The sequence below is a fragment of the Schistocerca americana genome, chromosome 6 (genome assembly GCF_021461395.2).
Source record: "Schistocerca americana isolate TAMUIC-IGC-003095 chromosome 6, iqSchAmer2.1, whole genome shotgun sequence".
NCBI classification, from domain to species: Eukaryota; Metazoa; Arthropoda; class Insecta; order Orthoptera; family Acrididae; genus Schistocerca; species Schistocerca americana.
This window is the reverse complement of record NC_060124.1, coordinates 608,121,514-608,527,179: the sequence shown is the minus strand read 5'-3', so window position 1 is coordinate 608,527,179 and position 405,666 is coordinate 608,121,514. Positions and strand designations below refer to the sequence as shown.

The 405,666-nt window shown below is 42.3% G+C and overlaps 4 protein-coding genes across 8 annotated transcripts in view; 2 read left to right on the top strand and 2 right to left on the bottom strand.

The window, feature by feature from the left end:
- The window catches only part of LOC124619713 (TNF receptor-associated factor 6-like), a 116,043-nt gene extending 110,282 nt beyond the window's left edge, over window positions 1-5,761 (top strand). Inside the window, exon 3 of the mRNA XM_047146273.1 lies at window positions 4,480-5,761. Within this exon, the coding sequence (XP_047002229.1) occupies window positions 4,480-5,062 (583 nt within the window). The 3' untranslated portion in view covers window positions 5,063-5,761. The remainder of the gene's footprint in view (window positions 1-4,479) is intronic.
- Window positions 4,225-80,281, bottom strand: LOC124619282 (cyclin-dependent kinase 1-like). The gene is made up of 7 exons (XM_047145551.1): window positions 80,145-80,281; window positions 66,034-66,190; window positions 65,814-65,952; window positions 42,447-42,602; window positions 32,258-32,421; window positions 30,558-30,699; window positions 4,225-5,629 (listed from the first exon to the last, which is right to left on the bottom strand). The coding sequence occupies exons 1-7, from the start codon at window positions 80,179-80,181 to the stop codon at window positions 5,522-5,524; spliced, it is 903 nt and encodes a 300-aa protein (XP_047001507.1). The 5' UTR covers window positions 80,182-80,281; the 3' UTR covers window positions 4,225-5,521.
- Window positions 80,282-112,736: 32,455 nt separating this feature from the next.
- Window positions 112,737-270,694, top strand: LOC124619796 (testis-expressed protein 10 homolog). Its single transcript, XM_047146387.1, has 10 exons — window positions 112,737-112,943; window positions 136,353-136,579; window positions 156,706-156,915; window positions 177,075-177,347; window positions 198,076-198,364; window positions 207,855-207,970; window positions 237,565-237,832; window positions 240,791-240,986; window positions 258,902-259,056; window positions 270,448-270,694. Exons 2-10 carry the CDS (start codon window positions 136,385-136,387, stop codon window positions 270,639-270,641), a joined length of 1,896 nt encoding a protein of 631 aa, XP_047002343.1. The 5' UTR covers window positions 112,737-112,943; window positions 136,353-136,384; the 3' UTR covers window positions 270,642-270,694.
- A 624-nt stretch (window positions 270,695-271,318) lies between these two features.
- LOC124619694 (zinc finger protein 594-like) lies at window positions 271,319-354,432 on the bottom strand. 5 transcript variants are annotated; one of them, XM_047146246.1, is made up of 4 exons: window positions 354,306-354,432; window positions 325,264-325,353; window positions 294,548-295,901; window positions 280,575-282,501 (listed from the first exon to the last, which is right to left on the bottom strand). In XM_047146246.1, the coding sequence occupies exons 3-4, from the start codon at window positions 295,844-295,846 to the stop codon at window positions 280,666-280,668; spliced, it is 3,135 nt and encodes a 1,044-aa protein (XP_047002202.1). In that variant the 5' UTR covers window positions 295,847-295,901; window positions 325,264-325,353; window positions 354,306-354,432; the 3' UTR covers window positions 280,575-280,665. The 5 variants fall into 5 exon arrangements, 4 of the variants coding, with proteins under 4 accessions (XP_047002203.1, XP_047002202.1, XP_047002201.1 ...); XM_047146247.1 differs by lacking the exons at window positions 280,575-282,501; window positions 325,264-325,353; window positions 354,306-354,432 and adding exons at window positions 271,319-271,941; window positions 305,215-305,693; XM_047146245.1 differs by lacking the exons at window positions 325,264-325,353; window positions 354,306-354,432 and adding an exon at window positions 305,215-305,687.
- Between the last annotated feature and the right edge of the window lie 51,234 nt (window positions 354,433-405,666).

Genomic DNA, 405,666 nt, shown 5'->3' with positions numbered 1-405,666 from the left:
TTCAAGAAGCACGTCGCGAAAGCAGCTGCCATGAGAAGCACAGCAAGTTTGTACGTCTACACCGGACCGTCGGCGACCACTTCAACCCAGCAGACAGATTCTACTTCCACTACCACATCTGCGGATTCAGCTGGGTCAACAACAGGGGCGTTGGCCACTGGAATTGTTGCGCCTCCGCAGAAGGATGTCACTGCAGTGTCAAACACGGGGATAAACTGAGAGGAATTGATCGGATGACAATAATGGATGAAGTAACAAAGGCAGAAATATTGCCGTGTTTGGAGTGCATTGTTTCACACAAGTCACTGTGTAGTTCTGCGAACGACGTGTTACTTTTCTCCCCAATGTTCCCCGGCAGTGAAGTGGCCAAGAGCATGTGTTTACAAAAGAACAAAATCGGTTATATCGTGCAATATGGACTAGCTCCCTTCTTTGAGTCTGAAATTAAAGCTGACCTCATAAACGCATCACAGATTCTTATTTGTTTTGACAAAACCTTGAATAAGGTGTGCAAAAGAATCCAAATGGACATTTTAGTGTGTTATTGGGACATTAAAAAAATCTAGTGTGCACGCATCGGCTTTTGTAGGAAGTTCGACGGCAGCTAAGCTACTCGAGTCCTTCAAGAAAATAATTCCAGGCGTAGCAATGAAAAAACTTTTAAAGTATCGATGGACAGCCCTAACGTCAACCTCGCGTTCTTAAGGGAACTTAAAAAATTTCTGGAAGAAATTGAAGGGGTAGACACCATTTTATTGGAAATTGGAACGTTTGGACTTCACTTTGTTCACGGCGCCTTCAAGTCCACAATTCAGGAAACACAGTGGATGATAATTCAGTTTTTACGTGCCTTGTACAATCTTTTTAAGGATATCCCTGCCAGAAGAACTCTGTATATTTCGACAACGTAATCGGAACTGTTTCCTTTGAAGTGTTGCGCAATCCGATGGCTGGAGAATGTGGACGTTGCTGAGCAAACCCTAGTAATCCTTCCGTTTCTGCGAATATTTGTTGCAAAGCTGGAAGAAAAAACAAACCAAAGTGTGTTAGCTACAGAGTAGTGGAGCATCACCCCAAGGACAAGCTACGTGGTCCGAAAATTGCCTTTTCAAGACTCATGCTGGAGACTTGACATCTTTCCTACAGGATTTCCAATCCGATTGGCCGCTAGCACCGTTCGTCCATTCTGTTTTGACAGAGATAATGGAGACAACAATGACACGATTTGTCCGGCCGACGAAGATCACGGCGTCAGTTAATTTGGACAAAGAATCCAATCTTTTGGGTGTGAACCACATCAAGATTGGGTTCACCATCAAGAATGAGTTCAGGAAGTGCAGGTCTCTCACAGCCCTGGAAATCGCTAAGTTCCGGAACAAATGCAGAAGAGGAATGATCAAGCTCATGTCAAAGTTGATGGAGAAATCTCCCCTACACTTTAGGTGGACAAAAGCTGTAAGCTGCTTTGATCCCGCAACAGCATGCAGGGAGGCTGGTCCCAAACAATTTCATTCCTTTCTACAGGTTTTGGTGGAGAGCAATTGGATGGACGATGGATGTGCCGATACAGCAGAAGCGCAATACGCTTCTGTTGTAAAGAAGAACTGCAAAACAAAATTCAAAACAAACAAAAAGGAGCATCAGCTGGATGAGTTCTGGATGAAATGTCTCAAGAACCAGAATGCAACGTGCCACGAGCTGCAGAAGGCAATGGAAATTGCGCTCACTTTGTCACATGGTCAAGCAGCTGCAGAGCAAAGATTCTCAGTGAACAAAGAGTGCCTCTTTGACAATATGAGGGATCAATCTGTAGTGAGCAGAAGACTGGTGTACGGCACAGTCAAGACACACGGCGGAGTCCAAGGGGTGCCTATAACAAAGCCCTTATACACACTGTAAGAAACTCACGAGATCGATATGCTAAAGACCTCAAAAATCGAAATGACGAGTCATCCAGGAAAAAGGATCATCTGACTAAAAGGAAGATTGTTGATGCAGAAATAAGACAGCTTAAAGAGAAGAAGGCAATACTTGAGGGGGCCATTCAAAACACTCAGACAGAGTGAGAATCTATACCAGTTCCTAGTCAATTCCTAAATTACAGTATTTGTTGTTAAACATGGTACTTCCTTCTAAATTATTTATTGTATGGTCTAATAATAATTTAAATGTTTCTTTAAGAAAATGTTTTTAAAACAAATGAGTATGATAGCGTTATTTATTTTAACTGCTAACTCCCACAGATGTTTAAATATACATTGCAAACAATAACTTTTGTGATTCAAAAATGTTTGAAAAATAAACCTAATTTAAGAAATTAAGTATTAAAATATAGACCAGAGGTAAAATTTAGCAACACGAAAATCTGAAAAGAAAAGACTGTAAAAACGCACAAAATATTTAATGGAAAAAATCACTTATTATTCTAAAACTAAAGAAAGTAATTAAAGGTCTTTAGCAACGATTAAACTGCAAGCTTTTGCATTTAAATAAAAACAATAATAAAATGAGAAAAATTGAGGAATGGAAGAGGTAAAAGACATACTTGTCCTTACTGAAAGCAAATTTTAGAGCGGGGAGTATAGTAGCTGCGCTTGACACAGGTTTTCGCTCTAAAACTGGACTAATTTCGTACGAGAGCAAGGTACGGATGTTCCACTACCAGTCACTTGACTGGGGCTGCCTTCTGTTGTCCATTTATAGGGTTAGTTAGAAAGAAGCAGTAGCGAATATTAGAGCTGTTCGGAGACGAAGAGACAATTCATTGGCAAAAAAATGTATAAAAGAAGGAAACTGGTATTGGTCTGCATGCCAGAACACTTCGCCTTTTCTATACTATAGAAAAGTCAAAGTGTTCTGGCATGAAGAGACTTGTGACATTGCTCAGTAACACATTATGCACTTTTTTTGAAGGTCAATTATACTTTTTGCCATCAATTGCATAATTTTTTATCTACGAAAGAACAACATCAAATATGAAAACTAACTTGAAGCTCGGTCTTTTTTAGCGTGTGTTACACATTAAGTCATATCAAACACAAATGTGCCAGTAAAATTGTAAATAGTGGCATAAATGACTTATCTACTGGGCCTGAAATTTTTCAAATGGCTGATCCTCAAAGTGCTACGTTTCAAATGAGAGTTATAACGCCCCGTGATTTAAGAAATTCACTGCACATTCTCACACGTAACATAATTCATCTCGAGTGGTAATTTACTTTGAAAGTAACGTCTCTCGAGCCACTGTTCATAATATTTTCCAGTGATCTGTTAGAAATGTAAACAATTGCGATGTCACACACATCGAATGCACGTTAGTCGTTACGGAGATACTGCATAATCTTCGACCTAAAGCCTTCGACACTTTCTGGTGTCAGCAAACTGGTCTGTGCATTGTGTAAATTACCCATTTTCTATGCAACTAAACTTTTATTTTGGTGTTATTCTCTGATTTATGTTTTATTGATGCAATATTATTCAGCAGTAGTGGACTAAAGTTCTTTGTCAGCGTATCAGATCTTAAGCGTCAAACCTACAAAAATTTAACTGAAAACTAAAACAATGAAAAATCCCTGAATTCTAAAAAATTCCCAGGTTTTTCCCGGATGAAAAAATTCCCAGGTTTTTCCCAGATCTCCTGGGCCGTATACACCCTGTAGTAATAATGAAGTACTGCTCTTATCATATTTTAAACGGTTTTCCAAGCACATAGGGGTAGCAAGAAAAGAGGATAGAGAGGGAGATGGAGAGGGATATTAATTTCTTAATTTACACACACACACACACACACACACACACACACACACACACACACACACACACACACACACACACACACACACCTACCTCTCTACTACTACCACCTCTGGGCACACTCGGGCAGTCGAGGTTTTAAACAATGCTGGGGCTGCAGTTCGGCAGGTGGAATGGGATGAGGATTTGTGCTGGACGGGTAGGAGGAGACAGGAAGAAAGCAGTCGCTGTTGGGAGACTGGAGGCTGGCAACTCTGAGGAAGGCAACGGGTGCACAAGGTAGAACTGAGCAAGAGCCTGCCCCCCTCTAAGACAGAAAATCAGCGTAGCATAAAATAACATATATTATGAATATTCCTGTTTTTAAAAGTTGCTCTGTAACAATAAACAGCAATAGGCATCACTTTAACAGTACATTGTACAAACAGTGAATAAGTCACATTTATTCAACAAATGGAAAAGTCTATTACACAATTTTTCATCTGAATGACAGTTACATTTAATTAAAATAATTTAACTTAATTGGAAATGACAAAGCACAAGACTTTTCAAACAATAAAGACGAAAAAAGTCAATATTTATGCATAATTTTTTTTCCACAAAAGGCTACAAAATAGAATTTCCTTCACAGTTTTTGACAAATTATTGTTTCAAATATTGTTTAATCAAGAAATATATTCCAACCGTGTAATTTACTAAGAATATATATTCTGTATTTGATTGCAGATCTTCGGTGGATAGTTCGGCATACAAAATACGGGAGGAGTCACTTGACAACTATGCTCATTTGCAGAGCGCAGAACCCAGCAGCCGAGAAGCAGAAATTGATCGCTACAACAGCAGTCTCCTCACGGATCCTCGAGGACGGCTCACCTTCAACTATTACTGGCGGGTACATCACGTTTTCGAGATGCCCGAAAACACGACAGTTAGAAGCCAAAGCTTTTACGTGTCCTCTGGCAGCTATCGCATGTACCTGATCTACTGGGCAGGTACTTTCTTGCACATGGCAGGTATCGGGCTTACCCGCGGGGAACACGACACCTTACTTCCGTGGCCATTTAACCTAACCGTCCGATTATCCATTCTCGCACAGAATCACAGGAAGGACAACGTGCAAGACTTTAGTTCACCTAGCATTGAACCAGCTCATTCTATCAGGTGTCACAGTATTCACTGGCAGAAGCCACACATCAGTGACAACCCTAGTTGCTTCATACTGATCTACAGTAGAGACTTGCTGCACACAGGTAGCTATCTCTATAAAGACACCGTTCTTTTGCATCTTTCTGTTCTCTTAGTCAAGTAGTCAACTTTCTATACAGACTTCACAAAAAAAAAATGTGCACAGTCAACAAGTTTTAAGACCTATTATTCCCACAATTCACTCTTACTGTACATTACTGACAATACTCCACTTTCATCTTTTACAGCACATTTTAAATATTTTTCCAAAAACTATAAACTTAAATATTTTATATCCCTGTTATTTATAATTCAGGTGCAACTAGTATTGAATATTATGCTACTGACATTTTAAAACAAATGCTAAGATTCTATAAATAAAAACCCAAGTATAAATTGTACATATGGGATAAAAGAATAAAATATGTTTTGAATTTGAAGAACAGTTCACTCCTGACATGCTTTTATGTGGTTGCTATAGTACACAGCTAAGTACAGAATGGTTAAGAAATATTCACAAAGTAAAATGATTTGACATTCTTCTCTATACAATTTTCTGGACTCCTCAAATAAATATAAATTCTCACGCAGTTGTCGTCGGTACTTTGGACATGTCCATTTTATCAAAATATGTATGCCTTATGGCTTGTTTTGCAGACAGTCTATCAGGCGGACTGTAGACCAGTAACTTCTGTGGGAGGAAGGAAAAAGCGAAAGTTATGCAATGTAATTTTGATGCTACATTACACTAATATGTAAAATAATAGTGTCATTTCTATTTCACAACAGCAATTTAACAAAAATACAGAAATATTTGAAATTAGTTATAAATATTTTTGTGATAAAATACTTGGAAGCCTGGCACAAATTAAACACTCAATTTATACAATACATTCACTATCTTTCTCCAGCTACACCTTTATACCAAAGGAAAATCCAATTGAGGGAGCTAATAAATTGTGAAACACAATTGCTGGCCATCATATACTTTCAGTAGGCACAATGTGTAATACTGCTGATACAGACACAAAAGTAAAAGCAACTTTACCTAACCTTCGCAACTCATACCTTCATTACGAGAAGAGAGGAACAGGTTGGGGAAGATTAAAGTGAAAAGGCACCAGGAGGAAAGCAACACAGCTGTTGGTTGGTTTGTGATAAAAGGGACAAGACTGCTACGGTCATTGGTCCCAAAACACAGCTGTAGTGAGGGCAAAAGCAGACAAAGACGAAGGGGGAGAGGGGTGTTGTCTGAATAGTGCATTTGTCAAGCCCCAAGATGACATAGTGAGGACTAAAGGTAGTTTAGGGAAAAGAGAAATGAATAGAGCAATTAAGAACTAGGACCACAGAAAAGCACAAGGAGGTGATTTGGGGGGGGGGGGGGGGGTGCTAATTGAGATTGCCTCCAGGAGGGAAGTGAGGATGCCAGGAGGGATGTCAGAATGTGTTGGAGAGGAAGTTGTTACCTCTGGAGTTAATCAGGGAAACCAGTGTTGAGTGGGAAGATCCAAACAGTCCACGTGGTGTAGCAAGCAATCAGATCCCTCGAGTAATGCTATACAACATACTTGGCAGCTGAGTACCAAGTGTCCCTGAGGTGGACATTTCTATGCCCATTCACATGTTCAGCCAATTTAGTGGTGATTAATGTCATATAAAATGCTGTGCAGTGCCTACAAGTTGGTTGAGAAACAACGCAAGTTCATGAGTTGCTATGCCTTTGATATTGTAGGCTTTACTAGTTATATGGCTAGATAAGGAAGTATAGGAGACCCTCGCTATTTCAAGATCTGATACATCAGAAACTCTATTAAACCCTATTACATTTTTGGCCCTGCCAAATTACATTTAAAAAGCTACTGCTTAAATTGAATTTTGAATAATTCATATAACGAACTAAAATTTGGTCCCCACATTGCATATTTCATATGACACTCTTCACCTAAACCGAGTAAGTTTGTACATACGTAATGCTGTGCACTACAGTATTTTCCATTATGTATTTCGCAACAATGGCCCAAATGCTTGATTACTGCTCACGTGTCACTTCCACAGCACAAGAGGTCACTTCCACAGCACAAGAGACAAGGGTGGGGGAAGAGAGACTTGGCCAGAAGATCACACACAACGCACAACACGCAACAATACAGAGAGCTCTCTGTGTCTGTTTGTAAAAAATGAAAGTGTTTTTCTTTTCCTTTGACTTCTTCATTTGCAATATGCCACTGAAACAGAAATGGGCGCATAATGCTCTAATGTTAAAGCAAAAGCAGCAACTTCTACAAATGGTCAATAGTAGACAGAAGACAAAAACAAAAGTTGCAGAACACGTCAGATCCAGAAGTCTACTCTCATTCATAAGTAGTTCAAGATGATGATGATGATGATTATTATTATTATTATTTTAGGCAGGCAGGTGCTCAACTTCATTATCCTCAGCACCCTAACAAAAAGCCAGCATGCTAATCTCATGGGTGGGGATGAAGGCTGTCCCCCACATGCGGAGCAGTCTATCATGCATTAAACTTCACCTCCATTCCCCACCAATTTAGAGATGAGGTCCAACAGTTCACAAAATTTCACCACTCTTGTAACAGTGGTATCAGTATGGGCTAGGATAGTGTGCAGGACTCCATTGCAACTGAGGGCTGCCATGACAACAGTATATAAGACACACACTGCCAAAATATGATGAACTGAAAGTGGCACACCACAAACCTCTCAGAATTGTGGGTCCATCTGTTGGAGGAGGAAGCCATGTTACAGGGCTATGTCCAGTGCGCAGCTTGGAAAGCAGCGCCTCCTTCCAGCGGTGAGGCTGACACGAAGTCTGCCAAGCATGTAAGTGATCACACTGGAAAATGACATGTCAATTTGTTTTGTCATGTGCTACCATTCAGTCTCCCACAAACATGATGTGTGTCAGAAATGAGATGAACACTTGCAATAGGATGGGACACTGATGGACAACACCATAACGACATGTTTCCTTGGCTGCTTTGGCGGCGATGTAATTTCCAGTATCCTGATGTGGCCAGGAACCTAGCAAAAGATCACCACCTTGCCACAGTGTTGGAGCTGCTGTGTGGAGTCATGGATGGGGTGAATCAACCGGTCTTGGATACATTTGTTAAGTGCTTGTAGTGCACTAAGCAAGTCGGAACAAATGGAAACTTTGTACAGTTATGTGTGTGAAACCGCTCCTGTACCATCATAATGCCATATACACTACTGGTCATTAAAATTGCTACATCACGAAGATGACGTGCTACAGACGCGAAATTTAACTGACAGGAAGAAGATGCTGTGATATGCAAATGATTAGCTTTTCAGAGCATTCACACAAGGTTGGCACCGGTGGCGACACCTACAATGTGCTGACATGAGGAAAGTTTCCAACCGATTTCTCATAAACAGCAATTGACCGGCGTTGCCTGGTGAAACGTTGTTGTGATGCCTCGTGTGAGGAGGAGAAATGCGTACCATCACATTACTGACTTTGATAAATGTCTGATTGTAGCCTATTGCGATTGCGGTTCATCGTACCGCGACATTGCTGCTCGCGTTGGTCAAGATCCAATGACTGTTAGCAGAATATGGAATCGGTGGGTTCAGGAGGGTAATACGGAACGCCACGCAGGAGTGTCAGTGTTGTCGTAACTGCCGTCTGCTTCACATCTGCTGTGCAGCGAGCTACCTTACTTTAAGTATTAACTGTATTTTTTTTACTTGTCACTTCTTCCGTGTGTTTTTGCTTTCAGGAAGCTTTAATTGCCGAGTGCTAGTAATACTGTTCCATAGATTTCGTGTTTGTTTTGAATACAGTCAGAGAGCGTCCCTTTAGTCAACCATAGTGCCAGTAGTGCTAGTGTTTGTTTTCAATACAGTCCAGAGACAGGTAGTGCTATTTTCATTGTTTTCTACAAGAAGTGGCTAGCAATCACAGGTTAGTCAACAATCAGCCGCCTTTAGTGAATTAGCAGTCTAGTTAAAAGTTGATTAACTCTCTACAGTAAATTGATTTCTTAGGATGGATAGGATGTGTGACTGCTGTGTACAGGAGGAGCTGGCCACTGTTCGCGAACAGCTGAGCGTGTTGATGGCCACGGTCAGCAGTCTTCAGGCTGCTGCCTCTGAGTGAAGCGGCAGTGGGGAGTCTGGTGCGTTGCATGGTACACCCCAGATGTTACATGCTTCACCCACCGTCCCTGCTGTGGAGACATCTTCGCGGGTACCGGGCGCGGTTGGGCCACCCTCTCCCCAAGGGGAGTGGCGGGTTCAGTGGCGTTCGCGGCGCACGAGGCAGAGGGTAAATGTGGAGGCTGGCCGTGTGGCATCGCCCGCTCTGCCTGTAAGTGGACATGTGGCTGGTCCTTCGGCAAGGTCCGAGCAGGCACATGGGGGGAGGGGTTTATTAGTTATTGGGAGCTCCAACGTTAGGCGGGTGATGAAGCCCCTTAGGGAAATAGCGGAAAGGTCGGCGAAGAAGGCCAGTGTTCACTCTGTCTGCTTGCCGGGGGATCTCATCCGAGATGTGGAGGAGGCCCTGCCGGCGGCAATAAAGAGCACTGGGTGCACCCAACTGCAAATTGTTGCTCATGTCGGCACCAATGACTCCTGCCGTCTGGGTTCAGAGGTCATCCTCAGTTCGTACAGGCGGTTGGCAGAATCGGTGAAGGCGGAAAGCCTCGCTCGCGAGGTGGAATCAGAGCTAACTATTTGTAGTATCGTTCCCAGAACCGATCGCGGTCCTCTGGTTTGGAGCCAAGTGGAAGGCTTAAACCAGAGGCTCAGATGATTCTGCGGAGATCTGGGGTGCAAAATTCTCGACCTCCGCTATCGGGTGGAGAAATGTAGGGTCCCCCTGAATAGGTCAGGCGTGCACTACACGCCGGAAGCGGCTACAAGGGTAGCGGAGTACGTGTGGAGTGCACATGGGGTTTTTTTTAGGTTAGAGAATTCCCTCCCAAGGTCTGACAAGACGCTTCCTGAGACGCGGCAAGGTAGGAGTAGGCAAAATGCAACAGGGAATAACAATATTAATGTGCTAATAGTAAACTGCAGGAGCATCTATAGAAAGGTCCCAGAACTGCTCTCATCAATAAACTAGGGACAGAAAGTTAGCTGAAACCAGACATAAACAGTAATGAAATCCTAAACTCAGACTGGAATGTATACCGCAGAGACAGGCTGGACAGTGAAGGGGGAGGCGTGTTTATAGCGATAAGAAGTGCAATAGTATCTAAGGAAATTGACAGAGATCCGAAATGTGAAACAATTTGGGTGAAGGTCACGGTTAAAGCAGGCTGAGACATGGTAATTGGATGTCTCTATAGGCCCCCTGGCTCAGCAGCTGTTGTGGCTGAGCACCTAAAGGATAATTTGGAAAATATTTCGAGTAGATTTCCCCACCATGTTGTAGTTCTGGGTGGAGATTTTAATTTGCCGGATATAGACTGGGAGACTCAAACATTCATAACGAGTGGCAGGGACAAAGAATCCAGTGAAATTTTTTTAAGTGCTTTATCTGAAAACTACCTTGAGCAGTTAAACAGAGAACCGACTCGTGGTGATAACATATTAGACCTTCTGGTGACAAACAGACCCGAACTATTTGAAACAGTTAACACAGAACAGGGAATCAGCGACCATAAAGCGGTTACGGCATCGATGATTTCAGCCGTAAATAGAAATATTAAAAAAGGTAGGAAGATTTTTCTGTTTAGCAAAAGTGACAAAAAGCAGATTAAAGAGTACCTGACGGCTCAACACAAAAGTTTTGTCTCAAGTACAGATAGTGTTGAGAATCAGTGGACAAAGTTCAAAACCATCGTACAATATGCGTTAGATGAGTATGTGCCAAACAAGATCGTAAGAAATGGAAAAGAGCCACCGTGATACAACAACCGAGTTAGAAAACTGCTGTGGAAGCAAAGGGAACTTCACAGCAGACATAAACATAGCCAAAGCCTTGCAGACAAACAAAAATTACGCGAAGCGAATTGTAGTGTGAGGAGGGCTATGCGAGAGGCGTTCAATGAATTCGAAAGTAAAGTTCTATGTACTGACTTGGCAGAAAATCCTAAGAAATTTTGGTCTATGTCAAAGCGGTAGGTGGATCAAAACAAAATGTCCAGACACTCTGTGACCAAAATGGTACTGAAACAGAGGATGACAGATTAAAGGCCGAAATACTAAATGTCTTTTTCCAAAGCTGTTTCACAGAGGAAGACTGCACTGTAGTTCCTTCTCTAGATTGTCGCACAGATGACAAAATGTTAGATATCGAAATAGATGACAGAGGGATAGAGAAACAATTAAAATCGCTCAAAAGAGGAAAGGCTGCTGGACCTGATGCGATACCAGTTCGATTTTACACAGAGTACACGAAGGAACTTGCCCCCCTTCTTGCAGCGGTGTACCGTAGGTCTCTCTAAGAGCGTAGCGTTCCAAAGGATTGGAAAAGGGCACAGGTCATTCCCGTTTTCAAGAAGGGACGTCGAACAGATGTGCAGAACTATAGACCTATATCTCTAACGTCGATCAGTTGTAGAATTTTGGAACACGTATTATGTTCGAGTATAATGACTTTTCTGGAGACTAGAAATCTACTCTGTAGGAATCAGCATAGGTTTCGAAAAAGACAGTCGTGCGAAATCCAGCTCGCGCTATTCGTCCACAAGACTCAGAGGGCCATAGACATGGGTTCAAAGGTAGACGCCATGTTTCTTGACTTCCGCAAGGCGTTCGATACAGTTCCCCACAGTCGTTTAATGAACAAAGTAAGAGCATATGGACTATCAGACCAATTGTGTGATTGGATTGAAGAGTTCCTAGATAACAGAACGCAGCATGTCATTCTCAATGGAGAGAAGTCATCCGAAGTAAGAGTGATTTCACGTGTGCCGCAGGGGAGTGTCGTAGGACCGTTGCTATTCACAATATACATAAATAACCTTGTGGATGACATCGGACGTTCACTGAGGCTTTTTGTAGATGATGCTGTGGTGTATCGAGAGTTTGTAACAATGGAAAATTGTACTGAAATGCAGGAGGATCTGCAGCGAATTGACGCATGGTGCAGGGAATGGCAATTCAATCTCAATGTAGACAAGTGTAATGTGCTGCGATTACATAGAAAGATAGATCCCTTATCATTTAGCTACAAAATAGCAGGTCAGCAACTGGTAGCAGTTAATTCCATAGATTATCTGGGAGTATGCATTAGGAGTGATTTAAAATGGAATGATCATATAAAGCTGATCGTCGGTAAAGCAGATGCCAGACTGAGATTCATTGGAAGAATCCTAAGTAAATGCAATCCGAAAACAAAGGAAGTAGGTTACAGTACACTTGTTTGCCCACTGCTTGAATACTGCTCAGCAGTGTGGGACCCGTACCAGATAGGGTTGATAGAAGAGAGAGAGAAGATCCAATGGAGAGCAGCGCGCTTCGTTACAGGATCATTTAGTAATCGTGGAAGTGTTACGGAGATGATAGATAAACTCCAGTGGAAGACTCTGCATGAGAGACGCTCAGTAGCTCGGTACGGGCTTTTGTTAAAGTTTCGAGAACATACCTTCACCGAGGAGTCAAGCAGTATATTGCTCCCTCCTACGTATATCTCGCGGAGAGACCATGAGGATGAAATCAGAGTGATTGGAGCCCACACGGAAGCATACCGACAATCCTCCTTTCCACGAACAATACGAGACTAGAATAGAAGGGAGAACCGATAGAGGTACTCAGGGTACCCTCCGCCACACACCGTCAGGTGGCTTGCAGAGTATGGATGTAGATGTAGATGTAGATCCCAACAGCTTCGTTTAACTAGCAGTCGAGATGACAGGCATCTTATCCACATGGCTGTAACGGATCGTGCAGCCACGTCTCGATCGCTGAGTCAACAGATCGGGATGTTTGCAAGACAACAACCAACTGCACGAACATCTGCTGAACGACGTTTGCAGCAGCATGGACTATCAGCTCGGAGACCATGGCTGCGGTTACCATTGACGCTGCATCAAAGACAGGAGCGCCTGCGATGGTGTACTCAACAACGAACCTGGGTGCACAAATGGCAAAACTTCTTTTTTTTGGGTGAATCCAGGTTCTGTTTACAGCATCAAGATGGTCGCATCCGTGTTTGGCGACATCGCGGTGAAAGCACACTGAAAGCGTGTATTCGTCATCGCCATACTGGCATATCACCCGGCGTGATGGTATGGGGTGCCATTGGTTACACGTCTCGGTCACCTCTTGTTTGCAGTGACAGCACTTTCAACAGTGGACGTTACATTTCAGATGTGTTACGACCCGTGGCTCTACCCTTCATTCGATCCCTGCGAAACCCTACATCTCAGCAGGATAATGCACGGCCACATGTTGCAGGTCTGGAACGGGCCTTTCTGGATACAGAAAATGTTCGACTGCTGCCCTGGCCAGCACATTCTCCAGATCTCTCACCAACTGAAAACGTCCGGTCAATGATGGCCAAGCAAGTGGCTCGTCACAATACGCCAGTCACTACTCTTGATGAACTGTGGTATCATGTTGAAGCTGCATGGGCAGCTGTACCTGTACACGCCATCCAAGCTCTGTTTGACTCATTGCCCAGGCGTATCAAGGCCGTTATTATGGCCAGAGGTGGTTGTTCTGGATCTATGCACCCAAATTGTGTGAAAATGTAATCACATGTCAGTTCTAGTATAACATATTTGTCCAATTAATACCCGCTTATCATCTGCATTTCTTCTTGCTGTAGCAATTTTTTTTGCCAGTAGTGTAACTCCGCATCATAATTTTTAAATTGTTCTAAAAGACGCACTTAGAAAATCCTATCAGAGAAAACAGAGGAACAGAGGACATTCTCTTGCTGGGGGCCACCTGTATAAACAACGAAAAATCTGTAGTACATACTTAAAATGGAAGAAAACTAAGTTGTAAAAAGGTAATCTGGAGCACAAATTTTCTTGTACCACGTCAAGCTTAAAATCAATATGGCCTCTGAAGTCACCAAGGCAGCAACACGGTCCATCCCTGGTTGTGTGTCCGGTGGTCAGATAGATACAGATCCTTTATACAGTCAGTATCACTTATCCTGAATGGCTTGGTCGCATGGGACCAATTCCTGAACAGACATTCAACATTGGGTTGGATCACTGCGCTAAATGCCAACGACCGAGGTGACACTGATTTTAACTGCCTGTCGAGCCAAAAGGATACATCGCCGAATCCAGAGTTGTGGATCGCCAGCATCTGCACACAGACTCTGGACTGGGGTGGTCCGAAAGGCTTCTGAGGTAGGAAATATGGACTGATCCATACACCATGCTGTCATAACTAAATGTAATCTAACAAATACCCTATAAAACTGCAGAAGGCAGGATCTATCAGCTCCACATACTTTTCTGCTAACGCATTTCAAAATATTTAATGACAAAGCCCTTTGTTTGTAGGTTTTTCAGGTGTGGGAACTAAGTTAATTTTGAATCAAATAATAAACCCAAAAAGCACACAGTGTCTTGAAAATGTAAAATATTGTCCCCCATTGTAAGCACTGATTGGTTAAAACTTTGATGAGCATGGTTCAAATTGACATATGTAGTCTTATCTGGTGAGAGCTGAAAAGCAGTGTTTTGGCCCAGGTTTCCAGCCGCCTGATGGTCAGCCGTAGCTGCCTCGCTATCATTGTAAGATCTGAGGAAGAACAGAAGATTGCATATCATAAACAAAGAGCATTTGACAGAGCTTCTGACTGGAGAGGAAATGCCATTGATACGAATGGCGAACAATGTAACAATGAGTACACTGCTCTGAGGGGACCCTTTTCTTTTGAAATGTAACAGTCAGGCAAGGCATCACCAATGTTATATCTAAAGCACCAGTCCTCGAGAAAGGATTGGATAAGAAGTGGCAGATGTCCACGTAGTGCCCATTCATGAAGTTGCGAAGGATGTTACAACACCAAGTAGTGTCGTACGCTTTTTGAGGTTTTTGACCTCAAACCAAATGGTTTCAGTGTAAGAACTCCTGTATCACTATTTCCAGTAGAACTAAGTTGTCAAGGGTGGAACGGTAGTGCCTGAAAGCGCACTGTGAGTGGCTCCTGTGATCTCGCTATTAGAGCAGCCAGATAAGGTGGCAGTTGACAATACATTCAAGAGTCTTACCCATACAACTGGTAAGGGCTACACTCCGATAACTGTTAGGGGCACTACGGTCCTTGCCTGGTTTCCATAATGGAATTAATATTGCCTCCTTCAAGTCTTGGGGTACTGTCCATCAGACTAGGTCCGATTGAAACGAGATTAGCTGTGTCTGCTTCAGGGCACAGATGACTTGAACCTGGCATACTAAATCTCTCCAGGTCCTTGAGCAGTGTCTCTGGGCATAGACAGATCTGATTCCAGTTCCCACATGGAGAATGGAAGGTTGTAGACTTTCTTATTATGCGAGAAGAAATGGAGTTTCCTTATCTCCACAGCCGTACAGAACATATGAAAGCATGAGCCTGTCTGGATGAGGCAGGGACTGTAAAAATGTGTTCAACTAAAACCTGAGCCACATCTTCAGGCACATCCATGAACTTCCCATTTCTTGACAAGGCTGTAGGATGTGTACTTCCCTTGCTGGAAATCCACCTTATTCATTCCTAAACTTGCACAGTGGAAGTGGACCGATTAATGGCAGTCCATTCTTGTATCACTTGCCTTGCATGTGCTCTTGCTGATTTGAAGGCATGAATGTTTTCTGTAGCTGGATGCTGTTTGAAGTTCCACAGAGCTGACCACCTGGGCCTGATTGCCAAGTGACAGTCATCATTCCACCAAGACACAGGCTACTGTTTGAGGTTGTTACTAGACCGGTGGATGGACACACTGGTAGCCCATTGGACCTCACAAGGGATATGGGCCACCGTCTCCTGTGAACAATCCTTTTGATAAAAAAATAGCCTATCAACTGTACTGCAACCAATTTGCCCTTTGAATCACCCATATTTGCGGTCCCCTATCAACCACCGTCCAAGTTGGCAGACGAAGCCACACTGGAAGTGGTCACAAGAATATAAATCTGTAGACTGAACCGAGTCCAAAAACAATGGTCAATGGCTGAAAAAGACCCTGTAGCTGTAGAAAAGTGTGTTGTCTGACTCACATTCAAAAGGCAGCTATTCTCAGAATGGATGAGTCGCTTGATAATTCAACCCCTGGAGCAAGCAAAGACAGGAGAGGAGAGGAGTGGAGTGACATCCGTCATAAATGGAAACGGCCACTCCACCTTAGCCCTGTCTCCAGTAATATCATTCTTCTTGTTGGGATGGTAACCCCATAATGCAGGTGTGTCTGTGACTTTAAAAAGAGTTTCTTGCAAGCAAATGCAGACTGTTTCTTCATGAACCAGGATCTGTTATTCTTTCAAATGGGATTAGTATCCATTTAAATTCCATTGCAACACAGAAGTCCCTGTGGGAGCCATTGATTAGTGATGGCTGGTCTTTTCTTTCTCCCTCGGAGGCGGTGATTTGCCTGGGGGTCAAGAGGGAATGTTAGACAGTGCCCGGCTCTCTGGTTCCTCCAAGTGGAATTCCTTATCCTCAAGAGCAGAGTCCGCCCAGAGAGGGAGAGAGCTCGCCAATCCGGAGGTTTAACTGCCACTTTCTTCGACTCTGAACTACAGTTTGAAGGACTTTTTCCTAACTCATGGGAAGAGTCTGCTGCTTGGGTAGTATGGACAGCTTAGAAGGGTTCTGATGGTGGGCAGCAGTATGTGGCTTAGGTGGTAAGCCCACCACCGATGGCTTCTGAACGAGTTCTGGTTTAAGTGTAGCCCCCTCTCCCCCTGGTACACTGACAATTGCACGTGCTCATACTTGAACTTGTGATCTGAATTTGTGTGGAGACATCACACTTGACGACTGGCTTCTTAAGGGCTGGTCCAGAAGAACTAGCAAAAAATGGAGGTTGCATAGCTTCGAATGCTTTTTTTTGCTTCGTGTCTCTTGACTTTCAACTCCTAATTTTCCTTTCCTCAGTGTAAACCTCACACTTTCTGCTCCATACTGGGTAATACCTGGGGCAGGTTACACATTTCGGAGGGAATGTACAAGAATTGCCTGATTCTTGAGTGGAGCCTGCACGATTTCCACACGTAGCCCTCCCATTATACCCCATAGTGGTATGGCCACATCTTTGACATCTGAAGCATCACACTGGGTTACAGACAGGCAAACCATAAGATGGTTATAGACTGCAAGGATGTGTTTAGGTGATTCAGGAGTGCTATATGTGACAGTAAATGTCACAGATTATTCTAATATGCAATTGACTCTCATCATATAGTTCTGTACCTCTGTGATGCCCTATTTTTCCATTCTTCAAGTAACTCCACCTTATCCACTTCCATTATATCGGAGCAGGGAACCACGCCTTTACAGAAGTGTGTTATGCAACTTGGCCCTGACACGTTAGCCATCGACTGCCTCACATCCCAGAAGCTTAGCTATTTGATTTGAATTAGCAGCTTCAACTGCAAGTGTTTCATTACGAAGTCATTTGACACTTTTTAAGGGAGCCAGCAATACCCTCTAATGCCTTGTGAATATAGAAATGGTAGACCACCTCAAAGGTTTCCCTGCTCTTTTGGCCACAGTGAAAGTGTTATGACATTTTAGTTCCCTGTTACTATGATTCTGCGACCTTCTCAGGAGAACTGATAAGCTGAGCTCTCTCTGATGAGTGGGTGGAGGTACTACCTGATGATACACCCATCCCATCAGGAGTAGTAGTTTGACGAGGCCATTCCATAGGGATTCCACAAGTTGCCAGGGAAACAAACTAGGGGGGTATCAGGAGGTCCAAAGGTTGTCTGCTAGAGACTGTTGTACCTCAACAGCCATTCACCTCATCAGCACATAGCACTGTGAGGTTGTGGGATTTTTTTTTACAGTTGTGTGTACCTCCCTCACGGTCCAGTTAGTGAAGCCAAGGCCCCATCCTCTGAAACATGCAACATTCTACTGCCGTGCCACAAGGCGACCGCTGAAGTACGCCCGGAGCTTACAGTAAATGAGGACTGGCGGCATAGTCCCCAGCTCAGAAACCCGGGATCGACAATAAGATCAACACAGGAAATAGAGGCAACTCCCACAAGCTGTTTATTTATTGGTAACATCAAGAGCACAAGGCCATCCAAACATGAATTAGTGATGGATTCACCGTTTGATTGGCCCCAACACATGCGAGGAATGACCCAGATAAAGGATTTTCTAGGTTTGTTGTTGGAAGAGGCATAAAACTCATCAATTCAAACTTTGTTAAACTGAATTGCATACTTTTCAGTCCCTTAAAATCCAGCTGAATGAGGATCTACAGTAGTGGGTGAGTGCACAGAGCATGTTACAGATGACTTCCATACGTAGGAACTTTGGGATAAGGATAATGCTTTGAGAATGCTATATGGTTTTGGCCAGGATGTCACAGAGGTTAGTAGGATATAGAAGGTGACAGTGGCTGGTGTGTGGAGGATATCAGGGAGAGAGAATTTGATTTCAGGGCTTGGTCATATTCAGGCATTCAAGGCCCAGGGGTGGTGGTGGTGGTGGTGGTGGTGGTGGTGGTGGTGGTGGTGGCGGTGGGTAACAAAGAGGCTGGAGGTGCTTCTGAATTTCTTGGAAATGGGAATAGTATTAGTTAAAAGATGAGAGGAGAAGACTCCCTGTGAGATTTGTCTGTGAATAAGGTTTATGGATAGTTACAGGAGAGGAGAGCCTTAGGTCGTCGTGACAAATTTTGTTGTGGAACAGATACATGTGTAGGGAAGAAACAACATGACGTGGATGAGGTGGCAGCTGTCGAAGTGTAGATATTAATCTTATTTGTTGTTTAATGTTTGTTTGTTTCATAAATACAGACAAATTCGGATATGGGCTTCAGCGAGGTGAAAGACAATGTTCAAGGAAGGTGGCTTCTGAGAAGGACCATGTAAATGTGAGCCGTAGAAAGGAATTTAGCTGTTGCAGAAAGCGGGGAATTTCTTCTTCACAAATCCAGATCACAAAGACATTAATAAATCTGTACCAAACCAGTGGACTCAGAAACTGAGTGTTAAGGGGCTCACGAAAAGTCTGGCATAGGGTGGGGCCATCCTGGTACCCGTAGCAGTCTCCCTGAATTATTTGTAGGTCTGGCCACAGGAAGTAATGTAGTTAAGGGTAGAGAAGAAGTTGACTAGGGTGTCAATAAATGAGGTCTTAGAAAAACTTCAGAGCATCATAGGTCGAGAGTACGTGCGACATTTGTGCGAAGCGAGGTCTGATTCGATGGTGGCAAGGAGGATTTCAACTGGAAATGGAGTGGGAATAGGTGTATGAAATTACAGGGAGTGAATTAGGTAGGTTTGTTGATGTTTTGGAGTTGCTAGTCAACCAGTGGTTAGAGGGGACTTTAAGGCAGCTACTAAGGGATGGACGTGATGATTGTATTTGTGTACCGTGTTTACTTGAATCTAAGCCACACTTTTTTTCTGGTTTTTGTAATCCAAAAAACCGCCTGCGGCTTAGAATCGAGTGCAAAGTAAGCGGAAGTTCTGAAAAATGTTGGTAGGTGCGGCCACAACTAACTTCTGCCGTCAAATATATGTAGCGCTACACAGGCATGCTTTGTAGGCACAAAGATAAATACTGGCGCCAAAACCTCTGCGTCAGTAAAAAAAAAAAAAAAAAAAAAAAAAAAAAAAAAAAAAAAAAAAAAAAAAAAAAAAAAAAAAAAAAAAAAAAAAAAGAAAAAGAAAAAAGGGGTGGAAGACGAGCTTTTTTTTCTCCGCCCCGAGTTTTGACCACTGCAGTTTCATACATTATCCAACGAAGTAAATACAAATTCCGAATTGTTCATCTTCGAATGTAGCAGAATTACAATGTACTATGAAAATCCGACTGGCAAGACTGTTTGGGATGTTTGTCAATATGGCCAACTCTACGTTCTGAATTTTTTCCTACCTGTGAGAAGATATGGTTGCTAATAGGAACCTGATGAAATGTGAATCACATGCCGTATTCCCTTCACCATAAGAATAATACGAATATAAACATTTTGTCATGTATTCTTTCGTGTTTGCTGTTATTTCATTTAAATCCTGTCTGCCTAATAAACTACGAAACTAGAGAGACAACAGCAAACGCGGAAGAATATACGTATCGTGTCATGTTTATATTCGTATTATTCTTATGCCTAATAGTGATACGGTCAGAAATGAAGCACGGCAACTGACTAGATTTTTAAATCTATGATGACTCTAATTTATGTGCAGAATTTGATGTACTAAAGAAGCGGCCGCAAAGATTTTCAAACGGAGAAAAATTTTCGCCTAACTCTCATTCAGAACATGTTCTATCATACGCAATCTATTATTTGGTTCTTGTTGATCATTATCAGAGAAGGCTGCAGTGTAAGTAACAACAAATAGCAGTCTCTTGCCATTGTTTGGCTAATGAGATGATCCCTCTCTCTCTCTCTCTCTCTCTCTCTCTCTCTCTCTCTCTCTCTCTCTCTCTCTCTCTCTCTTTTATTTAATTTAAAAAAGCAGCGGTAGCACGCACAAAAGCAATCCATGCCGCGAGCGGCAACAGGTCGTAAACACTCATTATCAGATTGCGATAAACAATGCATGACACAGTACAGTAATGCATTTTCAGTTTAGAGTGACGTAAACACCTATAACAAAGAGAACGGCACTTATCAGATCAAAGCAAAATAAGCAATCGATTCAAACCAGACGAAGCATGTGAAAAAGGAAGGGTACCCATATAAATACGGACGGAGCGCCTGACGCATAGCAATGGCTACCTCGTGAAGCTTAACTGCTAAGCTTACGACTCGAACCAAACTACTGTAGCTGTATCGTCATTCATTCGACCTAAATTGTGTCTCATATTACAATGGACCAACTTTGTTTTTATTTGGAGATGCGGCCTAAAACTTTTCTCTCCCCTTGAATTTCAAGTCTCAAATTTCAGGTGCGGCTTAGATTCGGAAATTTTTTTTCCTTTATTTCAAGTCTCATTTTTCAGGTGCGGCTTAGATTTTAGTGCGGCTTAGATTCGAGTAAATACGGTATTTAGTTAAGTAGGTAGAAAGTGGGAATTCTGTGGAAGCATTTGAGAATCCATGGGAGGGGCAAAGGTTTCAAGATTTTCAAGTTCCTACATTTGTAGTTGTATCCATTGTAAAACCTGCCCCGTGTACCTCGATGATGACATTTGGTTTGTGGGGCACTCAACTGTGCGGTCATCAGCTCCCGTACAAACTCCCAATTCTTTCACAATCCTGTTTTTTCCTTCGCAGCCCAATCTAGCTACTGTCACAGATGATGATGATGATGATGATGATGAAGTGATGAGGACAACACGAACACCCAGTCCCCGGGCAGAGAAAACCCCCAACCCAGCCGGGAATCGAACCCGGGACGCCACGATCCAGAGGTACCAATGCTAGCCACCAGACCACGAGATGTGGACTCCCCGTGTACCTTCCCACTACCACCCAATGTACTATAACTCATCCAACGTGAAAGGCATAGCAGCTTGCAAAATACACATTTTTCTTAACTTACTTGTATTTACTGCAGTGTTATATGTAAATATGACCACCATTAAACTAGCTGATCACACAGAACAGTGTATATAAACTGTCTGATTTAAGGACATCCAGAACCCAGTTGCCAAACACGCTCTATAGTGCGAATCAAGGGACCTGAATGCCTGCTGCACCTCCTCGGCTCCTTGCATTTTCGCATAGAACATTAACTTCCCTTGATTCCAAGGATGGGAACTTGGCTCCAAACATCCTCATAGCCCAACAACCTTCCAGACTTAACCTCCATCAACGCAGATGCCTCTTGTCTTTAATTATATTTTTATTATATACATAATTTTTATCAATTATTAAATGTTTCTTTTTCCTCTACCCTAATTCTTAACTGCACTATTCATTTCACTTCCCTTTAATCTATTTTTGGCTTCTCTCTCTGTTCTTATCTCCAGACTGAGGTCTGGCACAGCACTTAGCATTGTATCATCTCTTTCATCTCAATTTACTTTGTTTGATATTCTCCCCTTCAGTTTGTCCCTCCTTGTCCTCCCTGAAAGAGGGTCTGCTTTCATCCTGAGGCCTGTGTGACTTGCCCTTCCTGCCTAACCTTCCTCCATCCTATCCTCCTCTTCTTCCCATGAAAGAACTATTCGTTCTGAAAACTATAATAGTACGTTACTTTTACTTTTATGTGGGTCCATTGGCAGCACTACACATTTCCCCTCCTGAAGGCAACTAGGTACTGACCGGCACTTTATTAGCTGTCACATTTTATCAGTTAATTTTCCAACATTCTTATTGTTTGCTTTTTCAGGATACTCACTCTCATTACCTTATCCACAGAGAACTCTAAACAACAGGCAGTTAAAAGTTCTCACTGGAAATCCAGATAGGTACAAATAATGGAAGGAGCAAATGTAACTACTTATCATATGGAGTGATGCAGCAGGAATGTCACAATTTGTGAGGTGAAAAGAAACTGAGAAAGTCCTATGAAGATGTGTCCGATTTTAGATCATTATAGAACTGGAGCAGTTCGAAGACTACACACATCCGTAAATGATTATGAAGACACATGTGAATATTACTTACCAAAATGCCGAGTAGATGTTGTGATGGACAGAATAATGATGAGACAGATGAGGTGTTCAAGAAGTCCCCGACACAACTCAATGTACTTGTCAAGACAGTGGAGGATGTGTTGTGCTGCTGTTTTGTTTGTTTTGTTTTCGAGACTCAAAAAACTGTGGTCATACATGCCCAAGTCAAAACTATAAAACACAAAGACAGAGTTAAAAAATGACTACATGCCAGTCCCAAGTGACATTAGAGAAGACAGATAAAAGCAGGGATGTGGAGAAATGGCTAAAACAGACACCATACAGAAACGGAGGTCCAAAACTAAAAATTAAACAGCCTTCGCCACATTGCTTTAGCAGATAAAAAGTAAATCTCAGTCGACAGCCCATTTGTCATTTGCTAAAAAGGCCGACAAGTCAGACGGCAAACCCAAGTGGGAATGTAAACAATTAAAAATAGACTTTGCATCACGAAGTGGAAGACAGTTAAAACTTGTGCACAAAGTGCACAAAGGGGTAGGGTAGCGCCACTTATAAAATGACGATGGCTAAAAAGGCAGTGCCCAATACACAGCCTAATTAAAATGACCACCTCGAGGCGGGAGGGTCGAGACGAGATCATCCGAGCCATTGGGAGAGTCTTAATATGGCAGGACCATTGGCAATGCCAAAGGGACTCCACCTCTTGACAGACGGCAACAGAGACACGATCAGAGGGAATATAGGAACTAGTGGGCTGAGGTACGAGGACTGCATCACCAGCAGCCTCGTTTCCTGACAGACTAACATGACAAGAAACCCACAGAAACACCACACTGGCTCCACCAAGAGTGAGCAAGTGACAGTTTTTCTGGGCCTGCTGCACTAAGGGATGGGCGGTGTACAACACAGACTTTGAAGGGCGCTGACAGTTTCAGCAGAGGACACAATTGAAAAGTGTGTCGCCAGATGTACTATGTGGCCTGATGCAGGGCAAAGAGCTTGGCTGTATATACTGAGCAGTGTGCCGGAAGCCGATATCTAAAGACATGGGAGCCAATAACAAAGGCACACCCAACTCCACTGTCAGTCCGAGAGCCATTAGCATTCACAAAGGTACTATCCCAAAGTTCCATGCAAAGGTCGTGAAACTGTAGGCAATAGAGCGAGGCTGGAGTAGTGTCCTTAGGAAATGAATGAAGGCCAAGGTTAACATGGGCTGTTTCACGAAGCCAAGGTGGTGAAGGGTTCACACCCACTGGGAAAGTTGCCACCGTAGCAAGTGCCGAAAGCGGACTCCAATAGGCAACAGAGAAGAGGGACACGTCCCATATTGGCAATCAAGGGAATCATCAAAGGAGGCAACATAGCATGGGTGGCCACACATGGCAAACTAATGGCATGCATACCTGCTGAGGAGAAAGTCACGGCAGTAGCACAATGGTAGTTCAGCAGCTTCAGCAAAAAGATTCTCAACCAGGCTAGTGTAAAAGTCACCAGTGGCCAAATGGAAGCCATGATGATGGATAGTGTTGAGATGGCGTAAGATGGATGGACATGCAGACGCATAAACAAAGCACCCATAGTCGAGTTTCGAACGTACAAGGGATCGTTACAAACAGAGGGTGGTGGTTCGTTCAGCACCCCACGAAGTACCATTGAGAACACACAGGACATTGAGGAACCGCGTACAGCAGATTGCCAGGTCAGACACATGGGAGGACCAGGAGATTTTCCTAATGAGCATGAGCTCCAGGAATTTCATAGTTTCAACAAACGGGATTCCAACAGGCCCAAGATGTAAAGATGGTGGAAGAAACCATTTGTGTCGCCAGAAATTCATACAGACGGTTTTGTCAGTGGAAAACCGAAAGCCACTGTCGGTGCTCCAGGAGTAGAGGCGATCAAGATGTCGCTGAACATGATGCTCAGTCAGACAGGTCCGTGGACAACTGCAATAGAGGGCAAAATCGTCAACAAAAAAGGAGCCAGAGATGCCCGGCGGGAGAGAGGCCACGATAGGGTTAATGGTGATAGCAAAGAGGACGACGCTCACGACAGAAACCTGCGGCATACCTTTTCCCTGGATAAAGGTGTCCGACAAGGCAGAACCAACAAGCACCTTGGAAACACTGTCTTTTAAAAATTCCTGAAGGAAGCAGGGCAGGTGGCCACAGAAGCCCCACGTTTAATGTGTATGAAGGATACTAGTTCTCCAGGAGGTGTCATACAACTTCTCCAAATCGAAGAACACTGCCACAGTTTGGGATTTCCGCAGAAAACCACGCATGACATGGGTGAACAAAGTAAGGAAACCGTCAACTGCAGAACGCCGTGCTCGAAATCCACAATGTGCATTAGTTAGTGAACTGCGCGACTCGAGCCACCATACCGGCTAGGCATGCATCATACATTCCATCATCTTGCAAACGCAGCTGGTGAGAGAGATGGGGCAGTAGATAGAAGGTAGGTTTTGTGTTTTTACCAGTCTTAGGTATGGATATGACTGTGGCTTCACACCAGAGACCGGGAAATGTGCCCTCTTCCCAGATGTGGTTGTACACACGTTAAGCAGAAAGTGCTTGCCCGCAAGAGAAAGGTGCTGCAATATCTGAATGTGGACAGCGACTGGCCCTGTGGCAACGGGTCGGCTTGAACTGAGAGCATGATCTAGCTCCCTTGTAGTAAAGGCAACATTGTAGCACTCACAACTCGGAGAAGAGAACGACATCGCCTGAGCCTCCTACGCTTGTTTCCGATGGAGGAGGGTAAGGTGATAGTGGGAAACAGCTCGGAACTACCACAAAATGGCGGCCCAAGGTGATGGAGATAGCAATAGGGCCCACGATGACAACCGTCTGCTACTGTCAGGCTGGAAAATAGCAAATGGGTGTTGGCCCCGGAGAGCAATCAGAGGTTGGCCCACATGACAAAGGAAGGGGTGGAATGTGAATGAAATCCCAAGATGATGGTTAAAAACGCGGAGAGCACGTCTCCGTGCACACAGGTAGGACTTGGGAAATGGTCACTCGAGCAGGCGTCAGAGAATGGGCCACTCACAATGATGGGCAAGCTGTGCAGTGCAGAAGGAGATGTCCAAATGGGAATACTGTATTTACTCGAATCTTCGCCGCACTTTTTTTCCTGTTTTTGTTATCCAAAAAACAGCCTGCGGCTTAGAATAGAGTGCAAAGTAACCGGAAGTTCGGGGGGTGCGGGTGGAAGACGAGCTTTATTTTTCTCCGCCCCGAGTTTCGACCACTCCATTTTCATACATTATCCAACGAAGTAAATAGATTCAGTATTGTTCATCTTCAAATGTAGCAGCACTTCAATGTACTACGAAAATCCGACTGGCAAGACTGATCGCGATTTTTGTCAGTATGGCCAACTCTACGTTCTGAATTGTTTCCCACCTGTGAGAAGAGATGATTGCTAGTAGGAACTTTTATGAATTGTGAATCACATGCAGTATTCTCTTCACCATAAGAATAATACGGATATAAACATTTTGCCATGTATTCTTTCGTGTTTGCTGCTATCTCATTTAAATCCGGTCTGCCTAATAAACTACGAAACTAGACTGAGACAACAGCGAACGCGGAAGAATATACATATCATGTTAATATTCGTATTATGCTTATCCCTAATAGTGATACAGTCAGAAATGAAGCACAGCAATTGACTAGGTTTTTAAATCTAAGATGACTGATTTCTGTGCAGAATGTAATGTACTAAAGAGGTATCTGCAAAGATTTTCAAACGGAGAAATATTTTCGCTAAACTCTCGTTCAGAACATCTATCATACACAGTCTATTATTTTGTTCTTGTTGGTCATTATCAAAGAAAGCAGCAGTGTAAATAACCACAAATAGCAGTTTCTTGCCATCATTATCAAAGAAAGCAGCAGTGTAAGTAACCACAAATAGCAGTCTCTTGCCATTGTTTCCCTTATGAGACAATTCCTCTTTTTTTTTTTTTAAATTGTAAGCCACGGTAGCGCACACAAAAGCCAGCCATGCCGCGAGCGGCGACGGGTTGTAAACACTCTTTATCAGTATGCGACAAACAATGCATGACACAGTACAATAATGTATTTTCAGCTTAGAGTGACGTAAACACCTATAACAAAGAGAACGGCGCTTATCAGAGCAATGAAAAATAAGCAATCGATTCAAACCAGACGAAGCACGTGAAAAAGGAAGGGTACCCGTATAAATATGGACGGAGCGCCTGACACATAACAATGGCTACCTGGTAAAGCTTAACTGTTAAGCTTACGACTCTAACCAAACTACTGTAGCTGCATTGTCATTCATTCAACCTAAATTGTGTCTCATATTACAATGGCCCAACTTTGTTTCGATTTGGAGGTGCGGCCTAAAACTTTTCTCTCCCCTTGAATTTCAAGTCTCAAATTATTTCAGGTGTGGCTTAGATTCGGGAATTTTTTTTTTCCTTGATTTCGAGTCTCATTTTTCAGGTGCTGCTTACATTCGAGTAAATACGGTATGTGTGTGAGGAGTCTGAAAGGAAAGTGGGTGCTCCAGTGTTAAGGCAGAAGAGGTTGAGTTGGTAAAGGAGGTCAGCTAAGAGAGCGCCTCTAAGACAGGTCCTGGGAGAACCCCAAAGGGGATGATGCACATTAAAGTCACCAAGTAGCAAAAATGGGGGAGGTAGCTACCCAATAAGCTAAAGGAAGTCTGCCCTGGTGAGATCAAATTACTGAGGGACATAAATGGTACAGAGGGGGAAAAGGTCAGGTGGCGAAGGAATGGGCAAACTGCAACAGCTTGAAGACGGGTAGTCAGGGAGATGGGTTGACTATGAATTCATCTCGTATGAGCATCATGACACCCCCATGAGACGGGATGCCGACCTCAGAGGGGAAAGTCAGAATGAACTGGGACGAAATGTGAAAGCTCAAAGTGTTCGTGAGTGCACAATTTTGTTCCTGGAGGCAGCATACAAGGGGACACTGTGATGCTAAAAGCAGTCATTAATCCTCTTTGTGGGACCGAAGGACACAGACATTTCATTCGAGGAGAGTCATGAGGAGGAAGAGATGTAAGGGGGTCACCTCAGCGGCAGCTGAGTGACAACCTCTGAAGAGGCGCTACTACAGAGCACAAAAGCAGGATGATCCTGCTCCATGGGGTCCACAGAAGCATCAGCTTGCTTGTGAGATCCGTCTGTGGAGTCCACCGCTGAGAAACGGTTAGTGGTCCACAGCGGTGATACGGAGGCCGGCTAGGCTAAGGTATCACTTGCTGACACCGTCGAAGAGGATCTTCGAGTCGGCGAAGGAGAAGACTGTTTGCCTTTGGTGGATTTCTCGAAGCCTTTCCAGTTAAAGGAAGACTCAGGTGTTGGTTGGCTGGAGGGCGTAATAAGCATTCACAAGGGTACTACTCCTGGCCTTTCCAGCCTACTGGTTGTGTAGCTAGTTGCTTTGCCCCTTGAGGCGAGAGTTTGATGGCTTGTTGGACAGCTGGACGGGGGGATGGCGATGCTACCTTGACACTGGCCGATTTCACAACATGAGAGTTGAATTTGATGCCGCATGTCTGCTTGACCATATACTTCATGAAGTGAGAGGTAACAAGAACAGAACTATAAGTGCCAGACGGGAGCACGCAGGGTTTGCGACTAGCCAATAACTTGCGAGGGACTAGGTAAGACACTTTTTCCTTTACCCGGATCTCTGACAGCCCACCCCTCAAGATATATGGGACAGAGCTGAGAGGAGGCGGCTGCATGGCCGCCACTGCAGTTGATACAGCGGGCAGAAGGATGCGGACAATCATCCTCATGAGCATCCCTACCACAGGTTACACATTTGGCTGGGTGTCGACAAGACATTCTAGTGTGGCTGAAACGATGACACTGGTAGCAGCCCACCGAGTTCGAAATGTACGGCTGGGGTGTGATAGTTTCACAGTCTGCTTTGATTTTGGATGGAAGCACCACTATCAAAGGTGAGAAAAAGAGTGTGGTTGTGCACTGAGAAGGAATCTACCTTTGTCATTACCCAGTGGATGGCAATGACACCCTGATCAGGGAGGTACGATTGGATTTCAGCCTCAGTTAGACCGTCAAGCAGCCTAGTGTAAATAACACTATGGGAAGAATTCGAGGTTCTACAGGCCTCGACACGAACAGGGCAGCCACAGAGAAGCAAGGCGGCAAGCAGTTGTTCTTAAGAATCAGAAGTAGTCTCCAAAAGCAAAGTGCCATTCCGTAAACGAGAGCAGGATTTCACAGGGCCAGCAATTGCATCAACACCTTTCCGAATAATAAACGGATTTACCGTGGCGAAGGACTGACAGTCTTCAGTACATGAGACCATGAGGAACCGTGGTGCAGCTGGAAGGGTCTTTGAATCATTAGCCTCACAACGTTCACGTTTCGTAGACGTTGATTGGGAAGATGATTAACTCATTGCGAGAAAATCTCCACGATTGCCAGCATCTCCGATGGCGCGCTCCTTTCAACCGGGGGTATCTTACACCTCACCAGTGTTTATGGAATACTGAGGTGATGGTTTGGTTGGGTTGATTTGGGGGAAGGAGACCAAACTGCAAGGTCATTGGTCTCATCGGATTAGGGAAGGATGGGGAAGGAAGTCAGCCGTGCCCTTTCAAAGAAACCATGCTGACACTTGCCTGAGGCAATTTAGGGCAGTCGACCTCCTGAATACGAGTGCAGTATGCTAACCACAGCGCCACCTTGCTCGGTGGTGACGGCTGTGTGTCATGAACTGGTGGTGGGACTCTGTTGTACCATTGCAATAATGTCGGCCCTTTCCTCAGCTGACAGATAAAAATTCTGATGTTACGTGTACACTGGGTTGTGTTCTTGATTCACTTGATGTTTGAAAAAGACTGGGAAATACCCTGGCACTGTGGGCTCACTGATCAGAGAAAAGTATATGGTATTCCGTCGCCCACACAGGCAGTGCCTTTACAGTACCCAATTTCAGTAAATACACACTTGTCTTCATACCTATTCATTGATGTATGTAGTATTCACCCAGCTCCAGTTCCTCAACAACATAAAATCAGACCCATGTTCATAGGACTTTTTCAGTTTATTTTCACTTTAGAATCACCTCACAAAATATGATATTCCTCCTGAACCAACCTGTACAGTAAAGGCGTTGAGTAGTCAGAAGAAACAGACAAGATTGAAATCACTGAGAAATTATCTACCAACGTTCTTCCTCACAGGTAACTTGCTATCAAACCAGTACACACAAATGCTGCAATGCTATGTCATATTTTTGCTTGGTATCAATCTGGACAAAAGAAACAGACTAATTGGTTTGCCATGGGCAAATGTTTCTGAACTGGCCTTTAATGGCTTTTACAGCATTGTTTAAGTTACGAACAAGAATAGAGCTAACACAAAATTTCTGATGACGCCATATACTGTAGCATTCTGAATGTAGTATCTCATAATGCTGATTGTCAGTGTCACCAAAAGGGACAAAGACCTAAATCAAAAGACAGCAACAATCTCCAAAACAAATTAGGCTCTGAGCACTATGGGGCTTAACATCTGAGGTTATCAGTCCCCTAGAACTTAGGACTACTTAAACCTAACTAACCTAAGGACATCACACACATCCATGCACAAGGCAGGATTGGAACCTGCGACCGCAGTGGTCGCGCGGTTCCAGACTGAAGCGCCTAGAACCGCTCAGCCACACTGGCCGGCCCAAAACAGATCAGGCCTCTTAATTTGTTACTAAACATTGAAGGGAAGAGATGCTTCTGGTTGATAAATAACAGATTAAGAACAATTAGGTGAACGAAGCAATCTCTATAAGATAGTAATCTTGAGGTAGCTAATGTACCTTAAAATTTCAAAAGATTTACTGAAAAATAAAATAGGAAAATATTTTGATAATTTTTAAAGCTTTTGTTCCTCGATTCTATTACAGTTCTATTATCTTACAAACAATTTTACCTTAAGCAAATCCAATCCATCGTCATCAATATTCTTCACATGGCTATTCAGGTTATACTGTACCCAGTTCGGAAAAGTTGGTTTATAGTCCGGTAACTGTGTAACACCTGGCCATATTTCTTCCGTTGGCGTTTTTAACACCCTGAAACATGTTTATGAAAGCTAATAGTGTGGTGGATAATTACTTTTAAAGATTAACTATGGCTAGATGCTTCATCTGTCTTGACTAAAACAGTTCTCAATATCAACTACTTTGTAGGATAGGCTTCCTTATACACTACAATGTATAATTCAAGTCATTTACAAATCCAAGGTATTTATTCGGGGGATTTATTTCCTCACACGCAGTTGTCAGATACTGGATTCAACTTTTCATACGCCAGTGCAATGAAGTACCAATGCAGATAAACTGATTCACAGTGAGTGTGTAACTTTGTAGGAAAGGCAGTAACTCACATGACAGCTGTGACTCATTCTACCATCATGCTGAACTGTCTATGACTATCGTGAGTTCAATATGATTGAAATTCAAAGATGAGATGCACAATCTGCGACATAGTGAAGTATTTCTAACTATAAAATCAACGAGTCACAGTTATTCATAATGGAAAAATACTCAAAGGAAGACTGGACATAATTTCAGAATTACATTAACAATTGTAAAGCAAATACTCAACAAACAAGGTCACTGAATCTGGGATATCTACTGGATTCTATACTGACTACATGACTCAACTAGCCTATTTCTGGTACCTGTTTATGTTCACTGGAAAAGAAGCGATACAGGAATAAAAGTTTAAGAAGGATAGATACGTATGTGTTCTATTGTTTGTTGCTGAGTTAAGAGAACCTAATTCCTGTGTATTGTGACGCCTTTCGAGGTTTAACAACAGTGTTCGGAGCATAAATAACTCACCTTATTGTTAACCTAAATGCTGGGAGTACAGTCAGTTTATAAAATGACATGCAAGCGGGACCTGTAGGTGGGAAATGGCCTTTCCCACAAGGGAAAACTGCTGTACAGGAACACCAAGAATCAGTTTCCCATTTAACAGTGCAGAGCAGCCTGTGATGGTTTGTGTAGATTCTGTTAGTGTGGAATGTAACATTAGTTATTAATTTCTGTATCCGCTATAGTGTTAACTCATTTAATGAAACACACACACCAAGAATGTACATCCCTGGCATCGCAACTAGATAAGAAGGTGCACTGAGGAAGGTTCGGTATAACTAGTCAAACAGACTGTAGAAGAGAGAAACTATACCTAGCAATGCTTGCATTGATGCAAAGCTAAAGTTCTGGAAAAGGCATTTCACTTTACTCCATAATGTCACTTAGTAAGCAAAATACAAGATTACCAATGTTGAATTCATTATGGGACTACTAAGAACTTGGAAAAGGCAATGTCACTGGAAACATGATCATGACAGACAGTGATGTATCACCCCCACATTTTTCAGTAAAGTAGGACAGCAACCACAAGTTCTTAGTAGACAATGATGATAGCTCTGTGTGATTATTCTGTTACACGAAATTAAGTAGTATCTGTAGAAAACTTGCAAAATCCCAGAGACTTGCTATCATCAGTGTTTTATGCAAAAAGTGAAAACCCAACGTTTTATGCTTGCATATAGGCAAAATGATTCTGGGCACCATATAACAAGTCATATACTATTGTGACTATTAATACGATACAAACCTGAATATTCTAAACAGTTGGTCAATTTCAGAGTCGCCTTGAAACAAAGGTTTTTTTGACGCCATTTCAGCAAATATGCAACCAATAGACCACATGTCTATTGGGCAAGAATACTTGTTTGCCCCAAGCAACACCTCAGGAGCTCTGTACCACAATGTTACTATCTGTAAACAATTTAAATCTATTACAAAAAACACTTCATACGTGCGGTACAGAAGCAGCAAAATATTAAATTAGAACTGACAAGACTACATTCGTCACTCGTAAGCTGATGATTAATAAAGAAATATTTGCAGGGTTATTACAAGTGCATGAACACACATGTGAATATCATCTTGAGGATTTAAAAAAATCATAGAAAGATGGAAATGTCCAAATTAACAGAAAAACATTGAAAGAAGTCCATGTCCATGTGTAACACTTTCCAGTCATGTAAACATTTTGTTATTCAAACCAAGTACGTTAATGACAAATTACAGTAAGTACGTGCACATTTTTACTGAAAATGGCCGTATCTACAGGTGTAGCCAAATAAATATTTCCGAAGTTGCAATACGATTTATCAAGTAAAGCAGTATTATGATATAATTAAGGTAGAACCACTTTGTAGTTTGAGGGAGAAGAAATTTCCCAAAAACATTTTCAATTTTCTGTGGTGTTACATATCACTTTGCTTACCAAACAATTAGCTGACAAATGATGATTGCCACAGTAAAAGTATTTACTAGTTACAAATTGAAAAGAAACTGTTTGAAGGTAGTTGTCATGGTTTGTGCAGGCAAACTGATACAGATGGATGCCATGCATCTTCAAGGTGGGATGATGATGGCAGTATTACTGCGCACTGTGGTGCCTGCTGCGTAAACACTTATTCTGTGCTGCGGTGATCTGGCTTGGGGAAACATTGGATGCAAAGGCGCATTGTGATAATGGTGCTAACATCCCAGAAAAAATATGAAGCTTAGTTATCAGTCAATTCATATAGAACTGCCTGTTACTATCAAATATCATGCAATGTCATATCAAAAGTATGAACCCCAATTGTACATGCAGTGTTACCTTGCCTTGCGCGCGCACGCACACCCCAATTGTAACAGAATGCTTAATACAAATGTTCAGAAAAAGTGCTTTCTATTTTTAAGTTATTGTTCTTGTTGTTGTCGTCGTCGTCTTCAGTCCTGAGACTGGTTTGATGCAGCTCTCCTTGCTACTCTATCCTGAGCAAGCTTCTTCATCTCCCAGTACCCACTGCACCCTACATCCTTCTGAATCTGCTCAGTGTATTCATCTCTTGGTCTACCTCTAAGATTTTTACCCTCCACCCTGCCCTCCAATACTAAATTAGTTATCCCCCGATGTCTCAGAACATGTCCTACCAACCGATCCCTTCTTCTAGTCAATTTGTGCCACAAACTCCTCTTCTCCCCAATTCTATTCAATACCTCCTCATTAGTTATGTGATCTACCCATCTAATCTTCAGCATTCTTCTGTAGCACCACATTTCGAAAGCTTCTATTCTCTTCTTGTCTAAACTATTTATTGTCCACGTTTCACTTCCATACATGGCTACACTCCATACAAACACTTTCAGAAACGACTTCCTGACACTTAAATCTATACTCGATGTTAACAAATTTCTCTTCTTCAGAAACGCTTTCCTTGCCATTGCCAGTCTACATTTGATATCCTCTCTACTTCGACCATCATCAGTTATTTTGCTCCCCAAATAGCAAAACTCCTTTACTACTTTAAGTGTCTCATTTCCTAATCTAATTCCCTCAGCATCACCCAACTTAATTCGACTACATTCCACTATCCTCGTTTTGCTTTTGTTGATGTTCATCTTATACCCTCCTTTCAAGACACTGTCCATTCCGTTGAACTGCTCTTCCAAGTCCTTTGCTGTCTTTGACAGAATTACAATGTCATCGGCGAACCTCAAAGTTTTTATTTCTTCTCCATGGATTTTAATACCTACTCTGAATTTTTCTTTTGCTTCCTTTACTGCTTGCTCAATATACAGATTGAATAACATCGGAGAGAGGCTACAACCCTGTCTCACTCCTTTCCAAACCACTGCTTCCCTTTCATGCCCCTCGACTCTCATAACTGCCATCTGGTTTCTCTACAAATTGTAAATAGCCTTTCGCTCCCTGTATTTTACCCCTCCCACCTTCGGAATTTGAAAGAGAGTATTCCAATCAACATTGTCAAAAGCTTTCTCTAAGTCTACAAATGCTAGAAACGTAGGTTTGCCTTTCCTTATCTTTCTTCTAAGGTAAGTCGTAGGGTCAGTATTGCCTCACGTGTTCCAACATTTCTATGGAATCCAAACTGATCTTTCCCAAGGTCGGCTTCTACCAGTTTTTTCATTCGTCTGTAAAGAATTTGCGTTAGTATTTTGCAGCTGTGACTTACTAAACTGATAGTTCGGTAATTTTCACACATATCAATCTGTTATTAAGTAGAACGTCGAAAATTTATGAAAGCTTCCAGATTCCAGCATCATACTGCCAGATGCCCACCATGATGTCACCGATTTTGAATGAGGGCGCCCCCCCAAGTGCCACTCAGCAAACCAATGCCACCTGACCTGATGACCATTGCTCAGAGACCCAGTGTCCCAAAACAGACAGGTATGTACAGGACATAACGGTTCAGGCATCATGTGTGCATTGCATGCTTAATCAGGGGGCGTACCACTATACAGGTATCTGACTACCCAACAAATGGCCTGGCTGCCAAGTTGGCTATATTTGGTGATCATCCCCATATGGCCAACATCTATGAAAAATATTTTGAAAAGAATGGTATCAAACCAAACTGTGAGGACAACATAAGTTATGTTGAATGGGTAGTATAAAATACTTTGAGAAAAGCCATAATTGACATCCTACGGCCATACTAGGCTGCTAACAGAAAATCTTTCACAGAGACAAAGTCTGAGGAAAGATTTAGTTAGAGCACAGGAAAGGAAGAAGTTGTGCAATGCCTTGGAGCCTCACGCAGACTCACAAACGAGATGAGTCCCTGGGGGCAATTTCAAAAGGAAACTTTGCTGCTAGGTTTTGTTTGTTGTTGCTTTATGGCACAAAACAGCTGAGATCATAAGCACCCGTGTTGTAACTTAAAATGGTCAATTACCAAATGAATTAGAAGTCTAATACTCAGAGCCTAATCGACTGGAGTAGGGAGTAGCTACGTACAACCACTTCTACTTTGAGGAGGTTGCTCGAAGGCTGAAAAATTTTTTCACCATATTACAAAATGCGATAAACAGCTCATGCTTCATCTGCTAAAATATCCAATAATTCAGATGACAAACATACATTAAAATACAAACGGTGATGAAATCGGCATAGGGTCAGAAAATGGCGCACTGTCAATGGTCGGTTACAGTAATCAAAGAGCGGTGCAGAGTCTCCGTTTAACAAATGATGATGACAAACAACAGTGCTCAGTATGCAGCATAGCTAAAAGTATCTCCTCATGACAGGGGGGAGTCATGCGAGCCATTGGGAGGGGTTTAATTTCCTGGTGTTTGTTCCCATACTGAGAAGACTAGTGGTTCACACCATAGGGGCAGAATGTTCCTATGTGTGGCAACACAGAGATCATCTAGAGGGACATAATAGCTAAAAGGCCTATGTAGTTTGACTATAGCCTTGGTGGTAGCAGCAGCAGCATTGGCAGCTTCATTTCAATGAAACTCCAACTTGATGTGGGACCCACATGAGCATCCCACTGGCTCCATCACCAGGAAGCAAGTGGGGGCATTTGGGGATTATTTATACTAAGGGGTGGTAGTGCACAGTACACAGAGATTCTAGAGGGCACTAAATGAATCTGAACATAACACACAGTTGAAAAGCCTGTGTCACTGGATGTGATGAGTGGCCCGATAAGGGGGCAGAAAGCTCGGCAGCAAAAATCTAGCAACGTTCTAGCAGCCAGAATCTAAGCCGTTTGTTGCCAATGACAAAGCCACATCCGACATCACAGCTGGGCTTAGAGCCATCAGTGTAGGCGGAGGTGCTGTCTCTAAGTTGTGCCCCAAGTTCATGAAACTTACAGGAACAGGTTGAATCTAGATTCATGTCCTTGGGAAGTGAACTAAGTCCAAGATGAACCTGGACCTCTGCATGAAGCCAATGCGGTGAACGGCCCTCAGTCATGGAAGGTAACTTAGGATTATGTTTTTCAAGCAGTAAATGAAGGCTAACTCCAAGAGGCAACAAATTAGTTGCACTTACCCTATATAGGCAGTCGAGGGATCATCAAAAAAGGACACACAGGATGCATGGTTGGGCATAAAGGACAGACAGCACGCATAGCCCATTTTTTACTGAACAAGGGACTGGTTTAAAAGAGGGGGGAAAGGACTGAACTATGAGGTCATCAGTCCCTTGTTCCTAATAAAACAATGCCACAAGTGTGAGAATAACACAGACGAGACATATAACACGAAACAGAAAGAAAGGAAAAACCACAAGAACGAAGGAAAGGCAACAAGCACTAAAAGGAACAAAAGAGGACAAGAAAACAACAGAGACTCTAGAAACAGAAGGAGTAAAACAAGAAAGCAGATTACAGGGGTGAGAATAAAAAGGAAAAGCCAGCCACTCTGCAAACACATTAAAACCTCCAGCCTAAAAACACTACGGTGGAGGACACAGAGGGACAAGGGACATGCGCTACAACTTACATCAAATGATAGAAACCACCCTCACAAATAAACTGTAAAACTAAATCAGCCAATAAGGCACTGTCAGATAAAATGAGTGGCAACGAGTCGGGTAACCCAAGATTTCGTTGCTGGGCAGTCAAAGTGGGACAGTGCACCAGAATATGGGCCACTGTCAACCGAGCGCCGCACACACTGACGCCGGTCTTCATGCCGCAAGAGGTAACCGTGGGTCACACAAGCGTGGCCAATGCAGAGCCAGCAGAGTGCAACCGATTCCCTGCGAGAGGCTCCCATGGAAGACTTCCACTCATTCGTAGTTTCCTGAATGACAAGCAGTTTGTCGTGTGTATTGTTATGCCATTCCATCTCCCAAAGTCGAAAAATCCTGCGGCGTAAGTCAGAACGCAGGTCAGGTTCAGAGATGCTCATCTCCAGAAGTGGTTTCCGCATAGCCCGTTTGGCCAGCCTGTCGGCAAGTTCGTTGCCCCGATAGCTTTTAGGCTGCTCAAGGAGTCAGTACACAGAATTCCTCAGGGCATAAACTGATATACTGAAGTGCACGAGATATGGCCACCAGCTCTGCAGTGAATACACTGCAGCCATCCGGCAAGGAATGGTGTTCAATATGGCCTCTGTGGACAAAGGCGAAGTCAACATTACCGTCATCCATTGTGCTGTCGGTGTAAACCATTTCAGAGCCCCGGAACACTTCAAGAATCGCAAGGAAGTGACAGCGGAGAGCCGCGGAAAGTCCAAGTGAAGCTTCGGCCTACAGCTACACCATGGAGGTGTATGTGAATGGACCTCAAGGAGAGGTGGTGAAGGGAAGGACTCCAGTTCAGATGGAAGTGATCGCACGCGAATCGCAATCGTTAGCCCTGACCTGGGCCGCCTATGCGGGAGGTGAACTGCCGTGGTTGGGAAAAGAAGACAGTAATTAGGATGTTCAGCACTATCCATGAAGTACCATTTAAAACACGTAGAATATTTAGAGATGGTACACTGTGCTGCCAGATTAGGTATGTGGGGTGGACCAACAGTTTCCTATCAATTGAGAGCTCCAAGAATTTTGTGGTTTCTACAAATGGAAGAGCAACAGGGCTGAGATGTTGGAGGAAACTCCTTAAGCTGCCGTAAGTTTAGACAGTTCTTTTTTCATGGTAAGGTGGAAGCTGTTGTTGATGCTCCACGAATCAAGACAGTCGAGAAATCACCGAAGTCGTCACTTGTGTGAAAGTTCCACTGAAAGCTGCAGTAGATCACAAAGTCACTGACAAAAAGAGCCCGAGATGCCTGACAGCACACAGTCCATGATAGGGTTAATTACTATGGCAGCACAGAGCCCTGAGGTACCCTCTTCTCCTGAATAAAAATGTCTGACAGAGCTGAATCCACATGTACCTTGACAATCTGGTCTTTTAAAAACTCCTGAATAAAATGGGGCAGGTGACCTCAAAATCCTCGCATGTGCATTGTATGGACAAAGCCTGTCCTCCAGCAGGTATCTTAAGCCTTCTCCAAATCAAACACCACAGGTACAGTCTGGTATCTCTGCAGAAAATTGTTTATAATATATGCATTGACAGCGTGATGAGATGATCAATTGCAGAGCAGTGCTTACAAAATTCACACTGCACATTTGTTATCAATTCCGAGACTCAAGTCACCATACCAGCCGATGACTGAACATGCATTCCATCACCTTGCAGATATTGCTGGTGAGGGAAATTGAGTGATAGCTGGACAGAAGATGTTTGTCCTTACCAGGCATGGGAGTGGAGATCACAGTGGCTTCACGCCAATGTCTGGGAAATGCGCCATCCATCCAGATGCTATTATACACACAAAGGAGAAAGTGCTTGCCATCTAGAGATAGGTGCTGGAACATCTGAATGTGAATACTGTCCAGTCCTGGAGCAGAGGATCGTGACACGGTGAGAGCATGTTCGAGCTATCTCTTAGTAGAAACAGTATTATAGTATCTGCTATTCTGAGGGGAAAGGTATCTCCCAAGCCACTTCCACTTGTTCCCGAGGTAGAAAGGCACGACGGTCATGGGCGGAGCTTGAGATCTCTGCAAAGTAAGGTGTTGGAAATATCTTTCACAACAGTCAGGTCAGGGATCAGAAGATGTACCTCGTTTCCAGAAATCCGATGCTGAAGGTTGCCAGTGAAGAAGAGAGCCTCCAGTCAGCAGTCAGCTTTAGAAAGGTGCAGTTGGTCTTGTGTACAGATGGGACATGAATTAGTAGACAAATTATGCACAAGAAATGGTCAATCAATTGTTTGTCTGAGTACAGACCACTCTAGATAGTGGGCAAGCTATGCATAACAGAACTAGAGATCCAGGTGCGAGAAGAGTGTCAGTGTGTGTGTGTGTGTGTGTGTGTGTGTGTGGGGGGGGGGGGGGGGGGGTAATCTGAAACAAATGTGGGTATGTGGGTTCACCAGTGTAGAGAGAAATGAATAATATGGTTGAGAATATCTGCCAGGAGACAGCTTCTTGGGCAAGTTCTCAGAGAGCCCCAAATGGGATGGTGGGCACTGAAGCCACTGAGTAGCAAAAAGTGGCAATTACTTTGGTGACCACCAAGTACCAGATTTCAGCTGCATACTACTACAGCATTATAAGGTTGGAGGATCCTGTTCTGTTATTTCTTCAGAGGTACCAGTAACCTCCCTGGGGCAGTCAGTTGATTCTAAGGTGGAGAATCAGTTGGTGATTTGCACCGGTGAAACAGAAGTCAGCCAGACAGAGGTGTCACGCAGTTTCACTGTTTTAGAGGATCTTGGATTTGGAGAAGTCAAAGAACGTTTGTCTTTGTTCAACTACTTAGCACTTTTGTATTTGTCAGACGTGGACCCAGACGTTTGTTGACTTGAAGCACGCAAAAAGTCATCTCGGTAGTATTCCTTTTTAAACTTCTGTTCTTCTGGTTGCTACAGAAGTGACTTCACTGGTGTGGACAAAGGTTTTTTGGTGTGTTGAGCAACTGTAGAAGGCGAAGATTGACAATGTCACCTTAGCACTAGGCGATTTCACAACCGCAGTACTGAACTGGAAGTCTCAGGTCTCTGTGGCCATATCTTTCACGAGTCATGACTTAGCAACAACAGTACTGTAGCTGCCGCATAGTGGCATGCAAGGTTTTCAGCAAGCTAAAGTTTTGCAAGCAACACTGAGGGGTACCTGTTCCTTCATCCGTATCTCCTAAATGGCTCGCCCAAAAAGGCACACAGGGACACAGGGCACTCGCGGGATAAAGCAGCACGGTTGCTGGTGCAGTTGATGCGGCAGGGAGGACAAGGTCAGCAATCTCCCCCATGAATATCCTTGCCTTAAGTTACACATTTGACTGCGTTTTTATGGGACATAAGAGTATGCTTATAATGCGTACACTGGCAGCAACATATTGTGTTCTGTATGTAGTGTCCACCAATGACTTCACAGCACATCTTAATCTTCAATAGAAGCTTTCCTCAAACAAATATTCAGAAATGCCTGCAGGTAGGCATTAATTACGCATCAGCCTGGTGGACTGCAGCTACACCCTGATCAGAGAGATAATGTTGTTTATTGTCCTCAGTCATACCGTCAAGCAGCCAAGTGTATATTACACCACTTCAATTCAATATTTAGTTAGCCTCTACACGAACAGGATATCCATGGAGAAGTGAAGCTTTAAGCAGGTTCTAGGCTTGAAAGGCACAATCAGTCTCTCGAAGCAAAGTTCCATTGCATAAGCGAGTACAGGATCTTAGTGGGTCTGCAACTGAATCCACACCTTTCTGAGTAACAAATGGGTTCTCTACACAAAAATGTTGACATCCTCCTGTGCATGATAGCAAGAGGTAATGGGGTGCAACTGGAAGATTTGTTTTTCTTTTAGCCCCATTTCATTTTCATTTATTAGATGGAGGTCGCATTGATGGAACTGATGTATTTATCGCTGGTGAATCCCCACGATTGTTAGCGTCTCCGATGGGGTGCCCCTTCCTTCTGGGGGGCCCCCTACAGAGAGTAGAACAGTTGCCGTACTCGATTGTTCACACATCAGTTTACATCTCAAACTTCAGACAGAGGGACCATCGGCAATTGGGAAGGTAACAGCTCAGTCAATCACCCCTCCCTGGGCCCGGTCTGTACCAGGGGGTATGCGCGAGCCCCATCTGTCGACCCAGTTGCCAGGAGTTACACATTACCCATTTACCCTTTGTGTGTCAAACACACGAGATGGCCTTCAGGGAGGAAGAAAAACCAATAGGAAGACCTCAAACACTGAAACAGAGGAAGGACAGAAGAATCAGAAAAAGAAAGACGGAAAAATGAAATCCACCAAAGTCTTCCAATACTTTCACAAGACTCAGTTTCCCCAATTGTACACAAGACATGGTCCCCAGCGGAATGAATATGAGAATAGACTTCCAGCACAGAAAAGGAAGGAGTACTGCAAGGGCAGGGGCCCCAGCATGACAAGTGTATACTCAAGAAAGAATTGAGAGTCCCCTGGAGGGATGGCTGCTAGGACTTGTGTTCCCCACCAACTGTCTTATCAGCTGCTCCACAGTTTAATAACAAAAGCATGAATTAAACTTACAATATATGTACTTTTAAAATAAGGAATTTATGTCAGAAAAACAGAATATTTAACAATGAAAAATCCAGGATGGAATAGTGACAATATTGTGAAAAGGGTAGATCGCTACTCAACATACAAAGGTGATGTTGAGTCACAGACAAACACACAAAAAAAAATGCTAAACATGAGCTTTCAGCCAAAAGACCTCCTCCTAAAGTAGACAACACAAACACATACACATTCATACACAAGCACAACTCTTACACACATGACCACAGTCCATGGCCACTGAGGCCAGAGACAGTGGTCATTTGTGTACGAGTTGTGCTAATGTGAATGAATGTGTGTACTTTAGAAGGAGGCCTTTTTGCCAAAAGCTTACACGTTTAGGAGTCATGTGCCTGTCTGCAATTCAACATCTCCTCTATATGGTGAATAGCATTCTATCATTTTCCAGAGTGGCTACTCGAGCTTAGAAAAAAGAAAAAGAATAAAAAAGAAATTCCAGAATTCCAGATGCGAGGAGGAAGATGGTGTCAAGAAGCTCCTGGTAACTTTCCTCTCATCTGAGCTATATACCGGCCATAAGCAGTAATTTAACCTCAGTTTTTAAACACTGATAATTTATATGGAATAATACAAAATTCCTATAATAAACACATTTTGAAACATTAAGTACTTTAAAATTTGTGATTTACAACTCAATAAAATTTCATTCCAGAACTACATTAAAAATGCAGAAATCTGAGATTTTATGAAATTTCGTGAGATTTCCCTGAAGTTTTCCTAAAATTTAATTCCCTGAAAATTCCAGGTTTTCCAGAAGAATTGCCACCCTGTTTTCATTATATTGAAAAATAATATTAGTCCAAAGTATGTCATAAACAAAAACAAAAAAAATGACTTTCAAAAGATACTTACTTCGTGAGTAAATACTCTCAGAGGTATACCAATTGCCCTGCCCAAACCGAAGTCTGCAATTTTCAAAATGCCATTTCCATCTACCAATATATTTTGTGGCTTCAGGTCTCTATGCAAGACACGGCGTTTATGACAGAATAATATTGCCAAAATCATCTGTAAATGATAAAATGCCATGATGTAATAGCAGCTGAAACTAGGATACAATGTACAATCATGACAACATAGCACTTACAATTAACCTTGACACAGTAGCAGGAATTATTTCATTGTTGTCTAGGTTGGGCACACATGGTGAAATCTTTATACTTACATTCTATGCTTTGGCTCTCTGTATCTAATTTTCCAAGTGACTCAATCAATAAACAGTCTTTTCTTCCGTTTCGTTGTTCAATGCTTCGTCTATTTCAATGCCTACTGTTTGCATCACATTTGCTGATCTTTACCAAATGCTACACTGTACATGGAAACTATATTCTTTCAAAGGAAAAGGATCTATAGCTTTTCAAAAAAGGCATAATTTGTGCACTAAAATCACAAAAAATAAGTTCTCTAACATCATTTGCTGTGATTTAACATTCCAGTCTTACTAGGCACATAGATAGTTGGTTAAGCAGTGATGTGAGTAGGGCAATGAAAATTCCAAATATAGTCAGCTAGACAGATTACAACAATGGCTCATCAAGTTGTAAATTAAGCGTTTTACCATAGTTTCATCTTCAAGTTAAGTAACTTCAAAATATGTAAACATATGGTGTGTAACAGAACAGTTTCGACACTGTACCACATCCAAAACATTATCTGTACAGGATACTAACCAATGTAATTACTATTGAGATGAAATGCAATGACTTTAGTAACAAGCAGTGGTTTTAGCCCTGTAACATGTTGCCACGAAAGCAACAATTATCTGGTGATGCAAAACTGATAGTAGTGAATCAAAATGTATGCAACCTGGGGCTGCATTACTTGGATATTAGTTACATACCTTACCGACAGCTAATTTCTGCTCAATGGTAGAAATGTTAGATATGCAGAACTAAAATCTACGGCAAAGTAATTTGACAGAGTCAAGTCCAGTTACCATATTGCGACTGTAATAACCCAGCTCTTTCAAAGATTTGGTAAACTGAATTTTCAAATATATCTCAACATTTTATCTAGCTTAGGAGCTTAAATATTTATGGAAATATTGCTCAAAATTATTAGAAACCTTAATATATATTTACCAAGTGTCTGAGTTAGGAAAGGCAGACACAAAGTCACTAGTAAATTATAAGCAGTCCCAAAACTCAATGATATGGTGTTGACTAAATATAGAGAAACACAAACAAAAGTAATGCACAACAACACTAGTAACATTTTTTTCTTTACAACATCCGACACAGGAAGTCTGCACAAAAGTAGACAAGAAACAAACAAAATATGCAGGCATTTTATCAGAAGTTTCTGAGTGTCACAGTTCGAAAATTTACAAAATCCGAGTACAAAACACTGAATGAAGATGACAATCCAGAAAACAAATGAAAAAATTGTGAGGTTTGAGAAAATGATGTACCTGGCATAATATATCTAGGGTCCTCCAACTTGCCATCTTGTTGCAACTTTTTGTGCAGAATACCGCTACAATACATGAAGGTCGCAAAGCAATGTTAACAGCATAATCTCTTGAAACTTACTGAAAAAAATTTACCACAAGAAATCTCTCCCTATTTTAACAATGAGTAGTTCGTGAGCAAAGTGCATTTGAAGCATGGTCCTCTGTCAATTGATTGTCTATGTGTCTGTCAGCAATTTAGTGAATTACGAACTTTCGTACACTTGCATTCACTACATTATCAGCTTCAAAAGTTACAAAAATAAAAATTTTGCCTCTATTTGATTGGTTGGTTGGATGCTGGTAAAGCAGGGTGTATATGCACACACGCACAGATTTTTCCTGGTTACAAACGCTTTTAACACACATTCCATGAAATACACCATGGTAGCTCCTGAAGCACCGAAATCAAGATGGCAATGTGCTTTTGTCAGCCAATCACAGCTCATGCCACTTGATCATACCAACCAATGACAGCAGATACTCAGAACACAGGACACATGATGTCAGCCAATAGCAACCTCATTCTTAAGTGGTACACACACACACACACACACACACACACACACACACAAATGGTAAAAGTTAACAGTTTAAATTAATATACATACATTACAACTACAAGAAAAGCTAAGCTTTCACGTGACATAGGATATGAAAAACTTTTTGCTGTTTTTCCAAGAACATGTTTTTTTTTTTTAGAGCACAAAAACAAGCGCCCATATCATAACATTAGCACACCAATAAGTAAAAGAAGTTAAAAGCAATTATACGTTCAGCCCAATCCACACAAGGAAAGAGAGCTGAAAACAAGGACTTCACCTTTGAGGAACGTCCACAAAATACACTATAGAGACAACAGAGGTCCCTAACCAAAGATCAAATATCCTTCACCATATTGTTGTGATGGATAAAAAGTAAAACAGTCAACTGCCCGCACGGCGTTCACTCAAATGGTCAATAACTCTGACGACAAACATACACTGGAATTTAAGCAGTTAAAAAAAGGGCAGTGAGTCAGGAAATGGAGAACTGTCAAAGGTTCATGACAATGAGCACAAAGTGGTGGAAGATTACCAGATAAAAAACAGTGATCGCTAAAATGACAGTGCCGAATACATAACCTAGCTAAACTGATCTCCTCTCAAAAGATGACAGAGGGGCCACTGGGAGAGGTTTAATTCCCTGGAGCTTGTTTCCATGAAGAGATCAGTGGTGATGCCAAAGTGACACCATCTGCTGACAGATGGCAACACGGAGACCATCCAAAGGAATGGAAGAGCTAGCAGACTGAGGTGGGTGGACTGCAGCCTTGGCAACAGCCTCATTTTCCGTCATACTGACGTCATACTCACCAGTATCAAGTGGAATATTTCTTGGACAAACTGCATATAGCATACATAGGCTCTGAAGGGCACTGAGAGAATCTGAACATGTGGCACAATTAAAAAGATCTTGTTGCCAGATGTATTGGGTGACTTGATAGAGGGCGAAGAGCTCTGCTGCAAGAATCTAGTAGTGATCTTGAAGTTGATATCTAAAACTGTCGGTGCCAATAGGAAAGGCACACTTGATGCCATGGTCGGTCTTAGAGCCATCAGTGTACACAAAGGTACTACCGATAAGTTGCGTGGAAAGGTCCAGATGCTTACAGTGATAGATCAAATCTGGAGTAGTGTCCTTAGGAAGCAAATGAAGTCCCAAGTTGAAAAAGGCCTGCCACACAAAGCCAAGGTGGTGAAGGGTTCACACCCATTGGGAACATGGCCACGTAGGCCTACCTTGAAGTTAAGCTGGTGGAACAGTAACCAAAAGCAAACTCCATGAGGTAACAAAGAAGAAGGGCACTGGCAGTCAAGGGAGTCACCGAAAGATGATGATGATGATGATGATGATGATGATGATGATTTGGACTGAGGGCTGCTTGACATCATGGTCATCAGTGCCCTGACGAAAAGTCAGCATGCTAATCTCGTGGGTGGAGACGAAGACCATCCCCACATGCAGAGCAATTTATAATGTACTGAAGTCTACTGCCCTTCGCCGCTAATTAAGGGATGAGGCCTGACAGTACACAAAATTTCACCACCCCTGCAACACTGGAATCAGTACCTGCGAAAATGGTAGGTAGATATCCATCAAGACTGAGGACTGCCCTAATATCAGTATGAAGGACACACACATCCACAATATGCTGAAAGTGACATGCCATCAACTTGACAGAGTGGTGGATTCTCCCACCGAAGGAGGAAGCCATGTATTACAGGGCTATGCCCGATGTGCAGTCTGGTAAGCAAAACCTCCTTCAGGGTGTGTAAGAGGACACGGGAAAAAATTCCCGGATTTTTACCGGACTTTCCAGTTAAAGATATACTTTCTCCCTGGTGAACACACACACTTTTCCGTGTTAAGTGACAGAATATTTTCCCTCGGAACTGCAAAACTTATCAATTCTTTGAATGGTTATGGTTTTCTACATGGGTGAAGAATTTCCCGGCACTTTAGAAAACGAAACTCAGGGAAAAAGACATGTTTTGGAAATATCTTTGCTGTGCAGCAACACGTACGCATCGTATTTTCGTATTACGAAAGTATACATTGGAATTTCACCAAACACACCATGTTACTTTCTGAATCATTGAAATCGAGATTGCGATGCGCTTTTGTAAGCCAGTCATAGCTCATGTCACATGATCTCGCCAGCCAATGACGGCAGATATTCAGTGCAAAGGACACGTGATGTCACCCAACAGCAAAATCACTGTTAAGTAGCACGAACACACAAACAGAGAAAGTTAATAGTATATACATAGTGTTGCTACAAGAAAAGCAAATCTTTTACATATAATATTGGTCTCTAAGGTTAATAAGCTGCAAGAGAAGCTAAGCTTTCCCATATAATGTTGATCTTTTCTGCACGTGTTACACTTTAAGACAAATCACAAAAAAGGGCCAGTAAAGTTTTTAATAATGACATAAATTTCTGATCTTCAGGGTTCAAAATGCTTCTAAATGGCTCGTCATCTAACAGTTGATTTTTAAATGAGAGTGAAACGTTCTGTGATTTACGAAATTCATGATACATTCTCGCACATACTTCAACTTATGTAAAAGAATATTTACTTTGAAAGTAATGCTTTTCAAACCACCATTTGCAATATTTTCCAGCGACTTGTTAGAAACAGGTTCGTTTCAGCAATTGCCAGAGAGCGCAGATAACAGGCGACACCTTGCTTGCGCAGCTACCGTGACGTAGGAAGCCCATATGTACGTACATGTAAAACATTGAAAGATCATACATTATGTCATAAAAGAAACAAGATATCAGAGCATAGTCCAAGAGCGTAGGAATTTCATGAGCCATGCTAAAATGTGCAAATTTAAAGTGCATACTTCAAGTGAGGACAAATGTAAGGATGTAGAGGCTTATCTCACTAGGGGTAAGATAGAGACTGTCTACAGGAAAATTAAAGAGACGTTTGGAGAAAGGAGAACCACTTGCATGAATATCAAGAGCTTTGATGGAAACCCAGTTCTAAGCAAAGAAGGGAAAGCAGAAAGGTGGAAGGAGTAAATAGAGGATCTATACAAGGGTGATGTACTTGAGGACAATATTATGGAAATGAAAGGGGCTGTAGATGAAGATGAAATGGGAGATATGATATTGTGTGAAGAGTTTGACAGAGCACTGAAAGACCTGAGTCGAAACAACGACCCGGGAGTAGACAACATTCCACTAGAGCTACTGACAGCCTTGGGAGAGCCAGTCCTGATAAAACTCTACCATCTGGTGACCAAGATATATGAGACAGGCGAAATACACCCAGACTTCAAGAAGAATATAATAATTCCAATCCCAAAGAAGGCAGGTGTTGACAGATGTGAAAATTACCGAACTCTCAGTTTAATAAGTCACAGCTGCAAAATACTAACGCGAATTCGTCACAGACGAATAGAAAAACTGATAGAAGCCGACCTCGGGGAAGATCAGTTTGGATTCTGTAGAAATGTTGGAACACGTGAGGCAATACTGACCTTACGACTTATCTTAGAAAATAGATTAAAGAAAGGCAAACCTACATTTCTAGCATTTGTAGAATTAGAGAAAGCTTTTGACAATGTTGACTGGAATACTCTCTATCAAATTCTAAACGTGGCAGGGGTAAAATACAGGGGCCGAAAGGCTATTTACAACTTGCACAGAAACCAGATAGCAGTTATAAGAGTCGAGGGGCATGAAAGGGAAGCAGTGGTTGGGAAGGGAGTGAGACAGGGTTGTAGCCTCTCCCCGATGTTGTTCAATCTGTATATTGAGCAAGCAGTAAAGGAAACAAAAGAAAAATTCGGAGTAGGTATTAAAGTCCATGGAGAAGAAATAAAAACGTTGAGGTTCGCCGATGACATTGCAATTCTGTCAGACAGAGCAAAGGACTTGGAAAAGCAGTTGAACGGAATGGACAATGTCTTGAAAGGAGGATATAAGATGAACATCAACAAAAGCAAAACGAGGATAATGGAATGTAGTCGAATTAAGTTGGGTGATGCTGAGGGAATTAGATTAGGAAATGAGACACTTAAAGTAGTAATGGAGTTTTGCTATTTAGGGAGTAAAATAACTGATGATGATCGAAGTAGAGAGGATATAAAATGTAGACTGGCAATGGCAAGGAAAGCGTTTCTGAAGAAGAGAAATTTGTTAACATCGACTATAGATTTAAGTGTCAGGAAGTTGTTTCTGAAAGTATTTGTATGGATTGTAGCCACGTATGAAAGTGAAACATGGACGATAACTAGTTTGGACAAGAAGAGAATATAAGCTTTCGAAATGTGGTGCTACAGAAGAATGCTGAAGATAAGGTGGGTAGATCACGTAACTAATGAGGAGGTATTGAATAGGATTGGAGAGAAGAGAAGTTTGTGGCACAACTTGACTAGAAGAAGGGATCGGTTCGTAGCACATGTTTTGAGGCATCAAGGGATCACAAATTTAGCATTGGAGGGCAGCGTGGAGGGTAAAAATCGTAGAGGGAGACCAAGAGATGAATACACTAAGCAGATTCAGAAGGATGTAGGTTGCAGTAGGGACTGGGAGATGAAGAAGCTTGCACAGGATAGAATAGCATGGAGAGCTGCATCAAACCAGTCTTAGGACTGAAGACCACAACAACTTAAAGTGAACATTAGTATGTCCACATTCCCAATGAAGTAGACCTCGACCTCATATTAAGCTTTTCAGTGTGGTTTTCGGGATGTAAATTTTTTTTGGAGCGTCACAGTACTGTATTATATCATGTTTGGTTCTTTATTATGGCATAATTCCATACGTGCTAGATGAAAACATGCACTTGAAATGCAGCAAACACTTGAAACTGGCCAGTACTGTGGAATTAAACATTTCGTTTCAAATACATCGACTGCTTCTTCAGAAAAGGTTAATCAAAGCCAAAAAAGTCAAATTTCTCTAGCAAACAGACAAAAATAACTTTGTTGTTCTGCAATGCTATTAATGCTTGACTGTCTGGAAGGTGGATGTTGTTGTGGTCTTCAGTCCTGAGACTGGTTTGATGCAGCTCTCCATGCTAATCTATCCTGTGCAAGCTTCTTCATCTCCCAGTACCTACTGCAACCTACATCCTTCTGAATCTGCTTAGTGTATTGATCTCTTGGTCTCCCTCTACGATTTATACCCTCCACGCTGCCCTCCAATGCTAAATTTGTGATCCCTTGATGCCTCAAAACATGCCCTACCAACCGATCCCTTCTTCTAGTCAAGTTGTGCCACAAACTTCTCTTCTCCCCAATCCTAATCAATACCTCCTCATTAGTTACGTGATTTACCCCCCTTATCTTCAGCATTCTTCTGTAGCACCACATTTCGAAAGCTATTCTCTTCTTGTCCAAACTACTTATCGTCCATGTTTCACTTCCATACATGGCTACACTCCATACAAATACTTTCAGAAACGACTTCCTGACACTTAAATCTATACTCGATGTTAACAAATTTCTCTTCTTCAGAAACGATTTCCTTGCCATTGCCAATCTACATTTTATATCCTCTCTACTTCGACCATCATCAGTTATTTTGCTCACTAAATAGCAAAACTCCTTTACTACTTTAAGTTGGAAGGTGGAAATAAAACAAAATCTGAAATTAACAACATACTTTAGCCTTCTGTAATTATGTGAATGTATTTTAATTCACTTGATAGTTACTTCCAGAATAGAACTTGAGCGGCTGCTAGCCGGGGACTGTACAACTGGTCCTTACTAATGTGGCGATCAGGCCAAAAATTTAATTTTAATTAATTTAAGCCAATAGCAAGAGAGCTTCAGTAGCGCAAACACACAAATAAGAAAAGTTTGTGGTTTAAATTAATATACATAGTATTCACGTATAATATTAGTCTCAAAGATTAATAAGCTGGAAGAGAAGCTAAATTTCCACATATAATGTTGATCTTTTCTGCACGTGTTAAACTTTAAGATACATCACACAAATGTGCCAGTAAAATTTTTAATAACGACGTAAATGTCTGATGAGCTGGGCTCGAAATTCCTCTAAATGGTTTCCCACAAAGAGTTGATTTTTAAATGAGAGTCAAACGCTTTGCGATTTAAAAAATTCATCGTACATTCTCGCACATAGTTCATCTTGTGTAAAAGGAAATCTGCTTTGAATGTAATGCTTTTCAAACCACCATTCGCAATATTTTCCAGCTACCAGTTAGAAATAGGTTCTTTTCAGCACTTGCAAGAAAGTGCCAGATAACAAGCGCCACCGTGCTTGCGCAGCTACGGTGACTCAGGAAGCCCATATGTTCGTACGTGTAAAACATTAAAAGATCTAACATGTGTTATAAAAGAAACAAGACATCAGACGATACTTCAAGATCGTCGGAATTTTGTGAACCATATTAAAACGCATAATTCGTCTTAAAATGCACATTCGTATGTAAATTTTCTTTGAGTACCAGTACTGTATTATCTTACGTTTGGTTCTTTATTATGGCAGAATGCCATACGTGCACTTGAGATGTAGCGAAAGTTGAAACTAGCGCAAGTTGAAACTTGCCAATAGTGTGAAATTAAACACTTCGTTTCAAATAAATTGACTGACTCAGCAGACAAAATTAATTTTAAGCCAAATCTCTTTACTTCATTGTTCTGTAAGGCGATTAATGCTTGACTGTCAGAAAGGTGAAAATAAAATCTGAAACTAATAACATATTTTAGCCTTCCGTAATTATGCAAACATATTTTAATTCATTTGATAGCTTCCGGCCACAAAAATCCCTTTTGTTATCATTTAGCATGAGAGCAGTAAGTGAAGGGGAAACAACAAAATCACTGAACGTAAACACAGATCACGTGGAGACTCCCCACCTCAACTCAGACTGCTCTGTGCATCAACCCCAGATTTACTATATTTCCGAACAGGGCAATATTAAGTAGTGGCGCCCAGCCACATTTCTGTAACTAGAAGCGGGGGAAGGTATTACTCATATGCGACTCAACTGCGCATGCTGAGGAGCCCGCCCGCAACAGCTCAAACGAAACTAATTTAAACAGTTGTCACGTCACACTCATTGGAGGCAATTTGTTGTTATAAAGCATTGCACAGTCTTCCTAAAGCCTTTGACACACTTTGCTGTTGGCTGACGCTTGTATGAGCACTGTTTTATTGTTGTATATGGCACATTTCCTTTGCAACTTTAGTTTTATTTTCGTTTTTCTTTTCTCTCGTTCATGTTTTGTTGCTGCAGTATTATTCTGCAGTAGCGGGATACAGTAATATCCTTTGTTAGAGTATTGGTTCTTACCAGTCAAAATCACAAAAATTTAAATGAAAACTAAAACAATGAAAAATTCCCGGAATTCTAAACAATTTCCGGGTTTTTCCCAGTTTTCTCTCTGATGAAAAAATTCCCAGATTTTTCCCGGATCTCCCGGTTGTCCCGGGTCGTATATACCCTCTTGTAGTGCATTAAGAGAGTTGGAACAGACAAGAAACCTTGTACGCTGATGTCTGTAAACCTTCTCCAGTGCCATCAGAATGCCATGTAACTCCGCATCATAATTTGGAAATTGTTCTGGAAGATGCACTTTAAAAATCCTATCAGGGAAAACAGCAGAACTACTGAGAGCATTCCCCTGCTCAGATCCATCTGTATACATAATAATAAAACTGTGGTATGTACTTAAAGCAGACGAAAACGAAGTTGTAAAAACAAAATCTGGAGTACAAATTTTCTTGTACTGTGTCAAACTTAAAATCACTTTGGGCCTCTGAAGACATCAAGGTGGCAATGTGTTCCATCCCTGGCTGTGTATTTTGATGAATGAGAGATCCAGAGCCTTTAGACACACTACAGCCTGTATCCCAAATGGTTCGGTCGCATGGGGCCGAATCCTGAACAATCATTCAAAGGTGGAAAAAAGGACCACTGAACTAAATGTCAATGAGTGAGGTGACACAGATTTTCAACACCTGTCATGCCAAAAAGGATATGTCACCGAATCCAGAGTGGCAGTTCACCAACCTCTGCACACAGGCTCGGAACTGGGCTGGTCTGAAAGGCTCCAGTCAATATCTGAATGCCCTCATGAAGGAGAGCATTTAACATCTTGAGGTAGGAAGGACGGACCGACCAGTAGACCATGCTGCCATAATCTAAACACGATAGAACATAGGCTCTGCAAAACTGCACGAGACAGGACGTGTCAGCTCCCCATGTTTTTCCGCTAAGGCATTTCAAAATATTCAATGGCTGGAAGCCCTTTGTTTGTAGGTCTTTCAGATGTGAGAGCCAAGTTAATTTCGAGTCAAATAATAAACCCAAAAAGAGCAGTGTCTTGAAAAAGTAAAATACTGTCCCCCATTGTGAGCACTGGTTGGTTGAAACTTCGACAAGCACAGTTAAAATTGACATGTGCAGTCTTTTCGGGTAAGAATCGTAATCCATTTGTCCTGGCCCAGGTTTCCAGCCTCCTAGTGGTCAGCTGTAGCTGCCTCGTTGTTGTCATAAGATCAGAGAAAGAGAAGAAGATTGCAAAGTCATCCACAAACAAAGAGCATTTGACAGGCCTCCTGACTGCGGAGGAAATGCCATAGATAGCAATGGCAAACAATGTGACATTGAGAACACTGCCCTGGGGAACCCCATTCTCCTGAACATAGCAGTCAGACATGGCCTCGCCAACGCGATATCAAAACCGCCAGTCCTCGAAAAAGGATTGGATAAGAAGCAGGTGTCCGAATAGTCCCCAGTCATGAAGTTGGTGAAGGATGTTGTGCCTCCAAGTAGTGTCATATGCTTTTTTGAGGGCAAAAAACACGTAAACCAAATGGTTTCAGCAGAAGAAGGACTCCTGTATCATCGTCTTCAGTAGAATTATGTTTTTGAGAGTGGAACAGTAGTGCCTGAAACCGCACTGGGAGGAGCTCAGATGACTTTTGGATCCGAGCAGCCAGATGACGTGGCAGATCATACATTCAAGGGTCTTACCCACACAACTGGTAAGGGCTACACTCTGATAACTGTTAGGGGCACTACAGTCTCTGCCTGGTTTCCAGGACAGAATCAATATTGCCTCCTTCCAAGTTGTAGTGTACTGTCCACCAAACCAGATCTGATTGAAACAAGAGAGGAGCTGTCCTTTTGCTTCAGGGCACAGATGATGAAGCGTGGCACAATGGTTCTCATCAGGTCCTGGAGCAGTGTCTCTGGATGCAGACAAAGCTGATTCCAGTTTCCACAAGGAGAACAGAAGGTTTTAGACTTCCTCATTATGCGGAAAGAAACTGAGCTTCCTGATCTCTGCAGTCCTAAAGAACACCAGAAAAGCAGGGGCTTGTCTGGATGATGTAGTAACAGTGAAGCGTTCAGCTAAAAGCTGGGCCACGTCTTCTGGTATGTCCACAAAGACCCCACTACTTGACAAGGCCATAAGAGGCCGTGTACTACTCTTGCCCGAAATCCGTCTTATTGATCCCCAAACTTGCGCAGTGAAAGTGGACCGATTAATGGAAGTTGCGAATTCCCTCCAGCAAGCCCTCTTCCATTCTTTTATCACTCACCTCGCATGTGCTCTCACAGACCTGAAGGCATAATGATGTTCTGTAGTTGAACAGAGAAGTTCCACAGAGCTGTTCGTCTGCCCCTGATTGCCAATTGACAGTGATCATTCCACCAATGTACAGGCCAATATCTGTGGTGGTTACTAGATCAGGTATGGACTCTGCGATAGCCCGCTGGATCTCACAAGTGATAGGGGCCACCGTCTCCCGGGCACAATAAGTCTTATGACAGCGAACCGAGTGTTCTGTATGGACAAGTTACTCTGTAACTACAATATATGGTCTGAAGATGGGCAGCTAGCCCGAAACCGGTAATTGAAAATAAAGAATAGCGATCGAAGACTGAAACGCCATATTTTATTTAATGAACGATCGCGGAATTCCCATTGAGACAATCATGTCTAGTTTTGATGCACAAGGAACATTCGCATGCAACAGTTGTCCACAATCCTACAGACTCGTCTGTCTAGGGTTTCATGTCACATCAGTATACCATCACTTTGACATTTTCAGGCAACAAATTGCTCTCTAAGACTAAGATGAAGGTCTCAGTAGCAACCCTATTGTCCTTTGGCACACTATGGACACAATGGAGACTGCAAGGGGTCACAATGGAAACTTATGCCTTGAACCCTTTTTAGAGTATCGTGGGGAGTATAGTCACCAAAATGTCGCCCAGCTTGTCACAAGCAAGCAACGCCCACGACTGGGCACGGGATGTTGTTTTAACCAAAACTGTCATTTAGCCCTACATTCCTGCCACAACACTGCCAGTGAAGGAAACATTCTCTGATCATCTCTCTCTGACATGAGTGAGTTCTTTGCTTCTGAAGAGACTCATGGCGTCCTAACAACTACCAACAGGAGGAAACTTCACCTGCATCATATGTTATTCATCTGCCAAGGTGTCAACTACACCAAAGAGGGGCTCTCCCCACAGGTGCCACCCAGACTCACCCATGGCTATCTAGCCAGTTATCCATCATTTGGAGTCCCTGTGCCCCAGTCACGATGGGCACATACTCCTTGGCATATATGGGGAGGTTTTAGCTCAGGCATCGACAAGGCAATCTCTGCTTGGTCAGGGGGCTACTATCTTGCAGGTACTTAAGCCCCTGTCACACTCCCCACAACAGGATGGCTACAGTGGTGAGTTCTGGGCGTACTACCTTTCTGGAAGGGAACATTGCTAAGATGGAAAGCCACAAAGGTGGAACATACACCACACTGGGCAATGGTGCCTGCACAATTTGCACTTTGAAAGATTTGGAAAAGTGGTGGCAGGTCAACAATGAGGGCCATGTATTTATTAATGAAAAGGTGTAGAGAAGGCTGGAAGTGAAAGGTCCAAGCGTCCAAGCGTGGCGTGCACCAGAAACAAAATCCAATGGAAAGACGGAGGGGGAAAGGGATAGTGGAAGTACAGGCTTGGAGCACAAGCACAGGAAGGAAAGTAGTGCTGCAAAGGCTGGCGGCCCGTGGTAGTCAAGCATGCACTCACAAATGAGCTACGGGCCCCGATGAGTTGCCTATATTTGACGCCTGATGTTTCATTCAACCACTGAAAGCAGTGCATTTTAAAGTAATGAATGCCTACAATCATATTCATATTGTTAAATTAAGGTGTAAAAGTTGTAGGAAAGTTCCTGTAGAATGCAAATACTTCAGGATTAAAGGAGACCACTCACCAAAAAGTGGAAGCATTAAGGTGTTGATAGGTATCAAAAAATGCTAGCTTTTGGAGTTTATGCTTTGACGAGCTAAAGAACAAAACACACACACACACAAAATATATGCCACTACATGGGCACGAGTCTAGCAGACACCGAACAGGGGCACAGGTAGAGGTGTGTGTGTGTGTGTGTGTGTGTGTGTGTGTGTGTGTGTGTAGCTCATCAAAGGACTACTCCCAAACCTTGAAAGTTTTTCTTTCTTCTTCTTTTCTGTGTGCGCGTATCGACAACCAAACGCTTCTGCTTTTTGTAAGTGGTCTCCTTTGATCCTGAAGTATGTAATTCTGAAGTATTGAATTTAAGGTGTAAAACACTGGTTTTATTTTATTGGTAGGTTTAAACACTGCTTTAACTTAGTGACCAAAAATTTATGTTCTTTGTTTTCTTTACGAATTGTCTCTGAAGCCTAGCTGACTTATAGGTTGTAGTGAATTGCACTAAACAAAGAGCACAGAATTTCAAACAATACACTACCCCACATTGTTGAGTGAAAAAAGATCAATTAAATCCATGCAACTTTGAAAATGTTGACGATTCTGTCCACCACTTAATTGTACACAAAAGGCCATAAAGTCTCAAAAAGATTTTTCTTTACAATAACAGCTGTTTTGTCCTAGTAGTCTTTGCTTGCAATGCTTTCATCATGAAGCACTGTCCTCAATCAAGTATGCATTTTTACATAGAACATTTTGCAACTATTTTAGAAAAATGAAACAAACTGCCATTAATTAAATTGGAAATGACAAATCAGCTAAAATACACAGCAAAATCTGATACAGAACCAGATTAAAACAGGCCATCATGCAAAAAAGATTTTTCCTTACAGAAAAATCCACATGTTCAGCCCATCTCTATCAGATGGCGCAGATTACATCAGTTTTGATGAAGATTTCAAGACAAGCATAAGAGCTCTTGGAAGCTGACATCAAAATTCCAAAATAATGATTCAAGATATAAAAGCTATGCAAGGAAAAAACGATGTGCCAGGGCAAAGACAAAGGATATTGCAACAGTCAGTGAACTACCTACATCCATATCCTGCAAACAAACAATGAAGTACATGGCAGAGGCTACCTCCCACTATCAGTTATTATGGCTTCTCCTTTAAACTGCATACAGTCCTCACACACTTAATTTCACATACCTGCAAATGACTACTGTATTTACTCGAATCTAAGCCCACTTTTTTCCCGGTTTTTGTAATAAAATAAACCGCCTGTGGCTTAGAATCGAGTGCAAAGTAAGCGAAAGCTCTGAAAAAGTTGGTAGATGCCACTACAGCTAACTTCTGCTGTCGAATATATGTAGCGCTACACAGGCATGCTTTGCAGGCACAAAGATAAATACTGGCACCAAAACCTCTGCGTCAGTAAATAAATTAAAAGAAAAGGTAGAAGAATGTAAACATTATGCCTGGTATTCTTCCGTGTTTGCTGCTATCTCATTTAAATCCTGTTTGTCTAATAAACTACAAAACTAGAGTGAGACAACAGCAAACACAGAATAATACACATATCATATCATGTATCTAAAAACAAAGATGATGTGACTTACCAAATGAAAGTGCTGGCAGGTCGACAGACACACAAACAAACACAAACATGCACACAAAATTCAAGCTTTCGCAACAAACTGTTGCCTCATCAGGAAAGAGGGAAGGAGAGGGAAAGACGAAAGGATGTGGGTTTTAATGGAGAGGATAAGGAGTCATTCCAATCCCGGGAGCGGAAAGACTTACCGTAGGGGGAAAAAAGGACGGGTATACACTCGCACACACACACACACACACACACACACACACACACACACACACACACACACACATATATACAGACACAAGCAGACATGTTTAAAGACAAAGACAACTCTTGCCATTGTTTCGCTAATGAGACAATTCCTCTTTTTTTTATATTGTAAGCCTCGGTAGTGCGCACAAAAGGAAGCCATGCCGCGAGCAGCGACAGGTCGTAAACACTTATTATCAGAATGCGGCAAACAATGCATGACACATTAAAATAATGCAGTTTCAGCTTAGAGTGACGTAAACACCTATAACAAAGAGAACAGCACTTACCAGATCAAAGCAAAATAAGCAATTGATTCAAACCAGACAAAGCACCTGAAAAAGGAAGGGTACCCGTACAAATACGGATGGAGCGCCTGACACACAGCAATGGCTACTTGGTAAAGCTTAACTGTTAAGCTTACGACTCGAACCATACTACTGTAGCTGTATCTTCATCCATTCGACCTAAATTGTCTCTCATGTTACAATGGACCAACTTTGTTTCGATTTGGAGGTGTGGTTTAAAACTTTTCTCTCCCCTTGAATTTCGAGTCTCAAATTTCAGGTGCGGCTTAGATTTAGGAAATTTTTTTTCCTTTGATTTCGAGTCTCATGCTTCAAGTGCGGCTTACATTCAAGTGCAGCTTAGATTCGAGTAAATACGGTAGACCCAGATGTTTGTATGAGTAGACTGACTGCAATTGTGACAAACTGTAGTCTTACGACACTTTTTAGTTTTGCGAAGTGCAAGATTTTACATTTATGAACTATTAAAACAAGTTACAGTCTTCGCACCACTCTGAAATCTCATCATGATCCAAGTTAATATTTGTGCAGCTTTTCCAAGACTGTGCTTCACTAAAGATAACTACATAATCTGAGAGAAGTCTGAGGTTCCTGTTAACACAGTGAAGGAAAAGGACTGGCGAGGTTTAGGCAAAGGAGTAGAGTTTGGAAAAGTCACCAAGAACCTCTTGTCAGGGGAGAACTACCACATGTGTTGAGAAAGAAAAATTGATTGTTGTGTACTGCACTGGATGATATTTGAAAACCTTATAGCTTAAAGGTGGAAGATAGGGTAATATGCAAAACAGATTACTGACTGAACACTGTGCACGAGTTAATAAGAGCGAAAAGCTAAGTGGTATTAAGTGGGTGGGTGGGTGAAATTGACAGGCCAGAAAATATGATCTATAGAAAACTAAAAGGGAAAGAAGAAATGAATAGTTACTGTGAAGAAATGCTGAGATGGAAGAATTTAATTTAAATTAAGACCAGACGGGTGTCGAGAACCAAGGGTTGTAATGGCAGTTCTGAGAAACTGGTGTCTGGGCGAAGAATCCCGATGGTACATGTGGTGAAACAAGCACCGAAATCACGACTGCCGTGCTGTAGAACGTGCTCTGCAAGAGGATATTGTGTGTTGCCAGTATACTCCTGTATATGTCCACTCATCCTAACTAATTACTTCACAGTAGTCATGTCAACATAAAAGGGCAAACAATGTTCATATAACTGCTGGTATATGACACGTTACACAAGTGGCTCTGCCTTTTGGTAGTATTCATTTGCCAGTTACAGAGCTGGCATAGGTTGTGGGCATGAGGGTGCATAGGACATCTCTTCCTGAAAGGATGGTCACAGGGGTAGGAACCATAGGGTAGTAAAATGTACACAGAAACAGCATAGGGTCTGACAAGAATATTGTGGAGAATGACAAAACGTTATTCTAGGTGTGGTGCGGAAAATGTCTGTCAGAATGGACCTCTTTTTGGGGCATGATTTTAGGAAGTCATAGCCTTGTTGAAGTAGGTGATTAATGCATTCAGGATGAGGATAATACTGAGTGACAAGAGGTGTACTCCTAAGTTGCTTTTTAGAGGGGTCAGCAGTACCAGGACTGAATGTGATGGACCGCAAAATCTGCTTTTGAACCATGCTGGTGGAGTAATTACGTCCAGTGAAGGCTGAGGTGAGAATGGTGGTGTATTGCTGTAAAGCGTCTGCATCCGAACTAATATTATTTGTCTCAAGTCTCAAGGCTGTATCAGAGGGAACTTTTGACATGGAAAGGATGGCAACTGTCAAAATGGTAGTACTGTTGCTTGTTAGCAGGTCCAATGCGAAGAGAATTGTGTGAGCTGACCCTCGGTGAGGATGAGGTCAACATCAAGGAAATTGCCATGGGATTCGAAACAGGACCACGTGAAATTTATCTGGGAGAATAAATTTAGGGACTCCAAGAATTCTAACAGGTCAGCCTCACCATGAGCCCATATGACAAAGATTTCATCAATGTATCTAAACCAAATCAGAGGTTGAAGACATGGATTCCAGAAAAGCCCTCTCACAGTGATCCATGGAAAGGTTGGCACAGGAAGGAACCATTTTGGTTTCTATGGCCGTGCCCTTGATCTGCTTTTATATCTGCCCCTCAAAGGCAAAGTAATCGTTGGTAAGTATACAGCTGATTAAGGTGAGAATGACCTCACAGGCTTGGAATCAGGTAGGTACTTGTTAAGGTAATGTTCAGCAGCAGAGAGACCACATACATGGGGACGTTGATATAGAGGGAGATGGCATCAACAGTGACAAGCAAGGTATGTGGTGGGAATGGAATGGGCACAGATTTCACACAATGTAGGCAACAATTGGTGTATCTAATAAATGAGGGGAGTCTTTGTACTATAGGTTGCACCTGTTGATCAACTAGGGCAGATATACTTCCAGTATGTGCTTTGAAGACAGCAACTATGGGATGGCCATGGTTTGGAGATCTTGGAAAGAAGGTAAAAAGTGGGGATGTATGATTTGGGTGGGGTAAGAATTTCTATGGATTGATGCACTTGTCCTTGTGAGGGGCCAGAGGTTTTGAGGAGGAACTGTAGGTCAGTTTGTATCATGAGGATGGGATCTTATGGCAGATGCTGTACTTAGAGGTGTCAGACAGCTATCATAGACCCTTGCTTACGAACTCATGTCAATCAAGTACCACCATGGTAGATTCCTTGTCTGCTGGGAGGATAATGACGGAGTCATCAGTTTTTAAGGAATGAAGAGCCTCAAGTTCTGCAGAAGAGAAGTTAGGGTCATGTTGTAGGGACCTGAGAAAGTGTTGCGAAGCAATGCAGGATTTAGGAAATCTTGGAAGGCTGTACACTTTCCACTGCTATTAACTTATGCAGCATGTTTAGTCAGTAATCTCCATCTTGCATATAACCATATCTTCTGCCTTAAGCTCTCAGTCCAGTAACTCCCCCCAGACCTGGGTTTCTCAGTGACTTTTCCAAACTATCCATTTCCTAAACATCACCAGTTCTTTTCATTCCACACTTTTCCTTCCCTTTCAACCCTTCTGCCACAAGGAGCCACTGGCTCCAAAAGCTTGCAAATTTCGACCTTTTTTAAACGTGCATTCTCCTGCCACCCCTTGGCAAGTAGCTCTTTTGTATCCAGTCACATTACGTAATTCCTTAATGGATTATTCCATATCACACTGACTGATTTCGGAACATTTTCTTGCTCCATCATTGCGGATTTCGACAGAATTTTATCTCAACATTCCCAAATGTCCCTAATGACTGCCAATATTTTGCGTCTTTATATTTCAGGGACTAAAGATATGACAACTGTAAAACTTGGTATGTTGCAACCAAGCAACACAAAGTTCTCAAATACACAGCTTCATTCGTCTACCACTTTCCAATACTGAATAAATTAGAGAAAATTTGAAGAGTTTGTAAAAAGGTTAAATGTGTGCTATTTTGAGATGGTTTTGCAAAATGCTATTCTATGAAACTTTCCAAACTGGGCTCGTTAGAAAGTCCATGGTTTTAACTGCAAGAAAGTATCCCACACAAGATACTAATGCAAATAATTTGAATCCAAATTTGGCATGAAAATTGAGACAAAAACGCATGCCGAATATGAAATATAATACACAATAGCTTGGCAGCACGAGGAGGTGGAATGCAAAATTTCCTTCAACTATTTTCCAGTAACCTACAAATTTGTCAATAAGATGATGATTTTTGAGTAAAAATGAAAATAGGGCATATTCGACACTTCTTTTTCAAATATCATTTTCTGTTGAAGCTCCCTGTACTATTTGGACAAGCGTGTTTTAAGCCCCCCATGAACAGTGGGTTATTTCCAACAGGGGCTAATAACGTTACATGAACTAGGGCAAAGTAGCTGGAAAAATTACACTGTGGATACAGTTTCAACACTGGCTTCTTATATTTTGTTGATTAAAGACGTGATAAACAAATAAGCAGATAAAACTATGTTCATAAAAATAACAAAAATAGATCACATTCCATTTGCTTTTAGAAAATCTGTTTTCAGTAATTGTTTGCAAACTAATCACAGTTAGAAAGAGCACGTTTTCAAGCATCCAAAACATCATGTTCAATTTTCCAATGTGCGGTCACAATTACTGAAAATGACTGACAGGTTTTTAAGGGACGTACCATGTCAATGTGCTACATTTCAACGAATTCTGTTGCATGTATTTTTTATTGTATATTCACAAGTAATATATCACAATATTGCAACAAATATATTGACAACAGAAGATCTATTCAACTTTTATGACCAAAATATATGAGGGTTGACTGAAAAGTCACCTTCATAGCTCTTCAGCAGTTGGCAGCATTGGTATGCGGCAGGTACTGGCTTGTTCCGTAGCCTCTTTTCTACAGCTCCAATTAGCAGGAAGCCTTAGCATTGAACAATTGTGTTGTTACAGTGTAAAGTGTGGAGCCCTGCACAGATGGTCAGTCAATGCAAATTAAGCAATGTGCAGTCATTGAATTCTTGACAGCAGAAGGTGTCACCCCAAAGGAGATTCATCAGAGAACGAAAGCACTTTATGGTGATTGTGTTGATATGAGTGCCGTGCGTCGTTGGGCAAATAAGTTTAAAGATGTTGACATGGGAATATCTGACCTGTGAAACAAACAGAGTTGGATGTCCTGTGACAGGAGCCATCGAGTTCCCCTAGCAAAATGTTAACAGATTGATTCAGGACGCTCTGCGTATCACTCACAGAGAAATTGCAAGCACAATCGGCATTTCACAACAATGTGTGGGTCATATTATTGCTTTGCTTGACTATCGGAAGATCTGTGCACAATGGGTACCCCCAGATGCTGACTCCTGAAATTAAAGCCCACAGACTTGAAATTTGCCACGAACTCCTCTTGCATTACGAGAATTTTTTTCTGTGACAGGAGACAAAATTTGGGTACACCATTATGACCCAGAGACGTCAGTCTATGGAACATCGACACAAAGACTCGTCCCAGAAAAAGAAATTCCAGATGCCACCCTCAGCTGGAAAAATCATGACCACCAGGTGGTGTTATCCATGTTGATTTCCTTGATCAAGGAACAACAATAAATTCAGAGTGTTACATCACAACAATGCTAACTCTAAAACGAGAGGTAACAAGGCTCCGAAAGGAAAAGGGAAATGTTTTTCTGCAACATGACAATGCCAAACCACACACATCATGTGCCACCACAGCAGAACTTCAGAGACTAAATCTCACCACTGTACGGTATCCTCCATACAGTCTAGATTTACCACCGTCTGACTTCCACCTGTTCCCGATAAGGAAAGACAATCTGCGGGGACATCATTATGTACTAATGAAGTCGTTGAGAGAACTGTGAGACTGTGGTTGCGGAAACAGTGTTGACTTCAGAAAACTTTTTCATTGTTGGCAGATATGTATCCAGGTGGCTGGTGATTGTGTGGAAAAAAGAATGTGATCCAAACCCAATTAACGAATGTGGAGGCATTACTTTTCATTCAACCCTCGTAGTTTTATCTGGGGTTCGATAAAAGGATGCAATTGCAAGTTTGTATTCGCCTCCCCTTGAAACTAAGTCTAACTCAAAGTATCTCGCAAACACTCAAATGCTGTATCACTGGATGTGATTATCACACTCAGGCTGTAAATACACAATATATCAGAGTGTAAAACTAATGTAGGCACACAGCCCATTGTTAAAAGGTTGGCAAGTGTTGCTTACAAAAACTGCCCATACTTTGGTATCTAAAGACTGTATTCTCCCTCAATGTGAAGAATGTTGAAGAACAGAGGCTCTGGAGAAAAATAAATCTGGTGGATGAATTTGAATTTTAAACCGAATTCTATCCAAAGTATCAATATTTTCAGAGATGGATTCACACTGGCTTGGACATACTAAACCACACAACTGACAGTGGAAGACTTCATTAAAGAACTAATGAAAATTTTGGCTTCCTAGCTAGCACTACTTTGCCAAACATCGAAGTAAGCACTAGTAAGTCACTAACAAAGTTCTCAAACCAGATCTGTTGATCATATCGATGGACTTCACCAGAAACTGTCCAACATGCAGTTCAAGGATTTCACTGGGAAAAATAGTCAACCAACATTGCTTTAATCAATCATTTACGAGGCGTGTCCCATATAAGTACCATTTTGAAATAAAATAATTAAACAAGCACAAGTTAGTCAGGGAAAGCAGTCAGAAAAATGGATGCACAGTGTCTGGTACAAGGGATCATCATTTTGTGCAAACGGATGAAAGAAGATTTCATATTAGCAGGATGTCAAATGATTAACTATTCCTTGTGTCCAATGTTGATAAGTGTGATAAAGCAACGTACAAATATGTCAACACTGTTGAACCCTTACTGGACCAGTACATTTCCTGTGTGTATGGTAGGAATTGGTGGATTGGAAATCAGTTTGAGTTTCAATTGAAGGCACTAATCAATTTCGTGCACCTTCATGGAGGTGCTCGACCCTCATCCTGGCCTGCAACGAGATGTTTGCTGGCTTTCAGAACAGCAAGATATTACAGTAATTCTAATTCCAAGAGCAACACTGACTGGGGCAACAGTACAACATGCCAGTAACAAACACTGATAAATGCAATAAATTTCGAGCACTCGACTGAGTTAGAGACTTATGACTTCAGAAGCCATTAGGAACCTAATACTCAATCTTTAGAACTTGTAGTAAAGATATATACCTGTGGCTGACCTAGCTTCACTTTTAGGCATGGCCCACTGGCAATGAGATCCCAGTAATTTTGATATACAGCCAACCAACAGATTAACTTCTTTTCCTTCCCATTTCCCTCCAACTGCAAGCAAAATGTTTGCACATTCACTGAAAATGCATTAGAATGAAAGCAGGTGTTTCTGCTGCACTTAGAAGCAGTCTTTTCTGTAGTGTGAAAGATCATAAAACACAGGTGTCAATTTTAAGATCTGTGGCATCAAATATAAGCAAAATTTGGTAGATTTAGTATTTTTGGAACTTCAGAGGCTGACAACAAAGTGAATATGGGGACACAAAAGTTTATAATTCACTAAATACACACACACACACACACACACACACACACACACACACACACACACACACATTCACTGACATATGGTCATCTTTTTAATGCCCTTGTTAAAATCGGTACAAGATTCTCGTCATACTTAAAGTCATAAGCAAGATTGTGTCTTGGGTATTAATTTCCAATTTTCATTTATGTTATTACTGTGTTGCACAATAAAGGTTACCTCACAATGGGAAGTTGGAGAATCCTAGTTCTATTATTGCCAAACTTGAACTAGTACAGACAAGTTATGGACAAAGCTGCACACTGGAAGAAGTTCATACAGGTTCCTAAGGTGTAAAATTCAAGTTGGTTGTGCTGGGAGCACTTCAGATTGCATGACTTTGACGGAATAACCCCCCTAACAACATGCTGCAGAAAGATGTGCAAAGTGCCATACACTGTAAGTTGTATGCTTAAATAAATAGGAACACTAAAACAAATCCAAATGTAGTGACTGACGCACAATTTGATGTTTTAATGTTGCAAGCAGTACCACAGTTATCTGACATTTTGGTGAGTAACTTTTTTGTTGCAGCAATCTTCCTCGTGCACTTGTATGTATTCCGAAATACATGATTTTCCTTTTATGCTCGCAGCAGGATTGGTTCAGAAAATGTAGTAATAAAACTATTCCTCTTCTGTCACAGGTATATCCTACTTGTGTGAGAGAATGTGTGTCTCCTTTTGTGAAGAAGGCTTCGGCCAAAAGCTAAAATTGCACTTAAAATTTTCTTGTATCAAAACTTATTGTTAACATCAGCAGTCAACTCACCTGATATAAGAAAGCCTTCATCATGTCTGGCTTCAAATAATTGCCTTGACCTAAACTATCCAGATATTTCTTCAGGTCCATTGACATGTACTCAAAAATTAAGTAGACTCTTGATTCATCCATTATTACATCCTCCAGCCTGGACAAAAATTTCAATTTTGAGGAAAAATTGTCCAAATTTGGGGTATCTGAAAAAATGTTAATAAAGAGCTCAGCTTACTTCACAATATTTGGGTGTACCAGTTCTCGAAGAAGGGATATTTCTCTGATGGTTGTTGATGGAACACCTTCGTCTTCATTTTCAAGGCGCACTTTCTTCATTGCAACTAACTGTCCAGTTGTCTTATGTTTCCCTTTGTATACAACACCATATGTGCCTAAAAAAGATCAATTTCATGTTTATCATGCATTACATGTAAACTGGGAGCAACAATAAAAGTTTTAATAGCAGCTTGCAGTGGTATGTTATGATTTTTGGTAAATATTTGCAAGTTGTGATGTGCGAATTACTGAAAATATTTAAAATGGTGTAACTTTTTAAAACAGAATCTCCACATCAAATGGATCAATCTCAGTAATCATCCCACACCTAATTATCTACAATTTGAACGAAATTTCATACAGAAGAGCTCCAGATACAAAAAAATAGTTTGTCATATTTAAGATTATTGAAAATTGAAAATTGCAGTAATGTGAGCAAGTTCTCAAATTAAATGCAAAACTATTTGTGTTCTTCCCACTTAAAATTTCACTGCTGCGTCATTCACCATTTTCATGTTGCACAAGATCAAAATTGGGGAAACTCAGTCTGAACAATTTCGTGACTGGAACTATGTTTTAACAAACTATAATAATAGTTCCACAGGAAAGATACGTGTTATCAATTCTAACACATTACAGTGCTTAGCTGTGAACATTACAGATGTCCTGGGTACTTTTCAGGAAGGTAAATATGGAGTGTTTAAAAGACAGCCCATCAGCCCCACAGTTAACCAACATTTTGGTAAGTAACTTTTTTTTGTTACAGCAATCTTCCTCATGCACTTGTATTCCAAAATAAATGATTTTCCTTTTATACTCACAGCAGGATTGGTTCAGAAAATGTAAAAAAACTATTACTCTTCTGTCACAGATATATCCTACCCCATCAGGGATTGAGCCACCTTGGAAAGCAACCGTATCATATACCAGCTCTGTTGCAATCATTGCACAGTTTTTAATACTGGTATGACTACGAATCAGCTGTTCACCAGGATGAATAGCCACAGCCAAACTGTGGCCAAGAGCAAAGTAGACCACCTGGCACAACATGCTGCTGAACATAACATGCTCGATTTCAATGGCTGCTTCACAACCCACCCCATCTAGTCCTTCCCTTCAACATCAGCTTTGCCCTACAAAGAGGACACTGCACATACCATTTTGAAGATGCAAATTTTGGAAAAAAATTTAAAATGCTGTATCTGTGGAACAGTTCTAGGTATTTTGTTGTTTTTTTATTTGAAAGATAATTGCTTTATGATCACAAAGAAATCCTCCATTTGGACTGTCAAAGTTCTTTTACTATAGTATTCTGAACTTTTTTATATTTTTTTTTCCAAAAAGAATCTTGCACAGAGCATAACTTAATCATAGCTAACACTTGGTTCAAGAATCATAAAAGAAGGTTGTATACCTGGAAGAATCCTGGAGATACTAAAAGGTATCAGATAGATTATATAATGGTAAGACAGAGATTTAGGAACCAGGTTTTAAATTGTAAGACATTTCCAGGGGCAGATGTGGATTCTGACCACAATCTATTGGTTATGAACTGCAGATTGAAACTGAAGAAACTGCAAAAAGGTGGGAATTTAAGGAGATGGGACCTGGATAAACTGAAAGAACGAGAGGTTGTAGAGAGCTTCAGGGAGAGCATAAGGGAACAATTGACAGGAATGGGGGAAAGAAATACAATAGAAGAAGAATGGGTAGCATTGAGGGATGATGTAGTGAAGGCAGCACAGGATGAACAAGGTAAAAAGACGAGGGCTAGAAGAAATCCTAGGGTAACAGAAGAAATACTGAATTTAATTGATGAAAGGAGAAAATATAAAAATGCAGTAAATGAAGCAGGCAAAAAGGAATACAAACGTCTCAAAAACGAGATTGACAGGAAGTGCAAAATGGCTAAGCAGGGATGGCTAGAGGACAAATGTAAGGATGTAGAGGCTTGTCTCACTAGGGGTAAGATAGATACTGCCTGCAGGAAAATTAAAGAGACCTTTGGAGAGAAGAGAACCACTTGGATGAATATCAAGAGCTCAGATGGCAACCCAGATCTAAGCAAAGAAGTGAAGGCAGAAAGGTGGAAGGAGTATATAGAGGTTCTATATAGGTGCGATGTACTTGAAGACAATATTATGGAAATGGAAGAGGATGTAGATGAAGACGAAATGGGAGATAAGATACTGCGTGAAGAGTTTGACAGAGCACTGAAAGACCTGAGTCGAAACAACGACCTGGGAGTAGACAACATTCCATTAGAACTACTGATGGCCTTGGGAGAGTCAGTCATGACAAAACTCTACCATCTGGTGAGCAAGATGTATGAGACAGGTGAAATACCCTCAGACTTCAAGAAGAATATAATAATTCCAATCCCGAAGAAAGCAGGTGTTGACAGATGTGAAAATTACCGAACTATCAGTTTAATAAGTCACAGCTGCAAAATACTAACGCGAATTCTTTACAGACGAATGGAAAAACTGGTAGAAGCGGACCTTGGGGAAGATCAGTTTGGATTCCATAGAAATGTTGGAACACGTGAGGCAATACTAACTTTACGACTTATCTTAGAAGAAAGATTAAGAAAAGGCAAACCTATGTTTCTAGCATTTGTAGACTTAGAGAAAGCTTTTGACAATGTTAACTGGAATACTCTCTTTCAAATTCTGAAGGTGGCAGGGGTAAAATACAGGGAGCAAAAGGCTATTTACAATTTGTACAGAAACCGAATGGCAGTTACAAGAGTCGAGGGGCATGAAAGGGAAGCAGTGGTTGGGAAAGGAGTGAGACAGGGTTGTAGCCTCTCCCCGATGTTGTTCAATCTGTATATTGAGCAAGCAGTAAAGGAAACAAAAGAAAAGTTCGGAGTAGGTATTAATATTCATGGAGAAGAAGTAAAAACTTTGAGGTTCGCCGATGACATTGTAATTCTGTCAGAGACAGCAAAGGACTTGGAAGAGCAATTGAACGGAATGGACAGTGTCTTGAAAGGAGGATATAAGATGAACATCAACAAAAGCAAAACGAGGATAATGGAATGTAGTCGAATTAAGTTGGGTGATGCTGAGGGAATTAGATTAGGAAATGAGACACTTAAAGTAGTAATGGAGTTTTGCTATTTAGGGAGTAAAATAACTGATGATGGTCGAAGTAGAGAGGATATAAAATGTAGACTGGCAATGGCAAGGAAAGCGTTTCTGAAGAAGAGAAATTTGTTAACATCGACTATAGATTTAAGTGTCAGGAAGTTGTTTCTGAAAGTATTTGTATGGATTGTAGCCACGTATGAAAGTGAAACATGGACGATAACTAGTTTGGACAAGAAGAGAATATAAGCTTTCGAAATGTGGTGCTACAGAAGAATGCTGAAGATAAGGTGGGTAGATCACGTAACTAATGAGGAGGTATTGAATAGGATTGGAGAGAAGAGAAGTTTGTGGCACAACTTGACTAGAAGAAGGGATCGGTTCGTAGCACATGTTTTGAGGCATCAAGGGATCACAAATTTAGCATTGGAGGGCAGCGTGGAGGGTAAAAATCGTAGAGGGAGACCAAGAGATGAATACACTAAGCAGATTCAGAAGGATGTAGGCTGCAGTAGGTACTGGGAGATGAAGAAGCTTGCACAGGATAGAGTAATATGGAGAGCTGCATCAAACCAGTCTCAGGACTGAAGACCACAACAACAACAACAGTTCTACATTCCCTGGAAAGAGACTCATTTTTCCAAGCGTTTTAAATGGTTCCAAAATGTATGTGAAAGGTCCCAAGATTTACAGGTTTAAATTTATACAACTTCTGTTCACTCTGTTTTGTACTGAAATTAGCCAGTCAATGAACTAAAAATGTGTCCCGCTGCTTCAGTATCTTCCTTTGATATAGAGTGAAGCCTTCCTGTTCAACCAATAGGAACTGGAGCACTTACAATCTCTCAAAACATTGTGAACAGGAAGTGAGCACAGATGGCGTTGTTGCCATCCTTCATCTGGAAACCTATATCCAGCAGCTGGTCCATGTGGTAGCATAAAGTTCATTACAATGTCGTTTAACTCATAACTGGTGTCTATAGTCTCTGCAATCCACCAGTCACAGCCATACACACAGACCACAAACATCTCCCTTCTCAGGTTGTGAAACTGAATATTATTCTGCTGTTTCTGAGTTGTTGGCCGAACGAACGAAATTTCTTCTTTCTTGCTCTTTAAAGTGTGTGCAATATGAGTTAACCCATCACTGAGTCCAAAAACGTATCTTCTGAATTCCTTTCACAGGAGTAGTTTGTTTGAACCATTCTTTTTTCTGCTCACGGAATTCTTCGATTTCCTCTTTGGACAAAAGAATGAGGCAGTGAACATGTAAGATTTCACAACTCCCTTAAAATCCTCACCATTCTGAATTGCAGCTGTATTTGGTCTGGAAAGCTCACGTTTTGTAGCATGGTGCTTCAGCGGGCCTCCTACACCATCACACGGCTTCTCCCCACAACCAGTAGCAGTGTATGCCCAGCCACCTGACACAATTGACTTAGGCCCACTTAATTCAAATAGCTGGTAAATATTTTTAAAATGACTAGGAGCACTATCAGAAATAATGATGATCTTCTCTGCCCCTGTTTGCAGTTGAATTTTGAGCATTGGTAGCAAAGCATGTGCTGAGGCATGTCCTGTGTCATCACTTATAAATGCAACACCTATGGTCTTGTTTTGAAAATATGTCACTCCTGCAAAAATTGAAACCTGGTCATTACTCCAATGATACCCTTGTACTTCTTGTGGGAGAACTGCACACCAGTTCTCAGCAAAATCACAGCGAAGCACTAAACATAGTTCTTCAGCCTGTACACACCCTTTCCACTTCTGCAATGTGGTGTTGGTGCAATTTCTTCAGACGCTGGTGTGTTACTGCTTTCACTGACAATTTACCGAGTTCATCAATGAAGCTTTCAAAGGCAACTGTTTTCTTAATTAGCTTATTTTTCTCCCGTGTTGCATATGTACTTTCTGCAGAGTTATCTGCTACGCCTTCCAGGCCAAGTGTCTGTTAAGACAGTCCTCCCTGTACAGCGCAGTCATCAAATTCTTGAAACAAATAAGTATCTCGCTTTATGTCACAGAATACTAATGACTTTACACATCCAACCAAGGTGTCATGTCATGTGCTCCATTAAGTTCTTCAATGACAAAGTTACCACACAAAGGTAATAGTTCATGCAGTATGCACATAAACAGACATCTCTAGGTGGGTGTGGAACTACCCACTAAGGTCGTAGTGAATAAAGTTTTCATCTTCCAATATGTAAAGTTATATAGTTGATCTAAACTGCAAAAGTTTCTTTAATACTGTAAGACATGTACCTTCAGTCATAGTGTCTTTTTTGTTGACACTCTGGCAAGAGCTGTCCCATTTATCTTCCAGATAAAATGACTGCACTATTTGAACTTGAGCTGCTTCTACAGGTTAACTATAACAGGGATCTGGTCTTCTGAAGACTCCTTTCACAGACCTCACATTTCTTGATTTGTCTACCATGTAGGCTACTTTTGATGATGGAACGTGATTCAAAATTGTTTTCTTTGAAAATGTCTCTGGAATAATAGTTACAACTTGCACCTTTTCACTGTAGGATGCACAATATGCAACAGCTGAATTGATATTTATGAAAAATTACTTGAAAGAGGTGCAAGAGTGCTTTGGTTCATTTTCTTCTGAAGATGGAATTCCTACTTTGAAGTGTGTGGTCAGTTTTGCTGCAGTTTATACATCCATAGCTTTAGAAATTTCTCTGCACTTTCTTGATGCACGGAGCTTATGACTCGACTTCACTGACCACGGTTTCTTAACAGGACTAACACCTAACTCTGTAGTTGACTGATTCAGGGTATTTAATTCTTCCTATATTGATGCAAAATCTGCATCATCTGCACCATGGGAGGCTTCACCTTGTTCAGATACTACCATTGTTGTTATTCTGTCAAAACATTTAGAACACAAATAGTCGTCATTGGAAACACCTTCACTTTCAAACAGAGTCTTCAAATTAGAACACTTATTCCCAACCTGAACAAAGTTTGCTAATTGTCTTATATATCACTCTTATGGATATGCAAATAGTTAGCACACTTCACTCTTTTATGGCCCCAGTCAGAAGATATTTCAAACAGTCCTTTTCACAAAACATACTGCAACTGTGTAGTTTGGCAAATTCCTCACAAAAGCACAGAACTAACTAGATGGCCTCAGATTTCTTAGAAGCCTCTTCAGTAAACAAAATTGCACTGAACAACTACAATACATAAACCTGCGAAGAACAACAACAACAACAAAACTGACGACAAAATGCAAGAAATAAGAGCAACAATGAAAGTGAAAAGAAATGATTACAACAAAGAAAATGATAAGAAATAACTGCAACAAAGACAATAGAAATGAACACTGTAACTAATAAATTAGTAAGAAACAACTTCAGTGAAGACACGCACTACCCTTGAAAGCAACAAAAAATGATTTTTTAAAATAAAACCAGTCCAACTTAAAAGTGGAAGCTCTCCTTTACAGTGAATATAGTACCACAGGGTACTAATCAGCAGAAAAATCTAATTTTTCTGGATTGGCATTTTTGGAAAAAAAAAAAATCTGAAAACTATGAAAAAATTCAAAAGGTGGCAGTAAAGAACTTTGACAAATATGTCCAAACAGAGGATACCACTGTGATCACAAAGCAATTATCTTTCAAATAAAAAAAAAAAAAACTCTGTATCTAGAACTGTTAAAGACATGCAGCATTTTAAATTTTTTCCCAAAATTCGCATCTTCAAAATAGTATTTGCAGTGTCATCTTTGGAGGCCTGTATCTCTGGGGAGGAATTTTTTTTGGAGAAAACAAAAATATGTGTGTGTATTACTTCTGAATTTTAACATATGCTAAATTCAATAACATCAGATACTATGAAGGTAACCCACCTGCCTGAAGTGATACAAATTATGCCACTGTTTAATCACTGAATTGGTTCGTGTGTTGTTTCTATTTTTGGGGGTATATGGGTATTATACCTGATGTTTTGGTGGCACATTGGGTAAGCTCGCAATACAGGTTTCCAGCATGGTATTACATCCTTGGTCAAAGGAGAAGGGTGGTCTTCCAGTCTCCAGTAGTCCCCAATTACTTACAGAGGGTGGTACAATTCAACTACAAGGCATGTAGATACACACTTGCTAGTGCACACTGTGTTTTAATTGTTGGTGGCTGTCACCGAGAAGGGCACAGCAGGTCTTAGCCAGTGTGCTACTGGAAATGACTGTATGTGTTAAGAGGTAAGTTAGTGCATGCGCATCAGCTTTTTCTCAGTAATGATTAATGGCAAAAAAAAAGGTCAATTGGGTCCAAGGTCACTCTCAGCAACTGTGTCAGCACAGCTGTTAAGCCTACAATAAACGTAAGTTTATTGTCTGCTCTCATCCTTACACGGATGGGTCAATTCAATTCTAGGGTCTGAGTGACCTGCCCTTCCTTTAACCTTCCACAACTTACCCCTATCCTTCCTTAGGAATGAACTAACAATTCTGAAAGCTAGGACAGTACACATGTGTATCACCAGTACTGAACATTTCACCTTCTGCAGGTAAGTGCTTGTTCACATATCAGTAACTTTCATAAAGCAAGTAACTGCTGTATTTTGGTAGAAATGATAACATGTAACTTCTATGTAGAGTTTCTAAAGATCACTCAGGGCACATTTATCATTAAAACATTATTGCAATAACAGAAGGTCGAAAGCTCATCTACAAATATGACTTCATGCAGCATAAAAATGGTGAATGACTCAGCTTTGAAATTTCAATAGTGTATTCATCAAAAATTGTCTTACATGTTATCCAAACACCTCCTTAGAATTACTACTAGTTTCAGTTTTCATCTCTCTTAAATTTCGCGGAAACTGTCACAGTTTACAGGGTATTAGGGAATTTTTCCATTCCACCCTTCTGCTTTGGCCCATGATGTCATCAACATGACGGAAACACCTACTTCTAGCTGATACGAAATGGTGGTGATGTCACTACATACTTATGCCAACAAATGCAAACAAAAATAGAAATGACACAAGAATGTCTCACTCTAACAATCAAATGAAACTAATGAGACAACTGCAGGTAATAGGGGGTTTAAGGTGGGGACCAGCTAATTATATAACAATACAAAACACTGCACCATCCCGAAACACATATCATAAAAAATCCTTTAACTTGCAACATTATGCTACAGCCACAGAACCAACAGGAATCTTACACTTCACCCCAGCTACATAGCTCAAATGATGCCCACGATACCAAAAAACCAAAACTGCAATTTCAAGAAGTGGAATCGGACATTTCCCTTGACCTATATAGTTCAAACGGAGCCCGCAATACCAGAAAACCGACACCTACCATTCCGGAAAGTGGAATCTGACATTTCTCTTGGCCTATATAGCTCAAATGCAGCTCTCAATACCTACTGGCAAACCACAAACTTCACACACCTAACCTACATAACTCTCAAAACAACACAGAAACAAAACACCAACAACTCAAAAATCCAAAAAACCCCATACTTATTAGATAAATTAAAACACAACCAAAATACCATAAATATAAAACAGACAAAACATCACAATTACTACAGAATAAAATCAAAAGGGACACCGCCGTAACTTAGCACTGTGTGTGGGCGAGGAGGTTTGCATGCTCTAGATCCAGAGGGCCATGCTGCTGGTAGCGTAGCTACCAGCAGGGTCACCCATGCCGGACAGGCCAAAGGGGAGGAGCCAGACAAAGTAGGTCCCACAGTGTCCTATCGATAACATGTCTCCTGCCCTATCCCAAGCCCATCCTTTTTCCTTATCAATTTCAATTTCCTATAACACAAAGCAGGGAGGGCTCTAGAGGTGTGGTGAAGCCGGTCTCCCTAAGGGAGTAAACCCGACAAATCCAGGCCCTCCAGGTTGGGGGTTCATCATGGTGCTAACAACCCCATATCGGAAAAACATATTGTTATGAAACTAAAAAATAGGAACAGTGGGACTGATGAATGACCCATGCAAGGAAAAAATGCCATAAACAGAAAATTGATACATACTTTGCTACTTGGAATGTAAGACCGCTGAACAAACCAGGAGCTCTACATGGACTCCAACAAGAGATGGAGAAATACCGTAGAGGAGTAGTAGCAATTCACGAGGTCAGATGGAAAGGAGATGGTATCAGGAAGCGGTACTTACACAATTATGTATAGTGGAAGAGACAGTGGTATAGTAGGCGGTACTGGCTTTCTTGTAGACAATAAGTATAAAGCAGCAGTCATGAATTTAACCCTTTAAATGAAAGGATGTGTACTTTCAGAATGACAGCCCACTTCTTCAACATCACACTAGTATGTGTGAATGCACCCACAGATGATGATGAGGATGAAGTGAAAGATGAGTTTTATGGTCAAATGGAACAGGAATTAGAAGGCATACCAAGGAATGATGTAAAGATACTGATGGGTGACTTCAATGCAAAGGTAGGAAAAGAAGAAGCCTTTAGAGAAATAGTAGGAAATGAAAGCCTGCATGAGATGTTGAATACAAAATGGACAAAGACTTTAAGACTTTGCCATGGGCAATGCAATGATAGTGAAAAGTACATGGCTCCAGAGAAAGAACATAAGGGAAACCACATGTCTCTCGTCAGATGACACTACTTTTAATCAAACTGACCATGTGGGAATCAACAGGGGACATGCGCCTGACATCCTTGAAGTTGATAGCTGTCTATAGATCCAGAGGGAAGAGCAAAACTCCACAAAGATAAAATGTTTCCAAATTGAAAGAGAAGGGAGTATCCGAAAAGTATGAAACAGAACTGCAGAAGAAGTGTGAGGCTAAACAAAGCCAAGCTCTGAAAAGTATTGAAGGGAAGTGGAGTATGATGAAAGAGGCTCTGCAAGAAACTGCAAAAGTAGTTTTAGGTTTAGAAGAAAGGATGAAAAGGGCAGGGTGGAACAATGAAGATTGTAAAAATGCAGAGGAAGAGAGAAATGAGGCAAGGAAGAAAATGATAAACAGGAAAACAAGATCTAATACAGAAGAATTCATGAAGAAAAGAAGAAAGAAACACAAATTAAGAGAGGAAATGGATTATAGAGCTAGAAGAGTAGTGTAATGACCAAGAAGTAAGAAAATTCTACAAGACAGTTCAGGAACTGAAGAAAGGCTTCCAACCATGTACGGTATTCTGCAGAGATAAAGAAGAAAATTTTATAGGAGGAGAAGAACAGGTTCTAGATCAATGAGCTAAATATTTCAGTGAAGTGCTGAATGTCACTATATAAAGAGAAGTTCTAGAAGAAACTGAAACAGAAGGTGACCAACTGTGGCCGAATGTTAGTCAGGATGAAAGACCTGTACCTATACCAATAATAGTGGAAGTTAGGAAGACAATTAAAAGCTTAAGGAATAATAAGGCTCCAGGTAACGACAACATTTCAGCAGAGATGATCAAGGGTGGAGGTGAACATCTAACAAGATTGGTACATCAGCTGATAGTGGAAATATGTGAAAAGGAAGAGATGCCAGTCCAGTGGAACATGGCCATTAGATGCCCAATTCACAAGAAGAATGACAAAGCAAACTGTGAAAATTATTGTGGTATTGCTTTAGTCAGCATGGTGTACAAAGTATTAGCCAAAGTCATTGCTATGAGACTTGCACCAATTACAAAAGGAATACTCAGAGACTACCAGTATGGTTTTTGACAGGACAGACCAACAACTGACCAGATCTTCATTATTAGGCAAATAATAGAAAAGTTATGGATATAATGTGGATGCACACCAGCTTTTTGTATACTTTAAACAGGCCTACGATAAAAAGGAAAACGCTATATGACACCTTAATGGAGATTGAATTCCCAAATAAACTTATCAGGCTGGTACAAATGACCCTCACCAGCACAAAATGCCAGGAAAAGCAGAAGGAAAACTTTCTAAAGAATTTGAGGTCAACCAAGGGTTAAGACAGGGTGATGTATTATCCACACTACTCTCTAATATAGTGTTGGAAACAGTGATGCGAAGGGTGGATACTGATAGCCAAGGTGGCACTCTGTTTAACCATACGCACCAAAATCTAGCTTATGCTGATGATGTGTGTATGCTGTCTAGAAGTTTGAAAGAAATGGAAGAAGGATTTGGCAGAGTGGAAAAGGAGGCAGAATAGTTAGGACTTACAGTAAACAACACAAAAACACAGTACCTCTTTGCTTCCAGGAAAAATGCTATTGTTAAAGAGAAATATATTACATTGAACAGAGGCAATTATGAGAGATGTGAGAAGTTCCAATACCTGGGTGTGCTAGTTACGGAGGATAGCAGAATAAGAGAAGAAATAAAATCTAGGATTGCTGCAGGAAATAGAGCTTACTGGGCCCTGATCAAGATCCTTCAGTCACATAGCCTGAGCAGAAAATCGAAGGTGACTGTCTATCGAACAGTCATAAGACAGGTGGTAATATATGGCTCAGAAACATGGACAATGAGTGTAGCAGAAGGGCAGCTCTTGAGCAGATGAGAGAGGAAAATACTGAGAAAGATTTTTGGAACCATGTACGAGGTGGGGCAACGGAGGATAAGGAGAAACAAGGAACTGGAAGAACTGTATAGAAATCCTGACTTGGTGACTGAAAATAAGTGTAACGGATTGAGATGGCTGAGCCATGTAGAGCAAATGTCTGAGGATCGAGCTGTCAAAAAGGTTTATCCAGATGGCAAAAGGAGCAGAAACGATGGGTGCAGGATGTGAAAAATGATTCGAGAAAAGTTGGATTCAGGAGGTGGAGGAAATGAGCAGAAAATCGTCATGCTTGGGCTGTGATCATCAGAGAGGCCAAGGCCCTACATAAGCTGTAGCACCAAGGAGTAAGTAAGTAACCAACACTCAAATGAACCCCCCCCCCCCCCAAGAGTACACATTAGACTCAGCACATCAACATCCACCACCAGGGAGTGCCATCAAATAAAACACATCTACAAACACTAAAATACCGTACCACAGTGGTATCACACCATTACATCATGGGTCAAAGCAGACAGGTGGAATCGCACGCTTCCAACCACTCACTTAAAGAATATTTTGCAGCCCTGTTCCATTGCTTTTTTTCTGTCTTTTGCCAGGTTGATTTTACTCCGTAAAGGACATTGTGCAAAATTTCATCGTGGCTGGAGATTGTCAGTTGGGATCCAAAGGTCCACTTTGTGTGGAATGCCTGTCAAGTTGTGTGGGTGTGTGCAACAAGGAGGAGAAGATAGATTAAAGGGAGGGAGGGAGCTTCTGGGTGGGAGAAGAAATAAGGAAATGACGCATGGAAGAATAGGCAAGCCCACACTAGCATTCATAGGTGAGTTTCAGGTAGCACATTAAATGGAGTAGTTGCAAGGAGAAAACAGCAGAGAGAATAAGCCCTATTTATGTAACTCGGATAAGCTGGTGTAGAGGTTGGGGAGGATCTAGATGAAACATCCACTGAGGCATATCAGGTGGGCCTCAATCTCTGCTAGCATTGTCACACACCCACATCCAAGCCTACCCCATTGCATCCCAATTCACTATATTGATCTACACCCACACTGTTCCCCCCACAATCTCCCTTGCCCTCTATCCCCCCCCCCCCCCTGCCCATTTCCACATCCCAACACCACAACCCTAGATTGTGGCTAGGTGAGCTGGCTGATACTACATTTATATCACATGTCTTTGGTGCCACGGGCTCCTGTCACCCACCTCACCAAACTTCACATGTTTAATTGCACTGTAACTTTCATTGCTCAAGACCACTATACAGTGTGTGGTGACTGTTACTCTATTTATTGAAACTGAGCACACAATGATCTTAAGAGCAAGAGTATAAAAATCCACTAACATCATAAAAATGTACATCAATTAGTTTAGCTTCTGATAAACGGACTTCTGTTAGTCAACTTTGAAATTGTGTGTTCCCAAATACTGAATACCCATTTAGCAAACAACTGAATTTCTTCCTCACTGGGTTCACTTCTATGCAAGTGAGTGACATATTGTTATGTAACAAAACCTGGATGAGGTAAGTATCTCGAAACTAATTAATTAATTAGGCAGTACCATACTACCTATGCCTCTTAAGCCACACCTTTGTAAATTTATTTTTTTGTGTAGTAGAGTCCATCACCTCTACCTCATGCTGCGGCTATTTATAAAAGGAAATGGAAAGGTGAGCAAACAGTAATCTCAGCCTTTGACAACTCTGCCTCACAATGAGGATATGAGCAATTTAACAAGCACTGGATGCAATGAATTACCACCGCTAGGAAGAAAACAAAAATACCTCGTCTGGTCCTGTAACACCATGGTACAAAAAAATGGTTCAAATGGCTCTGAGCACTCTGGGACTTAACGTCTTAGGTCATCAGACCCCTATAACTTAGGTAGAAGGCCCACGGTTCCGGACTGCAGCGCCTAGAACCGCACGGGCACAGTGGTACAGTCTCAAATAGTTTTAATACACTACAACACTGTACTAAGTAGTTGCAATAGTGAAGGACTGGTATGACCATATTATACCAACACCATTTTCAGAAGTTTGCTGCGAGATAATAAAGAGAAGCGCTCCAGACTTATCTACTGTAATAGTTTTAGTCATTTTCTATATCATTACATGAGAGCCACAGACTCTTCTGTTTAGATCGGTGGACAGAAGTCTGATTAACGCAATTTTCACAGCTCTGTGAGAAGGCCGATTTACGTACCCTCTAAAATCAATTCATAAAGCACCTATATAATTCTGCAAACTTCCTGTGTTAGACAGTTTTGTTAGTTACACGTCAAAAACATACGAAAAATGAGTGTGTAACAAAACCTGCAGCTACGTTCTTGCTATATATTATTTAGATCTAAAGCAAATATTGATAGACAAAAATCGTAACGTGTACAATGACATTATAATACAGTGTTTCTCTCTTGCTAAATTATTTCTATAAAATTCAACCCATAAATTATGGCACAGCTATTATTTTACCTTCGCCAAGTTTTTCCAATTTATGGTAAACGTCCATCACAATAATAATCCTTAAGTCACCACCCACACTTCCCAACACCCGCCACCGGTGACAAATTCAAACTCAAAATGTTCAACAGCCAATCACAACACTGCACTGGCCTAAGATTCTCCTTGCGGTAACTGACGCTTCTTGACATGGATATAAAGACAACAAAACACGTGTGGATTAACTGGACACTTATACGTTGCAAAGAGACAGACCCAAGCGTTGTTGCAAAGTGCAATTTATATCGCAAATGACAACTTGCATTCATATTTTTAAAATGTCAGTTTCATCATTAATTGTTTACAAAAGGTTTTTAGGTATCTCGATAATTCAGATCTCAAAATTTTGCTTTAGCAGACGAATAACATCGCTAAAGACAAATAATACTGTATATTATAGGTTCTGTAGGCCCTTCAGCTAATTTTCTATGTGAAGCACGAACTTTTTTGAATAAAACATAATGCCTCCACTTTTGACGTACAGCAAGTATTCTGACACACTATTTAGCTGCAGTTTTTTCGTCTTGGCGTTCAAAAGTCAGAGTATCATAAAACTAGTATGTAAACAGAAATGATATATCAATTTTCTGTGGATCCCAGTGAAAGAAGTCATTGAATATTAAAAATGACATTACATCTTTAATTCATAGTAAGTTATTATTATCAACTTTTCTCATTTCCTATCGGTGAATTTCTCTTTTAATGTTGTCATCTACGTGAATCATAAACTGTTGAGCAAATGCTCTTCAATGTAACATGTACCATTTATACCACATATGTACAATAGTGTTGGATTATTTATTTTAGCACAGCGAAATGACGTGGAAAAATTGTTCAGGGACAAAATAAAACTTATATTTTATTAACACATTTTACATTTAGGCTATGCACATGATCCCATTGCCAATCAATAACCATAGAACAACTATACAAAGTGGAAAAATACTTCGTTCACATATCTCCTACACACCCCCTTGAACAAATATTTTTCAGATACTGAGCGCTACACATCGCAGGTTGGACCACAACGTTTCACCAACTTCTGAAACTTGTTATTATTGAGAGGATTGGTTAGCAGATGTTATAACATTTTTCTGTGCATCGATATTTAATGGTTACATTGCCCTGCTCTAAGTGATCTCTTCTAAAGTGATGCTTTATGACAATATTTTGGGATCTCATACTAGTGACATTATTGTTGGCGAGTGTAACAGCTCCCATATTGCCACAAAATATTATAACTTGTTTTATTTTTACAAGAGATTCTATTTAACCCAGCAGTGTTCTGAGAGCTGCTTGGATAGTGGAGGATAAGGCCACATATTCAGCTTCTATGGGCTCAAAGCAACTGTCCTCTGTCTCTTACACGACCAGGATATCAATCCTCCCATTAGTCTAAAATAATTTCCAGTGATGGAGTGTTTGCATTCCAGCTCACTTCCCCAGTCTGCAACGCCATATCCTACTAAATTTATATTTCCCTTTTTAGAATACTTCATCTTACAATCAGCAGTTTCCTTTAAATACTTGAATATTCTCTTTTTCGCCATCCAATGTTTTCTCTTGGATCATTGCAAAACTTGCTTACACCATTTGTGGCAAATGCCACATCTGACCTGGAAGTCTGTGGTGAATACACTAATGAGAAAAAACATTGTGACAACTGCCCATAACGAGGTTGAATGCCTCCTCTAGATGTTGCAGGCACGTGATACAGTAAGGAAATAATGGAACTGCAAGAGAGACAAATGGGCAGTCATTATAGCAAAGATACGTGCCCCAAATGTGGAAATCCACTGATATAAGCGGTTTTGACAAAGGGTGCTGCAACTGGGAACGAGAATCTCTGAGCGTTATGTTACTGGATGTCCACATCTCATCACAAAATGAAGAGGTTGGAGTATCCACCGCTATATAATCTAGGGTACACAGCGAACTGTGGCAGACCTGATGACAGACTACAATGGTGGTACAGGCACCAATTTTTCAGAGCACGTCATTCAGAGGTCACTGTTGAACATGGAGCTCCGCGTTACATGACTCCCATGTGTTCCTGTGTTGATCAAACGACATTATCATCTCGTCCGTGGTGGGCACAGCATCATAGAGTTTTCACCATGGATCTATAGAAATGTGATGTCTGTCAAATGAATTGCATTTCTTGTTACTCCATGGCGATGGCTGGGTATTCCAGGTGAATGGCTGCTTGAAACGTGTACTGCACGGCAGATGCAGACCAGCGAGAGCAGAATTATGCTATGGGGTACACTGGGTGAGCTGGTGGGGCCCATAGAAATCAAAGATGCCATGACAGCAGTAAACTACGTGAACATTATTGCAGACCAGTTGCATCCCTTCAAGGTTGAAGTCTTCTCTGATGGTGATGACGTCTTCCAGCAGAATAACTCTCTATGGTGAAAGGCCAGGATCGAGCTACAGTTGTTTGAGGAGCTTGACAGTGAACTCAGATCGATGTCTTTGCCAGCAAATGCCCCTGATTTGTACCCTATGGAGCACATATCGGGCGCCAGCTCCATTCCCACAAAGTACTGTCCCATAATTTGGGGAATTTACCGACCTGAGTGTAGATTTCTGGTGCACATACATCTGGAAACCAGCCAAGGACTTGTAGAATCCCTACCAAGCAGAATCGTTGCTGTACTGTGTTTATAAAGTGAACCAACACGCTATTAAACAGGTGGTCATAATGTTTGGCTCATCGGTGTACAGTAGATTTCCTGCAGCGTCCAAATAGGTTACACATCACAACAGTTATTAACAGTCTTGCATTATTTTCGATTGAGGTAGAAAAAGGCTTATAATCTTTTGCACCAAAGTTTACTACAGAGACTAATCAATCCAAAATTCTATTCTGTTGGTACCTCTTAAATCTTCATGCCCAAGTATCGATTAACTTCCCCTAAGTCATGAATATTAAATTCTGACCGTAACTGTTTTAAAAAGGTCCATTTTATATCCAATGTTGGTCAAAATAAAAAAATATCATTTACCCACATGGCCATGATTGTAATTTCTTCCATGCTTCTTTTATAATGTATACGTGGATCTGCTTTGGTCTGTGACATGCCCAGTTTTATCAAATTTTGCATGGCCCCTCCCACCAGAGGTTTGAGATCTGCTTTGGGCATGCATGTGTGTGTTGTACTTAGCTTATGTTAGTCAAAATAGTGTGTAAGTCTAGGGACCGATGACCTCAAAAGTTTTGTCATATAGAATTCACACACATTTGAACATTTATCAAAATATATTTATCAAAGTGTTATGTAGGCATTCATTCCAGCAATGGCCACTCTGCTTTAATATGTATACGACTTTCTTTAAACGTCAAATTTTCGTTTTTCCTTGATAAGGTCTTTTAACATCATCAGGGGGGATCACATATATTTCCTCTTCTAGCTTTCCATTCAGAGGTCTGTTTTCATATTCATTTGATGAATTAATAGGTCTCCCCTTTCTGCAAGAGCTAAAAGTTATCTTAATGATGATGATATTTGTTTCATGGGGTGCTCAATTGTACAGTCATCAGCACCCATACAATATCCCGATTTTTACACAAACTAATTTTTACACAATACAATTTAGCCACTGTCACAAATAATGATGATGGTGATGATGATGAAATGATGAAGACAACACAAACATCCTGTCCTTGGGCAGAGAAAATTCCCAATACAGCCGAGAATCGAACCCGGGACCCCTTTATCCACAGGCAGCAACCCTAGCCACTAGATCATGAGCTGTGGATGCATCTTAATGACGAAAGTTTCACCACAAGTGAGAGTCTCATTATAATTTATTCCTTCTTTCTGGCAATATCCTTTAACTACTAATCTGGCACTGTATTTTGGTACTGCAGTCTCAGAATTTTTTTATTGAGTACCTATGTTACTCTTAGTGCCCTTTTATTTTCAAGCATACCAACACACTCATTTATATCATTATCGAAAGATGATTGTATTTTTTTTCAACAGCCTCCTTCCAAATTTGAGCACTGATACTTGTCAAGGCTTCATCAACTGTGTAATCTGCCCCCTTCTTCCCTCTTCCATTTATTTCCTACATCAAACAATGCCCAGTCCAGGTAATTAATAAGCAAAGTCTTTTATGAAGATTTGGGAGGAGCGAATCTTACGATAAACTTTCAAGTCTACGTAGCTTGTCATGTAGAGATGGCTCCAGTTCTTCTTGTCTAGGGGTCTGATTCTTGAAAATCTAACATCAGGTCTCATGGTTGGTTTGAACTAAATAAATTGCAAGATTGTGGTTACAGAATTTTGCATGCAAATATATTTTCTCTAATTTTATCACTTTTTAGTATATCACACAGTATTTTGATTTTTCACATTAACAAAGTCGAAATTACATTGTTTGCACCTATTATACAAAAATACATCTGATCACTTCAAAGGCAAGCTTATGACCCACACTCTGCGGAAATAACAATATTCCAATGGGTTTACAATTTTTCTTAACAAAATAATTCCTACTAGTTTTTGTCACATTATTAATTTCGATTATTGTTTCATAAATGAATCCAGAAACAAACATAGTAAACATTACAGGATTGCACGATTAATAATAGAAATTTTTAAGCACGCAAATAATTCGTAATTACAAATTTTCTAAAAAAAAATTAACAGTACATTGAGAACTTTTACTTATCGATTATAACATCGAAAGTAAAATATTTTATAAAGTGATCACTTTCCATCAATTTTAGCTTGAAATATAACATACCGTTTATAAAATTATATGAACAATTTCAGAAAAGAAATTGAAGTTACACTGAGCTATCCAAAATTCGAAAAATAATGCTGGTATCGACAACTACTTTTCAGGAAAAGTGATGGGTTCATTGTTGAACGTTTAAGCAATATACACTCCATACTCTGGATATCGTTTTGGTTTTGTTTTAGTTGTAGAAAGTATTAAATTGGTTTTGTCTATTGGATCTTCTTCCTCAATTTCCTGCTCGGGTAGAAAATCAGTTTGTTCTTTATACTTGTTGTTGTTGTTGTTGCTGTTGTTGTGGTCTTCAGTCCTGAGACTGGTTTGATGCAGCTCTCCATTCTACTCTATCCTTTGCAAGCTTCTTCATCTCCCAGTACCTACTGCAGCCTACATCCTTCTGAATCTGCTTGGTGTATTCGTCTCTTGGTCTCCCTCTACGATTTTTACCCTCCACGCTGCCCTCCAATACTAAATTGGTGATCCTTTGATGCCTCAGAACATGTCCTACCAACCGATCCCTTCTTCTGGTCAAGTTGTGCCACAGACTTCTCTTCTCCCCAATCCTCTTCAACTCCACCTCATTAGTTATGTGATCTACCCATCTAATTTTCAGCATTCTTCTGTAGCACCACATTTCGAAAGCTTCTATTCTCTTCTTGTCCAAACTATTTATCGTCCATCTTTCACTTCCATACATGGCTACACTCCATACAAATACTTTTGGAAACGACTTGCTGACACTTAAATCTATAATCGCTGCATCACAGACAGGAGCGCCTGCAGTGGTGTACTCAACGACGAAACTGGGTGCACGAATGGCAAAACGTCGTAAATCCAGGTTCTGTTTACAGCATCAAGATGGTCGCATCCGTGTTTGGCGATATCATGGTGAACGCACATTGGAAGTGTGTATTCGTCATCGACATACTGGCGTATCACCCGGCGTGATGGTATGGGGTGCCATTGGTTACACGTCTCGGTCACCTCTTGTTCGCACTGACAGCACTTTGAACAGTGGACGTTACTTTTCAGATGTGTTACGACCCGTGGCTCTACCCTTCATTCGATCCATGCGAGACCCTACATTTCAGCAGGATAATGCGCGACCCCATGTTGCAGGTCCTGTACGGGTCTTTCTGGATATAGAAAATGTTCGACTGCTGCCCTGGTCAGCACATTCTCCAGATCTCTCACCAATTGAAAACGTCTGGTCAATGGTGGCCGAGCAAGTGGCTCGTCACAATATGCCATTCACTACTCTTAAAGAACTGTAGTATCATGTTGAAGCTGCATTGGCAGCTGTACCTGTACACGCCATCAAAGCTCCGTTTGACTCAATTTCCATGCGTATCAAGGCTGTTATCGTGTTAACGTCCACTGTCCAAATTGCCGTCAATGAGAACAAGAGGTGACAGAGATGTGTAACCAATGGCACCTCATATCATCACGCTGGGTGATACGCCAGTGTGTCGATGACGAATACACGCTTCCAATGCGCGTTCACCGCGATGTCGCCAAACACGGACGCGACCATCATGATGCTGTAAACAGAACCTGGATTCATGCCGTTTTGCCATTCGTCCACCCAGGTTCGTCGATGAGTACACTATCGCAGGCGCTCCTGTCTGTGATGCAGCGTCAAGGGTAACCGCAGCCATGGTCTCCGAGATGACAGTCCATGGTGCTGCAAACGTCGTCGAACTGTTCTTGCAGATGGTTGATGTCTTGCAAACGTCCCCATCTGTTGACTCAGGGATCGAGACGTGGCTGCACGATCCGTTACAGCCATGCGGATAAGATGCCTGTCATCTCGACTGCTAGTGATATGAGGCCGTTGGGATCCAGCACGGCGTTCCGTATTACCCTCCTGAACCCACCGATTCCATATTCTGCTAACAGTCATTGGATCTCGATCAACGCGAGCAGCAACGTAGCGATACGATAAACCGCAATAGCGATAGGCTATAATCCGACCTTTATCAAAGTGGGAAACGTGATGGTACGCATTTCTCCTCGTTACACGAGGCATCACAGCAACGTTTAGCAGGCAACGCCTGTCAACTGCTGTTTGTGTATGAGAAATCGGTTGGAAAGTCTCCTCATGTCAGCACGTCGTAGGTGTCGCCACCAGCGCCAACTTTGTGTGAATGCTCTGAAAAGCTAAACATTTGCAAATCACAGCATCTTCTTCCTGTCGGTAAAATTTCGCGTCTGTAGTACGTCATCTTCGTGGTGTAGCAGTTTTAATGGCCAGTAGTGTACATACATTTCTAAAATACTTCAGTTTTAGAAATATATATTTTATTGACATCTGTTTGAAATGTGATACTTTACTTGTCTATAAAAAAAAGTTGTCAGTTCTAGTCATGGTTCTTGTGTAAACAAGAAGACTGAAAAAGTAAGTAAAGAGGACCACTCAAACCCAGAGACTGAATGGTAACAGTCAATAACGGATGAAACCAATGGAGACTTTATATGGATGCATGGTTTCTATTCTTCCGTACATGTCTGAAAGAAGAGACACAATGCACAATCCGCATCTGTGATACATAATATGTAAATTGAAGATGGAAAGAGGAAGAAAAGAAAGGAAAGGAGGGGATTACTGATGTTAGCTATCAGCTGTCACTCAGACCCAGTCAGTGAGTGAAAATATTCGTATAATGGTTGCAACAGACGGAGACCTTTTCGGACAGTTGTCTCTCATTGAGTGAAACCACTTAAAAACTGGCGAGTGACTGAAAACATTCATACAGCTGACATAGCCGCAGAGACTAGTTTTATTCGGTTCTTCATTCGACTCAAAAGACCGACTGAACATCAAAAACCGACTGACCAATTGGTCGTTAAAAACAGTCGGTTGTCCCATCACTAAGTCAGCCACGATATTGACAATACGCAAAATGTGCCCATGTCAGTACTGAACTGCACTAAAAATTCGAGGTAGTTATATTGGCGAGGAGAGCAATTGACGCTGTTCCGCTTAAATGCATAGGTCAACTGTTAATGGTCCGTGAAGACTGTATATACTCGCACTTCTGTCTGCAGTCAAAAGTATTTAATGGCCTCATATAATGGCAGGAGCTCATGGACATAGGGGATTCACTTTGTCTGAGATAGTGGACAGCTTGTGATAGAAATACGCCAGTGGCTGCTACGCACTCTCTGACCACTGTTGTACCGCTGCGTCGATAGGCAACTGGCTTGTGTCCAGGGCGCGTCGAGCTCGGGACGTGGAAGGAGCGCTGCGTTAGCCATGCTCTGTTTCGCTGCCTCAAATGCGGAACACACAGCCTCAGTCCACTGCACTGGTGAACTGCTTTCCACTCTAGGTTCTGCCAGCGCCGCAGTCAACGGTTCCCAAAATTCTGCTGCGCGAGGTAGGTGACGACGATACAACTTCAGCATACCAAGAAACTGCTCAAGTTCCTTGCTCGTCGTAGGCCTAGGTACCTGCAGAATTGCTTCGACCTTCTCTGTTAAATGTAGAAAGCTCGCTGACGATATTCTGTGTTCCAAGAAGGTAAATTCAGATTGCCTGGAAAAGCACTTAGCTCCGTAAGGCACCAAAAGCTTAAACACTTGCTGGAAGTGTTGTCGATGTATTGGGGTGGCCAGAAACACGAACACATCGTCCAGATATACAAAACAGAACGGAAGGCCTCGAAGGAGAGAGTCAATTAACGCTGTCGTGTCTGCACTGCATTGCACAACCTGAAGGTCGTTTATGTGCTTTCAAATAAGGTGGAAGGCGCTATAACTATGGTCCTAAGAATGTCGTCTTTCGCCACTACTATCTGCTTTTAGGCTTTCATTCAGACCAACACAATGTATATTGGTGTAATGCATAACTGTAGTCTCATAACAATGGCATAGAGTAATGGTCGGGCACTGATCTCACATTGAGCGCACGATAGACGCAGCAGGAGCACCAGCCTCCACCCTCCTTAGGCACCAGGTGTAAGGCAAAGGAGCACAGACTGCTCGAAAGTCTAATAATGCCCTCTTGCACCATAATGTCAGACCCTGCATTAGCAGTAGCGAGGTGGTTCAGTGCCAAACGATCAGGTCTGCATGATACTGCTGGTCCATTTGTCGTTTCTATATGGTGTGCTGTATTGTGTGTTACTTCCTTAGGCGCTCGTGGTGGTCTGGTTAAATTCAGAAACTGATTTAGCAGAGGTGAGCACTCACCCACTTGTGCCTGTATCAGTTTAGCACTGTGCATGGTGGAGCTGCGAAGAAACCCAGTGGCAGTCAATCCAGTAACGCTTTCAATCTATCTTGCACTCGCCTTGTCCGGCAAGAAGTTCTAATATGCCAAGACATCTGTGCTGATCAAAGCTTCTGCAGCATCTGCAACAGTAAAATCCCAGGTGGATGGACTTCGTCATCCTAAGTTCGAGTTCTCCCTTTGAGTGTCATAGGTCGCAAAGAGAGATGTGATGGCAGCCGATAGGCAGAAGGCAGTTGTCACTAATGAACAGGCAGTGGGATGGTGATGGACAGTCAGTTGCACCAACCACTACTTGCATTTGGGTGACACTGTACATTTTCGTGTCTGGCTCGCCGAATCTCCGGAGATACCAACACAGGCTGTTCATCCTGAGAAGATATTCTTGCTAGCAGACCGCCTCCTCCAGCGTCTGCAGTAGTACCCTCTGTTGTTTCCAGTGCCTCCTTGTGTCAACAGCGCGCCGATCTGCATGCATAACATTTCCATCTTTGCTGTGAGCAAGTCATAATCGACGTACGTAACAGTTACTGAGATCGTTGTCCTGCTGCACTGTACCGCATCTGTACTAATTTGGATCTGGCATATGGCTTCCTGTATCTGGTCTTCAAGTTCCGCCATGGCGTCCAATGACATATTTGTCTGAGGTGTCACTATGGCCTTTACCTGCCGTGGTAGCCTACCGCTCCACAGAGTGTGCAATAAATTATCTGGAACAGTGACTGTACCACCTTTTGGGAAGATGCCTTAGGCCTATAATGTCGAATATTATCTTGCATGAGAGCTTGATGTATTCTATCCTCTTGTGAGGAAGTGACTCCCATTTCAGTTCTGCCTTGAGCTTCACACAGCAATTCGCCTCTGGGGGCACAGTGTGTATTACAATAATAATGAAAAAAACATTATATACAATTAAAATGGATAAAAAAACTAAAGGGCGGTACAATTGCATTATTAGTAAATTTCTGCATGTACGAAATTTAACTAATTAATTTTACCTTGTGTCGCTTCTTGTTTTTTTTGTGTGTGTCCATCACTATATATATTTTAATTATATCTGTCGTCTCCTGAAGGCTCTTATACTTCTGTTTATCTTACGAAATAAGACATGGACTTCTTCTACTACATTTCAATTGTAGATGCAGGCAGACGACTCCAACGACACCCGTGCCTCTCAAGATGAAAGATATAATGATTATGATGATGATGATTGGTTTGTGGGGCGCTCAACTGCGCGGTTTGAAGGAAATCCTCCCAACGTTGTTCCACTTTACTTAAATAAAAAAACTTAATACTGTTGTTAAGTTTTCTCCATTTCTGAAACATATATAATACAAAACACTCACAGCTCGTCATACTTTGAGCAATCTTAACCATCCTTCTACAAACGAGAGAGTGACACAAAACCATGTACAAAAAAAGTGGATGATGTTTTTTTGTTCATCTGTCTGCGCCTTACCGCGCATTCATAATTAATGTATTTGACGATGCTTACGGTTGGTCTTTGCTTCTGTCATTATCGCTGTTTCATTTTCTTTAAAAAATTTTAACTTTACGATATCCGGGGGTTTTCACCATGTACTTACAGAATTACCTCCACACTGTACAATGACATGGTATGGAGATGTACAGTGTTTTTGCACGTACATATTTGTATTTACATTTGCTGATAGGGGGCTATGCCCCTTATTTGTTGGCTTCTCTTTTATTTAATGGAATGGATATGTCAGCTTATCACATATATGTTAAAGTTCTATAAGAAATTGAAAGATTATACACATTATGTGATAGTTCATTATGTATTTGAAATTAGCATGCTAACAATGATGTTCAGTTTGCTTCAGCCTCACTGCTGGGTTTTACGTTTGTGCACTAGTAGGTTTGGAGGCATAGCACGAACCGATAACGATCAACATGCTAGTTGCTACCGTCGCACGTGTGTGCACTCGTTTTCTTATTGTTAATTTCACACTGAGTGTCACACTTTCACCTGAATGTTATATATTAAATAATTGCCATGGCGTTTGTCTTCGTTTTGGGTGCAGTGTGTGTGTGCTTATTGTTCAAAATCCGACACTGTGGCAGAAGATCTTCATTCTTATGGCCCAGGCATCATTATTACCCAACGTACTTGCATTTTCAGCGGTGAGAACCCTGGCCAACAGCATCTGTTGATAAGGTAAGTACTGGCTCGAACAACTGTAGTTCACTTATTAATATATAAGGTGTTGTGGGACACAATACTCAGAGATTACTTCATTGCACACATATGTTAATGTCACCACACTTCACCGTCCACTTCCTTAAAACACACATATAGCAGTCCAAAACACTGTAGCTTGTCTTTAAACTTCACTCCTTTACATGGAGTTTGGTTTCCAATGAAAATTCATAGAAGTATTGAGCTACAAGAATATATAACATGATAGCTTATACCTATGGCTGACATTCTATCCATAGCTTTTACTACAAACATAAATTTCTTAAGTTTTAAAATGTCATAAATTTTTCATTAACTGGGTTCTGTTACAACACTTTGTTAGTTTTAACTTATCTTTCTTCACATCACATATACAAATTAATTACATAAAACATTATTATGGTACGAACAAGTATATTATACATTTGTACTTCGTTTTATAGATAGGCTTTTATCACTTACGGAAGCTCATTTCTTCCTTAAATAGAGGAGTGAGAAAAACATTCAAAATAGTACTAAAACATTACGCATTGCTGGCCGAACTACACTTGGCACCACCTCTTTTGTTTGGGAAGGAAGAAAGGAAATACTCATTTCCTGCTTCAAGGATTTATGAGGAAATGTTACTTGATCAATCATGGACTAGTTATTTCATGGAAATGATGTGTACTGATTAATCATTCATGTGCTATAATTTTGTTTCTTCATGTGCTAGAGGTGATTACGTCAATTCATGTGTAACTTAGTGTTAATTATAAAGGAGTTCCCACCATCATAGACTTATCTTTCTCGAATACCTGGAAATTTCATTATTTATGCTATTATGTGCCATGGTAAAAATTAATTGGTTTTTGTAAAACGACATGCTTAAATGTTTGTGTGTACTCTGCAGTGAATAGGCACTGGTAAATGCCAGGGAGATATACTACACTGATTTATTTTTTTTATTTTTCATTTCCTTATGACCTTTCTCAAAATATCCTTATAACTAAATTGTTAACTGAGTTGCCGCCCACTTCTTCATTTGGTTTCTGCTACTCTCTATGTAATTCTGCGATGTGACGATGCACTGGTCGCTGAAAGAAAAAATAAGAAACAAAGAAAAAATTAAAACTAATTGCTTTGCGTAGCTCAGTGGCCACTGATACATTTGGTTATTACATCCATTTGCAGATATTTCCATGTTGTTGTTGTTGTGGTCTTCAGTCCTGAGACTGGTTTGATGCAGCTCTCCTCCTAATCTATCCTGTGCTAGCTCCTTGATCTCCCAGTACCTACTGCAACCTACATCCTTCTGAATCTGCTTAGTGTATTCATCTCTTGGTCTCCCTCTACGATTTTTACCCTCCACACTGCCCTCCAATACTAAGTTTGTGATCCCTTGATGCCTCAGGACATGTCCTACCAACCGATCCCTTCTTCTAGTCAAGTTGGGCCACAAACTTCTCTTCTCCCCAATCCTATTCAATACGTCCTCATTAGTTACGTGATCTACCCACCTGATCTTCAACATTCTTCTGTAGCACCACATTTCGAAAGCTTCTATTCTCTTCTTGTCCAAACTATTTATTGTCTATGTTTCACTTCCATTATGTGATCTACCCATCTAATCTTCAGCATCCTTCTGTAGCACCACATTTCAAAAGCTTCTATTCTCTTCTTGTCTAAACTATTTATCGTCCATGTTTCACTTCCATACATGGCTACACTCCATACAAATACTTTCAGAAACGACTTCCTGACACTTAAATCTATACTCGATGTTAACAAATTTCTCTTCTTCAGAAACGCTTTCCTTGCCATTACCAGTCTACATTTTATATCCTCTCTACTTCGACCATCATCAGTTATTTTGCTCCCCAAATAGCAAAACTCCTTTACTACTTTAAGTGTCTCATTTCCTAATCTAATTCCCTCAGCATCACCCGACTTAATTCGACTACATTCCATTATCGATATTTCCATACCTTGTTTAAATTCATAGACATCCGAATATTCTGTTACCCTTCCTGATCATTTACCCTGCAAAGAGAATTATTTGACATTCCCTACGGTATTTTATCGTTTCTTCTCAGCTTACACATCTCCTATATTTCTTCATAATGATTCCTTTTGCTTGTATATATGTTGTACATAGCTTAGTATTTAATTAAGTCTCTGATTACATGTATCAATAGCTTCGTTAGTTCTTAGACAGTAGATGTAATTGCTTAGTATTTGCGTTAGGTACTTGTACATATCGCTTCCTGTTTCGTTGTGCCTTTTGCCAGCCTGTCGCACTTGTGCACAGGTCAATGCCTCCTCTCCTACTACTGATGTCACCATGTACTGTTGAGAGTGCATGGCTGATCCATAAGCTAATTTTGTATATACTTTCGCTTCGCATGAAGTGGTGTATTACTTCTCATTCCTGTTGATTTTATGCTTATGTGTACAATCAAAAGAATTACTTAGACCTATACACAATACTTTAACCTAAATACACACCGAAGAAGAAACAAATTACACTTAGAGTTATGCTCATCATGTACAATTATCTTGTGATAGAAAGACAAATGCTGTCTAGCTTCATCATTCTATAAAAGCTTTATGAGGGTGGTAACCCTTGTCTCTCCCTGTTTCCTCATACCCTAATCTTTAAATTGTAGGGTAAGGTATTTTCTAAATTATATATGATCCTGAATAGAGTAATTACCACTTCCTACTCAGTTTCCCAAATTTTGTTGACTTAGGGTGTGTCGGTAAGAGGAGGCATTGCCCACAAAAACATTGTGCTATACGTTTCAGTTTCTTATTATAAATTTTCTTTCTACGCTCAGCCCTGTTTTCTAGTATAATCATGGCTTGTGTGATTTTGTCTAGCAATGTCATTTCTGTAGTGGGTACTTTTGCTATGGCCGACTACTACTTATACATTTCTTTTGGCTGGAACATGTGGAAGGTTATTGAGAACTTGCGTGAAAGGAGTTACGTATTCTACCCATCAGGTGTGTTTGTGAGGGGTGTATGTCATAATAAACTAGTTAAATTCTTTATGGATTCGTTCTACTGGGCTTGCTTCTGAATGAAAACAGCTTACTAATATATGTTTTATGCCTTGTGAGGTCATAAATTATTTCCACTTTTGCCCAACGAAATATGAAGCATTATCAGTTAATAGTACCTTTGGTTTACCTATTCTTCTCAAATTTTCTTCCTCAATTTCTTTCTGATATTTGTGGCTATTGCATTTTTAATGGCATACATTTTGATATGTTTTGAGAAAATATCGTATAGTGCTACTATGTATCTTACTCCTCCTTTACTTCTGGGATATGGACCAGCTATGTCCAGTGATGCTACATCTAGAGGGTTTTTTGTGAGTATTTGATGTAGCTCTACATATTTTGACACATTGGTCGGTTTTGAGTTTTGACACATTGCACACTTTCTTAATACCTGTAGGACTCACCCTCTCAAATTTGGAAATTGAACAAAGTGTTGCAATTTTTTTCAGTAGATTTGCCTACTCCATAATGTCCCCGTACTTCATGTTTGTATCTTATAAATTCGTCGATATAATATTCAGGAACACACACACACCATTCACCAGATTTTTCATGTTACCTATGAAACTAAACTACCTTGTACTCCTGATACCATTTACATACCTTTCCACCTTCATCATGCTTCACGTTTTTGCATGACTTTACTCCATCTGCGATCTTGTTGTGTATAACTTTAATTTCCTTACAAAACTTATGGTAATCAGACTGTTGTGTTGTACCTTGCATTAATAACGTTTTGATTTCTGCATCTTGCTCTGTTAATTCACTAAATTCCTCTAAACCTTGTGGTAACCTAGACAAGGTATCTGCAATAGCATTCTAACTTCCTCTAATATAAATGATCTCGAAATTGAATTCTTGTAAATATGAACACCACCTTGCTTATCTACATTGCAATAATTTACATGTTAAAAGAAATGACAGTGACTGATGGACACAGTAAACTTTGGTATTCTTTCCCCACGAAAAATATTAAAACCTTTTAAATGCCCATATTACAGTTAAATTTTCCAATTCTGACATAGAATAAGATCTTTCTGCTTCTGATAATGTTCGACTTGCAAAACTGATGACCTTGGGTAGTTCTTTGCCTTCTTCTCGCAACTGGAACAAGATGCTACCAGCCCCTGAGACAAGGCATCTGTGCATAGACAAAAATCCTTGGACATGTCAGGGTGGCTAAGAGTGTTTGCATTCACTAATGCAGCTTAATGTGTCCTCCTGACACTTATCATCCAGCAAGTAAGGCCTATTTTTTCGTATCAAGTCAAGTAATGCATCACCGTTCATCAGTTGCTGTGGTACAAACTTACACAAAAAGGATGTTAGTTCTAAATAAGCTTTCATTTGTTGCTTATTCCTTGGAGCCGGACAATTGCATATGGCATCGAGTTTTTTTGGATCAGTAATATACCTTGTTCTGACTCAACTGTCCTAAAAACTTGACATGTTCATTACCAAAACTAGACTTTTTGAAGTTGGCTGTTACTCTGTAGTCTGCAAATCATTGAAGTACCTGTTCAATCAGACTAATATGTTCTAACCAAGTGGGTGTGGCTATTAGCATGCCATCTACATAAACAGTGACTTTGCTAACCAGCTCTGGTCCTAAGACCTTGTCCAGTGCAGGTATAAACATGCCTGTACTAATGTGCAGTCCAAAAGGTAAAAGACGTAACTCATAACCTCTGCCACCACATATTTTCGACTTTCTTTGTGGAGCTTTATGTGACAGTAGGACGCCTTGAGATCAAGAATACTGAATTACTATGTACTGTAAAACTTTAAAAGCTATTCGTCCAAGCTGTCTGGTCATATGCGTACTTGGACTAAAATCTTATTGATACCTCTATCATCGAGAACTAATCTTACAGATGTGTTGGTTCACTTACTGGTAATATAAGACTACAATAGGGTGAAAATGAAGGTTGTATAATCCCACATTTAATCGTATTGTTTATCTCTTCCCTTACTGCCTCTCGTTTTGCCCATGGAGTAGCACATGACATTACACAAAATATTTCATGTGGTTAAACTTCAAATTTATGTTCATTGTGTTTGATTACTCCTGGCTTCTTACTGAAAACATTTGCATACTTCAATAACAAATTGTCATTGCCTATCATTTTGTATCTGTGATTCACTTAGTTTCTGCTCTACTATTTCATAATTAACATTAGTGTTTGCTTCTTGTTCAGATTAAAAATTTGTTTGTGAAATATACAGTTGGGAAGGAATATTGTATTATTATATTTGATTCTGGGTTGTTTTTCTTATTTTATCAGGTATTTTGACTGAATCAATAGAAAAAATTTACATAAAAATGGCATTTACCATTACCTATGTCAATCTTTGATTTCTATGTTCTAAAGGTCTCCATGCCAATGAGACAATTTACTATAAGTTTGTCAGTTATAAGAAAATTACTCTTCACTGTAAAATGTTCAGTTTGTCATGGATTAGTGCCTGATGTATCACCAATTTAGTCTTACTGCCTGCAGCAATTTGCACCTTGCAATTTTGTACCGGAAATGTTGGAAATTTGCCTCTCTTCTTCAATTCACAGAAAAATGGATTTGACATTAGGTTGAACCTGTATCTAAAATTAACTGTGTGTCAATATTAAATATTTTCACCTTAATGACTGCTTGCACTTGTTCAAATGGTTCAAATGGCTCTGAGCACTATGGGACTCAACTGCTGAGGTCATTAGTCCCCTAGAACTTAGAACTAGTTAAACCTAACTAACCTAAGGACATCACAAACATCCATGCCCGAGGCAGGATTCGAACCTGCGACCGTAGCGGTCTTGCGGTTCCAGACTGCAGCGCCTTTAACCGCACGGCCACTTCGGCCGGCCTTTGCACTTGTTCTTCCTGGATATTATTGGCTATATTTCACTCATGCTAATACAGATCATCCTTGATGCCACCTCGTTTGTCAAACCATATGAAACATGTTTTAAGTTTTCCTTTGTACCCACTCCCAGAGAGGTCAATAGTCTGGGGCTTCACTACGACCGGTTGGGTTTTTCCGACGGCATAGTGCGACTTAATTCATTACCTGGAGTAATTTCAGTTAGTTGCACAGTGTTGGCACTTCGCCAATTTGTGTTGGTGGCTGCTCGCGACATTCCTTCGCGAGTACTCGTGCTGTTACTAGTAAATACTGCTGTGTCGTCACTTTGCTGCCGAAAACTTGGCTCTGTACAGCACATGGCCGGTTGCACACACAGCGGATTTTTCCGCCGCAGTCAGTTGATCGTCGCCGCTCGCAGAACTCTAGCGTTTACACGCATGACGGTAAAAATCTCCGTCGTCAGCAGCTTACCTTGTTGCAGGCTATTCGCTTTGCGGTGCGCTTGGGCATCTTAGCGAGTCAGGCAGTTTTTTACTGGCAGTACTCGTTCATAATCAAACCATTTCACACAAGTTTACTACTTGATTTGAATAATTTGTTACTTTTAAGCACACGGTGTCGTCTGAAATGAACAGAGTGCGAATTATAAGTTTATTGTTATTACGCCGACGAAAGAAAAGGAAATTAAATAATCGATTAAGTTCATCCAATTAATGAAAGAAGATAGGAGGCTGGAGCTTTCTACACATTGTTTGAAGAGTTGAGGCAGGATGACACGAAATTCTTCAATTATTTCAGAATATCGGTGTCTGCCTTTGACAGGCTCCATGGGCGGCTGAAAGATACTATTCAGCCGAAAAATACGAAAATGAGGAATTGTATTCAGCCTGTAGAAATGCTGGCTATAACACTGAGGTAAGTTTGGGATAATCATTTCCAAACTAGTTTTAAAGTAACAGTATTTATTGATAAAATTCCAAAGAAAGATACAAAATACCTACATTACCAATACTTTAAATAAACAAACACACATTAGTACACAATATAGTATTAGAAATTGATGTCCATTGTAGTGGACGAATTCGAATTTACTGAAGAACTACTTTCAAAATCTCCTTCAACACTCACAGGAAAATTTTCGTAATGTTCAGCTCCAGTTTCCTTTGTGAGTTGGGAAGGTGGAGTAGGTAGTTCATCAACGGTAGACACCGAGGGAATCGATGGTGGGTCGTAATTTGGGAGATGTAGAACTAGTGAGGGATGCAAAGGCAAAGTTCTGAATGCAGAATGCGTTCGCCCTGGCTGGGATACTGGAGTACATAGTGCATTTTGAGTTGAAACTGAGGGAATCGTTGGTGGGGCTTAATGTGAGACATGTGGTGGTTGTGAGTACTGTGAAGTGATACCAGTGAAATGCTATTGAGGTGGCAGTGGATTGGTCTGTTGTTGGAGCTGGTATGGCGTTGACTGGCTCTGTTGCTGCATGTGGAAAATGGATTGTGTAGTGTCACTTTGATAGTGATGAGGCGCAATCTTCTGATTCTTAATATTGGAAAGCACTCTAAGAACTTCCATTTGAAACTATAGCCATTCAATATTATCAAACTTCTCAGTATGTGGTAGCAGACTGTGGTAGAAGGACATTTGGGAGTTTGGTTTCTCAGGCTCTATTTTTTCCACTGCTTTTAAAAGCCTCAGATCTATTTTGTTCATTTTCTTGTACTTCTTTCGAGGTTGAGTGGCGGACAGAGGTTTTTTCTTTGTTCCAGTTGTTACGTTTACTTCATGTTCTGTGTTCTGACGAGGTTGCGAATGGGCATCAGTTTCATCCTCGTTCTTTTCTTCTACACTGAAACCTTCTGTAGTCTCCGTTGTTTCGTATACTTTTTTAAAACACTGGAGTTCGTCATGAAATATGTACTTTCTTTTTTTTGCAGCTTGTGAGCCACTAGTTTTGCTTTCTTTGCCCTTTTTTCAGCCTTGGCGAAGGCGTCACGTAAATGTTTCCATCGTTTTATCACTTCCTTACCTAAAAGTGAAAATAATTGATGCCTACATTAGCTACAATAAAATACACAATAGTTATTTTACATTACAAAAAAATTGTGAATAATAATTCGTTAACTCTTCATATTTTAAATACTTTTTTTCAGATATGTAGCAAGTGGATGTACTTTCACCGACCTTCATTATTCCTTCAGAGTGGGAATCTCAACTGCAAGAGTGATAGTTAGATACGTTTGTCGAGCACTGTGGAATGTTATACCTAGCGAGTGCTTACCTCCCCTTACAAATGAAATGTGGCAGTCAGTAGCAAATGGACTTGAGCATGCAGCAAACTTTCCTCATTGCATTGGGGCAGTAAATAGAAAACATGTCCGAATTGTGAGTCCAATAGAAAGTAGATCTATGTATTTTAATTATAAAGACTACTACTCAGTTGTGTTAATGGGCATTGCAGATACGAAGTACCTATTTGTTTATCTGCATATTGGTAGCTATGAAAAATATAGTGACTCATAGATTTTTAACCAGACTCAGCTGTGGAAATCTGTTGAAATCAGTTCAAAACATCTCCTTGATGAGAAGTGCCTACCAGGCACAGAAAGTCCGACAGTGCCACATTTTGTGTTGGTTATGCAGCATTTGGGCTACATAAACATCTGCTAAGGTCTTATTCTGGAACACATTTAACAATCGACAAACGAATCTTCAACTATCGATTGCGCCGAGCAAGGAGGTACATTGAATGTGCTTTTGGCATTCTTACTAACAAATGGAGAATACTCCATCGACCATTAAATGTCCAACCACATTTTGCCAATGACATTTTGAAGCCTGCATTATTCTTTATAGTTATGTTAGGGATAGAGATGGATACTTGTTGAGGATACAATGTCAGTTGTAGGGCTGGAAATATTCAGGCAGAAAATACTGTAAGAGGAGGCCTGAAAGCAAACAGTGTGAGAGACATTCTGTGTAAATATTTTGCTTCAAGTGTAGGAAGCGTTTCCTGGCAGAAGTCCATGATACAAGGGCATTCCGAACGGCATGATGTCGAGAACACATAACTGTGGAATAGACCGCCTTCACATTGAACACAAGTATTCCAGTACACGACTTATTTTTCGTTACTGTATTACTAGAAGTAAGTTGCAAAAATAATATTACTTTTAAAAATGTTACACTGTTACTGTTTTTGAATAATGTTCGTTTTTATAAAATAAAACATTCGTTAATAATAGCCCACCATGGTTGTCATGATAATAAAAATAAATAAATAATTAATTAAGTCAGGAAATGCCTGCAATGTGAAGTGAAAAACCTGTGAGTGAGCGCCATCACTTCTAGAATCTATAAATCGAATTTCTTATAGTACATATATGTGAAAAAGCATGTACTTACCAAAATAATTCCTCTCCCTTTCGTCCAGCACATCAAAGTCGCTACGAATACCCTTGCAAACTTCATGCTAAGCGTTTCTGGTAGCATTTCGGTCTTTGTATACGTCAAGTGTTTGGTCCCACAGAACACGCCTTTCTTGAATTAATGAAATTAAAATTTTATTATCTGTGTCTAGATTACTCATGGCTGAAAGATGAAACCAGTTAACAACTGTGAACACCACGACTCGACTCTATTCACAGTGAACAAAACAGCTGTTGACGGTAGAAAAACCGTTACGTGTGTAAGCGTGCATTTGGTCAAGTGCGCCAGTACTTTGACCGTGGCAGTAGAACTGCCGTCGGCGCCAGTGGCAGCCGGCGGTCACACAGCTACCACCGACGGCAGATTTAGCGCTCGTTCTTTCTTCCGCATAATGGGCAAGCTCTGACTTATCTCCAGTGCACCACTGCTGGAACGTCGGCTACGGTCAATTGACCGCTGCGGAAAAATCCGCCGTGTGTTTGCAACCGGCCTACGACATGGCATTGTTGCTGCACGTCGGCCACTGCTGCGGCTATCTGTCTCTGTTTATATTCAGCATATGGCCTTGTGATGGTGGATTTTAATTCGATAGTGCATTGAAATTACTCCCGTTGTTTTGAACATTTCTTTTAAATCCTTTCTCTTTTCCATTTTCATTACCACACTCGTTACGTCTGGGTATGTAACGTTGCTGTTGTGTGTACCATTCTTGCTGTCTGTTTAGATCACGTTTGATGCACTGATTTACATAAATATGTTATTGTTGTGCCGGGTTTTGTGTTGCTCTATTCGCTACAGGTCCTTCCTCATAGATTAAATCAAGCACAGACAGAAAATATTCGATGTTGTGCTCTGGTGTTGTGACTAATTTTTCTCTCATGTGCGATGGTAAACGACCTTTCAAAATTTTTAATACGTCTACCTGTGATATTGGGATCGTCCAGTAGCATGTCTTGTGCAGGTATTTTTCAAAGTATCTGCGTAGACTGCCGCATTTGCCATTGAATGGTGTAGGGTTGGAAACCTCGCTTCTGAGTCTTTCTTGTACTGTCTCAGCCCAGTATTTCCCGAGGAAAGCTCATTCAAAATGTATTAAAGGTCGTGACCTTGCGTATATCCCTCGGTAAATCTAATTTTCTGTTCTTCCATCCAGTTGTCTGCAAATACATGACGAAAAACACTGATAAATACTATGGGATTCATTCTTTCACTTTCGGTAGTGAATGTAGGAAACTGTCGATGTCTCAGAAAACCTTCGTCTGCAAAAATAGTTGATAGACGCGTGGCATTTTCGGTCGTATTTATGTTATTATTTTGGGTTACCTGTAATCCCGTTTGGTAATTGCTCAGGTGTTGGAGTTGTGGGAAAGTTTACATTTTGCACTCTAAAACTGTCAGTCGTACCTATTGCAGAACTGGTAGCAATTTGTGGGTGAATACCAACGGGTTGTGGTTTGTTCACTGTACCCTGTGTATTATTTACATCCATATTTCGAGATCCAGCAATATTTTATTTTAAAAGATTGCGAATCCTATCTTCCACAGCTTGTAGGTTAATGTTTACCTTGTTCACTATTTCATTTTCTTTTTTCTGAATAGCTTTTTCTACTACATCTGTGTATAACTTACAATCGGTTACTAACTTCTCTGCCGTGGTATTACTCTTATGCAACATACCTGCTTCAGCTTGACTTATGATATTACTTAGATTTTCATTGATCTTCCCTCTCCTTCTTAGCACATGTTGAGTCTACTTCTAATGTTGCTACCCTTAAAGTAAATTCTTCTACAGCTAGAGGTACACCTTCATAGTCTTTGTTTAGTTTGTTAACCACAGTGGTACCTATTTCACTGTCAAACACAACTGGTTTTGTGTGGCTTCAGCATTTGTGTTCACACCTGTGATTTTCTTTGTCTGTTGCTCTACTAGATCATGATGGTCGTTAAAAGAATCTACCTTCTGTTTTCACTCCATAGTGTTACTGTTAACTCTAGAAAGTACTTCATGATTTACTTGTTTTTTCATATAATTCAAATTTTTCGTCGATTTCAGTGCGAAAATTTTTGGCTAAATCATTGAACTTCTGTGAGACCGTGTCTTGCAAATCCTTGAATACTAATTTTTGTTCTTGTTTCATTGTGTTTAGATCTTGTGTAAGAGTATTTTGTTGCTGTTTTACTGTGTTCATATCTTTGTCAAATTATCAATTTTGGTATTCGTATCTTGTTTCATATCACTGAGATTGGTTTTCGTATTATCTACTTTCATGTTTATGTTACATAATAACTGACATAGCAGTGCATCAGTTTTACCTGTTGCTTTCAGCTGTACTTTCCAAATTAAGGTTTCTGTTATGAACAAGTGATGTATGTAACATGTTCTCAAGATATTTGTATGCCTCTCCAATATTTCATTCATGAGCCATATATTACTCTGGGAAATGCATGACAGTGTCACATCAATTGTACACATTGTGCCATCAAAGTTATTCTGCTACGGAGCATTGCTATCATTTGTCACATGTGCGACATTCATGTCTGACCTACTTAAACTTTCTACAGTATGCATGCATGGAGCCTGAATTTCAATTGTTCGATCGCGCAATTCTACGCCATTTTGGCTGATTGCGTTTCCACTATTGCTATCAGCCATGGACATATATTTTTCTGCATGTTAGAATGAATATGCCAAAATAAAACTTTCACAAAAAATGTTAAAATTTCACATGCTAATTATTACACTTGATAATTGTAATTTACACGATGTCAAAGCCTGTTTTACGTCTACTATGATATACAACTACTGTGTTGCAATACTTTATGTTTTACTGACAACGCACGTCACAGTGAAAAATTCTTGTAAATTTTCCACAATAATATTCAAGGAAGAGAATAATGAGGAAAAGGTTTCTATCTACATCAAAAGAGGCTCTACCAAGTGTAACCATGTAACCAACTTGCATAGCCATCCTACATTTGCTGCGCTGAACAAAACAGCTTAATAGGGAAAATTTTACGTAACCTGGGTTGAAGTCTTATTTCTTTCGAAAATTTTCTCCTCAGCTTTTTCCCTTTTTGCTTTACTTGATCCCCATTGTGATTCTTGTAGACAGAAAATACAGACAATTAGTTTTTATAACTAACAACAAAGTCATAGAAATTTCTTACTATAACAATAGTTAACAAACCTTACTTACAACCGGTGCCCTGTATTATAACAACAATAAAAAAGGGATATATAATTAAAATGGAAAAATTAAAGGATAGTACAAGTGCATTATTAGTAAATATTCTGTATGTACGAAATTGTGCTATTCTTCATTCACTGTATCTTGCATCACTTCTTGTTTTTTGTGTGTGTGTCCATCACTATGTATATTTAAATAATATTTGTCGTCTTCTGAAGGCTCTTATACTTCTATTAGTCTTACAAAACATGACCATGGACTTTATCTTCTACATTTCAATTGTAGATGCAGGCACCTGGCTCCAAAGACACCAGTGCCACTCAGGATGAAGGAAATCCTCCCATCTTCGCTCACATAACTTCAATAAAAATACTTAATACTGTTGTTAAGTCTTATCTCATTCAGAATTACATATAATACAAAACACTCATAGCACGTCATACTTACAACACTACGTCTTAACCATCCTACATACGAGAGAGTAAAGCCAAATCATAGACAAAGAAAAGTGAATGATGTTTTTTGTTCATTTGTCTGCGCCTTACCGCGCATTCATAATTAATGTCTTTGCTTACAGTCGATCTTTGCTTCTGTCATTATCGCTGTTTTTTTTTTAAAATAAATTTTAACTTTACCATATCCAGGAGGTCCTTCACCATGTACCTATACGAGGGATGACGTCTTGCACCTCAGCCATGAAGTGGTGATCCAGTTGGCTCACTATGTGGATGAATTTCATTGTATCGGCCGTCATACCGACGTCGCAGACACTTGCTTTACATGTGCAAATCGCAGGTCGGGGTTATTGGGTGAAAACACTGTTGGTTCTGCCCACATCTCAGAAACTCTATACAAATCTGTTGCGTTTCAGTCCCTTCCAGTTCCAGATCACATCGAGGTAACCTCTTGTTGGTTTCAGCTCGCCGTTGGTTACCAACTTTTGCATGAACGTGCTTGTAAGCAGAAGTAGCTCTAAAAAACTTGACTGGAGGAATAACAGCTTTATTGTGGGTATATTATCTACCGACACTATTGCTAATCAATAAAAGAGAGATATCGTCCTCTAATCCACTAATCCTTTGCAGAAAACAGAATTGCTTCTCAAAGGGAACTAGCTGACCTGTTAATCAGCAAGGAGCAAACACAATGTGATAAATTCACAAAAGCAAAGAATAAAAAGAGTACACAGACTTAGGATAAAACATGTAAAAAAGCACATCAGCCCAGGTGGCTGGGCATGGAACTGCTTTGACAGCTGCAGTTTACTTAGCTACATCATGTGACTTACCACCAACATCACGCAAACACTTAATTCTGCACCTGTCCATGAAGACAATTGTGTTAGACGCTACAACCTCATCCAGCAGCTGATATAGTTGTTGTTGTTGTTGTGGTCTTCAGTCCTGAGACTGGTTTGATGCAGCTCTCCATGCTACTCTATCCTGTGCAAGCTTCTTCATCTCCCAGTACCTACTGCAGCCTACATCCTTCCGAAACTGCTTAGTGTATTCATCTCTTGGTCTCCCTGTACGATTTTTACCATCCACACTGCCCTCCAATACTAAATTGGTGATCCCTTGATGCCTCAGAACATGTCCTACCAACCGATCCCTTTTTCTAGTCAAGTTGTACCACAAACTCCTCTTCTCCCCAATTCTATTCAGTACCTCCTCATTAGTTATGTGATCTACCCATCTAATCTTCAGCATTCTTCTGTAGCACCACATTTCAAAAGCTTCTATTCTCTTCTTGTCCATGTTTCACATCCATACATGGCTACACTCCATACAAATACTTTCAAAAACGACTTCCTGACACTTACATCCATACTCGACATTAACAAATTCTCTTCTTCAGAAACGCTTTCTTACCATTGCCAGCCTACATGTTATATCCTCTCTACTTCGACCATTATCAGTTATTTTGCTCCCCAAATAGCAAAACTCCTTTACTACTTTAAGTGTCTCATTTCCTAATCTAATTCCCTCAGCATCACCTGACTTAATTCGACTACATTCCATTATCCTCGTTTTGCTTTTGTTGATGTTCATCTTATATCCTCCTTTCAAGATACTGTATATTCCGTTCAACTGCTCTTCCAAGTCCTTTGCTGTCTCTGACAGAATTACAATGTCATCGGCGAACCTTAAAGTTTTTATTTCTTCTCCATGGATTTTACTATCTACTCCGAATTTTTCTTTTGTTTCCTTTTTATTGCTTGCTCAATATACAGATTGAATAACATTAGGGAGAGGCTACAACCCTGTCTCACTCCCTTTCCAACCACTGCTTCTCTTTCCTGTCCTTTGACTCTTATAACTGCTATCTAGCTTCTGTACAAATTGTAAATAGCCTTTCGCTCCCTGTATTTTACCCCTGCCACCTTCAGAATTTGAAAGAGAGTATTCCAATCAACATTGTCAAAAGCTTTCTCTAAGTCTAAAAATGCTAGAAACGTAGGTTTGCCTTTTCTTAATCTAGCTTCCAAGCTCAGCCATAGGGTCAGCATTGCCGCACGTGTTCCAACATTTCGACGGAATCCAAACTGATCTTCCCCGACGTCGGATTCTACCAGTTTTTCCATTCGTCTGTAAAGAATTCGCATTAGTATTTTGCATCTGTGGATTATTAAACTGAACTGATAGTTCAGTAATTGTCGCATCTGTCAACACATACTTTCTTTGGGATTGGAATTATTATTTTCTTGCTGAAGTCTGAGTAGGTTGAAAACCAATCAAGGGAAGTAGTAAGCTTTTCACGGCAATGCATGGATAAGATTTTGCAGTTAGAGCTGCCTGCAGGTATAGAGCCATCCCTCAGTCAGCAGTTGTGTCAACAGCTTCTAGTGTTGCACTATCTTGTGATACAAACAATGTCCCTCCAATCGGTCATCTTATGCAATGAATAAAAATAATCTATATTGAGAATGTAACATTGGCCCTTCGTGTATAAGAGGAAGGACATGCACAAAACGTTCGTGTGGTGCATCGAATAGCAATCGGAAAGCTTTTGTTCACAAGAAATTGTCAGTGCGTGCAAGATATTACAAATATATAATCAATAGGACGAAACATGTTTCAAATTTAACTTATGTAAGTCCTCCAGAGTTGCTAACATTCCCCAGTAACTAACTAGAGCAGGGCTCAAATACATCTGGATGTTTCCAGGCATGTTCTCTTTTTGGGTCCTGAACTTTAGTTCCAGGAGAATATCTTAAATTGGTTAAAATGTCTGAAGTTTTGATTTGTCTTCGTTCAGAGATAAATTATACAGCAAACTTTCTGAGGAGCATCTCACGTTGCCAAAACTGAACGATGTAATAAGTGAGTGTTAAACTCTGTGCACAATGTATGGTCACTGCCTTGATTGTTATGTCATTACTTGTCAGTAAACTTTGTGCTGTAGCTGAACACCGCCAACCTTAGCGATGTAACAGTGTTACAACAAGCTTAATTTAATGTCATGTTCATTATCACAGGTAATATCACATTTGTATATAAAGGTTTTTAAACGGCTCGTTCTTGAAACCTTGTGCAACGTGTGGCACAGCAGGTGATGTGGGATCAAGGCTTGCGTCGTCAATGCTGAGCAAGACAGTGGAAATTTTTCCTCCTGTACCACTCCTCCCCTGGTGACAATCTATATTCTATATTCCCTCCTCTCCCACTCATTCTTCGGTTGCCGTTTGAAGAGTTATATGGTATTTATGCCTAAAAGGAAGCGCATGCTTACTATACAATAGCAAGGAAAATATCCCTTTTTAGAAGTGGCAGGGGTGAATTCGAAAGTGAGTTTACATACACACTTGAAGGCTTAAAAGCACAAAAGACCTATCCCAGGAGAAGCACCCTCTTCAAAAGTAAGTCAGCTTTCGTGAAGGTAAGCAGTAAAGAAGAAGATGAAGTGTGTGCCGCTGCGGCAGCTGTGGCCGAGCGGTTCCAGGCGATTCAGTCTGGAACTGCGCTGCTGCTACGGTCGCAGGTTCGAATCCTGCCTCAGGCATGGATGTGTGTTATGTCCTTAGGTTTAAGCAGTTGAACGTCTAGGTACTGATTACCTCAGATGCTTAGAGCCATTTGAACCATTTGATTTTTGTGTGCCACTGGAGGCACTTTCGTGTTTTGTGTTGTGAAGTATCATAACAGCTATAAAGTGATAGAATTCAAAACAAGTTTGATCTCATTTCCTGATTGCAGTGGGGTAAAAAAGCTTTCGAGTTCAGGAACGAAAATAGAAGAAATAATTACCTCAATGCTTGGTCCTCACTCTGTTAAAAGTACTATGAAGAGTTTCGAAGATAGTGACACAACTTACTGTGGCATTTCTACTGATAGCTGTAACCATGAATGAGTAAAAATATTTCCCATCATTATTCAGTAGATTGATTGGAAAATTGGTGATTTGCAATCCAAATTAATTTAATTAGGTCAAGAACCTAATGAGATTGCAAGCGTTGTCTTCATTTTTTTAAGAATTTTCGCTCAGAATAAGGGACTCCTTGAAAATCTACAGCATTTGCAAGACATAATACGTTTGTAAGCTGGGTTAGGATTCAGAAAGGAAGAATGTTTTTTTTTTCAGAACTTATACTTTAGGGAGGGAACTTTTAACTGGGATCAGATGTTTAGGTAACTTTCTAAATAGTTGCGTTTCTCAGTCTGAGGACAAGCTGGATATTGATATCGGAAATATAATTTTCAAACAGTCTCAGTATTTACAGAACTATACAGTCCAGACGCCTGAACTTCAAGAATTTTCAGAATTTGCCGATATTGGATAGAAAAAAGTGCTATCCCATAGCAAAACACTGTGGTTACCGTTACTTCAGGGGGTATACCGACTCATCCATATGTTCCCTACTCTGAAACCATACTTGCTCTCACAAAGTCACCCACTACAATCTTAAGAATTCTTTGAAAAATGAATTTTGCGAGATATATCTATATCATTTACAAATACTTTCAGCTTATTGCATTCATGCGAAGCAGAGCTTGGGATTGAAACTAATTCACTTGTTGGAGACCTTGGACTCCTTCTGTCCATTTACAACATACTCATTGTTCGTGAGGCCAATAAATTTATGTGCCTAAGAGTGGAAGCTCTATTGGAAGAGAAATGTAAAAACGGGCTGGATATTGAATGTGCCAAATTTACTGCAGCAGTAGCTGGAGTCTACGAAAAATGTACAGGATATATTCAGAAGTGGTTGGATATAAGTGGAAGGATGTGAATCAACAATTAAATATCTCTTGTATTGAAGTGTATCAGGACATAATATGAAATGTTTTAATGAATTTTACTGCTTGAAAAGGATGTAGATGCACCATAAAAGATCTTTTGGACAGAGATGAACGTGCAGATGAAGGGAAATGTTTTAATGAATTTAACTGCCTGAAAAGTTTGTGAATGAAGAGTGTGAACATAACTATGATTCCATTAATCTTCACTTTCACAAAATGTAGACCAGATGTTTTGCGAAATTCAGACATTCTTCTTGCCATTAGAAAATTCTAAAAATTGTTGAATTCTTCTTTGCTTTTCCGTTCCACAAAGCAAATGTAGAAGACTTTTCTCCCTAATGCAGAATCAGTGGCCAAAACAAAGGAATAATTGTCTTTCAATCCCTTCTAGGACTGTTGAAAGTACAATATACTCATAAAAACGTTAGTTACAAAGCTATCTAGTGAATGGTAAACGGCTATTAAGGAAGGTAAGCTCTACAGAAAAATATTCTTGGGTTACCGTAAACCAGGAGCAATGGTGGGAAAGCAATAATAATGATTGTTTTTAAATATCTGAATGTAGAAATAAAGCATATATGTAGTTTGTTTATCTTTTCTTGACCAATGACCTCATTGTTCTGATACAAACTTGGCAGCAGAAATTGGAACATTCCATGTCGCATGCTGCTAACCTTTGAGACCTAGCAATAAATGTGTTTAACAGTCTTAATTGGATTTCATATTCATTACTGCAAATAGACACTGTACTTGAACATGAATGTAACTTTGGTAAGCTTTTATAAAACCTTATCACTTTCACATGTCATTTACACCACAGGAAATGGTTGGTACAACTGAGTATGATAACAGAAGCATTACCTGCTACCTCTACTCACACTGCATAGTCTAGTGCTTCTTCCTCCACTCCCTGACCCCTCAAAGTTCACAGATCAACAATAGGTGAACAGTCAGTGGTTCTCAAAGTAAATATTGCTATTGTAGTAGTGCAGTTTTGAAACTGTGTTTTCATGGCGAATATCATTTTTATTCCTTTTTAGGTCACTATATTCATCAAATGCGTGTACAGAAACGATTACCACATATTATTGAGTGAAAACTATTTATGGCGGTAAATTGCACTCATTTTACCACTTTCCTGTGATTAGTGAATAATTGGTGGTCTTTGTTCAGCTACTGAATAAAATTAACCTCTTTTTTAGTTCAGAAATATAGGAAGTGTCCTTTTTTCATTCCAAAATATAGTAGCCCTAAACTAGAGACCTACTTAATAAGTCATGTAATTACTTGACAAGAGGAAGGGACCAGTTGGTAGGACATGTTCTGAGGTATTAAGGGATCACAAATTTAGCATTGGAGGGCAGTGTGGAGGGTAAAAATCGTAAAGGGAGACCAAGAGATGAATACACTAAGCAGATACTGAATAAAATTAACCTCTTTTTTAGTTCAGAAATATAGAAAGTGTCCTTTTTTCATTCCAAAATATAGTAGCCCTAAACTAGAGACCTACTTAATAAGTCATGTAATTACTTGACAAGAGGAAGGGACCAGTTGGTAGGACATGTTCTGAGGTATCAAGGGATCACAAATTTAGCATTGGAGGGCAGTGTGGAGGGTAAAAATCGTAAAGGGAGACCAAGAGATGAATACACTAAGCAGATACTGAATAAAATAACCTCTTTTTTAGTTCAGAAATATAGAAAGTGTCCTTTTTTCATTCCAAAATATAGTAGCCCTAAACTAGAGACCTACTTAATAAGTCATGTCATTACTTGACAAGAGGAAGGGACCAGTTGGTAGGACATGTTCTGAGGTATCAAGGGATCACAAATTTAGCATTGGAGGGCAGCGTGGAGGGTAAAAATCGTAAAGGGAGACCAAGAGATGAATACACTAAGCAGATTCAGAAGGATGTAGGTTGCAGTAGGTACTGGGAGATGAAGAAGCTCGCACAGGATAGGGTAGCGTGCAGAGCTGCATCAAACCAGTCTCAGGACTGAAGACCACAACAACAATTTCGAACCAATGTGTAAATCAAAAACTAGACACCAGCCTAAGTGAAAAAAACTGTATCAGACGTGATTATTTCGCCATATAACATCCTGCACATAAGATGCACGTCGAAAAAGGTGATTAAAGATGAAATTAACATCACTACAAAAATTTAGTATATGTGTGGTTCAGTCTGACTAGCAGATACTGCCAGATTTTGTTGCAATTTATGGGATTGTTGCCAGTAGATGCATATTTCCCTTCTGTGCAATTATCTTTTAACTGTCTTATTTTTTAGTTTTAATCACTTAAGCAGCCAATGCTGCTCTGCCATATGATGTGGCAACTGACGTGAAAATCACGCTCGTCTTCGGTGTGTCTATTGAAACCAGGCACATGACGTGTTAAACAGTGTGTGCCCAGAATACATACACCAGTCGCTACTAGGCAAGGTGTCACTTTCAAGTTAGCTGAGACAGCTACCTCCTGTGGACGGTGTGTTGACGCAGTGTGCTCTCCACCTCCATTACGTCATGAACGCGTCTTCCCAGCTCTGCCAATCCTAGCGCACAGAATTACCGTCACACAGCAATGATACCAGATCACCCACCTAGTGCCTACACCCCAAGGGACTGCTGCAACTAGCACCCTGCCGCTAGGAGCAATTCGTAGCAACGCATATTGGCAGCAACACCACTCTTCTATTCCACAGAACAACTACTGCAATAAAAATTCAGATCCCGTGTTGAAAACAGGAAGACTGGCTTATCTGAGGTTAGATACGCACATTGCAAGACAAACTTTTCAATCTGATTGAGCAGGTCATTCGTGAAATTCAAAGAGCATCACAAGGATTACTCAATTCCACTGCATACTCCAGATGCTATTGGAAACGTTGGCACATCAAAATGGCGATTACAGTTCTTCTGTGGAATGGCAGATCAGTCACTTCAAACAGAGAATATCTGCAAAGGGAATAACTTTGCTAGGTACACACATTGCAGAACTCTCAGAAGTGTGATTTAAACCAAATTCTTTGTTCTCATTACCAGGCAACCACATTTTTCCACAGGGCAGATATGATGGAAAATGTGGTTTAATATGGTTTGTTAGGTCACTGCTTCCACCCTCTGCTAGTCCTGTAGAACCATACCGTACATTAAAGAAGTTTCCAGACAGTAGCGATGTGAGTTCAACTACTTTGGACCCTTTCATGTGGGCATTACACAGCCCTCCAAGGATAAAAATTGAAATTGATAAGTGGCAACCTTTGGTTACTCAATTCAATCCCCATTCTTGTTCTGAGGAGAATTCAATACTCACCATACGACCTGGCAATGCAAGCTGGATGACATATATGTCTGAGATGCTTTGGACGTTGCAGAAGAATTCAGTTTATTTATATACTGTACAATGATTTCCCAACTCTCACCCCGACGCCTGTAAGTCACTTGTCTGTGATAGACATCACCTTACGTTCTCCCAACAGATCACAAGAATTTAAATATGTAGTTTGTCCTTATTTGCAAGATTATGGCGTTTTTTTTGTACCATGTCTAGCAGATCTTGAAATTTGGTTAACGGAAATAAGTCTGTCAGTGTTGGCGACACTGCACGTGACTTGCGAGGTTCTCGCACACGTGTTTTGTCGTAAAATGTAAACAAACTTGTGATGGATTGTTGTGTGCAGTTTTCCACTCATTGTGTTGCGTTTTAGTATGAGCACATACTGTGTGATGGTTACGCAGAAAAATTAGTTTCTCATATTGAATTATAGGACACTGTTACATACGGCTGCTTTTATTTGGTGTATATATCCGTTATTGTGAATGTAAGTACGTATTGTAATTTCGTGTGAGCTACATTCAGTAAAGATTGGAGGCAGAAAGTTGCACTAATGTTAAGGCATTAAGTGTTTTTCGATGCTTTGATGACTGGGTGTCAGTCTACATAGGAAAGAAAATTTGTTCATAGAGTGTATTTTTATGTCATTTAACGTTACTTGCAATTATCTGGCGATCGGAAAAATTCAATTTGAAAACGTCAGTTTAGTTTTATCATTTAACTGAATGAATGGGATGCCCCATATGTGGGTGAATGGTGAATGTGATTGACCAAGAAGTGAAACATTATTGTGCTGAATCATCAATCCGCAACTGCTTTATTTTTCTTGACTGCACCATAATTCATGTGTACCATTTTCTTACAAATTGTCTTACGTTCAAGTGGCCCTGTTTTATCTGTTATACAGCTACTTGTAGTATCAATGGATTATTAGTGAAAATTACTGTTTTACCTACTATCCAAGTCGAAGAACAAACTTTTGCACTGTTCGTGCTACTGGGGTTACACTATTACTTGAGTGTCTTTCTGTCAGATATAACAACATGAAACATGATATCTTTATGATTTACAATTCAAGAACTGTTAGACATTTAATCAAAGAGACATATCCACACGTTAGAAAAACACACTATTTTAGTGACTGGTGACCAAGGCAATACAAAAATACATTTAATTTTATAAACTTATCTCTGTATCAAATTGATTTTAAAGTGAGCCCTAGTTGAGCTGTCATTCTTTGGAAAAAGTCACGTAAAAACAGAGTGTTGTAGTACCAGAGGTACACTTAAAAGCATATCTCGATAGGGACATTAACGAATACGTCTAGAAAGTCAATATTATCTGCTTCACTATACTGGCTTTAGCATTGTAATGTTAAATCACAAAGTTATTTGTATGCTATTTTGGAGAGGTGTATAGCAACTATGTTCAAAACTTGTGAAATGTTTTACAGAATTACAAACACTTAAAAATTCCAGAATCTTCCATGACTTTAAGCCATTGGATAGATCCTAGGTAATCAGGGAGCAAGTAAGATCAGTAATTATGTGGACACATATCTGGAATGAAGAGTTAAGGAATAAATTGAAATTCCTTGCAACATCATTATGGTACAGTGGTACTGTTCAGTTTATGTATTCTACAGGATCTTCACTGTCATTCGATTGGTGCATACTATAGGATATTTGCCCAGTTCACCTTACCCGCTGTATGCAATCCTCTGAAATATGTAGGCCACTGTCTGCTGACTGAATACTTATGCACATTCAACTTATATGGCAAATGTTGGTCCACCTTTTGTAAACATCACAGCACAAACATTTCATTACGATAACTGATGACCTGGCATGTGCCATAGACAACCATGAGGCCACAATGTTGATACTTCTAGACTTCAGCTAAGCATTTGATACAGACTTTGACATACTGCTTAGAAAAATGTGGCAACTAAAATTTTCAGATGTGCAGCGAAGTGGCTGCTTGAGAAACAGAGAACTAATGAAATGATCATTTGTCACTGATGGCCGGAAGTCCCCATTTGTGGAAGTTTGGCTGATGAGGTGCAAGTCTTTCCACTTGATGCCACATTGGGTGACGTGTGTGTTGATGTGGAGGAAATGATGATGGGGACAACACCCAGACCCCAAGTGGAGAAAATCTATGACCTGGCCGGGAATCTAACCTGGGCCCACTACTTTTCAGTCAGACATGCTGGCCACTCAGTTTGTTGTCTGTGGGAATGATGAGTTATCCTCAAAGCACGTTATCTCGGTACAGCCACAGGACTCGGCCGTAGGCCCACTGGTGTTCTCTATGTACATCAATATCTCGCCAGTTCTGTCATCCTGTAAATATAATTTATGTGCCGACAACTTCCGGCTTCACTGAAGTGCTAGATCTGATATATCGATACTGTCGTCATTCAGATGAATGACGATCAGTTTTCAGTCTTCAGAGGGACCAAAAACTAGGTCAAATTAAAACTAACAAGTCACAAGTAATTCTAGTACTGTTTAAAAAATTTGTTGTTGTTGTTGTCTTCAGTTCTGAGGCTGGTTTGATGCAGCTCTCCATGCTACTCTATCCTGTGCAAGATTCATCATCTCCCAGTACTTACTGCAACCTACATCCTTCTGAATCTGCTTACTCTATTCATCTCTTGGTCTCCCTCTACGATTTTTACCCTCCATGCTGCCCTCCAGTGCTAAATTTGTGATCCCTTGATGCCTCAGAACATGTCCTACCAACCGGTCCCTTCTTCTTGTCAAGTTGTGCCACAAACTCCTCTTTTCCCTGATTCTATTCAATACCTCCTCATTAGTTATGTGATCTACCCACCTAATCTTCAGCATTCTTCTGTAGCACCACATTTCGAAAGCTTCTATTCTCTTCTTGTCCAAACTATGTATCATCCATGTTTCACTTCCATACATGGCTACTCTCCATACAAATTCTTTCAGAAACGACTTCCTGACACTTAAATCTATACTCGATGTTAACAAATTTCTCTTCTTCAGAAATGCTTTCCTTGCCATTGCCAGTCTACATTTTATATCCTCTCTACTTCGACCATCATCAGTTATTTTGCTCCCCAAATAGCAAAACTCCTTTACTACTTTAAGTGTCTCATTTCCTTATCTAATTCCCTCAGCATCACCTGACTTAATTCGACTACATTCCATGATCCTCGTCTTGCTTTTGTTGATGTTCATCTCATATCCTCCTTTCAAGACACTGTCAATTCCGTTCAGCTGCTTTTCCAGGTCCTTTGCTGTCTCTGACAGAATTACAATGTCATCGGCGAACCTCAAAGTTTTTACTTCTTCTCCATGGATTTTAATACCTACTCCGAATTTTTGTTTTGTTTCCTCTACTGCTTGCTCAATATACAGATTGAACATCGGGGAGAGGCTACAACCCTGTCTCACCCCCTTCCCAACCACTGCTTCCCTTTCATGTCCCTCGACTCGTATAACTATCTGCTTTCTGTACAAATTGTAAATAGCCTTTCGCTCCCTGTATTTTACCCCTTCCATCTTCAGAATTTGAAACAGAGTATTCCAACCAACATTATCAAAAGCTTTCCCTAACTGTACAAATGCTGGAAACGTAGGTTTCCCTTTTCTTAATCTTTCTTCTAAGATAAGTCGTAAGGTTAGTATTGCCTCACGTGTTCCAACATTTCTACGGAATACAAACTGATCTTCCCCGAGGTCCGCTTCTACCAGTTTTTCCATTCGTCTGTAAAGAATTCGCGTTAGTATTTTGCAGCTGTGACTTATTAAACTGATAGTTTGGTAATTTTCGCATCTGTCAACACCTGCTTTCTTTGGGATTGGAATTATTATTTGCCTTTTCTTAATCTAGCTTCTAAAATATGTTGTAGGGTCAGTATTGCCTCAAGTGTTCCCATATTTCTACGGAATCCAAACTGATCCTCACCAAGATCGGCTTCTACCAGTTTTTCCATTCGTCTGTAAAGAATTCACGTTAGTATTTTGCAGCCGTGACTTACTAAACTGATAGTTCGGTAATTTGAAATATAGGAGTGATTATTATATAAATGAAAAACCACCAAACTGAGGAAGCAGAATATAATATTAAAAGGCCTACCATATGAATCTTAAGGACTCTTGTCAGCCCGTGCTGAACACTGAACAATCAACTGCCCAAACAGGTTGTAAATAACCCCTGTGCAATGATTAAAATGGTAGTACATGTTAAGAGCATTTGAAACTGTTGGCTAAATGAGGTGTGGCAGAAGACATTTGAGACAGTAATGGAATTGTTTAAAAAAAAAAGCATCAAAATTATTAGCTGTTCAAGAATCTGATATAGTCACTGGGTTAGGGAGTGTAGGACAGTAGCAATGTCATTATATTTGCTATAGGCTGCCATCTGTGACACAGCCACTAACCATACAGTCATGTACCGTCAGTTGGTGGCTCTAGAGCCAACTAACAACACTTTCCTAGACCTCAAACATAAACAATGTGCATCAACAAACTCGCACTGGCTTGTGTTAAACTGAACATCCAGTAGCCGTTACGGTACCCTGTGGTGCCAGGGGCATAAAATCCCTGCAAACAGCATTGCTGTCATGGCCACTGCCTCACTTCCCCCTAGTTGTGTGCCTTCTCAAATATCCTTCTGCTGGTTGAGTATTTAGACCACTACCTGACAGCTCTGTAACCAGTTCACACTCTGGGCTTACACCGACCGCGCTTAGTAGCCTACCAATTGGAGTTCACACGAGCTCGCCCTTATTTCAGACTGGGCTTATACTGGCTGTGCCTAGCTGCTCATTAATCGGAGTACACTTTACCGAGTCAAACAAGGTGTATCTCACCACTGTGTCTGAGAAAGCTAGAGTGCATTTCACTTGCTGGCAGCCTCACAGACTTTGTCCATTCTGGAGCAACCCCTGTGTACCGTTGGTGCTGAGTCTTGTACATCCTTCGGCGCCCTAGGCTCACCCCTGACCCAAGCCTCATTTGTGGGCTGTTAGCCACAACAAAGTAGTGTGATTCATGTCTCTTGGAACTGGGATTGTACTCTGCTCTTTAGACTTATAACAAACATACAGTCATCCTTTGGTACCTAGGCACATCAGTGGTTGTGTGTTGATCCACTCAGTCACGAACACTACCATACCACAACTTACATGCCAAGTTAAGTAATTTGACAGTGCTCGGTATGAGATGTGATGTGAGTGTGAGGGGGCTTGTTATTAGATGGTTGCTGACATCCATTGAGAGTGCAGCAGACAAAATTGCTTGCAATATCCTGAAATGAATATAGTCAGCAAATGCATAGTGTATTTAGAATAAGTGCAGGCCTAATCGCAGAAATTTGCAAGGTATTTTCCATAGCAATTAAAAACTTGTTGCACAGAATATAAAGCTAAAAAAGCTGTGTGAACTATTCACTAACTTTTTGTCCCTGCAGCCGTAACTCTGGCCGTTGTTTTACATTCGTTGGATTTGCCAACTCGAAACCTGTCCTTTTTCGTCCTACCCTAGACTTCTGGCTTAGGTAAGTGTCATGACTTCAATCTTCAGTGATAATGCTCACTGTGTATGAGGCATTCGACAAGCCTCATGTGCCCCTCAGGTAGTGCCAGGTGGCAAGCATCTCAGGAAGTTCAGTCTTCGTTGACTTGGGTTCCCGAGGCTGGGGGCTGGCAAATGCAACCAGCAAGCTCTGTGCGTGGTTCGGCCATCACTATTGTGTGTCACAAGGACCACCCAATTCTAAGAGAGTTTATGTGGCTACCTGCCACTACTAAAGAAAACAGATACAGTAACATACAAAGTCCTGTAGTTCATAACAGTTCCATTATTCCCAGATGGACGGCAGGTATGCTTGAGAATCTGTCACCATTCTACATGCATAAAGTGATGGACATAATTGCAGAAAGACTTCCTCAAAGAGGCTGCATTTCGACACACTCCTGGTTGATACAGTGAAGTACACCCAAATAACCAAGCTGTTAAATGCCATACTGCAGAATATGCCATACAATGTGTGCTGCACAGCATGTGAAATTACATGAATGTTGATACCAAAGAATTGCAAGATATAATGTCACTAGAGTAAAGAACATGACAAAGACGCGTGATCTTGAAAGGCAGGAGATTTTATTCTGAGATGCAAGATACTGAAATTGAACAAATACATTGCTACAGTCCTGACCTATCTCAGAAATAGGCCACATATAGCTAACCTCATGTGCTGTTTCAAAGTGTCGAGGTTCAGTCATATCCCTGTGTAGTACAAATGGTAGGACACATTTGGAAGATGAGTCAGCTGCTGACAAACCATATAATCGGGTCACTGCTCAGCCCATGGGTGCTGATTGCCCACAGAATGTCCAATCTGCATAGAAGAAACGAAAATTGAGGAATTTAAAGTTATGTGACTCTAATCATACTCTGAAGCAGAGAAGGCATTCGAGACTTGCAGCCATTTCCTGTCATGTCATTTGCTTTAGCACTGGAGCAACCTTTGTCAAAAGACTAAGGCTGGCACCCAGTCAATAACAGCTGCTGAAGGCACGACAACTTGCACCTCTGAATAAACAAACCGGCAGGCACATATCAGAAACAATAGTGACAGTATAGCGTATAGTTGAGAAGAGTATTGCACCCTCTTGGTGAGAAGAATGTAGCACCATCTTGGTGAACAGGAAAGTGGACTCAGGAGAATTGTCCAGTTGAAACAGCCTGGCCAGCACTTCCAAAGTCAAAGCAAAGAACCAAGAACAAGAAACCAAAAACGTCTCGTACAAAACTGTCAGGTGTCGTGATCTTGGCCTTGTCTGACTGGTTAGATGATGACCATTGGTGCAGTGCTATGGGCATTGATGGCTGCATGAGGAAACTGTTAAGTTACTTAAGTAAATCTGCCCCCAACCCTCAGTCCTGTCTGCTGTAGACACTCTACCTCAGATAAATGTGTGCTAGAGAAAGGAAAAAACCTCTGAACAAATGTAGAGAAACTATGGGTAATGTAGCGAAAAGACCAATTTGTAATGTCTCCAAGACACATCATTTTGAACTTGCCGATGCCCCTGTGCCGTGTGATTACAACCTCCACAGAAAGGACAACCTTAGTGTGGAGGGAGCTAAAGTATATGCCACTATTTCTGTAAACAGAGTGTAGAACTCTTTGCATCTCTCCTCTCCACCACCTTATAAGTTGTCACCGTATCTGTGAATGTGCGTCATAGGTTAACAGTGTGTTCCTCCTATCTGTCCTCTTCTATGTTCTATGTCAATCAGTTCTACTAAATCAAACAACGTAAAATTCAGGATGGAATGTAACAATCTTATAAAAAGGATAGTTGCTACCCACCATATAGCGGAGATGCTGAGTCACAAACAGGCACACAAAAGGCTGTCAGATAGTTACCTGTCACTTGCTTTGTGACAGTATGAAGTGCTATAGTGTAAACAGTAGGCAAATGGAATAGAAGGAAGAAAATAGATACGGTTGGCAGTTTAATACATAATCATGTTGCATTGTGCAAAATTCTCAATGGGAAACTACTATATGTGTGTAAATAGAGTATATACGATACAAAATAATTTAAATTATCACAGCAGAGTAATGTCTCTTAAGAACAGGACAGGAATGTTCTCCTTTCACTTGGACTTCAACTGTTTCCCTTTTGCAGCTATGGTCCCCAGCCGATGTACATTCGTCCGAGATTATCGGTACTGGTTGCTTTCGTAATGAGACTATTGGCTTGTCCTAACAGACAGTGGAAATGAGTATAGTTTGCTTACAAACAGCAGAACGCCTTTCAAACATTGCTCTAATCTTGTGAGGTTTTGCACAGCCATTCCAGCATTTATTTCCTCATTTTTCTTTACTGAAAGCTTGTACTTCCATGTAATAATTGGATCGTACAGAGAAGGCTACAAAACACCCATAAGAATATCACTTTTTGTGCGCAATGAACACAGTGTAATCTCACTGGCACGTTGAAATGGTCCTTTTGTTCCTAACAGGCCCATAGCTGGAACCGTGTTGTGTGTCAGTTGAAATTGTACTACTTCTAGACAGTCAAAATTCTCATCCTTGTTGAAAAGACAGGTTCTCACTAAATTCATTATACTACTGTCCCGACCACGTGGGGATTTTAATGCACACAATGTGCTATGGGGCTCAGTAGATACCTGCACAGGTGTAGAGCCATTGAAAACATCATCTGCAGTGGGCAGAGGTGCCAAATTCAGTACTGCAGCAGGGCCATCCACTGCTGTCAGTCTACTCATATGCTCTCCATTCTTGGTGCACATTACTCTAGAGATGCGGATTCACTCCCCAGACAGGACAGTGCTTGAAAGAAAGCTGCCACGAAGGGTGCTCACTAACTTAAACTGGATGCTGTACAAGCCGCTTTCTGTATTTTAACACCCCCCCTGCGGGTACGGGGATTAGAATAGGCCCGCGGTATTCCTGCCTGTCGTAAGAGGCGACTAAAAGGAGTCCGTCCCCCTCACGGGGGTAGTTCGCGCCTGCGTCCGGAGACGGACGGTTCCACGACCTATCATCGTGGTCCTTTTGGTTTTTTCACTTCTCGTTTCTTCCTTCCTTTTGTTGGTTCCTTTCTTTGCTCTTCTCCACCTCACTGTCTTCCTTACTCTTTCCCTTGCCTTCTCCTTGCCTTCTCATTGCCTTTTTCTCCTTGCCTTCTCATTGCCTTCTTCTCCTTGCCTTCTTATTGCCTTCTTCCCCTTGCTTTCTCATTGCCTTCTTCTCCTTGCCTTCTCTGGTCTCCGCCTCGGCGTTTGAGACAGTCTGTCCTCTTTCTCCCTCTCTCTCTTCTTTTTCCTCTTCTTCCTTCCTCCCTGTGCGTGCCTGAAGGCCGACCCACGCGTTCTCACGCGTAGCCGGTGACGGGGTAACGCGTAAGTCCCCGCCCTGGGTAGACATGTAAGGCACGCGCGTACCCCCTGGTAAAGGCCAGGCCCAGGGAGGGGTGATTGCCTGAGCTGATACCTTCTGACCATGCCGATTGGTCCCTCCGTCTGTTTCTCGGGAGGTGTGACCTGAGGTGTAAACATTCACCTAAGGCGGGAGTGCCCTCTGAGAGGGTCCCCACAAGGAAGGAGCGCGCCATCGGAGACGCTGGCAATCATGGGGGATTCCTCCGCAATGGATTCTACTCCATCTCTTTCGACTTCGACCCAAAAACGGAAACGTGACCAGCCAACAGTGACAAAAGTACTACCGCCTGCCCCACAGTTCCTCGTAGTTTCTCGAACTGAGGACGGAAAGGATTTTTCCTCTGTCAACCCTTTCGTTATTCAGAAGGGCGTAGATGCCATAGCCGGATCTGTCAAATCCTGTACCAGGTTGCGTAACGGCACCTTATTACTAGAAACTGAGAGTGCCTTTCAGGCACAAAAACTGCTTCGGGCCACCCTCCTGTACACGTTCCCTGTCCGGGTGGAGGCCCACCGAACTTTGAATTCGTCTCGTGGTGTGGTCTATACTGGCTCCCTCGACGGATTGACTGACGAGGAGCTTCAATCATTCCTCGCTGAGCAGGGCGTGACGGCTGTCCATAGGGTCATGAAAAAGGTCAACAATGACCTTGTACCGACCCGGACAATTTTCTTGACCTTCGATAGTGTTAAGCTGCCATCGCGCATCAAGGCGGGCTACGAGGTTATTTCTGTTCGCCCCTATATCCCGACACCTACGCGCTGCTACCAGTGTCAGCGTTTCAATCACACTCGACAGTCTTGTTCCAATGCGGCTAAATGTGTCACTTGTGGCAGGGATGCCCATGAGGGTGACTGTCCACCTCCGTCTCCTCGTTGTGTGAACTGTCAGGGTGACCATGCCGCATCCTCCCGCGACTGTCCTGTCTATAAGGAAGAACGCTGTATCCAGGAAATTCGGGTCAAAGAGAAAGTGTCCACCTCGGCTTGCGTCCACCTCGGCTGCTCGCAAGCTATTGGCTAGTAGGAAGCCCACGCTGCTCCCAGCGGGGAAATACAGTACTGTCCTCGCCTCTCCTCGGACTACCCGGGAGGTAGCAACCCAGACATGCGATCTGACCTTCAGCACCACGGTCGTCCGTTCGGCCAGTGCCAAGATCGCGCGGTCGACGTCTCCTCTTCCTCCCATCACCCCACAGACACGAGCACCTTCCTCAGCTTCTGCTAAGACGAAGACACCGAAGTCAGATGCACGGGCCTTCAAGAAGGAACCATCCCGTGCAGACTTCCTCCGTACCTCGACCTCCCAGCCTTCGACCGGTACTTCCACTACACGTCCTTCCAAAAAGGCGCATAGGAAGCACAGTTCTCCTTCCCCGCCACGGCGCATTTCTTCTCTTGCGCCACCCAGCGGCTGCCGCCCCAGGCCGTCATCCGTTTCGCCTGGCCGCACCGCTGGTAGCCGTACATCTGGCCGTTCACTGGCGGAGGAAGCTCCCCCTCCCGGCCATCCTCCCGAGATGGCCGATGACCCTATAGACCCAATGGACGATGACTGTCCGCCTACTGATAGCGGCGGCAGTGCTCGCTCGAAGCCAGGCCCTAAGCGGCCTTCGAGGTGACCACTTCTCTCATCTTTCTTTTCTTACGATGGCACTTATTCACTGGAATATTCGCAGCATTCGCTCCAACCGAGAGGACTTGAAGTTGCTGCTCCGCTTGCACCGTCCGCTTGTCGTAGCCCTCCAGGAAACGAAGCTACGCCCATGCGATCAAATTGCCTTGGCACACTACACCTCTGTGCGTTTTGACCTACCCCCTGTGGTAGGTATCCCAGCTCATGGAGGGGTTATGTTGCTGGTCCGGGATGATATTTACTACGATCCCATCACGTTGCACACCGGCCTGCAGGCAGTTGCCATCCGCATTACTCTCCCCACTTTTACGTTTTCCTTTTGTACCGTTTACACTCCATCGTCATCTGCCGTTACCAGGGCAGACGTGATGCAACTTATTGCTCAGCTACCTGCACCATTTTTGTTAACTGGAGACTTCAATGCCCACCATCCCCTTTGGGGCTCTCCAGCATCCTGCCCGAGGGGCTCCTTGTTAGCAGACCTTTTCAACCAGCTCGATCTTGTCTGCCTCAATACTGGCGCCCCTACTTTTCTTTCGGACACATCTCACACCTATTCCCATTTAGACCTCTCTATATGTACTCCCCAACTTGCACGCCGGTTTGAGTGGTATGCACTTTCTGATACATATTCGAGCGACCACTTCCCGTGTGTTATCCATCTCCTGCAGCATACCCCCTCTCCGTGCTTCTCTAATTGGACCGTCTCCAAGGCAGACTGGGGGCTCTTCTCTTCCAGGGCGACCTTTCAGGATCAAACCTTTCCAAGCTGCGATCGTCAGGTCGCACACCTCACGGAAGTCATTCTCGCTGCTGCTGAATATTCCATCCCTCACCCTCCTTCTTCTCCACGTCGCGTACCGGTCCCCTGGTGGACCGCAGCATGTAGAGACGTTTTACGTGCTCGTCGACGTGCTTTACGCACTTTTAAACGCCACCCTACAGTGGCGAATTGTATCAATTATAAACGATTACGTGCTCAGTGTTGTCGTATTATCAAAGAAAGCAAGAAAGCCAGCTGGGCTGCTTTCACAAGCACCTTCAACAGTTTTACTCCTTCTTCTGTTGTCTGGGGTAGCCTGCGCCGGCTATCTGGCACTAAGGTCCACTCACCAGTTTCTGGCTTGAAGGTCGCGAATGACGTCCTTGTGGCCCCTGAGGCTGTCTCCAATGCCTTCGGCCGCTTTTTCGCAGAGGTTTCGAGCTCCGCTGATTACCACCCTGCCTTCCTCCCCCGCAAACAGGCAGAGGAGGCTAGGCCACCTAACTTCCGCTCCTCGAATTGTGAAAGTTATAATGCCCCATTCACCATGCGGGAACTCGAAAACGCACTTGGCCGATCACGGTCCTCTGCTCCAGGGCCAGATTCTATTCATATTCAGATGCTGAAGAACCTTTCTCCTGCGGGTAAAGGTTTTCTTCTTCGTACATACAATCGCATCTGGATTGAGGGACATGTTCCCGCATGCTGGCGCGAGTCTATTGTTGTCCCTATTCCTAAGCCGGGGAAGGACAAGCACTTGCCTTCCAGTTATCGACCTATCTCGCTTACCAGCTGTGTCTGTAAAGTGATGGAGCGAATGGTTAACTCTCGATTGGTTTGGCTGCTCGAGTCTCGACGCCTACTTACCAATGTACAATGTGGATTTCGTAGGCGCCGCTCTGCTGTTGACCATCTGGTTACCTTGTCGACCTTCATTATGAATAACTTCTTGCGGAAGCGCCCGACCGCGGCTGTGTTCTTTGATTTGGAGAAGGCTTACGACACCTGTTGGAGGGCGGGCATTCTCTGCACCATGCATACATGGGGCCTTCGCGGTCGCCTCCCTCTTTTTATTCGTTCCTTTTTAATGGATCGACAGTTCAGGGTACGTGTGGGTTCTGTCCTGTCCGACACCTTTCGCCAGGAGAATGGGGTGCCACAGGGCTCAGTTTTGAGCGTCGCTCTCTTCGCCATCGCGATCAATCCAATAATGGATTGCCTCCCAGCTGATGTATCAGGCTCCCTTTTCGTGGACGATTTTACCATCTATTGCAGCGCGCAGTGTACACGTGTCCTGGAGCGCTGTCTTCAGCGTTCTCTTGACCGTCTTTACTCCTGGAGTGTCGCCAATGGCTTCCGTTTTTCTGCCGAGAAGACGGTCTGTATTAACTTCTGGCGATACAAAGAGTTTCTCCCACCGTCCTTAAGACTCGGTCCCGTTGCTCTCCCAATCGTGGAGACAACCAAATTTTTAGGCCTTACATTTGACAGGAAACTTAGCTGGTCTCCACATGTGTCATATTTGGCCGCCCGTTGTACCCGTTCTTTAAATGTCCTCCGTGTTCTCAGTGGTCTGTCGTGGGGAGCAGATCGAACCGTCCTACTTCGTCTATATCGGTCGATCGTCCGCTCCAAGCTGGATTATGGGAGCTTCGTATACTCCTCTGCACGGCCATCCATCTTACGCCGCCTCAACTCCATACAACATCGGGGTTTACGACTTGCGATCGGAGCATTTTATACCAGTCCCGTAGAGAGTCTTCATGCTGACGCTGGCGAATTGCCACTCACCTACCGGCGCGATATACTGCTTTGTCGGTATGCCTGTCGGCTACTGTCAATGCCCGACCATCCGTCTTATCGTTCCTTTTTTGACGACTCTCTTGACCGTCAATACGGGTTGTATGTCTCTGCCCTGCTACCCCCTGGCGTTCGCTTTCGTCGCCTCCTTCAACACCTTACTTTTTCCCTCCCTGCAACCTTTCGAGTGGGCGAGAGCCGCACGCCACCTTGGCTCCAGGCTCAGGTCCGCGTTCACCTTGACCTCAGCTCGCTCCCAAAAGAGGTCACCCCCGGTTCGGTCTACCACTCCCGTTTTTTGGAACTTCGTTCGAAGTTCATCGACATGACTTTCATTTATACAGATGGCTCTAAGACCAATGACGGGGTCGGGTGTTCCTTTATTGTCGAGGCACAAAGTTTCAAATACCGGCTCCATGGCCATTGTTCGGTCTTCACAGCTGAGCTCTTTGCCCTCTACCAGGCTGTTCTTTACATCTGCCGCCACTGACATTCTGCTTATGTCATCTGCTCAGATTCCCTGAGCGCCATCCAGAGCCTCAGTGATCCGTACCCGGTTCACCCTTTTGTACACCGGATCCAACGCTCTCTTCAGCAGCTGGTGGACGTCGGTTCTCCAGTTAGCTTTATGTGGGTTCCGGGCCATGTCGGTATCCCTGGGAACGAAGCTGCAGATGCCGCGGCCAAGGCTGCGGTCCTCCAGCCTCGAACAGCTTCTTGTTGCGTCCCTTCGTCCGATTTTAGCAGGGTGATTTGTCGGCGCATCTTATCTCTGTGGCATGCCGATTGGGCTGCACTTACCGACAACAAGCTTCGGGCCTTAAAACCTCTTCCCGTGGCTTGGACGTCCTCCTCACGCCCTTCTCGGCGGGAGGAGGTCGTTTTAGCCCGGTTAAGAATTGGACACTGCCGGTTCAGCCATCGCCATCTGCTGACGGCTGCGCCGGCGCCGTTCTGCCCATGTGGGCACTTGCTGACGGTTAGACACATTTTAATGTCCTGTCCAGATCTTAACACACTGCGCCTCGATCTTAACCTGCCAAATACTTTCGATGCCATTTTAGCGGATGACCCACGAGCAGCTGCTCGTGTTCTTCGTTTTATCAATTTGACACACCTCGCTAAGGACATTTGATGATGCTGTTTTTTAATCCTATGCCTGTCAGTCTGTCTTTTATCGTGTTTTCCCTTTTAGTTGTTGTGGTCAACTTGTGCCTCACGGTGCATTCTTAGAGTAGTCAGGGCGCTAATGACCATTGAAGTTGTGCGCCCTAAAACCACAAAAAAAAAAAAAAAAAATGTATTTTAACACTCGTATAGCACCCAGGATTTGTCAGATCACATTATTACCTACGTAATTGACAACACTGCCGAAATGTCCATACCACAATCCTCAGGGTGGTGATACAGATGCCGCGCCGCATTCAGGCAGGGGCGTGCAGACAACTCTGTGTAGGTGCAATAGCTGGGCAGCTGCAGAGAATTTGTCAGCCTTTTGTGTAGTGGGGGTAAAATGTTGTCACATTTGTAGGGTGAGCGTGACAGCAGTTGCTGATCACCATCAACTGGGCAAAGTGCTGTGTGTCCAGTTGCTAATGTAATATATCTACACACTAACTTGCAAATCATTGTCCAGACAATTGCAGAATATTTTGCCAAAGTTACCACCACCACCAACTGCCAAAATCCAACTTTACTGTGCTGTTCTACATCTGCATACACACTCTGCTAGCCACTATACGGTGCATGGCGGAGAGTACCACATACCATTACTTGTCGTTTCCTTTCCTGTTCTACTCACAAATAGGGTGAGTGAGAAAAACTGCCTATAAGTGTTCATATGATCCCTAATTTCTTTCTCTTATCTTCGAGGTCCTTACGTGAGACGTACGTTGGTGGCAGTAGAATTGATCTGCAATTGGCCACAAATGGTGGTTCTCTAAATTTCCACAATAGTTTCAAGAGTATCACCTTGTGACATTGTGCCTTGTTATCCAATCGATGTGTTTCGAGCAGCACGTGACTAATGCTGTGTTCGATCACTACAGGATTGTTTTACCCACTCATCCGAATTAACTTTAATTTTTCTACATTTAGAGTAAGCTGCCATTCACCACACAAACTAAAATTCTGTCTGTCATCTTGTATCCCCCTACAGTCACTCAAGGATGACACCTTCGTGTACACCACAGCATCAGCAAACAGTCATCAGTTGCCATTCACCCTGTCCGCCCCATTTGTGTATATAGAGAATAAGAGTGGTCCTATCACACTTCCCTGGGGCACTCCTGATGATACTCGTGTTTCTGATGAGTACTTGCTTTCAGGAACTACATGGTGGGTTCTATTACTTAAAAAGTCTTTGAGCCATTCACGTATCTGGGAACCTATTCAGTATGCTCGGAACTTCGTCAACAGTTTGCTGCGGGCACTGTGTCAAATGCTTTCCAGAAATCTAACATGAAATCTGCCTGTTGCTCTCCATCCACAGTTTGTAGGATATAATGTGAGAGAAGGGCAACTTTCACACAAGCGATGCTTTCTAAAACCGTGTTGATTTGTGAACATAAACTTTTCTGTCTCAAATAAATTTGTTATATTCAGACTCATAATGTGTTCAAGAATTTTGCAGCAAACCAGTGTTAAGGATATTGGTCCATAATTGCACAAGTCCGTTCTTTTACCTTCCCTATATATATGAGTCAACTGCGTTTTTTTCCAGTCACTTGGGTCTTTGCCCCAGGTGAGACATTCACGATAAATGCAAGCTAAGTAAGGGGCCAATGTCACTGAGTACTCTCTGTAAAACTGAATTCGGATTCCATCTGGATCAGGGTACTTATTCGTTTTCAACTTTCAGTTGCTTTTCTGCGTCACGGATCCATATTTCTATGTCTTCTGTGCAGGAATCTATGACAGCCAAACAGTTTGTACAATCCTTCCATGTGAATGACTTCTTAAATGTGAAATTTAAAACTTTGGCTTTCTTTTTGCTGTCTTCTGTTTCCACCCCAGACTGATCAACAAGAGACTGGATGGAAACCTTTGCCCCACTTAGTGATTTTACATATGGCCCGAATTTTCTCCAGTTCTCGGCAAGATTTTTTGCTAAGTTATGATACTGGAAGTTGTTTTATGCTTCACGCATTGATCTCCTAACAGCTGCGCGAATTTCTGTTAACTTTTTCCTGTCAACATATGTGTGTTCATTTTGAACCAAGAGTGCAAAGGGTCATTTCAGTCCTTAATCCACTTATTTGAAACATTCATCTACATAGTGTGATTGCCCCCCCCCCCCCCCCCCCCTCTCGGCGGCTCGCCACTATTTGGCGGGTTCGTGCTTGGCTACCACAGGGCCCCAGCCTTCGCAGCATTTTTCCCCTTCTGTGCAGCATGTCTATCCTCTTGCTGTTCTTTTTCCCCTCACTTGGGGAACATGTCTGGGATGTTGCTGGGAATGTTGTGCATTGTCTGTTGTTGATGTAAGAATAGTCTCACCTTTGTTTCTCACTCCCTTTCCCTTTTTTGTTTCATTTCTCCTCTCGTTCCTCCGCTTCAGCATTTGAGGTTCCTCTTTTTCTTCTTCCTTCCTCTGCACTCCTGAAGGCTGGCCCATGCGTCCGACGTGTAACAGGTGACTGGGTAATGCATAATTCCCAGCCCTGGGTTGACAGGTTGGGTTTGCACGTACCCCCTGCTACAGGCCAGTCCCAGGAAGGGGTAATTGCCTGAGCTGCAACCTTCCCAGATTGCTGATTGGCCCCTCTATCAGGTGTTCGGGAGGTGTGAACAATCGCTTAAGGCGGTTGCACCCCCTTGTGCAGGGGCCCCCAGTTGGAAGGAGCATGCCATTGGAGATGGTGGCAATCATGGGGGATTTTCTCGCAATTAGTTAATCATCTTCCCAATCAATGCCTACGAAACGTAAACGTTCTGAGGCTAATGATTCGAAGACCCTTCCAGCTGCACAACGGTTCCTCATGGTCTGATGTACTGAAGACTGCCAGTCCTTTGCCACGGTAACTTCATTTATTATTCAGAAAGGTATTGATGCAAATTGCCAGCCCTGTGAAATCCTGCTCTCGTTAACAGAATGGCACTTTGCTTTTGGAGACTACTTCTGATTCTCAAGCACAACAACTGCACGCTGCCTCACTTCTCCACTGCTACCCTGTTCATATTGAGGCCCGTAGAACTTTGAATTCATCCTATGGTTTAATTTACACCAGGCTGCTCGACGGTAAAACTGAGGCCGGAATCCAGTCTTACCTCTCTGGTCAGGGTATCATTGCTGTCCTTCATGTAATAAAAAAGGTAGATTCCTCCTTAGTGCCCACCCACACTCTTTTTCTCACCTTTCATAGAGTGGTGCTTCCGTTCAAGATCAAAGCCGGCTATGAAATTATCACAGTTGAGCCTTATATTCCGAACCCGATTTGCTGCTACCAATGTCATCATTTCAACCACACTATAACGTCTTGTTGACACCCAGCCAAATGTGTCACCTGTGGTAGGGATGCGCATGAGGATGATTGTCCACTTCCTTCTCCGTGCTGTATCGACTGCAATGGCAGCCGTGCCGCCTCCTCTCAGGATTGTCCCCTGTATCTTGATGAGCGTGCTGTTCAAGAGATCCGGGTAAAGGAAAAAATGCCTTACCCAGTAGCTTGCAAGTTACTAGCTAGTCCCAAACCCTGCATTCTCCCATCTGGCACCTATAGTTCTGTTCTTTTTACCCCTCGCTCGGTGAAGGACATCGCAGACATGTGACTTTCAATTTAGCTCTGAGGTTGTACAATCGCCCAGTGTCAGGGTAGCGTCACCATCCCCCCGTCCACCTGTGCAACGAGCCATCAAACTCTAGCCTCAAGGGGCGAAGCCACAAGCTACACAACTGGTGGGCCAGAAAGGACAGGAGGAGTACTCCCTTGAAGACATCCTCCGTCCATCCAGCCAAACAGCACCGAAGATTTCCTCTAACTGGAAAGGCTCAAAGAAGTCCACAAAGGAAAACAGTCTTCTCCTTCGCCAACTCGAAGATCCTCTCAATGGTGTCGCCACATGATACCTTAGCCTGGATGGCCTCCGTGTCTCCAGTGCACACCACCATTTTTTTTCAGCGTTGGACTCCACAGACCGGCCCAATGAGCAAGCTGATACTTCTGTGGACCCCATGGAGCAGGATCCTCCTGCTTCTGTGCTTTGTAGTAATGGCTCTTCATGGCTGTCACTCGGCAGCCGCCGAGGTGACACCTCTACATCTCTTCGTTTTGACTGCCCTCCAATGAAACATTCATGGCCTTTGGTCCCATAAAGAGGATTTATGGCTGCGTTTAGCATCGCAGCGTCCTCTTGTACTCTGCCTTCAGGAAACAAAATTGAACCCTCACGACCACTGTGAACTTTCAAATTTCCTGCCGATTCATTTTAACCTTCCCCCCGAGGTCGGCGTTCCATCTAATGGGGACGTCATGCTGCTCATACAGGATGACATTAATAGTCGACAAATCTCCCTGCTACCCATCTTCAAGCTGTTGCAATTTGCCTTTCCTTCCCCACCTAACTTTCCGCCACCTGTACCATTTACGTTCCTCCATCATTTGATGTCACCAGGGCAGACTTCCTTCAGCTTATTGGCACATATCTCCCCCATTTTGCTACTCGCTGACTTTAATGTGCGTCATCCCCTTTGGTATTCTCCAGGACCTGTCAGAGAGGTGCCCTCTTGGCTGACCTTAACCAACTTAACCTCTTTTGCCTTAACACTGGAGCACCCAATTTCCTTTCCGACTCCTCGCACACCTATTCCCATTTGGACCTACCCTTCTGCACTGCCCAGCTTGCCCATTCTCTTGAGCGCACATGATCCCTGTTGTCTTTTGCACCCTAAAGCAAAACAAAACCAAAGCCAGTGGTGTGATATACAGTCAGTTTAAACTTTGCTCATAATTCCTCTAAGTCCGTCATACTGGAGCTAAATTCTGTCCATCTATTGTCTAAGTGGGATGCTAACAATCACTTATCTCCTTTTCCTGGCATAAATACTCTCCTAGCTTTACTTTAGTAGCTGTCATCACTATGACATTGTGATCACTAATTCCTGTCTCTACACTGATGCTGTTGATAAGGTCAGACCAGTTTGTAGTTGCGAGGTCTAAAATATTTTCATTGCATGTGGGTTGTTGAACTAGTTGTTCCAGGCAGTTTTCAGAAAACGTGTTCAAAAAATACTTCGCAAGTCTTTCTGATAGTACCATCTGCAGTGAATCCATTGACCTTACAGTCTGCACTCACTGATTAATGATACCTCCAGCTGGTACTGCATGATCCCAATCATGTGGTACTAGTGGCTTACTGAGCATAGACTTTCCGTGAATGATTTTACAAGGTTATGGTGGAATCGGGTGGCCAGTAAAAACATCCAATAATTAACTTGAGTTTACCTAGGCCTGCTACTTGAATCCAAATAACTTCACAGTCAGACTCATTTTTGACCTCGATAGACACAATATTTTTGTCGACAGTTTTGAACACTTCACCTCCTGTGGCATCTAATCTCTCTTTTCAATGTAGATTCCTTAGCTTGTTAAATATTTTGGAGCTTTCTACTTCTGTTTTCAGCTAACTCTCAGTTCTGAGAAAAATTTGGGCACGAGAGCTTCCCTGGGGGACAGTAAATTCAGGAACTTTGTTACAATACTTTGACAATTTACTGACTCAACTTTCTACAGTCGAACTGTCTTTACTCTGAACACTGTCCGATTTTGCATCCTGCCTGTCATCTGGCGAGTGTTCGTCAGAGTACCTGAAAATGCTGCGTAGCCTAAAAACTCCCAGGTGCTGCTACCCGAATGGCTGCTTCCGTTGTGTAGTGCACCACTGATTGTCAGCTACAATTCTTCATCCTCTAAAGCAGGCCTAGAAATCTGCTGCGAAGACCGTCACAGAAATAACAGAGCCTTTGGTTGAGACCATCCACTTGGCTCCAAACCGAAGGACCCCAATCAGTTCCAGGAATGATACTGCAAATTGTGAGTTCTTCTGATACCCCATACATGAGGCCAGCAGCATTCACCGATTCCACCAGCATCCGGTACGAGCTGGGGACGGCTTCAGAGCCAAAGTGATGGATGTCACCGGTGCTGGTGTGACGCACAACTTGCATGTGGTGACTGTGCCCTGCTCACTCAATAGCCACAGTCAGGGGGTTATCCACTTCCCAGTTGAGGCCCCCCTACAGACATGAGTGCACATTGTCTTTCTTTCCAGCCCTGGATGCTGTTTCCTTAAGGGGCGCCATAACATGTCTAATGTTCGAGCTCCTCCCCCCTGTGTGCCAGGAGCAGCCACCTGCCCACTCACAGGGTGAACAGGTGAGGGCAGATGGCTAATCTCCACATTAATTTTCTGCCTAGAGCTATGCAAACAGATTACAACCTGCAACTCGTCCTACAGTGAATGCAGATTTCCTGCAACAGTTATGCTACAAGGTTCCTTGGCAGCAGAGCATGTGTGTGAAACAGGTGACATCTGAGGTGTCCGGTGTGAGGTGCCAGATGCTCTGCCATTGCCACACCCCAAAACAGCAGCCTGCAACATCTTCAGCTGCTCGTGAACTGCAACCAGTTCCTCCTATGTCTGCCACAGAATGCACAGACCCTTTCCATTCCACCAACTTAAGATTTAAACTGTGGAACAAACAGGAAAAGCTAAATATGTGACTTCCTAGACTCCTGTAGCTTCACCAGTGGACGTTGCCACCTAACGGAGCTGTGAAAGATGGAGTGGCATAACAATATGCACAACAAACTGTGTGTCATTAAGGAGAGTGCGAATGTGTGGAAGTCTTCCCTGCGTGCTTCTCGCAGGGTATCGGTTGTCCTTTGTCGGCTCCACATTGGCCGTACGTGTCTCACACGTTGTTACCTCCTCCTTTGCGTGGACCAACCTCAGTGTCACTGTGGCTCCCAAATGACAGTGATCCACTTCTTGCTGGACTGCCCACTTTTAGCCGCTCTGTGGCGGGCTTTTAACTTTCCCAGCACCCTACTTTCAGTGCTGGGCGACAGTGCCTCAACGGCAGCTTTAGTTTTATGTTTTATTCGTGAGGGTGGGTTTTATCATTCGATCTGATTTTTAATGCATGTCCTTTGTCCCTCTGTGTCCTCCACCCTAGGGCTTTTAGGCTGGAGGTTTTAATGTGTTGCAGAGTGGCTGGCTTCTCCTTTTTTATTCTCATGGTCAGCCAGCCATGGCAATCTGCTTTCTTGTTTTTAATCTCTTCGCCGTGTTTCTTGCATCTCTCTGTGGATTTCTTGTTCTGTTTTGTCCATTGTTGTGTTTGTTGTGCTTCTGTCATTCTTCTGGATTTTCCTTTCTCCTGTTATTGTGCTGTATGCCTTCTTTGTTTTCTTCGTTCCCTTCCAAAGGTAACTGTTCTACTGGGAACAAGGGCCCAAATGACCTCACAGTTTGGTCCCTTTGCCCTCTTTGTAAACCAACCAACCAACTTAACGGAGCTGTAGTCAGTGCTTACTATCTTTTGTGGTGGGGGGAATGACTACAGACTACTTGAATACGCATGTTACTGTTACTAAAATGTGATACTGTACCTCTCAAATACAAAAATGCTACACAATGAATTCATGAATTCAACTATATGCAAGCACACAAACATGCAAAGAATTTAAGGATTAAACTACAAACACAACAGAAAAACTAGGTGCTGAGTGATTTGGTGGTGAACCACCAGCAGTGGAGGGTGTATCTTTGACACTGCCAGCCCTTGATGATCGTGAAATGGCAGAAAAATTGTTAATCGAACATGTGCAGAAGATTCTGAGACAGCCAACCGGTAATAGGTCAATAATTGGCCACGAAAGCCTCAACAATTTGTAATATGTTTGCTCCTTTTCCATGGGGCCATTTCACTGTCTGCAGTACGTGATATGTCACCTGGGCACTGGAGGATATGTCGATGCATGATGCGGGACCTCACAGGGAGTAAAAGAAACATCCTCACTGTTTTAGTTAGCTAACAGGAGCATTGAGGAAGTAAACTTTGTTAACCAATCTCTTCAAACCAAGGAAGGACCTCAAATGCTGCATTAGTTGTTATATTTAGACTTGCCCACAGTAACTGCATCAGAAAGACATTGTAGCATTTGGTCATCTGTCCCCTTGTCAGGAGCTCAGAATCCAGACAACTGCTCAGTTGTTTTCAGTGGGGATTCAGGAAATATCACTCCACATTCACTTACCTGACCCTGCTGGAAATAGTTATACAGAGGGCTTTCCTGTGCAGACGTCCCTTAACAGAGGTTTTCCTTTTACTTTGAGGAGTCCAATTTAGTTAAACTGTTGGTATAATGTGAATTTTAAAATTTTCCCGGCGAATTGACTGTTCAAACAAATTTCGGGCTTGCAGCCGGTCGTCGTTCAATACTTTGCACGATATTTCAACTGGGCACCTGCCAGTCATCTTCAGGTGAGCCGTCGCAGACTGGCGAAAACGTCCCCCATTCCGCAATATATAGCATACTGTAAGTATTCTGCGCATGCATCGAAAACTTGATAGTTGAACCACACTGCCCGCCGGCAGCGCCCTCACTAGTGGAATAGCGGAACTCAGATGCCCTCTGCGTTGCTGTTTGCCACGGCCGTCGACGCACTCTGTCACATAGGTCAAACCACACGCACCGTGAAAGAACGCTGCACTGAACATCAACGTTACACCCGCCTTTTGCAGCCAAGCAAGTCCGCTATTGCTGAACATTGTATTTCTACTGGACATTCAATGGAGTATGAGAAAACAATGATTTTGTCCACAGCAACGTCTTTCTGGCACTCCATTATTAAAGAATCCATAGAAATACGACTGGCGGAAAATCTGTTAAACCGTGACAGCGGCTACCAGCTGGACAGTGCATGGAATTCCATCATCTCCACGATTTGCTCAGAGTGCGTCGACGGCCGTGGCAAACAGCAACGCAGAGGGCGACTGAGTTCCGCTATTCCACCAACGAGGGCGCTGCTGGCGGGCAGTGTGGTTCAACTATCAAGTTTTGGACGCAGTACGCTATGTATTGCGGAACGGAGGACGTTTTCGCCAGTCTGTGACGGCTCACCTGAAGATGACTGGCAGGTGCCCAGTTGAAATATCGTGCAAAATATTGAACGATGACCGGCTGCAAGCCTGAAATTTGCTTGAACTGTTGGTAGAATGTCCTCAGACAACTCGACAAGTGTGGATTCTGAGAATGTTTTCACATTTTTATATATTCCTCATCTCCCCATGTTATTTTAAACATAATCTCTGACTGCTTAATATACAGGGTAATCTGTCGTGTGACCAAAGTGAGAATTTGTTGTGTATGTTACCTATCATAAGACCAAAGAGAGAATTTGTTGTGTAGTTTTTTCTAAGCATTTCTATTCAATTGCTGGTCTCATTTTCTCCAGCCCTTTGTCTGTTGTTTCAGCTCAAGGAACCTCTGACTCTGAAAGCTGGCTTCTGTGAGATTCTCAATCTTTACCTGTTTGTACAGTTGTGTTCTAGGTAGCTGTTATTTGGTTTAGTTTTAATTTGATTTTAGCTAATAGTATTGAAATATTTACTGATACATTTTTTAGTAAACTATCAGGCTTTAATACTGCTGACATAAACAGAAATTTTGTTTGTGTAGGAAGGCTCAGTAATTTGTGTTTTATAAGAGAATGACTAATTTCTTTTTATTCCAGGCCATAGGGTTAGCTTGGTACATTGGAGCATCATGGGGAAGAAAAATAGAAGCAAAAAATTTGAAAGGGAAGAAAAGTCCAAAGTTAAACTGAAGAAAAAGCAGCTTCTTCCAAAAGGACAGAATGTGACAGATACTACTTTCAAAGTTAAAAAGATAGTTATTCGTGAACAACTGAAAGCACCATCTTCAGAGGAGCCCCTTTCAAGCAGAAAACTAAATGTGAAGGTAATTAAAAAGGATGTGCAAGTATTTTCATTGAGTGATGTATAAAATGATGGACTTAAAAGAATTGAGGAACTGATTTTTAAAAAATCCTAAAATAGATTTGTTGATTAACTTCCTTACATTTTCCCTAAATAGTTTCAGCTGAGTGCAAACTTGGCAAAATCATGACATTTAAAACCATAATGATTTGTTGAGACAGTATGTTATTGGAATAAGATGCTTTATTTACACCACAAGTCAGTCTCAATCCATACAGTCATTTTGAAGTTTGTTACATGTGCTTGTGATCATATAAGGGGTGGACCATTTTAATCCATAATGGGAAATAACTCTGGATAGAGATGACATACAGCAAAATGCCTTAGATAAAGTTGTAGGTGGCAAAGAGGATCACATATTGCTGCTAATGGCCATGATCTTGAATGTAGATTCCAAGATGATTTGGAGGCTAAAGTGATTTTTTTTTTTTTTTTAAATGGCAACACTAATATTTGGTCCAAAGTGTGAAAAGAGCGGCAAATTTTAAATATAAAATGCTACATTATACAAGGTCGTGGCAAACTTCAATGAAGGTCAAATGAGCAAGTATCTGTTTAGTTCTAGTAGGGATTAACTTGGAATACAGGAGGAATACAGCAAAATACAATGTTAGATACAAATTGGAAGAGGCATAAGGGGTCATGTATCATTTACTGGTAATCATGATCATAAAGTTAATAACTGAATGTCATTCAAAGGTTGACTTTTGCTTCATGGAAACTCCAATTGGTGGTGTCAGATTTGGAAAGATTGAAGAGAGATTTGAACTTCGTTTTAACTAACATGTTTACTGGAAAAAATAAATACATGGTAACATATAAAAGTTATTTTGACATTTGCAGGACAGAACAAACACAAATAAAGCAGAGATAATTGATTTACAAGTCCTTGAGTGTGCCCCCTGACCTCTCATTCCTCAGGATGCCCCATCTAATTTGTATCGAACATTATATTTTACTGTATCCCTTCTCTGTTCAAAGTTAATCCCTCCTAGAACCAAAACCGTGTTTGCTTATTCAACTTTCATTGATTCTTGCTGTAACCTATAATAATGGACCATTTTATACATAAAATTTGTACTGTTTATTTCATTCTGCCAATGGGTATGAGCGTAGTTAACAGGTGTTATGTTTCACAGATTGATTTATATTTAGAAGGATCACTGATGCATTTGGAACATGCCTTGGCATTTTGTTTTTGTTTTTGATCCCTTTTTCAATCTACATATAGCATATTATGGTTGCATGTACGTGTACACTTCAAACTTGAAACTGGACAGCAGAGGTAAAAACAGCACATTATTCAAACAGTACAGCCAAGATTGCATTTAATTGATGTTAAATTGCTGTGACCCAAAGATAAGATCAGTTGGTTTTTATTTGGTCCCATTTAAATGCATTGTGTATGGATTGTGTACATTTGCGAGGAGTGTTCAAAAATTATTAAACGTTTGGCTGTCGGAAATACATTTATTGATGTGGAGGTACTAAACCTTAATCTCTTCAAAATATTGTAGTTGGTAATGCACACACTTATCTTAGCCCCCTTACCATTGTTGGAAACATTTCTGGAACACATCTTTTGAAACGGTGATCAGCCAGGCTGTCGCATTCTGCACAATGTATTCTCTCAACTCAAGTTTTGTTCCTTTCAGGGTCATTTTTGGCATTGGATTAAGGATCCTGATTAACTGCAAGACTGTGTGTTTGGTAAGGAGAGTATCGAAGGTGATGAAAGACTACCTGGTATAGACCTTCCCATATTGAGTGTGTAACAACATACAAATTTTTTAATCAAATTAATTTATGTATTACTGCATTGTATGCTACCTGTGATTATATACGAAATATGATATTACTCAGATGCCCTTCACGACTGCAGGCACACTCCTGTACTTCCGATGAAACTTTGCGCAACTTTCTGGCACACTTGCACCGCATTCTGTGCTGCGAACTTAATAGAACAGAAATAGTGGGCATTTCAAAAGTTGTGTTGTCTGTGAGACACCCTTTATTATTCCTTTGTGATGGTTTGCCCTCTTGGCACGTACTGTCAGTGTAACACCCCACGAGAATCGAAGAAAATGGTCAGTGTGACCTTCACATCAATATGAATCTGCCATGCAATTTTTGGCCTAGGCGATGTCTGCTGTTTCCACTGCGATGACTGCATCTTGGTTTCTTACTCACATCAGTAAACCCATGTCTCATTGCCTGTAATTGTGGTATTCTGTTTGCATTATTCGGCACGTCTTGTGTGATTTCCAGATAGTGTTGCTTCGGCTCCAATGCCACCAATTTTGGTGCAAATTTCTTAAACATTTTCCTTATGCACAAATCATCGGTCAAAGTTGAATGTACCAATCCAGTGCTTACCCCTATCTCGTTCAAAGGTGCTTTTACTGTGATACAGTGGTCTCCCTTGACCAAAGTCCCCATTTGCTCAGCCTCCAGGTGCCCCACAGCTCTTTTTTTTTTTTTTTTGGTACAGTACCCTGAACTATTGCAGCCTTTCTTCCCTCCCAGGCTGCATTGCTTTCTCCGCACCCATTCCTTTCCGTCCTAGCTCCTCTCCCTCCTGCGCTCTGCCCTCCCTCTCCCCTTTCACCTACGATGTTTTCCTTCATGACAGCCTTGCTATTCCCTCAGTTCCACTATTCCCTTTTACTCTTGTGTCTTGTGTTTCCACTTTCCCTTGTTTACTGGCCTTGTTTGGTCCCCCTTGGAATTTGACCCTCACTTTCTGAATAGTTTCCGTGACGTGATCCATGTAGGGAAGAACCCTGGCATCTCCGATGTGGATTCCTCTTTCCCTCTCACCCCTTCTTCTCCCCTTCCCCGCTGTAGCCCTGCCCCCTCACTAGGTCACCAGCACATGTAACCAGTCTGTACAGGGACTGTTTATACCAGAATGGCTGAACCCCCTGACAACACAGGGCCCACGGTGACCTGAGTGGGTGGTACCGGGGCAAACAAACTGTGTGTGAAGCTGAGCTCCATCCTTGCTGCTCTTTTGTGGCCATCTCTTCAGACAGGAAGGGTTCTCTCTCAACCCTCACAGTTCCTTCCTCGGCCTTCCCCTTCCTGGCCACTTCCTTGGAGGAAGCCCACACCTGCCGGCTTGGGGTAAAACCCTTTCCCCATTATTCGACTTGTTCCAGGACAGATGGGGAGGCTTTTGCTGCTACTGAACCACTCTTTTTTTAGAACATATTGAAGATAAGTTTCATGAACTTGACTCAGTTAGAAACATGCGATCTGGTTCCCTACTGATTAAAGTCTCTTCTGCCAGTCAGTTGCCTTGCATTTGTTCTTGTGAGCACTTAGGAGACATCCTAGTGAGCTTCACTCCTCACCAGTCTTTAAATATCACGTGGGGCATTATCTCCCATACGGACCACCTCCTTCAATGTGACGAGGAACCCGGGCCTAATCTGGCATGGCATGGCATTCATTTCATCCGGCAGGTCCAGAGAGGTCCTAAGAACAATTGCGTTGATACTGGCACATTCATCCTGGCTCTTGAGTGGGTAACCTTCCTGAAAAAGTCAAAAGTTATAGTTCACTGTTGCGACACGACGCCCTACACACCACCTCCAGAGCGCTGTTTCTAGTATCTCTGTTTTGGTCACTTAGCTTCACGATGTGAGGCAAATCGTATTTGCAGTTACTGCAGCCGCCCTCTCCATGTGGGGAGACCTTGCACCCCACTGCCCAACTGCACGAACTGTTGTGGCACGCCTTCTCCTCGTTCATCGGGTTGCCAGACCTATAAAAAGGAAAGGAAAGTTCAGGAAATCAAAACTCCCAACCCTCTATCCTAGTCCGAGGCACGAGAGAAATTCGACTGTCTCCCTTCCTCAGTCCTGTCCGCCTTCCCTTTACTCCTCCCTGGCAATTCCCATTCCCTCCCCTCATATAACTGCTCCTTCTTCTCAGCCGAAGAAGAAACCCTCTTCCCTGGCACCTGCCGGGAATGGGGCTCCTTCTAAGAATCTCCTTTCCTGGCACCTCCAGGACAAGAAGCCTGTTGCTTCAAGTTGCACACAGGACCCATACTCTGTGGGTGTCGAGGCTGCTAGTTCTCTTTTGGATGCTGATATTGCTGTGGCTGGCTGTCTTCCTGACCGCACCCCTCTCACACTGTGATGGAAAAGGTGGTGACCCGTAAGTATCGGAATGAGGTCCCTCTGGTGCCCCCTCCCCTCAGTCAGGATTTGATCTTACATTCATGGATGTCACTCCATCCTTACCAACGACGGACACTTACAGATTCTGCCTTATTTGATGTCCAGCCAGCCTCTTCTACTACCCTCCTCCAATGGAACTGTAATGCTTATTATTGTCACCTTCCTGAATTGAATTCGTTTCTTCCTCTCTACTCTGTAGCTTGTGTTGTATTGCAGAAATCTCATTTGGCTGATACTCATTTGCCAACTCTTCCTGCTAGTCTCTGGTGGTGTCTGTACGTTGGTCCACACGGACTCTTCTTGCGCTCTTGACAACTCCCTCCTCCTTCCTCGTCCTTGGGGACTTTAATGCCCGTAACACCCTGTGGGGCAGTACTGCAACCACTGACCAGGGCAGGATTGTTAAAGACCTGCTGGTGGGGCAAGATCTCTGTCTCCTCGACACTGAAGTCCCCACACATTAGTGTGGCACACAGTACTTTCTCAGTCATCGATTTTTCCATCTGCATCCCGGATTCCTCCTCATTCGGGGAGGTCGTGACAATTTGTACAACAGCGATCATCATCTTTACCCCAGCATCACTTGCCAGGACCCCCTGCCAGATGGGCCATTACTAATGCAGATTTGGATGCCATTTCCTAGGCTGCCACCCCAACTGCTCCACCACATGACAGAATTGATAAGTGTGTACAGAGTTTGACAAATACCATCCTTTCAGCAGCTGCTTTCGCGATTCCTTCTTCCGTGGGTTCTCCCTGATAGATGACTGTTTCTTGGTGGTCTTCCCCAAAATTCTGTGACTATTAAAGGCCACTGTCGTGCCCTCCAACACTACAAACAGCATCCATCTCTCGACCACCTCTTGATCTATAAATGGCTTCTTACCTGGGCCTCTTATCTTATTGAATGCCAGAAACAGATTTCTTTCAAATGATACGTTGCTGCCATAGGGCCATATACTCCCTCTTCACAGAACATGGCTACAACCAGGCAGATTTTTGACTGCCGCCCTCATACAGGTGCCCCAGGAATTTCCTTGAATAGTGTTATCCTCACCGTCCCGGACTCTCCTTTGTAATTGTCCCTGGAATGAGGGGGAAGTCCCTTCGCAGTGGTGAGAAACTGTTGTTATTCCAATTTTGAAATTGGGTAAACTGCTTCTTCAGGTGGACAGCTATTGTCCAATAAGTTAACCAGTCCCCGCTGCGGGTCAGGGGGTTAGAAAAGGCCCGAGATATTCCTGACTGGTGTACGAGGCGACTAAAAGGAGTTTCACATGTTTCGGCCTTTATGTGATGGTCCCCTGTAGGGTTTGACCTCCATTCTTCAAAATTTTCCCGAAGAGTGAGCCAATTGGGGAAAGGCACCTTACAAGGTGCATCGTGTCCATCATGCATTGAGATCTTTAGCCCACTTTCTCGTCGTCACATTGCAATCCTGCCCATTCTCCATCTCTTGGGCGAGGACTCCTTCCTGGGTGCGTTTTCCACCGTGCACTATGCAGTGTCGATTTCTGTGTCGATGATGACTGTGGACTTCTTTGCAACTGATATCCAGTACGGTAGCCAGTCCATTGTGGTGGGGCCGCCATGTACCCTGTTGCTTGTAGCCCCCCTGACCACACAGGGATTTCTCTGCTGATGCCTGCGCCGTTAACTCCCCACGTATGCCAAGGGGCAGATGCCCATCCCCCTGGGGCATCGGGACTCCTGGCAATGGCCATCCTGCCAGGTGGCGCCCGTGGGGAGGGCCTCTAGGTGGAGTGGATGGCATCAGGGCAGATGGCATGCAATGAAGCGTAGTCCATCATCTCTTGCTGGTGGTGAAACATCTGCAGTCTCTAAGCAATCACGAGCTCAATTCAGTGCACAGAAGTATGACCCCAAATTGTTCCCCATCCCTGGCCACACCATGGGAGGAACACCAGGCTAAGGATGGCAGTGGATCTTATTCGCCCCAGTACCTTCTACGTTCGAGAGCTGACGGGGAATCTTTCATGTTGCTGAAGCCTCAGTTTTTTGTTGAGCATTTAGAGGACAAGTTCACGGTGGTGGAGGTCTTGTCCAAAATGAGATCTGGGTCAGTCTTGATCAAAACAGCATCCGCTGCCTGGTCACGGGAGTTATTTGCTTGTGACAAGCTGGGGGATGTTTCTGTAACCATCACGCCCCATAAGAACTTAAATATGGTGCAGGGTATCATATTTCACAGAGACCTTCTTTTGCAGTCCGACGATGAGCTGCATGCCAATTTAGAGCACTGAGGTATACATTTCGTCCGGCGTGTTCACCGGGGTCCAAAGGATAATCAGATTGCCACCGGTTCCTTTACCTTGGCCATTGAGGGTGATACATTGCCCAAGAAGGTCAAGGTGATGGTCTGCCAGTGTGATGTAAAGCCCTATATCCCTCTCCCGATGTGGTGCTTCAAGTGCTGGAAATTCGGCCATATGTCTTCCTGCTGTACTTCCAGTGTCACATGCCGAGATTGCGGACGCCCATCACATCCCAATACTCCATGTGCACCGCCTCCCATCTGTGTCAGCTCCGGAGAGTACCATTCGCCTTGCTTGCTTGACTGCAGGATTCTCCAGAAAGAAAGGGAAATCATGGAGTACAAGACCCTGGACAGGCTGACCTATACTGAAGCTAAGAGAAAATTTGAACGCCTGCACCCTGCGTGTATGACATCGTCTTATGCCGCTGCTACAACAGTTCTGGCTTCATCAGCTCCGCCATCCTAGGTCACCTCTCAGAGCCGGAAGACTACACCTGCCTCCTTGATGGTGGGGGGGCATTTCCCTCCCTGTTGCTCCTGCACCACCTACTTCTGGAGCAACACCCCCCAACCACCAGGGACGTCTGTCCCCACTTCTAAGCCAGTGAGGCGTAAGCCTTCTTCGCCTTCTCTAGCTAGGAAGGGGTCCCTTGGGTCTCTCCCTTCCCTGGTTTCATCCAGTGGGAAAGACAACACCCAGCAGTGGCTGAAGAGCTCAAAAGCAGCTGGTCCTAGGGATTCACACTCATCCTCAGTCCTGGAGACTGAACCAGTGAAGTCCTCCCAGCAAGGGAAACCCAAGGAGCAGTGAGAGAAATCCAAAAAGAAAACCCCTAAGACCAAGGAAATTCTGGTGGCACCCACACCACCGCTACCTACCAGCTCTGCAGCTAAGGATGGGGTGGAGATTTTGACATCCGCTGAGGACCTAGATCTTGCCAGACCCTCAGACACTTTGGATATATACTGCTCAGGCAGTAAGTTGGTGGCAGCAGGTGACTCTGAGGCATAAACTGCCTCATTGAATGTGCCATGCCTTCCCAGTCTCACGATGTCATCCTCCAGTGGAACTGCGGCGGTTTTTTCCACCGCCTGGCTGAGCTACGGCAAATGTTAAGCTTTACACCTGCTATCTGCATTGACCTCCAGGAAACCTGGTTCCCAGCAATGTGGTCCCCTGCCCTCCGCGGCTGTAAGGGATACTACAGGAACTTTAGCGACTATAATAGAGTGTCAGGTGGAGTTTGCGTTTATGTCTTAAACTCACTCTGTAGTGAACATGTGCCCCTTCAAACTCCTCTTGAAGCTGTGGCTGTCAGAAGAAGGATGATGCAGGAAATAACTGTCTGCAGTGCATATCTTCCTCCAGATGGTGCAGTACCCCTGAATGTATTAGCTGCACTGATTGAACAACTCCCTAAACCTTTCCTACTTCTGGGACATTTTAATGCCCATAACCCCTTGTGGGGTGGTACCATGCTTACTGGCCGAGGCAGAGATGTCGAAACTTTACTGTCGCAATTCGATCTCTGCCTCTTAAATACTGGGGCCGCCACACATTTCAGTGTGGCTCATGGTAGTTACTCGGCCATTGATTTATCAATTTACAGCCCAGGAGTTCTCCCATCTATCCACTGGAGAGCACATGACGACCTGTGTGGTACTGACCACTTCTCCACCTTCCTGTCACTGCCCCAGTGTCTGGTGCACAGACGCCTGCCCAGATGGGCTTTGAACAAGGTGGACTGGGGAACTTTCACCTCTGCTGTCACCGCTGAATCTCCTCCATATGGTAACATCGATGTGATGTTTGAGCAGGTGACTAGTACAATTGTTTCTGCGGCAGAAAACGCGATCCCTCGCTCTTCAGGGTGCCTGAGGCATAAGGCAGTCCCTTGGTGGTCGCCGGAAGTCACTGACGCAATTAAGGAGCGTCGGCAAGCTCTATGGCGGCATAAGCAGCACCCTTTTCTGGAACCCCGCATAGCCTTTAAACGGCACTGTGCCCGTGTTCACTACCCTATCAAACAATGGAAGGAGGATCATTGGGAAAGATACGTCTCCACCATTGGGTGCCACACGTCACCTTCCCAAGTCTGGGCAAAGATCAAACGTCTTGTGTGTACCAGGCACCAACAGCTGTCCCCAGTGTTACTGTAAATGATGAGTTATGTACCAATGCAAACGCGATTGCTGAGCACTTTGCTCGAGCCTCTGCATCGGAGAATTACGCCCCAGCCTTTCACACACTCAAACAGCGGCTGGAAGGGAACATCCTCTCATTCACTAAACCCTGCAGTGAATCCTATAACGCCCCATTTACAGAGTGGGAGCTCCTCAGTGTCCTTGCACATTGCCCCGACACAGCCCCTGGGTGTGATCACATCCACGGCCAGATGATTAAACATCCCTCATCTGACTACAAGCGACATATTCTCGTCATCTTCAACTGGATTTGGTGCGATGGCGTCTTTCCATCACAGTGGCGGTAGAGCACCATCCTTCCGGTGCTCATACCGGATAAAAACCCGCTCGATGTGGATAGCTATCGGCCCATCAGTCTCACCAACGTTCTTTGTAAGCTGCTGGAACATATGGTTACTTAAAGCATATGACACGACTTGGAGACATCATGTCCTTGCCACATTGTACGAGTGGGGTATGCGGGGATCACTCCCGATTTTGATCCAAAACTTCCTGTCGCTCCGTACTTTCCGTGTCCAAGTTGGTGACTCGCATAGTTCCATCCATATCCAGGAGAATGGAGTCCCGCAGGGCTCTGTATTGAGTGTCTCTCTATTTTTAGTGGCCATTAACGGTCTAGCAGCAGCTGTCGGGTACTACGTCTCACCTTCTCTGTATGCAGACGACTTCTGCATTTCGCACTGCTGCTCCAGTACTGTTGTTGCTGAGCAGCGCCTCCAGGGAGCCATCCACAAGGCGCAGTCATGGGCTCTAGCCCACAGCTTCCAGTTTTCAGCTGCAGAGTCGTGTGTCGTGCACTTCTGTGGGCGTCGTACCGTTCGTCCGGAACCCGCATTTTACCTTAATGACGATCCTCTCACTGTAGTGGAGACATACGAGTTCCCAGGACTGGTTTTTGATGCTCGATAGACTCGATACCCTCATCTCCGTCAGCTTAAGCAGAAGTGCTGGCAGCACCTCAGTGCCCTCAGTTGCCTGAGCAACACCAAATAAGGGTGGAGATCACTGTACGCTGCTGCAGCTCTATAGAGCCCTGGTCCAATCCAGAATTGACTATGGGAGTGTGGTTTATGGTTTGGCAGCACCTTCAGCATTGCATTTGCTTGACCCTGTGCACCTCTGTGGGGTTCGATTAGTGACAGGAGTTTTTAGGTCAAGTCCGGTGACCAGTGTACTGGTGGAGGCTGATGTCCCTCCACTGCAGATCAGACGTGCGCAAATGCTTGCCAGTTATGCCTCACACATTCATAGTTCCTCGAGCATCCAAAGTACCGTCTCCTTTTCCCGCCTGCGGCAGTCCATCTCCCGCATCAGCGGCCCAGATTGGGGCTAACGATTGCGATTCGCGTGCGGTTCCATTCTCTCTGAACTGAAGTCCTTCCCTTTACCACCTCTACTTGCAGTCCGTTCATGTCTGCCTCCATTGTGTACGCCTCAGCTGCAGCTTTGTCTGGACCTTTTGCACGGCCCTAAGGACTCTTATTAACCCCGCTGCTCTCTGCTGTCACTTCCTCTCGATTCTTGACGTGTTCTGGGGCTCTGAAGTGGTTTACACTGACGGCTCAATGGTTGATGGTCACATAGGCTTTGCATATGTTCATGGAGGACATACTGAGCAGCACTCCTTGCCAGTTGGCTGCGGTGTTTTTGCTACAGAGCTGGCGGCCGTATCTCGTTCTCTTGAGTACATCCGCTCGTGCTCTGGTGAGGCATTTCTCCTTTGTACTGACTCATTGAGCAGCATACAAGCTATCGACCAGTGCTACCCTCGCCACCCTCTGGTAGTGTCCATTCAGGAGTCCATCTATATCCTAGAACAGACCCACTGTTCCGTGGTGTTTGTGTGGACCCCAGGACACACCGACAGACTGGTGAAACAGGCGACGCGGAAACCGCTTCTGGAGATAGGCATCTCCGAAGCTGACCTGCATTCTGCCTTACACCGCTGGGTTTTCTGGCTTTGGGAGACGGAATGGCATAACAGGACACACAACAAATTGCTTGTCATTGAGGAGTCTATGAATGTGTGGGAGTCTTCCATGCAGGCCTCTCACAGGGAATCATTTGTCCTCTGCCGTCTCCACATTGGCCATATGTGGCTAGGAACGCACGGCTACCTACTCCGTCGCGAGGACCCACCTTAGTGTCGCTGTAGCTCCCAAATGACAGTCGTCTACCTCTTGCTGGACTGCCCACTTTTAGCCGCTCTGCGGCAGACTTTTAACTTTCCCAGCACCCTGCCTTTGGTGTTGGGCAACAATGCCTCGACAGCAGCTTTAGGTTTGCGTTTTATCCGTGAGAGTGGGTTTTATTCTTCTATGTAGGTTTTAGCGCATGTCCTTTGTCCCTCTGTGTCCTTCACCCTAGTGCTTTTAGGGTGGAGGTTTTAATGTGTTGCAGAGTGGCTGGCTTCCCCTTTTTATTCTCGTGCTTGGCCAGCCACTGTAATCTGCTTTCATGTCTTACTCTCTTCTGTTTCTAGCGTCTCTCTGTTGTTTTCTTGTCCTCTTTTGTTCCTTTTAGTGTTCGTTGCCTTCCCTTCGTTCTTGTGACTTTTTCTTTCTTTCCGTTCTATGTTACGTGTTTCGTCTGTTTTATTCTCACACTTGTGGCATCGTTTTATTAGGAACAAGGGAACGATGACCTCGTAGTTTGGTACCTTCTCCCACCTCTAAACCAACCAACCAACCGTAAGTTAACCAGTGTCCTCTCCAAGTTACTCGGATGAACGGTGAGTCGAAAACTGTATTGGATCCTTGAGTCCCACGACCTTTTTTCTTTGAACCAGAGTGGTTTTTGCCGAGGCCACTCTACTGCAGATCAGTTAGCGGGAACTCTGCTATCTGAATGGCTTTTTTCTAGCGTCATCACCTTGTTGCATGCAGTCTTCTTCAATCTGCATAAAGCTTATGACACCACACGGTGTCAACACATTCGTGCCACTGTACACGAGTGAGGCTTCTATGGCCCGTTCCTGATTGTTATATGGAACTTTCGTTTGTGTGACACTTTTCAGGTACAGGGCTGTGCCTCCCATACCTGAGTCCCTCTCTTTTTAATGACTAATGGTCTTGTCACAACTATGGCTCCTGCAGTGTCCCCCTTCTTGTATGCTGATGACTTTTGTATTTATTTTTGTTCTTCCGTTATGAGTGTTGTTGATTGCGGACTGCAGGGAATAGTACACTGAGTGCAGTCATGGGCTCTCACTCACGGCTTCCATTTTCCAGCTGCTAAGACCTATGTTATACAATTGTGTTGCAACCATACAGTCCATCCCCGTTTGGATCTGTACCTTGATAGCCAGTCCCTCAGTGTGATGGACTCTCATTGTTTTTTGGGATTGATCTTTGATCCCCGGTTGATGTGGCTTCCCCATCTCTGTCAACTAAAGCGGACATGTTGGTTGCACCCCAGTGCTCTTTGATGCCTCTCACATCATGTTACAGATGCTGGACTGCGAGGTACAACTGGCGACTGGTCCTACAACTGGCAATTGGTGCCTTTCAGACTAGCTCCATGATCAGCATCCTAGTGGAGGCTTCCTCTAGAGATTGTCCTATTTTTAAAGATGAATGAATTATTCAGCAAATCCGAGTGAAGGAAAAGGTGTCTACCTTTGCCACTCGTATGTTATTTGCCAGTAGAAATCCCACTGTGCTCCTAGTGGGTAAATATAACACTGTCCTAGCATCTCCTCGACCTACTGAGGAGGTAGCCACGGAGACTTGGTATCTCACTTTCAGCGCCACGGTCGTAAGTTCGGCGAGCCCAGAGATTGCCCATTCTACCTCCCCACTGTCACCTCGTCATTCGTAGGCTCAACCTTCATAGTCTGCTGCTAAATCACAGGCCCCAAAATCGGACACCCGTACTTCCAAAAAAGAGCCTGCTCGTGAAGATTTTATACGTACCTAGACCTCCAACCATCGACTCCTCCCTCATGTCAGTGCCCTGCTTCCAAGGAGGCTCATAAGAAAAACAGTTCCTCTCCTTCGCCGCCATGGCGTGTGTCTTCTACAGTGCCACCCAGCGGTATCCACCCTCAGCCTTCTTCCGTGTCACTGAGAGGCACGTGCAGGCGGCCGATCAATCAGCCGATCACCGGCGGCAGGAGCTGCCCCCGAACAACCTACGGATCAGGATCTTTTGCCTTTGGCTGAATGCTGTTCTACACCATTGGCCACTGGCTGTCAGCAGTCGTTGAGTCGCCTGCAACAGAGGTGCATTTTTTCCCCCTTTTCTGTCCACCCCATGTCAATTAATGATTGGAATATCCACAGAATTCGCTACTCTCATTTGGACCTTTTGGTTGGTACTGTTCTTTTAGCTCGGTGCTTTAAATGGTTTGCTCATGCTGTTACACACTTGAGTAACCATTTTCCATGTGTCGTTTGATTACAGTCACAACTTCCATTTAAGCGCCAAGACGCTAGCAGGTTTCCCAAGCCGATTGGACACTTTTCTCCTCTGTAGCAACATTTGATGACCATCAAAAAAATGGCTCTGAGCACTACGGGACTCAGCATCTATGGTCATAACTCCCCTAGAACTTAGAACTACTTAAACCTAACTAATCTAAGGACATCACACAACACCCAGTCATCACCAGGCGATGACCATCAATTTCCTAGCATCGACAATAGGTCATTCATGTTACAGAAGTTATTCTAACAGCCGTGGAATGTTCAATGCCTCATATCTATCTTTTCGCTCCCCTCCCCCAGTTTCTTGGTGGAACAAAGCATGCCGTGATGCAATATGTGAGCGGAAACGTGCTTCTTGCGTTTTCCGCCATCATCCTATGTTGGCCAACTGTATCCACTGTAAGCAATTACATGCACGATGCCATTGCATCATCTGTGATAGCAAGAAGGCAAGCTGGGACATCCTTACCAGCTCCTTTAAAACCTTCACTCCCTCGCCTACAGTTTGGAGTCGAATTCAGCGGTTATCTGGTGTGTCTAGTTCCTCCCTGATCTCTGGCCTCACTGTCACGCATGATACCTTAGTGGACCCAGTTGCAATTTCTAACTCATTGGGTCAACACTTTACTGAGATTTTAGCTCTTCAAATTACCCACCAGCCGTTCTCCCGAAGAAACGAGCATCGGAAGTGCGACCTCTTGTTTTCTCCTATCAAAATCGCAGAAGCTATAGTACCGTTTTTTCTATGTGGGAACTCCCAACACGTACCACCTTCCTCTCACACTTCCGCCCTGGGACCGAATGGCATCCATGTCCAAATGTTGCTGTATTTATAATACCATAGTCTGTGTACATCCTCCACCTTTGTAATCAAATTTGGACTGACAGTACCTTTCCCAAAAGATGGCGGGATGCTATTTTTATTCCTGTTCCAAAACCTGGAAAGGACAAACATCTCCCCTCTAGCTATTGCCCCTTTCTCTCAGGAGTAGTGTATATAATGTTTTGGAGCGTATCGTAAATTGCCGTTCGGGCTGGTGGCTGTTGTCCTGAAACCTTTCACCTGCCCAATGTGGTTTCCAAAAGCATTGTTCCACAGTTGACCATCTTGTTGCCCTCTCCACTTATATCATAAGCAATTTTCTCAGGAAACGTCAAACAGTAGCTATATTTTTTGATCTGGAGAGGGCATACAATACCTGTTGGGGGTCAGGCATCCTATGCACACTGTTCTCTTGGGGATTCTGAGGTCAGCTACCCCTTTTCATGCGTGAATTTATGACAGCGCGCACATTTAAGGTGCAGGTGAACACTACTCTTTCCTTTACTGTCTCCCAAGAAAACAGGGTTCCCCATGGCTCCGTGCTAAATTTTGTACTGTTTGCCATCGCCATAAATCCAATTATGTATTGTCTCCTTCCCAATGTCTTGGGTTTGTCGATGGTTTTGCAATCTACTACAGCTCTCAACGGACCAGCCTTCTTAAACGACATCTTCAAGGATGTCTCGATTGCCTCCACTCGTGGGGCTTTGATACCGGCTTCCAATTTTCTCCCAGTAAGACTGTTTGTGGAAATTTTTGGCGTCGTACAGAGTTTGAGTTCTATCCGCCTTCCCTACATCTAGGCCCTATCGACCTTCCATTCGTGAACGTCACCAAATTCTTGGGACTTACGTTTGACTGAAAACTGTGCTGGTCTTCCCATGTTTCATATCTATCGACTCGCTGTCAGCAATTCCTCAACACCTTCTGTCTTCTGAGTGGTACCTCCTGGTGAGCGGACTGAGTGGTCCTACTCCGCCTATATCATGCTTAAGTGCGCTCAAAATTTGACTATGGAAGCATAGTTTACTGATCTGCCCGGCTGTCTATTCTTCGGCATCTAGACTCTGTCCACCCCCATGGAATGCGTTTAGCGACTGAAGAGCCTTTACACTGAGACTGCTGAACCTCTGCTGTGCAATCAGCGAGCTGTCCTTCTGAGTTGTTACACTATTCATCTGTCTTCCATGCCTGCTCATCTGACCTATGCTCTTTTCTTTGACGCCTCCTTGGATTTGGGCTACGCAGGCCGTCCTTCCTCACTACTACTACTACTACTACTACTACTGGGTGTCCACTTCTGTCGACTGTTACATCCACTTTCTTTCCAATTTCCTAAAACTTTCTCGACAAATGGGGCCACCTCGGCTTTACCCCTGGACCTGCCTTCTCCGTGACCTTTGCCAGCTTCCCAAGGATAGTACCCCCCCATATAGTTTATTGTCGGCATTTGCTGCTGTATGCACACGAATGGAGGATGTCACCTGTATTTACATTGATGGCTCCAAGACTACCTTTGGTGCCGGGAGTGGCTATATTGTTGGCAACACCCTTATTAGATTTCGGCTTCATGACCAGTGTTCGGTTTTTCCTGCGGAGCTTTACGCTGTCCAATACATCCAGATACAGTATATTATATGCTCGGGTTCACTCAGCTCCCTTCTCAGCCTCCAAACTCTTTATCCTGTCCACCCTCTGGTCCACTGGATTCAGGACTGCCTCCACATGCTCCACTTGGGGGGGGGGGGGGGGGGGGATGGGGGGCATCTCTGGATCCCAGGGCACATTGGTATCTGTGGAAACGAGGCAGCTGATATAGTGGCAAAGGCTGTAGTCTCTCTTCCTCAGCCTGCTGTTCGCATGGTTCCCTTTGCCTATGTACATAGAGTTTTATGTTGTGGTGTTGCTCTTTTATGGCACACACATTGGTCTGCACTTCCCGATAATAAATTATGGGACATAAAACTTCTTCCCTGTGCTTCGACCTCTTCCTCCCGGCCTCGTCGTTGGGAGGAGGTAATTTTAACTACATTCCGTATTGGCCAACAGCTTTTAAGTGGCGATCCTCCCCCTCTTTGTCCCCACTGTTCTCAACTGTGGATGGTGAGACACCTTTTACTTTAGTGCCCCTATTTGAACCTGCTACACACCTGTTTACAACAGTCACCTGATATACCTTCCCTTTTAGCAGTTGACACACGCTCAGGCGATCGTGTCCTTGAATTTGTCAGTGTCATTGAGATGACATTGGTCATTTGAAGCTCTTTTCCTGGGAAAACAACCCCCCCCCCCCCCCCCCCCCTCCCCTGCTTCAATAGCAGTGTTCTAAGATTTCCTTCCATATTTAGTTTCCCTCCTCCTGGAGTTTCACTTCCATTGCTGCTGATTTAACTTTTGGTTTTTTACCTCTCACTAAGACACAGAATGGGCGCTTATGCCCGTAGCAGTTTTGTGCCCTAAAACCATAATTAAAAAAACTTTTAAAAAAATACTTACTCAGCAACATTGTTGTTTCGGCTTGTTGAGGGTCTGCGTCAAGGCAATTTGCTGTCCATTGAAGTGCGGCCATCTTTGAAGTAGTCGTACTGCTCGTTTATATGTAAGTTGTTTGTGACATCATCCCCAAAAGCTTGTTGAATTTTGTGAATGGTTTCCACTTGGGTATCACCAAGCTTTTGGTAGAATTTGGTGCATTGTCATTTTTTCCTTCATTTTACATCTTAACTGGAATCTGATGAGTTGTCCTCACTCATAGCTCATCTGCCAGTGACTGACTTTCTGCAGGTGGGAAAAAATTCATGAATGAGTGTGAATGTCTCCTACCAAATCTCCACTGAAACTAGTCTCCCACACTTCATTGGTTTACACAGGAAAGGAGAAGGTGCAATACTCTTTGAACACACCTCATTAGATAGGACAAGTCCGCTTATAATTTAATGTTTTGAAATTAATTCACTGATTGTGGTTTACTTGACATCAGCTGTATTAGGTATAGATCTACTAGCCAATAGCGGCATGTGAAAATCTGTGCTGGATTGGGACTCGAACCTGGATTTGGGCTGGCCCAGTCTATGTGGTTAAGGTGACAACTCGCAATAAGCTGGAAATTTTCATTTGAGTCATAGACCAGCACAGATTTTCACATGTCACTATCGGCTAGTAGATCTATACCTAATGCTGATGATGTCAAGGAATTTGTGATCAGTGAATTGATTTCTTTCAGGCATGCATGTAATTATTAATCCAATGTCTAACATATTTATCCTACATGCTACAAAGCAAAACAAAAATTTGAATAAGAGGTATTAATTGTGTGTAGTTACATTTGTATTTATGTTTGGGCCTTAGAGTTACTAAAATACTCTTTATATCAGCTGTTTGCAGGACAGACTTTGGACAACATATGGGACTTTCTATAATTTACCTTATGTGTGTATTATATTCATGGATCATTTTCACTCACTCTTTCACATATGTAACTATAATATGTAATTATGATAAAAACATTCCCCATTGTTTACATATATACTCCTCTACACTGTAAAAATCTTTTTGCATTGAGTATCTTTAAGAAATTTCTGGAACATCTTCTCATTCACACTGTCTCGTAAATTTAGCTACCACTGTGCCAGTTGTGCACTTGACTGCTCTGGTCCTTTTTCAACAACTCTTTCTGTATGGTATACTTTTCAGCTGATATTTATTTCTTGTGGCATAAGAATGGACCTCAGCATTTTTTGCAAATAATGTATTGTCTTTTATTAATGACACTTTTGTTCTGTAAATGTACATACATGAAAAATTTAATACTTTTAGATTATGGAAAACACCTCTGCATGAGTCTCTTAGATTTTTATTCACATTGATCCTAACGACTTTGCTTTTTTCCCAGTGCACATTCTTTTTTGTGTTCATGCTGCTGGAGATTCCCTACACAGTAATTCCATACTGTATGTATTGTTAAAAAGTCAGTGGTATACTGTATACAGATGTTGTGTACTGGCATAATGTGAAAGGTATTTTGTGATAAGTACTACAGTACGTAGAGCAGACATGCTCTACATGTTATCTCCTTTGGATGTTATTGTCTAACACAGTACCCAAAACTTTTACCCAGAAACTTTCTCCAGTATTGTTTCACTTACAGATATTATCTGCGTGACCTGCTTTTTATTTATTAGTAAACAACATGAACATGGACGTAATCAAAAGAGACAATTTATATGAGCCATTAACTGTGTTATTTGTTGAGATAAATGTGCTTGTTTCAAGTGTTTCCAATTTTTTCTGCATTTACTGATGTCGTCATCAGTGCTCAATATTTATTGTTCTTTATAAAGAGACTGAACAACTGTGATCTGTTGTAACATGTTGCTTCCTATTGCCAACATGTGATTTTATCCATTGTGCTGCATGTTCATGTATGCCATAGCTTTAAAGTTTCCACATTAGAGCTGTGTGGGTCATTATTTCAGAAGCTTTAGCCAAATCCAGAAACGTAGCAGCTACACAGTTTCATTTGGGTACTGCATCTGTAATGGATTGTGTTAGGCCAGAAATAGATGTTTCTTTATATTTCCATTATTGGAACATTATATTCATGTATAAATTGAATACATGTATAAACTGAATATTGTGCCCAGAATGAGATTTTCACTCTGCAGCGGTATGTGTGCTGATACGAAATTTCCTGGCAGATTAAAACTGCGTGCCGGACCGAGACTCGAACTCGGGACCTATGCCTTTCGCGGGCAAGTGCTCTACCAATTGAGCTACCCAAGCATGACTCACGCCCCGTCCTCACAGCTTTGAATATTGTGTGTCTCAAGGACTTTAGTTAATCTACTGTGCATAAGCATCTGTAATAGAGTTGAGACATTCAGTACTGTAGATAAACGTTTAGGAAAGTTCTGTCACAGATACTTTTGGATTAAAGGAGCCCACACACCAAAAAGCAAAAGTGTAGAGTCATCGATAGGCACACGCAAAAAGAAAGAAAAATCACTAGCTCTTGAAGTTACTCTTTTTTGAGCTAGAAAGTAAGCTGCACAGAGGAAACACGCTTGCATACACATGTCTATGCCTGCTGGAAAACAGTGCCAATGCTGCATTTTTGCAGGTAGACTAGGTAGTGGTGGGGGTAGTGTCAAGTGGGATGGACAGAGGGAGAGAGAGACTTGGAGAGTGGTTGTGGGTGGTTGGCTAGCAGCTTGGAGGGAGACAGCTGGTTTGCTGCCTAGGACTATGAGGGGTGGCAAGAACACAGTCCAGGCATGTGATGCATGGTTATCAGAGCCAGTGAGGGTCAGTGCACGCTGAAGGTTTCGAGGGAATGACAGGACAGAGAAAGGGGAGCTTTTGGGTGGACGGTGCAGGCACATTAGGTTAACAGAGATTGAGGCCACGATAATTACAGGAGTGGAGGATGTGTTGTAAGGATAGCTCCCATCTGTGTAGTTCAGATAGGCTGGTGGTGGTGGGGACGATATAGATGACCCTGAATCCTTCACTCTGCCACCAGCTACTGTGAACTATGCAGATGGGAGTGACCCTTCAAATTGTATGCATCACCAGAGGGAGGTATCTTGTCTGATTACGAAAATAGTGTACCTTCAGCTTCCTTCTGTACCAGCAGAATTCAAAAGCTTCTGTTCTCTTCATATCTGAACAGTAAACAGATGCAAATGGATGTCTCTTGCTGTGGGTATACAAAGATTGAGAGACTTGCACAGGGTAGATCATTATGGAGAGCTGAATCAGAGTAATTTTCAGATTCAAGGCAACAATAAAAATCTTGACTTGTTGTGTAACAACTAGAATCATTTTCTCTCTTCCAACATGGGTTGGGAATTGAGTATATATGAAGAAATAAGGGAAGGGAGGCTGTAAAAAGGAGTGAGTGAAAGAAAGAAAGTTATTCAAAAGCTGTCTCCAATGTTGGGAAAAAGAAATAATCTGGTGACTGTTATAGTTACTAGAATTTCACTTATAAAGCCTTGCACTGTATATGTTCATTACAAAGATAGGCATGTCTAATATTGTTGTGGATAATCAGTGTGCAAAACTGATAGACCTAAGGTGCATTAACTGATATTTTTAAAAGTGCATGATTATGTTTGATGAAGGTGAATATACATACATAAATTTGGAATTTCATTTGTCCAGGAGCTTCTTACTAGACTGCAGCATCACAATAGCTCAATGCGTCAGGATGCTATACGGGGTCTGGCTGAACTGGTGGCAAATTTCTCATCAGAAGTTCTAGATGGTGTGCACTTGCCCCAAGTGATTGAAAATGTTACTCGCCTTTCTCTAGAGTGTGAATCTGCTGTTCGTAGAGAGGCAGTAAAACTTCTTGGATCAATTTTCAAAAAGGTAATTGATGTATCTTTATAAAATTCAGCTTGGAAAATTAGTTTTGTATCATGATCCAAAAAATAAGTAGAATTTATTCAGTAGAAACAACATATTTTGTGTGTGTGTGTGTGTGTGTGTGTGTGTGTGTGTGTGTGTGTGAGAGAGAGAGAGAGAGAGAGAGAGATTGTGTGAGTGAAGTTACCTGTGAACAGTTCATTGCTTTCATTCGTCTGTAGATCTCATTGTGTTTGCCTGTTATTTAGCATCTTCTTTCTTTTAACTTACCTTGTGAGATTTTGTGAACTATTAAGAGATTTTCAATCTATTCATCTTTTCCATTTGAACCTTTAATTGACTTTGTGAATAACTATTACTGATTTAACCCCTGATTTTCGTGTATTTGTGTCACACATCCTTTAATATAGAGTTAACAGTGTTCAGCAGTATCCAAAATGAATATATCTAAAATTGTTTCATTTGATCAGTGTCATCATTTTCAAACTTCTAACCATATTGCTCAAGTTCTTATTTTGATTTCCTTTGGAGATGAAACTAAAAACCTTTTGAAATTTTCTATAGGATTTTATTGTTTTCAACCTTCCTCTCTTTCACAACATTTATTATTTCTTTCAACCGTTAGTGACAAGGAGATTTGTTTGTGTCTGACATGTTTGACAGTCATCTTGCATAGCCTGTTTTCTTTTGTGTTTGATCTAGATGTACTTGAAATATCGTTCTGCATTTGGTTGCATTCAGTTGCTGATTTTTGTTACACAGAGCTTCATAAACTCTCTTCATGCATGTGATGATTTGTTTTCAGTATTTTTCTTAGGATTTTCTTCTCTCTCTTTTTCACCTACATCTACATGGCTACTTTGCAAATAACACTTACGTGACTGGTGCTGGGTTTCTTGAACCAGCTTCACACTAATCCTCTGTCATTCTACTCTTGAACAGCACATGGAAAAAAATGAACACCTACGTCTTTCTGTGTGAGCTTTGATTTCCAATATTTTATTATAATCATCATTTCTTTCTATGTATCTCAGCATCAACAAAATATTTTCGCATTCATAGGCGAAAACTGGTGATTGAAATTTCGTGAAGATCTTGCCGCAATGAGAAATGCCTTTGTTTGAATGAAGTCCATCCCATAGCTTTTATCATGTCTGCAACACTCTCTCCACTATTTCTCAATGAACACAAAATGTGCTGCCCTTCTTTAAACTTTCTCAATGTACTCCGTTAATCCTATCTCATAATGATCCCACATCATGCAGCAGTGCTTCAAAAGAGGGTAGACAGGTTTAGTGTTGGCAGTATCTTTAGTAGATCTGTTACATCTTCTAGGCATTCTGCCAGTAAAACAGTCTTTGCCTCACCTTCCCCACAACATTTTTTGTGTGTTCATTTTCAGTATAAGTTGTTTGAAATTGTAATTCCTAGGTATTTAGTAGAATTTATGGCCTTTAGATTAGATTGATCTTATCATGTTAACACAGTTGAGTGGGTTCCTTTTAGCACTCATGTAGATGACCTCACACTTTTCGTTATTTAGGGTCAATTGTCCATTTTCACACCAAACAGATATCTAAATTGTTTTGCAATTAGTTTTTATCTTCTGTTGACTTTACTAGATGATAAATGACAGCATCACCTGCAAACAACATAAGATGGCTGCTCAGACTGTCTCCTAAATCAGTGATAAAGAGGAGCAGCAGAGGGCCTGTGACACTACCTTGAGAAACACCAGAAATCACTTCTGTTTTACTCAGTGACTTTCCGTAAATTACTATAAACTGTGTCCTCTTTGGCAGGACACCGTGAGTCCAGTCACATAACTGAAATGATATTCCATAACTGCACAGTTAGAGTACAAGATGCTTGTGCGCTACGGTGTCAAAAGCCTTCTGGAAATCTAAAAATAAGGAATCAGTTTGAAATCCGCTGTCGATAGCATTCAGCACTTCGTCAGAGTAAAGATCTACTTGTGTTTCACAATAACAATTTTTTTTATAAATCTGTGTTGACTATATGTCAAGACACTGTTCTCTTCAAGGTAATTCATAGTGTTCGAACACAATATATGTTCCAAAATCCTACATCATATCGACATAAATGGTAGGGGCCTGTAATTTAGTGGATTACTTCTCTTGCCTTTCTTGAATATTGGTGTGACATGTGCAACTTTCCAGTCTTTGGCTACAAATCTTCTGTTGAGCGAATGGTTGTACACGATTGTTAAGTATGGAGTTATTGTATCAGCATACTCTGAAAGGAACTCTACTGGTACACAATCTGTACTGGAAGACTTGCGTTTATTAAGTGATTTAAGTTGCTTCACTGCTCCGAAACTATCTACATCCAAGTTACTCATGTTGGCAGGTATTCTTGATTGAAGTTCTGGAACATTTGCTTGTTCTTCTTTGGTGAAAGCTGTGATTAGTAACTCTGCTGTGGCAGCACTGTCATCAGTAGTATTTCGATTGCTAACACACAGAACCATGAACCATGAACCATGGACCTTGCCGTTGGTGGGGAGGCTTGCATGCCTCAGCGATACAGATAGCTGTACCGTAGGTACAACCACAACGGAGAGGTATCTGTTGAGAGGCCAGACAAACGTGTGGTTCCTGAAGAGGGGCAGCAGCCTTTTCAGTAGTTGCAAGGGCAACAATCTGGATGATTGACTGATCTGGCCTTGTAACAATAACCAAAACGGCCTTGCTGTGCTGGTACTGCGAACAGCTGAAAGCAAGGGGAAACTACGGCCGTAATTTTTCCCGAAGGCATGCAGCTCTTAAGTCGAATTAAGTCGGGTGATGTTGACGGTATTAGATTAGGAAATGAGACACTTAAAGTAGTAAAGGAGTTTTGCTATTTGGGGAGCAAAATAACTGATGATGGTCGAAGTAGAGAGGATATCAAATGTAGACTGGCAATGGCAAGGAAAGCATTTCTGAAGAAGAGAAATTTGTTAACATCGAGTATAGATTTAAGTGTCAGGAAGTCATTTCTGAAAGTATTTGTATGGAGTGTAGCCATGTATGGAAGTGAAACATGGACGGTAAATAGTCTGGACAAGAAGAGAATAGAAGCTTTCGAAATGTGGTGCTACAGAAGAATGCTGAAGATTAGATGGGTAGATCACATAACTAATGAGGAAGTATTGAATAGGATTGGGGAGAAGAGAAGTTTGTGGCACAACTTGACCAGAAGAAGGGATCGGTTGGTAGGACATGTTCTGAGACATCAAGGGATCACCAATTTAGTATTGGAGGGCAGCGTGGAAGGTAAAAATCGTAAAGGGAGACCAAGAGATGTATACACTAAGCAGATTCAGAAGGATGTAGATTGCAGTAGGTACTGGGAGATGAAGAAGCTTGCATAGTATAGAGTAGCATGGAGAGCTGCATCAAACCAGTCTCAGGACTGAAGACCACAACAACAACAACAACAACAACAACAACATACAGAGAAGGCATTGATTGTTTGTTGCATATTTTACATACGAGCAGACTCTCTTTGGACTTTCTACCAGGTTTTGAGACAAAGTTTTGTTGTGGAATGTATTATAAACATCTCACATTGAAGTCCGCACTAAATTTTGAACTTCTGTAAACGATCACCAACCTTGGGGATTTTTACATTCGTTTAAATTTGGCATGCTCTTTTTGTTGTTTCTGCAACAATGTTCTGACCTGTTTTGTGTACCACGGGGAAGCAGGTATGTCTTCAGTTGCTGTTCGACTCTCTTTCAAAAATCAATTCTTTGAGGACGACCATTTAGAATATTTTCGAGCCCATAGGATCAGACATTTATGCCGTTTTTAAAAATTTTAATGGCACATTTGTGTGACGTATCTTAGAGAGTAACACGCGCAAAAAACAACAACATTATGTGTGAAAGCTTAGCTTCTCTTGCAGCTTATTAATCTTAGAGACCAATATTATACGTGAAAGCTTTTCTTGTAGCGACACTATGTATATTAATTTAAACCATTATCTTTTCTTATTTGTGTGTTTGAGCCGCTTAACAGTGACATTGGTATTGGCCGACGACATCACATGTCCTATGCTTTGAATATCGGCTGGCGAGATCGCTTGACATGAGCTATGACTGGCTTACAAAAGCGCATCGCAATCTCGGACCAATCCTTCAGAAAGTAACATGCGGTATTTTGTGGAATTCGAATTTATACTTTCGTAATACCAAAAAATGCAGTGTACATGTTGGTGCACATCAGACATCTTTCCAAAACGTGTTTTTTCTCCTGAGTTTCGCTTTCTAAAATGCCGAGAAATTATCCGCCAGTATATAAAACCACAACCATTGAAAGGATTGATACGTTTTACAGTTCCAAGGAAAAGTATACTGTTATTTAACACAGAAAAAGTGTATTTTCATCCGGGAGAAAGTGTATTTTTAACTGGGAAATCCGGGAATTTTTTTTTCTTTGTCCATGTATACACCCTGTATTAGCGCTTGGAGCTGTGGTACTTTCCCAATTACGACTGTTATTTGTATGGTTTCTAAATCAATTTTGTTCCTGCGTGTGTGATCTGCACCCTTTGTGAAAAACAGAAAGGGCTTCAGTCTCAGAGATACACTAACAGGTCATTCCATGTCAATTCAACCAATTTGAGAAAATGTTCCTGCTGATACCCTCAGATTTGACTGAAATTTAGCATGCCAATGTTACCAAGTGTGGAACACTCATGTACAAAATTTTAAGTTCCCCTGCCAATTAGTTCCAGAATTATGGCTTGTGAAAGGAGGTGGCGTGACCCGGAAATTGCAACCCGCATCTGGCAATCTATCTTCAGACCCAACTTCAGGTCTTAATAACTTTGGAACTATTCCGCACAGTCCAGTGAAATTTTTACAACCCAGAAACATCCACTTAGAGAACACACTCAAACACCAACAACATATTTCTGAGGGAAAATAAAAAATTCCAAAATGTGATTTAAAAAAAGTAATATGTTAAAAGGTACATATTGTAGGTGCCCTCTATGCCAAATATAATTCACTCAAAGAGGGTATACGTTTTTTTGTGGTAAGCTTATGTGGCCTAAACACACACAGAACTCATCTTGCCCATATCACTCCAAAAACAGATTTACATGCACATGAAAATACAAAAATTTGAAAAAATTACCTGAAAAACATGGATTTTCTAAGAGTGGTAGCACAAAAGGGACAAGTGATATCCAAGCCAAATTTCAAACACAGCATAAGTAGACCATAATATAATATGTGGCAAAATTTCAACTTGTTATTGCAAGGCATATGTGTACAATAAAGATGTATTTGGTTAAGTTTCTTTTAACACGATTTAGTAAGTAATAGTGATGATGCATACAGCTTGTTTCAGATAAAGCTGCAGCAATTGTTGGGAACCATTAGACAACAGAAAGTTAAACAATGGTAGTTTTCAGGTACAGAATGAGTCATTGTTAGGCAGGAACAACAAAGAAAACAAGCAACAATCACAGGTTACTCATGTTTTTAAGATTCTAGTTCAGACTGGTCAGTACTCTTGTGGAAAGTCAGTATGGAGGCAGAAGAGTGTACTAGTGGTGCTTATGTTCAAACAAGTTGCAGTATTGGTAGCGCACAAGCATCTGAATGTCATAAAACAACATACGGAACAAAATGTGGCACTCGCTTTGTTCTGTATGATCTGGATGAATCGGACCAAGATTTGTTGCTGTGGAGATCCGGGATACACCCCGTGGGCACAAGAAGTATGGTTCCAGGAAACTTTAGTGTTTGTTATCATCATATGAAAGTGTTTCTGGATAAGTATTCTTTCCTGCAAAGAAGTTGTTTTGATTCATTTCGGATTCATAAGAAGACAGTGAAGTGTAGGCTCAGAGAAATTGATAAAATCAGTATTGAAAGTGAATCAGTGCATGGGACTTAACATGAAACCAGGACAAAAGTTATGTTCCAGGTGTGTTACACTGCTAAAAAATGAAGAATATTCTGATAATTTACATGACAGTGACAAAGAGTATCAGCTACCTACAACCACAGCAGATGAGCAGTTAAATACTTCAGTGACTGCTCTTGGTTTGTCTCCCATGTAAACACACAAAGTTGGGAAAAGAGTCAGTCCCAACTATGGTAGAAGAAAACTACAAGAAGCTCAAATGGAATTAAAACACAAAATAGCTGACACACTAATGGTGGAAGAGGAAGAACTATCTGCTCCAAAGGAACAGAAATCATGCCAGAAATGCCCTGACTTGGACAAAATTGTGCACGATTTGAAAGAAAAATGTGCCATATCCACACACCAGAAAAAGTAGCTATTCTTATCCTTGCACCTTCCAGCTGGTCTATTGACTACACTGCAAAGGAATTCAGTGTTTCTACATATATGGTAAAGCAAGCTAGGAAAATAAAAGCAACCCAAGGAGTGCTTCCACAACTTCAGCAGGCTCAGGGTAAGCAATTGAGTTCAGAAATAAAGGTGCTTGTGTCTGAGTTTTATGAAAATGACTACAGCCGAATAATGCCTGGAAAAAAGACTATGTAATGGTGAAAATGAGAAATGTACGTGTACAGATGCAAAAAAGACTGTTGCTATGCAACATATCAGAACTATATGTAGAATTCAAGGAAAAGTATCCGAATACCAAAGTAGGTTTATCGTCTTTTTTCAATCTTCAGCCAAAATAGGTTGTGCCTGTAAGTGCATGGGGCACATACAATGTTTGGTATGTGAGACCCATCAAAATGCTAAGCTGATGTTTGCTGCTATAAAGGATTCTGGTCTGTATTACAAAGGTGCAATGAAGCTGCTAGTGTGTGACATCAGTTCCTACCAGTGCATGACAGACAGGTGTGAAAAGTGTCCTGGTAAGGCAAATTGTGCAGAACACATGAAACTATATGGTGAACTCTTTATGGATGATGGAAACACACGGATCGCACAAGTCTTGAAACAAAGCATGGTACAGTGGAAGATTTTGTTGAAATATGTTGTCAAAAAACGGACAAACTGACCCCACACAGCTTCACAGCAACGGCACAATTGGCTTATCTCCAGTTTTATAAGGATAATTTGAAACAAGATGAAATTGTAGTAATACTAGACTTTTCTGAAAATTAAGCATTTACAGCTCAAGATGCCATCCGAGGATATCATTGGGACAAGAGTCAAGCAACTCTCCAGCCGTTTGTGATTTACTATAGAGGTGAATCAGGTGATGTGTCTGTCAAGAACCTGTGCATTTTTAGTGACTGTTTAATTCATGATGCAATTGCAGTTCATGCCCACATTCGCACTGTCATGGCATATGTGAAAAGCAAGCCGCCTCACATACATTTTGCGAAATACTTCAGTGATGGGGCAGCTAGTCAGTACAAAAACTGTAAAAATCTCAAAAATTTATGCATGCATTACCATGATTTTCAGATTCATTCAGAATGAAATTTTTTCACAAGTCATGGTAAAAATGTATGTGATGGTATTGGTGCTACCATTAAGCACATGGCATCACGAGCTAGTCTGCAGCACCCTACAGAAGGTCACATTCTAACACCTCTTTAATTATTTACTTGGGTACAGAAAAATATCTCTGGCATACAGTCATTCTATGTTTCGAAAGATGAGGTTAAATCAGTCGAAGAGTTACTAAAAAGCAGGGTAGAACACGTTAAAACTGTTGCAGGCACAAGGAGCCATCATCACTTCTCTCCAGCGGACTCTGACAATGTGCAGATGAGCAGACTGTCCAGTTATAACTATAGGTTCATGCACAACATCTGTCTTCACAGTGTGTCTGACTCAGGATTCAGAAGCAAAAGCAGCAACATACAACCAGGTTGCTATGTTATTGCTGTTTATGATGACAAATGGTACTTAGGATGTGTTGCAGAGTGCTTTGAAGCAGAAGGTGATGTATTTGTGAACTTCATGGTACCAGCCAGATCATTTCATTGGCCACATTTGGCAGACAGGTGTTGGATTCCTTTTGAACATATTCTTATGACGGTTCCAGTTCCTACCACAGTGTCAGGAAGACAGTACAATTTGCCACTCAGTGTACAATGTGGGAGAACTTCTGTTCAAAGCACAATCGACTAGTTTTTGGCAGTTAAGGTGCAGTAAACATTAATGATAGTTGTGTTAATCTGTCTATATGTTGTTGCTTAGTGATTAAACAGTTGTGGGAGAGGATAAGAAGAGGCAAAAGAGTTTACGATATGTTTTTACAAAATTGTGTTGTGGAACAATGGCCACATCACCAAACACATCTGTCAACTTCCATTGTACACAAATGTCTTGCAATAACATGCTGAAATTTTGAGATATATATCATTATGGTCTACTTATGCAGTGTGTGAAATTTGGCTTGGATACCACTTGTCCCTTTTGTGCTACCACACTTCAAAAATCCATGTTTTTCAGGTAATTTTTCAAATTTTTGTATTTTCGTGTGCATGTAACTTAGTTTTTGTGACTGATATGGGCATGATGAGTTCTATGCGTGTTTAGGCCACATTAAGCTTACCACAAAAAAATTATACCCTTTTTGAGTGAATTATATTTGGCATAGAGGGCACCTACAGTATGTACCTTTTAACACATTACATTTTTTTAATCACATGTTGGAATTTTTTATTTTCCCTCAGAAATATGTTTTTGGTGTTTTGATTCATGGAGTGTGTTCTCTAAATGGATGTTACTGGGTTGTAAAAATTTCACTGGACTGTGTGGAATAGTTCCAAAGTTATTAAGACCTGAAGTTGGGTCTGAAGATAGATTGCCAGATGCGGGTTGCAATTTCCGGGTCATGCCACCTCCTTTCACAAGTCGTAATTCTGGAACTAATTGGCAGGGGAAACTAATACTTTGTACACGTGTGGGCCACACACAGTAGAATTAGTGTACTGAATTTCAGTCAAATCTGAGACTATGAGATGGAGCCCCTGATTGAACTGACATGGAATGACCCTATAACCTAAAAAACTGCCAAATGTCACACAGCCTCAATTACCTGTGTAGCGGCCTCCTGTGTGTAATGGACATCTGACCTACTTAGCAGAGCCCGAAACCCCACCACCATATGCCACAAGTCAAGGAATCTGCTGCCTACAATAAGAGACCCCATAACACGGTAGCTACAGGCTGAGATGTTTCCACTGAAGCAGGACAAGTGGCTGCATCTGGCTGAGGGACACTGTCAGCCACAGGCAAGCTTTAACCTGTTTGTCAGGCTATCCAGGGAGGCATTACGTTTGTCTCCCAGCAAGACTGTTGCAGCCCAAGGCAACCTCCCATTTGACAGCAGGTAAGGGGTCAACATCAATCCAAGCAGTAACTGGGCTGGCCATCTGTGCAGACTGTTTGACAGACATGCTAGTTGTCGTGGACGTTCATTGGATCCCTCCAGTCAGTACACCGCTGTGATTCCCATCCACTGCAGCCTCAAGCTATGTAACCAAAGCCAACACAGCCTGGACCTGAGAGCAAAGTGTCACCTGCGTAGCCAGCATCTGCACACAGCAATTACAGTCCCCATCCATACTAAAGACTACATTACCCAACCAAACAAATGACTAATGGCATGCTGTGAAAGTCTACTGTAGAAACTGACAAATATGCAAGAGATGTGTCTAATAAAATAGATTAACATACAATATTAGACTATTTCTGACTTCAGTTGTGTGTGAGAGTTGCATTTGTGTGTGTGTGTGTTTTTATTCTGGACAAAGGCCTTGTTGGCTGAAAGCTTATTTTGTGGCAGTCATTTTGTTGTGCCTATCTGTGACTCAGCATCTCTGCTACATGGTGAATAGCAATTATCCTTCTCATAATATTGTTACAGTTCATCCTGGATTTTCCATTGTTAGATTAACATACAGATATTCAAAAACCAAACTACCAAAGCACACAGGTGGGATTAAATAATTTTCTCCCGGTTAGGAACTTGTAAAATGTCACAAAACTGTTTACGTTCTCACACAAATGAAAACACAAGAACTGTGTCTATTAAATATTAAATTAAGTTGCAGAAATTCAAAAACTTAATTACCAAAGCACATAGATGAAGCTATATAATTCGCTCCTGGTTAGGAGCTCGTAAAATGTCACAAAATCAGTTACTTCTATTGTTTCAGTCAAATATAGGCACTCAGCTACTTATAAACATTCTGATTTTATCATCGTAATGCTGCTGCTTTTCTTGAGAGGAAATAAACCTTTCGCTACACAGCATTATCCAATGTATGAGCCATTCCTGTCTTTCTTGTCTTGAATTTTTTGGTCTCATTGCCATATCTGTTCTTTTGTATTATCTTAGTCAAAGGTATTTGGATTTATAGACCTTTTTTTAAAAATTTTGCCATACTATGTGTTCAAGAAAACCATCTTCTTTTCTTAACATCTCTTTAGACCTAAAGATTTCTTCATTAATTCATGCATGGGCACTAGTTAGTGAGTACATTTAGTTTACACATTTTATGGTTAATGGAGAAATACTTTCAGAGGGACTTCTTGTACCAAGTCTGTTATTCTTTTCTTTATAACAAAAGCTATCTTATAGTGAGGCATGCCTTTCATTGTGCGCTTTCCAGGTTTATTTTACAGTAAATCTTGTACTTTCAAATTTGATAATATATTGATCCATAAAACTTGTAGAAACAAATTGCTACACTTTGGTCAATGATTTTTGTCAGCTATTTCAGTTTTACAACTTTTTAAATAGTTTCAGTATTCCATTTCCAAGAAACTGAGATTCTAATTTTTTTCACTGCATGTTGGTTAGAGGTACCCAAAAGCCAGTGGCCCAGCACTTGATAACCTGGGAGCAGTTCTCTCTCTCTCTCTCTGTCTTTTTTTCTCTTTCTGTTCCGCATATTTATTGAAAGTATGTGCATTCCAGGACTTAAGATTGAGAATGTGAGTCCCAAAATTCTATAATAAATGTCTGTGTTATGTACTACTGTTAGCTGTAATGTAAAGATTTTACTCATGTATAACATGATTTGAATTTCAATATTATGGAAAGTGTAATTACTATTCACCATATAGCAGAGATGCTGAGTCGCAGATAGGCACAACAAGAAGACTGTTTTGTTGTGCCTATTGTGCCTATCTGCGATTTAGTGTCTTCATCCGCTATATGGTGAGGAGCAACTATCCTTTTAATAATATTGTTACAGTCCTTCCTGGATTTTCCATTGTATGATTTGAATTTCCTTGCAGTCAAACTGAAGTATGTTCACTGTACTTTTATGAACTATCTTGAGCTAATGCTAGAGTTTCTTTCTACACAAAAGACAACTTACTCCTCAGGATTCCTTGAGTGCCTAAGAGAGAGTCTTTTAGACAATTCTCATTTGCACTGTCTTCCTATGCCAGCATCGCCTTCTAGGTATATTTTTTGACGTTGAGAAGGCCTACGATACTACTTGGAGCATCTTATCCTGGAGCGGCTTCACGAAGGGGATATTCGTGGTTGTCTTCTTATTTTTATTCAGCCCTTTCTTCTCGCCATGATATTTTAGATACTGAGTTGGAGACGTCCTGTCTGATCCCTTTGAACAGGAGAATGGTGTCCCTCAAGGAAGTATTTCAAGTGGGACTGTCTTTGTCATAGCTATTAATAGCACTACAGTCATAGTGAAAAGTCCTGTCCAGTGTTCTTTGTTTGCGGATGACTTCTTTGTGTTTTGTTCTTCTTCAAGCCTCGCAGCAACAACACAGCAGTTGCAACTAACTCTTCAAGATTTGGATGAATGGGCACTGAAGAGTTATTTTGAGTTTTCCAACGAGAAGTCTGTGTGTGTTCTTTTTAACCGTTCTCATTCCATTGTAACCTTTCCTGAGTTGAAGATGACTGACACTGTCCTTACTTTTAAAGGCACAGTGAGGTTTCTGGGCCTCATATTTGACTCTAAGCTTATGTAGTTACCACATCTTAAGGACCTGAAAAAAATAGTCACTTAAGGCTTTAAGTATCTTAAAATGTCTTAACATCATGACGGATACAGGGATTAGTGAGCACAAGGGCATTGTAGCAAGGCTCAAAACCGTATCAACCAAAACAACTAAAAATATAATGGAAGGAAACATTCCACGTGGGAAAAATTATATATAAAAACAAAGATGAGGTGACTTACCGAACAAAAGCGCTGGCAGGTCGATAGACACACAAACAAACACAAACATACACACAAAATTCAAGCTTTCGCAACAAACTGTTGCCTCATCAGGAAAGAGGGAAGGAGAGGGGAAGACGAAAGACGAAAGGAAGTGGGTGCGTGTGTGCGAGTGTATACCTGTCCTTTTTTCCCCCTAAGGTAAGTCTTTCCGCTCCCGGGATTGGAATGACTCCAAAACCCACTTCCTTTCGTCTTCCCCTCTCCTTCCCTCTTTCCTGATGAGGCAACAGTTTGTTGCGAAAGCTTGAATTTTGTGTGTATGTTTGTGTTTGTTTGTGTGTCTATCGACCTGCCAGCGCTTTTGTTCGGTAAGTCACCTCATCTTTGTTTTTATATATAAAACAACTAAAAATAAACACAATATATTTTTGTTTAAAGCAGCGGACTAAAATTCGCTTGATGCCTTCCTAAGAGTGTCTCCATTCCTTCCAAGCTAATTATGTAAGTGTAGACTAGATATGGCTCAAATTCAAAGATACAGTATCGACAGAAATAGATAGATTCATACCGCATAAGTTAATAAGAGATGGGACTGATCCACCATGGAACACAAAACATGTCAGGACACAACACAAAACATGTCAGGACAATGTTGCAGAAGCAACGAAAAAAGCATGCCAAAATCAGAAGAACGCTAAATCCCCAAGACTGGCTAAGTTTCACAGGAGCTCGAAATTTAGTGTGGATGTCAATGCGAGATGCTTTTAATAATTTCCACAATGAAACATTGTCTCAAAATATGGTAGAAAGCCCAAAGAGATTCTGGTCATATGTAAAATACACCAGTGGCAAGAAACAGTCAATACCATCACTGCATGATAGCAATGGAAATGTTACCAATGATGGTGCCACTAAAGCGGAGTTACTAAATCCAGTTTTCCGTAATTCCTTCATGAATGATGATGACGTAAATATTAAAGAATTTGAAACCATAACAGCTGTTAGCATGAGTGACATAAAAGTAGATATCTTAGGTGTTGCGAAACAGTTCAAATCACTTAAGAAAGGCAAGTCTTCCGGTCCAGATGGTGTACCAATCAGGTTCCTTTCAGAGTATGCAGACACAGAAGCACCTTTCTTAGCAATCAAATACAACTGCTCACTTGATGAAAGGTCTGTTCCCAAAGACTGGAAAGTAGCACAGGTCACACCAATATTCAAGAAAGGAAATAGGAGTAACCCATTGAATTACAGACTCATATCACTGACTTCAATTTGCAGTAGGATCTTGGACCATATACTGTACTCAACATTATGAATCACCTTGAAGAAAAAGGCTTATTGATACATAACCAACACGGATTCAGAAAATATCATTCTTGTGCAACCAGCTAGCTCTTTGTTCCCATGAAGTAATGAGTGCTGTCGACAAGGGATCTCAGATCGTTTCCATATTCCTAGATTTCCAGAAGGCTTTTAATACCATTGATACTATTAATCAAATTGCGTGCATATGGAGTATCATCTCACTTGTGTGGACTGGATTTATGATTTCCTCTCGGAGAGGTCACAGTTCGTAGTGATAGATGGTAAATCTTCGAGTAGGATAGAAGTGATATCTGGTGCTCTGCAAGGTAGTGTCATAGGCCCTCTGCTGTTTCTGATTTATATAAATGATCTAGGTGATAATCTGAGCAGTCCTCTTAGATTGTTTGCAGATGATGCTGTAATTTACCATCTAGTAAAATCATCATACGATCAATTCCAATTACAAAATGATCTAGAGAGAATTTCTGAATAGTGCGAAAAGTGGCAATTGGCACTAAACAAAGAAAAGTGTGAGGTCATCAACATGGATACTAAAAGAAATCCGATAAATTTTGGGTATACGATAAATCGCACAAATCTAAGGGTTGTCAATTCGACTAAATACCTAGGAATTACAATTACGAGCAACTTAAATTGGGAAGACTACATAGATAATATTGTGGGGAGGGCAAAACAAAGACTGTGCTTTGTTGGCAGAACACGCGACAAACCCACTAAAGAGACAGCCTACATTACACTTGTGTGTCCTCTGCAAGAATATTGCTGCATGGTGTGGGATCCTTACCAGGTAGGATTGATGGAGGACATTGAAAAAGTGCAAAGAAAGACAGCTCTTTTCATGTTATTGTGCAATAGGGGTGAGAGTGTCACTGATATGATACGTGAGTTAGGGTGGCAGTCACTGAAACAAAGTCGGTTTTCTTTGTGGTGAGATCTATTTACGAAATTTCTATCGTTAACTTTCTCTTCTGTATGCGAAAATATTTTGTTGACACCCACCTACGTAGGGAGAAATTATCATCATAACAAAATAAGAGAAACTGGAGCTTGAATGGAAAGATTTAGGTGTTTCTTTTTCCCATGCGCCATTTGAGAGTGGAATAGTAGAGAAGTAGTATGAAAATGGTTCGATGAACCCTCTGCCAGGCACTTAACTGTGAATTGCGGAGTAACCATGTAGATGTAGATGTAGCCACAGCACGAGGAAGTAGTTTTACAGGCTTACGTGTGATCTTGGCTCGATTATGTGTGCACGGTGTACGGGTCTGCAAGACCCTCTTATTTAACGATGTTGGACGTGGTGCACCGTGAAGGGATTCAGTTGGCCACTGGGGCATTCAGAACAAGCCCCATACCAAGCCTCTTGCAGAGGCTGGTTAACCACCACTTCACGTCAGGCGATGGCTGCTTACGGTGCGCCAGTTGTATAAAACACCGTCCACACCGTACCCACCCACCTACCATACTGTTGCTTAGCCTTCACTGGAAAGACTGTTTTGTAACTGGCAACAGGCAATGAGACCTGTGGGATTTATGCACAGAATTGCCTTCTAGAGATGGATGTGGCCTGTCTTCACGTTTTACATCACGGTAGGAGCAGGTTTCCACTGTGGCTTCTGTGGAGGCCCAGACTTATTTTAGAGTTGACAAATTTGAAGAAAGATCGTATATCAGATTTTACGTTTCAATCTCTGTTTTTTAACATTTTAGATATGCATCACAGTTCCGCAATAGTGTACACTGATGGCTCCAAGCAAGGAAATTTCCTCGGCTGCCCTGTCGTGTTCCCCAGCCGCGTCGCCAGGATTCGCCTTCCTGACGAATATACCGTTTTCTCAGCTGCGCTCTTCACGATCCTGAAGGCACTGGAGCAGGTGCTTCGTATTGGGGGCAAACGGTTTCTCATTTTCTCCAATTCCCTTAGTGCCTTACAATTGTTACAGAACATATACCCAGTTGAGGAGTTAGTCTGGCTGATATATGACTAACTGTACTTGCTCCAGTGGCAGGATAAGCAGATGTCATTCTGCCGGGTGCCAGGTCACGTAGGGATATGGGCAAATGAACGGGCCGATCGGGCTGCCGAGGAGGCCCGCAGAGGACAGGATGTGGCACAGTGCCTTATTCCCTTGCAAGCTGTCATTTACGGGATGAGGATTGGCTGGCAGTGACTGCTAATAAGCTGTGGCTGGCGAAGACAACAACCCGGCCGTGGCATTCCTGGTGTCAGTTGCTTCTGCGAGATGAAGCGACCCTCACGCATCTTAGAATCGGGCACTGCCCCCTCACACACAGCTTTTGACATTGTCGACAGGATCCCCCATTTTGTGATGCTTGTGCCGTGCACATCTCTATCTGCCTTATTTTAACAGAGTGCATTTTATATTGTGATGCAAGGACAGGAGCAAATATTGGTGGGATCTGCACTCTATTTTAGCTGATGGTGAGACGAGTGTGATTAAGGTTTTAAAGTTTTGTGATGTTTCTGGACTCGGGCCTTAACTTTTAGACTGGAGGTTTTACTGTGTTGCAGAGTGGCTGTCTTCTCCATTTTTTGTTCTTGTGGTCAGCCAGTGGTGTCCATCTGCTATATTGTTTTAGCTCCTGACACCACTTTCTTCCTGTGTCGTTAATGTTTACTACTGATGTAATACTTTTTTGCGTGGTTCTGTGCGAGTGTGCAAGTAGTTTTTCAACATTTGTTACCTGTGTTTTATGTGCTGTTTTATCTTCCTCTTTTGTGTATTTTACTGACGCTCGTATGGGCGCTAAAGACCTTGCTGTCGTGCGCCCGTACAAATGTGTCCGTCATTTGCACAGTCTCTGACCAAGTACTGCTGTGTTCATTATCAGGGTGACACCTGTTGTCATCGACACTTTATACAGATATTTATTTACTTTTCGAATTTTCACTCTGATACGTGTATACTGTAAGAAGCTACGTTGCAGGGTAACTGTGCACATTCGCAAAGCGTATACACTATTTGATCAAACTGTCTGGGGACCTTTATGTAACACTGAATTGATCGCTAGATGCCTCGACAGGCAGACCCACCAGCATAAAAGAAGGCAGGGAGTACATTGTTGTCAGCAGAGAAGAGGGAGAGCAGAATTGGTCAGCCAGGAGAGCTCAGTGGCTTCGAATGTGGACTAGTCATTGGATGTCACGTGAGCAACAAATCTATTGGGGATATGCCAACTCTTCTAAAGCTGGCCACGTCAACTGTTAGCAATGTAGCTGTAAAGTGAAAACATGATGGAGCAACTGCAGCTAAACTGAGTACTCATATACTAATGGACAGGGACTGTCGAACGTTGCGTACAGTGATTGTAAAAAATTTCGTGAAATTGGTGGAAGGAATCACCTGAGTGTTACCAGTTGTCCAACTAACACAGTGACTGTGTGCATGAAGTTAAAAAGAATGGAGTACACTGATTGAGCAGCTATTTGTAATACACACATTTTTGTAATAAAAAATAAGTGATGCTTAAAATGGTATAACAAGTGGTGCTATTTGACAGTGGATGGCTGGAAATGAGTGACTCACATTGATAAATTGTACTATATCCTCCGATAATCTGATGGGAGGAGAACACTACCTGCCATAATGGCAGCAGTGATGTACAGAGGTGGTGGCTTTACTGTAAGGGGGTGTTTTTTGTGGTTTGTGTGGGTATGGTCCACTTATTGCACCTAAGGAAATGCTATATGTGGAAGGATATGAACACATTTTACAGCGTTGTTCATAAATTAAAGGAAAGGCAACCACTTGCATAAAATGGCCTGATGTGACGCACAGAAACATGTAACACACTTAGCTAGAAAAAGAGTAAGAGCTCAAAGGATAGTGTGAATACTGTTTTCCGTTACGTGTTTCTATTTGTCACACACATAGCTAGAAAAAGAGCAAGAGCTCAGAAGTTAGTGGGAATGTTGTTTGCTGTTATGTTTTTCTATGCATCACACATCAGGATGCTTCAGATGAATGGTTGCAATTTCCTTATTAGTATTATAAATACTGAGAATTTCCATTGTTGTTTTGCACCATTGTGTATTGCGAACAGAAGGGAAACAATGATTGTTTTTTGTCTGCGTGACATTTCACACTCTCGAATCGGCACGAATGAGGCAGTGGTTTGTAGACAATAGCATTCAAGTGGACTGACCTGCCTAGAGTCCCAACCTGAATGCAGTGGAACACCATTTGAGTCTTTTTGGTAAAGTGACTGACTGATCAGCAGTGCATATTCAGAGAGAGTGCGTGCATGTGTATTTTAGAGAGTAGTCTCTCTTCAGAGAATGTCTGACAATTAAGTTGATGCACACACACACACACACACACACACACACACACTGCTGGCATGTTACTGGGTCTTTGACAACAGTACAAGAGAATAGGACATGAGGATGAAATGTATTATCTAAATGATGATTAATCATTAAAGTAAATTTACAGCAGACTTCCAAAAAGTTACAGGAATCAGTGATACACTACACAACTTGCTATTTGCTTGTAAACACAGGTAAACTATGTAACTTGCTATTAGCTCAAAACACAATTCGTTGTGACAAAAAGAATATAGAAATAGTGTGATTTTTGGTTGCAAGGATACAACAGCGACATTGCTCGGTGCCTAGCTTTTGTGACAGAGTTCATGTGTCTTGTCACGGTGGAGGTAGAATAAACAAGAATACGAACACTTTGTTTGCATAGGATGATGTCTATACTTTTTTGTCTGAAGTGTGGACTATGGCTTCAAACTTATTCCAGGCATTACATTTGCAGTTTGTAATTGTGTTCATTGCATTATTTAATTTTCATCTTACGCTCTCGACAGTCTCACAAAAATCTCCATTAGAGGTCATCAGATCCTGACAGACTACCCCTTTCTGTAGTGGATTTTTAAGCCTTCCTTCTGCTTTTCGTTTCTCCAATTTTATGACTTTCGTTCCAATTGCCTCTGGTTTCCATTTTCGGTTTTTTACTGTTTCCTAAGTCACGGACTGGGCGCTAATGACCATAGCAGTTTTGCGCCCTTAAAAAAAAAAAAAAACACCTGACAGACATTTAGCCCTGTCAGTGTTACTTTACAATGGCAAGATCGTGCACTTAACTTGATGCTGAGTCACGAGTAGCCTTACTCTCCTGCACACTTCGGCAAGAGAGAACAAGTCGATTAGTAAGAAGTGAGCGCGGCGCCTCTGTTCTCGGACTCGCCGTATCTGCTACAGTGGGAAGGAAGTAAGTCTGCATTGCACTGGCATAGTGTGTTAATTTAATTCCTTATGTGTGCATCCCTCAGTATTAGGCCCTAGGCTTGTACTCGCTCTCCTGCTAATCTCTACCAGCTACCACAAGTTGTGTCTTTTTTGATGCACACTGTTCTGCAATCTTTTCAGAATCTGTGAATAGAAATTTTATGGGGAGTATGACCTGTCGAAAGGATCTACGATAGTACTATCCTATTTGCATAAAAAATTTAACACAGTCGTGATATCGACTTCATTTGATGAATTTCAGTTTCAAAACTGCAGTCCCTTTGTCACTGTTACAGTATTGAAAAATAATCAGCATTGAGCACTAGTTTGTGAATTTTCTTGAAATTGTTATCTGATTGGTAGTTTACAAATGTCCAGATGATGATCACTATTTATCTACACGTTTTTAAATCAAGAACATGATTTGTAGATTGTTTCCAACATCACAACAGTATCTGTGGCACATTTGTTCGGCAGGAAACAAAATTTCTCAGCTTCACATTGTTCAATTTTCATTATATTTTTTAAATAACAAATAAATGATTACAGTCTACTTTAGTATTCGGTGTTCCTCAGATATGCAAATATCCAGTTCACGTTTATTTGAACCAGTGCACAACTTTTGTTATTGTCTTATATGCTTATATTGTGTCAACACTTATCATTCATTACAACATCATAAATGTGTACCATTTTATTTTTTTTCTTTGTGTTTTGTTTATTATAAATTACTATAACGCCATTGGTTGTCGTTGTTGTTGTGTTGTTGTCTTAAGTCTATAGACTGGTTTGATGCAGCTCTCCATGCTACTCTATCTTGTGCGAGCTTCTTCATCTCCAAGTACCTACTGCATCCTTCTCAATCTGCTTAATGTATTCATCTCTTCTTCTCCCTCCACGATTTTTACCCTCCACACTAGCCCTCCAATACTAAATTGGCGATCCCTTGATGCCTCAGAACATGTCCTAACAAGCGATCCCTTCTTCTAGTCAAGTTGTGCCACAAATTCCTCTTTGCCCCAGTTCTTTTCATTACCTCTCTATCCATCTAATCTTCAGCATTCTTTTGTAACAACACATTTTGAAAGCTTCTATTCTCTTCTTGTCTAAACTTTGATCATGGATTTGTAATCTTCTGATACAATGTATTCGTCACAGTGAGCACAAGCCACTGTACATCGCTCCTGGTGCCCAGTGAATTTATTGTCCAGTGAAGTTTGTCTACTTCACACTCTTGGCTCATTAAGCTCCTGCACTTCGTCAGTGCTATGTGCAACACACACTGTATACCAGTTCTAATGTTCTCCCCTCACTTAATATTTGAGTGTACGTAACCACATTTTATTGATCTGAGTTGTCTTACTCTTCTTCGGTTTTGATGGTTTGCATAATTATTATCTGAGATGTCTCAATTCATTTTTATGTTTTCAACTACTGTGTATTAATGACAATACCTTTTAACAGGTAGATGAAGTCCATATACTGCCATTGATGAATGTGCTGTTCTCCTACATGTGCTGTGCCATGACACACATAAATCATGCCATTCAGGAAGACTCCCTGCTGCTTCTGGATGCAGTTTTGGACTCATATCCGAAACTTATGGCTCACCACATACACACAGTTCTTCCCAAATTTTTCGACATGATTTCAAGACTTCGTTCGGATTCGAAGCCTGGACGGATGCTTACAGTGAATCTCGGGAGCCGTCTGACGAGCGTCAGGTGGAGAATACAGGTGATGTATTACACGAAGAGAATAATAAAAATGCATATATTTAATGATAAGAATATTACTTTGAAGCATACAGAGGTGAGCAACATGAGGTACTCGCTCTGATGTTTATAGGAGAGCTCTGGTTAGTGGTCTGATTATCCATCATTACTACTTGAACTTCTGTATGTCTCAGTAGGTGGCAGTCCATCATTTCTGTTGTTTTTGTTAGCAGTTTTTAACTCAGAAATATGGTGGTGTTGTCCAGGATGGAAACAGTAAAAGGAAATAGAAATTACATTTTAAAAAAGATAGAAACTAGAACTTATGTGCTGAGAAAAATGTAAGCAAGTGCTGCATTTTGCAAATGGGATTTCACTTAATAACCTTGGAAGCATTTATTAAATGACTGCATGCCACTTAAATTTTGGTTTATGTCTGCACTGTCGAACAGTTATGACTTGATAATTTTCAAGTGCGCTGTTAACATTATTTTACGAAAATGAATTTACATCTTCATTGCGGTATTTATTGTTAATGTTAAAGTTAAAAGCAGAGAGTAAACAGAACATAGCTAACATTATATATGGTAGATGCTTACGTATATTTGTTGGATGTTAAGCGGTCACAATTCTTTAACGACAGATATTGCCATATGGGTTTGTTGTCTATGTCAGTATGAAGCACACTACTTATCCAAGTACTTCTGAGAGCAAACATCATATTTATCATTAAAACATTGCTACTATTGCTAAAATATTAAAACAGTCTGATAAACGGATGTATGAAACTTTATGGGTAGAAGATGTACTTATCATCAATGCTATATTTCTCAAATGGGATTTAGCTTAGTAACCTGGGAAGAGTTCTTTAAATGACTCCATGGCACTTCAAATTTTAGTTTATTTATGCACTATTAAAGCTCCACCATCTTGAGACAGTAGCCATGTGTGTGAGTTGTGTTTTTATGAATGTGTGTGGAATATGTGTGTGTGTGTGTGTGTGTGTGTGTGTGTGTGTGTGTGTGTTCTACTACATATGCAGTACTTTGTCCGAAAGCTATAACATTTTAGCAGTGTTTGTGATTGTGCTAACTTCTCTATGAGGTGAGTAGCAATCTGTCCCTTCTGTGTTGTTGTTCTCGCATGGATTTTACATTGCTTGATTTATCATCAATAATTGTAACATATTCCTCTTAAAGCTGTGCCATGTTAAAAATTAGATATGTACAAAACTTGTTTGGAAACCACTCAAAATTTTACACTGGCCAAACGGGAAGAACTTTTAGCATATATTTTGAAGGATACACCACAATTTGTCCCTGTCTACCTTTGAAGCACATCTGAAGGAGTCAAAACGCAAAGCTCTTGGCATCAGTGACTTAATGGAGGTTCTGTACAAGACATAAAAAGCGCTATTTGGAATGTATACAAAGAAGTGGAAATGTATAACTGTCTCGGAGGCCAATACAATAGTATTTTAAAAGAACAGAACTACTTAGGAAATGAGAAACTGCTCAACAATTTTTTACCAGTTCTATGATGAAGCTTTCTTAAAGTAGTAAAGGAGTTTTGCTATTTGGGGAGCAAAATAACTGATGATGGTGGAAGTAGAGAGGATATCAAATGTAGACTGGCAATGGCAAGGAAAGCGTTTCTGAAGAAGAGAAATTTGTTAACATCGAGTATAGATTTAAGTGTCGGGAAGTCATTTCTGAAAGTATTTGTATGGAGTGTAACCATGTATGGAAGTGAAACATGGACGATAAATAGTTTGGACAAGAAGAGAATAGAAGCTTTCGAAATGTGGTGCTACAGAAGAATGCTGAAGATTAGATGGGTAGATCACATAACTAATGAGGAAGTATTGAATAGGATTGGGGAGAAGAGAAGTTTGTGGCACAACTTGACCAGAAGAAGGGATCGGTTGGTAGGACATGTTCTGAGACATCAAGGGATCACCAATGTAGTATTGGAGGGCAGCGTGGAAGGTAAAAATCGTAGAGGAAGACCAAGAGATGAATACACTAAGCAGATTCAGAAGGATGTAGGTTGCAGTAGGTACTGGGAGATGAAAAATCTTGCACAGGATATAGGAGCATGGAGAGCTGCATCAAACCAGTCTTAGGACTGAAGACCACAACAACAACAACAATGATGAAGCTTTGCACTGTCTCAAAGCTCGCCCTACCATCACAGTGACTCGAGACAGACACAGACATGAAACAGGTGATTATATCAAGACACTTCTTTCCTAAGATATTATGGTTTTAATATGTACATGTAATATCTTACAATATGTTTTATTATGTTTTTGTAATTTGTAGACTACACTCTGCTATAGTTTCAACATCATTAAATTTACTGCACTGCTCCTCCTCCTGTGTGCATACTACTCGATAAAAATTGAATACGTACGATTCATATGTAACATCTTTGTAAATATTCGGTGTACCTTTTGCATAAGGTCCGAACATGACTGCCACCGAACGTGTTTGCACGAACTGTCGTTCGTTTGAAACCGTATCTCAAGTACAATTTTGTTGTATCGTCATTCTGTTTGAGTAATGCAGTACTGTATCGTTGGTGTCGAAATATGTTTATCAAACATTTGATACAAAAGGCCAGTTTGACAATATTTGTTGTCACAGAGTTGTGATGCTCCAACAACCAACAAATGTATGCTGATGAGCTAGAACTTTATATGGGCACATCAGCCGACCTTAGGAACGTGGTACAGCAGCAATCCTGTGTGGCAGGGGTTGAGCAGGTCCCTTGTGCATTTTCAGAGCTACGTACCACAGCACCAGATGCATACGCACAGGTCACACAGTTCTCGTAAACTGTGGGCCAGTGGTTTCTGGATGCAAACCTGGTGCCTGGTAACGTCCCAGAGGTGTGTTTCGTTGGGGCTCAGATAGGGCCGATGGAACGGCCGAGGCATCCACTCCAGTTCACTGTCATGCTCCTCAATCCACCGTAGGGTCAATCCATATGAAGTGGTCCAGCGATGGTTGCTTGACCATTTTTAAATATTTCAATTTTTTATATGTGATTGTCTGTATTTGAGAAGTTCAAAACAGTTTAAAAAAAAAAATTATCTTGCACCTTTATTGGAGGGTGGCCGTTTTTATTTGTAGGCGCGCAACGATTTTTCAGTCTGGAGACATTAGCGAAAATTTGAATATCTCTGCACTGGCTTAAGTTACAACATTGCAATTGACATGATTGTTTTTAGAAAAGTGTCCTCTACAACATTGTCTATTACACATACTACCCTAAATTCAAAAGTAACCAGTGAAAATGACCTCCAAAGTTTGGTATCCAAATTTTCAAAAATCCAATTTTTAGGCTAAAAAATAACAAACAAGGAGTGAGTATGAGTGTGTATTTTTTTTTCCTATCGTTAAATATCATACACTACTAGCCTCATATAGAGCCAGAACACTTACAAATGTTTCCTTCATATTTTATAAATTTTTGAAATTTGAAAATTTTCATTTTTTGTGAAGTTTGGGGTTAGTTATCTCAGGTGGGACTGAATATAAAAAAATGATTTTTGCACAGTTTGTACACCTATACGATAGCAACGTACCGTAAAAATTTCAACGTTGATATCTGACTGTGAACAAAGACATGAATTTCTGAAAATGAGGAAATAATTCACATTACTCAACAGCTGATCTTGTGGCTGTTTGCTATTTAAATGGTTTATTGTTTCATTGTAATAAAATTGAATTGTGACACATATTTAATTAACACTATCACCCAATACTCATTTAGTTTATTTATTTTTAATAATGCAATATTAAACAATAGGAGCTTTCGCGTTTGTTCTACGGTAATAAAAATGCCCATTTATGTTTAGGTTTATCGTCAGTAAAGAAGTACATTATTGGTGGGTGTGACATTGTTGTAGTCAGTCTGTTTCTGAAACCTCTGTTAGAGTGGATGTACATACATCATGGAGAGTGTAGAATGTGTTATGTGCTTTGTTCTGTGTGTAATTTGTAATTAATTTTGAGAGATTTACAGGTATGCAATAACATGGCTGAACAGTGCTCTGTTGGACAGATAGCAAGTGAAGTGTGTCACAAAACAGTTTACTGTTGTTTCAAAAAGCTTGAAAAATGTCAATGACTTTGATGAAGTTAGACAAACTTTTTTTAAATTCCAAGTAAGTTCTTCTCTAACATTTGTGTGTGAGTATCAGGAGAAGAAAAATATTCTGAAGTACAACCACATTTTTGGAAGAAAGTGCTGTGATCCACTTAATGTTCATTATAAGCCTATTACTAAAGGTGTGAGGGAAATAAAACTTGAACATTTGTCCTTGTTATGTGAGAGTGAAACAGCTTCCCATGTGAAACATAATGTGATTCCTGGGAATTCTCTGTGCCCAAATTGTTACTCAAAAATGTTTGTTGTGAATCCAGAACCAGAATCATGCAACCTTGTTAATGACATTTATATTCCTAATGAGAAAGCTGTTAGCATATTGGATTTTGCTTGTCCTAAGTTAGACATATCTCCTGCTTCGAAAAGAATAAAATTAAGTAGCCGAAAAAGAAAAACAGCTATTGAAAATAAGGTGCAACAAATTTCAGACAAAATTAGAAAAGACTTGGAATCATGCTTTAATAATACAGATATCAACATTATTTCTAAAGAAGAAGAAAACATACCCTCAGCATCATCTGACACTGGATATTTGAGCTTAATAGAGAAATTAAAAATTAAATGTTCAGTGACATCTAAAGAGGAAAAAGTTAAAATTTTAAGATTGCTCCCTGACTCACGGCCAAGAGAAAAAATAGTTCATGAATTCAACATTTCTCATCGTTTGGTTAAACTAACCCAAAAATTAGTGAAATAACAAGCATTTTTCCAGTTTTAGGAGAGAAGAAAGGAGTAGGTATAAGTGAAGAAACTATTAAAAAGATCCAGCAGTTTTTTGAAGATGATGAAAACAGTTGAATGTACCCAGGTTGCAAAGATAGCAAAAGAGTTGTTAAAAATGGAGTTAAAGTAACAAAGCAGAAATGACTAGTGCTGTCAAATTTAAATGAACTTTATGTAGCTTTCAAAAATTCTCATCCTGAATGCAAAATTGAAAGGTCATAATTTTGTGACCTCCGCCCTAAGTGGTGTATTTTGGCTGGGTCCTCAGGGACACACTCCATATGTGTTTCTTTATATCATCAAAATGTCAAACTGGTGATTGCAGGTGCAAACCTCAGTGATTTTAACTACAAAGAGTTACTAAATTTAATGGTCTGTGATACAAACAGTTATGATTGCATGACGAGTTTGTGTAATAAATGCCCTGGTAAGGAAACCGTTATTGAATTGTTTCACGAATATGATGAGGAAATGCCAGACAGTATTACCTTCAAGCAATGGGTCACAACTGTCCGGGCAGAAATGATAACAGTGGTTAAATCTCAGGAAGAGTACTTGTAACTGCTTGGAGCACAAAACTTTGGTTGTACATGTGTTCCAAAAGTATGTAATAAATTACATAAAAGAAAGTTTTCCCAAGGTTGAGAAGCTGCTATACTTTGCAGATGGAAGTGGTAGTCAGTATAAGAACAAAAAGAATTTTTCAAATCTGTGCAACCACAAAGTATACTTTGGGTTGGAGGCTGAATGTCACTTTCTTGCATCTTGCCATGGTAAAAATGCATGTGATGAAGTAAGTAAAGGCAGCCTACAAATACCAACCACAGACCAAATTCTCACAATACAGGACATGTATGTCTTTTGCTAGGATAATAGTAAAGGCATTCCTGTTTTCTGATCAAGAACTGGTTCTGCAAATGAAAACAACACTTCAAACGAGGTTTGAAAACTGTATAGCAATAAAAGGAACAAGGCATTTCCACAAATTCCTAGGCATTGCAGAAAACTTAGTTCAATGCAATGTAACATCAGAAACTGAAATTTATGAGGATCATTGTCTCGATAAAATTTAATCTCTGTCCTTAATGTTGAATGACATAGTGGCATGTGTATATGATGGACAGTGGTGGCTTGCGGAGGTTGAAAGAATAAGTTTGGAAAACAATGATGTTTTGTGCATTGTTACCACCATGATGGCCCAAGAACATCATTCAAGAAATCTACTAGTGACAAAGTTTGGATACCAATGAAAAATGTTTTAAGGAAACTTTCGGTGCTTGAACTTCCACAGCAACTGGGAGGTCTTATTCTATATCACAGAAGCTGTCTGAAGAAATAAGTGTTCTTAACATTCACCACTAGGTTTAGGAACTGTTGCATCTCGAAGGATGGTAACACTTTGAGGGGCACTAAAATTTACTCTAGTGGGGCAAGAAAAATTATTTGCGAATTTCATATTTATTTTACTTGTAACTCATTTGTTTTATTGTTTTGACATGTTTTATACATTGAGTTTGTAAAAATTCACTTAAACAACAACAGAATATTAACATTAAATGTGGTCACTACAGGTAACCACCACCCCATTACAGTATACAAATTCGATATTTGAAATAACTAGTTTTTAATTTTCGTGGTATCTCTTGAAACAGTTCTTGCCTGATCGCAGACACAAAGATACTTTGCACACTGAACACATCCACACTGTTCGCACTGGATTTTTCTTTGAATTGCAAACTGCGCATCTTCTAGATGATGAGTGAATTGGTTGATGTTTACTGCTGTCATGCCGAATACTTTCGTCTATGTATGGTTTGTGTGATTTGATCTGGGTTGCTATACTACTATGGGATACACAAGCAAAATTAGCTGCCACTGAAACTATTTTTGGAGCCAACAAGATTTTGTACACCTCTCGATGGAAGTCTTTATTGGAGAACTGCTCCATTTCGATTTCTTTGTGCGTAATGAACATGTTTGTCACACTGCAGTCTAAAAAGTGAAAAAACAATCTCATCCACCATTTCTTGCTTTTTTTCTGTCAATAGCATAGTCTGACTTTAGTCGATCAAAATTATCCACATAGTTCATACTGGAATTACAGTCTTTCAATTCAGTTGGACAAGCGATATTGGTTATTGTTCAATCTTTCATTTTTCGAGTTACTGTGGACACATCTGATGGTGAATGGCATGTTGAAATCAAGTTGACTGCCCTGTTATTTTTCCATCTATAGGTTACTATGCCATGATTGCCTATTTTGTAATCGAATTCCCCTTTTTCCAGTTTCTTTTCCTCCTTGAGTTTTGGCATGTTTTTCCTTTTGGGATTTATTGTTCCACAAGTGTACACACCATTGGATTTTGGATCCTTGAACAGATCATATGATGTAAAATAATTGTCCATGAAAATAATATGATTCTTCCCATGAAGATCACTGGTTAAATTTAGAACAACTTTCGATCCTAGCCCCACTACTGGAGAATGTGAAGCTTTTCCTGTATAAACATCAAATTTAAGGTTGTATGACGACTGATCACATAACATCCACACTTTGAACCCTCTTTTTATAGATTTGTCCCTCATGTATTGTTTGAGAGATGATCTGCCTTTGAATTTAACCATTGCTTCATCAATAGCAAGTTTTTGATGTGGTTTATAGCAATCCTGGAATTTCCTGTTCAAATGGTCTATAAATGGATATAGTTCGTACAGTTTATCATAATTTTGACTATTTCCGTCGGAGCGACCGAATTATCATTGAGGTGCAAGTTACTCAGTAGCCAGCTAAATCGTTTTATTGGCCACAGCTTTGATATGTAACTTTCACCAAGATCTGGATCAGTGCTCCAGTAATCTCTGTAGCTAGGCTTTTTAGTGATACCCATATAAAGATTTATTCCAATAAAAGTCTAAATTTCAACTTCATTGGTGGGCACGAAATTTTTGCCTTTCTGTGCAGCATACAAATTAGTTTGGAACACTATGTGTGTTATTAGTGTTTCATCGAAAAATTCACAAAAAAGGCAGTTGGCTTTAGGTTCACTTTTTTCTTTATTTCTGCGATCACACCACCTTCTCCAATAAATAATGGCACTTGGTCATCACTTGTTTCTTGGCTCCAGTTTACCGTGACTGTTGATGGAACAGTAGATGGCAAAATATTATTTTCATTGACGTCATCAATTTCACTGTCATCCCAGAATCACTACTGCTCTACACACGACTACACACAAGACTAGAACTTGTACAACGTGTCGTGAATGTGGGGTCATTTTCATCACTGTCAACACTGCTGTCACTAGAAGGTATTTCTTCAAATAAAATTTGGTGAGATTCATCCTCGGTTATTCCTTTTCGACTAGATGTATTCGTTGGAGACAAAGAAAATATACTGGGTGGAGCAGAAGGGCAGTGGTTAGCAGCACTAACCACACAGAAATTTGTCTATTACTGCACGCCACTTCCAAGAACAGTGAAGAAGTATCAACTATTGTTCTGAACACACGGCAAAAATTCGCGCAGAAGACCTGCACTGCCATCTAACGGCATTTTAGGCAACAATTAGGTGGTTGGCAGAGAGACTACTGGCCCCTGAGCAGTAAAGGGAGAAAATATTATGTGGTTAGCCACAGTGACCACTGCCCATTGAAACCGCCTACGTCTGTGGTTAGTTACAGTTTTGCCTGCCCTTCAAAAATTCCACTTTTTTTATGTAATTTAGTACCTTACTTCAATACTAATTGATTATATCCTGCCAATATCACACAAGAATAGGCAACAGCCATAAGATCAGTTGTAGAGTAATGTGAATTATCTCCTCATTTTCAAAAATTCATATCTTTGTTCACAGTCAGATATCAATGTTGAAATTTTTACAATATGTTGCTATCATATAGGTGTACAAACTGTGCAAAAGTAATATTTTTTATTCAGTCCCACCTGAGATAACTAACCCCAAACTTAACAAAAAATGAAACTTTTCAAATTTCAAAAATTCATAAAAAAATTAAGGAAAAATTTGTAAGTGTTCTTGCTCTATATGAGGCTGGTAGTGTATGATATCCAATTATAGGAAAAAAATAGACTCTCATAAATCACTCCTTGTTTGTTATTTTTGGGCCTAAAAAGTAGATTTTTGCAAATTTGGATACCAAATTTTGGAGGTCATTTTGACTGGTTGTTTTTGAATTTAGGGTATTTTGTTTAATAGACAATGTTGTAGAGGACACTTTTCTAAAAACAATCATGTCAATTGCTATGTTGGAACTTAACCCAGTGCAGAGATATTACTATTTTTGCTAACATCTCTCAACTTACATACAAACGAAAATGGCCGCCATTCAGTAAAGGTGAAAGTTAAAATTTGTAAAAAAAAACTGTTTTGAACTTCTCAAGTATAGGGTAATTGCATACCAAAAAAAAATTAAAATATTTAAAAATGGTCAAGCAACCAACTTATTTTTTATTGGACCACTTCATTTGGATTGACCCTCTAGCATGATACTGCTACAGATAGTTGTCCTCATTGGAAAGTGCCACTGCTGTCGGGAATACTGCGAGCTTTGAGGGGTGTGGGTGTTCGGCAGTGGTGTTCACGTACTTCATTGTACTGTTGTGATGCCTTCGGCTTCTGCCACAGGGGCTGTGGAGGCTCGGGTGAATATCTGACGTAGCGTAATATGACCACCTGTGGCCCACGTCTGTGGTGTGGTGCATGTTCTGAGCAGACATTCACCTCGGTGATGGTGGAAGTGAATGTAATTGTCGATGTGGAGTAACAAGAAGCCGTTTAAAATGTTTCCATTGAAACACAGTCCAATCATAATTTATCCAGTGCCCTCTAAGGGCGTATAAGCCCTGGGACAACTGGGAAACCCAGAAATGTTTTCATTGGAGAGACAACTGGGAAAACCCTGGTAATTGTTTTAGAATTCTGGGAATTTTTCATTGTTTTAATTTTCAGTTAAATTTTCCTACTTTTGACTGATAAGAGCTGATAACCTAACAAAAAATATTGCTTTAGCCTGTTACTGCAGAATAATACTGCAGGAATAAAACATAAACGAGAGAAAAACACCAAAATAATGTTTAAATTCCAAAGAAAATCTGCCATTTACAACAACAAAACATAGTGTGCAGACAAATCTCTGCCGACAAAGACCGTGTAATACTTCCTAACGACAAACTGAGTGTGACATCGCAGCTTTTAAAATTAGATTGTTTTGAGCAGTGGCTGGCAGGTTGAAACTTAAATGGCATACGAGCAGAGCCTTCTCTTGCTTCTGGCTACTTAAAGTGTGGCTATTAGCTGTATGAGCACTAGCAACAAGCAGCCAGAAGCAACCCAGAAAATTTTTTCTGGTGCATCCAAGTTGCCAGATATGTGCATGCGCAGAGCAGTCTGAATTGTAGTGGGGCAGTGGTGGTCGCCACATGACCTGTGTTCCGTTTCATGATTTTGCTCCTTTCTCTTCATTTACAGCTGTCTCGTCAAATGAAAACAACATGGATTTTTGTGACTGGGAGCTATCAAGTGAATTAAAATCATTCACATAATTATGGAAGACCAAAATATTTTATTAGTTGTGGTTTTCTGATTATTTAATTCTACGTTAGTGGCAATCTGCCCTTAATCACATTATGGAGGCAGTCAATTTATTTGAAATGAAATGTTGCATTCCACATTATTGGCTAGTTGATAATGTTCATTGAATTTAAAGTCCACATTTTCGTCTTCTGGCACATATGGCATTATGCTATAAGAAAGAACCAAACACGAGGTGAAACACCACTGGGTACACGAGGAAAATTGACATCCTGAAAATCACACTGAAAAGCATAGTACCAAGTAGGGGCCTACTTCATTGTGAATCTTGGCATATGACTGTGCACTTAGTGCTATTTCTTAATTTGTGTTGTTACTTCTTGAATTTACAGAAACTGTTCTTTGGTAGATTATAGACTGGCAGCACACTGTGCTTTATCACTATAACTCATTGCTTTTATTTACCATGGAGCAGAATATAAACTGCCTATTATACAGTTTCTTGGCTTCACAAACAATCTTGTTAATTGTTTACAGAGTGTGAAAAATCCATGAAAAACTTATTGTCCTTAGTTCTGATATATACAGACAACTAGCTTTTTGTAAGAAATTTGTATTCCTTCTTGTTAGCTTTTCCCAGTGTTGTGTTGCTGTAAACCTGATTGAAAATGCTACGTAACAGTATTGCAGAGTTCGAATAAAAAAAAAGAAATCACGACATAGCAAAATAGTAGGGTACCTCATAATGAATATTGTGACAAGGACTGCTTTTTTATTTTGCCTTTCTTATGTGGACAGGATATGATAAAAAAAAAATTGTCATATGAAGAATATCTCCGTGTGTCCCCTCCAAACACCATTCCACAGTGCAGCATGTGGTCACATATGCCCCGCTACACACAAAATTCCAAACAGAAATGCAACAGGAGGAATATAAGAAGAGCAAACACGAAGCATGGGCTGCACATGCACAGTAATGCCTGCTTTCTGGTGCTCTCTGATCAGTGGCCAAAAGAATCTGTTTCTATCGGAGTGCGGGAAAATATTGTGAATGGTCGTTTAAGAAGCATTACTTTCAAAGTAAATTCTCTTTTACGGAAAATGAATAATGTTATGTGTGAGAATTTCTTAAATTGCAGAGTGTTTGACTCTCATTGAAAACTCACTTTGAAGACCAGCCACTTAGAAAAATTTCAGGCCCCGAAGACCAGCCATTTATGTGAGTATTTAAAATTTTACTGTCACAATCGTGTTTGATATATCTTAAACAGTAACATGTGCAAAGAAGACCAATCTTACGTGTGAAAGCTTAGCTTTTCATGTAGCTATACTATATGTATATTAATTGAACCCATTAACTGTTGCTATTTGTGCATTTGCACCACTTAACAGTGGTGTTGCTATTGGCTGATTACACAACATATCCTATGCTGAATATCTGCTGTTATTGGCGGGTGAAGTCATGTGAGATGATATATGACTGACTGGCAAAGTGCATTGTGATCTCAATTTTAATGCTATGTTTGGTGGAATTTGTTTTATACTTCATAGTACAAAAATACGCAGTGTACATAGTGTTGCACATCAAAGATATCTCCAATAGGCATTGTTTTTTGCTGAGTTTCATTTCCTAAAGCGCTGGGAAGCTCTAAACTGATGTATAAAATCTTTTCCATTCAAAGGATTGATGAGTTTTACAGTTCCAAGGGAAAGTATACTGTCACCTAACATGGAAAAAGTGTATTTTCACCCAGTAAAAAGCATATTTTTAACCGGGAAATATGGGAAAAATCAGGTAATTTATTTTCTCCTTGCCTACATATACACTGCAGTCAGAAATGTCACTGTCATCAGATCGATGAGGGAATGTGGTCGTCTATTACAGAGTCCCATATTCCACGGTGTCCACTGATTGGTGTGCTCCGAACCGTTTTTACCTTCACCAGTATTATACTCTGTCATCAAATTTGCCACAGATCACCATCTATCCTGCTGTGATGAGGTGTTGGCATCCGATGTCTTGTTGCCTACTTGTGGCTTCGCTGTCCTTTCCGCAGATGCTCATTACTGTAGTATGCAAACAGCTGAGCGGCTGGTTGCCATGCCACATTGTTCACTACAGTGATTCCCAATTCATGTCTGCTTCATCTTTTTGTGTCAAATGACTGCAATGATACCGGCTGGCATTCAGTCTTGTGGTGGGCAGTTGTCATAATGTTTTGGCTCAACTGTATACATACTAGTTTATTGCATATAACTTTATCAGTGTTCTGTTTATTCTCTGCTTTTAGCTTTAATAGTATCTATAAACAGTGTTCCGAAGATTTAACATTTTTTTTTGTAAGGTATCGTTAACAAGGTACGTGAAAATGACCCATGTTCAAAATTGTGCAATAGCACATAAATAAACAGAAATAGATGGAAAATTAACTCTTTCTTATACTGATTGGAGGGGGGGGGGGGGGGGGGTGGAGCAAATCAGAAACACATGTATTCGGCAGTTAAAAATAATGATATTCCGACAGTAATGAGTAGTGTGGATTTTTATGTAATGTCAACATGCAAAATGTGTACCTATGTATGTAATGAAAACATTTGAAATGTGTAAGAGAATATATAATATCACAAAAATATGTTAAAGATTTAATATAAAATAATAATTTCAAATCAAATCAACTTTTGTATAGCCAACTGTGTTATCTTAATATGCACTTAAATGTAACAGAAATATGAAAAGTACATTGAAAAGATGCACTTTACATTAGTTAATTTGTTTTTATTTTGAAAGTCTATGCTGCACTAATAAAAAAATTGTTTTTGGTCACATCTCTCTACTAAAATGTTCACCTTCACTGAAATTACTAAGGTACCTTAACTTACCTTTAATTTTGAGGTGCAGTGAACAGCTAGGTACTTCTTCACATTCTCTACAGTCATAGAATGTCACCAATCAGAAACAGTGTTTTTGTACAAGGAAAATGATCTCTAGTTGTCACAGGATGTTGGTGCAAATTTTAGGGACGAAATATTGTTGGAGATGTCCACTGCAACTTCTTCTTCTCCCCCTCTGAGGATAATGTAGATAGTAGCAAAAGTCAAGTAGCCTTGATCTCTCGGCAAAAAAAGTCAAAATGATTTTTACCTTCTGCGCAGTAGCACCTCGAATGTCAGTCTGTCTTCATTTGTCATCCCAAAAATTTCTAACAATTTCTGCAAAGGCAGCCTGATAGATTCTAATTCCTTGATGCTGTTGGCAAGGAAGATGGAGTTGTTATGTTCAGTGAAAGCAGTTTATGCCTCTCGTATAAACTGAAGGTTTCCTCAGAAATGATTGTGTGGCTTGAAAGTGTTCATTATAAAAACCTACAGCATCGTTCTGTGTACCATTCCTCCTTAGGACTTGCTCAGGCAACAACACCAAGTGCAGGAGCAGTGCTGTGTAAAGTAACATATAGCACAAAGCTTTGAGGAACACCTGCTTGGTGTATGAAATTATTTTATTTACTTCTGGATAACTACCACGCATTTGTTTGGTGATATGTTGCAGTGCGTGGACCGGACAGATGAAGTGTGTTACCTGTGGATAGAATGTCCGTAGGACAGTTGCCACTGCTCACGTGATGGCTGTGACATCCAATAACAAGGAATTTTCCTTCTTCAATTCCCCTTAAGACTGCCAGTCACAAAATGAGCTACTGCTGAATGATTTATGCATTCCAATAATTAGCAAGAAATCAATAATGGCTTTAACGTTTCTTCTCCATCAAGTTTGCCATCAGTGAGATTGCCAGTCAAATGTACACATACGTCCATTGTCTTGTCAACACACTTTTAAGAGCCTCCTGGGAACGAAAATATAAATAGTTTTCCTTAATGTCAATTTATCAGGAATCTGTTGCTCACAGTACTTAGCGGGGAAACGTGATATTTATACCGTGGAAAGTTCGCAGCAACAATAACAGAGCACAGGTTGTGGAAAATTTGCTTCTTAGACGATTGCACTGTTTTGTTCTGTATGTGCACATCAATACATATATATTGCAGAAATTGGAACTTTACAGAGAACCAGTCTGCTTATTGCACACTTGACATAGTACAATCTCTCCATCACTAGTGGAAGCACCATCCAGTGTAACCAAATATCTTAATTTTGAAGGTTATTTTGATGCATCAGGAGGCGTCATGAATACACACAGCCATGAATTCTTAGAAGTATTATTTGGCAAACCATTTTTGGCACAAGCAGCTGTTAAAGTTCAGTTGGCAGAAGAAGAACCCTGACTGCTGCCAGTACTGTTGCGAGCTTTCAACTGTGAAGCACCAACAAATGCTGATGAGAAAAATAGATGTCTGTAGAACTGTGACAACAGTTGAGATGTTGCCACAGAGATGTTTAATAAATCGCATTACGTGATTGGTTTTTGTAGCTGTGCAAAGCTATTGTGTCAAGGCCACTGCGACTGTCGGTTATCAACTTATGCCAACTCAGCTGTAGTTCTGAATCAGTACAAGTTATAAGTAGTCAGAAAACTTTGGGCCATTAGTCTTTTGTGTGCTTCAGTGGCAAACATGACAGCACATGAAGCCCTTTGTTACACACAGTAATAGCTACTACAATCCTACAAATATTATTTTTATTGTTTGTCCCTTGATATTGAGAACTGAAATTACGAATCTTAGAAAATCAAGCAGAAGTTTGTTATTCGTAACCCAATTAAAGTGCAACCAATAATGTTTTATTGCACTAGAATCTGATTTTTATACATAATGTACTTTGTCTCCAACCATTATGGTATGTCGGATTTGGATGTTTTCCAAAGGTAGTGGCGTACTTATTGTGTGGAGAAATATGAGGAACAGTAAAAAATTAAATACAGTATTTTATATAGTGTAAATTTAAAAACCTGTAGTTATAGTGAAATATATAAAATACATAATGATAAAATGACATATATTAATACAGACAACATATTTTGTGAACATTTACACCTTTCACCTGAGTAGTTGTGAAGGTAAAGAGTATGGAACTACATAAAAATCTGGCCTTTTAGTAATAACAAATGAGGTATAGGAAGCCATTCAAGGAAGTAGAAGCACCTGAAGACAATAGTGTCTTGATAGAAATGGATAAAGTTACAGAAAAGTAATACAAAAGGAAGTTGCAAAATGTTTATAAAATGACTCTGTATAAAGATAAGTCTCTAAAACTGGAACACTGGTGTAATGATAAAGGACAAGTTAAAACAGTGATCCTTGTCAGTAATTTTAATTTTCTGCTTAAGCATTTTTAGGGTACACAGGGCGGTCCATTGATAGTGACCGGGCCAAATATCTCACAAAATAAGCATCAAACGAAAAAACTACAAAGAACGAAACTCGTCTAGCTTGAAGGGGGAAACCATATGGCACTATGGTTGGCCTGCTAGATGGCGCTGCCATAGGTCAAACGGGTATCAACTGCATTTTTTAAAAATAGGAACACCCATTTTTTGTTACATATTTGTGTAGTGTGTAAAGAAATATGAATGTTTTAGTTGGACCACTTTTTTCGCTTTTTGATAGATGGCGCTGTAATAGTCACAAACATGTAAGTACATGGTATCACATAACATTCCGCAAGTGCGGATGGTATTTGCTTTGTGATACATTACTCATGTTAAAATGGATCGTTTACCAATTGCGGAAAAGGTCAATATTGTGTTGTTGTATAGCTATTGTGAACAAAATGCCCAACGGGCGTGTGCTACGTATGCTGCTTGGTATCCTGGACGACATCATCCAAGTGCCTGGACCGTTCGCCGGATAGTTACGTTATTTAAGGAAACAGGAAGTGTTCAGCCAATGTGAAACGTCAGCCACAGCCTGCAACAAATGATGATGCCCAAGTAGGTGTTTTAGCTGCTGTCGCGGCTAATCCGCACATCAGTAGCAGACAAATTGCGCGCTAATCGGGAATCTCAAAAACATCTGTGTTGAGAATGCTACATCAACATTGATTGCACCCGTCCCGTATTTCTATGCACCAGGAATTGCATGGCGACAACTTTGAACGTCGTGTACAGTTCTGCCACTGGGCACAAGAGAAATTATGGGATGATGACAGATTTGTTGCACGCGTTCTATTTAGCGACGAAGCGTCATTCACCAACAGTGGTAATGTAAACCGGCATAATATGCACTATTGGGCAACGGAAAATCCACTATGGCTGCGACAAGTGGAACATCAGCAACCTTGGCGGGTTAATGTTTGGTGCAGCATTATGGGAGGAAGGATAATTGGCCCCCATTTTATCAATGGCAGTCTAAATGGTGCAATGTATGCTGATTTCCTACATAATGTTCTACCGATGTTACTACAAGATGTTTCACTGCATGACAGAATGGCGATGTACTACCAACGTGATGGATGTCCGGCACATAGCTCGCATGTGGTTGAAGCGGTATTGAATAGCGTATTTCATGACAGGTGGATTGGTCGTCGAAGCCCGCAGTTCACCGGATCTGACATCCCCGGATTTCTTTCTGTGGGGAAAGTTGATGGATATTTGCTATCATGATCCACCGACAACGCCTGACAACATGCGTCAGGGCATTATCAATGCATGTGCGAACATTATGGAAGGCGAACTACTCGCTGTTGAGAGGAATGTTGTTACATGTATTACCAAATGCATTGAGGTTGATGGAAATAATTTTGAGCATTTATTGCATTAATGTGGTAATCACACTGTAACAGCATGCGTTCTCAGAAATGATAAGTTCACAAAGGTACATGTATCACATTGGAACAACCGAAATTAAATGTTCAAACGTACCTACATTCTGTATTTTAATTTAAAAAACCTTCCTGTTACCAACTGTTCATCTAAAATTGTGAGCCATATTTTTGTGACTATTACAGCGCCATTATCACAAAGTGAAAAAAGTGGTCCAACTAAAACATTCATATTTCTTTACGTACTACACGAATGTGTAATAAAAATGGAGGTTCCTATTTAAAAAAAAAACGCAGTTGATATCCGTTTGACCTATGGCAGTGCCATCTAGCGGGCCAACCGTAGCGCCATCTGGTTTCCCCCTTCAAGCTAGACAAGTTTCGTTCTTTGTAGTTTTTTCGTTTGACGCTTATTTTGTGAGATATTTGACACGGTCATGGTCAATGAACCACCTTGTATACATCCTCTCTTCAAATGGATGAGTTGGTAATATTAGAATTTCTTTTCCTGGATGCAGGCATTTGTCTGCCGTAAAATTCATTTCAAAAATGTTCCAGCAAAAAGGATGCTTAGGGTTATTAAACATCACATTTGTGTCACTGAATAGCATGAAAACAATAAACTACACAGAACTTCTTTTCTCTTCAGCATGAAGGTAATGCAAACAACTGGCTACACCCATGAAAATAAATTCTAAAGTAATTCACTGATCCACCTGAAGGTAAAAGTGACTTACACAGATAATTAATTGTCTTTTGTATCATGAACAGTTACAGGTCTCAAATCACAGTCCAACATGGGTGCTGTAATAATGTGATTTCACAAGAAAGGAGGTGCAGAAGACATAAAAACACTAAGATTGATCCCTCTATCATGAGACATATCGGCCTCCTCTCCGTAACAAACAATAAAAAGATAATTACCTCTGAGGGAGGATGGGGTTCATTGGCTTATAACCAAGTAATTAGACAAGGCGGCCTTAGAAGTGTAAGAAGCAAACTAGAACACCACCGACAAACTTTCAGAAGTACAGACCAAAACAAGGAAAAAAGTGTCCAGTAAGGATGGTCTCTAAACTGCATAGCTTAAAAGCTTTGAGCATTTGTTAAGTAGAAGAGATGTGTTTCACAGTAGCGAAGATAAACAAGTGCTCATAGCTATTAAAGCATGCACTTTAGAGCCTATGTTTACGGGAATTTTTTGTTTTTTGTTTTGGGTCACACTATCACCTCTGAAAGTTTGTTGGTGGAGTTCTGGTTCACCGTATATATGAGGTGTGTTCAATCAGTAAGGTAACTTCATATTTTTGATGAAAAAATATTTATTTATTCTTCAATATTCGTGTTGTCCCCTTCAAAGTAATCCCCCCTCAGATACAATGCCAATGCTTCTTCCAATCCTCGAAGCGCTTCTCATAAGCACTTTTTGGTACAGCCTTGAGTACTTCCAGCAATGCAGTTTTTCTTTCCTCAACCTTGAAAATCTTCATCCTTTCGTAGGTCTCTTCAGTTTTGGGAACAGGAAAAAGTCACAGCGGGCCTAATCCAGTGAATATGGTGGCCGAGGCATGATTGTCGTGTTGTTTTTGGCCAGAAAATCTCTCACAAGCAAAGATGACTGAGCAGGTGCATTACTGTGATGCAAAAGGCCTGATTTTTTTTTTATCTTGGCTCTCTGGGATGCTTCCATTTGGACGATCTGACTTTGGTTTCGATGCTGTAACCGTAAACCCATGTTTTGTCACCAGTTATGACCCTTTTGAGCAAATCAGCATCATCACTGACATAATTCAAGAGCTCATGCAACGATTCTTCTGATCAAAATTGAGAAGTTTTGGAACAAACATCGCTGGCACACGTCTCATGCCCGAAACACCTGAAAAATTGCATGACACCAGCTGACCAATGTGCCAACATCCTCAGCAACTTCTCTTACGTTAACTAGACGATTTTCTAAAACAATTTTCTTCACAGCTTCGACAATTTTTATAATAATTGAAAATCACTGAGCAATTTGAAAAACATCTAACCTTTCTATCTGTCAAAAACAAATGAAGTATGCTGTGAATAACGTTCGGGACATGTGTACTAACACAACAACACCAACAAAAAATCAATTATCGAATGCATGTTGCCCGAGCAATTTGGAAAGTAGCCTTACTTTTTGAACAGCCCTCATATAGCAGTATGGACCACTCACAAATGAAACAATGACTATAAGTTACTGTTTGGTATGGGTTTCAGAGATTTTGGAAAAGATTTGACTCAGTCAGCTAAACCGGTAGGTTACCAATAGCCTTTTGAAAACAAGGCACTGATGCATATACATTAGCACACTGAAGAAAATGTATGTCAAGACCATAACCTCCATTAGGCCTCATCAGGATTGGGAGAAATTCAGGATAAAAAGAGTGTGAGGCAAGGACAGAGGAAGCAAAGAAGGAATATGTTGCTAGGATGTAGTATAGAACAATGTGCTTTGCTGCATATAAATTTCAAGAACTTGTGGAGGAACTCACAGAGAAGTGTGAAAGTAAACCTAATAAGACCAAACTAAACTGTATGCAACAGATTTAAAGAAAATGATACAAATCAACTGTGAAAATCATAGGACCAGTTACTGTATTTTTGAACTTGCAACTGTTGAACACAATGACTGTGTCATTGGAAAGAGAAAGAAACAGACGAAGGTAGATCATCTGAGATGGTTTTGATAAAAAAGTTTTCAAAATTTAGCTTCTGATGCACCTGAAAATGAGAGTTTAAGTGTGTGTTACCAGTTTGACTTAGGGCTGTGAGACATGAATTTTTACTACAAAAACGTTTCAAAAACTGAGGATCATTTAGTGAGTAGTGTAGAAATAGCTGTTGGGAAGTACTGGAAGATGCAGGAAAAGAAAACAATTGATCAGGGAATACAGTGAAGTGAAGACATATTTATGACTATGAAGAAAATGAAATGTCGGTGCTGGATCGGATATGTAACCAGGTGAGTGGATGAGGCTGACTTTCAAGAGAGACAGGAAGAGAATGAGTGGACAGCCAGATGGAAGGTGGAGTAAATGACATTAGACAACAGGTAGAAGCTAAATGGGATGCATATAACTAAAGTCTAAAATGGAAGAGTCTGGTGAATGCCTTTATTCAGTAGCAGATATTGAGTTACTGATGATTTATTGTGAGATAAAAGAAAGTGTATTTTGCTCAACTAGGAAATATAAAAATATATTTTTGGGTAAGGTGATTGGGTCACAAATAGTAACCTCTTCAAAAAAAAAAAAAAAAAGCGCTGGATTTATTATGTCTTAGTATTTGCTTGATGTGTCTGTTTTGACACTAATTTATGAACATTACTTTTCTTAAGAATAATATACTCTTGTAGCTACTTATTGTACTACAAAGGAAATTATGATTGCAATGAATTTTGAAAAGAAGTTATATTCACGGATCATTTAAAATAAAAAAAACATTTCCACTTTTGCTTACTCTTGTTTACTGATGATGTATATTTGGCACCATTGTTAAGTATTTTTATGTTCGAATTTTTTGTTATTTTCTGCGTAAAATGTTAATGTCTATTATTTATAGGTGTTAACACGGCTCCATAAGTTGATGAGTTCACTATCTGCTGCTGTAGACACTGGATTTAAAGACGCTTGTAGGACTGTCAGTGTAAAATCAGAACAGCAGCATGTTCCTCTGTTTGAGGGTGATGTTAATAGTGTGTGTGACCTACCAAACATACTACAGCATGGCTCTGACACCTCTTCGACAACAGCAGATGAGAAAGAAGTACTTCAGAACTATGTAATAACCCTCGTACCACTGCTGTTCGAAACATGGGTTGAAGTAGCTCCTGCGGGCTATGGAGATGATGGTAAGTTTAAATTGAAGTTTTTAACATAAGTATGATAATCAGTATAATACTGTACTTTACATTATTTGCACGACGCAAAAAAAAGAATGCTAATAATATTTGCGACACTACAGGAATGTTCCCGTACCAGATACTGCATTAGGGATAACTAGAACAGAACTGAAACTGACAAAACATCCTGAGGTATACGTAGTTTTGATTCTTCATCTTGTTAAATTCATGTTCCATATTGAACAGGACAGCAAAAAGTAATTTAGTCTAAGGACTAGGAAATATGAAAAGTATTGTCACAGTATAGTTGTGCCAGTAGTAACGAGCACAGTAGAAGAAAGTAAGAAATCTTGCTGTTATGTAAACTGGGTAAGTGCGTGCTTGTCATAATGTAGACACGAGCCAGGTTTGTTTAATTTGGACGGCTATAGAGGGACGTGTGTAAAATTCAGAGAAAGCTCTACAAAAATATCTAGCTAGGGGAATAGTTAAAATTGACATCCAAGAAATATTTAGATGTCGTCTGAAGAAACACTAACTGCTACACAACAGGAAGCGAAGGGTGGTGGGCATCAGCAAAGTAAGCAACCAAGTCCAAATCCAATCTGCCAAACTCGAATTCACTTGTTCGTGTGTGCGCACATCCCATTTTGTTGTGTTAATATTAGTTCTTGAAAAATGAAGTGACTCAGTCCTTCATTTATTAATTCAGTCATTACTTTACAATTTATGTGTGGCAAGGACATTATCGACAGTATGTGCATTCTACGACACACTTCCATTTCTTTCTGTCAAGTGCATGCACTGTTTGTTCATTTGAGGGTGATATTTATCCCAGCTGTGTTCTTCTAGAAGTTATCTCACCACCGTATTCTGGGTCATCCTCTTCCTCTCATTCTGTATATTGTTCTGCAGAACACTGTTCTACAGTCAAGTCAGCATTAAAAGATCCCCGATAGTTGCAGTGGCCTTGGTGTGGTAACTTAGTGTGCTTACCTCAGTCAATCACGTAATGTGATTTTGTTAACATCTCTATGGCTTTGCATCTGTGTTGTCACAGCTCTATATGCAGTATTATTTTCACCTGCAGCCATTTGCAATTCACATTTGAGAACTGCAACAGTGCTGATGGATGTGTGGGATCTTCTCACCCTGACTTGACCAAAGGTAGTCTATTCTCTGTCATTCTTGCTATGTGGCCATACCAGCTCAGTTTTGTCTTCTTTAGCACATTGAGGAAGTTATAGTGTTTGTACAGCTCCTGTAGTGCATTTTTTTCTTATCCTCCATTGTGTCTTGTCTTCAAGTCCAAAAACTTTCTGTAGTATTTTCCTTTCAGATACTAACAGTTTTCTTCTTCTTCTTCTTCTTCTTCTTCCTTCATAAATACTGTATTAGCGCTTAGCAAACCTGGCAGTACTTGGTAATTGCTAAATATGTATAGGAACTGTGTATACATATTAAACTGCTTCGCCCCACCCTCTCACAGCCCCTTACCTCCTCCTCCCTCTCTATTTTCTTATCCCTCTTTCTGACCTTGAGCATTGTTTATTGTTATTGCAAAAGAAATCTTGATTGGGAATTAAAGTCACTGAGAATGAATGGGTAAATCATTTGAGATCATTGATACGAGAGAGGCCTCTTCAGCTGTTGGATCTACGAGGATAGTAGTTTCAGTGGCAGTATTTCACACAGTTTTAATCTGTGAATGGGTAGGACTACGAACTTTGGATGATTCATATTCTTTCACGGTATTCTAATCATGAACTGAGCCATAAATACAACTTTCCTGTTTCCTGTAAAACTGATGACAAGGAAGAAAAGAAAGCAGCTCATTGCTATGCGTACAATTTTTATTTGAAATTATAGGTATGAGGAAAGAATATATGAGGATGAAGGAATGCCCTGCTATCGTAATTGAAACCGACTGAGAAAAAGAAAATGAAACTATAGTCTGTCCAAAATAATGTTAGTATTGAAAGCCTGGAACAGAGTTACCACATCCTGCATGAAACATAAATAGGAAAATTGGATCAATGTGTACTGGAAGAGTTAAAGTACATTATGATTTTAGTTTTATTTGAAGCAACATTTTCTCAAGGCATTACCGAATTTTTGTCATATGGGAAACTTTTTTGTTATTGAAGTTAGGTGAACACATTCTGCAAATGAAATCTTAAGAATACATCGTATTTTCATATGCTCAAAACAAGAACTCTGTCAGAGATCTCTAATGTGAGATAATTTGAGTAAATATGATGCACAAGGGTCTGCTCATACGTCAGCTACTAATCAGGCACCCATACAGTTTTGACACGAGAAACAGATCACTTTGAGTTTGTATTGAAACTGTTATTAAGTTTTCTGGTCATCCTGCGTAATTCTAACTCAACAAAAAATGAGATTAAGCCTGTTTATCACGGTGGGAATATGTTTCTTAAATAGATAACCGTAATTGTTTAGAAAGAACAAAAGTGGTACAAATAACAGGGACTTGGAATCACAGCAGTGACATTGTAACGGGCTGTGTATGGCCAGGGACAACTGGGAAATCCAGTTAAAACACTGGACTTTTTCATCTGGTAGAAATCTGGGAAAAACATGGTAGTTTTTTGCACTAGGATTTTTTCATTATTTTAGTTTTCAGTTAGATTTTTGTAATTTTGACTGGTAAGAACAGGTAATTCTCAACAAAAAAATTTACTGTAGCCTGCCACTGCAGCAATAAAACATAAATGGAAAAATGACACCAAGATGAACCTTTAGTTGCAAAGAACATGCTCCATTTACAACAACAAAGCACAGCCCACACACAATCGTCTGCCGCCAGCGAAATGTGTCAAAAGACTGTGCAATATTTCATAACAATCAACTGCTTTCACTACATCTGGCTCGTGTTTCGATGTGTGTGACGTCACAACTGTTTACATATCTAACAGGTTGCGAGAAAATGTTACGAATGATGGTTTGAGAAGGATTACTTTCAAAGTAAATTTCCTTTTATGCTAGATAAATTATGTTATGTATGAAAGTGTGCGATGAATTTCTAAAATCACAGAGCGGTAGACTCCCATTCAAAATTAACACTGAGGACCAGCCCCTTAGAAAAATTCTTGGTGCAGAAGACAAGTCATTTATGCCACTATTTAAAATTTTGCATTCAGATTTGTGTTCGATATGTCTTAAAGGATAACACGTGCTAAAGAAGACCAAGTTTCAAGGTTAACTTTCCATATTTATATTAGTTGTTACATATATTACAAATTAGGCAGTAATGATGGCAAAATGTATAATTATTCTTAAAAAAAAGTGTGAAGTGAGTTTTTGAGCAATTTCATCCTTGATTGGTTCTTCTGTGGAAAAGTTAAAGTGCTCAACAGAACGTGTAGTCAGCCAGGTAACTAACAAAAGGTTCGGTGCACTGTACTGAAATTAATAATTGTACTTGTTAGAAATATTCAGCTGCTGGAATTTAAGCAGTGTTCTTAGTATCCTGCCTAATAACACCAGTGGTGGAGGTTAGGGTGGGGTGGAGTTGGGGGATGAGGGAGTTTTTGATGACGAACGTTATAGATGAAAGCTTAGCTTCTCTTGTAGCTATACTGGAAAACCATTAACTTTTTTATTTGTGTGTTCATGCTACTTAATTATGATGTTACTATTGGTTGACTACATCACATGTCCTATACTCTAAATGTTTGCTGTCATTGGCTGGTGAGATCATGTGACAAGAGCTATGGTTGGCTGAGACAAAAGTACATCGCAGTCTCAATTTCTGTGCTTCGGAAGCTACTGTGCTGTATTTGGTGGAATTCCTGTTTATACAGTAGTAATGCCAAAACATACAGTGCAAATGTTGGTATGCATCTAAGATCTTTCCAAAACACAATGTTTTTTGCTGAGTTTTGTTTCTTAAAGTGCTGGGAAGTTCTGTACCAGTGTATAAAACATTCACCATTTAAAGGATTGGTAAGTTTTACAGCTCCAAGGGAAAGCATATTTTCACTTAATACGGAAAAAATGTACTTGCACCAGAGGTATACTGTATTTCCACCCAGGAAAAAGTGTATTTTTAACTGGGAAATCTGGGAAAAATCCTTTTTTTTCCACGTATATGCCTTTTGTAAACAGTAATATTTATTTTTTGAGATACATACTGAATTCCTAAGACGAATATCCTTTGGAATTAGTTGTTTTTAAGGCCTCCTAATTAAAATTTCAAAACTTACAATGCTATAATCTTGTTACAATATTGTGAAAAGGAAAGTTGCTACTCAGCATATAGCAGAGATACTGAGTCACAGATAGACACAACAAAAAGACTGTCACAAATAAAGCTTTCGGCCAGTAAGGCCTTCATCATAAATAGACGACACACACACACACACACACACACACACACACACACACACACAAGTCCGACACACATGACTGCAGCCAGCCACACTCTACTTTGTTATGTGGGTACTTCCAGATGTAAACTGCATGTGGCAGACATGTAGCTGAATCTGCCTGTGCTCCATTTCTACTGTGATAGTAGGAAAACTCCACTGATGTCACTGTTATTGTTGTGATGGATTCTTGAAGTGTCTTTATCACTGTCAATGTTGTCATTAAATGAAATTATCATGCCCTCCACTGACTTTTCTGAAAAAGCTTCATTGAGCCATGCTCTTTCCTTGGTGCTCTCCGTATGTTTGACAGCTTTCTTCCAATCTTCAGCAGTGATTTTCCTGACAGATTCTTGTGTGAGTGCTTCGACTGCAGGTAGGATAAATTTATTATTATTATTATTACTGGCAATGCAACCTTTAATTTGCTCCCATATTAACTTTATTGGGTTGAAATGGCAGTGGTAAAGTGGCATCCTAATGAAATTTCCTGTGTGCTGGACCGAGACTCGAACTTGGGACCTTTGCCTTTGCAAAGTGCTGTATCATCTGAGCTACCCAAGCATGACTCATGCCCCGTCCTCACAGCTTTACTTCTGCCAGTATCTCGTCTCTTACCTTCCAAACTTTACAGAAGCTCTCCTGCGAACCTTGCGGAACTAGCACTCCTGGAAAAAAGGATATTGCGGAGACGTGGCTTAGCCACAGCCTGGGGGATGTTTCCAGAATGAGATATTCACCCTGCAGCAGAGTGTGCACTGATAGGAAACTTCCTGGCAGATTAAAACTGTGTGCTGGACCGAGACTCGAACTTGGGTCCTTTGGCTTTTGCTGGCAGGTACTTTACCACCTGCGCTACCCAAGCACGGCTCATGACACGTCCCAACAGTTCTACTTCTGCCAGTACCTCGTCTTCCATCTTACAAACTTCACAGAAGCGAAAAAAGGATATTGCAGAGATGTGTGGCTTAGTCACAACCTGGGCGATGTTTCCAAGATGACGTCTTCACTCTACAGTGGAGTATGCGCTGATATGAAACTTCCTAGCAGGTTGAAATTGTGTCCGCAGCTCATGGTCTAGTGGCTAACGTTACTGACTCTGGATCATGGGGTCCCGGGTTTGATTCCCGCCTGGATTGGGATTTTCTTTGCCCAAGGCCTGGGTGTTTGTGTTGTCATCATCATCATCATCATCATCATCATTCATGACAGTGGTTAGATTGGAATGTGAAAAAATTGGCTGATGACCGCACTGTTGAGTGCCCCACAAAGCAAACATCATCAGATTAAAACTATGTGCCGGATCGAGACTCAAACTCATGACCTAAGCCTTACAGTTTTAATCTGCCAGGAAGTTTCATATCAGTGTACACTCTGCCACAGAGTGAAAATTAAACGCTCTGCAACGAATCAAAATTGGTAATCTGCTTATCCATATGACTCTTTCCCCCAGGGGCATTATGTTTCGGTGGTTATTCAGCTTCCTTTTCTTTAACCAACATTTCCTTCACAACCTGCACAACAGTATTTTTGTTTATATTCAGAGCTGCAGCGGTTCTGTTGATCACTTTGCTAATGGAGAGCAGGTGGCCACCATTAAGTTTTTCATTCTGAAAATAAGCACATAATTCACAAACCATTTCTCCTAACTGTCTTCATATGGCAATTCCCTGGCCAGGAGAATGATGTTGAACTTTCTGGTTGTAACTTTCAATGAACTTCCCGCTGACGATGTTCAGTACCACACAACGATTAACGGAAACAACAAATAATGGTAAATCATTGTCACCCTCATTTACACTTTTACATTTCTCTAAAAGCTCTACAATCTCTCCGTCAGAAAGACTGCGTGTGAAGAACTAGCCATTTTGCACCTACTAACTTGTTCATGATTATTACAACCTTCCTCTGAACACAAGTGCTATAGTTCCAACACCGAGATAACACAGGCTTCCGTAGATGACAGTACTATGCAGCGTTGATGCCTAGTACAGTCAGATTCGAGAATGAAGCATGTGAGAGCTATGAAAAATAATGTCAAATGAGGCTTCACAACATAGTGGCAAACAAAATTCTCCCACTTTCCACTGGGGTGGTAATAGTTCATAAATTACATACATTCCTATGTCCATCCAAATGTTCATTATGTATAGAGTAAAAATTTTAAGTAAATCGATCTTGTACTTTTTGAGATTTTTGGAAACAATATTAAGTGATGTCTTCTCTTTATATAGTAATATAGAAGATTAACTCACTGATGATGTTCCAGAACTTGTATCAGTAAAAAGAACCTTCAAAGACTTGGAACGAGTTTTAATATTATTCCCTCAGAATCTCTTGATTTAATTCAACTGCATTCCGTTACTCTTGATTTATTTTTATATATGTTCATCTGGTAAAGTCTTTTCAAGGCACTGTCGATTCCATTCAGTTGCTCTTTTGAGTCTTCTGGTGTGTCTTACAGAATTACAGTGCCATTGGCAAACCACATTGTTTTTATTCTGCTCCCTGATATTTAATTCCTATTCCAAATTTTTCCTTGGTTTCTTTCACAGCTTGATTAAGTGTGTAGATTGAATAATGTTGGAGATAGGCGACAACCCAATCGCTCTTCCTTCTTAACCACTGCTTACCTCTCAGGCCCCCTGGCTCGTATAACTTCAGTCTGGTTTCTGCACAAGCTATAAATAACATTTCCAGTTATAACTCTCAGTGAACTTCTTGCTGACATTTTTCAGTTCGACACAATGAATAATGGAAAAAATGAATAATGGTAACAACAAATAAAAGAATAATTCTTAAAACTGTAAAAACAAACACAGAAATTCACAGGGCGCAGTGATCTTACAGGACAGCAAGCTGGCTGCAGCTAAAGCCCGCTGGAAACAGGAAGTGGTGTTGTGTCAGTTGCAGGTTCGGTAACATAGGGGAATTGCTGCAGCTGCAGGTAGCGTGATGTTTGTGGGAAGTTAGCCGGCCTGCTGTGTGGGCTTCGCTTCCTACCAGCTCTGTTCTTACTGTCAGTCCTAAAGCAATTTTGGATGACTATACACATTTTCTCAGCAGTCTACATTGTAAGTTAACCCATAGTGTCAGCATGACATTGTAAAGTCCCCCAGTTAAATTTGACATAATATGTTAAAAGGAAAGAAAGAAACCTACTGCTGCTTTGTAAAAAGCTGCTACAATCTGAATTGTGTTAAACAGCAGTCCTCCATTCTGTATCAGAGCTGTTACATTTATCAGTGGAGCATTAAAGTCTTAATGAAAGTAACCAAAATAATCCTTCTGATGGTAAAACACATCTCTAGATTCACAGTCATGTCAGATCAATCTTTAAACTTGGTTTCTTCTGTCTCTGCAGGTCCTGTATTAAGTTTGGACACTACAAGTTTTGTTGGAGTCTACTACTGTGTGAAATATAAGTGTTAATGATGAAATAAGTGTTAATTAAATATTTTCTAAAATTAAAGGTGTGCCACATACAGATTCAAACTTGCAAACCCAGAACCATATCTTAGTGCAGGTAGTGCACTATTAATTATGCCACCTGAGCATGTGTTAGGAAGAATCCGCTAGGGTAGCTGAGAGTGCTAACGCACTGCTTCCTGGGCTCGCGTAGGCGCGCTGGCCCCGGATTGGATCCGCCTAGTGAACTAACAACAATGGCTGACATGGATGTGTTTTTAGGTGGTTTTTCACATCCCGCTAGGTGAATACCAGGCTGGTCCCCATGTTCTGCTTTTGTTACACGACTGACAGACCTTTGAAACACATTCTCACTATTCCATGGATTATGCTAGACACAGACAGTTGTGGTACCCACATTCTGTCCGGGGGGGTGGGGGGTACGCGGTGGCGACAGGAAGGGCATCCAGCCACCCCTTAAAATTAACACGCCAAATCCGGTTAACCATAACAGCAGACCCTGCCAGTGGGGATAAATGATTGAAAAGAGAGAGAGCATGTGTTAGGAACAGATTTAATGTTAGAAATGAAAAAACAAATGTCACTGGTGTAGTATTCTACACTATTAATTATCATATGTTACAAACCAGTTTCCAGCTGTTAATGCCATTGTCCATTGTGAGGTACAAAGATACATATACTTGATGACATGGCATTACAAAATACTCTATCAAGAACCAGTAGAACTTCCCTTTTTCATTTGTCCAGGTGATGTTCCCAAAGCTGTGGATAAGCTGAACTGCACACTATGTGCAGGATGTGCCCACACAGGATGTGTGAGGTTTGAAATGCACTGTGAGCAATCAGTAGCATGCTGAAGCTGTTAGACAGCCCATGCAGCGTGTTTTTGTAGAGTGGCACAGGGCTCTGAGTTCATTTGGTCTGGTGCACTGTTTTAATGAGTCACGAAATCTTTATCACTGTGCATACTCTGCTAAAGATTGACTGTGAGCCATGTAAGTGCTAATTGTTCAAATTATTTTATACTAACCTTTTGTTCGCATATTCATCTGCATACACTTATGTTAGTATATTGCAAACATTTACATATTATACATATATTTTACAGCAACCAGAGACAGTGGCCTTGTGTGTGTGAGTTAAATTTATGTGAAAATATGTGTGTGAGGTTTTTTAAAAAGCAGTCCTTCTGGCCAAAAGCTTACATGCTTAGCAGTCATTTTGTTATATCTGTCTGCAACTCAATATCTCTGGTATTTGGTGAGTAGCAGTCTATCTTTTCCATTGTTTAACATATTTCGCCCATATTTACACACACATTTCATATGTATGTGTAGCAAACTTCGCCCTGCAGTTTTTCTCTGAATCCTGTCATATCCAATCCCATCCCCACGGTATGTTTATACAAAAAAAGAGTCATGTGTGTACAAAATTTGATTCGCTTCAGTCTTTTCATAGTTGTACTTCATGTCACTCTGCCATATGTAAGGGAGGTAGTTAATTATTATCTCTGCAGTGATTCTTTATAGATAGTAAGTCACATGTGTACAAAGTTCATTTGAAATCAATTCAGTAGTTTGAGGATATATGGAATATACTCATATAATACATATAATGATTTTTATAAATAAATAGACTTGTAATTGGTCAGTTACTGATTTGTCATCATCTTCTTGCAGATAATTCCTTGGGTGAAGAAAATGCAGCACTCCTGCAGTGCATCCTTGGTATAATGAGTTACATGTGGAAGTACCTAAAAAACTGGGAAGCGATGCAGTTGGAAAGCGGAACATTAGTAGGTTTGAGAAGTCACTTCTATGCACAGGGATGATTGCCTTTATAATGTATAAAATCTTATGCTGTACTTGAACTATATGTGATGAAACCCTGGACGTTTGTGTGTGTGTGTGTGTGTGTGTGTGTGTGTGTTTGATGACTAGGTTGACTTCACTTTTAAAATGCTAGAAACAGCAAACAGGAAAATTGAGCAGTGGTAAGGTTTAACACCCCACCAATGATGTGGTATTATATGGACAGAACATTGACTGGGGAGGAGGAGGAGGAGGAGGAGGAGGAGGAGGTGGAGGTGGAGGTGGAGGTGGAGGTGGAGGAGGGGGGGGGGGGGGGGGGAGTTGTGTCTTCAAAGTAAACATCTCAGCACTGAGGCGGGAAACAACAGAATAGCTGGATCTGGTTTATAGTACACAGTATATACTATATAGAGTCTCACTTGCATGTAACAAGTTATTGACAACCAGTTTCAGAGTACAAACATTCACTATCGAATTTAGTGTAGTGATGAAACAGTTTTATAAATAATTGACAGAGATTTTTCTGAGAGTTTATACAGGGTGTCCCACTCAAACCTCCCTGATTTCAAGGACCCAGGAGAGAAAAACCACAGTAGATACGACAATGAAAAATGCACCACATTGTAGAGCATCTCAAAGAATTTATATTCCCACATCAGAAGTGCCAAGTATCGTCACCAGAGTGCAGCATGGTCATATGAAGTGAAAATGGAAACTCCACAGCAGCACACGCAAGCAGTAGTGTGGTTTGCAGAAACAAAATCGTCAATTACTGTTCAGAAAAATTATCGTTGTATGTATGAATGTGATCCACCTGATGTGAAAACAATTAAGGAATGCTACAGGAAGTTTCTGGCAGCAGGAAGTGTTTTGAAACATTCTGGCAGTGCACATTATGGAGTTTCAGAAGAGACAGCGGAGGACATCAGACAAATGTTTCACAGAAGCCCACGTACGTCAATTCATTAAGCATCTAGGCAACTTGACGTACCTCAATCAATTTCGCATCGTGTAGTTCACCGGCATCTTTGTACGTGTGCTTACGAAGTGCAAATTCTGCAACATCTGACGGTGAATGACAAACCACACCAACAATTTGCTGCGGACGTGCTGCAGCATACTGATGTGGATGCCAGCTTCCTGGAAAGATGTTTATTCTCAGATCAGGCAACCTATCATCTATCAGGAAAGGTTAATAGGCATAATGTTCATATTTGGGGTTCACAAAATCCACATGTTGTCATTGAACATGTTTGTGATAGCCCTAAACTAAATGTCTGGTGCGGGCTAATGCACTACAGGATTATTGTACCGTTCTTCTTTGCGAACAGATAGTGAATAGGTCAGGGTATCTGGACATGTTGGAGCAGTTTGTGTACCCTCAGATAAAAGACTTGCAACCCAACCTCATTTTCTAACAAGATGGAACTCCACCGCATTGGTCAACCTCTATTCGCAAGTTCCTGGATAGGAAATTTCCCAATCATTGGATTGGACATGGAGGACCCATTGCCTGGCCACCACGTTCACCCGACATTACGCCGCTGGATTTCTTCGTGTGGGGATTCTTGAAGGCCCACGTGTATGCGACCAAAGTGGACTATATTCCTATGTTGCGACATCATATCAGTAATGGGATTGCAATAATAACAGAGGAAATGTTACCAAGAACTTGGCAAAAAATTGAATATAGACTCGATATTGTTCGTGCTACAAATGGTTCACATGTAGAAGTGTATTGATGATAAATAAATAAACTCTGTGAAATGCTCTACAGTGTGGTGAATTTTTCGTTGCTGTATCTACTGTGGTCTTTTTTTCCCCCTTGGTCTTTGAAATCAGGGAGGTTTGTGTGGGAAACCCTGTATTATATCTCCAAATCCTCTGTAAAATATCTGTGACAGAATACATGTTTCATCAAAATTTCAAATGTGATAATGGATGATTGCAATATGAAACCTGTCATAAATAAATAGTAGTATTTTCAAGTTAGACTGTATACTGCGTATTTTATTCTGACCGTTTGCAATTGCTCTGTGCCACAGGGGCAAATGTTACTGAAATCCAGGAACCTGGCTGGTCCTGTGCATCAACCAGTGGGAAGCAGAGAAATGAGAGGTAAAGTGTGCAGGAGTTTTTAAATCTGCCTGCCATCCCTGCTCCAGCTGTTCATGTTTCAATGCATGTTGAATATACACTTCTCTTAAATACCAAATATTTTCAATATATATGCATATTTTCATTTTTTTGTAGGTTTTAATTATGTGAATGGATGGCACTGAATTAAATTATCAGTCTTATCAATTTCTCAGTACAGTGTCTGTATTGAGTACCTTCTGCAAGTGACTTAATTTTGGAAGATTACTGAATCTATACCTTTTTTTTCCTCCATGGTAACCTAGATTTGATAAATCACAAATTTGGTATTCATATCAAGAACCATAACATCACAATTGCAGATAACGTTTACAGGTTTTTCAGTCCAGCTGGGAACTTCCTCCTGGAGGCTTCTTGCACTTGCAGTTAATCTCTTGTGGGTGTTCTCTCACCATTAGTTGCAATGAGATTCAACATTTTAGTGACTGTCTGGATCCTTGATATGGGTAAATTCACATTTATAAGATGCCATAAAGCTTCTCTGTACAAATTACTTGGTCCCCTCTGCTGAAGTTACCACGTGGTGACTGAATGCTGGGTAATTTTTTTTTTTTTTTTTTTTTTTTTTTTTTTCTGGATAACACCTGTGATACTGCTTTTGCATTTCCTTCTAGTGCCTGGAACATGACAGTTCATCATTCTGCTGCTTTACTCATCACTGCACATGATGGACCACACTGTGAACAATGTTGATCAGATGATAGCTAAAATCGAGATAGAAAATGTGTATGTTAATATTCACAGTCCAAGCTAATATGAACTCCTAAAACTTCAATGGCCTTCTGTTTCCCTGATGGGTGCTCACCTTTGGTTCAGTCGTTATTTTCAAGTTAAGGTTCCTGTTGTATTATTCTCATTTAGCTGCTATGTTGTTTTATCTGAGCAATGTAGAATGCTATATCAGATGTATGCTAACAGAATGGTCCATCTCTACTTCGTAAACTAAATCTTTGTCTTTAGCTGGCTTCAAAAACTTTTGCTGTGTATGAAAGGTGCATTCAGTAGGATCGAGAATAGTGTTCCAGGTGAATGAGTAGTAAGATCGACAGATTGAGCGGTTGTTGCAGTCAAAATCAGTAATGTCTGAGGAAGCGGTTGAGACTGAGAGAAAGTGAAGATAAGAATTGGTTATTCTCCTTATTTTGGTCCTTTCTGTGGGAAGATAGGTAAACTCCCTACAGAAGCATGGCATTCAGCATATTATACTCCAGTCAGCATAGATAAAACACTTTCTTAGTCCCCCCCAGGGGGTCCACAACTCTTTTGTGGATACGTGCGTAGCGAGCACGGGACCCCGAGCTAATGTGGCCCTCCTTCCTTTCCGGGCTGCATACCTTCCTTTTCCGCATCCTTCCCTATCCCCCATCTTCGCCCCCCCTCCCCTGACCTCTGGCTCTTTCCTTCCCTTTCTCCCCCTCTGGGAGTATGGTTTGTGCCTATGTCCAGAGAGGGACGCTCGTAAATGTAACGCATTCTTCCCCTTCTCTGCTTGTATGTCTTCATCCTTCCTTTGTCCTTCTCTTTTCCTTACCTCTTCTCTGTACCCTTTTCTCCGCTGCGGCGTTTGAGACCTCTCTTCTTTCCTTTCCCTTTCTTTGTTTTTCCCTTTCTCTTTCTTCCTCCCTGTGCGTGGCTGAAGGCTGACCCACGCATTTTCGTGCGTAGCCGGTGACGGGGTAACGCGTAATTCCCTGCCCTGGGTAGACAGGTAGGACACGTACGTACCCCCTGGTAACGGCCAGACCCAGGGACGGGTGATTACCCGAGCTGATACCTTCCGAAAGTGCCGATTGGTCCCTCCGTCCGTTTGTCGGGAGGTGTGACCTGAGGTGTGAACAATCACCTAAGGGGGGAGTGCCCTCAGAGAGGGCCCCCACAAGGGAGGAGCGCGCCATCGGAGACGCCGGTAATCATGGGGGATTCTTCCGCAATGGTTTCCTCGCCTTCCACTATGTCTGCTCACAAGTGTAAGTTCACTGAGTCTCAGCCACAGACAGTTCTTCCCTCGTTGCCACAGTTCCTTGTTGTTTCTCGGTCTGATGAAGGTCATGACTTCTCCACGGTCAACCCTTTCATTATTCAGAAAGGTGTCGACACAATTGCAGGTCCTGTAAAGTCTTGTTCCAGATTACGGAATGGCACCTTGTTGTTAGAAACAGTCAGTGCCCTCCAGGCACAAAAATTGCTGTGTAGTTCACTTCTCCACACCTTCCCTGTCTGGGTGGAATCGCACCGTACTTTAAATTCCTCGCGTGGAGTCGTTTATACACGCTCCCTCGATGGATTGTCTGACAACGAAATTCAGCACTACCTGTCTGACCAGGGCGTAACGGCTGTTCATAGAGTTATGAAAAGGGTTGACACGAACATCATTTCAACCCGCACTGTCTTCTTGACATTTGACAGAGTTCAACTCCCATCCAAAATCAAAGCAGGCTATGAGATAATTTCCGTTCGCCCTTATGTCCCAAACCCTATCCATTGCTATTGGTGTCAGTGGTTCAATCACACCAGCCAATCCTGTTCCAATCCGGCGAAATGTGTTATGTGTGGCAAGGACGCCCATGAGGGTGCTTGTCCACCTCCATCCCCTCGCTGCATTAACTGTATGGGTGACCACGCTGCTTCCTCTCGAGATTGCCCCATTTTTAAAGATGAAAAGCTCATCCAGGAAATCAGAGTGAAGGAAAAGGTGTCGACCTTTGCTGCTCGAAAATTATTCGCCAGTCGACAGCCCACCGTGCCTCAGACAGGAAAATACAGCACTGTCTTTGCTTCTCCTCGGCCAACGAAAGAGGCGGCCACGCAGACTTGCGACCTCACCTTTAGTGCCACGGTCGTCAGATCGGCCAGCGCAAAGATCACCCGTTCAACCTCACCACTTTCGCCTGCCCACTCTACGGCTCACCCTTCATCGGGTTCTGCTAAATCTCGAGCCCAAAAGTCAGACACCAAGACTTCGAATAAAGAGCATACTCTTGAAGATTTTTTACATACCCCAACTTCACAACCATTGGTTCCACCTTCATCTAAACATCATATTTCCAAGAAGGCTAACAAGAAACCCAGTTCATCTCCTTCTCCGCCAAGGCGTGTCTCATCTACAGCACCACCTGGCGGAAATCGCCCTCGGCCGTCTTCTGTGTCGCCGAGGCGCACTGCTGGCGGCCGATCAACCTGCCGATCGCTGGTGGCAGGAGGTGCTCCTAAACAACCTATGGATCAGGATCTTTTGCCTTCGGCTGAATGCCATTCCATGCTGTCAGTCGCAAGCTCTGAGCAGTCGTTGAGTTGACGGCAACCTTGGTCACATTCCTCCATTTTCGTTTCACCCTATGTCCATTATCCACTGGAATATCAGCGGCATTCGAGCCAATCGGGATGAATTGTCGATCCTCTTACGATCCTACTCGCCGGTCATCTTCTGGCTTCAGGAAACAAAGCTGCGTCCCCATGACCGCTTTGTTCTCCCCCATTTTCAGTCCGTCCGATTTGATCTCCCCTCTGTCGAAGGCACTCCAGCCCATGGAGGACTCATGATTCTTCTCCATGATACTCTCCATTATCACCCAATCCACTTAAACACTTCCTTCCAAGCTGTCGCTGTCCGTCTTTCCCTTTCTGGATATACCTTTTCTCTTTGTACTGTATACATTCCCTCGTCCACACCAATGGCACGAGCTGATCTCCTTCATCTTCTTGGTCAGCTTCCACCCCCCTATTTGCTGGTTGGGGACTTCAATGCCCACCACCCGCTTTGGGGATCTCCACATCCTTGTCTACGTGGCTCCCTATTGCTAGACGTCTTCCACCAAGCGGATCTAGTTTGCCTCAACACTGGGGTCCCTACATTTTTGTCTGCCTCCACGACAACTTTCTATCATTTGGACCTTTCGGTCGGTACTGTTCCGCTAGATCGGCTCTTCGAATGGTTCGCCCTTGATGATACACACTCGAGTGACCACTTTCCATGTGTCCTTAGACTGCAGCCTCAACTGCTCTATATGTGCCCGCAACGCTGGAAGTTTGCCCAAGCCGATTGGACACTTTTTTCGTCTCTAGCGACATTCGATGACCGTCACTTTCCTAGCGTCGACGACGAGGTCACACATATTACCGACGTTATTCTTACGGCTGCGGAACGTTCAATACCACGCACCTCCGAATTGCCCCGGCGCCCCCCCAGTTCCGTGGTGGAACGAGGCATGCCGTGACGCGATACGTGAGCGGTGACATGCTCTTCGCGTTTTCCGCCACCATCCTACTTTGGCCAGCTGTATCCGCTATAAGCAGTTCCGGGCGCGATGCCGCCGCGTCATCTGCGATAGCAAAAAGGTAAGCTGGAAATTCTTTATTAGCTCATTTAACACCTTCACTCCCTCCTCGGACATTTGGAGTCGGCTTCGACAGTTATCAGGCGCGCTTAGTTTCTCCCCGGTCTCTGGGCTCATTGTCGTGCGTGATACGTTAGTGGACCCCGTAGCAATTTCTAACTCCTTGTGTAAACACTTTGTTGAGATTTCGAGCTCTTCAAATTACCTGCCAGCGTTTCTCCCGAAGAAACGTGCAGCGGAAGTGCAACCTCTTGCTTTCTTCTCTCAAAATCGCGAAAGCTATAATACTGTTTTCTCCATGCGGGAACTCCAACATGCACTCTATTCTTCTCGCTCCTCCGCCCCAGGACCGGATAGTATCCACATCCAAATGTTGCTGCATAGCCATAGTCTGTGTTACCTCCTTCGCATTTATAATCGAATTTGGACCGACAGTACTTTTCCCCGACGATGGCGGGAAGCTATCGTCGTTCTTGTTCCGAAACCTGGAAAGGACAAACATCTCCCCTCTAGCTATCGCCCCATTTCTCTCACGAGTAGTGTCTGTAAGGTTTTGGAGCGTATGGTGAATTACCGTTTAGCTTGGTGGCTGGAGTCTTGCAGTCTTTTAACACCTGCCCAATGCGGTTTCCGAAAGCATCGTTCTGCAGTTGACCATCTTGTTTCTCTCTCCACTTATATCATGAACAATTTTCTCCGGAAACGCCAAACATTAGCAATATTTTTTGAGCTGGAGAGAGCATACGATACCTGTTGGAGGACAGGCATCCTCCGCACACGGTTCTCTTGGGGCTTTCGAGGTCGGCTGCCCCTTTTTCTTCGCGAATTTATGGCAGAGCGCACATTTAGAGTGTGGGTGAACACTACTCTCTCCCGTACTTTCTCCCAAGAAAACGGGATACCCCAGGGCTCCGTGCTAAGTGTTGTACTGTTTGCTATTGCCATAGATCCAATTATGGATTGTCTCCTTCCTGATGTCTCGGGCTCCCTCTATGTGGATGATTTTGCTATCTACTACAGCTCTCAACGAACCAGCCTTCTTGAACGACGTCTTCAAGGATGTCTCGATCACCTCTACTCTTGGAGCACCGAAACAGGCTTCCGTTTTTCTCCCAGTGAGACCGTTTGTGTTAATTTTTGGCATCGTAAGGAGTTTCTTCCACCCGCTTTACATCTAGGACCTGTCAACCTTCCGTTTTCGGACGTCGCTAAATTCTTGGGTCTTATGTTTGACAGAAAACTGTGCTGGTCCTCCCACATTTCCTATCTTTCGGCTCGCTGTCTGCGATCCCTCAACACCCTCCATGCCCTGAATGGTACCTCCTGGGGAGCGTACCGAGTGGTCCTTCTCCGCCTCTATCGTGCCTTAGTGCGCTTGAAATTGGACTATGGAAGCATAGTTTACTCCTCTGCTCGGCCGTCTATTCTTCGTCATCTCGACTCTATCCACAGCCCAGTGGAAAGCCTTTATGCTGAGACTGCTGAACCTCCGCTGTCCAATCGGCGAGCAGTCCTTCTGAGTCGTTATGCCAGCCATCTGTCTTCCATGCCTGCTAATCCAGCCCATGACATATTTTTTGACGCCTCCTTTGGTGTAGGGTATGCAGGCCGCCCCTCCTCCCTACTATCACTGGGAGTCCGCTTCCGTCAACTGCTCCATTCTCTTTCCTTCCGCTTTCCTAAAACCTTCTTGACAACTTGGGGTACAGCACCGCCTTGGCTCCGTCCCCGGATCTGCCTGCTCCGTGACATTTGACAATTTCCCAAGGATGGTACCCCTTCACTTGTTTATCGTCGGGCATTTGCTGCTCTATGTGCACAAATGAAGGAAGCCACATTTATTTACACTGATGGCAGAAAACATCGTTAGGTGTAGGGAGTGCCTATATTGTTGGCGACACCCCAAATCAATTTCGGCTTCCCGACCAGTGTTCGGTCTATACTGCGAAGCTTTACGTTGTTCTCCAGGCTGTCCACTACATCCGCCGCCATCAGCGGATACAGTATGTTATCTGCTCAGATTCTCTCGGTTCTCTCCTCAGTCTCCAAGCTCTCTACCCTGTCCACCCTCTGGTCCACCAGATTCAGGACTGCCTGCGCTTGCTCCACTTGGCGGGCGTCTTGGTGGCGTTCCTCTGGCTCCCAGGACACGTTGGCATCTATGGAAATGAGGCGCCCGTTACAGCGGCCAAGGCTGCAGTCTCTCTTCTTCGGCCAGCTATTCGATCGATTCCCGTAGCCGATCTACAGAGTGTTTTATGTCGTCGTGTTGTTCTTTTATGGCACGCACTTTGGTCGACACTTCCCCATAATAAATTGCGGGACGTGAAAGCTCTTTCCTGTACTTGGACCTCTTCCTCCCGAATGCGTCGTCGGGAGGAGGTAATTTTAATTAGACTCCGGATAGGGCACTGTCTTTTTAGCCATCAACATCTTTTAAGCGGCGATCCTCCCCCACTCTGTCTCCACTGCTCTCAGCAGTGGACGGTAAGACACCTTTTAATTGAGTGCCCCTATTTTACTCCATTACGCGCCTGTCTACAGCTGTCGCCTGATATATCGTCAATTTTAGCAGATGACACGTGCTCGGCTGATCGCGTTCTCGAGTTTATTAGTGCCAGTGAAATGACGTCAGTCATTTGAAGCCTTTTTTTTTTGGGGACAACCAACCCCTTTCTGCAGTGGATTTTTAAGCTTTCCTTCTGCTTTTAGTTTCTCCATTTTTTTCAGTTTCGTTCCCATTGCTGCTGGTTTCTATTTTCGGTTTTTACTGCTTGCTAAGTCATGGACGGGGCACTAATGACCATAGCAGTTTTACGCCCTAAAAAAAAGAAGCTTTCTTAATCATGTTTAAGTCAGTGTAGGTCTCTGAATGCTCTGTATGTACCACATTCCATACGAGTGTGGCTCATCTTTTGTGGGGTAGGCTACTAGAGCACTTGAGGAGAGGTACAAGGAACATCATTGGCACACCGAGTAAAACAACTGAGCAAATTACCTGCCACTGAGCACTGTCTCATATTTAATTGTGAGATGCAATACAATGAGACCAGTGTGATTGTGCAAACACCAATTTTCTGAGGCATTGTAATTAAGGAGACTATAGAAATAAAGGTGTCAGAAAATCTAATAAACTGTGACGTAGGTTTCAGTTTTAAAAAGTCTCTGGGTCTGGTTGTCTATTAATATTTCGTCAACTATCTCGTCCCCAGGTGACAGGAGATGAATTTATGAATAGCGGTGTGGTGCCAACAGAACCTCACAATCTGGTTGGAGTTCAAGCAGCAAGTACTTGCTACAACACAACTTGCAGCACCTGATTAAGATGGCTGTACCAGTCATCAAAATATTGTGCATAAAAATTGAAACATCATTTCAACTGAATACCTGGAAGTATGTAATCAATCATGCAGAGGAAAACCTGAGAGATCACATGTTCTACAAGGTAGACAAGTTGCATAACTGTGAATTTCAAAAGTTTTGCAGTGAACTGAATATTCAGAGAAGTTGCGGGCCTGCAGCTGTCATTCACTTCACCACATGATATTTTGAATAGGCATCAGCCAGCCATCCTCAGGCAAGCCATCAAAGACAAACTGAGACATCCCCTGTAGTTCCTGCAATTTATTAGCAAGCTGTGTGTTCCACACATGTTAAGATTGTGGCAACAGACTGACCACATCACATCTACATCTACATATATATCGATACTCCACAAGTCACTGTACAGTGCGTGGTGGAGTGTACACTGTACCACTGCTTGTCACTTCCCCTCCTGTTCCACTCACAAACAGTGCGAGGGAAAAACAAATGTCCGTACACCTCCTTATGAGCCCTAATTTCTTGTATCTTATCTTCGTGGTCCTTACGTATGATGTATGCTCGTGGCAGTAGAATTGTTCAGCAGTCAGTTTCAAGTACTAGTTCTCTAAATTTTCTCAATAGTATTTCTCAGAAAGAACACTGCCTTCCCTCCTGGGACTCCCGTGTGAGTTCCCAAAGCATCTCTGCAACACTTTCATGTTGTTCGAACCTACTGGTAACAAATCTATCTGCCCACCTCTGAATTGCTTTGACGCCTTCCTTCGATCCGATGTGGTACAGCTCCCAAACACTCGAGCAGTACTCGAGAATTGGTCACATCAGCATCCTACATGCAGTCTCCTTCACAGGTGAACCACTGTTTTCTAAAATTCTCCCAATAAACCAAAGTCAGCCATTTGCCTTCCCTACCAGAGTTCTCACATGCTTGTTCCACCTCATATCGGTTTGAAACATTATTCCCAGATATTTAAACGACTTGACTGTGTCAAGCAGAACACTAGTAATACTGTATCCAAACATTACAGGTTTGTTCTTCTTACTCATCCGCATTAACTTAAATTATTCCACATTTAGGGCTAGCTGCAATTCATCACATCAACTGGAAATTTTGTCCAAGTTGTATCTACCTACAGTCACTCAACTTTGACATCTTACCATACACCACGGCATCACCAGCAAACAACTACAGATTGATGCCCACCCTGTCCACCAAATCATTTATGTTTACAGAGAACAGCAGCAGTCCTATCACACTTCCCTGGGGCACTCCTGATGATGCCCTTGTCTCTGACACTCCTCAATCGCCATTGAGGACAACATACTGGGTTATTTAAGAAGTCTTTGATTCACTCCCATATCTGTGAACCTATTCCATATTCTTGTGTCTTTCTTAACAGCCAGCATTTGGGCACTGTGTCCAATGCTAGAAATATGGTATCTGCCTATTGCCCTTCATCCTTAGTTCTCAGTATATCATGTGAGAAAAGTGCAAGCTTAGTTTCACTCGAGTGATGGTGTCGAAAACCATGCTAATTTGTGGACATAACCATCTTGTTGTTATTGTTGTGATCTTCAGTCCTGAGACTGGTTTGATTCCGCCTACATCCTTCTGAATCTGCTTAGTGTATTCATCTCTTGGTCTCCCTCTACGATTTTTACCCTCCACCTATTTGTTCCTCTGCTGCCTTCATCTACCTCCTCTTCCATTTCCACAATATTGTCCTCAAGTACATCGCCCATGTGTAGACCCTCTGTATACTCCTTTCACCTTTCTGCTTTCCCTTCTTTGCTTAGAACTGGGTTTCCATCTGAGCTCTTGATATTCATCCAAGTGGTTCTCTTTTCTCCAAAGGTCTCTTTAATTTTCCTGTAGGCAGTATCTATCTTACCCCTAGTGAGATAAGCCTCTACATCCTTGCATTTGTCCTCTAGCCATCCCTGCTTAGCCATTTTGCACTTCCTATCGATATCATTTTTGTGACGTTTGTATTCCATTTTGCCTGCTTCATTTACTGCATTTTTATATTTTCTCCTTTCATCAATTAAATTCAATATTTCTTCTGTTACCCAAGGGTTTCTACGAGCCCTCGTCTTTTTACCTATTTGTTCCTCTGCTGCCTTCACTATGTCATCCCTCAAAGCTACCCATTCTTCTTCTACTGTATTTCTTTCCCCCATTCTTGTCAATTGTTCCCTTATGCTTTCCCTGAAACTCTGTACAACCTCTGGTTCTTTCAGTTTATCCAGGTCCCATCTCCTTAAATTCCTACTTTTTTTGCAGTTTCTTCAGTTTTAATCTACAGTTCATAATCAATAGATTGTGGTCAGAGTCAACATCTGACCCTGGAAATGTCTTACAATTTAAAACCTGGTTCCTAAATCTCTGTCTTACCATTATATAATCTATCTGATACCTTTTAGTATCTCCAGGGTTCTTCCAGGTATACAACCTTCTTTCATGATTCTTGAACCAAGTGTTAGCTTAAGTTATGCTCTGTGCACAGTTCTACCAGGCAGCTTCCTCTTTCATTTCTTAGCCCCAATCCATATTCATCTATTATGTTTCCTTCTCTCCCTTTTCCTACAATCGAATTCCAGTCACCCATGGCTATTAAATTTTCGTCTCCCTTCACTACCTGAATAATTTCTTTTATCTCATCATACATTTCATCAATTTCTTCATCATCTGCAGAGCTAGTTGGCATATAAACTTGTACTACTGTAGTAGGCGTGGGCTTCGTGTCTATCTTGGCCACAATAATGCGTTCACTATACTGTTTGTAGGAGCTTACCCGTACTCCTATTTTTTTTATTCATTATTAAACCTACTCCTGCATTACCCCAATTTGATTTTGTATTTGTAACCCTGTATTCACCTGACCAAAAGTCTTGTTCCTCCTGCCACCTAACTTCACTAATTCCCACTATATCTAACTTTAACCTATCCATTTCCCTTTTTAAATTTTCTAACCTGCCTGCCCGATAAGGGATCTGACATTCCACGCTCCGATCCGTAGAACGCCAGGTTTCTTTCTCCTGATAACGACATCCTCTTGAGTAGTACCCACCCGGAGATCCGAATGGGGGACTATTTTACCTCCGGAATATTTTACCCATGAGGACGCTATCATCATTTAATCATACAGTAAAGCTGCATGCCCTCAGGAAAAATTACAGCTGTAGTTTCCCCTTGCTTTCAGCCGTTCGCAGTACCAGTACAGCAAGGCTGTTTTGGTTAGTGTTACAGGGCCAGATCAGTCAATCATCCAGACTGTTGCCCCTGCAACTACTAAAAAGGCTGCTGCCCCTCTTCAGGAACTACACGTTTGTCTGGCCTCTCAACAGATACCCCTCTGTTGTGGTTGCACCTACGGTACGGCTATCTGTATCAATGAGGCACGCAAGCCTCCCCACCAACCTTCTTAGTCTCAAGTAAATGTATTATATTCGAACTGACAATATGTTCAAGGATTCTGCAGCAAACAGAAGTTATGGATGTTGGTCAGTAATTTTGCGGGTCCGTTCTTTTACTTTCTTATACACTGGAATGACCTGCGCTTTTTTGCAGTCGCTTGGGGCTTTGTGCTGGGTGAGAGATTCACGATACATGCAAGCTAGGTAAGGGCTCAGTGCCGTAGAGTACTCTTTGTAAAATTGAACTGGAATTCCATCTGGACCTGGTGATCCCCCCCCCCCCCCCCCCCCCCCCAAATATTTCAGTCGCTTTTCTACGCCAGGTATGCTTATTTTTATGGCCTCCATACAGGAGTCTGCCCAGTGGTCAAATGACGGCATTGTGTACAGTTCTCCTTTGCGAACGATTTCTTGAATGTGAAATTTAAAACTTTGGCTTTCGTTTTTGCTATCTTCAACTGCCACACCAGACTGGTCAACAATGGGGTGTCTTTTCCATCCTTTATCCACCCTCTGGGCACGTAACTCTCCAGACCACAATTTACAATCTGCTTAAACTTTGCCCATAATTCCTCTACATCCACCTTAGTGGAACTAAGAGATGCAGATTCACCGTGTAAGTAATGTGTTAATAACTGCTTATCTGCTCCATCTCGCAGAAACACTTTCCTAGCCTTCTTGACTGATTTATTAACTTCGGTGATCACTGATGCTATAATGACATCACTATCACTAATTCCTGTTTCTGTACTGGCACTGTCAATAAGGTCCGGCCTGTTTGCAGCTACAAGGTCTAAGATATTTCCATTGCCTGTGGGCTGCTGAGCTAGCTGCACGAGACACTTTTCAGAAAAGATGTTCAAAAGTATTTCGCATGACTGACTGACTGTCTGTCTGTCTGTCTGTCTGTCTGTCTCCTCCACAATGAATCCATAGACATCTTAGTCTATACTCAGTGGGCTAAAGTCGCGTCCAGCTAGTATTGTATGATCTGGGTATTTACACGCTGTTGATCGTAGACTTTCTTTGAATGACTCTGTAACTGTCACAGCGGAATCGGGTGGCTAGTAAAAAAATCCAACAATTGACTTAGTTTCACTTACACGTGTTATATGCAACCAGTTGACTTCACTCTCACACTCAACTTCGACCTCAATAGACAATACTTTTTGTCAACTGCAATGAACTGTCTTTCTAATATATGTTCAGGGTGTATACGACCCGGGACAACCGGGAGATCTGGGAAAAACCTGGGAATTTTTTCATCCGGGAGAAAACCAGGAAAAACTCTGGTATTTTTTAGAATTCCGTGAACTTTTTGTTTAGTTTTCAGTTAAATTTTTGTAATTTTGACTGGTAAAAATCAATACTCTAACAAAGGATATTACTGTATCCCGCTACTGCAGAATAATACTGCAACAATAAAATGTGAATGAGGAAAAAAAAACTAAAATAAAACATAAATTGCAAAGGAAATGTGCTCATACAAGCTTTTGCCAACAGCAAAATGTGTCAAAGACCTTAGAAAGACTATGCAGTGCTTCATAAAAAGAAATTGCCTCCGGTGAGCGTGAAGTCACAACTGTTTACATTAGGTTCGTTTTAGCAGTTACGAGCGGGCTCATGCGCATGCGCAGTTGAGTCACGTTTGAGTAGTAGATTCTCCCCCTTCTGGCTACAGGAATGTGGCGTTGGCTGTGCAAGTAGTCGCAGCAAGCAGCTAGATGCTACCGGGAAAAGGGGGTGCCAAATTCATATTCTTGAGGGGGAAAAAAATTTGTCTCACAAAGCGCCTAGCATCCAGCGCACATTGGTCTATTGATTATTCATATGATTTTAAAAACACATTCCTGTTGGTTTTTATCATTCTTGAACACATTTTAAGTTGATTTCTGAATGAATCATAAGTTTATTTTTGAATGCGTGCATAGTGTACGTGATGTCTCTGTCAGAAGAATCTTCGTCGCATCTAGAAATAAACTTTCCGCAGACAAAAGGGGATGGGGCTATACGAGCTGAGCGGAGTAAAGCCGAATGGATGAATGCCAATTGCTTTCTGATTATATGGTTGATTGGGTTTGCGAATGATCAGCGTTGTTATAATTACTAACGAAATCCACAGATTCAGACTACCATAATGGAAATAAATGACTAACAGCAATAACAAGTGTGAAAAATTACGTATTATCTTCTCAGTGTATCCAAGAAAATGAAATTTTGACAGAAAATTTTTGGCCAGATCGCTAGACTAGTAAGGACCAGTTGTACAGTCCCCGGCTAGCAGCCGCTTAAGTTCTATTGTGGAAGTAACACGGAAAACGTGTTGTACAAACATGTAACAATGCTTAACCGGAGAATAATCGTGAGATTACTAAACCTGTGATTCTGGCAGGGTTAGAGAAGTTAATTGGTGAGCAAATTTTGAGAATGGCAGGGATAGCTACAGAATTGGTGACGACAAGATTGTTTGTTAGAATGAGGAAGCAGAAGAAACGGGGACGTCACATGAATTAAGGAAGAGTAAAAGGATTCCAAATTTATATAAAAATTTTATAATACTACTTTTCGATCTCATTTGAGAAACTGGTGCGTATGAATGAAATGTGAAACTATTTCCTAACACAAATTTTTTTGGTTGTAGTAGGCCTAATAGGCATTTGGTATTGATACTTCGTGAATTATATTCTTTCGTGTTATAAAAATGACCATTTGTGCGAAAACAGTCTCTTTTATTTGGTGTGTGTTACAAAATTGCTGCAATATTAGAAAGGCCTATTTTGTTTTATCTAGCAGACAGTGACAAAATAGACATAATCAGATTGAGAAACCACACCAGTCTTGGGTATTATTTGTATTAACAGCTTTTTCAGTATTAGATAACGACATTTTGCTTTTTCATGTAGCAAAACATTTGACGAACTTTGATGAAGTAATAGATTCTGTCGCAGAAAGGAAAGCACGCCGTGTAAGGCTGTAGCAAGATTAGAGAGAAGGAATGCTAGGAGCTAAGGATTGAAGAAATGTGTACTTTCTTGCTTGTCTCTTCTCTTTAGTGGTTTTATGTATCCTATATTTAAGTTTATGTCACACAAAACAGCAAGTTATTAGCTAACAGGCAATAAAGAGTGCAGATTTTTCTGAAGAGTTCTTGTTCTCCCGATTACAAATAATCCCATTCACTATTAATTGCAAGGTTTTTTTTATTGGGGGGGGGGGGGGGGGGGGGGGGGGGGGGGAGCAGGATTTCAAACGACTGGGAGCACGAGAGGCACCACAGGACATCTCAATTTCCACTGTCCTGAATATAGTTTGATGGCATCCATAACAAGATATACACGTTTCAATTCCACAGAGCGAAATATAGTGATGTGCGATAAAGAATGCTGTATGAAGAGGCGTGGCACTGCACTTTGGCACACTTAAGACCAAATAACATGTCCTACATTTCCTCGAACACATATGTTATACATTTCAGGCTTTCGAGAAAGATGTGCGCTACAAGATGAACATGTTTTTGAAAATTTAGATTTTTTTTTTTAGTTTTGATCCACAGTACTGGCTAGTTTCAACTGTTTGCTGCAGTTGAAGTGCACGTTTTGATCTTCTAGCATGTATGGTATTATGCCATAATAAAGAACCAAACATGATATAATACAGTACTGATGCTCCAACAAAATTTACATCCCTAAAACCACTCTGAAAAGCTTAATATCAAGTCGAGGTCTACTTCATTGGGAATCTGGACATACGAATGTGCATTTTAAGTATGCGCTTTAAATGTGCACATTTTAGTTATGGTTCATGAAATTCCGATGCTCTTGGAGTATTCTCTGATGTCCTGTTTCTTTTATGACATAATGTATAATCTTTCAGTGTTTTACACGTACGTACTGTGCATGTCAGGATGTGGCTGAGGTGGAAGTGGGGTCTAAAAAAGAACAAGTGTTAATTTTTCAACTCCGGTCGGCAAACTGCCTCTCGTTTATTGAGAAAACATTTACTGATGACCTAGCTGGGGTACATTATGTGAGTTTAGCGGCCCTAAGGCACAAGCAGATTGAGCCAGGGTTTGAAAAGTGCACGGAGGCAACTGGCCAATGCGTCTGATCTCGTCGGCGGCCTGTCAGTAAAAGAGGACGATCCACACGCCTCGTTCGCGCAGCTCGGCGCGGTGGGCGCTCACACGTGGTCACCTGGACCTTTCTGATTGGCTGCTGTAGGAGCTCTGCCAAGGCAAGCGACGCTTCCCTAAGTGTCACCCCGTCATTGTTTGTTCGTCAAGCACGTGAACAAGCCGTGGGATAGCGGCACATACTGGAAAAATCTGATGTGTCGCCAACCCAGGGCCCGTGCACGGCTTTGTGAAGATCCATTGCCATCCATAGCTTATGCATTTAAAAAAATTTCACTTTTCTTTTATTGAAAATAAAGGACTCCCGTACTCAGTCTGTCAGCACCTGTACATCTCCTTCCCCTTCCACAGGAGCGAGGTTTTATGGTTGCTCGTTGATAAAAGAAAACAATTTGCTCCCTTGGTCGGGTGTGCTAATATTTGCAAAAATAGTGGTGGGAAAATCTCTCACAGCCTCAGTCAACCGAGGATCTGGTTTGACACCTTCAGCACTAATGACATATCCCAAGTACTGGACTTGTGACTGTGCAAATGAACATTTTTCTATCTTCAGACTTAAATGGGCACTCTGCAAACATGACACAACACACCTCAACCTTGCTGCATGTTCTTCAATAGTTTTAGAAAATACAATAATATCGTCTAAATAAACTAAACATGTGGTGAGCTTTAAACCACGTTAACAATAAATCAGCAAATCTTTGAAAGGTTGCAGGAGCTTTCCTGAGACCAAATGGCATACGTAAAAACTCGTACAAACCCGAAGGCACAATAAAGGCGGTTGTAGGTCTGTCCTTGGGAGCTATAGGAATCTGATGATACCCTGATCGCATATCTAAAGTTGCGAGATACTTGCAGTTTCCTAATTGATCTAGGGTTTCGTCAATACGGGGCAAAGGATAAGTATCAGGTGTTGTTACTGTATTCACTGCTCTCATATCGACACAGTGCCTATAACTCTTCTCGCCATTGATTGATTTCTTACGTACCAGAACAATTTGGGACGACCAGGGGCTGGCAGAGGGTTGAACAATCCCTGCTGCTAGCTGCTGTTGAACTGTGTCTTCCACTATTGGTTGTAAATGATAAGGGATCTTATAGAACCTTGCCTGTCCCACTCTCAATGGTAACTGGGTGCAACGATTTAATGGGCCATGTACGCGGTTCTGTCAGATCCTGTGAGAGCGGCCGTCCCTCACAGCTTCCTTGTGCGCTTTCAGTCCGAACGCCGCCGAAAAAGTGAGTTTCCTCACCAAATCGGACAGTGTACGTCCTATAATCGATTACCCCTTGGTACTCATTGAGGAAATCATTGCCTAGAATGATATCAAAGTCCCTCTTACGTTTCCGAGTAGCTGCAAGCGCTAGTCGCGCCTCTGCAGTTAGCACAGTTCCGCCTATGTCCACTCTTGTTGGCAGCTTCCCTGCCGTAAATTTCACTCCGACTTTTGCGGGTAAAACTATGTTAAAACCGTATGTTTTTTTACTTAACTGAAAACGTAACGAAAGATGACCCGGCAGGAATGATCAGTCCCTCACCCAATCCTGCAATGTGATAGCGGGGCGGTTTCAACCTCCGCTTATCGTGATAGAGGACAAACAGCACGCTAATTTGTGCTCCCGTATCTACTAACACACTAATTGTTCTACCCCTGAGGTTACCCTCTAGCAAAACATTTGCCACCTCATCTTTCTGCTGTTTTTTATACACCAGTTTCATTACTTTTATCGGGGGCGAGGGTTGGTGGCTGAGCCTGCCCCCCGAGCATTTCCCTGTTGGTAACTGCCCCGTTGCTTGTTTGTCTGTGGAATATTTTGCTGCCCTTGTCTGGTTACATTATTTTGGGGGCATGTGGCATTAGTATGCCCGATCTTGCGGCATCTGCCACAACACAGTGCGCAGCAGCGCGCGGCAGTATGATGAAACTTCCCACAGCGCTGACATTTTGCATCATTAAGAAACACGCGCTGCGACTCGTTACTTCGTGATGGGTTAGTAACAAATCTCCATGCTTCCTCAGTGTGCAATTCGCACAGCTTCGTGCAATGTAGTAGGGGAAGCCATTTTCACTTCTGTCCTGGTTTGTGGGTTAATCCCTCGAATGAACACATCTGTAGCCCTTGCTTCTGCTTCCTCTATTAAAACTTCATTACGGGCCTGGCAGTTGCTAAGCACATAAGTGCAACACGATGCTGTGCGGATTCGATCAGCAAATACTTCTAAATCTTCATTGGTTTTCTGTCATAAGGTAGACAGCAAATCCCGATAATAACTGACACCTCTCTTATCGGAATAGCGCTCTGCTAACCCTTTAGCCAGGGCTTCAAAAGTGATAGCATCTCGCAGAGCGTCGACTGACTCAACATATGTTCGAGCGTCTCCTGCTGGTTTCAGCTTCAGCACACTCAAAAGGAAACTATCAGGCCACCCACAAGTCCTACCTACATCTTTGACACATTGCAGAGATGTCGTTACATTTTCGTTAGTTTTACCCGCAGAAGTCAGAGTGAAATTTACGGCAGGGAAGCTGCCAACAAGAGTGGACATAGGCGGAACTGTGCTAACTGCAGAGGCGCGACTAGCGCTTGCAGCTGCTTGTTCCATTGTAACTTTTTTGTTGCTTTCCGCCGCAAGCGCATTGCACTGCTCTTGCAATTCCATATTTTGCATAGTTAACCGTCTTATCTGTTCTTCTAACGTAGTGACAGGGTCTGCTCCAGGAATTTCGGCAGCAGCTCCTGCTTGCTTATTTGAACGGGTGTCAGGCATGTTTACAAAATGACTTCACTAACAACTCAAGGAATTGCTACAAAGATAGCAAGGCCAGGCTACTGCAATTGCTCGCGACTTACACTACTTCATTATGCTGGAGGCGGCGACATTGGCGGCGGCGGCGAAGGCAGACGAAGTGGCAGCCCGGCGTTGACTGCAGGCTGCGCAGCGACGCTACAGCGGCGGTGAGAAGTGCTGCCCCGGCAGCATCTGATACAGTGGCATCCGCCTGACTGCGGCTCAGCTGGCTGCGTGATGGTCAACCCGCGACTATGTCGCTGTATCGCGTGCGTTAATGCTGAAATGTGCATGTCAGGATGTGGCTGAGGTGGAAGTGGGGTCTAAAAAAGAACAAGTGTTAATTTTTCAACTCGGGTCGGCAAACTGCCTCCCGTTTATTGAGAAAACATTTACTGATAACCTAGCCGGGGTACGTTATGTGAGTTTAGCGGCCCTAAGGCGCAAACAGATCGAGCCAGGGCTCGAAAAGTGCCTGGAGGCAACCGGCCAATGCGTCTGATCTTGTCGGGGGCCTGTCAGTAAAAGAGGGCGATCCACACGACTCGTCCGCGCAGCTCGGCGCGGTGGGCGCTCACACGTGATCTCCTGCACCTTTCTGATTGGCTGCTGTAGGAGCTCTGCCAAGGCAAGCGATGCTTACCTAAGCATCACCCCGTCAGCATAAAGGTTGTTTGTTCGTCAAGCACGTGAACAAGCCGTGGGATAGCGGCACATACTGGAAAAATCTGATGTGTTGCCAACCCAGGGCCCGTGCACGGCTTTGTGAAGATCCATTGCCATCCATAGCTATTTTTGTAACTACCTCTTGTTTATATCTATTCTTGTAACTTCAACAGAAAGATGGGAACTCTTACAAAAACATGTACCCACAACACAAGCAGGTGGTCTGCAAGAGTAGAGGCGGTCAGGGTTATTTACTAGTATTTTGATAAAGTTATAAAGGCTCTGGAAGTAGTTGAAACATAAGTTGTCAACACCAGGAACAAAAACTGAGGCAAGATCTATTTTAAACAATGTGAGAAAACTCAGTTTTCTGGTAAACCTTCCGGGATGTAAGGTCGTGGTCCATGAAACTCTTCGGCTCCTAACGTTTCGTCCAGAGCTGCGCTGGACATCTTCAGAGGGGAAACACCCCTCTGAAGATGTCCAGCGCAGCTCTGGACGAAACGTTAGGAGCCGAAGAGTTTCATGGACCACGACCTTACATCCCGGAAGGTTTACCAGAAGATATGTCATCCGGTCGTGAAAGCTTTCAGACTAAAACTCAGTTTTATTGCTTTAACTTGCTTCTGGTTGGTGTGAAATATTTTTAAAAATCATTGTACATCCAAAGCTATTTCTGAGGCTCAAGTATTAGTAGAAAAGAACAAGATATCAATGGAATTCTCTGGATTCTATTAGAAATAACTGACAGAGTGGTAATGGAGTTGAGTACCAGGTTTAAGGCACAAGAGAAAATTTGTGCCAAGTTCTGTTCTTCGTTTGGTGTCCAAACTCAAGAAATGGAAGTGGAGCATTTAAAGATCGAAACAGTGGAATTGGCAGATGCCTATGTAGAAGATCTTAACAAGAAATAATTTATTTTTGTGCACAGGCAATAGAGTGTGGCTTGCCAGACGTCATTGTATCATCCATATTAAGTTCAGTTTATAAAAACAAATTGGTCGAGGGGTAATCCAAAATTACTACAGCCTTAAAATATTCCATGCCATGCCTGTTTCTCTTTCCTCTGGAGAGAGGAATTTTAGCAAGTTGAGACTAATAAAACAATATTTTAGGAACACATCTGCTCAACAAAGGTTAACAAATCTCAGTACAATCTCCAAAGAGCACAAACAAGCTGCTTCCATAAACTATGATGAGATCATAAACATTCTTTGTGCAAAAAGAGCTCAGGAAGTGAAATTTTAATTTTATTATTTGTACAGTGAATAATAATTTTCTATTTTTTTGTATTTTATGTTTGTTTGGACTTTGGCCTTACTTCAGTCAATAAAATAAGTTATGAGATGGTGATATTTATTTTGAAATATATCATTTACATTACTGTTATAAAACTGTGGAAAATCCAAGATGGAATAAGACAATATTATGAAAAGGAAAGACTGCTACTCGTCATATAGAGGAGCTGTTGAGTCATAGTCACAACAAAAACATTGCCATACATGTTGAGCTTTTGCCCAAAAGGCCTTTTTCTAAAGCAGTCAACACCCACATATTAACAAAAGCACAACTCACACTCTCTAGCCTCAATGGCTGTACACAGTGGTCATGTATGTGTAATTTGTGCTTGCTTGAATGTGTGCATATTGTCTATTTTAGGAAAAGGTATTTTGGTCAGAAGCTCAACATGTATGGCAGTCTTTTAGTTGGGTCTGTGTGCATCCAACAACTCGTCTATACAATGAAGCAACTAAAGTCACTGGATACGTGTTAAGATCTTGTCGGACCCCTCCTTTTGCCCAATGTAGTGCAGCAACTCGGTGTAGCATGGACTCAACAAGGCATTGGAAATCATCTAGAGAAATATTGAGCTGTGCAGCCTCTAAAGCCATCCACAGTTGCAAAAGTGTTGCCAGTGCGCAGGAGTTTGTGCATGAACAGACCTCTCTATGTCCCATAAATATTCGATGGGCATCCTGGTTGGTAAAATCATTTGGTCAAATTGTTCACAATGTTCTTCAAAACAATTGTGAACAACTAAAGCCCATTGACTTGACACATTGCCATACACAAAAATTCCATCATTGTCTGGGAACAGAAACCCTATGAATGGCTGCACATGGCCTCCAAGTAACTGAACATAACCATCTCTAGTCAATGATTGATTCAGTTGGACTAAAAGATCCAGTCGAGTCCACACCATTGTGGAGTCACCACCAGCTTGCACAGTACCTTGTTGACAACTTGGGCCCAAGAATTCAAGAGTGTGGACGGGAAAGGGGGTGGGGGGCTGTGCCAAACTCGACCCCTACCATCAGCTCTTACCAACTGAATTGACACTCATCTGACCGGGCCATCTGGGGTCCAACCGATATGGTCATGAGCCCAGGAGGGGGCTGCAGGAAATGCTGTGCTATTAGCAAAGGCACTTGTGTCGGTCGACGGTTGCCACAGCCCACTGACACCGAATTTTGCTTCACTATTCTACTGAATATGTTCCTCGTACATTCCACATTGATTTCTATGGTTATTTCATGTGGTGTTGCTTGTCTGATAGCATGGCTAAGACATGTCTCCGCAATATTCTTTCTTCCAGTAGTGCTAGTCCTCCAAGTTTCACAGGAGAACTTCTTTGAAGTTTGAAAGGTAGGAGACGAGGTACTGGCGGAAATAAAATTGTGAGGACGGGTCGTGAGTCATGCTTGGGTATCTCTGTTGGTAGAGCACTTGCTCGCGAAAGGCAAAGGTCCCGAGGTTGAGTCTTGGTCCGGCACACAGTTTTAATCTGCCAGGAAGTATAAAGCAACCATGATCTTTTAACTTTTGTCCCACTTTTGAAACCAATCTTTATTTAAACTTCTGGCTTCTCTATAGCTTTTACTGATATCAGGATTGTATTCATTTCCTGCTCTTGTTTTTATTACATAACACCTTTCAGGGTCAGAAAACTGCTTTGACCATGTGAAATGATTGTTAAAATCAAATTCAGGCAGACAAGTTCCACACTTAGACTGGAGCTCCAGGAATTGGTGTTCCATATTTCACTGTGTTGTCTATTTCTTTCTAACTTGCGTCAGATTGGTTGTTCAACTTCAATTTCACATGAAACCAAAAAGTATAAAATCCGTACTAAACTTGTGCGATTTACTGTGCTGAAGTAACTTGTTTACATTCATTTCTGTCAGGGTAGTATTACAGCGATAGTAAGGGGTTAATCCATCCTAAAAGTGACACTTAAAAACGAATACAAAAAGAAAGCTGTCCGTACACTGTCGGTTGTCTTGTAATTTACATATATAAGCCTATTGGTTATGTAAAACCTAAATGATTGCATGAGGCAATGGAATAGAAATCTACAGTTAGCTGCTTCAAGCTTGGATACAAGTTTTCATCTGTAAATTTATATTCATATTTATACCTCTGATTCATCTTCTATTTCATATCTACACATCATTTTTAGGACATTCAACATTCAAATCCATTTTTTATATGCTCTATATTTAAAGACGCATAGATGTGTTTGTGTGTACGTATATCTTAAGACAGCAACTATTTGATAATTTTCATTGTTCAGAACTTTCACATACACAGAAATAATGCAAACTCGCAACTTGAATGATTGCATGAACATGTTAAAAAATGAATCAAATGATAAAATCTGGATAAAAGCAGAAATCAGAATTTTTTTTATTAAAACTCACTCACACTGCCACAGGCAAATTCAAGTCATGAGAAATAGAAGCAGGAAGCAAGTCAATATGTTGCAAGTAAGTCAGGTCGTCGGCACCGTTTGCCGAGCAAGGATACGCTTTCAGCAGAAAAGAGATCGCAACACAAAACCAAAGGAAGTGAGACAAGCGGATTTGTTAACTCATAATGCCTGTTGCAAGAAACTGTACCTCTTTCATAAGAACACATAGTGAGGGGTCAACACAGTGGTTAACAGCCTGTTAAGTGAATATAGCAGAGTGAGGAGGACCCATTTCATCATAACGAACCAAGCTTTGCATAACAGCCTCACGGTGGCTCCCTTTAAATATTCCAGCTCTCATCATGACCTGATCATTGGAATTAATGGCATTCACAGTAATAGCACTCAATTCAGTGATCCCAATACTGCAGTGAATCTGTGTGTTAGATGCTCCAGTACAGTCTATGAAGTAGCCAACATTTACTCAAGATGATGGCCTTCACCTGACGAATTTCATGCTGCTCACTGCCTACCATCTTCTGATGGAGAAGCTACCTATCTTCCGACAACACCAAATCACAATGTGCCGCCAATGCCAGACTCCAATGCAGAAGCCAACAACAGCGCCTCTCGGAGTCCACATTCCTGTTGAACACTGAGGGGTAGAGAGGAGATCAACCGACCACACGACTTCTGACACCGAGCACATTGCAGATGGGTCATCAAGCATCATTATAGAATTCGCAGTGTGATGAAGTACACTCCAGCAGCTAGCGCAAGAACTACTTCGCACTGGGCAGTGGCTGGTAAATTACATAATTGCTTTCACCTGGGTCTTCCACAGGGATATGATTCGTGTGAGAGGGTATTGATATGGGGATTGGGAGTGGCAGTGGCAAAGAGATGGACTAGGGTATTGTGAAGGTTGGGTGAGCAATGGAACACGGCTTTGGAAGGGATGGGAAGTATCTCAGATTGGATGTCACTCTTTGCAGGGCACGATAACACGTGTTCTAGCTTAAGCTGCTGCCAGCACATCAGCCGTCAAAGAGGTTGCGAGAAGATTGATAGTAGGCGCAAGCAACGCACCTATCAGGAGGGAGGCCAAAGATAAACTTGCAAGAAACACGCCACCAACCCACCCCTCCCTCCCCCCAACCGCCATGACTGCCAGTATTTAGATTGCCACCACGGACTGGAGGGCCCAGTCAGGCATCCATTGAGTCAGTGGGTAGAGTCATCACTTGCAGCCCAGTGGGAGTCGCAGTCCCAGTTAGCTCTGCCTCTAGTTCAGTCAGCCAGCACATAGCAACCAGAATACAGAATAGTGTGCAGTGCACGACACCAGCAGTGAGGCCAACATGGACTATTACAGAAGAGCTTGTACCACATGAGCTAGCCTAAGATCTACATCTACATCTACATCATTACTTTGCAATTCACACTTATGTGCCTGGCAGAGGGTTCATCGAACCATTTTCATACTACTTCTCAACCATTCCACTCCCGAATGGCACATGGGAAAAGGGAACACCTAAATCTCTCCGTTCAAGCTCTGATTTCTCTTATCTAATTATGATTATTATTTCTCCCTACATTTCCGAAGAGAAAGTTGGTGATTGAAATTTCGTAAATAGACCTTGCCGCAAACAAAACACCCTATGTTTCAGTGACTGCCACCCCAACTCACGTATCATATCAGTGACACTCTCACCCCTGTTGTGCAATAACGTGAAACGAGTTGCCCTTCTTTACACTTTTTCGATGTCCTCCGTCAATCCTACCTGGTAAGGATCCCACACCACACAGCAATATTCCAGCAGAGGACAGACAAGTGTAGTGTAGGCTGTCTCTTTAGTGGGTTTGTCGCATCTTCTAAGTGTTCTGCCAACAAATCGCAGTCTTTGTTTTGCCTTACTCACAATATTATCTATGTGGTCTTTCCAATTTAAGTTGCTCGTAATTGTAATTCCAAGGTATTTAGTCAAATTGACAGCCCTTAGATTTGTGTGATTTATTGTGTACCCAAAATTATCGGACTTCTTTTAGTAGCTATGTGGATGACCTCACACTTTTCTTTACTTAGTGCCAATTGCCACTTTTCGCACCATTCAGAAATTCTCTCTAGATCATTTTGTAATTGGAATTGATTGTGTGATGATTTTACTAGACGGTAAATTACAGCGTCATCTGCAAACAATCTAAGGGGGCTGCTCAGATTATCACCTAGATCATTTATGTGAATCAGGAACAGGAGAGGGCCTATGACACTACCTTGTGAAATGCCAGGTATCACTTCTATTCTACTCGATGATTTACCGTCTATCACTACAAACTGTGACCTCTCTTGAGAGCAAATCACGAATCCAATCACACAACTGAGATGATACTCCATATGCACACAATTTGATTAATGGTCAGTTGTGAGGGAACGGTATTAAAAGCCTTCTGGAAATCTAGGAATATGGAATCGATCTAAGATCCCTTGTCGACAGCACTCATTACTTCATGGGAATGAAGAGCTAGCTGTGTTGCATAAGAACGATATTTTCTGAACCCGTGTTGGTTATGTATCAATAATTCATTTTCTTCGAGGTGATTCATAAAGTTCGAGTACAGTATATGCTCCAAAATCCTGCTGCAAATTGAGGTCAGTGATATGGACCTGCAATTCAATGGGTTACTCTTATTTCCTTTCTTGAATATTGGTGTGATTTGTGCTAATTCCCAGTCTTTAGGTCAAGTGAGCGGTTGTATATCATTCATAAGAAAGGGGCTATTGTGTCTGCATACTCTGAAAGGAACCTGATTGGTATACCAACTGGACCAGAAGACTTGCCTTTCTTAAGTGATTTCGCAACACCTGAAATACCTACTTTTATGTCACTCATGCCAACAGCTGAGATGAGTAGCTTCCTGTTCTGGTTAATAAAGATCCTTCTTAATATATGTGTGCAGTTTGTGTATAGAAGAGGATACCGGCCACCAGACAACATCCTATCGTCGTTTCCAATGGTACAGGCCTACAGTGACAATGAGACGACATACAAATAGGTAATCAAAGCTATGGCAAAAGATGTTGTTCAGTTGTTCCAGTCTGGGGTGGTTCTGGGTGATGAAGGGGACACTCCATTGTGGCTGGTTCTTGGGAGTGGTGGGAGGATTGCAACTGTGAGGGGAATTGGCAAGGGAGATCGGGTTGCAGACTAGATCCAGTGGGTATCCCCTTGCTCTTGAGCATCTGTAGTAGTATTTCAGACATCACCTCCATAACTTATCCAACCTGCTGGCATCCTACTCCTGTCTCAGGGCACCACTATTCAACCCTTTTCATACCCACAGTGTTCCTCCTTGTCCACTTCTGACCTTTCCAACTTGCCTCATCCCCCAAAACTCCTTACCAACTCTCCACCAAATCCAGAGCCAACAACTTCCCGTGTTACTGTTATTAAGCTTCCAACCAATACCCTCAGCTCCATAGAAGTTTGAGTGCTATCCAAGGGACTCACCTTTAGCTCTAAGCCCGAATTTAACCATGCTGGACTTGTCAAAAACCTACTTTCATTCTCCTGATCCTTGCAATGGAAGCAATTCATTGTTGCCAATCCCTCCTACCAAAACTTCCCTAATTCCAACATTCAACCTTGCCTCTTCCAGTTCATACCACTATCCAACTATGATCCTCCCTCTCTCCCACCTAACCATTCGCTGGTCAACTTTCAGGAATTCCTTACCTTCAACTTAGCCTCACCATCCTTCCCCACATTCCTTCCTCAGAACAACAGCCTTTCAGTAAAAGAAAGAACAGCCATTCACAACCTCAAAACAAAACCTGACCTAATCATCCTACATGCTGACAAAGCCTCCGCCACTGTTATGAATCACAGTGACTGCATGGCAGAAGGCTTCTTTCTACCAGTTATCTGACTCCTCCACCCGTAAACAATGCCAGAGTGATCTCATCCCACAAGTTCAAAACCAACTCCAATCCCTTCTTAAAGCCTTAGGCCCTTCCCTCGACACCCTGCACACCCACCTCCTACGTGCTCCCCGAAATCCACAAACCCAACAATCCTGGATGCCATATTGTCGCTGGCATTGTGCCCCCACTGAAAGAATTGCGGCCCCCATTGAGCAACACCTCCAACCAATTGTCTGTAATCTAGCCTCCCATGTCAAAGACACCAACCATTTCTTTCATCAACTCTCCAACATGCTCACACCTTTACCTCCTGGATCCGTGCTCGTTACTATTTGACACCACCTCTTTATATGCCAGCATCCTTTGTGCTCGTGGTCTTACCATTATCGACACAATCTTTCCCAACATCCTTCAGACTCCAAGCCACTATTATAGAAATTATTAAACTAATTTAAATACACTACTATTAGATAACACATCCGAAAACAAAGGAAGTAGGTTACAGTACACTTGTTCGCCCACTGCTTGAATACTGCTCAGTAGTGTGGGATCCGTACCAGAGAGGGTTGATAGAAGAGATAGAGAAGATCCAACGGAGAGCAGCGCGCTTCGTTACAGGATCATTTAGTAATCGCGAAAGCATTACATGAAATATTCATGAAATATTTTTCAAAACTTGTTGGAGAGATATTAGTTTCTTTTTCAGTCAGAATGTTTAGGTAAATTATTCGATAAAGAAAGATGCAATTTTATTTCCAAGGCTGAAAAAAATAGTGACTGAAATGATTAATATGAGAATTATTTGCAGTTTTTTCATCCTTCTAGTTATTTATCCAATTTCCTTTTGGTTTGGTTTGTATTGTGATGTACAACATTTTGTGAGTTCACAAAGAATTACAATTTATGGAATTAGTGCACAAATGACAGCTTGTATATAATTGAGGCCACCTCACAATTCAATTTGTTTCCACTCTTGTGTTGATCTCACCAAAAACAGTGTCTTTAAGTCAGAATTTTCTTTCCACTCTTGGATGTTTTATGTTAGTGTATTATCATTTAATTAGTTGCTCTGCAGACTAGATCTACGGAACTCTTTTGTTATTAACTGAGCTGCACATTCACTTTCAGTTTTCCTCTCTTCTTCCAGACACTGTTGTTTAGGCAACAAAGTTCTTCTGACTTCAGACAGCATTTGATGTCTGGCTTCCCTTACTCGATCAACAAGTTGCCGTCAAGTGACAAGAGAGAGCAGCGGGAGCACCGCAGAAATATGCAGCTGCTAACAAAATCTGGAGTGCCTGCAGCTCTTGATGCTGACTGTGTGCAGCAGAACCTGGCCCTCTGCTATTTGGTGTGCTGTCTGCTGCAGCCAGTAGACAGCCAAGTCTCTGAGATGGTGTTGCAGTATGTAAGAAGTGAGTTCTTGTCATCAAGTTGTGAATTATGTTTGCCAATAATTTTTGCAAAAATAAAGAATGCGTAAAACTGTTTTCAAGGGAATCTGTTGTTATAAGTAAGAAATTTTCCAAAGAAGGCTCAGTTGAAAGACAAATAGAATAACAAATTCTGGAAAAGAGACTGTGAGAACAATTATTTTTAATTTGTGTTTTCCATTCAAGGAAAGCAAAATTTTGGTGTTTGTATGACGAAAGTCAGTATTCTTGATCATGATTGGGGCCATTATCAAGCTATTAGTGTCGCCTGTATCAAACGATGTGAGATATGTGGACCAGTCACATCCATATGCTTCTTTGCTAATCTAAAACTTAGCATTTGTATGGCTCACGTGTTGCGTGAAATAAAAATGAGGAAAGGCAACTTCAGCATATGGCACAGGCAAACGTAACAACACTGAGGTTGTTGGATAGATTTTTCTCAGTACATATGTACGAGGGCTATCCACAAAGTACATTATGTTTTGGAATTAAAAATAAATAAAGTATTGGAAATTTTTTTTATTATATACAGATGAAAGCCACACTTAAATACTACTTTTCTACATTGTTGCCATTTAAATTAAGGCACCTATCGTAGTGATGGACGAGCTTGGAAATTCCTTCGTTGTAAAATTCGGCCGCCTGCGCCTTCAACCACGTGGTTACCTCTTTTGGGACAGAAAAGGTGTGATTTTTGTGGATTTCCTGGAAAGAGGCACTACAATAAACTCTCAAAGGTATTGCCAAACTCTGCACAACCTCAGAAGAGCAATACAAAACAAGCGCAGGGGAAAGTTGGGCTCAAAGATCTTGCTGATTCACGACAACGCCCGGGCCCACACGGCAAATGCCACTCGTGAAGTTCTCGAATCTTTTAAGTAGGAGTTGTTTCCTCATCCGCCGTACAGTCCCGACCTGGCACCGAGTGACTTCCACTTATTCCCAGCAATGAAGAAGTGGTTGGCTATGCAGCGTTTTGATGACGACGCACAGCTTCAAGAAGAGGTAATCACATGGTTGAAGGCACAGGCGGCCAAATTTTACGACTAAGGAATTTCCAAGCTCGTCCATCGCTACGATAAGTGCCTTAATTTAAATGGCAACTATGTAGAAAAGTAGTATTTAAGTGTGGCTTTCATCTGTATATAATAAAAAAAATTTCCAATACTTTATTTATTTTTTATTCCAAAACGTAATGTACTTTGTGGATAGCCCTCGTATATGTATATATTTTATACACAAGTGTTTTAATGCGTATACAGCACCAAATGATATAGGATTAAACAATTACCTAGTTACATACTTTAAATAAGCATTACATAAATGTTTAACACAGCTAGTTGTAGTAATTATTTCAGATCGAAACGAATATTCTTCTGTCCCACATGCTTCATAGAGGGATGAATCAGTCAAAAAGACATTGACTGAGACAGTTGATAATTGAATAGCTTTAGAACATGTATGGACATGGGTTGGACTGTGGACCACAAGATGTAAATTTTTAGTGCTGTGGCACCATTAAATTTGTTCTTGTTTCTAGAAAAGTTAGTTATCTGAATAATAGCTTGGTTTGGTGATTGGTAGCTGATTTTCTAATATTTTTGTTTTAGTATATCTGTAGTAGGCTATATCTCAGTTGTTTGTTTATGTCATTAACTTTCTCCTCTAAAATGTATATTTGAGTGTCACTACAAACATGAGGTGATTGAAAAATAAGTGTAGAAGCTGCGATTGAGTTCAGTTCAGCAAGAAAATGGTAAGTCTTTTGTCTAAAAGTCCCTGCCTAATGATAGAAATAGAATTTGTAATGAGGCATGCAGTGATGGATATGGAAATGGGATTTGGGGGGGGGGGGTTAGAGCAAATATTTTGGTGCTTCAGTCACATTAATCCACAGTGAGATATGCTGTATTGTCAAGCCAGATCTAATGCAGGTATTTTGAGACTAGAATTATTATAAAATGTAACATGTGGCTCTCCAGCAGGGATACGACTTCCTCAAATCCTGCCCTGAAATGAGATCCATCCTTCATGAAATCCTCCCTACTCCACCAAGAGTGTCTTTGCGCCATCCACCTAACCTTCGTAACCTCTTGGTTCATCCCTATGAAATCCCCAAACCACCTTCCCTACCCTCTGGCTCCTACCCTTGTAACCGCCCCCGGTGTAAAACCTGCCCCATGCACCCTCCCACCAGCACCTACTCCAGTCCTGTAACCCGGAAGATATACACGATCAAAGGCAGAGCCACGTGTGAAAGCACCCACGTGATTTACCATCTGACATGACTACACTGTGAGCCCTTCTATGTGGGAATGACCAGCAAGAAACTGTCCATTCGCATGAATGGACACAGGCAGACAGTGTTTGTTGGTAATGAGGATCACCCTGTTGCTAAACATGCCTTGGTGCATGGCCAGCACATCTTGGCACAGTGTTACACCGTCCGGGTTATCTGGATACTTCCCACTGACAGTATTTCCTTTCCTTTCATTATTTTTATAATTTCATGCCAGTATAATGCAGTTACATTTCTAGCCCCATGATATTTTGCTGAATAAGTTACTGAATACATCTCTGTAATGAAGATTTAAGTTAAAAATTGAAGTTATTTTAGATTAACGGTCTATTGTATGTATTGTACATTTGTGACAGGTTAAAAGTGTGTGCCGACAGTTGGTTCAGGCTGGAAAGAAGCAATGAAATGTTTAAATGTGTCTGTAAAACAGGTCGCTTTAATGGAAGGGCACAAAGCTGTAAAGGATAAGGAGCTGGGATTGGGAATTTGGTGTCACATTTTAACACATGTCACGAAGAAGTGATTCACATTTTGTGCTCAATGCTTACTTCTATTTCATCTACCGCTTGATCTCACAGTAAATAAATGCATCATAAGTGTGTTGCAGTATGACAGATTGAGGGTCGACTGTCTTGCAGAGTGCCTGGAGTCTCGCACCGTTGACGATGCCGAGCTGTTGCCTGTGCTCCGGGAGTTGCTCTTGGGAGAAGCGAAGACGTGGAATGGGGTGCCAGAGCTGCTGAATGTAGTTGTTGCTGTCATCGGAAGGAGAGCAAAACTCATACATGTCCTATGTGAGTTACTGTCCAGGTCTCAAATCTCCTACTGGCAAAGGTAACATTCTAATTTTCACTTAGAAATTCCTTCTTGTTGATGCTTTCTGTGAAATAGTGTTTTGTCTCTAGTGTTACTTTCAGTGACAAAAAGTCTAAGAAACAAGTAGAACATTTTTATGCTAAATCTCTGGAAACTGTTGAAACCAAATTGTTTTACATTGGCACATCTCCAACATATCTCACGTAGTTTGTCTGTAGAGTTAGTTTACCTCAGCTTGTTGAATTGAGGAAAAGTTTATGGATTTACAGCTGAGAGTAATTGTACTGGTGGCTGTAAAGGATGATTATCAAGACTTTGGGGGTGGGGGGGTGAAGCTTAAAAGAACCAATCTGGGTAGATGCCAGAATTTGGCCCTCTGGGGAAAGATCGTGGTATAGCATACCATATAGTGCTTGTTAGTAATTATGAGGACTGCCAGAAACAATTTGTGCACTTGAGGACAACATCAAGCACATCACTCGGAATGCTGCTCGTACTAATGTGGAGACTGTCACTCTTCGAGTGATACTACTGGCCCAGGAAGATGCATTCAGTCGAACATATAAATGCATAGCTTCAAAAGTCACTCGAGAAAGTCAGTGTGACTGGTGACCACCCTTCACATAGTCGCAGCACAGATGGCACGGTCTATATCTCAATGTTCCTCGTTAGAGGGTACTTGCACAGTTAATGTCCAGAAGCGTTGAGTATAACAAGAGCACCAAATCTGTGTGACTTTCAGTATTTTTGCTATGTCTCTTTTAGGATAAATTTTCTCAGAAAGTCAGAGATGTGAGATAAAACCAGATACAACTGCAACAGTTTTTGGAGAAACAAAAAATGACAGTTTGGACAGCACAAAGGGTAACAGTCATGATAAACTTGGTGTTTTCCATAAGAACATAAGAAGCTTATTAAAAAATAATCTTATCATCCTGATTTAGGAAGTTAAAAATATTGAAGCTGCTTTTCAGATCATTAATGACATCCTCATTATCTGAAATGATGTGGAAGACACCCTATCCATATTCCTTCAGAACTTCAGTGCTTTCTCCTCCATTTACTTGACCTGGTCCACGTCAGCCCAACCAGACAAATTCCTCAATGTTGCCCACCACCTTACTGATAGCTCCATCAGCATCTCTGTCCACATGAAACCCATCAACCACCAACAATACCTCCATTTTGACATCTGGCACCCATTCCACCCGAGGATGGCCTTTTCATACAGCCTAGCACAGTTGTTGCGTCTGCAGTGACAAGCATTCCTCCTCCAAATATTTGGAGAGTCTCACTGTGGCCTTCGCAGATGGAGATTACCCACCACACTGTCCAGAAACAGATCACCTGTGCATTGTCTCCAGCCACCTACCATACATCACATATCCACTGGCTAGCTACGAAGAAGCGCACCCTACATGTCTCAGTACCATCCGAGACCAGTGCAATTGAATTGCATTCTCTGCTTCTCGGTGTCCCATGAAATGAAACGTCTGCTTGTGTCTGTATACGTGTGGATGGATATGTGTGTGTGTGTGTGTGTGTGTGTGTGTGTGTGTGTGTGTGCGCGTGCGCGTGAGTGTATACCGTCCTTTTTTCCCCCTAAGGTAAGTCTTTCCGCTCCCGGGATTGGAATGACTCCTTACCCTCTCCCTTAAAACCCACATCCTTTCGTCTTTCCCTCTCCTTCCCTCTTTCCTGACGAAGCAACCGTTGGTTGCAAAAGCTTGAATTTTGTGTGTATATTTGTGTTTGTTTGTGTGTCTATCGACCTGCCAGCGCTTTCTTTTGGTAAGTCACATCATCTTTGTTTTTAGATATATTTTTCCCACGTGGAATGTTTCCCTCTATTTTTTATACAGGGTGTCCCAGCTATCTTGTCCACCCAAAATATCTCTGGAACAATAACAGCTATTGGAAAACGACTTTCACCGGTATCAATTTAGGGCTGGAGCCCATGAATGTACATATTTGGAAACGTTCTAAAACGAAAGCATATGTGTTTTTTAACACAAACTTATGTTTTTTTAAATGGACCTCCTATATTTTTTCTTCAGCGATCCATAGTATGACAAAGCACATACACAATGGCGTTGATTGCATCGCAATATTCCCATTACATCCCGAGATATTGAGATGCGAAGTTGACGCTTGAAACTCCCGACATGCGCTGCTAGCGCACGTCCTTAAGGCTCAGGCGTGAACCCCATGCTGCCCGTAATCGCGATGTGATTGACATCTGTAATCACACCTCCATACTTATCAAGAGGGACACTTACTTGTCAATCACATCACGATTACGGGCAACATGGGGTTCATGCCTGTGCCTCAGGACGTGCGCTAGCAGCGCATGTCGGGAGTTTCAAGCGTCAACTTCGCGTCTCAATATTTCGGGATGTAATAGGAATATTGCGATGCAATCAGCGCCATTGTGTATGTGCTTTGTCATACTATGGATTGCTGAAGAAAAAATATAGGAGGTCCATTTAAAAAAAAAACATAAGTTTGTGTTAAATAACACATATGCTTTCGTTTTAGAATGTTTCCAAATATGTACATTCATGGGCCCCAGCCCTACATTGATACCGGTGAAAGTCGTTTTCCAATAGCTGTTATAACTCCAGAGATATTTTGGGTGGACAAGATAGCTGGGACACCCTGTGTGTGATATATATATACGCTTTTAAATGTACCTGTCTGCTGCTCAACATCTCCACTATATGGTGATAAGTAATCTACCCCAATTCATATTGTTTCTACAGATATGTTATACATAACAGAACATAGTTTGGAAGTCACAGGTACTGAACAGGAGCATGTTACTGTGTGGTGGTTGTTGCTGTTGTTGATTTTAGTTCAAAGACTGGTTTAATGCAGATCTCCACGCTAGTCTCTCCTGTGCAAGCATCTTCTTAGCTGCATAACCACCACAACCTCCATCCGTTTGAACCTGCTTACTTCATTTTAGCCTTGGTCTTTCTGTACAATTTTTACCCCTTACACTTTCTTCCATTACCAATTTGATAATTCCTTGATGCTTCAGAAAGTGTCCTGTCAACTGATCTCATTTTTTCAGTCGGGTTGTGCCGTAAATTTCTTTCCTTGCCAGTTTGATTCAGTACCTCATCGTTAGTAATCTGAGTTAGAGTGGACACACAATAAATTGACCACTACCTGCGCAGATGACGGGATAGGGAAGTGGGTGGTGGTGGTGGTGGTGGTGGTGGTGGTGGTGGTGTAGGTGGTGGTGGGGGGGGGGGGGGGGGGGATCCAGACTAAACGACGACTGTGCCGTAGGGGCAGTGCAGTCCGACAGCTGAGGCCTGCGCACAGACTCCTATTTAGCATAACTTATAAGCTACATCCGGCGAGTCTGCAAATGATTGAATTAACAATTTATGTCTGTATGACGAATAAGTTGACAAAAGTAGATGTTCAAAGTCAATAGTTTTCACTAGAGTATCGAAAAAGAGGCCTGAAGTGCAGCGACATATGGAGAACAAAATTGGTTAAAATGTTATCCACTAACACCTGTTCCTTCTTTGTTTTCCCAGTGTAAGGTGAAAATATTCTCTAGATCATTTTTGGCTGTATGGAATCTCTTGGTTTGACTCCTCTTTCAGTTACAAATTTGTTGATGTCCTGATGAAGTGTGAGCAGGCTGTAGCGAATGGCACATTGTTCTTGTTTTCGGGCACAATCACTCGGTGTCCAAGTGCCAGACTACAGGTCCGAAAGTGACATTCCCAATGAGAAAGCTTCAGGGAATAGGCGGCAAAATTCCTCTAACATCAACAATACATGTGCTGACAAACTAGGAGAGGCACTCAGTGCAGCAAATATCATCAGGAATACAAAGTGAGGTCATTCTTTTAATCATAATGGCAATACGCTCCTGCCATTTGTTGAGTTGTGTGAGGACTACATTGTGGTGAAGCGTTCCCTCTGAGGCATGCAGCCATAAAAACGAAACTTGTCGCTAAATCAATGAAATGTTGCACCTATTGGACCTGATCTATAAAATGTCCCCAAGCCTATAAAGGGTTAAAACTGATTAAAGAAAATAACAGCTTCAGTGTTGGTCAGTCTCTATATGCCAAGTTAAAATTATGTACCAGTCCCCTGTACTTGTTTGTTAAAATGATCTGAATTTGCTTTCTCTGCAACTTTCGTGGGAGGATGGGGGTTTAAAACCCATGGTAGGTGCCAATGCCTACTCTCCCCCACCCCCTCCCTCCCACCACCACCACCACCACCACCAAACACTAGTGGCCACCCTCTCAAGTTCATTTTCAGTGGGACTGTTACACACTTGTTTGCCTCTCAAAACATGAATTCACATTCTCAAGTACCTCAGTACAGAGAGCTCTCCGCACACCTTCAGTCCACGAAGGTTCTGATTCACCACTTTGCAGTGCAGAGATAGCAACACAAATGCTCAAAACACACTGGTTGGCAACCGACAGTCGACTGGCTACTGAGACAGAGGTGTAACAGAGGGTTGGATTTGCCCGATGCTCAGGCCAGCATCGCATTGCTGCACTCTGCCATTCAGCACTGGCAGGGTTGCCTTTACGGGTGGATTTACTTGTAGGCCCTGTGTAGGCAGAGGTGAGTACCACATGCTGCCAATATGTGTATGTCTGTGGTTCACTGGTGTAACAACATTCCAATTTTTCTCTCACACTTGCAGGTGACTAATGGATGTAATCCTCGAAATAATTATATTGGCAGTTCAATAAGAGACTGTGTTCAAAGACAGATGTCACTGTAAGTGCAAGTTGGTGTGGTACTGTCGTGTACTGCCATCTGTTAGACTACATTGAGACAAAATTACCTGATTTTTAGAGATATTTAGATTTGACGGCCACTGCAGTAAGTTGTGCTACACTTTTTTTGACAAGATAAAAACAAAAATGGATTTTGTTTGTGACGACACTTCTTCACTAAAAACAGTTAGCTCTTGGTTCTAGCACCTAGGTTTGACAAGGATTCCCCAGTAGAGCCAGCAGATGTGGTTATCGAAGAAATCACTGAAAAATCCCACAACACGATTCTCATCAATTGTCAATCGAAAGTATGTGAAGCAGCAGAGGCTGTAGGAGCATGCCAATAGAAATGACAGTTAATATTTTACAAGCTAAGTTGCCGACAGAAAAATTATTCACCCAAAGGGCCTTGTGAAGGCAGACAGTGAATGACAGGTGGATGCGGCTTTCAACATGGAAGAAGCTGTATTGGGAGCAAATTGAAACAACGAAAACGATGGGTCACTTCTGGTAAATTTGCTGCAAAGAAGATGGAGATATTCCCATCCATCCAAAAGTTCTGGCGATGATATTATGGCATCTGAAGAAAGAATGATCACAGAACAATATACCAGTAAAATATTTTACTGCTGCACCAATAAAGTGAATGAAACACAGCCACATATCACAAAAAAAGTTCTGATTCATCCCATTTATGTGGAGTGGTAGGTGGAAAAGAGCAAGAATTCCATTTGAATTGCTGCCGCACCCTCTGTGTGGGAGGTGTCTGTCAACGCATACACTTATTTTAAGAGTTTGGAATGCTCCTGCTTACCCCCACCCCCCTCTGTCAGCTTTTTAAAAAAGAATCGGACTTTGAAGAAAATATACCATCAGAAAGGTGACCAGATGTAAAAAAAAAAGTGGTTTTGGAAAATAATAATGTCCTCATTCCTAACAAGGGCACTGAACTGACTGTGTAGCAGTGTTGGGGCTAGGCAGCCGGACAGCAGGTGGTCTGTACAGAGGCTGTCAGTTGATTTTCCAGTTCTCTCTGGGTCTTCTGAAATTGTAATAACTTCAAGTTGAACAATTACATTTCAAGGAAGACGCAATACATGACAGTCACAGATCAAGTAGACAGAGTAAGACGTGTATACACTTTAGCAGTCCAAGTCTAGCGGCCACTGGCTGGCTGGCCGCTTAGGTGCACTGCTGCTGCATGGCTGGCAGGCAGCGCCGCATGTAGAGGACGCGCGTAACTGCGCGGCGGCACTTTGAAAGATCGGCGAGTCACAACACTTTCCCCCCCTTTGAAGTTTTTTCACAGGTCTTGATGGAGGTGGCCTGTTGATTGCTAACGTCCATAGGTGTTGTTTGACTGGCCATAAAGTCTCGAGGAGGAGGCTTCCCGTACGGACGGAAGTGTTCCCGATGATAACGGGTCGAGATGACAGGAGGCGTGGGGGGTCGAATCTGCTGGGGCCCCGTGCACCAATCTGCCCGCTGCGGCAAGTCCGGTTGTTATAACAGGAGACGTGGGCGATGTGTCCGCATCCGTAGGAGAAGGAGATGAGTAGAGTTGCTCGGACAGATGATGGTCATCTGGTTCCTGCATGTGCATATCTCCTGGTGGCGTCAGTTCTTGTGCTGGCACCGATATGATGGTGAGAGGATTGCGTTGTGAGTAAGGAGAGATTCCAGTATCCTGAGCATCAGGTAGAGCCGAAGGTGGTGTAGCAGCATCCGGAGCAGGCGTTGCCGGCACAAGAGGCCGAAGCTAGTCCCAATGACGCACTGCAACACCCGTGTCTGTCTGGATTTCATACGGGCGTTGGCCACGGTGTCGTAAGATGTGGCTAGGACTCCATTTTGGCCACCTGCCATATCCCCGTACCCATACGAGGTCGTCGGCGGTGAACCAGCCAAGCGAAGGCACCCGCGGCCGTGAGGTGGAAGGCTGCAGAAGATGAAGTAGCGTGCGGGGCTGTCAGCCATGTAAGAGCTCAGCCGGGGTGTGGTCGCCCGTGGGGGTGAAACGGTAAGAAGCCAGAAATTGGAGAAGCGCATCATCAGCAGAAGAACCCCCCCGGGGGTCCACAACTCTTTTGTGGATATGTGTATAGCGAGCACGGGACCCCGAGCTAATGTGGCCTTCCTTCCTTTCCGAGCTGCATACCTTCCCTTCCCTTTCCGCATCCCTCCCCGTCCCCCATCTTCGCCCCTCCCCCCCCCCCCCCCCCCCCCCTCACCTCTGGCTCTTTCCTTCCCTTTCTCCCCCTCTGAGAGTATGGTTTGTCCCTACGTCCGGAGACGGACGCTCGAAACTGTTCCAAATTCCTTGCTTTCTACACTTGCAAGTCCTCGTCCTTCTTCTGTCCTTCTCTTTTCCTTCCCTCTTCTCCTTGCCCTTTTCTCTGCTGCGGCGTTTGAGACCCCCTCTTCTTTCCTTTCCCTTTCTCTTTTTTCCTCCCTGTGCGTGTCTGAAGGCCGACCCATGCACTTCCATGCGTAGCCGGTGACGGGGTAACGCGTAATTCCCCGCCCCGGGTAGACAGGTAGGACACGTACGTACCCCCTGGTAACGGCCAGGCCCAGGGAGGGGTGATTACCTGAGCTGATACCTTCCGAAAGTGCCGATTGGTCCCTCCGTCCGTTTGTCGGGAGGTGTGACCTGAGGTGTGAACAATCACCTAAGGCGGGTGTGCCCTCGGTGAGGGCCCCCACAAGGGAGGAGTGCGCCATCGGAGACGCCGGTAATCATGGGGGATTCTTCCGCAATGGTTTCCTCACCTTCCACTATGTCTGCTCACAAACGTAAGTTCACTGAGTCTCAGCCACAGACGGTTCTTCCATCGTTGCCACAGTTCCTTGTTGTTTCTCGGTCTGACGAAGGTCACGACTTTTCCACAGTCAACCCTTTCATTATTCAGAAAGGTGTCGATGCAATTGCGGGTCCTGTAAAGTCTTGTTCCAGATTACGGAATGGCACCCTGTTGTCAGAAACACACAGTGCCCTCCAGGCTCACAAATTGCTGCGTACTTCTCTGCTCCACACCTTCCCTGTCCGGGTGGAACCGCACCGTACCTTAAATTCCTCGCGTGGAGTCGTTTATACACGCTACCTCGATGGATTGTCTGACGAAGAAATTCAGCACTACCTGTATGACCAGGGTGTCACGGCTGTTCATCGGGTTATGAAAAGGGTTGACACGAACATCATTCCAACCCGCACTGTCTTCTTGACATTTGACACAGTTCAACTCCCATCAAAAATCAAAGCAGGCTATGAGATAATTTCCGTTCGCCCTTATGTCCCAAACCCTACGCGTTGCTATCGATGTCAGCGGTTCAATCACACCAGCCAGTCCTGTTCCAATCCGGCCAAATGTGTTACGTGTGGCAAGGATGCCCATGAGGGTGCTTGTCCACCTCCATCCCCTCGCTGCATCAACTGTATGAGTGACCACGCTGCTTCCTCTCGAGATTGCCCCGTTTTTAAGGACGAAAAGCTCATCCAGGAAATAAGAGTGAAGGAAAAGGTGTCGACCTTTGCTGCTCGAAAATTATTCACCAGTCGACAGCCCACCGTGCCTCAGAAAGGAAAATACAGCACTGTCCTTGCTTCTCCTCCGCCAACAAAGGAGGCGGCCACGCAGACTTGCGACCTCACCTTTAGTACCACGGTCGTCAGATCGGCCAGCGCAAAGATCGCCCGTTCAACCTCACCACTTTCGCCTGCCCACTCAATGCCTCACCCTTCGTCGGGTTCTGCTAAATCTCGAGCCCAAAAGTCAGACGCCAAGTCATCGAAAAAAGAGTATTCTCGTGAAGAGTTTTTACGTACCGCAACTTCACAACCATCGGTTCCTCCTTCATCTAAACATCATACTTCCAAGAAGGCTACGAAGAAACACAGTTCCTCTCCTTCTCCGCCAAGGCGTGTCCCATCTACAGCACCACCTGGCGGAAATCGCCCTCGGCCGTCTTCTGTGTCGCCGAGGCGCACTGCTGGTGGCCGGTCAACCGGCCGATCGCTGGTGGCAGGAGCTGCTCCTGACCAACCTATGGATCAGGATCTTCTGCCTTCGACTGAATGCCATTCCATGCTGTCGGTCGCAAGCTCTGAGCAGTCGTTGAGTTGACAGCACCCTTGGTCACGTTCCTCCATTTTCTGTTAACCCTATGTCCATTATCCACTGGAATATCCGCGGCATTCGAGCCAATGGGGATGAATTGTCGATCCTCTTACGATCCTACTCGCCGGTCATCTTCTGTCTTCAGGAAACAAAGCTGCGTCCCCATGCCCGCTTTGTTCTCCCTCATTTTCAGTCCATCCGATATGACCTCCCCTCTGTTGAAGGCGCTCCAGCCCATGGAGGACTCATGATTCTGCTCCATGATACTCTCCATTATCACCCAATCCCCTTAAACAGTTCCTTCCAAGCTGTCGCCGTCCGTCTTTCCCTTTCTGGATACACGTTCTCTCTTTGTACGGTATACATTCCATCGTCCACACCAATGGCACGAGCTGATCTCCTTCATCTTCTTGATCAGCTTCCACCCCCCTATTTGCTGGTTGGGGACTTCAATGCCCACCACCCGCTTTGGGGATCTCCGCATCCTTGTCCACGTGGCTCCCTATTGCTAGACGTCTTCCACCAAGCGGATCTAGTATGCCTCAACACTGGGGTCCCCACATTTTTGTCTGCCTCCACGACAAATTTATCTCATTTGGACCTTGCGGTCGGTACTGTTCCGCTAGCTCGGCGCTTCGAATGGTTCGCCCTTGATGATACACACTCGAGTGACCACTTTCCATGTGTTCTTAGACTGCAGCCTCAACTGCCATATATGCGCTCGCGACGCTGGAAGTTTGCCCAAGCCGATTGGACACTTTTTTCGTCTCTAGCGACATTCGATGACCGTCGCTTTCCCAGCGTCGACGATGAGGTCACACATGTTACCGACGTTATTCTCACAGCTGCGGAACGTTCAATACCACGCACCTCCGAATTGCCCCGGCGCCCCCCAGTTCCTTGGTGGAACGAGGCATGCCGTGACGCAATACTTGAGCGGCGACGTGCTCTTCGTATTTTCCGTCACCATCCAACTTTGGCCAACTGTATCCGATATAAGCAGCTCCGTGTGCGATGCCGTCGCGTCATCCGCGATAGCAAGAAGGCAAGCTGGAAATTCTTTATTAGCTCATTTAACACCTTCACTCCCTCCTCAGAAGTTTGGAGTCGGCTTCGACGGTTCTCAGGCGCGCCTAGTTTCTCCCCGGTCTCTGGGCTCACTGTCGCGCATGATACCTTAGTGGACCCCGTCGCAATTTCTAACTCATTGGGTCAGCACTTTGCTGAGATTTCGAGTTCTTCAAATTACCCGCCAGCGTTTCTCCCGAAGAAACGTGCAGCGGAAGTGCGACATCTTGCTTTCTCCTCTAAAAATCACGAAAGCTACAATACTGTTTTCTCCATGCGGGAACTCCAACATGCCCTCTCTTCTTCTCGCTCCTCCGCCCCAGGACCGGATGGTATCCATGTCCAAATGTTGCTGCATTTATCAACCCATAGTCTGCGTTACCTCCTTCGCCTTTATAATCGAATTTGGACCGACAGTACCTTTCCCAGGCGATGGCGGGAAGCTATTGTCGTTTCCGTTCCGAAACCGGGAAAGGACAAACATCTCCCCTCTAGCTATCGCCCCATTTCTGTCACGAGTAGTGTCTGTAAGGTTTTGGAGCGTATGGTGAATTACCGTTTAGCTTGGTGGCTGGAATCCCGCAGTCTTTTAACACCAGCCCAATGCGGCTTCCGAAAGCATTGTTCTGCAGTTGACCATCTTGTTTCTCTCTCCACTTATATCATGAACAATTTTCTCCGGAAACGCCAAACGGTAGCAATTTTTTTTTATCTGGAGAGAGCATACGATACCTGTTGGAGGACAGGCATCCTCCGCACACTGTTCTCTTGGGGCTTTCGAGGCCGGCTGCCCCTTTTTCTTCGCGAATTTATGGCAGAGCGCACATTTAGGGTGCGGGTGAACACTACTCTCTCCCGTACTTTCTCCCAAGAAAACGGGGTACCCCAGGGCTCCGTGCTGAGTGTTGTAGTGTTTGCCATCGCCATTAATCCAATTATGGATTGTCTCCTTCCTGATGTCTCGGGCTCCCTCTTTGTGGACGATTTTGCGATCTACTACAGCTCTCAACGGACCAGCCTTCTTGAAAGACGTCTTCAAGGATGTCTCGATCGCCTCCACTCGTGGAGCATCGAAACCGGCTTCCGTTTCTCACCCAGTAAGACCGTTTGTGTTAATTTTTGGTGACGTAAGGAGTTTCTTCCGCCCTCCTTACATCTAGGTCCTGTCAACCTTCCGTTTTCCGACGTCGCTAAATTCTTGGGTCTTATGTTTGACAGAAAACTGTGCTGGTCTTCCCACGTTTCCTATCTTTCGGCTCGCTGTCTGCGTTCCCTTAACACCCTCCGTGTCCTGAATGGTACCTCCTGGGGAGCGGACCGAGTGGTCCTTCTCCGCCTCTGTCGCGCCTTAGTGCGCTCGAAATTGGATTATGGAAGCATAGTCTACTCCTCTGCTCGGCTGTCTATTCTTCGGCGTCTCGACTCTATCTACCACCGTGGATTACGTTTAGTGTCTGGAGCTTTTTACACCAGCCCTGTGGAAAGCCTTTATGCTGAGACTGCTGAACCTCCGCTGTCCAATCGGCGGGCAGTCCTTCTGAGTCGTTATGCTAGCCATCTGTCTTCCATGCCTGCTAATCCGGCCCATGACCTTTTTTTCGACGCCTCCTTTGATGTAGGGTATGCAGGCCGCTCCTCCTCCCTACTACCCCCGGGAGTCCGCTTCTGTCAACTGCTCCATTCTCTTTCCTTCCGCTTTCCTAAAACCTTCTTGACAACTTGGGGTACAGCACCGCCTTGGCTCCGTCCCCGGATCGACTTGCTCCGAGACCTATGTCAATTTCCCAAGGATGGTACCCCTACACTTGTTTACCGTCGGGCATTTGCTGCTCTATGTGCACAAATGACGGACGCCACATTTATTTACACCGATGGCTCGAAAACATCGTTAGGTGTAGGGAGTGCCTATATTGTTGGCGACACCCCAAATCACTTTCGGCTTCCCGACCAGTGTTCGGTTTATACTGTGGAGCTTTACGCAGTTCTCCAGGCTGTCCACTACATCCGCCGCCATCAGCGGATACAGTACGTAATCTGCTCAGATTCTCTCAGCTCTCTCCTAAGTCTCCAAGCTCTTTACCCTGTGCACCCTCTGGTCCACCGGATTCAGGACTGTCTGCGCTTGCTCCACCTGGGGGGCGTCTCGGTGGAGTTCCTCTGGCTCCCGGGACACGCTGGTATCTGTGGGATATAGCGGCCAGGGCTGCAGTCTCTCTTCCTCGGCCAGCTATTCAGTCGTTTCCCATTACCGATCTACGGAGCGGTTTATGTCGCCAAGTTGCTCATTTATGGCATGCGCATTGGTCAACACTTCCCCATAATAAATTGCGGGAAGTGAAAGCCCTTCCTTGCGCTTGGACCTCTTCCTCCCGAACGCGTCGTCGGGAGGAGGTACCTTTAACTAGACTCCGGATAGGGCACTGTCTTTTTAGCCATCGACATCTTTTAAGTGGTGATCCTCCCCCACTCTGTCCCCACTGCTCTCAGCTGTGGACGGTCAGACACCTTTTAATTGAATGCCCCTATTTTAATCCGTTACGCTCCCGTCTACAGCTATCGCCTGATGTATCGTCGATTTTAGCAGATGACACGCGCTCAGCCGACTGCGTTCTCCAGTTTATTAGTGACAGTGAAATGACGTCAGTCATTTGAAGCTTTTTTTGGGGACCACCAACCCCTTTCTATAGTGGATTTTTAAGCATTCCTTCTGCCTTTAGTTTCTCAAATTTTATGACTTTGTTCCCATTGCTGCTGGTTTTAAATTTCGTTTTTTTCCTGTTTCCTACGTCACAGGCTGGGCGCTAATGACCATAGAAGTTTTGTGCCCTAAAACCACAAAAAAAAAAAAAAAAAAAAAAAAAAAAAAAAAAAAAAAAATCAGCAGAAGAAGTCAGGAGTTTCCTCATCTGAGCCTTAAATGTGTGGACCAGTCGTTCAGCCTCACCATTTGAGTGTGGATGGAGCGGAGGGGCCATAACATGCATGACGCCGTGGTGGGCACAAAAATCCGCAAAATTGGAAGAGGCAAATTGCGGACCATTATCTGTAACAAGAGTAGAGGGAAGGCCTTCCAAAGAGAAAATGCAAGGTAGAGCATTGGTGGTTGCCGAGGTGTTAGGCGACGTGCAACGGACAATGAAAGGAAAGTTAGAGTAGGCGTCAGTAACGAGAAGCCAATAAGTACGTAAAAAAGGTCCCTCGAAGTCAGCATGAATACGCTCCCAGGGCTTCTCAGGCGAAGGCCACAGTGACAAAGATGACTTCGGGGCGGCGGTCTGTGACACACAAGGGCCACAGGCAGCGACCGTGTGTGCGATTTCGGAGCCGATGCCGGGCCAGTACACATGACAGTGCACCCGAGATTTTGTATGAGAGACACCCCAGTGCCCTTGGTGAAGGAGGTGCAAGACCGAAGCACGCAAAGACGCAGGTACCACAACACGCGGCGAAGAATTTTCGGTGGAAAGGAGGATAACACCATCCCTAGCCATGAGGCAGTAACGCAAAGCGTAATAGTTCCGCAACGGATCAGAAGTATTAGCCGCTGGACAATCTGTCCAACCCTTCTGAATACAGCGTAAAACCCGGGAGAGGGTAGGGTCAGAACTCATAGCAGCCGGTACCCCGGTGATGGGAACCCATCCACAACCCGCCGCTCGGCAACATCCAGGTGGAAACACAAAAGTTCGTCGGTATCAAATGCCGGATCAGGACCCATGGGAAGGCAAGACAGTGCATCAGCATTCGCATGTTGAGCTGTCGGCCGGAAATGAATCTCATAATTGAAACGAGACAAGTAAAAAGCCCAATGCTAGAGGTGGTGTGCAGCCTTGTCGGAAAGTGTCGTTGATGGCTGAAACGAGTAAACAAGTGGTTTGTGATCCGTAACAAGATGAAATTTGGATCCATAGAGAACAACACCAAACTTATGAAGAGCATAAATAATGCCCAAAGCTTCTTTTTCAATTTGAGAGTACTTTTGTTGGTCATCTGTGAGCATTTTGGAGGCATAAGCAATGGGTTGCTCAGAACTGTCAGAAAAACGGTGCGCAAGGACTGCACTGACCCCGTATTGAGAGGCGTCTGTGGCAAGAACGAGATGTTGGCCAGGTCGATAAGTAGCCAGGCACGGGGCCTATTTCAGCATAGTCTTCAATTTCTGGAAAGCCGCATCGCATGACGCGGACCAGTGAAAAGGCACGTTTTTATGCAACAGGCGACGCAACGGCTGAGCCACCGAAGCAGCAGACAGTAAAAACTTGTGATAGTATGCTATTTTCCCCACGAAGACCTGCAGTTCCTTAACAGATGTAGGGCGAGGAAGGGCATCGATCGCAGCGACAGTTTGCAGTGTACACTTTAACAGTCAAATCATAACTGAGCCCAAGTCTAGTGGCCGCTGGCTAGCTGGCCGCTTAGGTGGCGCTGCTGCTGCATGGCTGGCAGACAGCGCCGCATTGTAGAGGATGTGCGTAACTGCACGGCGGCACTTTGAAAATTCGGCAAGTCACAACAGAAATCCTTTTCTTGAGTGGTGAATGCTTACCATCACAACTTGCTTCCAATAATGTGAATTAGTGACTTTTCATGATAGTAATGTTTCGAAAACAAAAGGCATTGCTGCCAACAAGTCACTTTCATCACCTGAAGTCACTTTGTATCATTGAGTTACTTTTTCTTGTTACAAATCACTTTTAGTCACTTTTTCTGCAATCTGAGGTGGTTTGTGTAGCTTTTTGGCAGAGAAGGAAAATACTTACAGGTGATTTTCAAACCTCAACCAGAGATACAAATTTATTCAGAGCAATATAAAAGAAACACTACAATAATTTACAATGCTTGCAATTAAAATGCCCATTACTTAAAAATGACACCACATAAATGGCCGCCATATTCCTTCATGCTCATAATCAGCCATTTATGGAAGTAAGACGTCATATCTTGCAAGACTGGCACTGAGATTTGATTAACCTCCTCCCAAATTTGGTCCTTCACAAGTCCTGGATGCTGTGTAGTGGGTCACACTAGAAGATCTGAGATATCAAATTACCCCAATGGACAAAATCATATGCTGATAGGTCAGGGGATCTTGGAGACCAGGAAAGATGTTCTTTAGCACGTTAATAGAATGCCTTGAGGTTTTGCATGTGGCCTTGCCTCGTACAGGTGGTATTGCAGTTCCTCATGCAATATTAGCCACACCCTGTGATTTGATGTGTCAGGTTGCAGCGTGTGCTTGCTTGCAGATTGGCGGGACTTCGGCTGGAGGCTTCTTCTACTCACGCAACGTTCTCCGGTGTGCGCTTGTGTTTTACACTTCCACGTCTCTTTCTCAGTGTGTCACCCATTTACCTTAAAGTTCTGTATTCAGACTCTTGATAGTATGTGTTGACTGGAGCGGGGCATGATGTTCATGATTATATAGAGCAGAAAATACACGTTGCACACCCACATAGCTGCCACTGTTTTGTAAAACTCCTCCACAGCAACAGTGCATTGTTCACCAGTCCACGATGTCATCTCGACTGAGTGTTGATATTAGGGTCAATTGAAAAGGTCTGTTGTCCATATGGCACCACTCCTGCTTTTTGATTTCTGACTAACCTTTTGTTTACATCCCATGTAAGTGTCAGTGACATTGTAAACACCTCAAAAATATTACCTCAGGATACTGACTGGCTTCTCCAGTTAGAAACCAGCACAAGTTCAAGCAAAATGTTGTGGACAAGTAGAGTGGTGACAGCAGCTCTAGCTCTGTCTCATGGGAATGCTGAGGGTGCAAATTAGTTGCTTTCCATCAAGAAGATATCTTACAGAAGACAGACATCATTCAGAAAAAAACCGTCACTGCAGTTATGACAGTAAAAGGTAAAATGAACTTCGATGACGATGAACCAGAAAAACTACCTATGACCAAAGAACTGATTTCTTTGGTGCATAGAGCATACAATAAATACCAGAACTATCTAGAAGAAGAAAGGGAAAAACAAAAATATGAAGAGGAAACAATAGCAGTTCAGGAAGAAGAAAGTCAACAAAAATTTGAAGGGGAGAAAGAGAGTTTTCATCATGTGAAGAAATACTTAAAAATGACAGCAGGCACAGGAAAACTTATGGCAGTTAATAAGCTCTGATACTAGTGAGGCTTGTGGTTGCCTTACAAAAGAAAGACTTTTAAAAAGCAAGGTTTGCCCAGGTCATGTCGACAGCTGCTCTTCAGGTCCAGAAAGAAGTTTAGAATCAGAAAAAAAGATGCAGATGCTCTCCAGTCTAGATTTAATAAAAGAAAAAAATGCTTAATGACATCATTTATAACAAAAAAATCAAAGAATTAAAAACATTAATTACTCCGATGTAATTTTCTTTGCAATTACAAGCTTGTTTTTTATTTTATCTCTTTTCAGTACATGACTTACATTATGAGCTAAAGTGTTTATTAATAATGGTGGAAAGTTTGTAAACTGTACACAACTTATGTAATTAGTTAGCAAACCACATCCAAAGTTGTACATCTACTGTTGATAACAGCACAGTACATAGAAGTTTGATATTCCCCTTATACGGTCCAGGAAGATAAAATAAGTACGAAGCATGTCACATTTGACAGTTATTAGAATAAAAGTTAAAGAAATGATTTATTCTTGTTTTTAAGGAGTTATGATCTTATCTGGCCTTTTTGGTGGGGAATATTTCTTTTCTTATATCAATAATGTTATTTTTTAAGTAAATGTCATCACGTTTTAAATAAAGTTAGTCACTTGTTTGCTAAATTTTGTCACTTTGCCGGCCGGAGTGGCCGAGCGGTTAAAGGCGCTACAGTCTGGAACCGCACGATCGCTACGGTCGCAGGTTCAAATCCTGCCTCGGGCATGGATGTATGATGTCCTTAGGTTAGTTAGGTTTAAGTAGTTCTACGTTCTAGGGGACTTATGACCACAGCAGTTGAGTCCCATAATGCTCAGAACCATTTTTTTGTCACTTTTTCCACCTTTTTCACATCCAAAAACTGTCGACAGTCCTGTAAAAGGGCTCCATGTAGGCACACGGTGTGGCCCATCTTGAACCTGTTCAGTTGCTCGTTATCTGTGAACCCTTCATTTTGACTTGTCAGTTTTCAAAATATACTCCTACAGTAGATGTGTGGACAATAGCGACACAGATTCCACTTCTACACTGTGGAATGTCCTTGTTCTTTTCATGTGGGAAGCTGCTGTCCCCTGTTGCGTTTCGAGCAGAAAGAAAACACATAGGACATTAACCAGCGATGGCAAGTTTTGCCAATCATTTATTCCTTGCTGGCACTACCTTTTTATGCCACACTGCGGTCATTACTGACCATTGAGACAGTGACTGAAGTAGGCCTGTAGGCAATGTGCATGTATATATAAAAAAAAAATGTAATAATAATAATTCACTCACTTCTCATTTCGTGTGACCTAAAATTGTAGCTGGACTTTCTCCGCCACTGTTAACTGTACATCAGTACCCCTCATATGCAATGGGGCATTCCAATTAAGAAAGGAAAGGGCACAGCTGTGATCACACCATGTGGCAGTATCATGTGTGCATTACCTGTTGCACAATAAAACAATAAATACAGATGCATAGACAGTAAATATGAAACAATGTTACCATGATCATCTGGGACAATGATTTAATATGACGTTTCAAAATGAAAGTGAAATTTTTAGACGGAGCATGGTATCAGCTAAGTACCCCCGTGAAGGAGGAAAATTTGTGGAATTTGCTTATGCCACATTGTCATTAAAGTGATGCTGACTATTAAATACAAAATACCATACTTTGAAAATTAAAATGGTGAGCTTTCATAAAATTTCCCAAGTCACACCTTCAATACATGTAGTTTATGGAACTGACAAAAATTCAGTTCACGTTTCATTTTTACTTTATTTCTTTCTTTTTTTTCCACTTTTTCCATTGTGCAGGCAATAATAAACCATGTATTTTTCTTCCTCAGGAGTCCTTCATTCAAGAAGTGGATTGGTCTGTTACCTGATGAGTTATGCAAAGAGCATGTTCCTTACAAAGTTGTTCAAGCTGTCCATCAGTTGTTATCCCAGAAGAATGTTCTTTTGCTTGAGCAGTTATGTCATAAGATTCACAAAATAATCGGTGAGTCTACTTCGTTCAGTGGTTTTACTGCGGTATTTTAGTGTCAGAGCTACTCTGTGACTGACATTGAAATACTATGTCATGTTAGTACAACTAGCATTCGTTTCTCTCTGTAATTTTACTGTTGTTTCATTTCATGTCCATTGGAAATCAGCTTAAATACACATCATCAGCTTATAATGAAAACATTCTATCTCAGAAAACACAAATTTAACAAGAGGTGAAGTAAACTGATTTTGAGTTAATGAGTTTTGCATTCTATCTGACATAACCTTTATACTTGGTTTTCACTTATAATTGTAGCGTTTTGAAATAAAATTATTTGGGTATATTGATTAAGGTATTAATGTAAAGATAAATAGAATTGTACATACCCAGTGGCGATAAATGTATGCCTGGCTGTTGAAAACTGCTGCAAATTATTAAAACACATAAAACAAACTTCTTGTGCATGGTTTTTTCATTTAACATGCTCGCCTAGCAGTATACATGGTTTCTTATTTTCCCTCACTGAACACAGCACCTCCCATCGGCGTACTGATAGTTGAGATGATAAGTTTTTTACAGAATAATTATTACGTAAAAAATCTTGGATCTCAATTATTGTTTATAAGATGGTTTCATTCTAAGCCGATGATATTTTATATATAACACATGTAATATATGTGACTCTCAATTCACACTATCTTTCACATCGTTTCCTTATTGGCACCTAACTGGATTATGAGATTATGGGCACATGCCATGATGGTTCAACTTGAACTTGTCAGTTCAAAATCATTTGTGTACTGGAAAAAAGAAAATTGGAGATGAAAATCTGTGCTGCAAATTCTGAAGGATAGGATGAGTAGTCAGCAAAATACAGTATAAATTATGAAGAGACTGGCAATAACAAACAAAAGTTTATTTATTGTTTTCAGAATTTGTTTTTGTTCTCAATGAGAAACAGTCAGAAAAGAAAGCTGAAATGAAATGGGGTGTTAACAACTCATGTTTTCAAACTATTAAAACACAACTGCCTTTCCCTGGATAGTGGGATAAAGGGATGACTTGTTAGGAGTTGGAAAAAAATAGCAGGTTTAGTAACCTGCCTACATTTCAGAGTGCAAGCAGTAATATTTATAGAAGAAGAGAGTTTAAATTTGTATCATTAAAATTTCTCTCAAATTTCATGCAGAATTTAATACAGTTTCTTTCCTATAAATTATGGGGTTGCTGGAACCCAAAATGTTGTTTTCAAGTTGCTTTGTACACTTGTCTCAGTACCATTTTTGAATAATATGAATTGCCATTACCATCCATTATAAAGAAATATATGGCACTACACCTATGAATACAAAACTTTCTGGGATACAATCCATTCGTCTTTCTCTGTAGATTCCATCAAAGTCAATTCAGTCAGTTGTTGGAAAACAACTGACTCATTCAGTTGTAGATTTACGTATCGGGTGGATTAGTCATTTATTCTGTCAAGTGAAACTGTCTGTGGGAACAACTGAGTAAAAACAGTCAGGTCAGTTTATTTTAGTTTTGAATATTGACTGAATTACTCCATATTTCTTTTGAAGTGAAATCAGTCTGTATTTGTTATGTTGGTGAAACCATGTTATCGTTCTTTCAGCTGAAACCACTTTCCAGTATTTTAGTTGGCTGGATATCCACTCGTTCTTCTTAGTGAAACCAGCGTTTTCATCATTTGTTATTAATATGTTTAGCATTTTATCCATCCTCAGCAACTGTAGTTTTATGTGACGAAATAATAAGCAACCAGTTGCACAAAAGAAATTTAATTTTTTTAACAGTTTTGGGCACTTAGTGCCCTTCTTCAGAAAGTTACATGTATCGCGTTATTTGCTGGTGTCAGCATTATGAGGCACACAGCAAAATGTTGTTGTGGAGAGACTGTGAATCATATGATCACAGCACCACCAGTAAAGAAATTAAATTTCTTTTTTGCATAAGGTTGTTTATTTTGATTAATATATTGCTGTGGATTAAGTCTTTCCAAGTGTAACATGTTAACTAACTAAGCTGATGTATCATTGGGGGTACAAAGTTGAGCATAAAAGTTCCCTTAGGGGTAAATAAAGAAAAAATGAACATTGATAAATTTTAGCGACTGATTGCATTCTGTTTTACTGGAAGTGCGTGATGATGTCCATTAATGTGAAACGAACATTTAACACTTATTCAGCAATTTATTTGTGTAGAAAGTAAATGTATCGTGCAGAAAGTTAAGTTGGCAGCTACATATGTCCAAACCGTACCCATGCACACAAACCTGTTTAAATTTTACAATCTTGTAGCTATAGTATTTCACAGGCATGAACAATCATAATGTGACTGCCCAGATAACCTAGGGGCTACCGACAGTGTCTCCTCGACGACTCGTCACGAACTTTGTTGTGTACAGTACTCCGCAGCAGGCGTCTGCTTCACGCACGCATACTGACTGTTTTCCATCTGCGATGAAGACTGGAATTTGCCCGCCATTCCCCCTATGGGATGTTCATTCGGTGACAAAAGCTGACCTTTTCAGATTAATTACATTTTATGCTGTCTTAGTCAGATGCCTGTCAGTTTGTAGGCTCTGAAACGTCTGAAGGCAAACACCCTACAACAATTGCCAGAAGGATCCAGGCCAGAGGCCATTCCCTGGGTGATTTTGTCATTCTGGTAGGCACGAGGGATTAACATAAGTATTGATCTATTCTCGGGGACCATGTCCACCTCTACACGCAGTGTGTTTCTCCTCGGCACAATGGCATCCACCAGCAGGATTATGCAACGTTTCACACAGCTTGCTGTGTACGTGTGTGGTTCGAAGAGGACTGGGAGGGGTTTACCGTACTGCCCTGGCCACCAAACTCCCCGGATTTAATCCCAATCGGGAATGTGCGGGACCACCTCATTCAGGCTGTTCGCGACACGGACGTTTGCCGAGAGACCCAGCGCAGCTGGCCACGGCACTAGAGCCGGCACGGCTCCGCACTCACGTTGATACCTTCCTGAACCTCGTCGACTCTCTCACTGCGCATCTCGCGACAGTCCGCACTGCGAGAGGTGGTTATTTAGGCTATTGGCACGTAGCCAGTGTAATATGACTGGACAGTGTAGTTCAGTTTTTGTATGTGTTCGTGATTGGGCATTTACTTCATAGTGAACTTTGTGTCGTGATCAAAATGCTGAAATACATAATGGTCATGGAAATGGGAGAACTCGTATGACTGGGTAAAAAGGAATACTCGAGATAAATTCAATGTGATACACCATATCTGCAAAGGGGATTCATATTTTGAAACTATATTAATTAAAGAAATTCTAAGGAAATTAATGCACAATGGGAAATATTTCTTGCAAACTGACATGCTTAAAAAAACAAGTGGTTAAGTCACTAAACAATAAAAGAAATATATCTTAAATGCTTTCTGTTTAAGTCATCTTAACATTTACCAAAAGAATTATTGGTGACGAGTTTGAACCATTGGGAAAAGAGAGACCGAGCTTTGAGAAACTTAAATTAAAAAGAAATTGTTTGTTTCTTCAAACATCAATTTATAATGTAGCAGCAGTTATTGACTTTTTCAAACCAACCAAAAATCCATATTTAACCCTTTCTCTGCTAGATAAGTGCTGTTTGTATTCTGTGTTTTTGTTATGGCTGTACTGGTTGCCAAATGCTGGTACCTGTAGTGAGAGATGGTGGCATTCCAGCTTATATGAAATTCTTAGCATCAAATTTTTCAAAAAGTAGTGGGTAAAAAATTAATTTCTGCACATCTTTCAGTGTGATATCTTCACTCAATAAAGAACTGAATTTATTTTTGTTATTCATCACACAAACTACACGGTAAGTAAATTAAGTAAAATTTTGATTGAAATTTTAAAGATTTTTCAGAGGTAAAAATGCATTGCATAAATTTTGCTTATGGTTGATCTCAGCTTGCACTGCAGTGAATGAAATGTGGGTAAGATTTGAAATTTGATTTAAAATTGAGAGCAGGACTATATCTCATTTTGTTCACGAGTTACTGTGTTTTATACCCAATGGACAGTTCTGGCCATGCGGACTTGCCAGATGCTTTGAAATAGATATCATCTGTTCTTAAGAAAACTATTAGGTGAAAAAATGTTATATTTGCATATCTTCACTTCATAAGGAATTGACTTTCTTTTAGTTATATGCCATGGTTAGTGTGCTGAATCAACTTAAGTAAAATATTGCATGAAATTTTCAAGATCTTGCAGAGGTAAAAACACATAGTGTGAGGTTGATTTTAGCTGGCAGTGAATGAAATGTACATAAGATATCGAAATTTTGTTTAAAATTGAGAGTAGAACAATATCCCATTTTATTCTCGAGTTACTCGGTTTTATATTCAAAGGAAGGTTGTGTGTGATGTGGCCATTTACATCCTTGTGCATCGCGAATCATGCGGTCATAAAAATTGTCATATCTTGTAAACAAGTCAAGATATTGAAACTTTTTTATTCACCGGGATATGGGAAAAAACATGTCCACAGGAGTGGGAGTTTGGTGGCTCAGGACACATTCAGATATCCATAGCCCTGTAGGAAACTAAAAGCAGAGTGTGTATACACCTCCACAACACATGGAGAACTGCGTAGCAGGACATGTAAACAGGCCCATAGCAGTGAAAATGTTAATGCCAGAATTATGAAAAAATCACATTCAAGCAAAGAAATACATGAAGTTTCAAAATACATCATTTTTAGAAATGTACTTGCTATTTACCTCTCCTTGAAATTAGATACATTTCAAAAAAATGTTCGCAACCCTAGTCTTGGTTTATTTATAACCAAAAAGAATGAAAAAATATGTAAATGGAACCACTCGAACCTGGAGACCGAGTGAAAACATTCATATAACTGACATAACTGTCAATATTATGAAAACGATAGATTGCTACTCTTCATATGCTGGAGATGTTGAGTTGCAGGCAGGCACAATGAAAAGACTGCTAAACAAGCAAGCTTTCAGCTAAAAGGCGTTCTTCTGAAATAGCAGAAAAAAACCCACATGATGTGTGTGTGTGTGTGTGTGTGTGTGTGTGTGTGTGTGTGTGTGTGTGTGTGTGTTTTGTCTTTTTCAGAAGAAGACCTTTTGGCGAAAAGCTTACTTGTTTAGCAGTCTTTTTGTTGTGCCTGTCTGCAATTAAACATCTCCACTATGTGGTGAGTAGCAATCTATGCTTTTCGTAATATTTTCATGATTCGCTCCTGGTTTCTCCATTGTTTGACATAACTGTCAGAGACTGCTTGAACAGAAAGAAAGTTAAAACCAGCCTGTTGTCCTATTACTACAGATGACCTTCTGTTGCTGCTGACCCTTTCCTCCTCGTGGATGGAATTTGTGTACCATGATGATGCTGATGATGATGATGAGGAGGAGGAGGAGGAGGAGGAGGAGGTGGTCCCATACTCCAAGGAGTGTAGGGGACAATGCGGGAAACCCGCACCGCCATACTAGGCAAGGTCTTAGTGGAAGTGGTTTGCCATTGCCTTCTTCTGACCGTAATGGGGATGGATGATGGTGATGGATGATGGTGATGATGATGATGATGATGATGATGATGATGACGCACCACGACCTAGTCATCTCGAGGCAGGAAAAATCCCCTGACCCCGCCAGGAATCGAACCTGGGACCCCGTGCGTGGGAAGCGAGAACGCTACGGCAAGACCACGAGCTAATAGCATAATTGCATGCTAAAGTGTGCGAATCTGGGTATCCGTCTAGTCGGATGTGGGAAACTGCCTAAAAATCACATTCAGGATGGCTGGCACACCAGCGCTCATCATTAACCTGCTGGGCAGATCTGATTGAGTGCTGGCATGATTCCCCAAATCCCAGAATTGGTGTGCTAATGTGTGCAACTATCTGGTGGATCAGTTCCAAGCTTTTATGGATAATCTTCACATTCCTCAAGTTCTCTCATTTTTTAAAGTTCTCCTTTTAGTTTCTGTGATAATTATTCATTTCTTTGCATTACAAGTGACAAGATTATCTTTCCAGCAACTGGAAAAGCTCAAGCCATAGTTATCATTGACAACCGCTTGACTTCCTTTTGTGAATAATCTTGAATGTCGAATACTGGCATCTCCGTTTGATATTCTGATGGTGAGGCTGTGCTCCCTTGACTTGTCCAGTTTTCTTAGAGGTTCTAATTACTTATTTTAAGGCACTGTTGTCTCTCCTTCCCTTTGCTACATGTCAGAAACACACTCTTTTGAAGTTGGAGAAAGGGGGGGGGGGGGGGGGGGGAGGTGCAGGAAGCAGATAACTCCCTGCCTGTAGGGTGAGCGGATGGAATGACAAAAGGAGCCAGCTGCTGTGGGGTGTCAGGGAGGCCATGCAGTGAGAGTACTATTCTCTGACAATGAGTCCTGTGTAGAACCTATTATTGACTCACTGTGGATTGGAAGTTAAACAGAGGCATCAAGCACTGCCTGTACAGAGAATTAGATCAGAACTGACAAATTTTCAGTTTCTCACTCTTAAATAACACTCACAAAATGTTAAAAGTTGATTTTATTAAACTGAACAAATAATTGAGCAATGAAAAATGGCAGCAAGTGTTTATGTTTTTATATCTGTGAAATTACTTGATGTAAGTCACAGATATAATCATTAAACTGCAATCTTAACACCCCTCCTCACCGTAATGATTTTACATTTAATATTAAGAGAAATTGAGATAAACCTAACAAGCTTCTCAAAGCAGTGAGTCTAGGGGCTGGTAAGCCTTTAGTATGCCTGCAATCGGGTCCTCCAAATGTTCACACTCGGCAGTGATGTTTTTTGCAGTGGCGAAGTTGATGCACAAACATATATCTTAATGTTCGTGTGCTTCAACCAGTGATATTCTCATTTCTTCAGTAACCATATACAGAACTGCTTACGATGTGGTAGCTGGAGTGGAATTTCAATATTGTCCAGCAAGTATTTCAGCTAGAGTAACTCAGCAGCAGTTGTTGGCAGAGCTACACATTCTCCCTCTGTAGAAGACAAAGCAACACTAATCTGTTTCTTTGTTGCCCAACAGACTGTGTCATCAAAAATTGTAACAGATCTTCCTTTTTGTTCCAGTTTGCACGGCATAGGCCAGAAGAATTCCTCGATTCCCTTTTCAATAATGTAATTTCCTATCAGTGGTTCCCTTAATATCGCTCTAAACTCTTTTCCAGCATCTTCAGAGTTCTTCTAATGGATTGTTTTGATATCTGCCCAAGAAGCTGACCACAGCACACAAATCTGTTCTTGGTGCTGTCACTGCATGCATCAAACATCCAATTGACACTTTGCGTAGCTTATTGATCCTTTTTCTCTCCTTTATGTCCATTGTAACATCTGTAGTTGTCTTGACCATCTTGTATGTTGAATCAATCTTACAAACTCTTCAAATACAACGTTTGGCTCAGATATGTATCTCCTTTGTTCCTTAGAATCTCAATTCCCAAGTATAGTTGCGGTTCTCCCAGTTACTTTATTTTAAACTTGTACTTTAACTCAAATTTCACTCTGTCCATTTCCTCGCTGTTATTTCCTGTCATCAGAATAGATTACAATGTAAATGAGAAGTTCCTTTAAAATCTTACAGTAAAGACATTTATCTGCTTCTGACTGAGTGAATCTTAAGAATTAAGGAATGTGTGAATAGAATGATTCCATGCAAGTGGTGCTTGCTTTAAGCTGTTTAAAGATTCCTGTAACTTGCAAACCAAACCAGTTGTGTCTTTCAGTTCTTGAGGAATAGCCACTACTTCAAGAATAACCGTGTATATTTCCTCCTTGAGCAATCCTTGAAGAAAAGCATCAGTGAGAACCAGTCCTTGCTGGATTGCAGTAACTAGCATTACTCTAACAGTTGCAGTTTGAGCCACTGGTGCATATGTTTCCTCACAGTCAAATCTCTTTTTCTGTGAACACCTGGTACCCAAAAGTCTAGCCTTATGTCTTACGATATTTCCATCCTTGTCCTTCTTCAATTTGAATACCCACTTACTACCAATGGCCTTCCTTCCAGGGGTAATTTAACAATGGTCCAAGTCTTGTTTTCCTTTATAGAGTCAGTTTCATCCAGTATAGCTTTAGACCAGTATTTCTTACCTTCACAAGCTGCAGTTTCCTTGTAGCTTTTCAATTCATCATTGATAGACGATTCAGCTTTCAGTGCACGAACAGCATAGTCGTCCAGGTATTTCGGAGGGTTCCTCTTTTCTGGTAGAACATCCAACAGTTTCCTTTTCAGTTTCCTCTCTGTCACCGGTCAGTTCTGGTATGCCAATTCTTTTATGACTCCCATCATTTGACTTAACATTTTCTTCGGTAAAGTCTCTTTCGTTATCACCTTTGTGTTCCTTCTCTGATTATCCCTGTACACGTTCTGGAATCCAGTCCTCAATCAGTGCACTATCAAAGTCAAATCTTCCTTCATAGAAAACAATATTCTTTCCTGTAGCTATTTTTCCTTCCTCTGACATCAAAGTCTGCAGTCAATAGGACAGTAGCCAGTGAAGTAGTACTTCAAGAACTTGCTTGCTAAACTTCCCTGGTTCCTATGGTACCAGTAGATAAATAGTGCATCCAAATACTCTCAGCTTCCTCAAGTTAGCTTTCCCATTGTACCACAAAGCTGTAGGAACCTTTCCTTCCAGAGTCACAGTAGGATTTCTATTAAGTATGTTCACGGCAGTACAAACAGTTTCTGACCAAAACGTCTTATTTAATTTACATTGAAGGAGCATACGATGAGCTTTCTCAATAAGAATTCTGTTCATTTCCTCCAAGACACCATTTTCTGAGGACTATATCTGATTTGAAACTCAAACTGCATTCTTTGTTCTTCAAAAGTTGCTTCAACTCATTCGATACGTGTTCACAATCATTGTGTGATTTTCAAATTGAATAGCCACGGCACGAAACATCTTCAGGTAGCGAATACCCCCAACTTCAATTCCAGTGCTTAGGCCACTCCGAAATGTATAAAGTCTTCGACGAGGATATACTTCTTTTTGTCAAATGATTACAGTGACGTTGGCCCACACAGGTCACTGTGGGTCAACTCGAGAGGACTGGGAGGACATTTCCTACTGTGACAGTGTGACAGCTGTAATTGTTCTTCTTTGACACAATCTTAGCATCGACCAGTGGGGATTGCTGGTGTGTCCAGTTCCATACTGTCAACATGTGACTGGAGGCGTTTAGTGCTATCGTAACTCAAACGGCCGAATCTTCTGTGCCACAGTTTCACATGAGATCCAGATGAAGCAGCTGACAAGGCTTTACATTGCAAAAAATTTAAGAATATAACTGAGATTCGTTCCTATTTGCAGTGGCAATAGTTTCTTTTCCTTTTTTGTTTAAACCGTAAGCTTTTTCAAACATGATACTAAAACCATTTAATTAAGTTTTCCGTTGCTCCAGTCCAAGAACCAATTTATGTTGTTCATTGATTGGTTCTCACTTGATGCTGCAAAACAAAAATCATCTTCCTCCTTGATGTTTGCTGGTTCCCGAGTTCTTGTTTGGTAACTTCACACTTCAGTAAGCCCTTTTGTGACCAGGCTTTTCGCAACGTTGACCAGTGAAGTTGTATGAGTTCCCCTTGTTGGCATCTGATTTGCCCCCCCCCCCCCCCCCACACACACACACACACACACACACACACACACACACACACACACACACACACACTCTTTCTTTTTGCTATGGAAAGCTGAAGGAGGCCTCATCATTTTTCACGAAACTCAGCGTAAAGTCTTTCATTGAGAGTGTTTCCATTGCAATAACCACTTCATTGTATTCTGCAGGGATCGTTAAAAGTAGGTTGCACACAATGTCGATATCTTTGGTAGTAGCGTTAGTCGAACATAAATCTTGAATCCATTTATCAAACTTTAGAAAATGATTAACTGGCATATCATTTGTTGCATTAAATTTCATAATTAACAGTTGTTTTCTCAACAAAGGTTAACTAGCAATTGCACAGAGATGTCCATAAATCAAGAGGTTACCTTATCTTTTGCATATACCAAGAGACCATCTCCAATGAGTTGAATGAGATGAGATTTACATTTCTGATCTTGTTTAGCCAGTTCAGACCCATCTCTCCGGCCGCCTTTTACCTCCAGTAATCATTCGATACCAGGCTGAGTAGACATGGGGCTGTCCCAGAGGGACTAGAATGAGGAAAATCCCCCGCCCATATTCAGGATTGATCTAGGAACCTCTAGTGCTCTACCCACTTGACCACCGTGGCCACACTAGCATAAAATATTCTTACAAAATCTTAACTATTTTATTTTGCGAGCAGTAAAAATAAATGATTCAAAATTAAAAGAGTTGTAACATAATTCCTAAGGATATAAGATAACTTTACACATTCTGTTGGTCTGTGTGCTATACGACAGCTGTTCAAAGGTCTTTGACTGGACAGCTGAATCATTGGTTGGCATCCCGTAGCGAGGTATTATAATCTGTGTTGGGGATTAGGATTCAATAAGAGGGTTAAGTGCTATCAATAATTAGCAGTGTTATACAGTGTGATGTATAATGGAGATTCAAGTGTGTTTAACAATGCAGTTTTGCTGCTTGCACGTTTTTAACTCTGTATATTAGCACAATACTTTTAAGGTATGGAATGCCACGTGGACAAAATAGAAAACTATCTATTATATATATTACTTTGCGAAATGATGATTCAGTAGATTGCTACTCACCGTATAGAGGAGGCATTGAGTCCCAAACAGGCACAGAGAAAAAGAATGACAGAAATATATCAAGCCTCCATCAGAAGTAGAAAACTCTCACACATTCACATGACAACTAACACCACTCTCTCTCTCTCTCTCTCTCTCTCTCTCTCTCTCTCTCTCTCTCTGTGTGTGTGTGTGTGTGTGTGTGTGTGTGTGTGTGTGTGTGTGTGTGTTTCTCTATTCTGGAAGAAGGCCTTTTGGCCAAAAGTTTAAATATATAGCAGTCTTTTTGTTGTGCCTGTCTGCAATTCAGTGTCTCCTCTATATGGTGAGTAGCAAACTTTCCATATTGGTTCTGTTCCATACTGGACTTCCCATTGCTTAAAATAATGACTTGCGTGTTCCTTGTTTGTAGCACTTGCTAATGGAAGTATGTCTTCCCAAAATGTGTTTTAAAGTAAATAAATTGCTCATTCACACAACAGGTGCATCATAATCACCTTACTGATACGAAAATTTTGATTTCACTATCTGTTTGTTGTGCTGTTTCATTCAAGAGAAAAATATTTGTTTTAAGTTCCTCTCATAGATTTATATTTTGTGGAACAAATTATCACTCAATTTCTTTCTTATTAATTGTGCAGCGAGTAATATTTTGTGAATATTTTTTCAGATAATCTGGCATACATTACAATCACTGGCACAGAGAATACTCTTGAAGCAAAAAAATATCTAGGCAATTCAGTGTACTGGGTAATGAACCATGATAGAAGAGTGGCACCCGTAATACAAAAGCACATTCAGAATGATAAACTGGACAAGGAACTGAAAGTCCATATCGCTCAAATTTTGGACCTGTATAATTGAGCATGATTCTTATAGAATGATTTGGAACTATAAATAAAAGTACAAACAAACTTTTTTCTGCTATTTAATTATTAATTCTGTTTAATTGTAAATGTTTAAAAATAAATGAAGCAACATAAAATACAGTCGAAACCTGTTTATCGACGTCGAAGGTCATTATAGCTAATAGTTGCAAAAAAAAAAAAAAAAAAAAAAAAAAAAAAAAAAAAAAAAAAACCCTTCTTCTTCTTCCTCCTCTCTCTCTCTCTCTCTCTCTCTCTCTCTCTCTCTCTCTCTTTTAATAAAAATTTCATATCTATAAATTTTAGGCTACTGAAGAGTGAAAACTTCAAAAAGTATCAGATATACAATACGCCTACAGTATTTGCAGCATGCTATTCATGGAAAGGGGCTGAAGAGATTTTTTTCTTATACTTATGCAGCACTTACAGCTATAACATGCCAGAAAATTGTAAAACTCTTTAATAAGAGGAGAAAGCAGCAGCAACAATGTAAATTGTTCAAACATGTCGAACATGGTCTTTGATTGTGAATGAGGTAACATGTTGAGCGTGTTTAAAACTTACTATAAGTGCTGCATAGTATGATAGTCATTCCAATTACTGCATTACTAAAATTAATCAGCAGCACCAAAATGAAAAGACAGTATTCTTTATAATGAAAATATCCAGCACATATAACCACAGAACATCAATAACAAATACACTGTTATTCCACTCTATATGTTGAAAAAATAACACATTTTGGAATTTAATTTTCTAGTATTCTACCATCACAGTAAAGACAGTTTTGTTTTGATTTCAACCAGTTGCTTTAAATTTGAAATGCAATAGAGTAATGCATACACTGTTCTGCTATCTTTTGTTTGCTTTTTACATTTAAGATGTGCATAAGCAGTTTCCAGATATGTTGCATTTGTTTTAACACCTCATTATTGTCATTTGTATATAACACTTCTTTGAAAATAAGAAATAATGGCGAGCTCAGAAACATTGTATCCAAGATCAACTGTTGAAGTTTGGATTTCCAACAGACGTGCACATTTATTAGCTTTCGCTTGAAAAATCGAACCATGAAGCAGCACATTGTTTGATTTTTTCTGCTTAAACCATGTAAGTAGAGATTTTTTTTAAAAGCGGTGTTCTAAAAGATTGTGTTCTCTCCCTGTCTTTCCAAATTGTAGAAATTGTGATGCTGAAGTGTGTTTCCCCATTTTCTAATTGCATTATGTGTGACTTTTCTTCAATGTTAAATACTTTCCTCTTCTTTTGCAGCATTTTTAAAGCAATGCTTGCATTGGCTGTTAAACAAACAAATTGATTTGAAACAAACAAACTACAGAAAACAGGAGTTTGAACATGGCATTACGTCATTGTTCGTAATGTCCAAGTAGCTAACAAACAAAAGTGAATATTGAATGTTATACTCGACACATTTCTCTGAAAATGTAATGAAAAATATGTTGTTTTACACAATAAGTCAACGTAAGCAATGTTGTACTAAGCAATTTTTTTTAATATAGCATTTACATATAATTTAGAGGGAGCTTACATGCAATTTAGGGGGAACCATTGGATTTTGACTGTTATAGTCAATACATCACTAAAAGCGATGTTGCTGTAAATGGTATTGACTGTATATTATTTTAATGTAATTAAATTGGATGATGACACATTGGTGAGGCCACACAGCAGCAAGATCTTCGGCATCTGTACTAAAATATAGTGAGATGAGCATGGATAAAGGTCACAAAAATATTAAAATGGGAACTGCAACTAAAACCATCAAGAATGCTCCCAAAACTTTCGTGTGCTGAATGGTGTTTCCTTTCCCCACTGCTGTAGGTTGTACAGCTGGTCATCCACAAGCTGGACCATTTTCTTTGCTAGGTACACATGCTGCAGAAATTGTAGGGTACAGAGAGTCAGGGTCTCTTTGAGCTCTTTGGAAAATACAATATAATGATTAGGAAGATGTATCCTGAAGACACTGGTGGGGTACATTACTGAACACCAAAGGGAGTCCCCTTGATGGCAGCCATCAGTGTACACAATTTAAAACTGTAATGCCCGTCAAAACAGAAATTGAAACATAAAATCTGGAGCACAGTATTTCTTAAAATTTGTCAACTCCAAAATAATTCTGGGCTTCTGTAGGATCCAAGATGGAGACTTCCTCTAACATTGGTGTTAAACCTGAAAACTAGCCACACCCATCTCCAAAAAGGCAATCCTTTGCACGAATTATGCAGGGCCTCATCGGTCTACGCTGTGTAGGAAAGTGTGTTCCCATTGGTGATGGAGCAACGATTTGTCATGCAGATGTGCACGACGTGGACTAGGCCTGGCGCATTGCGAGGGGTTGTTGCCTGATGTGAAGCAGTGGCTCACTGCTCACTGCCAACTGTGCTGAGGCCCAGTGAGAGTCTGCTTTTGACCAGCCAAATTTCTTCATGGCACACTGCAGCCAACATTTTCAAATGAGAGTGCCCTGTGGATGCATACACCATGCTCCCTTAATCTACCCGAATTTGCATGAAAGCCCTGTAAAACTAGAGCAGACAAGTTAAAGACATTTTAAAATATTGTGTGGCTTTAGGGACTGTCTTTTCATGTTTGAAGGGTTGGCAACTGTGTAAGTTGAGAGTGAAATGTGAGGTCCAGAAACATCACTATCTTTTTAAAATTAAGAACAGTGCCCCTCATTCTCAACACAGGAAAGATTAAAACAGAATACGAACAGTTAAAATGAGTGCAAAAAGACTTCTCGGTTGAGAATTTAAAACCTCTCTTCCCTGCCAATTCATTCAACCATCGAAGAGTCAGTTGCAACTGATGAGTTGTTGTTACAAGGCTTGAAGAGGAACAAAAGGTAGAAGTTGTCAACAAACAAAGAACGCTGGACAGACGGTTTAACAGTGACCGTGACACTACTAATAGCTGTGGCAGAGACAGTCACACTTAAAACACTATGTTGAGGGCCACTGTTCTCCTGCTCAAAGCAATCACAGAGGATGTTACCAACTCAACATCTAAAATAGCAACCCGAGAGGAAGGACTATAAAAAGATGGTAAAACATCCTTGAAAACCTCATTAAAGGAGTTGCTGGGATAATGTGCCTCCCAAGTAATATTGTACGTCTCCTCAGTTCAACAAATATATCCAAGAGGTGATGTCAGTGCAGGAAAGCCAATTGTATAGCTGCTTCTAGATGGACCAGGCGATCACTTCCTAAACCCACACTGAAAGTGAGCGAAGGAGCTGTCTAAACTCTAAGATTCAGACAAGGCGGTGGTTAACCATCTGTTTTCCCAGACAGATAATGAGAGCAACACTACAATAGCTACTCAGGTATAAGAAGTCCCTCCAAAGTTTTGAAAGTGAATTTAAAATGGCCTGTCACCATGAGTCGGTAAAGTACACCGATGCCAAAATAAGATTAAAAAGGATAAGGAATATTTCTTTGCTTCGCCCTGTGAGGTGCCATAACATACTATAAAGGACCCTATCATGCCCAGGTGACGTGTTACAAGCTGCAGATAATGCAGAATCCAGCTCCCACATGGAGAAGGGATAGTTGTATTCTTCATGGGTGGTGGAATTGAAGTCCCAACTGCCTCTCAGCAGCCACTCCGTAGTGCCAGAAAGTTTAATTGTGATGCAGTGGCTGTAATTGTAGCAATATAGACTGTCATAGTCTGAGCAGTGTCTTGCAGCTTGATCTGGAGACTTCCACTCCCCATTACAACTGCCACTAGGCACCTTCCTTCTTTCCCAGAAATCCTATTGATGGCCTCCCATAAGACTGTTCTCTCAGTGGAACAGTTTGTGGTGGTCAGGGACTGTTGCCACAATTTCTTCTTGTTCTTCCTAATAATTCGGCGACATTTTTTTTCCCTTGCTACCTGGAAATTTGTGAGGTTCTCTGTAAGTTGGCCAGCCATTGAACCAAAGCAGACTGCCTTTTCAACTGGCCTGAAGATTGCAGAATGGTTGCTTCAACAGCTCGGTGGATCATTTGGGCAATATGACCTACCCAGTCCTAGACCGTGTTATGGTTTTCAAGCACAGCAAGTTATATGTAATGTGTCCAGTCTGCCCTACTGAGCACGAACTTACTTTTTGCACAATTCTGTTTGGCATGTGAATCCAGATAGGGAAGTGATCACTCAAGTGCAAGTTACTGACCACTTCTAACTGAGCAGTGTGTGAGAGGGCTGGAGAGTGTACCGAGAGATCAATAGCAGTGAACGACTTTCTCACAGTGCTGAAATAGGTGCGGTACCCCGTGTTCTACAAACTCACACATGAGGACATGAAAAGCTGTTGGTTGCTATACCCCTGCAGCAGGTGCTTGCTCCAAAGCACCACAAAGGATGAAGGGGTGTGGGAGCTAAGTAAGGAGGTCACAGAAACCTCTTCTTTTGGCATCTCATGTGGGGGCAAGTAGAGTGAACAGATTGCCAACCGATGGCGCGCACACACACACACACACACACACGCACGCTCACTCTCTCTCTCTCTCTCTCTCTCTCTCTCTGTTACAACGACTGCTTGTGGGGCTGGTTGTGAGGGAGAGAAATAAAGAGCGATAGGCAGCCTGACAGAAAATAGTGTTGGCACCCAGACATTGACAGTTCAACAAGCTTTCCTACACCCAAAATAGTGGTGGCAGCTCAATCTGGTGTCAGCAAGAGTAACAGCCCCTTGCAGCAGGCAGGAGAAGAGAATGAAAAACATATTTCTGCTAAAACAGTCTTACTGCTGCTCCCAAAACCAAGGTGGGGAGTCATAAGGAGGAATGTGTGCTCACAAGCCTACAACCTCCATCACCTCAAGGGGATAAAGAAAACCCTACTCGTACCACCAAACGGTGGGGAGAAGTCCAATGACCACTCACCTCGAGTGCCATTCCATTTCATTTATGTGCTCTACTGTCATTGCAGAAGCACCCTGGACAAATGTTTTCTTTTAGCATTACATGTTTGGAGAACTGCTTGGAGCAGGAATGCGGTGGTGATGTTCTCCGTCTAAAATTACTCTATACTGTTTGCCAGAAATTATTTACCACGTGCATTTTATTATTATTATTATTACTCTCAGAATTCTTCCTATATGTTGTGTGTGGCACCAAAACTAGGAATCTGTCACTGTCGCCATCATAGTGGTTTTCCCTTTCTGACACATTTCTAAATGACACAATTGAGGTTAGAAAGTGAGCTTGGCGTTATCAAGTACATTGGTATAACGTACAAGATTTTTTTAAGCTGTCACATGGGATTTAGGTATAGCACTGTTGTGCTGCAGCACTCTTTCAAGTACAAACTATCAGCACTGGGTCGCACCACTGATTATAGGCAATTGGGTCTCACGATCTTTTGCAATTGACTCGAGCTGCTAGACCAAAATATACTGTAGCTGTGGCTTATTTAAAATGTGAGCCAGTCACGAAGTGGGGACCAAAAATGTCTGCACCACAACCCAGACAGTGACTGTACCTGGAGTGATGGCAGAGCTGCAAGATGTCAGCGAGGTGCACTGTACGAGAACTGCCCCACACCCCACCGTGGGCACAGGTGCTGGGGTAGCACTCCTACTTATAGACTTGTATTTTTCTTTACTTTGTGACCTAATTTCTCTTTTGTACTTTTTATTTGGCTGCTTCTAACTAAAGCCACAGAATATTTATAACCATGTTTCTCATGGTATATTTTTAAAGGTGCAATCTTACGGTTCTTGCATGCACTTGTACTGACTCCTTTATGCTCGAGTCCATTCTAATGAGAGAGGTGTCCCCCCTACATTTTCTACACACTACCTTCCTCCCAGTGGAAGTATTCCTCCTCAAGAGCATGGAAGCTACTGTGACATAGTTCTACATTACCTGAAATTGTTCTGCATTGCACCTTGTGGTAAGGAATACTCCATCATATTTTTTCTACTACGTATGGTAATTTAACAAATGAAAACCCGTAAAAACCAATCGTACCGTGACATTTTTCCCAGTAAGATACCTGAATTTAGCAGTGGTCGAATTTATGTGCACGAACTAAAGGTCCTGACATACAGGGCTACTCATAAACGAGAAAAAATATTTCATCCGTAGTGTCACACATTAGGGCACAAACAAAGAGAATTCTTTTTTCCCCATGTTCCTGTTAATAGTAACTGAATTTTATAAAGCAGAAATTTGAAGGGAGCTTTCGGATGTGCCTTTGTACCTGCATAAACCAGAAGGAAACAGGACAAAAACTGCACAACTTGACAACACGAGCAATACAGGTATTATTGTTAGTGGTGTTGGGAAACATCTAAACCAAACAAGGCTCCAGGGCCTGATGCAATCAGTATCAGAACCTATACAGAATTTGGAAGCCGAGTCTGCTCCGCCTCTCATAATATTCCATAGAAATAACTCTACCCAGTGCTTAGAAAAAAGCATAGATAACACGTATCCACAAGAATGCTAGCAGAAATGACTCACAAAATCACTATTCAATCTACAGACTGGAGACTGCACCAGGGCTAGAAGGAGTTCTCAGCCCTCTTTCACAATACCCCCTTCAAGTTGGGGGACCTGCAATCAAGAGTGTACAGGTTGTCACCCTTCCACTGAAGGAGCCACCCCAACTGTCCCAACTCCTAGCTGGCAATCGGGCCTGACGGAGATCTTGTGGCGGGCCAGATGTTCTGCTGTCATGTATGCCATTGTGACCTCACCACCACAAGTGGACCTGTAGTTCATCTCTGTTGCAAACATATGGAGGCAGCCAATGAAGAGAACCATCCTGGGAGAACTGGGTACACTGGCCAGAAGCAGCATCCCCGTCTTCTGCTAGGGCAGAGGTTGAGTTGCTCCGGGAAGTGACATGTCTTCATTAACCAACAGTTGGCACATCTTCCTGCACATCAAGTGTCAGAAGAGGTAACCTGCCCACTGAAGGCAGGTACAGAAGTTAACGGTTGTCCTGTGTGGTGGTCAACACGAGTAGGAATCTTCTCTGGGGGCACTGGGTCTGCTGCTTGATATGGTGTGGTCATCTCTGCATCTGCCACCAGACGTGGGTGGCACCATTTGGGCTTAGACACCAGTCACCTACTGTTGGGGAAGATTACATCTAGGCTATCAGAGCATGCACTGCCCACACACCTCATGGTGTCGTTGTGAAGTATCATTGATGATGCAAGTTGGTGCTGAGAGGCTTCGATGTCACTGTGGAGTCCCACCTTTGTACTGTACATAAGGAAGAGTCCAGAAGTGGGACTTCTTTGCCAGCAACTGAGAGAGATGGCCTTCAACTAGGTTGTGAATTGTCAGGGGTGTGTGTGTGTGTGTGTGTGTGTGTGTGTGTGTGTGTGTGTTCAATCAGCTTCGACATCTGCGAACTTATGGCAGCCACAAGGCCAATGCCAAAGGTTAACATTGATTAGAGAGCCAGTATTTATGCGCACTGATTTCTGGTGCCTATCCCAACAGAATTCCATTGTCGTTTGTGTTGTCTTTGTGTTTTTTTCTTTGTGTGTATGGTTCTGTCTTTCTAAATGACCAGGTGGTCATGTAGTGTGAATTTCATTCATGTGAATGTGTGTGTGTGTGTGTGTGTGTTGTCTAACGCAGAAGAAAGCCTTTTGTCTTAATGATTAAGTTATTAGCAATCTTTTTGTTGTACCTGTCTCTGATGGAAGTATCTCTCTCTCTCTCTCTCTCTTCTCTCTCTCTCTCTCTCTCTCTCTCTCTCTCTCTCTGTGTGTGTGTGTGTGTGTGTGTGTGTGTGTGTGTGTGTGTGTGTGAGTGATATTCACTATAATCAATTAAAAGTGACTGAAATGTGCCCCAGGGAAGCAAGTTGGAGCCATTGCTATTCATATTGTACATTAATGATCTGGTGAATAATATTAACAGTAGCTTCAGATTATAGTTCTTCATTACGTGTAACAATCTGAAATAGCTGCCGAAATATTCTACATCTACATAGATATTCCGCAAGCCACTGTATGGTGTGTGGCGGATGGTACCCTGTACCACTACTTGTCACTCTCCCTCCTGTTTCACTCACAAACAGAGTGAGGGAAAAATGACTGTCTGTACGCCTCCGTACGGGCCCTAATTTTTTGTATCGTATCTTCGTGGTCCGTGTGTGCAATGTCTGATGGTACCAGTACAATTATCCAGCAGTCAGCTGGAGTCCCCAACATATCTCTGTAACACTTACTTGTTTGAACCTACTGGTAACAAATCTAGCAGCCCGCCTCTGAGCTGCTTTGACATCTTTAATCAATCTGACCTGGTACGGATCCCAAATACTTGAGCAGTACTTAAGAATAGGTCGCACCAGTGTCCTATATGCAGTCTCCTTTATAGATGAACTACACTTTCCTAAAATTTTCCCAATAAACCAAAGTCTACCATCTGCCTTCCCTACCACAGTTTTCCCACCTCATACCGCTTTGCAACGTTACACCCAGATATTTAAACAACTTGATTGTGTCAAGCAGGACACTAGTAATACTGTATACATTACAGGTTTGTTCTTCCTCCTCGTCGACATTAACTTACATTTTTCCAACACCCTGTCTGCCAAATTATTTATCTATATAGAGAACAACAGCGGACCTCTCACACTTCCCTGGGACATTCCAGACGATATTCCATCAGATCTTGATAAAATTTCAAAATGGTGCAAAGGTTGGCAACTTGCCTTAAATTTTCAGTAATATAAATGAATTCACTTCATTAAACACAGAAGCATAGTATGCTATGACTACAATATCAGTGAGTTGCAGCTAGAATCAGGCAACTCATTCAAATTACTGGATATAACAAATTCTGTGGATACAAATTGTAATTATAATTTTAGGTAAAGAAAGTGGCAGAGTCTGGCCTGTTGGTGAATACTGGAAAAACGTAGTCAGTCTTATAGGAGATGCTCATGTAACACTTGGGATCTTGCTCGAGTGGGTGATACCCTACAATATAAGACTAACAGGGGATACAGAACATATAAAATGGAGGGTAGTATGAATGGCTACAGAATACATGGCACAGTGGGACGCACCCTCTGCTATGCACTTCACATTTATTTGTGGAAGGAAGATCAGGACTTAACATCCCATTGACATTGAGGTCATTAGAGATGGGTTGCAAGCTCGGAGTGAATCAAAGATGGGGAAGGAAATCATCTGTGCCCTTTCAAAGGAACCATCCTTGTGTTTGCCTGGAGTGATTTAGGAAAATCGTGGAAAACCTAAGTTGGGATGGTGGCATTTGGATTTGAACCGTTGTCCTCCCAAATGTGAGTCCAGTGATCCATGTGGTTTGCGAATAGTGGGTATGGAGATGGGAGAAAAGGGGGGGTGGAGAGGGAGAGAGAGAGAGAGAGAGAGAGAGAGAGAGAGAGAGAGAGTTCAAAACTTATACCAGTCATGACTTTAATTTTGAATAATTCGTGGTTTACATTACCCCATTTTTACAGAAATGCCATCAGGTCAGTAGGTGCACGATGTATGCAATCAGATGATTTCTACCCAGCGTACAGTTAATGAAATGTTCTGACAGATTAAAATTGTCTGTGGGTCTGCATTTCAGTGTTGGCTCTTGCCCTCTGAGAGCAGTTTTCTTGCCGGCAGCTAACCAGAAGTGCCTCACCTGGTCTTCCAGAGCATTTCTTGTATGTTACCAACTCTTCAGATGCACACATCGGTGCACTCCTTTTGCTTTGAAGTTGTAACTTTTTGCAGTAAATGGTACATGGCTGATACTGTTTGATTGAGTAAGAGAAAAAGACAATCTTTTCAGTGATACACTCAAGTAGGGTTACTTTTTATACCTTAATAAAGAATGTGTTAAAAGCTGTACTGTACTTTGTGTATTACTGCCACTATGCACTTTGGGAGATTATTACAGGTGAAATAAAATTTGAGAGCATAAAAGTGTACTCTGAAAACATTTTATAGAAAGTTACAAAAAGAATAATTTCACGTCTACAGTCATTTTTTATGCCCTGAAGAAAATGTATATCAAACATCAGATGGCCTGGAGTTCAAACGACTTTGAAAGTATTGTTGAGAAACATGGCTCCGATTGTGGTACATTATCACTGTCTGTTGTTGGAACTGCAGGAGATTGTTCTGTAATTGCAGTGCTTTGATCTTTGTCATTGTGTGGGTCTTTTGCAATGGGATCAGACACTTCTTGTGAAAGAGCAGGCACTAATGCTACTATACTATCATCAGTAGGTAACAACACATCAGAATTGCAGCACAGATTTCCATCAATAGTTATACTGAACGGCCTCCGCGTTGCTACTGATCCTGAAGCAGTATTTTTCAGTTCAGAAACAAGACTGCTATCAGTTACGGCTGCTGAAGAGACACTTAATTCTTGTGCTTCATTGTGGTTTAACAATTCAGTTACAGTGCAAAAACTGGTATTTTTCTGAGTTTCTTCATCACAGTCCTGCGTGTATGATTGCTCACACATATGAAATGAAAATAGACTGGGTAATTCATTTGCTCCTGGTAGCTGCAGGCTAACTGACGAGTGTATCTGGGTATGCTTAACTAAACTGTCACGGTAACGAAATGATTTTCGGCAAATGTTGCAGCGATGGGGTCTCGAGGATGTGTGCAGTGTGGAATGTGAACACTGGTCTCTGTCTAGCGAACACACTCTCTCACATTCGTCAGCTGGAACGTTATCAGCATTAGTGGTATCACCTTTGTCTTCTGTGCCCTTGTGGGACCGGAGGTGCTTGTTTAGCGTATCTCTGCTGGAACATTTCTTGTTACATACTGAACAGGTAAACTTCCGTTCATTTGTGTGGGAACGTGTGTGCTGTCGCAGTGCGTCAGGGCGAGTAAAGGTTTTGCCGCAAGTGGTGCACTCGTGTGGTTGTTCACCGGTGTGGGTTCGCCGATGGTAAATCACTGTGCTGCGACCTGAAAACTTCTTGTTACATATATTACACGAGTAGGGGCGTTCACCAGGTTTAGAATGCTCACGAATTCTGTGAGAATTCAGTTTTTCTTCAGTTTTGTACTTCTTTTCACAGCTGTCACATGAAAATTTGTCTTCATCTTGACCTTCTCTTATATGTGTGTCCATATGCCGTAGAAGGTGGTTCTTCTGCATAAAACCTTTTCCACAGATATCACACTGGTGGCTCATATGACCTAAGTGAGAGCCAGCAATATGTATTTTTAAAGCAGTTTTAGTTGAAAATAAGTTACCGCAAAGTTCACAACGGTGAGTTTTATTGTGCGATTTCATGTGTGTCCACAGTGCGTGACGTGTAAAGTTTTTACCACATATCTCACACACAGTACTTTTCCTAGAATTGTTGTCTGTGTGAATTTTTTTATGATGATTGAGACCTGTCCTTCCGACGAATGCTTTATGACATATGGAGCATTCGTACGGTTTACTGCCAGTGTGAGTTCGTAAGTGTTCTGTCACGTACTCCTTTCGACTAAAGGATTTATTGCACACATCACAAGCATACAACACTGACTTGTCTTTTGTATGAGTTTTTCTGTGTTTAGTGAGTGAACTTTTTGCAGCAAACCTCATACCACACACGTCACACTGAAATGGCTTCGATCCAGTGTGAATCCGAATATGCAGTCTCATCTGACTGGGTTTTTCAAAGCCTTTGCCACAATATTTACATTTCATCATTTTAGCATCAGGATGAATTTTCAGATGCTGTCTAAACTGCTGCCGATTTGGAAATGTCTCATTGCAACTGTGACACACCAGCCCCAAATTGTTTTGATATTCATTAAAGTTGTCCAGGATTTCTTCATCATCATCATCTTCTTCTTCTTCTTCTGAAATAGGCCGTGTGTCAGGTGGTGATGCCTGTAAATGAGAGAAACTGTGCTGTTTATCCCTCTTTGAAGTACCTTTCCTTTTTATATACACTAACTGAAAATCACAATTACAGAAGGTAAATAAAAAGTATACCATGAAGGGTATAAAAAAAGATAGAGCTTGAGACAAACCAGCTGTTTTTATAAAGAAAGGACTAATAAAAGTTAATCAAAGAAACTTTAGAGCATAATGACTCCTCTAATGGATGGGCTATGGCAGGTCAGTGAAAAGAGATTTGTGAAAGTAGCTGACAAGAAACCTATTCACATGTTAAAACCGATCAAAATAGGCACACAGATTATGCGTAAAAAAGGAGGCTAGCAAAAACTTTGGGAAAAATAGAGAGAGAGAGAGAGAGAGAGACCAAAGACATATTCAGCTAGAGAACAAAACTGGGATGCTGAAAGTGGTTCATTACAGTATTTGCATACATTCCTCTATAATCACACAGTATTTATCACAATTAATTATTTTCCAGAAGACAGTGCACCAGCACTAATTTACATCCTCATTGTGCACGATGGATAGTGCTTGTCATGAACTACAAGAATCCTTGGCTCTCCTGGTCATCACAAAGGTTCACAAAAATACATCAAAAGTTTCTTCTAGGGACCATATGACTAGAAACATTGGGTCTATGATCCTAATTTACCAATTTGACATTGAAGGCACAAGCAGAGCAAAATGCAAGTTATTGTAGTTGCAATCTTCAGTCTGAATACTGGTGTAATGCAAGTCTGTCCTGTGCAAGCCTCTTCATATCCAACTAGTTACTGCAACTCCTGTCTATTTGAACCTCCATTAACAGATAGATGATTCACTGACATCTTAGTGTGTTTTCTATCAACCAATCCCTTCTTCTTGTCAAGTTGTGCCATAAATTTCTTTTCTCCCTAATATGATTTAGTACATCTTTATTAGTTATTCAACTCGTTCATCTAATCTTCAGCATTCTTCTGTAGCATCATTTTTCAAAAGCTTCTATTCTTGTCTGAACACCGTATCCCCTGTGTTTCACTTCTGTGGAGGACTACACTCCAGAAAAATACCTTCAGTAAACTTTACCTAACATTTAAATTTATATGATGTTAACAAATTCTTCCTTTTCAAAAATACTTTCTTGTATTGCTAATCACCATTTTATATCGTCTCTAATTCTGCTATCATCAGTTATTTTGCTGCCTAATTGTCAAAATTCATCAACTATTTTTAGTATCACATTTCCTAATCTAATTCCCTTGTCCTCAGCTGAATTAATCTGTTACCACTGTTTCACTTATGATTATATTAATTTTATAGCCTGCTATCAGCAAACTTCCATTCAACTGATCATCCAAACCTCAAAGCTTTTATTTTTTCTCCCTGGACTTTAATTCCTTCTCCAAATATCCCCTTGGTTTCCTTTACTTCTTCCTCAATCTACAGGCTGAATACATTGAGAACAGTCCACAAGCCCGTCTCCCTCCCTTCTCAACTAATGCTTATTCCCTTTTATGTTCAGTTCTTGCGATTGCAGTCCAGCTGTTGTGCAAATTGTGGATAGCACCTTGCTGCCTGTGAGCCTATTTTATCCCTGCTAGGTTCAAAATTTCAGAGAAGTGTATGGCACAATATTATCTTAAGCTTTCTCTAAATCTACAAACGTTATAAATGTAGCTTTGCCATTATCCAGTCTGTCTTCTATGGTGGGTCATCAGTTCAGTATTGCTGTTTTTACATAAAGTATTGCAATTCCTGTTTAAAAACTGGTAACATGTAAAAGAAAAAAACCTTTGTTTTTATATGTAGTTGCATGAGTAGGACAAGATGTGTTTGTTTAAATTAACACTCATCATCTATACATGCCCTGTAAACTAACTCATTCCACACCATTTCGATAAAAGAAATCATTTAAATTATCTACGGAACATGTAACTACCTTACTTGTATTTTCCTACAAATCTCTGGAATACAAACTGATCTTCCACAAGATTGGATTCTACCAGTTCCTCAATTCTTTTTTAAACAGTTCTTGTCATTATTTTACAACTATGACTCATTAAACTAATGCTTCAGTAACATTCACACGTGTCAGCATCTGCCATTTTGGAACTTGAATTATTACTTTTTTTTCATGTATGCTATAGGCATTTCACCGGTCTCATATGTCACGCACAGCAGTTGGAATATTTTGTCATGCCTGGCTGTTCCAAGAATCTCAATAGCACTGAGGAAACGATGTCTACTGCAGGTGCCTTTTGTCAACTTTAGTCATTCAGTGCTCTATTAAATTCTTCCCGTAACATGACACCTCTTACCTCGCCAACTTTTCCATCCCTTTCCATTAAATTGTCTCCAATTTCATTTCCTCTGTGTGCTGGGATGACAAAAGTGATGGGATAGCAATACGGACATACAGATGTCGGTAGTATCGAGTACACGAGGTGTACAAGGGCAGTACATTGGCAGAGCTGTCATTTGTACTCAGATTATTCGTGTAATAAGGTTTCCAAAACGATCACGGCTACACAATGGGAATTAACTGACATTGAACGTGCAATGATAGTTTGAGCTAGATGTGTGGAACAATCTATTTTGGAAATCATTAGGGAATTCAATAGTCAAACATCCACAGTGTAAAGAGTGAGCCAAGAATACCAGATTTCATCCATTAACTCTCACCACAAACAATGCAGTGGCCAACAACCGAGAGTAGCGGCATTTGTGTAATGTCGTCAGTGCTGACAGACGAGCAACACTGCACGAAATAGAAATCAGTGTCGGCTATATGATGAATGTATCCGTTAGGACAGTGCAGCAAAATGTGGCACTGACGGGCTGTGGCAGCAGACGACTGACGTCAGTGCCTTTGCTGACAGCGTGACATCACCTGCAGCACCTGTCGTGGGCTTGTGACCGGATTGGTTGGACCCTAGATGACTGGAAAACTGTGGCCTGCTCAGATGAGTTACGATTTCAGTCGGTAAGAGATAATACTAGGGTTCGAGTGTGACGCAGACTTCGGGAATCCGGGCTGTCGACGAGGCACTGTGCGAGCTGGTGGTCCGTTAGGTTGTGGGTTGTGTTTACACGGATTGAACTGGGTCCTCTGGTCCAACTGAATCCATCATTAACAAGAAATGGTTATGTCTGGCTACTCAGAGACCATTTGCAGCCATTTGTGGGCTTTATGTTCCCAAACAATGATGGAATTTTTATGGGTGACAATGTGCCATGTCAGAACATTCTAGGTAATTCACGCAAATTATCTGACCGTCCAGAACACCCAACATGAGTTCCATTGAACATTTATACGACACAATCGAGAGGTCAGTTCACACACAAAATCCTTCACCGGCAACACTTTTGTAGTTGTGGACGGATATAGGAGGCAACACAGCTCAATATCCCTTCAAAAAACTTGCTAAGTCCACGCCACCTCGAGTTACTGCACTACGCCTGGCAAAAGGAGGTCCACCGTGACATTAGGAGGCGTCCCACGACTTCACCTCAGTGTATATTTCTTTCGTATCTTCCTTTCACCTTTTAGCCTTTCTTTCTTTACTTAGTAATGGCTGAGTATCTGAGCTGTTGACATTCATACAGCTGCTTCTTATTTCTCCAAAAGTTTCCTAGTTTCACTACAGGTGGTATCTATCTTTCTGCTAGTCATACATGCTTGTACAGTTCAGCATTTCTGAGTCTGCATTTCTAGCTTTGCTATTTTGCACTTTCTGTCAGTCTCATTGTTCAGAGGTCAGTATTCTCTTTTACTTGCTTTATTTGTTGCATTTTTATGTATTCGTCTTTGCCAATTAAATTTAGTATCTTATGAGTTATCCAGAATTTTTAATCAATAAATTATGCCCAGAGTCCACACCTGCCCCCGAATATGTTTGCCAGTTATCAGGTTCGAAATCTCTTTCTTACCGTTACATAATCTGTATGAAACCTTCTGGTGTCTCCAGGTCTCTTATGCAAATACAGCACTCTTTCACAATTCTTAAACCAAATGTTGGAAATGATTAAATTACTTTCTGCGCAATTTCAGAGCCCCGATCACATTAAAATTTTTGTCTCCTGTAACTATCTGAATAATTTACTTTATGTAATCGTAAATTCTTCCGATCTCTTCATCCCCTGCAGAGCTAGTAGGCATAAAAACTTGTCCTATTATGGTGGGTGTTGGCTTCGTGTCTGCCTTGGCTAGAAGAATGCATTGACTGTGTTGTTTCTAGTAGTTAGTTTGTCTTCTTATTCATTATGTTTCTTATTGATTATTATTCTTATTTATTATTATTATTATTATTATTATTATTATTATTCATGTATTACCCATATTTATACACGAATAATAATGTATTACCCGTATTTACCCCCCCATAAACCATATGCCTCAGCGATACAGATAGCCATACCGTAGGTGCAACCACAACGGAGGGGTATCTGTTGAGAGGCCAGACAAACGTGTGGTTCCTGAAGAGGGGCAGCAGCCTTTTCAGTAGTTGCAGGGGCAACAGTCTGGATGATTGACTGATCTGGCCTTGTGACACTAACCAAATCAGCCTTCCTGTGCTGGTACTGCGAACGGTTGAAATCAAGGGGAAACTACAGCCGTAATTTTTCCCAAGGGCATGCAGCTTTACTGTATGGTTAAATGATGATGGCGTCCTCTTGGGTAAAATATTCTGGAAGTAAAATAGTCTCCCATTCGGATCTCTGGGCGGGGACTACTCAAGAGGACGTCGTTATCAGGAGAAAGAAAACTGACGTTCTACGGATCGGAGCATGGAATGTCAGATCCCTTAATAGGGCAGGTAGGTTAGAAAATTTAAAAAGGGAAATGGACAGGTTAAAGTTAGATATAGTGGAAATTTGTGAAGTTCGGTGGCAGGAGGAACAAGACTTTTGGTCAGGTGAATACAGGGTTATAAATACAAAATCAGATAGGGGTAATGCAGGAGTAGGTTTAATAATGAATAAAAAATAGGAGTGCGGGTTAGCTACTACAAACAGCATAGTGAATGCATTATTGTGGCCAAGATACACACAAAGCCCACGCCTACTACAGTAGTACAAGTTTATACGCCAACTAGCTCTGCAGATGATGAAATGTATGATGAAGTAAAAGAAATTATTCAGGTAGTGAAGGGAGACGAAAATTTAATAGACATGGGTGACTGGAATTCGATAGTAGGAAAAGGGAGAGAAGGAAATTAGTAGGTGAATATGGATTGGGAGTAATAAATGAAAGAGGAAGCCGCCTGGTAGAAATTTGCACAGAGCATAACTTAATCATAGCTAACACTTGGTTCAAGAATCATAAAAGAAGGTTGTATACATGGAAGAACCCTGGAGATACTAGAAGGTATCAGATAGATTATATAATGGTAAGACAGAGATTTAGGAACCAGGTTTTAAATTGTAAGACATTTCCAGGGTCAGATGTTGACTCCGACCACAATCTATTGGTTATGAACTGTAGATTAAAACTGAAGAAACTGCAAAAAGGTGGGAATTTAAGGAGATGGAACCTGGATAAACTGACTAAACTAGTGGTTGTACAGAGTTTCAGGGAGAGCATAAGGGAACAATTGCCAGGAATGGGGGAAAGAAATACAGTAGAAGAAGAATGGGTACCTTTGAGGGATGAAGTAGTGAAGGCATCAGAGGATCAAGTAGGTAAAAAGATGAGCGCTAGTAGAAATCCTTGGGTAACAGAAGAAATATTGAATTTAATTGATGAAAGGAGAAAATATAAAAATGCAGTAAATGAAGCAGGCAAAAAGGAATAGAAACATCTCAAAAAAGAGATCAACAGGAAGTGCAAATTGGCTAAGCAAGGATGGTTAGAGGACAAAGGTAAGGATGTAGAGGCTTATCTCACTAGGGGTAAGATAGATACTCCCTACAGGAAAATTAAAGAGACCTTTGGAGAAAAGAGAACCACTTGTATGAATATCAAGAGCTCAGATGTAAGCCCAGTTCTAAGCAAAGAAGGAAAAGCAGAAAGGTGGAAGGAGTATATAGAGGGTCTATACAAGGGCGATGTACTTGAGGATAATATTATGGAAATGGAAGAGGATGTAGATGAAGATGAAATGGGAGATATGATACTGCGTGAAGAGTTTGACAGAGCCCTGAAAGACCTGAGTCGAAACAGGGCCCCGGGAGTAGACAACATTCCATTAGAACTACTGACAGCCTTGGGAGAGCCAGGCCTAACAAAACTCTACCATCTGGTGAGCAAGATGTATGAGACAGGTGAAATACCCTCAGACTTCAACAAGAATATAATAATTCCAATCCCAAAGAAAGCAGGTGTTGACAGATGTGAAAATTACCGAACTATCAATTTAATAAGTCACGGCTGCAATATACTAACGTGAATTCTATACAGACAAATGGAAAAACTGGTAGAAGCTGACCTCGGGGAAGGTCAGTTTGGATTCCATAGAAATATTGGAACACGTGAGGCGATACTGACCCTACAATTTATCTTAGAAGAAAGATTAAGGAAAGGCAAACCTATGTTTCTAGCATATGTAGACTTAGAGAAAGCTTTTAACAATGTTGACTGGAATACTCTCTTTCAAATTCTGAAGGTGGCATGGGTAAAATACAGGGTGCGAAAGGCTATTTACAATTTGTACAGAAACCAGATGGCAGTTATAAGAGTTACCCGCATAGGATTGAAAAAAGGTAATGGGAATGACATGGTCATAGTTGAGGAAATCTACACTGAAATTACTAGTTCAAATATTATACACTGATAATTACTGGAATCGCTTCTAGGTGACTTTATACATATATATGAGGTGTGACTGAAAAGTAACAGGAATTTTTGTTTTTCTTAAAGAATCTTTATTCATTCATAATAATCAACTTTGTCGCCTTCAAAGTAATCCTCCTCAGATATAATACACTTGTGCTAGTGCTTTTTCCAATCTTGGAAGCACTTCTGGACTCGCTGTAAGTTATGGTGTCTTATCTCATCAGTGGTGGCAAAACAACATCCTTTTGTGGTTCTCTTCAGCATCAGGAATAGAAAGAAGCTGCAGGGTGCCACATCTGGTGAATATGGTGGCTGAGGCAACATAATGGTACTGTTTTTTGCCGAAAAATCACGAACAAGCATTGAAGTGTGAGTGGGATCATTATTGTGATGGAATTTCCACAAGCATTTTTGTCACAGTTCTGGTCATTTTCTTCAGATTGCTTCACACAATCGGCATGCAACTCCCAGGTAGTATTCCATATTGCCTGTACAACCATCGGGCAGGAACTCGTGGGGAAAAGAGTGAGAAGAACCTTCACATGATCAAACTTGTCAAAAATATTTTTTTTTTTTTTTACGGCCTTGACTCTTTAGGCAGTCTCCATTGGGATGATTGGGCCTTGGTTTCGATGTAACACCTCATGTTTCATCACCTGTTATAACCTTCTTTAGAAGTTCTGGATCATTGTTGACTTCATTCCACAATTTCGGAATGATGTCATTTATGGTTGAAATTCAACAATTTTGGAAGAAACTGTACTGCTACACATTTCATGCCCAAAAAACACAAAACATTGCTTGGCATGAGCCAAAGGATAGGCTGACAGCATCCCCAACCTCTCTGTTGGTGATTCGGCAATTTCCCACAACCATTTTCTGTACTTCTTCCCCACTGTTACCTGTAATTGATGTCTTCTTCAATGTCTTCTCGACCCTCTCTGAAACATTTATACCACTCTTAAGCTCTTGTCTTACCCATAGTAGACTTGCCAAAAGCCAAAGTCAACATTTCAAATGTGATGCTACACTTTATTCCATTTTGCAAGGAAAAATTAATGCTGATTCTTTGATCCAACTATTTCAAAAGCAAAAATTTTCTGGGCTCTCTAAATTGTGTATAATCATTTCAACTGTCAACAATAAACTAAACATTCAAAACAGCTGAAAATTCATACATACATGAGGAACATGTGTACCAAAAACAGAAAAAAAACCTGAAAATCAGATTTACAAATCCCTCAAAATTAAAAACTTCCCATTACTTTTTGATCAAACCTCATATATACACCATCTCCGGGTTCGATTCCCGGCGGGGTCAGGGATTTTCTCTGCCTCGTAATGACTGGGTGTTGTGTGATGTCCTTAGGTTAGTTAGGTTTAAAAGTAGTTCTAAGTTCTAGGGGACTGATGACCATAAATGTTACGTCCCATAGTGCTCAGAGCCATACACCATCTAATCAAAAACATTTAGTGACCTATTAGTGGACATTAATATGGGATGTGTGAACCATTTTCTTTTCAAGACAGCTTGAACTCTTGAAGTATAACATGCTGTTCTTGATCTACATTGGCCAACAATTTTGCGTGTGTGTGTGTGTGTGTGTGTGTGTGTGTGTGTGTGTGTGTGTGTGTGTGTGTGTGTGTGTGTTAAGGTAGTTAACAAGTAGACAGCACCCCACTTTTAGGAGATTTTTGATGGTTTGTGCAGATCAGAGTTGCACCGATCCTGTGCTACCAGTGTTGACGGCTGTGGACTGGCACCTCTAACTGCTCGGTGGAGGTGTTTGCTTCTCAGGGCCACGGGTAAATGGTATGGAGTGAACACGACCTCCAGGATGTCAAAGAAATCATCACCAAAGAGACAGCTGAAGTTCAGATTTTATTGTAAAAAGTTGTTCAAAGTCTCTTGTGAGACACACTCGTGCAAAAGTCTAGACAAGATTTTAAGTTTATGAAGTCAATCAATTAGAAGTTAGGATTGTATGATGTAGGAAATCATCTAGTTCAACTCCTCTGGGTGTGTTGTTCCTCTATGCAGAAGAAAAAGTCTCTTTCAGTATAATTGACACTGCAGATGAAAGTCCACATGGGAGAAGCTGGTTCACAGTTCCAGGGAACTGAGTAACAGGACCCTCACAGCATCAATATTGTACAGCAACCGACAGAAAATGTAAGAGAATTGGAAAATCCAATAAAATACAAGAGCTACATATCAACTACTGGACTCTTTCAACAGCCCATTCCTCTCACCCCCAATAGGAAAATAAGCCGCTAAATATTCCACATAGCAGGTATACTTTCAATGAGGTGTCTGAATGTCTGTGGAGAACTGGCAGCCCATTCTTCCACAAGAACCAGAGAAGATGGTGACGTTGAACACTGGGTTTACAAACGAAGTTGATATTCTAACTCATCCCTAAGGTGTTCCATTGGGTTCAGGCCATGCCATTTCAGGAATATTACTACCAATAAACCATTGCCTCACAGATGATGCTTCATGCATAATCATGCAGATACAATCAACGTCATTGAATTGCTCCCCTACTGTATATGGTATGCAATGCTGTGTAATGTGTTCATATCCTTCTACATGTAGCATTTTCTTAAGTGCAATACAGGGACCACACCCCAACTGTGAAAATCACCACCTCCTCCATATTTCATTACAGGCACTACACATGATGAGAGTTAATGGGTCTCCAGGTACTCACCAAACTCAAACATTTTCACTGGACTGTCACTGACTACAGCATGATTTGTCACTACAAATCACTTGTTTCCCATCATGTATATGATTTTGCTGACGAAATCCACACAATGTAAATTGTTACATGGATTAATAAAGAAATCAATCGATCAATCAATCAATCCACTGTCCAGTGGCACTGCTCATTACACCACATGAAATATTGCATAGCACTTGCTACAGGAATGTGTGGCTTATGATGAGTAGCTGCCCAACAATTATACCCCATGCTTTTTACCTCCCTAGACACAGTCCTTTTACTATCTGAACTTCTGGTAGCACTTTGGAACTCTCGTGTGATGTCTTGAGATTTTGTACAAACACCCTCTGGAATTCTAGACGAGTCCTTTCCATAAGTACATAAGGTCTGTCTGGTCATGTTTAACTGTGGTCATTCTTTTGTGTTTCCAGTTTACAATCACATCACCAAGTCTACACGGGCAGGTTCTAAATGTCCCTGATGAATTTGTTAGAAAGTTGACATCCAATGACTAGTCCACATTTGAAGTCACTCAGCTTTCTTGACCAACGCATTCTGCTGTTACTGCTTGTCTATGATAACACAATAGTCCTCACCTCATTTTATACCAGTGGGTCCGCCTCTCGTGAGAGCTAGCGGTCAATGCCACTTTACACAGGGGTGTCTGGATACCTCTTACCAGAGAGTTTTTGTTAGAAGAACAGAGAGCTACTTTGGGAAAAAAGCCATTACTAGCACCAGTCTCAACTTCTCAGTCACTGGTGTTCTCTGCTACTTCATATGAAGCATTTATGTAACTTCACTGATTTGAGAGACCATTATCAGCTTTCTGTATACTAGAAAAGTTAAAACCTGCTTAATACGAACATAACTGTTAACCAGACTTTGTATTCCCAAGCCCAGATATTCTGATAAATTGAGGCTATAGGTGGGAATTTCCAATTTACTTTCTTATGTCTACCACCAGTTTGTTGCAGAAGAATGTAAGACTCTGTTCTGATCCATAGACAGACACACATAGTCTGTACGTAAACTACTTTTATTTCTAGTACTCAGGCTACCTGCCTGGAGAGCTGTGCATGTCAGAGCACTGCTTCTGGGATTGGGAGATGCACCAGCCACAGACTGGTGAGGGTCAGTGTGCCGGCTAGTGTGAATGTGGTCTCTACATAGTTTCCCCTATCCTACTTGGTGAATACCGGGCTGGTACAAAAGTCCTGCCTCAGTCACGTGATTTCCAAATATTTATAAAATGTTTGCTCGCGTACTTGTGTGCAGAAAGTTAGATTACACATATTCCGTTCCAGGGGATAATGGAGTGGTGATGAGAATGGCATCTTGTCACTCCATCAATTAACCGTGACAAATCCATTCCTAACTGTGTTGACCCTGTGTTGATGTTGGAAAAAGGCACAAGAAAAGAATTTGGGAATTTTTGGTAAGATCTTATGGGACCAAAATGCTGAGGTCATCGGTCCCTAAGCTTACACACTACTTAGTCTAACTTACACTAAGGACATCACACACACCCATGCCTGAGGGGGGAGGACTTGAACATTCAATGGGGGGAGCCGCACGAACCGTGACAAGGCACCTAAGACAACGCAGCTACCCCGTGCAGCAAAAAAAAAGAGAGAGAGAGAGAGATAGATATTCTGAGTTCATCCTAAATTCACTCTTATTACTGACCATAAAGGAGCATATGTATTTTCACATAAGAGTGAGAACCGCAAGGTTTTTGAAGAGGCTTCTGCAAGATGTTGAGTTACTGACTTTTACACAATATTCTTACTGCACACTTTTGTAGAAGCAATACATTGTTACCATAGCTGGTTTTCCCCAGAAGGGTGCATCATAAAACAGCATCAATTGAAAGTATGCTAGCAATCCCCTCAGCAGGTCGATACTATGAGAGGGGGCTTGTAAGTGCAATCGGGCTGAACTGAGAATTTTGACTTGCATCTTTCATTGTGTGCCCGTGAACTACATAACTGGTACCTGAACTAAACTTTTATTCATCTGGAACAAGAGTCTCTGTAAGATGAAGCGTTCAGTGTTTGCGGTGAACCAGCTGTAAGCCTGTTTCATTATTCTCTTGTCTGTGTCTGGCTTCACTTAATCAGTATATTTGTGTCATCAGCAAACTTCATAGTTCCTGGAGTTCTCCTGTGTCTCTGGCAAATGATTTATGTTTAAAAACAGGAGTGGGCCAAGCACCAAACCTTGTGGAACACCATACTTAATGTTTCTCCATTGAAAATTTACTTTTATTCCTGTGGAGCCATTTTTCAAATTCTGTTCTACAGTTCTGAACTTCCATCTGTTGCCAATCAGTTGGTTTGCCTCTCATCCAATTATTTTGTGTCACACTTCGTCATTGTTGTTCTGTTTGCTATAGTTGTTTCATTAACATCAGTCTGTGTGCTATTACATATCACTGACTCACTGCATAACTCTACAGCTTCTTGTACACCTGCACACAAAATTTATATAAAAATATCTAGTGTTTGTTCAATTAAAACGGAATCATTAATATTTTTACATAACTTACCTTTCCTTCAGCAGTATCTTCATTCTCTGAGAATATAGTCTTCTCCATTGAGTATGTGTTTGTGACGTTTTCACTGGATGATGTCTCATTAACTGTGTCGGAGTCCGTATTATCGTACTGCGTTGTTACGCTGTTTTTCTCACACACTGGGAGCAAATCAAAATCTAACAATTCAGACATGAATTTACAGAAATCAGACACACTGCCAGGAAATTCTGCTTCCCCCCTATATATATAATCAATGAAAGCTTGTATATGTTGGATTCTTAAGCCACTAATCAGCACGATTGTATGGCTCAATTTGTCTTTGAGTTTGCTTGTGATATTTCTGAAGAGTGTGCTAAAAATGCTTAAAATAAGGAGGTGAGCTTCAAGTTTTGAATTTTCCACATATATAGAAACATCAACTAAATTACCACACTGCAACAGAGAATAAAACAAGTCCTGCAGGGGATTTCTTACAATACCAGACTCCTCACATGCCCCGAATGATGTTCTTATCCTGCTCTGTTCTCTTGAATTTACAACTTTTTGCATAACTTCTAAAACATATGGAAATGCTGAGGAAAGTTTTTCACAAAGATTTTCGACACCTAAAAGCTTTGCTGTTTTGTACACAGATCTTGAATTTTCATTGCTAATCACCACAAATCCTTTATAACAAAACTCAAGTACAATTTGTAAGTCATCTTCTGTCACATTTGGCAGCACAAATAGAAATGGTTTTTGTTTTTCTTTTCGATGTTCTTGAAAAATGTGTAGCAGATAGGAACTGCAGGCACCTAAAATGCAAGAGTGAGCCTGCAGCTGAACATAACCACTTGTTACAAATATAACATCACACTTTGAAGGATCAATTCGTGAGTCCCACAGTTCCTGTAGTATTGTTTCAGGGTAGTTGGGTAACGTGTAGTAAATTCCTTCTTGCTTCACATCTTTCCTTGCAGCCACAAAATTGATGTCAAAAAATTTAGCACTGTTATCAAACTGACTTTTAAGTTCATTAGGTGCTACAACTACTCCTGTATAAAAATAATCAATCACTAACTTCAGGCTATGAGAATCGATTTTTGTATCAGAAATGTACACTGAGTATACTTCATCACAGAGGCAGTCGAGTATATGTGAACTGAAGCACTGGATTATAGGAAGATGAGCACAAACTTTGGTTGTCCCAGTCACAAAAGTAACATTTGTTAATATTCCATCTGTGCAAAATGTTTTCAGAGTATTAATGATGTGTCCACAATGATTTGTCACCACAAGCTTTTGAACAGATTTGTCATCTGTTGAACACATTTCCAAGGGTATTCTCGCTTTGGGAGCCTTCTACCAGTACATCACCAGCTTCTTCCTGCAACAAATAATAAAATAACTCATTAGAGGGACAAACTACTTAACTGCCAGAAAATAATAATTTTACAACTAAAAGCATGGCAGATAAGTGCAACTAAAGAACAATGTATTTTTAACACTGGGTTGTTGGTCGAAAGAGCCACAAAATGTAAGATATACTTACTGGATCTTGAACAAAAGAAGACAGGATAGGAATAAAAAACACAGATACTAATGAAGGATGATGTTTAAAAATGATGTTAAGTTTGAATAGTCAGCAAAAGTAGAGGAAAGTTAGGGTGTAACATCCTGTTGATAACTATATCGGCAGAAATGAGACAACAATGGAGCACAAATTCAACTTGAGCCTTCTTAAAGAAGCTTATTCACTCTAAATGGTTTAGGAAACCACAGGAAACCTTTTTTAGGATGACCAGAAAGGTATTTCAAACCAGGACCCCACAGAATGTGAATATGGTGTGTTTGCCTACTGCTCACCTTCCCAGAATGCTGTAGTTACAAGTAAATTCCTCATATGGCCTAAAGTGACAGTCTATGACCAGTGAATATTGCTAGTACTAACTTATGGAAGTGAAACATGCACTTCAAATGCTCAAGCAGTTCAAAATTTGAAGGGTGCCCAAGAAGCAATTGCAAGACGTGTGTTCCACATCATCAGAAGTGACAGAAAAGCAGACAAATGGATAAGAGAAAAGGCAGGAATTAAAGATGTGATAGTGGCTGTTACAAAACTGGAATGGATATGGACCAGGAAACCAGCAAGGCAAAATGATGGAGATGCATTAAGGAGTTTCTGTGTTTGATTCCTCATGATATGAAAACAGGCTATAGGATGATGTAACTGAATATGGATTGATGGCATAAAGAAAACACCCAGGGCACAATTTGATGCAAAAAGCGAAAACATCATAATGTATGGGAAAATCTGGATAAGGCCTATATCCAGTGGTGGGGGACGACGGATGATGGGTCCCTGCTACAAAGAGAGACTTAAAACGCAAACTTAAACTGAAGAAATACATTTTAAATATTGGTGAATAGTGTTTATTTGTTCCTGCCGCAATACGTGATGTTTTGTTCTGTTGTGTTTAAGGGTGCCAAGACAACTAAGGCCATACGCACCCATCTCAGAACCACAGAACACAAAGACAAAAAAAGGAATGAAAAGTGACTACACATTAAGCCTAATCAATGGAAGGAAAGACAGCTAAAAAACAGTGACTTTCTCTTGGAGAAAGGGCCATAAAGTATGCCATAGAGACAATGGAGGTTCCAAACTAAACATTAAATGTCCTTCACCAGATTGTTACGACGGATAAAAAGTAAAACATGGCCAACAGCCCACACTCATTCACTAAAACAGCTGATAATTCACATAAATTAGAATGTAAGCAGTTGAAAAAGGGCATTCCATCAGGAAATGGCAAAGCATCAAAGGTTGATGACGATGGGCACAAATTGGTGGGGGTTACCACTTAACAAATGGAGATGGCTAAGCAAATAGTGCCCAATACGCAACCTGGCTAAAATGATCTCCATGCAGCCAGAGGGTTTAATTTCCTGGAACTTATTCCCACGAAGGGAAGTCCAGTGGTGATGCCAAGGTGACACAGAGATCATCAGAGGGAATGGAAGAACTAGCAGGCCGAGGTACGAAGACTGCAGCCTTGGTAGCAGCATCAGTGGCCTCGTTTCCCATCAGACTGATGTGGCCAGGGACCCACAGAAAAATCACAGTGGCTCCATCAAGAGTGAGCAAGTGAAAGCTTTCCCGGACCTGCTGCACTAAGGGATGGACGGTGTACAGCACACACAGGCTCTGAAGGGCACTGGGAGAGTTTGAGCAAGTGACACAGTCGAAAAGCCTGCGTTGCCAGATGTACTCAATGGTCTGACACAGGGCGAAGAACTCTGCTGTAAATACTGAGCAGTGCTCCTGAAGTCGATACCAAATATTGTCAGTGCCAATGACGAAGGCACATCCGACACCGTGGTCAGTCCAAGAGCTACCAGTATACACAAAGGTACTATCATGAAGTTCTGTGCGAAGGTCAATAAACTTACAGCGATAGAGAGTCTGGAGTAGTGTCCCCAGGAGGTGAATGAAGTCCAAGGTGAACATAGACAGCCACATGAAGCCAAGGTGGTGAAAGGTTCACCCCCATCAGGAACGTGGCAGATAGTGTGAAATTAAGCTGCTGGAGCAATAGCTGAAAGCAAACTCCAGTAGGTACAGAGAAGAGGTACGCACCCCATACAGTCAGTCAAAGAGTCATCAAAGAAGGAGGCACAGGATGGGTGGCCAGGCAAACAGCACGTATATTCGCTAATGAGAGCACCGTATCAGTACGACGGTGGTAGTTTGGCAGCTTCTGTATACGGATTCTCAATCGGGCTAGTGTGAAAGGTTCCAATGGCCCGTATGGATGCCATGATGGTGGATTGTATTGAGACGGTGTAAGATGGATGGATGTGCAGATGCATAAACAAAACACGCATAGCCTAGCTTCAAAAGGACAAGGGGTTGGCACAAATGGAGGAGGTGGTCCAATCTGCTCCTCAGGAAGTACCACTGAGGACACATAGGACATTGAGTGACTGGGTACAGGAGGTGGCCAGGTAAGACACACTGGAGGACCAAGAAAGTTTCCTATTGATCATAGGCCTCAGGAATTTTGTAGTTTCAATTAACGGAAAAGCAACAGACCCAAGATGTAAAGACAGTGGACGAAACCCATTGTTCCATCAGAAATTCATACAAACGGTTTCGTCAGTGGAAAAGTGAAAGCCATTGTCGATGCTCCACGAGTAAAGATGATTGAGACAATGTCGGAGATGCCACTCAAGGAGACAAGTCCAAGGAGAATGGCAATAGATGGCAAAATTGTCAACTAAAACGGAGCCGGAGATGCCCAGTGGGAGACAGGCCATAATAGCGTTATTGGCGATGACAAAGAGGACGATGCTCATGGCGGAAACCTGTGGCACACCGTGTCCAACAAGGCAGAACCCACACGTACCTTGAAAAATCTGTCTTCTAAAAATTCCTGAAGTAAATGGGGCAGGTGGTCTCGGAAACCCCACATGTAGAGAGTACTGGGGACATCAGTCCTCCAACAAATGCCGCACACTTTATCCAAATCAAAAAACCTGGCCACAGTCTGGTATTTCCAAAGAAAACTGTTCATGACACAGACTGACAAAGTGACTCGATGATCAACTGCAGAAGGTCACACTCGAAATCCACATCAGTAAATTGTTAGGCTCGAGCCACCATACCAGCTGGGCATGAATCATACATTCCATCACCTTGCAAAAACAGCTGGCGAGAGAAATGTGGCGATAACTACAAGGAAGGTATTTGTCCTTACCAGGCTTAGGTATGGATATGACAGTGGCTTCAGCCCAGTGTCTGGAAAATGTGCCCTCTGCCCACATGTGATTGTACATATGAAGGAGAAAGTGCTTGCCCACAAAAGAAAGGTACTGCAGCAACATCTGAATGTGAACATCGTCTGGCCCTGGGACTGAGGATGGGGATGAAGCCAGAGCACGATCTGGCTCCCTCATAGTACAAGTGGCGTTGTAGCACTCACGATTCTGAGAAGAGAAGAGTGTCACCCGAGCCTCCTTCAATCACTTCTGATGGAGGAAGACTGGGTGATAGTGCGTGGAGCTCAAAATTTCTGCAAAATAGCAGCCCAAGGTGTTGGAGATAACAATAAGGTCCACAATGACATCATCTGCTATGGTCGGCCTGAAAACTGGAGGATCATACTCCATAGAGCCATCGGAGGTAAGCCCACACGGCCGAAGAGGGAGTGGAGCTGTTAAAAGAACTACTAAATCCAGCTAGCTTGTTTTGCTATCCCAAAGAATGCAGTGAGACTGTGCATACAACTGTTTATATCAAATGCAGTTCACCACCGTAGGACAGTGGTTAAAAATGTGGAGAGCATGTCTCTGAACCGATTTGCATTGGGGCACGTCTCAGTTCACCAAGCATCCAGGACACACAGCGGTAAAGATGAAGTGAGAGGAATGGAATGTTCTGCAACAGTAAGGATACACTTGATACGGTATTCTACCTGTTCATCACAGCAGGGCAAATGTTGTTTGTCGAAGGTCATGAGGAAGGAGTAAAGCCTCCTATTTGCCATGAAAGCTGCCATTTGGGTTTGCACGTACATGCGGTAGGAGTCAGCAAACCAATAGCACGTGGGAAATGGTCTCTCCAGTATGTGTCAGAGAGAATGGACCACTCGAGATGACGGGAAAGCTGGGCAGTGTAGAAGGAGAGGTCCAAATGGGAATAGGTGTGCGTGGAGTCTAAAAGGAACATGTGTGCTCCAGTGTTAAGACAGATGAGGCTGAGTTGATTGAGGAACTCAGCCAAGAGGGCATTTCTCACACAGGTTCTGGGAGAGCCCCAAAGGGGATGGTGAGCATTAAAGACACTGAGCAGCAAAAAGGTGTGAAGGAAATGCCCAACAAAATCATTCAAATGACTCTGAGCACTATGGGACTTAACATCTGAGGTCATCAGTCCCCTAGAACTTAGAACTACTTAAACCTACCTAACCTAAGGACATCACACACATCCATGCCTGAGGCAGGATTCAAACCTGCGACTGTAACGGTCGTGCAGTTCCAGACTGAAGTGCCTAGAACTGCTCGGCCACAGCAGCCGGCGAAATGCCCAACAATGTGGGCAAGTCTGTCCTGGTGACACCCCACAGAGGGAAAATGTGAAGTGAGCAAGGAAAATGCACGCTGCAGCAGCTACCAACTGGGTGTTTAATTGAGATGGTTTGACTATGAAAATTGTCATCGATGAGCAGCATGACTACCCCATGAGATGGAATACAGTCCTCAGGTGGAAGGTCAAAGCGGACCGGAAATAAATGCAAGAGATCAAAGTGGACCAGAAAGAAATGTGAGAGGTCAAAGTGGTCATGAGGACATAATTTTCTCTCCTCCTTATTGGATTTAAGGCCGGAAAAATTCCATTGGAGGTGAGTGATGATAAGGAAAGGGGAGAGGGAAAAAAATGAAGGGTTGTCACCTCGGTGGCTGCCGAGTGCCGGCCTTCAAAGACTCTCTGCAGTAGGATCCTGCTGAAGGATCCTGCTCAATGAGATCTATAGAGGCATCGGCATTCTCCCTCAGTCAGTCTGCAGAATACAGGGCAGAAAAACAGTTGGCTGTGCACACCAGCGACACAGAGGTCGGCCAGGTGAGGGTATAATGTGGCTACACCATTGAAGAGGATCTCCCAGTCAGCAAAGGAGAAGATTGTTTGCATTTGTTGGACTTCTTGGAGCCTTTGTGGTTGGCAAATGATGATTCAGATGTTTGTTGGCTTTGTGTGGATATTTCTTTTGTCCTTTCTGGCCTGCCGGTTGTGCAGCAGGTGATTTCACGGCTCGAGTCGAGAATTTGATGGCTTGTTGCACAGCGGGAGGAGAAGGAGATGAGGGTGCTACCATGACACTGTCAAATTTAAATCAGTGCTGCTGAATCTGAGGTCGCATGTCTGCATGGCTACGTCCTTTGTGGGGCAAGATGTAACAAGAACAGTACTACTAGTGCCAGATGGTAAAATGCAAGTTTTCTGACTAGCCAACAACTTGCGAGCGACAGGGAAAGGCACTTTCTCCTTCACCCAGACCTCCTGGATGGCCCACTCATTGAGATACATGGGACAATCATGGGAGGGGGCATGGTCACCATTGCAATTGATACAGCGGGGAGAAGAAGGCGGAAAATCGCCCTCGTGTGGATCCATACCACAGGTTAAACTTTTGGCCAGGTGTCAACAGGGCATTCGAGTGTGACTGTAAGAATGACATTGGTAACACTACATCAGGTTTGGAATGTAAGTTTGGATTTCCGCCTCTGTCAGACCATTGAGCAGCCTAGTGTGATATCACCATGCAAACACTTTAGCATTCAATGGACCTCGAGATGAACAGAATAGATGTGAAGGGGTGAAGCTGCAAGCAGTTGCTACACTTGAGAATCACAGGTAGTCTCCAAAAGCAAAGTGCCATTGTGTGAATGGGAGCAGGATTTCACAGGGCCAGCAATTGCATCAACACATTTCTGAATGATAAACAGATTAACCATAGCAAAGGGCTGACCACTTTCAGTACAGGGTACCATGAGTACAGCTGGGAGGTTCTTTGAATTGTTAGTCTCATTCCATTTACGTTTAGTAGATTTCAGCTGACAAGATGATGATTGGGTCATTGCAAGAAAATGCCCCATGTTAGCCAGAGTCTCTAGAGACGGGATGCTCCTTCCAACTGCAGGACCCCCCCCCCCCCCCCCCCCCCCGCCCCTCAGATGATTCTTTGGTCACCCAAGTCACAATCCCCAAACACCTGACAGAGGTACCAGTTGGCAATTTGGGAAGGTAACAGCTCAGGCAATCACCCCTCCCTGTGCCTGGCCAGTACCAGAGTGCACTGCAAACCCTACCTTCAATCGGGCTGGTAATTACACATTACCCAGTCACCTGTTACACATCGGACACATGGGAAGGCCTTCAGGAATGCACAGGGAGGAAGAATCTCATTTTCTGAAGTGGGGAAACATAGGAGAAGGGGAATGAGGAAAGAATAAAGGAACAGAAACCAGTGGGTGGACTGTTCTGATGTCAGGCTACTGAAAATGCAAAACACATCACCAAAAATATCCCAGACATGTTCCCCAAGGGACAGGAAAAAAAATAGCAAGAGGCTAGACATCCACCACAGAAGGGGAAAGATGCTGCAAAGGCTGGGGCCCGGTGATAGCCAAGCACGAACTCACCAAAGAGTCATTAGCCCTCTGGTGGGAGCAATACATGATGGTGGCACATTTGATTTGGTGTATATGTGTGGGTACAGGGTGGGGGGTGCAACCAATTTCACATAGTCTTTAGCGCAGAGACCAGTATCGATAATTGTGGTGCTTTAGTAAATTCTGCAAGACTCTGCTGTATCTGTTTTGTGCCCACCACCAACTGGGTGTTAAGTGTCAGCTAATTGTGTTGTTCCTTTACTTCTTTATATTTCTCCATCCTCCCAACTATCACCCACTATCTTCCCTTTTGTCCAAGTTTTCCTCATTTATGTTTCTGTACCTGCTGGCTTTTTTGTTACATCTAATGTGCTACATACTCTCCATGTCAGTTCTAATCCTTTGGTTTTCATATTTACACCGAGACAGCCATCCGGTTATTGCTTTCTGTTTTATACTTTTTTTTTTTTTACTATGCTTTTTTTTAAACTGGGGTCTCGGACACGTTCTTACTCAAACCCTGACCACTTCAAACTCTTTCCTCTCCTTAGGCAGATGGAATAACTTTCAATTCGGAAAGTTAACATTTGCTGGTATATATATGTGTCAAGTAGATGCATTTTTAATCTTTGCTCCACTATGTCATCAATTTGGAGATTCTGTTATAAAGAATAATTTGAGAGTTCATAGACTATAAAAGCAATCTGTCAGCACAAACGTACAGTTGCAGAAAAAGCCAAAATTAAAAGTTCACAGGTAATTTATATCACACATAGTATAAAGGGTGTACCATAATTAATAGCATAAATGCATACAGTTGAAAGTACACAATATTAGAAGCAAAAAATTCTCAGTAAATACAAGTGCACAAGTGGACTGTTTGTCAGATAATTTTGACTTTGTGGTTACCAGCCACTACTAATGTGATTCTGTGTAAACACTGCATGCCAGTCTGTGGTGTGGTCTTTGTTCACATTTTCAAGATGGGGAGTTGCAAACAGAATGGCTACAATAGTGTAATATACAGTCAGAGTACCACTCCTGGCGTTTATTTGTAGAGCGTCAGTTGTGTTATATTAGTGTTGATGGCAACAAGGAACATTACAGTAACAAGGAATATATGGCTATGCAATTTACGTATGGCAATGCACGGGAGGCTGCACACTTTTACTGAGAAGCTTATGCCTCCGAAAGACACTCCGAGAGTTGAAGATTTACAAGAGTGCAGCAATATCTCCAAGAAACTGGAAGCTTTGGACATGCTGTGAGAATGAGTAGGTCTGAATGAATTACACATATGCTTGAAAATGTGGGCTGGAAACAGTGAAGCAGTCTCCACAAGGAGACCTGCAACACAGTAGTGTTTGTAGGCTAATGCTTCACAAGGCAATATAACCTTACCACCTTCAATAAGTTGAGTTTCTTAGGCAGACTTTGGTCCTAGACTAACGTTCTGACAGTGGATGCAACAATAAGTTGTAAGCAGCTCTACGTTTGACAATAACATTTTATTTACCGATTAAGCAGGATTCGCTCATCATGGTCAGTTTAATTATCACAATTCTCACGTTTGGAGTCATCTAGGCTCCAACGTACATGCTGTGAACAAGTCTGCACATCACTGACATTACTCAGTGAATGTGTGGTTACTAGGAGATTTTCGTATTGGGCTGTACTTGTGTTCAGTGGATGAAATTATCATTGGTTTCTGTGGCATCATCTTACAGGGTTGCTAGTTTTCTTACAGCGGTGCCAGAGGATGTGGTACACACACCGAGCACTGACACATTTTTCTGCTACAGTGAGATGACATCTAATGTGTCAATAGGGCCAAAGATAGACTGGCTGAGGAGGATCTGTTCTGTAGCCCCCAGTACTGCCTGATATGAACCCCACAGATTTCTGTGCTTAGGACCACCTTAAAGGTGTTGTGTTCACCATTCCAGTTAACATGGTTGAAGTGTTGGAATAGAGATTTGTAAATGCTTGCCATAATTTCAAAATGATCCAGACACGGTTGAAAAGATTCGAAACTCATTGTGGCAATGGGAATAGTCCTGCATCTGAGTACAAGCATGACATTTTTACATTCACGTAACTGGTGTTGCGTTCATTCAAAATATGCACTACTGCCAAAGTATCTCTAATAACATTTGTTAATGTTGTACATTATTGTAACCTTTTCCTAACTGGTATGACGTTCACACAGAATAGAATCAGCGGTGGCCAGTAATGACAAAGTTGCAAACCATTGACTGTTTCTTTTACTTATAACAGTTTATAAAGGAAAGGCATGAAGGTATTAACTACAACTTGTCTCTTTGTAAGAACAATGAATTGTGAAACAATGCATGGGCGTAGTTAATGGTATTAATTTGTGGAATTATCACATATTTAGATGGGAATCCAAACAGGCGGTCAGGACTCCCCACCCCCTCAAAAAATTATTTTAGTAAAAGAATTTATATTTTTCTCTTTTCGAGATGACTTTTGTTGAAAATTACAGGTTTTTTTGTAACACACACCAGGATACTCAGCTGCATCCTGCAGAAAATACACCAGCCAGGTAGAGGTGTCCATGCATGGGCTGACTGCATCTGCCACCAACGAGCCCGACACCATCCATGAGTCCACAGGCAGAATTGGCAAACGACAGGAAGCTGAGGAGAAAACGAGAGAAAGACTGACTTCCCTAATGCAGGCAGCGACAGCTGATTCATAGTCTGGCACTTTTCCACTGAGTCACATGTTGTGTAAATCAAGTTGTTAGAATTTCTAGCGGTTATAGCTTTTAAATCAACTGCCTAATGCATTTACTTTACGAGGGTCACTCCAAAAGAAATGCAAACTATTTTTGTAAAAATACAGTTTTCATTCTGCATGTGTGAAAGTTTTACAGTGTGTAGATACATCCTTCCCACTTGTTTTCGAACCTGTTCCTGTCAGTGGCGCCATCACAACTTGTCTTCAAGATGGCTGTTACACTTGACGTTTGTCAGAAGCAACGTGCTGTCATAGAATTCCTGTGCTGTGAAAACGAGACAGTGGGAAACATCCACAAGAGGTTGAAAAAGGTGTATGGAGATGCTGCTGTCGATCGCAGTACAGTTAATCGGTGGGCAAGCAGGTTACGTGGTGAAAGCGGGCACAGCAATATTGAGGATTGTCCTCGCAGCGGCAGGCCTCGTACTGCACACACTCCAGAGAATGTGCAGTGTGTTAACGAATTGGTGACTGCTGACTGATGCTTATGTGACGACACTGAAGAAACTTCAAGCTCGACTGAGTCGTGTTTGACCATATCAGCAAAAGCAGGGTGTTTTGCTGTTGCACGACAATGCACGGCCACAGGTCAGTCAAAAAACCGTGGAAGCGATCACAAAACTCGGATGGACAACACTGAAACACCCGCCTTACAGCCCTAACCTGGCTCCATGTGACTATCATCTTTCTGGGAAACTGAAAGACACTCTTCGTGGAACAAGGTTTGAAGATGATGACTCCCTTGTGCATGCTGCCAAACAGTGGCTCCAAAAGGTTGGTCCAGAATTTTACCATGCGGGTATACAGGCGCTGGATCCAAGATGGCATAAGGCAGTTGAAGGGGTTGAAATTATGTGCAGAAATGAAAATATTGTTCCTAAAGGATGTATCTACACACTGTAAAACTTTCAAACATGTAGAATAAAAGATGGATTAAAAAAAAATAGTGTGCATTTCTTTTGGAGTGACACTCGTAGAACTATGCCATGTTGAAAGTTGGAGTAATAGCAAAATAGCAAATTATAAGTTGGCAGAGTATGGAGGGGGGGGGGGGGGGGGGGGAGTAAGACATGGAAACAATCTCCCTACCCACATGGTCCTCTCAGAACTGAACCCTGGATCCCCACCTGCACACAATAGAACATACGTTGTTTGCTGTGATACATAGTCATTCATCAATAACATTGCCCAGTTTGTTGCAATCATTAACAAAAAGTATACTTTGCTTATTAATGCTATGATGAGATTCAATGTGAAGTTATTATTTGTGAATGTGCCAAGAAGGAGACCACAAGCATTTTATGCAAATCCCTGGCACCTGACACCTGTGAAATACTGATGATTGTGATGACCCGTTTCATGTGGATAGCAAGCTCTACGAACAGCTAGAGGAGGTCACTTTGGGCAGTCTGTTAGTTGACAGTTCATTCGTGGAGAATTCTGAAAGACAGACATGGCAACTCGTAAACGTAAGGTGTTTTACAGGTATGTCAATGACACACACAAATGCAACTCACACACACATGACTGCAGTCGCGTGCACGTGTATATATATGTGTGTGTGTGTGTGTGTGTGTGTGTGTGTGTGTGTGTGTGTGTGTGTGTTTTTTGTCATCTAATTTTGTCAAAGGCCTTACTGACCGAAAGCTTTATTTATGACAGTCTTTTTGTTGTGCCTATCTGCGACTCGGCATCTCTGGTATACGGTGAGTAGGAACTTCCCTTTTCATAATATTGTTACTATATATTACACTTATTTACTTCCAGGATAAATTGTAGCTCCCTGCACCAATCATCAATTCTCTCTAAGTCTTCTGGCATTGCAAACTTCCTGTAGACATCAGCATCGTCTGCTTGTGGTGGTATGCACAACTGCCCATTTTGAGATGTGGTGCAGTTGAAGCAATATAAAACAAATGTATCCACACTTTTCAAATGTTCAGGTAAGCTTTAAAATAACGTTTTCAGAAGTCTAGCCTAGTCACCACAGCATCACCTGCATACGCATCCAATATACGTTGCACACATCTCCTCCTCCCCCCTCTCTGTCTCGACCTCTTCCTTCCTTGATCTCTCTGCCCGCCTCATCTTCCCAGCTCCATCTGTCCCACCTCCTCCTCCTCCTCACTCTCTCTGTCTCTACATCTCATCTTACCCCTCTTTGTCCACTTCCTCTGTCTCTTCTTTGTGATTGCATCTCCTCCTCCCCCTCTCTCTGTCCATCTCGTCCTATTCCTCTCTGGCTTTCCACCCCCTCTCTCTGTCCACTTCACCCCCCCCCCCCCCACCTTTTCTTGCCCATATCTCCACTGTTACGCAATCTAGAGGGTTGTAACCCCCACAGTGCTGATTCTCATATAGCAAGCAGTGCAGCATTTCATTGAAATCGCTCCAGTAGTTTAGGAGGAGGTGGTGGACTCTCTCTCTCTCTCTCTCTCTCTCTCTCTCTCTCTCTCTCTCCCTCTCTCTCATTCATTCTCTCTCCCCTCTTTTTGTTCATTTCCTTTCTCTGACCATTTCCTCCTCCCCTCTCTCTTCCCATTTCCGCCTCCCTCTTTTTCTTTTCCACCTGCCCACTATCCCTCTACACCTTCCACCTCCCTCATGCATCTCCCTCTCCTCCATTCTCTCTGTCCATCCCCTCCTCTATCCATCTCAATTTTTCACCAGCCGTTCCCACTGGCACCCCAATAAAGTTCAGGAAAGCAGGCTGATATTACTCCAATATAGCACAACTGTCATGCAAGGCAGACTACATGCCGGGGACCAGAAAACAGTTGCTTGCCCATGACACGTAGGCTGCTGTGCAAAGCAGGTTGATTTGGCTGGTCAATTATGTTCCGACACAACATGCCTGTCATGTAGGGCAGCCTATACAACAGGGACTGGAAAAAAACACGTTTGTGCCCATATCTCCAACCCTATTGGAACTAGTTGGTTAGAAACCCCATAATGCTGATATTCATAAGGCTTGATGTTTCTGTGCCAGATTTGGTTGAAATCAATCCGGGGTTTGGGAGGAGATCCCAGACACACATACATACATTCTACTTTATGACACATACAAAAATCACACCCTGAAAACCCATTTTTAATTAGAGTGCATTCTTATTAGTTACAATTAGATTTTACTGAATGCCTTTGCTAAAACTAGAATTTACTGCTGGTCAAAAGTGAATGTCATTCAAAACTGGTTTTAACTTCACAAAACATATTTTGGCAAAACTGATTCAGTTAAAACTGTTTTGACCCTTACACGTGATGCAACAGAGTTAATTGTGATTGATCGAGTGACGTCCCCTGATTCAGGCGGGAAAAGTTGATCGAAAAGCAGCCCTCCTGGGTACATCTGTCCAGCACATACAGATCGACTGATATATATTTCTCACGGCGGGTGTAAATCAGGAAATGCGATAGAAAGAAGCATTTTTAAGATGGATATTACAGACTGGGGAACACAAAAAGTAAAACCTCTACAATAGGATTACAAATGAAACTTAGTGATACATTAGTGGACAAAACTGAAGCTCAATTAACTGAAAGAGAGAGACACGAACAGCTCAGGAAATTAAATCAGTCCAGAGTTATTAATATTTATGCATTGCTAAAGTTAGCGACGTAAGAAAAGGCTACGAAGTACTACTTCACGTAGACAAAATTTTGGATGTTACTGAAGCAGCTCATATGGCTGTTGATCACAGAGGCCAAGACAAACTAAAAACTGAAACTTCAAGAAAATATGTGAACATTACAATATTTGAGTGTCTGTGTGCAAAACCTGTAAGCGTAAAATGAAGGTGAAGAAAAGGAACTTGTTTTGAAACCTATGCTTCATTCAGAAACGAACAGTCATTGACAAGTTAATCGAAACGACATGCAAATGCAAGAAGATAACAGATATAAGTTTATAATGCTATATGAGTACCACATGATAAAATTAGTTACCATGCACTGCAAAGCACAAGAGCCATGGAAGTGGCATGTCAATTAACAGGTATATTTTTGTGTTTGGTGCTCCTTGTCACTCTGATGATACCAAAGAATTTGTTAATTCTGTCACAAATGGTCTGACTTCATTTTGGCACTGCTGTAAACTGGTTCATGAAACCCAAGGCACAGCCAAGGTCAAAGTCCTATTGAACGCGCTAACCAAGGCATTGAAAAAGTGTTGGCTTTATGGATGCAAGATGACAATACCATAAATTGGTCAAACAGCTTTCCTTTTGAAATTGGTCAAACAGCCTTCCTTTTGCCTTTTGTACAGTTTGTGGAAAATCTGGCACTTCATTTTGGTATCAAGCAATCACCATATGAAGTCATGTTTGGTACAGTCCTGTGAACAGGACTTATGACTTCGAGTTTGTCTCTAGATGTTATTAAGGAAATATGAGACGGTTTTGACAGAGTCTTTAAGTAAAATTATTATGATAGATGAAGCAAATGATATAGATATATTACATAACTCAAAAGAGGTAATGGCTTTAGCAGTGGTCAGCTGCAGTCAGTGAATAAGACCCAGAAGCCATATCTAGTACAAGTTCAGACTCTTAAATAATTGCAGATAGTGATACAGATCTAGAAGCTGCAGCTAGTGCAAACTGACAGTCCCAGATAACAGTAGCTAGACAAGACACTCATGAAACCTTGACAAACAGACCAAGAGAATAAAACAGGCTTTGGATTCAATACACATACCTATAGAAATCAGTAGTAATACAATTATAGCAATTCCTAATGTCGATAGAGGAAAGAGAGATCTTCGCAATATTATAGGAGTTGTTCTTCTAAAGGATGAACAAGGTCTCCACAAGACTGGAACAAAATATGGAATGCTTGACAAAATGGACTGTACTGTTGAACTGATTTCAATAATAAGAGCAGAATGTTGTTACTAACAGTTTCAGTGGCTCATTAGTTCAAAGCACTATTTAATGTTGCTAATATGCAAGTAATTCATTAATGTTTGAAGGTTTAATATTTTTACTGTAATACACATAGAGTGCAGAATCACCTATTAAATACCTAATCACTTGTTAAGTAAGCTAACTATACGTGTTTCTTCAGGTGCGAATTTGGTGTGTCCAAAGAAAAATTATTACTTTTAGAAGAAGTGCCAGAGACAAATTTCTCTTCAAGAACTGTTGCCAAGACAGCAGCCTTAGGAACAGGACGAGGATTTGTTTGCTGTGTGTACAAGCAGGCATATATGTTAAAAAGATACTTTTGCAAGGAAAAAAAGGCAACCTGTATAACTCAAAACTTACTTGTTCCCTTTTTTATTAAGACTCAAGCTACTTTCGTTAAACGTATCAGATTAATTCACATATTTTTAAGGTATGATTATTTTCATTTCACATTTTTTAATTACTGCTGCCGACAATGCTCTGTAAACAATACTTTTTTTTTTTTAATTCCAGTCAACATGTAATTGGTTTTGATTGAATTGTTTCCCCCAAACAAGTTTCTCAAGCTAATGTGCCAGTTTCATCTAACTTTCAAAGTTAAAACTGGGTTCATCTAAAATTCAAACCTTTATAGTGGTATGTTCTAGTTATATATAGGAAATTATACAAAGGCATTCAATATAAACTAGTTTTAACTAGAGAAAACACATTCTAACTAAAAATCAGTTTTGACTGCAACATATGTAATGGCCCTGTAAGGCTCTTTTTGGGTACCCCAAAATTACCTTCACACCTCTTGATTTTGACTTATTAAGAATAACACACTGAGTTCTCTCTCCTAGAATGTCCTGAATCCTGTCACAAATCTGGTCCACTACTCAACAGGCTCATATTTTGTTCACTAAGTGACAATGTGAAACACCATTGGATGCCTTCCTAAATTTCAGGAACATTACGTCAACTTAGATGTCTTTGCCTATGGTCCTCTGAACATCATGGATAAACAGTGTGAGCTGAGTTTCACAAGATTTCTGTTTGCAGAATTAATATTGGTTTTCATAGAGTACATTTTCAGTCTCCAGAAATATCATAATGCATGAGCACAGAAAATGTCCCATAACAATATAATGAAAAGGGTAATTGTTGCTCACCATATAGTGGAGATGCTGAGTCACAGAAAGGCACAACAAAAGACTGTCGGAAAGTTTGTAGCTTTCGGCCAACAAGGCTTTGTCGAAAGTAGACAACATACACACACGCACACACAACTCGAACACACATATGACCACGGTCTCTGGCAGCTAGAGCACTGCAAGCAGCAGGGCATTATGGGAGAAGCAACTGTTTGAGGGTAAGGAGGAGATTGGGGTGAGGAGGGGGAGGGATAGCAGGGTAAGTGTTGGGGACAGTAAAGTGCTGCTGGGAGTGTGCAAGGACAAGGTGGAGAGTGGGGGTAGCTACATACAGTTGGGAGGTTATATGGAGAGTGGGGTTTGCAGAAAAGGAGAGACTATGGTGGAATAGAGGGTTGTGTAGGTACTGGGAATAGGAGCAGGGAAGGGGCTAGATGGATAAGACAATCACTAATGAAGGTTGATACCAGGAGGGTTAGGGGAATGTAGAACATATTGCAGGGAGAAAACTCACCTGCGCAATTCAGAAGAGCAGGTGTTGGTGGTAAGGATACAAATGGCACAGGCTGTGAAACAGTCACTGTAATGGAGAGTGTCATGTTGCACAGTGTGTTCAGCAGCAGCGTAGTCCAGCTGTTTCTTGGCCACAGTTTGTTGGCAGCCAATCATGCAGACAGACAGCTTGTTGGATGTCATGCCCATTTAGAATGCAGCGCAGTGGTTGCAGCTTAGCTTGTAGATCACATGACTGTTTTCACAGGTCGCCCTGCCTTTGACAGGGTAGGTGATGTACTTGACAGAACTGGGGTAGACAGTGGTGGGAGGCTATATGGGACATGTCTTCTATCTAGGTCTACTACAGGAATATGAGACACGAGGCAAAGCCCCGGGAACAGGGGTTCCAGTTATTCAACACTTCCCAAAGCCCCCACCTACCGGCCAAAGAGGAGTGTTCACCTTGTGACTCAGTATCAACCAGGACTGGAGCAACTGAATTACATTCTATGCCAATTTTTTTACTATCTCTCGTGTCCTGAAATGAAAAAATTTCCTACCCACTGTCCTTCCCGTAGTGGTATTTCTGCCACCCTTCAAACCTTCACAATATCCTCTTCCATCCCTACACAACCCCTGCTGCCAGGCCCTTGCCTCATGGTTCATATCCCTGTTATAGACCTAGATGCAAGAAATGGACCATACATCCTCCCAACACCACCTACTCCTCCTCTCACAAACATCACCTATCCCATCAAAGGCAGGGCGACCTGTGAAACCAGTCATGTGATCTACAAGCTGGAGTGATTATAGTCACTGAGGGCCTGAATAGATGATGTGAACCAGCATACTGATTTTATGTAAGACCATAACTCCTTAGTCAGATCTGCCCCCTATTTACCTTCCCCACTACTGATCTCACATTGTTTCTTAATGTTACCCTTAAAAATTTTGACAATGTGACAGGTTACGGAAATTTACCAATATAATCAGACACTACTGATTTCTTTGAGTTTGTTAGGAGCATTATTTTGCATTTATTTTTTACATTCAGTGAGCTATGTCACTTTACTATAGGCAACATCATGGTCAGCATACAATGAGTGTGCTGCATTGTGTATATTTAGCACACTGGCAGTCTTATTTCATTTCTTTGTAACACACCTGATGTTCTTTGGCCACCCCTTCTGTTGAACGTTCACTGCTCAGTATAATAAACTGGTTTCTACAAGTTTAAAATTCCTTGAGCTAATGTCATATTTGTGAAGATACTACATATGATCATACCTTGATTATCTGCCAACAATGTAGTACACGGTCAAACACCTTTCAGGAATCTACTAACATAGTATCCACTTTTTCATCTTCCAAGACTCCACAAACACAGTATCACTTTTCATCAGTGTCCACTATTTACAACTTATCATGCGTGAGAAGATCGAGTTCTTTTTAACAAACCTGTTCCAATTCATTGAAACAAGCTTCTTTTCCCTTTTTCATTGTGTGCTCTAGGATCCAAAACAGGTGGACATTAGATATATTGGTACATGATTCTGTGCGATCCATTCTTTGATCCTCCTTATAAAGAGAGTGACCTGCACTCTTTTCCAGTTGTGTGGGATTTAATGCTGTATGAGAAAGTGTTAAGCAATATGAGTTTTGAAACAGGCTGATTCTGCAGAGAATAATGGGCAAATATACTGAGAAAGGAGTGTAAAAAATCCACATTTGCCGAAGAGGCATCTGTACCGTTGTCTGCTGTATGTAGTTTCTTTATTGCTTGAAGCAAGCAAGAGAGATTCATGATGTCGCTACTGTTATATTCTCTATTCAGCAGTCTACAGAACTATGAAAATAAATATGTGATGTATCCACATACAATGTCTGACTACGGCTTGAAAATGTATGGGGAGAGCATATGCTTTTCATCCAAGAATTCCTGACTGCTGGAAACAGTAAATTTCTGGAAGAATTATTTGTGTTATAAACACTATTTGGTTACTTGTCAATAGTAAGTGATGTCATAAATGTACAGAGTCTAGCTGAAATTTCTTAATGCATTCCACAACTACACTTCATATGTTCCAGTTAGTTATTCTCTAATTTTTTTTTTAATGACTAACCTGATCTTGGCATTTGCAACCTTTCACTCTCCTCAGAAATTACATGTCAGTTGACTGTACTGTACTTTGCTTTTATCCCTCTTTATGGTAACCCCAGTTTCACTCCCCTACAGTAAAGATATCACATCCATAGTTTTATAAAACTTTGTTTTTGTTTCCTCTCTGACTCTGTTCTGTAAGGTTCTAGTACTAGTGTCACATATATACTGAAACTGAAAGCTTGTTGTCTATATCTCTATTATGCCTCCACAAACAGTAATCCAGTGGGGTAAGATTGGGTGACCTCGGTGGCCAAGCAATGACTCTACAGCGACCAGAATACGTTGTGTTGAGATACTGTGTCACTGGCCGTACTGAATGTGTCGGAGGTCTGTCATGCTGAAAGTACATACAAGTCCATGTTGCCAAAGGGGTATTCTCCAAGTATTCTGGTAACACATTGTGAAGAAACTCAAAATACCGTGTCCCAGTAAGACGGTTATCTAAAACAACTGGGTTTGTCACCAATAATACCGCACCACACGTTGACTGAGAAATGTCATCTAAAATTCGTTTCCACAGTAGCGTGCACATTTTCATTTTTCCAAACATGAGAGCTGCGCATGTTGTTGATTCCGTTGTGGGTAAATGTTGATTCTTCAGTGAACAGAATATGTGGAATTAATCGCTCATCAGCAATGATCCATTGACAGAATTCTTGCTGGGCGGCAGCATCTCCTTCATGCAGATGTTGTACACTCTGCCAATGAAAGGGATACAGACTGTGCTTGTGTACTGTGTGTATCACTCGTGTTTGTGGAACACCAAGTTGGGCTGCAATTTTTCTAGAGCTAGTAGTAGGTTGCGTGTTCCACTACTTGAAGAATGTTCTTAACTTCATGAAGAGTTTGTTGTACGGGACGTTCAGAGACAACATTTATGCTGGGAAGTGCACCACGCTGACGCAATCCGTGGAACACCCTGCTATCTGGCACCCTGCATTTTGGAAATCGTTGTCGGTATTCTCGCACAGCAGCTGGAATTGCCATTGGACAAACCATAGACAAACACCATGTCAGCGTACTCTGCATGTGTGAAGATCCATGGCATTTTCATAACACAAAACCGTATTCGTTGTTCACATAACAACACTGTAGTACCGAAACTTGAGGTAAACTGTACCATACACAAGTGAGCTGCGTACTGATACAGTTAGTAAGGACAACGCTCACATGTTTCCTATTCCCAGTTGTTTTCATTAGTTTACCCAGAAACAGGTAAGAAAAGGGCATATGTTTATTAGGAGATTTTTGTTCAGAATCACCACTAGTATCACCCCTCAAAGCATGTACCTTTCCTCCTGACTCACCCTGTATTTAGTCTGCAGCAGAGTTTGCTTGACTGAACTGCAGTGCTGAGACAAAGCAGCAGCAGCAGCAGCAGAGAGTGAGTGTGTGTGTGTGTGTGTGGGGGGGGGGGGGGGGGGGCACGCACAGAAGGGGGGCAGGGGTGTCTATTGCAGAAGATGACCTTCTTGCCGCAAGCTTAATGTTTTTAATAGTCTTTACATACTTATAATATAGATATAGCTGTAAAACACATGATACCAAAATGCATCCTCCCAATGGATGTTGGTAAATAAAACTAAAAACTGTCACACCACACTTTCTGTCAATATGTTCAGGCTAATATCACTAGAGTAGAGTGATACACAATGAAGGTTTGTCTGTATAATTTATAAATATTTCATGAACTATGACGATTTAAAGCCTCCCACCACTGTAAAAATGATGCTATTACCATCTAGTTGTGTATGGCAGGACTTTATTCACAAGGGAGGCCTGTGGGCCCAAGAGACAGGGCCAGGCCGGTGAGAGCCACTGTAGCCAGGAGAGGCTGGCAAGAGCCGCCACCCACTTTGTAAGTGACCTGTGATACAGAACCTGTCAGATATTAAGAACATATTTATGAAGTATTTGTGAGAAACAAACTACGACTGTTCCCAGCTTTTACAGACCATTGAAATGAGTGTCATTTCAATCCTAAGAAAAAAATGTTTATGGCTAACATCATGAATCAACAACAAGAAAGAGAAATTCTCTTTTTATAGTTGCCTGGAGGCACTAGCACACACATTTTTAAATAATCTACTACTCCCAAAAGTGAGATCTGGTGGACAAATTCCTCTCACTCTAGCACTGTCTCACATTGTTATGTTTTGTTTCAAGGTGCAAAAACAACTAAGCTCGTATGTGCCCCTTTCAGAACTGTAAAACACAAATATGACAAGGGAGGTATGAGTGACTACATTTCAAACCCAATTGTCAGAAGGAAAGACAGTTAAAAAAAGCAGGGACTTTCTGTTGGAGGAAGGGCCACAAAATACGCTATAGAGACAACAGAGGTTCTGACTAAAGATTAAATGTCCTTCACCATATTGCTTCGATGAATAAAAAGTAAAATGCGGTTCACAGCATCGTTCACTAAAATGGCCGATAACTCAGAAGGCAAACATAAACTAGAATGTAAGTGGTTAAAAACAGGGCATTTCTACAGGAAAGGGTGAACCGTCGAAGGTTGATGGCAATGGGCACAAACTGGTGGGGCACCACCACTTAACAAATGGCAATGGCTAAAACGACAGTGCCCAAAACGTAACCAAGCTAAAAGGCCACGAGGAAGTCAGCCAAGCCGCTGGGAGGGATTTAATTCCTCAGGAAAGGAAGACCAGTGGTGATGCCAAAGTGACACCACCTGCTGACAGACAGCAATACAGAGATCATTGGAGGGAATGTAAGAACTAGCATGCTGAGGTACGAGGACTGCTGCCTCGGCAGCAGTGTCAGCGGCCTTGTTTCCCATTAGACTGACGTGACCGGGGTTGCACATAAACATCACAGTGACTCCATCAAGAGTGAGAAACTGAATGCTCCCTGGACCCGCTGCACTAATGGATAGACGGTGTACAGTAAACAAAGGCTCCAAAAGTTGGAGCAAATGACACAACTGAAAAGCCTTTGTCACCGGGTGCACTCAATGGCCTGATATGAGGTGAAGATTTCTGCTGTAAATACCGAGCAGTTTCTGGAAGCTGAAACCGCAAAAATCATGAGTGCCAATGATGAAGGTACACCTAACACCGTGGTCATTCCAAGAGCCACCAGTGTACACAAAGGTACTGTCGTGAAGCTCTGTGCGAAGGTAGAGAAATTTACAGCGATAGAGCGAGTCTGGAGTTGTGTGCTTAGGAAGCGAATGAAGTCCGAGGTGAGCACGGGCCACTAAATGAAGCCAAGGTGGTGATGGGTTCGCACTGGGGAAATTGGCAGGTAGCGTGAAGTTAAGGTGCCAGAGCACGATTTTCAGACTGAAGTCAGCTGATAGGTATACCTGCTTAAAGGAAGTCCCTCTAACTAAGGGCTCACCTTCAGAGGATGTCACGTTTCCAAGTAGAGAAGGAATTAGCATATTTCATCAAAATATAAGGCTTATTAGAGATAATGTTAGTGAACTGCTTATAGGTGTTGACTCTGAAATTATTGGTATATTGAAGCACCACTTAAATATTTTGACAATTCAGAGGCTTCTTTTACCAGGATACAGCTCAAGGAGTCGTTTGAAGGGTGGAGGAGTGGCCATGTACGTAAAAAACAGTATTCCATTTGAGTTCATAGATGTATCATGGCATTGCACTGAACAGATATTTGAATGTTGTGTAGGGGCAGTTGAATTTAGTTAAACTAAACTTCTAATTGTTGTTGTTTATAGGTCCCTTCAGAGCATTTCTGCTCAAGCTAGAAAGGTTTCTTGATTCACTTTATAGGAAGTCCCAGATATTAATTATATGTGGTGGCCTCGATATTAATTTTGTATACGATGGTGCAAGAAAAAGGAAGTTAGTAGTTCTCCTAAATTCATATGATCTGATGCAGACTGTCTTTTTTCCAACTAGGATGCAGGAGAACAGTAGCACAGCCATAGACAATATTTTTATTCATTCTTCATTACTAGATGGGCATTCTGTTAGTAAAAGGGTGAATGGCCTTTCATACCATGATGGACAAGTTTAACACTAAAAGCTTTTAGTACTTTAGTACTCAAACAAATGTCACATATAATTAAATAATAAACTATGTAGGAAGTTAACCCAACAGCAATAGAGTTTTTTAAACCTCACCAAGGAACAAGAGTGGCAGGATGTTTATAGTGTTGATAACATAGATGATAAATACAATGCTTTCCTTAACACATTTCTCATGCTCTTTGAGAGTTGCTTTCCATTAGAATCCTCTAAACTGGGTACTAGTAGTAAAAGGCAGCCCAGGTGGCTGACTAGTGGGATAAGGATATCATGTAGAACAAAGCAGGAATTATATCAAAATATTACAAGTATTCACAATAAAGGTACAGTAGCCCATTACAAACAGTACTGTAAGGTACTTAAAAATGTTATTAGGAAGGCAAAGAGTATGTGGCATGCAAATAGAATAGCTAATTCACAGGATAAAATTAAAACCATACGGTCAGTTGTCAAGGGAAGTGTCTGGTCAGCAGCACAAGGTCGACGATATAAAGTCAGTTCGTAGTAAAAATCACAGTATCACCATAAGAGAAGTTGCTGATGATGCCAGCATATCCTTTAGCACAAGCCCAGCAATATTTTTGGCATGAAATGCATAACAAAAACTTTTTTCCCAAATTGTTTAATTTCGACCAAAAACAACTTGCGTAGTCATCGCTCAGGAATTGCTGAACATAGTCAACAATGATCCAGAACTTCTAATAAAGTTAATAACAGGTCACAAAACATGGATACACAGGTGTGACATTGAAACCAAGGGCCAGTCGTCCCAATGGAAACTGCCTGAAGAGCCAAGACCAAAAAAAATTGTCAAGTTCAATCACATGTGAAGGTTCTTCTCACTGTTTTCTTCAATTACAATAGAAGAGTGCATCATGAGTTTTTGCCTTATGGTTGCCCAGTCAATAAGGAATACTACCTGGAAGTTATGCACCATTTACGTGAAGCAATCTGAAGAAAATGACCAGAATTGTGGCAAAACCACACTCGGACATTGCATCACGACAATGCTCAACCTCACACCTCAATGTTTCTTCATGATTTTTTGTTGGAAACAAAAATATACTGTTACCTCACCCACTGTATTTATCAGATGTGGCCCCAAGCAACTTCTTTCTATTCCCGAGGCTGAAGAGAACTGTGAAAAGATATTGTTTTGCCACCATTGATGAAATAAAAACAGAATTGCTGAAGGAGCTGAACACCATAACAAAAAGCAAGTTCCAGAAGTGCTTCCGTGATTGGAAAAAGCGCTAGCACAAGTGTATTATATTTGAGGGGGATTACTTTGAAAGGGACACAGTTGATGTTGATCAATGAATAAAAACTGGTTAAGAAAAACAAAAATTCCAGTTACTTGTTGACCATATCTCGTATAACATTTTTACTGCTCTGAAGAACAATGAAAGTTTGAAGTGCAGGAAATCTTCAATATTTTTTATTCACATGTTTGCTGATAATTACTTCACCTTTAGGGTTCTTACACCATTCATAGGAGTGCGTTGAAACTTTGATGAGTTCGGCACATGAACATGAAGATTTCTGTGGGCATAAGACCAACCTGTCACCTATGGGGATGGGTTTGAAGAGGGCTGACAAAGCTGTGCACAGGGAGCAATTTCAATCAAATTTGTTTATACATGACTCATTATTTGAATAATTATATCATGGGAGTAATATACTCCAACCACTCATAGGAGTGAGAAAACGTGACGTGTAAAAATATTCAACAACCACCAACACTAGTACCAAATCCATAGTTTTCAGGGTCACTAGACATATTGGTGACAGTCATTATGACATTTTATCCCTTGAGATGGCAGTAGTGGTGCTGGAGTGTGCACAGACAATGACATATCAGCATATCTCCATAACACCTGACAGAACTTCTGCCAAAATTGGCATACATATCATTTGTTATCAGGATAAATTTACTGCAACTTACCACTGTCGCTGATGGTGTGGGTGAAAAGGGATGACATAAAAGCATAAATGAGGAACACCTAGAGCAATTTCAAACAAACTTGCTATAAACGTGTATAAAAATACTGTGGGAGTAAGGCAATCCTACTAACACAAAAGATGGGGAGGGGGTAGCAGGTGACAATGGGAAGTGGCGAAACCCAGAAATGTCCAAAAATGACCTGTTGGTATTTCTTTCCTACAGTTAGTTTACTGGAATACTTCAAACGTATGAAACGGCATTATGTCATTCAGCACATCAACCACATCATGAGAACGAAAACTGCAGCAAATCAATAATTTTGCCACTGTGTTTTAGAGCCAAAGATCATACCAGATGGGTCAATACCACAAATACATTCTATGTCCTGTCTAGAGGTGCTTGGTGTAGAACAGCAGAAAATTAGACAGTTGTCAGCAAAAGTCCTTTTCCTTGAACTAATGATTGATTACTGGTGGAATTACAAGTTTCCTCAGAATTCAAACTAAATAGTAGGGCAAAATTCACTAGAGGTACAAATGAAGTACATGTGCAAATATCTGTGAAATATGTTAAATTTATGTGAAATATATATAACACATTTGCATATTCAGGCGAAACTGTGGGCAAAAAATTTTCAAGTGTGTAGATTAAATCTGAAAAATCAGTACTATTCACATGGTCCGTTATGCTCATGAGTACGGCAGTCAACAAATTTGTTTGTTTTTATAGAAAATGGAAAGACCGAAAACACTGTATATCCCAAAGTATTTGAATACACATTTTACACTATATTTAATGCATACCACAAATCAGTCTCTTTCATTTATTTTGTACATGAAATTGTGCCTGCTTTATATACCTACTTAGAAGAAGCATTACACTTCATGGTGTGCACAGCTCGTATTAAAATAAATTTTAGGGGCACCTCTGGTAACATTTCCATACAAATGAAGTGACTACTTCATTGCAGTAGTCTACTCTACTATGAGCTGGTGGATAGCCAAACAAATACCCCAATGTTATATGTAAATTGAAGGGTATCATTGCTGTTAGCTGCACTAGTACATTATGTGGAATTAGTGGCAATGAGTGAAAATGTGTACCGGACGAGGATTCAAACCCGGGATCTCCTGTTTAGAAGGCATGTGCATTAACCACTGTGCCATCTGGGATATGTCTGAAAGAACAGACACCATGCATTTATATGATCGATACACCTAGCTGGGCAATGGATCCACCTTCTTCAGTGCTGATGCACTAATACATCTACATCTACATCGATAATCCACAAGCCATCGTACGGTGCATGGCAGACGATACCCTGTACCACTACTTGTCATTTCCTTTCCTGTTCCACTTGCAAATAGAGCAAGGAAAAAAATGACTGTCTACATTCCTCCACGAGCCCTATTTTCTCGTATATAATCTCCGTCGTCCTTACATGCAATGTACGTTGGCAGCAGAAGAATCGTTCAGTAGTCAGCTACAAATGTCAGTTCTCTAAATTTTTTCAGCAGTGTTTCTTGAAAGGAACATCACATATTCTCCAGAGATTCCCATTTGAGTCCCCGAAGCATCTCCATAACACTTACATGTTTTTCAAACCTACTGGTAACAAATCTAGCAGCCTGTCTCTGAATTGCTTCGATGTCTTCCTTCATTCCAACCTGGTATGAATCCCAAACACTCAAGCAGTACTCAAGAACAGGTCACACCAGCATCCTATATTCTGTCTGCTTTACGGGTGAACCATTCTTTCCTAAAATTCTCCCAATAAACTGAAGTTGACCATTCGCCTTCTTTACCACAGTTCTCACATGCTCGTTCCACTTTATATCACTTTGCAACATTACAGCCAGATATTTAAATGACTTGACTGTCAAGCAGGACACTAGTAATACTCTATCCAATCATTACAGGTTTGATCATCCTACTCACTCGCATTAAATTACATTTTTCCACATTTAGGGCTAGCTACCATTAATAACACCAACTGGAAATTTTGTCTATGTCATCTTATATGTTCCTACAGTCACTCAACTTCGACACCTTACGTACACCACACCGTCATCAGCAAACAACTGCAGACTGCTGCCCACCCTGTCCGCCAAATCATTTATGTATATAGAGAACGGCAGCAGTCCTAAGACACATCCTTGGGGTACTCCTGACAAAACCTTTGTCTCTGATGAACACTCGCCAAGTACAACATACTGGGTTCTATTACTTAAGAAGTCTTCGCACCTCTCGCATATCTGTGAACTTATTCCATACGCTCGTACCTTCGTTAACAGCCTGCAATGGGGCACCTTGTCAAATGCTTTCTGGAAATCTAGAAATATGGAATCTGCCTGTTGCCCTTCACCCATTGTTCTCAATATATTATGTGCGAAAGGGGCAATCTGTGTTTCGCACGAGCAATGCTTTTAAAACTGTGCTGATTTGTGGACATAAGCTTCTCAGTCTGAAGAAAGTTTATTATATTCAAACTGAGAATATATTAACGGATTTTGCAGCAAACCAAAGTTAGAAATATTGGTCTGTAATTTTGCAATTCCATTTTTTTTACCCTTCTTATGTACATACTGGAGCCACCTGCGCTTTTTCCTAGTTGCTTGGGACTTTATGCAGGGCAAGAGATTCACGACAAATGCAAGCTAGGTAAGGAGCCAATGTCATAGAGTACTCTTTTTAAAGCAAAATTGGGATTCCATCTGGACCTGGCGATTTTTATTTGCTTTCAAACCTTTCAGTTGTTTCTCTATGCCAGGTGTCTGTTCTTTCGGACATGTCTAAAGGAACAGACACCACGTGTTAATAAAATACCAAACAGTTTGTTCTTTAGTTGCCATTTGTATTTTCTCTCAGACTTAACATGAAATCCAACTCTGGTGTTGATTTGAGTATGTGAAAATTGCTATGTCATCCACACGAGAGTTTGTCCGAAGGTGAAATGATGATATATTTGTATGATTCTCCTGTGTGAACAATCTTCTGTGGAAATCTCAGAGTAGTGAACAGGTGTCAATGGACAGGAATTGTGAATAGGTGGCACTCAGTGGGAATGTGGATTGGGCATGAGGTGTGCTAAGATAGTCAGTGCAGTTGCAATAATGCCATGTCCTGGATGGTGTATTGGTTAACACACCTGCCTTGCAAGCAGTAGATCCTGCATTTGGATCCCGGTTCAGCACACATTTTCACTTGTCGCCAATGATTCCACAGACTGTCCCACTGCAGCTGACGCAGTGATCCCCTTCGATTTTCATATAATGTTTCATAGCTGTGGATTTTCTTGGTGTCTGTTCTTTCGGACATGTCTAAAGGAACAGACACCATGTGTTAATAAAATACCAAGCAGTTTGTTCTTTAGTTGCCATTTGTATTTTCTCTCAGACTTAACATGAAACCCAACTCTGGTGTTGATTTGAGTATGTGAAAATTGGCAGCAAGCTAGACTGTCATTTTAATTACAGCTTAACTGGTAGGTTGTGCCTTCATTGGGCCAATGTAGCAAAATGTGTTAGTTTTGATTTGCCATTATACAGTTCCCAGCAAAAGAAATAAGATACATAATTGTGTACTTCATATTAAGCAACACACACACAGCAATTTATATTTCTGTGATGGAGAAGAAACAATTTCCAGTCTACTTGGATGCAATTATACAAAGAGGGAAAGAGCTACTGAATTGCATGGCTGCTTTTACTGCCACTTCAAAGTAGTACAGACCACTGAGGTATGCAACTGATGTCGCAGTCAGAGCTGAGAAAGCAGAAAATATGATAAATCCGAGGAATGTTCAAAAATTAAAGTTTGCACATAAACCTACTACTGACTCAGTGACTGCACTGAATATAATACTTTCAGACTTGTGATGCACAAATGGTTTTCATATACACATAATGTTTGAGCCTGTAACAATCACTGCAGGCTTGTTGCCATCCACCGTCAAACTTCTAGCAGAATATTTAAGAATGCGCAAAAAACATCTGTTACAGATTGGGGCTACTGTCTGTTATGCCCTGTAAGTTCGGATGGGTCATCTGATTGAGCAGAATTAATCCTGAATGATTAATGAACCACGTGATCAGTGTACAGGTTTTGTGTATGAAGATATTCAGGGTACTGGCAAGGACTACTTGTTGACACTACTTTTTGACTCTACAAGCAGTCACAAGATACACGGAGGGCTAAATAAACTGATGTTTAAGTGAGACCAATGAAATGATATTCAAATGATTATGGTGATGAGTGAATAGAATATGTGCCAAATATAATGTATCTTATTTCTGTAATCTGTTAACAAATGTTTCCAGATGACAAAGTATTTTTTTTATTTTCTAAATGACCACTATACTTATGCATACTGATAATTAATTGAAATCACACCAGCTTGCAGAGGATGACTTTGGGGACATAAAAAGTTCCCAAAATTTAATGTGGTCATATTTTCCAAGAGTAACCTTCTAGTCTCCTCTGTTTTAGTGTCAGACTGATTAAAAATAGTGTCCAATTACTAGTTCCCAAATTAAAGCATATCTTTTTACTCAGAAAAAGTGGTTTATTTACACAGACATAACTACTACATATTTACAAATAAAATGCATTAGGCACAACAGCAATTCACTTTTTCTCAGCTTGCTCCAGAGCTTTCAGCATTTCTACATCTCTCTTGCGTTGCAGCTGTTCCGCAAACTCTTGGATTTGTTTTCTATGCTGTGCACTCTCAGGGGGATACAATTCTCTTCTTGTCTTAATAACCCACTCTTCAAAGTATTCTGGCTGATTAAAAAAATGAAACATAGCAACAGGAAATGAAAGATATATTGCCATTTTTGCAGCTTCAAGTTTCCAGCCTCCCATTATCTGCTCCTTTTTTATAACAACCTGAAGTAATAAATAGACTGTACAGTTTGTTCTGTCACATTAATATCTTCTATGATAATAAAGGAAATGTTCCCCATAGAAACAATATACCTGCAAAAGTAGAAATAATAATTACTTCACACTTTATTCCTTGTGTCAAATTTTAATGTAAATGTAAGTTCTATAAAAGTTTTTATTGGCAATTAGATATTCCACCAATCATTCCATACCAATATCTACAACAGATGTGTAATGGTAAACTGTTTAAATAGTTTTAATTACCTTGTGAATAGAGAAGAGTTCACTAGACCCACTTGGACACCCTTTCAGCACAAGCATGGATTTCTTGCGGATGCACTCTCTTGCCTGGCACTGAAACAACATTGAAGGCACCATAAACATATATAATTAATGTCACAGACAATTAACAACTTAACAACTGTGGAGTGGCAACAGGTTGCAGTATTGGCTTCTCACTGCTGTGCTAAGACAACTGACATCCAATGTAAACAACATGAGAAAAAAAGATAGATTACTACTACAAGTAAATGTGACACATTGAGTAGCAGACAGGCACAACGGAAAAACTTTTACACATTTAGTTTTTGGCCACAGCCTTCTTACACACACACACACACACACACACACACACACACACACACACACACACACACACACACACATATATACATATTCATTCACACAAGCACACATGACCACCATCTCCGGCACGTCGTACTGAAGCGCCATTCCAGTCCGAGCTGCTGGTGATGGAGCTCCTGGTGATGGCAGTCATGTGTACATTGTTTGATACTGAATGTTTTTCTACCCGTATTCTATCAACTAGTGCTGAGGTATGGATGTTGTCTTGGAGCGTTTACCAAATACACTCCTTAATTACTGAATCACGGGCAGCTTAAAAGATATCGGAGAAAAAGATCAGTGCGAGCATTGTGGGATCGTGATGCCTCGATGCACAGCTGACTCAGCCAGTGGTTGAGTTTGTAGATTGCCGTAGTTATTACTTGAGTCTCTCATATATATATATGGCGAGTTTTTCTCTTCTGCTAATTTTGATAGCAATTTTACACAGAGAAATACGGTGGTGTCCAGTGTCGAATAGTCAAATTAAGAATTCCACCATGAGAAAAGTGGAAGATGTTGTTAACATGTTCAGGAAGATAAGAATGTCAGTTAAGCACAAGAATTCGATTTGTGAGGATTTAAGATATTGTTTCATTATACCAGAAGGAAGAATATGAGAGCTCCACAACTTCTCAACTTGAGGCAAAAGAGGTGGACTAATATTTTCTTTAATCTTCTTTCATATGATTACTTAAATTCAAAACACTGTACAGAAAAACTGGCATTTAATTAAATTAAACTATAAATATTTAAAAAATTATGCACAAATCTAACTGATGACTTATTCAATTAACCTGAAAATACTTCATTTAATTTCTCAGTTTAATTTTCAAATTTTTGTCTCCCCAATGAAGCAACATGTATTCAGTTCATTGTGAACCAAGCTATTTATGGAGACTATTAAGTGTCATAACTCATGCGTTATCAGCAGATTTTCTTGTAATGAAGGTATTCACCTGGTTGGTTGGTTGGTTGGTTTAAAAGAGGGGGATGGAAGGGACCAAACTGCGAGGTCATCGGTCCCTTGTTCTCAGTAAAATAATTACGCAATGGAAAGAAGAAAAGAAAGGAGACGTACAGCGCAATACCAAGAGAAAGGAAGAACCAGAAGAACAACAGAAGGACAACCAACACTACTATGGACAAAAACAGGAAAAGAAAACCATAGAAAGAAGCTAGAAACAGGCAGAAGGGGTAAAAACAAGAGAGCAGATGACCGTGGCTGGCTGACTACGAGAATAAAAAGGAAAAGCCAGCCACTCTGTGACACATTAAAACATCCACCCTAAAAGCATTAGAGTGGAGAACACAAACAGACAAAGGACATGCACTAAAATTTATATAGAATGATAAAACCCACCGTCGCATATAGAACGTAAAACTAAATTACCCGATGAGGCGTTGTCAGCTAAAATTAATGGCAACGAGTACGGTAACTGAAGAGTTCGTCGCAGGGCAGCCAATGAAGGACAGCTCACCAAGATATGGGCCACTGTCAGCTGAGTGCCTCACCCACACTGAGGTGGGTCATTACAGTGCAGGAGGTAGCCGTGTGTCAACCAAGTGTGGCCAATGCGGAGCCGGCAGAGAACCACAGAGTCCCTGCGAGAGGCTCGCATGGAGGGCTGCCACACATTCGTAGTCTCCTTAATGGCACACAATTGTTGTGCGTGCTGAGGGTATGCCATTTCATCTCCCAAAGCCACAAAACCTTGCGGCGTAGTACTGAACGCAGGTCAGTTGCAGAGAAGCCGATCTACATAAGCAGTTTCCGCACAGCCCGTTTGGCCAACCTGTCGGCAAGTTTGTTGCCCGAGATTCCGACGTGACCTGGGATCCAGACAAACACTACTGAATGACCGGACCGTTCCAGGGAATAGATGGACTCCTGGATGGTCGCTATCAAAGGATAACGAGGGTAGCACTGGTCGAGAGCTTGTAGGCCACTCAGAGTCAGTACACAGAAGAAACGCCTCCCCAGAGCATGAATGGATGTGCTCAAAAGCACAAGATATAGCCACCAGCTCGGCAGTGAAAACACTGCAGCCATCGAGCAAGGAATGCTGTTCAATATGTCCTCCATGGACATACGTGAAGCCGGCATGAACATCAGCCATCGAGCCATCAGTGTAAACCACTTCATGGCCTTGGTAATTGTCAAGAATCGAGAGGAAATGGCAGTGGAGAGCCGCGGGGTTAACTGAAAGGTCCAGGCGAAGCTGCGGCCTAGGTGTACACCACGGAAATGTACGTGAATGGACCTAAAGGCAAGGACTCCAGTTGAGAAAGAAGGGATCAGACACGAACTGCAATTGGAAGCCCTGACCTGGGCTGCCGATGCGGTAGATGAACCGACGTGGGTGGGAAAAGGAGACGGTGATTCAGATGCGCAGGAGAACTATGAACGTGTGCTACGTAACTGGCCAGCAGTTGTGCACGCCTAACTGGCAATAGAGGCACTCCGGCTTCTACAAGGATGCTGGTCACCAGATTCATCCTAAAAGCTCCTGTCACTAGGCCAACGCCACAGTGGTCCACTGGGTCGAGTAAATGCAACGCTGAAGGTGACACCAAACCATAAATCAGACTCCCATAGTGAATGTGGGATTGAACAAGGGCTCTGTAGAACTGCAGCAGCGTAGAGCAACCTGCACCCCAGTTAGTGTTGCTCAGGCAGGCAGCGGAGGGTCATGAGGTGCTGCCAGCACTTCCATTTAAGCTGCCAAAGGTGAGGAATCCAAGTCAATCGGGCACCCAGAACCAGTCTTAAGAATCAATATGTCTCTACTACAGCGAGTGGATCATCATTATGGTGAAGTTCTGGTTCTGAAAGAATGGTACGACGCCAACAGAAGTGCATAACACGTGACTTTGCAGCTGAAAACAGGAAACCGTGGGCTAGAGCCCATGACTACGCCTTGTGGATGGCTCCCTGTAGGTGCCGCTCAGCAACACCAGTACTGGTGGAGCTGTATGAAATGCAACCCAACCCAACCCCAAACACACTATACGTTCCAGCAGTTTACCGAGAACGTTGGTGAGACTGATGGGCCGATAGCTATCCACATCAAGCGGTTTTTTACCAGGTTTGAGCACTGAAATGATGGCGCTCTCCCGCCATTGCGATGGAAAGACGCCATTGCACCAGATCCAGTTGAAGATGACGAGATATCGCTTGTAGTCAGATGAGAGATGTTGAATCAACTGACTGTGGATCGGATCTGGTCCAAGAGCTGTATCAGGGCAACGTGCAGAGGCACCAAGGAGCTCCAGCACTGCAAATGGGGCATTATAGGATTCACTGTGGCATGAAGTAAACGAGATAACTTTCCCTTCCAGCCGCCGTTCGAGAGTGCTGGAGGGTATTCTCCAAAGCAGAGGCTCAAACATAGTGCTCCACAATTGTGTTTGCGTTGGTACATAACATGCCATTTATGTTAACACCGGGAACACCTGTTGGGGTCTGGTACCCGAAAACATGTTTGATTTTTGCCCAGACTTGGGAAGGTGATGTATGGCACTCAATGGTCAAGACATATCTCTCCCAAGACTCCTGCTTCCATCGTTTGATGAGTTGGCGAACACGAGCACGGAGCCATTTAAAGGCTATGATGTGCTCCAGGGAAGGGTGCTGCTTATTCCGCTGTAGAGAACGCCAATGCTCCTTAACTGCTACAGCGACTTCCGGCGACCACAAAGGGACTGTCTTTCGCCGGGTGCATCTTAAAGAGTGAGGGATCGCATTTTCTGCCACAGAAACAATTGTTGTAGCCACCTGCTCATCTGGGGGAGATTCTACAGTGACAGCAGAGGTGTGAAAGTTTCCCAGTCTGCCTTGTTTAAAGCCCATCTGGGCAGGCGTCCATGGGCTTGATGCCGGGGCAGGGAGAGGAAGATGGGGAAGTGGTCACTACCACATAGGTCATCATGCGCTCTCCAGTGGATGGATGGGAAAAGTCCTAACTTCAGATTGATAAATCAATGGCTGAGTAACTACCATGAGCCACACTGAAATGTGTGGCGGCCCCAGTATTTAAGAGGCAGAGGTCGAGTTGTGAAAGTAAATTTTTGGCAACTCTGCCTTGGCCAGTAAGCACGGTACCACCCCACAAGGGGTTATGGGCGGTAAAATCTCCCAAAAGTAGGAAAGGTTTAGGGAGTTGATCAATCAGTGCAATTAATACATTCCAGGACACTACACCATCTGGAGGATACACATGGCAGACAGTTATTTCCTGCGCTGTCCTTATTCTGACAGCCACAGCTTCAAGAGGGTTTTGAAGGGACACAGGTTCACTACAGACTGAGTTTAGGACATAAACACAAACTCCACCTGACACTGTTACAGTCAGGTTCCTATAGAATCCCTTATAGCCGCGGAGGGCAGGGGTCCGCATCGCCGGGAACCAGGTTTCCTGGAGGGGAATGCAGATAGCAGGTGCAAAGCTTAACAGTTGCCACAGCTCAACCAGGCAGTGGGAAAAACCGCCACAATTCCACTTGTGAATGATGTCATCGTGAGACTGGGAAGGCATGAAACATTCAATGAGGCAGTAGACACCTCAGGGTCACCTGCTGCCACAGACTTTTTGCCTGAGCAGTCTATATTCATTTTGTCTGAGGGCCCGGCAAGATCTAGGTCCCCAGTGAACGCCAGAATCTCTACCTCACCCGCAGACGCAGAGCTCCGAGGTAGCAGTCGTGTGAGTGCCACCACAATCCCCTTGGTTTTGGGGATCTTCTTTTTGGATTTCTCTCACTGTTCCTTGGGTTTCCCTGGCTGGGAGGGCTTCACTGATTCAGTCTCCAGGACTGAGGATGATCGTGAAGCCCTGCGACCAGCTGCTTTTGGGCTCTTCAGCCACTGGCGGGTGTTATCTTTCCCACTAGCAGAAACCTGGGAAGGGAGTGACTCAAGGGACACCTGCCTAGCGAGAGCAGCCAAAGAAGTTGTACACTTCTCCTGCTTAGAAGTGGGGATGGATGTCCCCGATGGTTGGGGGAGCAGGCGGGGGAAGGGGGGTGTTGTTCCTGAAGTAGGTGGTGCAGGAACAACAGGGAGGAAAGTGCCTCCCACCATCAAGGGGGCAGGTGTAATCTTCCGGCTCTGAGAGGTGACTGGGGTTAGCGGAGCTTGTACAGGATGTAGGCACTAAAATTTCCTCTTAGCCTCAGTGTAGGTCAGTCGGTCCAGGGTGTTGTACTCCATGATTTTCCTTTCTTTCTGGAGAATCCTGCACTCTGGCAAGCAAGGCGAATGGTGCTCTCCACAGTTGACACAGATGCGAGGTGGGGCACATGGAGTATTGGGATGTGATGGGCGTCCGCCATCTTGACATGTGACACTGTAAGTACAGCAGGAAGACATATGACCAAACTTCCAACATTTAAAGCACCGCATTGGGGGAGGGATTTAGGGTTTCACATCACAGCGGTAGACCATCACCTTTATCATCTCGGGTAATCTATCACCTTATCTTCTCGGGTAATGTATCACCTTCGAAGGCCAAGATGAAGGCACTGGTGGCAATCTGATTATCCCTCGGACCCAGGTGGACATGCTGAACGAAATGTACACCTCGCCGTTCTAAATTGGCACACAGCTCATTGTCAGACTGCAAAAGAAGGTCCCTGTGAAATATGATACCCTGGACCATATTTAAGCTCTGTTTTGATCGAGACTGATCCAGATATCATTTTAGACAAGCCCTCCACCTCCCCAATCTTGTCCTCTAAATGCTCTACGAAAAACTGAGGCTTCATTGTCATGAAAGATTCCCCGTCAGCTCTCGAACATACGAGGTACCGGAGCGAATAAGGGCTGCTGCCACCCTTAGCCTGACATTCCTTCCATGGTGTGGCCAAGGAGGGGAGCGATTTGGGGTCGTACTTCTGTGCACTGAATTGAGCCTGTGAAAACTTAAGAGACTGCTGGTGTTTGACCACCAGCAAGAGATTATGTACTTCACTCCATTGCGTGTCATCCACACTGATGCCACCCACTCCGACCAGGACCCTCTCCATGGTCATCACCCAGTGGCAGCAAAGGCCATCTGGCAACATGGCCATTGCCGATGGTCCCGATGCCCCAGGTAGATGGTCATCTACCCTTGGGCATACATGGGGAGATAATGGTGCAGGCATCAGCAGAGTGATCCTTGTGTGGTCAGGGGGCTACAACCAACAGGGTACATGGCGGCCCCACCACAACGGACTGGCTATTGTTACTGCACAGTTGATGGAAAAATACGCACCCAGGAGGGTGACCTCGCCCAACAGTTGGAGAATGAGCAGAAGTGCAGATCCATATCAACGAAGGATGCAATAGGTCTCAGGGCATGAGGGACACGATGCACCATGTTAGGTGCCCTTCCCCAATTGGCTCGCTCTTCGGGAAAATTTTGAAAAATGGTGGTCAAACCCAACATGGGACCACCACAAAGGCCGAAACATGTGAGACTCCTTTTAGTCGCCTCTTATGACAGGGAGGAATACCTCGGGCCTATTCTAACCCCCGGAACCACAGGGAGGGCATTCACCTTGCAACCACTGTTGGAAGATGGTAGCTGTTTGTACACCACGTGGTTGCACAATTATGTAGCTCCATCACCCCCTTCCTATACAGGCACCAAACACTCAGATGTGAGTAGGCGCACATTAGTGAGCTCATCCTGGTGCAGGCAACACATATAACAAATCAAACTTGAAGTAACTGTCACTGAGTGGAGAAGTGGCTTGCACTATCCTTCATGTACTCTTAGTGTAGCACAGAATTAAGTGAGACACTCAGCCACAAAAATTTTTGACCACTTACCCAGTGACGTAAATAATTTAACAGATGGTAAAATTAACTACAAGTACAGACTGAAATTGTATCTGCTCGGTAATTCCTTCACGTCAACTGAACCTACGAATACCAAATATCGTCTTCATCCCATAACATAATAATGGTGTGATACAGAAAACAGAAAATTGGCAGAATGCAGACAGTAATTCTTTTGTGTCCACATTAGTTTCTAGAATATATATTGTGTTGTACCTACACTCTTTACTGATAACCACTACATATACAAAATCACGTCAGCTGACAACTGCTTGCCTAAAATGACAAGGTCAGAGAAACATTAACAAAACTATTAACTATACAAGTACAGACTCCTATCACTGACAACTCAATGTACACAGGCACAGATCTTGTCTGTCTGGAGAACATTAGCTTACTGCAGAGAAGACCCAAGTGGATGAGGCCCCACTGGCAATGGCCCAATGTGTGTGTATTTCCTGGCAGGAGCACTGGTTGCAGGCAGCAGTGGTGCATCTGCTTTGCCCAGCTGCCACTGGCACTGGGTACAAACACTGTAGTGGCAGATTGCGTGGGCCCACTGCCTCTCCTGTGGAGCCAGTGCCGCAGGCATCAGTGCCTGAAAAAAGGGAAGAAGGTTGGACGGCCTGATCTGCCCAGGTGACCCAACGATGACGGCAGCAGTGATGGCAGTGGCACACCGGCAGCTGTACTGCGACATCATTGACTTCCATTAGCCCCTACACATCTGAAGAGGGATTGCCATCACAGAGAGTGGCTATCAGCTGCCTCCAGCCTGGCGGGGTGTGTGGGCAGGAGTGTCCCAGATGATGGTGCGACGGCCGAGCGATGTGATAACCCCACATGTGAGGGAGTCTGTGGACCATGTAGCAGCAAGAGAAGGAGGTAGCAACGATAAGAGAATGTCTGCCTGCCTGGTGCTCTGAAGAGTGGGTGGCATTCGGGCAGCCACTGTCAGACAATGGTAGAGGGTGCAGGGCAGCAGTTCCATCTCGACGTCACCATCGGCTACTGGCACATGCAAGGAAGGAGTCTCCATAGTGCCCGGCGCTCGGTAGGATGCGGCACCTGCAGGAGGACCCTCTGACGGCATCCACTGCGGCTGTGGTGGATTGTTGTCTCACCAATGGTGTAGTCGGCTCTGATGCCAGGATAGTGATGCCCTGCCGATGTCCACAGTGAACATTCAGCGACTCGGCATCTCCCAAATCGTAGCCGGTGCCCATCCTGGTCACTGACTAGTACACACACCCAGATGGGATCGCCCACGGCATATTGTGAAGGGCACAGCCGCACCACAGGCCGTGGCATAGGATGGAACAGTATCTGAATTTGTTGGCTATGTGGAACCTCTGCTGAGCTATAGTTGTACAGAGGGGTGGTCCTGTAGGTGCTTAGGAACAGAGGCAATGCTTTATCAGCAGACAAGTCCACCAAGTAGTTTGCCAATGGTGTCTCAAATGTATGCAATCATATGTTGTGCCTCACAATTCAATTGGAGGTGAAATGGTGCAGATGGGAGGTGAATAATACCATTCTGGATGCAGAAATTGTGGAAGAACACCAAAGGAAATTGTGGGCCATTATCAGAGATTGCCTGTGGCAATCTTTCGATCACAAAAATCTGCATAAGAATCCACACAGTAGCATCTCCTGATGTGGAGCGCATGTCATATGGATAGTTTGACAGCGCATCAACCACTACTAACGACATGGAATTACAGGAAGGACCTGCAAAATTGATGTGGATGTCACACTTTGCATCTGCAGATAAGCTTTTCAAGCAATGCCGAGCCAGTAGACAAAACACCTTGCCTCACTAATAGAATCCTTGCCACAAAGGAGCGTGGCCGTAAGGTGGCACAAGCGTGAGATGGAATTTGTTTCCATAAAGGAAAAGTGGAACTTGTAGACCGTTTAGTCAGTCACCAACACTTCCTTTTGTATTTGTGAATAACTGCATTGAGCTGTGGTCAACATCTTTGAGGCATATGCCAGAGGTTGCTCAAATCCATCAGCTTCCCTGTGAGACAAAACTGCCCTAAGTCCATACTGGGAAATGTCTGTGACAAAAACCAGCTGTTTACTGGATGCAAAGGTAGCAAGACATGGAGAAGACATTAATTAGCGAGGACTTGATGTGGACAAATGCCTTGTCACAGTTCACTGAAAACACAAAAGAAACACCTTTCTTCTGCAAACTGTTTATGGGATGAATGAGTCTGACATACTGGGAATGAATTTTGAATAATAACAGACTTCCCCTAGAAAAGCTTGAGTTCTTTCAGGCTTTGTGGTTTAGGAAGCTTGATATTCTACTTCTGTCTGGGGGAAAAACAACTTGGACTTCCACAGGTTTCACTTAAGGCCTGTCTCTTTCAGTTTAGTGAAAAGATACAGAAGTTTGTCAATAGGTTCCTGCCATGAGGACCCTGTGATGAGAATATCATCCAGATAATTTGCACAACATGGGAGGTCGCATATGAACTGTTCTACGAATTGCCAAAAAATAGCAGGGGCACTCCCAAAGCCAAACGGCAAGCATGTGTAACGGTACAACCTGAACAAGTGTTGAGAACCATAGTCTGTTGGGATGGGAACCCAGACGGAGCTGTAGATACACCACTGTGAAATCAATTTTTGAACAACATTTGCTAGACAGCGACGACTAATGGTGGATTTGAAATCTCCACACAAACAAAGTGACCCTGAAGATTTGTGAATGACAACCAATGGCATAGCGGATTGGCTAGAGGGAACTGGTTCAACGATACCCAGCCTCTGGCTCCTGTCGTGTTACTCCTTGACTGCTGATCTTAGGGTGAACAGGAGAGGCTGTTCATGACAACTTTTAGTTATGGCCATTGGTTTGCGGGTTATGTGTGCCTTAAAATCCTTTAAATTCCCCAAACTCGAGGAAAGCAAGATACCAACCTCATGGCAGAGGTCATCCATTTCCTGGAATGGAATGAAGTTGGAAACCGAGATCGACCACATCTCGAATTTGAAATCTAAAATTTTCTCTAATGTGGCACTGTCTCCTGCCAAAAGATGTGATTGTCCTCGTGACAAGTTGATACTCCATGTCTATCATGAACTTTCCTTCAGCAGGAATGGGCTTGTTTCCATAACCAACCAAACCATGATTTGTGGAGGAGAGAGGTGGTCAACCCAGACCATGATATGTTCCCAGGTCACGAGGGGCACAGTGGACCCGGTGTCAACCTGGAAATGGAATGGTTGTTGCTCAATCAACAGCACAATATAAATCTTGCTGGGGATGTTGAGCTGTCAGCCATGGACTGGTGTAACACTGTGCCCTTCTGTGAACTTCAGACCCACATCCAAAGCCCTGCTGCACAGGTAGCAATGAGACACCAAGGCAAACAGGGCCTTGTTTACAGGAAGTGGCCACACACAGCACGTCTATGTGGGCAACAGTGCCACGAGTGTACACACAAACAGTCAGGGCACGACAGGAAACTGCAGTGGAAAACAGCAGCTGCTGATTGTGACCTAAATAAATTGGAGATCAAACTGTGGGGATCAGGGAATGCCGCTGATATTGTGCCAACGAGCGCACAGACACAACATCCGTGACACTCTGGATGATCTAAATGCAACGCCTCCCGATGGACCTCTCTGTCTGGAGCAGAATGAACAACAATATTGCAAATCAGAGAATCGACACAGGAGGGTTGGCAGTGAGCGCACACAAATTTATGGACCTCCATATGGAAAACCACCATGTGTATTTGTTTAAGATAATAACCACTAAGGAAGTCATATTTCAGAAATAACAACACTGATGGGCCTTTCAAAAGGGGCAAGTTTTCGAAGTAAATAAAATGTTGTAGGTGAAAGCTTTTTGCAGTGATGGATCCTCTACCTGATATAATGCTGTAGTAGACACTGTGCCTTTTATGTCAGTGTGTGTGTGTGTGTGTGTGTGTGTGTGTGTGTGTGTGTGTGTCCCAATCTTCCTTTGCTTCTTGGAATAGTGGACGAACAGAGTGTGGGCAGATTCGCATATATGCAGCAGAGAACTGGGGGAGGGGGGGGGGATGCGTTCTTCCCAGCAAATTTATACATAACTGATGAAACAAGTCTAACTCCTGCTGTAGGTGCTCAAGCTGTCGCTGCTGCATCTATCGAACTATAATGCCTGATCCATTTCGCTCGCAGAAGACACACACCGAATGAACTATCTCTTCATCAAAACTACTATATCTGGCAACCACTACATACACAAAATTGTGTTGGCTGGTAATTGCGTGCCAGATAATGAGAAGGTTAGTGAAATATTAACACAAGTATTAAGTGTACAAGTACAGAGTCCTATAACTGAGAACTGAATGCACACCATCACGGAGCTGGTCCGACTCAAGAACATTTGCGTACAACTGAGAAGATGCAATTGGATGAGGCCCCTCTGCCAGGGACCCAACGTGTTTGTATTTGCCGGCCTGAGCACGGCTGCAGGCAATGATGGCACAACCGCTTCGCCCAGCTGCTGCTGGTGGCAGATTGCATGGGTGCACCGCTACAAATTGTGGTGACAGATTGATCGGTTGCGTACCGCACACTCTAGCTTAGGATGGAAGGTAACATTCTGGATGTGAATTGGGAAAACCAATGAATGTGAATATCAGGTCTTGAATGTGGCGACATGCTGACCAGTACTGTAGTCCACAATCTACATCTACATCCATACTCTGCAAGCCACCTGACGGTGTGTGGAGGAGGGTACCTTGAGTAACTCTATCGGTTCTCCCTCCTATGCCAGTCTCATATTGTTCGTGGAAAGGATTGTCGGTTTGCTTCTGTGTGGGCTCTAATCTCTCTGATTTTATCCTCATGGTCTCTTCGTGAGATATATGTAGGAGGGAGCAATATACTGCTCGACTCCTCGGTGAAGGTATGTTCTCGAAACTTCAACAAAAGCCCGTACCGAGCTACTGAGCGTCTCTCCTGCAGAGTCTTCCACTGGAGTTTATCTATCATCTCCGTAACGCTTTCGCGATTACTAAATGATCCTATAACGAAGTGCGCTGCTCTCCGTTGGAACTTCTCTATCTCTTCTATCAACCCTATCTGGTACGGATCCCACACTGCTGAGCAGTATTCAAGCAGTGGGCGAACAAGCGTACTGTAACCTACTTCCTTTGTTTATGGATTGCATTTCCTTAGGATTCTTCCAATGAATCTCAGTCTGGCATCTACTTTACCGACGATCAACTTTATATGATCATTCCATTTTAAATCACTCCTAATGCATACTCCCAGATAATTTATGGAATTAACTGCTTCCAGTTGCTGACCTGCTATATTGTAGCTAAATGATATGGGATCTTTCTATGTATTCGCAGAACATTACACTTGTCTACATTGAGATTCAATTGCCATTCCCTGCACCATGTGTCAATTCGTTGCAGATCTTCCTGCATTTCAGTACAATTTTCCATTATTACAACCTCTCGATATACCACAGCTTCATCCGCAAAAGCCTCAGTGAACTTCCGATGTCATCCACAAGGAAAAGTGAGTTCAGTTGTGAGTTGGTAAATGTGTAATAATATGGTTTTGTGTGTGTGTGTGTGTGTGTGTGTGTGTGTTTTCTACTTCTGAGGAAGGAATTACAATGATGTATAACTGCAAAACTCATTCATTCTACATTAAAGCAAGAGGTCGTAATCGCGATCGTGGAGCAGGCAAATAACTTTAAACCAAACACCATATGCACAGCATATGATGTCACATTTCAAAGAACATATTTATGTATCATGTTGTTCACTAGACACTTGCTGACTAAGAAAATGAGCTTTTCATAGCTTGTTTCTCATATTTCACTCTACAATATCTGATGGAATTCATTCTCCGTTGTGTAGCTGAAGCAAGTAAAGTATTCATCAAGAACAACTTATAAAAATAGTCTATTGTGTGAAGTGTGTCACTCAACATAGTATTGAGGCCTCTGAAACACATTTGTTTCCCTTTAAATTTACTCCTTAATGTAATTTGTGGGCATTAAAACATACTGCTTTCTGGTACATTGATATTTATGCAACCATAGAGAATAAGTATAAAAAGAATTTTCTTGTAGCCACTGCCTATTTGTCTGAGACTCAAAATAAAGATCTTGTTCTTATGCCATATGTCCTTAACAAGCAGACAAGACACACAGAGCAAGTAATATCTGTCTAAACTCAACAGAAAACTAGAAGTACAGTGAAATACATATACAACACATCAATTACTTGCAATCTTTGAGAACACTGACAAGAGTAGAGAAATAGACACTTCAAAGCGAGTGAAAAAGAGTATCTAAACAATGGTTTCGTATTCTGGATGATGTCAAAAGGTTGCTCCTTACAGGGATAAATAAAAAGCAATTGCAAGGAGACACTATTACTGAGAACATCATTTGTGAGATGGCAAGAATGATTTCTGCCAATCTCATTAAGAAGATACCAGGATCACAATGAGCCGAAGAAGTGTTTTAAGGGAAGCCATGAATGGTTCCACAAGTCTAAGAGAAGAACTGGCATCCACAGCACTGTGAGACACAGCGAAGCAGGCAGGTCCGACATAAAGGCAGCAGCGAACGTCGTCAGCAATTTCAAGATGCTCGTAGAGTCTGAGGGTTATCTGCCACAATAGGTTTGTAACTGTCACGAGATGGGCCTATTCTGGAAAATGATGCTGAAGCATACCTTTATAATAGTAAAGGAGAATGCACTGCCTGATCACAAGCCACTGAAAGACGATCTCTCAATGCTATTCTATGGCAATGCTAGCAGTGATTTGAAAATTAAACCACTGCTTGTTTATGTTTTTTGTGATTCGATCAATAAGGTATTTGGTCTTTCAGTGAAAAAATATTTGCTTGAGATGAATCTGCCACTCCATGTCTTGCTTGTTACAGACAATGCTCCTGCCCATTCTCCAGGCCTACTAAGACCATCTCCTTGAAGAATTTCAATTCATCAAGGTCCAATTCCTGCCTCCGTTATTCATGCCTATGGACCAGCAGATTTTCTAACTAAGAATCTCTACACTGACGTACTCATCGAGCATTGCTTTGAGTTGACTGAAGCTACCAAACACACTCGCAGAGGGTTTTGGAAATACTGAATGATTAATTTAGGGCAGTTATCGGACTAAACAGCAGGGACATCAGCCCCTCGATACTGGAGTTAAACAAAGGTTTCCAAACAAAGGGGTTCCACTAAAAGTGGATGGATCCAGTCAGAGGAGTCAAACTATAAAACTAGGAAGTTAAAATACACACAGTGGAAGATAGAAAAGGGTAGCCTAAATATAAATACTGGGAAACAGAGGGATAAAATAGGGGTCTATGCAAGGGGGAGTCGTCATAGGTTCCAGACCGAGAAAACAAGAAGAGAGGCCCCAACCACAAGCACCCTGCCCCTGCTCCAGGGGTAATGGAAAACCTTACACTCGGGAAAAAAACAACACTTTCATGCAGAAAACTGAGAACCAGTTCAACCATTCACGAATCGTCTGATAATATTAAAATTAAGTAATCTGGAAGACTATGCTTAGTATGAAGGTGCAAAAGAAGAGGACATTCCACCAATATGTGGGATATCATCAGTCTGGCTCCACAACCACATTATGGGGGTAGTTCGTTATGTAGGAGGAAAAAATGGGTGGGCGTGGTATGACCAGTGTGTGGATGGAATAGGACAGTGGACTTCTTCTGAGAGGAGCAGAAGGAAGAGCGCCAAGCTGCCATAGACTCCCTGATTGTACAGAGCTTATTACTGAGAGCAGTACCGCACCAGATGCCATTCCACTTTGAGGGGAAAAAAAAGATTTGATGTAGGTCTGCATATCTACAGCTGAGTGTTGGGAATACCACTTTGACATCATTGTCTGCGTCAAGATGATCGAAAAGGCGTGGGGAGGGGTTACCGAGAGAACTCTCACTCCTGCTTGGAAGGAGCTTTGGCCAGATTGCATTGTCATATGTGACTCCAAGGCATTTGAGTCGGTACCTGTCGAGCCTGTAGTCAACGAGATGGCCAAGACTGTGTGACTAGAAGTGGATAACAATGATGTCACTGAGTTTGTGGAACATCACAGCCAAGAAAAGACCACCAAAGAGCTTATGAGGTTTCAGTGTGTTTCATATGAGGACACTGTGGAGAGGAGTTCTTCAGAGGATGAGGCAGTAACAGCAAAGCAGCAACCTTCTGGCGCAATAAGAGGAATGCTGAAAGCACGGGAATCAGTTGCATCGTAAAAGATAAAACTTTTAGTATTTTTCTGCACAGAATGTGTTATCATATTTTAGGTTAATTTATATGGGATTAATTATTTAATTTAACGAGTGTTTTGCACTATGAGTAAGATTCTGGAACGAATTATACTTCCTATGCGAGGTTCCACTGTATGTTATTAGGGCACACACACATGCGCGCGCGCGCGCACACACACACATGCGCACACACACATGCGCACACACACATGCACACACACACATGCACACACACACACAAACTTCCTTTTTTTTTTGGAACTGAAATTTCCTTCTTCAGAGATGAGCGACTGATAGCCCAGGAAGGAAAGGTGAGGTCAGTCAGACTCCAGGTCAAGAGCAACCTGTCTGTTGTAAGGGTGAAGGGAGAACAAGATGAATGGGGAGCTGTCGGAGAAAGGGGTCAAAGACAGCAAACTGTTAAGTTCTGTGTCAGTTCACATGCAGAGGTCATGGCACAAAGTAAGAAGTAAGGATAGATTAGAGAGAACAAGAAACAAGAAGTGGAATGAATAGTGTATCTAAAATTTAGTACGAAGTTAGAAGCGGAGAGGAGGGAAACCCAAATGAAAGAGGAGGAAAAACGAACATATAAAGTAAAGTATAAAAACAAATGGAACATAGTAAATTACGAAAAAAAGGGGGTGTTAACTGAGTTTAAACCCTGGAGGGTGGTGGGTGCTAGAATAAGTTGGAAGGGAAGTTCTCATATCTGAAATTCAGAGAAACTAATGTGACAATAAACAAGGTTTCAGGGAGGCTGCTGTGAGCATTACGCCTGAGGTCTACAGTGAGGCACACTGAGCGTAAATTGCAACATTCGTAAGGATAGCAAAACAAAGAAACTTTACTAACGGTGCACATACAGCTCATCTACATACATAATGTACAAGCCACTGTACTGTGTGAGGCACAGCATAGCACGTATTACTACTCATTATTTCCTTTCCCGTTCTGCTCACAAATACAGTGAAAGATAAACAACTGCCTGTATGCCTCCATATGAGTCCCAATTTCACTTACCTAGTTCTCACAATCTTCAAGCAAAATGTACGTCAGCAGCAGTACAACTGTTTTGCAGTCAGCTGCAAATACTGGTTCTCTAAGCAGTATAGGGGGAAAAAATACACAATTTGTATGAAATTTGCAGATATAAGGATTTGAAATTTAGTGCACACAGCTGCCAACTCTGCCAGCAACAGGAGCAATAAATCTCGACAGGCACCGAGCTGCATTCACCTCGGATGACAGGTAGGCCTACGTGTAATTGGGTATGTCATTGTGTACTGCTGCAGCCTTATGCCACAGTTGACCAGTCATGGTGATGGCATCACAGTCTCTCAGCAAATTGTGGTTTGGTTTGTGGGATTGAAGGGACCAGACTGCTACGGTCATCGGCCTCAGCAAATTACGACCAGACATTTTCAAAGCGTGAGATGCAGAGAGATCGTGCCAACCAGACTGACAGGCGAACACACACTGTATTGGAGCAGGTCAGGATGGCAAGGGTAGCGCACAGTCTTGCGCTACCTCCTCCGAGGGCACCAATATGGAGACGCCAAAGGTAGAGTAGCCGCTGGCCTCGATATGTCAGAAATGTGACATCTGCTGTCCAAAATACCAGCTGCAACGAATCGGAGGTGACTGTGTAGCATTGTCAATGGTACTCCATACCATCACGCCAGGTGAATGGTGTGCACGATGGAGACTAATGTGATCTAGTAATGTCAGTTTTCTCTGCAGCCTCGTCACACAGGTCCGTCCATCGCAATTCTGTACACACTCCCGTGCTCAGTGCTACCACTGAGTACAGCTTTCCAGGCTGCCACGTTGACGGAAGCTGCGACTGCGGTAACCGTGTCGACAATCTGCAGTCCCCCAAACACTGTCATAGTGACAATATAAATACGTGTTCTGCTGAAAACAAACCCATTTATAAACTCATAGCATGCGACTCGGCAATACAGTCACACACGGATGAGTGAATGATGCGTCTGTCAACAAGAGCATCAATCGTGCGGAGTAACTGGTTCAGTACAGTATCCCGTCCTGGTTTTCCTGAAGCCGTCCATTTCATTTCCCACACAGCAGTTGCAGGATTCCGACTGTCAGGAGCAGCAATATCCTACCGAGCAAGGTGGCGCAGTGGTTAGACACTGGACTCGCATTCGGGAGGACAACGGTTCAATCCCGCGTCCGGCCATCCTGATTTAGGTTTTCCGTGATTTCCCTAAATTGCTCCAGGCAAATGCCGGGATGGTTCCTTTCAAAGGGCACGGCCGACTTCCTTACCCGTCCGTCACTAATCCGATGAGACCGATGACCTCGCTGTCTGGTCTCCTTACCCAAACAACCCAACGCCCAGCAATATCCTGTAACTGTAAACGGCAGTCATGACAGGTCCCATTCCTGTCCTGCCTCTCCTTTTTACATGTGGCACAACATGATCTTCTCCAAACCAAACTAACTGAATGGTATTTCCTAATGAGAAACCCAGTGGGTAATCTTTCTTTGCGTATATCTGGTGTAGTTGGTATTACTCCTACCTATGCTGTTGCATATCCAAGCATATAGTACATTTCAAGCCTGTTTGACATTTGTCACATGCCGCCTTTGTGGTGTTCCAGCATTAACAGTCAACAGCGTAAGACTCAGAGTCAGACGGAATAGAGGGAACCAGGTGGGAAAGGAACAGATGTGGGCTCATGCATTCTAGGAAGTGGTTGGCATGTTCATGTAGGATGAGAGGCTCTGATGGATTGAAGGTGCTTTCTGTAGGCAGTTTGAAGTTCATTACAATGTGCCAGTTGAGGTGGTCGATATTTATGGAAGCAGGTATAAGTTAAGGATGCATGAGCCAGGAAGTGTTAAGGAGTTCCAAGTAGGCAGTTGTGATGGACCTAGAGATTTTTGAAGATTTTCTGCAGTTCAGCCCAGATAGGAGCATGCAGTACCCCATTACCAAGTACAGTGTGGCGCCTGAGTAGCTATACACAGCACAGCACGCCATACTGGTTCCCCTCAACTCCAGATAAGGGAACTTGCTCTCCAACTTATTCCTACACCTGCCAAAATCCTGGGGTTAACCTCAATTTAGGCCCTTCCCCTCCCCCCCCCTCTTTTTCCCCCTCTTTACATTAGTAAATTTGCCCTGTCTTTATTTAATATATAATATTTCACACTTACTCAGTTATTTACTCTTTCTATTTTCTTTTCTGTACCTTTGTGTTTTACTCCTCCTCCCCCCCCCCCTCCCCTCCCTCTCCTGCCATGTCTTTTCTGCTTTCCTCCCAGTTCTTAATTCCTCTACTCATTTTACTTTTCATTTCTCTTCCTCTTAATCCAGCTTTACTTCTCATTCTACCTTGTCCTTTCTGGACTGATGCTAGCTTAGTGTTTTCCAATGTACTACCTTAACCCTTTCTATCAGTTACCCTTCATCTTCGCTCTCCTCTTCTTCAAAACATATGATACTCTTGACCTCCTACTCCTTCCCAAATCTAACCTTTGTGTTGAGTCCTATCGACAAGTGACTTCAAATTGTTTCTAGATTTCCAGAAGGCTTTTGGCACTGTACTTCACAAGCAGCTTGTAATAAAATTGCACACTAATTGATTATTCATCTGTTACACGACTGGATTCGTGACTTCCTGTCATAGTAACTGATGGACAGTCATAGAATAAAACAGAATCGATTTCTCCCTTTCCCCAAGGTAGTGTTAAATGCCCTCTGCGTTCCTTATCTATATTAATGATTTAGGAGACAATCTGAGCAGCCATATTAGGTTGTTTGCAGATGATGCTGTCATTTAATGTCTAGTTAAATCATCAGAAAATCAAAACCAATTGCAAAATGATTTTGATAAGCTATCTGCATGGTGCAAAAATTGGCAATTGACCTTAAATAATGAAAAGTTGTGAGGTTATCCAAACGGGTGGTAAAAGGAATCTGTTGAACTTCTGCTACATGATAAATCAATCAAATCTAAAGGCCATAGCTGTAACTAAATACCTAGGAATTACAGTTATGAAAGAACATACAGAAAATATTATGGAAAAGACGAACCAAAGACTATGGTTTGTTGGCAGAACACTCAGATCTACTAAAGAGACTGCCTGCATTACGCTTGTCTGCCCTCTTTTGGAGTACTGCTGTGCAGTGTGGGAAGCTTACTAGACAGGATTAACATACTACAGCCAGAAAGTTCAAAGAAGGGCAGCAAATTTTGTATCATCAACAAAGAGGAAAGAGAGCATCACGGACACGATGCGTTTTTCAGTGCAGCAGCATCTTCTCTCGACAATTCAATCATCAACTTTCTCCTCCAAATATGAAAATATTTTTTTGATGCCAACCTACATAGGTAGAAACAATCAATCATGATAGCAAAATAAGGGATATCAGAGCTTGCACAGAAAGATATAGCTGTTTGTATTTTCTATGCACTGTCCGAGAGTGGAATAACAGAGAATTAGTGTGAAGGTGGCTCAGTGGATCCCCTGCCGCCAAGCACTTAGGTGTGACTTGCAGACTAGCCATGTAGATGGAGATGTGGATGTACCCATCTTTAATCCTTGTGGACGGAACTGACAGTTCTATAGCTTGTTAATAGTTTTTCCTACTTTGGGAAGTGGCCGTAATTTCAACGCACGAAGCTATGTGACAGCCAACAACCCTACCTCAATTTTACAGGTAATGGATATCCTTTCATAATAATTAAGCAAGCAATAGTAGAGAAAAAGATAGTACAATTGAGAAAATAGCAGGTTCCAGAATTTTTCTCCGAGCCATGGCTTTCCTGTTAATTTTATTAAATTTCATTGTTGTATTTATGAGTAGTATGTAAGACTTTAATAACATTCAATTTTGATAGCACCATACTTCCCTCTGGTCCTTCTTTCTATACTCCTGAAGGCCCTGCTTCCTAATGGGATCTAATGAAACTGAAGTACCAACTGATGGAATCAGTTACATTTTCAGTTAAGTAAAAGTCAAAATAATTCTGCTTGCCTTGTTCCCTCAGTTATAAGGCTTAATTTTGCTGGAAACTCTTGCGTTGGTTTCTGTTTTCAACTGCAGCATTTACACACATAACTGTTCGGTCACTACATTTGATAGAGTCACTGTAGAGCGCTGCCCTCTCTGAAGTTATTTGTGCCTGAGCATCTATGTTCAGCAGGGCACCAATCTAAGGGCGCCTAATGGTATATTTGCAGCTGCAATGAAGAGAACGGCTGTGAATGCAGGCTCGGTCAGTCAACTACCACAAGCTAGTGGCTCATGTGTCTCATACACTGAACGGGGATGTGTATACGAGGGCGGTTCAGAAAGTAACCTGCGATTGGTCACAGTGCGGGTTGTGGGGGGAGTAGCGACGCCATCTGTGCATTCACGCACTCAACAGGTCAGTTGGCATCAAGCCGTGGTCGAGTGAACGTCGTACCTGCGCTAGTTTAGTTTTTGTGGCAGTTTGAAATGTGTGCTGCAATAGAAAACCCCGCCAAATGTGAAGTGCGTGCTGTCATAAGGTTTTTTACAGCCAAAGGATATTCTGCAGCAGCTATTCATCGTGAGCTTTGTGCCGTGTACGGACCAAGAGTTATGAGTGAAGGAGTTGTCCGTGAATGGGTACGTTTATTTAAAAGTGGACGAGAAAACGTTCATGATGAAGAGAGGAGTGGTAGACCATCATTGGTGACTGACGAACTCGTTCAGACAGTTGATGCAAAAGTTCGTGAAAATCGACGTTTCTCAATGTCGGAGTTGTCTACTGGTTTTCCACAGATTTCTAAGACTCTCTTGTACGAGATAGTGACAGCAAGATTGGGTTGCTGTAAGTTCTGTGCACGATGGGTGCCCAAAATTCTTACCGACCACCACAAAACTCAAAGAATGGCCTCTGCATTAGACTTTCTGTCACGTTATGAGGACGAAGGAGAACCATTGTTAAACAGAATTGTGACCGGTGACGAAACCTGGATTAAGTACGTGAACCCTGAGACAAAAGAACAATCAAATATGTGGGCACATTCAAATTCGCCTACCAAACCAAGAAAAGCCTCGCAAGATTTTTCTGCCAGAAAACTGATGGCAACGGTGTTTTGGGATGCCAAAGGGGTGTTGTTGGTTGAATTCATGGAACGTGGTACGACCATTAATCAAGATGTGTACTGTGAAACAATAAAAAAGTTACGACGGGCTATACAGAACAAACGCCGTGGTATGCTGACTTCCGGTATCGTTTTTTTGCACAATAACGCCCGTCCTCACTCTGCTCGCAGAACAACGGCCCTTCTTGAGTCCTTCAAATGGGACGTTATCAACCATCCACCTTACAGCCCAGACCTGGCGACAAGTGATTATCACCTCTTCATGCATTTGAAGAAATGGCTCGGGTCACAGCGGTTTGATGACGACGAAGAGCTCAAAGATGCGGTCACAGGCTGGCTCCAGGCACAAGCGGGTGATTTTTATGCAGAAGGAATTTCAAAGCTTGTGAAGAGATACGATAAGTGCCTCAATCGCTATGGAGACTATGTAGAAAAATAGTGCAAAGATGTAGTTGTAAGATGTATATATTAAAATATTTTTATTTAACTTGGTGTATTTTTTTAAATCAACCGGAGGTTACTTTCTGAACGGCCCTCGTATTTTGGCACACAATGAACTGTGGAAGATCTCAGATGCAAATTAATAGTGACCAAGACTTTCCACAATTCATTGTATGACAACTCTGAATGGTCGCCTGCTGTGTAGATGAAAGCATTTCTCTTATCAAGTGAACACTTATCAACATTCACTGCAATCTGAATGGATCCAAAATTGATGCCTTTTAAATTCCTCGTCCTCCGATAACACATTTGGTTTATGTTCTGTCTGCAGATGTAAACACTTTGGTTCTTCTGGACCAGATTGCAATGAATTCAATGAAGCAACATGCAGTGGCAGCCATCTGTCAGAAGAACTGCAGTGACAACTTTCCGTGAAACCGCAAGGAGATGCAACCCATAGCACCGACATGACACTTCTGTAAGCAGAGTATCCAGTCTGCCTATGCTGCTTCCTGTAATTTCCATTCATCCTAACTGCTGCTTCTGCTGCTGCATGCTAGCATTAGCTTTCTACAGTGAACAAAATTGTAAGAAAGGAATTCGTAACTTCATGCTCAATGGAGAAAGCGAGTCTCATGAGACAAAGTTTGTGAACAAATCTGGCATAACAGGTATACCGGACACCTCTGATACTACTGTCAGGATAGAACAGTTGCCAAATATCATGGATAAATATGATGTGCATGCAATGATAGCTTTAATTGTTTAAAGAAAGAGATATGAGCTGAGGAGAAAGAACGCTCCAAAAATATGGAATCCAGCACCTGGTGAAACCTTATCTGCTGTGTTGGCGTGATTCATCTGAATTGCTACTCTTTGTCTTTTTCTTTGCCAGATGCTGGGTCTGTTCTGAGTGTATAAAAACACAGCACCAAGTTGCCTGCCATAAAACTGCCACATTGTTTGACAGTGATGTAATGCAATGCAGGCATCTTTGTAAGTCTCGTCCTAAGTCATAAGGAATTTGAGGAAATTGGTGTCATCATTTGTTTAGTTCATTAACAGGTGAAGCACACGATGTAACTACCATCTTCTGATGATTAACACTAATTTTAAGGCAGCTTTTGCTTTGTTTGCAATAGATACAACAATCCTCGATTGATTGCATCAGCGCATTTAAAGCAACTGTTACTTCTACTGTCAATGACAGAGATATGTGCAAGTGAACTTCGTGTACTACTGAATGATGCTTCAAGCAATATGCAGGCAGTACAATTAGATGCCTCTTTGCAAGATGTAATTGTGTCACAGCCACTCATAGAAAGGCGTGACAAGTCTCTAAGATCAGGATCTGAAGCTAATTCGAGCTCAAAGAGCTTCCTGACGTTCAAATAAAGTGCACATTTCTTGAAATCAAATGCAAATCATAAGAAATTGTCAAGGCTACAGTACCACCAGATAAGGGCACACCCAACAATAAACAGCCCAGTGCGTCAATGCCTGACAGTTTAGGCATTTGAGACAGACTAATGTCACTGCTAGTGCTGCTTGTATCATGTGCTATCAGCCTAATGTGCTGCACAAGTGCAGTAGATTCAGACACACCACATGTACAGAGTCCAAAGACATTGTGGTGCATAAAAACGTTTGCTACAATTGTCTGACGAGTAATCACAGGGCTTCCTACTGCAAATCTGTTGGCTGTGCTACTTGTCGAGACTGACACTACGCGCAGAATCACAATGCGCACAAGGTGGAATAAGGAAGGACTGCACAAATGACACCAAACACACGTACAATGGCAAAACATAAATCAATTACATTGAGTTGATGTTCGCTGAAGGTCACACCAGGCAAACAAGTGCTTCATCCAACAGTGAAAATAAAGCTGCAAGACAGTAGAGGCAAGTGGAAAACTTATTGTGCTTTTTTAGATTGATTTTCGCAATACAGGCTGAAGTGCACTTATGGAGTGCTAAGCTCTTCCTTTGCGTCCTGCTGTTGGCAATATGTTTCTGACGGTTGTAGCCAACTGCATGACAGTATATAGTAGCCAATGAGAGTCACTTAATCTGATATCCATAACAGACTGATGTGCAACATAGCCCAAGATGTACATTCATCATTGCAGTAACCTAAGTGTATGTTTTATTTCTGATTTTGCCAAAAAATTATGACAACAGAATAAAAAAAATTGACAATAGAATAAAATACCAACTAATGCTATTTATGAACCCTAGGAAATTATGAACGTGCACACCATAAGCGCACTTTTACCCAGTAATGCTTCAAATCAGAAGCATGTACACAACACTTCAGACTTCAAAGGTGGCACAGCAAAGTACTTATTTAAGGAATAGGTGCAAACCTCTCAGGAACAAAACATTGTGTCTCTGTACAAGTGGGCTCTGCATAAGCATCTTCTTGTTGTCTGTTGAATGTTTAGTTTTGCTGAAGATAAATGACACCTTGCCCTAACATACAACTGAGCCCAATGCATGGAACTTGGCAAAATTTATAACATCCTGAACCAAAGTTTTTGTCATCTGACAAGATTGACGTATTGCTAACAGCAGAATTTTGTCCACACATTAAAATGTCTAGGACTATCTGCAGAGGAACTGATCACATGTGCTTCAGGAGACAGAACTAGGCTGGACCACATCAGGACATTATCAAACAGTAAACACACCAGTCTGTACAGGCAGCCTGTCGTTCCACGCTTTGTAAAAAGTGGCCCTGGCGTTCAAATACTTCTGAAGAAATTCTCCGAGACAGAATAATTACATGAAGTTACAGTGATGAAAGAAGAGGAACAGTACGAAGCACATTTTTCTGAACATGGGAGGAGGGATTCTATAGGCAGAGTCATTGCCCATCTTCCATTTCATGAAGAGTTAAATCAATTGAGTGATTCTTTGCACACAGCATCAAAATGCTTCTCTCAGACTGAACAGAGACTAGCAACACTATCAAAGTGTGAGGAAAGCTACACAGAGTTTATGAGGGAGTATGAAAACTTGACACATATGGAACCCTTTATCGACAATGAAGAGCCTAGCTGGTCAAACATCGTGAGTGTCTGGTGCAGACATGCAAGAAAACAGCCCGTGGGGGGAGGGTAAGCTGGCTTTAAGAAAAAATCACTTCAAGGCCTGTGCTACACACCTCTAACATTTCTGCATCTGAGAAGGTGTCACAAGAAAGAGCTAAAGTTCTCTGTCACATCAGTAGAGCAATCCAAGATTAAGAAAGCATCAACCAGCATTTCATTCTTCCAGCATCACCATAGTTTGATTGTAAGTTCCACTTGAGACAAATCATGGGATCATAGATCTAACGATCAAAATGTTTACAATGATGACTTGCAATTTGAGGCTTGCTTGAAATCTTGCCCACTCACAGATCTATCTTACAGTCCTGCTAAACCCCAAGGCCTCACCCCAGGTCATTTCCTTATTGTAACCACAGTCAAATATCCCTCAGCCAGATAAAGGTACAGCCAACATGAGCTTGCTCACAACGTGGGAACTACTGCAGCAAGAGCTCCCCATCTTCCAGCAGTGCTTGTCATCTGACTTCCTGAATCATCTGCCGCAGCAAGCCAAGTGGACGGTCCCCAGTCAGAATTTGCAACTATTCACACTGGCTGTAATAAGGGAATATAATGTGCTACGTTTCTGCTGAAAGCTGGTCATCATCGAAGGGGTACACCATGGGCATAAGTGAGTAGTCACTGTTTCCACACTCCCAAGCAGTTTTCAAGACACCAAACAGCAAACTACGCCCTTTACCAAGTGTAGTGAAGCAAAATAGAACAGCATATTCATGTTTTGCCTTTTTTAACCTTGTATATTTTCCTTTCTTTGTGTATACTGCATCAGCAGACTCATGTATTTTATAATTTTATTTTTATGTTTCTGTGTATTTTATGTTTATGCAGTCATGATTTTCAGGATCCAGTTACGAACTATATCTACTGACAGAGCAGGTAGTTGAATGACAACGATATGTGTATGTCCACATGTCCTCTATCATGGTTTACTATGACATGCATTACTTACAGTATTCTGAAAGGAAATTAACATTTCTTTGGCAACCAGAATATTTGGTTGCTACATTCAACCAAGTCACTGCAGAGTGATGTGACCTCTGCCGTTATTTGTATCTGAAAGAGGGGGGGAGGGGGGAGAAGGGGGGGGGGGGGGGGGGGCAATGATCAGTGGGCTACCCATCCTAGGTGCCTAACGATACTCTCGCTGCTGCAGGAGTGAGAACAGTGATGTATGCAGTCTCCGCCAGTTTGCTGTCATAAGCTTATGGCCTGCTCGGCTCGTATGCTAAACAATGACATTGAACTGTGAATAGTAAGTGATTCACTGAAGTCCATTTAAACTCTTGGTCCTCCAGCAGAATGCAGGGTTTATACACTCCTGGAAATGGAAAAAAGAACACATTGACACCGGTGTGTCAGACCCACCATACTTGCTCCGGACACTGCGAGAGGGCTGTACAAGCAATGATCACACGCACGGCACAGCGGACACACCAGGAACCGCGGTGTTGGCCGTCGAATGGCGCTAGCTGCGCAGCATTTGTGCACCGCCGCCATCAGTGTCAGCCAGTTTGCCGTGGCATACGGAGCTCCATCGCAGTCTTTAACACTGGTAGCATGCCGCGACAGCGTGGACGTGAACCGTATGTGCAGTTGACGGACTTTGAGCGAGGGCGTATAGTGGGCATGCAGGAGGCCGGGTGGACGTACCGCCAAATTGCTCAACACGTGGGGCGTGAGGTCTCCACAATACATCGATGTTGTCGCCAGTGGTCGGCGGAAGGTGCACGTGCCCGTCGACCTGGGACCGGACCGCAGTGACGCACGGATGCACGCCAAGACCGTAGGATCCTACGCAGTGCCGTAGGGGACCGCACCGCCACTTCCCAGCAAATTAGGGACACTGTTGCTCCTGGGGTATCGGCGAGGACCATTCGCAACCGTCTCCATGAAGCTGGGCTACGGTCCCGCACACCGTTAGGCCGTCTTCCGCTCATGCCCCAACATCGTGCAGCCCGCCTCCAGTGGTGTCGCGACAGGCGTGAATGGAGGGACGAATGGAGACGTGTCGTCTTCAGCGATGAGAGTCACTTCTGCCTTGGTGCCAATGATGGTCGTATGCGTGTTTGGCGCCGTGCAGGTGAGCACCACAATCAGGACTGCATACGACTGAGGCACACAGGGCCAACACCCGGCATCATGGTGTGGGGAGCGATCTCCTACACTTGCCGTACACCACTGGTGATCGTCGAGGGGACACTGAATAGTGCACGGTACATCCAAACCGTCATCGAACCCATCGTTCTACCATTCCTAGACCGGCAAGGGAACTTGCTGTTCCAACAGGACAATGCACGTCCGCATGTATCCCGTGCCAGCCAACGTGCTCTAGAAGGTGTAAGTCAACTACCCTGGCCAGCAAGATCTCCGGATCTGTCCCCCATTGAGCATGTTTGGGACTGGATGAAGCGTCGTCTCACGCGGTCTGCACGTCCAGCACGAACGCTGGTCCAACTGAGGCGCCAGGTGGAAATGGCATGGCAAGCCGTTCCACAGGACTACATCCAGCATCTCTACGATCGTCTCCATGGGAGAATAGCAGCCTGCATTGCTGCGAAAGGTGGATATGCACTGTACTAGTGCCGACATTGTGCATGCTCTGTTGCCTGTGTCTATGTGCCTGTGGTTCTGTCAGTGTGATCATGTGATGTATCTGACCCCAGGAATGTGTCAATAAAGTTTCCCCTTCCTGGGACAATGAATTCACGGTGTTCTTATTTCAATTTCCAGGAGTGTATTTCTGTCTGCAGGCACAAACATAACTATTTCATGTCACATTAATGTCAATTGTGTATTTTTTTTTTAATCAAAAAAACTTTTAAAATGGTCACAGGTGCTAATTTTGTATGAAAGTAGCAGCTGTTTTCACGTTCTTTCTTCAGTTCATTCTAAGTAAACAGGCAAAAATACATCACAAGTTCTCTCTTCACAGTCCTATTTCATCATATGTCATAAATTCCCTGTTGTATATAACATGTCACAAAGATAAATACATTTTCTTTCACTAATTTCCAACCCACCTGCGAGAATCAGACATGTTTTATTTAATTTAGCTGTTATATCTAGATTGTTATTAACACACTTTACCCCCTGCACAACTCTCTCATCCTCAGTAAGCTGAATATTTTGTGTAATGCTTTCAAACAGTGTTGTCTTTCTATGAGACACCTAAGCTTCCTTCCAAATATTATTTCCAGTTGATGTCCGATATTCACAATGGTAATCAGTGACTTCCTTATGTGGAAGAAAGCAATAGCAAGCTTAATGTCCCACAAATGTACGCCTTCTTAAATGTGGAGGGGTCTTTGAAATGAAGGCATTCTGTACGCAAGTTCACTGGGGTCACCACTGTGTACACGTTTTATCAATGGACTTAAAATGAAACTACTCTATCAGCAACAGCAATACTGGTGTATTAAGTTACATTAACAACACATGCTATATTAATCCATATAGAGATAACCACGCAATGCCAATTCACCAGCTAATAAATACATCTGCATAACACGGCCAATATCCAAAGTAACCAGATTACAACAACAAATTCATGAGATGTGAAACTCCATTAGCTTATTGTTCAATGTTTTCAAAACACAAGGGTATGGTAATCACAAAAGCTGTTTGCTTAGCATCACTTGTCTCGTAAGTCATCGTCAATTCTATATAAATGCTAATTTTCTAACCCCGAAGGCATGGGTTTCCAGAAATATCACACTTTCCGGGAATTACCTGGGAACTTTCATGAATCATCGCTGCTAGTTAATATGTTTCACACAAATTTTGTTTTATGTTTGCAGTCTCCTATCAAGAGTTTTTGACATTAGCAGGCATTACGCAACTGAACAACAAAAAATTTCGACATCTGTACTTGCTGTTCACACAGCATATCTGAAATTTTTCCATACCTCGGTATACCCCACCGATTCTACTCCTCCTCGACACAAAAGCCACTAGCACTTTCCTCACCTATAAAAATCACAACATAAACATTTGCATCCAGATATCTTTAGCGGAAAGAAATAACACATTTTGCTCGTGATATGTCCGATTTCGATTGTCGATTCACCATAGGATGCTAGTTGGGAAAATGGATGGCAAAAGTATGGTAACTTTCTGTAAATGAATAACTGTACCACGTCGTTGTTACTATTTAGTATTTACCTTTCATTTTGTCTTTTCAGAACATAAAATCGCAGATATTCTAATATTTTCATTCGAAGAAAAAATGTTTCTACTGAACTATTTGTAATTGACTGGTTAATAAATTCCATTTAATGTGTCTGAAGTCATATTTTCTTATGTACAAATACAATTATTACAACATTTTTGGGTAATTGTCTATTGAACGTCCGGGCCTCTAACGACGTATATCGAATGTGCGACTCGATGTCGACTACATGATTCTGGTGGCGCGAATTATGATAAACCCGTAGTGAGTTGCCGAGGGAACATAGTTCATAGCTATTACAGCGCCATCCATCACAAAGAGAAAAAGTGGTCCAACTAAAACATTCATATTTCTTTACGTACTACACGAATATGTAATAAAAATGGGGGTTCCTATTTTTAAAAAACGCAGTTGATATCCGTTAGACCTATGGCAGCGCCATCTAGGGCCAACCATAGCGCCATCTGGTTTCCCTCTTCAAGCTAGACGAGTTTCGTTCTATGTAGTTTTTTCGTTTGATGCTTATTTCGTGAGATATTTGGCCCGGTCACTATCAATGGACCACCCTGTATGTAGTCTATCATGGTATGCGTTGTCTATCATATAGTTTAACAATGACAAGATGTTGGTGTGATTCATTACTCACACAGCTGGCTGCTGGTACATTTGCATTGAAATTACAGAAAACAGTGACATTATTATAATTATTATGAGAGGTTTGTAGTAATCTACATATTGTTTTTATTATTGAATGATCTTACCTTGAATGCAATACATCTGGGAAAAAATCAACAGGCTCTTTCTTCACCTTCACTCCTGTACAGAATTTATCAAATAAAGTTTGCATGTACGTTTGGAATTCAGCTTGAATTTCTCTCAAACTTGTTGGTTTTCCTTTGGTTTCTTTTGGCACTGTATTGAAACACTGTTGTACATAATCAGCATACATACTTTTCACTTTGAGATAGTACACAATATCTTTGTATGTATGTTGAACATAAGGAGCTATCCGTTCACTCTTTCCAGCGCAATGGATAGCACCATCCACAGGCCAAACACGTTTATAATGGTGGAGCACTTTAAATAAATGGACCGACCACTTGATCTCAGCATGAGTGCAGTACCATTATAAAGTAATGTTATTGATAGTGTCAGGCCACCACTGCAAATCTCCGGTGGAGGGTGGGACAGACCATACTCTGGTCATCTTCCGATTAATGTGGAGCCCTGCATTACACAGTTCATCCCATTCTAACTGTATAAAACTCACATTAACACCTCTCGTTGCATTTTCAATCTCTGTCACAACAGATTAGTCACTGTCCACTCATGCTTTTATGCCAATATTTAAACGCTTTGAGGCGCTGGTTGTTACATTATAACTTGAACTGAATAGATTTAGAGCATTTGGAGGAACTGACAGTTTCTCACACAGCAAATCTACACATTGTCCTTGCAGTAACACCAGACTTTTGTGGGATGGTGCGTATATCAGAGATGAGTAGTAACCTGCATTGTGTGGGGTAGAGATTTAGGGACTGGCTGGGTGTCTTCATTGCACAAATCGACGACCGGGATGGATAACAACAACACATTGCGCAGCTCCAACATGGCAGTCAGATGCACTGCAGGATCCTATGCTGTTGCAGATTCCAACAAGCTGCTGGCTGCCACTGCAGCTGGTCTAGTCATGACGGAGGTTGCTGTAGGTTCTGACAACCCAAGTGGTGCTGCTGGTCTGAACAAGCAGGATACCTCTGAACAGAAAAGTAGAAGAAACAATAAGCATCCACAGACAAAGACATGGAGTTGAACAGAGAACGACTATGTGCTGTAACAGTAGCAAAGACATGTAATGAGAACTTACTCTGCCACTTCTTCTGCAAGATGGAGGTGGACGAGGATCTCGGCTGCTGTTGACATTTCGTGGCTAGTACTATTCCACTGACTGAGACTGGTGCACTGACCCATTCTGTCTGGCTGTAGCATTCCTGCATTCCTATTGGCCCATCCCAATTTCCAGGTGAGGAGGACAAAATGCTACATTCCTATTGGCTCCTTGAGGAGGAGCAAATCCCACTCCAAGCGCCATCCATGATGGTTTTGTGAACTAGCTCAGCCAGTCTGGGTTGTTGGTGAAGAACGCACATTCGTGTGTTAGACATATTGACAGGACATTTCAGAAAAGATAGACAATACCAGCACAGACAGTGATCTGCACAGGTTGCAAAATGCATTTGCTGAAAAGTGTTCTTCTTACACTCACCCATTATCTTTCGTTTCCATTCCTCATTAGAGACCTGTGGATGCAGTCCTCAGCTATGTACTTGCAGGTAGTAAACCTATTAAAATTCTCCCTGCTCGTCACCAGCATCTCCTCAGTTGTACACATTCTGAACAAGATGACTACATCAGAGCAGATGACTGTCCCACCTCTTGCACTTTGAAAGACTGAATGGAATTTTCATGAAAGATCTATAGTTCCAGCACAAACTTTTGTCAACATGAGTTGTGAAATGTAGCTTCAACCTAGCCCACTGCATCTTCTATATTTGATGAAACATATTCTAGTTACCCTAATCCAATACCTGTATGGAGACTGAGCGTTTCCTGCTGTTTCCAGGGGCAGGATGGTGGTGGAAGTGTGTAACGTCATAGGAGTGGGGGAAAGATGGGGGAGTTAGGTTAGTGGAGGTAACCCAATTGTCCTTTTTCCCACCAAAATTTCCCACCATTTCCAGTGGGTGGAAGGGTGTGTGACGCCATACAGGGAGGAGTCAGCCGCCATTTTGAATAAATAATCTCTCCCATAAACTTCCTAGCCCCACTGTTGCTCTGCTAACTCATGTACTCACTCCATGTCTATGTCCAGACTCTGGGCATACGAATAACCCAGCATGACCAGCCTTGGCACACTCCTATTTTCTTTCTTCATCTCTTTCTTTCTTTCTTTTATCTCTCTTTTTTTCTATCTCTTTCTTTCTCTTCCTTTTTTCCTTCTCTCTATTTTTCTTTCTTTTTTCATTCTCTCTTTTTAACACAAAAGTAAAGTTTCCAAGAATGCTTACTTTACAAGTTAACTTCATTCAGAACTTGGAAAATAATTTGATGTTCAGTACAAGATAGAAAAAAGACTCATTTCCAAACATTAGATTTATTCTGTTTGTCAATAAGAGGAAACTACATAGGCATGACATAAATAATATCCTTTAAATCTAGGAGATGACTGTCTTTAAAAAGAAAACAAATGAAGGACATCATATATTCACAACTGTGAGTAGCAGGACAAAGACAGTGCTGCCCAATCTGCATTGTTGCCAAATGTATTCAAGACTGCAGCCACAGACATGGCAACATCACAGTGACATCATGGTGGGAAGTTCAAAGTTTGGCAGGAAAATAGGTCAATTAGGCTACCTCCACTAACCTAAGCCCAGGCCCCTTTGCCTCGCCCCTCCCCTCCCCTTTCCCAACTGGAAATTGGTGCGGAAAGGATTCAGTCTGTGCTGTGCTGCTGGATGGGATGTGTGGTATCGATAGCTACGACGCCACAACGTAGGTCCGCTCCGCTAGGTTGGCACTACAAGCGACACTGACGACAGCGCCCTCTGGCCGGTGCTGCCGAGGTCTACGAGCTCCGTGACTGCTTCAGCTCATTTGATCAGGTGCAGCCAGCCAGGACACTTCGCCTCAGCATCGCACCTGTGTACAAAGTTATGTAATCGTTTATCACCTCGTTTTTGCTCCAGTAAACCATTTTCTAGCAGTACCAACTTGTATTACCTTTCCCCATTCCTACCCACGTGACGAGGATGGGACTAAAATTTTTTTTTGCCTTTCCTATCATTTCCTTTTTTGCTCGGTAGTGCTTTAACTTTTTTGTGATACTCCCGTGTGTACGAGTGTTCCCACCATTCGCTATAAGGCTTTCATTTGTGTAAACCGTGGCTTCGCCTCATGAACAGGCTTTGCTGTCCGATCTTGTTTGTTTTCAGGCTCAGCGAATGACGCAGCTGCTTGCCGCCATAAATGGACTGGTCACACAACAAACTGCAGCTACTTCGGCGCCGCCGTCGCCGACGGCGCCTCCATTTCGTGCCTTCAATCCTGACTGTGAGCGCTGTCCAGAATACATCGCACAGCTCGAGGAACACTTCGCAGCTTACAACATACCACGTACAGGGCGGCTTGCCTTTTTCATTGCCAACGCGGGTGTTGTGTTGCACCGTGTGCCCGTGAAATTGTTTCCCACCACCCGCCTAGAAACTAAAACGTACGACGAAGTGATTGATGCCTTGAACTCCCACTTCCGTGACAGGGTAAATGTGGTAGCTGCACGCTACAAATTCTTTCGTCTCCGGCGTGGCCCTACTCAGTATAATAAATCTTGGTTAGCGGACCTTCAGGAACTAACTTCTGATTGTGATTTTAATTGCTCCTGTGGACACTCATATGCGGATATAATGATATAATGATTAGATACGCTATTGCGCAGAATGTGGCGGATCACCGCATCCGCGAACAAATCTTCCGATTTAAAAACCCGTCTTTGCAGGAAGTAGTGGACTTGCTAGACAGACAACATACTTTTGACACGGCTACTTCCGCGTTCGACGTGACCCCGGGTGTGTGTACTGTTAGCGCGGCACAACACGTGTCCTCCAATCCAGCCACGCCGCGCCGCTCGCGCGCACATAAACATGGTTCAAACCAGGCAGCCTCGAACAAACTGAAATCATGTCCGAACTGATTTCGTGCCCATCCACGGGACAGTTGTCCATCCCGTCTAGCACAGTGTTATTTTTGTAATAAGAAAGGACATGTGCAAGCTGTGTGTAGTAAGAGAAACTCTGATTCACAACTTGTCTCCCGTTCGCGTGCCTCGCGTGGGCGTTACCACAACGGAAACCGCCGTGATCAAGATTCACATCAGCCTATGGACGTTAATGCCATTTATTCAAAGCCTTCTGCTTCGCATGCTACATCAGCTCGTCGTGTGCATCAAGTTTTGGCAGACACTTCCTCTCGCATTCAGAGCGATGCGAGGAAACTTTTTGTGACTTTGAACATTTGTGGACGTTCTGTTCGCCTGCAGCTGGACACTGGTGCTTCAGTTTCCTTACTGAACAAATCAACGTATGACTTCCTTGGTTCGCTCCCGCTTCGTCGTTCGCATTCCACGCTGACTGCATTCACTGGACAGGAGATATCAGTGCTCGGCGTGTGTAGTTCGCAAGCCACGTATGGTGCAACGACCCAGACAGTGTCTTTCCATGTGCTCCGCTCTAGTGATGCTAAGAACAATTTTGGCATGGACGCATTTGAACTCTTTGGCCTCGCAATTCAGGACAATGTACTTTGCATCAACGCAAGTGACCATGCAGGCAGTGTTGCCACACTATGCAATGATTTTGCTGAACTCTTTTCTGATGGCCTTGGTTGTGCCACAGACTTTGCAGCACATGTTGTAGTTAAAGACAATGCCATGCCTATTTTTTCGGGGCGCACACCCGGTACCACACGCACTGCGGGACGTCATAGCCGCTGAACTTACACATTTGCAAGGCAGTGGTGTCATTGAACCTGTTTCTGCTTCGCCTATACTGTGTGTGAAGAAACCAAACGGTCGTCTCCGGATTTGTGCTGCCTTTAAGTCTACAGTAAATCCGCAGACAGTGGTAGCTACGTTTCCCTTATCGCGTACTGAAGACATTTTTGATAAGCTTGGTGCGGGAAAAATCATATTCCGCTCGACGAACAGTCGCAGTGCTATTTTGTGATCAACACCCACGTTAGCTTGTTCAAGTTTCGCCGCCTTCCGTTCGGTTGTGCTTCGGCTCCTGCTATTTTTCAGTCTTACTTGCAGCAGTTGTGTGCCACTGTCCCTGGTTGTGCGAATTATCTGGACGATATAGTTGTATCAGGTCGAACCCCTGACGAACATTTGCAGAATTTGCGTGCCTTGTTTACTGTACTTTTGCAGGCCGGACTAAAGTGTAACAGGGACAAGTGCAAATTTTTTCAAACTGAGATTCTGTATTTAGGACATGTGATTAACGGACAGGATATCCACCCCTCACCGTCACATCTCAGTGCAATTACAGACTCGCAAGCACCCAGGAACTTGAAGAACTCCAGTCTGTGTTGGGCAAAACCACTTCCTATATTCGGTTTATACCAAATGCAGCGCAGACTGCAGCGCCTTTGCATCGCCTTCGGCGTAAGAACGTTGCTTTTGTTTGGTCTTCGGGATGTGACGCTGATTTCCACAAGCTCAACAAATCTGCTTTGTTGATTGATCGCTGTTTGATTCCTTTCAATCCCTCCAAACCAGTTGTTTTGGCTGTCGATGCATCTTCTCACGGCATCGGAGCGGTGCTCTCGCACCGCATTAATTCTGTCGATCGCCCGATCGCTTTTGCGTCCAAATTGCTGAATTCTGCCCAGCAAAACTATTCTCAAATCGAGAAGGAAGCTTTAGCTATTGTATATGGAGTGACTAAGTTTCATGATTTTTTTGTACGGTCGTAAGTTCTATTTGGTCACCGACCATAAGCCTTTGACATCGTTGTTCCTCCATGAAAGCCAGTTCCGGCCCGTACTGCACAAAAATTGCAACGCTGGTCTTTGTTTTTGTCCAACTACAATTACGAAATTTTGTTTCGCCTAAGGCCCAGCATGGCAATGCTGATGCTTTGTCTCGTCTGCCTATCGGTCCTGACTAAGTGTTCGATTCTTCCGAACTGTCCTGCATGTTTATTGATTCGCAAGATAAAGAATTAGCTGATGGTTTTCCAGTGGATTTTCGTCGCATTGCTGTCGCGACAACCGCCGATGCTTCTTTGCAGATTCTTTTGCAGTACATTCGTACTCAATGGCCTGCGTGTGCTACACAGATTCGAGATTCACTCATTCGACGTTACTTTGCGCAACGTCACAATTTGTCTGTACACCACGGTGTTATCTTGTTACGACCTGACAATGATCAGTCTCCTCTCGTGTGGTTGTACCTCGTTCGTTGCAGCCGGAAATCCTCCGTTTGCTGGACGCTGGTCATTAGGGTACAGTGCGGACGAAGCAATTAGCGCGTCGTCACTGCACTTGGGTCGTCGCTGACAGACAAATTGAGAATTTGCTGGCTAACTGTCGCTCTTGCGCGGAGCATCAATCTGTTCGCCGCCAGCGCAGCTTTGAGTGGCCTACTCCTACTGTGCCTCGGCAGCGAGTTCATATGATTTTGCGGGTCCCTTCTGGGACACCCGCTGGTTGATAGTTATTGATGCGTACAGCAAGTTTCCTTTTGTTGTACCTATGTCCTCTACTACATCTGCCAGCACTATTCCGACTCTGATGTCTATTTTCTGCATTGAGGGCCCTCCTGAAGATATTGTTTCCGACAATGGCCCCCAATTCGTGTCCTCAGAGTTTGAAGCGTTCTGCGCTGTTAATGGCATTCGCCACCTGACCTCAGCCCCCTTCCACCCCAGTCGAACGGCGAGGCTGAACGCTCTGTGTCTACGTTTAAGTCGCAGACGAGCAAGTTGCGCGCCACGCACTCTCGCGAGTGTGCGCTCTGGACTTCCCTTGCTTCCTGTCGTTCTCAGCCGCGCGGCACCCGCTCCCCAGCGGAATTGCTACACGGCCGCGCCCGTCGGTCGCTCCTGCAGCTATTGCACCCGCTGCCGCACGCTCTCGCTATTTCGCCTCGTTCTGGCTCGGCGCCGCACGATTTGGTGTTCTATCGCGTCTTCTCTGGCAGGCAGCGCTGGGAGCAGAGGCGCATTCTTCGCCAGCTCGGCCGCGCCTTATTTGCCATTTCTGGTCTCTCCGGCACTGTCAAATGACACCGGAGCCAGATTCGTTTGTGCCGTCCTCGGTTTTCTGGCGCCGGTTGTCTTCCGGCAGAATTGGAGGCTTCGCAGCTCCCTGCGCCACGGACCAGGACTCCACCGACGGCGCCTCCGGCGGGGGCGTGCCTCCGGTCGCCGCCGCTGCCGGTCCGGTCAGCTGCTCCGGGCGGGCGCCTCCCGCCGCTGCCACGTCCCTCCGCAGTGCCAGAACCGATGGACGCTGAGGCTGCCGTCACGCCGCCGCCGCCCGCGGAGGTCGCTGCTCCGCCGCCTCCTCCTCCTCCGAGCTTACCCAGTAACGGCGCGCGGCCTGGGCAGGTTTTCCGCGGGGCGTTTTCCTCGCCCCCTCGCGAGCAATTCGGGGTCGCGGGTGGACAGCGCGTCCCGGCAGTTCTGCTGTCCGGCCCTCAGCTGCGCCGCCCCTGGGTCCCTCCACCCGCCGTCAGAAACCCTACTCCACGACGGTGCGTCATTTCAGCAGGGAGGGATGTAGTATCGATACGAGAGACACCGACGACAGCGCCCTCGAGCCGGTGCTGTCCAGGTCTACGAGCTCCGCGACTGCTTCAGCCCATTTGATCAGGCGCAGCCAGCCAGGACACTTCACTTCAGCATCGCACCTGCGTACAAAGTTATGTAATCGTTTATCACCTTGTTTTTGCTCCAGTAAACCATTTTCTAACAGTACCGACTTGTATTACCTTTCCCCATTCCTACCCACATGCCGCCTTCCAGGTAGGATACAAAAAGATGGATGTAAGTCTTTAATTTGTATGCATTGTTTATTTAAACAATTTGAGTTGTCATAGACAGTGGCTCTATCCAGTGTGTTTCCTATGAGATCCAGAGTCCAACTGACCCAGTTCACAACACTACCACCAGAGGGCTCTGTCGGCCCTCCGCGCCTCCCCTCCCATGATGTAATCCAAGATGGCGGTCTGGGAAAAAATGATGGGGAAAGGAGTCAGTCTGTGCCCAGCTGCTGGACTGTGAGACGGACGTAATTGTTTACTGTGTGTACTGCATGTTCACTGGATGATACGTCTGTGCTCGAGAAGGAGGAATTTGATCGGTATACTAGGTGTAATCGTGCAGCTGAGGACTGTGTCCACAGCCACCTGCACAATATTTGGTAGGCAATAATATTTGGTAAATGTATGAAGAAGATGAATATGCTTCGTCAAATAATGAAAATGCAGCAGGATGCAGCTAAGTTACACTTCGCAACTCACGGTGATAAATGTGTGTGCTGCAACTGTAGATCATTCGATAAAAGTCCAGTCAATCTTCCAAAGCGCAAGAGGCAGGATATTCACCCCCTCTGGCACAAGCATCCATGTGTACAATTGAGGAAATGCTAGTGATGAGCAGGGATGAATTTAATAAGTGTACTACATGCGAGCACACAGCTCAGGACTGTGACCACAGTCTCCTACACAATGAGTGGAAAGAAAAATAACAGGTGAGTCTGTGGAAAATACTTTTCAACAAATAATGGCAACGCATTGGAATGGCGTGCATATGCATTTCATTACTCACGCACATAGATGCTTGTGCTAGAACTGCCTACCCATAGGTGTTCACCTTGAGGTTTGGAGCCCAACTGGCCTAGTTTACAACACTGTCACCAGAGTGCACTGTTGGCCCTCCCCCCTCTCCCCTCCTGTGACATAATCCAACATGGTAGTCCGGAAAAAAGGGCAGAAACAAATAGGAGTCTTGAATCCAGTCACGTGATAGGCTTGGGACAATAGGATGGCAGTATCTGGTGACGTCATCAGAGGGGACATAGGGCAGGCTCAGGAGCTCTGTGGCCTCTGTCTCACCCAGTCAGCCAGCAGCAGACGAACCATGAAGTGTCAGCAGCAGTCAAGATCCAGCACAGCCCTGCACAACAGGAAAAGACAGACAGGTAAGTATCCTGTATCACATCTTTGTCTGTAGTTAACAATATCATTATTATTATTGACTGTTTTCATGTCTTGGTCTGTATGTAATGTTTTCTCCTCCTCTTTGTTCATCAGTAATTTCGAATTGTCGAAGCTGCAGGGGCGAGCGCCAACATGTCGGCCTCTGCCACGTCTGGACCTGCAGCAACTTCAGCTGCCATCTTGTTCAGACCTGCACCGACCTCTGGGCATGCGACAGCAACAACCTCCAGCATGTCTGAGCCAGTAGCGACCATGTGGGATCCTTTAGCGCACATGACCCACTTTCTGGAGCACGACACAGAGCTGTTGTTGTCTGTCCCACTCATCGATTTGGGTAACGAGGATGGCCAGTCTGTTCGTAACGTTTACAATGCTGCTGGAGATCCTAAACAACAGCAAGATGGAGGTGAGTACCGGTCACCAACACACGATCCATCCATCAGAGTATCCCTGTTGTAGTGCAGGAACAGAGTGCAGATGCTGTGGATAGGATGGTTCCACACAAAGTCCACTGGCTGGAGCAGGATACGGAGCTGTTATTGTCTCTCCCACTCATCGATTTGCGTGGCGAGGATGCACAGTCTGCTGCCACCACCTTGAATGCTGCTCGTGGTCCTAAACAACCAAGATGGAGGACAGTATTGCTCACCAACATAGGACCCATCCCAGCAGAACATCCCTGTGCTATCCCAGGGACAGATTGCAGATGCTGTGGATAAGAAGGTATCAAGTGTTTCCTTTCTTTTCAGTTGTACATAAATTTAACTCATTATTGAACAGAACATCTGAATGTGGACATCGAAGCACATCACGACTGGGGCTTGCGTGTGAGAACAGAAACTGAAAATGCATCGAAGGGTATTAAAGTGATTATTTCTGAGTTCGACTGGGACGTAATGTGTCATGCAGAGCACTAAATCAATCAGCAGATGACCATAGAGTATTATCCAGCTCATACCCCTCCAGACATTCACCTTCTGGTATGACACTATCGATTACAACGGTGTATGATGACTCTGCACTATGTGCGAAATCAGATGACAGGAGTGTTTATCTATGGCACGCCTCAGTTATGAACTTACACAATGTGGATGCTGTGCTGTGCCTTACATTGAAGACACTGAGCCGTTGGTTGCCGAGCATAGGCTCGGCATACAACAATGTTGTAAACTTTCTACTTGTGCATAGTGAACAAGTTGATGATTTTTAGTGGCACCTTTGTTTGCACATGAATATGTGGCCAAAAGAGAAACAGGTTGCATGTCCGTATGAAAAATTACAGTATTGTGGGCTACTCATCGGTTTGGAGGAGATACACACAGAATTTTTTGCACATAAAAAAATCTTTATTTGGCAAATACTATACAGGTACAAAGAAGAAGATAAAGGAAGAGACTAATTACTTTTAAATACCGGTACTGCATCCGATGTACTAGATTTAAATAAAAAATGTGTTTATAAAATCTCAAACTGTGTTTGTGTTTTATTTTATACCTCTCTCGTTATGGTCCGAGTATCAGATTTATTAGTATCATTATTTTCAGTACTGCACCTATAATAAAGCAGCAGCAGACAATTGCCTCAAACACCTCCTCACCAATCATTGTCAAAATGAATGATGAAGCTATTCTTTATGGGTAAAGATTCTCTGTGTAGCCAATACAGATCATTTGGTTAAGTGATGGGGCTGTAGTGGATACACATACTGTTAGCATCCTTACAAGTGTATCTTTCTATATATGCCCATTACTTGTCAGTACCTGACGTAGTCGGTATCATGTTGGAATGGGTGAAACATTCCCGTCACAAAGACTTTGTTGTTGGTGACTGGTCCTGTGAAGATCCAAAAGAAGACCTGAAGAAGAAGAAGAAACTCCTTCCTGATAATATACGAGCAATTATTGTAGGTCCTTCCAATTGTGGCAAGACTAATGTCCTCATGACACAAATAACACACGTAGATGGAGTCCAATTTGAACATATTTGTGTATTTTCAAAAACACTGTTTCGGAATAAGTATCACCTATTACAGGAGATATTGTGCAGTGTAAAAGGTGTTACATACACGACGTCCAGTGAAAGCGGCGATATCCCCCCCACCTGAAATAGTAAAGCTGAACACTGTCTTCATATGTGCTGATGTTGCTGTGGAAAACCAAGACCAAATTCGAAAATATTTCTGTTTCGGTCGTCATATGGGTGCTGATGCGTTTTATCTAAGCCAAACATATTCCAGAATTCCGAAACGGATGTTATGGATAATGCAAACCTCATTATAGCATTCAAGCAAGACAATCTGAATTGGAAACACAGTTACCAAGCACATGTAGGAACTGACATGTCGACCAATGATTTTTTGAAGATATGTTCCGATTGCTGGAATCATTCACAGTATGGTTTTGTCGCTATTGGTAAAACAGGAAAACTGAATGATAATATGTACAGGAGAAACTTCCAAGAGTTTCTGTGCCAGGTAAGATAGGTGAGTACGTCAGTATACACTGTACCATGGACAAATTCGTGCGCACGTCTAGTTTCCAACCGAAGAGAATGGGTATACACAGACAGAACATTCGCTTGTATTTATACATGGAAAATTCGGACTATCGTGCATAAAGTTGGAGGTATGCACAGGGGGTTAGAGACATATTGTCAGACTCTTCTGAGAATGATCAACGCGTTAAATGAGTTAGTTAATGAAATTGGTACGTCAGTAACGGGCTTAACTGAAAAGGTTGAGGCTATTGAGGGGGAAATAGCTGTAGAGCCCCTTCTTGTTGACAAGGGGAAAGGGGAAACAGACACAAATAAGAGAGAGAAGAGTGGATGTATAAAGCCTCGCGCTGCAGTGACGTCTGATTAGAATACACTGAGATGTCAATGAAGCAGAATGTCATTCAGGCACAGAAAGCCCTTCGAGAGAAATTATGGTTGCTAACATTAAGGTATAGGGATCGAAAGAAAACCCTAAGAGAGATATTTCAGCCAGTTACTGAATCTCTCTGGCAGTTCTCAGCAAAAACAAAACCACACTATTAAGATGGTGTTGCCACTGACGAATTCATTATCCATCAAGCCACCTGGCCATGCAGATAGGATATTTGGCGTCAGCAGGGGAAGACCGTACATGCTGGGTACACAGCCTGTAAATGTAACTGATGACACAGTACAGATTGGTGATAGGCGCTTTGAGAAAACACCTGGCTTAACGAATCTTATTTTCCTAAGACCCACGAAAAAACCCATAAATTAGTCAGTTAATTATAGGGAAATATATCATAAAATACTACATTTGACTGATGTAAGATCACAAAAACCCAGAGGAACAAGAAATATAAAACCAATACTTGATGGTGAAAACCACAGCAACAACAGCAGCAACGGCGACAGTTTTGACAGTGAGCATAAAGCAGTGAACAATGGAATCCTGCAGTATGTATACACTTCTGGCTATTAAAATTGCTACACCAAGTAGGAATGCAGATGATAAACGAGTATTCATTGGACAAATATATTATACTAGAACTGACATGTGATTACATTTTCACGCAATTTGGGTGCATAGATCCTGAGAAATCAGTACCCAGAACAACCAACTCTGGCCGTAATAACGGTCCTGATACGCCTGGGCATTGAGTCAAACAGAAATTGGATCGCGTGTACAGGTACAGCTGCCCATGCAGCTTCAACACGATACCACAGTTCATCAAGAGTAGTGACCGGCGTATTGTGACAAGTCAGTTGTTCGGCCACCATTGACCAGACGTTTTCAGTTGGTGAGAAATGTGAAGAATGTGCTGGCCAGGGCAACAGTCGAACATTTTCTGTATCCAGAAAGGCCCGTACAGGACCTGCAACATGCGGTCGTGCATTATCCTGCTGAAATGTAGGGTTTCGCAGGGATCGAATGAAGGGTAGAGCCACGGGTCGTAACACATCTGAAATGTAACGTCCACTGTTCAAAGTGCCGACAATGCGAACAAGAGGTGACCGAGACGTGTAACCAATGGCACCCTATACCATCAAGCCGGGTGACACGCCAGTACGGCGATGACGAATACACGCTTCCAATGTGCGTTCACCGCGATGTCGCCAAACACGGATGTGACCATCATGATGCTGTAAACAGAAGCTGGATTCATCCGAAAAAATGACATTTTGCCATTCGTGCACCCGGGTTCGTCATTGAGTACACCATCGCAGGCGCTCCTGTCTGTGATGCAGCGTCAAGGGTAATTGCAGCCATGGTGTCTGAACTGATAGTCCGTGCTGCTGCAAACGTCGTCGAACTGTTCGTGAAGTTGGTTGTTGTCTTACAAACGTCCCTATCTCTTGACTCAGGGATCGAGACGTGGCTGCACGATCCGTTACAGCCATGCGGATAAGATGCCTGTCATCTCGACTGCTAGTGATACGAGGCCGTTGGGATCCAGCACGGCGTTCCGTATTACCCTCCTGAACCCACCGATTCCATATTCTGCTAACAGTCATTCGATCTCGGCCAACGCGAGCAGCAATGTCGCGGTACGATAAACCGCAATCGCGATAGGCTACAATCCGACCTCTATCAAAGTGGGAAACGTGATGGTACGCATTTCTCCTCCTTACACGAGGCATCACAACAACATTTCACGAGACAACGCCGGTCAACTGCTGTTTGTGCATGAGAAATCGGTTGGAAACTTTCCTCATGTCAGCACGTTGTAGGTGTCGCCACCGGCGCCAACCTTGTGTGAGTGCTCTGAAAAGCTAATCATTTGTATATCACAGCATGTTCTTCCTGTCGGTTAAATTTCGCGTCTGTAGCACGTCATCTTCGTGGTGTAGCAAATTTAATGGCCAGTAGTGTATTATGACCATCCAAACGAGCAAATACACTCCTGGAAATTGAAATAAGAACACCGTGAATTCATTGTCCCAGGAAGGGGAAACTTTATTGACACATTCCTGGGGTCAGATACATCACATGATCACACTGACAGAACCACAGGCACATAGACACAGGCAACAGAGCATGCGCAATGTCGGCACTAGTACAGTGTATATCCACCTCTCGCAGCAATGCAAGCTGCTATTCTCCCATGGAGACGATCGTAGAGATGCTGGATGTAGTCCTGTGGAACGGCTTGCCATGCCATTTCCACCTGGCGCCTCAGTTGGACCAGCGTTCGTGCTGGACGTGCAGACCGCGTGAGACGACGCTTCATCCAGTCCCAAACATGCTCAATGGGGGACAGATCCGGAGATCTTGCTGGCCAGGGTAGTTGACTTACACCTTCTAGAGCACGTTGGGTGGCACGCGATACATGCGGACGTGCATTGTCCTGTTGGAACAGCAAGTTCCCTTGCCGGTCTAGGAATGGTAGAACGATGGGTTCGATGACGGTTTGGATGTACCGTGCACTATTCAGTGTCCCCTCGACGATCACCAGTGGAGTACGGCCAGTATAGGAGATCGCTCCCCACACCATGATGCCGGGTGTTGGCCCTGTGTGCCTCGGTCGTATGCAGTCCTGATTGTGGCGCTCACCTGCACGGCGCCAAACACGCATACGACAATTATTGGCACCAAGGCAGAAGCGACTCTCATCGCTGAAGACGACACGTCTCCATTCGTCCCTCCATTCACGCCTGTCGCGACACCACTGGAGGCGGGCTGCACGATGTTGGGGCGTGAGCGGAAGACGGCCTAACGGTGTGCGGGACCGTAGCCCAGCTTCATGGAGACGGTTGCGAATGGTCCTCGCCGATACCCCAGGAGCAACAGTGTCCCTAATTTGCTGGGAAGTGGCGGTGCGGTCCCCTACGGCACTGCGTAGGATCCTACGGTCTTGGCGTGCATCCGTGCGTCGCTGCGGTCCGGTCCCAGGTCGACGGGCACGTGCACCTTCCGCCGACCACTGGCGACAACATCGATGTACTGTGGAGACCTCGCGCCCCACGTGTTGAGCAATTCGGCGGTACGTCCACCCGGCCTCCCGCATGCCCACTATACGCCCTCGCTCAAAGTCCGTCAACTGCACATACGGTTCACGTCCACGCTGTCGCGGCGTGCTACCAGTGTTAAAGACTGCGATGAAGCTCCGTATGCCACGGCAAACTGGCTGACACTGACGGCGGCGGTGCACAAATGCTGCGCAGCTAGCGCCATTCGACGGCCAACACCGCGGTTCCTGGTGTGTCCGCTGTGCCGTGCGTGTGATCATTGCTTGTACAGCCCTCTCGCAGTGTCCGGAGCAAGTATGGTGGGTATGACACACCGGTGTCAATGTGTTCTTTTTTCCATTTCCAGGAGTGTAGATCGACTACGGCTGCTCATGGAATCAGCTGCTGCAGGTAATACAGCTCATTCGAATGAGGCTCTTCCAGTAATCTCTATGCTTAGAGGTATCATCGAAAAAGTATGGAGATAGTAGTTCGAGAAATGGACAAACCATCACGCAAAACTTACCTTCGTAGGGATGTTATGGTTAAACGTTTGGATGACTTATGGTGGGCTGATCTTGGGATATGAGGGAATATTCACATGAAGATAATGGATTTAAATATATTTTGATGGCTATTGATACATACTCCAAATCTGCCTGGGCATTATCTGTTAAAACAAAAATGGGGAGGAATGTTGCAGATGTGTTTGAGCGTTTGCTGCAGACAGGGACAAATCGATGTCCAGACAACCTCCAAACCAATCAAGGAGGAGAGTCTTACAATAGATATTTCAAGACAGTGATGCAGCGGTATGGAATACATCACTACTCAACATTCACGCACCTGAAGGTGAGTACTGTGGAGTGTCTGAACACAACAGTAAAAGGTCAAATGTGGATGCATTTTATCTTTGCTCAGTATAATAGAACCAAACATAGCACAATAAAAATTAAATCAATCGACGTTAGTGATAAAGACTCATGGATACGCTGTACTATCGCATTAAAATGCTGGATCCACGCAAACATAAATTTAATGTAGGTGATTTGGTATGTATCTCATAACACAAGACAGAATTTGAGAAATCATACCTACCAAACTGGTCAACAGAGATATTTACAGTCTCAAAGGTGCAAAGAACTTATATCTTGAAGGATAGTAAAGGTGAAGAAATTGCAGGTTGCTTTTGAAAGGGGGAGTTACAGAAAAGCTCAGAACCGGATGTGTTTCTTGTGGAGAGAGTCATAAGGTATGGGGAAATAGAGCGCTAGTCAAATAGCTTGGTTTTCCTGCAGCACAGAACAGTTGGTTTGATGCTAACGATTTGCTGTATAATGGGGTGCGGAGTCCACAACCACCGCAGTAGCGTAACATGCGTGCTACGAGATGCATTAGGGGAGGTGGTGGTATTCTAGACAAACTGCCAGTGGAATTACACATTCCAGGGTATAACTACTGTGGCGCTGGAACAAAGCTTCAAAAACGCTTGGCATGAGGTAGTAAGGGGATTAATCTGCTCGACGAAACTTGTATGGAACACGACATTGCATATGCTGCAAATATAGATCTCCCAAGTTGTCACATCGCAGATAGAATTATAGCTGATAAGGCTAAGGCAATATGCAGAAGAAAGGATATTGGTATAAGGTGACACGCTGCATCATTTGCTGCTGATGAAACCACGCGTGAAAAAATTAAGTTGGGTTAGGAGTGATGAATTTCAAGTGAGTTATGAATGCTGAACTTCGTGCACCAAAGAAGAACAATAAGAAGGGTGGGAAGCAGAACTGCTTGAAGAACTGTATCCTGACAGCAATGTATGCAGCTAAAAACGCTCCAAAGCAGGAAGAAGAAGAGGATTGGTTCTACCAATACCCAAGACGTCTGGTGGTTTTCTTCCATCCATCATTCCAGCCCTCTCCACTCTTGTGTTGGCGTATGCTGTCGCCAGTACACAGGACGGCAAAGAGGTTGTAAGAAGATCGATAATAGGAGCTGGATCGAGCGCGCCTATCAGGAGAGAGGCCAAAGACAGACTCGGAAGCAATGCGCCAGCAACGCCCTCTCGACCACCAGCATTTCGATCGCCGCCGCATACCAGAGGCCCCAGTCAGTCACAGACAGTCAGCTCAGATGCAGACAGAATCAGATACAGTCGCAGCCTAAATCTCAGTCAGTATTCTGTTTGGCGCCTGTCAGTTCACGTCACTGGATATGAGGGTGTAGTGTTTATAGCGAGACTTGTATTTCAACAGCAGTGAGCCTAACGTGGACTGTTACAGAAGAGCTTGTACCACAACACATGGACTAGCTTAAAGATAAGTAGCTTTCTGTTCTGGTAAATAAAGAACCCTGTTAATACACGTGTACAATTGTGTTGCAGGAGGATGATACTGGCCACCAAACAACATCCTCTCCTTGCTTCCCATGGTACAAGACTCTACAGTGGCAACGACGACACAAAAGTGGCAATGAGGATAATTCAGTGCAGATCCTCTGATGTTTTAGCTTGCAGGGGTGGCATTTTGCTAATTTGTTGTTGTGTTCTTCCCTGTATTCCGGGAGGGGAGCCACAGAAGTAGTCAAATTTCCCTTTCCAAAGGCTTTGCTTGCTTTTTGCTGTGACATATTTGTGTAAACCGTGGCTCCTACGCACTCTCCACCCCCTGCCCCCGCGCCGTAGCCGCCGATGGCCAATGTGATGGACCTGACACTAGCTTCTCAGTTTCAGAACGAACAAATTGCTGCCTTACTGATGACTGTACAACAACTTCAGGCTGCACAAGGTGCACCGACCGCACAGCCGCAACCGATCGACCGACCGGACCAACAAGAACCGCTGACAAGCGTACCAACATTCCGGCAGTTTAACGACACCGAAGAATAATGCCTCGAATACCTGAAACACTTCCAAACACATTGTCAAGTCATCGAGTTCAAGGCACTTTAAAGCTAAAATACTTTCTCCCGATTGCAGGGTCCCCAGTGTTCAGATTAATACAAAAACTATTCCCGACTGCGTGTCTCGACAAACTCAGTTACCAGCAAGTAATCGCTGCATTAACTCAATATTATGACCACCAAGTCCAAGTAGCTGCAGCCAGATATCAGTGTTTCGCTTGCAGAAAAAGCTAGAACAGGCTACCGCCCGTGGTACACAGAAGTAAAGAGCATGACTAGGAAGTGTAAATTTAAGTGTAGTTGTGGCAACTTTTACAGTGAATTAATGATTAGAGATACAATAACATTCAGTGTCGCAGATAGTAGAATACAAGAACAGATCTTTAAGTACTCTGATCCATCACTTTCCCAAGTATTGCAAATCTTAGATCAATATCACTCGGGTGCCAGAGCGGCCAATAACTTTGACCAACTCCCGATTTGTCGGGTCAAGTCGCCCCTTGCTCGCGACCGCTCCGAGCAGCCACAACAACGAGCTCGTACACAGCCGCGCGGACAGCCACTTAGACATGTAAACAATCATGTAAATTTAGTGAAGTCTTGCCCTAGAAGTTTTGCTCGCCATAAAAGACAGGATCTCTACATCTACATCTACATCCATACTCCGCAAGCCACCTGACGGTGTGTGGCGGAGGGTACCCTGAGTACCTCTATCGGTTCTCCCTTCTATTTCAGTCTCGTATTGTTCGTGGAAAGAAGGATTGTCGGTATGCTTCTGTGTGGGCTCTAATCTCTCTGATTTTGTCCTCATGGTCTCTCCGCGAGATATACGTAGGAGGGGGCAATACACTGCTTGACTCTTCGGTGAAGCTACTGAGCGTCTCTCCTGCAGAGTCTTCCACTGGAGTTTATCTATCATCTCCGTAACACTTCCACGATTACTAAATGATCCTGTAACGAAGCGCGCTGCTCTCCGTTGGATCTTCTCTATCTCTTCTAACAACCCTATCTGGTACGGATCCCACTGCTGAGCAGTATTCAAGCAGTGGGCGAACAAGCTTACTGTAACTTACATCCTTTGTTTTCGGATTGCATTTCCTTAGGATTCTTCCAATTAATCTCAGCCTGGGATCTGCTTTACCGACGATCAACTTTATATGATCATTCCATTTTAAATCACTCCTAATGCCTACTCCCAGATAATTTATGGAATTAACTGCTTCCAGTTGCTGACCTGCTATTTTGTAGCTAAATGATATGGGATCTATCTTTCTATGTATTCGCAGCACATTACACTTGTCTACATTGAGATTCAATTGCCATTCCCTGCACCATGCGTCAATTCGCTGCAGATCCTCCTGCATTTCAGCACAATTTTCCATTGTTACAACCTCTCGATACACCACAGCATCATCTGCAAAAAGCTTCAGTGAACTTCCGATGTCATCCACAAGGTCATTTATGTGTATTGTGAATAGCAACGGTCCTATGACACTCCCCTGCGGCACACCTGAAATCACTCTTACTTCGGAAGACTTCTCTCCATTGAGAATGACATGCTGCGTTCTGTTATCTGGGAACTCTTCAATCCAATCACACAATTGGTGTGATAGTCCATATGCTCTTACTTTGTTCATTAAACGACTGTGGGGAACTGTATCGAACGCCTTGCGGAAGTCAAGAAACACGGCATCTACCTGTGAACCCGTGTCTATGGCCCTCTGTGTCTCGTGGACGAATAGCGCGAGCTGGGTTTCTCCCATTACGTAACGCAACGTGTTCCATGTATGGGAAAAAAATTCATGTCCATGCAGTTTGTTTACAACGGCACAAAAACGCCAATTTTTTCCGCTCCCAGAAAAAAGAGGTTCGTGCACATGCAGTGCACGTTTTGTTTTAAACCTACAACACGTTCTGACAAAAGTAAGGTTAAGGCTGTGCGTCCTTCTCACCCTAATGTTGTGCAGCGACGTTCTGGCAAACTATTTCTCTCATTACGAATTGGTGGCCGTCGTGTGAACTTTCAGTTAGACACAGGTGCCTCAGTAGCTTTGCTTAATCGTGCCACGTACGGACATTAGGCTCACCACGCCTTTCTAAATCTAGCAAGCACCTCACTGCTTACAACGGACAGGAAGTTCCAGCGCTCGGGCAGTTTTAGTTTGCCTGCCACTTATAAATCTCTCACTAGGACAGTGAATTTTACTGTGTTGAAGTCAAAAGACAGTGACAACATTTTCTGTTTAGATGCATTTGATTTGTTTGGACTTTTGCACCAAAAGACAGGATCGGTAGCTTGCTTAAGGAATTTCCTGAACTATTTTCAGAAGGAATGGGAGAAGCAAATAATTTTGTAGCGCATGTTACATTGAAAGACAATGCACAGCCTAATTTTTTCCGCTCCCGCCCCTTTCCAAATTGCTTTAAGAGACAAAGCAGCCAGTGAATTGAAAGCGTTGCAAGTAATGGAGTTAAGTGCGCCGATGCAAGCTAGTTACTGGGCAAGTTCACTGGTTTTGTCGGCTAAGCCTTCTGGTCGTATTCGCATTTGTGTGTTGACTTCTAGTCTACAGTCAACACACAGACAGTACCTCGCCCAGGGGAACCCATGGACAGGCTTGGTGCAGGACGCTACTTTTCCAAGATAGATTTGCGTGATGCCTACTTGCAATTCAATTGGATGAAGAATCACAGAAAGTGTTTGTTGTAAATACACGCTTAGGACTGTTCAAGTATTTGCGTTCGCCCTTCGGCAGTGCTTCCGCACCCGCCATTTTCCAACGTCACTTGGAACAGCTGACTGCAAAAGTGCCATTTTGTTCAAACTACCTTGACGATATGTCGTCTCAGGTCATACGCCAGAGGAACACATTGCCAATTGGCCTACTCTTTATGGAGTGTTGTTAGAAGCAGGACTCAAATGTCGTCTACGAAAAGTGTGATTTTTTCAAACAGAACTTTAGTACTTAGGTCATGTGATAAAAAGTCAGGGTGTGCACCCCTTCCAATCTCATTTGCTTGCAATCCGTGACCTGCCTGTTCCTAGCAAAAGTATCTGAACTGCAGCCAGTACCAGGCAAGATGACATACTACATTCAGTTCATACAGAATGGCGCTCAAATCGCGGCCCCATTGCATCGCTTGCGTTGCAAAAATGTACCTTCTGTGTTGACTAAAGACTGTCAAGACGCATTTGAAAAACACAAAAATGCTATGTGTAGTGACAGATGTTGAGTACATTTTGATCCTGCTAAGCCAGTAGTTTTGCAGGTCGACGTTTCTTCCTACGGGATCGGCGCTGTGCTTTCGCACAGAATTGGTGCAAGACAGATTTGCTTTTGCCTCAAAGTTGTTAGCTCAAACTCAGTGCAATTATTCACAAATAGAAAAGCAGCTCTCGCTATTGTGTATGGTGTGACCAAATTCCATCACTATTTGTTTGGTCGCAAGTTCTATTTAGTGACAGATGTTCAAAAATGTTCAAATGTGTGTGAAATCTTATGGGACTTAACAGCTAAGGTCATCAGTCCCTAAGCTTACACACTACTTAACCTAAATTATCCTAAGGACAAACACACACAACCATGCCCGAGGGAGGACTCGAAGCTCCCCCGGGACCAGCCGCACAGTCTAAGACTGCAGCGCCCCAGACGGCTCGGCTAATCCCGCGCGCCTTTAGAGACAGACCACAAGCCCTTGCAGTCCTTGTTTCATCCGTCAAAACCGATTCTTACACGCACTGCTCAAAAATTGCAACGTTGGCCTTTGTTGTTTTCGCGGTATCAGTATCAGACTGTGTACCGACGTACGGCAAAGCCATGGCCATGTAGGCGCCCTCTCTCGCCTTCCTGTTGGATTGGCTCAGACTGATTTTGATGCATCTGCCGCATTTTGTTGCCTAATCTATGGGCAGGACTCTAAATTGTTGGAAACGTTTCCCTTGAACTACAGAAAAACTGCACAGGCCACGGAGGCGGACCCAGATCTCAAGATTTTGTTGCATTACATTCGCACGTCTTGGCCTCGTTCATTGAACAGTATCCAGAACTCAGTCGTGTGCCGATATTTTGCACGTCAGCATAACCTTCAATTCAACAGTGTGTGATTCTAGTTCAACATGGCAATGGACAATCGCATATGCATATTCCCAAAGTATTGCCAAAGGATGTGCTGCGATTGCTCCACCAAGGACATTGGGGAATTTATTCGCAATAAACAATTAGCGCGACGGCACTGTACTTGTCAGGGGACGGACGCCAGGTGATGTCGCAGTGCCGCGCGCGGGCGGAAATCCAGTCCGATCCGCCGCAGACATTCTCCGCTCGGCCTTAGGCTCAACCGCCATGGCAACGAGTGCGCATTGGCTTTCCAGGAACATTTTGGAACACTCGTTGCCTCTTAGTGGCAGACTCTTTTTAGCAAGTTCCCATTTGCGGTGCTTATGAACTGTACCACATCACGTAGCACCTTTCAGGCGATGTCCTACATATTTTGCATAGAAGGTTTACCAGAAGTACTTGCGATGGACAATGGACGCAATTCACTTCACAGGATTTTGAACAGTTTTGTGAACACTATGGTATTCGTCATGTAACAAATGCTCTGTTTCACCCACAGTCCAACGGAGAATCAGAAAGCTTTGTACACACTTTGAAGCAACAGACGGCTAAGCTTCGCACTAGCCACACACGGGACCAGGCGCTGCAACTCCTACCGCTGTCACCCACGAGACGGACCACCATCGGCAGAACCTCTGCACGGCCGCCGCCATCGGACGCTGCTGCGCTTGCTGCACCCACCGCAGCATCTGGGGCCGCACGGCAACTGTGAGTACTGGAAAAGCGGCGTGATCCAGGAACGCATTAGCTCTTCAGAGTATTTTATTGCAGGTCCCGACGGTTTGCAGCGTCGCCACCAGAACCAAATTTGCGCACGTCATTTTCCCCGTGACTCTGGTGCTTTTCCTGCCGCAGATTCACGGCGTCACGGGATGCACAGCCCCCGCAGCCGCCCGTTGTTGCCACCGGGGCTCCCCAGGAGCAGCGGATGGACGACACGCCCTCGCCGCACTGTCCCCGCTCGCCGACCCTTTGGGCCCGGACGCGCCATCGCCGTCGCCGTCATCACCCCAGGACACGCCCCCAGGCCTGCACGTATACTCCGGCACCGGTACTCCGGAGGACGTTCCTGTTGCCCCGCAAGCCAGACAGTGGGGTACGGTCAGGAGTACGCAGTCTTCCACAGTCACGGCTCCTGGCTCATCTCTACATCCAGTGTCCTGCCTCCTCCCCCCCCCCTCCTCCCCCATTGTCGTTCGCATACTCCCTACGTGACGACGGTGCAGCATCTTGGGGGGAGGAATGTCTGGTGTAAGCTGTCGCCAGAACACCGGATGGCAAAGAGGTGGTAAGAAGATCGATGATCGGCGCTGAATCGATGGAGCCTATCAGGAGAGAGGCCAAAGACAGACTCGCAAGCAATGCGCCAGCAACGCCCTCTCGACCCCCAGTATTTAGATTGCCGCTGCAGACCAGTCAGTCGGTCACAGACAGTCAGCCCAGTTACAGCCGAAGTCTAAGTCTCAGTCACTGTCATAGTCGGCGTCGGTCGGTTCACGTCATCGGATACGAGAGTGTACTATTTATAGTGGGACATTTACTCCACCAGCAGTGAGGCTAACGTGGACTGTTACAGAGCAGCTTGTACCACAACACATGGACTAGCTTAAAGATAAGTAGCTTTCTGTTCTGGTAAATAAAGAACCCTGTTATTACATGCGTGCAGTTGTGTTGTAGAAACAGGATACTGGTCACCAAACAACATCCTCTCCTTGATTCCCACGGCACAAGATTCTACAGTGGCAACGACGACACAAAAGCTGTCTCAGTGGTAGGGTCCCTCGACTGTGGTGTTGCAGCTATTGCTCGGACAGTCAAGAACGCGCGAAACTCCCAAGCGCAGTTAGAAGCAGCAGGAGGACGTCACAGCGTGATGGAAGACACAGCCATCGGAAAAGGAGCGTACTTGAAACCGTACAGGAAAGGGCTTGGTCTGTTCAGAAATAAACGAAATGTCCATTAGCAGATCGGCCACTCACAAATACTGATAATCTTAAGATTGTTAGAAAAAAAATCAACATTCCAAGACTCCGTGGTGCGTTTATGCGGGATTCGTGACCGAAGACAATGTGGAAAACTGGTGAATGTGATATTGTGAATTTAGATGTTGCTGGAGGTTCTGGCACCCACTGTACATCGTATGTTACGAAAAATGCAAATACCGTCTACTATTTCGACTTATTTGGTGACATGCAACCGCCAAAAGAATTACAACGATATCCATTCGCAGAAGAAGTGCGTTCGACAATTTTCGGCGATATCAGGCCTTTGATACACATCTCTGCGCACGTCTACGCATCACGTTTCTCTTAACGTTTAAAAAGAAAAGGAAGACTACATAAGGAATAGCTTCAGACATTCCTTCATCAGTTGAGGTTCAGATGCAATGTACTCTTTGATTTTAAAAGAACGATCATCTGTACTACGTACAAATTACTTCGATACAATTGATTTGAACATTAGTGAATGGAGTATTGCACTGATCGGACTGGAGACGTATGACAGCATCCCAAAGATCACCGAGGCTAACAACAAACTGCATCTGGATATTAATGGTGAAAAAGACGTTGAGGAAATCGAATCAGGTGCGTACAATATCGACGATTCAAACGAAGTCTTAAAACATTCAGGAAAAGGTATTGAGCTACGTGCAAACATCAATACACTTAAATCTGAAATAAGGACTACGAATGCAACGATTGACTTAACCAGAGAGGTTCAATAGGGCGCTTGCTAGGTTTCACAAAAGGGCACGTTTTGAAGTAGGATCCAAGTAAATTTTGCAAGTCAGATCAGACTGTGGAATACAGCACAATCCGAGTCGGGTGTAACATTGCAACGAACTCCTATCTCAACGATAGCCTGGTTCATACTATTTCGGATTCTTCCCCTCAGTTGCAACGGGGTAGAAGATTGTTGAGACCCCTGCCAATGCAATACACTTTCCATTGACAGCCCAGACATTGGATTATTTGGAGCTGTGTATTGTGGATCAGAATAATCACCTTGTTGACTTTCGTGGTGAAGAAATCATTGTGCAACTACATCTAAGACAAGTTGGGCATACGGTATAAAACCAGTGTACGCAATCCACAACATGTCACTTTGCTACCGGACAGCAAAGTGATAACACATGCGAACTTCGAGTTTCTTAAATCAGTTGGCTCGAAACCTCACAATGCCACCCTCACTCAGTATAAAGATTCCGGTAGAGTATGATGAGAGAATTATCCATTGGGAATATTTCTCTCATAAACCTTACGCTTCAACCACGATTGGCCGGCCGGTGTGTCGGAGCGGTTCTAGGCGCTTCAGTCTGGAACCGCGTGACCGCTGCGGTCGCAGGTTCGAATCCTGCCTCGGGCATGGATGTGTGTGATGTCCTTAGGTTAGTTAGGTTTAAGTAGTTCTAAGTTCTAGGGGACTGATGACCTCAGATGTTAAGTCCCATAGTGTTCAGAGCCATTTGAACCATTTTTTTCAACGACGTTTAACAAGAACGTGGAAATTAGGATTGCCATCCGGCACCAAGATGCACTCATGCTTTCATCCAAGAGTTTCATATATATATATAGAGGGCTCATTCAAGAAAACCGACAGCAGCAATACAGTGGGATCCAAGCTTACACGTAACGCTTTAGCATTCCTGTTCCAAGAGATACGCTGTGAACTCAGTGGGTCTGAGATCGACTGTACACGTAATGTCAGCGTAACAACAACCCTTAAAACATACATCTCTGCATCACCTACGGATTTGGAAGTTTCACAAAGTTGGGATGGCTCATAGACGATCTGGTGGATAGAACAGTTGCAGAGTACAAAGGATTTACTGCATGAATACCTCTAGAAATGCTTATTGGCTACTTTGAGAACATTAAGCCGATTATGATGAATGCTGAACAGGAACTCATTCTGGTACGAAGAGCGACGGACAATAACTCATGCATTCAAGCCTCTCCAGGGGACACCACCTTGACGAAGCACTGTCCGTGTGGGTGGAGAGGCTTGCATATCCGTGGGAAGCTGAGGGCTATGCCGAAGGTAGAGGACCTACTGCTAGAAAGGCCTTAGCCGATGGATCAGACTAGGAGTGTCCCACAACGTCCCATCTTCCCTATCCACAAATAGTCCTACCCTACTCCCTGACCCAACCACAGGTGTGATGCGATCCGTACTGAGGGGTGTGCGGCACATGGGAAGATGTGTCGCAAACAGAGCCTCAGGGATACCAGGCGACCTCCCTGAGTAAGTAGCCTTACACCGCGCGGGGTATTCGTGGTGTGGACCTTCTAGATCCCCAGATCTCGTGGGACCAACATGGAAACGACTACAGAAAAAGAAAAAGAAACTGAGGGGCAAATTGAGACCTCAGATACCCAAACATCGGGGATTGAACCGATGGAAGGCACTTCCACTACTGAATCAGGGTCTAGACCTGAGCCAGAAGTGGGAACTGTAACCGAGAAGCTAGACCAGATTAAGATCAAAGGCATGTCTGGGGCCCAAAGGAGGAAGCTACTCAGGGAACAGAGGGAAAAGGAAGGAAAATATGGCTTCCTAAACACAAGTGGAGGGAAGTAAAGGGACTAGAACCCAAAACCCCCAGGAAAAAACTGTTTCAGGTTGAAGGGGACATGCAGACCCCCACAACATCAAAGACAGGTAGTAAGCGGATAAGGGAGGAATCACAGACTCCCTCCTCCCTGGATAAGCGAGTCCAGAAAAAACCGAGGCAAGAAATAGGGAAACAGACCTATAGTACTGCAGTCTCGGTTTTTAGGATGGCAGTTATCCAGGAAGGTTATACGCTGGTGGCCGTTACCTCGCAGCAGGAGGAACTAGTACAGATGGCCCTCTTTCAAAAGCTAGACCAGATTAAGATCAAAGGCTTGTCTGGGGCGTAACGGAGGAAGCTACTCAGGGAACAGAGGGGAAAAAGAAAGCAAAGAATGGCTTCCTAAACACAAGTGGAGGGAAGTAAAGGGACTAGAACCCAAGACACCCAGGAAAAAACTGTCTCAGGTTGCAGGGGACATGCAGACCCTCACAACATCAAAGACAAGTTGGGGGGGTCGCTGGCCCAGGTCCCAACTTCAGGAGGGTCTATCTAGATCGTGGTGCACTCATTTTTGTCTGTGAGGGGGTGTACACAGTAGAATGGCTCAAGGGCAAGGTGCCCATGAAATCCCCGTGGGAAGATGCGAAGCTGCTGGTCAAGACGGCAGTGGAGCTTCTTAAGACTTCAAAGATATCATTATGGGTACCCAATATCCTTAAGGAAGTCTCTCTCAAGACTCTGCTTGGGAAAATAGGCGCCCAGAACCCAAAAGTCCCGATAGAAGACTGGAGAGTGATTAACCAGAAGGTTGCTCTGGAAGGATGAACCTGGGTGGTGAAGGTTGGTGAGAAGTCCCTGAAGGCGATGCGGGAGCAGGACCTGAAACTGTTTGTAGGGTTCTCGCAGGTCACCGTCAGGGTTCTCAAAGACCTCAAAGATGGCAGTAACACAGAGCCCGGAGGTGCTGCAGATTAATCTGCAGCCCAGTAAAGGGGCCTCTGCTGCCCTGAGCCACTGCCTGGGGAGACTGCAAGTGGACATGGCCCTGATACAAGAACCCTATTTATACAAAGGGGGTGTATTGGGCCTCGGAGGCACTGGAGGTAAGCTGATCTATGCTAGGAATCTAAGAAACTCCAGATCGTGCATCTATGTTAGAAGTGGCATTTCTTTCATGCCAATGACGGGGATCTGCTCTAGGGACTTAGTGACCATCAAAATGCAGCAATGTGCGGAAGGTATCACGAGGGAAATTGTCTTGGCCTCAGCATACCTTCCTTACGAAGACAGTTCTCCCTCTCCCTTGAAGGTGAGGAGACTGGCAGAGACTTGCCATCGGCAAAGTGACCAACTGCTGGTGGGGTGCGATGCCAACGCCCACAACCTAGTGTGGGGCAGCAAGGACACCAATAGTAGAGGTGAGTACCTTCTTGAATTCCTCTTAGCTAACAACTTAGAGGTCCTAAATAGGGGCAATGAACCTACATTCAGGAATAGCAGAAGGGAAGAAGTAATTGACATAACATTTGGTTCCATAACGATGGGTGGCTATGTCAAACAATGGCATGTTGTGTTGGAGCCATCCTCATCGGACCACATGTACATTAAATTCAAGGTTGAAATGCGGATCAGACAGACCATGACTTATAGAAATCCCAGGAAAACAGACTGGGAGACTTATAGGACGGACCTTGACTTAGGCTTATCGGAAATTAAAACCACGATAAAGAAGCCAGTAGAATTCGAGGAAGTAGCAGAGGCCATAGTGACCTCATATCAGGACAACTGCACAATCACCAGGGAGTGCATAAATAGGACTGTTCCTTGCTGGAATAACAAATTGGAAACGCAAAGAAAACAGGTACGGAGACTGTTTAATATTGTGAGACGTAAAGGACAATGGGCTAAATATCGTGAGGCCCTTGTCAGTTACAATCTCGCAATAAGACAAGCAAAGGAGGCCTCCTGGAAGGCATTCTGTGAGGAAGTGGAGTACCAACTAATCCAGGAGGTACGTTGAGGAAGGAGGATGGGGAATATACAAAGACAGCACATGAGACGCTGGAATTTCTCCTCAAAACTCACTTTCCTCAATATGCTCTGCCGGATAACACAGACCAGTATGTGACCCCAGAGAAACTACGGTTCTCAGACGCTCGAAGAGAGAACTGGGAATCGGCCAAGGAGTGTGTGAACTTCAACAAAATCCATTGGGTGGTGGGAACATTCCAGCTGTTCAAGTCACCTGGCCCAGATGTAATTTTTCCAGCTCTCCTGCAACAGGCAGGAGGAAAGCTTATAAGAGTCCTATGCAGGCTATTCAGGGTTAGCTTAGCAGTAGAAATCATTCCCAATGTTTGGAGGGCAGTGAAGGTTGTCTTCATTCCAAAGCCAGGGAGAATTTATAATACCAAGGCCAAGGATATGAGACCAATCAGTCTGTCCTCCTTCATTCTCAAAACATTGGAAAAACTGGTTAATGTATACGTTGGGGAGAGGAGGCTAAGTAGGGTCCCTCTACACATGAACTAACATGCATACCAACCAGGTAAATCATGTGAGACAGCTCTCCACCAACTCATTGGGAAGGTGGAAAAAGCACTTAACTTCCAAGAAATAGCCCTCTGCATCTTCCTGGATATCGAGGGGTGCATGGTAAGGGCAGCAGAGGTGCATGACCTGGGGAACACTATGTGTGGGTGGACCAGGGCCATGCTTAGTGGAAGGAAGGTAGACGCTACCATGATGAATGAAAGGATGGTTATTAAGACCACTAGAGGCTCCCCACAAGGAGGCGTTTTGTCTCCTCTATTGCGGAATCTATTGGTGAACAAACTCATTGAGGAACTAAATTCCAGACAATGCTTCTGCCAAGGATACGCAGATGACCTTGTCATAGTAATTCTTGTCAAATTCACTGACACAGTCAGGAATATGGCACAAGGAGGGTTGGACATTGTGCAAAAATGGTGTATTAAACAGGATCTGAGAGTTAATCCTAAGAAGACTGTTGTGGTGCCATTTACGAAGAGAGATATTCAGCATGCAAGTTGGAATCTAAAGCTCTTCGATGAAACTCTACCTGTGAAGGGGACAGTGAAATATCTGGGAGTAACCTTGGATGAGAAGCTAACTTGGACCCCTCATATTAAGAGTATCTGCTCCAAGGCAAAAGCACTTTAGTGAGTACTTGCAGGGCTTGTGGCAAAAAATGGGGCCTAAGCTCCAGGGGTATGCACTGGATATACACCACTGTGGTTAGAGGGGATTTCCTAAGGGGCCATAGTGTGGTGGAAGAAGGTAGAACAGCGGGTTGCTGCTAAAGAGCTTGCTAAGTTGCAGAGATTGGCCTGCTTAGCCATAATGGGTGGAATTAGCAGCACACCAACCGCTGGAATGGAAGCCATGCTGGATATGCCTCCACTCCACCTTTGGGTTAAGATAGAGGCAGCAGCTGGGGCATACAGACTTAAAACTAGCCAAAACTGGGTCTCATTCGGATATCTAGAATCACACACTAACAAGGAGTGAGGAAAATATAGGTATGGCTGGGGAAATGCCCGCCGACTATATAATGAACCCGAACTGCTTCGACAAGCCTTACAACATAATATTTGAAAGTAGGGAGCAGTGGGAGAAAACAGTTCGACATCGTACAGGGGTCATCGTTTGGTTCACCGGTGGGTCGAAAACAGATCAAGGCGTTGGGGCAGGGTTGTACGGGGTTCAGCCAAGACTGGAGAGCAGCATCTCTCTAGGGAAACTGGTCTCTGTATTCCAAGCCGAAATTACTGCAATCAGGGCATGTGTGGAGGAGTATATGAGTAGGTGCTACAATGACCGTAGCATCTACAGGATTATTACAAATGATTGAAGCGATTTCACAGCTCTACAATAACTTTATTATTTGTGATATTTTCACAATGCTTTGCACACACATACAAAAACTCAAAAAGTTTTTTTAGGGATCCACAAATGTTCGATATGTGCCCCTTTAGTGATTCGGCAGACATCAAGCCGATAATCAAGTTCCTCCCACACTCGGCGCAGCATGTCCCCATCAATGAGTTCGAAAGCATCGTTGATGCGAGCTCGCAGTTCTGGCACGTTTCTTGGTAGAGGAGGTTTAGACACTGAATCTTTCACATAACCCCACAGAAAGAAATCGCATGGGGTTAAGTAGGGAGAGCGTGGAGGCCATGACATGAATTGCTGATCATGATCTCCACCGCGCCGAAAATTCAAAGCGTTTGACTTTGTCATCGGGTGTCAGGGCTTGTAGCAATTGTAAACGGTAAGGCTTCTGCTTTAGCCTTTTCCGTAAGATTTTCCAAACCGTCGGCTGTGGTACGTTTAGCTCCCTGCTTGCTTTATTCGTCGACTTCCGCGGGCTACGCGTGAAACTTGCCCGCACGCGTTCAACCGTTTCTTCGCCTACTGCAGGCCGACCCGTTGATTTCCCCTTACAGAGGCATCCAGAAGCTTTAAACTGCGCATACCATCGCCGAATGGAGTTAGCAGTTGGTGGACCTTTGTTCAACTTCGTCCTGAAGTGTCGTTGCACTGTTATGACTGACTGATGTGAGTGCATTTCAAGCACGACATACGCTTTCTCGGCTCCTGTTCCCATTTTGTCTCACTGCGCTCTCGAGCGCTCTGGCGGCAGAAACCTGAAGTGCGGCTTCAGCCGAACAAAACTTTATGAGTTTTTCTGCGTATCTGTAGTGTGTCGTGACCATATGTCAGTGAATGGAGCTACAGTGAATTTATGAAATCGCTTCAATCATTTGTAATAGCCCTGTACATCTATTCAGATAGCCAGGCAGCCCTGAAATCATTGGCAGCTCCTGCAACAAGATCTAAGATTGTCGCAGATGGGCACTGGTGGTGCTAGGGGGAAGCAATAGGGTGTACCTAGTGTGGGCCCCTGGTCACTCAGCGATCTGTGGCAATGAACAAGACAATAGATTGGCTAGTATGGGGGGAAACAACTCCATTTATTGGACCGGAACCTATCTTGACAATCACAAAGGCTTCCTGTGCTGGTACTGCGACCGGCTGAAAGCAAGGGGAAACTACAGCCGTAATTTTTCCCGAGGGCATGCAGCTTTACTGTATGGTTAAATGATGATGGCGTCCTCTTGGGTAAAATATTCCGGAGGTAAAATAGTCCCCCATTCAGATTTCCGGGCGGGAACTACTCAGGAGGACGTCGTTACCAGGAGAAAGAAAACTGGCATTCTACGGACCGGAGCGTGGAATGTCAGATCCCTTAATCGAGTAGGTAGGTTAGAAAATTTAGAAAGGGAAATGGATAGGTTAAAGTTAGATATAGTAGGAATTAGTGAAGTTCGCTGGCAGGAGGAACAAGACTTTTGGTCAGGCGAATACAGGGTTATAAATACAAAATCAAATAGGGGTAATGCAGGAGTAGGTTTAATAATGAATAAAAAAATTGGAGTGCGGGTAAGCTACTACAAACAGCATAGTAAACGCATTATTGTGGCCAAGATACACACGAAGCCTACGCCTACTACAGTAGTACAAGTTTATATGCCAACTAGCTCTGCAGATGTCGAAGAAATTGAAGAAATGTATGATGAAATAAAAGAAATTATTCAGGTAATGAAGGGAGACGAAAATTTAATAGTCATTGGTGACTGGAATTCGAGAGTAGGAAAAGGGAGAGAAGAAAACTTAGTAGGTGAATATGGATTGGGGGTAAGAAATGAAAGAGGAAGCCGCCTGGTAGAATTTTGCGCAGAGCGCAACTTAATCATAGCTAACACTTGGTTCAAGAATCATAAAAGAAGGTTGTATACTTGGAAGAAGCCTGGAGATACTAGAAAGTATCAGATAGATTATATAATGGTAAGACAGAGATTTAGGAACCAGATTTTAAATTGTAAGACATTTCCAGCGGCAGATGTGGACTCTGACCACAATCTATTGGTTATGAACTGTAGATTAAAACTGAAGAAACTGAAAAAAGGTGGGAATTTAAGGAGATGGGACCTGGATAAACTGAAAGAACCAGACGCTGTACAGAGTTTCAGGGAGAGCATAAGGGAACAATTGACTGGAATGGGGCAAAGAAATATAGTAGAAGAAAACTGGGTAGCTTTGAGAGATGAAGTAGTAAAGGCAGCAGAGGATCAAGTAGGTAAAAAGACGAGGGCTAGTAGAAATCCTTGGGTAACAGAAGAAATACTGAATTTAATTGATGAAAGGAGAAAATATAAAAATGCAGTAAATGAAGCAGGCAAAAAGGAATACAAACGTCTCATAAATGAGATCGACAGGAAGTGCAAAACTGCTAAGCAGGCATGGCTAGAGGACAAATGTAAGGATGTAGAGGCTTGTCTCACTAGGGGTAAGATAGATACAGCCTACAGGAAAATTAAAGAGAACTTTGGAGAAGAGAGAACCACTTGTATGAATATCAAGAGCTCAGATGGAAACCCAGTTCTAAGCAAGGAAGGGAAGGCAGGAAGGTGGAAGGAGTATATGGAGGGTCTATACAAGGGCGATGTACTTGAGAACAATATTATGGAAATGGAAGAGAATGTAGATGAAGTTGAAATTGGAGATATGATACTGCGTGAAGAGTTTGACAGAGCACTGAAAGACCTGAGTCGAAACAAGGTCCCGGGAGTAGACAACATTCCATTAGAACTACTGACGGCCTTGGGAGAGCCAGTCCTGACAGCCGGCCGAAGTGGCCGTGCGGTTAAAGGCGCTGCAGTCTGGAACCGCGAGACCGCTACGGTCGCAGGTTCGACTCCTGCCTCGGGCATGGATGTTTGTGATGTCCTTAGGTTAGTTAGGTTTAACTAGTTCTAAGTTCTAGGGGACTAATGACCTCAGCAGTTGAGTCCCATAGTGCTCAGAGCCAGCCAGTCCTGACAAAACTCTACCATCTGGTGAGCAAGATGTATGAGACAAGCGAAATACCCTCAGACTTCAAGAAGAATATATTAATTCCAATCCCAAAGAAAGCAGGTGCTGACAGATGTGAAAATTACCGAACAATCAGTTTAATAAGTCACAGCTGCAAAATACTAACGCGAATTCTTTACAGACGAATGGAAAAACTGGTAGAAGCCGACCCCGGGGAAGATCAGTTTGGATTCCGTAGAAATGTTGGAACACGCGAGGCAATACTGACCCTACGACTTATCTTAGAAGCAGGATTAAGGAAAGTCAAACCTACGTTTCTAGCATTTGTAGACTTAGAAAAAGCTTTTGACAGTGTTGACTGGCATATTCTCTTTCAAATTCTGAAGGTGGCAGGGGTAAAATACAGGGAGCGAAAGGCTATTTACAACTTGTACAGAAACCAGATGGCAGTTATGAGAGTCGAGGGACATGAGAGGGAAGCAGTGGTTGGGAAGGGAGTAAGACAGGGTTGTAGCCTCTCCCCGATGTTATTCAATCTGTATATTGAGCAAGCAGTGAAGGAAACAAAAGAAAAATTCGGAGTAGGTATTAAAATCCATGGAGAAGAAGTAAAAACTTTGAGGTGCGTCGATGACATTGTAATTCTATCAGAGACAGCAAAGGACTTAGAAGAGCAGTTGAACGGAATGGACAGTGTCTTGAAAGGAGGATATAAGATGAACATCAACAAAAGCAAAACGAGGATAATGGAATGTAGTCGAATTAAGTCGGGTGATGCTAAGGGATTAGTTTAGGAAATGAGACACTTAAAGTACTAAAGGAGTTTTGCTATTTGGGGAGCAAAATAACTGATGATGGTCGAAGTAGAGAGGATATAAAATGTAGACTGGCAATGGCAAGGAAAGCGTTTCTGAAGAAGAGAAATTTGTTAACATCGAGTATAGATTTAAGTGTCAGGAAGTCGTTTCTGAAAGTATTTGTATGGAGCGTAGCCATGTATGGAAGTGAAACAACATGGACGATAAATAGTTTGGACAAGAAGAGAATAGAAGCTTTCGAAATCTGGTGCTATAGAAGAATGCTGAAGATTAGATGGGTAGATCATATAACTAATGAGGAGGTATTGAATAGGATTGGGGAGAAGAGAAGTTTGTGGCACAACTTGACTAGAAGAAGGGATCGGTTGGTGGGACATGTTCTGAGGCATCAAGGGATCAGAAATTTAGTATTGGAGGTCAGCATGGAGGGTAAAAATCGTAGAGGGAGACCAAGAGATGAATACAATAAACAGATTCATAAGGATGTAGGTTGCTGTAGGTACTGGGAGATGAAGAAGCTTGCACAGGATAGAGTAGCATGGAGAGCTGCATCAAACGAGTCTCAGGACTGAAGACTACAACAACAACAACATGATCAAATTAGAACTATGGAACTGTCATAGAAAACGGCACATAGGATATTGGACCAAGGTCCATAAACAAAAACATGGTAAGGTAATGATGCCCAAGCCATGTTTTAAAAGAAGCTCTGTAATCCTGGTATTGAACAGGAAAGAGATCAAACTCATGACTGGACTGATGACCTGCCATGGAAACTTCAAAAAGCACCTACACGCAATGGTATAATGGAAGAGGACCCTAAATGTAGTATCTGTGCTGAGGGTGAAGAAACTGCATCACACGTAATCTTTGAATGCATGGCAATGGAGAGTAAAAGATACAGAATCTTTGGGACAATTAGACCTGAAGGAATTGTGTCTAACAAAAAACGTAGATGGGCTCCTTGCACTATTTAAGGGCACTAGTTGGCTTTACTAGATATACAGGGAGCAATACCGCACAATAAACCTAGTTTCGGTGCGGGCAGTGGCGGGTTAGACCTGACCTGTTTTAGCTTTCCTGTTAAAATCAATCATAAATTCAGGCAGCTCAAGAGGAGCATATGATCACAATCGGAAAGATAATATGGAAAACGCCTCACCTCAGTGTATCAGCCGAGGAGGGCTTAAAGCTTTTAAAAGCTCTAAATTCCGCTCGTGTCGTGGGAGGTTTTTCAGTAGCCAGTGCTACCGACTGCAAACAGACAAACATGGGTTATTAAAACCTCTTTGCATCTAGAGACGCCTATATTCATCATACTTGCGTTTCAGACAGATAGAAGAGAGAATAGAGTAAATGTTTCCACTGTATTCGACAACTGCAGATTAACTAATGCCAGAGTCTACCTGAATTCAGAATTCTCCCCATATAACAAATTACACTTGCAGTGGGATAAAATGTATACAGTCTAGGATATGACATGTATGCGAGGTTTCGTGCTTGTTACTATGGAAGTGCTGAAGGAGGAGGAGGACGGTGTCTGGTCAGTCCAAGGAAATTTAAGGAGCTGTCGCCAATCGTCATAATAGACTGCTCAAAACAGAACGAGATTATGAAGTCTGCACCAACAGATGTACGAATATAATTTGAATCTTCAGCACGTTTCCTGGAACACACTTCAGTATGTGCTGCATGACCCTGTGATTAACTACTGTCCGCTCACCGGTGTTGTGCAACAAGCTGTATAAATGAGCAGCAGCTGCGCCATGCCCAGAGAATTCCACAGCGGCGTCTCAAGGTGTGAATGGCATTCCAGACGCTCAGGGTTTCTATGATGATGAGTGTAGGCAGTACATGTTTAAAGATGTTGCATACACAGAAGATGCTGAAATAATAGGGACATTCTCAGCAAACATTGTATCACTGAAATCGTTCAAGGATGTGAAGTGCACAAAACGTGAAAGGGTGCAAAGTGGTTAACACATTTCTACCCCTGGTAGCTGAGTGGTCAGCACGACGGAATGTCATACCTAACGGCTCGGGTTCGATTCCCGGCTGGGTCCGAGATTTTCTCCGTTCAGGGACTGGGTGTTGTGTTGTCCTTATCATCATCATTTCATCCCCATCGACAGGCAGGTCGCCGAAGTGGCGTCAACTCAAAAGACCTGTACCAGGCGAACGGTCTACCCGACGGGAGGCCCTAGTCACAGGGCATTTCCGTTCCACCATGGAATTTACTGGGATGATCCTGAGATAGCTTATAAAGATAGGATGACGTCGCTTCGATTATTTGACCTCACAGATAAGTGAAGGGGAAGAAGAAGATCTCATGGATGCATCGAATCTTCAAGTTTGCTAATATTCAAGACTTGCCCGTAGGGATAGCCTGCTCTCAATCGACTCAAGAAGAAGACGGTGTGAAAATAGTGTTGTTGTGGCCGCTTATGAAAATGCAAAATTACTTTTAAGTTGAATGCGAAACAAATGATTTTTTACCTCATAATATGTGTATGATTTCTCTTCATCCTGGTTCCACTTCGACAGTATACATTTTCGTCCAGATACTACAAGGGATGTTCAATAAAGAATGATCATAATTTTCTTTTTGACAACATACCTTTACTCATCCTCTTAATTTTGATGGTCCTTCTCAAATTAGTCTCCCATGAATGCAATGCACTTGTCCCAGCTTTTCTGCCAGTCTTCGAATACAGGCTGGAAACCGTTTTTGAGAGGTCCTTCAAAATCGCCTCCACAGCCTTCACCATTGCTTCTGATGATTGACAATGTCTCCCACGAAGGCGTTTGTTCAAGTTAGGGAATAGAAAAAAGTCACATGGGGCTAAATACGGACTGCACCAAATTGGATGGAATGATCACTGTTGGCGCAGAGGATGTTTCGAGATAGTGTAAGGGAATTCTGGAATCAGCACTGAATGCGGATTCGTAGCTTATCAAGGGTAGTGGGGAGTTGAGTAACATTGGCTTCGCTCTTGCGCTGCGTGGGAGCATGGCATTCGGGATCTAATCTTCGTCTGAATCGGACGGTCTTGAGACTTAGTCGCACTTTTTCGGAATCGTTGAGGGGCATACTTCAGTTTCATTCTGCAACTTACGACCCAGATTCTTACTCTACGTTGTCGCACCTGTGCCGACAGGGCGAGTTTAGGCGGTTTTCCTATGTCTCTTTCTAGAGATATCCTCATGCATCTAGGAGTTTCCCTGCTTTGAGCGTGTAAGCAGAAGTTAGAATTCTCGGACAGCATTCGAGGCCACGGGTTGAAACAGAGTTGCTGCACAGCAGGAGTCGGCGCCTATATCACCAAAACGCTGTCTACCCACGACGCGCTGCAGGTTTCAGGACTGGTCGAGTATTTTGCGGCTCTGACATTGTACGGCATATTATTTTTATACTGAAGTCCTCAGCACACACACACTCGCTTTGCTACAAGTCCATCGTGTTTGTTTCTCCATGTGTTCCCATTTGAGCTCTCACAACTAATCACAAAACTACATCATAGTCGGAGTAATATTTGATTCATTAGGATCTCTAGTCATGATCGTCAATCTATTGCATCACAGAAAGTAGCAGCCTCTTGTTCTCGAGCCAACTCTTATTCTCGTAATAGTTTGGCATACCCTATCCTTTAGCCTACTATTTGTATTGACAATGAAGTACCTTTATGTTCTGACTTATATCTCATTGTAATATTTAATTCGCATATCATTTTGTAGATAGATGCAGAATCCATTTTCTGTCAATTATTTTACTAAAATTCCCTTTTTTTACTGAGTAGATTATGATTTTTATTAAATTATTGTCCGTGCGCACTCCTTACTTTACCAGCTAACTGGGTCCACAATCAATTCCTTTCGTTGCCATATTGCACATAATCAATTAGGTGGTAGGTAAGGAGGGGATCGAGTGCATGTCTAGTTCTCACGCAAAATTCGCCAGAATTAGAGATACGAACTCTTCTCAACCCTGACACTTCGCATACTTACGTGGCAGTTCATATTCTTCTTCTTCTTCAAGTCTTCGTCGTTTGCTGCTAATGTTGATGCTGCTTGATGTCATTCAACGCTTCATCTTCAACAACAAACAGACGCTCACGCAACAAAAGAAAGGCCACACTGGCGAACTGACGCTGGCAGAATGAGACCAGGAGTGGAGGGGGTAGGGTTTATGTAGATACACTGATTTGGCGGGAACCAATCAGGAAGGGCGCTTCATGGAAAGTCCTGAAGGTTATTTCCAGGAGCCAATAGGAGTGCAGCATCCAGTCCCCACCTGCAGATGAATGCTTGTATAAGCATACAGGACAAGTTGGTGCTGGTGCTGGTGTGCCCGGTCACGGTTTTCATCTTCTTCATTCATTCACCTAACATCATTGCCTCTCAGACATAGTGCATGTGGCTAGAGGCACAGTCCTCAGCTGTGTGGTTTCAGCTAAAACACCCATTGAACTCCTTCTCGAAGACATCTCATCCATTGGACACATAATACACACAGTAAACAATTACATCCGTCCTCCCAATCTAGCAGCTAGACACTGACTGAACCCTTTTCCCACCATCTTGGATTACATCTTGGGAGGGAGATGGGGAGGGCTGACAGTGCATTCTGGTGGCAGTATTGTGAACTTGGTCAGTTGGACTCTGGATCTCATGGTAAACACACTGGATGGAGCCACTGTTTGTGACACCTCAAATTGCATAAATAAACAATGCATACAAAATAAAGACTTACGTCCATCCTGTCCAGCAGCGGAGCACAGACTGAGTCCTTTTCCCTCAAATTGTCAGATGTGGCAGGGGGGAGGGGGAGGGCAGGGGGCATGGGGTTAGGGTAGTGGAGGTAGACCAATTGACGTATTTTCCTGCCAAAATGTGAACTTCCCACCATGATGTCACTGCAACATTGCCACATCTATGGCCGCCATCTTGGATCCACCATCTTGAATAAATTTGGTAGCAATGCAGAGTGGGATAGCACTATTTTTGTCCCACTACTGCTGTGACTCTTCACACTTTTCATTTGAAGAAAATTTGTAGTTAATGTTGATCAGCAATAGACAACTGGCTGTACCGATTTGTTAATAACACGCAGATTTTACGAAAGCACCATTCAGTAGGTGCGCTTGTCGCTGGGATACACTTGCACAAAACACATATGTCTGCTCTCCATTTTTAACAAGTAATCATTACCTCCGACACACCCTAAAATATGGAGATCTACTTCATCTGCAGCAGAGAATGTGTTCTTATCCCAGTTCTCGAAGCGATCTCTCTGTCTGGATGGTGATGACATTGTACTTCACGGCTCTGTCTTAATAAACAACAGAGAGGTAAGTTACACAGAACTACAGGAAGGTTTAGCCGGAAAAATTTTTTTTACATTAATTAAATACTATGTCAATTATGATACTATGGCTATACGACAGTATGTACTAACTATTCAAAAACGATTACGTTAATGATTGCATGTAGTATCTGTAAAACCAGCACACTTTCATCGCATACTGCTAGAATTTTCTACTTCCATTTATATCAAGCATACACTCCTGGAAATGGAAAAAAGAACACATTGACACCGGTGTGTCAGACCCACCATACTTGCTCCGGACACTGCGAGAGGGCTGTACAAGCAATTATCACACGCACGGCACAGCGGACACACCAGGAACCGCGGTGTTGGCCGTCGAATGGCGCTAGCTGCGCAGCATTTGTGCACCGCCGCCGTCAGTGTCAGCCAGTTTGCCGTGGCATACGGAGCTCCATCGCAGTCTTTAACACTGGTAGCATGCCGCGACAGCGTGGACGTGAACCGTATGTGCAGTTGACGGACTTTGAGCGAGGGCGTATAGTGGGCATGCGGGAGGCCGGGTGGACGTACCGCCGAATTGCTCAACACGTGGGGCGTGAGGTCTCCACAGTACATCGATGTTGTCGCCAGTGGTCGGCGGAAAGTGCACGTGCCCGTCGACCTGGGACCGGACCGCAGCGACGCACGGATGCACGCCAAGACCGTAGGATCCTACGCAGTGCCGTAGGGGACCGCACCGCCACTTCCCAGCAAATTAGGGACACTGTTGCTCCTGGGGTATCGGCGAGGACCATTCGCAACCGTCTCCATGAAGCTGGGCTACGGTCCCGCACACCGTTAGGCCGTCTTCCGCTCACGTCCCAACATCGTGCAGCCCGCCTCCAGTGGTGTGGCGACAGGCGTGAATGGAGGGACGAATGGAGACGTGTCGTCTTCAGCGATGAGAGTCGCTTCTGCCTTGGTGCCAATGATGGTCGTATGCGTGTTTGGCGCCGTGCAGGTGAGCGCCACAATCAGGACTGCATACGATCGAGGCACACAGGGCCAACACCCGGCATCATAGTGTGGGGAGCGATCTCCTACACTGGCCGTACACCACTGGTGATCGTCGAGGGGACACTGAATAGTGCACGGTACATCCAAACCGTCATCGAAGCCATCGTTCTACCATTCCTAGACCGGCAAGGGAACTTGCTGTTCCAACAGGACAATGCACGTCCGCATGTATCCCGTGCCACCCAACGTGCTCTAGAAGGTGTAAGTCAACTACCCTGGCCAGCAAGATCTCCGGATCTGTCCCCCATTGAGCATGTTTGGGACTGGATGAAGCGTCGTCTCACGCGGTCTGCACGTCCAGCACGAACGCTGGTCCAACTGAGGCGCCAGGTGGAAATGGCATGGCAAGCCGTTCCACAGGACTACATCCAGCATCTCTACGATCGTCTCCATGGGAGAATAGCAGCCTGCATTGCTGCGAAAGGTGGATATACACTGTACTAGTGCAGACATTGTGCATGCTCTGTTGCCTGTGTCTATGTGCCTGTGGTTCTGTCAGTGTGATCATGTGATGTATCTGACCCCAGGAATGTGTCAATAAAGTTTCCCCTTCCTGGGACAATGAATTCACGGTGTTCTTATTTCAATTTCCAGGAGTGTATTAACATCACGGAAAGACGACCACACAGGAACGTAGCAATTTTACGGTGGTAATTACGAAAAACATCTGGGTTCGATTTGTAAACCGTTGTACCGCTTATCAAAAAGTACATATCTGTTAGTATACATCAGTTACGCTAATTGGTTGCAAACATATCCTTTCTTTGTATCATAATGAAACAGAACTAGTAACTGCAGCAATGTATCTCACCTCACACTATTTGATAGTCATTTTCATTGACGTGGCAGATTTGATGTCAAACCAAAGAAGAACTAACTTTACTCTATATTCTTTTCGCCTTCTAATTCATCAGTCCGTTTTTCAAAAGGTTTCAGGAAATCATCAATCCTTCCTGTAAGCTCATTGCCATATAATAACATATTTGCAACTGACGACTGAATTTTATTCTGAAATATCCCTGTAACCTGTAAGCGGGCTTCTTTTCTGTCAGTGACGCGGCAACTTAGTTATATTGAGTGTAGTGTACAACCTGTTCTAGTGTGTACTGTCCTCTTGTTTCAATGATGATTTCAAAGATAAGCAGAGACCATTTTTCTTCATGTACCGTACAGTGCATTTTGGAGTATGTATTGTTGCTGCAATCGTCGGGGAATCATTTAGCAAGAAGCTGTCTTCATCGAAAGTGTGGCTAAGTGCTGTGTTAATCCAATGAGCAGCACAAAAAATCCTTTCGTCATTTTTCAGTTCTTTCATTCGGGGACAACTAGAACAGTCACCAAAACGCTAGTTTTGAAATGCATTTGGAGTAATATATTGACACCCCGGTCGCAGACAAAAACCAAATTGGGCAACATTTCTGGCGAAATTTTTCTGTCAGCGGCATTTTCTTATACTTCTTTTTTGATATTTACTCCCATCTTACTGACTTCCGGGAATTAAGTTGTAAATAAAAGATTATTCACATGCGACAAGTCGGTGTTTGTGTAATGTGCTACAAGCGTCAAATAATGCACCTCCTTGCGTGAATCAATCCACATATCAATTGTTGTATCAAATGTTTTATTAATAACTTCCTGAATAACAGTAGGTTTAACGCTGTTTCAGATTATGTCAACCTTTTCTTTGACATGTCAGCTTATTGCGGAGGAATACAGCATGACCTCTGAAACGCTGACTTCTCCACAAGGTGTATCTAGATCGTCTTGGCCTAGTTGTTTGAAATCTTCACCAGAAACAGCATCAAAAGGTCACTGGCACACGTTGCAACTATTTTGCTGTTATACTTTTTTTTACTGTTGCCGTTATTCCTCAAGAGCTGCGTAGTGTAAGATTTTTTACAATTGCGTTTCTTTGAATGAGTTGTTCCCGACTGGAAACAACAGTAGAGAGCACGATACGTACCCAGTGGCTTGCTGTTTTGGTCTACAACAACGGAAATTTATTCCATAGGTCGCTTTTTAGATCCTCCCACTTCTTCAATGTCTAAGCATTGGTTTCAGTCTTACTACACTGCCTTCCTCATGCTGCATGGTTACAGACAGACAGCGTGTGCTGGCAAGAGTCGCGCGAGGATAGAAACACGTATTTTTAATGTAGTTGTAATGAGAGATTGAACTGTAGCATTGCCCGAGATCTTTAGGCTGAGTTGGCAAAGCCAACAAACGTTTCATGACGATCTTTTTTATATACAGCGTCTTTCCTGTTGCTTTTGCGTCCCTGATCAAAACACATATTTTCAGATTTATATGTGTTTGAAGCTGTCAGTATAAGAACCTTATCGGCCCAAAGACCCCTATTTTCTAAGAGGTCGTGTTAGTTTGCCAGATTCTGTTTATTCAGACACAGAAGGCTCTTTAGTAACTTACAAATCGGAAAATATAAAACATTGCCAATTGATATCTTATGCGACTTCTTATAACCCTACCACTACTATTGTAATTTAGAATGCTTTTGTCTAAATAAAAGAATCCTGTCTCCATGTTGCCACGCATGACCCTCTCACTAAAATTTAGTTTAGTTTCCAAATAAAGTATACTATGGGAGGATAGTCCTGTTATAGAAAAAGCCAATCAATAGAGCTAGCCTTTTTACAGGATTTGACCGCGTGTTGTGTCTAATCGATAAGTAAATCAGGCTATTCAATTCTTTTCCTAAGATCTTACCCAGCGGTTAGAAAGAAACGCAATGTGAATAGCATTACATTGAAGCATTTAGTGGTTTAAAACATATACTAATGGTCGCCAATCTACCCGGGCAACGAAACAGTGGAGTATTGGAAAGACAGAAGTATGAATTTTGCCTGCTTTCTTGCTACTGTTTAAGTTGCTTCTTCAAATAAATATTACACCACGTAAACAATGTTGGACTACACCCTTATACATTACGTTTTTAAAAGAGGTAAATGCCTGTGGATAGCTTAAAGGAAGCTAAAAAACGTTTGGCCAGGGGGGGAGGGGGCTTTAGAAAAGCATTTTCTATAATCAACAAACTAAAATACTTCGATACTAAAGCATACACTTTTTATACTGAACAATTCACTTCAAGAAAACCTCTTTCTTACTGGAATGTACTTTCAAAAGCTATTACCCTTTGAACTAACTCTGTATAGTCATTTAACAGATTCCAGTAACTTGGCTACACTCTAACTGAATTTTGCGTAAGCAAACTTTTACTATAACACTGTGAGCATGTGGGTGCTATTCTGTCATTCTGCGCAACGGATTAATCTGAGATGTACCCTTTACCCTGTGGCTCCTGCAAGATGCAATTTCCACCCCCACACTACTACAGAAGTCAGACAGATGCTCCTAACGTTCTAAAGAGAAATGCCTGAAAAACTTTCAGCAATAAATATCTTCTGGAGTCGTCCGCTGTAAGGAAATGATACAAAAATTCACAAAATTTCTTACATAACTTGTGAGATACTTGGGTACTGGAGTAGTGATAGTTAGTGAAAGAAAAACATGAAACTAACGAAAATTATTATTTATTTTGCTAAAATTCTGAGAAATCACAATGGCACTTTTAGTTATGAACTAAACAAGTTATTTCCGGGTTCTTTTCGGAATGTGAAGTTACCTCTTAAGGATAGGATTCGCTAATGAAATTTCTATACAAAGTTTAAGATTGTTGTTGACTTGACAGAATGGCTGAGAGCCGCGCCTACTCAATGTTAGAATGTTGCTAGGTACGGTCGAGGCTGTCGCGTGTGAAATGCAGTGAAGTGTACTGTTGTGGAGGAAATATGGGGCTCGCAAGAGCTGTAGCGCACAATACCGTAATCTACAATGACTACTGTCTGCGCCGCTCGCAACTGACAAATAAGATAACTCTCGTACTATCTGGATTGACCTTCGCCAATCAAACTCTCCTACGCCTTGATGAAGTCAAGGACTCCTATTCGCCCCTAGTCTAGCTGTTGGCGTGGTACACCGGTCAGATAACCAGTCCACCGTGATGCCACTCAAAAATTCGCTCGCAGGCATTTAACTATAACTCTGTCCATTCACACCGCACAATAAGTGTGTCGGCCAACACAGTGAACAACACTTAATCGCAAGGACTCAATATAGAGTCGCACTCCGATTCGCTCTCGACAGAGGTGCTCTCCCAGTGAAGTACTGACGAGAGACTTGTTCCTCGCTTTTTGAGTACACGAACGACTGCACATGCTCTCGTTACGTGTTCTCGCTCCAAGAACGACAACGGGACGGCCCATCTCCATGCCACATGTGAAGGAGTATATCTTCCATTACTCCTTCAGATCAAGGCGTCAGGAATATCATGTGCCAATCAGCATTGCTCTTCTAAAACGGGAGAATGACGTTTCGTTTAAGGCGACCAATCTGGAAATCTGTAGCATCGGCGTTTGGCGTTTTCTGTCTCCCTGTGAAAACCTCTGAAACTGCGTGCTATGTTTGTAAAGAATGCGTAGGCTGGGCACTCCCTCACCATGTAGCAGAATTTGCTTTTAAGCCGAACATGGGGTCGTTCTTCCTTTCACTCGGGCACACACTGTCTGCTCCACAGGCGGTCACCAGCCGACGTAGATAGGTTAACTCGTCCTCTTAAGGGACCGGCTACCTGGCATGCGGTGTGGTTTGCCTCTCCCAAACTAAACGCTTTTGTGACCGTTGTGTCTTGAATGTGTGTGTCTACACCAGCCTCGAGTATTTCAATTTCGGTGCGCAATTGCGATTTACTTGTTATTTGCATATCGTTTATATGGATTCATACAACATTGGCTTTATCTTATCGAGTTTGGGTTCGAATGAAGGTGCAGAATATGATTGTGAGGGCGGAATATGTAAGCAATGAACATCAGGAGACCACGTCGTCTTACAACACTTTGCAGTAGTTAATGAAACACAAAAACAATTTAAATGGTGCCTCTTTATATTAACTTTGCACTTCATAAGTGTGTAAATCAGGATACTCGGATTAATCAAACACCAGGAAGGAACCCTATACAGGTGTATGATTAGGATGAAATAACAGGGTGAACCAATTTCTTTAAAGTTCGAGAATGATTGTCAAAACACGGTTTAAATTAATGGTTCACGCTGTACAAAAGTAAAAAAAAAAAATCTTATCTGGTGGCTGTAGACTTGGGTGTGGCGAACAATTATGGCAGCTACATTACCCATAGTACGGCCTGCAAGTAACTTCCTGTATAGGCTCAATTTCTCTTCTGGGCCTCGTTCAATTTTACATACAGTAGCCCAACAATTCGCAGGAATACCGTAAGCCGCCTGCAGTCTTCATCTGAGGCATCTTTGTGCGAATTTGCAGGCAAAGCTTGTCCTGCTCCACAAAGGCGTTGCCTCAACCACTGCTGCCTACAGACTGTGTGACTTACTTCCCGGGCTTGCTCTAGGTAGCGCGCCGATACGCCCTTGCCACCTTTTCTAACCCCCAGAGCCACTTCATTTCAAACAGAAGCACACTGGCTTATACATAATTGTTCCTAAGCATGAAATTTTAAAGCAAAAAAATTATAAAAATTTAAATGAACCGTAAACAAATAATGTTATATTCTCATTTGATTGTTCAGTTAACAGTGTTCTTGCGGAGAAGCTCAGATATTATAATATCAGAAACCCTGCTGGTAATTGGTTTCCATCCTATCCAATTAAAAGGATGCAGAATGTTGTATTTAAAAAGCCAGACAGCACACACAGAGAAACAGCACCTTCAGAATAGGGAACAATCGCAGGTGTACCACTGATGTGTTCAACTCCAGTCTTCCTTCCCTTTAATAATTCGTTCTCTGCAGGCCACAACTTTTCTCTGTCGATGCCTGACAAGTGGGCCTCAATGCAAACACCGAATTTTGGAGCAGAACTATTGTGCAAAGTCTGTCGATATTTCTGGTGTGATCGGCTGAAGTAGTGCGGGTACAAAGTGTTCACCTGGAGGACGCAGTTGCTCGCCATAGACCAAATGGGCTAGCAGATCCTGCCGTTAATGATAGATGTCCACAGTTGACAGTTTTGAAAAATGTTGAAGTCGCAGTCCTTCCCATATGCTCCAATATTAACGTACACAAATCGGTATTATGCATCAGCTACTGCCATCAGAACTACAGGGTGTTACAAAAAGGTACGGCCAAACTTTCAGGAAACATTCCTCACACACAAATAAAGAAAAGATGTTATGTGGACATGTGTCTGGAAACGCTTACTTTCCATGTTAGAGCTCATTTTATTACTTCTCTTCAAATCATATTAATCATGGAATGGAAACACACAGCAACAGAACGTACCAGCGTGACTTCAAACACTTTGTTACAGGAAATGTTCAAAACGTCCTCCGTTTGCGAGGATACGTGCATCCACCCTCCGTCGCATGGAATCCCTGATGCGCTGATGCAGCCCTGGAGAATGGCGTATTGTATCACAGCCGTCCCCAATACGAGCACGAAGAGTTTCTACATTTTGTACCGGGGTTGCGTAGACAAGAGCTTTCAAATGCCCGCATAAATGAAAGTCAAGAGGGTTGAGGCCAGGAGAGCGTGGAGGCCATGGAATTGGTCCGCCTCTACCAATCCAACGGTCACCGAATCTGTTGTTGAGAACCGTACGAACTCCATCGTGCATGAACCACATGTTGTGTAGTACTTGTAAAGGCACATGTTCTAGCAGCACAGGTAGAGTATCCCGTATGAAATCATGATAACGTGCTCCATTGAGCGTAGGTGGAAGAACATGGGGCCCAGTCAAGACATCACCAACAATGCCTGCCCAAACGTTCACAGAAAATCTGTGTTGATGACGTGATTGCACAATTGCGTGCGGATTCTCGTCTGCCCACACACGTTGATTGCGAAAATTTACAATTTGATCACGTTGGAATGAAGCCTCATCCGTAAAGAGAACATTTGCACTGAAATGAGGATTGACACATTGTTGGATGAACCAATCGCAGAAGTGTACCAGTGGAAGCCAATCAGCTGCTTATAGTGCCTGCACACGCTGTACATGACACGGAAACAAGTGGTTCTCCCGTAGCACTCTCCATACAGTGACGTGGTCAACGTTACCTTGTACAGCAACAACCTCTCTGACGCTGACATTAGGGTTATCGTCAACTGCACGAAGAATTGCCTCGTCCATTGCAGGTGTCCTCGTCGTTCTAGGTCTTCCCCAGTCGCGAGTCATAGGCTGGAATGTTCCGTGCTCCCTGAGACGCCGATCAATTGCTTCGAACGTCTTCCTGTCGGAACACCTTCGTTCTGGAAATCTGTCTCGATACAAACGTACCGCGCCACGGCTATTGCCCCGTGCTAATCCATACATCAAATGGGCATCTGCCAACTCCGCATTTGTAAACATTGCACTGACTGCAAAACCACTAACTTGTTGATGCTACGTACTGTTGTGTTTGATGCTAGTACTGTAGAGCAATGAGTCGCATGTCAACACAAGCACCGAAGTCAACATTATCTTCCTTCAATTGGCCCAACTGGCTGTGAATTGAGGAAGCACAGTACATACTGACGAAACTAAAATGAGCTCTAACATGGAAATTAAGCTTTTCCGGACACATGTCCACATAACATCTTTTCTTTATTTGAGTGTGAGGAATGTTTCCTGAAAGTTTGGCCGTAAGTTTTTGTAACACCCTGTATACACGAATGTCCTTTATAGTTGATACGCATCGAGTTGAGAGGGTGGACGATCCTAATGTTTCCCACCAACGGCGGCCAAGCAGTTCGAGGAATTGGCGATAGTTTCAGATTTCTGGGCAACTGATTCCCATTTCTTCTTATCTGGAGCAGGAATGCATTCCAATCGTAATACCGTCCACATTGCACATCAAAGCTCTCTGACGATCTAGCTTATAGTCGAAATCCCCAGGAGATACGTGTAATGCAAATCTGAGAAAGTGCAACCACTTGCCAAATACCTAAAACAGAAAAGAAAAACCACTAGATTAAAATTATTTAAAATATTGTAAAGCAAGTTGATATATAAAACCACGAACGGGAGACTGACAGGTCCTGTGATTAATGAAATTTTTTTTTCAGGTTAACACGTTCTGAAGAAGTGGACGCAAGTGAGAGACTCGTACCAAAAATCAATCAACAAAACTAGGGAGAAATCGGGAGCAGGGGCGTCAAAAGCAAAAGCCTACATCTATGCATCTCAGTTGCAGTTCCTGAACAAAATATTTAAAGAAAGAGAAACATAGGACACTCTCTCACAAAATATTGATGATAATGATGGTGGTATTGCGGATATAACTATTGAAAATGATGAGAATCATATACAGTCAGTTCCAAGCGTAGCACGTTATGCTATAGCAGCTGAAAAACCCGAATCGTCTTTCAAAAAACCTGCATAAAAAAAACGGAAAATGGATTCTGTTGAATTGGAAATGATTGCAGCCCTGAAGGCACCTTTCCTTTTTTTAAAAGGATTACAACCTACTCTTGAGGATTTCGATGAATTTGACACTCTAGATTTTCAAATGGAGGTGCTGCAAGTAGTAAAGAAAATCAGGCAGGTACACCATTTGCCTCTCCATCTAGTACTCCACCGATGGCCTCTTCATCTGCTACCCCTACGGTGGTCCCGATCAGTATATACAGAGCCAGCCAAATCCGCAGCACGTTACGTCAGCCTACCTAAAGCCAATTTAGTCACAACTGTCCGCTGTTCAGTTCTACGAGGACCCACACAACCTTGGCCTGAACCGTCGTCACAGTTCTTCTTCCGATGGCACTTGGAACAATTTGTATAACATCATTTAACTTCACTTTTACTTGTATTTACTCTGATGTATTATTTATAAACGTATGTTATTTCAGTTTTATATTAAAATCTAAATAAAAAAAGAGACTGTTTAAAAAAATTGTGTTAACTGTACTCTTTTACCTCAAAGTTACGGCCAGCATCTGAATCGGTTGAATACATTCCCTCACAAATGGATTTTGGCGTTGAAGACAGTCTTTTAGTTTCACATGTAATTCATGAAATTATTTCATTGACATCCTAAATTAATTAAAAAATTTGTCTTCGTGTGCTCTCGCAGCTTGGGGAAAATGGTGTAGAATGCTCCAAATTCTTGCCGTAAAGTAATGAGAGGGTGCTCCCAATGAATTCTACCGTTCCTCCTTCGTTTTTTTATTCTTTTATAGAGAAACAACATGGCAACAACTTGGCTTCTCACCATTATTACTACTGAGTATGTGTGTAAGGATTTCGTTCGTTTTCCGTCGCAACTGAAAACGAATCGAACCGAACTGAACCGAATGAAACCGCATACGTGTGAAACAGGTCTAATGCACAGCATAAAACGTATCCTCATTATCGTACTTGACTGTACTCGAGACAGATTCGCGTCTGCTCCACGTGGAACGAAATCCAATGAGGTTCCAGCAAACGCGAAAGAATACATAGTGCAATGTTTACATGAGGTTTGTTCTTATGATGAACGGCGTATAGCCCTTGTATGAGGGACGGCCCGAGCCTGCTGAGTGCAGTCGGCCAGTGGGATGCACTCACTCAGCCAGCCACCCCTGGCGACGCCAATTGAGGAGCAACTTGACTGAGAAGAAGCACCGCACTCACGAAAACTGGTAACGGCTGGGAGAGCGGTGTGCGGATGCTGGCCATCCGTACCCTCATCCAGTGACGTCCCTCTGCT

Coding starts and splice junctions, on each gene's coding strand:
- LOC124619694 (XM_047146246.1), bottom strand. CDS start 295,846: ATGTGTTCAACAGATGACAAATCTGTTCAAAAGCTTGTGGTGACAAAT. Junction 282,502..294,547: donor AAGATACTGCTGAAGGAAAG/GTAAGTTATGTA, acceptor TCTCATTTACAG/GCATCACCACCTGACACACG.
- LOC124619282 (XM_047145551.1), bottom strand. CDS start 80,181: ATGGACGTTTACCATAAATTGGAAAAACTTGGCGAAG. Junction 42,603..65,813: donor TGAAGGCTTTCTTATATCAG/GTGAGTTGACTG, acceptor TATCATTTACAG/ATGATTTTGGCAATATTATT. Junction 32,422..42,446: donor TGAGAGTATTTACTCACGAA/GTAAGTATCTTT, acceptor AATTGTTTACAG/ATAGTAACATTGTGGTACAG.
- LOC124619796 (XM_047146387.1), top strand. CDS start 136,385: ATGGGGAAGAAAAATAGAAGCAAAAAATTTGAAAGGGAAGAAAAGTCC. Junction 207,971..237,564: donor AGTTGGAAAGCGGAACATTA/GTAGGTTTGAGA, acceptor CTCTTCTTCCAG/ACACTGTTGTTTAGGCAACA. Junction 259,057..270,447: donor TAAGATTCACAAAATAATCG/GTGAGTCTACTT, acceptor ATATTTTTTCAG/ATAATCTGGCATACATTACA.